The 525,249-nt window shown below is 32.5% G+C and overlaps 30 protein-coding genes and 9 long non-coding RNA genes across 83 annotated transcripts; 29 read left to right on the forward strand and 10 right to left on the reverse strand.

The window, feature by feature from the left end:
• The first annotated feature begins 60,775 nt into the window (after positions 1-60,775).
• Positions 60,776-89,353, forward strand: LOC117219162 (G-protein coupled receptor dmsr-1). Its single transcript, XM_033468091.2, has 4 exons — positions 60,776-62,015; positions 71,155-71,392; positions 74,557-74,958; positions 87,367-89,353. The coding sequence occupies exons 1-4, from the start codon at positions 61,689-61,691 to the stop codon at positions 87,570-87,572; spliced, it is 1,173 nt and encodes a 390-aa protein (XP_033323982.1). The 5' UTR covers positions 60,776-61,688; the 3' UTR covers positions 87,573-89,353.
• Positions 89,354-89,810: 457 nt separating this feature from the next.
• Positions 89,811-114,978, forward strand: LOC117219163 (uncharacterized). Of its 2 annotated transcripts, none has more exons than XM_033468093.2 (2): positions 89,811-90,044; positions 109,760-114,978. In XM_033468093.2, exon 2 carries the CDS (start codon positions 109,802-109,804, stop codon positions 111,524-111,526), a length of 1,725 nt encoding a protein of 574 aa, XP_033323984.2. In that variant the 5' UTR covers positions 89,811-90,044; positions 109,760-109,801; the 3' UTR covers positions 111,527-114,978. The 2 variants fall into 2 exon arrangements, with proteins under 2 accessions (XP_033323984.2, XP_033323983.2); XM_033468092.2 differs by lacking the exon at positions 89,811-90,044 and adding an exon at positions 101,668-102,591.
• Positions 90,116-93,801, reverse strand: LOC117219168 (uncharacterized). The gene is made up of 3 exons (XR_004489961.2): positions 93,544-93,801; positions 92,004-92,061; positions 90,116-91,843 (listed from the first exon to the last, which is right to left on the reverse strand). It is a non-coding gene; the product is annotated as an uncharacterized LOC117219168 (long non-coding RNA).
• A 293-nt stretch (positions 114,979-115,271) lies between the features above and the next one.
• On the reverse strand, positions 115,272-129,646 carry LOC117219166 (uncharacterized). Of its 4 annotated transcripts, XR_013034577.1 has the most exons (4): positions 129,300-129,646; positions 116,975-117,009; positions 115,974-116,415; positions 115,272-115,879 (listed from the first exon to the last, which is right to left on the reverse strand). It is a non-coding gene; the product is annotated as an uncharacterized LOC117219166 (long non-coding RNA). The 4 variants fall into 4 exon arrangements; XR_004489957.2 differs by lacking the exon at positions 116,975-117,009 and having other exon boundaries at positions 115,272-115,901; XR_004489956.2 differs by lacking the exon at positions 116,975-117,009 and having other exon boundaries at positions 115,967-116,415.
• nes (lysophosphatidylcholine acyltransferase 3 protein nessy) lies at positions 115,959-135,826 on the forward strand. Of its 2 annotated transcripts, XR_013034576.1 has the most exons (9): positions 115,959-116,092; positions 117,482-117,589; positions 124,368-124,490; positions 127,301-127,416; positions 130,749-130,907; positions 131,553-131,780; positions 132,356-132,664; positions 133,096-133,555; positions 133,636-135,826. XR_013034576.1 is itself a non-coding variant. In XM_076525648.1 (8 exons), the coding sequence occupies exons 1-8, from the start codon at positions 116,008-116,010 to the stop codon at positions 133,366-133,368; spliced, it is 1,401 nt and encodes a 466-aa protein (XP_076381763.1). In that variant the 5' UTR covers positions 115,959-116,007; the 3' UTR covers positions 133,369-135,826. The 2 variants fall into 2 exon arrangements, 1 of the variants encoding a protein (XP_076381763.1); XM_076525648.1 differs by having other exon boundaries at positions 133,096-135,826.
• Positions 135,827-136,035: 209 nt separating this feature from the next.
• On the reverse strand, positions 136,036-152,480 carry LOC117219164 (uncharacterized). The gene is made up of 3 exons (XM_033468095.2): positions 152,345-152,480; positions 137,415-137,876; positions 136,036-136,612 (listed from the first exon to the last, which is right to left on the reverse strand). The coding sequence occupies exons 1-3, from the start codon at positions 152,357-152,359 to the stop codon at positions 136,517-136,519; spliced, it is 573 nt and encodes a 190-aa protein (XP_033323986.2). The 5' UTR covers positions 152,360-152,480; the 3' UTR covers positions 136,036-136,516.
• Positions 152,481-170,315: 17,835 nt separating this feature from the next.
• Positions 170,316-172,026, forward strand: LOC143260418 (dynein axonemal heavy chain 17-like). The gene is made up of 2 exons (XM_076525683.1): positions 170,316-170,441; positions 171,781-172,026. Exons 1-2 carry the CDS (start codon positions 170,316-170,318, stop codon positions 172,024-172,026), a joined length of 372 nt encoding a protein of 123 aa, XP_076381798.1.
• Positions 172,027-179,642: 7,616 nt separating this feature from the next.
• LOC143260419 (dynein beta chain, ciliary-like) lies at positions 179,643-191,061 on the forward strand. Its single transcript, XM_076525684.1, has 6 exons — positions 179,643-179,651; positions 183,125-183,338; positions 185,212-185,364; positions 187,713-187,963; positions 189,991-190,224; positions 190,828-191,061. The coding sequence occupies exons 1-6, from the start codon at positions 179,643-179,645 to the stop codon at positions 191,050-191,052; spliced, it is 1,086 nt and encodes a 361-aa protein (XP_076381799.1). The 3' UTR covers positions 191,053-191,061.
• A 154-nt stretch (positions 191,062-191,215) lies between these two features.
• LOC143260432 (dynein axonemal heavy chain 11-like) lies at positions 191,216-196,027 on the forward strand. The gene is made up of 3 exons (XM_076525723.1): positions 191,216-191,339; positions 194,948-195,222; positions 195,898-196,027. Coding segments are annotated over exons 1-3 (378 nt in total). The 5' UTR covers positions 191,216-191,237; the 3' UTR covers positions 195,899-196,027.
• A 546-nt stretch (positions 196,028-196,573) lies between these two features.
• LOC117219107 (dynein beta chain, ciliary) lies at positions 196,574-256,657 on the forward strand. The gene is made up of 55 exons (XM_033468002.2): positions 196,574-196,963; positions 198,009-198,063; positions 199,618-199,788; positions 201,149-201,224; positions 201,470-201,622; positions 202,226-202,321; positions 202,923-203,269; positions 204,838-204,994; positions 205,368-205,600; positions 206,065-206,354; positions 206,851-206,999; positions 212,012-212,257; positions 213,049-213,273; positions 214,211-214,412; positions 214,610-214,776; positions 215,681-216,093; positions 217,008-217,278; positions 218,174-218,436; positions 219,786-220,096; positions 220,908-221,023; positions 221,420-221,631; positions 222,464-222,667; positions 223,629-223,700; positions 224,529-224,744; positions 226,816-227,053; positions 231,722-231,914; positions 232,335-232,512; positions 232,907-233,035; positions 233,434-233,653; positions 234,156-234,317; positions 235,019-235,165; positions 235,411-235,572; positions 236,834-237,070; positions 237,402-237,623; positions 238,602-238,853; positions 240,360-240,486; positions 240,599-240,732; positions 241,538-241,775; positions 242,733-242,920; positions 243,508-243,677; positions 244,158-244,378; positions 245,158-245,434; positions 245,865-246,140; positions 247,332-247,737; positions 248,188-248,504; positions 249,657-249,789; positions 251,624-251,905; positions 252,425-252,631; positions 252,939-253,140; positions 253,986-254,117; positions 254,512-254,684; positions 255,312-255,422; positions 255,520-255,693; positions 255,873-256,021; positions 256,315-256,657. The coding sequence occupies exons 1-55, from the start codon at positions 196,678-196,680 to the stop codon at positions 256,607-256,609; spliced, it is 11,283 nt and encodes a 3,760-aa protein (XP_033323893.2). The 5' UTR covers positions 196,574-196,677; the 3' UTR covers positions 256,610-256,657.
• Positions 256,658-257,085: 428 nt separating this feature from the next.
• LOC117219125 (tether containing UBX domain for GLUT4) lies at positions 257,086-261,136 on the forward strand. Its single transcript, XM_076525716.1, has 7 exons — positions 257,086-257,375; positions 257,454-257,509; positions 257,596-257,845; positions 258,969-259,298; positions 259,821-260,178; positions 260,659-260,824; positions 260,904-261,136. The coding sequence occupies exons 1-7, from the start codon at positions 257,292-257,294 to the stop codon at positions 261,058-261,060; spliced, it is 1,401 nt and encodes a 466-aa protein (XP_076381831.1). The 5' UTR covers positions 257,086-257,291; the 3' UTR covers positions 261,061-261,136.
• Positions 261,066-264,050, reverse strand: ecd (ecdysoneless cell cycle regulator). Of its 2 annotated transcripts, XM_033468036.2 has the most exons (6): positions 263,922-264,050; positions 263,427-263,693; positions 262,853-263,346; positions 262,277-262,775; positions 261,999-262,197; positions 261,066-261,932 (listed from the first exon to the last, which is right to left on the reverse strand). In XM_033468036.2, the coding sequence occupies exons 2-6, from the start codon at positions 263,680-263,682 to the stop codon at positions 261,512-261,514; spliced, it is 1,869 nt and encodes a 622-aa protein (XP_033323927.2). In that variant the 5' UTR covers positions 263,683-263,693; positions 263,922-264,050; the 3' UTR covers positions 261,066-261,511. The 2 variants fall into 2 exon arrangements, with proteins under 2 accessions (XP_033323927.2, XP_033323926.2); XM_033468035.2 differs by lacking the exon at positions 263,922-264,050 and having other exon boundaries at positions 263,427-263,914.
• A 1,739-nt stretch (positions 264,051-265,789) lies between these two features.
• On the forward strand, positions 265,790-269,596 carry LOC117219126 (uncharacterized). Its single transcript, XM_033468038.2, has 2 exons — positions 265,790-266,206; positions 267,008-269,596. The coding sequence occupies exons 1-2, from the start codon at positions 266,129-266,131 to the stop codon at positions 268,079-268,081; spliced, it is 1,152 nt and encodes a 383-aa protein (XP_033323929.2). The 5' UTR covers positions 265,790-266,128; the 3' UTR covers positions 268,082-269,596.
• A 178-nt stretch (positions 269,597-269,774) lies between these two features.
• LOC117228351 (U5 small nuclear ribonucleoprotein l(3)72Ab) lies at positions 269,775-277,363 on the forward strand. The gene is made up of 7 exons (XM_076525698.1): positions 269,775-269,959; positions 270,057-270,110; positions 270,276-270,439; positions 270,537-271,056; positions 271,141-271,387; positions 271,636-271,963; positions 272,059-277,363. Exons 2-7 carry the CDS (start codon positions 270,066-270,068, stop codon positions 277,157-277,159), a joined length of 6,405 nt encoding a protein of 2,134 aa, XP_076381813.1. The 5' UTR covers positions 269,775-269,959; positions 270,057-270,065; the 3' UTR covers positions 277,160-277,363.
• Positions 277,364-279,404: 2,041 nt separating this feature from the next.
• On the forward strand, positions 279,405-286,924 carry LOC143260425 (U5 small nuclear ribonucleoprotein 200 kDa helicase-like). Its single transcript, XM_076525697.1, has 7 exons — positions 279,405-279,592; positions 279,688-279,741; positions 279,907-280,070; positions 280,168-280,687; positions 280,772-281,018; positions 281,267-281,594; positions 281,690-286,924. The coding sequence occupies exons 2-7, from the start codon at positions 279,697-279,699 to the stop codon at positions 286,788-286,790; spliced, it is 6,405 nt and encodes a 2,134-aa protein (XP_076381812.1). The 5' UTR covers positions 279,405-279,592; positions 279,688-279,696; the 3' UTR covers positions 286,791-286,924.
• Positions 286,787-288,542, reverse strand: LOC117222936 (uncharacterized). Of its 2 annotated transcripts, XR_004490791.2 has the most exons (3): positions 287,935-288,426; positions 287,457-287,750; positions 286,787-287,269 (listed from the first exon to the last, which is right to left on the reverse strand). It is a non-coding gene; the product is annotated as an uncharacterized LOC117222936 (long non-coding RNA). The 2 variants fall into 2 exon arrangements; XR_004490790.2 differs by lacking the exon at positions 286,787-287,269 and having other exon boundaries at positions 287,339-287,750; positions 287,935-288,542.
• A 491-nt stretch (positions 288,543-289,033) lies between these two features.
• Positions 289,034-302,914, forward strand: LOC117222932 (uncharacterized). Of its 2 annotated transcripts, none has more exons than XM_076525717.1 (4): positions 289,034-289,572; positions 290,498-294,682; positions 295,112-295,594; positions 299,379-302,914. In XM_076525717.1, the coding sequence occupies exons 2-4, from the start codon at positions 294,387-294,389 to the stop codon at positions 299,671-299,673; spliced, it is 1,074 nt and encodes a 357-aa protein (XP_076381832.1). In that variant the 5' UTR covers positions 289,034-289,572; positions 290,498-294,386; the 3' UTR covers positions 299,674-302,914. The 2 variants fall into 2 exon arrangements, with proteins under 2 accessions (XP_076381832.1, XP_033330870.1); XM_033474979.2 differs by having other exon boundaries at positions 293,818-294,682.
• Positions 302,915-308,399: 5,485 nt separating this feature from the next.
• Positions 308,400-309,448, forward strand: LOC117222947 (small ribosomal subunit protein uS9). Its single transcript, XM_033475010.2, has 5 exons — positions 308,400-308,504; positions 308,597-308,641; positions 308,718-308,849; positions 309,071-309,185; positions 309,253-309,448. Exons 1-5 carry the CDS (start codon positions 308,496-308,498, stop codon positions 309,396-309,398), a joined length of 447 nt encoding a protein of 148 aa, XP_033330901.1. The 5' UTR covers positions 308,400-308,495; the 3' UTR covers positions 309,399-309,448.
• A 1,868-nt stretch (positions 309,449-311,316) lies between these two features.
• Positions 311,317-313,150, forward strand: LOC117222946 (ribosome biogenesis protein BRX1 homolog). Its single transcript, XM_033475008.2, has 4 exons — positions 311,317-311,607; positions 311,730-312,006; positions 312,255-312,610; positions 312,684-313,150. Exons 1-4 carry the CDS (start codon positions 311,494-311,496, stop codon positions 313,080-313,082), a joined length of 1,146 nt encoding a protein of 381 aa, XP_033330899.2. The 5' UTR covers positions 311,317-311,493; the 3' UTR covers positions 313,083-313,150.
• Positions 313,151-313,616: 466 nt separating this feature from the next.
• LOC117222913 (uncharacterized) lies at positions 313,617-323,516 on the forward strand. 3 transcript variants are annotated; one of them, XM_076525699.1, is made up of 14 exons: positions 313,617-313,760; positions 314,634-314,749; positions 315,408-315,523; positions 315,596-315,707; positions 315,781-315,997; positions 316,070-316,339; positions 316,427-316,677; positions 316,747-316,875; positions 317,478-318,586; positions 319,249-319,584; positions 319,661-319,804; positions 319,990-320,184; positions 320,264-320,409; positions 321,435-323,516. In XM_076525699.1, exons 2-14 carry the CDS (start codon positions 314,681-314,683, stop codon positions 321,548-321,550), a joined length of 3,210 nt encoding a protein of 1,069 aa, XP_076381814.1. In that variant the 5' UTR covers positions 313,617-313,760; positions 314,634-314,680; the 3' UTR covers positions 321,551-323,516. The 3 variants fall into 3 exon arrangements, with proteins under 3 accessions (XP_076381814.1, XP_076381816.1, XP_076381815.1); XM_076525701.1 differs by lacking the exon at positions 313,617-313,760 and adding an exon at positions 313,970-314,408; XM_076525700.1 differs by lacking the exon at positions 313,617-313,760 and adding an exon at positions 313,970-314,388.
• A 5,736-nt stretch (positions 323,517-329,252) lies between these two features.
• Positions 329,253-334,150, forward strand: LOC117219172 (coatomer subunit beta). 3 transcript variants are annotated; one of them, XM_033468104.2, is made up of 10 exons: positions 329,255-329,462; positions 329,554-329,967; positions 330,034-330,367; positions 330,434-330,722; positions 330,800-331,140; positions 331,213-331,474; positions 331,544-331,911; positions 331,970-332,414; positions 332,533-332,768; positions 332,836-334,150. In XM_033468104.2, the coding sequence occupies exons 2-10, from the start codon at positions 329,600-329,602 to the stop codon at positions 333,064-333,066; spliced, it is 2,874 nt and encodes a 957-aa protein (XP_033323995.2). In that variant the 5' UTR covers positions 329,255-329,462; positions 329,554-329,599; the 3' UTR covers positions 333,067-334,150. The 3 variants fall into 3 exon arrangements, with proteins under 3 accessions (XP_033323994.2, XP_033323995.2, XP_033323993.2); XM_033468103.2 differs by having other exon boundaries at positions 329,253-329,392; positions 331,213-331,911; XM_033468102.2 differs by having other exon boundaries at positions 331,213-331,911.
• On the reverse strand, positions 333,227-334,915 carry LOC143260433 (uncharacterized). Its single transcript, XR_013034593.1, has 2 exons — positions 333,833-334,915; positions 333,227-333,326 (listed from the first exon to the last, which is right to left on the reverse strand). It is a non-coding gene; the product is annotated as an uncharacterized LOC143260433 (long non-coding RNA).
• Positions 334,916-335,175: 260 nt separating this feature from the next.
• Positions 335,176-342,143, forward strand: LOC143260427 (coatomer subunit beta-like). Of its 4 annotated transcripts, XM_076525708.1 has the most exons (10): positions 337,294-337,455; positions 337,547-337,960; positions 338,027-338,360; positions 338,427-338,715; positions 338,793-339,133; positions 339,206-339,467; positions 339,537-339,904; positions 339,963-340,407; positions 340,526-340,761; positions 340,829-342,143. In XM_076525708.1, exons 2-10 carry the CDS (start codon positions 337,593-337,595, stop codon positions 341,057-341,059), a joined length of 2,874 nt encoding a protein of 957 aa, XP_076381823.1. In that variant the 5' UTR covers positions 337,294-337,455; positions 337,547-337,592; the 3' UTR covers positions 341,060-342,143. The 4 variants fall into 4 exon arrangements, with proteins under 4 accessions (XP_076381822.1, XP_076381821.1, XP_076381823.1 ...); XM_076525707.1 differs by lacking the exon at positions 337,294-337,455 and adding an exon at positions 335,176-335,342 and having other exon boundaries at positions 339,206-339,904; XM_076525706.1 differs by having other exon boundaries at positions 337,258-337,385; positions 339,206-339,904.
• A 574-nt stretch (positions 342,144-342,717) lies between these two features.
• On the forward strand, positions 342,718-344,232 carry LOC143260431 (uncharacterized). Of its 2 annotated transcripts, none has more exons than XM_076525722.1 (3): positions 342,718-342,856; positions 343,022-343,325; positions 343,451-344,232. In XM_076525722.1, exons 1-3 carry the CDS (start codon positions 342,799-342,801, stop codon positions 343,452-343,454), a joined length of 366 nt encoding a protein of 121 aa, XP_076381837.1. In that variant the 5' UTR covers positions 342,718-342,798; the 3' UTR covers positions 343,455-344,232. The 2 variants fall into 2 exon arrangements, with proteins under 2 accessions (XP_076381837.1, XP_076381836.1); XM_076525721.1 differs by having other exon boundaries at positions 343,022-343,309.
• A 1,006-nt stretch (positions 344,233-345,238) lies between these two features.
• On the forward strand, positions 345,239-350,126 carry LOC143260426 (coatomer subunit beta-like). 3 transcript variants are annotated; one of them, XM_076525704.1, is made up of 10 exons: positions 345,252-345,438; positions 345,530-345,943; positions 346,010-346,343; positions 346,410-346,698; positions 346,776-347,116; positions 347,189-347,450; positions 347,520-347,887; positions 347,946-348,390; positions 348,509-348,744; positions 348,812-350,126. In XM_076525704.1, exons 2-10 carry the CDS (start codon positions 345,576-345,578, stop codon positions 349,040-349,042), a joined length of 2,874 nt encoding a protein of 957 aa, XP_076381819.1. In that variant the 5' UTR covers positions 345,252-345,438; positions 345,530-345,575; the 3' UTR covers positions 349,043-350,126. The 3 variants fall into 3 exon arrangements, with proteins under 3 accessions (XP_076381818.1, XP_076381817.1, XP_076381819.1); XM_076525703.1 differs by having other exon boundaries at positions 345,239-345,368; positions 347,189-347,887; XM_076525702.1 differs by having other exon boundaries at positions 345,251-345,438; positions 347,189-347,887.
• A 574-nt stretch (positions 350,127-350,700) lies between these two features.
• On the forward strand, positions 350,701-352,218 carry LOC143260430 (uncharacterized). 3 transcript variants are annotated; one of them, XM_076525719.1, is made up of 4 exons: positions 350,701-350,839; positions 351,005-351,292; positions 351,434-351,562; positions 351,748-352,218. In XM_076525719.1, the coding sequence occupies exons 1-3, from the start codon at positions 350,782-350,784 to the stop codon at positions 351,514-351,516; spliced, it is 429 nt and encodes a 142-aa protein (XP_076381834.1). In that variant the 5' UTR covers positions 350,701-350,781; the 3' UTR covers positions 351,517-351,562; positions 351,748-352,218. The 3 variants fall into 3 exon arrangements, with proteins under 3 accessions (XP_076381834.1, XP_076381835.1, XP_076381833.1); XM_076525720.1 differs by having other exon boundaries at positions 351,005-351,308; positions 351,434-352,218; XM_076525718.1 differs by having other exon boundaries at positions 351,434-352,218.
• A 1,000-nt stretch (positions 352,219-353,218) lies between these two features.
• On the forward strand, positions 353,219-358,112 carry LOC143260429 (coatomer subunit beta-like). 3 transcript variants are annotated; one of them, XM_076525715.1, is made up of 10 exons: positions 353,233-353,424; positions 353,516-353,929; positions 353,996-354,329; positions 354,396-354,684; positions 354,762-355,102; positions 355,175-355,436; positions 355,506-355,873; positions 355,932-356,376; positions 356,495-356,730; positions 356,798-358,112. In XM_076525715.1, the coding sequence occupies exons 2-10, from the start codon at positions 353,562-353,564 to the stop codon at positions 357,026-357,028; spliced, it is 2,874 nt and encodes a 957-aa protein (XP_076381830.1). In that variant the 5' UTR covers positions 353,233-353,424; positions 353,516-353,561; the 3' UTR covers positions 357,029-358,112. The 3 variants fall into 3 exon arrangements, with proteins under 3 accessions (XP_076381829.1, XP_076381828.1, XP_076381830.1); XM_076525714.1 differs by having other exon boundaries at positions 353,219-353,354; positions 355,175-355,873; XM_076525713.1 differs by having other exon boundaries at positions 353,232-353,424; positions 355,175-355,873.
• On the reverse strand, positions 357,189-358,877 carry LOC143260434 (uncharacterized). Its single transcript, XR_013034594.1, has 2 exons — positions 357,795-358,877; positions 357,189-357,288 (listed from the first exon to the last, which is right to left on the reverse strand). It is a non-coding gene; the product is annotated as an uncharacterized LOC143260434 (long non-coding RNA).
• A 262-nt stretch (positions 358,878-359,139) lies between these two features.
• On the forward strand, positions 359,140-366,294 carry LOC143260428 (coatomer subunit beta-like). 4 transcript variants are annotated; one of them, XM_076525712.1, is made up of 10 exons: positions 361,256-361,417; positions 361,509-361,922; positions 361,989-362,322; positions 362,389-362,677; positions 362,755-363,095; positions 363,168-363,429; positions 363,499-363,866; positions 363,925-364,369; positions 364,488-364,723; positions 364,791-366,294. In XM_076525712.1, exons 2-10 carry the CDS (start codon positions 361,555-361,557, stop codon positions 365,019-365,021), a joined length of 2,874 nt encoding a protein of 957 aa, XP_076381827.1. In that variant the 5' UTR covers positions 361,256-361,417; positions 361,509-361,554; the 3' UTR covers positions 365,022-366,294. The 4 variants fall into 4 exon arrangements, with proteins under 4 accessions (XP_076381826.1, XP_076381825.1, XP_076381827.1 ...); XM_076525711.1 differs by lacking the exon at positions 361,256-361,417 and adding an exon at positions 359,140-359,304 and having other exon boundaries at positions 363,168-363,866; XM_076525710.1 differs by having other exon boundaries at positions 361,220-361,347; positions 363,168-363,866.
• Positions 366,295-366,420: 126 nt separating this feature from the next.
• Positions 366,421-368,736, forward strand: LOC117222894 (uncharacterized). 4 transcript variants are annotated; one of them, XR_013034591.1, is made up of 3 exons: positions 366,450-368,055; positions 368,181-368,395; positions 368,495-368,736. It is a non-coding gene; the product is annotated as an uncharacterized LOC117222894 (long non-coding RNA). The 4 variants fall into 4 exon arrangements; XR_013034592.1 differs by having other exon boundaries at positions 366,457-367,201; positions 367,392-368,055; positions 368,181-368,736; XR_013034590.1 differs by having other exon boundaries at positions 366,467-368,055; positions 368,181-368,309.
• A 1,443-nt stretch (positions 368,737-370,179) lies between these two features.
• On the forward strand, positions 370,180-374,409 carry LOC117222893 (uncharacterized). The gene is made up of 3 exons (XM_033474915.2): positions 370,180-370,769; positions 372,546-372,702; positions 373,866-374,409. The coding sequence occupies exons 1-3, from the start codon at positions 370,610-370,612 to the stop codon at positions 374,362-374,364; spliced, it is 816 nt and encodes a 271-aa protein (XP_033330806.1). The 5' UTR covers positions 370,180-370,609; the 3' UTR covers positions 374,365-374,409.
• A 16,174-nt stretch (positions 374,410-390,583) lies between these two features.
• Dpp10 (Dipeptidyl peptidase 10) lies at positions 390,584-441,686 on the forward strand. 10 transcript variants are annotated; one of them, XM_033474950.2, is made up of 17 exons: positions 390,584-390,753; positions 390,813-390,914; positions 407,456-407,617; positions 409,587-409,739; positions 410,666-410,793; positions 412,228-412,439; positions 414,641-414,804; positions 417,857-417,960; positions 420,397-420,517; positions 421,171-421,406; positions 422,233-422,531; positions 423,510-423,679; positions 424,872-425,014; positions 426,714-426,908; positions 438,923-439,083; positions 440,065-440,276; positions 441,067-441,686. In XM_033474950.2, exons 2-17 carry the CDS (start codon positions 390,882-390,884, stop codon positions 441,208-441,210), a joined length of 2,637 nt encoding a protein of 878 aa, XP_033330841.1. In that variant the 5' UTR covers positions 390,584-390,753; positions 390,813-390,881; the 3' UTR covers positions 441,211-441,686. The 10 variants fall into 10 exon arrangements, 9 of the variants coding, with proteins under 9 accessions (XP_033330841.1, XP_033330840.1, XP_033330843.1 ...); XM_033474951.2 differs by having other exon boundaries at positions 390,655-390,676; XM_033474949.2 differs by having other exon boundaries at positions 390,584-390,914.
• LOC117222920 (uncharacterized) lies at positions 429,325-435,329 on the reverse strand. Its single transcript, XR_013034614.1, has 3 exons — positions 435,083-435,329; positions 434,928-434,996; positions 429,325-434,818 (listed from the first exon to the last, which is right to left on the reverse strand). It is a non-coding gene; the product is annotated as an uncharacterized LOC117222920 (long non-coding RNA).
• A 2,087-nt stretch (positions 441,687-443,773) lies between the features above and the next one.
• On the reverse strand, positions 443,774-456,898 carry LOC117222966 (uncharacterized). Its single transcript, XM_033475032.2, has 6 exons — positions 455,689-456,898; positions 454,018-454,159; positions 451,146-451,301; positions 448,419-448,679; positions 447,338-447,507; positions 443,774-444,638 (listed from the first exon to the last, which is right to left on the reverse strand). The coding sequence occupies exons 1-6, from the start codon at positions 455,911-455,913 to the stop codon at positions 444,426-444,428; spliced, it is 1,167 nt and encodes a 388-aa protein (XP_033330923.1). The 5' UTR covers positions 455,914-456,898; the 3' UTR covers positions 443,774-444,425.
• A 4,785-nt stretch (positions 456,899-461,683) lies between these two features.
• LOC117222927 (uncharacterized) lies at positions 461,684-497,403 on the forward strand. Of its 6 annotated transcripts, XM_033474966.2 has the most exons (25): positions 461,894-462,158; positions 462,257-462,374; positions 462,461-462,594; positions 462,958-463,120; positions 463,599-463,708; positions 464,370-464,538; positions 467,030-467,145; positions 467,783-467,914; positions 468,016-468,250; positions 468,766-468,923; positions 469,362-469,489; positions 469,555-469,709; positions 470,150-470,274; positions 471,233-471,410; positions 471,908-472,330; positions 473,441-473,671; positions 474,509-474,739; positions 482,884-483,043; positions 483,707-483,847; positions 484,438-484,583; positions 485,159-485,356; positions 485,880-486,086; positions 487,866-488,237; positions 488,858-489,017; positions 490,248-491,889. In XM_033474966.2, exons 2-25 carry the CDS (start codon positions 462,353-462,355, stop codon positions 490,309-490,311), a joined length of 4,158 nt encoding a protein of 1,385 aa, XP_033330857.2. In that variant the 5' UTR covers positions 461,894-462,158; positions 462,257-462,352; the 3' UTR covers positions 490,312-491,889. The 6 variants fall into 6 exon arrangements, with proteins under 6 accessions (XP_076381936.1, XP_033330858.2, XP_033330857.2 ...); XM_033474967.2 differs by lacking the exon at positions 490,248-491,889 and adding an exon at positions 497,240-497,403 and having other exon boundaries at positions 461,892-462,374; XM_033474965.2 differs by having other exon boundaries at positions 461,894-462,374.
• Positions 490,745-511,294, reverse strand: wech (tripartite motif containing 71 protein wech). Of its 3 annotated transcripts, none has more exons than XM_033474974.2 (7): positions 511,178-511,294; positions 503,297-503,472; positions 499,280-499,540; positions 497,460-497,762; positions 496,526-496,816; positions 494,878-495,450; positions 490,745-494,306 (listed from the first exon to the last, which is right to left on the reverse strand). In XM_033474974.2, the coding sequence occupies exons 2-7, from the start codon at positions 503,393-503,395 to the stop codon at positions 493,725-493,727; spliced, it is 2,109 nt and encodes a 702-aa protein (XP_033330865.2). In that variant the 5' UTR covers positions 503,396-503,472; positions 511,178-511,294; the 3' UTR covers positions 490,745-493,724. The 3 variants fall into 3 exon arrangements, with proteins under 3 accessions (XP_033330865.2, XP_033330864.2, XP_033330866.1); XM_033474973.2 differs by lacking the exon at positions 511,178-511,294 and adding an exon at positions 510,085-510,382; XM_033474975.2 differs by lacking the exons at positions 499,280-499,540; positions 511,178-511,294 and adding an exon at positions 510,085-510,383.
• Positions 501,688-504,643, forward strand: LOC117222929 (uncharacterized). Its single transcript, XR_004490787.2, has 3 exons — positions 501,688-501,902; positions 504,165-504,345; positions 504,469-504,643. It is a non-coding gene; the product is annotated as an uncharacterized LOC117222929 (long non-coding RNA).
• A 2,663-nt stretch (positions 511,295-513,957) lies between the features above and the next one.
• LOC117222944 (uncharacterized) lies at positions 513,958-516,366 on the forward strand. Its single transcript, XR_004490793.2, has 2 exons — positions 513,958-514,363; positions 515,562-516,366. It is a non-coding gene; the product is annotated as an uncharacterized LOC117222944 (long non-coding RNA).
• Positions 516,367-520,227: 3,861 nt separating this feature from the next.
• WDR79 (Telomerase Cajal body protein 1 homolog) lies at positions 520,228-523,136 on the forward strand. The gene is made up of 6 exons (XM_076525476.1): positions 520,228-520,245; positions 520,520-520,627; positions 520,718-521,295; positions 521,835-522,067; positions 522,178-522,411; positions 522,478-523,136. Exons 2-6 carry the CDS (start codon positions 520,574-520,576, stop codon positions 522,696-522,698), a joined length of 1,320 nt encoding a protein of 439 aa, XP_076381591.1. The 5' UTR covers positions 520,228-520,245; positions 520,520-520,573; the 3' UTR covers positions 522,699-523,136.
• Positions 523,137-525,249: the final 2,113 nt, after the last annotated feature.

Genomic DNA, 525,249 nt, shown 5'->3' on the forward strand with positions numbered 1-525,249 from the left:
TACAGCGTATACGCGACACATAGATTCTTGAGAAAATAATTTGCAACATTTTATGTATCTTACCATGTATAGAATATATATACATTCTATTATAAAGTATTTTTCCTGCACGAAGTGATGCGAAGCTTCCTAAACGATTTTAAATATTCTTTGAATATTTAATATATTTATATTATATTATTATATAATATATGAACGCGCGCGCGACGCGCGGTTGTGTAATATAACAGATTATGCTTGATTAGGTTCGATTACGCTTTCAGACGAGCATAATAATTAATGTGTTTCAGTGCAGTGAAATTAACAATTCTTCGTATAAACTAAATACAAAGTGTTTCTGCTTTAATTTAACTTCATCCCTGAACAAGAATAATCGATGATCGCGAAAACAACTTAAATCTGTTCCTGCATTTTCTGATATTTAACGACTATGACTAATTTCAGATGACTGCACTTCAATGATATAATTTCTTGTCAAATGATAAAAATATTTGATTATGTTAGAAAACTTCGGCCGTTTTAATTGCGCCATATAAAATCAATAAATTAAACCAAACCTAAACTGGGTCAAGCTATTTTTGCACCCAGTGCCTCAATTGATGCGCAGCTATCTAAACAAAATATTCAATTGAAAGTACAATTTGAAAGTTTCTTCTTGCTGCTTTCAACAAAACGTTGCAACGAAATCGTATATATATAAGAGTCGCAGGAGTTATTCGGACGAGTACGTAGAATTCAAACCTTCGAAAAATTACGCGATCATCAGTGTACCAGCGAGCATCGAGAATTTTAAATTGGTCTTTGCATCGTTAATATTGGATTTTCACGAAACTGGTACGGAAACACAAGAAACTCGTTAAAAGATTCGATTTAACTTTACTGCTGGTTTATCTCTTCAATTAATTTTCAATTGATGCCGTTGGGAAGAAGCATGCTTATTGCGAGCAATGGTTCGCAACGTATTGGTACCGACGACGTATACTTGTTCGACGGTCCATGCGGATTCATCAGCGGAAATAATTGAGAAAGATAATTGTGTTATGAGATAGTTGCACAACGGCGTTTGCAGTTAATTTAAGAAGCACAGCGATTTCGATAGAGAAGCCAATTTCGGTAATACCGAGATTTCAAATCTATAATTGTAATCGATCATTGAGAATTTTTAATAGTTTATGAGACTCGTACAGGTTTTAATTTTTTCGTAGAAGTTTTTCGAACCGACAGATGAGTATGATGAGAAATAGTGAATAAAAAATTTTAAAGTAGTGTGTATCTTGTGTATAAAAATCGTGAATAAAAAATCCTTGCTTGATATTCAGATGTAAATATATCTTAAAAAATAGAGATAACAATTTGTAGTAAATCTGTCAGAATTACAGAAAAGGAAAAGGAACAGAAAACGTTAATACAAAAGTCGAACGATAATGAGACAACGGTTCTTACTACTGAAACACTCGAATGTAAATAGCACCTGTCTCATTGTTTGAACATTGCAAATTGCAACTGTTCTCGTTTCCCGAAACAAAATACCTGCTGCGTTGCTGGCTTGAAGTAGTACGAGCGGAGTGGTGAACTGTTACATTACGATTTCAGGTATCTTCTTTCGAAAAACGAACCGTAGGTACATGAGTAAAAAATTTCGTTTCGTTTTTTAATGTATCTTCTCTCTTTTTTATAGGGCTTTAACCACTTGTCCTGTAACATCGTATCTCACACTCGTTATGAAGATTTCGAACATAATCCATCAAATGTTGATTATAAATAGAAACAAATTCTACTATTCTATTGTCAATAATTAAACAGCAAAGTAAAGATTGTCATAAGATGGCAATCTTTATTCATTATTATATCGTTATTATAATTATCTTTATCGTGTACGAATTTATTTGAGGCAATGATGCGCTAATCAACGTAGCTGCGAAAGAAATCGTAGTGCAAGGGATTAACATTCATTTTTTTACAAAATTTCTCTTACTAAACGATGCTTCAGGGATCTAACTAACAAGTTAGTTTCTTATTATCGTCTGTTGATAAGTGAAGGGATTAAAATCGTAGAGGTGTAAATCACATTTTCGACAATTTAGACATGAGTGTTGAAACCTAATCTCTCTCTACGCATGCACATAATTTACAACTTAACTGTAAACTAACTTAACTATACATTTGGTTAGTAAAAAATACACTTGTAATTAACAATAACATTTCTTATTTGTCGCAATAAAAACAAATGTGGCTTACACCATTATGACTTTGATCACTTCAAATGTTGCTTCTGTTGTTCGATAATAACATATTATTTATGAAATAATGAGCTAACGAAAAATGAAACGACAGTATCGGAAGTAGTATATTTAGTAGTGTATGGAGTAATATATGTATAAAATAGATTATAATATTTGAAATAAAATATGAAGTGGATATGAAGTGGTATATGAAGCAATATGTAAAGTAGTATATATGTATATGGTATATGGAGTATATATGGAGTAATATATGTATAAAATAGATTGTAATATTTGAAGTAAAATATGAAGTGAATATGAAGTGGTATATGAAGCAATATGTAAAGTAGTGTATATGTATATGGTATATGGAGTAATATATGTATAAAATAGATTGTAATATTTGAAGTAAAATATGAAGTGGATATGAAGTGGTATATGAAGCAATATATAAAGTAGTATATAAAGTAGTATATATATGGAGTAGTATATGAAGCATTATATGAATTAGTCTATGAAGTAGAATATTAAATACCATATGAAGTAAAATATGAAGTGGTATATGAAGCAGTATATTAAGTAATATATGAAATAGTATATGATGTAGTATATAAAGTAGTGTACGAAGTAGAATATAAAGTAGAATATGGAGTAGAATATGAAGTAGTTCATGAAATAACACATATGAATAGTGTGTGAAGTGTTATATGAAGTAGTATATGAAGTAGTACATGAGGTAGTGTATGAAGTGATATACAAAGTATTATACGAAGAATTTACGAAAATCCAGAAAATAAGAATTTTAATAAACCTTGAGCGTGTGCAAAAATTGTCTTGTGTGTATTCTTTATCACTGAATATATGTATGAGAAATAAAACTTTCCTCTGTTGTGACACAGCTTCTAAAAACTGCGTATATAACACCGTGAAAAATTACAAATTGAAAAATAAATTCTTCTTTAACCCTAGAAAGATAACCATATGACAACGTACGTAAAAGATAACCATACGCTTCAGAGGCGCATGCTTTTCTAAGGCGTCAATTTTATACTAACAATGGATATTTATTTAAGTTAATCTAGTCATTTTAAAGGTTTGGCATTATTGTAAAAATAAAATGCATTTATATTATATTTTTTTATATTTTTAGTAATTTTAAACTTAAATCACTAGACCTCTATGAAAAATTAACAAAAATCAACAGTCTTCGCAGGCGCCTCTGCGACGTAGGTTATCTTTCTCGGGTTAATTAGAAATCCTAAATTTATTTCCGTTTATTTCGTAAACTCCTCGCTTTGCAACAAGAATGACCAAGAAGTGGTAATGCATTCGCCTGATTAAACGGCGAATTATTTCTGTGAACGTATACGTATGATTGTAGACTGTTCGGTAAGCTTGCGAATATATCTGTGAATTCGCGAGAATGTATTAAAACGGAAGATTGATCGCGAAAATGTGCCGATCGAAAGCGGAAAGTAAAACGGAAACGACCGTTCATCACGATAATAAATTTCACATATATTTCACATGTTAAAAAATTGGGAAAAGTTGAAGGCAAAATTATCAATACAGTATACATTGCAATGCCCGTTCAAAATATCTACCATCAAAATAAATATAATGCACTGATCGCGTTTGCTTTTGGACAGCTATGTTTGTTCCTTAAAATAGCGTTGCGCAAGCACGGTCCACTCGCGAGTGGACCACCGTTTATCCAATGTGATTGCACTTTTAGCTTTATGTTCCAGAGTTATAACGTACTTTCCTTGATCTGTCAAGGTTAACACGCACAATGTTGACGGGTCATAGGAGGAAGTCTTACTTACACGCCTGGCGGATTCAAAATCGGTGTGTGAGGTTTGAAAGAATTTATTTCTTAATAAATATTTAATATTTTCAGGAGAGAAATATTTTCAAATGACAGCGAGATTTTTTGACGATGGATACGTAACGATGATTTTTAGGATTTCAAAGGAGATTCTTTTACCTAATAGAAGGGATACCTCGTATAGGGGTATATGGCATAATTTATGGAAGGACATTTATGGAAAGTTATTGATACTAATTGCGAGGATGAACCACACTTACTCGTCAAGCGGATTGAAAACCAGTGTGAGGTTTGAACAAACCTATTTCTTAATAAATATTTAATTTTTCCAGGACAAATATTTTCAGAACAAATATTTTCAAACGACAATAAAGTTGTTTGATAATGGTACGTATTGATAACCTTTAGGATTTCAGAGGAACTTCTTTCAGATATATCACATAATTTGTGAAAGGGCATTTTTAGAAAGGTATTGATATTAATCCCAACGATAGTGAGTTTAGTCTGTTTCAGATTTTTAGAAATTTTGTTGCATTTTCATTGAGGGATATCATCCAGAGATGACGCCTAATTCAACGTGCTGGAAGATTACTTACTTATTAAGGCGTTAGTTATTAAGGCGTTAGTTATTAAGGGGTAGTTGTTAAGGTGTTAGTTATTAAGTCGTTATTTATTAAGGGGTAGTTATTAAGGCGTTATTTATTAAGGGGTAATTATTAAGGGGTAATTATTAAGTCGTTATTTATTAAGGGCTAACTATTAAGTCGTTATTTATTAAGGGGTAATTGTTAAGGCTTTAGTTATTAAGTCATTATTTATTAAGACTTTAGTTAATAAATAAAACTTGTTGTAGTAAGGAAGGGGGTCATAACGGATTCTGGTTTCGTTCTGACTTCCTTTCGGGTCTCCAGTCACAGCAACCTCCACGTGGTGAGACTGGGGCAATCGATGTAATTTTCTATTTCCAGTCGGTTATAAATCGAAAGAAACCTCGATCGTTCTATAACAGATTCGAAATCTATAATTACACCGAGCTAATGGCTGTGAAGCAGAGCTGGAGAAAAATAGATTTTTTAAAATAATAAATAGATCAGAAACAATATTATATATCCTCATGTGATACAGAATTCAATAAATAATAGTCATACATATGAAAATACCATTTCAAATATATTTAACTACATAATATCCAAATGTAACTAACATGTCCGAAAAAGTTTACTTGTCAAATTCTATATTACTTCGGAAGATAGAAATATTTATTGATCCATTCGTCTATTTATTATTTCAAAAATCTATTTTTCCTGGTTCAATATTTCTCCCTTTCCTATTTTTTCCAAATAAACGGTTTAAATGCGAATGACGATGTAACATTGTAATATGTATATTGTAACCTCTACTTCACAAAATAAAGTTTCGATATTTATAAAATAATATTTCGTAATAATTGTAGATGTGTGATACATATCGATTGCGCAATCTCTTCTGAATTTTCAGTTAGAAAATTCGCCTCGATGATTCGACCAGCTGAAAATGACGATCGCTGACATAATTAAAGGAGCAGTTGAACGCTAGAGAAAAGAGAAGAGAAAAGAGAAAGAGAGAGAGAGAGAGAGAGAGAGAGAGAGAAAATAAGAAGAGAGAAGAGAAAAGAGAAAGAGAGAGAGAGAGAAAATAAGAAGAGTGAAGAGAGAGAAGCGTGCTTTCCCGAATCAATTTTTACTGATAGCAGATCAGGCTATTGAGGAGGAGAATGCAGTACTTTTGGACAATTGCATAATAAATAGCTGTATAATTCTGGCCTTGTGTTCAGGATCATTGTCCTGATAAAACTTAAAACTATACGTATATCCATATTTATGGCACTTGTAATTAAATTTTTTTTTAAATGTACAAATACTTCATTTCGTCCATAATACCAACGATAAAAACTAGTTCACCTACACCTACAGACGAGATATAACCCCATATTCGCGGCGCGTTCTTCATCAGATTTCGAGCAATCCGCGCGGAAATGTTGCAAGAACCGAGTCGGTCAAAAGCGTAGGGTACCGCCATATAAAATAAACCAGATGTGCAGAGACATATATATATTTATACCACCAAATAGTACCATCAAAATATCTTTTTGATGGTATTTAGTAGCATGAATCTAACGATTGTTTGGAAAATTCTTTCAGATCATGTATTATCCATCCAGATCAATATTTCCAAATCAATTAAGTAATTATTTATAATTAGGTTCAGAATATACGTGCTTACAGATATCGTTTATGCTGTGAAGTTAGAGAATAAAAAAAAAAGGTCGAACTTGAAGAAAGAAAAATGCGCACATTACATGATAATACAAAACTAAGGCTACAAATAGCTTCGACATTTTGAACGTCGAAACAAGAAGAAGAAAAGAACATATCGATTTTACAAACGAGTGTTAGAATACTTATGTCGAAGTATAAATTGACTATAAAAACTCACGATAGTTTTTTTATTTTAATACGTCGTTGACCTATTTGATGTAGAATGTATCGACCGTTTCGTTAATTTATTCCTGATTTCAGTTCGTTTTTTTTTTTTTTTAATAATTACGATTGACTTGGATAGTTCATATTATTTTTCCTAATTACAGTAAATTTTCCCAAATTGTCTATTTTTGTGCCTTTCCTATTTGTGTATTTTCAATTAATTGCACATGTGTGAATTTCCAATGAATTGCAGATGTTTGTTTTTCCAATTAATTGCACATGTGTGTCTTTCCAATTAATTGCAGATGTTTGTCTTTCCAATTAATTGCTTACGTACATTCTTAAAATTAATTGCGTACATTTAATTCTCCAATTAATTGCGTACATTTAATTTTCCATTTAATTGCATACATTCTCAATTGAACTAATTATAAAATCGAACCATTCGAGAAATAATTAAAAAGTGTCTGCAGCTTTCGACGTAATCACCGTTTAACGATGCATGCGCACATTGGGCATATTCCACTATTCCCACGTTTCGCTGTAGGTTGGACATTTCGCAATTCTACCAAATACGTTTTCTCCATACTAGCGTTCGGCTATCTAAATACTAGAAAGTAGAACTGTATCCTAAAATTTACTGTAATAATTATATTGTCTTTGTGTTAATTTAACAGTCCTACTCATTTACCTGCAATACCGTGGTTTGAGATCAAAACGATCCAATTACTGTTTTCTCGGATTTCGACATTCTCCAGCTTTCGCTTACGTGCGTATTCAGCCAAATTCAATAATATCACAAGTCATGAAATTACTTCTAAATAATTTATTTTGTTTTGAGGCAAATATTAAGATGATATCTATTATTTATACAAATATTAAAATGGTTTACATTGTTCATGCGAATATTAAAATGTTTTACATTGTGTACACAAATATTAATTTGATAAATATTGTTTATATTATTGTTAATGTTAAGATGTTCTACATTATTTATATAAATATCCAAGTCATAAGTATTGTTTATATTTTTATATTACTGTTAATATTCAGATGTTTTACACTATTTATTCAAATATTCAAATGATAAATATTGTTTATATTTTTATGTTATTGTAAATATTAAGGTATTTTACATTATTTGTACAAATATTGAAATGATAAGTAGTTTTTATATTTTTATGTTATTGTCAATATTAAAATGTTTTACATTATTTATACAAATATTTGAATGATAAGCAGTTTTAATATTTTTATGCTATTGCCACTATTAAAATGTTTTACAGTATTTATACAATAAATATTAAGATGACGAATATTGTTCATATTATTGTTAATATTAAAATGTCCTATATTATTTATACAAATATTGAAGTGATAAGTATTGTTTATACGAATATTAAAATGTTTTACATTGTGTACACAAATATTAATTTGATAAATATTGTTTATATTATTGTTAATGTTAAGATGTTCTACATTATTTATACAAATATCCAAGTCATATGTATTGTTTATATTTTTATATTACTGTTAATATTCAGATGTTTTACACTATTTATTCAAATATTCAAATGATAAATATTGTTTATATTTTTATGTTATTGTAAATATTAAGGTATTTTACATTATTTGTACAAATATTGAAATGATAAGTAGTTTTTATATTTTTATGTTATTGTCAATATTAAAATGTTTTACATTATTTATACAAATATTTAAATGATAAGCAGTTTTAATATTTTTATGCTATTGCCACTATTAAAATGTTTTACAGTATTTATACAATAAATATTAAGATGATGAATATTGTTCATATTATTGTTAATATTAAAATGTACTATATTATTTATACAAATATTGAAGTGATAAGTATTATTTATACAAATATAAAATGATATTTATTGGCGGAAAGACGAAAGGGCGGTATCGTGGGCGAAGACGTGGCTATGAATCAATTCATTCGTTTTGGGTACTTGAAAACGTGCCTGACCTTTTTGATCGCAACAAATTTTTGGCTGAATCGCGCGATGCAAACCGGAAACACGAACCGAGTTTTTTTTGCCCCACGAGAACCGCTCTCGCTGTTCCGCCGACATTTCCGACGCATTTCCACCCCTCGATTCGATCGTCGCACAGCCGCAGCGTTTGACCTCAGAAGCTGGTCGAAATGATTTTACTCGCGTTTGTGAGAATTGTTCAATATACACAGTTTTTAAATGAAATCGATACGGTCGTTATGTGAATGAATATTGCGAAATGAGCAGATTGCGTCGTTGAATGAATCGTTCAGGTATGTGCGTCTTTCGTTCGCTTATCTGTTATCATTAGACTGCAGATTTTATGCATTTATAGTAAAAATGAATAAACAAACCATAGTACAGTGAATATTGAGACAAGAAGAATTCACAAATACTGTTGCATTTATTGTCACTACATTGACATAATTAAAAATAGAAATACATTTTTATCTAACTTCTGTTCCATATACTCGACGAGGAAAATTTCTATTTTGCGCAAAGATCCACAGTTTAGTTATTATTAGACTGCGGATCTTTGTGCAAAATAGAAATTGTCCACCTAAATTCCAAGACGCAAGGAGTCAAACATAAGCTTTTTTCTGTCTTTAATAAGTTCAAACTAGATATATCAACATTATCCAATTTCTTTTAACGCTATGCCGTCCGCAGATCTTAGATATGATTCTTTTGCTTGACGCCGGCATAATTTTTAAATTTAATAATAATAAATAAATTTTAGATTTAAAAAAAAATTTCGAAGATGGCGGTAATATAAATTCTTAAAATTAAGATAAGTCATCCAAGAGTTTTCGTACTTAATTCTTAGTTAAATAAGCACGATCCTATAGTTAGTTTGCTGCCTTTTAACACACCTAAGAAGTATAGTTCAAATGTTATTTCAGTCTTTTAAAATGGCACCAAAGTGGTACCACCGGCATACAACAGATAGTATTTGTATGGCACCAGCGTGGTGCCACCGGACGGCATAGTGTTAATATTTTCACTGTTTTGAATTATGCCTACTCATTTTTGCCATAAATATATGAAGAGCCGCAGTCTAGTTATTATATACTAATATCACGTCACGCGAGATCACGTGACATTCGAGAGGTGTGAGCCTCCTTATTTCTATTGGTTCAAATCTGTTATGAAGTTATCAGCGTCACGTCACGCTATTCATATGTACATTGTCATGTGTGTGGACAGATCTCGCGTATTTTTTTTTCCTATGATTTCAAGCGATTCCACGTGACGCGACATTAGTATGTTTATCATAAGTCATTTAGTAATGTCGTACGCGTAATTTATCATTAAATATTGTGTTCTTGCTTCTTAAGATTGGCCTACAATTAATCTCTAGAAAATTCTACAGTTTTGACAAAAACAAAAGTGTATTTAGGTATGAAATAATGCCATTATTACGGAGGTAAATATTAATGGTAAATATTAATTATTATATTAATATTATTATAGTAAATGTTGCTTTTCATAACCTTTGATCTAAAAGTATGGGCTGAATTAAAGAATTATAATAATAATTTACATGTACGATTTAAAACGAACACGCTGTATATAAATAACATATGCACTTATTCTACTCAATATTTGTTAAATATATTTGTTATAATTGTTATGTATGTTATGTTTATATTAAAATAACTGTATCAGTTATATTGATGATACTATAAACTTGTATCAGCTGTGATTATAATTACTAATTATATTTAGAAACGATCGTTAAACGAAGTTTTACAAAGTAATTGTTCATTACGGTACATTATGCGTACCTACATCCATTTATTGAAACGTGTAGATTTCCCATGGATGGCGACATTATTACATAGTCCATCGATTATCGCGACAATATCATTTACTGATCTGTGTTGAGCGCGTTAATTGCTTTAAACAGCAACAATATTTACCAACGCTCGAAACATGGACATTGTCCGGCTTATAATCTCGATGCTTGTGTACAGTCAGTCACTAAAATATTCGGAAACCGTTTAGAATGGAAAACGCTTTTAATAATTGGACAAAATGACTGGAATTTTGGTGAGATGTTGGATGGGACTAATTTAGGAAAGGGAAAAATTTAGACAGTTTACTTTGTAGATTGCGTTAATTTATACGATATTTAATTATTTGCAGCTCTTAACGATGTCAACATATTCCGTTGATTTATAGCATATTTAATTGTTTGTAATTCATGACTAATGATTACAATTACTAAGTAATCAAGTGATGCGTTGTATAAATTATTGCATTTTATTTCAGTTTAATTTAATGTCATTTAATTAAATTTAATTTATTGTATTTTATACTATTCTATTTCATTTTATTTCATTTTCTTGTTTTATTTCATCTGTTTTATTTTATTGTTTGATATACGATGTATAAGGAGATGGATCACTTATAATTTGGGCCTCTCATAAAAAAAAAAAATATATTTATATATTTCTTTAATCTCCAAAATTAATGTTTTAAATTAAACTAGTTTTTGATATATTTGCATATTTATTTGTATATAAATATACATTCATATGACAATTTCTAATTAATTAACCTAATTTATTTACTAATAATAAATTTATTAATTTTAATAATTTATAAAAAAAGTTATAATAATAGTCTTAATTATATTTACCGTAATAATATTAATATTAAATCATCATACTAACCATAAATCTATATATTATTACGTAATATTTATTTCAATAATTAGAGGAACTATAATTATATTTCTTAATTCTACAAGTTTAATTAATAATTACTATAATAAAAACATCAATATTCAAATTGATTTATGAGGGCACCTAGTAGCAAGTGATGAGAAACGATTCATTGATTAATCATTATGATTACCATTATTACTCTTCGTAACCGATTATAAAAGTAATTACAAAATAATCAATTACTGCCCAACTCTGCCTCAGGATTACTTGTTCTTACTATCGATAATAAAAGTCAAGCACGAAAATCTTCGATAACCCTTTTAGAAGCGCGAGCCGATTATAAAGCGTCGCGTTGGTGCAATTTATCCGACTTGACCGTCCCTGGTGGTGGTTCGTGCCCTACTTATTTCCAATAGAAACGCGGCGCAAATACCGAGGTTCTCCAGGGTGCTGATATACGCCCTCAAACAGGCTAAATGTCCTCCCCACAACTTTGTCAGACCATTCTGCTCTTGCAGTTCCATTCCGGCGATGCGACCGTCGTTCAGTCTCGATTCCCAACTTTTCAGGTCCAGCTCCAAATCCTTCTCTGTAATACTTCTGCTGTGTACCATATCCGACGATCTTTATAAAGTAGTTACGCCACTTTGTACACTGGATTGAAGAATCCAGGAGTATTTGCCGTGGCTCGGGAAACCATTCGAGTATCCCCTAAAATGAAATAACATTCTTGAAATTATACTAAAGGATTTGAATTGTTTTAAGCCTTTAACGACTTTCCCTGGAGTAGATTTCTACCCCTCACGTAATAATTGTATTCGTTACACTAATACGATTGCTCTGATTTGTCATTTGTGTAAATAAATAAAATATAAAATATAAAATATAAAATATAAAATATAAAATATAAAATATAAAATATAAAATATAAAATATAAAATATAAAATATAAAATATAAAATATAAAATATAAAATATAAGATATAAGATATAAGATATAAGATATAAGATATAAGATATAAGATATAAGATATAAGATATAAGATATAAGATATAAGATATAAGATATAAGATATAAGATATAAGATATAAGATATAAGATATAAGATATAAGATATAAGATATAAGATATAAGATATAAGATATAAGATATAAGATATAAGATATAAGATATAAGATATAAGATATAAGATATAAGATATAAGATATAAGATATAAGATATAAGATATAAGATATAAGATATAAGATATAAGATATAAGATATAAGATATAAGATATAAGATATAAGATATAAGATATAAGATATAAGATATAAGATATAAGATATAAGATATAAGATATAAGATATAAGATATAAGATATAAGATATAAGATATAAGATATAAGATATAAGATATAAGATATAAGATATAAGATATAAGATATAAGATATAAGATATAAGATATAAGATATAAGATATAAGATATAAGATATAAGATATAAGATATAAGATATAAGATATAAGATATAAGATATAAGATATAAGATATAAGATATAAGATATAAGATATAAGATATAAGATATAAGATATAAGATATAAGATATAAGATATAAGATATAAGATATAAGATATAAGATATAAGATATAAGATATAAGATATAAGATATAAGATATAAGATATAAGATATAAGATATAAGATATAAGATATAAGATATAAGATATAAGATATAAGATATAAGATATAAGATATAAGATATAAGATATAAGATATAAGATATAAGATATAAGATATAAGATATAAGATATAAGATATAAGATATAAGATATAAGATATAAGATATAAGATATAAGATATAAGATATAAGATATAAGATATAAGATATAAGATATAAGATATAAGATATAAGATATAAGATATAAGATATAAGATATAAGATATAAGATATAAGATATAAGATATAAGATATAAGATATAAGATATAAGATATAAGATATAAGATATAAGATATAAGATATAAGATATAAGATATAAGATATATAAAATATAAAATATAAATATAAAATAAATATTATATATAAAATATAAAGTATAAAATAAATATTATATTATATGTGATATAAGATATATAAAATATAAAATATAAATATAAAATAAATATTATATATAAAATATAAAGTATAAAATAAATATTATATTATATGTGATATAAGATATATAAAATATAAAATATAAATATAAAATAAATATTATATATAAAATATAAAGTATAAAATAAATATTATATTATATGTGATAGTGAATGACAAGTTTCTGACAACTGATTTTAATTTTCACGTGTTAAAAATAGGTAGAAAAACTAATTCATCTAGAAGGAAAACCATAAAAGGTTATAATATAAACGACTATGTTTTCTCTTAATATAAAAATAGTTGAATTCTTTCTTTTTCGATAAATCTGTAATTTTTCTAATTTTTGGGTTTCTTTCATGGTTTTGCGACTATAGTTTTGCAATGATAAAATCTGGAAAACTTCTCTAGTACACAGTATACGATCCGAAATATGTTGCATATTTTTTCAAAATTTTAGGAAGCACAAAAAGGGAAAATTGGCCGCAGAAGTGCGCGCGATCTAATTTACCTTACAGCTACCTTTACGGGCAAGCTAAAGGATTGAAATTTTGCAGAGAGGGCTTTTCCTTGGACAAGCTCTCGAACAGTGCAATATTCGTTGGAAAAGCTGTTAGGGTAGATTTGACCATTTTATCCGGCTAAGCCTTTTATGGGAGGGACACAACGAATCGTTGGGAACGGAACATCCCCTTCGTAACTACCCTTTCAAAACTTCACCGCATTTTTTGATACTCACGTATTTTGTGTAAAAAAGACTTTCATTTTGAGTAATTTTTTTTATTTTCTTCAGTTCAAACAGGTTACCTAAAAACGATGCTGTTCCTTCTTTTTTTTGGTCCTTCACTAATGAATTAATTTTCTCGAAATTTGGTTTGCTTGAAAAAACTAAAAACACTTGACAGATGTACGTTAACTTTTTAGATTAACTGTACGTACAGATAAGTATTGTACGTTCAAATACTACAAACAATTCGATATCGACGATCAATTAAAAATAATTTCAGTAATTCCCGCGACACGCGTAAAAAGGTATGTCAACAGACAATCGAAGAGAAGGATAAATGCTCGTTCGTCGTAAAACAATTTAAAAAATTCAGTTAACAAAGATATTTTAGCTATCAGCCAGAGGGTTGGGCAAAATAATTTATAATAACTAACAAGATCTAATAGGATTACTTTTACTCCAATAATCTTATATTAATTATTATTAGTTATTAGTTATACAGGTTATAATTGTTAATAGATAAACTAATTATCAATTATTAATCATTAATCATTTGCCCAATTATTATAAATTAGTTATAATAACTAATAGTGATTTCCAATCATTAATCACAATATATTTTGCCAAATTATTACAAACTAGTTATAAGAAATTAACGGGTTATAATTGTCAATATATAAAGTAATTTTTGCATTTCTCGAGTGAGTCTACCTTTTTTTTTCTTTTTTGAGAACGTTTAGAAAAAACAAATGATGATTTCTTTAAGTGTGGATTTTATATATTCATAACAAAAATGGATGAGTCAAATACAAAGCTGTAACGGGATTAGAAAAATTTAAAGATATCGTTACATCATATTCAACTTATTACCATTATTAAAAGAAGAACATTTTCATGTAATTTATGTATGTTTTCAGCAATTAGCATAGACAATATTCAATGGCACATCTATTCCACGTGTTTCTATTCCCGAGAATGAAATCTCGTGTAAAAAAATTCGATTTTACATTTTCGATGCGCAGTAAATTCTCTCCAATTTTCCTTCAGCTTGTAAACAAAAATGGACGATTTGGGAAGAGGAGATACGATTATTCGAGCGCGACTCATTTTTATAGTTGCCGATTGTCAACAATTATAAAAACGAGGTGTAAGGATCGAATAATCGTATCTCTCCTCTTCCCAAATTGTCCATTTTTGTTTACAAGCTGAAAGAAAATTAAGGAGAATTTACTGTACTTCGCACTTTAAATTCGCACTGTTTCCGGTGGTATCCGCACATCGGAAGCACCCCGTACATTATACGCGCCGGTGCAGATAAAAGATAACCAGACAAAAGCATATACATGACCAACCTCAATTTTCAGCGCGAAAATTTGTTGGTGTCAGCAGAGTTCCCCGCGTGGACATTTTTCTATGCAAGAAATTATCTATTTTTGCATTCCTCTTGTGCGGTTATATACGGGTATATATAACCTGTGTGCGTGTGTTTTGACTGCGTTTGCGTCACATGCGCGTTTCTCTCGCAGAACTCGGATAAAAACATGCAGCTTACTACCTGGCCGGAATTAATTTGATTAACTCCGTGCACTGTAACAGCGAGACGAACTCGTGACGAAGATATAGATAGATAGATAGATAGTGTAGCATAGATAATGTACCAATACGAATGATATTCTTTACTTCGAAATTGAAACGAATCTTTGATTCTTCTGTTAGCGAAATCAAGGGAACGTACGTAGCCAAAAGCCGGGGTCGAAAGTAATAATTTGATTTTGGACTAGGATTACCTAAAAATTGTTATCTTTTTTGTTAATAACTCTATTAGACAACTAGATAACAAAAATGTTATCTAGTTGTCTAATAGAGTTATTAACAAAAAATGAACACCGCGAAAAATGTTAGAATCAGGGGTTGAAACAGTTATGATATCAGTTTCGGATCTTATATAAATTTATTATGTTTACTTATAGTATAATATTATACTTACTAAATTTTCCATGTTCATGAGAGTTTTTTGGGAAAAGAACAAAAGGATTTTATTGAAGATAAGAGATTATGGAAATCTTAATAATGATATAATCATTTTTATGACACCATCATCTGTGTATACATTGAATACATTGAAATCATGGTATTCAAATACCATGATAATACCATGTATTCAATGTATTCGATGTATTCAACGATTTCAATGTATTCAGTGTATTCAAAGTATTCAGTGTATTCAATGTATTAAATGTATTCAATGTACTCAATGCATTCAGTGTATTCGATATATTCAATGTATTCTTTGTATTCATTACATTCATTGTATTCATTCCATACATTGTATTTATTGTATTTATTGTACGTATTACATTTACTCTAATATATACTAATTAATGCGCAATTCAAGAAAAACCTGTACTTCACTTATTGACAGACGCCCTGCCGAGAAGGGCGCAGATAAAGATTCAGAATAATCAGATCTTAGGATTAAGAGAGAGAGAGTAGAGAGAGAGAGAGAGAGAGAGAGAGAGAGAGGGTGAAGAGAGAGAGTGGAGAGAGAGAGAGAGAGAGAGAGAGAGAGAAGAGAGAGAGTGGAGAGAGAGAGAGAGAGAGAAGAGAGAGTAGAGAGAGAGAGAGAGAGAGAGAAGAGAGAGTAGAGAGAGAGAGAAGAGAGAGTAGAGAGAGAGAGAGAAGAGAGAGTAGAGAGAGAGAAGAGAGAGTAGAGAGAGAGAGAGAAGAGAGAGAAGAGAGAGTAGAGAGAGAGAGAGAGAGAGAGTGCAACAGTACTTTAAAGAAATTAGTTCTTTTCCCGCGAAAGTAGTTGACCCAGTTTACTGAGTTAAAAGTATTATCTTATGCGTCCCTTTTATTTTGTTCATTGTAATTCGTCTATTAACTTTGACAATTGAGTCATTTCCCCCTTTTACACCCCATCCTGGCGCGTTTCCGCCCGAAAACACACGCGCCTCGTCCAATAGACGACGTCGGGTATAATACTGATAAGCGAATCTATCTCCTGTCGAGGAGCGAGAACGGCGTGTACGGTTGGAGGATACAATGTGCTTTTACTTCCTCGGAGACGTTAGTTTTAAAGCTCGGATATCTGTCGGACTGCTTCAGTATCCTTGTTTCAGAATGGATTGTTGCCAGAGACAGCTGTTTTCGTCGAATAGTGAGATACACGTCGTTACCATACTGCGGATCGTTATGCAAAATAAAAATTATTTACATTTATATAAAAAAAAAGTATTATGCGATGCAGAACGATTCATTCTTTGCAAACGCACAAACAGTTTTACGCCTCGATAATTATCACTGCATTAATTTGTTGTCGCCACGACGACTTAAAGAAAGAAAACCTAGAATATCGATTAAAATTGGTGAAACATGGAGCGTCCGATAATGAGAGAGTTAAAACGTTACGAAACAAATGCATGCGCAACATGCCATCGTGCATTTGTCATTTTACGTGAGTTTCTTGCGCCGTCTCTTAAAACATTCCAACAAATATTTGGTATCTCATGTATGAAGTTATGTTTTGCAGACGTGGAAAAGTAATTTCTCTTGTACAAGCAAGAATCTACGATACAATTTTTCGCATGACGTTTCGTTCACGAAGTAATAAAATTCGAATGTTTGTCGAGAACGCGTTACCACGGATCGACGGAATTCGCGTGGTACGATTAAATATAAAAACGATGAATAATAAAATGATAGGTGTAGTACAGACATGATTCGTTGAACGACGACGAATTCATGGAATATTGATAACGAATATTACGTGTAGATGACAGTTTACAAACAGTATAACATATTTCAGTTAAAGTTAACCGTTCACTTAAGGTTAAAAGTTAAGCAAAAACGCAAAATTAACGCTAAAAAATTATTGAATTTTGAACTTCTATAACTTCGTGTCAAAATATCTTGCGATGTTCTGTCTAATTTAACCCTTGCTCAATATAATTGTATAATATTAACTTTAATATTTAATCGAACAGGCGAAAATTATTTGCACGTTGCAAATCGTAATGAAACGTTGCACATCCTAATGAAACGTTGCAAATGCTAATGAAATGTTGCACATATGTACTAATGAAACGTTGCACCTTCACTGAATGTTTGAATATAGAAACTAATTCTTAAATATTGCATGAACTTTGGTTAACTATGTACAGGTTAAATCGAGGTGTTATTAAATGTTTTATAACCGTCCATAGGTCGAGCACCAGCTGCACTGTAAGCCGCCTATATTCTTTGCAGTGGAGGTCACCGTCTGTTATCATACCTAAAAATTCAATTTCAACCATGATCCGAACACCAACTGGCTCAGATTTATCATAATATAATTAAAAACTCACGAAAGTTTACTCATATTTGATTATAAGAATTATATTCTTCAACACACACACACACATCTTGCACAGAAATAAAAGAAAGGATCCAAGTATAATCATTTTTCTACGTATGCTGTGAAACTAAACATTTCATTTTATCCATACTTTTAGATTATAATTGTATTTTAATAATTGTACTTTTAATGATAATCGTATTTTTATAAAACGCATTATTAAATTCCAGCAATTATATATTATAGAAGTCAGATACTCACCATACTTATTTTCAATGAACTTTATTGAACATTATCATAATCACGCGTATTCAAATTATTTAAATAATCAAGATAATTTCATACCCATACAAGTTATTCTTAAATTTTGGGTACTTATAAATGTTTTAGTTTTTTTTAACCTGCACAAAAAGGGATGTTTCATAAAAATAAGTTGTATATATATAATGTTTTACTTAAATAATAAATAAAGTGACAACTTATATATAATATCAATACTTCCTCTATAAACTCAGTCTGTATTATTATATTTAGTATTTAGTAATGTTCTATTCTTGATTGTATTATTCTGCTTCCGATATAGAGAAATGTTAGTTTATAATTGTAAATACGGAATTATTACGTACTAATACCAGCAAACATAAATTGTTATTACCGTTCCATATCGTGATTGGTTCTGTACGTAATATATTGAATTTACACAAGCAGCGTTCCAATAATGGAACTTCATATCACAGACAAACGGTTAATTTTAGGATCAATGACTACGGCATTTATTGCACTTTTTGACGGATACTATAAACCATTAAAGTCTCAGACACTTTCTTTGAACACTTTTTGCAATTTTTGAAGGTGTCAACCAGAAAAATGTATCAATTTTCGAAATATTAAATGAAAATCGAACTAACACTTTGACCGTCGTCTTACCCATATCCGAGTGACAGAATTATTTCTTCAAATTTGAAAATTTTTACGTCAATCTATTGCATCTTCTTAATTTTATTAGGATTTGCAAAACGTAAAAAGTAATTCTGTGTCGTACAACTTAACTTACCACTTTTAGTTTGATTCAGTAAAATACTGTAATTTTACGAATTTTAAATAAACAATTTTTATAAATAATTTTTGTATAAACAATGTATAGAGCGTCTCGGGGGATAATTTCACATGATAATGCAAAAAATATATGATTCACATTTTCCGTCCTGATACTAGCTTCCGTTTGTACGATTTTCAATCGTATCGTGAATTTCGTGATGCTCGATGTAATATATCCAGAGAGTTGATTATTATTCTATCTAGTAGAGGAGATCGTGGCCAGTTGGCTAATGAAGTTAGTTAACTATCTCACTCTAACTATTGAATTATAAATGGTAATTGTAACTGTGATACTGAAACATGTACGGTGGCTCACAGAGATATCCGAGCAACAATTCAAACGGAATAACTTTCTAAAAATTCAACCAAACTAATCGGTGCACTAGACAATGTCTAAAAAATTTATCTTGCAAATTGCGATTAGTTGAAATGGCAAAATAAATAAAATATACATATTTTTTTAGCTCTTTTATCTGTGCCTATAATGAAAAATTGATCATTACACTGAGTGACACTGAAAGAGGCCAGAAATCATGAAAAATTGCGATCTTTGATTGTTTATAGCCGTATACATGTTTATATTCAACTGTATACGCAACATTAACCGATTTCAATAAAATTTTCCGCGTACATATAACTTACAGAGACCTACAAAACGTATTGTTTCAATATTCGTTCTGGGCTCAAATAATCTTTTTTATATTTACTCATTTTCATTTCTCATTTCTATCTTCTCTTTTTGTCATTCTATCTAATTGCAATTTGGAAAAAATTGTTTTAGACGTTATCTTGTCAATTAATCTCTCAAATATCTGAATTAAAAGCAAGTAATTAGATCTAATTTTTAAAAAGTTATTGTATTTTAAAGGGAACGTTACTGTTCCAATTTTTCGATTTTTGGATTCGATTCCCCGCCCCCGAAAAAAATTCTAATAGGGTTAAGTCAATGAGAATACGAAATCTAAATTAATTTGTTATATATTTTGAATTTTTACGAATATTTCTTCACTACGTATTTCATTCGTGAACAATTTTTGAGAATGTGACACGTTGCATAGAATTTACGATGTCTTATTTTGTCTGGTATATCGATATTTTCGCACGTTCAAAAGTGGAAATCAATTTATTCTACCGTTAACGATGTACTAAAAAATACGCCATTAAATTTTGATAGTAAAATTCCTCTTATCTCGACTTTTGCAGACGCCTCGCGCGAGGAAAGCTGGCATCGGTTGTGCAAACATATCAAACTTATTTTGTTAAGTTTAAGACGCCTGGTGCCTTTATACACCGTGAACTTTAATTAAGTTTGATAACGTTGCATCGAAGCACAACTTTTACGGTAATAAAGTCTTACAAATTGCGATTCATCGAACGACTTTTACGTTTATAAGTCCCGTAAATATTAAATTCTCCAATTAACATGAACGATTTTCTAATTTTTGATAACGTTAATTATTGGAGGTACAGCAATTTAGACAATAGTTGTTGACAATCAATAAGTGTAAAAACGAGCCGCAAGGCTCTCGAATAATCGTATCTCCTGTTTCCAAATTGTCCATTTTTGTGAGCAAATTTGAGCGCGAATTAAAGATAAATTACTGTAATACGAGGGTTGCTATTTATGTATCCCGAAAAACAAACAAAAGCAAATATTTATCATTGAAAACGATTTTATTGTTTTTCAAAATACTCTCCGCGATGATCAATGCACTTTTACTCATGTTTAAACCAGTTTTCATAGCACCTTTTCCATTTCGATGTAGGTGCCTACGAAACGTGCAATTTGAACGCATCAACCGCTTCTTCTGACATCGAAAATCGTTGACCACGTAATTTATTCTTCCCTGACGGGAACAAGAACAAATCATTAGATACAAGTACAGTGGATGATCCATCAATTCGATGTTTAGACCGGTTAAATATTGAGTTGTTTGAGCCGATGTGTGGGGCCTCGCATTGTCATGGTGAAGAAAAATTCTGTGTTGCTTGTTGTGTTTTGTTATTTCTCGGTTAAATCACGTTAATTGTGTTCATGTAATATCTTATGTATGCTTGTCACACTAACGGCCAGGGATGCCTCAATCTCACGATATGTCACATGAAGATCTGTATTATCAGTTCGCGCATAGCATCGATATTTTCGAGCACAGCAACCGATTCTGAACGAACTTCTTTAAATTCATCCGTGAGCGAATGACAGCCACGATTGAATTCACCAAACCAGTGATATACAGTGGTTTTAGATGATGCTTTTCGTGGCCATAAGTCAAAGTGAGTTGATCGACGCACTTGTTGTTCCGATAATTCACGTCAAAAGTCGTAGTAAATCATCGCACGAAAATTTTCACGAGTTAATTCTATTATTTCGCTGAGATGAAAATTTCAAGTTACTGTAAATAGCACAAATAGGGTCGGTATGACAAAACATTCTGAGTAAAGGTCAAACATTACGGTGAATATGTCGGATAATGCCTAGCAACATCACTGCTGCCAATTCCGATTAAATCAATAGCAGCCCACGTAATTAACGTGTAATGTGTAGAAAATATGAACTTTTTTGGGAAACTTATTTAGAAAAATTGTACGTCCTGTTATTTTTAAACTTTAATAGTATATTCTGCGAACGTAATGAAAAACGCAACATGACACATTCCAAAAAATTTCAGTCCACGCATTAATACATTTTTGTAGAATATAGAATTTACGTATTCATTAAAAAACAAATCATGATAAATTATTATCTTTAGGCTTAAAAAGATAATGAAATTTGAAATACTAGTGTTGCGAAGAATTATTAAGCGTCGGTATCTCGAAAGTAAAAGTATGCGACATTCGGCGTTCTTTTCGTTGCAACTGCAGATGTTACTATGCATTTTTAATGATAGAGAACAGCAATTTGAATATATTAATTGTACTAGGGATTAAAAATAGTTGGAATAAGCAGTGACTAGTTAGAAGCTGCTACAACAAACTTAATAAATTATTATACTATATATTACTATACTAATTCCTACTACAATGTACTATTCATTTTTGTCGTAAGTGCATGAAATTCGCAATCTAATAATAATTATTTAAAATTGGTGCAGTAGCATTTATTGAATAATTTTCGATCTCTTTCACGAAGACGAAGAACTTCTTCGGTACAGATAAGCAAAATTATAAACAAATTTCTGACTCTCTCTCTTTTAATATTTTAGTACCTCTCTTTCAAATAAAATTTTTGCTTTCAAGAACCATTTTTATCTGTTCTCATCGGTATATATAACGAGAGAACGTGTTTCAAAAAAGTTCTGCGCTACATGTTTTAAATAATTAAAAAGTTACATAATTTTTTCAGACCCTGCCCGCTATAAAGTCGCCGCAAATCTGCAGCTTAATGCCCAGTTTCCTCTACAAACGCAATGTTCAGTATACTAAATCACTTTGTAAAAAGACGCTTTATAATCTATGCTTTTTTTTGTATATAAATATTTTCTTTTTTAGAAAGAAAGACAATCGTGAGTGTATCATTTTATCAATTTCAGATTTACACGAAACAGATTTCTAATATATTTCAGCCGATTTCAGAGAAAATTCAGAAGAATTCTTTAACCATTTCTTTTTAATAAGTTTTTGATTATTTGATGAGCTTGAAGCAGAAATTACGGAATTAAATCGCGAAATAAATTCATATCAGACTTACTTTGTACGTGAAAAAGAGTGCTATTTTAATTGCGCAACGAAATCTAACTATTCAAATTAATTAACTTGTTAATTTAATGTTACTCGAACCGAAACATTTCTGCATGTACAGTTTATCTTTGTCTCAAATAAATTTTATAAACTATTTTACCGGTTTAAAGTGATGCAGTCAATCTTTCTAATTGTTCTTGCATATATAAATGCATTTATAAAACTCGATCGTTAAATAAAATAATAAAAATATATTAATTTGTTAATTATTATCTTTTTCGAAATTTATAATGTTGTAGAGGTATCATTTGATTTTATTGAGTGATTATAAAAGGAGATTATAAAATATTAAACAATACCTGGAATGCACTACGTACGTGTAACGATTAAAAATGGGAATTTAAACTAAACAATGAAACATATTTTTCTAATTCATATCAAATCTGAAAATGAAATTTCAGTCTTTCAAATCGAACATCGACAAAACAATTAAAAATTGTTTTATGAAAAAAACAAGCAAGAGATATATTGGAATAAAAAAGCACTTTGTATAAACTGTAAAGAAGTAGAAATCAAAGTTGAAAAGGTTGGAGAAAAATATCCGAAAGTAAGTAACTTCGTTGACATCGACTTACTTTTACGTCGAATAAATCGGAAACCCAGTCTTCACTGAGACGACTAAATTGGCAGGATGGCTTACTTTCCCGAAGGACCAGCCACCACCACCACCACCAATCGATTTTGCAAAGATCATAAATTAAGTCGTTGAAGCATGTGTTCTCAGTAAGATTACTTGAAAGATCAATTTTTCTTAAGAACCGCCACCATTCACGCCAATTTCATGTAAAATGTGACACTTTAAATTGTAATCCTTCATCAAATAAATTTTGGTGGGTTTAATTATTTGCTTTCAATTAGAATTTATTAATCGAATAAACTTTATGTGTAGATTGATAAACTTTCAAATATAATATTCGTAATTTCTAAATTTCGTGTATTTTATGTATTTTTACGTATTTCACAAATTTTACGTATTTTACAAATTTTGCGTATTACAAATTTTACGTATTTCATGAACTTTCGATTGTAATTCTTTATGAAGTTAATTTGGTGTGTTAATTATTTACTTTCAATTGGAATTCTTCATGAAATAAATTCCGTGTATAAATTATTTCCATTCGATTGAAATTCAAACTAATTTTGTTCATAAATGTATTTACTTACATTTTGTGCCCACGTATATTGTTACATGCACACGATATAATGAAACGAAATAATATAAATAATAAAACGGTATAAACGAAAAAGCAAACTTTGCGTAAGAATGGTTTTGAAAATGTTTGTTGCTGAACGTAATCAATTCTTATGTTGACTATCGTTATACACGCATGTGTATTAAAGTAGAGCCTCGACTATTCGAGCTAACAGAGTAACATGAATGTTCGGATAATGGAACAATTACTTGGCTACAGTGCCAAATGTAATTTTCATCAATTTCTAGAATAATTCGTTTTTGCAATAATCAAGATTCTACTGTGTTCATAAATCGTTTCAACTTATTTAAGCGTGTACAACTTTACATGTTTAAGAATAGACTTTAGCATATTGTTTTGACAATATTCGTTTACGATCAATCATTTCATACATTAACTTTAATATTATAGCAATTTAACGTTATTATCTTGGATTAAAGGCTCTACAACGTTTCAACAGGTAGTGTGAAATTCTAGGGCATAATTTTCTTTCGCTTTAGCTAAGTTAATGATGCAACCTGGATAAGGGACATAATTAGAAGAACAAGAGAAAAGGAGAGAGAACGGTTATACATATACAATAGAGACTCCCTTATCCGGTCTTTTATTTTTACAATGTTATGTCATACGAACGTTCTAATATTTAATCATTGTATTATTTAGATACATTATCGTCTAGCAATGAATGACATTTTTAGATAATAGGATGTTTTGGTATCAGAGTATTGACAAAATAAACCTTTTCTAATAAGAGAGTCTTCAATGTATTCTATTATTTATAGTACATACGATTACACTATGTTCTTCAGTTATTTACTATTTAGTGCTATTCTATGATTACTATTTGTATGTGCACTTCGCGATGCATATGCTGTCTACAATTTGATCTTCCTGGAACACAAACAACACCAACGCATTATTGGCAGTTATGTAGTAAATACAAACATATCTAATTTGATTGATCGCAACATTTGCAAATATACCGCAGACGTTCGTGCAAATTAACAATTATAGGCACTAATTTCTGCAACAGGCGATTCAATGTTATGATATATGACATGCTGTAGTTACCTCGTTTATATAGCGCGAAACGTTATTTAATTATTTATTGCATAACACATCAACAGTCTACTCGTAAGAATAATTTATTATCTTTTACCCTAAATGCTGTTACTCGTCGTAACACAAAATTTTACCATTTTTTCATGGTGAATATACCCGTAAAAAAACACCTAACTGGTTAAGAAGGACATGTGCTTTCATATTTTTGATTAAATTATAATATATTTTATAAAAATGTTGTATTTCAAGAAAATATGAAGAAAATCAAACGTACAGGGTGTCCCAAAATTATGATACTTCCGGGAAACGAGGAATTCCTGAGATCATTTGAGATAACTTTTTCCTTAGCGAAAATGCAATTCGCGGCTTCGTTTACGAGTTATTAATGAAAAACAGTGACCAATTAGAGGCGAGCTCGGCTGACGCAATACGGCCGAGCCAATAAGCCCACTCGTTGGCTCGGCCGCCTGGCGCCAACCGATCTCGCCTCTGATTGGTCACTGTTTTTCGATAATAACTCGTAAACGAAGCCGCAGATTGCATTTACACTGAGGAAAAAGTTACCTCAAATGACCTCAGGAACCCCGTCATTTCCCGGAAGTATCATAATTTTGGGACATCCTTATACAGTATAATTACAGTAACTTACACAATTTTCAAAGAGACTGCAACAGCTAACTAACTAATTAATTAATTGTCCGTCGCAATCTCTACTTTCTAAAACTTTTTAAACGTTTGTTAAACAATTCCAAAATAAACTGGAAAGATTCGAAGCACTTTCAAGCATGAGAATTTTTTATTCCGCGTGTTTCAACAATTTAGATATGGTAAACGGACATTGGCCTCCTTCCGAGTTCTTCGCATTCAAAGTTACTAATGCGAGCACTGTATCAACCAATGTATGTGCCACTAAAGTTTGCTAGAAATACTGTATGCCGGCTCGAAAGGTTTATCGAGCTTAATATATCATATCGAAATAGGGAAAATGAGGTCAATGGGCATTTTCCGAGCAAGTTACATCTCGTGGTTCTAAATCGAGGGGAAATTTTTGAGGAGAAGAAACAATGTAAATTCTTGAAAAATCCAGCACATTCGTTTTAAATTGGAGCATACGCGAAATCAAGTACCGTATTTATTAAAAACTTGCTAGCATTGAAATATTTTTTTATGATTATACAGAGCTGTTTCACGGTGCATGCTGAATGTGTACTGTATCCAATGGTATGCCAGCTGAAATATGGTGATTGAACATGAAACATACATCGTAAAAGTAGGGAGTTCAGGGCTGAAAGCAACAGTAGGTGAAAGTAATGCAGTAAATAATCCAAAACGTAGTACAGATACTGTGTAAATAATTCACAATCTATTATAGAGATTAATAGATTTATCGATTTTATTTTAAACAAAGAATACTTATCGTAAATATCCAATCCTAAAAATTCTTCACAAACTTTCATACAATTTTAAATTTTTATACCGAAATTTTACACACACAGAATTATCACAATTACCACAATTCTTAGAGAATTATCAATTTTTAGACAAAATTTCATTGTAAATAACCAACTCTAAAAATTATTTAAAATGTTTATACAATTATTGATCTTTATAAAGTCGCGTCCTTCGAATAACCATAATGTCATTAATTTTAGGAGATTGCATTTAAGGTTCCAGAGAATATCCTCGAAGAACATGCAAAAAGATTGTTTTTTCCAAAAGTTCACACTAGAATATTCCCTTAAGATAATTTAGAGCTAAGTTAATTTATAGCAACTTTATAATTTATTTCGCTCGTCTTTTTAACAAGATGTATGTATGCAATAATAAGTGAAAATAGTAAGCACTGCTTATTATAAGATTATTTAACCAACTAATTATAATCACAATTCCTTTGAGGCGGCAACTTCGCAGCTTCTATTCTGCATTTTCAATTTACAAGCAAGGTCACGGAGTCCGGAATTTCCAGACACTATGAAACTATTGTGTAAGTAGAGTAACTGCAATAGAGTCATCCGTTACACAGATTTATTTGTGGTACGTGCGTTGGGGCATAGCTGTAGGTTGTACCGAGTGAAATCTTTCCTTGAAGAGTTACGTCTACCAATTTCAAGAAAATTGATTTTTCTCGACTTCTAACAAATTTCTTGAAATATCTTGTTCCTAAAATATATCCTACAAACGTTCCTTTGTCCGGTGAAAATCGGCAACAACGAATGATTCGTAGCAGGCATAAAGACGTTTTCGAATTGTGAAAAGGTATAATGGAGGAATAACGAAAATTGTAATCAATTGACACTAGATTTACGGAGCACTAAAGACAGCCATTTTACATTAGTTAATAAATGTACATTTATTGTGATTTACAGCATTTGCTGTAAATAACACATACGTTGAATAAATAACTCGTAAACGTATCTTTTCAATCGGAATAATCGTAAACGAAAAAATGAGTGACCCGTCGTTTTGACGGTTTCCGTAAATCTAGTGTTAATATGAGAAAGTATCCCAACGGTCGTATCAAGCAACACTATTACGAATTCATTTCGTACTTCACCGTCCAGTGAAAATGTGTCGCTACTTTTCGAGACTCGAAGACTTTGAAGGCTTAAAGATTAAAGTGTTTAGTAGCCTGAATGCTCGCCGGAAGAGAGAAGATGCAGCTCGTGCAGCAGAGAATTCAGCAAGCAAACACTCCTTCCAAACAGACGTAAATTAGAGTTTCGTAGACTGCAGCCGACGTAGGGTAGAGTGAGACAGGTTACTGTGGGGTGACCAACTGCTATGCCTTTAGTTCATTTTCGGGCATAATTAACTATATGTATATTTATCGAATGAGACATATTCTTCAATTTTGTTAATTTTTTCGTAAAAGTAACTTTAAAATTAAATTTCTTTCTTAAAAAAAAATAAGCAAAATAAAAGATCTAAAAGATATCTTATTCGATAAAAATATAAAGTTAATTATAATCCCCTGATTTAATGTATAAATCCAACATCTAGAGTCTAGAAATAATTTTTACGGTATTTTAAGAACTTCCGTCTTTTACATATTGAATTTTAACAAATAAATAAGTAATCGAATACAAATAAAAATCTTTAAAATGTCCTAGTCGATAAATATGAAATTAATTATGCTTGAAAATAAACGAAAGGCACAGTAACTAGCTCCACTACCCTAACGGGTGAACTGCGGATTTTATGCATTTATGAAAAGACAGGATAGATGCAATTTAAAATAATAAGAAGACTGAAAGAATTTGAAACTGTCAGTGTATTACTTTTAATCTATCAAAGCGATTAAACGATGAGTGAACTTGCAATTTAGTTTTTATTCCATGCAATTGATGCAGACAATTCTTATTTTGCATAAAGATCCACGGTCTGTTATCGAGTCTAAAAAGATACGCTTAATATTGTGGTTAAACGGATTTCTCGTCGCCTAAGTATTCTGTTTCATTCGTATTCACGTGTTCACTTTCGAAATGATTTGAAATTATTCGGGATAGATAACGATCGATAAACGTTCCTTGTAATTTCGTAATTAATATCTGACAATAGATGCAGGAAATTAAACATTTTGCAGGAAGTGGTTCGCTTTTAGGACGGTAATATCGGTGTCAATTACGCGTATTTCCTCCATTAACGAATCGAGGCATGCGAGCGTTAGTCACATAGCGGCAAGTTAACGGGCATAGCCTGTCGTCAGGTACTTCCTCAATCTACCCAAATTAAATTTCGCTTGTTCCGGTCGCTTTCTTCGACAAACGTCTTTACAGAACTCAATATCGATGGTACTGTGAACGGCAAATCGAAAATGTAACAAATTTTGTAATAAATATTGTAATTAATAAATTTAACACCTTTGTTTCACACAATTGTAACAATATCATTAACCCTTTGACGTACGATTTTCTTCTTAGTTACTACGATTAGAAATTTTTCGATTACAATAATTTCTTAGAAGGGGAAGAAAATTGATGTTTATCGTGTGCTTAAATTTACTCGATTGCTTAAATATTCACGACAATTATTCCAATTTTAAGGGACAGAATATTTCTATACTTATTTATATTATTATTATTATTATTATTATTATTATTATTATTATTATTATTATTATTATTTATATTATTACTATAAATTTTCATGACGAGCCGGGCTCGTCAAAGTATGGCAAGGAGTTAAGTCGTCCCATAAGTTAAAGATAGAGCGAAAAGCGGCCGAAACAACAGAGTTTAACGATTTGTCTGTTGCAATCTCTTTGAAAAGCGCATAAGACTTCAATCATTAACCGATTTCGATTAAATTTTCAGCATGCGCGTAAGTTACGGAGATCTATAAAATGCATCTTTTAAGTTTTCGTTATAGGTTGAGATTGAAAAGATGAAAATACGCGAGCTTTTTTATTGTTTTGTCATTTCAAATAATAGCAAAATTAAACTAACTAACTGTTTGAAGTTTTCCAGAATGCTTAGTCGTACTGTGGTCAAAACAAATCTTTCACTCGAAAGGTAATTAAACACTCTATATAAGCTTCCTCCATTCGCCTTTTGAAAGATGGAAAGAGTTTATTGTTTTATTACTCTGAGTTACCATTGCAGCGGTCACTTTTTCGTGAGCCACCGAAGTGCACCTTTCCCATATTATAATAAAAGCATTATTGTTGCAAAAATGCAGCCTTTCATTTCCTGCAAGTAGATTCGGCGGTGTTGGAACTATCATTTTGCAAAAGACAAATAGTTTTGACAAAGAAGAAAAGTAGCAAAAAATCATTTGTTGCCGCGTATGCACTTCTTTATACCAAATAACTTTCGTTCGAAACAGTTCTTTATAGAACATTAATTAATAAGAAAAATTATGGTGAAGTGCTTATTAAGCCTATACCGGCAATGGATTTAAGAAGAGTAAATGTGATAAACGGTCCGCTGATATACGATTTGTTTTACAATATTTAATGGCATTATGGCGACTTCGAATCGAAGATCGATTCGTAACTAAACAAATTGATTCATTACAAAAACTCGAAAATCGCTTCAAAGAAATCGATTCTTCAGGAAAATGATTCAGAAACACCTATTCTGACTACATGTATAATGTTAATCGTATGTTTTAAATCAAAATAGGATTTCGTTTGCCTATTATCGATACTTGATCATTAGAATTAACACGGACATGCGATAAATATAAATCTTATTTACTTCGTAAAAATTTATTAACGACAAAGAAGTACTAATTAATGTAGCTCTGAAAAGATCGTAGACCAAGGGATTAATGAACGTAGTAAAACATTCAGAATCGATTCAAGAATTCATTGTAGTAGATTCTGTTCGAGATCTTCGCCACGAGCCTGACGCGGCATTACAGTGCGAAAAGTTAAAAGACATCGAAATATATAATCGAAACAGTGTTACTGAAAGCATTTAAATAAAACATTCCGTAAGCATAAATTTTCAAAGTCGGCGTGCCACAGATTTAATGTTGCACGATATAAATTACAGAGGGATCGCTCTTGATCCGCGCATCATTAAAATCCTCCCAGTTCGAATTATCCAGCTAATGGATTTTAAAGTCTTTCGTTGAACGGGCGAACTGGAATATGAGCAAATTTCATCTCGACGATAAATTGCGCGAAGAGGCGTATTATTATCAGAAGATGCGTCAATTCTGACGGAAATGTCTCTTCCTGAAAATACTAGAGACACATCGAATTTGTGCGAGAAACGTTGTTTACACCCGAAACTTCCATCACCGAGAACTTCCTTAGTTAAAAGTTCCCACGGATTTGGAGTTATGAGCTTCAAGCAATCATAACTTTGTGACAATAATTGGAATCAGTCATGTATCACGTCGTGCAATTAGTAGAAGCCTCGCAACCACCTTTGTATCGCTTGTTCCGGGAAGATGTTCGGTTGTGAACCAGGGTGAACGATAATCGGATTCAAAAACAACGTGTAAATGACATGTAATAAAACTTCTTGGTCGGTCAGGTGAAGTTTTAATTGAGTTTAGTTTCGTTAGATTGCCGCGTGTGGAAATTGAAGTTAAGATAAATATTTATAGCCGATCTTATAAGGAAACCAACCAATCCCAAAATTCTAATTCGAATAGAACTTCGCGTACGTGTAGTATAATATTATAAAGTACGTCAGTAACAATTTTCTTTCGATGACGTATTACTGTGAGATAAGACTAGTCTCGAAGATTGTCGAGTTTATCATTTTTGAATTGCAAGCATGTAATAACGTTCAATAAGAAAGTACTTGAAATGCGTGTATTATTTTATTTTTACGTTGTACTGCACAATTGTCGGAAAACTTGACGGTGTTAAATTATTTTTTAACGTTTCCGAAGTAACAATTTAACGCGATCAGTCTCATTACTTTCAATAATTAATTTAAGAACTACCGAGCATTACAATTATTGTAATATTACAATACAATATTATAATAACATAGAATTATAATATTTATCAAGACATTGCATAATTTTGATTACAAAATATATCCGAATGTATAGATATATATTCATCGATTGCCCATAAAAGCATTTCTACAATTTTAATAATCGTAATTGAATAATTTAAAATCTATCATTTTCACAGTAGCTTTTCATCATCATTAAAAGCATCGAATAATATTTTATGATTAACCAAAATAACAAATTTGCTTTGTAGTAAAGGAACTTAAACAGACAACAGCGATAACATAATTTCAAGACAAATATTTTTATTATAATTGTTTAAATATTTGAACAGAAACGTTGTTACGTCGACGACTAAGAATATCTATAATGTCTCAAGTATTTTCGGAATTTAATTAAAGAATTTAAAAAGTATTACAGCGAAATTTACCTGGTATGCTTTGAACGTAAATAAACCAACAATTGAGCACATATTGTATTTGATGGAAGCAGTTTTCGTAAAGCCCACGTAACGAAAGTAGTGAAATTATCCGCTACATTGATTACACTGACCTATATTAGCAGTGTAAGCTCTTTAATGGTAGGGCATGCATACCTCACTACTCATAACAGCACAAAAAGTATGCACAAAACTGCATATAATTATTCAACAGTCTTCGAACGTTCAAAAAAATAAGACTACTTTACATTATTACAAAAATTCATGCGTTAAATTGCAGTATAATTATACACTTATTATTAGTTAAAACCTTATTGTTGCTTGACACTATTCTGTTGAAAGAATGGCTTTTGTAGATTTTAATTGATAAATGTAATAAAATCGTGATCAACTACAATTATTCTACATTGTACCACTGATGTCGACAATAATATAAGATTCTTTTTTTTGATAAAGGTTCTACGAAGATATATTGATATTGCATTCGTATTCGCCGTCACGTACACCTTCATTTTGTCGATCATTTTTTCGAGCGGGACAACGGCCAAACTTCTCTGCATCCCTTTTTATACAGTTTCATAGCCGAATATTCATATTTTGGCAAATATATGCATACGTCGAAAATCCGAAGTTATTTGTACAATGTAAAAAAAACTGTCTAAACGAATTCATTTTTCGAAATAATGTGCTATTACTATAATGTAGTAATTTTCAACTTCAGTTGAATTTGTTTAGTACATTATTCCGCTTAAATCTGTTTCCGCGTTTAATGCTCGTAAAAGCTTAGTTCCTTTGCACTAACGGACGTTAAAAACTTTTTTACGAAAGTTTGCGATTCCATTAAATTTTTTAGCAATTGCTATATCGCGGATATTCTATGATGCGCGCTTGTACAGTGGTTCGCTTTATAGAACATGCTCCGGTTAAAAACTGAGACTTCGGAATGACTGCGATAAACTAACTCGCGTTTTTGGATGATCGCATGTTCTTTATTTAAGGGGACAGTATTTATTTCACTGCTACGTCCTCTTCACATTTATGTATTTCGTTTCCAAAATTTTGATCTTTTCGTGCTTTCTATTTAATTTTGTCCTATATTGTGTGAATCATTCTATTTTGTTCATTATTATTTGAAGAATTTTATTTTGTCCTTTCTCTTCTGAATAATTTTGTTTTATTCCTTATTACGTGCACAATTTTATTTTGACCTGCATTTTATGAATGATTTTATTTTATTCTTTAATTTGTCTTTTATTTCGTTTTTTATTTTGTCCTTTATTTTATACCTTATTCCGTCCTTTATTTTGTAAATAATTTTCTTTTGTCCTTTATATTGTAAATAATTTTATTTTGTCCTTTATTTTGTAAAAAGCTCGAAGTGTGACAAGAAAATGACAAACTCTATAGAATTTGAAGAACACCACTTTCAAATAATATTTTAAAATTTGCTAAGTCCACTTCCTAATATTTACTCTTCTATGCATTGTTGATAAGATGCTTGCGATGGAACAGACAAAATAACACCGATAATTTTAATCTGTTGATTCGGACATTGATTCTCGAACAGTTGCAGCTTTTTAAAAATTATGGATGCGAATTATGGAGAGCGACCTCTCAAACTGGCGAAAAATCACAACGAGAGAAAAGAAGTGCTTCGAAAATCAGGTCGGAGAAATATTTGCATAAAAATTTCATTGTTATTACGACAAAAATCCTGCTTTCATGCTTTCAGATGGTCTTTCATGGATAACACATTTGTAAACCGTAAGCATGGTAAATCACGTTAAATGATCATAATAACAATAACAATAATAATAATGTTGATATTTACAATGATACTATAATTCAGTCTCTCGGTAATGTGAACAATAATAACGATAACAACAATAATAACAGTAATAATGTGACCTTAATTAGTTTAAATAATTATTAATATTTAGCACTTGATGCGCTGCTAATTATTTGGTTCATAATTTTGTGCGCGCGAAAACAACTGATTACATATACGATTGAAAAATAAAAAAAAATTGGAAAATTTTATAAAGAATTGTTTTTCACTTAGAAATCAATACGCATTAGATCGATGCAAAATTAATTGCAATTTCGAAGCATCAACTTCAAAACAGTACATACCGTATATACATATGCTTGATTTTAAACTATATCTCTTGAGTGTATGAATAAGAATCATTTGCAATTACACAATAATTCATCCGCCTTGGAACCTTAACCAGGCCAATTGATTATATTGGAAAAGATTTGTGAAGATATCAAATGATTCTTGATTGATCAAATAAAATCTTGAACAAAATTTTCAGATACTTCTTGGCAAAAATCTTCTCTCGGATAAACTTGTCGAATTACTTTGATTAGTAACGGAAGCAATTTCTGTAATTTTAATCTCATTTCGAAGCCATTCGATAAAATTGGATTGGGCAGTCTCCCAGATATTTCTGGCATCGATCTGAAAAATTCCAACTTGGCAGAAACGCGTTTAACCCAAGAATAGCCGACGTAAATGAGCGGCGCGACGAACCGACATCGGGTCACATTCGACCCGTGGCTGAATCTTTTTTTATACATCGGCAAATCTAAACGTTGTATTATTTCCTGCAATATGATTTTTAACTTGTGATAAAATCATTTTGATTTAATTCGCAGCAGTGGTGGAATTTTGTCATCTGCTATTTCATCTATTGCGGAGTTTTGCTAACTGAATTACGTTGTAATTCAATTACATTGTATACTTGTGATTCTCAAATTTTTCTGCCTCTGCTATTTCATCTATTGCAGCGTTTCGACTGCCTCCCTACCACTGCGAATTGAATCAAGATGATTTGGTCACAAGTATACAATGTAATTCAGTTAGCAAAACTCTGCAAAATATGAAATAGCAAATGAGAATTCAATTAATGTAATTGAATTACAATGTAATTAACATATACATTAACAAAAATGGTAAACAGTTATATAAAGTACTTACAAAAGTAAATAGTTGTTGACTATCGGTAACTATAAAAACGAGCCGCGAGGCTCGAATAATCGTAAACTGTTTCTGATAAGTTTGCTAAATAATTTAAGTTACAATAATTGTTCATTCATATCAGTATTGGCAACACCAGACGACTTGTGTAGATATTCCGACAAGTGACATTTCAACCAAGCTTGTAAACAGGTTTGATTAGGATAGATTCATTCGTGTCAGTTTCGTGGCCTCTTGTAGGAGCGCAGCATCCTCAATAGTTGTGTCCGGACGATAGATCCCGAATTATGTCACGACTTGCTCTATCTTGGCTTTTGTGATACCCACATTTCAGTTGGTCGTGCATGAAACTTCATTTCTCACTGCTGTACCAGTGTGATTTAGTCTCCTCTTCATCACCGCAATCTTAATCTGGGCCACTGCTCTCTGCTCCTGTTGTAATCTGCGCTCCCTTCGCTGTATCTTTTTTGCCCTCTATATTCCGTACGGTAACCGGATTCGTCTATTTTTTTCAATCTGCCTGCGCGTTGTACTTGATGTTCGCTCTTATTCCCTTTCCTAGGCTCTCCCTTACACTGGCTACAGTGGGTGCAAAAAGTGTCTTCGGACACCTTTTAAAACCAGTTATTCAAAACTGGACTAAACGACTCGAACGTTTGGAAGCGACCGAAATACTTTCTTTTTCATTTTGTCATTACTTCGAGTGACAAAAGACAATAAAAGACTCTCGTTTATTCACTTTTTTATCCGAACCCGGATGCGATAATTTAAAAAGTGCGTTTCGTAGATCTCGGTAACTTATATGCACGCTGAAAATTTCATCGTAATCGATTGACGTTGTTATGGACTACAAACAATTGAGGATCGTGACAATCGCAGTTTTTAATCTTCCAGTGGATGTAGCTTGACTAGGTTAAACGTATCAATTACTGGGCCCATTAATTACTTTCAGTAAAAAATTATATCTAAGAAGTCGATTACATTATCTTTTTTCTGTAATTTGGACGAGTTTTGCGAATACAATAGTTATTCTATTAATTCTATTATTTCGGAAAATTTTCGAATTTTTTGCATCTTTATTTGCGAAGTGTTTCTCAAGTTTTTTAAATAATATCAAGGCAGAAACACATCAAACCAATATCAAAAATTTAAAAAATTAGTTTACGCATTTTATAGAATAAAATAAGGGATCAAATTTTATTTACAAAATTTCATATCTTCAATTTAATAATATTAAAGGATACAGTAATCAAGAGAGAGAGAGAGAGAGAGAGAGAGAGAGAGAGAGAGGAGCACAGTAATTGACACACTTACACTATACGTTAGCCGATTTCAACGAAATTTTTTAATTTTCGTTTTAGACTCACTTAGATGAAAAAACGTGGAACTTTTGTGATTGCTTTTGTTCATTTCAAATAATAACAAAATTGGAAAAGAATACTTTAGTCATTGTACAGTAAATTAGCCCATCTAACATGTCCAAAAATAATTCAAGTTCAATTTTTAAAAAGTTACATCGTTTCAAAAAGACGTCCGAAGACTTTTTGCACGCACTGTATACATGTATCTTCGTCAGGACGGATCTAACGCATTCTCACTTCCTACTGATTCTCTAGTGGGTTTTCTAGTTTTTCCGCTATACTATACGATTTCCTTTGTTGTATCGTAACAATGCTCAGCAAGATACTTAGTTAAACATTCCTTTCGTACACATTGCACGTCGCTATTATAATTCCGTAAGCGTGCGAAGATAGTCGAATAAAAACGGCATTAATTTGTTTATTTCTTCGTGCAATAAAGGGAACAACCTGCAAGTCGTTCAATATCGATTGGTGTATAGTAACCATCCGAGCCAGTTCTTGATTCCACTGTTAGTTAACTGCATTCTATGTAGATAAACAAATCGATACTACTGTTTTATCTAATACGTCGCGGAGCTGTTTTTGTTACACGAACGTTAATAATGTTTTGTGAACGCTAAGTATGCATTTTGCGTAAAAAGTTACTTTTTAAACCGGACCTTTTATTTTTGAATATTTAGAACGTTTATCCTGAAAGCCCATTTTTTTAAATGAGATATTGTATAATTTGTGATTAATTTAGTGCAACCTTTTTATTTACCACTTTTAAAATGAACGGTCCATTTCGCTCCTGTTATTATACTATATTATATACTATTATGTATGTTATTATATTATAAATAGTAATATAAATTTATCGCAGATTGAAAAAAAATTCTTTTTAACAAACGCACCTAATTTTCGAATTTTGTGTACATTATTCATCGAATCCTAGAATTATACACGTGTGTATTCTGCAATAAATATGATGCACTTAGGGTGCATACCAGCCAAAATGTATCATTTTTAAATTGAATGCATGCATCAAATGTGAAGGTCGTCGAATGCATAGATCAAGAGAATATTGATCATTTAATTTGTAACGTTTATGAACGTAATATATCGGACATCGGGATTCTGGTTTGACGATTGAAAGTCTTCCTAATAATATTGTTAACCAGTTAACTCTAATTAAGTGATATTTTATTACTGTATTCGATTAATAATCGTATAAATTGTATTTTCATTGTATTCTATCAATAATTGTATACATCGTATTTGTATTGCATTTTAATAATAATCGTATATATTGTATTTTTATTGTATTCTATCAGTAATTGTAGACGTTGTATTTTTATTTGCATTTTATTAATAATCCTGTATATTTTTAGTGAAACACCCTCCGTATATAAAAACCAAGCAGTTTATTTTCTATCTCATTTCAGAGTTTAATGAACTATCTAAATATTTAAAAACGTAAAACCGGTATAACGAGATTAACGAAAAAGTTATTTACTTCGCTAGAAAACGGTCGAGATAAATCGAGTATTTACAATGTCGCCTCTAATACAGGACGACGACTGTAATCTGAAAGGGATCAAACTCGATAATGCGCACGAGTGGACTCCGGAGACGGCAAAGTGCGCTTGCTCGACCGCCACTTCTAACCATGTGAAAATCGCATTTTCGTTACGATTAATAATTCTATCGTGGAAACGTCGACGAGCGATTGGAAATGTTTTTCCCATGAAAACAAGTCTACTTGCGGTACAAATCGGACAGTGTCGAGTAGGTCGTTTTAGAAAAGTTTCGGTTACAGTAGCACGCCGGCGAACCGTATCGGTGGCACTCGACGAATTTCAGTGGTTTCGAGCACGATTACGTTGCAATAATGTAACAGTATCCAGGCATATAGTACTTGGACCTCGAGTTAAGTGGACAGGTATAAACGGAGTTCAGTGCTTCCCGTAAATAATGAACTATATTCACGAAATAAAAATAAGTACACGTGGTAGGTATAACGTGGAATCGACTTATTTTTCAATGAAAAAAAAATGGCTACGTGAATACATATTTTTTAAAGAACTTGTTCCTGAAAATGTTCTTAACGTCTTTTATATATTTTATACTCTTATAATTGTTTTACACTTTTATACTTTTATAATTGATTTACACTTTTACACTTTTATACAAACTATATTGGAACGTATCATTATTATTCTGGAAACATGTTATTTGGTTCTTGAAAATATCATGGAAAAATTATTAAAAATGTTGGAGATATTTCTGATGATCAAAAATGAGTAAAATTAGCATTTATTATAACTAAACTGCGAATATGTTTATATGAAAAATAAAATTGCAGGACATAGAAATCGAATAGAACATTTTTCTTTTCTTTAATAATTTCAATAAATCCACGATCACAATATACTGACAGTTCTGAAATATTCTGCCGTAAGTGCATTAAATCCACAGCTTATTTACATCTTTCTCAAATGTTCCATATATTACTTGTTACAGTTTCATAAAATTAAATTTGAAATAAATTGGAGAAATTATAAGAATTTCCTATCGGTTTCTACGTGAAATCGTTATTTCAAGCAAAGACCGTTTAAGGAAAATCGTTTTACTATAGAGATATTACTAATATATCTAAATAAAGAAATTTTGTAACATTTTCTTTTGTCTAGCTACTCAAGTGTTCGTAATGTCTTGTATGTAGCGTATGAAATGCAGCTAGCGAATTCCAAGTCTTTGTTCAATTATATAAGGAGTTGTTGAAACCGACTGGAGTAGGTGAATTCGTAGATTCCAAACAAATTGCGAACCCTTACGGGAAGGTGAAATGCACCGTCGTACTTTGACCGACGATTTCGAGCGAACCAGAGTAAGTTTTTTGCACCGCACGACATTTGAAACAGTATTCTCGATTGCGTTTTGGTTTCGACTGTAATTGAACCCGGCACAATTACGTTACTGCTGCTTCAGTGAAACTGCAAACGTAATTTCAGAAAACTGTGTCAGTTGCGTAACTATGGTTGTTACGCGATTTGTACATTTGTTGGAAAATTTATATTTCAGGAAATTTTGTAATAAAGCTTTCTGTCGAAAATTTGTTCGCGATAAAGAGAAGTGAAGCGTAATCGATGCTTGTGCAGAAAGTGTGGACGGTAGATGTAATTTTATGGCGAATGTATCAGAAAGACGGTATACGTAGACGGTAGTTGTAATTTTGGAATAATGAGATGTATCAGGAAGAACGTAGGACAACAGATGTAATTTTAAAGCAATGAATATTTAAAAAAAAAAACAGTATAGCCGATAAACGTAATTTTAAAACGATGAATACATTAGAAAAACAGTATAGACAGTAGATGTAATTTTGAAACAATGAAACACGTCAGGAAAAAAGACAATGTAGACAATAGATGTAATTTTAAAAGAATGAAACATGTCAGAAAGATAGTATAAGACAATAGATGTAATTTTAAAAGAATGTAACACGTCAGAAAGATAGTATACATAATAGATGTATTTTTAAAACAATGAAACACGTCAGAAGAATAGTAAAACAGTAAATGTATTTTTAAAACAATGAAACACATCAGGAGAATAGTAAGACAGTAGATGTAATTTTAAAACAATGAAACACGTCAGAAAGACAGTATAGACGATAGATGTAATTTTAAAAGAATGAAACACGTCAGAAAGACAGTATACATAAAAGATGTATTTTTATAACAATGAAATATGTCAGAAGAATATAGTAAAAACAGTAAATGTGTTTTTAAAATAATGAAACACATCAGGAGAATAGTAAGACAGTAAATGTAATTTTAAAACAATGAAATACATCAGAAAAACAGCAAGACAATAGATGTGATTTTAAAACATTAAACTATACAAAAAGAACATTATTCAATAATAAAGTGTAAGTTACTTATTTGGCATCTGCTTTAACGTCTGAATAATTGAAAAGTTCTAAAACTTTTCGAAACATTTGTCAGTGTAATCTCCACAAATTGATCAAGATTGTCTAGACATACTAAAAAAGTAAATAATAATTAACGTGTCTAGAAGCACTACTTTAAAAAATATGTTGAGAAAGTGTTGACGAGTAAAATTGTGAACGATCCAAGACATACTCAGTTTTAAAGAACAATATGCTCATTAATATAATATATGATATTAGCCAGGAGTTTCCAGTCACTTGTCGATATTCAGTAAAATTATGTGTGTCGCGTGACACATTTGCTCCTGGCTCGAAGTCCTTATCTTGAGAAATAGCTAATGAAACTTTCGGTCTTCATAAAGTAATATAATTATCTGCAGTTAGTTGAGTTCGCAGTAATTTGACAAGCATCATTATCAACTAATCCTTTCGGTGTTAAATGTAACTGTGCATTTACGGCGAATTGGATCGTAACTACGTGATACTGTAGCTTCAGTTACGCTATTTTAACTTAGGCAAAACATTATTATATTCAATCAAACATTAATACAAGTTTCGGGACTCCGTGTACAATCTAAAGACAAGATCACTCTCCTCTTTTTATCTTCCATACATTGTGCAGTTAGAGTATTTAATTTTTCCAAATTAAGAAAAATAAAAATATGAAATAGTTTGTCACTAGAGACGTTGGTGTAACAATGAAAGATGTTTTATCGATAATTTATTTCTAGCAGTTAATCATTCAAAATGGCATTGTACTTCATCATTTGTAAAATACACAATTAATTGTTACATGCAATCTATAATCACGTCTGTCTGTGTAACCTTTTACTTAAAAAAGCTATCAACATTCCTCCGTTAAGTGAATAATTAAAATAAAAAATACCACAAATAAAGTATTTTTTATTTTTGAGAATTCATATGATATTATTACTGTGACATTTAATCATTACTGACAAAAATAATATTTAGGCAAGTCGTGATAATATAAGAAAATTTATTTTTTAGTTTATTCGTATCGTTTTTCTTTGTATATATCTGTGTATTGCTAAACGCTTTCACGAACGTCTAGGATAATTTTGGAAACATTACATTCCTTCTAATTAATCAATTGAATGTATACAGTGTGAGCGTTGTTCGTAAAATATAAATGATAGGCAAACGTGAGCAAAGTAAAAGAAAACTTTTAATGACAGTGAATAAACAAATGGTCGTTGATATCGATATCCTAAAATAATAGTAAATAAATAAGTAATTCGTTTCATTTTTAAAACGAACAACGAATAACTGCTGTACATTTCAACAATTTCGATCAATTATTTTCAAATATCTTTTTGAACTTACATTTTATGATAATAAACTTTCAAGTTGTATCTCTCTTTTGTTATCTATATTAAGAACAGGTAGTAGAGCAAACCTAATCATAGAAAATCTCGGAAGAATTACGTATGATACAGTATCGTTCTGGGAATAAAAACATTTACATTACGAAACACGTATTTATCTGTGTATATTATACTACACATGCGCGTATGTTTAATTAGGCGGCCTGCTTCACGTAATATTTGTAACAATGCATACCAGGCCGTTTGATACGGAATAACTGACCAAAAAATAATGGCATTATTTTATTCTCCAGCAATTACATTTGCTCTCTCAGGAACGAATAAAATACATTAATCAGCTTTTGGGAGCAAATACTCCGCTGTGCGACGCGACGCGTCGTGCACAGGTTATAATTGCGACATGCATTTAAAGAGAAAAATGTTTTAAAATAAAAAGTGTTAGACAGTAGTCGGAGAGATGTACTAAACGTGTACTTAAAACTTTGCGTCAATGGTCAAGTAGGTTTTGAGATATCATGGACACCGTTCCGAAAAACATAGTTTCGAGAAAAATGCCTTTAAAGTTTAGTACAATCGATATATAATGATATAAGGTCGTCGCGTCATTCAAACAACCATAACTTCATCAATTTTAGGAATTCACATGTAAGATTCCAGAGGTGTATCTTTCAAACTACAGTAAATTCTTCTCAATTTTCTCTCCTTCAGCTTGTAAACAAAAATGGACAACTTGGGAAGAGAAGATATGATTATTCGAGTCTTGCGGCTCGTTTTTATAGTTACCGATTGTCAACGATTATAAAAACAAGGTGCAAGGCTCAAGAATACGCAAAAAAATGCAAATTGATTTTTTTCAAGGGTTCAAACTAGAATATCCCTTTAAGTTAAAGAACGCAGACTTGCGCGAACATAAATCGCGTCGCGAACATAAATCGTCGCATACACGATATTACACTTGATTAATCGTCGAAATTCATCTAATTGCCGAATGTCAATATTTGTCACGCAGTGTAATTGTCGCGAGCAGCGATATGAATAATTGGACATTCCTTGCGTATGGTTTCCTTGCACGGAACGGAGACCACAGAACGCGCAAATATTTCTTCGTACATGAACACTAATTTAAACCTAAATCTTGAACAAAGACTCGCGACTGAAAATTATGGCTGCAATTAAATAAAAAAATGTGAACTGTTTTTGTAGGAGAAAATATTATTGAGTGCACGAATGAATCAGTTTTTTTCGTGAATTTGTTGTTTAATTGTAGATAATTAAATTGAAGGATGAGTTTCATTAAATATCGTGCTCCAAGCAATTGTTCTTTTTATTCTTTGACGTTAAAAGGTGGAAACATACAATTGACACGTCACGCGAAATCACGTGAAATCACGTGACTTTGTGTTATATTTGAAGAGTGCGAGCTTGCGTATTTCTGTTCTTGCACAGATCATATACATATTATCACGCGTGGACGAATTTCACATCATTATTTTTCTTATGATTTCACGTGATTTTACGTGACGTGACATTAGTATGATTCTACTTTAATTTGCATATTTTTCAGGAGCTAAACACGTAATTCATGACTAAATTTAATTAATGACAGAATATAAATAATGACTAAATTTAATTAATAACTACATTTAATTAATAACTAAATACAGTTAATGACTAAATTTAGTTAACGAACAATTTAATTAATGACCAATTTAATGACCACATTAATCAATGAGGATTTTTTGTATTTCTGATAAAACTGAGAAGATCACATATAAAACAGTAAAGAATTTAAAAATACTATTACATCATTTGCCAGTGAATAAGATCATTCAAGAAAGAGAGATATGTTCACGTAGCTTCTGTATCTTGCACCGAATGCACATAATTTTTATTTTGCTCGAAAATGCGCAGCCTTCTAATGACAAATCACGCTACAACAAAATACGAAAATTCTGAGAAATTTTACTAAAAAGAAAGTGAATTGTTTGTGAAAGAAATCAGAATACATAATACACAATAAATGTTACTGTCGTTGCTCGTAACAATAAATGGACCGTTTATTTTGAAAGTGGTGTAAGTCCTTTTTTAAAAAAAATGAGATATGACGTAATTTATGCTTAATTTGGTGTAAACTTTCTGTTTATAACTAATTAGTATTTAATACCTTAAAAAATGACAATGCTTTGTTCAATTTAAAATTGGCCGGTAAAAGAAATTGCGTAACCATTGATTATGAAAGTGGTGTAAGTCCAATTTCCATCACGATGCCAAGCCTATTACATACGAAAAATATAAGGATATGCAGCAGCTATTACTTTATATACCTCCTGTGCATCATGAATATTTCAAAACACTGCCACATGAAGAGCATAAATAATTAATAATACCAATATCTTGTGTTAAGTTTAACAATATATAAATATAATTAACGTTCAAAATAAAAAATGCTAGTCCTATTTTATTTCTTGTCATTATTTATAAACAAAATTGAATTAATATGAGATATATTTTAAGTGATATTTGTTATTTCAAAATTGAAATTAAATGATATTTACAATTGACTAACTATGAAAGTGGTGTAAGTCCACATTTGCAGCCTGGAAATTGTATATTATTTTAGTTAAATTCCCCTAAAAGAAATTTATATAATCAAATTACATATTGATAAATTAGTACAAACATTCTCCCAGATTTCACATAATTAACCTATATTTTTTAATTGTCAGATCTAACATTCAATTTTCTCGAAACGAAAGGAAGTGGACTTGCACCACTCTCAAAATAAACGGTCCAAATGCTCATACAAATGCGAAACTAAATTACGAGCAAAACGAGAAAAAGTTGCGATTATAATTATAGTTCTTACTAAATTGAAATACGCAGACAGCGTTCTAATATACCGATATACTCGATCGATAACAGCACAATAGAACACTTCGTATAGAAACAGCCATTATCCGAATACCCTAATATCCGAACGTTTGACTATCCGGATGCACTGTTATCTAAATAGGCTATCTTCAACTAAGAAATGATTTAGGTGAACCATTTTCCAACGTATCAATTTAGTGCGGAACTCTATTGCTGTTACATGCAAATGCTATCACTGTTAAAAGATGTAGAGCCATACATGTTTGAACAAGCAACCAGTCTTCAGAATTTGTTTCAAAAAAAAAAAAGATTCAATCACATGATAATGGTTATTCACTTATTTGGAAATTTCTCTGTGCTGGTACTTCTACAACTTCTTGAACACATGTCAAAACGAGCACGTTATGAATTTCAAGTAGTAACTATAATTGCTCTAATAAAAGTAAGAAAGGGTTCATCATCGTAAATTTGCGGTGCTAGAAATTGATCGATTTTCATTCGAATAAAAAAGGCAAGAAAATTCTTAAAAGTGGATAAGTTAATATGGAACCGGATTTTGAGACTACAAAGAGAATTATGGCGTGGGAAGTACAAGAAGACAAAGAGCATGAAACAGCATGAAGAGCATGAAGACAAAGAGACTGAAACGAGCCAAAGAGACCATGCAATAAGTTAGATTATAAGATTAGCAAATTATGTAATTATAAAATATGTGTGATTGTAAAGACCTAAAATGGGAATCATCCTGAACCTAGTAAGCAAGGATTAAATAAAATAATAATAATAATAGTAATAACAAAAATGGATGATAGTCACACTGCAGGCACTTGCAAATAGAATCACATGGAATTACTTTTGAAATAGTGCTTGTTAAAATTATAGGTGAAACGTGGTAACTTCTTCACTAGATCAATGGTCGAGGCTACTTTCTATTACCTTAGAATGCACTTGGATCATTGCAGACCCAATTTATGAAACATATACAGCATGCGGCACACATCGCGCACGCTCTTAAACGACCAAGTCACATCTTACACGCACACACACACACATGCCTGGTTCACTGCATGCATTGATAATTCTCGACAGATCTCGATGAAATTCTCCCCTGAAATAGCATTACATTAACACAAGCCATCGATATTTAGTCTACCCGAATATCTTTCCACACGCGCATAATGCTTCTAAATCTGATCGAGGAATTAGTGTCACCTATGCAATACATGATCGACGCGGCAGTCAAAGTGTCACAGTAAACAGTGAAGTTTATACCTTGTGCGTAGAAGTAATCACAGAACTAGACTGCTGATCTTTATGCAGAATAAAATTGATCTTCACGGATTGCAACAAACACGAGTCAAATAGGTATTTCTCTCTTTTGTATTAACTGCATCGAGTTGGAAATAATGTATAGATGTTCTAAAATTCTTTTAATACTTTTATTGTTTGAAATTTCACCCATTCTCTTACAGATGCGTGAAATCCGCAGTCTAAACATAACTTATCGAATGAATTCGAAGGAATCTGTCCGTCTTGCACAGGATCAGCGTGACACTGAGAAAACCGATTATAGCTGCTGTAGATGCTTCGCCTGCAAAAGACTTACATTAGATCCCAGAAATTGCTGATTCAGGAGAAATTCAAAACAGTCGCGTCTTATTTAGCGAGAAATGAGAGTTGAGACTTTAAACGCGACCTTTAAATTTATTTTCGCGTAGAAATTGCTGATTCCATTTCGCATCTAATAACTACGCTGCGGATTTTATGCATTGATAGCAAAATTGTGCTAGCGAATCTTCAAACAATAGAAAGATTTCTCTTGAAACAATAGGAAAATAGACAAATTTTGGGGTGCCAATATATCATTGTGAATCTATTAAAATTGTTCCAGGGTGAAAGAACTTTCTATTTGTTATTTATTTCTTGCAACTAATGCAAATAATTTTTATTTTGCATACAAATTCGCAGCCTACTAATAACAGTCTCCCTAAAGCTGCAATATTTGATAGTTTTGTAGAATTTTAAGAAAATTACTCGTAGAACAAGGAAAACGTTTTATATATGAAGACTTTGAAAATTATAAATATGTTTTACAAATGTAACCGTGCAGATATTGTTCTAGAGTTGGAGATATAGCTTTCATTCAAAGCTTAATGAAACAATAAAAGATCGTCTATATGTAAGTGAGACACTTCAATCTTTTAATAATAAACAAAATTTTCAACGTTTTGAAGACTTTACAGCTTGTAGCCTTTTTGAAGGAAAAACATGTCTTCAGTTTTCCACTTGTAACATCACGCGAAAACATATTACACGAAAGTGAACAGAAGATTACAAAAATAGGGGCTTCGAGCTTTAAAATTTATAGCTTTATTTTTGGGTTTATTGTCGTGTTTAGATTTGGATTATTACAGAATTCATATGGAAAAGTTCTAATAACAATTTCTATTAAGAATCTATCATAATTTATTGTTCTACTAGAAATTCTTATATAATGTTTAATTATTTTTATAACCACAAATTTAAAATTATCTTTAAAAACTCTAATTTATTTCGTCAGAAGGTATCGAGAAAGTTATAATGGTTTGTATGTCAACAATTCTTCGAACAACGTTCGAATGCCTCCGTAAACGGCTTCACATCGAATACATGATATCGGAAAAGACTCATTTAAAGTTTCCAGAAGATACAGCTATCTGCGAAACGCACGACTGTTTCCTGAAGTGTATTTACATTAGAACTTCGAATTTCCGCGGTAAACTTTAAAGATATATCACTATATGTGCTATTATTGATTAAAATAAGAAGACTTGATCTTTCTCGAAGTTGGTAAAGCAAAGTCCTCTCTCTGGGGGGCTATCGATTCGCTACGGACCATGAACTCGAAGAAGTAGTGCACCTTTGCGGTTTGAATTTCGATAAAAAATATTTTTGCTTGACAATCAGAGCATAAAGAAACCATCGATGAACCATGTACGTTGGAAAGAAAGAACAAATGGATAAAACTATTTGAAACAGTATTGAAAATTGTTAACGAAACGCTCTTGTTTGTACCAAATAATATTTCAAGATTTATTTGTGATGTCATAGAGATAACTATTTTCAATTCATGTACATACTTATTTATGTCGTGCTGAAAAAAATTATTAATTGAAATAGTATTTTCTGATGATACTTATTTGAAGTAGTATTTAAAATGCGCCTAAATTTTTATTGATCATTTGAAATTCTAATTCTTAATATTTGTGAAAAAGGATAAACCTATAGAAAAAGTACAAATGCTCAAAATACAATAATCTCAGTATTATAATAATAATAATGAAATATCATTTCAAATCACATGTTATTTTATTTCATAACTGTTTCTATGCCTGTGATCTCTTTTGAGATACTATTTTAAATAAATATTTTGTTTTATAATTATGCGAAATAATAATTGGATATCGTTGTGAAATTATTCATGGAAATTGTATGATGACCTAGTTATTAACTTAGACTAATTAAAATTTCTTAAAATACAATTTTTTTGTTACATATTATATGAAGCCTTATATGTTTATAAAGAGAGGGTTCTGCTTAAAGTAACTTAATGTAAACATTTCTGAAAATAAAATCTCTCAAAAAATTATTTTGAGAATTCTGTTTCTTGTCATATTTGAAATAAAATAATGATTCTTTTTCAAATAACAGTATCGAAAATAACGATTCGAAATAAATCCTTTGAAATAGTTACTTCGTATTTCCATTTCGAAGAAGATTTGTCCGGATTCGTAACAATGACGGTGCTACTACCGCGTCCTCATCCTTTTCATTGAATTCCGGGATCTATTCTTCTTTTCCTTTTCTCACGGACCTCGGTCAATTAGATCTCCATACTTCTTCTGTATCTGTGCGAGTTTTTCTGTTCCGTGATTCCCCTTAACTTTCGCCATAATGTTTCCGGACACTAATGTTTTGTTCGAAGGCTTCCCGTGGACCCGGATACCCTCCCAAACAGCGTACATTTACTGACCGCACCCTCTCCCCTATACTTTCCCTCGTTATGACTTTACTATTTTCTTTTAACTTCTCGAGCACCTTTCCTTCCTTCGTCAATCACCACTTTTTATCATATTCCTTCCCGATCGGTTTTCTTCCTTTTCACTAGTCATTTCTTGGGCAAACTATATAAATAATGAGCGTGCTGACAAAAATAATACATTTCACAAGGATCGAAATGTACAAGTTCCTTCATCGTATAAGTAATATTCATATAAATTCATTGATTTCACCTTTTTTCTTCTTGACGTCAAGGTCATCGGAAAGTCATGTTATAATAGGTCGTTGAATTCATCTTGGTACGAGAGTTACACTAATATGAAATAAAAAATATACCATCCCATTTTAAAAAATGAAAGTGATCTTGACGTTGTGCAATGAAATATTTACTCTGAAATTTGTTTATATTGCAATCTATAGCTGATCGAATACTAATTAACTTTTGTCCGAAATGCTCGAAAAATCGTGGTCACAGTGAAGCGGAACACCCTGTATACCCAGAACAAAAAGATAGACACACACATACACACCGGTCTAAGTATGTGTAATGGCGAAATCTTCTATGCATCTATAATTTTTCATTGCACCCGAAAAGCTATGGTCGTGGGTAATCAGTGCGGTAACAACATTTTTCGTTTTCAACTAACGAAGATATACATTTAAATTAATAAACGTTACAGCGTAGCGCATCGAATCAGTTTTACCGCATCGTTATAACAAAACAAAAGGAAGAAGGAGACCCGTATTCGCACTGATCGCGAATTGATTTCATTTCGAATGTGCAACACAAAGGAATCGAATGAATCCACTTCTCTGCCACGGACAATTGTATTAAAACGTTCCAGAAACATTTGCGTTGATGCGAATATGTACGTAGCATTCTTCGCGATTAAAATAATTTGTATAAATCGCATGAATCGTTTTCATATGGCTCTTTCACCCACAGAATCGTATTTAAATTGATAAAACGAGAGTACCATCTCTAAGCTTGCATATATGACACAATATGAAATTAAATGAAAATTTATATGAAGTGATATAAATACAGTTTTTTTTAAAGAATAATAATAATTTATTAAACTACAAATCTATGTTAAAATATATGAACGTTTATTACATTGAAACCTTTTTATTAGACAATTTTATATTATTATTAGACTGCGGATCTTTACGCAAAATTAAAATTTTATGCATCGATTGCAATAAACAAGGAAGGCACGGACATTTATTCCTGTCTTGAATAATTTTAATGAATTATAAATAACATAATCAGATTGTTGAATAGTTCTGGTAGTGTGGCTGCTTTATGTTTCAACTACTCATTTTTGTTAGAAAAACATAAAATCCGCAGTCTAACTATTGTTATTAAATTTTATAAGAATTATTTATAATTGAATAAATTTATTATAATTATATATAAAAAATATTATTGGAGAGGGTGATTATTTAAACTATTATTAGTAATAGTTTACATTCTTCTAGCAAAATGTTTTAAATTACCAACAACAACTAGGTTGATATATTTTTCGATAGACTGATAAATTAACTAAATTGATATATTTAATCAATTCCAAACAAATTGTCTAAAATCCTAAATCGTTTTACTTTTAGTAGTCTTTCTTGCTTAATTGCCAAAAACCGAGCGTTTTAACAAACTTCCGAAACGTTAATTTAAAATGACTTCAGCTAACAGAAGAGTCAGCTCGATTCGAAAGTTATTAGTTTCCCTTGTCGACCGTATTCCTTTCGCACCGTTCTGCAAATCGATTTCAGGCCGGTAAACTTCTCCTTTTTAGACGATCGCGCAGAGAGGAAAGGCGAAAGTCACATGTCCGGTGATTTTAGTAGAAACGTTCAATTGCTTCCTCACCCTGTTCGGCGTCTAGAACACACAGCGAACAACATTGCCCGGACTCTCGCAAACCTCGTGAAAAAGAACCACGCATGCTGGAACAACATTCGAATTCTAACAACGAGTTTCTTTGACGTTTGTTGGCAGGCACTGAGAGTTATTGCATCGAGTTTCTGCAATGAAAGCTCTGGGTTCGGTTTCCCGACTCTGATTGTGAAAAGAACGGTTGGAGGTGTTTCAAATTTAAATGTTTTCGTTTCGTTTCCGAACTCATATAGGTTTTGTGCATTTTACATTTCAATTAGGTAACAGTGAGAGAAAGAAAGATGGAAAGATAAAAATGTGTGGACGAGATAAAGGGAATTGTATAAGGGAAATGCGCGCGCGCGCGCGCGCGAGCCAAGTTCTTTAAATACAATTTGCAAAATCCTTAGAAAATTATAATCCATTCATATAAAATAACTTTGGAAAGATTGTTAATGTTGCAACACTTATACATATTGTTATATATTATGGTGATATGCTTATTGAAATGGGCAAAAATGTTGTTTTAATGGAATGATAACTAAATTCAGTTTTGTTATTAATTTATACGAAATCGAAAGAGAGAGAGAGAGAGAGAGAGAGAGAGAAAGAGAATTCAATACAGAAATAATGGATATTGTTCCGATTGATTCCAGTGGTCGATCGAGATGAAATTTGATAGATATTCTGAGGGGTTGCGAAAGGACCCCAAATATAAAATTTTACCTTTGGGTATTCGCTCGTTCGGAAAATAATTTATTTCTAAGCCGTTATTCGTTGATTGCAATGGCGCGGTCTTTCACAATTCAATAACGTTCTTCCGCAATGCCAATTTACCTGTAAAGTAACGGCTAAAGAAACCATTGAAGTTCCAATGAATAATTTCGAAAGACATCGGATATTTGTTTTTCTTTCTGCTATTATTTGCTATAGTGCTGCTACAAGCAGTAGCCTACTTTCCCACCTAAAATACCATAACTTTCTATCGAACAATTTCTTTATGATGTCACAAATATCAGAATAATGACAGAGTTAGCATAATATCAATGTTTTGTCTCAAATAATCTTCGTGTGACTAGGAAAATATTGTCGGCTTTGAGAGTGAGGAAAAAATATGGAAATGCAAAGAGTGGTAAAAATCAAGGAATCGAGGATCTTCTGTTCTGTTTAGGATCTTTCAAGGTGCATACACAGTTACTTATCATTCGCGAATAAGGAATAATAATTTTATTCTTATTCGAATAAATGTTCTTCGAATGAATAGTTATTCGTCATTCGCGAATAATGAATAAAAATATTACTTTTACTCGTCATTCGCAAAATAACAAATAACAATTTTGTTCTTATTCGTTACTCGCGAATAACGAATACAATTTGTATTCTTATTCGTCATTCGCGAATAACAAATCAAAATTGCATTCTTATTCGTTACTCGTCAATCGAATGAATTTTGCCCAACTCCGATGCAAAGACCTACTTACTGCCGGTTTTGCATCTTCATCGTTATCAATAACAACGTCTTTTTCTGTTAAGTTAATTTTCTACAAAAACTCTGCAATTTCATCGCAAAACCTCAAAAGGGATTATTCGAGCAACAAGCGCAAAGAACGTCGTCGTTCCCGAGCGGAATTATATTTGTAGCTGTACAGAGAATACAAGTGCCAGTATTTAAAAAGCACAGAAGGAGAAAAATGGAAATAGAATAGAACGCGGTGACTAATGAAGAAACGAATGAAAAATTGCGCAGAAAAAGTGGCAAAGTGGTGAAGCAATAAAGAATGGAAGTGCTGGGCTCGTGAGCTGTTGGTCGCTAAAAGTGTGGCAAAGGTAGCGAGTTCCGACAGAATCTTGGGCAGAGAACGTTAGAAGCGGGAAATATTATAGAGGAAGTCAGTGGGAGTCGCGAAGCTGGAAAAACCTGACAAAGGACGCAGAGACAAAATACGAATGTAACCGGCAAAAGTTCGCCTGAGCGAATTTTCTCCTGATGTCTGCAAAAAGAGCGATTGTACTCGCGCGGTACCGTCAAACATTATAGAAAACGAACGAAACGAATAGTTCGAAGAAGAAATATTTCGTTGATCCATAACTCAGGAGCCCATCAAAGACAGATAAGTTTTTCCTCGGGATATCAGCAAGGATAACGCTCGCAGCTTATTTACACTACTCTTTAATCGCCAGAGAATACATGGTCGTGAAATGATGCCATTCGACTAATTGCCGTTGCTATTTTTGGGAGTTGAAAACGGCAGGTAATAACGAATTTGCCCGATACATCATGTCGTTTTACTTTCCTACAGGCAAAAATTTAAAACGGAGATAAATTAGTCGTGTTTGTGGCGTGCGTGAGAGGATAACGTGAACGAGCACATGTGACAGAAGTGGTTTCTGAACTTTTGCTCTTTTATAGCAATATTCACAACATATCGTAATGACGCATATTTGGTAATTTATCAAATAAAACGTAACATTGCTGTGACAGTTGTAAAGATATTATACGTGTTTAATGAAAATTGATAAAATAACGCGATATCGTAAATTCGCCCAAATTTTCCTTCAGCTTGCAAATAAAAATCGAATGGATTTAATTGTCAACAATTACAAAAACGAGGTGCAAGGCTCGATTAATCGTATCTCCTCTCCCAAAATTGTTCATTTTTATTTACAAGCTAAAGGAAAATTAGGGAGAATTTACTGTACTTGGTAAAAGATTATCAAACAGAATGAAAGATATTATAACTGTTGCAGTTATAGAGGGTATTTTGACCTAGTTTATTAAAATTATAATCTGCTTACTCGATTATTAGTAATTGAATTAGATAAATTGCTGTTACAGCAATGTTACAGTAGGAGCATTAAAAAGACTAATAGATTCAAAAGAAGTATCTACAAAAATATCTTTCGAAAAATTGATGAATAAAAAGTTGAAACTCTTGATAAATAGATTGCAGATCTGATAAAATTCACATTTTCATACGTCGTTTTACGAAAATTAGGCTCAAAGAAAAGTTTCCTTCGTCAACTAAAAAATTGCTAATTGTGAAAGGAAATAGAAATGCTATTATGACTTGTTAATTTACGCGATTTCTTTCATTTTAAAAAACTGCACATACCACGAACGCGTAGAGATCTACACTCCGGTTATAAATACCGTCAATTGTGTAATTGTGGAGATGGACCGTCCACCGATGGTGTTATGAATAAAATCCATTTTGATACAAAATAAAATAAATTTCGTTTGCGTATGACAAGAAGTTGACAAGAACGATACACTCGGCATATTTGTTACGCTGCCATAAAATATGATAATATATTCGACGGAAATTTCAGTTTTGAAAAATATCATTTTGGTCATACAGCATATAAACCTTATCTGTGCGAAATAAATATACCAAACACACTACAGCAATTGAATATATTTCTGCTAGGCTTCATAATACCTATCGCGTATAATTATTTCTTGTCATTTTCCACATAAACTGTATGCAATGCTCTACTATGTCGAACAATTTGAATGCAAAATAATGTAAATATTGTTAATCAAATTGTTCAGTCTCCGTAAGTAAAATTATTCCAGCACTTTGCTTGGAAGATGCGTCAAGTTCACGTGGCTTCTATAATAATTCGGCGGGAAGTAGAATTGGTACGTCATGGTCAGACGCGCGCGACACTTGATCCCTATTCAACAATATTATCTTTTCTTGCTGTATAAAAAGCGCTGTTTTAACTATAATAATTACCTTCTGTATTTATTCTGTACATACGTACTACCTTCGTTTTATCATTTTTTTAAATGTGTTCCAAGGTAATTTTGCTTTGCATGTACTTACCGTTAATATTTGTATATAGAATAACCATAGTTGTGCTTTTACAATTAATAATTGGATGTACCGATTATGCTTAGGCACCATCCATGTTTGCTGCTGAAGGCAGCAAACAATAGCAAAACACATTAACCAATTGCATAAATATTAAATAGATACTTAAATTCAATCTTTTCGATAACAATTCTGAAAATAAGTACATTTTTCCCTGCATTTCCGTTTCGTCTTTAATCGTAACACCCAACTGTCAAATACATGCACATATCAGGAATTATGTACTACCTTGAACATACCTTTACCGTGGATAATGGTTAATCATGGATAGGTTCTCGACCAATATCTTTAAATGGATTAAATCAAAGCACAGTTTAGAGGAGATTCGAGATTCCCAATCCGGGAAATCCAACGTGATTGCATTCGGAACGTGAAGATTTCATCCCAATGATACTCAGCCATGAGGTTTCCATGATTTCGGATAAATGCAATTAACTTTTAGAACAGAAACAGCTTCGTGACTTTCGACTGAGAAAATTAGCAAATAATTGTTCTACCTTAACGTATTGCTGCAAGTTTAAAATGTCCGAACAACAAAATTACAAATTTCATACTAGTTTGCAAAATTAGAGGATCGCTAATACGATCATGAAACAGTAGGGTATCCTACAAGGAACGACCTTACAACGATCGAACGCAACAGCGAACAGTCTTTCTCATTAAATCAAAGTGCTATGACGAACGATATACAATAATAACGTTAAATCCTTTCCCTCCTCTTTTGTATAATTTTTAATAAATGTGCACGTATGTCCAGAGTAAATATAACAAATTAAATTTATGGTACGTATATTTGCATGTGCGCATAATATTTTATTTCATATGAAATTTATTCTATCTTGTGTGAAATCATTGTAAACGGTAATAACTGTGCTGTATATTTGGTAATAATATTCGTTAATATATAACACAAGATAGGATAAATTTAATATAAAATAAAAAATTATGTGAACATGCCAATATACATACTATGAATTTAATTTATTATATTTAAATTTTATACATTGGACATACGTGTATATTTATACAAAATTATATATATGATATTATATATAAATATAATTTATATAATTTATATATAATATCATATATATAATTTTGTATATATATATATATATATATATATATATATATATATATATATATATATCAATGTGTCTGCTAACGAATGGATGCTATAACCAACGAGGTTTCAGAATGAATTACATATGTAGTTCGTTGTAGGACACCCCACTCTACGATCATGTTCATCATTTCGTTAAACCACTTTAATTTCGTAAACGTTCATAATGGATTAATATTTATCTGAATTCGATTGAATTATTTGTAATTCAGTAAAATGTTTCAAAGAACAAATAAGTGCCTATGCAAGCACTTAATAACAGTTATGTTACGCTATTCGTTACTCTAATCTGAGCTCATACAGTCAAATCCCACGAATCTATTTTCTCTGCATCTTCACGTTGTCAGCAAACATAACTTTCTGTAGCCAGTTGAAGCAAAAGACAAGACGCTAATCGATACGTAGAATTCCACGCTTTAAGTTGGTCTACGCACTAGATGACAGTAATCAGATAAAACATGACATCGGAATTACCACTTGAAGTTCGAACTGATGAACACCGCAATTATTGTTGCAATCTAATAGTTATTTTCTTACGTATGTTCTGTTCCAATCTACATGTGTATATATTTCTGCCAGGGAACTGGTAATCTTTTAACGCGATTCCTATCGAGACCTGAAGTAAATAAAGTAGAGGTGCCAATTACTGTGTCCTGTTTTTGCTATTAAAAACAACTTTAACATTTACTTGATATTTCTTAAGAACTTAAAGGTAACTTTCAAATTTTCTTTGATCGATATAAATTTTGCCATGAAACAAATATCAAACCTTCTTCGAATATTAGACGAAAGAAAAAAGAATGTTCTGCAGCCAGTTACTGCGTGCCTATGATCTACAAGAATCAGTTACTGTTCCTCAATTACTATGTTCCTTCTCTGAATACAGTGCTTCAAAAAGTCTAACAATTACTATTAGGTTGTGTAATAAGTCCGTTCGCTGACCTATGACACCTAGTAGAAGATAACGAAACTTACGCGAATTCAAAGCGATAGTTCAAACGAATTTTGAGATATGTTCTCGTGAGGTTATTTCTATGCAACTTAGCTTAAATGAAAGCTACCAATGTCTACTTTAAGATAGGGTAGATTAGGCTAAGTCCTTTCGTGTCGATGATTGCACGGTACTATATTTTCTTACAAGAAAACGCGAATGGACTTATTACAGAAAATTAAATGTATTAAAAATTAAATTAAATTAATAATTAAATTTAAAATTAAATTAAATTAATAATTAAATTTAAAATTAAATTAAATTAATAATTAAATTTAAAATTAAATTAAATTAATAATTAAATTTAAAATTAAATTAAATTAATAATTAAATTTAAAATTAATTTTAATTAATTAATTAATAAATTAAAAGTATTAAATGCATCGCATCCTCTCATAAAATACGATAAAAATATCGTCAAAGAGAAGCTATAATTCTGAATTAATTAACTTTAAATAATTATATTCGCAAAATTAATTCGACGTCCCTTGCGTGATATACAAAATCGTGGTCATCACATGTGTGTAACGCTGGAAGCGAACGCGTTATAATATACCACGAAATTTTAGAACACTCAAAACATTATTGCTTACGTCAGTTTTACTGTTTAGTAATAACATACAATATAATTCAACGATTATATATTATATTGAAATAAACATTGCACGTTTCAACGCGAAATCGAACATGATGGTACAAACATTACCAGTACAGTCCAATAAAACACACACGCAGGCTACGATATGTACCTACAGCTGTTGGCAAAAGGTTTTATCTAAATTGATGCACTTTTGTTTGTGCATGTTTTTACGAGATCAGGTTTGAACACGTTATACACTTAATAGTAAGAGTTATGATTTGATTGCACGTGAATACATTTACTTATGAAATTAGTATGTGCATGCATTGATTAATAAGTGTTTGCATCCATCAAACTTTATTACATGTATGCATAGGTGTCGTAGGGTCTTCCCTATGCTCGCATCAAAGAAAACATGAGTGTTTCAAAGAAGAGATCGATCACTTGTCTGTGACGGTTAACTGAATTTAGGATGAAAATGTTCGGAATTTCAAGCATGAACAAAGTGAGCAATTTAACATGATAATCAAATAGCTGATATTTTCATATCGAGGGGGTAATATCAATTCGCTTATAACGATATTATAGCGCTTAACACTAAACTCACCATAATATTATATCAATATATATAATATAATATTATATATATCAATATATATAATATAATATATTATATTTATTTTACTTGAAATCAACTGGAAAAAAATATAACGTTTACAGAATGTCTGTAGGTTTAGTATTTAAAGTGAACCAAACAACGAACATTCTTTAAACGACAGAGAATCTAGTTCGCTAAATAATATCTGAAAAAAAAAGTTTGTCAAAAATACCACTTGGTTGAAATGACAAAGGAAATACAGAACTCCTGCTCTTTAATTTTCTCTGATTCTGCTACGGAAATTTAAAGGGGTTAACGTGATTTCGAATTTGCCGGGATTTATAAATGAATCAAATGATTATCAGATCATACTTTGAAATCGCGTTCGGCGAGTCGCAAATTGCAGTGACATGCACGGTTTACCTGGCGGATGCGGGGATGCGTTCGTCACAGAGTGGAGAATTCGAATTTAATGTGCATGTCCAATTACAAATTAGCGGGATATCGGGGTACGAATAATGCAGCGAAATTAAGTGAAAGATGAAAAGTCAGGAAGGAAAATCGAATGGAAGAGAGGGAGACACGATCCGCGACTGCGTTGAAATTTCGGAGCGCGCAGTCGGACGAAATCCCGGAAACATGGTCGCAGTATCTTTTATAGCTATCGAGAAGACAATCGAAACTATCGGTATGAGTACTTTGTATCAGAAAAATTGATTACGTAATTAGGACCAGTTGATGTCAGCTGAATTTTCAAAATACATACAATCTACGCGAAATTATATTACAATATTTTAGATCGATTATATTAATTATAATATTATAATTATTATATTTTTTTTTTAAATATATTTTATATTATATTTAATATTTTAACAATGATTAGGATTATAATATTTTAACAATGGTAAGTGTGTAATTATTTTCATAAATACTATTGCATAGTGCATTCAATAAACTTTAAGATTTACTAGTTATGTCATTAAAGATTGAAGAGTTATCCGAAAAATTCTCTAATATTCGACATGTTATTGTTTCCAAATGTAAGACTACTGGAAATTCTTATTACAATGCCACACCAAAAAGACAATTCGAAAAAGAACCTCGCAGATGTCCAATTTATAATGCGAGCGTCGACGAAACTATTTTTGAAGAAACCGTTTCAACGTTCCAAAATTGAAAATTAAATTCACTCATCATAAATGCAAGTTACCATTTATATTATACTTATACAATTAATCGAAAATATATATTTATCAAATGTAAAACTTTTCAAACAGCTGCATTGGTTCCCCTAATACATAAAATTTATTTGAGCTTGCGTGTAACAAATATTTACATGAGACAAATATATTGAATGTGTGAATGTGCTAACTTTTTATTTACTAAAAGGTAAAACAAATCTGTTCTCCATTTCTTTAGATACTTGCCCCTATTTCGAAAAATCTGACAAAATTATATCTAACTAACTATAACAAAAGGCAAAAGCTATGAAAATATGAAAACAATCTCAATATAAAATTGGGAATTTATATATTCAAATGCATATCTAAGGAGATAAGAAGCCTCACGATTTTATTCATGATTTTCTGTTGAATAGAATAGGAAAAATAGAATTAAAACCGTGGATCTCGTTCAACCCTCTAACCACCCCAATAGCAGAGGTACCAAACTGCCACTTGGGGGAAGAAGTTTCCTTTAGAGAAACTATCGTTTGGTGTACAGCGAGTTCAATTCGACTTGGGGACACTTTTGTCATGCTTGTATACCCTTATATACTTTATATACCTTTATATACCCTTATATACCCTTATATACCCTTATATACCCGTTACGTCTTGTTTCCATTACTGTGCAGTGTAACTAGATCACGGTGTAAGTGAACTAGACTAAGTTTTCATGTCTTATGATTACTGAACTCTCTCATGCTTAACTGCATGTTACATCTAACTTTACCTTCTTGGTCTAAGCATTGAAACATAAATAATAAATTATACCATATGATTCAATACATGTCTTTACATTTTTATTTTGGGCTTATTTACCTAGAGCTGATCACTATGATTGAAGCACAGTAATTAAAACAGTATACATAATTGACAGTAATTAGATCAGTGTATATAAATTGGCATACAGTAACTGAATCAGTACACAGAAATATGACAGTACATATACTGATACACAGTAATGAGCCACTCATCTTTTTAAGGGCACAGTAACTCGCTCAAAAACTATTTTCTATATTTTGTTAAATATTTCGTGACGTTTATATACTTCAATTATGAACAAATTCGTACTTACGATATAAAATACATCAACATGTAGTTTAAATGCTTTAAGAAATGCGATGCAGGTAAAAAAAAAACTGTTTAATTCCTCGAAAACTCTGGACGTCGTTTTAATGGGCACATTAATTAACCCTTTGCAGTCGATGCCATTTTAACTCTAGATTCAAACTAATTTTCCCGACCTACAGTACTTACATTTTACACAACCTAACGCATTTTATACATATAAAATTGAATTTTGTAACTCATGCAACAGTCACACTTTCGACAGTTTTTGAAATATAAACAAATTTGATGATGTTCAAATTATATTGGAATATAAATATAACAATTTACAATGGCGCCTTAGAGTTGTCATTCGAGTACAAAGGGTTAATACACTCACCCTATCTGACGAATTACGGGGATATCGGGATTGAACAAATCGGCGATATAAGTGAAAGATGAAAACTCGGTAGAAAAAACCGAACGAAAGAGAGGGAGAGACGATCTGCGACTGCGTTGAAATTTCGGGGCGGTTGCGGACCGGCACGGCAGCGTCGCGACGCGACGCGACGGCATTAGCTCCGCCGACGTCGCTGCGCGTGGACGTGTACGTATAATCGTGGCCAAGCTAAAGTTTGTTTATGCACAGTACGCTTGTTGCATTCCGTTGTGCGTCGCCGGACGAGTTAAAACGCTCTCCGTTAGCCGGTGAAATTAAAAAAAAAAAAGTTCAACGTGCGACATCGCTCTAGAAACGAACCGCTATCTCACGTCCGTCCGACGTTCAGAACGATCAAATATAAATCTGTTGACGTTCTCCTCGCCGACACGGTGATCGTGCACCACATCGAATAATAAAATGTAGACAATCAGATAAATTCCTCGCTGTTACTCCTAATAAACCGTCACGCTTGTGCAGATACATGTACAGCAGTTGTAACATGCGTAACATGTGACCGATAACTTCGCGACTATATTGAAATCACCGGAGACCATCACAGTACCGTTTCGACGCTCCGCGAGAATCGAACGGGAGACAGCCCCGATGAAACCGACGAAATTTCGGAATCTACAGGCCATCGTATCAATTCGAAATACATCCTTGTGGATCCAGGATTATTTCCCGGGAGATTATAGAAGGCGAAACGAGGTTCGCTAGACGAGACCGAGAAACATCGTGAACGTTTGCAACAAGACGGGAGTGTGAGCTACCCTCAAAGATAATTCATTGAGAAACCAATGTATTCGAAAATTGTTTAACATTTCGAAACAATTTCCAAGCCGAAGGCGTGCCGAATTTTAGCAACGACAGATTTTTCGTGTTGGAAAAATGCGATTTTGAAATTCGTCCAATCCATCAATTGGGATCGGCTCGGTCCACGATGTTCGCGTACGATTGATCTATCGAAATCAAAAATCTCGTCGGAAGTTTCGAGGCACTGGCAAGATCGCACGTCTGGCAGTAGTCGAGAGATCGTATCAACAGGAACGAAGGAAGAACGGAGCCATGGATTTGAACGCGACGACGTCCGATCAGTTCGTCTGTGATCTATCGTCCTTTCATTCTCATTATTCCCAATTACACGGATGGATCTCGCTGTTCGTTTGCATCTTCGGCTCGATCGCGAATATCCTGAACATCCTCGTTCTAACCCGACGTGAGATGCGATCGCCGACGAATATCATTCTGACGGGGCTGGCTGTGGCAGATTTGCTCGTAATGATCGATTACATTCCTTACTCGTTCCACCTTTACCTGTATCGTCGATCACGGAGGGACACGTTCACCTACGGATGGGCGATTTTCGTGCTGTTCCATTCGAACTTCGCACAGGTAACACGCGATCATTTTACTTGTCCCTCGAACGGATGTTCGGGACTCCCCTTAACTTGACTTGTCCTCTTCCGAATTCGATTAAACGATAAGAGTTCCGGAATAAGGAACAAGGGAAAATAGAGAACGCATACTTTAAGACGATATGATGGAGTGCGCACTGTCAGGATAAGAGAACTGACGCGCCGATGTTCGCGAAAAGTATCTGGCTGAGCTAACGCTTAAGTATCCAGTAAATCGTTTGCGAAATTATGGATTTTCATATTGCTTCGAAAACGATTCCGCAAAACGGCTTTCCGCTTTGTAAAATTTACTCCGTATTGTGTTTCGCACCTGGGCAAATTTTATTTGAAATAGTAATCGAAAGTTTGATGGAATTCCTGTTGAACAATATCGTTGTTTGAGAATGAAGATAATATATCGATCCACTTGAAATAATAGCAATTTTAAATAGTAAGTTATTTCGTTCACTTCTAATATGACGAAAGAAATAATCTTCAAAATTTTACTTGAAATGAAAATAAGGAACAACTGTTTGAAATAATTCATTTCGAACTGTATCAATATCGTTATTCGAATATAAAAATAATATCGACCCGTCTTAAATAATGAATTATTTCATTATTTTCTTCATTTCAAATATGATAAAAGAAATAATCTTTAAAATTTTACTTGAAATGGAAATAAGGAACAACTGTTTGAAATAATTCATTTTGAACCGTTCCAATGTCGTAATTTGAAAATAAATATAATATCGATCCACTTGAAATAGTAGCAGTTTTAAACAATTAACTATTTCGTTGTTTTCTACATTTCAAATATTATATTATAAAAGAAATAATCACACACATCAAAATAATATGCTACAAGATTTTATTTTCAAAATAATTTACATCAATTTGTTTCAAGCAGTCCTTACTCGTAAAGATATCTTTGAAGTAATATGCAAGAAATGGATTTTATTTAAAGAAACATTTATATCAATTTGTTCGTGTAAAGCTCTTTCATAAAACAATTCATCCTGAGATTTTTGTCCGGATTCATGTAATATTGTTGAAAGAAAATAAATGTTCTACTGCTACGGATGGTGTAGAACGGTGTTATTCTACAGGAACATGTTTCTTATTATCGGATAATCATTTAGCATAGTCTGATCGTCTTTATATTTTGCAGAAATGTTAATGACGATATCGGTAGCAATTAGACCCAAAGATAATAATTAGATCATCACATTTTCAAGAATAATTTCACCATTATTTGCAGTAATTATTTTAAATAATTATAAAATAAAATAATATGTGCTATTTCAAAAAAATATTATTTGAAATAATTATATAATAAAATGACGTGCTATTTCAAATAATGTAATCTTAAATGATGTGCTGAGGTCTGTTGTGTATCGACCAACTTCTCGTATACGCGATAATCATCTTTTCTTACAACTTACTCTCTTGCGGACGAAAGTTTCGCAGCAACAATTTTTAATAAATATTCTCGGTCTTCTAAACTGATCATAACTTTCACGGCCTTTATGGCTATTACTATTCTTTCTCGAAAGTTCATTTATTTAGTTTGATTGTAAATAACACTGTGGTACATACGCGTAAAAAACGACGAATTCTAAAGTATGTTTCACGAACGTACATTTGTAAACTTTAAACCACTTCTTGGACGAATGTTTTTAAATAAACGATATACTGAGCTTTTATTTGCAATAACGAAAATCGATTGTGGTGAACAAGTTATTGTAACTGCAATATCGTGTTGCCTTTAATTGAATACAATTTATTTATGTTCTCATTGTCAAAATATCCTTGGCAATTCACAATATTCTAGTTCCACAAACTATTAATTGAAAATTCTAAAATGCGTTCTGAGAGTATTTAATACACTGAACATTAAAAAGTAAATCACTGGAATCTCTTAACCCCTTAATGCACAATTTAAAAAAAAAAAATCGACCAAAAAAAATCAATTTTTTTTATCTAAGAAAATACATATTTGGACCTTAATTTCAATAAATATGTAAAAAAAATGCAAAAATTACTAAAAATTCAATAAAAATAGTGGATAAATAATTATAGTGAATATTGAATCGCATTGCAGATCGAATTTTGTACCCATCGTACTGTTTTTCAATTACCAGTTACTATTTTGAAGGGGAAGGAGGAGACGAAAAAAAAAAACTGAAAAATATTTAATTTTACCTAAATTTGTAATAATATAATAATAATATTTATTAGCTGAAAAATATATAATAAACTAAAACTATTCAAAATTTTCTTTTGTATGGTAAATTTCAAAACAAGGTGCAGCACATAGCCCAACATTCCTTATTTCAACATTAGAAAACATACCTTTTATACACTAAAAATCCAATTTACTCTCTATAAAAATACACCATAAAACAAAAACGTTTTTATATGTTGACACTAATAATATTTGTAAAAAATAAAAAACAATTGTCTTTGAAGAAATTCACTTTGATAACGTCTACTTTACTTCCATCCTAAAAGTGCATATTTTATTCCTGAATAAGCAAAAAATAGAAAGAGATCGGAGATAACTGGAAAGTAATAAATAAATTAATCATAACAAAACTCACAAAAGTGCCAACGCTAATTAGATATGCAATAATGAATATAGATAGATAGAAACAATTACCAGGTCAGAGATGCTTATAAGTGTCACCCTAAAAGGCCATATTTTATAATCCCAAATAAACAAACTTTACAGCTTACAATACAGAATTACACGATGAATATCAATAAATTGAATGTTTTCCTTGGTTTTTATTAAGTTATTTTTACTGCCCGGATATATTCGAATCTGAACATTTTAGCGACATAAGTTGCGACGCCGACCGTATATATACGTGTCTGCACATTTTGGCCGGTTTTGCACGCCCGTGTTAATACGTTTCTGCGCGTTAAGGGGTTAATTGTGAAGTAGAGAAGAAAATTTTTCGGATCAGTTTATTTTCTTAATAGGGCAGAGGTCTACATAGAATAAATTATCTTAAATTTTATCTTTTATTTCTTCCAGAAATTGCTTGAGAAATTTTTTACATGTTTCCCAACTTTATTTGAACATGGTAGAACATTAATAATGGAAATCACGTTCTATCCAGTCCTCATTGAATATGGAAATGTATCCAATGTGTGAGCCATTATCGATGAAAGTCATCTTCCATATTTATTGAAAAGTAGTAATAATACGCCAAGTTCTCAAAAAATTATCACTTCATGATCAAATTATTGCGGTTCAAATTATTGTTTTTCCAAATGTTTCTTGAAAATCCGGCTCTGTATTATTATATTTGGAGAAACACGTTTTTGGTTAAAAATCTTGTTTAAATGCAGAAATATATGAATCATATCATATACATATACAATAATAGGTATCAATGAGATTTAATCGAATTTATCCAAATCTTCCAATTTGTAAATCACATATTTATCCTTTTATAGATTATATTTACTCTTTTATAAATTATATATTTACGCATTTGTAAATTATATTAATAAATTTATGAGGAATAATGAATAATCGTTATTCCAATAAAGAATTATGTGAATAATTTAATCGAATAAAGGATTATTCGAATAGTTCATTCAAGTAAAAGATTATTCAAATAGTTTATTCGAATAAAGAATTATTCGAATGGTTTATTCGAATACTGTATCCAAATAAGTTTAGAATAATTAGAATATATATAATATAATAGTTTATAGAATAATTTGTGAGGAACAATGAATAATCGTTATTCGAATAAAATATTCGACTGAAAAGAATTCATTTGGATAATTATCTTAAACAAATATTTCTCCGTAACAATTCGAATGACACCCAACTCTGAGACGTCCATAGCTCTGATCGCAATTTCCTTATTTTGTTTGAGAAGGACTGACCTACATGTTTGGAAAGCAATCAACTCAATATAGCGAATCAGTCTTCTTCTCTTTATAATTAAAGACTGAATTGTATTTGACCAAGCGGTGATGGTACACCTTCCTCGTTCTCTCTCCTCTTTGTTTCCCGTGCCATTTAGCCTCAGAGATACCGGAGCGAAAACACCTACAGAATTCTTCTCAACGTCAATAAATAGCGTGAACATTTTTGGGTAAGATCAAGGAATGAAAATACGCGCGCACGATTGTTTCCAATACTCCTCGTGTAAATATAATATCACAGAGAAGTGTTTCGTTAATAACAATGAAACGTTGGTTCTACTAATAATATACTGTTGTTTATCACGTTTTGCATATGTGCGTGTGCACATCTCAAGAAATCGAAACTGTTTTCTTTATCCTCAAGTTAATTTTACAGAACAAAGCTTGAGACTACAGTTTCTGCGCAATTCTGTTCTTGCTTTGTTAGAGCGCTAAACCTACCGAGCAACAAAAGTGATGGACGCGTGTTGTTTCATAAGAATAACAGGGCCGAATTTATTGAAACTTTCCGACGTTTTTGCCGCGATGTATATTTGAACTTAGAAATTTATTCGAACGTTTTCCATGAAAGAGTCTTCGTAATTTCGACTGTTTTAAACCGGAATACGTGAAACCAGCCATTTTGACTGATCAGAGTTGAGCATTAATTCGAACTGCTTCGAATAAGATATTCGTCTACATCAGAATTATATTTAGTTATGGGAATAACTTGAACACGTTTCACTATTTGAACTTTTAATTAGAACTTTTTATTAATTCAAGAAGATATAAAATATGATCTCTCTCTCTCTCTCTCTCTCTCTCTCTCTCTCTCTCTCTCTCTCTCTCTCTCTCTCTCTCTCTCTCTCTGAGATGTCTACGTTAACTGACACGATTCAACTCGGTAAAAACAACAACGATCGAAAAAGACAAAATACGTCATAACATTCATTCGCGATTGAATCATATCTGGTGGAAAATAAAAAAACTATTTACCACATTGATTTTTGTATTCTGTTGCGTGAGGTTTTAGTGGATTTTAATACAAACAAAATCAAAACTGAAAATTGATTAAATATGTTTAATATTCGGTACGTGTATCCAGAAAGAGCTCTGGACAACAAATGCGACGATCTTCAATCGCTCGTTGCTAACATTGACATTTGTATTTTATTTTCTATATAGCTCTTTATCACATAGTTTTGAATATTATTTAGTTTATTATGCTATTTATTTAGTTTACTATTAGAGAGTTTACCGTGTTCACATACCAACAAGATGGAAACCGCAGCAATTCAACCTATTTATTGAAAATCGACGATTTAAAATAATTATTCGAATAAACTCTTTTTGGGCAAATATTTCATTTGAATAACAATTATTTATTGTAACAAATTATTCTATCTATTTATTCGGCTGATTCTTCATTACTTATTCGAATAAATTATTCGCTCACTTACCCTGTGTTATCACAACGAAACAGGAGAGTGTCCCAAAACGTGATCGATACTTTTCTCGATCGTAAGACTTATTTTGCTTTAAGTATTTTTCATTGTAAAATATATTTCAGAAATTCGAGATAGAATGTGTGTATTGAATCCTGGTTGAACGTAAGATGGAAAGATCGTGTTGGTTTTGTGTTCGAAGAGATTCTGCACGAGTGTTCTCGGATTCTGCACGAGTGCTCGGTAGGATTCTGATTTTCTTCTAGATTTACATATATATGTAATAAGGGAACCTCGGGAAATGGGGAATTCGGTCGTTTAATAGAAGAAATGAGCCTCGACGAAGAATATTGGGGGTTGGAGTGGTTCAAAGATCTGGGCGTCGAACTGTAACCTATTTTTGACGTTGACATGTACCAAAGAGATCGACCCGTTAATAAACAAATAAATGAATAAATACATAAGATGTAAACGCAGATTGGGAGTTCCGTGGGAACTGTAACTGTTGCACGTAACAGGTGGCGAAGCTATTTCTAAATAGACGCAGACATGAAGTCCGATGCTATAATTAGGATGTTAAATATGGAAGTGACACTAATAATAACAGACACAGAAGGTTTTATGTGTTTAAGACAAAAATGAATAGCAAGAGTACAAAACCGTGAAAAGATTAAATTAATTTAAAAACGTCGACTCAGTATTCTCGACTTATTAAGATTATTAAAGAAAGGAAGGAACTTCTAATTGGCTGTTGATTCTTGCAATTAATGCAAAGAATTTTTATTTTCTATAAAAATCCACGGTCTATTGAATAAATAACAATAATAATAATAAAACCGTTAAAAGTAATTATGTTACGCGAAGGGAAAGGAGTAGTGGAATAGAATGTAACGGAACCCCTTAACATTCTACCATCTTCGTATTTTTTTTCATATCCTCTTCCATTGTCTTCTCTTCCTTTTCTTCTCCAAACAGTAAAGTCAGATAAGATGCCAAATGGGTCCCCTAACCAAATTGGCTTTTGTTTAGATCATTCGATAGAGCACTCAAAGAGAACCCTTTCAGCCAATTTTCAAAACCCTATCCCCGCCGTAAGGATAGACACAGAGTGAAATTGGATTAACAGATTGTCCGCTATTTCTTCTGTTTTACCCAACGGAAAATCATGAAAAAATTCTTGAATCTTCTACCTAACGGAGGACAACGCTCTGAATTTTTTCAGAACTTTTAGTCGCAAAATAGATTTCTTAAAAAATCCGTAAGCTTAAGGACGTTGATTTTGTAACGAAGCGGACGAGGCACCACATTCATATTTCTACCCTAATAGTGACCTGTTATGGTTATTAACGTCTATTATATTATTATGTGTGCATGTGAACACGCCATTTCGACGTTTCGCGTAAACTAGATATCAAATGCATTCTGTATTTGTTGGCGAGTAATGTGTTAATGTATCAAAAGGAAAGATTAAAGTTTTCATACAGTTATATTAATACGCCAATGTAGTATTGAGGTAGAATAATTTTCACGGGGACGGAAGCAAATTCGGAATGTTTGGTCCAGTGAAGCTTGTAATATTTGAGCAGGAAGAACGGAAAACTCAAATCGGATAACTTAGTGTACGAACGGCGACACACATGGTGGTTTCGTAATTGTACGAGGTCGCACGTGTGCACAAGGTGTTTGCACGTTACAGTTTATTGACGAAATAATCAACCACCGGGTTTGATATTGAAATTTTAAATCGCAATCTCCTTTCCAGTACCGGAAAAATGGGAATTCAATCACCGGACGTGACATCGTACACTCTATCGATCATTTATGGGTTTATGTACCTATCGTAAAATTGAAAAACAGCTCGTTTATTTTAAACATGATCCCATCTGGCACGATGATTTTCACAAAAAATGGCTGGTACACCGGAATTATGATGGACAGAGTTGGGCATTGTTCGAATAACATTTTTATTCGAACAACATTTCGAATGAATTCCTCGAACAAAATTCTATACAAATAGTAATTCGAATATAGTAAATTATTCAAAGTATTATTCGGATAGATTTTTCAAATATATTAATTATTGTATTAAGTATTAAGTATTGCTTTTTAATCGATAGTTGCTTATTTGGCACTTATAACTGATTAATAGACAATTTTAATGATATACGATAATGAACAACAAAATAAATAATCTGGGAAATTTGTTGTTCATTATATATCATTAAAATTGTCTTATATACATATATGTTCGCAGATTTAGACGGAGATTTATTCAGACATGAATTAATAAAATTGTTTAGGAAAGGAAACTTTTATGTTATAGGAAGATCGATTGTACTTCCAAAGTTCATTTAAATAATAAATAATATTGGATCTAAAAAATCTGTAAATCAAAAAGTTATTCCTAATAACAAATAATTTTTCTTCGTATAAAACTATATTCGAATGACATTTCGAATATAATAAATTGTATTTTATTCTTAGCTGTTGCATAAAATTATAAAAACATCGAAAATTGAATTTTTATTATAAAATAAAATATAAATAAAATGTGTTAGGATAACACAGCACCATTAGCTGAGAATTCAAAATGCCCCAAAACATTGCGGTTGTTATAAAATAAAAAGGGGAGATCCTACGGTACATAAATTAAGATAACTAAAGTACATTTCTGTAACGGACTTAATTTATATTACTTTCTATTCATTGTGACATGAATCTGAATTCATAGTATTGAAATTACACGAATGCTGCCTGTAATTTTTTTTTACTTCGTATATTTCTATTAATATGTGTTTATTTAGAATACTGAACGTGTACGAGGCCATTATTTTACAGAATTGTTTAGCTTTGATCGCCCACTCGGTGATCACAGAGTACGAGAACTCGATAAAATCAAAGCAACTTGTTTAGTAAAATAAAGACTAGACAGTAAAAAAAATAGGATATTAATTTGCAGATCTGCAGTGGGTGTACAAAGCATTCGTACACTGATCAATCTCATTATACAATTAACCAGGGACATAATTATAAACTGCGAATGTTTATGGAAAATAAAAATTGTCCGCATTCGTTGCAAAGCACAGGGGAGCTGTTTATTTTTTAATAATCTTAACGAATTAAAAATAATGCAGTAACGTCCCCGAATTCTTTAAACGTTTATTTTCATGATAAATGTTTAAAATCAAGAGTCTATTCGTCAAGCACACATACATACTCGATCATATATAACTATTTTTTCCAACCAAACAGATTAAACCAAAATATTATTAGTATTTTGAAATAAAAATATTAAAATAATAATTATGCAATGATTATATTTTTCATATTGATTATAAGGAGACTGCGTATTCATGAATTTATAAATAAATCGAGTATGCAGAATTTAACCAGGTAGCTGTTGCAATTTTGTTAAAAATTGTGTAAATTACTACGTATGTTTGATTCCATTTTATAAAATATATAATTTAAAAAAAACGGCTCACTGATTAAAACAGTAGGAAAATATTGTGGAATGTGTGAATGTCTACTAAAATGTTTAATGGAGAAAAGAACTTTTTATTTCGATTCCATCTCTCGCAGCCGATGTGGACCACCTTTATTTTCCATAAAAACCCGCAGTGTATAGTCATGGTCCCTGGTTAATTGCACAAAGTTGGGCGAAATTGATCATCGGTGTACGAGTGCTTTACACATCCGCTGCATTATTTTCCATGATAAACGACAAATTGTAACTCACCGGATACCAATTTACTTTTGCAGGTTTGCCATACAATTTCAATTTGTTTAACTCTGATACTGGCCGTTTGGAGATACGTGGCGGTTGCGAAAAAGAACAGAGAATGGTGCAGTTACAGAAGAACTATTTTTGCGATTTTGATTACGTACGCTTTCTGCCCTGTGCTTTGCGTACCTTTATACATCACGACGGAAGTCAGAGAGAAAGTGGAGGTTCTGGATTCAAACGGGATGACAGTTAGTCAAACGGAGTCTCTTGGCGGTGAGTAAAGTAACCCAGTTAAATAAGGAGTAATTAATAAAATGTTTGCATAATGCATGCGACAATAGGAGCGGGCATAATTTCTCAAAGGAGTAATACGCGCGCGTTTCATTACGATGAATGACTTACAGTAATGAGGTCGCGAAGAGAGACGAAGGGAAGATATTCTGAAAATCGTACTGCGAAAGTACGTTACGATCTTCCGTTAACGTGTCTGTTTCATTTTTATTGCTCTGCACGGCATTTCCTGTATTAACGTTGAATAATTAAAATTAGCTTTCGTTTCACTTCTTTATATAAATGAGTACATAGGTAGCGTAGAGAATCTCTTTAATGCGGAATAAAGATTAGTCCGCCTAATCTAATCATGAGATCGTAAAAATGTGTTGCGTAAGAGCGCATTGGCATTTTTTTATGAACTTTCCAGCCGTATTCAATTTTATAGAAATATATTAATTTTTCTCTTAACACGTTACCGTCCGGATGACTAAAAATAGTCATTTTCTTGACTGCTCATGAAATGCCGGATGACTAAAAATAGTCATTTTCTTGATTGCTCGTGAAATGTCGGAGAACTAAAAATAGTCGAAACTTGATAAAAAAAAAACTTGATAGTTAAAAATGTAATTTTTGTTCGCAAAAGTTTTCGCACGATCAGACCGGATCGTATTGTGTTAAAGACAAACGTAGGAATGTAATTAATATTCTTAATTTTATCGTAAAGTTTTACTGGGCAAGGATAGCGCCGCATGTTAGCGATGGTTATGATTTCGTTGACAAGGGATTTCATGTGAATACGTGCGATAAGTATAGAGCGCAACAGGAGAAATTATTATCCCTATATTCTCCTTACAATTAAATATTTGTACTCAATTTAAAGTTTTAATGAATCTGTACCTACCATTATTCTCCTTTCAGAAATTTCAACTACTATAATTTATAAAATAATAATTTGCATGTCTCACTTCTGTTCATCTCTAATTTCGGTGAACTAAAATTAATGTACTTATAATTCCAAAATTCAGAATAAACGATAAGAATCGAACTTCCAACGAATACATATTTTCGTAGAAAGAAATACTTTCAAATCCTCTAAAAAAAATTCACACTGTCTCATTTCTCCTTTGCTCCTATCTTTCAGCATCCAGATTGTAACTGGAGTTTTCTATCGATTTTTTGGCATTTTTTTGGCACACAAAAAGTCATGAATTCTAATAACTTCAAATGGAATTGCTTTTGAAAGAAATCCCTAGAAAGTGTACATCAAATTCTACACCATTGAAAAAATAATTGAAGTCTAGTTACAAATTATTGTACATTGATGAAATTATTGATACTGATATATTCTAGATTGATAAAGTAATTGAAGTTTAATTATAAATTATTTTAGATTGATGGCATGATTAAGATTTAAATATTCGGGTTGAAAAAATCATTGAAATTTAAATGGACATTTATTCTGCATTGAAATTTCAATAGAAAATTTTACATTGAAAGAATGATTGCAATAGAAATTATTGTGTATTGACATTGAGTAATAGATTGCTAATGAATCCTACATCTACTATAACTGTGGAACCTAATCAGTAGACAGTGGATCTTTATGCAAATGCATATTTTTTAGAATATAGGTAAATTGATGAGACATGGGCTGGTATTTGTTTTGTCATTTTTTAAATATAGTTTTTATTTTGCATTTTTACGTGTTCCATATAGTTTACATATTACATATTTTTGACACACTTTGCATATAATTCTACATATAGGATGTCCGTTTTATCTCGATATCCAGAATATCTCAGAAACCACGAAGGACAGCGGAAAAATGCTTTAACAACAATTGTTTGACATGGAAGGGGTCATCGTATGACATAAGCAGTTTTCTTGTTGGTGAAAAAATGATGGAGATTCCAAAATTGTTTTTTTTTTTAAATACAATGCTGTATTTTTGTATAGACAGCATTATAATACAATTTAATACGAATCCAACGAGGTGCAATCGAAGTGATTTCTGTAAACACAACTGTGTAAATCGTTGTTTAATCGAACCATCGTATGCCGCACCTCTGGCCAGTTACATTCTATGTGATTAGTGATTATGACCGCGAAATTGTATTTATAACGATAGAGGACATGTTGAAGAGCATTACGTAAAAGGAATCAATAATTAATGTCAAAGTACATCATACGTATAAGTGTGATCAGATGTAAATTATTTCTGCCATTATCGAAAGGTGTCCAAACGTTTATGAACATGTAGACAATCACTAATCCCGTAGAGTGTAACCGATCAAAGGTGTCCCGACATGATGGCTCCGATGAAACGACGATTTTCCACGTTTTCGTTGACAAAAATGAGATCGATCGCATCTCATTGGATTCGTATTAAATGGTACTATGATACAGAGAGAGAGAGAGAGAGAGAGAGAGAGAGAGAGAGAGAGAGAGAGAGTGTGTGTGTATACAAAAATACAATATTCTATTAAAAAAAAAATCAACACGACCAAACAATTTTTATTAAAACATTTTCTCACTATTTTCCGTAATTTCTGGGATATTCTGGAGTTCCAGATAAATCGGACACCCTGTATAAGTCTATCGATACATATAGGGCGTCCAAAAAACTTATACTATTTGTTACCGAGGTCAAATAGATAAAAAGAGTTCATATAAACTTATGACCGAAAGTGCTTTATTGAAAAAATTTAAGCTTTTAAAGATATTTATGATTTGTTGTGGCAGTTCTAATAAATGTTCGATAATTAATTAGATGAGAGAGGAAATTGATGCAAGATCTTGCAAAAAATACGCATATGCACCATATGTCCTGTGCTGTCAAGAGAAAATTTTCAGCATTCAATTAAGTTTAGAACAAATTATAGTTACATATCGCAATGCAAATTTCAAGAAATAATGTTTATTATTTCTCATATGTTTTGCATATGTTTTTGCATATGTCGTGCATACATTTTGCATATGTCGTGCATATATTTTGCATATTTCGTGCATATACTTTGCATATTAATTTTGCATAAACATCCGCTATCTGTCAATCGTCGTCTATCTGTCAAGCCGTACGTGTACCTTTAATGTTTTACTTCGCAATGCTCGCGATCATTACGAGCTGGTCGATTAACCAGTCGATGAAACTCTGTTGTTTTTAGATTCGTCTGTAGGGAAAACGGTGAACACGACCCTCTACTTCGTTCGATTAACGGAAACAGGGAAAAACGCCGATATGCTGAAAGAATTGAATTTCTGGATTTACAGTGTCGTGATAAAACTTTTTCCCTGCTTCGTTTTGACCGTTGTCATATTGAAGCTTCTGCAAGTTCTGCTGGAGGCGAAGCGAAGAAGGCAAAAGCTAACGAACATTCGCGAAGAGAATTTCGATCGGAAGAAGAGCTCTAGGAGGGTAGACAAGGAAAGGCAAACTGATAGAACGAAAATGATGCTGCTGGCAGTTTTACTCCTGTTCCTGCTCACCGAACTACCGCAAGGGATTCTGGGACTTTTCAGCGTGCTGTTGGGACAAGGATTTTTCCGGACCTGTTACGTGATGTTAGGTCAGTATGATGAAACCTATATTTGTATTTGTCGAAAGTTTTTGGTAACCACCAATCGACAGTTCCGTTGAAGAAGAGGAAGACGTACGTGAAGACGTGCGAAGTTTCGAAAATATAGATAGGAACAGCGTAAAAGCTCGTTAAAATATTCAAACACCTTTTAAAACGCGGTAATTTTTTCAACATCGTACCGAATGACTCTTTGACTTTTTTTATAGTGTCAGAAGCGCTATTGTAAAAATTGCAGTCGATTAGAATCAATGACGAACATAAAACAATGATGCTTTTTGTCTTTTTGATGCGAGCTTGGAAAATTTAAACAATGAAATCGATTAACCCAGAGACGATGCTAGAAGCATCAAAGGATGTCAAAATCTCCAGATTTCATACAGTTGTCAGTCTAATGTCGTGATAACTGCGATTTTTAATTGTTCGTAGCTCATTACAACGCTAACCGATTTCGAACGAATCGAAAAAAAGTTAAACACATTATTTTCTTATTTCTTTTTTTTCGATCGAATCAATCAGAACTTTTGCAAAAATTTGTTTAGAGATTGTTTATTAGACCAGTCCCTCGAACATCTGAAAGCAAAATTCGAGCCATTTGGTCCATTTTTGAAAAAATTACTCCGTTCTAAATGGTCTTTGAATATTTTAGGGAACGACTGTACTACATACACACACGTATTGAACTCTGTACGAAGTTCCGGACATTACGTGAACCGTACGCACACTTTCTAGAAGAATGATTTGCACGTGGTTTCTGTAAGTTTGGTCACAGAATTATTTGATTTATTGAAGCTCTGTGTCTAGAAAGAAAGGGAAACTATCATATTTCTTTGTTCTATCTCTTGAGACATGCACGAAACAGAAGTATAAAGAAAACTGAAGTGTACAAGGATGTTCATTTGAAAATTTTAAATGCAAATATCTCTAAAACAACACATTTTTGGGAAAAATGTTAGATACAAAAGTAAGTAATTATATAATAAGTAAATACTATAGAAAAGCCACGTAAAAAGTGCAATTGTTATTGATTTATTAGCATACAGCCATAAAAAAATAAAGTTACAATAATAAATAAAGAAGTAATATAAGTAAACAAATTTTTCATTTTATTAAATATCGTTGTAAGATAAGGTATGATTAAACAATTTTTCAAACAAAAGTTTATTATTTTTTCGCGTAAACTAAAAATTCGTAAATAAAAGTATAGGTTTCCATTTAAAGGAGCAAAGTTACCCTCCAAAGGAATCAACAAAAATAATTTCGTTTTTTATTTCCTCTTTGAAATCGACTCACTTTTGCATTTAACATTTTTCTCAAAATTCTTCCCAAGTATTAGATTTGACTTGCCTATAGCTTTTACATATTTTTTCGCTAAAAAGATTAGTGACATTTGTTCCACTGCTTGTGAAATTTATGTCTATCAAAGTAACACACAAAGACCCTTTTCGTAAGAAATTGTTAACAATTTCATTGATAACAATAGCTACATATATACTTCATGTTAAAAAAAAATAAAAGACATAAAGTCTGAAATCTATTTTCCTAAAAATAGCAGAATACTCTAAAACTTGAAAACAATGTGAAATTGACACCATGGACGGATAAGAGTTAAACGTTTTTGAAGTTGTTTCGTGACACCTATGTTCAAAAGGATGACGACGGACATCGATACAAGGATTCTTTCTATCCTTAAATGATAGATCCATCCACTTAGGGTGGACGTTGCCTGCCTTTCCATCAAGATTCCCAGACTTAACATCTTCCGACTTTTGTTGTGAAGTTTAGATAAGAAGTTTATGAGACGAATCTATCACTCTTGATAGCATGAACGCTCGCATTAATGCCTGCCAGCAAATTGAGTGCGCAACTTTTGTGAGAGCAAAAGCATCGTCTAGGGCCTCGATGATAGGAATAGGATAAATCGTTTTGTATTAATGTCTAAGGTCTTTCTTAGCAACGGTTAACGAAGGTAAGTTTCAACGCTAGGTTTACGGAACCCGTCAAAATGACGAGTCTAATGTTCTAAACTAATGTTTTAATTTACGATTATACAAATTGTAAAGATACATTTCTGAGTTATTTGTTCAATATATGTGTTACAATACATATATGTAATAACTAGACTGCGGATTTTATATATTTATGACAGAATTATCCTGCGCTGTTACATTACTCTCAACGTATTAACCCCTTCTTCATAGTTACAATGATTAGAAGTTTTTCGATTGTAATAATTTCTAAGAAGAAAAAAGATAATTTATATTTATTGCGTGTCTACATTTACTTAAATGTTCAAATACTGATGACAAGAAATCAGAATTTTATTCAAACTAGAAATTTTTAATATACTAGAAATCTCCATCACATCACATGTATCAGACTCGTCAAAGTATGGCAAGGGGTTAAAACCAACAAGAGAAGAAATACATTTTTATTAAATCTCTATTTCTTTCAATTTATGCACAAAGATCCGCAGTCTAAATGTCTTATTGTTACTTTTATAAACAAATATAAAACGGCTGTTTTTAGTGCTCCGTAAATCCAGTGTTGACCGGCAATAAATGTCCTTCAAAGATTAATATATTGTATATGTCAATATGTATATACAATATTATACAATATTAACCCTTTAAAACATGAGCCCTTGAATTTTGAGACACTTGAGACAAGATATGCCACCGTTATAAATGCCCTTCTCGAAACAAAGCAAGGTCTTATTGAAAACATTTTGTTCCATAACAAATAACTTAATCTGTTAACAGGGGAATTAACTTTTGTTCAACTCGTTTTACAACGGGACTTTTTTCTTCGCAATGAGAAGTTATATTATCACGCTTAAAGTAATTTAAAAAATCGCTTCTCGCTCGTTGATCATTTATTTTGGTAAAATATTTTCATGACATATTTAGAAAATATATAAATCAAGTATTTCCAAAAAAATGTAAAAAGAATTAATTAAATTTAAATAATTAATTCGTGGTACGATATTTCTTGAAGCAACGAGGCATACACAAAATACCATTACAGTCAGAACACCAAAATCTCGATTCTTTTCTCAAGCCTTTCGAATAACACAATTTTCACCTCTCGATTACGTTTGCTCTTGAAGATACAGATGGTATATAATCAAGAAAATGTCTGACAATTAATCTAGATGGTTTCGGCGTCAAAGAAGGACGTCCTGTGCTAGTAAATGATGACTGTCCACAAGGGATGACACCCTTAGCTTGCTTCATATAAAAAGCGTTTTGGCGGTGTTCGAAACTAAATCGTGCAAATTCGAAATGTTACCATATGATCATGCTGGGTTTCGATGGATAAGAAAGACGTAAAACGTAATGCCTTCACATATCACTTTTAAAAATTTCCATAACGAAAGAAGTCGTCATGCTCATTGGAGATGTCTTCCTGGTATGAAGAAAAATTTCGTCATAACCAGATGACCGGTTAAGAGATAATTGTGCAATTCATTTAAAAATTGCACATCCGATATACACAGAAGTGATTTAACTGATTATTTTATGGTCAATTAGAGTATATTATTGAAGTATATATTGGTAATTAGAGTAATTCTGTGCGAAAGGTAAATGTGACAGCGCTTTTACAAAACTAATATTTGAATAAAAACTGAACTGATGCTTTGTTTGCTTCTTTCACAATTTCTAAAATATACAGGGTTCCCCGGAAAGAATCATCCGATTTCAAAAATTTATATTTTAAAAAATTACACACAGAAAATTATAATTCAAACACGAATATAACGGGAAAAAGTGTGAGTTTTTGTTTACAAGTGTTCAATATGACTTCCTTTCGTTACACGTATGATATCATTGCGATATGAAAGTTCTTGCCAAACACGGTGTAATGCATCTCTGGTAATTGTTTGCACAGCATCACAAATGCGTTTTTTCAGTTCATTTACACTTGTAGGTAAAGGTGGTACAAAGACAAGATCCTTCAGAAATCCCCAAAGGAAGAAGTCGCATGGGGTTAGGTCGGGTGATCTCGGAGGCCAACTGTGTAGAACCATATATATTATCGGATGAACTGCGACCAATCCAACGGTTTGGTACATGAGAAAAAAATAATAAAAAGTAAAACTCGCACATTTTCCCGTTATATTCGTGTTTGAATTATAATTTTCTGTGTGTAATTTTTTAAAATATAAATTTTTGAAATCGGATGATTCTTCCCGGGGAGCCCTGATATTTTAGACACCCCTTGTATTTCGCCTTTGGCACTCAAACGCGTTTCACTGAACATAGATGTTTTATTTGTACGACCACGAAAGAGATTGAAAGCCATTTCGAAAATTAACGACATGTCTTGCTTGACAACATGATATTTCTTATCATCATGGAACAACGTCGCATTGCACGTCAAATTACTTTCTTGAGTGCGCCTTGCAACTGTTAAATTAAATGTGACAGCGTTGTAGATGATTTCATCCGCAGAATTGAATAAAAATCTTAAATTTTCTTTGCTATCTTCATTTTAACGGTTGAACCGTCTTTACTAACTAAATAAGTAAATACAAGAATACATTTTTAAAATGTAGCCCCATGATTAATTGAAATATAATCTGAAATGAGGAAAAAATAATGAGTAACAATATCAGTTGATATAAAAAGTTGATATTAAAACTGACCGTTTAAATGCTAATAAAAACCCATTGAAATCGATTGCATTAAAATGCGCTCTGAACTATGAAAAAACGTTAGAATTGTGTTCGGGGATGTACGAACTCAGTAGTAAAAGATCTCGCTTTATGATGATATCATTTAGGGGATTAAATAACGATTAGTGAACGATCGTTTTAACAAACACGCAGCTTAAGTGTTCGTTCACTGGACATGTCACCCTATATTGTCACATGTAATTTATCCTGTTGCTTTACGTCAGTGTTTTAATAGCACATAATTGTTGCAATTTCCATGAGAAAGGAGTAGCGTTATGTGGAAAACAATACAGCACATGGATAGACAAGACTTTGCCTCGCCTCTGTTCCAAATATACATATACGTAATATTAATCTTTTCAGAGCAGGATGACTGCTCTTCTATGTATAGCATGTGCGCGAAAATTAAAATCTGTACGATTAATTTTGTTCTCATAACACTGTATATGCAGTGATCTTTCGTGTAAAAAATGCTGAAAACAATTAAAAATCATTAATGTAATATTCGTCCTAAATTCTACTACGATTATATTATGCTTTAAACATAAAAAATATAATTTCAAAATAAATTAAAAAATTTTGATTTCTTTAAAAGTATATATATAATTGAAAAAATTAAAAAAACTATATTGAGGATCTAGGTACTGAAAACCCTAAAAGCAAGGGTATAAGGGCAAATACGTATTCGGATTTATATAAATTACCACAATATCAAAGTCATCTAATTAATTAAACCAAAACCAGAAAGTTAAAAATTATCATCGGTAATATTAGTTTAACTTTTTTGTATCTTAAATGTCCCAGTAATATTCAGTTTGTTTAATATAATACAATAGGAATCAATTTCAAAACCTAGTTAAGGATAGATTTTTGTGACTTAACACTGGATCTATGGACTGCTAAAAGTAACTTGTTTATACTAATTTATAACAATAATAATTATGTATTTATTTAACTTTCTTAAAGTTAGTTATTTCACAGTCCAGATCCGATGAAATAAAATTCTATAATTATCCATAAATGTATCTTCGCAATCTAAATAATCGTAAATTAAGAAATATTACGAATCTTTTAAAAATCTCATGTACAATTTTCGATATCTATAACTTGCATAACACTATTACGTGGACGCTTCGAATAATTCCGAATTTATTTCGATGATTAAACATGCAGGTGGAAATCTAATTAGATCACGAGTTAGAGGAAGCCATCAAGCCACGTATGGCGTTGATAGAAGTTCGAAATCACGTTCCGTTTTCAGAATACAAACGAAATAGTTTCGCAAGGCGCGCCACGTCGGCAATGGTACTCAACTTTGATGCAGTGGTTGTCTCTTCCGTACCGCAAGGAAATATCATTCTATGTTAAAAGAGGTTACACTCTAAATATTATTTTAGTATTGATCCGGGTGTCCCAGCTATAGGTGGTCGCTTAAATATCTTCATCGTTTTTAATGTTATGGAAAACATTTGTGATATAATTTAAATGGTTTTCAAAAGAGAGTATCTTAGGGGAAATTCGTTGTTTTCTCCTGTTCTTCTTTAAATTCTTCTCATGATCATATCATTTTGTATGCGGAAAGCATCTTGTTTGTGCATTTAATAATGCATCTTGTGCATTTTAATAATTTTCAAATGAACTAATTTATTTAATCAAATCAATTGAAATTATTTTGCAGATATCATTAATTTCTATTTTAACTAAGAAAAATGTTACCGTCTACGAAATACCAAAAACCTTTGCGTTTTTGTCTCAAATATTCCAAAATAGTCTGCTTCTAAATTCTATGTAAAAATAATGCTTGTTTCTGATTGTACGCACAAATTGTTGCACTATATATCGATTCAACAGAAAATAAACAGTGAAACAATGCCCAAGAAACTGAGAAAACGTTACAAAAAGAGAACGATGAAAAGTCAGCATGACTTATTATGATTATTGACAATAATCGTTTGACGTAAAAATGCATATGACTAAATTGAATTTTTATGCAAAATAAAAATTGTCTGCATCAATTGCAAGAAATTTATATTAAATAGCAAATTCTTTCTTTCTTCAAAAACCTTGATAGATTAACAATAATACATTCAAATTTCTCAATTCTTATAATCTTCCTACTATTCTAAAAATACTACCCAATGTTGCCTTAAATGCATAAAATCCGCAATCTATTTATCCTTGATCAAATAAACTAGCAGTCATGCTATAACAGAAAATGTTATTTTAAACCTGAATTTGTTTGAAGATTGATAAATTGTTTACGTGCCTATTCATACATCTGTTTATTTAAAAATCTTAAATTACCGTTTAATTCAAACACGTGTACCACACGTTGTGCACCCTAGGCTTAAGAAAATACGAAACCGTGATCAATATCTATTTTCCTGAACCAATTCGGCCGAAAACGCAGTCTGCTACAAGTCTCGTGTCATCACTCGAGGTCAATGGCTAGAGACACGTGAATTGCATCCATCTTTAGACCCAAGTTTCTGTTTCTCTATTTGGGAAATATTTGGTAACTTACTAACCATTCAGAGCGGTCACATAACTGCTTTTTAAACTCTGAGTAAAATTTTTAAATTCTATGTTTTCGCTCTTCTTCAATTTACTGCACGACTTTATCGATAATATATGTATAGCTACTTACTTTCTTCAGGATCTATATATATATCTCTTTCCTTCTTTCGTTTTTTTTCTAATAATACCACCGAACATAAAGGATTCATAGGAACAAGAAACAAAATGTATGGAGGTAACATCAAAAGATTCCACTATAATTTCTGAAAAATAAAAAACATGTCAAATTGAATGTTGCAAACAAAAAAACATAAAACCACAGACGTTTGTTTCACATGTAAAAAATATGTTTGTAACAAATGTTCACTGGAGAGATATTTCAATTTGATTGGGAATATCTAAATTACTGAGGTTAAATGTAATTTTTTCTAGAAACTTTCTTCTGAAGAATGTACATGTTTAACATGTGTGCAAAACATAAATGCTTTCTAACTATTACGTAACAAATTTTCAAAATTTACGCAAGATCCGACGCAAAAATCATTTGCAGTTTTCATATTTCATTGACGCGGAGATTTTATTTTTCGCTGGCACACATACAACGTGTGTGTCGCATTTTTTACATGCTTTTTCACGTGACTTTGTTCCAACAGATACTTCTCTAGCATGCTATTTCCTGCACCTGATGGTTTCATACAACCTAAGGGTTCTGCAAATTGATATAAGACCTGTAGCAGCTTAAACTGCCTATCACCTGGTTATTTATTCTAGCAATATACGCGAGCAGACTGCGGATTTTTATGCGAAAATAAAGATCGTTTACGCTAATTTCAAGATACAGGAGCTACATAGAAATTTCTTTCTTTAATTATCTTATTAAGTTGCAAATAAAGCAACAACGTTTTAAAATTCTTTAAATGCTTTCACTGTTTTGTATTCGATCTACTCATGTTTATGATAAATACATAATTTTAAACGAAATAAAATCTGACCAGCTTCATAAATACTTAGCTCCAAGACTAATTTAACGAAAGATATTTTTCATAATGTAAACAATTTCAGTGTCGGATGAAATTAATGATTATACGAACAGGAAAGAGAGTTTCTTTCTTATAATCAAATCTTTCGACTTTTAGAATCTTTTTATTAATAAAACCATGCGGTTAATTAATTCTAAAATGTATATTGTATCATTTTCATTTTATATCGTGAACAGCAGATATAACAACATAATTTTCGAGACTGCACTAATTTGCACTTATCGAGCGACCAATCGTGTGCACCATATCCTTGCCACGTGTTCACATTCTATTAAAACTTAACAGTTAGGTAACAGTCAAGTTAAGCGACAATTTAAGATCCCACTTAAAGGATTCCCATATATCGAACACCTCTCCACTTGCAAACATCTAACCAGTTATACTTCGAAAGTTTAACGAATTTTTGTTTAGGGCTTTACAATAATATTCTTAAAATCCTAAAATATAGGAATCTGACCAAAAGCAGAAGCATCGTGGGCAAGGCTTAACCCTTTGCACTCGAGTGGATCCACTAAAACTTGCAACATCAGGTTTCAAAATATTTGTTTATATTTACGAAAAAATTTCTTCTTACAACTTGGAAGGTCACTTCAAATGTCACTTGTAAATAATGTTTTGGATTCGATTTTTTCATTGTAGCGAAACAAAAATACAGCATTCCATTTGAAAGAATTAAAATAATCTTCAAATGGCCTTGAAAAATTTAGTAAAAAATTTTTTCTTGCGTGACGTATTCTTCGTAGAAGAACATAAAACATAAAATTGACGCTTTTCTTCATAAAGTAAACCGTTTACCAGTTATTTTAAACGGCACTAATTGGTGGACACCCTGTATATTGTTTGAAAACAATTCATATAATTAATTGAATTCATATAAAGAATTTGAATATTATAAGGGAGAATTACTTTTAGAACTTGTTTGAAATATAACATTATTAAGCAAAAGAATTATCACTTGTCCCTACAACTTCTTTGAAACGCTCTCAACAAGCTTGTACATTTCATTCAAATGAAAATTTTCGATTTTATTTGCTCAAAATGAACCAACTACCACAGTTAGCACAACATCATTTTCGAGGTAGAAGAGTGACATAGGAAAAGATAAGTGATAGCCGTAAAGTGACAAGACTGAAATATAAGGTAGATGTGGTAGAACTTCCAATTTGTCATCTTTTATATTTTTATGAGCAAAAGAAACAGCTCGAGGTCTTATGCTGTCGTACAAAAGAACCACGCCGTGGCTGTTAACAATCTTTATAGCCGCGTTCTTGTCATGAATACATCACATTGGAATAATTCTACACACCTAAACATTTTTCCTGTGAAATTGGATGTATATTCAGAGATGTAAGCCATCGTTTACGATTACAGATGGACACCGTTTAATAACAAATCATTAAATAACGTGTACTAAAACCTCGTGAATAATTTTTGTACTGTTCTTTCGCTAACAAAATCTTCCCTTCGACATTGCACTTCTATTTCGATTTCTGGTAAAAGTTTAATTTTTACGTCTTTTTATTACTTCATACGCTAGCTAAGAATAAAATATCGATGAAGTAAAATATTGCACTTTGGATCTATTATAATCACACTATACCAATAATCTTTGCAAAAATCATTAAACCAGTTAAGCTAATGAAAAATGGAAACACGAATTCTTCACTCTTACCGACTTCAACTCTGTATAGAAGATAGAATATGGAAACGAATGAAAAATATTAGTCGATATACATATTATATATATACCAACTAAATAGAATTATCTGTTGATAATATTTTATGAATTCATATAAAAAACAAAATTGATTTAAGATTAGGATTGCCGGAGAAACGAATTTTTTGCGGTACCAAACAGAGCGGAACAGAAATTGCTTTTATGTATAACCTTAACAGTAAAACAGAGAATAGAAAATTGGTCAGAGTGTTGCCGATGTTCAGAAAGGAGCATAATAATACAAAAGATCGTTATCGTAAACTTTACGATAGTGCGTTCGTTGCAAGGTTAATGTTTCCTGACTCGTACGATGCCTGGAAACGTTGGCAGTTATTTTGTCTACGTCCTTACTGGCTAAAATGGTGATATGGAAAGAGGATACTATGGAGACGAGCAAGGCAAGGTGTGACGTTACGGGACGATTGTGTACTTAAATGTTGATAGACAATAATCCGCACAATGCATATTGTACCTACGTTGTGTGCATGATTCGAAGGGAACGATCCGAATATTTATAAAATAATTAATCGTTGTTAAGATCTCATAAAGTCAAGACGTCCATCTTTTTGCACATCGATTTTATGTCTTTCCGTATTATACGTTCACGTCTTATATTAAATTCATTTGGCTAAATAGGTTATAGTCTAAGGCGGCAGTTTTTCAAGGGTGACGATTTTCGTGGAAAATTCCGCTTTAGATTTTTATATACGCAGCAAAAAATCATACGACCTTAAATAGTTTCACAACTGATTATTACGAGTTGAAAAGAAAATATTAATTATTTCCTACATTATTATATTTATAGTATATTTCAAGTGAACTAATTATTTGGTGGAGATCGGCACCTTGTTAGAACGCAAACCAAGTTTAAATAATAAATAATAAATAATAAATAATAAATAATAAATAATAAATAATAAATGTTCACATAAAAATGCTGAATATACTATTTTAAATGCTTGCTATCGCCTGATATATCCTAAAACTATATGTCAACTATTAAGGAATAAATTTTCTCACTAAATGAAAAAATATTTGAACAAAAGGAATTTCGTTCAAGAGATTTAAGAACTGTCATTCTCACACTCTAAATTCCTGAGAAATTCAATTTCGAGAAAAAAGTATAATTTTTAAATTTCATAATTTTCTGTGGTTTTATAAACTTCACGCAAATGTTTCTTACATGTGACGCTATCATAAACTCTGCCATATAAAATCATATATAATGCACACAATATTTTTACAACGTTATACGAGGCACCGGTAACGTATCGATCTTCTCGGGTATTTTTTCAATTTATCTTAAAAAATACTGAGGCAAAATTTACTTAGATCATCCGATAAATTTTCAAAAATAAAATGAACAATATCGGAAATGTCTATACAATTGATTTCTGCAAGGAACATTTCTATGATTCCTACGATTACAACACAAAAAGTTCTGAAACTCAAAGATCTGACATCTTCTACAGTTGAATTTCTTAGAAACTGAAAACTTTAAATAAATCAACAATTTTTAAAAAAATAAGGTTGACAGGGAAACAATATCGAAGTTTTTTGCGAATATTGATCATGTTCTCAGTAAATGATTACACACATGAAAATAACGTTCACCGTTCTGTGCGATCATAAGCAAACAGCTGGCGCACTTACTTTTTAGTAGCTCTAACTTTATTTATAAAAGAACAAAAATGCATGTCCTGTAGAGAAAAGAAGTATTTTATACGGTAATTGATTTTTCATGTATGTGAAAGAGAGTTGCATTGTATCACGGCTAAAAGCATGCTGCACCTAGGAGAAAGTTTAAAGCATGGGAACTGTTTGTATAGTTAAGAGAAACCCTGATTCCTAGTCGAAGAACATACTAAACTCTGCGTGTATAAATATTTTCTTTTTACAGAAAAAAACATCTATTCCTAATATTTTCAAATAGACAATAATTTAATATTATCGTATTATCGTATGATTCATCTATTACAAAATTGTAGTTCTGTTTTAAAACCACCTGGCGCACGGCAGCCAATTTTAGCATAATTGAATTCAATAACATTTCAGAAATCATTCAGAAATATTAAAATTATATTGCCTAATCAATTTATAAAAAAAAAACTTTTTGTAAAGCGGAATCTTCGAAATCAATGTACCTAATGCTTTGAAAGAAAAATACATCATCAAACATCCGTTTTTGATCGAAACCCTAATATATTAAATTTCGAGACAATCGAATCTCTATATCATCAACTTTGTTCTAATATGTTCAGAATGATGACTTTAACAATACATATTTCAAGATCATTGAGATCAGTGATGGTGCTGTTAAATTGTATATTTAACGAAATATATTTTACTTATATTGTAGCAGTCACATAATACTATTCTGTTATATTCATCTATATCGAATTTTACTGATCGTCATCGTACGTACTAATAATTTTCTCAATTTTCAGGTGACGTTATCGATATGTTGACCCTGGTCAATTCCGCTATAAATTTCATCCTCTACTGCACAATGAGCAGACAGTTCCGGAAAACGTTTAACGAGCTCTTTTGTAAGAACTGGAGGATCACCCGGAACACGGGGAAACAAATTCTTATAGACAACAACGGACATACAGGGACAAATCACACGGTGACGCAAGTGACGCAAGTGTAGTTAGAAAGGAAATGGTGGACGATCCTTTGCCTACGTTTTCGTCCACCAGAAACACTGAATCGTTAGGAATTTGTTCCTTGAATAACAAATTTTAAGTATTTAACAATGTGTTATCTCATAACATTCTTTCTGTTAGGCATCCGATACAAAGCCATATAGGTATTAATTTTGTAAAATAGTTATTTTTACACATATATCAATAACGAGGTAATTCTAATGTTTTTTTTATTAACGTTTTTAGAAAAGGAAATTTTTTTATTTCGAATTTATCTCATAAGGTAACCGTTACGATAGCTGTAACAGTTGCACTGATGTGTGGGTAGATGGCGCCAAGGACGGACTTCTCGAAAATATTTATCAAATTTTAATGAATTTAGGAATACCATTGAAGAGAACACCACTGCCGTATTGAATTTAAGGGAGAAACAAATCATTTCTATCGTTGCAACAAAGTAATGTTCCATCGAAAGATAGGTGTATGAAATTAAATACACCACCACGTATTCCTAAATGCATCAAAATTTATATACAGCGTGTTGAAAAATAATTTGTACACTCGATTTTCTCGTGGTAACACACTGTAAAGAAATATTGCTTTAATAGAGCCTATATCTTGATTCTCTAAAATCAGTAAGTCCGTTTGGATACGGTATAATATTGTACCATTTATAAATAATCGAAAAAAATACAAAAATCTCGTGATCTAAAGTACCTTTACTGATTAGAACATTTAACATGTTACAGAAAAGTATCAAAGTTTATCTACAAATATTATGTCATTATTTGAAGAGAATATTAGTACTTAAGTCATGAGATTACTATGAGGAGAAAAATGTGATTTTTATTCGAATAGGCGGGAAAAGGTCATACGAAAAAAATCGGAACGCAGCATTCTGCAAAAGAAGATCTCAACTACATTACTTGATAATTAAATATGGTGGTGGCATCGTTATACATTGGAAGATCAGCATTAATCGATGGCACGGTGAATGTCAAATGTTACATTAAATTGTTGCGCAATAATTTCTCCGAAATCGTTGCCGAATTAGATACAAAAGGGCGATATTATTTTTAGTAGAACAACGAGTTAAAATGCACTGCCAAAGAAGAACAGCATATATATATGTTGAAGAACATATTGCATCGACTTTGTCGTTGAATTGTGGCATAAATTAGATTTACGGATCGAACAAAAAAGTGATATCTAAGAAAAGTTATATAATTGCTTTTAAATAGGACTGATAAAAAATTTGCTTTAATAAGGCATGAGAAATTTACAGTGCTTAATCTCGGTAAGGCTGTAAACAGTTACAGGGATACATACATACGTGGAAGCTATTAAAACTCCACTATAAAAATCGTGAGTTTGAAAATATTTGACGATCACAAGATTTTGTCTATTTTTCCATTGTTTCTAAGTGATGAATCAGTAACACTAGCGTGTACATGTTATTTTTATTGTGATGTAACTAAGAAATGCGAATTGTATTAACGCGTTAATTCTTTACATAAAGTTATTACGAATAGTACCAAGTGTGTAAATATTTTTTAAAACACTGTGCATATTGTTCAATTTTGTTATCGGTGCAATACATTTATGGCGAGATGAAGAGTTACATGAATGTAAATACTACTTTTGCGATAGCATTTAATTTCATGGGAAATGTACAAATTGTAAATATTAATATTTCTACGGAAAACCATATTTGATAATAGTTGCTAAGTCGTATCATCTGTATTTAGTAACAAATGCTGAAATATTATAAATTATATACAGCAACTCATTGTAGTTTCAACTACCAAATATTATCCTTCTTCCATTCCCGCGCGTATATTCCGAGACAGGTAAATCAATTTGTAGGTTATATTACTTACACGGTTATGATGATGATGCTATGATGACATTCTCCTGGGCTTTAAATCTTTATTCTATCAAAAAAATCTCATAAAACACCCAGCTATAAATCCTTATTTCGCAAATTTCAAACACCTAACAAGCTTCTTGTTTTCAACACTATATTGTCTACTTACGCAATAGCATTTACAATCTGTATGAACTAAAATGACCTACAAAAGCTGCAAAACTATACTACACTGTTAACTAAATTTTTAGCAAAATGTAATGCGCGCGTAAACCTTTATTTCCGATTGGTGTTCGATTCTTCGATTTGAAAATTGAAAAGAATTGCATCGCTGTCAAGAGAGCGCCCTCTGTTGTTAATTCCTCGAACTAGCAACGCCAATGGCGGAGCAAGCTCGTTCGAGACGCTATAAAATAGTTCTCGAAACGAAACGCACGCACAAACAATTTTACAAATGTAAAATCAGTGAAAACGATCCGTGATAGTCTTAAAATTCAATATTTCATAGATGACGAAACATTGGTGCAACTATTCAAGACTTAAGTGTCCATTCTGTTGCTGTAACTGTGCGTGCACGAAGAAGGAGACGCTTTCAGAACGGACATAGAAGGTACGTTCACCTTTATCCTTCTAAATGTTTATTTTTACATCATTCAAATTTTATATCTCTTCCTCCATCTGTCACTTTTCATGTAATTTATTCAATTATAATAAGTACATGTCACGAAAAAAATGAAAATTTCAAAGAACCGGTGTAGCGAAGGAAAGCGTAATTTTTCAAAATTAATTTTTCAATAGATATTACTAATTATTGTAAGCACTAAAAGGGATTTAACCTCCTACTGGAAACGTGATATAATATTTATCTTCCATAGTACTTCTTACTGCTTGTTATCTTGATATTACATGTAACACATAAAGCTGTCCATTGAATAAGGTATGCGTCAGTATTAATCTTAATTGATAAGTATACAGCTCTAAGTACTGACGAAATTGGTAAACATCTTAATCCCGTTTTTTTTCTGAAACTTGATATGTCAATTGGTTTTATATAACTCAAACATTTGGTATATTTACCAATGTAACTGTGAAAGATTTTCATTTCTGGAATTCTTACGTGTTTCCAAGATAATAAAAATCATATTTGTATGCAAGAAAAATGTTATTATCCTTTATAAATGGTAATCTTCATTACTTATAATAATATATTTACATAGGTCTGTAAAATAGAAAATATAGTTACATTTGATAATTTCATATATTGAAGTTATAAATGACCTTAATCTATTTAAGTACTTATTATGGTTCATACTCTTTACTTCATTCCGTAAGATATATTTTACATTTTGTTTGTCGATATAATATGATACTATTGATATTGTTATTGTTATTATCTTGGATTACAAACACAAAAGAACCATGAAAATTCAAAATATAAATGAAAATATTGCATTAGGTTAGGCTAAATTAAGTTTTATTTATTATTTTGACTCCTTAGATCTATTAAAATCTTTGGTATATAGTGGTATTGCATGTAATTAGAATTATTTTGAATTATTTCTAATAGTGTAACTAGAGCACTGTGCTTTATTGGTTCCTTGGTTTGCTCTCCCATGCAAAAGGCTCTCAACTTCATGCTAGCTTTTAGAAAGTTTGCTAGCTCCCATATCTGCTTTGCGCTATGTATTGATAGCAACTCTTTGAAGTCGCAATTTTGTAGCAAAGGTGGTTGAATAACCTTCCAAATAGGTCAGGCTATCAGAATATGTCTCCTGTTCTCTAGTTCTTGTATATGGCAGATAAGGCATTTCTGGTTCACATTTTTTGTATGATTAGACTCTGACTATATTGTCAACTTCCATGTGATTTTATCTGTTAATCTACTTTGTGCGATTATGTATTATTTTGTTTGGGTAAAGGGTATAGCAGCTTAGCTAGTTCTTATAGCTCTTGTAGTATTGTTTTATTTTTTATTTCTTTGTAAATTTCACCATAGCTTGAGTTGCTGATTCTGTGATTATCTTTTTCGCCAATTTTATGTATATTTGTATTAAAATATTGGTTAGTGTGTTCTCTCCCTCTAATGTATAGGGCATATTATTGATATCGATAAAAAACTCCTGAAGTTTGGTCTTTAGTTGTGTGGCCCAATTTCTCTTAAAATTGAGATTTTCTTATTCATAGTTTATAGTCTTTCCCAGCATATTTTTAGAAATATTTTATCGTTCAAGCTTTCCAGTGTGTTCCAGTATTTTATTGCTCTCTTGATTATCTCTATCTCTAATTTTATTGCTCCTGATTGCGCTCTCACTATGTACCCTGGAATATATCTGGCTGCGCTCATTAGTCTTTTCAGGAAGTCTGTTTGCATTTCTTCCAGTGCCTCTGTATGGTTCAGGCCCCAGATTCCTGCAATGTATAATAAGGTTGTCTTTACTATAACACCGTTCAGTTTTTTTTTGCCGTGTACGAGCTGTTAGGTCTTGATAGTATGAGAGGTTTCCATATTGTCCACGGAGCAGTTTTTGCTTTCATTACAGTTATTTGTGACTGTATGAAATGTACTTACATGTCTGAAGGGGACCCTTAGATACATATATTTTTGCACTTCTTTAATCTGTCTTCTACTGTAAAATAAAATCATATTGCGTGAAAAATATATATCATTTATGAATTTCAAAGATGTGAATGTTTATTTCTCAGAATTAAAAATTGTCATTATTTCCTATCACTTCAATAATGTATATACTTTTTATTGAATTTAACTTTGATCTTCATACATATTCATAACTCTTTTTTATTCTTTTTGTAGTAAATGTTCCATAAAGTAAAAACATTAGTCCTTACAAAACAAATATTCTTTGTAAATTTGATGCTATTCTTATACATTTTTTTGTAAGTAGATATTTTTGGATGTACTTCTCCAATACATATTGACTTTCTCTTTAGCATCGTACACATAATTAATACCTTATGTTAGCTGGTGGAAGCTAAGAAGTCAAATAAATTTTTTGGAAGGCAGAGTCAAACTGAATATATGAACTGCCATCCAAGAGTTGAAAATTTAATGAAAAGAGTGAAGTTAGTATTTAACAAATATGACTTCCTTTATTTACTATTGCTAATTTAACGTTATTTCTCTCGCTTTTGTGTATAGTACATAATTCAAGAATTAAATAGTTTATTAAAGTTTACCGTAAAATTACTTAAAATTACTTAAAAAGTGTCAAAATGTACTTTGATTCCTGATTAATAGAATATAATGATTATACTTATTCTATCAAATTTAGTAAGACCACAGTGCCTTTCAGTTTGAAGAGGACATAAAATAAGTATTTTGATTATTTGTACATATTGGGGCTTTAATATATAAATGTTTTTCATTTGTGAGTTCATATTTGCATCAATCAAATTATCCATATTTAGTTTAAAGAGCTTCATATGTCTAGACAGGTATTAGAAATGTTGATTTCTCAAAAGTGTTATTTAAATATACTATCCTTAAAATAGCTTACATGTATTACCATTAGAATCGTTTAAATGTACCACCTATAAAATAGTACACCCAAACATAAACTGAATTTGAAAATTTAAGTTTGTTATCATGTAATTAGTGTTTTACAAAATGGTTCTAAAATAATCAGAGTACTTCGAATTTTTTGTATTTTTCGAAAAATTTTTCTTTAAAATTGAATAGGATGAATTTAAAAACTAATTTTATCTCCACATCTTAAAACGAAAATTTTTTAAATTAAATTTTCAGGAAACAATTTTTGAAGTATACATATATTTATAAATAGTAATTACAATTACTCAACAAAATATAAGTTTGTTCATAAAAAAGATTTCTCAAATATAATTTTATTTTCACTATTTCTAAGTCTATGTGACTCCTTAATTATATATTATAAAGGAAGTTTCATTCAAATTCAAAGTGTAAGTACAGTTGTTCAACCAAAAAATTGTAATTTGAAAATGAATATTTCTACAAATGTTCTCCTTTTCATTTATGCTATTCTAGAATAGTAAGCTGTGTGTGAATCCTTTGGAATGTCGTAGTCGCATTAGCTAATCATAGTCTTTGAACGACGCTATATTCAAATGTTTACCATTCACACTAATTCATCGATTAATTAATTCGTATTACGCCTCAGAGTATTGAAGGTTCTTCTATGTTTTCTTCTATTACACAAGTACAATTTACGGGACTTCGGTTCAGCATGCTAAGATCAGTAAACAAATGTAAAATAACATTTTGTTAATGGACGTTCCATTTTCTGAAACATCAAAATAGAACGTGTTAAAATAGTAAAGATAGTCAAACACAGTTTCGAAATTATTTTCTCAAAATCAAGGTATTCAGTGAAGGAAATATTAATTTATCTTTCCAATTTATTTAAAATTGCAGAATTGTCTCAAAAAATATATCCGATGATAATATTAATTTAAGAAAAAATAAAAATGTAAAAATAATCGACAGTCCACACGAAATAGATATGAATCTAGAAAGACTCAAAGAAGTGATCTTCTGAATTCTACATTTAACAAACGTGTCGAAATGATCTGTTTGACCTTTTTTGTTCACAAATGCTGGAATAAGAAGATATCTTCGTGAGAGATCGTTAAACAAACTCACTTATTCGTTCGCACATGCTGCAAGAATGTCACTCTTCTAATTTTCACGAGCCACTAAAAGCCTGGACACACTTTTAGCGATCGTTGCTTCCGGCGACAAACCGAACAGGTTTTGTAGAATTAATTTTTTACATTCTCGATAACTGGAAGAATGATCGAGGGAGTATGCCATTAGATTTGCGATATCTCTTAAGAGGAAGGATTAAAAACAATACAAAAAGAGCGAAACGCCTGCAGAATATTTCGGACAATCGTCGATTTGAATCAGGAGGCGCGCCCTTGGACAACCAGTTCGAGGAAAGGTCGATTCGAGAGAACCGGGTATAATCGTCATAAAGGAGTTTGTTTGTTTGTGATAAGATGTGCTCGACTCTACCACAGAGTAACAGATACGATAACAGGCTCTATGAGGACCATATATGCGACCAGCTGAAATGGGAGCATAGCGTGTCTCTCGATTTCTCTGTTCGAAACGTTCCTGGAATCCTCTCTGAAATAGTCCCCGATCCGCCGATGAACGACCCGCTCGCGTCCATATAGTAACCTTTATGCTCCCAGCCTGTAATTCCTCCTCTGCGGAAAGCTTTCTAATTTATGTGCAGTTGCAATGCAACATTATAAAATCATTCGCTTTCCTTGGAAAGCAATTATCCTCAACTTTTATGGCTAAATAGCCTGAACGTGAAGCATTAGGTCACCTTTTCGGCTGACGACATATCATTCGAATATTCCAATGCAGCTGAACCAACACTATTGCAGATTCGTAGAACAATCAAGCTATAATTATAGTCCACAACGTCTGAAAACTAATAAAATTCGCTGAATCCGCTGGAACCATTAACACTGTTCACCAGAAGAATCAAAATGATCCAACTGAAATTCTTTATTTTATGATTGCCGGAAATCTAAAGAAACCTTTGTAAAAAAAATTAATGAACAAATTGGTTCACTCGTGTTTATGTTATGATTCAGAAAAGTCTTGATTTTCTGAATCTCGCAGCTCTCTTATAAAGCATTTTGGAAAACTTATTTTTACACTGTTCGGTAATTCTTAGTATCAACATAGAAAATAAGATTCCTTTTTATCTCAGTTTTACGATTTTTACTGTAAAAATAGAGTTTACCATAAAAGTCTGCAATCTAATCAAAACAAGACCAACATTACACGTGGGCACCAAAATACACATACGATTTTCTTAGAAATTTCCGGGAGCTGTATCTTCTCCATTACGAAATCTCGCAAGCTTCTTAACATGTTTAACTTAGACTTACTACATCCTTTATGTATGTACGTCAAGTCGTTGTTAGCATGATATATCTATTGGACCTTCCGGTAAGTCCGAATTAGATTTCAAGTTATTTTCTGTAGTGGAGGCACAAATGTTAGAGCAGTACCTTGGCTCTAATTTGCGTAGGTTGTTGAAACATTGAAGCTCTTACATTTTTTACGCACCTTTATTTCAATTTTATTGCTCTATTAAGTTGCTAATAAAACTAACAATAGTCGTATATTATTTACTTCCGGCGCAGTTGGTTCGGCGTAGGTAAACTTTTGTGAAATAAATACTCGTAAATAGATATTTTTATCTCTTCATTTGCTACAGAATGTTGCAAATAAACGTTTCTTTGAAATTTCAGTTACAGGAACAAATAGTATTTTATTTATATGTTGTAACACTAACTTATTCAAATACTATTTTTAAATAAGCGTTTAGATTACATCAAACATTTGGAGTAGTATTTCATGATTTTTATTATTCGTTGTGTATAATGTATATTTGAAATAATAAGTAATATTTGTCCTGTTTCAATTTTGACTGATATACTTCAACTTATTAAAAATTTTACGCAACTCTGATGTTACCTTGCACATGTTTTACGTAAATCTCTTTGGAAACATAATTTTAGTTTCTCATTAATTATTTCCAAGTATAGCGTTTGTCTTATCAGTAACGGTTTATCTATGTGGCGTTTATATCAGTATCTTACTCGTCCTTCACATTTTTCTTTCCTAATAGAAAAGTAACAATGTTTGATCAATGATCGTCAATCCTACAAATTGTTCAATTTCTTTAACAAGAGTTGATTTCTCGTAGCATTGGTTTCTTGGAACAGAATTTTTATAGACGTTTATCACGATAACAAGAATAAACGCCTGATAAAAAATGATTCCATGAAGAATCCTGAAATGCGAATTTTGTGTAGACATTCTCAAGGAAGCTGACAGTATCGAAAAAAGTGATTTCCGTAAAAGCCGGCGAGTTACCACGAAATATTCCCCACCAGGGGTTCCGTCAATGTACAATGGAGCGTATTGTGCCCCTAATAACGGAATCGACCTCCAGTCATTGTTCAACAAACATAAAAGCTTTCTGGAACTACTTGCATGCAGGAAGATTCGTTTCGAATACTGCACGAGCCACATTTGTTATCGGCACACATTCAATTGAGATAATTCCTCGGTCAGACTAAAATCGAACAACATTTCAGAAGATCTTATAAAAATATTATTAAAGCGTTTTTAGATGCTTTTTATTAAATGTTTATAAAACCTTATAAAATGTTATCTCGTTGCCTTCGAAATATTCACGAGCTTTTTGGTGCGCTAAGAAACTTCACACTTGTGAATTTTATGATGTTTCTTTTTAAAAATTTGACACTTTCAAGATAAAAATTTAAGACACTTATAAATTTTGCAATTCTCTGAATTTTGAGTACCACTTGAGAATTAATTTCGATCGAGACGATAATTCGAGATAAAAATATGGATGATGCATTCCATGATTTCTCGCAGAGATTATACGGTTGCAAACGGCTAATAATGTTGCAACGCTCTTAAAAGGTAATCGTTAATCGGAAGATACAAATGCCTGAGTAAAAGAAACGCCACATGGTCTGCTAGGATACATATTTCAGAATCGTGACTCACTGCCAGGTGTTCCTCTTTCACACACCATGTAGCATCAGAAGGGAGCGTTTTCCTGATGATTCTTTACGATTCATGGGATCTATGAATAACAATTCGGTCGACTGCAATGCACTCATCTTCCGTGAAAGCCTTGGGACTGCAAAAGAAAAAAGCTGTCTCGTGTCAATTGTCCATTATGGTTCCTGAGTAACCTAGCAGAAATTTTAACGTAATCATTTTAGAATCTTATGGATATTTTATTACTATAATAAATATAACATAATTACATTTTTTACACATATTTACAAGATAAATTAATATATTGCTTTAGTTTTGATGAACAAAAGGAATATGTGAGGTGCTATTATTATTACTATAATAAATATAACATAATTACATTTTTTACACATATTTACAAGATAAATTAATATATTGCTTTAGTTTTTATGAACAAAAGGAATAATGTGAGATGCTATTATTTTTATCAAATAATGATTTCTCTATTTTCCATGAATAACTGGTATACATAAAATGGATTTTAATAAAAATAAGTGGAAATACATAATGAAATATATTTTTTTTTTAAGGCGCGAAATGTTTCATTTTAGCACATCGTATCACGAAAAATCTTCGCAATAAGTATCGCAAAATTTGTAAACGATAAAGACTTTAGATAAGATTTCAATATTTCCACGAAGAGATCCGAAAAACGACTAATGGAACCCAGATATATCGGATTTAGGGATTTCGAGAATTCGCAAAATATTTGAAAGGGAGAGGGACTGAGGGAGTAAATGTATTTTGTTGAGAGAAACTCGTATTGTGCGACCAGCTGGATTCTTACGGATTTATTCTTGGAAATGAACAAGAATAACGTGTCTTAGGTACGCGGCTCTCTCTCTTTCTCTCCTTTCCTCTCTTTCACTCCCTCCCTCTCTGTCTCTCTCTCTCCCCCTCCCTCCCTCCCTCTCCTTCCCTTCTCTCTACACCTTTTCTTTTCCTTTCTCTATAGGCCTCAGCCTGTCTCCCTTCTTTTCTTCCTTTTTCTCCATTGCTTCATCTCTTTCCCTTCCAGAATTCTTCATCAATAGTCAGATATGGCTATCAGTCCGTTTCTTTGAACCGTTATAAGTATCCTCAGATCTAATAAAATTTTGATGTTCAAAAAATTTGAAAGTTAAAGATCGTGAAAAATGTTGACAATTGGAAATTTCAGAAATTAAGGTTGATATTTCTGTCACACTTATTCAATAACGTTTATTGAATCAATGTTGCTAATTAAGAAAATTTCGACATTTACAAAATTTTGAAAAATTAGAGGTTATATTTATGTAATAGATATTTAATAATATTTGCTGAATCCATATTACTTATTTAATAAAATTTAGGCAATTAGAAAATTTGAAAATTAAGGTTGATATTTGTGTAAACCGTATTCGATAATACTTATTGAATGCATATTTTCGATTTAATAAACATTGTGATATTCGGAAAATTAAAGTAGACTCTTCTGTGACATGCGTGCTAAAACATATTGTTTAAAATTAAACTGAAATGGATGCATTGTCAACAAATAGATCGTAAAACTGCTTTTCTACGAAATTAATTCTAATCTAAATCTCCGTTAGTACTGAGAACGGCAATTTCGTATTTCATGTCGTATTAATAAGGCAATGTATATAAACATCCTTACTGCGTCATTATAAACTATTTCGAACGCTCTCGAGTTGATAGTAAACATGTTTTGCAGTATTTTCTACTGGCGAGTTAGAAACGCGAGCCTTAAAAAAACTGACACGAAATGTAAAAATTATTTCACGCGAACATCAACTTCATGAAGCATTCATATTTATTTAAAGCGTCTTTTTGAATTAACATCTTGCACAATGTACGACTATTTTTGTGTTTGCGTTACGCCTTACGGTTTTGCGAAAACTGCTCTCTGTCCGAATAACAGTTCGCGAAATGTTTGCCAATATCGAGAACATTGGGAGGAGAATGATGGAGGAGGGATGAGGCAGACTGGCAGCGGGAATCGATTGGCAGCCAAGATCGTAAGTGTGCGGCGTCAAATCGTCGGAATTCGTGACGTTTCGACGAGAGGCCCACGGAAATACGAACTCGTAAGCGAGAATGATGACGTGATAGCGTAGACGAGATCGCACGTAAACCAGTTAAAAGGAATCCATTTTTCCACGAGGTATGTGCGCCGGAGCACATGCTCAGTGATGGGTTTAAGCCGTCTCGGATTGTCTGATACGTGACGTTAAATACAAACGTTAGTATCTCGGATTATTAATCTTTTCAGATATTCTGTTCTTTAAACATGAAAAGCGTAAATGCTTTCGTGGAATTTCAAAAGAAGATAAATCACATATTTCGGAGTATAATTTCTTTAATGGATAGGACTTTATATCTTTAGTTAAGGATTACATTAAATTTATAAACAGTACAAGTTGCATTTTTATATATTTATATATTTTCATATAGATGCACGGCATTCGCAGTTTATATGTTTTCTCTAAAAATATTCCAAGTTGATTTTACAAGATTGTGAAACGACTTCTCTTCTGCAAAATTTCGGAAGGTTATTTTCTATGTAAATTAATTTCTGTACCTTTACATAAGTAACACTTCAAAAAATTCATGCACGAATATATTATTTGGAATAATTATACTTTCGATTAAAAGACACGCTGGTTAGAGATTTCGCAGAACTCTAGGTATATTTGAATATAAATATTTCAAAAACTTTGTTATTGTAATATTTTAACAATTGATTGGATAAAAAAAATGATTTCCTCAACTACCATTTCTTCTTTAGTGACAAAATTGATTTCCTGCTTTCCCTACATTTTTCGGATGATAGTATCCGGATTCATATTTTGACCCCGTCTTTAAACAATTGTACTCGTATGCTGTTACATTCAGAACAAAATCATCATGTGATTGCAACAAACGTTCTTTCCACGGCGTAATTTCCCTCGTTGTGCCATTGTATAACATCCAAGAATTTATTGCAGCTATGTCTAAAGAGTATTATGAAATATTTATAATAGCTGCCTTAGGATTCCAGCTCTTCCATTATATGTACGTTTAGTCGTTTAGTCAGTAATATCTATGCTGTATTCAGTATTATTACTGGCTTGTGGATCTTCATGTCAATAACTTTAATAAGTTGAAAATGATGTATTAGAGTTCTGGAATTCTCTGAATGTTTTTGCGGTTAATGTTTTACATACACGTATCAAAAAACCGCAATCTAAATATTACGAAAGTACAAATGTCTCAAATAGGAATTTTTTTCAATTCCAACGTATTTTTGCTTCGAACTGAACAATCATAATTCTTGGTTTGATTTACTCATGAAAATGTTGGCAGTGCAATTTTTTGTCATACTTCGTATATTTTGGTAATTCGCTAAAGTAGTTTTTTAAAGTTTAATTTTTATTTATTTATGTTATTTTAAACAATCAAACAAATACGAACTACAAGCCTATTTTTATAATGTGTATACACTGATCCACGAATGTATTTGTGCTGTTACCAAAAAGTATGTATGCTATACAAAACATTTGGAAATTTTATTTGGACTGTAGGTAAATTTCGAAAATAGCGCCAATAATATTTTTTAAACGTTTCATGTGATACAAGTATTGTATTCGTAGAGCTTTTCTAGAATAACTGTTCAAATATATTCATGAGTTTTGCTACATTTTGTTTAAAATTAAATTAAAACCGTTTATCTACATGTTACACAAAATTAACAATTTCTTTACTTGAATAAACGTTGTAAAAATATTTTTTAATAGACGATTATTATAAATTTCGATGTGCTGAACATGAATTCGAAAATCGTTTTTCTCTATCATCCTCAGTTGTTACCAAATTTAATTTTGAAAAATAGTCAAACTTTCTATTTTAAGAATTCTTGTTATTTTAACTGTAGCAACCAAACGAATGATTCCTGCGTAGAACGATTTTGTAGACTCTCCCAAATACAATGGCATATTCTTAATGGTGCATTATAAACATTTTGACAAATGTAAACAGTGTTTAAATGGAGCGAGATGCTTTCAATGGATCAATTTTATCGGACCAATTTATTTTGGAATCTAACCGTTAAAACAAGTTGAGAAGCGCAAATTTGATTTTTGATTTAATAAATAAAATAGTTTACACGTCATTGTCAGTGATTTTAAACACCAGTGATCGTAAGTCTTTATAGTCTTGTAACATAGCCACATTTTGTAGAAATTCATTACAAAAAAACTAGCAAAAACTAACACTAAGTTTAACAAGTTAACATTTGTTAGATATTTTATTTAACAACCACTAAAAATTCTCACTGTGAATACTGTAATAAAGCATAATAATATGTACTTCGAAGAATACAAATTGATCGTTTACGGTGAGACACGCTCGTTTCTTGCGAACCTATTTAATTTTCAATCGAAAACAAAATACATTTTCTAACATTTTTTTTACAATTGCCAAAGAAAGTAGGTTCGTTTCATCGCGTGGTGTAATTAGATTTTTCCTCAGGTCCTTAATTTTCAATATAAATTGAAAAATGTTTCATAAAATTGATGCATTACAGACAAGAGCGTCTCAACCTGTTTAAGCACTGTTTAAACATATTTAAATGTTTATATTGCTATACGAAAATACATCGTTGTATCATTCATAATCTACAGAATCGATGTGACAGAATGATAAGACAAAATTCTAGAAAAATAAAATTTTACTTTGTTTCCAAAATTAAATTTCCCAAAAGTTGAGAGTGATAGAAAGAAATGTTGTATCTTCCAGCGATTCATTGTCTTATTAAAACCATTTGAACAACTTTTGTGCTTGTCTTTCACCAATATAGATCCCTTACAAATGTATTTTATTGTTACTGCAGGCAAATTAATTATCTACCTTATCTATATTCTAAAACCGTGGAAGAAGAATTATCGACAATTGTGTCTTTATCACGAACATCTACCAAGGTTACCAAAACGCTGAGACCAGACAAATCTGATGACCAGTATTATTTATGGCGATGATGATGTTATATTTTATTGTTGCAGCAGATAATTTATTATCCGTTCCGTCTGTGTTCTAAACCAGCGAAAAAAGTGTTACCGAAAGTTGTTTGTCTGGTCGTACCGCCATCATAGCCATTGCTAGAATAGAGTTCTTAATGCTCCCTCAACGAGTTTTCCACGATTTCCACCACCACTGTTGGCCGGATCACGTGCTCGCCCCTACTCCATCCTTCTACAAAAGCAATTATAGATTCATTCAGTGGTAGCAGCGCCAGTGCTGTCCAGACCCTCGTGTCAGGAAGATCGTTTCCATGGTCTTTCGATATTTCATTTATCAAACATTTAAATAGAAACTAGGTTTGAAAAGAAATGAACACTATATACCTTCACTGCTTTCTCCTCGAGTCGACGAGCTAGCCTGAGAATTTTGTCAATTTTCAATTGTGCTTCGGCGACAGATTATTTTTAGCAGTGCTTCGAGCTATTTTCGAGACGTGAGGTGAAAGTGGAAGTGCCTTTTCGGAGAAAGTTTCATAGGGGATTTCTTCCCGGTGGTCACCAAATTACAAAAACTTATTTCGGTGAGCTGGCTTTTAAATAAATCCCCTAAACTTCTTTCACCCTGCGGATACAAATCAGTTTCGAACTATTCGAAATTCGAAGCAGTTCGAATACCGACTCATTGTTCGAACACTTCGAACTTCGAATTGTGCCAAATATTTCGAATTCTTCGAATACCATTCTTATCGAGCACTGTCAACTGACTTATCGGTTTAATGCAGTCACTTGTTTGTTACTTTTCGACGTCTCATTACGTCGACGGTTATTTTAGAATGTTGTTAATTCTTATCAATAAAAATATCAATGCCGTATTTGAAAAATTCCAGAAGTTCTCCAGTGTTGGAAGTAGAGGAGAATTTATTTGGCAAGAGTTCGAAAATGTGTAAATATTAACGCACTCTCGAGGAAGCAGAAAATGTTACGAAATGATCCAGCACATCTTTGAAATTGTTACTAGTTAAGCATTTCATTTTTGCAACGCTGCTTCACGCTTTTCCCGTCAGTTTGACGTTCCGTTGTCACTTCTAGCACGTCAAAAAAGTGTTTTGAAAATACTCATAGCTATTATCAACAGATATTGATGACAGACATGTTTAAAAGGTTTAGGAATTGTTATAAACTTCGTGTTCGTTAAGCACAATCTATGCCGGAATTAGAACCGGCCTTACTATCTCGGGTTGTAATGTTTAAACACACACTTTGTGAATCATTTGGTGTTAGTTTACTTCCTTTTGGTTTGCTTTCGACAAGAGACAGTTTTATCTGAGAAACAAAAGGATTGCACGAATATAAACTATGTGGAATTAAAATTTTTTATAACGACCCTTTTATAATCGAAAAAATTACTAATGATTTTAATATCAGTATATTAACAAATGATAGTAACTTCTTAAATATTGATACAATATATACGCATAAAATAATGATCAAAATATTGCACAATTTAAATATTATACATTAATATAGCGCATAATAATGTTCATATGACATTGTGAACAGAAAATATATCTTGACGAATAAGTGTAACAAAATATCTACTTCTTTGCAAAGAGTTATAAAAGCATAATTGGAAGTAATTATTATTCATAAACTTCGTTAAAAAGGAACAGCGAAATTGGCCAATTAAATTTAAACATTTCCGAGAAAACGATCTACGTATGAAACAATATCTATTGTTTCAAATTCGTCACGTTCCTGAGAACAATGTTAACTTCGTCAACGTCTAGAGGTTGACGTTCTAAATACTTGCTATGACAAAAGAGAATCATTCACGGAAGCAGGTTCATTTCCCCGAAGCCTTGTAAAATAAAATTCACGCTTATCTGTAAGAGATAAAATCCGTGTTACCACTCATTCGGCGAACCTCTTCTCATTATACTTGCTGGAAATCTTGCCGATAACGAGGCCAGCTACAGCGTCATTCAGGAATGGTGATTATTCGATTGCGTTTCTCGTTGACGTCAATTCTGTGTGTTTCGAATGCACGAAATTCTTTTCAAACGTATATATACCAAATTTATCGTGTTTTATTTCTTTCTTAACAGCTATACAAAGACTCCAATTCGTTTACATCATGATCATAAATTCTGTACTTAAGTGCACAATTTTGGATTTTTACTTTCCGTGTTAAAGAATCTAAGCAATTTCAAAGTACATACATATTTCTTGCACGAACGAAAACTCTTAACAGATACACGAAATAAAATACAAGTATTATTCAGAAATTCGATGAATACATACTTGCTTTACTCGATAAAAGTATTGAATTTGTATTATCCAGTTCTCGAACGATTAAAGAATACATACATATAAAAAAAAATGATTGAATGCGAATAAAATATGCGATTAACTCAAATGTTATCTACTGAACGCAGAAAACTGTAGAAATCCGCGTGCATAATTAAATCAGTATATTTAGTTTGTCGGCGATTTCTGGTTGAAACGAATACAGATTTCTTAACTATTTCGTCGAAGTCTGCCAACGCAGCAATAGAAGTGTCTATGCAAAACCTGTTTGGCTATCTGGGCATTTCATCAGCCGATCGCGACTCCTGAACAGGCCTGTAGACCAAAGACCGTGGAGGCATCGATGAAGTTGACCAGTAAAATTAGCATTCGCTACGACGAACTGTATTTCGCTGGCGTACAGGTCATCAGCCCAGTTCGTCTTTTTCCGAGAAGACGAATTTCTAGCCAGACCCCTCAAAGAGCAGGGTAGACTCAGAACCCTTCTTTCAATTTATGATGTTTTCGAACCACCTTGTAACTACGAACCTGCATCGCACAGCTCATTCGTTCGTTCGTTCGTTCGCCCGTACATTCGTTGCTTCTTCAAAATTTATTCACTTCTCCGATTCCCTGTTATCCTTATTTATACTTGCACGAAATAATCATTTATTCCCCCGTTCGGTCGTTTATCTTTCAATTCTCATCTGCTGTTTCATTCGACTAAATATCGCTTTTATTTGAGCAGGCGTTCTCGCAATTCTTCTTTTTTTTTCTTTTTTTGTTCCACGCATTGTGGACTTTTGTATTAGGTTACTTCATTGAATCAACTTTTTTTTTTTCGTCGGTTTGTCGTGCATCTTGTCGATTAAATCATCTGCAACGAAATCGTGTGATACCTTATCGAACGTTGTATACAAAATATTTACAATAATACGCATTGAAGTGTCTCGCTAAAAAATTGTTTAAATTATTAACTTTTACGTTCGAAATGCCATATTTTTAAATTACTTATCAATGTACTATTATAATTATTTGAGAATGCGATTTATGACTATGTGATATAACATCAATGTTTTTGTCAAATTTATAAAACACGTATACTAATTTATTGGACTTTTATATAATAATGTGTGCATTTTTGCAGCTACTTTTTAAAAATCTACGTTTATATTTCCAAATCACGTTTTTATTGTTAATTCAGTAATCTGAAAGATAGACGATATTTTGGTCTAAAATGGTTTATGAATAGCTGATACGTATAGAAAAGTATTCTCGTGGGTTTCTTCTAATTTTGTGGTCCTCCATTGGGGCCTCGTTCTGTTTCCTCAAATAAAACTACGACATTCAATTCTGCGAAGTCCTCTTTGCTTGAAGATTTTTGTCTCTCTCTCTCTCTCTCTCTCTCTCTCTCTCTCTCTTTCTCTACCTCTCTCTTTTTCTCCCCTCTCTCTATCTTTCTCCCTGCGTTCGTCGTTTTCACTCCCCTTAGCATTCCAACGGCAGAAGAGAACAGATGGCCGGAGAAGAATAAAGGCTGGGTGATGCGATAAATAAAAAATAGAGATTAATGAACATGCAAAGAAGAAATATCATCTAGAGAAATTCCGTGTAAAGTCGAAAAATTAAAATAAAAGATGGAGCTCTCAGAATAAGAAAATGCAATTCAATAATACGTGAACACGAATAAGAAACGATACTAAAAAAAAGAAGACTTCATCAAATACATTTTCATTTCTGTAGAATATTAAATTCGGAAGGAAAATCTACATCGTTTTTGAATTGCATATCTAGTATCATTAAACTACCTGTCCCTTATCAGTTTATTCCCGACCAATATTTCAGCCAAGATTTGATAACAAAGCCGACCTGCGTCATCAAACGAAATGGTTCTACAATTAATTACTTCATAACTCTTTAATGGTGCTTATAATTTTCCATGATAAATAGTATTTTCAATATTCAATCAGCAGCTTCTGTGAACTGTAACTCTTTTTCTCTTATTTTAAATTGACTTATACACATAAATTGACAATACATTAATTCCAACAATACTCTAGCTGTCGTTTTACTTAAATTATTTTAGGCCCATAATATATAAATGAAAAAGATAAATTGTATCTTTTATTTGTTCCATAATCTATTTTCTCAGAAAAATTGAAGCAATACACTTTGGAACCAACTAAGCATAGTTCTTTATTTCATCGATGTACGGTCTTTCAGTTTCACTCGTCGTTAATTTAAACGTGGCGTTCTCTTTGATTGTCAATAATTACCTGTTTTTCATGTAATGGTCTAAAACGTCAGTTACATAACAGGAGCAATTAAGATAATTTCACTCTTTAAATAGTTCCCCGTATTTTGTTATAGAATCGTGGATTAAATAGATTTTGCATTTGAACTTGAACGTTCGTGGAAACTGTTATCTTGATTGTCGTCACAACTCTTGATACCATATTTACATCGTTATAGCGGCTATCGATAACGAGAATTAAGGGGGTTGCGCAGAAATATAGGAGAGGTTTTGATGGAAACGTTTACAGGGTTCCGGATAATACCACTTTATCGATGACGTGATGCGAAATCGTTTCTCGAAATTGGCAGCGACTGTCGTTCCTTTTATTCCATACAATGAATATTGTAGAGGTTTGTTAATCGTGACGCGATAATTCTGGTGAAAGTGTACCATTCACTGGAACATTGCGTCGCAAGAGACATTGATTCTTTGGAGTTGCAAGGGATATTGATTCTTCGGATTCCCGCTAAACTTTGTTTAGTATTCTATTGATTCGAGCAGAGTATCGAGGAACTTTTATCAACTAGAAAATTCTGTATCAAACATCGCACTTTATTATATGACCGATCTAGTACTACTACTTCAAACTACCGTAAACTTGCTTTACTTAGAAAATAGAAATGAACAATATTCTTCTGTTCAACATTTTTGGCACCGTCGAATCTACAAGAAGATCGAAGGAAGAATTCCGTTCAAATGAAGCAATTTTATCATAATCGTTGAAAAACTGCAATGTTTTCCTTCAACTTTCTATTGTCCTGAATATGTTCTCCTTTTCCTTTGCATGTTTCAAACCCCCGCATTGAGCAATACGAGCACGGTGTTACTTAACAATATAAGTGACAGGCTCGTAGTTCCTCATAAGTTATGAACATCGGTTCATTGTACTTTGAGACGATCTTTCTATTAATAAGAGAATCGATGGGAAACAATTTCCCCATAGAAATATTCTGACAATTTCCGAGATGTTACAAAATGAAAAAAAAAATGAAAATTTGAATCCTTTAAAAATATTCGACTAGAAGGTGTTTTCAATTGAGAAACACGGAAATTCTATCGCGTCGAATAGTTCGGCTCCCTGTCAACAGGCAATTACAGCTTTGGTCTTTTAAATTTGGTAGCCGGTACGTGACAAGATCGATCTCGTACGTTGCGGATAAATATTTGGAGCTCTGAATATGTTTGATACAAGGAAACCAGTAGTCCAGGAGGTGGGGCGTGGTGGGGATAGCGAGTGACAGTTGGTGAGTGCATCGGCGAAGGGGGAGGTGGGGATGGTGGGGGTAGTGAGAGTAGCGGTGGGGAGTTGGAGAGGCCAAGAACAACTTCTAAATGGGGGCTTGGCCTTCTAGCGTTGCGAAACGTTCGTGGAAAAGCGGCTCTGTGCCGCTTTACTAACACTCGGACGTCTCCCTGCCACGTGGCCCATTAAAACACAATGAGAAAAGAAGGCAGCTGGCGGTGCGCGCGAACGATGTCGAAAGAGATGCATCTCTATTCCTGTCGAGATCACGGTAGAATGCGACACCTGGCCTCTCTGTATGCCGCGAATCATGGAAGGAAGTACATGGATGTCGAACCCGATGGTTGCTTCGCTCCATTATTTAAATAACCCGATGAGACACTGGCAAGGTTAACGGACTCTCGTATGAACCAGCCACTCGAATGATCCTGACGTATCCCCGGGAAATCAATTTTTTCAGACGGAATTTTTGTTCTGCCAACGTGTCCGGTTCGATTCTGTCACTTGTTCCAGGCATCTGGGAACGTACTCTTTCGTTCGAACTCGAGTAATTTTTGAGCTTGCCGGAAGTCAGTTGCCTCCTTTCTTCTTGTTATCCTACGTCAATGGAAAATCATGAATTCTTACAAAAGTATTATTAAACCATTTTTATATAAAAGTATACGTAATACACACTATTTTCATATAGAAATGTAGTTTTCGTATTGTATTTCATATCGAACTGATTTTTATTTGCATCTTATTCAAACAGTTTCTGAAATTATTCTGCAGATATGTATGTATGTACGAGAGGGAAAAAATACGACATTGATGAAATTTAGAAAAATAAGTACGAAATAATTTATTCTAATTTGAATCGGTAAAAATTGCGTATGTATGTGTATTTCCACAAATTATACTACCTGTTTGTGAGAAATGTGAATAATTTCAGGCTGCTGGATCTTTTTTGTTTACGTTTATTCATTGTTTTTTGCGTTCGTTAACGGAGATTGCGAGAATTCAAGCGGTTGCGTACATTATTCTTGGAACAAGAAGCTTATAATGCGTAATGTATTGATTTTATGTATCGGGTTTAATACAATCACTAGGATGATTGAAAAACTGAATACATACATAATTCTTTGATAATTAGCATATGTATGTGCATCACTTAATTCTAAATCAAAATAAATTAAAGCATTTACCTCATTGAAACAAAATGGAAATTATATGTACATATTTATAATTATTGTAGAGTTGATGAAAAAGACTTAAAAGTTAAATCTATTAATGTATAATATCTACAAATACTAAATATCCTTATATTATAAGCTAGTATACAAAAAATGAAAATTAAAAAGAAATCCTTTAAAACTCGATTAAGAAAATATATTATTATTTTAATCGTATAATTGTTGTTAAATATAAACAATATTCACGTGCCAAAAGATTATGATTAAAAACAAAATTACGCAGGTGTATTTTTAGTTGGAACTGTTTTTCATGGAAAATGTCTTGCGCAACGCGATCACTTACGTAAATTATCCGAGTCACTTATAAATAATCGTGTATAATATATGTTCGAAATAAGGAAGTATATAATTTGTTAGTTGTTAAAGCAAAATGAACAAGCCTTTTTTCGAATATGTTTAAACATTTTTGTATATATCTTACCTGAAAAATATTTTAGACGGTAAAGCGATATATTTTTTACTTTTCTAGTTTTAATGATAATACGTAGTTTCAAAATAATGATTCTAATTCTTTTTTTATATAATGTTTATATAAAACTAAAACTTGAATACTTTTCTACATTTTCTGAACCTCGAGAATTTATCACACGAAATAAAAGTAAACTAATATTTTAAATGTTAAAAAAATATAATTTTTAAGTGGAAAAAATAAAAATAAATAATGTACTTCATGAAGCCTTTTTTTGTTACAGATACAAGACTGTTATGCTGAAAGTAATATAATTCTGCACAAAATGTTGACAGTAATGTGTCCAAACTGTCGTCATCGGTTTCCAGCTCCTGGTTGCTGTGAACCACAAAACGTAGACAAAAATAATGGTTTTATTCACCCGACGGCTTGTTATTATGGTGGGCTTCTAGTTCCTAAAGGATACACCAGTGGTGGTGGTTGCTTTATAAATGCTCCCACTATTATTCACAGTCAGCCTATTATTAATTCTTTTAACCATCCATCTGTGGCATTTGATTTAGAAAAACCAAGAATCGATAAACAAAAGGATATTTTCCTACAAAGATCTGAAAAAGACATTAGAGGTCATGGATTTCCAATATTCAATCACGAAATTGAAAAGAATCAGAATTGTGGGAGTCAAATCACGACAAGTTGTGATTTAACTGGTGGTAGTGTAACAATAACAACACCAAGCATACAATCCGGAGGTTGCTTGATTCAAAGCACAGACTCTGGTGTCCTCATGCAGACGCCGCATATGGAAATCCGTCCGAAATTATCTGGTGGCGGCTGTTTTGTACAAAAAACATTAGCAACTGAAAATCAAGAGGTATCAATTACACTTTCGGAGCAAAAAGGTCAGCAAGAAAGTGCCGAACGAGATGGTAGAATGTTTCTGTTACCACCAAGTGGATGTCAAGAATTACCTGGGATTCGGAGAAATCTCTTACCTCAGAAAACGGATGTGGAAACTTCAATAGGAAATTTTATGGCCGGAAACTGTGAAGAAAAACCTAATCTTTCCAACTTCCAAGCTAATACTGCATCAGCCATGCACATTCAACAATCCAGTAATTCTGAGAAAAACGACCAAGAAACAGAGGCAGGAAAAAATTTCAACTGCTGTTGCAATCATATGCAGAATCTTTATCATATTAAATCCAATAATCCATCAATGTCTGAAAATCGTAATTCTGTACTGTTGGATTCTAATCCAGGAGTTCAAATACAAGTAAACGCAACTGTACAACTTCCTGCCAGTTTAGGACAGTGTACAGTAAATATAACAGCAACTACTGCAAATCCTCCGAATTCTGTGTCAAGTACAGCATCGAAAACTAGAAACAATTTTAATGGTGGAGGTTTGGTACAAAAAAATGAAGTCGAGGGCAACGAAGAACATTTTGAAGAAAGAAGGGATAGAACGCCGACTACACCAGTCTCGTGGCTAATGCCTTGCCCCTGGAGTTTCGATAGTTATACAATGGATAGAGATGCGGCTAGACTTTGCGAAGTCAAAAGACTTTTACATATATGTGGTTGGTATCACGAAGGCCTTAGTTGGCAACAGAGTGAAAATTTATTGAAAGAAGCTGCGGTAGGACGGTGGTTGATGAGAGACAGTTCGGATAGCAGATTTACCTTTGCTATATCTGTACAAACTGCCAGAGGACCTACCTCTGTTCGAGTTCACTATTTTTTAGGACAGTTTCGATTAGATGCTGAACCTAGACTTGCTTTTGCTATCCCACTTTTTGATTGTCCAATCAAAATGTTAGAATATTACGTGGAATATTCAAAAAGTGTTGACGAACACAGGAAAGAAGTTTGGGTAGACTATAGCGGCCAACTTTATAGCGAGATTTATTTGACAAAGCCTTTAGTTAAGGAAGTTAGGTCTCTTAGTCATTTAGCCAGGCTCGTCGTGAATAGGTGTAAATTGCCTACTGAACACTTGCCGCCACTAATTAAAAGTTATCTTGCAGAATATCCGTATACTCTTTGAAAAATAATGCGTTACGTGTTTTTCTGATTCCTGGAGGTATTCACTTCAAAATATTTTAAAACTTATTTAAACAGTGTTTCAATAAATTGACAAGAAATTCCGAGTAAAGACAATGTTTATATGGAAGTTCAATAGTTGAAGATACGTTTCTTGTTTCATTTTCAAACAATTTACTTTTTTTATTCGAAATAAATTATGTAGTTAAACATTATTTCAGTTAAATCGATTAAATGCGGCTCATATGTTGCATATTAGTGTAATGTCAAAATGATAGTTCCATAAATCAGAAACACCGAAGAATACCTTTATTTTTATACATTCTACAATTACTTGTATCGGAATTTGTATGTTCGATGTAATACGAAATACACCGTATAATCAACTGTATCGAAAGCTACATTTTCGTAAATTTGATTAACAATTGAGAATAGTGGGCCATATTTAATGAAAGGGGTATGTAACGATAACAATTTCGAAAGTTAAACGAAAGTATGTCACTTACTTTGTAGTCAGTAAAGCATAATATTAAAAGATTGATTGTTCGACCGAGTCCTTTTTAATCTTTTAAAATCCTCCTGAAGGACAGGGTACCATTTACATACCCTGCTTGGACCAAACAAAATTGTAGACGGTCTTTTCCTTCATTAACGATTAGAGGAATGATGTGGTTTTAAGTTTTCCATAACGCATATATTAATCAATTTTTTCCGACACTATAATTAACTAGAACTTTTTTACCGTTATAGTGAACGTAATTATTTTGAAATGACGAATGAAGAAAAACGATTACTTAAAATGACCTTCTGCGCAACATAGTTTTAAAACCAGGAAGATACGTTATGGAATTATTAATGGAAAATTAAGTTAATACAAAGCTCGGTCACTTCTGATATTTCTTGAGCAGTGATTGGCAATGTGTGCTTATAGTTGCAAATCATTGCTCTGCACTGAAACTGTTCAAGAACAGTAAGAATGATATTAAATCAGCTTCAGTGAAGGAATTATAAGGCAGTATTAGAATTTAAAGCATCGATTTGACTCTTCATTTCCTAATAAAAGTGATAACATAGCTATGAAACAAGTAGTTTATACAAAAATTATTGCGTATGGGAGTGCATATGTATAAAATAATTTCGTAGTGCGAGAAATGTACAGATGAATGTTTTTCATACGATTTCTGAAGGTACATCTGAATTAATTTAAGTAATCCATAGACGACCAAGAACATCTTTTAATTATTCTACTTGCATAAACATTCCATTGATGTTTGTGCATAAGAGTTGCCAAAAAATAGTAGAAACATGTATCAATATTTTTAACTTCCACATGTTGAGTTGGCGTATTGCATAATCATAATAGGAATGGATACTATTTCTTGACGGTGTATCTTGTTTACTGAAATTCGACCCAGATAATTATTAAGCACGCTTGGTTGCCTATGGATTAGTTTACGAAGTGCAGCTTATTTTTAAACAAATATTGAATGTAACAAAGAAATCAAATTTTAAATGTGACTGTCGTCTGTGTAATGTACAATCTGACAGTATATAGGGTGATCCGTTTAAGTGGACTTGGTGGAATATTTCGCGAGGGATTAAAGTTATCAAAAATATGTTCCTACAAAAGTTGTTTGGTATAGAGGGGTTCAGCTAGCAACTTGCGTTTATATCATTGTATTAGTAGTAGTTATTGTCATTAGTCATAGTCATTGTATTCTTCTCAACAAACGCTGCTATATATGTTATGGATAAAAAAAATACAGAGTCCCATTTAGAAATATTAATTTGATTTCAATATCTCTCCCACCTCTACACCTGTAGGAATATTGTTTATATCATCTAACGTTTCCCTCTATACGAAACAACTTTTGTAGGAACATATTTTGAATAACTTTAATCCCCCGCGAAATATTCCACCGAGTCCAACTAAGTGGATCACTCTGTATAAGATAAATATTTTGTAATTATATTTTATACAAAAGGAGACCTCTCATGTAGTAATGAAATCGGTAATTTCAGAAAAGAAGAGTTAAACTTTGCAGATGAATCAAACGCTAAATTAATTTAATTTTTGTTGTGTATTAGCAAATTTCTTCAAATGTATGTGTGCGTGTGTGCGTATGCTCGTGCGCGTGTATAGGAGAAAATTTAAGATGTATGTACGTAACAAATACTTTGGTATTTAAATGTAAGACGGTCGATCAAAATGTTGCGAAACTTACGGTCGATATATTTTTCTAAATACGAATCGGCGGCCTTTTCAAAGCATACAGAATTTTTCTAATAAGAAATATATAGGGTGTTTCAAAAACATGCCCTCAATGATTAAATTCATTCAATGGATTTGTATCATTTAAAATTTTAGCTACGTCGCGATGCTGCATTTTTAAATAAAATTTATTATATTTTGATAGGGACACCCTATATAAATTAATATAGAATTGCTTGTTTATTGTCTCTATATTAGAGATAACTATTTTATATCTACCCTTCGTGAACAGGATATTTAATACAAAAGGGCTACTTTCTGTATTAATTATAAATAATATTTATTTTGATATCTAGAAGAATCTTAAATAAAATTGTTTTACGATTATATACGTAGCTTAAAATCATTTATAGTATGCTTTGAATTTTCAGAAGCTCAATTTGTAATTGTCGAAAGTAATTACGGGCAACGGGTAGTTTGCTGAATACTTACTAATGCTTTAAATTTTCTATTCAGGCGTATAATGTGCTTATCCTAATGGCATACATGACGTTTGCAGTACTCATATTAAAATAATGCAAAAAAATTCAGAGTCATGCTAACTATGTTTTTTGTAACATCTTAGTAACGAATACAGCAACACATATTATGATCTTGAAATGATTGCGAATCTCAATATTTACACGAAACTTACATGAATTTCAAAATCATAATACATAGTATTAATTTAATCTCTGCTTTAGTTACGAGTCCTTAGATAGTGGATCTCAAATCAAAAGATTCTGAAATACTTATTCAAAAATTCATCGTTCGATCGAAATTTTTTTGTACTTCGTATTTTTGTTGTTGTATTGATTAGTTTCCTCTGAATACTTATCGTCAGATTAATTCACAGGTGTGTCAAGCAGATATGAAAGTACAGAAGTATAAAATTGCATCTTCTGCATTTTGATTATTTCAATTTATCACTACCTCTTGCCCATATTCATAGAGGAGTCCATAATGCCTACTGAGCACTAGTTATTAATATTTTACAATTTCCAATACCTTTGTGCTATTTTGTAGCTGGATTGCGAAGGGTTAGTTAATTTCGATTTTTCCAATTTTAAGAGTCGAATCGAAGGCGTGTTTATCATTGAAAACTGCCACTCATTAAATTCTGCGATTTCGTGTTTTATATTGCGATTATAACAATGTATAGTATGACACGAGTTAAGTTATTAAATGATTATTTATTACCAGAATACGTCTTTCAATTTTTGTTCCCAAATCAAACTTATGGAATTCTGTTTTACGTTCTTATTTACAAAATTATTATTCTATTAACTTGTGATCGAATAAAATTATATGTCTTAACGATTTGTATGTCTGTAGGTAAAATTTATTTACACATATGTTACGATTAAAGTTCAGCTTACATTTTTCTGAGTATTTCAAAACATATTTCACTAAAGTAAGTAATAATTAAGTAGTTCCGTTCATTATTATATGAACGTACTATAGTTTTATATTTAGGGTAAGTATTAATTACGATCCGTAAAATATTGAAAAGATATATTTTCTATCATTAATATTTATAACTATATTAGCTATTTACAAGTGCATACATTTGCGTACACAAACACTTATTACAAATAAATTTACAATGGTGTCATTTTATATATTGCAACATGTATCGTAGTCTTTTATTTTAATTAAGGCAAGTTGTTTACAAAGAATTTGAGAAATGTATTATAACTTTAAATTTCTGTGCATGATTATGCAAATCTGTAATTTGCTATTGATATATGCAACCGAAACAAAATCGAAATTAAGTCTGTAACAAATGACGCTATATCATAATGACAGGTGGGTTCATGCTTGTGCATTTACGAGCGTTCCTAAATTAACTGAAGTGTTGACCGTTTTTTATAGATACAAATTCGAAGCTAAACTGTTGACGATTTCGTAACTTATAAGTAGATATGTAATATAAAAACGTAATTCTTCCTTTGAAAACATCTCCCGGTTGAATATTTCTCCACGTTAATTGAGCGTATTTCCGAACGCTTTTCTGACCACATTACGTGAAGTTCATTTTCTCCTTCTGATCGTCTCTTTAGTTTTAAACTTTGATAACCTCGGTGGTGACGAGTTACAGTATCTCTGCGAAAAATTATAAATATTTCTATTAAAAAAATTAGTTAGGAGGACATAAACTCAACGCAAACGTAACAGATTCAGTCCGAATACATAGTACAATTTTAGAAGTAGATCAAGTTCAAGGACTGGCAATGTCTGGCAGTGTATTGTCGAGCATCTCCGATACCATAGGTGTCTCGGAGGCAGCATTCCAACTTCTTATCTCCATTTTACTTGGTAATTGAACCAGTCACCAAAATATGGTTTCCTTTCCTTTCTTCATACTTTTCGTATTGTTTCCATGAATTGTGGTTGGCGCTCGTTAACCTATAACCTGGATCCAGTTGCTTTGCTTAATCATCGATTGTATAATCGACATTAGTTTCGGTTCTTATCTATTTTAACCTGCTGTGTTTTTATATTTCTCGCCACATCTACGCAATTTTTGAAGTTTAGTGATAATCAAGTTTGGTTATGGTATTCAAGTATTTGTATAAGGTTATCTACACTTGATACAAACTTGTTGACTCATGCGCATAGGATAAGTTTTTGCTTCAAACCTGGAATTAATGATAACGTTGTCATTACTAACAGAATTTGATGCTTGCATATTATGGAATTTAATGTATTTTCTTTTTTTTCCATTGATTTTTATACAGAAAGAACATTGTCACATAAGTTATAACGATTGTTGAAAACAAGACATTATTACATATTCGAATCACATTCTTACCATAAATAATAAATACGTTAATTTCGTTTGGTTATTGTGCGATTCGTTGCAGTATTTCTTTGTGATATTACTGTTAATAAATTGGTTTTGTTATTTGTACAGAAATAATACAACTGTCTAATGAATTATTATATCCATTATCCCAATTGATGAAAAATTGGAACTTCCGTTCATGTGTACATAATTGTATTGGAGCTTGAATTTCTCTTCGCGCAATATTACAATAATAATTCCAACAAAAAAGCAACGTTCATTTACCTTTCCTATTATCAAATTTTTGGTCCTCTCCTTTCTTGTAACAATGGTTTTGTAAATAGTAATGTTTATAATAATGATGATACGAATAAGGTGAAAAATAATAATTAAATTAACATAAGGATTCTTACATTTTATGCTGCATTTCAATGTGAAAATTGCCTATCTGAAAAATTAACCATATCTTTTTTATGTTTCATAATATATCATGGATGTGATAAGAATTTTAATAAAGGTGCTAATTAATGTGTCGCGTATGTCTACATAAATTATAATTGTATTGCAATTCGGTTTGTTTGGATTGGTATTTGTGTTCGACGAGACATATGTGTGTTTGCCTATTGCGTTACATATTCGCATTTTTTTATCTGCTATTAAACAATTTGGACACGCGTTAAAAAGTAATTCAAGAATTTTTCGTAAAATGCATTCGAAACTTAATACGTAAAAGGTAATATTTTCTAAAAAAAGACAAAAATCTTGTGCAATAAATTTAGAAGCGTTAAAAATACTATTAACATTAAGTCACAAAATTGTACATAGTCTTGGGTGTTGAGTAACGACTGCTTTATGGATGTGAAATTTCAAGGGGCTTTAATAAAAATTAAAGGATAATGGAAATGTAATTGAACTTTCAGGATTTCCCATCGCCCTTCTCCACAGGTACAAACTCTACGGAAAGAGTCCAGTTTCTCAACATTTATTTTTCACGAGTTGCGGCCTTTTAATTTGCTACTGGAATTACGGTAATTATTTGTGTTTTGATTTTCTATTTATTCGAACATTCATTGGAAAATTATTTTCAAATTGTATTAGATTTCACGAAATGTTTTTTGTTTTATTCACAGCATTTTTTAAATTCTTTATTGTTGTTATGATTGAATTCATACATAACAGTATTTATATATATAAATTAGAAAGTAGATTAAAATTCTCATACACAGTACAATGTTCCATTAGAAACTTACTTTTACTTGAGATTTATTATGTTTAAAAATATCTCATGTTATCTTAACATACGTGGCTGGCAATAAGTAAACAATGAACGTCCAATAAACGAAAAAATCGTTTCTGATTTACAATATTCACTGTATAATTTTTATTGAGATTTTTGCACCAGCCATAAGTATTAAAATTGAACTGTTCTAGTTTCTTCAGCTACAGAAATGTTTTTGTCTCGATAAAAAAGAGATAATTACTATTACTACTTAACACTGATAGCGTTAGAATGATCAATTTATATACTTATCATGGATATCAAAAGTTAAAAAATGATTCAAGTTTTACACTTGCTTCATATTATTTTTGTATTTTTGCAACATATTTTTTTAGCACATATTAGCTATACAATGTCTGATTTTGTAATATTCAGATTTTTCATTTTACAATTAACGAAACTGCATAGATGATTTTACTGAAGATTACCGGATAAATTTCTTCATCCAAATACATTGTTATATAAATTATGAGATATCTAAATAAATACAATCTTGTAATTTTTATAAAATAGCAAATACCATTCGCTTTAAGTGCTTGGTACGTTTAGCGTTAACTTAGACATTTTATAAAAATATCATATTGTATATTTTGATATGAGGCAATGTCCTAACTCATCAATATCATAGTTACGTGTAATCGGAGAGAGATAAACAACTTTTTCGTAGAATTGCAAATTATAGAAAGTAAGCATAATAGCAATCTTTGTAACCTCTGGCAGCAACTTGCAACAGTGAACGTTGTAGATCGAAATTTTAGTTGAATAGTAATAGCAGATTGCGGATATTATGCATGTATGACAAAAATAGTGGAAACGTTTAAAAAATTTAAAACTACTGTTGACCTATTTTCAACTAAAGTTATTAAAAAACGAAATAAATATATGTATATCTAGCTCCTGTATCTCGTAGTTATTTCGGACCATTTTTATTTTGTTTCATTTCCGCGAATGCGATGGTAATATTTTTATATTAATGAATCAATAATGTTATATTTATCATATGTGAAACGGTTTTGATATATAGTCATTTTGGTATATAGTATATAGTCATTCACATTGCATCAATCATCTATTTGTTTCGATGAAGTATATTAGATGGAAATGAAGAAATTATAGTTTGATTATATTTCCGAAATTTTTATGATACAAAAGTACAAACTTTTTAACGTAGGAAATTAATTTGGGATTTACGATTAACAAATTTCTTTTTTTATACGGAATTTTGTATCTTTGTCAAAACTACTTTGATGTTCGAGAAACAAAATATCAGATGTCGTATCTGCTAAATTAATAATACGCAAAACAATTGGAACTATTCAATCTTCGTAAAAAGACATTTCTGTATGTCAGATAATTTTTGACGCAATCAACTGTACTCCGTGATAAAAAGAATGGCAAAAATTCCTCGTATTTATTAAAACCATGATATATGATTAAACACACGTCGAAAGTTGAACTTTTTCCGAGAGCTGAATGTTTTTTATGTTAGCATCATGATTGACTTATTGCTAGGTAATTATTAGGTATTAACATCTGTTCAATTGCCGACGAAACCTTCTATTACGAAGTATGTATGTATAATATACTGAGAAATGAGTATGACTGAAAAAAGCTAATAATGATAATTGAAAAATTATAGTGATGTTAAAATGCAAAACTGTTCGTGTCATGGAATGAGCTGAGATTTCGACGTGCGTTTAAATTTTTTCTCTGAATATTGAGTGTTTTTTTTACATCCTGTATATAAGTGGATTAGAGTATTATAACTGGAATCTATGGTTACTGCGTTTCATTTTTACGATTCTCAAAACGATCACTTATATACTTATTGTACGAAATGATTTTGCTTAGTAATTATTGGAGGACAATTATCATTGTTCACGTCTTTTCACTGTTTTTCAAATAATGACACCAAATCTACCGAACCAGAAGAAATGACCAGTTCTTATCATTGCTAAGAATATGAATATTTTTTTCGATGGTATGACCTTTGTTTACAATTTTTGCTATTCCTATTAAAACTTTGATCCTTCATTTTACTAGAAACATTTAAAATAGGCGATGAAGTAACTCACTATTAAACAAGTAATAAAATTGTGAAATACAATTGACTATAAACTTTTTACACCCGAAAACCATTAGATAGCTTTTGATAAATGATCACCTTTTCGTAAATATCAGTAGATTATTATAGTAAAAACTAGCACAATTTTCTCCAAGTAATAAAGTAATCTATCCAGTGCAAGTATCGCATAATGTCACATTCAAATACTGTGATAATTTTCATTAAAAAAAAAATTGATCGAAATAAAGTTAGTGCATGGATTTCAATATGAGTTACTGCATACAAATCATCGGCTTAACACAGCAAATGAAAATTCATTGTTATTTCCATTTCTGTTTCACATATTTCACATTTCTATCATAATTTCTTAATGGAACTTCTTCGAACTTGCATTTACAAAAACAAATTTTTCTTATTTACGTAAAACATTGCATCTATTTTATTTTCATTTGAATTTAACAAAATATCTAGATTTAATTTTTAATGTGAAGCTTCTACCAAAAAACACGTAGAATATGGGACGATCCAACAGGTGTAGTAACGTAGGTACATGCTTGCTTACAGGGCTGTCACTTTATAAAAATTCAAAATTACATATTCAAAGGGTAAATTCAACGTAACTTCTTAACACAGCTCATGGAATCATTATGTTTGCATACGAACTTTTTTTCATTGAATGTTTAGTTCGATTTTTAGTTAAAAATTACATTCCTGCAGGTATTGGCTGAGGAGAAACCAATACAACAAATTTCAACAATATCTCTGCCGATTATTAAGGTAATCGTATTTTGATTACAGGAACTATATTTGCTTTTTGCATTTGTAGCGTGCAGTTTTTTTTTTTTTAAAGAAGGTAACATTTAGGAAGAAATGATACTAATGGCGTATCTAGAGATCTCGTAAAATTCGTTATTTTACTGTTATTATGTTGGAGTATTTCTCAATATGAAATCGAGATTGTTTCTTCGACGAAAGTAATATTACGAATTTTCGTTGCAAAGACAAAGTATACAGGATGTTGCATTTTCAATAATTTTACTGACAACATTCACAAATATACCACAACGAATAGTTTAGAAACAAAGATCGATTTGTTTCATCATGCAGGCTAGTTCTAATTGTTCGTGCAAACGAATAAACATTTTCGTTGCAAGAATGACAAATAATGACACATCATAATTTTGCTTGCAATCATTGCATTATTCACAAGTACAGCATTGATGCACATATGATAAGCATTTCGCAGTAGTATCGGATCGTTGAAAAATAAAAGAAGAATTTCGCACGTTATGTTATTTCATAGAAATAATAAGAATAAACAGATATCTAATATATCTATTGTTACGATAAAAGCGGCTAAAAAAATTCTTGAAACTAGAAATTTCAATTGAAAGAGAATTTCTAAAATATGAAATATTAAAATTTGTTTGTAACAGCAATAGATAATTTCTTCACTGTAGTTGCAAAATTGCTTCATAATTGCAGCAAATACTGAACGTTATTCAATGAACAGTATTATAACAATATTAAATAATTGTTACACTAAAATTATATCGATGATATGAAAATGTAAACTTCTTTTTTCATAAATAGAACGTGTAATCATAATCGTACAATTTTTTTCCTCGTTACATCGATATTAGCGATATTGGCTACGATAATATGTACTTGGAAATGAAATGTTGACTAACATTTATTATTTATGAATGTCTTCTTAGAAAAAAACGTTTGTCACACGATGCACGTGTATCGGGTATCGAAGCCAACAATACTGCGTCTTAAACGAAGCGCGTCGCAAACATTCTTTTCTACGAGCACTGCACTTCTTCACTGCAATAAATAAATCTTTCATTCTGTGACGTTAAAGTGATGCAATTCGCGCAGATTTCATGTTGATCGTTTTCTAATTTTAAGAGTTTAATTTTTAATCTTGTAAATCGTAACAAACTTTTCGGAGATCATCATTTTTGCGCAATATGCTGTTTCACTATATCTTAATATTTCGCAGTCTTCGTGAAAGAATGTCTCATTAAAGTGACGCTTTTCTAAGTGTGTAATAAATAACATTTAGGAAGTCGTTGTACAGTGGCGCACGATTAAATTTATACCACTCGCATGGTGACTGATGCACACCGATTTCGATGCGGCTCTGCACAAGTGTTCATTAGACCTACCAAAGTGCTCATAAATTGCAGATGCCTAAAGGATATAAAAAAATAGTTCAAATAAAAGTTCTATCTAATTTTTGAACCGATAAATCTGTGCGAAAATTTACATGCAGAAATACAGGCACGATTTTCATTTGAACTATAAAAAACATCTGTGAATAGTTTCGACAAAATCCCCTCGTCGGACAAGAAAACAAATTTTATTTTCCATCATTTTTATCTTAATTTTGTAATTGTAGCATCAATGAATAGCTGAGATTCTTCTTTCTCTAAGATTAAAACGAGTTTAGATTATTAATTAATCCGAGAATAGCTTAAATCAATCCGATTTACATCGTGTTCGGGCTCATTTTAATCGGAAGAAAATCAGCTATCCATTGACGCTGGGATTATAAAGGTAAGGCGACCTTTAACCCTTCATACTCGAGTCGCGTCTCTTAGGCTCCGATAAAATTTACCATATTGTAATTTCGAGCAATTTTTACATTATCAAAGTGTAATAAACAGAGATAATAGTTTAAGTACAGCAGGAGTAAATGCTCAATTCTATATAGAAAAAATAATAAAATCAAGAAAGAATCGAAATCGGAGTTAAAATGTCTTCGAGCGTAAACTTCGACCGTCGCTGCTCGACATACTGCTCGTACATCTATCTCACTTCTCGTTATCTACCTACATATTTCCTTATTTTGTCGAGCCAAGCTCGAGTCAGTTCTTGGAAGAAGGTGTTCCGTACGTTTAAATTTACATGCTCGTTCCTGACTCCGTGTAAATTCGACCGTGCACCGCTGTAATAAGGTAGTCGTAGTGTTTCGCAAATGCATTTTGTTAGGAACAACCATCTTATGCAAATGTATGCTCAGCAAACAATGGTACAAACTTCGGAAGCTATTTACATAATGTACGGCGCAATATTGCGGCACATCTGTATGTAAAGTGGTTTCATTTATCAAAACAAAATCAAAATGCGTTGTACAAATTTGGAAATTCATCGACCACACATTTCTTTCATACTGTGAATCGCGTATCATTATTGATAATTATTTATCCTTTCACGCTCCTATCAATCATTCTGTCATTCTACCATTAATTCATCGGCTATCGTTTACCGAACGACTACACATATTACAGAAAATATATAAATCACATTGCTATCAGTGATTCCGATTATTAATCATGATTGTATGTATTCAGGTTTACGTGACGAATTTCCAAATTAATTTTGATCGGAAAGAAATCTCCGTTTCAGCAACATTGAAATTGTAAAATAATTATCAAACGCATACAAATGCTGTTTTGAATTACACATTTTTAACAAATATTTCGTCATTCTGTCTTTTCGTTGGAATATCATGTAAATATAAACGTTTTATTCTAATCTACATATACCTTGAGTAACTTGACAATAGCAGTTTTACGTTGACATTATTTCGTCATTGTACATAATTCATTCATCTCATTATTATTGGTTCAGTGCGACAAAGAAAAATAATTTGACAATTGTATCATAAAAAGAAATATTTTTAAACATGTAATTGATTTTGGAAGACTTTTGAGAATATTTATTCGCTTTACATTTTATAATTCTATTTAACAAAATTCATCTACGATTTTATCACTAAACGAATAATGATTATTAGGGCACCTAATGCTTTTATTATTCGCGATATAAAATTGTATGTGAATTTTGGAAAAAAAGTATTATTTAATCAAAAATAAAAACATACCTTATGATAATTCTATTTTTTAATTTTTCATCGAAATCATAGCTTAGCTTGTGACAAAATTAATGATACTACTTTTAAACGCATAACTTTGCACAGATAGCGTTGCAAATTATATAAACGTAACTTTTCTGTGTCTTATTCAAAAAGAATGACTGCGAAACAAAATGCAGGATTCGAGTTTCTTCATGACACGTACACAAACTGTTTCGAATAAAAAGTTTCATGTAGAATAATGGATTATTGTTGCAATTCAGTCGTAACGTGCGCAAAAGTAGCACGAACGCTAGTAGAAATACTCGCTAATGTAGACTTAAGTGAAATTTCAAAACACGTTTGCACTTGTGCACTACCTAAAATATTCCTGTCAATAATGTATTTTTATAAACATTCCAATGGCTTACTTTCTTTTTCGCTCTAAATTCGACTGAGAAATGTAATGTTTATTATTGATTATGCTCTGCTCTGACTGATTTACATTTTTCCGTTTTTATATATAGAATTTCGTAAACTCTTCTGCTTTTTTTTTCATTCACGTTACCACGTTAATAATATCAACGAAATTTACAGGGTTGAACACTGTCCATTCAGGAACTGCGATATGTGTCACTTATCTTATTTTGAAGTATCTCGGTGGCACTACTTTGTCAGTGATCGCCACTTTCATCTTCAACATGGTTTACCTGCTGATTGGTATGTAATACAATTCTTTTAAATGATATCTTGTGCAGATGAAAATATTAATAGCTATATTATGTAACTTTTAACACTATTTTCATCGATCTTTTGTATACACCTATTTATAGCAAATTAATTTATAATTATTACAGAGGATATTAAATAACCAATTGAGGGATAGTAATTGAACGAAGAAAGTAATTGTTTAATTAAAATATGAAAACGCGTATTTTGATCCTTTTGGTAAAAGTGCTATTAATCTTCACAATTAATGAAATAGTAATTTGCAACGTCAATCATTTTATGTATAATGTGGCACCGTTTAATTTTATAAAAATACTTAGCATTTAGTGCAAAAATTGATTATTTCGATGAAAGACTAATCTTTGTTAACAATGAGTTTAATGTGATTAGAGTTTTCGTGTAAGAGCTTACATATAGATATGAAATTAATTTAATGCTTTAACTTAACACTTGTACCTCGCGACCACCATGCACCATGCAATATTAATTTGTCGTTTGAGATGTGCGTAGGAGTTCGTTAATGCGGACTTGAATATTGTGTGTTCATATGTTCGAGCATGTCACACGAGAAATAAGTGGAGAATTGATCGATCTATTATACTTTTTTAAACCTTTCGTACGGATATCACCGGAAACGAATTTTTTTATGTTTTGCAATTCATGTTTTTTTTCATTAAAAAATATTTTTCCTTCGGGGTACATAAGGGTTCCACTTATCACTTGTTGCACTTAATAAACTTGAGTCGATCTAATTCTAATTAGCTTTGTTTCTTATAAAATAATAGTAAAATAGAATAAAGTAAAAATCACTTTTTACAATTTTTAATAACGAAAAAATTTAACGGCCTCTCATATTTAGTTTTGCAACCTATTCAAAAGCGAATTCTAAACTTTCAATTAACGCCTCTTTATTACCCTATAATTATTATACGTTGTGATTAATCCTCTTACTTAATTGGTTACTTGCATATTAATTAGACATTAGCTAAGAGAACTTTTTTACAATTTGAACGACGAAATTGAAATTTGGTATGAATTGAAACGGTATTTTTCTTTGACAATTTGAATGATAAAATAGAAATTTTGGTATTTATAGAGCACATATAATAGAGTCATATAGTAAATTATGCGGTGTCTATGACCAGGAAAAATAAGGAAAAATAATCAAGGACGTAGATAAATTGACTGATAAATAACTATCAGTGTTACGTTGAAGAGATAACCTGACCTACTATAGTGTGTTTTTTGACAGAGACACTCTTCATAATATGGATTCAAAAATACTTCATAAAAACTTATGCCTTAATACTACATTTAAACGACAAATAGTTCAAATAAGATTGATTTCTTTTGTCAAAATTAAACAATATTATAAATTTATTTATTTTTTGGTCCCATATCGGAAGAAATTCTCTTTGGAATATTCATTCAGTATTTCGATTAATCCAATTGTTATCTTTGTGGGAATTTTAACTGTTCATCGCAATAATATCATATATCTGCGTCTGTCAAAATAACATTACTTCCTGATACATTAATTTTCTGTGTAATTGTGTAATAATTGTTTAAATTATTCTGTATAATTAAAAATTCTGTGCTATTGTTGGGTTATGGATTTTTACTGTATTTCTCAAAGTTGGAAAGCTGGGAAATAACGTCACTTAAAATTTTAAATCAACCGTATTGTTACCAAAGGGGTCAAAGAGCACCCTTTACAATTTTAATTGAACGCTATTTTTAGCAACGGGGTCAAGTAGTAGCTTTCAAAATTTGAATTCAATATTTTTGTTAACAAAGAGGTCCGAGAAGCACCTTTTACAATTTTAATTTAACGCTATTTTTAGCAGAGGGATCAAGACACGAGGTTTAAAATTTTAGTATAAAATTATTTTATACCTTTAATCACTGGACTTGCGGATCTTTGCAAATCACAGTTTTCATAAATCATTTCATAAATGCCGAGATAAGGAACGAATTCAATTTGCCAACTAGATAATTTTTTATTGTAAAGATAAGATAAGGTAGTTTAAAAATGTGTAAACGTCACAAATGCATCCGCAGTCTATTAATCATTTTTCCTCAAATGACTTTCCTAGTTTTCCTGTAATGATTATGAAATTAATTTTGTAAAAATAGGTAAGTACGCATAAAATATCGATGAAAATAGTGTTAACCCTTTGCACTGAAGTGGCGACTCCGAGGCGCCATTAAAAATTGTTATATCACGTTCCAAAATAATCTTTCCATTGCCAAATTTCTTTATATTTCAAAAACTGTTCAGAGTGTAATTGTTGTAATTGTCGCAAGACAATTTCATATGCATAAAAAGCACTAAATTATATGAAATGGATATACTGAAGGTCAGAAAATCTGTTGTGCATTTACATGTAAAATGCATTTCTAGCATAAGGAAATATATCCTCGATAAAGTAGATACAGTACATTCTCCTCAATTTTCCTTCAGCTTGTAAACAGAAATGGACAATTTGGGAAGAGGAGATGCGATTATTTGAGTCTTGCACCTCGTTTTTATAATTGTAGACAATCGGCAGCTATAAAAATAAGCCGCGAGGCTCGAATAATCGTATTTCCTCTTCCAAAATTGTCCATCTTTGTTTACAAGCTGAAGGAGAATTGGGGAAAATTTACTGTATTTCCCTTATTTGAACGCTTCTGAAGTATAATATATGAAAATATATTCATGTTTCATTTGTGTAAACGTTCACAGTCTGCAGATGACAGACGAGTCTGTGAAATAAACCCGCGAATGCAAAACTAATACTCCGTTTTACCGTTACCAGGATATTACATGACAGGTACGGATGATTACGACATAAAATGGACTATGCCACAGTGTGTGCTAACGCTGCGGTTAATTGGTCTCGCGTTCAATGTACTGGATGGCCGACAACCCGATGTACGTAATACATAATGAATATTATAATTTCCTATAAATAATATTGTTTTTTTTTTAAGCAATTATCTCTAATAACAGTAACGTAAGAATTTCTTTTTGCATGCTTATACAAAATGACGTGCACGGATGATACAAGCGTGTAAGGAATCATTTTGCATTCGATAATAGATCAATGGAAATCAGTAATATTTTTTCAGTCGCGGTTTCTAGAAAATTGAACATTGAACTTTGAATATTCCAAAAGTGCATGCGTACTCGGTCGACATCCGCGGTCAGCATGAATGTTAACGAAGAGCCGATGACTTTTCTTTTTTTGTGCAAGGGTATCAACGTCTCCTTCACACGTTCCGATAAATTTAAATGAAAAAATAAATTTAATAATTTAATAAATTTAAATAAAATAAATTTAATGCTTGAACGCTGAACTTCTTTTGAGAAAAATACAACCGAATATGAACAGGATCATTTATGATCTAAGTATCAAGTTTTGTCAATAGATTTTTTTAAGGTACTCCTTCTAGACACGTTATTTTTGCATTTTCTGCAAAATTTTCGATTCATTGTTAGATATTAAATATAAAATAACTAAATCAAACAATAGTATTTATACTCGTCGCCAAATGGATCCGGGTCCCGTCGGCTGCGTGTTAATTATTTCGTAATTGGTGGTTGTATTCATCAAGGTTGGTGGAGTTTTTTCTCCATTATATATATATTGTATATTTATACGCGCGCGCGCAATACTGAACTTGTTAACGAATATGCGTATTCGCTGCAACGTAAATTAATATTTATTAATTTGTACTAAATTTAAACAATTTAAAATTATGTATGTGAAAGGTTTATGCAGTACTGGACATGTGCACTTCATCGAATTTCTCGAAAACCCACACCTATTTGCCGACCCACGCCCTTTTACCATCTGTTCCGATTTCGAGATTTCTCCTATACAGATTATACTGTTTATTGTTGAATACTTTATGCAATACTTGAATGCTATTAAACTAACTTTTTTACTGGTTTTATTTGAGTTTATTGGAAATGAAACAAAAAAAGTAATGACACATAAATGCTATCAATTACCAATATAGAGTTAGTTTCTCTATCTAGTCTATCTGTAATTTATTTTTATTTTACTATTTTTTTGTAGTTGCTCCGTAATATCATAACTCACTTGTGATATACAATTCAGTGCAGCTAACAGCAGTTTATGAAAGCAAATATCTAAATTATTCTTGATGTTAGGATTATTATTAAGATTATCCTTAATCATAATGTTAAATATCTAAGTTATTCTTAATAAATTAGACAGTAGCAGTAATGGAATTAAAAGAATTTGAGAATGGACATGTTTTGACAAATCATGGTCAATGTAAAAATACTGTTATTAAACGTTTCTTATTTTTGTCACACATTTAACTCCACAAAACAACGATTAGAGAAAACCGATATAATATAGTTTACATTGCTTTTTAAACTTCCCTTTAAAATATAACGTCTAATAAACATTATAGAGTATACTATTACAAGCGTAGCTTTAATATAACGGCGTGTATTATAATATGCATGTATAATAGTAAATTGTTTATTATTCCATGGCCAAACAAATTTTTGTGGCGTCAAGTCCAACAATAAGTAAATTTATTTTATATATAAAAAAGCTAAGATTAATTAAGTGTTTTGACACTAAGATTTAAAAAAGTTCAAAAAGTGAAGTCGATGTGCAATTAATAGAAGATATTAACGCGAGAAATGGACACCCTTAGGTACCGGTTTGACGAACTCAAAAAATTTTAGAAACAGGTTCCCGCGAACTGCGAACCAATTGTGAATCCCATCACTAATTGAATATTAATATATAACATTTTTATCTTTAAACTTACCGCTATTATTCCTCCATCGTTTCGGCACTTTCTCATTTTAATTGTGAACATCATGCGACACTATATATGTCGCATTCAAAGATACCTATGTAATTAATCTCAAGCGTATTTTATTTCGATTATTAAATTCATGAATTTTCCTACCGACACAAAAGACAACAGAGGCAAAATTCTTCTTTGTTGACTAACTACGATGTTGTATCGCACTAATTTTATATAATCGATAATAAGGAGAAACTGAAACGAACTCTAGTATATATACGAAGCACTTGAAAGAGGACATATATAATTGTGTCGAAAGGACGGTATATGAACGACTGACCAATGGTTAACTACTAACCCTACGCTACGCTGTATCGCTCTTCTTATCCGATTACACGCACGCAACAGTCTCGTTCTTACAATTACTAGTATCCGCACGAAATTCTACATTGAAAGGGTTATTAAGAATTCCATGACGCGAGCAGCTAATAAACAAGAATTCTTAAAATAACTCATCACAAAATCTGACTGCATTACACTGTTTAAATATAATATTACTATCAAAAAATTATATTACAGTTATGGCAACAATAAAATGTAAAATAAATACTATAAAACGGATGGAGTAGTATTATATATAATTCGTATATATATATACGATATATATTTATTATTATATATAAATAAAATGATAGTAGTACAATAGAATCTCGATTATCTGAATTGCTGATATCTGAATTATTTATTTATTTATTAAATTAAACAAAATCAAACGAAAGTTCAGAATCAGTGTGGGAGATTTATTAGTCCTAACACGAAAACTATTTTTACTGGAATGGATTAATTAATTAATAGATCGTTTGATTTTGTTTAAACAATACTCCCGAAAAGTTCTGGGTAATCTTGATATTCTCTAAAGAAATCCACCTTAGTAAAACAATATACTTTGCTGTAAATTGTGTAGAATAAAATTTTTTGTGTTATTACAGTCTGTATGTCAGAACTTGAATTTGAGTTATAGATCTTGTTGTACTTTATATAGGGAAACAAAATGGTTGAAACCGCATAAATACGAACTAAATTTGTATTTCTGCCAATTATATGTTATTAATAGACTGTAGATTTTATTTTGCATAAATATCCACAGTCTAGTTATTAATTACAAAGAACATACTTCTGAGGATTTTTAGATTGTAAATTTTAATTTTGCAGTAATTCCAAGTTTCATTACATGTTGATAGTATTTACGTAGATATAATGTAATATTAAGTTGTACAAGTGCACAGTATAATTTTTTTATAAAAACGACATTTGTTTTTAAAATTAGACGTAGGAGGTAAAAATGTGTGTGGTTCGAAGATTAGTATTTAACGCGCTTAAAAGTATATAAAAGCACGCTTCTTCGAAATTATCATGGAATTTTATGAAAGAGTTAAAATTCATTAAATCGTATAATTATCGTTTCAGAAGAAATTGTCCGAGTCGCAGAGGAAAGCGGCGTTGAAAGAGCGACCAACATTTTTAGAAGTTACAGCGTTTGTGTACTTTCCAGGCTCTTTCCTTGTCGGGCCACAATTTAGTATGAAAAGGTACTTGGACTACGTAAATGGAACCTTGATGGCTGACGTAAGTTACATTTAAATGGCATATAATTAATTGAGTAACTCATTGTTTTGTCATATAATAATTGCGATAAAACAGAACAAAAATAACAATTTTATGCATAGTGATGATTTTTTGTAAAAAAATTTAGAATTTACAATATATTTTACATTGTACATCGTGTCCGTCAGACAATTGGTGTTTTGAATTTTGTAAACCTCACTAATTCTGCAAAAGAACTCACATAAAAATTGTCTTGCTTCAATTGTTACATATATGTTTCTTTTGCAGAATTAGTGAGGTTCACAAAATAATTAATTAGTTAATGATGTCGACATTACTTTATAATAGTGCATTTTTGTGCATACAAAATTTTAAAAATCAATGATATAGCAAAACACTTATCTTACTGAATTCTGAAAAAGAAATATTATCAAATCAAAATAAAAATTGTTAGTACGATACCTTCTATCTATTGTCAAAATGCCGATTTCAGTTTTGCACAGTTTTACTATGACGTTAGATCGATATTGTTGATTATATGTAACATGTGGATCAATAAACTCTGATCAGTTCTCTACCAACACCAAATTAAATATTGAGCTTATAAAGCGATGCAGCTAATAATAGTTGTACAAATGTGATTAACTGACTCTTTTATGTTTTCAGTGTTCTCAGAAAGAATTGCCACCTTGTCTTGTTCCTGGGATTTCTCGTATGCTTATCGGATTTGTGTACGTGTCGCTCTACCAATTAGGGACAATGTACATTTCGGATCAGTACATGCTAAGTTTGGAATACCAGAAACAGTCCTTCTTTAAACGTCTTCTTATAATGGGTTTCTGGGGCCATGTGAATATGTACAAATACATTTGTTGCTGGCTATTTTCTGAAGGGGTGAGTAGGACTAGATAATCAAATAATGTAGACATAATAGTTTGCAAAAACATTTTTCACTGTAAAGCACAAATGTGTAATATTCGTATACCATCCAAACTCTTTAAAAATTACAAAAGGTAAAGATACTCCGTTACGCAGTATTAAAAAATTTTTGCCTAGGAATATGATTTATTTATTCAAACATTTTCCAAATTACTGGATATTGTCACGTTTCGAAGGCCTACTGAATAAACTGTTGAAATAAATGAGAATTATTCTTCACAATGTTTATAAATACATGAACAAAAAGTTCATATACATCTATAATTTTTCAGTTATAATATGTACAATATAATATTTCACAATTTCGAGAAATACATTACGCAATTCTCTAAAGATTCTCTACGTAACTAGTGAAGTCGTATCGCGAATTTAAAGATGCGTTGATTGTTTGAATGGAATTTTTCCGGTTGACAACACAAAAAATTCAAAATTTTATTCAATCATGACCCCATATAATTACATAGTTACTTCTGGATAAATTACTGAAATTATTCTATTAATATCATTTAATATCGTTATTGTTATTTTAGGTCTGCACAACATTTGGTTTGACATACACTGGAAGAAATGAGAAAGGCGAGCTCCTTTGGGATGGTTGTGAAAATGTTAAATTGTTCACCTTTGAAACGGCGAATCGATTTAATCATTATATCATGTCATTTAACACAAATACAAATAATTGGTGTGCAGAATATATTTATAAGAGATTGAAATTCATGGGATCGAAGTTCTATAGCCAATTTTTCACATTATCCTTCCTTGCATTATGGCATGGATTTCATTCAGGATACTATGTATGCTTTTTCCTTGAGTTCATCATTATGTACGCTGAGAAAGACGTAAGTGTAATTTTTTTTTAGATATGATTACATTTATATTTTTCAAACAGGGAAATTGTGAGTCGCCCTGATCACATGTATTTTTACCATCTCCATGGCCGAATTAATTTTAGTACAGCTACTACACCTTCCAAAATTAGTAATTTATTTTGTGTATGTTGTTAATTATACATTATAAAGCATTATATTGTTAAGTCATTAAGATCTTCAAAAGAATGGGTAACCAGAAATTTTTGAAAAAAATGACACATCGTTTTTCGTGTTCTGCCAAATTCAAGTTTTGCAAAAGGGGTATGTAAATAATGGCAGAACATGTTTACATCCAGTTATTTTTAAATGAAATCACTATTAACAATGTTATTTTATGTTTTTATAATTGCGAACAACTTATTTAAACAACTTGGTTAATAAAATCTTCTTCTATTTTTCAGTTGACTTCAATATTCGAGAAGCAAGAGAAACTACAGAGTTTGCTGAAAGATCATCTTGAGCTTCGAATTCTATTCTCAATAGTTACATTCATCTACACGTTTATCTTCATGGGCTACAGCGTCGTCTGTTTCCATCTTTTATCATTTTCTCGTTACAATCAAGTTTATTCTTCCATTTATTACTGTGGTCACATAATCTACCTGTCTTATCCGCTACTTTCTATACCACTTAAGAAGGCTCTCCTTAAGAAACATCCGAGGAATATAGAATAAGAAAAATAAACTTTTCTTACCATAGAGAAATTTTTAAGGAAACTATATGTGATATATTTTTTGGTGCTTAAAGAAATCTTGTTGCAGAGATAAAAAAAAAGAAAATTTTTTATGTGCAAAGAATTTTTATACACTGTGTTTTTATGCAGGACAAATATGTATTCAGATATTTTGAGAATTTATACAAGCAAGTATTTAACTGATTTTAACGAAACTTTGTACGGAGTTCATTTCAAAAAGATTTTACACATGTATTTTCTTTTACAGGTCATATTAATGTTAAGATCATTACTGTTGGTAAAACCACACTCCAAAGTGTGGCACAGTGTAACTGTGTATGGTTGCATTACGTGAAAAGTATATAACACTTTATATATGTACAAAAAAGATGCTTATTTAATATTGTTAAACTTGTTATATTACATTTCAGAAGAACATTATTTTTTTGCTCTAGAAATATTCGTTGAGAAAATAGGGGGTGAAGTTTTTAAAAGGACACATTCATTCAAATGTATAATTTTGCTCACATCAGAGCCTTGTTTTATTAGGAACTAAAGATAATTGAATGTGTTTGTTTAAAAGGTTTACCCTGTATATACAACTCTGGCGTTATTCTGTACTTTATCTAATTTAACTTGGGATTAAATAAGATTTTATGTAGTAGTTCCCAGTGATTATCTGTGGAGTATTTAAGCTTTTGTCTTATAAAGTGCAAAATTCGTGGTGAATATTCCAAAAGGAATTTAAGAAATATGAATGTCATTCAATTGTTTAGAATTTAAATGGAACACTATTTTTCTGATGCCAATATATTTCTCTTTCCTCTAACGAACAATTACGGATGAAGCAACTCGAATGAACTCAGTTGCAGAAGAAATCATAAGGCAAGGGTTTAAGAATGTTATTGATGCTTACTTGATCAATGTAATAGCACACAAACACAATTTTAATTAGGTATTATTTTAACTCTATGTATGTCTTGCCTGCGTGTTTAGTTAGATTTAATCAGATGTGTATTATTTATTTTATTGTAGCAATTATTTTTCGGCTCATGTTCTTTCTGTAGAATTCAAATTTAAGGATTCAAGCACTCCTTTAATGCATTGCATTAACATCAAGTATTTTCACTTTGTGTAGTTTGAGATGGAATTGCTTAAAGGAGTATTTGCATCTGTGATGATATATCTTGCTATTTGGTGTAGTGTTTCATTCGTAAGGGATATTTGTGATATAATAGTAAGTGTTGCTTTAAATTAATGGATGGATAAATCATAACTGATAATTGACTCTTATGGTCGTCAATAAAGCATGTTTATCACTTACTGCATACGTTCAAATATTTTGGCTATGAATATATATGTCGGAAGCAGAATTTTTATGAAACTCTGTAAACAGTGGACGACTGACAATACATTTTACTACATGCTATACCAATAAATCATACATTAGCGAGTATGACTGATAAACATGCTTAGTTACGTACAAAGTAATTTACTTGTTTAGATTTTATGTAATGCCAATAATCACTCTTAATACTGAATATCATATATCGAACGTTATCGCCATTGAATTTAATACGTTGAGTGTCCCGTCGGCCACATATGATTGACACTAATCTTTCGACTAGTTTTCGAAATCCATTTTTATCGTAACATATATAAACAAATTGAATTTTACTAGGATATTTGTTATAATAAATTTTAACTTTCTAATTTCGAATTCATTAATTAAAATACTTAATTTTGTAGGAAATTTAGAGATTGATCATCGGCACTCAATGCGTTAAAGAAACTTTCAATGTGACTGATTAAAAAGAGAAATATTATTTTTAATATTTATAGAACTGTGTTAAGAAAATTTCATTATTAATAGTAGGCGTTGTGGAAAAAATTTGGTGAGGAAATATGCATGAAGAAAAGTGTACTCAGGATTATTTTTAGACATAGTTCCGGAAAAATACATACTTTTCTAAATATTTTTGATAAATACATATAAAAAGTTAGACGATCAGACAGAAAATGTTTAGAAGAATGCAATGGTAACTACAAACAATAATTTAAACAGTTGAATGGAGATACACTATCCACATTTCAACTTTAAAATAATATATTTTCAATAATAATAACGTATAAATTACCGCATCAAGAGTGATCCTCTATTGTATTGGCATTTAAAAAATGTAATATACTTTCTTACCGAGGAAGATATTTGAGAACACTTTCGTAATATCTGTTTAACGTTTAACCAAAATATTCAAAGTCCTTATTACAAAATTGTGCTATTAACTTCAGTAAAGAATTACTAATGTCTATGTAAGCGAAACTTTTAAACGTAAGCTTAAATGTTATAATTATTTCCAGACGAATTTATTTTTGAAGAAACTGTATCATCCCCTCAGGTGTTTATCCCGGGTTCCTATATCTTTGTTTTTAATAAAATTGTTTCAACATAAACTAAATTTTCCCGTATTGCTGTACTTACCTGAATCATGGGAGGTCTTCGTTAAGCCTCCAAAACTTTTAGGAAAGGAAAATTTTCATAATCGTTTCACAGTTTCGATACAACAAAACGCCAAAAATAAAGCTGCAGGCTCGAATATGTTACGAGTTCCTTAAATCCTTCAAATCTAAATCTCCGTTTTAACGTGAAATAAACAAACACAAAGGGTTTCTACAAAAGTACAAATATATTTATTAAAATACACATACATAGGTTACAATCATTTACATCGATCAGGAAATCGCGAACATCGTCTAGAAATCTCATTAACAGATATCAAGAGACTTTAATTTTCAGAAACACAGGTGCCTAATGAATATAAAATTTTGTGGTCGAATATGTTTATACCTCGGATATTCGATTACCTGTCGGTTTCTCAAGAAATTTTGCGAACGTAGCAAGTCTGTATCTCAGGGTGTTGCGAATAAGTTGCTAGGAATGTACAAGGCTAAATGATATCGATATCTAAATCTATTTACGGAACCTATAATGATTAATACCGGTAACATTTCTATTATCTGCTGCCACAACGTTTACGAGATCTCGTAATCGATGAGCTTACTGTTTAGAACAAAGTCTCTGTGGTTTGAGATTCATATGTTCTGAGTATTTCGTTCACAGGAAACGAGTTTATGGGAGGTAAAGCTATTTAGTAAGGACCACCGGAGCTTGATGGAGGAGCGCCATAGTTGTCCGAGGGTGGCGATTGTTGGGGAGGTCCGTATTCTGCGCTCTGTTGTTCCTTCTGTGAAATAGTGCAAGAAGACATCGATTATCTCCTTTTATTTTTTCGTTTAAATATGCTGGAATAATATAATTTCTTTTCAATGGTATTCAGTGATATCATGAACACGTTCTAATATTTCGTTATTTTTCAGAAATTGTGATTCTATTCACGATAGAGTGACTGAATTCATTAAAAAATTACCGTCGATTTAAGAAAAACATATTTCGATATAGATAGTATAGTAAGCAGTAACTTACTATTGATTTTTTCATGAATGATGCGAATTTGTTTTTTAAATTCAATAATTATTGAAAGTAATTATTTTAAATATTAACTTAGAGATTTATCCTACAAATTACTGCCACATGTTTATTTTGTTCGAATATATGTATAATGATAAGAGCTGGTCATTGAGAAGATGGTCTATTTTCAAAATCTGCAACGTACGAATATTAAGTCTATATCATTTGTTTTTTTAATTTTGTAAAAAATATTAAGCACTTCATAAAAAGATATATGATTTGAGTTGACAAAGTTATAAGGTCATTTCTAAATGACCTGTATTTAAAACAATTTATCAATTTCAAAAATCCATATCTTTTACTTTGACGCTACTTTTTATTAAAGATGTCACGGAGGACACATTTAAAAATTTTAATTTAACATTATCTTCACCGAGAGGGTCGCGAAAGACACCTTTTAAAAAATTTAAATTGAAATTCGATCCAAATTCTCCTCTAACAATAATCGAATAACGTTAAAGAGAAAAAAGAAATTCTGCCTGTAATTGATCGAAAAGCATTACACAATATTTTCTTACCTGTGTCTTGTATCTGATGAAGTATACTTCGGGTTTGCTAGGTTGCGTAGGCGCCTGCGTGGGCAGCACAACTTCCGGCGCTTCTTCTGGTTTCTTCACCAGCACGTAGATCAAGGTCTTCTCTTCGTCTTGAGGTGGGAGCGGCGGCAGAGCCGGAGCCGTTGGCGTTGGTGGCGTCGGTGCCTTTATGAACACGATCTTGTAGTGTTTCTGTGGTGGTGACGCGGCCGGTATGTATTTCGGTGGTTTGTATTCTGGAGCTTCTGGTGGCGGCACGTGGACGTAAACGTGCTTGTGAACGACGGGTGGCTGCTGAGGGGGTCCGTAGCGATCCGGAAGCGAAGGTGGCCCATAACTACCGGGTCCGCTTGGGCCGCCGCCGCTTGGTGGGGGGAAGTACGAACTCGGTGGTTCCGGAGCTGGTTTCGAGTACACTGTGGTAGCTACCAATAGTAGCGCCGTCTGAAAATTTTAATGCGGAAAAAGCATCGTTAGCGTCCATGTTTAAAATATTTTCATCCAGACCGTATATAGCAGATCAGTATGCTATATTTTCTTCATTTTGCATAAGTAAAACCAAGAATGGCTTCGTTCAAATCACTCATCCCTACACATGTATTCAGGAAAAATATATATCCTCTACCAACCCCCACCGTATTTTTAATGAGAAAAAAAATCGTCAATAACGAGTACTTGGAATCGATATTATCAAGATTCCCTGTAACAGAAATATCGGTTCTCTGAGGTTAATTATTAAATAAATTCAAAACTACGTCAGCGGAATAATTAAATAAAGCTTCAATGTTACAGCATTGCCAGGAATACTAAAAAATATGTTTCAACTTGAAATATATCAATTTTAGATTACACAATCTATTTTGAAGACGTCTACAGGGACGTAATTAATAAATTAATGATCAAACAGGGCGTCGCGTATTTAATAAAATGAAACTCAAGCATGGCAAGTAGAATAGTAATAATATTAGAATAGTATAATAGAATATAATAGAATAGTAGTAATATTATTATATACATATTAATAATATTAATGATTTGAAAAATGTAATTTGATATACCTGAGTAATGCAACATTATATGAGAAATCTATATAAAATCTAGATTATCAAATAACACTGTCCGACACGATTTTTGGGTTTCTATAGCTACTATGAAATTCTTGTAGAGCTTCACTTCCTGAACAAGAATCCGAAAACCGAATTGCTCCATCACCCTCAGTTTTTTAAATAAACGAACTTTTGTACAAACCCAAAATTTTCGACAAAAATGAGGTATTGCATGAAAAGTATAAACGTTAGAAGGTTCTAATTGGTGTTAAAAGATAGAGGAGAGTTTTCCGAATATAGTGGCATGCAATTTATTAATTGTTTTTGATCCTAAATAGCAATAAATTAATGTCAAAGTTTAAAAAAGTGTCGACGTGAGCAGTTTCTGCGCAATGTTTTCGTATTTGTACGAAAAGCTTTTGGTTCAGCACGAAAACTCTACCCAGGATCGGATTCTGTAGACATTTCTGAAGAAGGAACGGCCCGGTAAAAGTGTCGGAACGATGTACATTTCGAGTGGATCGAGAAAATGTTCGTCGGCAACATGTGCACGACGTTTTGCCGCCATGTCCTTCGCTGCTCGCTTCTCTCTGTCCGGCAGGGCCGAAGCTATGCGTAATCAACACCGATGGAGGGATCCCATGGGGCACCCACTTTTCGTAAATAATATTTGAATTTCTTTTAGTATTTCAATGTTCTGTGAATAATAATCACCAAACTGTGAAGAACCTTTCGCGAAAAAAATCACACCAGAGTATTTGCAGTGGGTAACGAAAGTATTCGAACACTAGTATAATTTTGACTTCTACCATGTTTTTACACTGTACACGAACACTATTGACACTATAAATTAATTAATAAACAATTTACACTACACACTGACACTATAAATTATGTATTACACGAATATACGAATGAAGTGAGCATGTACTGGTTTATTAATTTGTATATACACGGCGTGCAGAGATATGACTTGCTAACAATTCGAAAGAAGTCAGGAGATTTTCTAATTTAGTCGCGTATTTATACGTCTCCGAAAAAGGCGTTGCCTTTTCCGAAGATTCGTAGGAGGATACTTTTCCATAAATCTCCGCCCTGTTTCACCGGGGAAAAAGGACACATCTTGCAATTTTTCCTTAATGCTAATTTTTGGGGATTTTCCGAGGCCGCGCTAACGCCAAGTAGTCCCGTAACAGTAAGCGGCTGGCGACGTTTTCATTAACGAAATTTGCCGTACACGTGAAAGTAGTAAAGAAATAAAGTCATTTCCGGCCTTGCAAACATCGGGGAAGATTTTTCTCGCTTGACCCTTAAAATGGTTATTACGGTCAACGACCGTGAGCCGCTACAACCGGCATGTTAGAATGCAAAAGAGAATCATAAATTAAAAGGTACGAAAAACATGGTAGAAGTCAAAATTATACTAGTGTTCGAATACTTTCGTTACCCACTGCAAATACTCTGGTGTGATTTTTTTCGCGGAAGGTTCTTCACAGTTTGGTGATTATTATTCACAGAAATATGTAAAAAAAAAACAGAACATTGAAATACTAAAAAAAATTCAAATATTATTTACGAAAAGTGGGTGCCCCATGGGATCCCTCCATCGGTGTTGATTACGCATAGCTTCGGCCCTGCCGGACAGAGAGAAGCGAGCAGCGAAGGACATGGCGGCAAAACGTCGTGCACATGTTGCCGACGAACATTTTCTCGATCCACTCGAAATGTACATCATTCCGACACTTTTACCGGGCCGTTCCTTCTTCAGAAATGTCTACAGAATCTGATCCTGGGTAGAGTTTTTGTGCTGAACAAAAAACTTTTCGTAAAAATACAAAAATATTGCGCAGAAACTGCTCACGTCGACACCTTTTTAAACTTTGACATTAATTTATTGCTATTTAGGGTCAAAAACAATTAATAAATTGCATGCCACTACATTCGGGAAACTCTCCTCTATCTTTTAACACTAATTAGAACCTTCTAACGTTTATACTTTTCATGCAATACCTCATTTTTGTCGAAAATTTTGGGTTTGTACAAAAGTTCGTTTATTTAAAAAACTGAGGGTGATGGAGCAATTCGGTTTTCGGATTCTTGTTCAGGAAGTGAAGCTCTACAAGAATTTCATAGTGGCTATAGAAACCCAGAAAAAAAGTTTGATTTTGTCGGACAGTGTAATTAATAAAAGAAAGTTTATCCATTACTGGTGCTTAACATTTTTGACCTAACACGTAATTAACATTTTTAACGTAATTTCTCTTTAATGATATAGTCTGTGACAACGTTTTCACCAATAACGTTTCTTAATTTAAGACCGAGTGGAATTTTAATATTCTTGTTTCGATTGCAAATCTGTTCCACCATTCATTTCATTTATGTAAATGTCGGCTGAAAATAAATATTTCTGCTCCATATATGACGCTGTCCAAGCCGATAACCTGATCATTTTCGGAATATGTAGATAGTATAATAGTGTTTCACGATGACAACAAAATTATGGAGAAAATTTATTTGACATCGTTAAATAATGTGTAAGTTAAACATACACTTTCGCGCTGAAACATGCACCTATAGAACAGTTTCAAAATAAGACCAATTGTTTAAACAGTAACTTATACATATATCTACACTATTATTTGTTTTTCGAATATAAATTAGTATAATATACATTATTATCCATTTCTCAAAAGAATTAATAATTTAGTAAATTCAAATGAATTAGAAATATACACATCTACACTGTTACCTATTTTTCTAAAGATGAAAAAGTAGGGTAGATAGTTATCATGACTGCAAATATCTTCTTTCGAAAATCAGATAGCAGTACAGATAAACATATTGCACTGTTCTTCGAAAGAAGACACCCGGAGTCATAATAGCTGTATCTACCTTAATTCTAGTGTTCCAGATTTGCAAGATAAGTGTAAATTGAACAGTTGTTACGACTTTCAGCTATCTTATTTCGACATGTAGACCATGGTATGAAATAGTCTTATGAAATAATCTTTTTGATCGTAGCTTTTTCAAACCGATTTATTAACTGTAGCTGATTCACAGAGGTATTTCACAAGCAATTATTGAAGAATAATTATTTTGAAGAAATATTTTGGATCTCGATATTTCTTCATGCTATGTAATATTTATTTAAAGAATAGTAATAGTTAGTAACAGATGTTTTGCAAATAAATGTTACCATCAGTAGACGAAGAATTAACCCTCCACAGCTCGGTGTAACTTTGATGTTCCATACTAATTCATTATGATTTTTAATCGAATTTTATTTTAAACATCAACTTTCACTTTACGCACCACAGTAAATTCAATCGTTTAAAGAATTGCGAATTCGTCGTTCATTTAAATCTAGGGATTGATAATTTATCGGTTTCGAGGCATAAAAATGTTTCTATGGCGATATACAAAAAATTCGAAGCATAGAGGATTAATTAATTTGAAAGAGGAACAGGTACGAACAACCAGTTGATACCAATACGTATTGGGCACTTGTTGCCCGCAGCCACCCGAAAGTAATTCGTGCAGTAAAAAATTGAGAAAGCGGATTCTTTGTGGTGTAACGTGTCCTTCGACACGAGAAATTGGTGGCATGCGATCATCGGCTCAGATTTACTCGGTGACTTTGCGAGCGGTACTTTCATATGCCAAAAAAGTGATAAATGCGAGCAGCAATTTGACACGGAAGACTGTCCTTTCGAAGCATGCAGATCCTGTCAATCGTCGTATTGACGAATAACAAATTGTTAAAAGCTGAGTAATCTCCATTTTTAATATTGTTGAGCATTAATATTCAAGTTAATAAAACATTATTAGTAAGTTAATTTTTAGACAATATATAATTATATATTATAATATATTATTAATTAATTAACAACTAGTTATTAATTAATAACTTATGTGAATAATTAATTAATAAAAATTATGTGAATGAGTTTTTCAAAATACAGGAACTGCCTAGACATTTGTTTTATGTCTTAATAATATTAATTACGTGAAAATAATATGACAATATGTACTTTCTGTAATTCATCAAATAATTTTGGTGTTTTGTTTTTGATTCGCTACATCTTTGTCAACAAATGCATAAAATAATTTATACGATAACAATTGCCTTTATAATAACATATAATTGCATTTATATGTAATAACACCTTTACAAGATCTGTAAATATCTATTATTTGAAATTATTGCGTCGAGATACAAACATCTTGCAAAAGTAAACGATTCATTTGACAATGGTTAAACGGCAGCACGCAGAACGATATTCTTTTTTCTAACAATTCGATCGAGTATTAACGAAGTTCCTCATCGAAAGGGAATTCACTTTTTCAAACAGAACAAAAGGAGAATGAGATCATTATGTACAGAACTACATAGTGTAATTAAGCTATCGCGCTAATTATTTCCAGCGGGTACATCTGGAAAAATAGCTCTGGCATCTTTTACTTTTACTTTCGGGTTCTGGCTTTCTCCTTTCGAGACTGTTCGTTCTATTTTTTCCTTCTACGTTAAACACAACACGTTCTATTGCATTGTTTCTGGTTAGTTAATTCTTAATTTTTAAGTTGCTTACGAAATTTATTGAATAATATGCTTAATCAACGACCTGCACGTTCTTCAGTGAATTTTAATTGAAGTGGATTTTAATTTGCTGGCAATGTATTCCACTACGTACTACTTTATTCTTCGTGTTCGTCGACAATAATATCGATCATTCGCTGTGCTTTTACAAAGGAAAACGACCGAAATAAAAATGTATTTTCTTCTGAGAAACGTATCTTTTGGAACAAGAAGAATAACTCAAGGTTTGACTGTTGGAAATTTCAATGTCTTAACATCGTTAATTAATTTTGTAGAACGATGTCATGCGTGAAAAGCGATTGTAACAAAAACTTCAAGGATTGAAACGATTTTCCACGAACGAAATTGTTTTGTAATAGTAAGAATTGTAAGAACATCGTTTGAACAATTTTTCAACAATTTGCACAGAAAATACTATTTATTGTGTCAAATAAACAACGTTATCGCTGTATTCATAATGCAGGTTATAAAATGAAGGTAAAGTGGTATTTTAATAAGTAAATGAAAATTCTGCTAACAAACTACTTTTTTAATCATTAGAATGATAAAATAACATATCTGAATCTTGTATTGTCATTTGTACACTCACAATATTTCACAGTAACAAAATAAACTAAAGATAGGAGTGATATTGAAATGCCAGAAATCTTATTATTTTGCAAAATAAACTTGTCTTTAATAACACACAGATTGGCTCTGCTTTTTAAAATATTTATTGTTTAAACACCCAAAATCACTTCAACAAAATTAACCCTTTGCACTCGAAGCCACTTTAACTGTAAATCTAAAATAATCTTTCTGACCTACGCTGTCTCTATTTTATATGACAGAGCGCATTTTACGCGTGTGAAATTGAGTCTTGGGACAACAGTTATACTTTTAACATTTTTTCAAATCTAAATTTTGTTGATGTATAAGAATGATTTTGGAATGTGATATAAACATTTTTTAGTAGTGCCTCGGAGTCACCACTCGAGCGCAAAGGGTTAAGGAAAAGATATCTTAAAAGAAAGCTCCACTATTTCCAATGTTCTTGCAATCAAACATTATTTCTAAATATTATTATTAAAACTTGCATGCAAATATTATTTGCAAAATTAACATGATTTTAAGACAAGTAGATGATATATAAGTTGATGAATGATTTTGAAATAACCATTGTGTGAATAAATTGTTCGAATAGAGATTTTAAAATTACTGCAATAATAATGCGAATAATTGCTGTTGACTGGTTCTGTTTTCACGTAATTTTATAAGAACATATTTGTACGAATACATCGACATTTACAAAAGTAACAAACTTTCCGATACAACATTTGAAACAAAGTTAGTTGTAAAAAGGAATATGAAAGAAATCAATCGACAAGCTATGAAAAAATACTTTCGATTCTATCATTTCTATTCGAATCGATATATATTATTTTTCATATAAATACTTATTCGAATGTGAATCCCTGTACGAATAAATTCTTATTCGGATAAAATCTTATTTTGATTTTATCTAGATGAACACTTATTCGACTGGCTATTTATTCGATAGCTTCAAATAAAATTTGATTCGTTAATCTTCATCTCTTATAATCCTCATCCGAATAAAATTTTGCCCGTTCGATCTTCTTAAATGAGAGCGCAAGTGTAAGATAGTAGGCCGTGCAGGCAAATTGTTACGCTTAACGTAGCCATCAAGTCGAAGTGGCCACTTTTTTTTCTGCACAGGAAGCGATAGCAAGAAGTAATCGGCGCATCGGGACGGATAATGAAACGGTCGTTGAGCACCGACCACGGCGAACAGTGAAATTTTCTCGAAGATGCGTGAACCAGTTAAAGAGCCATCAAGATCGGTAGCGGCTAGCGTTGCCGCGGTTCCGTTCAATCCCGTTGCGTATTAGGAGAAGACCAGTTACGTAAACATCACAATTTAACATGGTAGAAAATCGGTTGCGAAACGGACGAGAGCGTACCCTCGTTGCGTTTTCTGGTACATATCTACGTGGAAGCTACGTGAGGACGCGACCAGGCTCTACCTACACGGAATACGCGATTAACTTTCTTCGGGAAAACTATTTCGGTGCTTTCGTCCGACCACACGCCGCCGCGCCGCTGGGACAATAAATTATGTTCACGCGCCTCGGCTTCTGCGAAGTAACTTTCCGCGTAAAAGCAAGGAGTATTACCGTTTAATGGTGCTGTAACAAATTGTCTGATTGGATCCTGCTGTTTCTTTGGGTACGTACGTCCGCGTTGGTCGAAATGAGACCGGTCTCGCTTCTTTGATGTTACATTTACCCGAAATTATGGCGACACTTTCACTGAGAAATTATGGTGGCTCAATTTCTTCGTTCAAGTATCAGGTTATCGTTGAAGACTAAACCTTTCTTTGGTAGCAGGTTAGTTAGAGAAAAAGATTTCACTGGTTTGATTTTATAATTGCCCGAAATTATAACGATTCTTTCGTTGGAAATTGTTGACTGAATTTTTTTATTTAAGCATCTTGTTATTTTGCAAAATGAACATTTTTTTAGTGGCAGGTTGGTCGAAATAAACGGTTTCGCAATTTTTTTTATTTTACAGTTACCGATAACGATACTTTTACTGGAAATTGTTGACTGAACTTTTTTATTTATGCATCTTGTTATTTTGAAAGCTACCGATCAAAATGATCGGTCCCACATTCTGTATTTTACAATTACCGAAATTACAAAGATACTTTTTTCGTTGGAAATTAAATTTCAAAGATACATCGCAATCAAAATGGCCGAAAGTCCAAACGAATCCTGCCATGATATTTTTGTGAAGCGATACAGGTCGATAATTTTTAGTGCCCGGCAAGATTAGCATGAGTTACGTTTAAACGGAATTCGATGGTAATTAATCTGTTCAGATGTGTAATCCGAGTAATTTGAACTTCCTTTCATTTTTGTGAAAGGTGAAATGCAAAACTGCGCGATCTTAAGCATTAGGGTTCTATGACTTGGCTCAGCTGGAAAGTTCTGCACAGTTTCAAAAAGTATTCTTAACAGAAATTACGTTACGAGTTAATTACGCCGTTACAATTTTCTAATTTGCGATTTTTATAATTTTGCAGAATTTTTTAGCGGAATTATTATAATTTCTCTTATTTCCTACAATCTACAGAATTATATACACGTTCAAAAAGATCAATTGATTAGGTTTTTCCATTCGACCTTTCAGAAATATAGAAGAAAATTAATTTATATTATATTGTGTAATAATAATAATGTATTCAGTTTCAAATTACAGTTTCGAATTTTTGTGCAACACATTATTTCTGTGGTTCGAACAACGACGATGTTTTTAGATCGAAGAGAAACAACTGTAAATAATTTTATGTTTGTAAAAACGTTTATGATTGAAGCGATTTAATTTAAAAAAAATTGACTGTGACTATGGGAGAAGTCTACATATGTACTTGTATATGTACGTGAAAAAAGTAGTAGCTTTCTATTAGTTCATCTGATAAGTATGATGGTTCTTTTTTAAGAGAATTGTACTTACAGTAATAGACAAAAAATTGTTTGTGCACTCAGTTTCATTGAAATAGCTTTATGCGTGGAAATAACGCATTAAAGCAATCGAGATTTTTTTCAGTGCTTCGTTACACATAAAAATGATTTGTTCATTTAGAAAGTTGATCGCGTTCCGCATTTGAATAATGCAAATAGAACAACGATCTAGCAGTCGAACAGTATTATTATTATAATAACTCAACATTTAGGAACGACACGTCACAGCGAAGGAAGTAGATAAGTTAATTGTGAGCGATGAAAGTTTACTCACTTTCATTGCTCCATTATTTAGTGAGAATATTCGTGCTCGAATTAGAAGTATGTTTCTTCTTGGCGGTAAATTGATTAGATATATATCATTGATCGGTAATAAAAAATTATTAATAATAAAGATAGAAAGAAACGGTAGGTGTATATGTCAAAATAAATTTTCTCGATAAATTTCTCGACATTTCAGTAATAATATCATCTTGAGATAACGAAACAATATTAGTGATTATTATAAATATATTTTTTTTATTGATTATGCTTGTTCTCGCGCGCGTAACGAAGTACTTAAAAATCTTTCTTGGGTTAATAAATTCATATAAAAATATATTAAAAGAATAAATGTGCAAGTAATACTTTAATTCAATTTGGTTGTTTGTAACTCATACCACAAGTCGGTATTCTTTCTCTCGATTTTTTAATTGGATTTTAATCGATTGTTTTGTTTATGAAAAGATATGACCTGCGACAGTGTTTTAAAAATTTAGTATAATGCGCTGATATAATAGCAACTTTGTACACAGACTATATGTACAAGTGTGTAGAACCGTAATAGATTATTCGTACGTATGCCAATTAACAATAATTTGACTTCAATATTTCGTGTAAATTTATTACTAAAATAAGCAAACGTAAAATGCGGGTAGTAGAATATGATGAATGCATAATTTCGAATGAAATGTTTGTTAATAATTGTGAAGAATTTTAAATTGGTCTTCCACTGACAGAAAAGAAACAACCAAATTATTAAAATTGCACTCGAATATACTTTCTTGCAATTGTTTGCTTTTGTCACTTATTTACCCGATTATTTTTATATTTAATTCTAAAACAATGTTCATTTACTTATGTTAGACCAATTTATTTCTTTATTTATATATTTTACTCGTACACTTGATGAGTTAAAATAATTTTCTAAATAATAGCAAATAGTATTCTAAATAACATAGTAATCAAATTTATACTTTTTAGTACTATATTGAAATTAATATCATATACGGTAGTTACCGATTTCTACAACAAACAGTGTTGCATTTGAATCTATTTACAATTCCCACCAAAAGTATCAGGACAGTCACAGAAAATTAAAATAAATTCGAGAAACCGATAGGAAATTTTTATAATTTCTTCAATTTATTTCAAAGTTAATTGTATCAAATTGTAATAAGAACGTATATCTATATATTTTTTACATTATAATAAAAATAACGTGAATTTTACAAAAGAAAATCCAACGATATATCGCACGATATATCCAACGTGTTCTTTTAATTACCATGGAATCTTATTTGGCTCCATAGATGGTGCAGTATGTTCGACATATTTCGAAAACATGTAACAAAATGCAATATAAATGGCTAAACTAATTGCATAAATGACAAACGTCTCTAACTTAATATGCATTTTCAACAATACGATGCCATCAAATTGAATACTAAACATAAAACATTACCTAAACTGAATAAAGAATTACAATCTAGAATTTGCAGGTGTTGTAATACTGGATAATCGAAGTTCTACTGTAACATTATCAAAAATAGCGAACAATTAAAAACCAGCAAAAAATGAATTTTTACGATGTGCTGCAAGCTTATGAAATATGGTGCCAAAAGTATCACTCGGAGCACCGAAGATTACGGCATTCTCATGTTTACTCTCGCGATACCTCGCGAACGCTCGAACAGTTTCACTATTTAGAGCGTAGAATTACGCAAATTTAAAGTAAATAATTACGTAACAATGATCTCAATTAACCGCTAAATGTTTGAATATATACGTTTGTTTGTCCAATTCGCGCTAATAGAGTAACACTAATACGGCCTATCAAGAAATCGCTGAATTAAAAAGAATGGCTGAACCGCGTGCGAAACGATTGTACAACAATGACGGATAAGTGAACGTTTTCTCTTGATGACTAAATTTAGCTAATCTGTAGGGCCGTTTATCAGTTTTTTATAATGCGATTCAAGGTATGAAGGAGCGCGGTGAAATGGAACAGAAGTATCATTTGAAGGCGCATTCCGCTTGACACGGTTCTTCGGAGTGAATTTCTTTGAGCGAATCGCCTTGTTAATTCGCCGGCGATTCAGAGCGTAAAATGAACTCGCACAGTAAACATTATCACACATTATCATGAATAAGAATTCTTTCAACTCGATTTCTTTCGACCTCCCGAGCTGCGACGCGGCGCGGCGCGACGTGTTCGCGTTTTGTTTAAATGGAAAATTAACTTTTCTTGCTGAAATAAGAGGATATTTCAGTTTCTCCGGAGCTTGTTCTGACTCTCTGTACCGCGGTGCAACGATTTAGAGATTGTTTTCTACCTATTGTGTCGTTAAAAATGCTATAAATAACCTGATCGATGCATGGAGGATTTCGATATTTTAGGTTTAACTTCGAACAACTGAAAATTCAGAGATTCTTTTCTACCTAATTGTATCGTTAGTAAAAAAGCTATAAATAATTAAACTACGACTTAATGAAAGCACGCAAAAAATTTTGACATTACAGGTTCAACTTCGAATGAATAAAAATTCAAACATTGCGCTCGTAACGAATTATGCGACGAAATATTGCAAAAATGCACAAGCCGAGGAATTATTACTTTGCTTCTGTAACAATGACCTCTATATTATACTGATGAAAATGATTGATTCGTTTACTATTTGAAATGCTTCGCGGCCGGCTAATCGCGGAGGAAATATACCGAGTGATGAATTTTGGATCGGTCTGTCTCAAATATCTTCGAAACGGTCGAGATGATAGTAAAAAATATTTCAAACGAAATTTTGAATTGAAATTAATCAGATTTTCCGTGTCGGGGACACGCGAAGGTCAACTTTATCTTTTCAAATGAAATTATATATTTTTTATTATACCATTCGATTCAGCTCGTCGTTCTCTTCATAAATGTACTAATGCATTTATTACGAAAAATCATTGATTTAGAAGATATTTGAGTTTTAATATCTTTTTTCAGAGACACCGCGTAAATCTTTGCAGTGTTAAAATTCAAATATCTTCTAAACAAATGATTTTACGCAATAAATGCCTTAGTACTTTCATAAAGAGAACGGCGAGCTGGATCGAGAAGTCTAATCAAAAATATGATTCCGTTTAAAAAAAAATAGTAATCATCGACGGTTTCGAAGATATTTGACTGGATCGATTTGTATACAAATGTGTGGACGAATGATTCGTTTAGGAATCGCGAGTCTCCGCGAAATAATGAATGAAAATTTTGGAGAACAAAGGCTCGGATTACGGAACCGATATTTCGAGACACCGACGAGAAAACGATCAATTTCCGAGTGAAATCGTGAAATTCGTGTAGCGGTCAGAAAGGTCCAAAGCTGTAAGAACCGGTCGTCGTCGATACCGCGGTAAAAGCATTGAAAAATGAAGTCGCCGGGGATCGTGGGACCCGATGAAAGATATTAAACGTTCGATTACACGTTGCGAAATCAAATTTTGAGCAAGTACTTTCACTGTAATTCACACTACATTGCGTACGTATGCACGGCGAAGAAGTACTTCGACTGTGCGTCGTCGTGGCAGATCGAAAAGTAACATTTCTGCGAAGTCCCCTCGGCGGGACACGATTCAAGGGAATGCTTGCGAAACTTGCGGAAAATGTGAACCGAAAAAGGAAGATCGCATCGATGAGCTTCGCGAAATTTTGTCTATTATCAAAGTTTCGTTATTGAGAAAGTCACTAGAAACAGTTACAAATTCGACCTATTAGAACCAGACTGTTTATGCAAAACAAAGTAACAATCAGTAAGAAACTTTCTTTGAATAAAAATATGCTAATACTAAAAATATAAAAATATATTCATTTAACGATAATTAATTATAATTATTATAATTATTGAGAAAGCCACTAGAAACAGTTACAAATTCGACCTATTAGAACCAGACTGTTTATGCAAAACAAGGTAACAATCAGTAAGAAACTTTCTTTGAATAAAAATATGCTAATACACTAAAAATATAAAAATAAACTCATTTAACGATAATTAATTATAATTATTATAATTATTGAGAAAGTCACTAGAAACAGTTACAAATTCGACCTATTAGAACCAGACTGTTTATGCAAAACAAGGTAACAATCAGTAAGAAACTTTCTTTGAATAAAAATATGCTAATACTAAAAATATAAAAATAAACTCATTTAACGATAATTAATTATAATTATTATAATTATTGAGAAAGTCACTAGAAACAGCTACAAATTCGACCTATTAGAACCAGACTGTTTATGCAAAACAAGGTAACAATCAGTAAGAAACTTTCTTTGAATAAAAATATGCTAATACTAAAAATATAAAAATAAACTCATTTAACGATAATTAATTATAATTATTATAATTATTGAGAAAGTCACTAGAAACAGCTACAAATTCGACCTATTAGAACCAGACTGTTTATGCAAAACAAGGTAACAATCAGTAAGAAACTTTCTTTGAATAAAAATATGCTAATACTAAAAATATAAAAATAAACTCATTTAACGATAACAATAATATAGACTTCCTGTTAAGAAACCGATATATCGGCGTTCTTAAATTCGTTCAATTCTTCCACTGTTTTATATTGCACCGACTCGTTTTCATTATAAAAATGCGTAAAGATTCACGGTCTAATTATAATCTGCGAACGAATCGACGCGGATCACTTGATCATTTCGAATGTTTATCTGTCCTCGAAAGTGTCACAGAGCGCGTACATGCGCGCTCGAAAATGTGGAACGCGTTGAGACTTCAAAGGAACCGAACCATTGTTCCGTTACAACTAGACCACGGATTTTCATGCATTTATGACAGAAACGAGTAGGTATAATTTTAAACAGTGGACACATTAAAGCGAACTAAGAACGTTGTTGTATTAATTTGAAGTTATTAAAATGATTAAAGAAAAAGAAGGAAACCTGTGCTCGTCTCCTACGTTTTCCAATTGATGCAGACGATCTTTATTTTGCATAAAGATCCGCGGTCTAGTTACAACAATCGCAGTCGGAAGCAAACGTACTGGTCTTCGTTTTCCACGAAAATAGCAGAGCAACAAAAAAAAAATCGTAAAGCTTTTCAAATTGTTGAACGCCGTGCCGAGAAATTCTGCGTATCGTTGCGCGGAGTACACTGATAGACTACGCTCGTTTCGCACAGAACCTGGGTTATTTTCGAATTGTCACGACGACGACAACTTGAGAAACGATTGAGTAAATGCCGTTGTTACACGTTGGTCACTTTCCGAGCTTTCAGCGTTAATTGACGAACGTGTCGCGCGAGATTCGAACGGCCGCTTCTCTCGTGTGGCGAAAGAAAAGTTCACTTCTGATCGAACGAACGATCCCTACGTTTTCAAGCGACGTCGATCACGACCGTGCGAGCGTGAAATATCGTTCCCGTAGACAATACGATCCACCGAATTTTCGTTGGGAGGCCACAATGTGGGAGCAGAAGAACTCACCAGATAGAGCAACATGCTCGCTCGTTGAATTTCGCGGCGACTAAGAGGGTATACGAAGCCGAAACGTGGACGTCGCAAAGAGGAACGTCTTTCACTGGCGATCTTTCACCGTTGTGTTGGCCGGATCGACACATTCGGACTTTTATACGGGCCCGAAGAGGGGAAAAGGAGCATCCTCGATCTTCTTTCTTCGCCTGTTCAATCACCGATCGGTCGATCCTCGTTCACAGGACTACGTAACCCTGATCTTATTACGATCAACGGCATCCCCGACTGTTCTCTTTCCTTTTTTCCCCGTTCGTCCGCCTTAGACGGATCACGGAGAGGCGAAATTTGCGACAAGTCTTCGGGAAACGTTGCGCCATCCGAGCGACTAGCAGCGGCTAGTATGCAACTGCAAACGAAGGGTCTCGTTTTGGTGTATCGCTTTTACTTCATCGGCCCGAAAACCAATCTATTTGGGAACGTCGCACGATTTTCGTGACATTCGGTCGATTAACAGCTCCCAATGAGTCTTCGGTAAGTAGTGAATTTTGTTTATCTCCGGTTCGTATACGAGAATTTCGCGCGAAGTTTCGCTACTACTTCACGTTCAGAGCTGGGTAATATATTTATAGAAAAAATATTTGAGATATTTAATACATTCTTCACAATTCAAATAAAATAGTACTTTTAGTGTCTGCTATCTAATTGTCAGCTGTTACACTTTTGTTACTCGAGACTATCTCGTGTGTATGTCTACTCATCTTCAACAAAATAGAACTCCAAGTGGTACGTAAAATTTCAATAAAGAAAATATTTGATTTCAATAATCCACAGGTATAAAGCATTAAATAAATATTTCATTTTGATAATGTGGAACGTTAAATTTTTTTTTGTATCTAAAGCTGAATAATGAAAATAAATATTTTATTTTGATAATTTAAAACATAAAATAAAATAATTATTATTTTAATTACAGAAGATAGAATAGCGAAAATAAATTGTGAAGACGATTAACGTAACGCGAAAAGAGAAAACATAAGAAATCATATTCGCAAATTAAATTCATTGTCTTTTTAAATACGCTTTGGATTACAAAAATAAATAAATATATTTTACTCTGTGATTAAGTAAAATAAAAATATTTCATTATTGATGTTAATAAATTAAATAAATAAATCGAATATTCCGAACTATAGCACAAATATTTCCAGTGTTTTACAAATGAAATACTATTTGAAATATTATCTTAAGAATTTGTTACAATAAATAAAATATTTTACTTTTTAAAAGTACAATCTTTCGAACATATCAAATACTTTATTTTCAAAAATACGTGCATATGATCTAAACTAAAATATTTATTTACTATTTGCCATTTTAAATACTATTTTATGCAGATCTGTTCAACGTCGATGTTTATGCGAAATGAACATTCTGTAACATAATTGCAGCAAACAATAATTAAATATACATTTATTTTCATACTGAAACTATTTTAAATAGGTTGAATATAAAGTAACAGCATTGTTAAATTTTTCTCATGCGTTTACTTTTTTTGTATTCTAACACTTTCGTCATAAATGCATAAAATCTACAATCTCGTTATGGAAAATTTACATAATTTTACCTGGACTTTGATTGTTTATTTATGTACATAAAATTACTTGCATACAATACACATAAATTAATGTTACTTCCGATCGTATTATATGATACAATAATTATAAATTATACTACAAAAATTACGCAACAACTTAAACAAACTAGAAAATTATACTATAACTTGAACGTTGAACAACAAATTGATGATAACATATTCCGTATATTTTTGGAATACTTTTAATTTTATAAGAGTCGATTATATTATAATATTTACAAAGCATAGTAAATTAAAAATAATACATAGAAATACTAATTGTAATAAATGCAAGAATTACATAGTCGTTTTTTTTTCTTAATAAGTTAACAGTTTCAAATTGTTTAAACGTTTTTGCTAGTTCATCTTCTCATTCTTGTCATAAATACATAAAATCCGCAGCCTAATTATTGTGCATATACATAATTAGGTTTTTTCATTATTTTTAATTAATTATCGTATACATGCAAATATCATTGTTCATAGTACTCGATGTTTCATACATATTACACAAGTGTAATCAGACGAACAGTAACGTCGCCATCGATATTGTTCTCCAATTTCTGAAGAAATAAATTTAGTACGTCACTTTATATATCGAAACCATTTCAAGAATTTGGTGAATTCGATTTCATACATTCAGATTTATTCCGAAATATGCAGATGTATTGACTAGTTTCACAGAGAGAAAATAAAGCTATTTATAACTACAGAACTATCCACAATAAAATGTGTTTACAATTGGTACGTCGGTAAACCGGATACGGAAAATAAAACAGGGTCGCGAAACAAAAATGATAAATTTTTCGTAATCGAATACATTTTCTCACGTATTTTATTTTACATTCCTAAGAAAAGCTAGTGTCAGAGATAAATCGTGAAATTTATTTATAACGTTAACAATGGACTGCGGATTTTTATGGAAAATAAAAATTCTCTAAGTTAATTCTAACGAACATAAAACAATAAAAACGGCATTATACCTTTAATAATTGTAACAAGTTGAAAATCATTTCACAATACTCTTGAATCGTTCTTATGTCTCTCTCTCTCTCTCTCTCTCTCTCTCTCTCTCTCAACACAATTTTATATTCAACATATTTATTGTTTTCATAAACGCATAAAATCCGCAGTCTAGTTGTCGACAATGTCTGATCATATTTGTTATATTTCACTAATAAATAAATACACGAGTACATACATATAATGAATCAAGCTTGGTGTAGTTCTTTATTTATTATAAATTTTTCGTATATTTGTATAACACTATCTTCATAAATCTTCATTTTTAAAAATATAGACAATATAATAAATTTATTGTAATTACATATAGTTATAATATATAATATATAGTATAATATATATAGTTATTATATAGTATACAATTTTCAAATACGTATTATTAAATTTGTTATGCGATTAATATCTTTATTACTCGACAATTATAACACATTTAATATCTGTTTAGCACGCAGAAATACAAACGTTGCATAATACTGTATTTTTTTAAAAACAAAAGAATTATAATATTTCATAAATAATACACGTATACATAAGTATATAATAATAATTTTTATTTCCGGCCACGTTTTATCATATCAATGTTTTTGGAATTTTCATCGATGCCTAACATCTACTGTTACACTTTTCAATACTTGTCTATTTATCGTGATCGCAATCAAAATTTAAAACGATCTATAAGTAAATCTATATAATTACAATTACGACTACAGTAAAGACTCTCTTATCCGTAAGTTTATTTTTGTAATATCCTGTTACCAAAACATTTTATTTTCTAAAAATTTCATCCAAGTTCTCTACTAGGTGATAATATATCTAAATAAATAAGTGTATAAAAATAGATAAAAATAATGTTCAGTTAAAGGAGTCTTTACTGTAATAATTTAGGTAAATGGAACATTTGGATACCAGTTTATTGTAAAAATCAATGTTCGGATAAGGGAGTATCCACTGTATAACTAAACGAAATTAATTAATTAAATTATTATATATTATTATATTGTATATTATTATTATTATTATTATTATTATTATTATATATTATGTATTATATATTATTATTATTATATATTATGTATTATATATTATTATTATTATATATTATGTATTATATATTATTATATTAAATATCTATTATTATTATATATTATTTGAACTTTATACAGCGTTTTAGCTCCTAATAATTATCTTTCTTTCATTTCTACCTGTATTTTCTTACGCAGAAGTATGATATCGCTTACAATTACAGAACCGCGACGCCGCATTAAGCAAATAGTCATTAAAGCAACGAAAGATATCCGAAAAAATGTGGGACTCATTGAGGTCATTGTCGGTGTCGTAACAATTTCGACCGTGCATCCTCGATTTCAACCAATTTGTTCGGCTGTCGAACATAATTTAGTTATTCCGCTAAACTTTGCTACACCAATGGAATAACGATGCGGCATCGGAGCGAGCGCTCCATTAAAATTCAGGGTAAATCATGGTGGCCGAAAAATCGTCGGACCGGGTCATCGGCGTGTTCAGTACGTGATACTCGAAGCGCAAAATTCGCCGGAATAATTTCGGGATTTAAATGCGAAACAAACGGAAACCGGTGGAAAGCGGAGGAGAAACGACGATGGGTTAACACGGCAGGCTGGAAATCCGTTTATTGTGGACAAAATTCAATTCTTGAAGTTTTACATTTCCAGAAAATATTTCCACACGGGGTGATCCATTTAAATCGATCCAATCAAATGTCTTCGAAACTGTCGGCGATATTAAAAAATGTTTCGAACGAAATTTTCATCTAAACCGATGATTTTTCGCAATAAGTGGATTAGCATTTTTGTGAAGGGAACGACGAGCTGAATCGACTAGTATAATAAAAAATATGTGATTCTATTTTAAAAAATATAGTTGACCTTCGCATGCCCTCGACGCGTTCACCTAGAAAATTCTTAGTAACATCAGACCACGTGTCCCCCGAAACCATCCAAATTTCGTTTGAAACATTTTTTAGCATCATCGACGGTTTTCAAGATATTCGACTGAATCGATTTAAATAGGTCACGCTGTATACATTTGTTGTTAACTAAACTGCGGATCTTTATGCAAAATAGAAATTTTCAAACATGATTGTAAGAAGCAGAGATTAAATGGAAATAAATGGTTTCTTTTAATAACTTTTGATAAATTAAAAAAATTAGTATAATAAAATAATCATATTATAATTCTGTTTCAGAGAGAGAGAGAGAGAGAGAGAGCGTCTCTCTTTTTTGCCATAAATGTGTAAAATCCGCAGTCTATTGGTAACCGTTCAGCGATCCGAAGTCCAAATTGTTAGCTATTTTAGATAATTACATGTGCGGGAACATCATAACATTCGAACGGCGGACTCAGGGTCCATTGGGACCCAGACTGGAAAAATTGGTATCCGAGTGTCAAGTTTCTGACAATTAATTTTAACTTTCACGTGTTTCGTCGAAGCCTATAGAAAAACTAACGTATCTAGAAGGAATACCATAAAAAATATGGCGAGAAAAATTGATGAATAAAAAGATAAATGATTGTTACCTAGTTATATATTTTATCAGAAAGGTTCACCGTTCGAAGATTAAAAAATAACATCCGGAGATTCGAAGTGAAATCGATTACTCTAAGAACTCATTATGGAACAGGAAATAACATTTTTAATTATTCTATGTATTAATAGACGTGTTTTCAGTATTTAATTACTTCCTAAGCATTATCTAATCCATGTACAAATGCCGGAATGATTATAATAATTTAAACTTTGAGAGGATTTTGAGAAAATGTACAGCAGTGTCCGACGCTAAGTTTGATTCATATGAAAGTATAAGCATTTATAGAGAACAATACGCAAAAGGTACATCTACCGACCACTTTTAACCCTTGGCTCTCGAAAGATTTTTCTGACAAATTTTGACTTCGACAAAAATTTTGCTGTACAAAATCGAATTAAAATGAAAGTCATGATACCGCTGGTGATATAGTAATTAATATAAATAAAAGATTTTGCGATATTATTTATTTTCATCATATCGTAAGGTAATATCATGTATAATGCATAAATAAAAACACAAAATCTTTATTATTTCTTTTATCATACTGTAAGCTAATCACATGTAAAATACATAAATCGATTTGAAAAAACCATAAGGAGTCATAAACGTCTCACCTTTCTTATATGAAAGCTTAAACAACTGCTAAGAGGAACATATAAACGTTAAGTGTAACCTTCGCGTGTACAAAGATTTTAACACTAGGTTTATATGGAATACGTAATTTCAACACGTTCCTGTATTATACATTTATGGACGCTTTATTGAATAATATTTCATTATTCTAATAAATATTATATAAATTCATTATGTTATAATGAAAATCGGCGAATGTCCGAAGAAATATAAGCTTTTTATTTTTATGAGGCGATATAATAATTGTTGCCTCTAGTGCTTGACTAACTGCTATCGTGTAAGTTTAATTCGCTGAAAAATAATATGTACCAACATATTATTTTTCATAAACAGTAGATGCCGGTTGAGTGTATTATTATATATTATTATTATTATATTATTATTATATTGTAGTTATGTAGCTATGGTTCTAATTACACATAGTTACATATACGTACATATATCATAATATTATATTATATTACATCGTATTATGTTATACAAATTATATGTTATTATTATATACATGATATAAACTTATTAAATATATTTTATTAAACATATTAATACATTGTATTATATTATCCTATACATATTACATACTATTATTATATACATAATATATACACATTATATACGTAATTATAAATATACATATATTATTATTATATTATGTTTTACATATTTTACATGCAATTATTATGAATATATTATGTTCACAATAAAAGCATATAATATATTATATGTAACATAAAATAATATAATATATGTATATGTATAATTACATATATAATATATGTGTATATATTATATATATGTATAATAATAGCATGTAATATATATAACATATTATACAAATTAATTATTGATTATACAATGTATAATCATGTGTAAGTAGAACTATTCTTGTATGAATAACTGCAGTGTAATAATAATATAATAAAAACATATTATATATATATATATATATATATATATATATATATATATATATATATATATATATATATATATATATATTAATGTAGTCCATTCTTATTTTGCATGAACAACCGCAGTTTAATTATTAGTAATATGTAATATAGCATGTGTACATATTACTAATAATTAAACTGCTGTTCTTCATGCAAAATAAGAATGGACTACATTAATTGTACAAAAACAGAGTTAAATAAAAATGTGAGATTTCTTTCAACAGTTTTAATAAATTGAAAATAATGCAACAACGTTCGTAGATTCATCTTATGTATTTGCTGTTCTGTATTTCTCTCTTACTCAATTTCGCATATAAATGCGTAAATTCCGCAGTCTACTAATAACAATTAATTTATATTATATTCGAAAATGCCGATATATGCATTTCCTTTTTAAATTTTGGCCACGAAAACACGCTCTTCGGACCACTGTTCTTTGCGGGGCCATTGTTCCACCGGTTCTATCGGTTTCACCGAGAAATGAAGAGAGATCAGAACGAAAGAAAAGGAAAGACAAGGAACGTATCGCAACAGATCGTTCCGAGATTACAAGAAATCTCGATTACATCAAAGCTCGTTGGGTAAGCGGTACGGATGCGCCGGTCAGAAATTCTCGCGATGGTTTCCAGTCGGTGTACCTTGCTACCTGAGTCACGAGGGCGGTTGGCTCTCGCGTTTCGAGGATCACCGAATTGACGGGAACACGGCAAGGACGGCAACGACGACTACGACGACGACGATAACGGCGGCGACGACGACGGCGACGACGACGCGACGCGACGTTCCGAATCTGGTAAGGTTACGAGAGGACGTCCTTGATATCGGCCTGGATTCTTCCGGACGCATTCAAGCATTTTCTCCGTAACGTAATTCCAGAGGCGGACAGGTAAGGCAGGCAAGAGAACGAGAGCGGGAGCGAGGGAGAGCGAGAGAGCGAGCGACGCGAACAGAGGAGACGGGTAAAATGAAGACGAGCGAAAGTGTGCCCGGTAAGGTGGCCCTCACGGTGAAAGTCAAACTAATTACGAGACGGGCATGGGCACGTAAGGTGCCCGGAGAGCTAGCGTTGCAAAACAATCCTCTTCGCTACGAATATTAACCCGGAACACCTGCCGCTTTCCACTGCCGCCTCGCTTCTGACCGAATACCTCCGCATCCTCGCACTTCTCCGTTTTCCTCGACATCCTGTACCGATGAATCTTCGCCCTAAATTGCTTCGTGTTTATCTTCCACCACCAGTCCCCGACTGCCACCGATCGCACCAACGTGTTCCCGTGCCTCCGGTTGCCTCGTGTCCGGCTACGCTGCGGGAGAATGCCCGCACAGTGGACGAAAACGCGAAAAGGCTGGCCAGCTATTAGAGTCGCTACAAAAGCATTAACCCTTTGCACGCGAGTGGCGACTCCGAGGCGGCATTAACACTTAATGGACGGGTCACGTGAATTTACTTTTTTCCATTCTGACTTCCTAGGACGGGCCACGTGGATTTACGTGTTTTTGCTTGAATTCTTATTTATATAAATACTTTTTTTTTAATACTTTTGCTAATATTTTACTTATTAATACTTTACTTATTAATATTTTATTTTATTAATATTTTGCTATTAGAGAATACAGGGAGATATCCTTGACATAACCTTGACATGACCAACTAAAATATAATGAATATCTTTATTATATAACTATTGAAGACTATAAATTAGAAAAGATTATAAAAATTTAACAATTTCGATTGACTTTCATATCCAACAGACAAATCCTCGTTAAATTTATTGAAACAAAACTCAATTCTAAGCAAAATATCTATAAAAACACAAACTCCAATAGGAACTTACAATTTTATAGTTCCTCAAAATCTAAGCCTTAAAATTACAATGATAATTTTAATGATTCACTTAAATTCAGTTGACATTACCCCTAATTTTTAAACCAACTAAAATATAATGAATTTCTTTACTGTAACTATTAAAGACTGTAAATTAGAAAAGATTATAAAAATTTAACAATTTCGATTGAATTTCATATCCAACAGACAAATCCTCGTTAAATTTATTGAAACAAAACTCAATTCTAAGCAAAATATCTATAAAAACACAAACTCCAATAGGAACTTACAATTTTATAGTTCCTCAAAATCTAAGCCTTAAAATTACAATGATAATTTTAACCATTCACTTAAATTCAGTTGACATTACCCCTAATTTTTAAACCAACTAAAATATAATGAATTTCTTTACTGCAACTATTAAAGGCTATAAATTAGAAAAGATTATAAAAATTTAACAATTTCGATTGAATTTCATATCCAGCAGACAAATCCTCATTAAATTGATTGAAACAAAACTCAATTCTAAACAAAATGCTAGCCACTAGAATAAATGTCTACTAGACATGTAAGTAAATAACTTTGTGAAATTTTATCAAAATAGCGTTGATTTAATGAAACAGCAACGCTTTAAAACCATACATACATGTTTATCTAATTCTCTTAAAAAATACCCAGAAACCGAGAAAGACAGGGAAAAAGACATCCCGTCTGTTAAGTGTTAAGGGGGTATTCTAGTACGAATCGCGTATGTTTTTAACTTTGTTAAGGAATTTTTTGCAAAGAAATTGTTATACCTTTTGCGGTCAAATCGACAGGATTTATTTGCGCATGTTTCAATGACGTTTTAAAATTTTTTTAAACGAAAAACTGTTAAAATTGGTGGCGCTACATACTCTCGAACATAGTCGCTTTTGAAAAAGGTCGTCCTACGAGGTCTATGATTTCGGCCATTATATTTGCCCGAAATAAAAAAGAAAGTGAAAGTTCCTTAATTAGTATGAATCTGGCTATGACAGGTATTAGAACAAACGAAAAGTCTGTAATTAAAAAAGTAGGGACTTTGAAATCGTTTATCGATTTTTGCATATTTTGTTAAATTTTTTAGGCTTAAAAAACAGAAAAAGATACTGTACTAAACGCGAGCTTAAAATTTTGAGTTAATTGGTCGAGTGGAGATGTATTTTTGAAACTATAACCTTTAAGAATATGCAAACAAAAGATAATTGACTTTTTTAGAAGTTCATACTAGAATAGGCTCTACAAAATTATTATGAAATGAATTATTATGAATTATTATAATTATAAATGAATAATTATGAAAATAATTTTCACGTTATCAAATTTGCATCTATTTGGAAAATTTTTATTTTATTCCTCTAATTAAGCTATAGTCATTCCAGTAAAACGATTAACGAAGATCGGAAACTATGTAGTGTAACGTACCATGCAAGGAGCAATAAAATTGTACAGGTTAATCAAGAAATTAAAGAATTAACGCCTTACCAGTGAGATATATATAGGGTGTCTGTTTTGTCTTCAAACATCTCCGAAGAGAACTGTAACAAAACGAATGCGATTATAAGAGAAATTCTTTTCCTTTCAAAACTGAGAAGCTCCCATGAAGTAAAGTTAACAAATAATGAAAAATTATAAATTGATGACTATTTATACCTTTTAATTTCTAGTATTTTAAATTACTGAGGACTTCCTTCTATGGGAAACCTCTCCACATAGTTGCCATTGTTGCAAATACAGTAAATTCTCTCCAATTGTCCGTCATTTTATAAACGAAAATGAACGATTTTGGAAGAGGAAATGCGATTATTCGAGCCCCGCAGCTCGTGCCGATAATCGGCGACTAGAAACACAAGCCGCGAAACTCGAATAATCGTATCTCCTCTTCCGAAATTGTCCATTTTTGTTTACAAGCTAAAGGGATAATTGGCGAGAATTTACTGTACTGTTTTATGGTCATTCGGTATATAGATTGTGCACGTTTAGTTTCTAACATTCTTGGTGTCATTTCAACACACCGAATTACATCGAACGCTATTGAGATATTGAGTGTGCTTTTTTTCAGTTGCACACAAGGTTAAATAGACTTAAAGGACAGACGTGACAGTTAGGAGCGTGTTTTACCAATTTCCATGAATGGAAATGACTTAAATAGTACCTCGTTAAATTCGTCTTGAAACACGCCGTCGTACTATGCAGACGAAAATATATTCTAAAAATACAGCGTTAAAGGCACATTTGCGCGAAAATATTCATCTTAAACGGCTAGATTTGGGCAAAGACAATAGAGTGCGTCAGAGTCGTAATGGCGTAAGTCACATTTTTCTGATTGTGAGAAACAAGGGGTGACATTGTTTACTAACCTGTGTATTGTTCACTGATCAAATTTATTTTTAAGATAATTTACAGTTTAGTTACTTTATAGTAAATGTAATCTTGAAATGTAATCCGTACATGACAAAATATTAAAAAGACAAGTGAAATAAATTTCGAAGTTACTATAAATTAACTTCATAATTTACTTCATTTGTCTTTTTATTATTTTAAGACATACAGCCCCCTCGAAAAGTATTAGGGCACTTACAGATAATTTTAGGTGAACATGAAAATCCAATATGTAATTGCTGTCCTTTTTAATGTTTATTTCAGAGTTAATTACATTCAAATGTAACAAGTACGTATATATATATATTTTTTACGTTGTAATAAAAATAACGTCAATTTTATAAAAGATTTCGATGAACAAAATGCAATGAATGGGTAAACTAATTGCACAAGCGACAAACAGTTAATATGTATTGTCGACGATATTGTATCATACTGCAGAGTTGCAGACATCACCTAAACTGGATGGAATATTTCAATTTATACGAAATAAGCAGGTGACCTAATACCTTTGGAGGAGAGTGTAAGTTACAATTTTCGAAAATGTTGCTTACGCCACTCATTCTAACCCACTCAGTTCACGGATGTTGCACCATGATAATGCTCCGTCGCACGTGTCAATAATAATTTAAACAATGCACATTTACCATGAAAAAGATGGTTGCACGTTTCGGATAATTTATGATAACGTAAATTAATAAATTGAGCTACCTCTACATATATAAGATTAAGTTTTAGAGAAGTTGATTCTATTTTTATCTCAAGAAATACAGACTGGAGAAGAGAGTATAAATTACTCATTCACATACATCCATCGACCTTGAGCATATTCACATACTTGATATAAGAGTATCGATGGCCTCGAAGAACCTTTCGTTTAAAACATAGTTTCCCAATCTTTTTGGCTCACAATCCCCTTTCTAAAGCTTTTGTTATCTAATATCGTCGATTATGCGACGCTCCCTTGTGGTTATATTATTATTACCAAAAAATATCCGAGTTGTCTATTTATATTTTAAAAAATTAATAAAACATAGAGTGGTGTGCATAATTATATACTCGAAGTAACTTTGACATTTTTACTGATATTTAAATGAAAACCAAAAAAAGATTATATTTGTATATTTATATTTTCTCTATTATTCCTAATATAGAGATATACAAATACATTGTTTTCTTAAGATTTTTTTTTAAATGTCAAAAATGAAATATTAAAAATGTAAATGTTACTTTAAGTCTGTAATTATTCACACCAGTTTTCAACACATTCGTTGTGAAACTAGTTTAAATTAAACTTAATTATTCCAACGATCAATTTCATTAATTTGTTGATTGTAATTATTTGTAGTTTACTGCAAATAGAAAATTAATTAGTAAATTCTGTTGTAATCCATATGTATACTTTCCAAAAATAGTTGCAGAAATAATCCAAAAATTCTTCATAGTCTGTTATTTCGTACTTTACGTAAACAAATTGTGACTTATTTATAATCATACAGTTTAAAAAGATACATCTTACAACACGAACAAAGACAAACGTAATATTTTTACAATATCTAAAAACAGAAAATGAGAACAGGAGATAAGGAGACAATAAGGAGATAACAAGGAGATAAAAAGTAGGATTATGTCAGAGTTGAAAAGGTGTGAAATAAATAGTAATCCTTTATTTGAAAAATGTACGAATTTATATGTTTCATTTAAGAAAATATCTGTTGCTATTGAATTTTTATGAAAAGAAATGTTATCCTTAGGAACATATTTAAAAATTGTTCCAATGAAATAATCATTTTTAGAAATTACGCAACAAAAGTTCCTCTAAAACAATTTTTATCAATTATTTACATAAATGTTACAAATAAGTAACACACTCATAATATAATCTGAGTGTAATAATGATTTAATATTGGTACAGTATTATTATCCAATAGATAATACCTAGTTTTTTTTTTTACAAAGATAGAGGAACGTTTTTAGTGTTAATGAACAAAATATCTATTTCTGTTAGAAACAAATTATTAATTCTGTTATGCCATTAACTATGAAATGCATAGATTTTATAGTAAAATTATAGACTTAATTAAGACTTAATTAAATTAATTAAATTAAGACTTAATTTCATACTTAATTTTAAAAGTTCTAACTGAAACTCATACTTTCAAAAACTTTCCTTTATCGGTTCTTATTAGAAAGTACAGTGTGAGAACGTGTCTCAAAATGGTTGTACAGTCCGCGTCTTAAATAAAATAAAAAAAAAAAAAAAAAACTTACTTAAAAATTACATAACTTTCTCGAATTCTTGTATAAAAGTGTTTCCGCGGAAATCTACTCAACAGCTCTCGGTTCATCCGTATCTATAATATAGTACAAGATAATTAAACTGTCGATAAATGCACGTTTATAAATTACACAATCAAGCCGTGATCGAATCCATTCACCTTGACCGTATGCTACTTCTGATGGCAAAGGACAGTCACGTAGAAATTCCCGATACTTTCTTCGTCGTTTGACTGTTTGCCTAGTCATTGATGTCTACGCCTCGAAGAGTGATGATCGCCGAAATAATTTGACAACCATCTCAATGGCTATATGTATAAATAGTAAATATTGTTTCGCCTAAGTTCTATCCGTGTTCCTTTTTTACGGTTCCAAGATATTCGAACATCCAATATTTGCACTCTTATCAACTCTCCCCCAGCAGACATACGCCGGGTCTCCCGTGACCCATGTTACCGTACATCGCCATGTATTTTTAGCACATATTCAGAAAATCATTTTATGTGGCAATTGCCCAGAACTTCCAGTACTGTTGACCGAACATTATTTTATTAAATTCAAATTTTTCTGAAACATGACATTGTCTTTATGGAAAAAGAATTAATATTAACAAACTAACGTTTAACATCTGTTTTCCCACGTTTCTTAATTTTTAATATTTGTAATTTTGTGATAGTAATGTAAATCATAGAATGATTACTTGCAAATTCTGCATCCTTTGTTTCGTTCGTTATTTTGATATGTTTTTACATGTTTCATATATACATCAGTGCTTTTCATTGAATATATTTGTAACGTACATACATACCTGCACAGAGTACACTGCGGATTTTATTCATTTATGGCAAAAATGGGTAATTGAAATTTCAAACGATGAAAATGTTAAAAGAACTTAAGGACATCTGTATATTATTTGCAACTCATTGAAATTGTTAAAGAAATATAAAAATTTCTGTCTGACTCTTTTTTGTTGCAATTATCAAAGATCATTTTTATTTTGCATAAAGAACGAGGGTTTGCATATGAGTTTATTATTCTTCATTGACTGTACATTTGATGCATTTATGACAAAATTGAGTAAATCAAATGCAAAACAGTGAAACAATATAAAAAATTTAGGATTAGCGTTGTAGTCTTCCAAAATTCATTAAGATAATACAGACAATTTTGCATAAAAATTTCTTACCTACTTATAATTAATAGTAGTAAGAATTATCTTCAACCTTTAACTAGTGTGCAGGGACCATGAGTGACACCAGCATTGTGATTCTATTTTACATTATAGTGAAAGTTTAATTTTCCATGTTTTTATTATGATTAATTCATCTTTTATCACTCTGTGTTTGGGATTTGTCATTGCTAGTTACTTTTGCAATTGCCACTGATCATTTATATAAAATTAGATGAATACGTCTACACTTTTTTATTTGAGATCTATCATGATAGACTAATAAACTTAATACACTAGTCCTTTTTGTGAAAATCATAACCTGAACAATTTTACAAAATTAATCAAATTTAAATTGCAAAATTAAGTGGTATGACATTAATTACTTTTTTCACATTCGTTGATCCTTATGAAATTGAAAACGTATAATAGGTTAGCTTAAAAATTAATTTTCAAACCTGTGTCACGTGGCAGTTAAAGCATCAAGGGTTAACTATAGCTTCAGATGTTACAAAGCTTTTGTTTAATCCTATTTCATCCTTTATTTTCAAGAACAGTCTACATTATCGCTGCGTAAATGGCAATCCTCACCCAACAAGAACGATACTAAAAGCTATTGCGTAATTAAACGTTAGTCTTGCTGTAGAATTCTTTTTTTTTCGTTGCAGTTAGTAGCTGTAAGGAAGCGCAGATGTACATTTTAGCGTATAGTCGTAAATGCTCTTACAAATGAGAATGGTGGAACAAGTTGAGTGGTCTTTGTTGTACGGAGAAAGTATCAGTAGAATGCTGGCTATGTTGAGTATTTTAGCGCCAATTGATTACTTAATTTTCGGCTGCTTAAATCTGGGATACATTGCAACACATGGTAATTATTTATTCACACAGTTATGGAGTATTGAATAAAAAATTAGTAAACGGAACATAGAATAGATTATCACAATACATAACAAATTAGTAAATGTAACATAGAATAGTTTATCATAATATTTATAAAATTAGTAAACGTAACATAGAATAGTTTATCATAATATTTATAAAATTAGTAAACGTAACATAGAATAGTTTATCATAATATTTATAAAATTAGTAAACGTAACATAGAATAGTTTATCATAATATTTATAAAATTAGTAAACGTAACATAGAATAGTTTATCATAATATTTATAAAATTAGTAAACGTAACATAGAATAGTTTATCATAATATTTATAAAATTAGTAAACGTAACATAGAATAGTTTATCATAATATTTATAAAATTAGTAAACGTAACATAGAATTGTTTATCATAATATTTATAAAATTAGTAAACGTAACATAGAATAGTTTATCACAGCATTTAAAAAATTAGTAAACGTAACATATAGAATAGTTTATTACAATATATAAAAAATTAGTAAATGTAACACAGAATAGTTTATCACAATATATAAACAATATTGAGTATATGTAATGTGCATCTCTATATTTATTTATTTGTTTATTCATCTTTAAACCAGACAAACTAATCAGAATTAACAAATTAACAAAATTGAACGTTGGAATAATTGTTTGATTTAAACCAGTTTCCCAACGAGTGTGTTGAAAATACAGCGATGCGAATAATTGTAGAGACTCGAAGTAATTTATACATTTTTTGTAGTATTGAAACAAAATTTGTATATCTCTATATTTCAATTAATAGATAATAGAAATATACAAATAAAAAAATGTAGAAGTTACTTTGTGTTTATAATTATTCATAGCACTATAGGTGGTCTCTTTTAACTGAAACACCTTGTACGTTTGAAAAGAACTGAACGAAACATTACCTTTGAATATTTCTATATTAGAAATAATAGAAAATAAAAATATACAAACACGATATTTTGTTGAGTTTTCTTTTGAATATCAGTAACAATGTAAAAATTACTTCGAGTCTATAATTATGCACATCACTGTATAAGTTTATTTAACTTGTCATACGTCGCGGTGCCCATAAACAATAAGCTATGGTAGGAGAAGCCTAATATCGTAATACCATAATAAATTCATTATAAGATTCTAGTCAGGTGTTTGGAAACTTTTTTTGATCCAGTGTATGTCGCACGCTGCACGTCATGTGCCGGATACAAATAGCTGCATTAACTGTGCACTTTCCAAGCCGCGTGCCGGCGTGTCGACGTGTGAGGGCCATATGCAGGCAATTGCATTCGGTATCAAAGTTTAGAAATAAAAAATTCAGCATCATTATGTGATATTATATAACCACAATTTTTCGGGCTATAATTCTATGTTCGCCACAATAAATTTTTTAGTTGGTGTAAGAAATTCTTTCTTTTTCAGATTTAAAAAAAGAACAAATTCATGAAAATAAGAATTTGCATGAAAATTCTCGGTCTATTTATACCGTACAATATGCACAATGATGCATTTTGTACATTTGTAAACTAACCAATTTCATGCAAGTCTTTCATTAACTAATCTTTTTGTAAACAATGAGTATATATTTGTGTCACTTGTGAAACAAACAAGAAAAAACAAAAAATTGTATACAGCAGCAACACAAAGAATTTATATCACAATAAATAGTTTCAACAAGTCGTTAATTAATATATTGTGGAATACCTTTTTCATTTTATATAATTGTTAACTATTGTATACAAGTAATGTACACATGTATACAATTAAAACATCATTACAGTGTCTTAAATTTAAAAGCTTCCAGATCACAAAAAATAATTCAAATTGGCAGTTAATTAATATATTGCACGATATCTCTTTGACTTTATAGTTGTCAATTATCATGCACAAGTAATATTTGTTTATAGAGTTAAGATATCTATACAGTGCCCTAAATTTTAAACAATTTATATCACAATAAATAATTAAGTTAAACAGCTAATTAATATCTTCTAGACAAGCGTTTTATACTTTGTACCTGCTCGTAAGTATAAAGATAGCGAAGCAAATATTAAAACATTTTAGAAAATTATTTAAATGTTAACAAATTACCTGGAATTATATTCCGAAAAACGCATTTAATACAAAAATGTTGTGTATAAAATGTAAATGTAGTCGTATAAAATAAAAATGCAAACTGCTCTTTATCGATTCAGTATTTTGAAATTAATACCTCACACACACACACACAATCAAGAATAGGATAATCAATGCTAAAATAATAAATATTTAGACGGTATAATTGTGTAAGTGGTATTCGTGACATCAATTAATTATCATATTTCTCTATGACGTACACTATGTTTCGAAAGAAGACACCATAAATACACATAAACATTTCTACAATAATAAAAATCATGGAGTGGACAGTCGTTATGTGTATGCATAGGTGCTATACATTCGATAAATGTCGTCTTAATTGTATCCCTGAACGTATCTGAGATTCTATGTATTGAATCGTCATTTTTTCCGTAAATATATATGTAACATATATTGAATGCCAAATGAATTTAAATAAAGTAATAAATATTAATAGAGGAGAGAAATGAAATAAAAATGGCTGATAAAGATGAAAAGAAGGAGGAAGATGAACGGTTCGACTACATTTACAATTATCTTACGCTGTCAAGGAAATTGAAGGCTGATAAATGGCTGAAAATGCTATCAAACATAGACTTTAAGGTAATTAACCTGTTTCATATAATTATAACAGATTATAAAAGTTTTTTGGCATAGGATAAGAAAATATATATTTTTATATCTCATATTGCATAAGATCTTGCCTTTCATTACAAACGCATGTTAATTACGTTTACTAATCTCGAAAGTTTAAACAACAATAGATGGTTTTAAATTTTGTTCATAAAATATAAAAATGTTATTTATGTATATTTCGAAATTATTTTCTGAATCCATTTATTTTTAATCACGTTGGAACTTCTTGCTTGTATTGAAAACGTAGAATGTACACATATTTATTAAAACGAACTGGTCGTTACATTTTGCACGTGTGTGCAGCGATCATTTAAATGATAGCTGGTATTACTTCAATAACAATAATTGTAATACTGGAGATAATACAAATCTTTAACCTTAATCTCTCCTGATCATCCTGTAATTAAGTACAATTTTTAATATGCGTTATCTACCGTGCGTCAATAATGAATACAATATTCAGTTTTTTTTATGAAGAACAGAGGAATTTTTCATTCATTAAACTGTTTGAACAATTTAATTAATTTCATTAAAATGTGTGTAACGAATTTCACTTAAGTCGAAATTAAATTCTCTTGTCACGTTATTAAAATTTAGTTATTAGATATTAAATTTTCTTCGAGAAATTCACGAACGACGATGAAATTCCTTTTATAATAGTCGTGAAAAAAATTATAGTACAAAGCCATAATTACTTGCATAGTTTTTATTCAACTGAAGACCTTATTCTGATTCCTATATAATTCAGAAAAACACATCGGAATATTGTTTATACCTCGTTTTTAAATATATATTTTTTTAAATATATATATTTTTTAAATACGTATCAATTATAAAATTTTATATGCGAGAGTAACATATTAACACATTAAAGGCAGGGGATCTTGACGAAAGTATGCTAGGTAACGCGGCGACCGCCCCGCCTCGTTTTTTGTCCTAGAGCGGGCGATATTTTGTGTAATCATAAAAAAATTTAGACTTAAAAAAGTTTATTTAAACTCTTAAACCAAAGGAACTAAACACTAATTACAAAAAATGTTTTCAAGTACATATTTATGAGAAGTCGAGATAAATCGTAGTACTACGACTCCCGCCTTTAATGTGTTAAAAGAGTTTAGATATTTCATTGATGAAGCAATGTTTGATGACGTTTGGCGAAAAATTCATTATATTCGATTTTTAAGGAGCAACGCGCGAATAACAGGAAAGCTGTGGTTGTTATCTCACCGCGTTAGAATTACAAAAAAATGTCGGTTCAAACGAATCTAGGATTGATCAGGTTCCTTTTACGGCCCCATTTACGTAGGATCTCATTAGCAAGTTTTTTGGTACACCGACGGAGATGATCCTTGTATTGCAAGTCACACCAGCTGGCCTCTTGACACCTTATCTAGAAATAACGCAATCCAAGAGAAAGCTAACGTACTTCTTAAAGAGGAAACCACAGCTAGTTACCGAGGATAATTATAAGGACTTGCTGATTCCGGGTGACATGGCACCGAATCCGATCGAAGAATTGGCAGTTCTTGTGGAGGATGTTAGTGACTTTTGATTCTTTATCCTAAGGCTACATTTAATATATGTATTATGATCCGGGAATACAGTCAGCGTGAAAAGTATTTGTACATCTGATTTTTGACAAATCGCCGATATTTCATACCGTTATAATTTTGTTTTATTTAAATTGTTATAATTTCGCAAAACAATGTCGCACAACCAAAAAAGTGGACTCATTTCAAAGCTCGAAAGCTCTGCCTTCACAATTCGTTGTGATTTACTCGAAAATTCTACAAATTGAAACACTTCCGGAAACATGGAAAAATTTATTTCAGGAATGAATCGCTCACAAATTTCAAGATTGAAATTTCCCCTTTATAACAATCCCTCGAAACTTGAAGCACGATTTTTTTTAGTCGATGCATGGAATGGAAACTGGGAATAATTACTGCAAATCAGCCAGTACATCTTTCATCCATAGCACAGCAAAGGTATTAAAAAAATATCGTACATCAAAGTTTAAGCGATCATTGTGAAGGGATAGCTTCAATCTTCAAATCTATGTTGAGATCAATGGCGAAAAGATTTTGTCAATGTCTTTTTACAGTCACTTCAATTCGTAACATTTTTGAGAAGAAGCATACCTCCAGTTTTCCATTTGCTATATCGTGCAAGGACATGTTACAGGAAAATGAACAATGCATGGCAAAAGTAGAAGCTTCAAGCTTTAAAATGAGTTTAGTTTTATTGTTGTACAATATATTCTTTCTTGCGGAATTATAACAGTTTTAATGTCGACAATTTGTCGAGAATCGAAAATTCAGTGTACGAGTACTTTTTGCACTGACTGTGTCAAGCATTTATGGTAATCTATGGAGACTTTAAAAAATCGAGTTTTTTATTACCGATTTAAGTGTCTTATTCTTTCTAAACATTTCAATAAATTTTATACAAATATTCCCATCATTGCGAATGTTATTAGAATTGATATAATTTTATCATAGACTGCAGGAATCATCACTTCAAATTTGAAAGTTTTTTATACTAACATTACTTTTTTAACAGCGGTTTACTATAACTTTACTATAACATAACTTTTGAACAGATCAATATTTTTACATGAATGTGAAGTGTTAGTTCTGATATTAATATCCAATTATTACAAAATTATTACAGAAACACGAAACTTGATTATTACAAAAATACGAAACAATATTATTTTCTATGCAATTCTAACAGTTTTTGTTCAAATTCGCACACCGAATTCCACTGTACAGCTCTCTCTCTCTCTCTCTCTCTCTCTCTCTCTCTCTCTCTCTCTCTCTCTCTCTCTCTCTCTCTCTCTCTCTCTCTGTGGTCATATTAAATTACTTACTGAACAGAATTTTGCTTTGGAATAATTGGTTTCTTGTATTGCTTCATAATGTCAACAATTATCAATATTGCGACTATTACATTATCTTAATTTTGTCTTAATTTTCTTAGTTGTTCAATATACTGCTGTACAGCTTTAACCCCTTGACATACCGTCTTCTTCGCACTTACTGTAATTAGAAATTTTTCGATTGCAATAATTTCTTAGAAGGGAAAGAAAATTGATGCTTATTGTGTGCATAAATTTACTCGAATGCTTAAATATTGATGACAAGAGATTAGAATTTTATCCCAATTTCAAAGGACAGAATAACATCTATACTCAATTAATTATTATCAGAAATTTTCATGACGAGTCGGACTCGTCAAAATACGGCAAGGGGTTAATGAAAACTTTATTATTCCAATCTTACATTCATTAAGCTTCATATCTGTTGACGAAACGTCAATTAACGCGCAGCTTGTATGATTAAAATAAAACTACCGTTAAGTGCGACACAGCTGATTAGCATACAAGGACAATCACATAAAAACATTAAAGGCGATTGTGAGATCAGTTATACTAATTAACGCGACAAGATAACTTTTATTTCACTTTCTATGTAAAAATGTTGAAATGTGAAAACGTTACGACGAGGCTACCAGTTCTGTTTAAAAATATGCATCTAGGGATCTACTTTTTGTTATCTATTTTAATTTCGTTTCCAGATGTTTTCTAAAGATTTTATTCAGTGTGCTCACTTGCAACAATGTTTCTCAGTGTTTACTTTTAATACAATTTTGTTCACTTATTATTTTTGTAGAAGAGCAAAGCGAAAGCGGTATAAGCCATTCCACAATAAGCGAGTACACATTATACGCACGCGTTCTTTGATTTTTATATTTATTTTAAATTGTGCAAATTCATAAATTTTACGAATACATTTTGGTGTTCGATTTTTCAATGTTATTTAACTTTGTGAATTACGAACACATTGCCAAGTATAATAACAGTCGTAGATTCCTGTTGCACGGGTAAAATACGTGTAATTTGAATGTTGAAACGAGATCCTTCAGATCGTTCAGTCGATAACATAACTTAGCCTTTAACGCAATTTTTATTTTTATTTCGTAGATATATATTTTTACCAAATTAATTTTGAATATAGAAAAAATTAAAAATGTAATTTTCAATAGAAAAAGTTCAAGTCGAATGGGGAAAAGTGTTTGAACTTAGAAAATAATTTTAAATTAGAATGTTGAAAAGTATCTCATGTTTTGAAAGAATTCATTTAAAAATGTTTCCATTCGAAGCTCTTCTTTTATTAATAACGGTACAGTAAAAATTGAAACGAAATGAAACTTTTATACGCATATAGAAAAAATTAAACATAAACATTAAATCAACTTTAAGATGCGCATGTTTCACACGCTCTACGTAGCAGAAGTACACTCTCATTCACACATTTACCCACAGAGAGGTCCTGGATATCTTACGATATTGAATTTTATTGGATTGTTACTCGGTCCACGAAACGAGTACTCCGAACAATTTCTTTCCACAATTTATCTTTACTGTCGGAAATATCTGTACTGACGCTTAGCTTGTAAACAAAAACGGACAATTTGGAAGAAGAAGATACGATTATTTGACCCACCTCGTATTTATAATCGTTAATATAATAAATATATAAATAAATATATGAATAATTCGGATCAAGGATCCGAAAAACGAATTGCTCCATCACTCTCAGTTTTCGAAAAAAACGAGCTTTTGTAAAAACCCAAAATTTTCGACAAACATGAGGTATTGCATGAAAAGTAAAAACGTTAGAAAATTCTAATCAGTGTTAAAAGATAGGGGAGAGTTTCCGGAATATAGTGGCATGCAATTTATTAATTGTTTTCGGTCCTAAATAGCAATAAATTAATGTCAAAGTTTAAAAAATTGTCTACGTGCACAGTTTCTGCGCAATATTTTTGTACTTTTACGAAAAGTTGTTTGTCCTGCACAAAAACTCTACTCAGGATCGGATTCTGTAAACATTTCTGAAGAGGAAACGGCCTGGTAAAAGTGTCGGAACGATATACATTTCGAGTAGATCGAGAAAATGTTCGACGGCAACATGTACACGACGTTTTGCCGCCATATCCTTCGCTGCTCGCTTCTCTCTGTCCGACAGGGCCGAAGCTATGCGTAATCAACACCGATGGTGGGATCCAATGGGGCACCCACTTTTCGTAAATAATATTTGAATTTTTTTTAGTACTTCAATGTTCTGTTTTTTTTATATATTTCTGTGTGGGTAATAATCACCAAACTGTGATATATTTCACACAAAAAATCACACCAGAGTATTTGCAGTGGGTAACGAAAATATATTCTAATACTACTATAATTTTGACTTCTACGCCATATAATTAAATAAATATTTAAATATATATTTAACAATATGTTTCAAGAAGTTTAACGTTTTGAAAATTATTATTTATTCATGATCGTATTATCGCTATAATTTAAATGATAACTGTATACATGATATACTTGTAATTCGAACAAATCCAGAATAAAATGAATATATTTGTTTATTATTTTTCTTTTATTATTTCTCCATTTGAAAATTAATAATCTTACTTCTATATTCCTAAAACCATGTTTTTCGTACTTTTTAATTTATGATTCACAGTTTGGTGATTATTATCCACAGAAATATGTAAAAGAAAACAGCACATTCAAGCATTAAAAAAAAAGTCAAATATTATTTACGAAAAGAGGGTGCCCCATTTGATCCCTTCGGCCCTGTCGGACAGAGAGAAGTGAGTAGCGAAGGACATGGCGGGAAAACGTCGCGTACATGTTGCCGACGAATATTTTCTCGATCTACTCGAAATGCACATCGTTCCAACACTTTTACCAGGCCGTTTCCTCTTCAGAAATGTTTACAGGATCCGATCCTGGGTAGAGTTTTTGTGCAGGACAAACAACTTTTCGTAAGAGTACAAAAGTATTGCGCAGAAACTACGCACGTCGACACTTTTTTAAACTTTGACATTAATTTATTGCTATTTAGGACCGAAAACAATTAATAAATTGCATGCCACTATATTCCGAAAACTCTCCCCTATCTTTTAACACTGATTAGAACTTTCTAACGTTTTTACTTTTCATGCAATACCTCATTTGTGTCGAAACTTTTGGGTTTTTACAAAAGCTCGTTTTCTTCGAAAACTGAGAGTGATGGAGCAATTCGGTCTTCGGATCCTTGATCGGGGCGTGAAGCTCTACAAGAATTTCATAGTCGCTATAGGAAATCAGAAAAAAAGTTTGATTTTGTCGGACAGTGTAATCGGCAGAATAATCGTTTCTCCTCTCTACACATTTTATTTATTATTATGTAATAGCTGAGGCCCAATACCTATCCAATGACCTTTATAGGTGACCTTCGCATGAACTTGAATACAAAAAATGTACACACGTATAATCCCAAAATCGCAAAAAATATGACTTTGAGCAAAATTTTTTGTTTATCGTAACTATACTGTGGATCTTTAAACACAAATTCGCACTTCCATACATCATCTTACGAAAATTCGAATTAGAGGAAAGTTTCCTTCGTCAACTAAAGGATTGCTCGTTGTGAAAGAAAAATAAAAATACTATTGGACTATTTTAATTTGTACGTCTTCTTGCATTTAAAAAATCTGCACACGCCGTAAATTCTTAAATATCCGCAGTGTAACCATAAAATTTGCCTCTTCAAATAACAAAATTTTTTACTTTGACGTTTTTCACAGATTATCGAAAACTAGTAGAATATTCAAGGAGGACAAGTTATTTTTTGTTCATTCAGTACAGGCATGGTGGCCTTTTTCTGTAATGACTCTTTCGAAAACTGACTTTGTCAGTACGTTTTGCCAAGCCTGTTCTCGAAAGAGTCATTATGGATAAAGGCCACTATGGAAAGGCACACGAGGAAACCAGGCCTAAGAGATTTGCGCAGCTAGTAGACCTGCTAATTGCTATGACGTGTTTCCAGGTTTATAACATGTTAATTGCTATTAAGCTAGAATGTTACAAGCATACGCGTTTAACTATAACCGCGCAATATTAAAGCGACCTACAAAATCTTAATTTCAAAACTCATTTATTAAGAGGATATATATTCTAGTGTAAATCTTTGGAAAAATCGATTTTTTCACAATATTCTGACGAATCTATATTCCAAATTACGTCTTCAAAACCTCATTTGTGAATTCTTAAAATTAAGAAAGTTACAGCAGATTGATCATTCATAATACGATCAATATTGCAATCAGCAAAACTTGGAATATGTTTTTCTCAAAAGTATGATTTTCAAAACGGTGAGAACCGATAATATCTCAAAATCTAGTTAATCAATTACCTTCCAAATTTAGGCTCATATTCAGTATTCTTATGCCTACAGCCTGTATCAGAACCTATCCACAATTTTGATATTTTGATATTTTTTAAGCTCCGACTATTGAAAAATCAATAGGAAAGATCGATGATCAAATCTCGATATGTTGCCATTTTTTGTAATCATTGACTTTTTCTTTTGTTCCAGTGTCTGCTATAGCCAAACTCATGCTAATTACATAAAGTACTTGGTGTTACTTAATTGTGCAAAGTATATAAAACTTATTTAATAGAAAATATATGTACTCGCATAAGAATCTGCAGTCTATATATGACGAATCTAATGAATATAAGCCCGAGGACCGTGAGATACTTATATTTCAACTACGTACTGTATACTCTGCACGAAAAAATTGATAAATTCCAGGATCTTAGGGTTTCCATCATGCATGGGAATCGATCCCTGACTTTTCAAAAATATGATTTCCAATGCCAAAAGTCTTATTATTAAAAAATTTGTGACGGTCGCGAGGGGGAGTGCTGGACTCAGCCGGGGGTCCACGCTTCTTCGTGGAGTCCCAAATAAGCAAGACTCGTTCGGTGTGACAATATTATTTTATTTTCGGCTCTTGACGATATACAATTGTTACGATTAGTCTACGATAGTAGTATTATACTTAGTTATATTATATTAGTTATGACATGTAGAGTCTGCGCAAGCTTGCATAACTTAGTTCCCATATTTTTACATCTTAACGACTACCTTAAATCTAATAACAGAGTTACTGAAAAACTTACAGTCTAACCTATAAACTAAACACGCACTTAACCTAATTAAAGTCTAAATGTCCTGGTCGACGTCCATGGAGACGTCTTCGGGGGCGTCTTCGGGGGCATCTTCGGGAGCGTTTTCGGAGGCGTCTTCGGGGGCATTTTTGGAGGCGTCTTCGGGGGCGTTTTTGGAGGCGTCTTCGGAGGCGTCTTCGGAGGCGTCTTTCAAGGTCATTGGTCTCCGAAAGCAATTTTTGTTTCCGTTGCGAACTGAGCAGAGGTATATGTAACCTCCGTCTTCGTCGTCCTGGGGATGGGCGCGTTTCCTTCGCCGCACTAAATGGGCGGAGGCGAATTGGCGTGGTTCGGAATCCGGTGACTGCCGAGATGGTCCTGGGGCGATCTCGTTGGACTTGTTAGTTTTTCGCCTCTTGAGTGACAGTTCATTTTCCTCTTTCTTCGAACCACGCTTCCTAAAAGCCTTAGGAATGTTTTCCTTATCCTCTTTTTTCCATGGCTCGAACATCCATACGTGCGGGTTGAGGTGGCGTGGAACTCCCAGCGAGCGGAGGGCGTCCATCCCCAACAGTATCTCGTGGCAGAGTGTGGGGTGAATGAGACAGGACAAAGTAGTTGTCCGTTCGCATTTTTTCAAAGTGACCTGAATTTCCTGGCCAGATTGAGCAGGAAACTTTGTGGTGTCAACGTTGGAGTCCGCGGATAGACACTGGGCTCCATGACTACTGCACCACGCGGCCACGTCTGGGCGGAGGTAGGACCGGCTAGATCCACTGTCCACTAAGGCCGTATACTTGCGATTATAAAGAAATATTTCTAAAAATGTTCTCTTATCAGACTTATTTAAGTCGGTGGAGACATTAGGTTGTGGCTCCGAGGTGGACGATCTTTGCCTCTTCCGCGAAGGGGCTTCGTTGACTCCTGGTTCCGTAATGGACGACGTTGCTGCTTGTAACCGCTTGGGGTTGCGGTGAGATTCTCGTTGCCTGTATCTCTTTTTGCCACATCGATGGCAGTTTCTGTCACGGTGTTCTTTTTTTAACGATTTTCTGGTTTGAATGATCAGAGCGCTGAATTTCTCGTCCAAGTGGTTGATGTAATCCATATCGTTCATCTCGTCGATGGTTCGTTCTGACATCGTGATTATCTGGATGTGCTCGGTAAGTGTCGTTGAAGTTCTTCGGCGATTTCGGGCGAATTGGAATGCAACCCTCAGGCACGGTATCGTTCGTCACACTAAGTGCTAAGGGCTGGTTTGCCGGCAATTTATACCCGAGCCGTAAATTTTTAGCAGCGCGCTGTGACCACCTAGCGGCAACATTGGGAAGCTCCGCAGGACCGTCAGGTAAATATTAAATTACCTGAAAATCAGGTATAAATATTACCTGAAAGTGTTTTCTTGGAATTTTAAACTGCTTTCTATTTTATATAATTATTATATCGTTGCATTATTCTATTTTTTCTTATCGTCAGTCATATAAATTGAGATATCAAATTCTCATTCATCTTGCAAGTTTATTCATTTTTATATTTATTGTGTCACTGTAACTTAGGCTATTCGATCATACGCTCCTGGAAACGTATTTTTTTATAATTTTTATAAACAACTAATTGTTTGTAAAAATTCAACTTTTCTAATGCTTTCCATTTGTTAACATTAAAAAACATTTATTGAAAAACGAACTGGCGAGAAGTTATTATTGGATGCCAAATTAGGCTTACTCAACAATCGAATCGTGTTAGTAAAAGTAATAAATACATGAGGTTTTCGTCGGCGAGATTTATGGCACGGACGCGACGAAGATTAATTTGAGTGTCAGAATTTTCTATTACATTTGACGATCATTTGACGTCCAAGTTTAATTTCCATCTTCCTCAATAACCTGCCATATAAATTCGGTACTTCCGAAGGATCATCGCGAGCATTGTCAAAGGCCGCAATGACTTCATGATTGTGCAATTAACCAGCGCAGTGACAAGGGGCTATTTTTGAGATTTGGGTAATTTTCACATTTCATGACCATTCGATGTCGAACCGTTCGTTTCGCGCCCTTTCCAATAGCCGCGCGGTATCATAAACTGAGCGCGTCATAAACCGAAGGGTCGTTCCAAACCGTACCTGCAAAAAGAATCTTAATGCTAAGTACCGCTAAGTACGGTTAATTTAGAAGAAGTTCGCAACGTTGACGAGGTTTTCGGAAATTACACGTCCAGGTAGTGGACGCACCTCTTCCACCCCTGCGAAAACATAAACTAGGGTCGTTATACGGACTCCCGATAAAAGACGAAACAAACAAACAAAAGTACATTTTGAATCTCTTCGCGTTCACATTTTTCCTCCAACACAGTCGATTGTTATATAATAACAATATCATAATACCATAATACCCGCAACCAATACCATAATATCATAATACCCGCAACCACCGCTCCACCGACCGGATCCCGTTGCCTAATATTAATTTGCCGGGCAACATAATCAGCGATCTAAAAATCAGCGCGTCCGCGATACATTCAATCCGTGCCTTACAACCCCGGATCGGTGCATCAACCCGCGCGCTAATTTCGGTGCATCGCAACGTCAAAACAAATCGCATGGGTTTTTATATTATTTATACGATTTATGGAAGGAAGAACGAGTGAAGATTGCCACGTTACCCATATCTGGGTGACGGCTATGTTTCCGCGTTTCCGCAGTCTTCGTCCAATTAAAGCAGAATTTTGAAGGTAATTTCAAAATTTCTTCGTCCAATTAAAGCAGAATTTTGAAGGTAATTTATAGTAATTTTATTTGTAACACAACTATGACGAGTATAGACAATACAGGGTAACAATAAAGTATGAAGTAAACAAAAAAACAAACATTAAAAATATATACTTATACTAATACTAAAATAAGATAATAAAATATTAAATATACTTATATCTAAATTTGTCTTTAAAATATTGTAACATTTTATTAGTTACGATGGAATTCGTTAAAATATTGTAAACATAATTGGGGTGACTCCGGACACTCAGGACAATACGTTATGGTCTTTTGTACATTTTTTTTTGCGCCGGGAGAAATTTTGCTCTATCGATTCACGCTGAGCGTTCAACGTCTTAATAAGTATTATATTTTAGAAAATGAATGCAAAAAGTGTCATGATATTTGGTCTCAAAATAAAACACTGAAACAATCTTTATGAAAAGTCTTTCAGTTTGAACTAACAAACACTCTGTGTAGCCGGAACTAAAACAAAATTAATAAGTGCTCTGTGTGCGGGAATTGTTTCACATCCAATAGTTGCGCAAGTCTTAACCAAGTGTAGAGATCATCTGTATATAAATATTAGGATATACTGACTAAAATTATTTTTTACTGCTTTTTAATGAGTACAGAAAAAATTTTCAAATTTTAAGAATGGAAGGACAGCTAAATAATTCTCAGATAAATGTTTTGTCTTTTTCTTTAAATAATTTTCAGTAAGCATTTAGAAACTAATAATGAGCAATATCGAACAAATGTATATGTAACAATCCTGTATTTGCTAAATAATAAGCATTAATAAGCATTAATAAATAAATAAATACATAAATAAATAAGTAAATAAATAAATAAATAAATAAATGTTTGTCTTCATGCATACAGTTATTTAAAAAAGTATAGTTTTGGTAAAATAAGACGAAATAGTTCCACTTTATACACTGTGTTTTGTTTACTGAAAGAAGTCAATGTCTTGTCGACTAATTTATTTATTTACTTAGACTCAGGAATTGTATTTGGTTTACATTAATTATCAACCCTGTACATTCATGTGTTTCCATTCATTTCCTTTCTTTTCTATAACTACAACACTCTATTCGCCTTATCTATCCTTTTTTCTATTTTTTCACGTGTCTTTTTTATTTATGCTATCTTCCCTTTTGTAACCTTTCTCCAATCATTCTATGGTTCTTATGCACGGTTTTGAATTTAATCATTCTTCCAGGCATACGTTCCTATTCTATCTAATCCAAAAAATCACATTGGCTGGCCGGAGGTTGCTCGAACAGACGTAAAAAAACAAATTTATAATCTACGAACTCTAATCTGGCAGGTAAATAAATTTGAATTGATAGAAAGACATTCTTGTGATTTCGTAAAATAATTTCAAATTATATTGTTTATTTGTCCACTTTCGTAAGAATAAATACAGTTTCGTAGAAAGTCTTAGGATCATTACGTTAAAATAAATACTGCATCTTGCTAACATTATTGCATGATCCGGAATTATATGTATAAAGATATAAATGCAACAAATGTTTGATTAATTTATGCGACTTTCTTTCTTTGTACAATTTTTTAATTCATATAAAGTTTTTTTTGGAATTGCTCTTTGAATCATTAATTTGCTTTTTAAGGAATAATTTCGACTACATAATATATATATATATATATATTATATAATAATATGCGTAGAACACGATAGTAAATACACATTACATTTGCTTCATTTATTTTCTTTTTTACAGGACTGTATCTCTCAATTACGATTTATTTTACGAAATTTCTTTATAATTACATTAAATAAATTTCTATTTTTCTAAAAAATTTTCTCGAAAAAAGACTGTTATTCTTCATTATTTAATAATGAAATGAATTATTTAGGTCAAAGGAAAAATAACAGGTCAGACCTTACTTCCTATGCCAATGGGTATCGAGGATATTCTTCAGCCAGAAAATTTATCTCCGACTAATCCTAAAACGCTGGACTTGAAAAATAATATTGAGAAGATCGTAATTAAATGGGCGACTCAAATTAATGAGATCTTAAATGAGGAGTTCACCAAGAGGACAGGACCTCCTATACCAGAACAATCTGGTAAATTATATTGATCCTTCTAAAATAATAATATAGGGTGGCTTATAAATCACGAACTAACCGAAAATTGTTTACGACTTTACGACCCATTAAAATATGTAAGGAGTTAAAAAATGATAACTGCCTTAAAATTATTAAAGCATTTTCATTTCTTAATCATACAAATTTCTTCTAACTGTTCAACAAAAAATTATTATGATATCTTCACATTTCCTTTTTTCTTATCTAAAATTGCGTCGATAGCGTTGTATGCATTATTAGAAAAGATACAACATTAAAGAGGAATTTAAATAGTTTGGAAATTTGGTTTACGATAATTTCAATTGTGTTCAGATTATTTTTCTTTAATTTCATTGTAAACTTAAAAACGATATTTTTCAATCTTTATTTAATATCAGCATTGCCTTGTTGATCTGTTCTATTACAAATGAAATAGTGTCCACATTTGTATGAATATATTTAAAAAAGAGCAGAAATATTTTAGTTTTATTTCGTGACAACTCCTCGCATAGAGTTGAGCTAAATTTAATTGTCTGCACGCGCAGGGGGTTGATTTACATGATTGAATTCACACGATCATTTAAATTCTCATGCGATAGAATGCTTTCCAGTCGACCTTACAAAACTGGTAAAACGGTAAAATGTATTGTTAGAGGAATGTAATAAGTAAATTATATCGTTCGATACCGTTGCAGACTACATAAAAAAATATAATACTTGCGTGTTGTATTTATTTATACGAATAAAGCTTCTTTTAATCTTGTTTTATTTTCATTCGAATGCGGGCTTTACTTGAAAAACGTGTCTCGTATGCAACGGCACCAATGTGTCCTTCTTCCTGCGGAGAAAGGAAGGACCATTCGTTTAACGTCCAGACTGAATTATTGTATAAATGGAACGTAACCCAGGCAGTGACTCGCCACGAACATTTCACTGCTGCAACGCGACACGAAGAATACGAAAACAGTTTATCTCAATCAATCAAGCCAAACTTTCTAACGATATCGTCACTGTTACATATTCATGGCAAATAATACGAGAAACCTCGTTCGGGTTCAGATTTGACGAAAAATGTGATGCGAACCTTGACAGTCGATGACGTGCGCGAACGGAAGGTTCAACGTCAGTTCCCAACGTGTAAAATATTATTTAACATCGTAAAAGTATGGATTACTTAAGATTTTCACCTAAAGTATGCCGTTGTTTTTAATGATCTGAGAAAATATGTAAGGAAAGAGACGTTCCACTTAGAGTGGCGATTATTACGTCAGAAAAGATTTTTCGCCCCCCTCTGAATCAAACGATTTTTTCTTCACACATTTTCTGGGACCATTCAAAAAATAGCTGAGTTATTTCAGGCGAGAATCTCAGATCTTTTTTAATAGTTAGACTGCGGACTTTTTTTGCGCATTTACAGCAAAAATGCAGAAACGAAACACAGGGCTGTGAAGACAGAAGAAGAATTTCAAGATACTGCAGCATTGCTTTCTGTTTGATATGAGTGACGATGGTAATTCTTATTGTGCATAAATATCCGCAGACTGCTAATAGCAATTTTCAACATATTCCAAAATATACAGTGTACGCAGATTTATTTTTTTGTAACAATTTTCGAAAATATGAAGGGATATATTTGCGATTATTGGACAGCAAATATTGATGCAAAATAAAAATTGTCGAAGTTGATCGTAAAAAAGAACAAGTTCGATGAGAATGTCTTTTCTCTTTTAATAGACGTAATAAGTTCAAAATCATGTGACGACGTGTCTTAAGTTCTTCGAGTGTCCCTACAGTTCTGTATTTCATCTATACGTTTTAATGATAAATGCACAAGTAATCGTTTTAATTTTGTTGAATCGATCGATCGTTTCAGAGTTGAATTATTGGAGCATGAGGCTGAAGAACATGGAATCGCTTTACCAACAATTGAAAGATCCGAGAGTTGTCAGCATGCGAATGTTTTTGGAACAAATGGAAAGTCCTTATTCGGAGTATTTTACAAATTTGGTCAAGCACGTTGCAGCATGTACGTAATAAGCTTCATTACCTAATAATAGTTAGATCGTGATTTCTGAGTAATCTAAATGAATTTTCCGTTTACAATAATCTTACTATATTTATAAAACAAACGACATACCCTGATTTGAATACTCACAAGATGTGAAGCAGGTGAGACGAATCTCATGTTTCGCTGTATCATGTTGACATCGCAATTAGTTTCTTTATTAGTGTATAATTGAAGACAGGTGTGTTTTTCAATTTCCGAGTCATTCTTATTATACTCGTCCAATTTAGATCAAGTATTGTTCAGGTAATCTCTACGTTCTGACAGAGATTATTTATCTTCCAAAAATATTATTTACAACTTGCAAGAAAGACAATTCCTTTATCAGTAATCTTCATTTGACTGTCATAATTGTAGCACAAATGAATGGTGCCATTTTGGAATTTTTTTCTCAACATTTTAAAGACCTTTTTCAGCCTGTGTTCCTTTATTTGAAAGATCAGGCCTTGTATTGCTAATGGTTTTTTTTTTTATTTAAACATGTGTAGAAATGTGTAAGTTATGGCAGTTCACCTGAGAGCTTTCCAAAAGAACATACTTCGCAGTGGTCAACTTTACTCGGTCAACGCTCATTTGAAATCATGCACGAAAAATATCTCTTTAGTTGATCCTTGAACGAAAGATTTTTCGAAATTTTAATTTTTAACAAACTCCCAAGCGTTCAAATTTTAATTTTTGATGAGAAATAGCTAGGTTTTTAGGCTATACAAACCAAAATGATCAACAGAAAAAAATCCTTCGTTCAAGGACAAGTTTTCCATACGCACAAGAAAGGTTGCGCAAAATTTCGCTCAAAATAATACAATACTTTTCGAGATAAGAAAAAAGAAAGAAAGAAGAAAAGCGTGTTTAAAGTTTCAACTTATGTTTATTCTTAAATATTTATTTTTTACTCGCATGTAAAGCTGAAGTGTGTGTGTGCTGAAGTGCTACACTCGAAAATATCTATTTATTGTTGACGGCGAAACATTCTACCCTCGTGCAATGTTTATTGCGTGCGGCGGTCGGCTGTCAGTTTATTGCGAGAAGCTTTGTTCAGCCGAAACAAATTATTTCGGACTCAGACACCAGAAAGTCCCCGACTGCATGCACGCAGTTAGCTTAATAGAGACCCAGGTCATTAGCCATATCTGGTCAAAATAGGGACCATTTTATGACAGCTTCGATCACGTTGGTAATGGGCCGTTTTGATGAAATTTATGGTGGGCAATGATCAACTCGTTAAAAAGGTTTATAATCGCCTATACCGTAAACTTCCGGAGTTCTTGAAATTAACACTTAATCATCTAATATACAATGACGAGTTTAGGTCGTCATTCATTTCATGTAGACATTGATGAGTCTAACTCGTCAAGAGTTGTTTTCGGCGTGCTCCGTACAGTTATTGAAATAATTAATATAATTAATATCGTTATTCAATAACTAATATAATTTTAATATTTACATTAATTATATGTGAATTAATTGTATTAATTATATATGAAATAATTATATTAATTATTTCAATAAAAAGGTATATTAATTAAATGAATTATATTAGTTATTTTAACTCAATTATAATTGTTCACAACACTCTTGTTAAATGTTCCTCTTTGATAATACAATTAATTATATTTGTACTATGAATTATTGTTAGAGTGTTGATTTTCAGAATTGCGTTAAAAAGAAAATATACATGTACATACATTTTTTTCTTTTTAACGCAATTCTGAAAAGAATTGAAAAAGGAAAAAATATATGTATATGTATATTTTCTTTTTAACGCAGTTCTATTGCTTATATGTATAATAATACATTTACCAATGTAATACCATTTCTTAATCAAAACGTTCAAAACGTGGGTATTATAAAATAGGATATTTCGCACGTAACAGCTCACACTTTCTTTCTTTTCATGGACACAGTATTTTGCATATGTAGCAACGAGAACTTAACGAATATCAATTCTAAAAATGCGTATATGACAATAAGTAAATTTGTAAGAATCTTTACTGAAAGAAAATAGCTTTAATTGGACGATATTCATTTTTCGGGTTCAAGGAGCCTCCTCTTAGGTGGTTTCGGGGTTAATGAATTGTCTACAGATTATGCACTAATTGTGAGAGGCAATATGATACCAAGAAACCATCCCACAGTCTCGTGCATGAGATTGATCTGCGTGCATGCAACACTTTGCTTACGTAATGTTGATTGTACATTTTTTTTTTTAAATGCTTCCTTAAGGTTACATCAACTACTCTGTTATTAGCGACAGATTATATTTCGTCGCCTTCCGGTAGTATAAAGAAAAACAGCTATAAGACACGTAGTTTCAAGCGACTATTATTGTCGAACGAGTTTTTCAATTTCAGCGCTACTAGAAACCAGGGATATTAATTTGTATCTGAAACCATTGGAGCACAATTTTCGAGATGTAGAGAGCTGCGAGTTCAAGGATCTGTCAGTCAAGTTGAAAACACTGTTACATTGCGCCTGTTTAATGTGGGCGAACGCAAAATATTACACCCTCGAAAGAATGATTGCTCTGTTACAAGAAATTTCAAATTTGCTGATATCTCAGGTATATAACTCTTAATGCGACAGGTAAGTTAACTGCGATAACGTAGGTTAACATAATGCAGTTAACATAATTATTTTATAGACAATAAACTACGGAGTGTCTCAAATGCGATTTCTGAGATTATTCGAAGTAACTTTTTCCTCGGCGAAAATATATTCTCCGCGGTTTTGTTAACGAGTTATTAATAAAAAACGCATGACCAATCAGCCACAGCTGCACTCGCTTTCTGATTGGTCCACAGTTTTCCTTAATGACTCGTTCACAAAGTCGCAGAGAACATTTTCGCTAAAGAAAAAATTATTGCAAATCATCTCAGGAATCACACTTTTCAAGAGCTTACAATATCTCTGGACACTCATATCATCATAGCACAAATATGCTATAAAGGTCATTATTTTAAATAACTTTATTCTATAAAAGTGTTCTATTAAAGGTTAAACAAATTTTGCTACATTAAACTTACGATTGTTATTGTTGTAAAACGTATGATTGTATTTTGCGTGTTACAACAGTTATGCTAATTGCTGATGTTTGGATATTTGAAATGTTCCAGTTGATGTGTTATCATTGACAATATACGCGATCTTGAACTATAAATTGTATCTCAGTTAAATAAACGTTATATCTCTAAATTATTTATCACTTTTGATCTATCATTTCTTATCTTGGTGAAATTAAATTCTCATGTATTCAGAATAATCTAACATTATTTTTTATATACGATTTTCTGCAAGGGCTTCATTTGTATTTGTCGATAAATCACAAAAAATTTGAGACAATTGTGCATTGAATATGAATATTGCAGAAATGTTTAAATTATTTCGTACTAACTCTCGATATTTAAACATTGTATTTTATTAATGAAAAATACGAAAAGGAATACAGAGAATTTAATGCTTATTCACCATGTTTCAATTAATCTTATAATAAATATTAGGGGTATGAAAGTGAAAGTTGCCTAAAACGTAATGGACTTGGTTAGCGATTAAAGTGCAACTGGCTTCGTTGATCGTGGGAATACAAATTGCCTGTTTGACTTCTAGAAAGCAGGCTTACTTAATTTCTGCAATGTATCAATTATAATTTTTAACATGATCGCTACAAACCAGTTGTTTCGGTAGCGGCCTTCGGTAGTTTCAATTATTCATCAAGTGCAATGTATCTTCTCTTGGAAATGTGAACGAAGATAGTGACAGATTCGATAAATATCATGTTATCCAGCATAGTTTTGAATTACAACCTGCATAACGTTAATCTGACTTTCCTTATGTAAAACGCAAAATCGTGATCGTCACACGTATTTGACGCTGGTCGTGAATAAATTAACATAGTGGGTTGCACTCATTCGTTCGTAACGTTCCGCTCTAGAGTGGCTTGGAAAGCAGTACAATTTTGTAGTTAAAGTTACATTAAACTTTTCGTGTATGTAAGCAAGGTTTATTTTTAACATTCGATTGTTTGCAGATATTTATTTCAAAAAGAGATATTTATTTTCATGGAAAATAGAAATTTTATTGACAAAGAAGAAATAATCAGAAATTTATTTTGTGCCAATAACATCCTATTTGAACAGTGTCATATTGTTAGTTAAAACAGAAATTAAAAAATTTTAATATGTCGCTATTTTAACCAATGGGATACAAAAACTTTTTCGAATTTTAATTGAATACTATTGTGTGTGTTACACCGAAGGGGTCCAAAAAATTTTAGCATTTTAATTTAACATTATTTTTTTATCAAAGGGGTTCTCAACAAAACTTCTTGGAATTTTAATTGAATCCTTTAAAATTCTAATTTTGAATTCTTTGCTCAAAATTTAATCACCTTTCTCAGACAACTTTTCAACTTGTCTTATTATAACAACTATAAAATTAATTTGGTAATCATCGAAAGATTGGTAATCTTTAATCTCGGTAAAATAGTGTTAAGAATCACTTTACCATAATATGTACATGGAAGATGTGGGGAAATATATAACGTTACGAAACATTCCTTTAGGTAAAGCAATTTACTATTATTCGTTGCAGTCAGTGAAGCATATAAATCCATCGACGTTATTCGAAGCAGATATCGATGAAAATAAAGCGAAGATTGTGGAAGTCGCGCCCGTTCTTGAGAACTATCAAGACACCTTTCGATATTTCAAGGAAAAAGTCGAGATTTATTTCAAAGGGCCTAGTGATCCTGTACTTTGGACGTTCCATGAAAAATTAGTTTTCGATAGGATCCACAAGTTTGAAAAGAGACTTAAGGAAGTCGAGGTTAGATAACATTTATTTTTTGATGGCGTATAGTCGATACTGGGTATTCCAACTGAACAAGAACATCCACAAAATTCTGTAAATTATAACAATTGTTGCATATAGAACACATACGCACATAATTTTACATTGGATACATTTCATATTAAAATGTCAAGATTATATGAAGACGCTTTTTTAATTTAACGCTATTTTATATAATATATTATATATATAAAAAAATAATGTTAAATTAAAAAAGCATCTTTTAACTCCATTAATATGTTTAATAACCCCATTATCAAAGGGGTCAAAAGGCGTCTTTTGACATTTTAATTGAGCACTATTTTTACCAAAAAGGTCAACAGACACTTTTTTAAATTTTAATTGGACACTCTTTTCAACAAAGAGCTCGAAAGAGACCTTCTGAAATTTCAATTTTAAATTCTTTGCTGAGTTGAATAACTTTCTTGAGTTGAGTTTTCAATCTTCCCTATGATGATTACCCAGAAGATCGGTAAAAATAGTGCTAATTAATTGTTGAACTGGTAGACAAATCGAAGTCGAAAACAAATTTATATGTGTATATATCGTATAATTTCTTTACATACTCTCTTTTTGCAGTCGTTATTCGACGTTGCTCAAGACTATTTGAAATTAGAACGAATAGAAATGTCGGGTTTAAAGGCGAGATCACTGCTTAATATGACTCTCGAAATTTACGAAGAATTCAATAGAGCGTATCAATATTTCGCAGAGGCGCCTTATGAAATTCTTTCACCCGACGAGACGCAATTCACTAACGATTTAGAAGACTTCTTCACAAAAGTAACCTATTTTTATTTTTAAATAGCAGTACACCGATAAAACGAGCAACGAGGATACGAAAAAAAAACAACGGCTTTCGGAAATATTAATATAGAAAGATTATTTTCATACGAAAGGTGGAGCAATTTGATCGACGTCTGGCCAGAATTTTTGAACAAGTATTAGTAGAATGTCACAATTTAGATTCGTACTTTAAATTTATCTGGATGATGGGGTCGATTGCAAACAGACCTCTGATAATGGCACAATTGTGGTGTCACTATGAAAACGTGGTTAAAAGAATCGATGATCATTTCAGCAAAGTGAAGGTAAGAAATTATAATTTTACTTGTTTCGAACTGATGATCTGGAGTACAGTAAATTGTCCCTAATTGACGCTCAGATTGTAGACGAAAATGAACAATTTGGGAAATCGTTTTTATAGTTAACGATTATCAACAACTATAAAAACGGGTTGCAAGACTAATCGTATCTCCTCTTCCCAAATTGTTTTCTCAAATATTAACGATATGCAAAGTTTCTTAACTTTTATTTATATATATATATATATATATATATATATATATATATATATAAATATACACTTGCAGATATATATATCTGCAAGTGTATATTTAATTTCTTAAATAAATTGAAAAATGTTCGTCGGAATTATATCTTAGGTATCCTCTGTAATCACTGGACAAACACGTTTCTGTACTAACGGTGTAACATTCAACTATACAGGGTGTCCCAAAAATGTCTCGCAAGTTTAAACTCCAAATATAGTGTAAATAATCACACAGATGAACAAATATTTAACTGTTTGCAATATAAAAAATGTCGTTCCTTTCATGTAGTATCCATTTTCTATCAACACTATGTAAAAGATATTGGATTAATCATAGAGATATTAACTACGGCTTGTTTGTTGTAGAAAATTAATTTAGGCACTTCCATTCGCAAAATTTACGTAAGAAGTGATACGACACATCGGAAGAACTAATTTTAAAATTGACTGAAACAAGTTAACGAATGACTTCGGAGAAAAGAACCGACGTTTCTTCCGGGGGATTATACTTCTATGAGTTGGTGGGCGCACAATGCACGTCCGGTTCCCTCATTAGATCTCTATCGGTCTGCATAAATGTTTTCGTAATTAATCTCCTATCGTCAAATGTCATTTGCTGTTATATACAGCTTCCCAGTTTCAGTTTACGTTTCTTGAATGCAAGCAGTCCATAAATAATTTTTAGACACCTTGAAAAACGGGGGAACTTGATAAACATTAAATCGGATGACTTGATGCTTTTTTTGAAACGCTAGGGAAACTAGTTTATCAGGAGATGTCTACACATCTCTCATACAACGTTAATTAACTTTTTTATTTGAGGGTAGAACTTACGTGTGAGCAGACTGCGAATTTTATGCATTTATGAGAAAGATAAGTATTTCTAATGAGTAGACTGCGGATTTTATACATTTATGGCAAGATTGGGTAAATGCAATTCGACACAATAAAAAGATGAAAAGGATTTGAGAATGCCAATGTATGATTTTTAATCTATTAAAAGCACTAAATAAAGAATGAACTTGCTAGTTAGTTTCTATGTCTTTCAATTGATCCAGACAATTTTTATTTTGCATAAAAATCCGCAGTCTAATAATGAAGTACTTGTGGAACAATAAAAATATTAAAAACATTTAATAAAAAGTAATAAACATTACCTTCGATCTACTGAAATTATTGAGGAAAGAATGCAAGTTTTAGTTACTCCTATTTTTTTACAACAGATGCAAACAATTTGTATTTCGTATAAAGATCCACAGTCTACGTATGAGTGACACTAATTTTTGGCTGGTTTTAGAAATTCATTTTTATTGTAATATGTAGTCGAACGAGCTGGATTCTACTACGATTTTTAGAATGTAAAAGGGTTACGATACCATCCTCCATGATAAATTTTAATTCTCTAGTTTCAATTTTCTTAATTAAATTGCTTTCATTTCGTGGGAATTTTAAGAGTTGATTTTCGGCACTGAACGTGTTAACGCAGAGACAAGCACCGAAAGATGTCAAAATTACTCTACTTTTAACCTAATTACCATACTTTTAACCGTATCATTTAAACGATCATGACATTACCACCGCGTTTATTAAAATAAAAAAATATAAGAAAATAATATAAAAAATATATAATTGTAATAATAATAATAAAATAAAATAATATACAAAAATACATTTCCAAAAAAAATAAGAATTTTTTAAATATTCTTTAATATGGATTTTCTAATAATTCGTATTTTTACTCTTCTTATGACATGTTCAAGAAATGATAACTACACGGTGCGATTTTTATTAAAAGAAAGAAAGTAACAGATTTTATAATTTCTAAGGATGTCATAAGAAGAGTGAAAATAGAATTGTTAGGAAATCCATGTTAAAGAGAATATTTGAAAAATTAACATCTCATTTTTTGTGGCCCCGACAAAAATTGAGATTACACGTAATCGCGCGGGATTTCACGTAATATTCGAAAAGAGCAAGCCGACGTATGTACTTCCGTTGTTTGAAATTTGTCGGAAAGGAATTATGACCGTGTAGGCTGCTCTCATTGTCGCGTCATTACGCGCATTGTCACGTGTGAAAGATTTTCTGGAAGTTTCTTTGAATTCGAAGAATTATTGCTCGAGGTTTCACGCTCTACCGTGTGACGCAAAAAGTGTATCCCAACCATGATGTCACGTATTTCATGTGCAACTTGATAGCATGTAATTTCACGTGACGCGAATTGATGCGCGTCTACTTGTACCATCGTATTTACCATTCATTATACGCGACAAAAACTAGGGATTATTACGCAGCTATAGCAAAACAGTTTGCAGCTTCGGTTAATGAAATTTCAGGAAAAAGAGAAGGAATTTTACGATATAGGTCGTGTGAATTTCAGCTGAAACTATTCATTCATCAGCATTCACTGACCTAATTTGCTATGTTGTCGCAAAAGCTATATAATCTGCATTATACTGATTGTGATCATAAAATAATAAAATCACAATAATAAATATACGTCTGTATAACATGTTTCGTAACTTTTGTCCGCGCGTTATTAATGCGTTCTTCGTAATTATTTTGCTGAATGTTAAAAGCAATATTTTCGTTTCGTAGATCTTGTTCGATCATCATTTCGTGAAAGGAGATCAACAAATGTTACGCGCGACTGTGAATCAATACTTTCCCCCTGTTGCTGGATCTCTGTGTTTGTTAATGAAATTGCTTGAAAGAATTCGTTTCCCGGTCGAATTTGCAAAATTATGCGACCATCCTCTGATTACGGCGAAAATGGAAAGCGAGCTCAAAAACAAATACCAAGAACTCGAAGTAATTAACATTAAATCTGCAAATCTGTATTGTCTATACACGAGACGTAGTTTCGTAATCGAGACACCTAATTTCGTTTGTTAACGCTCAAAAATCCATAATATTGTTCTTTACAATGCAAATCAAAATAACTGGGAGAATATAATCGATTCAAAAATGCTAATGCGCCACCAAGATTTTCTCCTAAATTTCAGTCTTCGATGTTTTTTTTCTGCTTCTTTCTTTAATAACTTTTCAAGCTGACGATATAAATATTGCCCCTTATATTGTTTATTCAGTTTTACATTTATTGTATATTGTCTTGTAAGAGCCTATCAATTAAAAATTAAAACAAGCTATACAATTTAACATAACGGAACGGCATCAACGAGACCATGAAATTCAGTTGTAACGAATTTAATTGTCTGTGTTATATACGTAGTCCTTTATTATAGAAATGATCATAACTAGGTTCCTTAATATTAAAGCTATTCATAAAATAATCGATATAATATAAGAGTTATTTAGATATCTGAATAATGTAATTAATGTAATTAATTTATCGATTTCTGTAAGACGCTCATCGTCGAGAAGGAGCTAGAAATCTTCAACGCGTGGGCGGAAACAGTTCCGGAAATTCTTGAGACTCATTTGACGAAATCGTTGTTCAGAGTCGGGGACGACAAGCTTTTGGAAATGAATTTCGATGTCGAATTAACGAATTTACTGAGGGAGATTCGCTACATGATCATAATGAAGAGAACCGATCTTTCAGAAGAGGCGATCAATTTTTTCGATCGTTCAGAGTTCTACTTCAGGAGCACTTATGATCTCAACTTAATTGTAACTTGGTAAGTGGTGCGCTCCTATGCTAATTATTTTTAATGCAACAGCTCCTTTCGGATTATTTTACGCGCAACATTGTAGGATTTGTAATGTTCGAAGCATCGAGAACCCGAATCACTCGTTTAACTAACATTTTAAACAATGAAAACGCGTTACGCATTTTTGCAAATATGTGTAGATAACGCGAGTTGCAACTTTCGATTAGAACGATTTAGTTTTGAATCATTGTTGTAATAAGAATTTACGCTGTAAATCCTTGCCTCTGCAATTTTTTCCGACCTGACACATAACAGCGTAGGAATGAAATAATTCTAAACAAAAGTTAAAATGCGTATTTCTAATTCTGCAGCAAATAATATGCAATGTTATAAATAGTCGGTTACTTCGAGTACAATATTTTTGTATCTGAAAGGATTTTTTTACAAGCAAAATAATTAAATTATTCATTTTCCATTCAGTTTTTCATGAACACATCATAAGTAGTCATTTTAACTTTTACTTTTACTTTTGGTTGAAATCTGAGAGTTTAAACATCTGCAATATTAATTAGTGTACAAATACTGCATAACTACTGTAATAAGTATTCTGATTGATTCGTTAGTTCGTACGTAAATATGGTTAGGCTACAAATTGATCGTATATCAGGTACAATAGAATACGAAGTGAATCTGTTCCAGTAGAATTTCAATTAATAGAGGAAGACGTTGAAGAAATTGACAACTTAATTAATTTTGGTCAAGAGAATTATGATTGGAATTCTCCAGGTATGTGTAAGTACATATTAGTGACTTATAACCAATGATGCTATGTTTTAAATAGTTACTCGTACAAAGACAACATTCATTGTGTTTAAATCATTTTATAATCAAACCGCGGTACGTTACGCAAAATAAAAATTACCCACCTTAATTATTATAATTAACAGATTTCATAGGCGTATCAAAAATAAAATAACTGATTTAAAATGTTCCTGATTTTCTTACTGTTCAATAGTTCCTCTATTAATAGTAATAGTAATAATAGTAATAATAATACAGTAATAATAATAATATAGTAATAATAATATAATTTTAAAATTATTATTATTATTATTATTCTCTTTATTTAATTTGTCCTTCAATTATATTTGTTAGGCATGATTGTAAATTTCAGATATAAAAATCAATTTCCTTTCTTTCTCCATTATTTTTTTTTTTGGAGAAGTCTTATAATACGACATGTGGAAAAATGTACATAAATAATTTTGATAGTTCCTCGTAGTTTCTTCATTATCTCTATTTAATTTATCTCTCGAATATATTTGACAGGTACCATCATAATTTTCAGATATACAAACAATTGATTTCTTTCCTGTCCTATTTTTTTTTTAAAGTCTTCCAGAATTTGAGTACAACGAAATTGCATCTCTGAAAATCTAGTACGTTTTAGAGGTTAGGGAGTACGTGGACAATTTGCTGGCAATGGTGAAGCGACTGCACATTCGGCTGTTCCGAGCGCAGGAAAATTTGAAAAACATTATGGACAGACTATACTTGTGGGCGATGACGCCTGTACTTTATCGCAAAGACGCGAGGGACGAAAATTTATTGTTAATCGCGGACAAAGATGATAGATTCGAGGAAAGATACACAGAGATCGGAGACACTGCCGAAGAACTGAATCGAATTCTGGAGGAAAATTATAAATTATTTTTCAACTTGATGCCGGAATCATTTTATGAACAGGATGAGGCAAACGGCAGCGATTGTAAGCTATCATAGTATCATTGTTATGATATTTGTATTTTTCAGCTTAATTGTTTGTACAAATTTCGACATGTTTCAAAAGCACATATTTAAGGTGGACATCTTACGTATACTACGTCATGAAGTTCAGGCAATCCTTAAAAAAATTGTCTACAAAACAATTCTTACGAATTATTTTTATTTAATATGGGGTAACGGTATGACACATGACGACTTGTACAAACTTCGAGCTTAGCGCGAAGCCATCGCTACACTAATTACATGCATAACCCGCCGAAATTTGTTCGCTGCAATGGCTCCCCGATTGGTCCATGGTTTTCGTTAATAACTGGATAACAAAACGTTTACCAACATTATCGCTAAAGAAAAAGATATTTCGAATCACCCTAGAAATCATTCATTCCCGGGTTCTACGCTAATTCCGGGACACCCCGTATTTTTACCGGTAAAAGAAGCAACACGAGGTCTTGCATGACCAAATGAATTCACTTTTTCGTCACGAATACATGACAGTGCAATATTTCTAACAACATATAAACATTTTTGACGTGGATTAACCATTTTTATGTTGTTTTTTTATTGATAGAATGTTCTTCACAAATAATAAAAATTAAATTTGCTGCTGTACTATCCACTTCCAATTCATAATGAGTGTACACACCAAATTTTAACAAGTAAATAGACATTCAATTACTACTCATTTTTCTCCATTAGGTTTGCGAATTAAGAGTATTTTTACGAAAAAGGAGTTAAAAAACTCCTTTTAAAATTTTAATTCGACACTAATCTTATCAAATGAGTCGAAAATAATCTTACTCAATTATGAAGGAGAAACAACGCAATAAGATATTTTTTAAAAAAAGTTACACCGAGACGCAGAGTGTTGATACCTCGAATTTTATATCGAAATTTTAGATATTTTTCAAATTATTGATATATACAAAAAATATTCGACTTTTCCAATTGATTACATGAGTTGTCCACTTTATAACAAATTAAGGAATCTGTTCTTTAAATTTGTATCTTTTTCCATGGCAAAACAACAGTGCAAATGTTGGAGTCGTCAGAGGTTTTGGAAGAAACCGTGCCAGAATCGCCAAGGTAATGTGATCAGAACCTTCAAAAACATAATTTTTGTTAAATTGTTAATTGATATGCAACGATGTCTACCATTCGAACAATACCGCGCGTTATATTTGTATTAGGTCATTAAGCATGAAATGCACATTTTACTCTAGAATTTTACTATAAAATCCATGCATTCCATACTTAATGACCTAATACGATTATACGGGATGAACAAAGTAACTTCATCGATTTGTGAATTTTAACTTCCGTTTGATGGTACGAATAAATGTCAAAGTAATGAATTTTTGTGTTGAAAAAGTCAAATATTACGATTTGACTGCGGATCTTTATGCAAAATAGAAATTTTCAAAGCTGACACTGTAAGAAACAGAAATTAAATAAAAATAAATTTAACCTTTTAATAATTGAAAGTAGCATAATAAAATGATTAAATTCTTCTTAGATCTTCGCAATTTTCCACTTCAGCCACTGATTTTTGCCATAAAAGCATAAAATCCGCAGTCCAGTTATGATAAACAGAAACTTTTTTTAGTGATATTGAGATCACTGATGTTATGCAAGGTCACGTGTATGTCACTGTATTGTAGGTCATTGAATGGGTCTCGACCCTAACTAGCATGTCGTAATATACAGTTTGTGGTACGAACATAAGAAAAATTTTCTGTTTTTCATCGAATTTGCTTACCGAAACAGACCAATGTTTCCCTCTGGCATTTATCGTATTATCAAATACAAATAAAAGCAATCAAACTGTTTTGTTCACTCACTATATTTGTAATCGCAGGTCAACATGACATTACGATTACAATAAGATTTTTATTTTTTTGTAATTTTATTCGATGAACGTCCGGTCATTTAATTGATTTACTCAATTTTATACAACTTGATGCTTGATTATAAGTTTCATTTTTGTTATACCTAGAGTGATGTGCATAATTAGCGATGAATTATAATGAATTACATTATGAGATTATAAAAGTTACTCAAAGTAACTTTTACATTTTTATAGATATTTAAACAAAAACCAAGAAAAAACTATATTTTTATATTGGAATTATAGAAATAATAGATATAACTGAAACGATAGATCTACAGGATGTTTCAAAATTATGGTACTTTCGGAAAATGATGGGTTCCTGAGGTCATTTGAAGTAACTTTTTCCTCAGCGAAATTGCAATCCGCGGCTTTATTTACAAGTTATTAATGAAAAACAGTGACCAATGAGAAGCAAGATCGGCTGGCGCAAGGCGGCCGAGCCAACGAGCGGTCGCAGCTCAGTTCCGCTCATTAGCTCCGTCGCCTTGCGCCAGCCGAGCTCGCCATTTCATTGGTCAGTGCCTTCTGTTAATAACTCGTGAACTCGGAGAAAATTGTAAAGGAAAAAGTTACTTCGAATGACCTCAGGAACCGGAAGTACCATAATTTTGGCACACCCTGTACGTCAAGAATAATAGAAAATAGAAATATACAAATATGATATTTCGTTAAGTTTAAGACCACTAAGGCGATTAATGTTTATTGTACTGTATTTACAGAATACAGATTATTATTTGTTAATTATATAGTATTGAGCATGAGATCAAAGACGAATTACCAGGAGAGCAAGAGGAAGCGGTAGAGGAAGAGGAAGAAGTTGACGAAGAAACTCAAGCACTTCGACGTGAGAAATGGCAGCCCTATCTCACCTATGTTGACAACTTAATTTCGAAGGGTCTCATTCAGGCTGTTTCCACAAGGTTATTTATTTTGACACCCTAACTTGCGAGAATTCTGAACTCTTTGCGCTTTATTAGAAATAAAGTGGTTACTTCAAGATTTGTATTATAAAATAGAGAAACATTTTTTTATCTTTTCATACGATCAGGAACTTAAATAAAATAAAACTAGATGTATAATGTACGAATACATAGTTGACGTTACAATTATAATTACAATTTCAAGGTCTATAATGTAGCGTACAGGATTGAAATGTTTATTAATTATTTTATAGATATTAATAATTATGTGCCGGACCACACGCGTTATAATTGCTATTAACTTGCATATACTAAAGCTGTCGACGATGTTTTTGCAGTTATTTTTCTGAATTTACAGTTCGTACAACGTTCTTAAAACTGTATTAATCAAGTCAAGATACTAGGTGAAAGTAGCCTAAGGATACAATTTCCAATTCATAGTTAATTAAAACTACCAATAGCGCTTCAAACGCATCTCCTTTCTAAGATTAATGGTTAGATTGTATTTGATTTATGATTCATAGTCAGTGAAGTTCGTATGCTTTTTATTAGTTTAAATTGATTTTAGATCGGTTAGTCGTCATGGTTAGAATTCGTTGGACAATCCTTTTCACGTATTTCGAGCGAACAGCTTTATTATAATAAAAACATTTAATCTTGGTACCAGAACGTTCGCATAACTGAGTATTCTAATATGCAAGTACAAAGACGATGACCAAAAACAGCTTTGTTCTATGTAGTAGCTTTAACGGAACATAATTATATTATAACAATGAATATTATAATTGTGGAGACTATACTACGGAAAATATAATTTCCATTACAAATGTGAACACTGTACATAATTATATATTTATTATAATTATATTATATAATATTCTGTTTGTGATTGCATTTTCGGTATTTTCAGAGCCGAGTTTCTACAATCATAGACGAGTATATGTGGGCACTTTTTTAGAAGCAAATAATTTTTTTAAGATTGGACCAAACGATTTCGATTTTTTTGACACAATGAACGCTCCAAATTCTTTTAACCGAGCACATATCGAAAATTTAAAGAATAGATTTTTAAAATCATTTTTAGGGCAAATTAAAAAGTTGAAGATCGTGATTTTTTATTTTTTCACATTCGATCCAATTGCAATGTTCGCAAAAGTTTTTGTATGCATTGTCCAGCGAACTAAAAAAAAATATTTAAATCATTTGGTTCAGTTTTATAAAAGTTATTTCGTTTTAAAAGGTGTCCCCATATATTAATTTGTCCACAACCGTACTTCATCTGATACTTATTGCAGTAAACAAAACTGAATAAAACCGCGAAGATACAATTACATAAAATTATTTTTTTCTTTTGTTGCAGTATCTGTTACATATTAGATGAGACTGATCCTGAAGGCGACATGTATCCATTGTTCGAGATACAATTACATCTAGAGGTACATGTATAGTCCTCACACGGCAAGAAGGCACCTTTGTGTTTATATTTCTCGTTGATCTTCGTCACCGTTTTTGGCCAATAGCGACCGATAGCTGCGGCAGTGGGGTAGCTAGTAATAAGGGGAATGTAAACACAAAGGTGCCTATATTTTATGGATCTTCTATTATTAGTATTTCCAATTATAATGTGAACGTTTAAATATTTTAATTGAACATTTAATTCTTTTCTGAACGAATCTGAAAGAATCCTAGTATCAACTTCCGACCTCGAATTGAAATTGAAGATCCTGATGGATTCTACGCCTTTTTCGAGAGTCTGCTACTTGATATGATGAAAATGGGCATATTTATCCCTCGTATCAATCCTGAAATTGCAGAAGAACAAGAAAATTATGCGGTATGCTATTTTAACCCTTAACCGATGTAACAATTTTTATAAAAATGACTGATATACTAGGCTCGTTATAGACCTTAAATGCAAAATACAAGAAATATGTTAATCTAATTTTACACAAATGGTCCATTGATATTTTATTATTAGCTGGTATATAAAATAATAAAAACATGGAAAATTAAACTTTTATTATAAAATGGAATAGAAATGAGATGTTGAGATCACTCGTGACTCCATTGTTTTAGTTATAGACTAATTTTTAATCCTTATTAACTTCAGTATCAAGGGAACACAAAGGAATTGTTGTCAAATTTCACATTAAATCTACGAACCACTAAAATTAATTATTTTCAATTACATTATGAAAATATCTATTTAGACTTTTAGTAATTTTTACCATACTTCAATTTTATTTAGAAAAATTAATTTATAATATAAGTCAGAATAAATAGATTTCCGTAAGATTAGATATATTCATTAAGTAATTGTGTCATTTACTCGACTGTGCGACTTTCGTTGAAAATTTCATAGAAATTAGATTACATCTAAAAAGTTGTATTATAATTTTAGTTGTTTAACATTTTTAATTAATCATTGCCTTCGCAGACAGATGTGGCAGATGAATTTGGAATCGGTTTCATGTTAGAGGAAACTTGCAATAGAGTAAAAATGGCTTTAGCAGATCTTAAGGATCACGTTCAGGTAAAATAAATTGGTGCACAATTTTTGCAGAAAGAAAAGTAATTTATAATCTATTTTTTTTAATAAAAATGACGATCCAGAGACCACAAGTATTATAATCAACCGAGTGCAAAGTTGTTTCTATTGAATTATATACAATTAATATTATATTGTGAAAGTCTAGAATATTATTAAGATAATAAATCATGAGAATTACATGAACTAGATCAATTTTATTGGTCGTTTTATAATTTATTTTGTACATTAAGCACCTGAGCCAAAATTTACAATAACTAGACAGCGGATCTTTGTGCAAAATAAAAATTGTTTATTTCGATTACGATAAGTAGAAGGCAAATAAAAATATATTTCCTCTGTTAATAAATTTAGTAAGTTGCAAATAATATGACAGTGTTTTTAAAATCATCAACTGTTTTCATTATCGCATGTTCCATGTGCTAATTTTTCTCATAAGTAAATAAAATCCGCTGTCTAATAATAATTAAACCACCAGATCTCTGATACTTTAAGTACAAAATTGGTATTGGACATTGTTATCGAACGACGCTTAAAAATTAAAAAATGTTCTAACAATATAAAACGATTTGTTAATTATTTCCAGATATATGACGCGTTCTCTTGGCTGTGGTCGGACGACAGACAGGAGTATTTAGATTACTTCCTCCAGTACAGCCAGTTCGTATCAATCGAGGACAGAGAAATGATCGCAGAACGTTCGGATTACATTCCGGAATATCTGAAACCAAAAAAACCGGACTTGGCGGATTTCAAGCTCGAAATTGATTATTTCATGGATTTATATCAAAAATGCGATGAAATTCCGAACGAGTATATCGCTTGTCAGTGGTTGAGATTGGACGTGAAACCGTTCAAGCAAGCTCTCTTGAATACCGTTTGCAAGTGGGCCAACGTGTTGAAAGACTACTTGGTCAATCGCATCACTACCCAGTATGTTATTATTATAATTGTTATTCTGAATTTTTAGACTCGCAAATTATGCTTCATTTTGTCTTGTATCTGTAACAATTCCAATCGTAATCGAATGAAATGACAATATTAAATAATAAATAATATTCTAAATATATTTAAATAATATTTAATAATAATAATAATATCTAATAATATTTTATAATACTCAATAATATTTTTATATAATATAATATTTTATATATAATATACTATTTAATAATAATATCTAATAATATTTTTATATTAATAAGTATAATAATAGTAAAATGTCTAAAAGAAACTAAGAATGTGGATGGAATAATTTTAACTTACTAAAATTATGTAACAAAGAAAAAAAATTGCACTTGGCTCCTATGTCTTGCAATCGACGCAGACATTTCTTATTTCCCATAAAGATCCGCAGTTTAACAATGATATTTAGCCTTTTGTATTTCAGGATAGCATGAAACATTTTACACGAAAAATCTTATGTCACATGCTGACCTTTAGCCGCAAGTAACACCGATTTCACTCAAACTACTATCGGATCAAACGTCGTTGGCATTGTTTCTATACAGAATTGCGCAATGAAATAGGCGAGCAGGGATGTCTAATCACGAATAGTTATGCCGGCAACGTATCAAACTATGTTACGTATTTTGCAAACAATACGATTAGTTTGGTCACGATTCGCTGGAACTCTCTACGCGATCAACTTTTCAAAGTATCTGTACGGTCGTATTCAAATGGAGTAATACGAATTTCCGCATCGCGATTCCGGTGTAGAAAGTTTTCGAACGATATTATCATAATCGAGGATTAAATTTTGATCAAATGAACACGGAGTGATCATGTGTTCACAAAGAGATGAACAAATGACAACAGAGTTCTGAGAAATAATCCGTTGAAGAACACCATATAAATATTATTTGCTGTACCGTTCTTGCATTGCATAATACGAGGGCGATTTAAAAAGTTAGCGATCTATCCTATAAATAACAACAACAACGTTTCAAACATTTATTTATAGTTTGATGTTTGAAAATCTAAATTCGATTAATGAGTTGCACTCTCCAAGAGATCTTTTTATTGTATTTTCCAACAAAAGTGGTACGGCACATGAATGTTAAAAATTCGCTTTTCACATACAATAAGTGAAGTAATGTGATATTACTGAAACGCTAAACAATGAATTCAAGAGACTGTTGCGAGAAAAAACGTAAAAGCTAATATACAAGGTGTCCCAAAATTATGATACCTCCGGGAAATGAGAGATTCCTTAGGTCCTTTGAAATCACTTTTTCCTTAACAAAAAAAATGCAATCCGCGCCTTTATTTTCGAATTATTAACCAAAAACAGTTACCAATGAGAGACGAGATCAGTTGGCGCGAGGAAGCCGAGCCAATGAGCGCAACAAGCAACTTTAATCAGTTGCAATTAGTATGCTAATTCTTCTAAGGTCTCTATGTTCTTGTACTTTTTAAAAATTGATATACACATTTTCGTTATTAATGTTTAAAATTCGCCATCTAATAATTACTTTAGTAATCTCATCCGATTGTGTCAGATTGCAAGAATTGTCCGAGTTTCTGCATGCGGCAATGGAGAATTTCTCGCAATCGATTCAAGAAGATGATTACGAAGCACTTTTAGTGACTATCTCTTATTTGAAAGAAATCAGAGATCGGCAATTTGAGATAGAGGACATGTTTGATCCTATCAAGGTAACGCGATGATGATAAAATAACTGTCATACGATTAGATTGATATTTAGTTTCTGTTCAATTGCACTGGATTTAATGTCGTAATTAAAGAGGGTTTTTGCGAGGGAATCATAATTAATCTTATCCAAGTTCCATCAAAATAACAGGTTTCGGATATCCACCACACAAACATGTTTTGTATGAAACGATTCTAATGGTTTTTCATTGTATTGGAATAATTGTAAAATATGAGCATTTCTTCTCACATAACATTAGAATATTATCATATTAGAATATTGAATCAACAATCTTACAAAATGAATGTATGTTAGTTATGTAAGTAATGTCGATGTTAGTTATTATTTTGTCTCTAATTTGTTGATTCTTATTCTAGAAAACGATAGAACTGCTGGAACAATATCAAGTGGTTATAAGTCCGAAAATTTTCGAGTGGCTGACAGAGCTACCCCATTCCTGGGAGACGTTGAAGAAAGTATCTGCTCAAGTGAAACAGATTGTGCAGCCTTTGATGACCCGTCAAATTGAACTTCTGAAAAAGAGACTGAGTTACTACGATTTCAAGCAACAACGTTTCCTCGACGAATTTCACAAAAATCCTGTCTTCGAGTAAATTTACATTATCAATAACCATATAATACTAACAGTACTCCATTAAATAATACAAATACTATCCTAATCAATAATACGAACAGTATTCCATTAAATAATACTGACAATATTCTATGAAATAATTGTAACAGTATTCTATTAAATAATTCTAAAAGTAATCCTTTAAAGTAATACTAATAGTATTCCAATTCTATAGTATACCAATAATATTAAATAATAATACTTAATACTAATAGTATTAAATAATAATACTTAATACTAATAGTATTAAATAATAATATTTAGTACTAATAGTATTAAATAATAATATTTAGTACTAATAGTATTAAATAATAATATTTACACTACGGTTTGAATTTATATTTATTATTTAAATTATTCACACTTACTTAAAACCGTACGAAGATATCTCCAGAAAAAAAAGAATTAATCATCTAACAAAATATTTTAATTGTTGCTAGTCCCGAGTGTGCCGACCCTTACGAGAAATTGAACAAAATTCGCGAAGGAGTCGTGACATTCTTGGGTGAAGAGAAGAATCTGAAAGATCAGACGGTAATATTTGAACAAGAAATGCCCGAATTTAAGGTGAACAAGCAAGTACAGAAGGAAATGCAACTTTTGAAGACTTTATGGGACTACGTGCATGTAATTAGTACTAGCTTAAACGAATGGAAAAAAACTACGTGGAAAAAACTGGATATCGAGTGGATGGATCAAGAGTGCAAGAAGCTTCTCAGGGAATTAAGACGTGAGAATATTTTCAATTTATTTCATATATTAATATATTAATGCTGGTAATTTTATACATCAAGTTACTTAGGTATTTGAAAAATACCAACTGTTATAATTGTAATCCTCGCGCGACAAGAAAGCACCTTTGTGTTTACATTCCTTCGTGTTTACAAAAATTGGAAATTGATAAGCAAACGATTACTTCAAACAGTTAGGTATTGTATCTCAAAGTTGGAACATCGATGAATCATTTCCTATACTCATTTTTACATTAAAATGCTATAAGAGAAGCTAATGTATTCATGATTATTATTTCGTTTACTATGTTCGAATGACTTACTTATGGTGTTGTAGATTTGGTGCCATAAAGTGCAAATATACACTAGTACGTATTAAATGTAAAGTGTAACTCGTAATTAACTTATAACAATATTTTCATATTATATCCTAATTTCATTATTGTATAATACAATACATATTGTATACATATTGTATAATACATTTTTCTACAGAATTGGACAAAGATGTGCGCGGATGGAAACTATACACAGATATCGAAGCTCAAGTGCGGAACATGATGGCCTCGCTAAGAGCAGTGTCGGAATTACAAAACCCAGCTATCAGAGACAGGCATTGGAGAGAATTAATGGCTGAAACAAAGGTAATTAATTGCATAATTAATCGAAGTTTTATCATGTCGGTGAAAATGCCAGAATTTGTGATTATTCCGACTCAACTAATCAAGAACCTGGCTCACTGACTTCAAAAATTCTCATTCTGTCTTTAGTATATTTAAATACAAATATTATACCATACTCTTACTAAACCGGCCACAAAGATTTGTGCATACACTGTATACAACATTGCCGTGTTCTTGGGAAGATGATCTAAAACACTTGCAATTTATTTTAATATTAGGAAAGATTACTTTGTTCGAAGATCCACCAAAGTGAAACCACTATTAATTAATTATTTTGTCTCTCCAATCAATAATTTACTATTTTTCAACTTTGACGTTAACACTATTTTCACCAGAGGGCCAAAGCAAACCTTCTGACATATTTTAATTTAATGCTATTTTTATCAAATGGATGAAAAGACACTTTTAAAAATATTAACTTGATATTATAGTTATCAATGGGGTCAGAAAACATAATTTCAAGCATTTTAATTTATCACTATTTTAACCAAAAGTGTCCAGAGACATTTCTAAACATTTTAATTTGCTACTGTGTCTACCAAAGAAAAGAAAAAACACCTTTTAAAAAAAGTGATTATTATTTTATATATTAAATTTTTTATATATAAATACATATATTATTTTTTATATTTATTATAATTATATTAATTATACATTAATATATAATATAATATATAATATGTATAATAATAACAGTATTAACAGTGTTAGAATTAATATATACCATAATATAACATAATATACATTATATTAATTATTTTCTAAAAATCTCTATTTCACAAATTTACTTGCCAACGTTTCCTGTAAATTGTTATAAAATTAATTTCACAAAAATACGTACCGAAAAGATCGATAAAAATAGTGTCAAAAATCTCAGACTGTTACTCAGACTTTTATGGAGTCTCGTGCGTAGCATAATTAATAATTATACGTATCCGAGTTCACAGATTAAGTAATTGTAACATTTTTAAATCAGTGCGCGCGTTGAACTTCGTTCTATCTTAAATCTCCGCCTCATTTTAGTTAAGTGGAATAAGTCGGTGAAAAACCTTGGCTTTAATTGCCCCTCGAACGTAGAAAACAGGAATTGCTTCGCCAATGTTGGTAGGCAACCGCGCAATCCGTATCAGTGTGTTTGTTTGCGCATCAAATTTTCACAAGCGCGGATAAGACGGGTAACGTATGTAGAACAACGTGGAACGAATGAGTAACCTAGTGTTTAGAAGAATAATGAGAAAGGTACGCGCGAGATAAACACGCGAGGATTTCTGCAGCCTGCAATAAAAGCCTATTAAACAGAATCAAGCGAATAATAACTACGTAGAAAATTTCATGGCAATTTGCTGCAACGTAATTCAGCGCTGTTGATTGGACTGTACATGATTTTAGCACTTAATTAACATTATCAATCCAACCGGTAGCGCAAACTGCGATTACTTCGTGATCAATTTTCATAAGTTTGTATTTTGTTATTGAACAAATGAGCCGCTTATTATGAAAGCGGACTAAGTTCATTTTCCAAAAATATCGAGCTAGTTATTTTAATATTTACGTTTCTACGTTATATATAATTTCATATCAGCAAAGCTTCTAGAACGTAATAAATTGGGTTGTTACAATTTAAAATAGTATATAAATCAAAAGCATTTTTGATAACGTCAGTGTATTATTTTTAATCTACTGAGATGATTAAGAAAAAGGTCGAAGTTGCTACGTAGTTTCTATTTCTTGCAATTGAGGGAGATAATTTTTACTTTACATATAAAAATATGCAATTTCCTAATATTTTGAAATTTATTAAAACGCGAATGCCTGAAATATTTGGATTTTAAAACAAATGGACTCTTAGGCCACTTTCAAAATAAACGGCTCAATTCTCCCTGCGCAGTCACAAACTTCTGTCGGGGAGCATGAAGCTGCAGGAAACCCACGTGGAAACCGATTGTTGGTTACTTTTAGTTATTTGTGAAGACGCAGACTGAAATTACGCTTTACTGCCTAATTAATGAAAGTATTCCGTAATTTGCATGCATTAGTCCGCGATTGTTTCCATCGACAATGCAAATAGTCTTTCTGGGAAATAATTAGTGTGATTAATGAAGGCAATAATTTTCTAACAAAGCGTAATTACATGAGGCGAGGCACGGTGTTGTACCTGTAAGTACAACATGAGAGCAAAACGGCAATCAGGCGAGTGGAAATTAGAATTATCTCCTCGAAGATAGAAACGAGAACCATGATGTAACAGTGAAAGAAGTGTTAATGAATGTATAACAGGAACTTTTACTGACAACTCTACGAATATTGGCAGACGCATACAGTACGCCACAAAAGTATGAACAAACACGTTTACATGAACACATGGACAAATATTATTTATTAGTTCGTAAGTCGAAATTTTGTTTCTGTCGTATTTACAATTAAAAGAAACTAAAACTATTCTCAAATATTTACAGCGAATTATATTCTTCTAATGTTGTTATTTGTGTACAGTATATGTGCAAATAATAAGTGAGCACAACTTTACAGACTTTTATTTAAGATAAAGGAACGCTAAAAGGTATGAAATTATAATTTTGGTACGTGTTCCTAAGCGTTTATTTGTCTGTTGTGGAATTTAGATAACACATCATAAAATGCAAAATCACGATTTTTTAAATATTAATATTATATAATCAAAGACTCTATATAATATTAAAAATTAATATAATATTATAAATAAATATAATATAATATTTAAAAATACTATTTATTACTGTATTTTATTATACATTTCTACACATCCCTTATCTTTTTAAAATCATTAGATTTTTTCATGTCCATTAAAAGTCTAGAAAGTCACATACTATTTTACCAAATTCACGAAACTATTCAACTCATCCAGAAACATACTGGATTTTCTCGATGGTCATTTATTAGCAATTAAATATTCAAGTACACTAGTTACTAACTAAAATTTTTAATATAAATTAAACATCATAAGTCACTCGTTTCCTTTTCTTCTTTAGTGAACTATACCTTACAATTCGCTTTCACACTCCCTGTTAATACGTGGTGTAAATAATTTCGAAATCGTGGACCATACAAAATAAGTTGGAAATTATTTGCTCCGTTATTCTTACGTAGATTACAATAATATGAATAAATAATTTACTGTTCGTAATGTTTAATGTCTCTCGAAAATTATTGTTTCCATACGATGAAAAAGAAAACAAACAAAAAATACGAACCGGAAACAGTACTTTTTGAAAACTTTCAACTAATATTTTTGAAACTACAAACATTACACATCTTACATTATGTGAAAAAATATGGGATTACAATTTGTAGAACGCAATCTGATCATCGAACGGCTTTGAAAATTATAAATGTCGTATGCGCATTGTCGTAATCTACGTAACAACAGTTAGAAAAACCTTCGTCAATCTGATTTATGGTGTCGTAATTATTCGCAATGTAAAATATTTAGAGCACACCCTATATGATTTATGATATTAAAGACTCTTTCGGAGAATAATTTGAATCGAATGAATTAATTTAATATTTTTTATCATCACGTTTACCCATAGTTTGTATCTGTAATGTTTATAAAAGTGTTCCTATTGTTTCCGTAATATTATCTCATGCCCTCTTTATACTTACCCACAATTGTGGCATAGTCTTGAACCATCATCAAACTCTGCATATGCAATGTTTTTAAGCAAGAACGTACGTATCTCGTTGCATTTAAATCGAGGAATTGCATAGAATACGTAAGGACTTTCAACTGTATAGTATGTTAATCATTGCTGTGTACTTGCTGTTTTACATTTCGACTCATTATCGCGCTAAAAATTAACTTCCGACACGCCTTTGCTTTATCTTCTAAATTACATCCTAGACGGGTTCCTAAATCTCTTGTGTAAAGTTTTACGTAACAACATACAATCGTATCAAAAGTAGAATGTTCGAAGAAAAATAGACATCCGAAGTAATAAATTTTTTTTAACTCGTTAGCATGTTGTTCGAACCTAATTTAGGTCTTATTACATAAATGTGTGCGCTTAGGAAATACTTGCATCATGTATTCCAAAAATCACCTAAGTGTGTATGTTTAAGAATTATTTCATTCACACACACACACACACACACACACACACACACACACACACACACACACACATACATGCCAAAAATCGCATGAATGTGTATATTTAAGAAACGTTTGATTTCGATATCAATTGTATCTTTTACTTGCACATTTCCTTTTCGTAAATATCATACTATTTTGAAAGTAGCTAAAACAAAGTTTATCATAAGAAGTTCTATTAGTAGCAACTAACGAGAAATGATTCGCTGAAAAAATGTTTCCGGTAAAATATCATTACATTCTATCAAACTTTATAGAATTCAGATTTTTATCACACTTCAAAAAATACTGCGACGATATTTATTCATTATTAAATATAAATTATTTGCTCTCCAAGTGCATGGCACGTTCGAAATCGTAAAACAATTAAAAGGATAACAAATTTTTTCATGCAAAGTACTATTTTTTAAACAGTCGATTAAGATTCATATTGTACACGTGCACTTTTTATATTAATTGAATTTCATTCAGAGGTTCGTAATAATCTACACAATTTGGATTTCGTTTTCTCGAAAACAAGTTTTTTCAAAAAACTACTTTATTTATAACACGAACCCGTACGGACAATTATCTTAGATTTAGTTGTACCAAAATTCATGGACACGTTTTATGCACAATTAGAACAACAATTTAAAACATTTATAAATAGAAGACATCTAAAATTCAAAACGTAACGAGGCAACTTTCCAAAAACTTGCTGCAGCATTTAATGAAAGACTGTCAATGAATAAAACGTTTGCGGCAAGAATGAGAATTAAATAAAGTATCGGCGAAAAAAAGGAAACATCGAAAATAATTTGTTGCCGAGGTTATTTAAGTGGGATTAATAAATATTTTACGCCAGGTTGTGTTCAGTATGTCGGACAGCACCACGCTGGAAGACTTACTGAAGCTGGAATTGCATAAGTACGAGGAGGAGGTGAAGAACATTGTGGCCAAATCGGTGAAAGAAATGGCAATGGAAAAGGTTCTGAAAGAACTTCACGACACCTGGAGCACCCTTGAATTTGGCAAAGATTTACACGATCGCACGAAATTGCATGTTCTTAGGATTGATGAGGAAACTGTAGAGACTCTTGAAGATAATCAGGTGACACATGCTTCCCGTTCCTGAATCAGAAAAGGGGAACTATAACATATTTCGAGTAGATAGAATTCTATAAGGTTGTAACTTATAATATAAATTCGGTAACGTACGAGATTCAGCTATGCAAGATAGATACAGTTGCTCACGAAAGTGTTCGAGTATCTTTTAACGCGTTCCGTGGCGAGCTATTTTCACTTGACTCTTCATACTGGTCATTAGATATTTTACCAAAACTTGCTATATTATATGTAATTATTAATTGTCGTATATGTAAGAATGAAACAAACTTATTATGACCAATTCTTGTGGTGGAAATTAATTTTTTAGTTCTAAATTTGTTAAAAATTATTTGTTTAGCTCATTGTCTAAACATGTAAGCATGTACTAAAGATGATCAATATTTTGCAATCGAACAAAAAGGCTCAAATTCCTTTATGAAACGTAAACAGAACTAGTTTACTTTGTTCGAAGATATTTTCAAGAATTGCAGTCAATTGGAACGAGGAAAACAAATAAAAAAATCATTCATTTTGTAGATCTGATTGACTTATATGCATACTGAAAATTTCATGATCCGCTGTACATACGAAAGCGAGTTGTCGCATATTTTGCACACAGCCTTATAAATAAACATCTTTCGATTATAATTCCAGTTCATGCCAGGTTCTGTTGTTATTTTTATTTTCTCGTTACTTCAGTTATTTATCTGTCCACATATCTATCTATTTATTATACATTTAATTTGTTTCAAGAATGAAATGTGTGATGAGACTGTTTCGAACGAATTTGAATAGGTACAACTTCAAAATATGTTGGGATCGAAATTTGTGGGATACTTTCTCGACGAGATTCTGGACTGGCAAAGAAAGTTAAGTAACGCGGACGCCATAATCAATGCCTGGTTCGAAGTTCAGAGAGCGTGGATGCATCTCGAAAGTATTTTTATTGGCTCGGAGGATATTAGAAGTCAGCTCCCGGAAGAGTCGAAGCGGTTTGAAAAGATCGACAGAGATTTCAAAGTATGTGCTATTTTTGATTTCACTATAAATAACAGTAGTACTTAATAGTACTTCTAATATATAAATATATAATAATAGTACTTCTATCATCGTTTTGAACATTTATTTGAAACAAACCTTAATCAAAATTTACGATTTTAAAGAAAACGAGTTCAAATGCTCCGAACTGTTAATACATCATCACAATATCTCATTAAAATATAAAAGCTGGTATGAGAAAATGTCGAACCTCGTGCAATTTATAAATGAGGTATTTTGTCAATTTTGAATAAGATATGTTACACGTATCACCAAATTAATGTATTTGTACTTCGTATCCTTTATAATTTCATTATAGATAACAACGATAAAGAACTATAGTTTAAAACATAAGATATAAAATAGTCGAATATTATTGATTGCATACACTTACCGACAAAAGTTAAGAAACCTTATTTTTGTATTTTTTATTCTTTTTATTTCTTTCGAATTTAAACACATTTTTTTACTTTTAATATTCTTTTTATTTGTCGTATGCAATAAACGAAACAATATTGCAATATAAATAATGTGTTATATGCTTCACTATGACATGTACTTTAAATTTAATGAGACGTATATTTATTAAAGTATCAAATCTTACTCAAACATTGACGATTGTTATTGTTAATAACAATACTGATATACGATAGCAATGAAATATTTAAAATACATAGCTCTAGCATTGTACATTATTGTATAGATCAAAATACGTGATGGTATCCAAGATGGTACGAAACCTTCAATAAAGTTGTTTCGATCAAACAATTTTTCTTACATATCGTTACAAAAAATATCGTAGAAAGAAATATATCTCTACTATGGGTGTTTCGTGTTTTCTGGTATAAATGCAAACAAACATATCTGTTACTAATAAACTCGAACCATGAACATAAACGTGCCAATTGTCGACTTTAAGGAGCTGTTAAGAGAAATGATGAGCAATTTGAATATAGTGAAGGCGACCAATCGTCCAAAACTTTTGGAGAAACTGGAAGAATTACAGATTCAATTGAATGTTTGTGAGAAAGCTCTGGCAGATTACTTGGAAACGAAAAGATTAATTTATCCCAGGTTCTATTTCATTTCTTCGGCCGATCTATTAGACATTTTGAGCAATGGTTAGAAAGCATTATCTCTTTATTGTTCGTTCTATCGACTTCTGTGACGATGTCTTTTTCTTGGTGATTTCTCCATCTTAAGCGATTTTACGAAGAAATTCGTTGCAATTGTTTCGCTTTTTAAGAAAAAGAAATGGTTACAAATGTTTTGCCCAAGAATAAAGATTTCACGATTGAGGAATTCGTCGTGTTTCTAGGTAACAGTCCCGAACTAGTGTGTAGGCACTTGTCAAAATTATACGATTCTATCGCAAATTTGCTGTGGAAAATGGACGGTGGCAAACCAACGAAAACAGCTATAGTAATGGTTGCTAAAGACGGCGAACATATGCCGATTCATGGACCTTGTGATTGCAGCGGAAAGGTATTTCTGTTAAATATTAATTTTACGGATCGAAGAGAAATCGTTGTCCGAAAAGATTATCAAAAATCTTTGCGCAGAAGCAGCGTTGCATGTATAGAAAATTAATCTGAAGTCACCATAAAATAATATTTATTTCAAGCAAAACCTGTTAAGGTCATTTCAAGACCATAGTTAATCAGACCAAAAATATGTAGTGCCATTTAAAAAAGTATCGGTCACTTTGAAATGACCTTCGAAAGGACATTAATCAAAAAATATGTTGATAACATAGTATCGTTCTTTTGAACGGTTTGCTTTCACTTTTGTAATTTTTGTCCTGCGTGCCAACGGAGACATTCAAGTGTTTCGTTTTTTTTTACTCACCCGATATAAAAAGCATACACAAGCTTTCGTCAAAATAATACAAGTTCTCCATTTAAAAAAAAATAAATGTAACCGGTAGTCATACTAAGTCGAAAGGCAAGAATCGTAATAAAATGAAATAAAACCAAATAATAAAAATACAGAATCCTCTTCGTAACTATCGAATAGATCTCTACCATAACTGACAAAACCTTATCCCCGCTGAACGCTCAAACACGATACAATTATGATCATAATTACTTGTGTAACGAGCAATTAAAATTTCGAACTTCAACTTATTACGCAAGTAACTATAATTGTAATCATGTCGCGTTTGGTGTTATTTTAAGCAAGAAAACAAGACGAATACGATGGAAAAAGTTTCATCGAGGACAAATTAAAAATTAGGAATATTGATCTCTACGCTCGAAACACTGCAAAAAAAGTAGTACCTCTGCCATAAGTTTCACTCAACTAATCCGAAATTAAGGCAGTTATGGAGAGAACACTGTAACACAAACTTCCAAATAATTTGTTTCCGAAAAATAATTAAACGTTCCAGGTGGAACACTGGTTAAACAACGTGACAGATGCTATGAAAAGAACCGTTCGTCATCACATGTCGCAAGCAGTTGGTAACTACGATGAAAAGCCGAGAGAACAATGGATATTTGACCACTTGGCCCAACCAGCGCTCACTGGAAGCCAGATATGGTGGACAACCGAAGTGAACATAGCCTTCATGAGACTCGAGGAGGGTTTTGAGAATGCGTTCAAAGATTATCAGCGGAAGCAAATCAACCAGCTCAATGCCCTGATTACAATACTCTGCGGAGATTTAAATCCGAGCGACAGAATGAAAATAATGACTATCTGCACCATCGACGTGCACGCTAGGGACGTCGTCGGGAAAATGATCACGATGAAGGCGGAAAATTCCTCCAGCTTCCAATGGCAATCACAGCTCAGGCATAGGTGAGAAGTTTAGAAGGTTTATAATAGGTTTAAAAGTTTCCTCGCTTCATCGAGTTTAACATTAAACGTACCGTGCGTACCGATCAAACTGATCCGATTTCAACTTTCTCATTTCAAAATTGTTCATATTATAAGGATTCTTTCATAGCAAATGATCGAATGAATTTCTTAACTTGAGCATACGTTAAAGTAAAAATGAACGAACATCTAAATAAATTCAGTCTCGTCGTTCTTACAAAACAGCACAAGTTTTTCGGTTTTCGTACTCGGTAAGTTTACTGTTAATAAACTTAAGATACATAGTCAAAAAATTAAGATTAAATTAAATTAAGATTGAAATTTTCTGCGGAGAAAAAGACAAATTCTAAGAAAGGCTATTAATCTTTATGTTCATGGATCTACGAGCACGAATGAATGAAAAACACGAAAGTATAAAATTTACGCTACTGCAAGGAGGAAACGTACAGAAATTCGCGAAATTTATTGCGATGATCGTTATTACCGTGATTGTAATAATCGATTACGCGTCAATTTTGAATTCTTTCAGAATTCGTGCTATCTCAAGTAACAATATTGTTTCCGGTATTTAAAATTTAGCAAATGTATAAACTTTTGTTGCCAACTGTACGCTCGCCCGTACAGATATGTATTGGGTGGTCACGATAATTAATGTGACCACTGTAACGTGAGATACGGTACGTTACGTGCCTCGGCTTCCCGCGTTTCCTGATGTTAAAGCATATTGTGTGGAACGTAACAACCAGAACGACGTTGTAAATTTAATCTGTATTTATTTGTTATCATTCAATTACCTGCTTAAATTACACGTTACGAATTGCTGACACTTATAAAATCCAGTTAATAGCTCCGCGGATGCCTCCACTTATAGTACTCTTCGGTCAAATAACTTACAGATGGGACGATAAGGCGCACGACTGTTTCGCTGATATATGCGATGCAACGTTTCGATACAGCCACGAATATTTGGGAAACGTTCCCCGATTGGTAATAACGCCGCTGACGGACAGATGTTACATTACCTTGACGCAGTCGTTGCATCTTATAATGGGCGGGGCACCGGCTGGACCTGCGGGAACAGGAAAAACAGAAACCACCAAAGATTTGGGACGAGCACTCGGCCAAATGGTGTACGTGTTCAATTGTTCCGAGCAAATGGATTACAAGGTAAACTTGGCGAAGTTATAGAATTCTGAAAGAAACGTTGAAAACAGTATTCGCGCATTGATTTAGGAGTGTTTCAATCGGGGACCAAGGAAACAGTTATTTGAGAACAAAACCCAGCAACAAGAACAAATTCATTATTCAAGTTTGAGTTATCAATCCCACGGAATGTAAATGAATTGTTCGAAAAGAATTGTTTGATTAAAGGATTTCAATTTTTTATTACAAATTACAGCTGCAAATGAGAATCACAATTAATCCCTTGCTCTACGATTTCTTTCATAGCTACGTCGATTAGCACTCCTTTGTTCTCGACACTTTGACTAGCACGACAATAGCCTCGACAATTTCATAAAATTAAAGAGTGCTTGTGATTAAGTACATAAAATTAAAATAAAATTGAGAAATTAAGTCGAATAACATCAATTATTTTGTTCACCTTACATTTTGCGGATCCTAATAAAATTAGGGGGATACAGTAGCGGACATATATTTAACATCACTTGAAGAACGGTATGACCTTTTTAAAAACTGGACCAAATGACTTCAATTTTTTTTTAGATGATAGAGGGACCAGTCTACTAGACAATGACTCTAATAATTTCTTTTTTAAATTTGCGATTAAAACTTAAAATTTTGCGATTTAAATCTCGCGTTTGCTGTCGCGAAGGCGTGGCGTCAACTATATTCGTTCTCCCCGATTGGGACCGTATTTTCAAATATCGAATAACTCGTTAACAAAGTCGCGGAGAACATTTCTGTTCAGGAAAAAATAACTCGAAATCACCTCAGGAATCGCCCCTTTCACGGGCTTACATTTTTGGGGAACACTTCTATATTTTCGATAATAGTGATTCCCAAACCTCACTCAATGACTTCGTTTATTACGCCTTTGCAGTCCTGCGGAAATATTTATAAAGGCCTTGCTCAGGTCGGAGCGTGGGGTTGTTTCGATGAATTTAACCGTATTTCCGTGGAAGTACTTTCCGTGGTTGCTGTACAAGTGAAATCGGTCTTAGACGGAATAAAAAGTGGTAAACCAACGTTTCTGTTCTTTGGGGAAGAATTGAACCTTATTCCGACCGTTGGCATGTTCATCACTATGAATCCAGGATATGCTGGAAGAACAGAATTACCGGAAAACTTGAAAACTTTGTTCCGGTATTATACACTTTTTCTTGCGATTGCATAAAATTACATCTTCCGACTGTCCTTAAAATCTTGCAATTTTGTGAGAAAAGACTAGGACTCGATGAAACGATAAGCTGTCCACTAGAATATATATAGGGTGTCCCACGTAACTCTGCCACCTCCCATAACATATTTATATGTTAATAAATATTAGTTTCTGCAGATGTACGGCAAGATATTTAAAGAAAAAGTTATCTTATTTCAAGCAGGATAGATGTCTCCGGAGACTAAGGTCATCTGAAATTCATATTCTACGAAATCTCTCCAGCAGTAATGTTCTTTTTTTTAAATCGAATGACTTATCTCTTTAGCTACCACAAATAGGTTTAGGTGAAAACTCATTAAATGTTATATACCATGAAACGACCGTGAGTCAAAAATTTTACAAATTTGAGCCGTTTATTTTGAAAGTGGCATAAGTCACTTTACCGTAATGAAAAGTGGTGATTCTTTAATACCATGAAATGACCGTGAGTCAAAAATTTTACAAATTTGAGGCATTTATTTTGAAAGTGGCATAAGTCACTTCACCGTAATGAAAAGTGGTGATTTTTTTAATGTTTATACGAAATTATTTATACTGAGAAAAATATCAGTATCCTGAGATAACAAATACAACTAAATCTTCTCGAAAGTTAGCATCCATATTTTTAAACGTGTTAAAACGCAAACCCTTAAATATATCGACTTAAAAACAAAGTGACTTATGCCACTTCCAAAATAAACGGCTCATTTTATTGTAATTGCGGAAATAACAAGGTTATCAGAGGTGGCACAGTTATGTGGGCCACTCTACACGTTACCTGTGCAAATGAAGAGTCGATATGTTTAAAAACAATTAGAAATTTAACTTTAAAATGAGTTGACATATAGTTGTGACATATCCGTTGCCGACAAATACAGTCCACACTCGAGACTGTAATAATAATTCTCTTATTAACTCTTAAGCTGCTTGTAAACTCTATAATATTAGCGTTCGTCAGAATCATCAGAACATCCCATGAATAATACGAATTTCCTGTGGTATTTTTGAAAATTGAAACACGCAAATACAATCTCAACTATCCATGCACATTTACATTTCACACATTTCATCTTATTTTTGACAACCTATCGAATGATAATTATTTAAAAGACTAATGATGATTACGTTTTTTCTTATTTTACTTTTCGAATGCATGCTTTCGAAAATTAAATATAAAAATAACATTACTTTATCGTAAATTTTTTGGATTTAAATAAAAATCTTGTTAAAGAATAAAAATGCCTACAACTAATAATAACAAGATAACGATATCTTTGCTAATTTTTCTCCGCAGACCTTGCGCGATGGTGGTTCCGGATTTCGACCTGATCTGTGAAATCATGTTGGTAGCAGAAGGTTTCCAAGAAGCCCGGTTATTGGCGAGAAAGTTCATAACACTGTATCAGCTCTGCCGAGAATTGTTGTCGAAGCAAGACCATTACGATTGGGGTTTAAGGGCTATTAAGTCGGTTTTGGTCGTTGCTGGTAAATTGAAAAGAGACGATCCTCAGAGGCCCGAAGATCAAGTGCTGATGAGAGCTCTCAGAGACTTCAATATTCCGAAAATCGTGACGGACGATGTGCCCGTTTTTATGGGACTTATCGGTAAGTGCACCTTACGATTCTTTTGAAAGTACCGACCAGATCTAGGCACACACGAAATTACATTACTTGAACTATTATTTGAAGTAATGTATTATTTTGTTTCATAATTATTTCCATGCCTGTGATCACCTTTGAAGTAACGTTATTTGAAATATTATTTTATATAACATGTTATTTTATTTTATAACTGTTATTTTCTAACTTTAAACATTCGAAATAATTGTGAAATAGATCTTGGAAATTACACGATGACTTAATTATCAGATCAGAGTTTGATTTATACCGATATCCTCATTGATAATATAAATCATTAAAAGAGAAAATACATTTTCATTTATCTTAAAATTAACTGAAACAATTTTTATTTTCCATAAAAATTAGCAGTCTAGTCGTGAATTATAGTCGAAGCACTTTTCTTTAAAAGATTTCTCATATGACTAAATTCCTTATTATAAATATAAAAAAAAAACAATTTAAATAAAGGTTGTCGTGGCTCCTTCAATATGGACGATAGCTGATAAAAAATGACAAGATCGAATTTATTCAAGCTTCGTATAATTTCTGTTACAGTGTATGCATGAATAAAGGAATTTATTAAAAAATTTCTCGTAGAAAAATGTATACAGCATGTAACAGAAAAGATCGAAAAACAGTCAGTTTGACCCGTCTCGTAGTTCTTGCGTTAAATATGTATAATGAAACAAACTGTGTTAGGGCTGTTCGTAGTTGCAGTAGAAATTTTTGCCTCCTGTTATTCCAGCACATTGAACTCCCGCAAAGGCTACTTGATACTTTATCATCGACTTTCTAGGTGATTTATTCCCTGCTTTGGATGTACCACGGAAAAGAGACTTAGAATTCGAGCTAACGGTGAAAGAGTCAGCTGTCGATTTGAAATTGCAGCCGGAGGATGGTTTCATATTAAAAGTAAGAATCGCATGTATCAGTCGATTTGTTAACCCCCGATTCGCTACGTACTTGAATCATTAATTTGATCGAATCTTTTCATCGAACTAATCTATAAATAATTCCATAAAAATTATTTTCTTTCCAAATAAAATTGTTTCAGATTGACGAGTTACAATTCTATTTCGTTTGTGTATGTTTACAATATTTTGCAAGTTCTGCACGAAAACGAAGCCTTGGTTGTCGCGTTAAACAAAAACAAAATCACGTTAATTTTAAAGCGTAGAATTTTACGCTAATTTAAAAGTGTAAAATTTTAAGTAAAATTTTTGACCCGGAGTGTAGTCCTTCCGTTATCTTCAAGTTTGCGTATACGATTCGTCGCGCAGACGATTAACGCTTAACTTTACAAATAAGGTGGTCCAACTGGAAGAACTGCTTCACGTTCGTCATTCTGTTTTCATCGTCGGTTTCGCTGGGACCGGGAAGACAGAAGTTTGGAAAACGCTGAATCGAACTTATTTCAATCAGAAATTGAAACCGTATTACAACGATCTGAATCCGAAGGCTGTAACCAATGACGAATTGTTCGGAATTATTAATCCAGCCACACGAGAATGGAAAGACGGGTTCGACACTTTCTAAACTTGTTCAAACAATTACGGATATCTGTTTATGATTCGTTATTGTTAATATATTCTTCGATCAACTTCTAGAACTACGATAGTGGCTCCCACAACCGAACATTTACTTTTACAATATTCTGATATCCAAACGTTCTATTATTAACTAATCATTGTATCATTTAGATACATTATCACTGCACTGTGAATCTTTAAGCAAAATAAAATTTCTTAATTTAATCATGTCAATATGTCAAAAATAACGCGACGGTATATTTAAATTCTTATAGGCTAAACTTTTTCTTGGGGGTTTCTATCTTTTGATTCGAATGGATTTTATCGAGAAACGGACTAAACATTCCCTTGGGAGTTATGTCAAGTTTATGTCAAGTTTAGAACTACGTTAACGTTTTAATAAATAAATTCAGGATTTATTTTAATTACATTTTTAGACTCAAAATTTATTGGAATGTACACTGGAAAGTAAAAAAGATAGAAACCCCCAAGGAAAAGTTTAACCTTCTTTTAAAATCTTTATAGCTTTGATTTTCATTTACTCGTTTTTGTTATAAACACATAAAATCCTAAATAAAAATATATATCACCTAGTAGAAAACTCGAATGAAATTTTTAGATGATAAAATGTTTTGGTATCAGGATATACGTTCGAATGAGAGAAGTTCTACCGTGTATCAATTTGCGATAATTTGGAAAATCCAGAAATCGTGTGTGTTTTTATTGAATTTTTTTAGCAGTACATTATATATTTAACTCTCACTTATGTACAGAGTTCATCGAAAGAAGTTAGGATGGCTAATCGTTCTACTTTTATTTCCAGATTGTTTTCAGTGATAATGAGGGATCAAGCTAATATGACCGGAAATGATCCGAAATGGATCATTTTCGATGGTGACATAGATCCCATGTGGATCGAATCGTTAAATACTGTTATGGATGACAATAAAGTATTAACGTTAGCTAGTAACGAAAGAATCGCTTTAACGCCACAAATGAGACTTCTCTTTGAAATCTCCAATCTACGGTAACGATCCTCCTTCTCATCATTTTCTTGGGATTTGTTTGAGCATGAATCGATTAATTGAACCGTTTATTTTGAAAGTGGCCTGGATCCATTTTCCAAAAACACATCGAGCTAGCTATTTTAATATTTACATTTCTACGTTATATATAATTACATTTCAGCGAAGCCTCTAGAACGCAATAAATTGTGTTGTTATAATTTAAAAAAGATAGTATAATTTTTAGTAAAAATAGTATTATTTTTAATCTACTAAGATGATTAAAAAAAAGAATGAAGTTGCTACTTAGTTTTTTCTATTTCCTGCAATTGATGGAGACAATTTTTATTTTGCATAAAAATCCGCAGTCTAATTATCAGTTAGCAGTATTTTTTAATTTATCAAAATGTGAAATCCTTAAATATCTAGACTTTAAAATAAATGTGAACTTAGACCACTTTCAAAATAAACGACTCAATTAGTTGAACATTGTTTCACAAATTTCAATTTTAATTTGTTTGCATTTAACGGGCTTAAAAACATGACGTATCTCGAATTCGATCATTTAAAAGTTTATGATATTCTACAGACTGTATTCAAGTGTTTCATGACAGAATTGTATTATTTAGAGATCACTTTATATTATAATTTCTTATTGTTTTATTAGTTTTATATTATTCTAATAATTACTACAATTTCATTTCTTAAGTTCCATATTTTTGTACAAAAAGGAATTGAAAATGTTCGTGTCAGATCTTTTAATTGAATGGTCCCTTACACTTAGATTTCTTCCACAGCAACATTGATTAGCACACCACTTTGTCCTTAATCATTTCTCTATATTTTGGTAATAGGAAAATTAAATTTTGTTTCGATTTCGAACATACGAATAACATCACGAGTCTGACTCGTTATAATGCAACGGGTTGAAAAAGTAGTAAAGACAGCCTTCATTTTGTTTAAAGTTCTTACTTGTTTATCCAGAACAGCTACACCAGCTACGGTATCCAGAGCCGGAATTCTTTATATAAATCCACAAGATATCGGTTGGTACCCGTGAGTAACTAATTGTCCATCACTTTAGCAACTTAACATAAATATAACCCAGCCAACCGTTAATCGATTATGGTAACAACCAACGAGATATAAATGATTATATCGCTGTATACGTATAATATATAGCTATATTACTCTGCATTGCAGACAAGTACCTAGATCAAATTTGCAATTGCAAATTCAACAGTATGCCAAACACTATGATTACAATTAATTATTTTCATCAAACAAATAATATCAAATTGTCATCTAGATATTTATTATTTAAATGATGAACTGGATCAAAAAAGTAAAGATCTACGCAAATTATTATAATTTTTCAGAATTTATATATTGAAAGATCACATTCTTCAATTTCCTATCTTATATTAATTTTTCCAAGAAGCTCAATAATCGAGAAAATCAATAGAATATGTTCCCCTTTTACTATTGAAAGCATCGTAAAATCTTTAATTTAAGATATTAAAAATATTCTGAATAGAAAGAACGATAGAATTTGTTAACGTAATTTGTCAACATTTTCTTTGTACTATGTGACTGAATAAATTATATTTAATAATATAATAATAAGGATAATAATAATCATTATCATCAATGTTATTTGATTATATACCTCTATATCGAGTCGATAAATATTTAAATTTCATTGAATAAACCACATATATGAATTAACATTTGTTGCAAATCCGAGTATATTATTCAGAGATGGCCGTAATATTTATAGAAACATCATAACATTTATTAACTGAAAAAAGTACATATTTACAAGTTCGTTTGTGCTACAATGTATCGCATATATTAACGATGAACGTTTTACGATGAACGTAGATTCGCAATTAGCTGGATAGAAACGAGAGAAGCTTCTGAAAGAGCAAATCTGACGATATTATTCGACAAATATGTCCCGTCGTTGGTGGAAGTGATGAAGAATAGATTTAAAAAAATCACCCCGTTGCCGGACATATGTCACGTGGAAATGCTTTGCAATCTGTTAGATTGTTTTCTGACACCGGAAAGTGTGCCGCCGGACTGTCCAAAGGAATGGTATACACGAAATTTATAATTACAGTTTATCAGACAACGTGTGAATTAAATTTTTATAAAATTCGCAATCAGTTGGAATGATAAAAAAAGACAGTGATGTCTTTTAACTTTTTTATCTGAGCTTGGATCGAAAATTTCAACAGTGAAATGGATCAACGTATTGACAAGCTATACACATTGAAAAATGTAAAAATGTCCAGATTTCTTACAATTGGCAGACAGTCAATCCGCAGTCAAATGATTAGAGTTAGCGAGAACCGATTAATATCCCCAAAATTGTTATCAATAATGTACTTAATCTTTTCGAATTAGTTCATTAGATTGTTAAATAATTGAGATAGTAAGTCAATGTGTATAGTTCTAATCAAAAAGCTTTGCTTAATAAAATGTTTAAGATGCTGGTCGTTTGGTTACTTAAATATTGGATCTGGGGAATAGTTCGTGGCGTTTTGTTAGTAAAATTCAACTGAATTTTTTATATTGTGAAAATAAATTTATTTAAACCGAATATGCTCCATTATTATCGACAATGTTTCGCCATTTTTCGGGTAAAATCACGACGCCATCGGTGAAGAACTTCTGTAGTTTCTGGTTAAAAAACTGACTCAAATGGTTTTCACAGGCTTCTTTTGAAGCCAGTTTAATTCCATTGAGAGAGTTCTGCGGAGATCGGAACAAGTGATAGTTAGAGGGTGCTATGTCTGGACTATATGGTGGATGCATCAGAATTTCCTAACCAAACTCTCGTAATTTTTTACGGGTCGTCAAAGAAATGTGTGGTCGGGCGTTGTCGCGATGGAAGACAACACCTTTCCTATTATGCAATTCGGGCCGTTTTTTTTTTTTGCGTAATCTCTCCAGTTATTCACAGTAGAGTCGAGAATTAATCGTCTGACCAACTGGAAGTACCTTATGGTGGAGGATTCCCTTCCAGTCCCACCCCACACACAGCATCACCTTTTTTAGCGTCAATCCCGGCTTCGCGAACGCTTGTGACGGCTCACCATCTTTTGTCCACGATCTTTGGCGCTTCCGATTGTCGTACGTGATCCATTTTTCATCACCGGTTATGACACGTTTCAGAAATGGCTCGATTTCATTACGTTTTAGCAACTTGTCACAGATGTTGATTCGACTCGTCATGTTTTTCGCGCTCGACTCATGAGGAACCCAAACATCCAACTTCTGTTTGTATCCAGTTTTGTGTAAATGGTTCGAAACAGTTTTGTGGTCAATGCCTAGCTCTATACCAGTATCGACACTGTTAATGTGCTTATTTTGCTGGACTTTTTCATCAATTTCATTAGCTTTTTCAGTAACTGGACGACCAGAGCGTGACTCGTCTTTCACATCAAAATTACCTGAATGCAAGCGAGCGAACCATTTCCACGCAGCCGATTTTGATAACGTACCTTCACCGTACACAGCAGAAATTTTTTCACAAGCCTACGCAGCGTTCTTCCCTTTATCGTAATGATATCGTAAAATATAGCGAAATTTCTCATTATTTCTCTCCATTTTCAAACGCCAACAACTTTCCAAGTACTGCGCCACCACGATGTTTATACGCTCAAAATTACGTTCAATGTGTCACCTTTAAATAAAACATTTTTTTTTAGTGGCATCGTTACGATAAGTTGTTCGTGAGTTATTAACAATTGACGACATCGATCGGAAAAACGCCACGAACTTTTTCCCAGACCCAATAGTTAAGAAATTGTTTTAGAAATTTCTGAAGAAATTGTTCAAGAAATTTATATACTTGCTTCCGTCCCAAGCTATTGTGAATTTTACAAAACATTCGTTTAGATATTGTCTAGTAAATTTTAGCCTGTAGCTGCAGATATGTTATATAATATATGAAGTTAATTTCTTAGAGTTAGTTACTTTAACTATTTTTAGCTCGATGCAACGTTAATCGGTTTCGATGAAATTTTCAAAATTTAAATTTGCACAACCGACATATGTCTGACGTACGTACGCATGCTAAGATGAAATTCCTGCATTATTAATTTCAACGTAATTCGATTGTTCAACTAATTGATGCATTTGTTTCGTGGCTACGAAATAGGCACGAATTGTACTTTGCATTCGCTTGCATTTGGGCATTTGGATCCGCGACGTTCCAAGATCAGTTGATTGACTGGCGAAGCGAATTCAATAAATGGTGGCAAATTGAATTCAAAACGATCAAATTCCCGCCTGGAGGAAATGTATTCAATTATTTTATCGAGGACGAGACGAAAAAACTGCTGCCATGGACTGACAAAGTGAAACCATTCGACTTGGATGCTGATATACCACTGCAGGTTTGTTTGAACAATTTTTCTTAAGGTACATAATTATATAAAATCACCACTTGAACGGTCATTTTTGACAAAAATGTAACCGGGTATGCGTGGTGTCCCTTATAATTTCACTTATCAACTTTGATCGACACAGTTTTTAGGATACTCCTTTTAGACGCGGTAACTTTTCTATAGATAATAAATGTACAATAATTGAGCTGTTTATTTTGAAAGTGGCCTAAATCCATTTTCCAAAAACACATCGAGCTAGCTATTTTAATATTTACATTTCTACATTATACAATATAATTTCATTTCAGTAAAAAACAACACAAAAACATTATACTACCACGTTATCAGTTACCAATTCTTTTTCATTTATTGAAACGCAAAATCCTTAAATATCTGGATTTTGAAATAATAGACTTAGGCCACTTTCAAAATAAACGGCCTAATTAATTGTCAGGGCCAAGATAGTTCAATAACAATTTTGGTACACTGTACAATCAGTATTGTTCATAAATAATTTTCCTAGAACTCTAAAATTAGTATCAGTAGTTCACCTGTTCATCAAAATTAAACGACGAAATGTAGGGGAAAAATGTTTAAAAATTGGAAAAAGGTTATTTGGAAAGAGATTGAAAAGATGGTTTAGAACTTGCAGTGTTTCGTTGAATTTGTTCAACGCTTTTGCTTGTCAGATGTTATTCCGTTTAATTATGTGTTCTATCCTAGAAGTGGATACTTACTTTCAAGACATTTCGCTATAAGGCGACGTTATATAACTTGCACTCGTCTTACATGTAAGGCATTTCCATTTCAATCTGTTTCCTTCTCATTTTCTAAAATCTTGCCGACTTTATACGCTTCATTTGGTTCACCTTAAAGAATTTCTGTCTCATCTTACAAAACTTTCGCTTTCTCCAAGTTCGTTGCTCGCTCCCACGCTCTTTTCCCCACCAACTTTCTCGTTCCACCAAATGCCCATATACGTATACACATACGTATGGACATACATGTATATACGAACGTAATCTACATTTACTAACACAATCCTGATTTTCAATTTGTTATTCATTTCTCGACAGGATTTTCACGATAATATTTTCTTTCGAACAAAAAATTTTGCAATTTTTCTTAGATTTGCTACTATTGTCAACAAACATTTCTTACAATAATTTCATCGTTATTCCTCTGCATGCGTACGTTAAAGATTGTTTAAATTACAATCAGAATTTAGTGTTCAGTGTATCTATACATAATTTGTTTTTATTTATAAATTAATATCTCAGTTAATGTTGAGTCAATTGAAATTAATTAATTTCTTTATTGCATGTGTTATTAATCACAAAATTCTGATTGAATATCGTTAAATTTTCGAAGAATGATTTTGAGTAGTGCATTTAATTTTGGATTATTCATCGTATCGTTAATTTCATTTTATTTTTGTATTATGTAAAGCAAGATGACCTTGACAGGAGATTTTTGATTGGTCAAGGATGAATATGGATGTTTCAGGTCATAAATTGATCTTGATTTTAGTTATTACATCACGATACAAATATGGAAACTTATTTAAAAAATAACTATCGTACAACTACAATATCTTGAAGAGAATGATTTTGAAGAACAAGACATGGCAATCATGATAATGTTGATATCTTGTGGAAAGAACAACTTTTTAAAAATTGTTCATACAATCCAATTAACTATTATTTGGAATAGATTTTTATAACAGTCGCATGGTATAATTACGCTGTATACACAGGGTGAGTCACCTAAGATTTTCACCAAAAATATCTCAGTTGTTGTTAACGATACGAGAAAATGCGTAAGAAAAAAAATATTTCACTCAGAGGGGTAATAGTCTTGAAAAATATCATTTATATTTTTACAATAATTGCCTGTCTGAGTTAAATGTATTTTTCTTTTCACTTTTTCTGGTATGATTTTAAAGCAACGAAGATGTTTTGGATGAAAATCTTAGGTGACCCGCCCTATATAAGATATTAATATCAAAAAACAGATGAATTCCATATTTGCATTCTCATATTTATATTCTCATGAAGAATAGCTGTTTCAAATACATCCTGTCGCCTAAACACTTTGTTAACCCCTTGCCATACCATTGTCTTCACAGTCACGATGATATAATAATATATAATAATATATATAATATATCATATCATATAATATAATATGATATGATATGATATAATATAACATAATATAATATAATATAATATAATATGATATAATATAATATAATATAATATAATATAATATAATATAATATAATATAATATAATATAATATAACATAATATAATATAATATAACATAATATAATAAAATATAATATAATATAATATAACATAATGTACTGTAATGTAATGTAATGTAATGTAATATAATATATTTACTCGAATGCTTATATATCGATGACAAGAGAAGAGAATTTGATTTCAACTTTAAAGAACGGAATAACATTCACATATTTGACGGGTTTATTAGAAATCTCCATCACGAGTTACACTCGTCGAAGTACGGCAAGGGGTTAAACATATCAATCGTTCATAACTTAAAATAAACATACAAACTGCATAGCGGTGAGATAAGAATTGAGAAAATAATACGAGAGGAGATCGTAAGACACACAGTACATCGTATGATTTATAGACAATAAAATACAATAAATGTACGTAAATTACTTTCTAGCTCAGTTATACGTTCTTAAAACTTCCGCCTTGGTATAGATCCTCCTACGTCGTCATCACTAGACTGCGGATCTTTATGCAAAATAGAAACTGTCTAACTTGATTATAATCCACGCGAGTCGAATGAAAATGGCTATTTTCTTTTAATGATTTTTAAAAGTCGTACATAACATAAAAATATTCTCAAAATTTTCCCATGTTTTTAAGATTTTGTTTTTAACCAGGTCATTTTTGTCAAGATTGCATAAAATCCGTAGTCTAGTCGTCACAATTCCAGTAACACTCATTTCCTGTTATTCAGACATCGTCATTCTTAGATCTCGGATCCTTAGAATTCGGAATCGTTCCTGTGTCTCGATAACAACTATCGGTGTATCGTAAACCCACGCGGTCTGCCATATTTGGTCCACCGAACAGTTCCCTGAATTCCAAGACAAGGACTTTCGCACCCTGACCTGTTCATTCCACGGACTACGATCGCGTGAGCGGTAGATGGTTTTCCCAGGAACCGTTTCGAATGTCCTCCACTTTTAGTTACACCGAGTTAGCAGGAATTAATCAGTTTCCGTTAACCCCTCTTGCACTATGATGTCGTGTCAGACTTCTTACGAAGACTTCGAACGTAATCTACTAAATATAGATGTTATTCTCGTTTCTTTGACATCAAAATGAACACTACGCAACGTTGTTTGTGATAGCATTTTATGAGGAAATTAATATGTACTTAGTATCGTTTATATTTCTTTTTTTTAAAGTCTGTTGATTCACTTCTTTTTATTTTACATTAAAATAAAATTCACGATACTGCTTGTGACAGTACATTATCAGGGAATATGAAAATAATATAATTTTTATTTCTATCTGCAAGTTTTCGATTATTTGCAAAAAACGGAATGTTTATTTAACGAAAATCAAATAAGTTATCTCGGACGGTTTTCAATGACATTCAAATCCAATTACAAAGTGGAATATTCTAGGATGAAAAGTAATAACAATTGAAGCGTGTAAACCAGAGCACTATTCTTCGTTTTCACTTACATTTGAAACCATAGTTAGGCTGTGGATTTACCGCAAAGATTAATAGAATTTAAAAATATCAATAGATGATTATCGTAAACTTATAAAGATTAATAAATGAAAAAATACAATCTTTTTCTTGGTTCCATCTTTCTTGGCAATTGATGCAAACAAATTTTATTTTGCCTAATTTTATATAAAATTATTCAGCCCATTAATAATAAGTAAATATTATTAATCTATTAAGTAAAATAATATTTTCACATGTCTCGAAATACATGGTTAATAAAAACACGAAAGTTTATCATCTATTTATACACGTTTATACTGCACGATTGTAAATGTGAAATCGATTTCCTTCATATTATAAATTGAAATTACTTTTTCGTCATAGAAAAAACAATTTGTAGTTTTTGATTATATATACACGTAACAGGAATACATTCAACTAAATGTTGATAATTAACTTTAATTAAAATCTTGATCCTGTAACTGATCGAAATAAACATCATTTGCCAATGTATTATTGTTGGAAAGTATACTCTAATGCAATCTTCGCAGTAACTATTATTCGTTACCAATTAATCAGATGACATTGATTCTGAGCCATCATATAGAGTATGTCGAGAAAATAATTAATAATACTCACAAAATAATACTCACAATCTTTAATATTATTGTTTTTTAATTTACAAAATTTTGTAAGGTAGAATTTTTTAAAGTGTGTTACTTTTAATGTCACTCAAATTTTTCAAATGTGTTACTCTTTCAACGAAATAATTTTATTATGAACAAACTGATGTGGAAAATCAAGCCTTTTACTTTATTATCGTCTTGTACATGAACGGTATTTTATATAACACATAAACTGATATATCATGAGTGGCTTTAACATTTTATGAACATTCCCATGAACTTTTAACCTTTTTTTAAAAAAAAAGACTTTCGTTCCACAGTCCACTCTCGTACCGACCGGAGATACGTCATACCTACACTTTTTCCTGGACATACTCATTAAGAGAAGAGTGCCAGTGATGTTGATAGGTGCAGCTGGTTCGGGGAAAAGCGTAATCGTTGCTGAGAAATTGGGCTCCCTTCCCGATGATTACAGCATTGCTAACGTGCCTCTTAATTACTACACCACTTCTGGTAATTGTTGCTTCCTCCACTTTGATGTTAGTTTCTTCCAAAATAAATAAATGCAATCGAATCTTTCGATTTCTTTTATACTACGTTTTCGATTATATCGTTCATAGTCCTGTTTACACATTTTTTTTCGTTTATACTATATTTCATTTTAAACAAATATTTCGTAATGTTAGGAACATTGTTATAAGTTTTTTTTTAAATTATTACACATCTACAATTTATTCACTTTCTATCAAATAGCGAAAATAATATTAATATTTTCAAAGTTATATGTATAGTTTTTCATTATCAACTTTTTCTCTCTATTTGTATAAGATGAATATATACTATTAAACTGTAAAAAAAAAGCAATTTTTATGTTCATAATAAATATCAATCATTATAGTCGATAAGAAAGTAATTGAGTATAATTTATTTAAGAAATGTTACAAAGAAGTATGGAGAAATATTTGGAGAAAAAGACAGGTAGAAATTACGGACCACCCGGTATGAAGAAGCTAATATATTTTATCGACGATATGAACATGCCTGAGGTCGATACTTATGGCACTGTCCAGCCTCATACCATTATTCGGCAACACATTGATTACACTCACTGGTATATACAAGATATTGAAATAAATATTTTCTTATCGTTCATTTCACTTGTTCACTATCAAATTAGTATGAAATATATTATTTTAAAACTATTATTTTATTAATAAATTATAATAAATTATTCGATTTTACTAGTAAAATATATTCAATTATTATTTTACTAGTATGCTATATTAAATTATTATTTTACTGGTAATCTATATTAACTTACTATTTTACTGGTAACTTATAATATATTATTGTTTCACTAATAAACTGTATTAAATTTATAATTTACTAGTAAACTATATTAAATTATAATTTTGCTGGTAAATTATATTAAGTTATTATCTCGCTGGTAAACTATATTAAATTGTTAAACTATACTAAATCGCTTAACTATTTCAAAAATTAAGGTACGACAGATTGAAACTATCTTTAAAGGAAATTCACCATACACAGTATGTGTCCTGCATGAATCCCACGGCTGGCAGTTTCACGATAAATCCTCGTCTACAGAGACACTTCGCAGTTTTCGCAGTCAGGTGAATTTCATATACGAAAAATAATTAAACTTACAATCTGGTTTTTGGTTATACATAACGCAATTAATATAACGTCCTTATTAGAGTTTACGGCAAAGTGTTTACAGATAAATTAATTTACCCTAAAAAGCAGCTAGTTAAGTATGATATAATAAGTATAATAATTGAATCCCAAGAGTATATTTAGGCTACAAATGAGTATTGTTAAAATAATTGACATACGATTGTGAAATTACAGAAACTTTCTTGCAGACAATATTGTAGACAAAGAATACATGATTAATTAGAACATATGTTTACGGAAAACATTTTTTATTCTGTTGTTAACGACAACAACAACAACAACAACAATAAAAATAATAAACTGTGCATATTGAAAATGTAACTTGTCATTGCAGTTTTCCATCCGAGGATAACTTAATAAGAATCTATAGCCAGATACTGGAGCAGCATATAATGAATCCTTTCAATAAATTCAACCCGTCCTTGGCAAATATTGCAGAAAGTTTAATGTCAGCGGCGTTATATTGTCATAATAAAATATCAACAACATTCTTGCCAACCGCAATTAAATTTCATTATGTATTCAATCTACGCGACCTTTCAAATATATTTCAGGTAAGAATTTATTATCAATATTTATCAACAATATAATATATAGTTACGCAGTACTTTCTTTTTATGTGTTTAATTTTTATTAACATAAAATAATCGGTCATAAGTAGACTGCGAATTTTATGCAATTGTTACTAAAATCAAATACAAAACAGTAAAAACATTTAATCCTTTTATAAACACTGAGGATTATGCTTCCCACTCACTTTTAGCGCGCATATGGACCACCAGGCTTAAATATTCCCAACATTGTGAAAATTCTTATTGAATTTAAATATTCTTGAAAATTCATATCGTGCCCATGAAAGGGTTAAAGAATTTGAAAATACTATTGCGCTATTTTCGACACGATAAAATAATTGAAGAATGAAATAAATGTTTATGTAACTTTGGTATCTTATAAATAATGCAGACAATTCCTATTTTGCACTAAAAATCCGCAGTCCAGTCGTGACGCTGTGCGAACTGTTATCAGTAAAACTTTAGGAATTTAATCATTTTTAAGGGCATACTTTTCGCTAACGGTGAGGCAGTGCCTTCGTCTAGCCATTTAATACGCTTGTATGTTCACGAAGCGACGAGAGTGTATTCCGATAAGTTAATCAACGCTGATGACAAGAACGCATTTCAGCAGTTATTGATAGGCTCTCTTCGTAAATTCATATCTGTAAGTCTTTCTCGATCGATTGAACATTGAAACATCATATATACGCTAACAAAAAAGAAACAAAAGCATTACGATCACTACTTTCAAATTATCAATAAACGAACAATAATTGCGCAATAAATTAATTCGTACGTTCATACTACAATTACCGATACAATTAATTCAATAATATACAAATTGTGGCAATAAATGATATGTTCGTCTTGAACATTTCATTTGTTTGGAATAATATAACAAAAATGTTAGGTGAACAGTTTTCATATGGGCATACCCATAGGGGAGACTTCAATATCATCACTATTTTTTAAATGGAATAATAAAGAAAATATTTAAGGTGGATATGGTCCCTGTCCGTATATACAGGGTGTCCTCAGTCTTTTTCGAACAAATGCTAAAATATAAATAGGCTTGAAAATGGTTCATTAAAAAGTTATGAGAAAAATATTGGTTAGGAATATTTATCTGCATACATTAGCTCCATTTCGAAGTTGTCGCCTATTTTTGTAAATACAGCATTGAAAAGACAAAATTCAGAAACGAGAAATTCAACGAAATAGTAAATATATTTTTGATAAATAAGTACATATAAGAGAAATACCACTAACGTTATTTCTACATCGGACGAAAATCAGTCCATTGTTACTTCGTATTTTTCTCATAATATTTTCAATAAAACATTTATATATTTATTATAATTTCAGGAAATGGATGAGACTACTATCTTCGCTGAACCAATCATATTTTGTCATTTCGCTGAAGGCATAGGTGAGCCGAAATATATGCCAATAAAAGATTGGCAACAGTTAACAAAACTGTTAGACGAGGCTTTACATAATTACAACGATCTGGTAAATATAATCGTTGTGATTAAGACTCGACATTTCAATGTAAAAACCCTGTTGTATGATTTTCAACTTACTGAAACTGTTTGAGAAGGCAATACATAAAAGTCTATGGTATATTAATTATTAATTTGAGACACAAAGATACTTAAGAAAGCTTAATTAATTGAATGCACGATGTTGCTTCTTGTTGTTACACAATCGAATGCAAGAACTTCTGTCAGATCTTTTTAGCTTTTATATTGAAATAGGTAGCGGCGATGAATTTAATATTATTCGACGATGCCATGTATCAAGTATGTCAAATAAATCGTATTTTGGAGTCACCAAGGGGAAACGCTCTTTTGGTAGGAGTTGGTGGAAGCGGAAAACAATCGCTTTCCTGTCTTGCATCTTTCATCTCAACGTTAGAGGTACTTTAATTTAATTAAGCATAATATCTTAAAGCTGCTAGCTATCTTATAAGACATATTCTCCATTTAATCAACGTATTCCAAATAAATTAAAATCGCACACATGAGTGACATTAATTTTTAATTAAATAATTTTTGACTGAATTTCATCTTTATTGTAATATATTAAACAAAGAGTTAAACTAATATCTCCAGCGGTAAATTTTAAATTTCTAGTTTTGGTTTCATTAATTAAACGACTTTGATAATGTAGACATTTTTGTGGTTGATATTCGGCACTTAACGTGTTAAGTGGATGTCAATTGATAAATACACGTAACGTTTGAATGATTTTCCTTATTTAAATGCATGCAAAAGTTTTGAAAAAGGTATAACATATCACAGCTATCGATTTGCATTTTTGCGAATTTTTTGTGATTTTACAATTGAAAATCCTGTGTGTGAAAAATAAGAAACTCGAAAAAATGTGAAGAAATGCAAATTTTTTTATAGAAATTAGAAGATCACTACGATCATATTTTTACAGTAGCAACATATCATTGCAATAATCATTTCAGAAATGTTTTCAAATTAAAACCGATTTTTTCTTGCACTTATAAGTTATTCAAAAGCCAGTGTATAATAAATAGAGCCCTTAATTTATCTTCAACACAGATCGCAGACATTTGTTTTTAAACAACATCCGTATTTAAAGCACGAGACTCGAGGCTTGTATCTCATTAGTTTTAGTCAAAAAGCTTACGTACACAGTAGTTTTAACATAATCAAATTGTATGCCCAGATACACTGTCAATATATACTGCCAAATGATACGACTATAATAGATATCATTTCATAATAAACGAATTGAAAAATAAAATGTAATTAAATTTGTTACAGAATGTGTTACAGTTTTCAATTTTCATGCGATGGAATTGAATTTTCAGACTCGTAAAATTAACATAAAATTAACTTTACATATCAACTTTTTATTCGTTGATACTACACATTTAGATACATGACTTCATGTCAATTATTAAGCAAATTGTATTAACATTTCGCGTGTCGCAACTTTATACCGATATTTTGATTACTTTCGACTGCCAGAAAGAAAGTTGCAATCAGTATCGGTAAATATAAAGTATCGAAAGAATGTGGTAGGACTAATTCACCGTAAGCTTCTTGCTGTACATAAAACAAATATTGCCTGTAAAATATGGAATATAGTTCGAGATGACGTAATAATGTAAAAGTTAACTTGCAAAAAAAAACATTTACACAGGTGTTCCAAATGCAATTAAGAACAGGATATTCGATGAGCGACATGCGGACTGATTTAGCAGGATTATACTTGAGAGCAGGATTAAAATCAATTGGAATTACTTTCTTAATGACCGACTCGCACGTCGCCGATGAAAGATTCTTGGTTCTGATAAATGACATGTTGGCCTTTGGTGAGATTTCCGAATTATTCGCAGACGACGAAGTCGATAACATTGTGAATGGCGTAAGAAATGAGGTAACGCTGAATCTTGATAAAGAAATGAACGTCCGAATTCCTTTTTCGAGAAATATTTTCCATCTTATGACAACATTTACTTCTATTTTTATCTCCACCTTTCTGTTTTCGCGTATTGTTCTCGTCCTTCTTTACATTGTTACATACGGAGATTTTTCGTGCGTTTTCGGAGACTTTTCCCATCTCCCTTTTATGACCTACACACGAGCCCTACAAAGGGTCTTTCGTTAGGAAAAACATTCGCCCCTTACCAAACCACTGTGCCGCCATATGTGGACCGATTTTTAGAGTATAAAAAGGATATTTTTTCAAAAATACTAATACGATTTAGGTGAAACAAACCGGCATGTTGGACACCAACGAGAATTGCTGGAAATTTTTTATCGATCGAGTTCGAATTCGATTGAAATGTGTCCTATGTTTTTCACCCGTTGGATCAACTTTACGGAACAGAGCCAGACAGTTTCCAGCGATCGTGAACAATACATCGATCAATTGGGTCCAAAGCTGGCCGCTGGAAGCTCTGAAATCGGTTTCAGCTAGGTTCCTAGAAGTAAGAATATTTTTTCAAAAATAGCCTAAGCAAAATGCAGAATTTAACATACTTCAACCTACAAGGTATATTAAACGATTGAAAATGATTGATTCTCGATCGTCCCTTCGAATGAAGGAATAAGCTAACAAAATTGCGCTAATAAAATTCATGCTTTCGTATTTAAATTGTTCACATTCTCTTGATTGACATGAGTACTCATTCCTTTAAAAACAATTTTATATATAAACGTTCTATACAATCCGTTTTCAGTAATTATAAATTTTATTATTCTGCAGTTTATTATATTTTTATTAATCATTTTCTGCGACCGTTAAGTTATGGCAAGACTGTGCGAATTTTATGCATTCATGACAAGAATAAGTAGATCAAATATAAAATAGTAAAACTATTTAAAGAAGATCAAAATATTATTTTTTACTTAATAACATAATTAATGAAAGAAGGGAATGTCTATGTAGCTTCTATACTTTACAATTAATACGGACAACTTTTGTTTTCATAATTTGTATTCACTAATAATAATGATAATAAGTGCTCGACTAAAAATAACATAACATGATCACATTTGTTGATTTATAATTTGATTATATTACTACAGTAGTACATTATTCTTCCGTTTATTTTCATTCGATCCTTAATATATTATTCGAATTCCGTTCCCATATTATTTAAAGAAACAATTCAACTGCTGAATTTCCTGTACATTAATATCGTTCCTCGACACTTAATTCATTATGCCGACCGGAAGACGCGTTGTATTCTGTAATGATCTAAACTTATAAAGTGATTCGCTTCCTCAATTACACTTTTTACAGTTCCTACATATCATTTCCTCCAAGAGCAGACGAAGATTAATATTTAATTAAACAGATCATTTCTAATATTAACAGATCATTTCTATATTAACAGATCATTTCTATATTATTTGTTAGTTTTCCGCAGTTCTTTGATTCAGTCGACGTTCGTCGATTACAGGGATTAGAAGAACTTCCGAAAGAGTATAAACAATCAGCGTCGGAGTTTATGTCGTTCGTGCATACCAGCGTCAACGAAATCTCCGCGCTGTATTTGCAAAACGAGAGGAGATACAATTATACTACACCGAAATCTTTCCTAGAACAAATTGCTTTGTACACGAAATTACTTATAGAGAGAACTTACGATTTGAAAGCAATGATAGAACGATTAAAGAGTGGTTTGGACAAGCTGGAATCCTGTGCCGGTCAGGTAAATAAATTTTTCGAACTAACCGCATGTAATTGCATCTGCTCTTTCGATCTATCGTATAATAAAAAAAGAATAGTTGAAATACGAAACAATAACGTTGTCAAAAGAATTTAAAATTAATTAATTTAAGAATGCAAAATTATTAATGGAAGAAATTCATTTACACGCAAACGATGCATACAATTTTTATCTTGCGCAATGATCTGCAATGTGATTATAACAATTCTGGCTTTTAGCTCCTTCAATCATTAATCGGGCATTTCGATAACACAACGTTTTTTTCACTCTTAAAACCAATTCTTTTAAACTTTTTTTCCTTCAGTATAAAAGTGGAGCGCCTAATTTCATTGGATGTTACAAAAGATTTTATTTATCAGTCTTTTTTCTACCTTTAATAGTAACTACCTTTGCTACCTTTATCTTAAACGTTTGACTTAAAAATAACACCCTATATAATCTAGATTCATTTAAATACGGTCACGTTTCACGTAATCACCACTAGGGAAAGCAACAGCAGAACCTGTATACAGGGTGTCCCAAAAATGTCTCGTAATCCGGAAATGGGGGGTTCCTGAGATAATTTGAAATAACTTTTTCCTTAGCGAAAATGCAACTGCGGCTTTGTCTATGAGTTATTAACGAAAAACACTGACCAATGAGAGACGAGCTGGACTAGCACGAAGCGGCCCAACAAACAAGCATATGAAACCGCCCATTGACTTGACCGTCTCGCGCTAGCTGATCTCGCCTATCAATGGTCATTTTTTTAAATTAATAATTCGTAAACAAAGCCGCGGATTTCATTTTCGCTACTGAAAAAGTTACCTCAAATGACCTCAGGAACCCCCCATTTCCGGATTGCGAGACACTTTAAGGAGCCCTCGTGCGAGGTACCTTTGTGCTTGCATTCCCCCTCCTACTAGCTGCCTCACTGCCGCAGCTATCGGTCGCTATTAGTCGAAAACGATGACGAAGATCGACGGCGGTCGCTAGTGACCAATAGCTGCGGCAGTGAGACAGCTAATAAGTGGGGGAATGTAAACACAAAGGTGCCTTCTTGTCGCGTGAGGACTATACATTTATTTTGCCTAATAGTAAAACCACATTATTCTCCTTACAATTAGATGAGTCATCTCTTACATTGTACATCTTAAAAATCTCTCTCTCCTTTATCTTTTTGTATTTAGAAGTATTAAAATGGAATCTATTTCTTCTCAGCAAGAATTACATGCTTCTGTGTACACGAAACAGAAAAGTGACTACAAAAAGAATTAAAAATGAATATACTAAACGATTTTCACTTGTTTTATATGTTTTCGAAAGATTTTGTTTAGCCATTGTCAAGTAAACCAGTCCTTGTAGTGTCTGAAACAAATGCAAGTCGTATGGTCCAATTTTAAAGAACTTGTTCTCTTTGTAAATCTCAAGTATATACTGTGTCGAACAAAGAATACACAATTTTGGCAACTTATTGAATGGTAAAATTAGTTTCCGTTCGATTGGTAGGTGAGTGAGTTAAGAGTTGTGCTAGCGATCCAAGAAGTAGAATTGAAGAAGAAAAACGAAATTGCGGACAAGATTCTTACCGAAGTCCGATTCGAAAATACTAAGGCTGAAGCCGAAAAAGCCATTGGTACAGATTCAGTGTTTTACTTGCGACATTTAGATCCGTTACTTTTCCGATTAATAATAAGCATAGATTCTTTCAAATAGTATCAATGAAATGAAACATCGTTCGTTCGCAGTGTCCGAGGAGGAAGCAAAAATCGCAGAGATAAAAGAAGTTGTGGCAGAAAGACAGAAACGTTGTGACGAGGATTTAGCAAAAGCAGAGCCAGCTGTTCGACAAGCTGAAGCTGCCCTCGATACTCTGAATAAGGTGAAACAGATTTCTAACTAACACGGTTCATGTATTTTTAATAATAACTGAATTGCGGATCTTCATACAAATTCTAGTTCTCGTACACTTAACAATTAATACTGTTAATTAACAGTGTTAATAAATACCCTTCCACATGCGTAATTTAAAAATTCACACACGTCAGAAGTATATAAAGCTCCGCAGTCTAATAATAATATTATTAGAAAATATTTTATTTGTACTTTATTCAATAGTAAAAAATTATTAAATATAGAATATGTTAAAATAAATACTAAAACTTAAATACTAAATTATTTAAATTTAAATAGGTATTTAGAAACAATTTGAAAATATTTAGATAAGTGAAATTAACTTGTTTATCTTTTGCATCAGGGTTTATTAAATCGAAGATCACATTATATTAATCTCGAAAGTAATAGAGCTAAATAAAATATAATTTTCTGTGTAGAAAATTAATTAAAGACATTTAATTAGATATAAGAAGTAACTCAATTTTATGAATGTAATAAAATACATTTTTTAAATAGCAAAACTTGTTTTAATAACAAAAATTAATGAAGGTGTCTTAATCATTGTACAGTAAACTAGTCTCTTCAACATTAAAAAAAAATTCATGTCTTTTAGTCCAGTTTGAGAAAAGTTATCGCGTTTTAAAATCTGTTCGAATACTTTTTGTTAGGGGTTGTACAACCCGTGCAGTTATGCTTTTAATGGCTATGTATTTTCGTTTTGCAATATTAGTTTACGTAAGATGCGCAACACAACTCATTCCCGCTTTGTTAAAGTAATGAAAACATTATAGAACAATCTGACTGAATTGAAATCCTTTGGGACACCGCCGGATACGGTGGCAATGGTGGCGCAGGCTGTACTCGTTCTGTTCGCTCCCAGGGGACAGATCCCTAAGGATAGAAGTTGGAAAGCGTGTAAAGCAATGATGGGAAGCGTTGACACGTTTCTCGCGCAACTTCGAAATTACGACAAGGAAAACATTCATGCCGACGTTGTCAAAGCCATCCAACCTTACATCAATAATAAAGGTAAAACTGCGGATTTTATGCATTTATGATAAGAATGGGTGGCTGTAATTTTAAGGAGAAGAAAGAAAAAAAGAACTTAAGTGTATCGATATATTCCATTCCATCTATTATTATTATCAAAAAGAAGAAGAAGAAGTTCCTAAGTAACACGCCCGATTCTTGCAACAAATGTAAACAATTTTTATTTTGTATAAAAATCCGCAGTCTAATGATTAATAATTAGACCGCGGATCTTTATGCATGTCTTTATGCATGTTGTTTTCGTCGATTGCAAAACGTAGAAGCCAAGCACAACTTTTTCTGTTTTCTTTAATAATTTTCATAAGTTCGAACTAAGAGAACGACATTCGTAGACTCGTTCAGTGGCTTCACTGTTTTAAATTACACCTACTCATTTTTGCCATAAAAGCATAAAATCCGCAGTCGATTTGTAATACTTATCACATGCTATCGTAATTGAGAATTTATAATTATTTGTTAATTTATTTACGCTGTAAGAGTACTCATTCGAACTATAATAATTAGAACTTTTATCAGAACTTTTTCATTGAAATGCATTTTAAATATCTGTATCATCCATCATAAACAAGGTATAATATGATATTATACACACACACGCACGCACGCACGCACACGAGATATAATATGATATCGTGCACATATAACAACCACATTCATATCCTAATTTTTAAGTACTATTTGATTACAATTAATTAAAATAAATACTAATTGTAATAGTAACTAGAATTATACGTGTAGATTCACGGTTTCTTAAAAACATTTAATTTGATAAATGAATCATGATATATTAACAATTAAGAATGGTGTTCACAGCTAACAAAAAGGTGTAAGGTTGAATATTTAAACTTACTCAGACATTTAAAATTAAGATAAACAAATAACCGATGTATTCTACTACTGAAACTGTGAATAATCTATGCAATTAAATTGTTCTAGAATTCGATCCAGAGATTATTTATTCAAAATCTCAGGCAGCCGCTGGTCTCTGCAGTTGGGTTAGAAACATCATGGTTTTTCATTACATCAACGAAACTGTAAAACCATTAAGGGCTGCGCTTGCACAAGCCAATTCGGAGCTAAAGTCTGCAATGGACCATCTGAACTCTTTACGAGCACGACTGGCGGTATATTGTTTCCAATTTTCAATTCATCGTCATTAACTGATATTTCCCTAACTACCACATACTTAAAAGATTATTAATTCCACGTGTCAGACGATCAAATTCGAAAACTAATTGAAATTTCGAAAATATCAGCTCTACGAGTCAAACATTTCGAATATTTTCACTTTCGATTGATTCGAATCACTTTCGAATTAATATCTTCGAAGATTAATTTTTGAAAAAACTGAGCTCTCGCAGAGAAATTTTTTATTTTGTAATTAAGAAGTTATAATAAGTTTTGTAATTATAGTTTATAATAATTCGACTCAATCGAATGGTTTCAATTGATTTTAAAAGTTTGCGTGCTCTCTGATTGTACGAATATAATAATTTTCGTTGGCACATAAGGTGTAATTATTGAGAATGTTGCCTTCTTCGCCGAGTTTGGAGACCTTGAAATACGTTGTCAAGGTCATCAAAGTCGGAGAAGAAGACAACCTTTTAAATACTTGCCATACGTTATATAATATTGCACGTAATTATAATTACAAAAGAGACGTAATTTTTCTGAGATAATAGAATAGTTGAGCATTCCAATTAATTTGTAGGAGCTACAAAAAGTGCTCGATGCTTTGGGTGAACGAATGAATACAGCTTTGCAAGAGAAACAGAAATGTCAGGATGAAGCGGACGCCACTGCCTTAACTATCGATCTTGCAAACAGATTGGTTAACGGTTTAGCGTCCGAAAAAATTCGTTGGACTGAGACCGTTGAAACGTTAGTAATTTTCTAGGCAACAATATACAGAGTGTCCCAAATGTTATTCAAAATCGGAAAATGAAGAGTTCCGGAAGTCATTTGAAATAACTTTTTCCTTAGCGCAAATGCAATCCGCAGATTGCATTGAGAGCTCGCCACTCATCGGTCAGTGTTTTTCGTTAATAACTCGTAAACAAAGCCGCGGATTGCATTTGCGTTAAAGAAAAAGTTACTTCAAACGATCTCAGGAACCCCTCGTTTTCTGATTTTGAGTAAATTTTGGAACACCCTGTATATACGAAATAAATTTCCGACTACATTTATTGTTAATAATCCTTAGAAAAAATTGTTATGTAATTAAACAATGAAACAAATAAACATTATCCGAAGATAACTATAAATTTAATTCTAACAAATAAAAGCCATTAGATAGCTGTAATTATTGAAACGAATGGAAATTATGCAGCATTTAAAGATTAATCAATTTAATACATTTAGATTGAAAAATTCAGGAGTAACTGTGCCGGGAGATATTCTTCTTGTGACAGCATTCCTTTCATACATGGGATGCTTTACACGGAAGTACAGGCGTGATTTGATGGACAACAATTGGTTGCCGTTTTTGGAGAATTTAGATGTGAAAATACCAAAGACTCCAGACTTGGACATTTTGGGATTACTGTCTGACGATGCACAAATTGCTCAATGGAACAACGAAGGTGACTTTTTGAAATGTTTACGCGTTATGTTATTTAGCATTATTAACACTTTGCACTCGAAGCCATTTTATCTCTAAATCCAGACCAGTCTTTCTGATCTACAGTATTTCCATTTTATATGACTTGTTGCATTTCTTGTGCATTTCTTGCAGCCTTGTGGCTCATACAACAGTTATACTTTTAACAGTATTTTTTTTAATATAAATAAATACGACAATGTGTAAATTATTCTGGAGTTTGAAACGTGATTCAACAATTTTTAGAGGCGCCTCAGAGTCACCACTCGAGTGCAAATAGTTAACCCTTTGAATTAAAATATGTTGTTGCGTCTAAGGAAAGGGTTGAATTCACCCAACGTTCCATATTTCCAGGAAATATGTCCAATGAATAAATGCGGTTCGTTTAATTGTTACAATTTATTATCTCAATCATGCTTTAGACTTCTACAATGTAATTTTAATATGTACAGGATGGATTGTATAACTTGCACACCTCAAAGTATGTGCTTTTAAATCATGCATCTAATTAAAAAGTATTAAATAGAAAAGTTGTAGAAGAGAAAAAACGTGGTGATGTCGTATTTTCTTTTCTTTTTTTTGTACATAATGTAGTTTTCGAAATTTCAAGGCTAATTTCTCTTTTTTAAAACGACAAGGTATATGTTTCTCATCGAAAAAAATTCGAAACATTCGAAATTCGACGAAAATACATCAGGGATTTACCAAACATTAACTAATTTTAATAAGCAGTAAATTTGAACGTAAAACGCGTTGTTTAAGGGCTTCCAAACGATAAGATGTCTTCCGAGAACGCGACGATTTTAATGAATTCGTCAAGATGGCCGCTGATGATAGATCCGCAGCTGCAAGGATTGAAATGGATCAAAAACCGTTATGGGGACGACTTAAAAGTGCTCAGGCTGACTCAACACAATTACTTAAGCGTCGTTGAGATCGCGATCGCAAATGGAGAAACCGTTTTAATTGAGAACATTATGGAAGGAATTGATCCTGTATTGGACCCTGTCATTAAACGGGATTTAATTAAAAAAGGAAGGTATATTTCTGCCTTTTGTAGACCAATAATACTAGATTGTTAATTAATGTTTTCAAATGAAAACAATTTATAGGCTAATAATATATATATATTAGATTGATAACTAAGGTTTTCAAATGAAAACAATTTGAAACAAAAACGAAGCAAGATCGGTTTACCAACCGAATATTTGTTTATCAAGCAAAAAAATTGTCAAAGCTTCCGTTAAATTTATTATAAATTAACCTTCATTCTTTACATCTATCTTCTAGTTGATAATAAGACCAATTCCGTAAGTGTTACGAACAAATTTTTCTTAGGAAGGTAGTATTATCTAGTAGTAGAACTTTTCAATCAAATTGTACGATCGCAAATTTAATCTATACAATGATGCTAGTGTAAAAGGTTACAGATATAGTAATTTCATTCGATGCAACATATTTTTCTAAAGGGCTATAAGAATTTGGGACAAAGAAATCGATTACGATCACAACTTTCGGCTGATTCTACAAACAAAATTGGCCAATCCTCATTACAAGCCCGAGATACAGGCACAGACCACGCTAATCAATTTCACCGTAACAAAGGACGGTTTGGAAGAACAACTATTAGGGGATGTCGTTAAAGCTGAAAGGCCTGATTTAGAATCCAAAAAGGCAGAGCTGACCACGCAACAGAATACATTTAAAATAACGTTAAAGGTTTTGGAGGACGACCTACTGCACAGGTATTGCTTTTTTGAAGCATTTTATTCCATTCAACTGATAGCATATCCTACAAACAATATTTTTCTCAAGTTTCCTAATGATTTGATGATTTCTTTAATACTCAGACAACGGTATCAGGTCTATTTGAACTACGAATATAAATATTCTTAATTGATAATTCAATTTTTGATAATTAATTGAAATTTTCACATATTCCAATAAGGTCTACAGATGAACTAACGCGTTTCCAGGTACAATGAAAAATGTTAATAAATATTAACAAATATTATAATTAACTCAAAAGGATATTCTGATTTCGAATACCATTTTTCAAACAATTTTTCGGAATTCTTTCTAAAAGAACTGTTAAACTTTCGCTTTAGGTTTGACATATTCGTTTATGTGTACTTAATGAGCATGATCAATTTTTATAAGGGAAAACAAAAATTGGGTGTATTATATTCAGTTTCGTTGAGTGTTTTACAAAAATTCCGTTGATACAAACATTTATTATTATTTTGCAAATTCAAACAAATCTTTTCGACGACATAGCATCGAAGTGATCTAGACTATTCATCGGAGAAAACATATTCTTTGAAATTTTTGTTATTGCAATTTGTAATCGAAATTTCTCTTTTTCAACTACCGAAAGCGTATGGAAGCCCTAAGCAAACGTAATTTTTCAACGAATTACAAGTTTTTCAATTCCATCACAGCTGAAATTTAATTCTCGTTCAAATTTTTTTGTCTACAAGATTAGTTACATAGCATAAGCTGTTAGTATTAGTATATTAAAGTTACTGAGATGAATTTTGTTTTATTCTATTCAGAGTTCATTATAAATAATTAATAGTGTTTGTCAATGAAAATGGAAACCTTTACTATTATAGCACTTTCTTTGCAGATCATGACTTTCTAATACTTTACCTTAACAAAAACAATATTACTTCAAACTTCGACGCGCGTATAGTCCTCACGCGACAAGATAGCACTTCTGTGTTTACATCACCGCCCCCCTTATTAGCTACTCCATTACCACAACTATCGCTATTGATCTAAAACCATGATGAAGACCGCCAATAGTCGACCAATAGCGACCGCTGCGGCAGTGGGGCAGCTAGTAAGAGGGGGAATGTAAGCACAAAAGTGCCTTCTTGTCGCGTGAGGAGTATAGCTCAGTCATTTTACATAAAATATAATTATTCTTAAAGATTATCAACAGCAGGACCAAATATTTTAAGTGACGTAGACCTGGTAATAAACCTCGAGACCACAAAGAAGACTGCCGCGGAAATTCAAATAAAGGTCGCCGAAGCTAAAGTGACTTCTCTGAAAATAGACGAAGCTCGAGAAATTTATCGCATAGTGGCAACCAGAGCTAGCCTTTTGTACTTCGTTTTAAATGATCTCAGCAAAATCAACATGCTCTACCAATTCTCCCTGAAGGCTTTCAGTGTGGTTTTCCAAAATGCCATTCGATTTGCGGAGGAAGCGGAGGCGTTGCCAACTCGTGTCGCCAATTTGATCGACAGCATCACCTATTTAGTTTTCATTTACACGAGCAGAGGATTATTTGAAAATGACAAACTGACTTTTCTTTGTCATATGACAATTCAGGTAATATTATGTTTTTTTACATTATTGACGAACTAAACCTAATATATCAATATTCTTAAATTGTGTTCAGTTCTACATTTTAGAATGTAGCTGTGCGTTTGTTACCATAATTAAACCATTAAACCATTATCGTTAACAATTATACAATTTATTTAACAATGTTCTTCATCGATTATTTTGATGAAATTGCACTTTTCTCATCTCAGAAATGTACTTTGCCAAATATTAAATTTGTACCATGCATCAAATTTCAAACTGTATCAGCATCAATTGCTTCTGTATAAAAAATACCGGTTAGCAAAGAAAAAGACGCTGGCAAATAACGTTTGAACAAATCTCATTTTTATAAATTAAGATGTTTCATAGTAATTTCGTAAATAATAATGGAATAAAATACATGACGTCAAAGTGACATAATTTTGTTGTACCGCGCGATTAAAACGTTTCCAGATTTTTATGCAATCGGAAGAAATAACGCAATCCGAGCTCGATTTTCTTCTACGATTTCCATACATGATCGATCTAACCAGTCCTGTAGATTTTCTGACAAACGTTGGCTGGGGCGGTATCAAATATTTGAGCCAAATGGATGACTTTCGAAATTTAGAGAAAGATATTGAAGGTGCAGCGAAGAGATGGAAAAAGTTCGCCGAATCAGAAACGCCGGAGCGCGAGAATTTTCCGCAGGACTGGAAAAACAAAACTGCTCTGCAACGACTGTGCATTATGAGATGCCTTAGGCTAGATCGAATGACTTACGCGCTCAGGTTTGTTTATTGACAATAATGCACAACGATATGTATAGTAGAAAGTTTTAGTGAAGCACTTCAATGTATGTCTTATTCACTGTTCTATGATAAAGCTTATTGGGATAAGAAAGATTTTAATTGTTATAATATTATGAATCGTTTTTCCATCTTCTTCGTTTATAAACTATTTTAAAATATTACAAGCTATTGAGCTTATCATCTCGGTGAATAATGTACATTAACAAATTTTCAACAAAACATATTCAATAATCTAGAAAATATTAGCAAAGGAGATCATATTAGCTATACTAGCGCTATCTCTGAATTTCTTAAAATTTCGTTGTCATCATATTTCTAATAAAAGAATTACACTACAATTTTTACATTTAGCAGTTGTTCTACCCTCGTTAATTGAAGGGGTTCAAGTCATAGTGATATTGAGCACATTTTCGCAACTGTTAAAAAGACATGTGAAATAAGTTATAAATTAACTATAAAGTTAAACGATACATTAAACATTACAATCGTCAGTAAATAACAACAATATTTGATTCTCGCAATAAGAAAAATGAGACTTACACCACTGTGTTTTTGACCCCCACAATTGTACATATAACATCTTTATAAAATAAATTTTCGAACCTAAATCGTGGGAACTGTTTTTGTTACTAAATAAACAGAATGGCAGTTATGAGAGAATACAAGTCGAATATTTATTCGTACTCTATAACATGCGTCGAGTTTAATTGCAATCAGCAACTTTAAATTGCGTGGCGTAACTTGTTAGCATTTTGTTTTTAAAATTCAAAATAAATATTTATGAGAAACGTCTTCTTTATCAATTATATCACAATTTTAATCCTCATATTATTACACGATCATATAATAACTCTAATTATCTGCAATAGAGTAATTAATAGACTGCGGATTTTATGCATTTATAAAAAAAAAAATGGGTATTTGGAACGGCAAACAGTTGAAAGATTAAAAATATTTAACAATGCCAATATGTTACTTTCGACCTACTAAAATTATTAAGGAAAAAATTCGACTTTTAAGTTGCTCCTATTTTTTGCAACAGATACAGACAATTTTTATTTTGCACAAAGATTCGCAGTCTAGCAATTAATAAATCCATTAACGAAGACTGAACTAAAAAAATGTTTGTAGGTGCTTCGTAGAGGAAAAACTGGGTTCAAAATTTGTAGAATCTAGATCTCCACCTTTTCACAAATCTTTCGAGGAAACGAGCTCAATTACGCCTGTATTCTTTATTCTTTCACCAGGTGTCGATCCTCTGAAGGTAAATAATTTTGCAAATATTACGTACTTCGTAGCATTTTTAAATCCTTTAAACAATTCTTAATCAATTGTGCTAAAACACTCATTTGAACATTTGATCAATCAGGAATTAACGTATCAGAAAATGATACTTCTGACAGAAAACGAAATCCAGTAAAATATGGTTAATATACGGGGTGTTTTTTATAAATCAAACATCTAAATTATTTATGTTACTATTAAAGGTAGGAAAAAGTGGCAAAGATGGACTTGGTATCAAGATGTGCATCTGATGCCCACATCTGTTTTTTTACGATGCGAAGATGTATTCGGAATCGAGACGAGTTGAGCGATCTATGAAGCTACATATAACCTTGAAATGATCTCCAAGATGAAAATTCATACTATTCACATTTTTCAAAGCCACCTTCGCCACTTTTTTCTATCTTTGTTAACAACAGAGACAATTTGGATGTCCGATTCAAAAGGAAGATTCAGTGTGCAACCTTACAAATGCTCACTATTAATTATTAATTAATTATAACTATTTATTTATTAATTCATAATTAATAAATAAGTAGTCTACACGGTAATGTAATTGTTCGATAAATGTGAACAGCTGAATCAAACTGCAGTTATACACCGAGTAACGATAATATTCGGATATCCTTTAAAACGCGACAACTCTTCTCAAATTGTACTAAGTAACTTGAATTTTTTGGAAATGTTAAACCGAAAAGATGAGAGAATGATGTTTTTTCAACAACGCATTGTTCGTTGTGAGCTCAGCTAGAAAAATTGGAAAAACATGATTTTTTTTCATTTTTGTTGTCATCCCAGCCAGTTGCAATTTTTACAAAATTTTGTCAAAGATTCTTCAATTAAATACATATAGTCTAACATCTTTTAAAACATTCTGAAAACAGTCATTGCGTTTTAAAAAGTGTCCGAATGTTATCGTTGCTCACTGTACAAGATCTGTCCCAAAAGTATCCGACCTCTGCTGACAAACCTGGAAGTTCTTTTCTTTCATGGCTGGCAGCAACTGCGTCGCAGTTAGTTTCATTGCATTCAGCCTTTCGATGGTTTTCTCAGTTTTGGGAATAACCAACAATAGTACGGGGCTAGATCCAGGCTATACCGGGGCTGCCGAAGCTGAAGAATGCCATGCTTTGTCTACGGTACGAACAGGTACGATCAAGCTTGATGCAAATTCTTCGCTCGACTCGCTCCATCATCGTGTAATGCAACGTTCGGGAAATTTCACATTCACAAAACTGCGTATTGCTGTCGCTTGAATGGTTTTAAATTTCCGTTAATCGGTAAAGGTAATTCTAAAGGACCCCCCCCCCCCCCAAGCGCTTCATACCTGCTCTTTATACGGAGAATATCCTACGCAGAGGTCAGGTACTTTTGGAACAGATCTCGTATATTATAAATTTCAAAATAAAATCACTGATATTAAATATTCGCTTTCCTGATATACGGGGTGAGTCTCGTAACTCGGCAGTTCGATCATAGCTTCAAATAAAACTTATATCATGAATCTTAGACCCTATTTGGTATAATACTTTTTTATGTAGAATTCAATGCTTTATCTGAGAATTCGGAAAGAAACATTAACTATTCCATTTAAAAAATTGAAGGTGACTTGCGTATCTTGATAAAAAAGCAAAATAACATAAGACTAATTAGAATACTATATATCCCCCTAGAAGCCATGTAACTTTTATCTGAAACATTTTTTCGTATAACAAATATTAGTTATTTGAAATCGTCATAGTATGAGAATTGTCCAGTATGTTTAAGGCTCACAATCAGTATAATACAGACATAATAACAGCGCGAATCTTTAGGATGTTGAAAAACTGGGAAAACAATTGGGTTTCACATTTGAGGGCAGAAATTTCCATAATGTGTCACTGGGTCAAGGACAAGAACCAGTGGCCGAGGAAGCGATGACTATTTCGGCGAACGAAGGACACTGGGTGATTTTGCAAAACGTTCATTTAGTGAAGAAATGGTTGCCTACGTTAGAAAAAAGAATGGAACAATTATCAGAAAATCCTCATATCGATTATCGATTGTTTATTAGTGCTGAACCCAGCCCAGATCCTCGAGAATCGCTGATACCGCAGGTAATTTGACTCTCAGATCTCAAAATGTTGTGGAACGTTTGCAAAATTATTATTTCAAGAAAAATGTTGATATACAGTGGTGTGCATAATTATGAACTCAAAGTAACTAATTAAATTGTTACTGATATCTAAGCGAAAACTTAACAAAATACCATATTTGTATATCTCTATTTTCTATTATTTCTAATATACATATAAATATATACAAATACGATATTTTCTTAAGTTTTTTTTTAAATGTACAGAATGTCTCAGCTAAAGAAGATCGTTTGAATAATTATAAGTGCTGTGGATAGTTATAAACTCAAGGTAACTTTGACATTTTTACCGATATTTAAACAAAAACTAAAAAAGGCTATACTTGTATATTTCTATTTTCTATTGCTTTTAATATAGCCAAAAATATCGCTAAAAATGTAAATGTTACTTTGATAGTTTTACTATAATTATTCACACCCTTGTATACTTTTATTGGAAACAGTACGTCCTCTTTTTTTATTAACTGTTTCATATGTTCAGGGAATTCTGGAATCCGCTATAAAAATCACGAACGAACCACCCTCAGGGATCCAGGCAAACATTCACAAAGCATTGGACAATTTTAGTCAAGAAACTTTAGAATCCTGCAGCAAAGAAACCGAGTTCAAAACTATATTATTTGCTCTGTGTTATTATCATGCTGTGCTTGCTGAACGCAGAAAATTCGGTGCCCAGGGATGGAATAGAGTACCAACTTTTTGAACAATTTAATAGTAACATGTTAAATATTAATGACGCGTCGGTCATGTCTAACTGATGTTAGATAATTCATTTTTATTATGATATATTTGAATAAATTTAATTTTTCTAGAATTCTTAAAAAGTACAAGAATTAAGGGAGTATTCTGATGTTGTACTTTCAAACAATATCAATATTTTTCGTACTTTCTTAAAGTATAAGTATTATACATAGAACATATGTGCAACATAATTTATTTATTATAAAATTTATAGCACTGAATGGGACCACGTATTTATTCTCTCCCTTTTCTAGTCTTATCCATTCAATGTTGGTGATTTGACGATCAGTGTGTCGGTGTTGTTCAATTATTTGGAGAACAGTATCAAAGTGCCATGGGAAGATCTTCGCTATCTATTTGGTGAAATAATGTATGGTGGTCACATAACAGACGATTGGGACAGACGATTATGTAGAACATATTTAATGGTGTACTTGAAACCGGAATTAGTCGAAGGTAAATAATATTTATTATAAAACTATGATATTATTATATTTAAAACTGCAAAGTTGACATTCAGACGTCGTCTACGAATAATAATATTACCCATCGTTTTACATCATTGTCGATGTAAAATTCATTGATTACAACTCTGATTTTCCATTCGTAATTTCCATTCATTTCAATCCATTCGAAAGCTTTCTTAAAGCGATATCAAATTTTCTGATTGTGACCTTACAAAAATTACAAACATTTTCGTCAAAAAACACGTTCAATCATCACAAATGTATTAGGTTTATAAATATGTGAAAAAATGTCTGCATAACGATTATGACTGCCAAAAACAGACAATTTATTTTGGTGTCAGAAACCATTCTAGGTTTGAAGATTACAACCAGAAAACGAACGTTGTCTGTCACAATTAGAAGCATTACGAAACATTGAAAAATTATGAACATTTTGTAAATTATTAAGAGAAGAAAGAATTTCTTATTGAACTGTTGTTTCTTGCAAGAAAATTATTACTTTGTATAAAGATCCGCAGTCTACTTATAACTCAAAGATTTTAAATAGCATTCATGGAATTCAAAATCACTTTCTAATCGAGGTTTACAAGTTTAAACAATTTTGAAAGTCTACACCAGAGAGCCTAAAAGATATTGTATTGCCATATTGTTCTCATTGTCAAAAGAACTAAAGAACAAATTTGTTTTATTATCCATTATTTATTTGTACCTATTACTTAAATAATATTGACGACTAGTTATAAAATGCAAATAATATGATGCGGCTTTCGTTATTTTAAGCGGCAATCTTTTAAACTTAAAATTACTGAAAATTATTGTTTCTTTTATATTCAGGTGAATTATACCTGGCACCGGAGTTCTTGGTGCCGCCTAATAGTGATTACTCGGCATACCACCAATATGTAGATGATTTCCTACCTAGTGAAAGCCCAGTTCTTTATGGTCTACACCCAAACGCCGAAATTGGTAATGGATTAACGCTCTTAACACGTTAAGTGTCGAATATCAGCTCCTAGAAAATCCCGCGATATCAAAATCATTAGATTAATGAATTCGAAACTGGAAAATTAAGATTTACCATAGCAAATATCGGTTTAACTCTTTTATATTCTAAAAATCCGAGTAACATCTAGTTTGTCTAGGACAGGGCTCGGAATTAACCAGCACGCAACATGAGGGATAGCCCTCACCATCCTTATGTTGCGTGCTAGTTAATTCCGAGCCCTGTGGTCTAGGATATTATATGATCGACGCGGCACTCGATCTGCTAAAATACTGTATCATTAAGTGCATGAATAGTTTCAAAATATTATTTAATGGTCAGGCCATTTACGTTTCTCTAATACAACACTCTGACTAGGATTCTTAACGTCAACCGCCGAAAACTTGTTTAAAACGTTATTGGAAATGCTGTCGCAAAGTGTAGGCGATGCGGAAGGAGACATGTCGAAGGAGGACAAAATAAAAATTATTTTGGAAGATTTATTAGATAAATTACCAGAAGAGTTTAACATGTCAGAACTCTATGGCAAGGTAACCGAGCATTTCGTTTTGTACATGTATTTTTATAAGTGTTCAATGACGTATAAGTTATTGTCTTAAACCTCTATTGAACAAATTTTCACGTATACAAAATTAGAAATAAAAAATTTAAGTCATCGTTTTTATTTTAGCATTTTTAAATAAAACAGTTAATATTTCTTCTCGAATTCGAATAAAATGTTGAATTATATATAAAAAGTATTACGCTAAATGAAATACAAAATACATAGTTACTACAACGTAATTTACTTTTGCTAATATCTCAGTAACTATGTATTTTAGACCCCCCCCCCCCTATACATGTATAAGGAGTTTCAAAATTATATGCCACAACTATTACAACGAGATTCAACGCCTTTTGATCGATGGAGATTTAATATAAAAAAAAGTAATCGCAAAAATTAACCTTGAGCATCATTTCCAAAATCAAATTTAAGTATTGTTGGTACATGTAGTACTTCCCAGAGGGATTAAAAGTATTAAGGAAACCATGGATCGTCAATGAATTTGGAAAAACAGGTTCCCAAAACAGGTTGCACCCTGAAAATCATGCTCAAAGTCAACTTTTCGGTAACTTTTCTGTGATATATTGAAAAATGATACATTGAAAAATATTAGGTTGAAGATCGTACGCCCTTTGTCACAGTAGCACTGCAAGAATGTGAACGAATGAACATACTGTGCGAAGAACTTAGAAGATCCCTTCGAGAATTGGATTTGGGCTTGAAAGTAATGAATAATACTACGTGACAAATGAACTCGTGCCAATATTAATCAGGAGTAATATCTGCAATAATGAAATATTGTGAAATTTATTTTATAACAGGGAGAGTTAACAATTAATGCTGAAATGGAAGATTTAGAAAATTTTATAATGATAGACGCCGTTCCTCCATCTTGGACAAAACGAGCATATCCTTCAAGTTTAGGATTAAATAGTTGGTTTGCCGACATGTTAAACAGAATAAATGATTTGTCCAATTGGACGACAGATTTTGGTGTAAGTTATTATTCCAATGAATTAAAAAATATGTAGAGTTGAATACACTATAATAGTAAGTTAATTAAACAATTTGTTTTATTGTAACATCAATTTCATACATTGCAAAGAGATACCATGATAAGAACAATTAATCAAATGTAAAATTATCTAAAAGTGAAGAAATTATTAACTTTTAGCTTCCTAGTTCAGTATGGTTGGGTGGTTTTTTCAATCCACAATCGTTTTTAACTGCAATCATGCAACAAACCGCACGCAAGAACGAATGGCCATTGGACAAGATGTGTCTATACTGCGAGGTCCTGAGGAAAAACAAGGAAGAAATCACGTAATTATTCACAATTTTGCTTAATTCGGATTTATTTCCTCTCACATAGTGTTCTATTATTAATTTAAACGGATAAACATCGTGTGCAAAGACTTAAAAATAAACTATAACATCAAAAATAAAATATTAAATTATTTTATATCATACACTTTTGTTTGCCTTTTAGTTGAAGAGTATCCAAATAATTATTTATTTGTACTCACTCTAATACTCGTTCAAATCAAAGTTCAGTTGAACAATGCCCAACTTCGATATAATAATGATCGTTGAAATTTTGTAATCCCGGTTTATAGATCAGCGCCAAGAGAAGGAGCATACATAAATGGATTATATATGGATGGTGCACGATGGGATACGCAAACCTCCAGCATCGTAGATTCTCGATTCAAAGAATTATATCCATTAATGCCAGTCGTTTATGTACGAGCAATCACGCAGGATAAGCAAGATCTGAGAAATATGTATGAATGTCCTGTATACAAAACCCGATCTCGCGGACCAACTTATGTGTGGACTTTTAATTTGAAAACCAAGGAGAAAGCAGAAAAATGGATTCTTGCTGGAGTAGCCATTTTATTGCAAATATAAATGTATTACAATAATTGATGATTAACTGAAGTAAATGTTATTTACTTACTCATGGAAATAATAAAAATATAGGGAAATTAGAAGAGTATACAAATGTCGTATTCTTTTCTACCATAGCTTCAATAACATTGATAAACTAGCGTTATGGCCTGATTGTAAATCATAAATCCTCAAACAGTTCTGTTTATAAGTTTGTATAACGTTTTTTGTTTTTATCTCCCTCCATAATAGTCTTCGTTATCGGTTAAACGCGTTCGGGAATTTAATAACTTCGTATTTTAAAGTATTCGAAATCTTGCCGCGAATTTAAGAATCTAATTGCCAGAATCTAAACCGATCATGACACCTGTAGGCAAATTGCGGAATTTCGGAACTAATAAAAACATAACAGCAGGGAGCTTACCTGCATAATAGTGTACAGAGTGTGTACATAGACCCCTGACCCCTCTATGTATTCCTAAGTCTGTGACTAAAATCACAACTCTGATGTTACCGTGTACTGTGTACTCTGTACTTCGTGCCTGTTATTTTAAAGCAATATCGAATTGTATTGAATATTAAGATATAAGATACAAGTCACCGTTGGTGACTTTCAATAATTGAACCGGGGTGGAACAGGGAACAGAGATTCTGACCTCCAATGTTGATTTCTGTTAACAGTTGAAATTTTCACATTTATATTATGGCTGCAAAGAGTGTTACTGTACTTACGCCAAATAATCGCAGACAAAATGTTAAAGTTACACCAAACACGACGATCTTTCAAGTATGTTACTTGTAAATGTTTTAGTAGCAACATATCTAATGTCAACCTCTTATGTTAAAACAAAATGATTATTTTTAGATTTTGGAGGAAATATGCAAGAAGCATGAATATAATGTAGATGATTATGATGTAAAGTAAATATTGCATACCGAATTAATTAATATTAAATATAGAGCTGTAAAACATTTAAACTAACTGTAATATTTCATTTACTTTTCAGATACCATAATCGGATATTAGATATTAATACAATATTAAGATTCTCTTCAATACCAAACAATGCATTATTAGAAATGGCACCACGTGCTAAACCACGTCCTAGATCAACTGTCACAGTCTGTATACAATCAGAAAATGGAGAACAAATAATAAAGGAATTTATGCCTAATATAACATTAGCGGAACTTTTATTACAAGTATATCCTGATCGAGAACTTGATAAAACAGCTTTAACATACATTCATCGTGAGGTAAGAAAATATTTTTTACTCAACTTACTATATGATTTTTCTTATTCAAGTATATAATTAATATTAAATATTTATATTAAATAATTATTAACATTTTTGGTACTATATTATTTTACATGGCTGTTATAATAACATTAACATGGCAATGTATTTACATAATTTTTTTTTAATATTAAATGAAAATATTAAAATTTATTAGTTTTATGTTTAAAGTTTGCAAAAGCTAGTTAATATTTTATTAACATCTATATTTACATATAATCCTCAGGCCCCCTCTATTCTCTCCTTATTTTCACTATCACATTTCTTTTACTCATTCCATCACCAGCTTTCCTCATTCACAATTATATTTATTGTTATATCGCATTCTGGTTCACTATACTCTGTTGCTAAATTTTCCATATTTCCAACAAGTTCTTCCCTCATTACTCTCTCAAAAATCATGATTTTGAATAGTTACATGAGAAATTTCTGTGTCAGTACATTTGCAATGTATACTAGAAAATTGCAAACTCGTTAATACAAGGGTAATTATGTGTTTTAAAAATCCTGTACCCATTCACTATTAAATCCACATTTCTGTAACTTCTTATTTTAAGATATAAAATAAAATATAACAAATTAAACTTTGTTGTTGTTGTAACCTGATGTTTTGTAGTCATGTATTCTTTGTATAAGTGTATTAAAAATTATACGCAATTTTAAAAATTATAATTACATTATGTATCAGAAATTATAAACACTAAAATACTGATACATCAATGTAAGAGAAATAATGGCCTATTATTTGTTCTGATTAAGATAAATTATACTATTTAATCATTGTACCTTTTTCTCAATGAGGCAAAATCTAACTACACTAACTGTAACTGAAAACTAATGTATTTTTATTCATATTTAAATCGAGTATTAGTCCAGTTTCTTATATAAAATTGACTCATATTATAATCTGTGTAGTTTTTAATATATGACTAGTATTTTAATATTTTTAATATTCATATATTCGTGTATTAAACATACATATTGTAGAACATGGATTTTTAGTTTTTCAATATATATTACACATGTTCTTTCTACATATGTATGTAGATCATGACTTGCACTGTACAATATTAATTTTCAGGTTTTTGGAACACAAGCTTTGAAGGATACAACTTTGATGTTGTTAGGACTTACACATGGTAAAGCTGTATTACGATTATTATATCGAAATCCTGAAGAAATAAATGCTCCAACTTGTAAGAATGCTGAAACAAGTGATCAAAATAATAAAATCGAATCTTGTATGAAAGTTAATAAAACAGTAGATTCTATAGTTGTGAAAGAAAGTAAAGAAAGTAAAGCTTCTATGACAAGAGAAAATGAGTTAACATCATCAACAAGTGCAAGTGATCCCATCGATAGTAATATAGACACCAAAGATGAAGAAATCGATACACATGAAATACACTTTGTAAGTCTTTTTAGTGTTATGCATATAGAGAATATTGAAGATCACCATTGTTGGAATATCTTAATCAAGTATTCTTATTAGCCAGTATTAAACTAATAAATACAGTTTAATTGTGAAATAGGTGATTAAACTTTGGTAGTCTATTTTGCTACTTTTAAAACCGAAAAAATGATTGTATTTTGACTTGAAAAGATTATTGAAAATGACTTTTAACAAAAAGAAAAAATTGTTGATGAAGATAAACTATTTTCAAATTATTAAGAATTAAACGTGTAACAATGGTGGTAGATAATTACATCTCTTGATATGTGAATATTCTCAATAGTGTTTTATAATTTAGCATATTTCTAGTCAAAAACTGTACAGTAAAGATCAAAAAACAATGCAAAACATTTCCACTTGCGATGATAACTTTTGTCACTTAAAACCACAAGTCTTATAACTCAAAAAGATGCCCTCATATGTTTAAACATCAGTTTCTGTACTACATGTTATAACAGTGTTTATAATTCTTCATTACAGTTAGGTGAAAGGAATGCTTTGGCATTTAATCAGGCTATGGTTCAAGCATTATCTAGAGATGAATTCCCTGACAGTTTCTATGATGTAACTATGGAAGATGCAAAAGTATTACTACGAGATGCTAAACGTCGTAGAGAAGAGTTAGAAGAAGCTCCTCTTTTAACAAATGACCTGCGCGAATCAAATCACGAAAAAGTGATATCAACTAAATTAAACAAGTACTACCAAACCATAATCCGTGTACAATTTCCAGACCAGTTTGTGCTTCAAGGTATATTCCAGCCAACAGAAACAGTACAAATGATATATGATTTTATAAAAAATTATTTGGATGATCCAACTAGTGATTTTACAATTTGTAAGTACAACTTTTATTTAATGATTTCATAAGTTATTTATATCACAACATAATATATGAACCGATATTTGGATATTAATTATTGGTGATGAAATATTCTAAAAAAAATATATGCTTTACGAAAAATTTCATGTATGATAATTTATGGATAATATGAATAGATTTTTTCCAATTTTAATATAAAATACGTTAGTTCTTACAATTACAAATTTGTTTACTCTTTTACTGACATATTCTAATGGAAAATGTCTTTGATATAATGATTGGCAACGTATTTTTTACTATTCCACGATTATTATGTTACCATATTATATTATCATATCGCTATATTATTTAATTATTTTGTAATGAAATGATGGAATTTTTCTTGCTTTCTTTACATTTAAGGAAATTTGTATTTATATTTACTAATATGTGAGACATCTATTCTAGAAGAGTATATACTTTTTTTTGTATAATAACTATTTCATTGTTTAACAGTTACTGCACCTCCAAAACATATTTTGGATCCTAGTAAACGTTTAATTGATGAGTATTTGGTTCCTTCTGCTATAGTTTATTATTCAGGATCATCACACTTAAACGCAGATATTAAAGAAAAAATTGTAGATCCTAAAGAAATTGAAATCCAAGTTGCCAAATTCAGGTAAGTGATCAATAATCTATATATTACAAAATAGTTTTTATTCATTGTTCTTTCTTATACATCCAATCTTCTTTTCCAGAAAGTCGATGTTGAATCCGAAAAATGAAGCAGTTAGAAAAGACATTACTTCAACTAATACGAATAGCAAATCTAATCGTACAGCAAATACCACTATGTCAGTAAGTGACGATAAAATAAAAGCATCAAAATTGTTTAATTCATTGTTAAAAAAGTGAGATAATTTTATCATATAAGGATTCTTTATTAATTTGTATGTACATAATTATACATGAATAAATGTATGCATTTTTACATTACTATTATTCAATTATGTAATTCAATATACTTTTACAAGCTAAACATTAACATAAAATTAAACTGCGTGTATAAAAGAATGTTAGTTGTGTTAATTTCTAAAAATACAAAGTGTGATATATAATGAAAGAAGTATAATTTGTTGACTTTAAGAATAATTCTGGAACTATAATTTTGTGGTATAATTTTATAATAATTACTCTTATTTAGTAATGTTGTATCTACATGTAAATATGTGAGTCATTTTGTTTATAGAATTTATTAATAGATATTTTTTCTCAACTGACGGATAGCTTTAATTTATCTTGAACTGGTCAACAAAGAAACTTTAGACGTGTTAACACTTATTAATATACTTTATAATCGATATCATTAACTTTGTAAATCAGGGGGTACAGTCGTAGGTGATTGCAACTGTAAATGCATAAACCGACGAACAGGACCGCCAATAATGTTTCCAGTTGGTCCTGAACCACCTGCTTCTTCTTTAATACTTTTCATTAAGTTTTCTTCTATTCTATCAGATCTTGTACTTGTCTCAAATCTTTCATCTTTAACCATTTCAGATTTTAATTCTGAATTTAACAGGCGCATATACTTATCCATTTCCCCACCTTTATCTTCATCATCTTCACCTAGGGATCCTTCCGAACTTCCTTCAAACTCTCCTTCACTTCCTGGAACAACTAAATCTAATATACCTTGCAGTGTAGAATCAAATATGTCTGCATCAAATTCAATTTTTCCATTATCTTCTGGATCATGCATTATATCAGCTTCCATAGAACGATCTCTAAAAAAATATACAAATTATGATTTGTAAAAAGAATTAAGTAATTAAATTTAAATAATAACGTACTCTAAAAATTGTACACCATCAATATCACTGGTGTGATTGAAAAATGATTGTACTTTCTCCCGAAGACTTAGTGGTTCTTGCTTCTGATTTTTGTTTTTAACATTTCCCCATTGTTCATTTAAAAATGTTTCTAATTGTGCTGGATCTACGTTTAACCAACTGTCGCTATCCGCAGGACTTAATGCAGCTTCATCTTGTACTACATATGAAATATATAGTATAACAATAATTGTATGCTATTATGAAGACTGTATTAATATTAATCATAAAGGAATTACCATGCAGATCAATATCATTAGACTGTATGCTTTCCCATGCTTCTAAAACTTTCTCTGCGTCACTTTTAATATTATTTGTAACAGAATTAAATGAATGTAAATGTTGTAAATAATAATCTTTTGCTGTGTTTAGAAGCTTCTCATACTCTTGACTGCCTTTTAATAGATCTCTAAAGTAGCCACTAGCTTCTAAACGTGCTAAATATGCATTTAGAGCATATTCATTGATTTTTGATTTATCAGAATCATTGACAGTTTCTTTTACTCTATGTCTACGTTGTTCATGTGCATGAGCAACTAGCATTTCTAAACCACACGCTATCTTCACACCAAGGATATGTGCATTGTACTTTGAACAGTTTGTTGGAGGTATATTCCAGCCTGTTCGTGGATCTCCTGTGTATCGACAATGCATTGCCATTGCATATAGACATTTAGTCATTTTTGCATTAACCATAATTCGCTGTTCAGGAGGAAAATATCTCATAGCACGACAGACCTAGAATACACACAACATATTAGAACATTAAGGTCAATTTATATTGGTCTAAATATACCAGTTAAAAAAGTTATTACTTTTCTTTCAAGTGGATCAGAATGGCAAATAGTTCTAATAGCTGGTGCAACAAGCCTTGGTTCTTGATGAAGCATTGAGACTGCCTTTTCTGGCAGAAAAACTCTAGTTTTGTGATGTCTTTTTTCAATTTCATTTGGGTAACTATTAATTCGTTTTTGTAAAGCATTTTGTATTTTTTCAGATGCTTTAGATAGATATGAATTTTGTTGTACATTAGTTAATAAGTCAAGAAACGTCTTATATTTTTCACGAACTATATGTAACTCTCCATTATAAATATATACACGATTTTCACACGTTTCTGGATTAGCCCATGAAGGTAAAACATTTGCAGTCTCGATTAATAAAAATTCTCCATCAGAATCTATTACTTTAGCAATTAGTCCATCAAACTTCTGTGTAAGTTTATATATAAGAAATACGATAAACCATTCATCGCTTATATCTTCGTCAAAGTGCAATGATATGTAAATATGGGGTAATATATCACACTCTAAAAAGATAAATGTAAAAATATTACATTAAAATAGTTGATAGATCCAAGAAATGCTTAAACTTAATACAATCTATTACCTTCAACAGTTGACGAGTTATCTACCAGCTTTTCTAATAATAATGCTTGCTTTGTTCTAGGACGCAATATTAAACTGTCACTATGCCAGATATAGCCTTCAATAAATGGTGCAATTTCTTCATTATATTTTTCAATTTCTTGTGAAAGTATTTCTTCTGTTATTGTCTCTGGAGGTTGTGTATAACAAATTTTTGGATATAGGAAGCATTCAAGAAAATCATCTTCTCTTACTTTAGTTATCTTTGTATGTGCCATAGTTTTGCTACCTAACATTTTTAGCATATTAAATATTAAAACTTTCGTTCACATTCTTCATTTTATTGTTTGTTTTGAAACAGTAAGTAGTATTTATAAATGTAAAAAGATGAATAATAGATATATATTTATAAACATTGGTAACTAATAAAAAAAATAAAGTAAAAAGACTTTTTATATAAATTCTTCTAAAACGTAATTATCCAAGATTTTTATAAATAATGTATAAAACACTTAACTGTGTTTATTAAAATGAATTAGTGTTTTTCAAACACGTTAAAACCCCTTCAAATTGTTCACACACACAAAACTACATACAGTTCTACATACACATGGCTTACTTTCTGACCTAGTGAATGCGCAAGGCGCGAAAGATGTAGGTACCAAATACAGCTACGATGTTTGATTGGTACATTGACCGAAGCAAACACCGCCGAATACGTGTGTTTTATCTATCTATAGAAGCCTGCTTTGTGACATAAGTCAGATGTTTTGTCAATAATAAACTTCTCTGAATTTTGAATGACACAGAGATGATGAGTAATATAAACGAAATGTTCATAATCTACAAATGGACAGTACTATAAAGTGCTTTCATTAATAGATGTATCTATTCAATTATCGACATTAAAATCTTAATTTCTCTATATAATAAATAATTTACATGTGCGAAAGAAGTTTATCAGTAAATTGTATTATTTGTACTTTTTGATTCATAAATATAAAATGAGGCGATAACTTGACATTTTTCAAGTGCCAATTTTCAGTAGACATGAGTGCACAAAACACATTTGCAGAGACAAAAGTGTATTTTTAGTAACTGATTTGTAATGCGCATGCGTCCGTAAGTAGATTCTTCATGAATATATAGCATCTAGTAAATTAGAAATTATGTACTTACATACAAACATATTACTGTATAAAATAGATATAAAATTTGTCTTAAATGTGTAAGGACATTCAGTTGCAAAACATTGAAATTATTTAATTCGTAAAACGTGTAATTTGTTAAGTACCATTTTCTATCATGATACTTTTCAAATATTGCCACGCTTTTCAACGTTTCCAATTTGAATCACTTGCTATGATTCAAGTATAACGTGTCAATAACATCACTTGTGTGTGATTTAAAAAATACATTGAAATTATTCATTATTTTAATCTAGACAAAACAATTCAAAAAATGAATGTCCATATAAAATTAATCAGAATACTGAACCAGTTATTATTATAATGACAAAATAAAATCTAAGAATTTGGTAAAAATATTTTGTAAGTGGAACACATAGAAAAGAAAGATTGTAATTTACAAATAATGATGTCTATGCAAAAATAACGACACTTTGGGGAAAAGGAAATAAAGGACTGAAACCGGGAAACTTCCGGTTATCACAATAATACTGATTGTGTAGTATATGTATATTATATTTAAATTCTACCACATGTAACATCGAATTTAATTAATTCAATACTCGAAAGAATTACAATAATTATAATTAAAAGAATATTCCACAAAATATGACTTATCTGTTTACTTCAATTGTTTATTGCCATGTTACTTTAATTTACGTTTTCTACGAATTTTTTAGGAACGGTGCGTTTGAGGAAAAATTTAGAAACAATACTTTTCTTGTTAATATTGGAAACTTTAGAAAGAGATATGTAGTTTCAAAATTATTTGACATATGTTTTTTCATTGTTCATGACCTTAAAAGGTTGAAATGAAATGGCAAAATTGTATTTTATTTAAGATAAGAAATCCAAATTCCGAGTATCATTATTTAGAGAAATAATACATAAGAAATATTTTTAAATATTTTTTAGTCTCTTATTAATCTACGTTCTTGCATATATTATAAATATAAAATATATTATATATAAAGATATAAAACATTATTATACCTAAATGTAAAATATGTAGATAAGTAAAAATTTGGATTTTTGCATTATCCATTAATTGTAATTTTCTATGGTAATTTAAGTTCCTTTGAAGTACTGTCATTATAAGTATAATAATTAATTAAAATATTTATAATATTAATCTTGGATAAACAAGAAATGTATGTCTGTGCTTAAATATGTAATACTAATTAGTATGGCTTAAATTATCGAAGAAACGAAGTGTACTTATTTTAAAACATCTAAGTAAGACTTGGTAGATATTTAAATTGTTCATTGTCTAATTTCTTAACAGTGCAATAATTTTAAGAAACTATAAATAGAATAATTAAAGTAAAAATGCATTATGCAAGAAAATTCACACATAAAGGAAATTCATGGTGGGGATCGGAGACGAATAAGAGACGGGCCGAATGCGCATTCTAAGTTCATCTTCACTTTCACTTTAACTAGCTCAATGAAGAATGTACAGATCTCAAAGTATACTAGTAACATCAATACATTAGTGCAAGATTATACTTAATGTTTAATACAATTTACTATCACGATGATTTATTTAAATAGAGCACCTCAAATATCTTTCTTATGTACATTTCTTTCTATATACATCAATTCGGAAATATCAGTAAGTATTACGACGTATACAAATTTATAAAAAATTTATCTCTTGATATTTTTTGTAATTTTTTTCATATTGAAACGTGCAAAAAAATGTATTTCTGTGATTTAAAATTACAAAAAATTACAAGTTAAAGTTTCTCTGACAGTTTGCATCAGAAAATATTAGTGCTATTGGAAACTTCAGTATTTACTATTTAATAAGACTAATACCAAAATTATCTTTAATGATTATTTAATAAAATTAATTTTCCTATTAAATCTTCATATTTGTGTGAATTTTATAATAAACAAAATTAAATATTTCATTTGTTCATCTATATTTTTTTCTATATTTTTGTCAATTATAAATAAGTATTATATATTTCCAAAAAAATAAATTGTTAATTAGCATATTTAATTATAGATTTTTATTAATGTGTAGAAACAGAAATCGAATCCGCTAATATCAAATAAAATTAAAATAAATGGATATTTATTGCATTTTTTATAATTTCATCAAATATCTTACTTTAAAAACAATTCATGCTACGTTGCAATAAATATAATAAATAATAATATAAAATAATAATATAAAATAATAATATAAAATAATAATAAACTATTATAAAATAATAATATAAAATAATAATAAACTATTATAAAATAATAATATAAAATAATAATAAACTATTATAAAATTATAATAGCAAATATTATATGGAATATTTGACATAGAAGTTAAAAACTATTTTTTATGTAAATATATGTATTATATATTTTTGTACCAACCATTAAATAATTGATAATATATATGTATATTTTACAGAAAATTGTTACTGCCATTAAAACAAATTTTTCATGCTTGGATAAAACTGCTGGATTTTATGCTGATATTGATGCCAGATGTAAAATATATCACACTTGTGATGAATATGGAAACAAATTTACGTATCGTTGTCCAGAAGAAACTGCTTTTCGACAAGATGCTTTAATATGTGATCATGCACATCTTGTTAACTGTGAAGAAATTATTCCTTTCCACATAGAAAACTTAAAAAAGAAGCACCAAAATTCTTCTTGCATAAATGGATCAATGAATGATAATAACTGTCAATACTTTTTTCAATCATCAAGAGACACGCAAACAAGAGCAACGCAGAATGTTATGCAACATGGATTTACATTGAATTTACATAGGTTTCTAAAAAATTTTAATGAAACAAATCTCAACAAAGACAATACAATGAAATTTTTACCTCCACAAGTTGAAAAATCTTGGAATCAACAAATTCAATTGAGGACAAATGAAAATTTCTCTAAAGGAAGTCAAATTTTTAACAACAACAATAAACTCAATGAAATGAAAGACTCTATTCAAGAAGATTATTTCAATAAGAAAACAAATATTACATTGCATCATTTTCTGAGATTACCAGCACAAACATTTCCTGGGAACATGCGACATCAACAGAATAACAAAAATAATAGTCAGACTACAAAAACTTCTTCAGATATTCCAAAATTGTCTTTTGACAATAATAGAAATAATCCTTATACAGAAACTTTAAATTCTATACAAAAACTACCAAAAATATCTTCGACTGGAATCAGTGCTGTTATATCAAACACAACTACAGAGATACCTATTTATGCTCTGACTTTATCATTGAAACCCTTGATACCAAGGGAATTAGAATATGATCCTTACTATCCACAATCGACATCTACAGAATCATATTACACGCCAAGTCACAGTAATAAGAAACTATCTTATGCCAAATCTTTTACCCAAAATACATGGTCTAATACCCACATTGAGCTCCCACCAGTTTTACCGGATTTGCGATTGTTGGAGGATATTGTTGATCGGAGAAAGCTATTTTATATCCCCCGAATTTAATTAAATACAGATATTTTCTCTTGTTTTTGTAATGTTTAAGACTATCCACCAGAAATCCTAGATTATCATTTTAATGAACCTTTGCTAAATTACAATACTTTTTAAATCAAATTAATAATAGCTTCAGACTTTTTATCTAATAATTTACAAGTATTAACAATTTAAAGTTGTATCATATCTATTATATTTATAAAAATTCAAACAAACATTACTATATCTCTCCTCTTTTGCCAATTAAGTAATGGTTCTGTAACGACGTAAAATACGAGTGTAAATTAAAAATTTAACAACATTTCCGAAAGAAATTATTGAAATAAAAGTGGAAATTTTTATTTGACGATGCTGAAAGCTATATTTTTAGTTGTTCAATATTCTTGCCAAAAACATGTGTTTTTCTTTGTTCTTCTATCTTATAATCACGCGAATCACATTTATTTATACAAAAATAATTATGACTTGTTTAAGTATAGCCATCTGATTTTTCACATTCACGTTTATTTCAAATACATAGATGTATTTCTATGGCACACCATCGGAGACACTCGGCGCGATATTCGACTTGTACTTTTATAAACACGTATATTATTAAACGAAAAAGACAGGTCGATACATAAGAATTACCCGATTTTTAGCAATGCCTTCAAACAAGCAAAATTTGTTTTAAATAAAGTTTATTACTGGAAGTAAGTTTCATTGTAAGTAACACATTCTTCAACAAATTACTTCATTAACGAATGGTGGCTTTATGTATTACGTTTTGACCATGTAGTGTTACTGTTACATCCAATATCACTCGTACAACAAATACACATATGATAATCACGTTGACGGAGAGTAAGATAAGCTTTATCTTCAAGTAAAATTAAGTTTCCATAGATTAGATTCCGATCTTAGAAAAATGGTATTTAATTGGATTGATAGAAACGTTTCATAATATAGATATTAAAAAAAGTAATATACTTTGATGCTTTATACATGACAATGTATTACTATATGTACTTATAAGATGAAAAATATACTGTGCAAATAGTATTTTTATTTGCATAGCTATATTTAACAGTATATAAAAGAATATTATATTACAATTATAGTTTCTAAGTAAACGCTGATTTTAGAAGAAATGTATCATAATTATTTAGTGTTCGTCTAACAATAAATGTACACATCAAATCATTTTCTAAAGAAAGAACTGTAAATAAAGTACTTCACACCAATTTCGATAACAAATCTTTGCTGGCAATAATAGTTGCAAACATACATTCTAAATTTTGCAATGTATCTTACTGTGAATTGTTTACAAAATGCTTAACAAATAATACTAATTTAATATACAGAGAGTGTCCTTTGAACCTTTCATGCTCGAAAGCAGGAAAACGATAAATATCGAAATTTAAAAAGGATGCATATTTAATTATTGATAGTCATTGTATAAGCGTGACAGTTTAGAAATAATAAAATTACAAAAATAATAAAATAAAATTACACTTTGAATTAATAAATATACTTACATAATCACTCAACAGAATAATTCTTGATTCAAATTTATCGCGCCAAGTGTTTCAGATGAACCACCAGGCAAACAGATGCGTGAATAGAGTGAGATCGCTAGCATGGTAAAATGAGAGACGCTGCATTGGTCGTCGGCTCTCTTACTCACTTGGCATTTCCTCTCTTTGTCTAGAGCTGTGAGGGCAGCACTGCTTACCTGTGAAGCGTCTTTTAGAGAAAAGCAATGTTCATGTTACAAGGCGAAACGTGCTGCAACGCGTAAACAAGTGAAAGCATAATATTTGTGAAAGTATATAATCGAGTGCAAAGTGTAGAAGACGCTGTATATTATTTCTGTTGAATTTTTATAGAAAGATAAAATAATTTACGGTATATACATATATATACATATATATATATATATATATATATATATAAAAGGAAATTACTTTTTGCATAAGTTTCACAGCTAATTTTCTCTCTACAGAAAGCTATCATGGCTGATGCTGCAGCAAGACAATTGCAGTATGAATATAAAGCTGTAAGTATGATTGTATATCTCTGCATTAAAATATCTGATTCATGTGCTAACATTAATGCGTTGGTCATATGTTATTGTATTGAATACAGTAATAAATGAATTACTATTACTGTTATTAATTATATCGTTCTACATTGCATGTGTTACATGTGATTGCTTTTTCAGAACTCTAATCTTGTTTTACAAGCCGACGTAAGATTGATAGAACGTCGTAGTAGAGATGAAGCTACCGGCGAGGTTATGTCCCTTGTGGGAAAACTTGATGGAACACGAATGGGTGATAGAGCCCAACGTACTAAGCCAGGAAAAGCAGAAGAACGAAAAGTCAAGTAAATATTGAACTCTTGAAACAATTTTAAATATTGTGATGAGTCTATTTGACCTGAACAGTGCTCAATGACTAAAGTAAATTTTTGTATTTAATAGGCGTCAGAAGCGGGATGAAGCACAATATGATTTTGCAAGAATGAAGGGTGCAACATTGCTATCTGAAGGAGTTGATGAAATGGTTGGTATTGTTTACCGTCCAAAAACGCAGGAAACACGACAAACATACGAAGTTTTACTAAGTTTTATTCAAGAAGCTTTAGGAGATCAACCAAGAGATATCCTATGTGGTGCTGCTGATGAAGTATTAGCAGTATTGAAAAATGACAAACTTAAAGAAAAAGAGAAAAAGAAGGAGACTGAATTGCTATTAGGGTTGTTAGCAGAAGAAAGATTTGCTCTGCTAGTAAATCTTGGGAAAAAAATAACAGATTTTGGGAGTGATGAAAAAAACACTACTAATGAGGAAAACATTGATGAAACGTATGGAATTAATGTACAATTTGAAGAAAGCAGTGAAGAAGATGATGAGGATGTTTATGGAGAGATAAGAGAAAATGATGACGAGGGTGATGAAGGTGAAGAAGCTAATGATGATAGAGCTATTCATGCAGAAAATGTAACTATAAAACATTTATGTAACATTTTTATAAAGAAACTCAGAAATGGAAATCTGAATTAATTTGATTAAATTTATTTTCAGTTAGGCAGTGCAGAAGAAATGAAAAAAGAAAAACCGCTACATCCGCTAGACATAGATGCATATTGGTTGCAAAGAAGATTAAGCAGAATTTATGATGATGCAATGGTTTCACAAGCAAGAGCTGCAGAAGTATTAGCAGTTTTGAAAGATGCTGGTGATGATCGTGACTGTGAAAATCAATTAGTGCTTTTATTGGGCTATGATTGTTTCGATTTTATCAAACAACTGAAGAAATATAGACATACAAGTATGAAATGTTTATAATAAGATATTAACTTTTTTACTTTGGAGTGCATATGATCGGCAATGCTGATTATGCATAAAATAGGTTGTTTGAATTCTTATTACTCACAGTATTCATACTCATAAATAGTATCAAAATTATTTATGTGATTTACACCGAATGGATTAATTAGTTTATCGGAGTGAAATAATTAATTAGTATAAGAATGTATTAAAATATGTGACTGATTTATTTCATTTTATTAATTACAGTTGCCTACTGCACGATGTTGGCATCATCACAGTCTGAATCAGAGCGACAAAAAATTCGAAATAAAATGAACGATGAACCTATATTAGCAAAAATTCTACGACAATTAGATACAGGTAAAGGTGACGATGATGCCGATGAAACAATGGAAGCAAGAGCACAACGTAAAAGAAGAGAAGAAAATGAAGATACTGGAGGTCCTGGAGGTCAGGTTCAGGGTACAAGAAATCTAATAGACTTAGAAGATCTTATATTCGCACAAGGAAGTCATTTTATGGCAAATAAACGCTGTCAATTACCTGATGGCAGTTTCAGAAAACAACGGAAAGGGTATATATTACGAAAATTTTTTTAGTTTGTTTTTGGAAAGTTGACAACAAAACGTTATTATTGTTATCTTTTAACATTATACATATTATTTCTAGATATGAAGAGGTTCATGTTCCAGCATTGAAGCCAAAAGCGTTTTCAGACAGTGAGAAACTTCATCCCATTGAACAGTTACCAAAATATGTACAGCCAGCATTTGAAGGTTTTAAGACCTTAAATCGGATTCAAAGTCGTTTGTATCAAACAGCATTAGAGAGTGATGAAAATTTACTATTGTGCGCACCAACAGGCGCAGGTAAAACTAACGTTGCTCTTTTATGCATGATGCGTGAAATTGGTAAACATATAAATGCAGATGGTACAATTAACAGCGATGAGTTCAAAATAATTTATGTTGCGCCAATGCGTTCGTTAGTACAAGAAATGGTTGGAACATTTGGTAAACGATTATCTACATATAACTTAACTGTGTCTGAGTTGACTGGTGACCATCAATTGACACGAGAACAAATAGCTGCAACACAAGTTATAGTATGCACTCCTGAAAAATGGGATATTATAACAAGAAAAGGTGGTGAAAAAACTTTTACTTCGTTGGTTAGACTGATCATTATTGATGAAATTCATTTATTACACGACGAGAGAGGTCCGGTCTTGGAAGCTTTGGTGGCTCGAACAATTAGAAATATTGAAACAACACAGGAAGATGTCAGGTTGATTGGTCTTTCAGCTACGTTACCTAATTATCAAGATGTGGCAACATTTTTACGTATAAAGCCGGAAACAGGCTTATTTTACTTCGATAATAGTTTTAGACCCGTTGCTTTGGAACAACAATACATAGGTATTACAGAGAAAAAGGCACTGAAACGGTTTCAAGTAATGAATGAAATTGTCTATGAGAAAACAATGGAACATGCAGGTAGAAATCAAGTTCTCATTTTTGTACATTCACGAAAAGAAACAGGAAAGACAGCACGTGCTATTAGAGACATGTGTTTGGAAAAAGATACATTAGGACAATTTCTTAGAGAAGGATCTGCATCTATGGAGGTTTTACGGACAGAAGCTGAACAGGTAAAAAATCAAGAACTTAAAGATTTGTTGCCTTATGGATTTGCTATCCATCATGCAGGTATGACGAGAGTAGATCGAACCCTAGTTGAAGATCTTTTTGCCGATAAACACATACAAGTTCTAGTATCCACTGCAACCTTAGCTTGGGGAGTTAATTTACCAGCACACACAGTTATTATTAAAGGGACTCAGGTTTATAATCCGGAAAAAGGTAGATGGGTTGAATTAGGTGCTCTAGATGTACTTCAAATGCTAGGCAGAGCTGGTCGTCCACAATACGACACAAAAGGTGAAGGCATTCTTATCACAAATCATAGTGAACTCCAGTATTATCTATCTCTTCTAAACCAGCAACTGCCCATCGAGTCACAGTTAATAAGTAAAATGTCGGACATGCTAAATGCTGAAATTGTCTTAGGCACTATACAAAACATTAGAGATGCTGTTACTTGGTTGGGATACACTTATTTATACATAAGAATGCTTCGTTGTCCAAATCTATATGGTATAAGCCATGATAAGTTAAAAGACGATCCATTACTTGAATTGCACAGAGCAGATCTTATTCATTCTGCAGCAGTAGGATTGGATCGTAGTGGTTTAATTAAATATGATCGAAAATCAGGAAATTTCCAAGCCACTGAATTGGGACGCATAGCATCACATTATTACTGCACACATGACACAATGTCTACATACAACCAGTTATTGAAACGTACTTTAAGCGAAATTGAATTGTTTCGAGTGTTTTCATTATCTGGCGAATTCAAACATATAAATGTTCGAGAAGAAGAAAAATTGGAATTACAGAAGTTGATGGAAAGAGTACCTATTCCAGTGAAAGAAAGCATAGAAGAACCAAGTGCAAAAGTTAATGTACTTCTACAAGCATACATTTCTCAGCTAAAGCTCGAAGGATTTGCCCTTATGTCAGATATGGTCTTTGTTACACAGTCTGCATCGAGGCTAATGAGAGCAATTTTTGAGATTGTTTTGTTTCGTGGCTGGGCACAACTAGCTGATAAGTGTTTGTCATTGTGCAAAATGATAGATAGGAGAATGTGGCAATCAATGTCTCCTCTGAGGCAATTCCGTAAAATGCCAGAAGAAATTGTGAAGAAAATAGAAAAGAAAAATTTTCCGTGGGAAAGATTATATGATCTTGGACCAAATGAAATTGGGGAATTAATTCGTGTACCGAAGTTGGGCAAAACTATTCATAAATATATTCATCAGTTTCCGAAGTTGGAATTGTCGACACATATTCAACCGATAACGCGATCTACATTAAGAGTAGAACTAACTATTACACCTGATTTTCAATGGGATGAAAAGGTACATGGTGCTTCTGAGGCATTTTGGATTTTAGTTGAAGACGTAGATTCTGAAGTAATACTTCATCACGAATATTTTCTATTGAAAGCGAAATACGCAATAGACGAACACTTGATCAAATTCTTTGTACCAGTGTTTGAGCCCCTACCACCGCAATACTTCCTACGGGTTGTATCTGATAGATGGATTGGAGCAGAAACTCAATTGCCTGTCAGTTTTCGTCATTTAATTCTTCCAGAAAAGAATTTACCACCGACTGAATTGCTTGATTTACAGCCGCTTCCAATTACCGCATTACGCAATTCCAAATTTGAAAGTATCTATACTGATAAATTCCCACAATTTAATCCAATTCAAACACAAGTGTTCAATGCTGTTTATAATTCAGATGACAATGTGTTTGTCGGAGCACCTACAGGTTCAGGAAAAACAACAGTGGCAGAATTTGCGGTGTTACGTTTACTCGTTCAGAACTCTGAAGGTAGATGTGTGTACATGGTTAGCAAGGAAGCATTAGCAGAATTAGTCTATGCTGATTGGTCGGTAAAATTCAATCAACTTCTGGGAAGAAAAGTAGTTTTACTGACTGGTGAAACAGGAACAGATCTTAAGTTGCTTGCAAAAGGACAAATTATAATTACAACAGCAGATAAATGGGACGTTTTATCACGAAGATGGAAGCAAAGAAAGAATGTGCAGAATATTCAACTTTTTATTGTTGACGAGCTTCAATTGATTGGTGGCGAAGAAGGGCCTGTATTAGAAATAGCATGTTCGAGAGCTCGTTACATATCTTCTCAGTTGGATAAGCCAACCAGAATTATTGCATTATCAGCTTCACTAGCAGATGCCAAAGACGTGGCTCAGTGGCTAGGTGCACCCGCCGCAGCAACTTTCAATTTTCACCCGTCTGTTAGACCTGTACCTTTAGAGTTACATGTGCAAGGAATAAATATTACTCATAATGCATCAAGATTGGCTGCTATGGCAAAACCAGTATATAATGCGATATTGCGTTATGCTTCTCACAAGCCAGTTATTGTTTTTGTGCCTACTCGTCGTCAAGCTAGATTGACAGCCATTGATTTATTGACTTTCACTGCAGCAGAAGGCCAACCTTCTCGATTCTTCCATGCAGAAGAAGCGGATATTAAACCATTCTTAGATAGAATGACTGATAAGACATTAAAAGAAACACTTTCACAAGGAGCTGCTTATCTTCATGAAGGATTATCTGCGGATGATCGACGCCTAGTTGAACAACTCTTTGATAGTGGTGCTATTCAAATAGCTATTGTCACAAGAGATCTCTGTTGGGATTTGTCTATAAACTGTCATCTTGTAGTTGTCATGGATACTCAGTGCTACAATGGAAAGACACATGCTTACGAAGATTATCCTATTACGGATGTCTTGCAAATGGTAGCCCGAGCAAATCGACCATTAGAGGATGATGATGCTAAATGTGTTTTGCTTTGTCAGAGTTCAAAGAAAGATTTCTTTAAGAAATTTTTGAACGAACCTTTGCCTGTAGAAAGCCATTTGGATCACAGATTACACGATCATTTTAATGCGGAAATAGTAACAAAAACGATTGAAAATAAACAGGATGCAGTCGACTATCTTACATGGACCTTCTTATATAGAAGACTTACACAAAATCCCAATTATTACGGATTGCAAGGTGTTACGCATAGACACTTATCCGATCATTTATCTGAATTAGTTGAAAGTACTTTAAGTGATTTGGAACAAGCTAAATGTGTTGCTGTAGAAGATGAAATGGACACGTTGCCTCTAAATCTTGGAATGATTGCAGCTTATTATTATATCAATTATGCAACAATTGAATTATTCAGCCTTTCTTTAAATAATAAAACCAAAATCAGAGGCTTACTGGAAATTATATCAGCAGCTGCAGAATATGAAACAGTACCTGTTAGACAACGGGAAGAAAATTTGTTACGAAGCTTGGCAGCTCGGCTTCCACACGCTCCGCAAGCCACGAGAATGGCGGATCCTCATGTAAAAGCACAACTTCTGTTGCAGGCACATTTGTCTCGCATACAACTTGGCCCAGAACTCCAAAAAGATACGGAATTAGTATTAAGCAAAGCTGTTAGGTTAATACAAGCTTGCGTCGATGTTCTTAGTTCATCTGGTTGGTTGGCACCCGCAGTTGCAGCTATGGAACTGGCACAAATGGTCACTCAAGCAATGTGGTCTAAAGATTCTTATTTAAAGCAATTGCCACACTTTACTTCTGAAACAATTAAACGTTGCACTGATAAGGGAGTAGAGACTGTATTTGATGTAATGGAACTGGAGGACGATGATAGGAATCGTCTTCTACAATTATCTGAAACACAAATGGCAGACGTTGCCAAATTCTGCAATCGTTATCCCAATATAGAAATGTCCTATGAAGTACAGGACAAGGATAAATTACGTAGCGGTGGTACAGTGAATGTTATTGTTCAGCTTGAAAGAGAAGATGAAGTTACTGGACCAGTCGTGGCACCATTCTTCCCACAGAAGCGCGAAGAGGGATGGTGGGTGGTTATTGGTGACCCAAAGACTAATTCTTTACTGTCTATTAAAAGATTAACGCTACAACAGAAAGCAAAGGTTAAACTTGATTTTGTAGCACCTGCTCCTGGACAACATTCCTATACCTTGTATTTTATGAGTGATGCTTACTTAGGATGTGATCAAGAGTATAAATTCACAATAAATATAGGAGAATATGAGTCGGATGCAAGTTCAGGATCAGAGTCAGATTAAAAAAGTAAACTCGTATATTTTGTCTACTGTGTAGACAACGTTTGACGTAGTTTTGTAATTAATTATAAATGTAACATATTGTGTAACATACTGTACATATTGAGATTAGATGATAATATAAGAAATGCAACTAATTATTTACGTAAAAAATAGTTATTTTTCACCATTTGTATGCAAAACCAATACAAACATTCTTCTTCACCATTTTCCGTGTTATTATTATATTAATCATTACATTCGAAAAGCAAATTTTTATAATAAAGAATGTATAATTTCAGTTACAAAATACATATGTTAATTGTTCAAATGCACATCTCTATATGTAGAAACAATAAACAAAGGTATATATAGTCCGTTATAGGCTCAGATAAAAAAGTTAAAAAACGAGAGTTTCTTTATTTTCCTTTGTCATTCCAAGTAATAGCAAAATTTAAAAAAGGCATTAGACATGGTCTAATACCCACATTGAGCTCCCACCAGTTTTACCGGATTTGCGATTGTTGGAGGATATTGTTGATCGGAGAAAGCTATTTTATATCCCCCGAATTTAATTAAATACAGATATTTTCTCTTGTTTTTGTAATGTTTAAGACTATCCACCAGAAATCCTAGATTATCATTTTAATGAACCTTTGCTAAATTACAATACTTTTTAAATCAAATTAATAATAGCTGGTGTCAGACTTTTTATCTAATAATTTACAAGTATTAACAATTTAAAGTTGTATCATATCTATTATATTTATAAAAATTCAAACAAACATTACTATATCTCTCCTCTTTTGCCAATTAAGTAATGGTTCTGTAACGACGTAAAATACGAGTGTAAATTAAAAATTTAACAACATTTCCGAAAGAAATTATTGAAATAAAAGTGGAAATTTTTATTTGACGATGCTGAAAGCTATATTTTTAGTTGTTCAATATTCTTGCCAAAAACATGTGTTTTTCTTTGTTCTTCTATCTTATAATCACGCGAATCACATTTATTTATACAAAAATAATTATGACTTGTTTAAGTATAGCCATCTGATTTTTCACATTCACGTTTATTTCAAATACATAGATGTATTTCTATGGCACACCATCGGAGACACTCGGCGCGATATTCGACTTGTACTTTTATAAACACGTATATTATTAAACGAAAAAGACAGGTCGATACATAAGAATTACCCGATTTTTAGCAATGCCTTCAAACAAGCAAAATTTGTTTTAAATAAAGTTTATTACTGGAAGTAAGTTTCATTGTAAGTAACACATTCTTCAACAAATTACTTCATTAACGAATGGTGGCTTTATGTATTACGTTTTGACCATGTAGTGTTACTGTTACATCCAATATCACTCGTACAACAAATACACATATGATAATCACGTTGACGGAGAGTAAGATAAGCTTTATCTTCAAGTAAAATTAAGTTTCCATAGATTAGATTCCGATCTTAGAAAAATGGTATTTAATTGGATTGATAGAAACGTTTCATAATATAGATATTAAAAAAAGTAATATACTTTGATGCTTTATACATGACAATGTATTACTATATGTACTTATAAGATGAAAAATATACTGTGCAAATAGTATTTTTATTTGCATAGCTATATTTAACAGTATATAAAAGAATATTATATTACAATTATAGTTTCTAAGTAAACGCTGATTTTAGAAGAAATGTATCATAATTATTTAGTGTTCGTCTAACAATAAATGTACACATCAAATCATTTTCTAAAGAAAGAACTGTAAATAAAGTACTTCACACCAATTTCGATAACAAATCTTTGCTGGCAATAATAGTTGCAAACATACATTCTAAATTTTGCAATGTATCTTACTGTGAATTGTTTACAAAATGCTTAACAAATAATACTAATTTAATATACAGAGAGTGTCCTTTGAACCTTTCATGCTCGAAAGCAGGAAAACGATAAATATCGAAATTTAAAAAGGATGCATATTTAATTATTGATAGTCATTGTATAAGCGTGACAGTTTAGAAATAATAAAATTACAAAAATAATAAAATAAAATTACACTTTGAATTAATAAATATACTTACATAATCACTCAACAGAATAATTCTTGATTCAAATTTATCGCGCCAAGTGTTTCAGATGAACCACCAGGCAAACAGATGCGTGAATAGAGTGAGATCGCTAGCATGGTAAAATGAGAGACGCTGCATTGGTCGTCGGCTCTCTTACTCACTTGGCATTTCCTCTCTTTGTCTAGAGCTGTGAGGGCAGCACTGCTTACCTGTGAAGCGTCTTTTAGAGAAAAGCAATGTTCATGTTACAAGGCGAAACGTGCTGCAACGCGTAAACAAGTGAAAGCATAATATTTGTGAAAGTATATAATCGAGTGCAAAGTGTAGAAGACGCTGTATATTATTTCTGTTGAATTTTTATAGAAAGATAAAATAATTTACGGTATATACATATATATACATATATATATATATATATATATATATATAAGGAAATTACTTTTTGCATAAGTTTCACAGCTAATTTTCTCTCTACAGAAAGCTATCATGGCTGATGCTGCAGCAAGACAATTGCAGTATGAATATAAAGCTGTAAGTATGATTGTATATCTCTGCATTAAAATATCTGATTCATGTGCTAACATTAATGCGTTGGTCATATGTTATTGTATTGAATACAGTAATAAATGAATTACTATTACTGTTATTAATTATATCGTTCTACATTGCATGTGTTACATGTGATTGCTTTTTCAGAACTCTAATCTTGTTTTACAAGCCGACGTAAGATTGATAGAACGTCGTAGTAGAGATGAAGCTACCGGCGAGGTTATGTCCCTTGTGGGAAAACTTGATGGAACACGAATGGGTGATAGAGCCCAACGTACTAAGCCAGGAAAAGCAGAAGAACGAAAAGTCAAGTAAATATTGAACTCTTGAAACAATTTTAAATATTGTGATGAGTCTATTTGACCTGAACAGTGCTCAATGACTAAAGTAAATTTTTGTATTTAATAGGCGTCAGAAGCGGGATGAAGCACAATATGATTTTGCAAGAATGAAGGGTGCAACATTGCTATCTGAAGGAGTTGATGAAATGGTTGGTATTGTTTACCGTCCAAAAACGCAGGAAACACGACAAACATACGAAGTTTTACTAAGTTTTATTCAAGAAGCTTTAGGAGATCAACCAAGAGATATCCTATGTGGTGCTGCTGATGAAGTATTAGCAGTATTGAAAAATGACAAACTTAAAGAAAAAGAGAAAAAGAAGGAGACTGAATTGCTATTAGGGTTGTTAGCAGAAGAAAGATTTGCTCTGCTAGTAAATCTTGGGAAAAAAATAACAGATTTTGGGAGTGATGAAAAAAACACTACTAATGAGGAAAACATTGATGAAACGTATGGAATTAATGTACAATTTGAAGAAAGCAGTGAAGAAGATGATGAGGATGTTTATGGAGAGATAAGAGAAAATGATGACGAGGGTGATGAAGGTGAAGAAGCTAATGATGATAGAGCTATTCATGCAGAAAATGTAACTATAAAACATTTATGTAACATTTTTATAAAGAAACTCAGAAATGGAAATCTGAATTAATTTGATTAAATTTATTTTCAGTTAGGCAGTGCAGAAGAAATGAAAAAAGAAAAACCGCTACATCCGCTAGACATAGATGCATATTGGTTGCAAAGAAGATTAAGCAGAATTTATGATGATGCAATGGTTTCACAAGCAAGAGCTGCAGAAGTATTAGCAGTTTTGAAAGATGCTGGTGATGATCGTGACTGTGAAAATCAATTAGTGCTTTTATTGGGCTATGATTGTTTCGATTTTATCAAACAACTGAAGAAATATAGACATACAAGTATGAAATGTTTATAATAAGATATTAACTTTTTTACTTTGGAGTGCATATGATCGGCAATGCTGATTATGCATAAAATAGGTTGTTTGAATTCTTATTACTCACAGTATTCATACTCATAAATAGTATCAAAATTATTTATGTGATTTACACCGAATGGATTAATTAGTTTATCGGAGTGAAATAATTAATTAGTATAAGAATGTATTAAAATATGTGACTGATTTATTTCATTTTATTAATTACAGTTGCCTACTGCACGATGTTGGCATCATCACAGTCTGAATCAGAGCGACAAAAAATTCGAAATAAAATGAACGATGAACCTATATTAGCAAAAATTCTACGACAATTAGATACAGGTAAAGGTGACGATGATGCCGATGAAACAATGGAAGCAAGAGCACAACGTAAAAGAAGAGAAGAAAATGAAGATACTGGAGGTCCTGGAGGTCAGGTTCAGGGTACAAGAAATCTAATAGACTTAGAAGATCTTATATTCGCACAAGGAAGTCATTTTATGGCAAATAAACGCTGTCAATTACCTGATGGCAGTTTCAGAAAACAACGGAAAGGGTATATATTACGAAAATTTTTTTAGTTTGTTTTTGGAAAGTTGACAACAAAACGTTATTATTGTTATCTTTTAACATTATACATATTATTTCTAGATATGAAGAGGTTCATGTTCCAGCATTGAAGCCAAAAGCGTTTTCAGACAGTGAGAAACTTCATCCCATTGAACAGTTACCAAAATATGTACAGCCAGCATTTGAAGGTTTTAAGACCTTAAATCGGATTCAAAGTCGTTTGTATCAAACAGCATTAGAGAGTGATGAAAATTTACTATTGTGCGCACCAACAGGCGCAGGTAAAACTAACGTTGCTCTTTTATGCATGATGCGTGAAATTGGTAAACATATAAATGCAGATGGTACAATTAACAGCGATGAGTTCAAAATAATTTATGTTGCGCCAATGCGTTCGTTAGTACAAGAAATGGTTGGAACATTTGGTAAACGATTATCTACATATAACTTAACTGTGTCTGAGTTGACTGGTGACCATCAATTGACACGAGAACAAATAGCTGCAACACAAGTTATAGTATGCACTCCTGAAAAATGGGATATTATAACAAGAAAAGGTGGTGAAAAAACTTTTACTTCGTTGGTTAGACTGATCATTATTGATGAAATTCATTTATTACACGACGAGAGAGGTCCGGTCTTGGAAGCTTTGGTGGCTCGAACAATTAGAAATATTGAAACAACACAGGAAGATGTCAGGTTGATTGGTCTTTCAGCTACGTTACCTAATTATCAAGATGTGGCAACATTTTTACGTATAAAGCCGGAAACAGGCTTATTTTACTTCGATAATAGTTTTAGACCCGTTGCTTTGGAACAACAATACATAGGTATTACAGAGAAAAAGGCACTGAAACGGTTTCAAGTAATGAATGAAATTGTCTATGAGAAAACAATGGAACATGCAGGTAGAAATCAAGTTCTCATTTTTGTACATTCACGAAAAGAAACAGGAAAGACAGCACGTGCTATTAGAGACATGTGTTTGGAAAAAGATACATTAGGACAATTTCTTAGAGAAGGATCTGCATCTATGGAGGTTTTACGGACAGAAGCTGAACAGGTAAAAAATCAAGAACTTAAAGATTTGTTGCCTTATGGATTTGCTATCCATCATGCAGGTATGACGAGAGTAGATCGAACCCTAGTTGAAGATCTTTTTGCCGATAAACACATACAAGTTCTAGTATCCACTGCAACCTTAGCTTGGGGAGTTAATTTACCAGCACACACAGTTATTATTAAAGGGACTCAGGTTTATAATCCGGAAAAAGGTAGATGGGTTGAATTAGGTGCTCTAGATGTACTTCAAATGCTAGGCAGAGCTGGTCGTCCACAATACGACACAAAAGGTGAAGGCATTCTTATCACAAATCATAGTGAACTCCAGTATTATCTATCTCTTCTAAACCAGCAACTGCCCATCGAGTCACAGTTAATAAGTAAAATGTCGGACATGCTAAATGCTGAAATTGTCTTAGGCACTATACAAAACATTAGAGATGCTGTTACTTGGTTGGGATACACTTATTTATACATAAGAATGCTTCGTTGTCCAAATCTATATGGTATAAGCCATGATAAGTTAAAAGACGATCCATTACTTGAATTGCACAGAGCAGATCTTATTCATTCTGCAGCAGTAGGATTGGATCGTAGTGGTTTAATTAAATATGATCGAAAATCAGGAAATTTCCAAGCCACTGAATTGGGACGCATAGCATCACATTATTACTGCACACATGACACAATGTCTACATACAACCAGTTATTGAAACGTACTTTAAGCGAAATTGAATTGTTTCGAGTGTTTTCATTATCTGGCGAATTCAAACATATAAATGTTCGAGAAGAAGAAAAATTGGAATTACAGAAGTTGATGGAAAGAGTACCTATTCCAGTGAAAGAAAGCATAGAAGAACCAAGTGCAAAAGTTAATGTACTTCTACAAGCATACATTTCTCAGCTAAAGCTCGAAGGATTTGCCCTTATGTCAGATATGGTCTTTGTTACACAGTCTGCATCGAGGCTAATGAGAGCAATTTTTGAGATTGTTTTGTTTCGTGGCTGGGCACAACTAGCTGATAAGTGTTTGTCATTGTGCAAAATGATAGATAGGAGAATGTGGCAATCAATGTCTCCTCTGAGGCAATTCCGTAAAATGCCAGAAGAAATTGTGAAGAAAATAGAAAAGAAAAATTTTCCGTGGGAAAGATTATATGATCTTGGACCAAATGAAATTGGGGAATTAATTCGTGTACCGAAGTTGGGCAAAACTATTCATAAATATATTCATCAGTTTCCGAAGTTGGAATTGTCGACACATATTCAACCGATAACGCGATCTACATTAAGAGTAGAACTAACTATTACACCTGATTTTCAATGGGATGAAAAGGTACATGGTGCTTCTGAGGCATTTTGGATTTTAGTTGAAGACGTAGATTCTGAAGTAATACTTCATCACGAATATTTTCTATTGAAAGCGAAATACGCAATAGACGAACACTTGATCAAATTCTTTGTACCAGTGTTTGAGCCCCTACCACCGCAATACTTCCTACGGGTTGTATCTGATAGATGGATTGGAGCAGAAACTCAATTGCCTGTCAGTTTTCGTCATTTAATTCTTCCAGAAAAGAATTTACCACCGACTGAATTGCTTGATTTACAGCCGCTTCCAATTACCGCATTACGCAATTCCAAATTTGAAAGTATCTATACTGATAAATTCCCACAATTTAATCCAATTCAAACACAAGTGTTCAATGCTGTTTATAATTCAGATGACAATGTGTTTGTCGGAGCACCTACAGGTTCAGGAAAAACAACAGTGGCAGAATTTGCGGTGTTACGTTTACTCGTTCAGAACTCTGAAGGTAGATGTGTGTACATGGTTAGCAAGGAAGCATTAGCAGAATTAGTCTATGCTGATTGGTCGGTAAAATTCAATCAACTTCTGGGAAGAAAAGTAGTTTTACTGACTGGTGAAACAGGAACAGATCTTAAGTTGCTTGCAAAAGGACAAATTATAATTACAACAGCAGATAAATGGGACGTTTTATCACGAAGATGGAAGCAAAGAAAGAATGTGCAGAATATTCAACTTTTTATTGTTGACGAGCTTCAATTGATTGGTGGCGAAGAAGGGCCTGTATTAGAAATAGCATGTTCGAGAGCTCGTTACATATCTTCTCAGTTGGATAAGCCAACCAGAATTATTGCATTATCAGCTTCACTAGCAGATGCCAAAGACGTGGCTCAGTGGCTAGGTGCACCCGCCGCAGCAACTTTCAATTTTCACCCGTCTGTTAGACCTGTACCTTTAGAGTTACATGTGCAAGGAATAAATATTACTCATAATGCATCAAGATTGGCTGCTATGGCAAAACCAGTATATAATGCGATATTGCGTTATGCTTCTCACAAGCCAGTTATTGTTTTTGTGCCTACTCGTCGTCAAGCTAGATTGACAGCCATTGATTTATTGACTTTCACTGCAGCAGAAGGCCAACCTTCTCGATTCTTCCATGCAGAAGAAGCGGATATTAAACCATTCTTAGATAGAATGACTGATAAGACATTAAAAGAAACACTTTCACAAGGAGCTGCTTATCTTCATGAAGGATTATCTGCGGATGATCGACGCCTAGTTGAACAACTCTTTGATAGTGGTGCTATTCAAATAGCTATTGTCACAAGAGATCTCTGTTGGGATTTGTCTATAAACTGTCATCTTGTAGTTGTCATGGATACTCAGTGCTACAATGGAAAGACACATGCTTACGAAGATTATCCTATTACGGATGTCTTGCAAATGGTAGCCCGAGCAAATCGACCATTAGAGGATGATGATGCTAAATGTGTTTTGCTTTGTCAGAGTTCAAAGAAAGATTTCTTTAAGAAATTTTTGAACGAACCTTTGCCTGTAGAAAGCCATTTGGATCACAGATTACACGATCATTTTAATGCGGAAATAGTAACAAAAACGATTGAAAATAAACAGGATGCAGTCGACTATCTTACATGGACCTTCTTATATAGAAGACTTACACAAAATCCCAATTATTACGGATTGCAAGGTGTTACGCATAGACACTTATCCGATCATTTATCTGAATTAGTTGAAAGTACTTTAAGTGATTTGGAACAAGCTAAATGTGTTGCTGTAGAAGATGAAATGGACACGTTGCCTCTAAATCTTGGAATGATTGCAGCTTATTATTATATCAATTATGCAACAATTGAATTATTCAGCCTTTCTTTAAATAATAAAACCAAAATCAGAGGCTTACTGGAAATTATATCAGCAGCTGCAGAATATGAAACAGTACCTGTTAGACAACGGGAAGAAAATTTGTTACGAAGCTTGGCAGCTCGGCTTCCACACGCTCCGCAAGCCACGAGAATGGCGGATCCTCATGTAAAAGCACAACTTCTGTTGCAGGCACATTTGTCTCGCATACAACTTGGCCCAGAACTCCAAAAAGATACGGAATTAGTATTAAGCAAAGCTGTTAGGTTAATACAAGCTTGCGTCGATGTTCTTAGTTCATCTGGTTGGTTGGCACCCGCAGTTGCAGCTATGGAACTGGCACAAATGGTCACTCAAGCAATGTGGTCTAAAGATTCTTATTTAAAGCAATTGCCACACTTTACTTCTGAAACAATTAAACGTTGCACTGATAAGGGAGTAGAGACTGTATTTGATGTAATGGAACTGGAGGACGATGATAGGAATCGTCTTCTACAATTATCTGAAACACAAATGGCAGACGTTGCCAAATTCTGCAATCGTTATCCCAATATAGAAATGTCCTATGAAGTACAGGACAAGGATAAATTACGTAGCGGTGGTACAGTGAATGTTATTGTTCAGCTTGAAAGAGAAGATGAAGTTACTGGACCAGTCGTGGCACCATTCTTCCCACAGAAGCGCGAAGAGGGATGGTGGGTGGTTATTGGTGACCCAAAGACTAATTCTTTACTGTCTATTAAAAGATTAACGCTACAACAGAAAGCAAAGGTTAAACTTGATTTTGTAGCACCTGCTCCTGGACAACATTCCTATACCTTGTATTTTATGAGTGATGCTTACTTAGGATGTGATCAAGAGTATAAATTCACAATAAATATAGGAGAATATGAGTCGGATGCAAGTTCAGGATCAGAGTCAGATTAAAAAAGTAAACTCGTATATTTTGTCTACTGTGTAGACAACGTTTGACGTAGTTTTGTAATTAATTATAAATGTAACATATTGTGTAACATACTGTACATATTGAGATTAGATGATAATATAAGAAATGCAACTAATTATTTACGTAAAAAATAGTTATTTTTCACCATTTGTATGCAAAACCAATACAAACATTCTTCTTCACCATTTTCCGTGTTATTATTATATTAATCATTACATTCGAAAAGCAAATTTTTATAATAAAGAATGTATAATTTCAGTTACAAAATACATATGTTAATTGTTCAAATGCACATCTCTATATGTAGAAACAATAAACAAAGGTATATATAGTCCGTTATAGGCTCAGATAAAAAAGTTAAAAAACGAGAGTTTCTTTATTTTCCTTTGTCATTCCAAGTAATAGCAAAATTTAAAAAAGGCATTTTAGTCATTGTCTAGTAGACTAGTCCCACCATCATCTAAAAAAAATTAAAGTCACTCAGTCCAGTTTTAAAAAAGTTGTTGGCTTTTAAAAGATGTACGAACACTTTTGTGGTCTATTGTACATAAATTTTATTCTACAATTCTATAAAAATATATACTTGTTATTGTGTCATAAATTTATAATATATTCTATAAAAAATTAAAATGTCATAATACACATACACACTACGTATAAAATACACGTTTCTGAATCATTTTCGAAGGAGATAGTACCAAATGCACTCAAATAAGAGAGTTTCAAAAGTTAGCCAGGTTGTATTTGTCAGTGCAGCGTATGAAACATTCAACAGCTAAACCTCTTATTTATAGCATTATCATCCCTAAGCCTGTCAGACCCATCATTGTCTCTATGTATGCATTTGTTTCCAATGAACAATGTTTCTCTCGCGGTTCTTGACGACCCAATCTAGACTGCCATGGAAACATCGTATTCGGAAAGTTTTGTTCCACTTTTCTCTGCAAATTTATATATAAAGTATTTTAAAATTTATTCCATATCAAATGACCATTTTATATGTCGTTTCTATATTAAACAATATTAACGACAAGTAATTTAACAAGAAATGTATAGTGCCACTTAGGAAATCAAACTTGACCATTACATTTTTTAAATTACTGACATAAAAAAAGTTCGCCTTACATTTCATTATGGGAAGGTCACTGCCAAAGAAGACTTATTGTTAGAGAGGTATACAGAAGACACTACTATCGACGGAATGTATATGTCATCGGCATACCTACACCTTCTTCCGCTTTTATTATACATAGGTACTGTACATCGATTTTACAATGGTCTTAAAAATAACTCGTATCTGACTTATTGTTAGGCCTAACTTGGTCGGACTACTTGTTAACCATACGACAACCACAAAATAGTGCTTCCAAAATGATTCGTCTTTAAAGATACTCAATTCCCTTGAATGATATGTTCCTTTTTTATTAACTGGAAGAAATTGTTGCTTGACAAATCAAGCTATGCTTTCAGCCTTTATCACTTGAATAAATCAGAACAATATACACATAACAATACATATTTCCAAATTCATGTCTTCACGGTTTTGTATTTTACTTGTTCATCTTTAACTTAATTTATAAATTTTACGAATAACAGTTTCTTTTTTAGTGACCTGATTAATATTTCTTTCAGATCAATAAACAGATTTTATTATTATACAATAAATATATTAAATAATGTAAATTATTTTAATGTTGAAATAATCATGAATATGTTTACTGTGGTTTGTTAAAGTCATGCTTATAAAACAAAGGATATTTTAAATCATTTTAATCTTGTAAATCAAACAAAATTTTTTCTTGGAATTATATTTCCTGTTAGAATTGTTAAATTATTAGTATCGTATTTTCTTGTTACTGAAATTAATTATTATTATTCCAAATTATTGTAATTATCGCATACTTAATTGTTCTTTTAGTAAATTGACGCGTTAATGTCTCATTTAATTATGGCGGCTATGGGTGCAAAATGGTGGCTATTTGTATAGAAATTGCTTCCGCGCATATTACATACATGGTACTGAATTTAAAATCACGTAGATTTTTGTGAAATCAAACAATTTTAAGATTTTTGTTAAAGATTGTTTTGATTCTCCAGAATTACAGCGGAAGCCATTGTGTTTTTGCGTCGGTAAAAGAATATATTAAAACTTTGCCGGCTAACTTGTACGTATTCTACATTGTGTGCAAGCATTCAAAGTTTAAATAATATCGTATTCAGATACTAAAAGGCTTCTATTATAATAGAAAATCGCGTAAAATGTTAAATGACGTTTATGTTGATTATAACCTATTTTTGTAACAATAAGTATAAGTGATACATATGTACATATGCAATGATAAATTCTATTATTGAATAGATGGAAGTATTTTATAAAAATGGGAAAACAACATAAAGAATTATTGATATCGAAAATTTATTTGATATTTCTCGTTGACAGAGTTCACGAGCTACAGAGGTACCTTTACTTGTTTTTATTGATCGACGCCTGTGCAATAAGCGACCTCGACGTATCAACCCTAGCCTATGAGAAGTAATCATCGGTTAATATATCGTTTCCTAACATTTAGAATTTTAACCTTATTTTCTATCCGATCATGTAACGTACAGTGGTTGCCTCTGTTTATTAAAAATTTAACAAAAATACTGGACGGAAATATAGGAAGACAAAGAGGTCGTTGAAGTATCTGTGAGGTGAAACACAGCAGTACATATTCGAAGCAATAATAACTTCAATCAATGTAATAATTCGACTTTATTCAAGTAAGACGCATTAAATAGTGAATGTTGTAAGATAGAAAATGCACACTTGAAAACTGACCGTTTGAAATGATATTTCAATAAAATAATGCATGTATATTTTTATTATATTATTTTTGAATGATGACATGTAATCCATGATTATAGTACTGTCATTGAATATCGTACTTCTAGTACATATAAAAAATTTCCCTTTTTTTTCTTGTTGTAAATTGTAATGTAATTGGCATGTAAGTGTCAAATATACCATTGTATATCAAGATTATTTTAAAATAATATTATAAACAAAAATTTACTACATAATCAGGTAGTAGGTATCAAAAATAAAGTAAACCATTCCATTTTTGCAAATAAGTATAACATATAAAAGTTAAAATAGAAATTGGTAGTACAATACAAATATATAAAGATAAAATAAATTTAGCAGTTAAATGAATTGTCGTTGCTATCTATTACATAAATTGCATTAAAAGTAGCAGATTTCTATATATCTGTTGTAATACTGGGTTTATCGGTTTATGAGTTCATCAGTTACAGATGAATGAGGTTCACATAGTTTATTTTTTATATGCGTTCATATGAACTAAAGGTTAAAGATCATAGTTAGACTATATTCGTAACTTGTTAATCACAAGTTGCAGCTCAATTAGAATTGTTTTGTCTTATATTATATAAGATAACAATATATATAACAAATTAAATGAGCTATATGTATTTTTAGAGTGTTATCAGGGTTCCAATTATTACATATTATCTATTGCAGTGTTATAAAAGATTTTTTTCTTGATTTTGAAGTCATAAACATTAATGTCATTTGGCAACGTAGTAGAGTATAGTGATAATATACCAAATTTTAAAATATAAACTATTGGATCAGCATTGATATTTACACTATGAAAGTTGTATAATTGATGCTTCTTTGTTTTAGCACCCCTGACTCAAGTAGAAATCAAATAGAAAATTGTTGAGCGTGTGTAGTGTTCGATCAGAGCAGAATACATTTTGCAAAAGTAATTTAATATTGTACAGTCTTGATAGTGAAAATGAGAGTATATTTAGGAATGCATTTATAGTAAGAATTACATTAAAAGATGCATTATATACAATTTACTTAAGCATTATAGTATGGTTTCACTCATGATATTTTAATATAACAATTAATAAACTTGCACAATTTCTTGTTATCCCATTATAATTTCAACTACAATTATTAACTCAGTCAAATTTATAAAGTAATCTGTCTGAACCATCTGAAAGAGACTACATTTGTCATATTTGTTCACAAAAGGAGAGCTATACTTTGATCAAATAAGAATATTCATGGTTTGTATTACTTATACCAATAATATTATGGTTTGTATCACAGTGATTTTTAATCATCTTTGTGCACAGCAAATAAAAACTCATTAATAACAGCCTGCAACATATTACTTCATCTAAATATATAGATTTTTAGAAGAGTTTACACCTTTGTTTATGGTACTGTTTAATGAAATGTTTATATTTTCCGTAATGTAATTTTAAATTTATTTTGTTTATAAAAATCGCATAGTATACTAGTTTCAAATCGCTGTACAAGCAAAGTTAGTTTTAGCATATAGTAACTGAAATTTTTTCATAACATTAGTGAGTTCTTATAATATTCAAAGTTCTTAGTCCTCGTGTAGGAAATCCTATAGACTGTAGGCAAACTGAAAGACATTTCATTAAGTGTGCATTGCTATATATATATTTGTAGTGGACAGATGAATTATCAGCTATGTAGAATCACAGCAGTAAACAGCTAATATTTTACAATATTATTATAATATTATAACATATAAAATTAGGTAATTGATAAAATTTCTCGTAATACATTAATCATCGAAAGGAATAGTGATACGATGGAAACAATCGTAACTTCGTAAACGAGCGAAGAGATTTCAGACTTCCTCATGGGAAAACTTACCGCGTTTTTCGAAAATTTTGTTACAGAACTTTCATTTTGAAATAAATTACTACATACTTTAATTTATGTTTAAGTATTTCGAAAATGTATTGTTCATATTTATTATTAAAAATTTTTCATTCCGCTATTATTTTTTCTGCCTATTTGTTTATTTCTGTTTCAAATGTACAAATAGTATGTATACAAGATTTTACGTGTTAAACTAAATATTATAAATAAAAACAATTAAATGCCTTAATTAGCGAAACGTTATATCATAAGCACGAAACAATAGTAAACTTGATTTTCTTCTTTGTACAACAGTTTAATAACGTACAATCCGTACACAAAATATTTTATACGAATACAAAAAAAAATTTCACCTAAAACAAGCCACTCAATTATGTTCTCTAACTTCCTCTGAGAAATGTTTCCGAAACTGGAAATGGCATCCACAAGTAACACACTAATTTTAAAAACCATGATCACTTGACTATAATATACAATTGAATAAATTAGATGCACATATACAAGAAATCATAGGTAATCTTGAAAAGAGAATTAAATATAATTTGTTTTCGTTTCACTATTGAAAATCACTCTTAAATTAAATAAGGAACATTTCTCGTACCATCATAATTAGAGAAGATAATTAGATGGATTATTTAATATAGTTTGTCGTGGATTAGTTAGTATAATCGGATCTTAGGTTATTCTATATGTGAAAGTATATAAAAAATAAAAAATTTTGAAAATCGAATTGAAAAATTTGTCGCGTACTTTGATCCGCTTACACGAGGTTGCTTGTATCGCGAGGCGCGTAGGATAAATACTGATCGTACATGTAATTCAATGGGAGCGACGCACCTATCCTCATGTGAAGCGGCTCTCTTACGTTTACACATATATAATTGTCAGAAAAAAGGCCGGAAAGACTTGAATAGAGATTTCTCAACACATTCCTGTACAGTAACAGCCAATATTTTTTAAATTTTAATTTCTTGAAATTTAAATTTCAAATGAAAAAATTTCATTCTGCACTGTAACGCTATCTATTCTGCATCACATTGTATATTTATTGTATATTTCTATTCATCTTTTAATATATGATTTTTCTCATTGTGTACATTAATGATGAATTACTAATAAATTTTTTTATTTTATTTATTTATGTGTTTAAGATTGTTTACTGCTATTTTGTGTGTTGACGTATGTAAAGTGTGTGTACCTTAAGAGTTCCTCAGTTTTCTGTTTTTAGGGTTTTCGAGATTAATTTCTGAAGTTAATAAAGTTCTAACTGTTCAAAAAATTGAAACGCGTTCATCTCGGATTTGTAGAACTCGATGCACTAATAAAAATCCTATAAATCTTTCAAACTTTTTGGGTGATGAGGTTTGAATTTTTTAAAAATCATAACTGGAGTATTGTAGCAATTGCCAACATGAAACACACACACACAGCTGGTATTATGTACATAAAGGTTGAAAGTGTAATTAAAAATGTGTAACTCATCACATTGTTCTTTTTGAACTGTTATAAACAAGATTTATAATTTCAAAAAGTCATCTTAATATGTATCACGCAAATTTTATGCTGAAGCATTGATAATTGATAAAATTATAAAACTTTATTGTCGCGTTGTAGCATACTTAGGCTTTTTCCTCAAAATATCCTTTGGAAAAATGAGTTTGAGTAGGTAATTCGAATTAATCTATCGAAAAAGAAATACTAATTTCTCGAGGTTACACTTTTCTACAGAAAGGATTCACAAAGAAACTTGTACCGTGCTGTTTTTTATTCTGTTTTACTATGTTGTGAAAAATTGTGCACTGATGGAAAGTAGAAAAAAGCCATGAGAAATGTATGGTAACCCAAAAATGTTCTCAAATGAAATTGGACGAAAAATTATCCCTCTTGACAATGATATATCTCAATAAATAAAAAGAAAAATTAAACGCATTCAAGATGTTATAAGACACATTGAATTTGAATCATTTAGCAATGATAAAGAGGATCGTGTCATTGAACAAATTGATTATGAACATTTTAATTATCAAAATTTCAAGTTTTAAAAATTCCTCAGTGTTGAGGATAGTAGAAGATTCGTTTGTGTGTGTGTGTGTGTGTGGTAACAAAACAAATATCTTAAGTTGATAAGCAAAATGATGGTACAATTTGTAGTTCAGAAACACGTGTAAGACAAGTTTAGTCATCATTGTATTATATAGATTATTCATAGTTCTGCATAACATCAAGATCGCAGAATATTGATTTAATTTCGTCATTTATGTTTAACGTCACGATATTTATTATCTTTTCAGGTATCCCGAGTAGACTACGGACGCGTAAATTATGTCATATCGAATAGAAACATGAGTATCACAACGCTTCAAAGTTTCAGTATGTCTTACGCACTTTGTACGAATTGCTTGGCAATATGAATAACAACAGACTTAGAAACATGACTACCGATCTACTTTGAAACGCGAAATTTAATCAGCCAAATTATAACGATTTAAATTGAACAATGATTTTCTGTTATTTCGGTAAATTCTTAATTCAATGGTTCATTCAAAATAAGTGGGACAAAGTAAACCTTCGCAATTTCTTTTGTAATCCCTTACAAGTAACAACGGTCGATCACGAATTTATCAAATATATTAGTATTTTTGGAAGTAGTTAACTGACGTACATTTTTCTTAAAAGCCTAGAAGTTTTTAAGTTAAATCAGAGATCCAATTCGAACACACCACTCCTAAGATGCAACTCACACTATGCGCTGTATTATCTCGAGTAAAAGAGAATGATTATCAATTGTGAAAATCGGTGCAAAGAATCTCTGCGTTCTTACGAGTAAAACTCTCGGGAGTGAAAAGTGAACAAATTCAAAATGTCCGAGGGTGAAGGGAAACGGGCTTCGCCGATACCAGTGGTGGCTCATATACAATGTTGCAACAGTGTAACTAATACACAGTGTCCTGCACTTCAAGTAACTCCACGAATGTTAAGATCACCGAGTCATGAAAGCGTCACGACCGACCTTTCTCTATTTAGTGTTTCCTCGATAGCAAGCGAATTACGGGGCGCCGGTAATAGGCTGGTTACCTTCAAATCTTACACCGATGTACATCTCACTGGCCGTGGTCCATCGCCGAAACCAGATTTTCGACAAATTCAAACTACCAGGTGTGTTATTTCTCTGACTTTGAAACGTCTCTCAATGCAAATATATTTGTTGTGTTCCGTTCACAAATACTTTTCCACTTAAAATCTGAAGAAAAAAAACGATTTTAAACGATTACTCGCTTCTTCTACTGTGTCAAACTTAGCTGTATACCAGTAGATAAAAAAAGAGACTAGATCTGAGTTTGGAGAAGGCTATTATGGTACAGTAAAGACTAATGCAGTACAGTAGAGACTTCCTTATCCAAACATTTATTTTTTCGATATTCTGGTATCCAAACGTTCCATTATCTGATCATTGTATTATCTAGATACTAGATAGATATTGAATGAAATTTTTAGATAATAGAATATTTCGGTATCAGGATATTACAAAAATAAACTTTCAGATAAGAAGAGAATCTCTACCGTCTATGATTTGGTGTGCTTTAGGCCAGCGGATATACCAGAAATTCTTTGGTTCGAAGAAGAAAATGAACTGATCCGTAGTTGCGGTTTGCTATCGTCCGCGCTTGGCATTCGCAAAAGCTTCAGTACGAGTGATGTCTCTCAGTTACCAAGTCCGGATGCTTTGGACACAGGCGGACTGCGAACAGCAGTCTCTGCCTTGACCTTAGACACTGCCCAACGAAGTACTTTGCTTTTGGAGCATACCAGACTCGATCATGCTTCAAGGTCTTGTAGCACATGGGTCGCGGTTGGTGAACCCGTAGCTATTACGTCGCAGCTTCCCAGTCCTCACGGAGGAGCTGCACAGGAACAACAACGTCAGCAAAATTTGTCTACTCAGTCAGCTGCATCCCAATCGGCGCCACAACCTCCGCCTGCGCCGCCCCTACCTTCGGTACCTTTTACAGGAGCAGACCTGGTCAGATCTGTGAATAAAAAGGTCCGTCAAAATTACATACGTCGAAGGTAAATACACAATTTTTATTCTGCTCTATTTACGGAATGTTTCGAAACTATTAAACCTGATGCTAACACAAATTCTCCTTACCTAGTTTAAAAACATACTACTTTCCGCGCAAGGTGGTGCACCTAAAGATAGCAATTGATATCCTCTTCGGTCGTGATAATACAAAAAGTATTTTGTATACTATTTTTATGGTGTATCGAAAGACGAATATGCACTAAATAATATTTTTGTAGCAAGTTTCAAGGTTTGATTTTGACTTTGTAAGTCAAAGAATACTTTAAAATTATGTTAGTAACATTTCTTGGTGTTTTTAATGTCATCTATAATAGACAACAGGGAAGAAGATACACATTTACATACAAAAACGTTATTGATAATCTCACTGATAAAGCAGACAAATTTTGTGCAACGTATTCATCCTGTGATATAATTCAAATTGCATATAGAATATTGTTTATATTGTTGTATTCAATTGTAATTGAACAAGATATTTAGATGATTACAGTTAGGTGAGTCACCTTGTACAAAAGATGTTCGATCACGTCTAGTAGAATTTAGGGGGGCGGGGGATGATTCAGCTTACAAGCAAAATTGAGACGACAATCGAGATAATGAAATTACACTGAAGATATTGTTTCCAAACCATTATTAATTCAAGATCTTTATCAGTTATTAATACCATATATCAAAGACCAAAAATAAAAGCGTTAATTGCGCTTTTAATTACAATTAGCCCAAACAAATTTCTTTCATCAATAATGTTTATGAATAGACAAAAGAAGAATTTTAAAATACTGTAGTATTACTTTCGCTGTATTAACATCATTAAAAGATGAAACACATTTTTATCTAATTTCTGTTTGATACGAGAAATGATGAAAATCTTTATTTTGCATAAAGATCTTCAGCCTAGTTATGAGTAACGAAAACAAAATTTTGGTCACCTATTATTATTTATTGTTACGCAACGTTTTCTTTCATACTGATTTGTTATAGTAGGATCTTTCATAGGAGAGGCATTTAGAACCATTTTCAGATCTTAATCGATAATCGCTTGAAAACGAAGGAAACAGCATTTTCATTCATTTTAATTTTCCTTGTATTTTGGTTTATAGAATCATTCATCTTGCTATCTACCACACTTAACCGGAACACCTTGTATGCGTGGGATGTAAAAAGAGAGCATGCAATATCACTTTAATCTTATAACCAAATATATATACATAATGGTATAAATTATGGTATAGTACAAAAAAGATTGGTGTCAAATTTCTAGCTACATTATTAATTTAGGAAATGCAAGATTCAAGTTTCATTTACGAAAAGACCTGTATCTGTTTTAATATTATTCTACAATGCATTTGAGAAGAAGAATGACTTGCAAAATTTAAAATTCAGTGGCTTTCGACGTGTTAACGAAAAAAAAACAGACGAAATTCTGTCTATATAAAGCGCAGTGCTTGAAAATTCGTTCTGAATCGACATTAATATTTCTGTTTTCGGCGGATTTTGTTCCAATAACGGTGTGCAGGTTGATCAGGTAAGTACGCTGACAGTAGTATACTAAATTAATTTTCTTGCAATGGTATCGTTGAGCAGATATTATTCGAAGTTACTCTTTAGCGCGATTTCGAAGGTTCTGTTTACTCATATAATGGTCCGTTCATCCGGAGGTTAAGCAACGTGTAGCCATGGTATAACGAATGGCATAAAAATCGAGAATTATTTATCATTTCAATACTTGACTTCACAGATCACCTTGACGTTGGAGTTTCAATAGATCTTTTTTTTGTAATTTCATAAACCGTGAGTACATGCGAACCGTAATTCTGAGCAAGTAACGTAACAGACATAGGAAATTTAATGATTTTGTCACAATGTATTTTTTACGTAATGATTAGTTACCTCACAAATTATGGTAGTAGTAGAGTACTCTCTGTGGCTTAATCAATCAACGTTTGAAAGGAGATCTTCCATAGTTGTAGAATCACTTGATTTTTATCTTTTGTACTGCGATTAAGTAGAAAAATATTAAACGTACCCTAAACAGAAGAAATAGTTTCCGATCAATTAGTATTTACTTTTTATAGATTACGCTTCGTTGGTTGCATTTGGACACATTATAGTGCCATCATCGAATTACAGGGTATCTAAACGACGAGATAGAAAGCAAATTTTAATTCAGAGTTTAACTTGCTATTGGAGTTGAATTGGAACGTCGGGAACATAGAATTAATGTACACAGTTCTTGGTCAATGCTATCAATATGAGTAAAAATGATCTGGCAATATCGCACATATAATAATCGAATTGAATATTTCACGTAAAAAAGCAATTGTTTTTGTTCTACTCTTCAGTTTTTTAATTGTTATTTCAAATTGCAGATAGTCATATTTGCCATAAATGCATAAAATCCACAGTCAAATCATAACATTGCCCCTTTCAAGTAAAAAGATGTTTCCCTTGGACATATTTTTGTATCATTAAAAACAATTAAAATATTCGCAGTGATCAAGTTATTTTGTTCAGTCTCATATACTCTCATTTAAAAAAGAAACATCGGTGATCTTAAAATTGCAAAATGTATGACCTTAGAAAAATGTTTAGGTTTATGCTATCAAAAACAAGTAAAATATTCAAAGTGATGACCCTGTATATGTATATATACAAGATTCGTTTGGTGACAAAAATTGTTGTGCAGTGTTACGATGAGAAATTGTAACCAGGAGAAGTCGACTTCTGTATCGACAATGTGGTTTCCGGTCAACGGTGGTTGCTGACGAAAGAAGAATTGCCAAATCCATAAGAAACATGAACAAAGTCGGACCAATAACATGATCATTCATTAGCTTTGTATTGATTTGTAAATAAATAATTGAGTTTGTCAGTTCTTTCGGTTTATAAACAAAATGTGTTTACTGTCGCGGAGAACTAGATGCTTCCGTAGTGTCACTGAAAATCGTAACAGTATTTTTTTCAGGAAAATTAGTCATACTTATGCTAGTTTTGCAGCGAATCATGTTAAGCCTTGTCATTAGAGGGCATGCTGGTCGTTAAAATATGTAGCGATTTTTATAAACCTGCGAACGGAATTTCTCATTTGTTAGCCAAATGGGATCACCGGATAAAGTGGACATTTTCGTAACTTTCTTACGTGTAACATTGTTTGCTAGTTGTTCAAATGCGATGGATGATTTCGCTAAGTAAAATGTATATGCTAAGCATTTTCGAATTCCATGCGAAATGGCATCGCGTATCCGTTGGACGATGTTTGTTTGAGGTAGAGAAAGTATTATACAGTAATTTCTCCCTAATTCGCGTTCAGATTGCGCACAAAAATGAATAATTTGGGAAGAGGAGATACGATCATTCGAGTCTTGCACCTCGTTTTTATAGTTACCGATTGTCAACAACTATCGGGTCATTAAATATGAAATGTTCGATTTGAGACTCTGAAAGTTTGGTTCATTATATCTCGGGCAAGAAGTAATTATAATTAATCAAAATATGCGCCGAAACTATTAATACAACGTTGCCATTTTGACGGCAAAGGACGGTCAAAATGAATTATCGGAAACATCGGATATCAAACTTGATGCTTTAGGTAATCGGACATCTCATACTTATTGACCTAATATGAAAGCGTGACGTAAGGCTCGAATAATCGTAGCTCCTCTTCCCAAATTGTCCATTTTTGTGCGCAATCTGAGCGCGAATTAAGGAGAAAGTACTGTAATGAGACAGAAACGTGAAATATTAATATAACGTTCTTATGATTTTCAGATTATTGACAACTTATCGCGCGTTGGAACGACTTTCGCAGAGCGAGTTCAATCTGGATCAATTAGAAGCTGCAGCAAGTGCAGCGCAAACTTCCAGCAGTACCCTGCTAGTTCCTGGTGCATCGACTATTACCGGAATCGCTCTATTGGGACGAAAAGAACGGAACCATGCTCTGACCATCAAAGACGTGGAAAGAGAACGTGGGAATCAATTGTCGAAATACGAAAGGAATATGATGATTTTCAATTGGCTGCACACTCTCGATGATACTGCTACTGTTGATAGTGTTGAATAAATTAAATCAAATATTTATTATTAAATCTTCAATCAAATAATTTATTGCGTAAAGGTGTGCAACCCTTTCGTTATGCTGGACAGTAACAAGATGTGTACAGTAAGTCACGAGCAACAGATGTAACTGTTATTAACTGAAATATTCAAAAGTCATGTACAGAACGTTAATTATTATATGGGATGACATATTATAATACATTTAAAACGAATTGAATTTCTTCGGTTTGTTGCTACGGTATACGAATGGCGAATATAATTGCAAGTAATTCGTCCAGCTTTTAAGGTCTTGAAACTGCTGATAAATTAGCGTTCTGTTTAAACGCGTTTGAATTGTATACATATATTTATACAACGAAATCTTCGAACAGATTCGGACACCGTCCAAAACAAACTTGCGAGTGCGTTTGATTAGCTTCTGATCGATGAGCCTCCGACTCTTCGAAAAAACACGTTGACTACCAAGCAAGTCTCAGGGGCTCGCACGTTCGACTATATTTAAATCTTTTTTACGGACTTCGGTGAAAGTTGTAATTTTATCACGAGCTTGCAAGCTTTTCTGTTCGAACCCATTGGAACTCTTCGTTGTGTACGTATATAAAGTTTCGTAGAAAAAGAAAGGCGAGCGGGATTCCAGCTGAAGTCCCGACTTCAACTACCACCAACTACCCTGCTCTCCAGGCTTTGTCTAGCTGTTTAAGCGTCGCGTGTCATATCAAAAATCCGGAGGAGAAGTGCCAAGTAGCGCGAACGCGCTTCTTTCGTTTCATATCGAAAAGTGCCAAGATCGCGCTGTTTTACATGTTTATATAGCAATTACCGGGAACCGTGTGCGATATAGCATTTGCGAGTATTACGAGAACAAAACTGTCAGCCTAGTTCTTAAGGTTCTGCAGAGAGGCGGTGAGCTTGGATTCCTTAACGTTATTTCATTCAGACGCGTTTGAACCTCGTTGTAAGTGACCTTGACGCTGTTGCAAGCTGCTTGTAAGCTATTTGCAATACACAATGTTTGAAACAACAGTTGCATAATTAATGATCGCATCGTCTCTGAAGTATTTACATGCATGTTCAATTTTAAAGATCGACATTGCGGAAACTGGAAGAACGATAGACACAGACGAGGAAAATCTTCCAACCATCGCATTCGAATATTAATGATATTGAGGAATTGTGGAACTTGCGAGAACAGTAATCAAATTCTCCTCTGTCTTGTTCAACTACGAAATTATTCACGAAAATTGAACAATGCTAAGATCTTGGTACTGAACTACATGGTTCAGAGTCTATCGAGTATAATTGTTTTAAATCGCTACTTGTGTAACGTGTTTATGATCTCATACATAAAATATAATGCTTTTTCATATTCGTAACTTTGGGTGGATAAAAGTGATGCTAACATAATTTTTGTTCATCTACGAATCATCTTCTCCATAAAAAGAACAATCTTGATGCGCGAACAATGTAGGAAAAAGAATTACACGATCGGCGTGTTCCCTTTAGGAGCATGTGACTTTTGCTTCACACATTGTACCACTAGTACAGCGAGTGCTTTATGGAAAATTTCAAGTCGTTAAGATAGGGCGAATTACTTTGTATTGTGGAATTACAGTAAAATACAGTATTATGTCGCTCTAAAAGCTATTGATAATAAATTTAAATCGCGGAACGCAAACTTACGTTCTACAAACATTTCGTACAATTCAGTCAAGAGATATAATTTCTGTTTTTTTTTTTTTAGAACCGCTACAATGTAACGTAAGTGTAGCATGGTTACGTAATTTTTGTAAAATAAATCTTGAAGGAGTTAAGTTAGACGATGAGAAGTTCGTTGTAAGTGAAAGATAATTTGACCTTCAATTTAGCATAATATTACATATTCTTACATTGACTCTAAGTAATTTTATTCCGTAGTTTTTTATTTGTTACCAGTTATAATTAATTATAATTATTCACATACATGTAACGATGAACTATAATTGATTATAACTTTTCTTACTTATAATACGTAGCGTAAGAACAGGATGCATAGCAAAAGTGTATTTGACTCTATTTTGTGCATCCTAATGCACAAGGTGATTGTATACTCATCATAGCGCGGTACAGTCCGACTCTTATTGGACTGCTGGTCGATTTTCCATATGGAATAAGCCGCTGCTTGTTAATAACTAACTATTACAAAGCTCGTTGCCATTTGTGTAATTTAGATGTGGTTTAACGTTAATAGATAGTCGATTTGTAATAACATACAAAATTTAATATAATAATTACATACACACAAGCAATACCAGCCTTCTAGAATGTGTTACAACGTGTTTTCTGTGATGTGTGATCATGGTCTCTAACTAAACGAAGTATGGTGTGGAATGTGAGATATGTTTTTAACATGGATATTCATATTTTCCTATTAATATATTGTATTTGATGATAGGGCATGGAGGTCGTAAAATGTTTAACGATTATATTTTTCTGTGGCTATGATTCTATGTACTGCATAGAGTATCGGGAAAAGAAAGATTCTTCATTTCTCTTCCAACGTCATCACCTAGGATTTTTAAAATTGATTTGATAATGGGTGCTGTATCGTAATAGCGCAGGAGCTAATATCTAAGAAACATGCAGGTTTTACTGACCAATATGTAACTTTAACCTGTGACGTTTAAAACGGTGCCGATTTGATACTTTTCCTTACATGGTCATTGATGGTACACTATGGTTACAGTTAGTATAATATGGAATTGCAAACATATGGAGTCTGTCCTAACGATCCTAAAATGTGTAATCAGGATAGGCTCTCGAAATTGAAAATGATTTTAATAAAACTTTGTCGGATTGCAGACCAAATTGCACTATATATAAACAAATTTTTTCTCATGAACTTACAAATGAAGTCAACTAAAATATGTTTGTCTGTTTCTGCCTGTTTGTCTATTGTTTGCTAACTACAGTAGTTTCTCCCTAAAATGTTCGGAGCTCGGAACTGAAAACGGTAAAAATCTCAGCGAATTCTTCGAGCCTCTAGACACCTCGCGAGAGGGAGACAGAGAAAAAGAGATAGAACGAAACTCTCGGGGTAGTCGGCAAGCTTAAACGCGCGGAAAGCCCGTATTTGACCTTGACGGAGTTGATCGTCACGCTGCAGTTGTGCGAACGGACATTAGACAAACCAAGCATGCCGGTGTACATTACTATGAATACATTGTAATGCTAGAATAAAGACAATGACTTAACTTTTTTATTTCTAATTTTGTATACATGAAATTTTTTTTAATATATTGGCCAGATTATTCCAATTAAAATGAGACCAAACACGACATGCTTTAGATCACATTTATTCATTATACGTAGCAAGTAACTTATTTTATTTCATTACACAAATTATAATTATAACAAAAAAAGCAATAGTAAGATATTAAAAGCAACGTCAAAGGATATGCATGTCGTTTAAAAGAAAATATCAATGGAGTTATGCTATTTGGGCCTACGTTCGACTACAATTTCGAGGCGACATAGTGACTTCTCCCAGACTGTTGCCCATTCTTCGACCTGGTGGCTCGCAGCTGCCGATATCTCTTGAGAAAGAGAAAGAAAGAAAGAAAGAAAGAAAGGAGAGAGAGAGAGAACGTAATTCGGGTCGAACGAAACTACCTGGAAATGCAGCAGCCAGCATGCCGGTGTACAGTACTATGAATACATTGTAATGCTAGAATGAAGACAATGACTTAACTTTTTTATTTCTAATTTTGTATACATGAAATTTTTTTTAATATATTGGCCAGATTATTCCAATTAAAATGAGACCAAACACGACATGCTTTAGATCACATTTATTCATTATACGTAGCAAGTAACTTATTTTATTTCATTACACAAATTATAATTATAACAAAAAAAGCAATAGTAAGATATTAAAAGCAACGTCAAAGAAGATATGCATGTCGTTTAAAAGAAAATATCAGTGAAGTTATGCTATTTGGGCCTACGTTCGACTACAATTTCGAGGCGACATAGTGACTTCTCTCAGACTGTCGCCCATTCTTCGACCTGGTGGCTCGCAGCTGCTGATATCTCGTGAGAAAGAGAAAGAAAGAAAGAAAGAAAGAGAGAGTTTCGTTCGGGTCGAACGAAACTACCTGGAAATGCAGCAGCCAGCATGCCGATGTACATTACTATGAATACATTGTAATGCTAGATAGAATGACATAACTTTTTTATTTTTAATTTTTTATACATGAAAATTTTTTTAATATATTAGTCAGATTTTTTTCCAAACACGGCATGTTTTAGGCCATACTTATTCATTATACGTAGCCAGTAACTTATTTTATTTGCGAAGAAAGCATTAGAAAACTCGATTCTTAACATACAGTGAGTGTAGAAAGTATTGATCGTACAGCGATCAATTTCAACAAAAACATTATAGAATTTTGTTTATTACAAAAACGTGTTAACAAAAAAGATGTGTACATATTCTTTGAAATCTTCAATACAAATGTCATGAAAAAGAAATTGTTTATTTATATTCTTTATGAAACTATTAAAAAAACTCTTAAATATGGATGAAAATATACGCGTAACAAGTATTCGTACACTTCCAACTTTACAATCAACGTCTCTTAATATGTATATATATATATACATAACAAAAATCAACTTATTTGTTATTCTAGTATTTAGTTGGATTTTCTTTAGATTGTATAATCGCTATAAGCCTTCGTGACATTGACTTTACTAACTTTCTGGTAATTGTATTAGTAATGTTATTCCATTCTTACAGTAGTGCATTTTCTAAATCTTTTTTTGAAGAAATATGTTGATTTCGAATTTTTTCTTCGAAATGACTCCATAAGTGCTCTATGATGTTTATGTTTGGAGACTGTGGAGGGATTTTTAACTGGTGTGGTACATTATACAGGATCCATTGTCTTGTATTATAAGCATTATGCTTTGGATCATTGTCTTGTATTATAAGCATTATGCTTTGGATCATTGTCTTGTAAAAAGATATAGTTGCTTGTAGTTGCATTTTATTTGCACTAGCTTGGATATGTTTTTTTTTAAATATCAATGTATAATTTATGGTCCATGATACCATCGAGAAAATGGAGGAATCCAACTTCATTCGCACTCATACAGCCCCAAACTGTGACGACCGACCCTCCACCGTGCTTTACAGCTGCACGCAAGTTTTCTTTTTCATGCTCGGTATTTTTCTTTTTTCCTCCATACCGTACATCGTCCATAATATGTTAAAAATATATCTTATATATATTAAATTGAATATGTTATGAATGAATATGTTAAATTTACTTTCATCAGTAAATATTACACGGTTCCAATACTCCATTGGAACGTTTACATATTCCTTTGCAAATTGCAGTAGTTTCTTTCTATTAGTTTCGTTTACAAAATATTTCTTACGAGCTATTCTGCCATAATATCCTCTATTCCGTACGAAATTACGCACTTTACTGCTGCAGACACTGATACTAAAGGCACTTTCAAGTTCAGCTGCAATTTTTACCGCATTAATCTTTGGATTTTGTTTTATTTGACAAATTATCCATCGGCCGGTGTATTCATTTATTACTCGTTTACGTCCGCAACTTGCTTTATTCCTTAAATTGTATGCCTTGAATTGTAGACTTCGGTCTATTCACAATTTCCGAAATCTCTTGCAATGTTTTGCACTTATTATGCAGACTTATAATAATTTTTCTTTCACTTTCAGTCGTTTCCTTTCCTTTTCGTCCCATTTTAGGACTACTAACGTTACGTATATTAAATATAGGACGCTATCTGCTCTGACAAGGTCTCTAGATATATTAATGATATTTATGTTGAGACATTAAACGGATTACCAGATAATTATCATGTATACTGTAACAGAAAGAGTCATGGAACAGGAACTGTACGAATACTTATTATGCATACATTTTCATCCATATTTAAGAGTTTTGTTAATAGTTTCATAAAGAATATAAATAAACAATTTCTATTTCATGACATTTGTATTGAAGATTTCGAAGAATATGTACACATCTTTTTTGTTAACACGTTTTTGTAATAAACAAAGTTCTATAATGTTTTTGTTGAAATTGATTGCTGTACGAATACTTTCTGCACCCATTGTATGAAACATTAAAGACAACGTCACAGAAGGTATGTATATCGTTCGAAAAAAAATATCAGCAAAATTTTGCTCAGTTAGGATAATGGTAGGAAAAGGTATGGTTCGGTTCGACGACAGTCTGAGGACGAGCCTACCTGTTTAACGGAGAATGCGAAGGATCAACTTTCTCCCATCAACCCTGGAGGAAAACGAGGGAAAACGACATTGTTTAGGTACGATGTCCTTGAAACTCAGCGTCGATAGTGCAACGGATGGTCTGCAGATGTGGCAACAAAGGACAAAGGCACGAACCGAAGCCACGTTTTCCTGCGAGGACAAGAGTCGACTCGAAACTGTTGTTCGAATTGTTGTTACGGCGTAACAATGGCAATATTCATAAGGCATTGAAACAATTACCAAAGTAAAAGTTAATTTGCCTCGATGGCTTTATTCAGCACATCGTGTTTGATTTTATTTCAATCAGAAATATTTATCTAAGCTATATCATGTTTAATCTCATTTTATTCGGAAAACTATCAGCAATATGTTAAAAAAATCAGTTTTAGAATGTTAAAATTAAAAAAGGTTATGTCTGTATTACGAGTTGTCTTCCGGGAATTCGAATTAAAGAAACGCGTTGCGTGCCTCCGTCGAACCTCAATCTATAGCACAAGTACAGTTCCCAGCAACCCGAAATTTGACATTTCCGGGAGAAACTACTGTGTATCTGGCGAATAATTTACACAACGAAGTTAAATTTGAGCTCTAGCAAAAAAAAAGCCAGGAATACTGATTTTATTTTTGGACATTTGACCACAGCAAGTTTTTGGATTGCTGTAATCCTGTATTCCTATAAATCCTAACGTAAGGCTAAATGCCTTTTAGCTGCCATACTTAATTTTTTTCATTCATACCAGTTGTGTTATGAAAAATGTATTCCTCTTATAAAAATGTCAAACAGTCCCGAGTATTACAAAAACAATCGCTTCGTTGAAAATGTGAATCTGAACAAACTAAAGAATATCTTAGAGTGTTTACAAACCGATGACACATTCCTGCATTATCTCAACTACGAAAGTTTTCATAACGGTTCGGGAACGGAGGGATAAGGTGAATCATTACTAACGTTTAACTGTCCTGTACTTCCCTTTGCTCTTCCTTGCACAGGTAGCGCGATTATATTGGTTATTGCTGCAATCGTACCCTTGTAGTACATTGAAGCAGCTATAACTTTGGGCAGCCCTGTCATAAATCAGATTCTCCCGTCTTAAATTTTAAATAGTAGCAGTATTGAAAGACCAATTCTACTTATCCTAACGGATCAGCCTGCCGTACCAAGTACAATAGTGGGAACAATGATTCAAGCGATCGAGGCACATGAACAGTTTATTATTAGTTGTCTCATCGGATCCACCGTTCAGAAATGGGTTGTTAGCCAGGTGCAGCAGTGTACGTTTATGTATCCGGAGTTATAACCGAATACAAATTCGATACTTTTTTGTGTTACTGTTAGAAGTTTTCATATTTCAATAATTTTGTCGTGAGATTTTTTTACTGAAAATCGATTGAATTGAAAAACAATACGTATCTTTGATTAGTTTTATTACACTCGAGGTTGATAGGGAAAGCTTGAAGGAATAGTTTTTTGATGCGGCATTTTTACCTTGAAGTCTGGTAAGGGATGCAGGGGATTGGGGATTAGCCACCAATATTTTCCCGTTTCGTAAAAGGTTTTGTAGCGCAGGTAGCGAATGACGCGATGATGAACGTTTGCAAGAAGCTCTTGAATCGGAAAATGCGGAAAATAGGACCCTGTGAGAGTCCAGGAATTACTGTATGTATAAATGAACTTTTAAGCGAATTGTTATAAGATGTTACTGCGTGCAACTACACTTTAACAATTAGTTGAATACCGCTGTTTCTTCTGTGTTTCATCTCTCACTTCTATAATGATAATATACAACTAAGGATAATATACACAGAGGATCAATAACCCTAATGAATCCTCAAAGAAGTCGGAATTAACAATGCTACTGTAAATACAGGTGTTTCGTAGGAATCCTGCACACCAACAACGCGTTTATACATTTTCTTACGCAGTTATACGCAGTTACGCAGTTACGCAGTTATGCTGAATGCTTCGTAGCGATAAGAATAATTTAAATAAAGTTAAAATAGCACACGTGGTTGTAACAGTGTTATGTCAAGGTACATGCATACCACAAAATAGCACAAAATCTGACAATTTGAAGGTAAAAAAAATGTGTTATTTACGAAAATGTTAAAAAAGTTCTCCTGTATATATTTTATGCAAAGAAAGTTGTACTTCAGGAAATAGTTTCTCAGGTATGTAATCGTTGCCATACGTAAGCAAGCCTTCTTACTATCTTGTATGTGGATTGTCCTTTGAAAATTTACCGATAATATTGAATACATACTACTATTGCAATCGATAAAAAAATTGTAATAATTAGTCATTTTCATTTTTAAATATTATAGCCTATCGCGTTTAAGCTCAACAAATACCTGCTGACTTAGTGGTATTTTTCTGTTATTGTACTATGTGTGTACACACAGTATTCACAAACTTTAAAAATTCAAATTTTCCGCCATTAAGCGGATATCGTTTTGAGACCTACGTATGATTCACGTAGTACTGACAAAAACATCGTGCTGTCTCCGTTTCGCTTCCTTTTCACGACGAGCTAACCAAAATGCAGAAGGTGAGTTTTCTGCGTTAAAACTTATTCCAGTAACTGTCTTTTAAAAAATAATTTTACAACTTAAAAATGATGTGTGATCAATCATATTACAGAAACAAAAGGAACCGATCCAGTCCGTGCAGGTCTTCGGACGCAAAGTAAGTTAAGCTGCCAAAAAATAAGTAAGGTTATGTTTGCGCGTGTTTCATTAATCGAGCACGTTTATATTTACAGAAAAGCGCAACTGCAGTTGCGTATTGCAAACGAGGACGCGGAAATCTCCGTGTAAATGGACGTCCTTTGGAATTAGTTGAACCGCGTGTACTTCAATATAAACTGCAGGAACCCATTTTACTGTTGGGCAAAGTAAGTAATAATACTTTCACCTCCTACATGCTTGGAGTTACTTTCAATTTTGCTTTAAATTCAAGAAAATTAGTTGTCAATCTTTCTATGATGCTCTCTTATTCCGAACATGATTGTTTTTGATTAAACAAAAGATTTCTGAGAAATTATATTACACTTTGTACATCAAATATATGTTTGCACATAAAACAGTCAGTATTGAAAAGATTCTATTTTTGTAGGAAAAATTTGCAGGAGTTGACATTAGGGTCAGAGTAAATGGCGGTGGACACGTTGCACAAATTTATGCTATCCGGCAAGCTATTTCCAAAGCTTTGGTTGCATATTATCAAAAATGTGAGTACACTTCTGAAAGTATTAACGACAATACATATGTGTTTAATAATTTAAGTTTTACTTCTAGATGTTGACGAAGCAAGTAAAAAGGAAGTAAAGGATATCCTGATTCAATATGACAGAACTCTTCTGGTAGCTGATCCAAGGCGGTGCGAACCGAAGAAGTTTGGTGGTCCAGGTGCCAGGGCACGGTACCAGAAATCTTACCGTTAATTTCACATTGTACTTTATTCATATTATTGAATAAAAAATTAAAAAACCGATTCTTTGAACGATACTTGATTTTCTTGACATTCGCGCACTGCATTGAACCTTCCTCTTTCGAATGATACATACCAATAAATATCAAAAAAGATGCTGATTTGAAATAGTTAGGTGTCACTCTGTAAACCCATACCGTTTTGATATTCAAATTCATGATATCGATAATATAGAGTAAAAAATTTGACAAGTTCAGTTATACTGGTGTTTATAAAGTGACGCCTAAGTAGAAGGATTCCACAACGTGGAATTGGAGGTAGTTGCAAGCTTATGTTGTAATATAGATTTCCAATAGATTGTGAACCCCGGAAACTAAATTATACTTGATTATATTTTGTTGCGTGTGCGGGAATCCGAAATTCGGGACAGGTCGGAAAGAGTCGGGCGGGATCGAGCGGGATTTTGACTTGGACATTTCAAATCTGTGTGAAGCTGAAACAACGATGCACAGCAGCGATATCGCGAACCAATGCAGAAGAAGTATGAGCAACACAATCAAATTCTTACACATTATTAATGAACATTTATGATTATAAAATATCAATATCACTTTGTGACGGAACATACAACGCGTTGTCAATTCTTGCGACGCTAACACAACCGTTGGTCATTTCGTCTCGCAACTCTAAGGAAAATCGCGATTGCCTACGCTACGAAGGGTAATGAACGTAACTACTGCAACGCGATTTTCTCGCAATGATAACTTTAAAATTAATTCGTAGACAAGTCGCGATATTCGGTCTCGCAACGCTATAATGCAAATCGGAGCTGATTGTTATCCATAGCTGCAGCTGCAACATGGACGACTGAAAAATCTAATGAAGCTATTGCAACGCGATTATTTTGTCGCAACGCTAATTCAACGAACAGAGATTCAGAAACAAGTGGACCTTAAAGATCTTCAAAATTTTCCAACTCATAACGCGATCGTATTTATTTACAACGCTATCTTTAAAGCTACCGTGCATGTCGAACAAAACGAAATGGAGATTATTTAATTCGCAACACTATACTTTAAACAATTAATTTCAATGCTAATGGTAATCGCGACAGCTTTATTCGCAACATTAATTTTGTGTTCTCCGTTCAAAATAAACTAAAACAACGCGAGATCATTTCGCAACGCTATTACAAGCCGCGGATATGCTCATCTGCGCTGATCGTTGGGGGCGGCGAAGCCTGCCCAAATACTACTAATACTACTACTATTATTAATACTATAACTACTTTTACGACTGCAACACGAGTACAGTGACCAATCAACAATATACAGGGTGTCTCAATATACAGTATACTCGCCTCTCATGGTCACTGTTTTTCGTTAATAACTCGTTAACGGTGCCTCGGAGAAAACTTTTGTAAAGGAAGAAGTTGCTTCAAATGATCTGAGAGGAACTCGTCATTTCCGGATTGCGAGACATTTTTAGGACACCCTGTATATATTTATACATAATGTATATTCCTCCTTACGTTTTTCACTTTTGAGGCATTTTTTTTTATCTTTTTCTGTTCGAAAAAACGCATGCACGTGTAACAACTGTAAAAAGAAATCAAACTATTATAAACAAACGTCTGAATTCGAGCGTAGTCCTATAACCCAAGGCCTAAGGGCCTAAAGATATAACGGTAGTATAATCAAGTATAACGACCAATGGTCATGGGCTCGTATTAAGAAAAATGGGTGGAGACAAACATCGGCCAATCCGTGACCAATAGAAAGAGACAGGTCGACCACAATTAGAGTCTCTCTCTCTGTCTAAAAACTCGTATAGGCGTGAAATTTGACTATGTACGCACGACGGAGCATGCGCAGAGCGTCTACCGGAAGGACGCAGAGCTACAAATAGTTTTATATTGTTCACCCTGTAGACTCCCTACGTATATAACTGCATGCGCTACCACGAGGTTAAAGTATCTCGTTCATAAAAGTAAGAGTTGTAATTTATGGTATAGGAGGTATAGAACACGTGTGAATCTTTCTCTGTGTTAACCTTACTTCCATATAAAGTATTCTCACATTTATTTATCCGCTTTTAACAATTTAACTATGACGAAAAAAGTCTTGGAACGTAAAAGGAAAGTAGAGTTAAATAAGGAAAATGTACCAGAAATAGAAACGTTGCCAGCGAAAAGAATGTCAGATGAACCGCTTTCGAAAAAGGTACGAAAATATTTTTATTTAGTATGAAACAAAATATGTATATTTGTAGGATATTTAATTGAACACAAGTTTAGTTTTAAAAAAGCGTGATTCGGTAAATATAAGAAAATTTGATTTTTTAGGTAAAATGGACTAACAAGCAACGGGTATTGGTTTTCGCTAGTAGAGGAATTAGTTACAGACATCGTCATCTTATGGATGATTTGAAAACTCTTATGCCTCATCATCGCTCTGAATCAAAAATGGAACGCACTAAAAATTTACAAGTTGTAAATGAAATATGTGAAATGAAAAATTGTAATAAAACAATATTGTTTGAAGGCAGAAGAAAAAGAGATCTCTACATGTGGTTTTCTAATATTTCTGATGGACCCAGTGCTAAATTTCTTGTAGAAAATAGTATGTATTATAATATATCAATAAACTATTATAGTATAATTAATTATGAATCAAGAATCTGTTAAGAGTCTTTTCATAAAATAATAAACCATTTATAAGATTCTTAAAGACATAGTGAAATAAATAGTACTTTCAAATTTTTTTTGGGAAAGAAGTAGTAGCTTCTTGGTCGATAAAAACATTAACATAAAAATTTCATAATTTAGAGTATTATAAGCTTCATAACAAATAATATTTTTTTATTGTAGTATCTACAATGGGAGAATTAAAAATGACTGGAAATTGTTTAAAAGGTTCTCGCCCTTTATTATCATTTGATGAAAATTTTACCAACAAAGCACATTACAGTCTCCTCAAAGAATTACTAATACAAATATTTGGTGTGCCCAACCATCAGCCTAAAAGTCAACCATTTTTCGACCATGTATATACATTTAGTATATTAGACAACAGGATATGGTTTAGAAATTTTCAAATTTTAACTGAAGATGGAGGTTTAGCTGAAATTGGTCCAAGATTTGTTTTAAATCCAATCAAAATATATAGTGGAAGCTTTGGAGGAGAAGCACTATGGGAAAATCCCACTTATATTTCACCAGCAAAGGTATCATGTAACAATTATTTTATTGTATAAGCATATTCATGATAGCGTATTTATTACAACTTCCATTTTACAGTTCCGTCAATCTATAATTAAAAAAGCTGCTGGTAAATATGTAAATAAGGTGGAACAGAAGTTAGTTCAAGAAATCAGTAAGCCAAAAGAATCATATTCTTTAAATCCAACTGATGAGATATTTAAAGGTGACCTGTTAGAAACGGCAAAAGAATTAGAAGAAACGGAAGCAAAAATAATAGAAACTAATAAACCTAATAAAACTAAAAAACCAAAATTAAAAAATGATGTTACAAAACAACTCATAAAGAAAGTAACTGAAGCCAGTTTGAAAAAGAAAGCAGGGTTGAAAAAGAAAACAAGTTTGAAGAAAAAAACAAGTTTGAAAAAGAAAACAAGTTTGAAGAAGAAAACAAGCTTGAAGACAAAAACACGTTTGAAGAAGAAAACAAAAAAATAATGAAATAATTGTATTTACAATATTTTGTATATTATGCTGTAATAATAATGTTTTTATTAAATATATCATATACTGTAATTTTTATTTTCTACTACCAATACAATATGTAGATTGCATTAAGACAAAGCATATTAAAATTTCACATCTGGTGAATTTTTCATCTGTGGTATATACGTACATTGCGTACACAAAGAAATAGTATGAGGCGCGTGCGCATTTTATATCTGTATAACGGTACGCGTGGTGTGAAGAAACCGGGAAAGCATATACAGGTTGTTCCAAAAATGTCTCGTAATCCGAGAATGGGAGGTTCCTGAGGTAATTTGAAGTAAGTTTGTCCTTGGCGAAAATGCAACCCACGGCTTTGTTTACGAGTTATTAACGAAAAAGTGTGACCAATGAGAGGTGAGATTGCTGGCGCAAGGCGGCCAAGCCAATGAGCGGAACTGGGCTTCGTGCGCTCATTGGCTCGGCCGCCAAACGCTAGGCGAGCTCGCCTCTCATTGGTCAGTGTTTTTCGTTAATAATTCGTAAACCGTAAACCGGTTGCATTTTCGCTGAGGAAAAGGTTGCTTCAAGTGCTCCCAGGAGCTTCACATTTTCGGTTCGCGAGACAGTTTTGGGACACCCTGTATAAACGTGTCGATCACGTGTGATTCAGATTCTTGTGTATGTTAAGTAAGTACAACAATATTAAGCTATAAGTATTGAAATTGTTTGTGATTCTATCAATTTTCAAGATTATATGAACAAAACTTTGTTTCTATATGAAAATAGTGAACTACATACATGATTATCTGTCGACCGACATATGTCCAGTGACACATGCTGCTCACGTTGCGTGGCATTGTACAAAAAATCTGTCAAAGAGTAATATAATGCGATTCATAATGTCTCTAAAATAGTTGAAAAATATATTGATTGTTGTCCTACTGTGATCTTTAATTTTGAACAATTCATTAAAATATTTGGAGGCGTGGCGTGTATAGCAAGTATATATGAGTATGCTTTCTTTACACACGTGTTGGATACACGTGCACATAGTGTAATCTGTGTATGCACAAGTATATGTGTGCGCGTGCAGGCGTGAATTGTCCCTATAAGAACAAATTCGACATGTGCATTTAAAATCGTATAATAACTGTTAACATCGAAGATAATTTTGTAAACTAAACCTATGTCAGAACGTTATATTGCATTACGCCTGTCAAATTGTGGTTATGTGACAAGTTCTTTTCTTACACTCCAATAAAATAACGGTATCTCGTGTCTTCGTCGGTCTTCGGAATTTTCCCGTTTGCAGTGGGTAATGTGGATAAATTTCAGGTTTTACATTAAAATACACCTAACTTTAGTCATGAAGTTTTCGATAGTGCATAAATATTTAAAAATTAAATGATAATCTGAAAGCAGGATTAATTTCAATACCTGTATACCAAGATTTGTGTCACATTACGATTGTTTCGAACATAACCTTAAAGAAACGCGTGGCCGCTTCATATCACTTTGACAAATTTTCTTCTTATTGTTTTTGTACATTTACAATTACAGGTTGATAATACAGGATAACCAATTGTGTAAACGCTTGAAGTTTTATCATGGAGACGGGATTTTTAAATTTTCATGATGAAGAACACTTTTCGGATTTTTCATTACCTTTGGAACAGGTAATGTGTTTATCATATTTTCATGAAAAGTAAATAGTTTGGTGTTCGCAGATAGAAAGGTTATGTTTTTGTTTATAAATGTAGTTACTTTTAATGTCAATGCTAATAAGCTTATAAAAATAAATGTTTGATATAGTAAGTATTATTATAGTCATTATTGATATTTACTAATTGAACAACTTCATTAGATACTGATAATTTAAACACTTTTATCACATTAATTTGAACAATCTTGTTGAGTGCATTGTTCTTTTGTGATATGTATTAATAGTAGAATGTAATTGAACAGTTTTTTAAATGTTTCATATAGTACTTAGTTAAGAACACATTTTATATTTGATCTTATCTATATTAAAAATTATATAGCCATATAATAAATAGTTTCTTTTAAAACATTAGGTATGATATTCATATTTATTTACTGTTAATATAATTTCTATAGTATTCTTTTCTATTAGACTTGGACTTGATCTTAATAAAATTTATTTTCTTATGAATTATCCCTTTTTCATTTGAATATTTTAATATTATGTGCATAACTTCCTGAAAGTATGAAGTGCCAATTGAACTATATAGAATTGTTAAATATTTGTACATTTTATATTTTTTTGACTAATTGCAATCCTGAAATATAATGAAATATATTGCTTCTTTGTAGCATTTGATGGAAAAGCCTCAAGACTTATTAATGCACATAGTTGAAAACGATTTTGACTATATGGAAACCCATCTTGATATTGTAAATTCTGATAGTATATGGAGTAATGAACATGAGTAAGTAAAGATTTTTTCCCCTTAGTTTACATTTCAAGAGTAAATAACATTAACAAATTGAATGTATTTTAGATGCACAGAAGATGTGGAGGAAGATATTCCTACTATATCTAAAATGGATAATATTAAAGAAGATTTTGCAAAAGTTCTCACAGATTGGCAAGAACATATTGGTTATTTGCAGGTCTCACTAATTTTTTTGGCTATTATTATGTACTATAATATTATGTACTGATTTCATAAATTTTCTTTTTTAGACCACCGACATTGATGAATATATGGATATCATAGGGTTAAATACGAATAATACTGATAGGAAAAGCATTTGCAGTTCAGAAAGCATATTTGAAGATGAACAGGCGATGCAGACTTTAGAACCCGAATGCTTTAAAGCAAAACAAGTGGACCTTACGAGAGAATATCTTCAGAATGATAAAGAAAAGCATGAACCAAGCAGTAGTAATAAAAATACAGGTTTATTAATATTGATATTATTATTTGACTTCCAAAATTGTTTCCTTTGTAATATAATTTTATATTTTCTAGAGAATTTAGTAGAACAGAATTCATATCACAAAATAGCTGATGCTATTAAAAGTTGTGATAAGCAAGAACATACACAAGATTATTTATGCTCTAAAAGCAGTCAAAGTAAGATAAAAAAGAATATACCTAAGTATGATAGCATAGGAATTGATATCACTGCAAATATGCTAGCAAAACAAAAGAAGAGAAAAAGAGAAAAGACTGTAATCTCAAATAAAGATACAAAAATTAGTAATTGTAATAGTAAATCTCATACAAATCAATTAGCAGGTAATAAACCAACTCGCAGTATTTTAAGATGATTGAGATAAATGAATGTAAGAATGTACTATAATGAATTTATAATTATTATCATAGTCTTGGAAGCTGGAACTGTTGAAAGTTTACTAGAAAAATTTGAAGCTTCCGAAAATAGTGTAGTATCATCTGATTCATCTAGCAAAAGTAATACAGATTTTAATCGAGATCCAAGTTTAAGCTGTTATAAAAAACAGCATCTTATTAAGGAACCTAGATCCACTATTTCTAAGAAATCATTATCACAAGTTTCAAATTTGCATAAGAATATTAGAAATGCGTTATCAAACAAAGTGATAGAGAAGATAAAGGTAAATACACGAAAATATAATCTTTATGGAAAATATATTCTCATTGATAATATGGCAAATTTGTGATAGACATCTGGACGTAAAAAACTAATTTCAATAGTACCAACAATGCCAAGTATACAGGGTAATAGTCGTAGTAATGGAACCCGTATGCAAGACGCTGCTGTGACGCTATCCCGAAATAAGCTTTTAAAAATAGTGAGTATAAGTGTGATTTATATGTTTATAAAGTATAAATTAATCTCTGTATTGTACGGTTAAACAACGTTGGGTGATTATAAAAAGAATTAGTATTTGATCTTTTCAGTAAAAAATACAGTACTTGTCTTTGTTTTGTAGAGTAAATCCAACTTAAATTCATTTAGGAAACGTATACTATATTTATAGAGCTATTTGATTTACTTGATTCATTAAGCTTTGATAATATTATCAATATATTAATATTGAAACAATAGTTATCAAATTTTGTTGATATTTTAAGTTTAACATTGAAATAATAATCTTTGCATATTTTATAAAAATTAAAAAATTGAAGAATTTGCAGCAACAAGAAGACAGTTCCTCTTTTTACATATTTTTTTTAGTGTAATGAATATTGAATAGTATTTGTTTTTTTCATTGCATTTTGTTGATTTACTCAAATTATTCAAAAGTGGAACTATCCCTTTATTGCAACAATCCTATTAGGTATTAATGTATATAATTTATAAAAATGAAACTATTACTCTTTTTTCATTTCTGTAGTACACGAGAAGATAATTTCACATGAAGTTTAATAACTATTTATTTTATTATAATAGGTAACAAATAATACTAAAACTAGGGCTATTGATGGTGGACTAGTTCAATTGGATCATGATTACTGTAGTAACACTACTTCATCTGTGAGTAGCTCTGATAGCAACAGTGAATATGAGAAACAATCAAGTGACAGTGAAAAGACGACTCCAGTTAAAGATTGTGATCGAAAACAAACTAAATGTCATGACATGGTTACAAAATCAACAATAGCACTTAATGAAAATAAAATTTTAATAAAGAAAAAGGGACACTCGGTTGAGAGTAATGCAAAGAAAAGCTGTACACTGAAATTAAATAAAATAAGTTGTGATCGTGTAGAACAAATAGGGACTGCGGTATGTAACAGTGTTCAAGTAAGCAAATGCATGAAACAACACATTGAAGATGAAAGTCAACAAGAAACAGTCACAGGAAAAGAACGTTCTCAATGTGTCAATATATCAAACAAAACTATAAATTCTGTTAACCAATTTCGACATGAATCTTCAAGTAATTCAACACCTGAAATGAAAATACGTTCGGCTTTAGCAACAAGTATTTTACAGTTACAACGAGGCGGGTCAACTAAAACAAAGTGTACGAATGGAGAGATCCATAAAACAAAACAAATGATTTCTGTATTGAAGAAACCACTCAATGGGCAACTACCAAGCGTTGTAATAAGTAACGCTTGTGAAAATGTAGTTGCTACTAATAATAGTTCAAATGATAGACAACAAAGTATTATTATTCAAAATACTGACGAGAAACTCATACCAGAAGAGCAAAAAAAACCTCCCCGCAAAAAACTGAATTTAGCAGAATATAGAAGTAGAAGAGAGCAAAATCGTAGTGATAATAGTGGAACGAATTCACCAATTCAACCTATGACATTAATATATATTCACCATGTTTCTACAACAACCGAACCTATCAAAGATGACTTTGGTAGCCTTAATTGGTCTGAAAGGGAGATTGTATCAATTTTAAAGCCGAAAGGAGATGTAGACGAAGAAAAAGTTCGTCCGAAACCAAAAACTTGCGACGTGGGAATACAAACCTATGAAACTGTGTTTGAATTTCCTCCAAAATCTTTAATTGATGTTGATGACAGAAATGAGGAAGAGAGGTAATCAATATTACAGACATTTTCCAGTATTTTTAAATGATGTGTATACATAATTTTAACGATTTTAATATACAAAAATAATTTTCACAATTGAGATGAAGTTTTGTCATATTAATTCTCGTTTTGAAAATTACGCCGTTTTTGCTTTTTTATTCTTTTACTAGTTTTTATGGAAAAGATGTATAGTGATTATTTTTTATTCAGACGAGCTTTTAAATATTTCCGTACTGACTTTCCAATCGATCTCTATGGTAATTAAGAACATTTGTAATTTGGAAACATGAATGGATAAGATAATTGCATAATTCTTCAGTATTATTTTTGTGACTGAAATTCATCACTGAAATTAAAATGACATTATAGAATGCCTATGTATACAAATTACTGCTGAAAATTATACAGATACTTGTTATTTTTTAATAGATAGAATTTGCAAATGTGAAATTTAATGAAACTGTTATTAGTTGAAAAAATCTGTAAGTCCAAATAGTTTAATTTGCAAGTCTCAAATCGGATAAAGCATTACGATACTGTGACAGTAATATAGCTTGCAGTGATTAATTGAAGCATATAAAAATAACGATTGATTAATGAATTAGTTATTGATGATGTAACATTTTTTATTATGAAATGAAGATTCAAGATAATTCAATTATTTTCAGAGAAAAACAGGTTGTGAACAGAAGCCAACGATCCTACAGGTTGCACAGGATTAGTTCTAGTACAAGTCGATCTAGATCGAGAAGTAAAAGTAAAAGTAGGAGTAAAAGTAGAAGCAGGAGTAGCAGTAGCAGAAGCAGGTCCTGTAAACGCAGCATTACACGTCATCGAAGAATAAGCCATCGACGCAGTTCCGTTAGCTCAAGTAGTAGTTGGTCATCTCGTTCACGTTCAAATACTACATCTACTTTCAGTTCAGGATCGACATACTCACGATCACATTCTAGATCGTCCAGATCAAGGTCCCAGTGTTCTTCACCATATTCCAGTTGTTCAAGGTACGTGTTTACCATAATTTACATAAAAAAGATAAGAAGTTCTTTAATTAAAAGTTTCTCAAATCTACGTTTATAGATCTTCAACTCGTTCTAATTTTGGGAGAAATAAATGGTCAAACCGTCGAAGAAAAGAAAGGCGCCATCGCAAATGTTACGAAAGACACAGACAACGCTCTACAAACAGTTATAGTTATAGGGATTGTGAATATGAGAGGAGAAGGTGCATATAATATTCAAGAATTTCTAATTCATTAAGTATAGAAAATAGCGCCAATAAAGTTCATAAATTTATTATGCTTCATACTAACATTCGGTCACATCAATAATGTTATTTAAATCTTATTATTAAGCTAGTTTAATATACTATTAATACTTAGATTATCAGCACAGTTTTAATTGTATTAGATCACCGTCGAGTTCTTATCATAAAGCATATGACAGTTGGGCATCATATGACAGAGAAAAGCAAAGACAGGTAGAGGAACGACGGGTAATTTATGTTGGACAATTAGAAGAAGGAATTACGAAAACTGATTTACGAAGAAGGTTCGAACGTTTTGGACCTGTGGTGGATATTAGTGTCCATTTTCGTGAACATGGGTAAATATTTTAGTATCGTATAATATCTTTTAATGTAAATAAATACAATGGAATGTCTAACTGTTGCGTTACATCGTAGGGATAATTATGGTTTTGTAACGTTCGCTTTCAAACATCACGCATATGAAGCTGTCGAACATGGTAACGATGATCCAGATTTACCAAGATATGATTTGTGTTTTGGAGGTAGAAGAGCATTTTGTAAAGTGAAATATGCTGATCTTGGTAAGGAGTTTTATTTATATTGAATTTACTTAGGCTACATGTAAAAAGTGATTCATTTGTTTAATCAATGATGCACATATATCTTAGGTTTGTTTTCTTTTATTAAAGAAATCTAAAAAACTTTATTTGGATAGATTTGTTATTTCCCAAGGTGGAAGTTCTGTTAAATAGCTTATGCAGAGATATATGCACATCCTAGTCACATAAACTTAAATTTTTCTGAAATTGATACCATTAAAATAGTAATAATCAACCTAAATTATAAAATTTAAACACTTGATGTTCTACATTTTTTTTTCTTCATTTACTATTTTTAATAATGATCATTACATAATAAAAATAATTTTTCTATAAGTATAGTAGTGGGGAAGATATTAAAGTCAAAATAGTTTTGTTTAAATGGAACCCCACATTTGTTGTTCACAATGTGGTGATGTTTGTTGGGACAACCGTAGAATGTCATAAATTAGCGTAGTCACATCACCCAACTCTATCGAATAACGTCTATTAGACTATACAATATAACTTCTTTCTTTGTGGTTTCCGAATAAGATTCCCTATGTCGTGTAATGTATTCTTGGATTCTTAACACATTGTTGACTGGTAATTTTACGACGTCTGTGAATAAGAACACGAGTTAACTCGTGGCCAGTCATTAATGTGTTATATTTCGAAATAAACTGAAACGTGTGTTAGAAAGTTGGTGCAATAGTGATGTCTTGCTTTCTTTAAACGCTCCTGAAACATGTTTGGATGTTATGAAAAAGGAAACAGGAAACTGAGGTTGATGAAGGAAAATGATTTTCAAATTCGTGTTCAACAAAAACATGTTAAAATTTGTTGGACTGTGTAGTTGATAAGACTGCAATCTTTTTACAGATATATTTAATTATACCTACTATTATCTAATGTTTAATTTAAATTATGATCAACTTGATATATACGAGTGCAATACAATATTATTGTGTTTGTGTCAGGAGAGTACAAGAAATATTATAAATTTATTTGTGTTTTGCATTTAACAGATGGCGTGGCAAGTGGATCACCTGGCAGTAGTCATTTGCCACCTATGAATGAAGATAACACATTCGACCTGTTATTAAAAGAAGCAAAAGCCAAATTACGCAAAAGGAAGGTTTGACATATGTACTACTTGTTAGTTGTAAATGTTATTTAAAAACTAGTACAGATGTCATTTACGATTGTATCCAATGCAAAAGTAAGTAAAATGATGTGCTGGTATTTTTTACCAGTCAATATGTAGTGAGAATTATGACGTGATTATTGTAAAGTATGCATTACCATTGCATTGATTTTATGATATTTGTAAAGGAATATAGTACGTGACAGCTTCATATTTCGAAGTAATCGACATGAACATTATTAAACTGTACAGGATATCTCATTTAAGTCTACGATATTTTCGATAACAATGGAAGTATTAAATTTCATTCTGTATGAAAGTCTGGTTAGTTAACAGTGTATAATTGTAATATGATTATTTCAAAGTTTCTCCTCATTTATAGTAATAAGTTATTGAAGTCATTATCACATTAATTATGCAACCATAAAAAAAACATAAATTTTTCAAACAGAAATAAATTGTATTTCAAAAGTGTTCTGTATGAATGAGATATAAATATATATACACATACTAGAGGGTAATCATCTTAATCTTTTTCACATTGTTATCTCCAAAATTACCAATTATTTAATACAATGTTTCAGATATAATTATTTATATATAAAAGAAATACACTTGAAAAATGCAGTAGACGTAGATCTAAATTAATTCTGTTTGATTGTTATGAATGGTTTTAGAATCCTAGATTAATAGATAATATAAACAGAAGAAATTATTATGGAGAGACTATTCTAAAATTGTTAATTAGAGTCTTGTAAGACTTCTCAGAGTTGAATATTGTGTATGTCGATTTTTATGAACTACAAGTATATTTTACAAGCTCTTTTGAAAAGGTTCCAAGAAAGTATTACTACTACCGCTATTTGTTTCGTTGAATTCAAATTTCCGGAGACATTTTTATGAATAATCATGACATTTGAAAATAATTTGTTATTTTCGTATTATCGTACATTATATTTAAATAAACATAGAAATAATATGAATAATTGAAACTAGAATAGGTTTGTGTACCAAATAACGTTCTTGCGGTGTGTAGTAAAACTATAATTTTAGAGCTACATTGAACAAGACTCAAGTGTATGTTTTTATCCCTATCTGTTAGATCGATACAATGATATACATAGATTACTGTAAATGCATCGCACCGTATCACTTAGAAAATTAATGTGTACTTGAGATGTTGATTGTATTTTCACTCTGAATAAAACCGTAGAGCTCGTTAATGAATTAAGCAAGTTTTTACTGAAACATTTTATTAAATCACTGATAATATCAGATATAATTGTGTGGCAAGATTAAATTGGAGCTCTGTATATATTGTTTAAAACGTAACTTTCATATAGGAAAGTAAATGTATTTCGCTATTTCAAAGATGCTGTGCATCAATAACGATGCAGTGGTGCTCGTTTAGTGATTGCAAGTTTAACATTTTTTATGACGACCTTATTTCTGAGGCAACCGAATTTTAAAAATCATTAACCATTTTCTTTCTTTAGCTTGTTGGAGACAGAGTGAGAAACATTGAGTGAGGTAACAGTGATATGAGAATGAGAGACAGAGTCAGTATGAATGAGATACGTAGCAAGTTTATTTAATAAGATAAACACCAATCGAAGTGTGTTGGTTGGAAATTCTCTAAACGAATACCACTGTACATATGACACTAGAATATGTATACAGTCAGTTAAATATTCTAATTGGTGATACATTTACCTACTTTTGTCTGCAATAAAAGATTATTTATTATAATTTTTTTAAGAATGATTCAGCTATTTCTAGTATGTGAAACTAAATGCATGACACATTGTGTAGATATATTTATATTTAGGTTGCGACATTTTGTTATATTTTCAGCTTTAGAGTTGATTTGATATTCATATTCATATTCCCTGTTCACGAACTACAGCTCGCTACTTAATTATATATTTTAAATGGATGATTAAACTGTCATTTTTTACCTTAATGTCGTTTACTTATAATATTACCTCCTTAACAGAAATTTTTTATAGAAAGTAGTAACGCAATAATACGCTTTTACGGCAATTTGTGTCAGTAAAAAAGCCACCTATAGTTATACGTATATCTGTTTTTCTGTGTCCAATATATCACCTTTATCTAAATATCCATACATGTCTAAATAAGCCAGTTGGGCATGGAAATCTTTTCTTCCTTCTTCTGTGTATGCATTTGTTAACCCTTCGGCTAATACCAACGATTATATTCGCCTGACAAAAATGGATTTTAGTGTACAGAAGAATTATAAATTAGTCAGGACTTATCTCACAAATTTCATTTCAACAATAAAAAAAACTTGTTTAATTTTAACTGTTCATATAATGATTATAGTGAAATACGAATATTATTAATTCTTAATACAGAATAATTGTATACGAGATAGTATTTAACATTTTTATAACGATATGAAGGCACATGTTTCTGAATTGGAACTCCCTAAACATATCTTATATTTATACCTATTTCCTTCTCCTTTTCAATTCATTTGCATCATCATACAGTCAAGGAAATTAATACATTTGCTATCAGCATCACGTATGTGTATGCCAAACAGAATTTTGATTCTTATTAGAAAATTAGATTAGTTTCTGCATGTCATTATTTAAAATAATAACACATAGCATGGTATTTGGAGAATTCACAACATTTCTGTGGTGACATTTTTTTCATGTTTAATATGAGAATGTATTGCATTTTACATGTAGAATGTTATAATTATGAAAACTACTGGATCAAACGCTGATAATGGCTTTATTTTCTTTTACACCTGCTGGTACAGTGATCAAACATTTGTGTACATATATAAGCTTCATAAACTAATGCACTGATAATACAGTTACCATTTCTGTCGGCATTTTTTAACATTCTACAATATTGTAACAATTATCCAGGAAATGGATCTTACAAAGTTTTAAATTGACTGGATAAGAATTTATGCTTATTTAACACAGTTACAATTTCGAAATTCAATATTGTAGAAAATGAATATTTTTTAACTGAAGCACAATTCATAATGTGTCATGAAAAAAAGTCTTCGAATTTTACTATCAAAATTGGACATAATGTTGACACCTTATTGGACACTTGATTGGAACCCAGGTCGAACTAATGTCTTTTTGTGTACGATGTACTTCTGATATATTCATATAAGGTAATAAGTATAAGTTAATGAAAACAATGATTCTATTAGGTTCGTGAAAACATTATTCAAATTTAATTTACGCCTAATGAAATGAGGACAACGTATAAATGTTATACAAAATAGAGTAGGAAGCAATTATCAAGATATATTTAGCGTTAAAATAGATATACGTTTGGATATGATTGCCTGTGAGTGCTTCCATTGTGTTAGTCATATTTTTTGTTCCCTTCGTCTGTGGGTAGGGATACAATATGGTACAAGGTAGATGAACAGTTCCTAAAGTATGGTCAGCGGCCAACTAATTGAAGCATCATATGTAGAATATTACGAGCGTACGCGGGATAGGAAACTGTCACTAATTATTAATTGCTACACATTAGTGTTTCACATTCTGCAAGGTGCTAACATCGATTAACCGGCTGCGATAGCAAAGCAAGAAGTTTAAGAATTAGTAACATAGATCCACTTATTTTATGGATTGTTCCAATTGCAGGTTTGAAGTTTCGATATTGTCAAAAATGCTTTATTACTCGAGCGTTCTGTGCTCGAATGCACCGATCAGATGGTGAACTGTAGAGAATATTTAACTATAAGCGGACATTCTTTTGTAATAATATTGTAACTTACGAAATAAGTTAGAAATCAGGAACAATGGAATTCCGGTCCAAGTTTTGTTTTTCAAAATATAATCAAATCGAACGGGAAAAGTTCGGGGAAATTTTGCGTGAAATTTTGGCAAACATCGCCACGCATGGAGCAAGTTGCATCAGAATTTATTTCACGGCAGCGGATGTATGTCAATTATAGGAAATTGTGACATATATTAAAAAAGGAACATACGTCACGTTGTATGACAATAAAGTTTACTTATGCAAATTCATTGGGGCATATCAAAAGACCTAAAACTGGATGTTTAAATGAATACTGTGTGAATACCACTTTCAATAGTGATTTTATTTCCAAAAATAATTTATATACGTTCTGTGATTGTTACGTTGACGAGGGTTTACTGCAGCACAGTGCGATTTCAACACAGAGATGTATAAATGAATACACATGCTCATAAAATTGAACTTTATTTGGCGAATGTAACTTTAATTAACTTTAATTGAACGGATTCAGAAAATTAACTATAATGGTTTTCAAAATATGTTCCGCGATAAAATTACGAGATATCTCGAAGAAAAATAATAATGTAATTAAAAACCGAGCATTTTTTATGATTGATGATTGGACGATTCTTGTCATGGAATTCATGGTAAAATGTATTAGAGTATTAAAACAATTTGTCATAATTTTAGCACTACGTATGGCTATATAAGCCCACAATACAGAAATATTTTTCTATACTTATTCTTCTTTGCACGTGTTATTATTCTTTTATTATGAGCTCTATGTAATTTATCTTCTTCATTTCGTCATTTTTAACACCAACTGAAATCATTAAATTTTATGAATTTGAACACATAGTAATGTAAATTTGTATTCTAACAAATCTAAGTAAATTTTCTTCGTATCGAATTTTGTTCACCACATAAATTCTTCTTTTCCTCATTTTGCCTTTCATTCCCTACTGATGATCTTCTCTGTGATCATAAAAATAGAACGACCAGCTATCAGGTTTGTCAAACGTAAATTTTTGTTCATCTGAAAACAATTAAGGACACGTGGTCGAAAACAGCACGAGTCCTCCAACTGATATTTCAAGAAAATCGGCATTTTTATCTATCTTCTTTATTTTATTATCAATATTGTTGATTTTTGCTGTGAGCATTATTTTTATGTGTGTTAGTGATGACATTTTCACATTGTTTTAAACTTAAACTGTATTGAACGCGTTCAACGACCGAGTCAGCGACGTGTCGAGTGTCAGCGAGACTCACACATATTATAAGCAAAGCAAAAGATTGGAACCTCTCTCATATTCGATTCTTTTTTATTAAACTTTGACCATAGTAGTCGTTTTATTTTTCTGATTAAAATAGCACCAAGCACGATATAATTATCCTTCCCTACGTTCGGAACGCAATAAAGAATGCAGTACTATATCTTCTATAATTGCAACTCTGCAGACTCGAAGTTTTTGCAATTATGGAGAGATACTGTACTGTTCCCCTTCGGTGTAGTTTCCATAACCATTCTATTCCCTTTTGGTTTATCTAAAATATATTTTTTAACTTTCTTCGCCTAGTCTTTTGTTAAATCGTTTTCTTATTTTCACACGAGTCTTACCTACTAAACACTAAGACGCTATTTTTTCCTTGTCTTGTTCCACAGTTTTGTTCCCATTCTTGTGTCGCCCTATCTCAATCTAGCTCTAAAACTATTTCTTTCGTAATATTTCAAATTATTTTTCTCATAAAATCTCATTCTTCCTCCGACTCTAGACCTTCTCGTTTTTCTCTAGATCGAATCTTCCCTCATTATTCCTCATTATCTGATTCCCCACTTGGCCCTTTACTTTTTCTCATCCCTGCAACCTGACCTATCTTTTTATTTTCACTGTTATATTTTCTTTTTCAATTCATTACTGCAAAATAAAAATCGTCTACATTTATACCAAGAGACAGGAGTTAAATATGAATGTTAAGGTTGATTAAAAGTCTTCAAATGTTCTTGTTACTTCGTATTAGATCTACTAATTTTTGCAAAAAATGCATAAAATCCAGTTTATTCGTTGCGATATATTTTTCAACTTATATACAGATTTTTTGTCTTCTCCTATCTCCATATTTCTATACTAAATGTTACCACCATATTCGCTAAACTTTCAAATGTCGACAACCATTTTTCGCATCTATTGTCAACTCTCTTCGCGTCGATTTTACTCATTTCGTTTATGGTAATCATTGCTTTCTTTATTATTTCTCTTCGCTAATTTTTCTTCGGTGTTTTATATTTTTTTTTATAAAAGTGTACAAACTCTCTCATCACTGCCAGTTGGTTTTCATTTCATTTGCATCAGGATCTTATAATTTCTGATTTATCTAGAGTTAACCATAACTGTTCATTCACCAATACCTTCGCTACCTTCATCGTTTTTCGTATTCACACACCAGTACGTTCGTTGAAAAAATGTGAAATGTAATAAATGTGTCAAATGATGTACCGTACCTACCACCCTTAAAAATTCTAATGAAAATTCAGTAGCTGGATTTAAAATCGTAACACATTGTAGACAAAAGGAATTAATATACAAAATGATCGATTCATAAAAGGAATGTTCCAAGAATTTCTATATTAATTTTAATTTCTAATTAATTTCTATACAAATTTTACTCTTTTTGGTATACATTTAAAATAAACGTAACTTACATTTATTTCACTTTATAATTTATTAAGATCGATATTGTTGTTATAAACTGACATTTAATTTATCTTATAAAACAATAACAACTATATAGAGTTATGTTGAAATCGACAATAGAATTGGTCGACAGGAATTCACCGAAATCACAGAGACTGGTATCAATTAATATCATAAATGTGTAAAATGATGTACCGTATATTAGGATTACTTAAAATAAAAACTAAAGAGGAAGAAAATCTATAGTCATACAGAATTTAGGATACTGAAACGCAAACCTTTTGTTTATGTATAATGCAACTTGGTGCGTTTATCGATCTTAGCATTGATATTCGACTCCTACCAGTTATAATAGTTTATAACAAATACGTATCGGAAAGAACGGAACACAATCTCCTGAATTGATATCACGCAAGAAAAGGTCATTTGTTATTGTAAATATGGAGTACAGATGATTCTTGCCGCAACTTCCATAAGACGCAATATAAATTCCGGCATGAATTATGTGCTGCAGAAAATATTAATATAGCGCCAATACACATAATGGCAAAACACTCAAACCGTTCGTCAAAACCATTCACAAATGATAACTGTGAGAGTGCTACAGATGGCGCCACTAAACAAAGCCTTCGGAAAAACAGTAATGATTGTTTCTTGCATCTCGTGTAATAACGTTATTTTTATACAGCCAATGATTATGAAAAACGCAGTAATAATAATTTATACTCTTCATTTTCAACAATAAACAAAAATTCTTCTCGTGAGACAGATCCAGGAGAGTCTTCCGAATAATTCCGTATTCTAAGATGTTCATTAGTTATTAGATTCTGCTGTCAAACAAAAATTAAATACTGTAGAAACACACAGGATCAAAACAGTACCAGATAATTAGACTACACTTCTATTTTAAATCGGAATCAGAACAGAGCAGATAGAACTACAATTACATTGTAATCAAACACTGTTGGATAATCGAGTGTCGGATAATTTTTACTGCACGAATATTTTCATTCTAGAGCACCTTGTGTTTGTTTTAATAAAATATGGAATTGATAACGAATTCTTGATCGAAGCTAAGTTTAAAATTGTATTATTGGTGGCGGGAGATAGAAGAAAGAGATTGGAAGAGTTAAATTGCCTAATCGACATTGTTTGATGGAAATTTTACGAAACAAACAACGCGAGAGTTTCAAAATGTTCTACATACTTGGAAGATATGGACGGTGGCGCTACCTAAACTTGGCTCAGTAATAGTCCCCTGATGTAGGGGTTTGACACGTATGCTTGTCCCTTGTTTCCGGATTTGTATAAATGTCAGTTGACCACTGGGAAGATATCGTTGCCTTTCATTTTTGCGTGATTTTATCGTGATCAGGTACATCGAACACGACAATATCCATGCGATTACCATAGCATTCGAATGACACACGAAACCTACATCCAAGGTCAACATAACCTCAATGCCCATCAGTTTCGTAAATAAAACAGTCAAAGTAGTTGGATTTTCGCTACATTTAATGCGATTTTAATTTGCAGTTCGTAAGAGAAAGTCTCCCTGGTAGATTGTACAGCAGTGACGAAAATGAGCACCATCGCAGAGCAACCTTGTTATACGTTGGTTAACATTCCAACCGACACAGAGCCTTTAAACGAGCTCCAGTTGAAGCTGGATCTAGAGAAGGGCGATGCCCAGACAAAGATTGAAGCCCTGAAGAAGACCATCCACATGATCCTCAGTGGAGAACGTCTGCCAGGACTTCTGATGACTATCATCAGGTTTGTCCTGCCGCTGCAAGATCACACAATCAAAAAGCTTCTTTTAATATTTTGGGAGATAGTGCCGAAAACTTCTCCAGATGGCAAGCTTCTACAAGAGATGATTTTAGTTTGCGATGCGTATAGGAAGGACTTGCAGCATCCTAATGAATTCGTAAGAGGCTCGACCCTCAGGTATTGATCGAACAAACGCATTTCTTTATTGGTTGAACAATTACAATAGAATGTTGCATCTTTCAGATTCCTGTGTAAATTGAAAGAGCCAGAACTTTTGGAACCGTTGATGCCTGCAATTATTACTTGTTTGGAGCACAGACACTCCTATGTCAGACGTAACGCTGTGCTGGCAATTTTTACAATTTATAGGAACTTTGAGTTCCTCATTCCTGATGCTCCAGAATTAATAGCCAAATATTTAGAAGGAGAGCAGGACATGTCTTGTAGGAGAAATGCATTTTTGATGCTCTTACATGCTGATCAAAACAGAGCACTAGCTTATTTAGCTGCTTGTTTGGACCAAGTGCCCAGCTTTGGTGATATATTACAGCTGGTTATTGTTGAATTAATCTACAAGGTGCATATACGTTTTGAAGTATTTCCCTATTGATTTCAAATGTTAACAAACGTCGTTAATTGATAGGTGTGTCTAGCAAATCCATCAGAAAGAGCACGTTTCATTAGATGCATTTATAGTTTATTAAACTCTCCAAGTGCTGCTGTACGTTATGAAGCAGCTGGTACCTTGGTAACACTGTCTAATGCCCCCACAGCGATTAAAGCTGCAGCCTCCTGTTATATTGAGCTAGTTGTCAAAGAAAGTGACAACAATGTTAAACTGATCGTGCTTGATCGTTTAATCGCGATGAAAGAAAGTCCTGTTTACGAAAGAGTTCTTCAAGATTTAGTTATGGACGTACTTAGAGTTCTAGGTACGTTTTCGAAAAATAAATGAAGAAACAACCATGCTGCAATAGTCGGAATTTCGCTAAAAATATTATCCCTTCAGGTTCACCGGCATTAGAAGTCAGAACTAAAACGTTAGCCCTGGCCATGGACTTAGTAACCACACGTACCATAGAGGAAATGGTTCAGCTCCTAAAGAAAGAAGTATTAAGAACTGTGGGTGGGGAACACGAAGATGCTGGTAGATACAGGCAACTTCTTGTGCGGACATTGCATGCCTGTTCAATAAAATTCTCAGACGTGGCAGCTACGCTGATACCTGTATTGACAGACTTCTTATCAGAAAACAACGAAGCTGCTGCGACAGATGTGCTAGTGTTCGTCCGTGAAGCTATTCAAAGATTCGAGAATCTTAGACCGCTCATAGTTCAAAAGCTACTTGAAGTAAATATCTATAGTAAATAATTTACATTTTATAGCTTAACAGATCGTAACGAAATAATCTTTCCCTTACAGGTATTCCCACATATCAGATCGGTAAAGGTACACAGAGCGGCTCTATGGATTTTGGGTGAATATGCTACAACGAAAGAAGACATTGAAGCCTTCATGAGTCGAATACGAGCTGCCTTAGGAGAATTACCATTACTAGAGGCAGAGAACAGGCATCAAGCTGGCGAGAAGACGGAAGATGGAAATACTCAAGCCACTCCAGCACAGTTGGTCACATCAGATGGAACTTACGCGACCCAGAGTGCATTCAGCACTGCATCCACTAGTACGTATCTTTTAAAATACTTCCGTACAATAAATAAGTCGATATCAATTTTCAAATTATTTTATCCAGCTAAGGAGGAAGAGAAACGCCCGGCATTGGTTCAGTACATGATGGAGGGTGACTTCTTCATTGGTGCATCATTAGGCACGACCTTAGCCAAGTTGGCGCTTCGTTACAAGGGCCTCGAAAGTGATGAACAAAAGCGCAATCACATGCAAGCTGAATCTATGTTAATAATGACCAGTGTGTTGCAGTTGGGTCGCTCCGGTTTACCCGCCAAGGCAATGACTCACGATGACGCTGAACGATTGTTCCTGTGTCTAAGATCTCTAGCTTGTCCAACACCGCTTGTACAGAAGGTATTCATCGAGGGTTGTCGAGAGGCCCTTGGACGAATGCTGACAGCTAAAGCGGAGGAAGACTCGCAAACACAGAAGGTAGTGCACTCTTGATGATGTGGTTCTTTGCAACCAATTTACATTTTTGTTCTCGCAGGCTAAAGAAAAGCCAGGTAGCATCGTCCAAGTGGACGACGCCATACAGTTCCTACAATTAAGCCGTGGATCGGATTTGACGGGTGGAGCTGCAGACATGTTCGAACAAAGTCTCAGCGCTGCCGTTGCAGGAAGACCCGGTTCCGGTGCAGACATCCCAGCTCCCAGTGCTTTGAGCAAGGTCACCCAGTTAACTGGTTTTTCGGACCCAGTGTACGCAGAAGCTCTGGTTCACGTCAACCAATACGACATCGTGTTGGATGTACTAATTGTGAATCAAACTGAGGACACCCTTCAGAATTGCACTCTGGAGTTAGCAACGATGGGTGACCTGAAACTCGTGGAGAGGCCGCAGCCTATCGTGCTCGCACCGAGAGACTTTGCGAGCATCAAGGCCAACGTGAAAGTAGCCTCCACAGAAAACGGAATTATATTTGGCAATATAGGTGCAGTTATTAAGTTGGACATTCATAATTTCGAGCTTTTAAGTAGAAGAAGCTATTACAACAGAAAAATATCTCGGACTCCTTCGAATGCCTCCTAATTTTATTTAATTATTTCTAGTTTACGATATATCCGGTGCTGGGTCCGACAGGAGTGTCGTAGTACTGAACGACATACATATCGACATTATGGACTACATAGTTCCAGCAATCTGTACCGACGCGGAGTTCCGGCAGATGTGGGCAGAATTCGAATGGGAGAATAAGGTGTCTGTAAATACCACGTTATCAGATTTGAGGGAGTATCTTGCCCATTTACTGAAGTCCACGAATATGCGCTGTCTGACCCCGGAAAAGGTAGGTTCATTTTATTTGGATTATGTGGAAAGTTGGAGTGTAACTGCGACATGTTTCGATGTTTCAGGCACTTTCCGGACAATGTGGCTTCATGGCTGCGAATATGTACGCGAAATCGATATTCGACGAGGATGCATTAGCGAATATGTCCATTGAGAAACCATTAAACAAACCGGATGCCCCAGTGGTCGGCCATATTCGTATCAGAGCAAAGAGTCAGGGGATGGCGTTGTCGTTAGGGGATAAAATCAATTCCACGCAAAAGGGCCCGCAGAGCAAGGTCGTACAAGCTGCTTAAAGCACGTAGTCTCTAATCGAACTCACATCGATCTTCAGTATTCGAATTATTACGAGAGACTCAATTGGACTTTATGGGTGTCGCAGATGACGGCCATTCCCATTTGTCTTCGTCAATTCCACAACTTCGATTCTCTTCTTCAATTAGATGTTGAAGTATGTTTTCTACAAATGTACGCCCGTATTAATTTCAGCGCCATTGTTGTTTGTTTGTTTCCTTTCTGTACCGTCAGTCGCCAGCACCGTCGAACGACGATACACCTGAGGGAGCTGCGTACGCGAAATGCTCCGTACCCTCAATTATAATATTTCACTGACTCGTTCGCGGACTTATGCGTTACCCGGAACCGTGCTGTTCTGACCGGACTGTCCTGGCCGGACTCTCCGAACTGACTACCCTGTTCGATCCTTGGGCGGCCGATTTTTGCCGCTTATATACGTTCGGCGGAACCTCGTCTTCCTTTGTCCAAGGAGACGGTTTCTCCTCAGGGTTTTCCCGGGCCGCGCTAAACGCGCGGCCAGGTAGCCCTGTAGCGGTAGGCGGCCGGTAATTATTTTTCAGCAACATCTGCTGTACACGTGGGGTTGTCAAAAAAGGTTACTAAAATCCTTCTCGACTTGCAACGGCCAGGGAAAGTTTATTACTTCGTCCTTGGCCTCTGCAAGCGAATCCGCTAACTGTTATTCCGTCGCCGGCCGTGTACCGCCATAAAAATGAAAGTTTCTTTAGGCGGGCGCGTAGTTGCAGCATAATGGCTGCTACACACCTTATGTATCCACCAGCGAAGAAATATATGTACATACACGATACTTTAACCTGTAAGTCCGGATTTCGTTCGATCGAAACTGATTTATTTGGTACATATTTTTTCGAATAATATGTATAATAGAACTGTAAACAATATAAAAGTTATTAAGAACATAATGTAATTGAGTCGAAGTCCAGTATTTAATACGTACGCATTAAGCAAATGAACATAAGCCAAAAATATTTTGGGACTGTTTTTTACTATTTTTACTAATCTGTTTATACTGTAAAATATTTTGTTTAAAATAAAACAATCATAATTATGTCCTATGCCTTAGACGGACTTCGATCTTTTAGTTAACAATTATAATCTTAATATCATTTTCCATTTTTTCTTTGTTCTACAAGACTTAACTTTTCAATTTTAAATATTTTTAAAGAAAAACAAGTCTTTAGTTTCTTATATTGCAAGAAAATGAATAAGGGGTTGTGAAAAGAGAGGCTACAAGCTTCAAAATGAGTTGTAAGATTCTTGTGTGCGAAATTATAACAGTTTAAATACTAACAATATTTTAAACAATTCGCGGAGCCTGCACATGAAATGAACTTTATTAAAATATCAACATTATTGATTACATTAACAACAGAGATGGATTTCAAAAAATCAAACTCTGTATATAAATGCACACATCACGCGAAAGGCCATTAACTTTTCCAACTGGACAAACATATTTAACTAAACAATTGTTTTAACCTCCACTGTCAAAAAAATAATATCGTTCCATATTGATAATGTAAAAAAAAACATTAATTTAGATAAATGAAGTTCTAACAGCACTTTCATTTTTGCATTTCTAATTTATAGCTGCTTTTAACAGAAATTGCAAAAATGGAAAGCAAATTTTCATGAACAATAGTATGAACGTAACGACCGGAATACAAATGGCAGAATACGCTTGTTATATAAAAGTTCAGTTTACTCTTAATGTTTGATCGAGAATTATGTCCTGCTGCAGAAGAACCGAGAAATTTGAACAATTTCCTTGCGTCGGTTGTTGTGGCTAGTATAATGTTCTTAATTTTTTCTTTTCTTCCTAGTGTGTTAGTGTAATGTGAAATGAAAGACAGAAAAATCATTTTTAGTAGACATGCGATGCTATAAGTAACGATCCGAGCTCGGAATGTTAATAATTCAAAGTTCATTAATAATTGGTTATTTATGTAGTGAACAACTGTGGTACTGAAGATAGAAGATGTGTGATATCAAATCCCCAAACTCATTACTGCTTTTGTCAAACTTGCGGAGGATACTATGCTTACGATAATGGCAACAATTGTCACTCCAATGTTAATACTACCATCAAGAAGACATATACAAACCTATGTCAGTGTGCCGAAGAAATAATGTGGAATAGCGGTGTACCACCTAAACCAGACTGCAGATGGTTTACAAACTTTTCTGAATTACGCCGACAGTGGAGTAATCATGCTCGCCAACAAAATTGCAAATGTTGTAAGTGTAGGCAAAGGTAAGGAAAAGTAAGATCTTACGTTTGCAGAAGTCAAACGGACTTCATCTGTGAGGAAGTACTTTTGCACCAAAGAAAATCGACTTTAATTCGTGTAAAATTTAGATCTGTTCCATTTACATTAGGTAAAGCAACTCTAGCCGGAGAATTTTTTATTGAAAAAATAAGAAAAAAATTGCATTTCTATCAAGCTCGTGACAATGAATAACAACATGAAAATTATTTATTGGAACAATATAAAAAATATCATTGAGGTATGCTTATAGTTTATCTGTCTTTCAACTTGCAGTGACAAATTTTTGGTACATTAAAAATAAAAAAATATGCTACGTGGGGAAATGTAAGAAAGTATATATATTACATTTTTAGAAAAAAATATAGTTGAATCGTTTAATAAGTGGCCATAGTATATTTTTTATGAAAAGATTATTCTTTCCAGATGATTTTTTAGAAAGAAGTGGATTTCGTAGTTTACCTACCACCCTTAAAAATTCTAATGAAAATTCAGTAGCTGGATTTAAAATCGTAACACATTGTAGACAAAAGGAATTAATATACAAAATGATCGATTCATAAAAGGAATGTTCCAAGAATTTCTATATTAATTTTAATTTCTAATTAATTTCTATACAAATTTTACTCTTTTTGGTATACATTTAAAATAAACGTAACTTACATTTATTTCACTTTATAATTTATTAAGATCGATATTGTTGTTATAAACTGACATTTAATTTATCTTATAAAACAATAACAACTATATAGAGTTATGTTGAAATCGACAATAGAATTGGTCGACAGGAATTCACCGAAATCACAGAGACTGGTATCAATTAATATCATAAATGTGTAAAATGATGTACCGTATATTAGGATTACTTAAAATAAAAACTAAAGAGGAAGAAAATCTATAGTCATACAGAATTTAGGATACTGAAACGCAAACCTTTTGTTTATGTATAATGCAACTTGGTGCGTTTATCGATCTTAGCATTGATATTCGACTCCTACCAGTTATAATAGTTTATAACAAATACGTATCGGAAAGAACGGAACACAATCTCCTGAATTGATATCACGCAAGAAAAGGTCATTTGTTATTGTAAATATGGAGTACAGATGATTCTTGCCGCAACTTCCATAAGACGCAATATAAATTCCGGCATGAATTATGTGCTGCAGAAAATATTAATATAGCGCCAATACACATAATGGCAAAACACTCAAACCGTTCGTCAAAACCATTCACAAATGATAACTGTGAGAGTGCTACAGATGGCGCCACTAAACAAAGCCTTCGGAAAAACAGTAATGATTGTTTCTTGCATCTCGTGTAATAACGTTATTTTTATACAGCCAATGATTATGAAAAACGCAGTAATAATAATTTATACTCTTCATTTTCAACAATAAACAAAAATTCTTCTCGTGAGACAGATCCAGGAGAGTCTTCCGAATAATTTCGTATTCTAAGATGTTCATTAGTTATTAGATTCTGCTGTCAAACAAAAATTAAATACTGTAGAAACACACAGGATCAAAACAGTACCAGATAATTAGACTACACTTCTATTTTAAATCGGAATCAGAACAGAGCAGATAGAACTACAATTACATTGTAATCAAACACTGTTGGATAATCGAGTGTCGGATAATTTTTACTGCACGAATATTTTCATTCTAGAGCACCTTGTGTTTGTTTTAATAGAATATGGAATTGATAACGAATTCTTGATCGAAGCTAAGTTTAAAATTGTATTATTGGTGGCGGGAGATAGAAGAAAGAGATTGGAAGAGTTAAATTGCCTAATCGACATTGTTTGATGGAAATTTTACGAAACAAACAACGCGAGAGTTTCAAAATGTTCTACATACTTGGAAGATATGGACGGTGGCGCTACCTAAACTTGGCTCAGTACTAGTCCCCTGATGTAGGGGTTTGACACGTATGCTTGTCCCTTGTTTTCGGATTTGTATAAATGTCAGTTGACCACTGGGAAGATATCGTTGCCTTTCATTTTTGCGTGATTTTATCGTGATCAGGTACATCGAACACGACAATATCCATGCGATTACCATAGCATTCGAATGACACACGAAACCTACATCCAAGGTCAACATAACCTCAATGCCCATCAGTTTCGTAAATAAAACAGTCAAAGTAGTTGGATTTTCGCTACATTTAATGCGATTTTAATTTGCAGTTCGTAAGAGAAAGTCTCCCTGGTAGATTGTACAGCAGTGACGAAAATGAGCACCATCGCAGAGCAACCTTGTTATACGTTGATTAACATTCCAACCGACACAGAGCCTTTAAACGAGCTCCAGTTGAAGCTGGATCTAGAGAAGGGCGATGCCCAGACAAAGATTGAAGCCCTGAAGAAGACCATCCACATGATCCTCAGTGGAGAACGTCTGCCAGGACTTCTGATGACTATCATCAGGTTTGTCCTGCCGCTGCAAGATCACACAATCAAAAAGCTTCTTTTAATATTTTGGGAGATAGTGCCGAAAACTTCTCCAGATGGCAAGCTTCTACAAGAGATGATTTTAGTTTGCGATGCGTATAGGAAGGACTTGCAGCATCCTAATGAATTCGTAAGAGGCTCGACCCTCAGGTATTGATCGAACAAACGCATTTCTTTATTGGTTGAACAATTACAATAGAATGTTGCATCTTTCAGATTCCTGTGTAAATTGAAAGAGCCAGAACTTTTGGAACCGTTGATGCCTGCAATTATTACTTGTTTGGAGCACAGACACTCCTATGTCAGACGTAACGCTGTGCTGGCAATTTTTACAATTTATAGGAACTTTGAGTTCCTCATTCCTGATGCTCCAGAATTAATAGCCAAATATTTAGAAGGAGAGCAGGACATGTCTTGTAGGAGAAATGCATTTTTGATGCTCTTACATGCTGATCAAAACAGAGCACTAGCTTATTTAGCTGCTTGTTTGGACCAAGTGCCCAGCTTTGGTGATATATTACAGCTGGTTATTGTTGAATTAATCTACAAGGTGCATATACGTTTTGAAGTATTTCCCTATTGATTTCAAATGTTAACAAACGTCGTTAATTGATAGGTGTGTCTAGCAAATCCATCAGAAAGAGCACGTTTCATTAGATGCATTTATAGTTTATTAAACTCTCCAAGTGCTGCTGTACGTTATGAAGCAGCTGGTACCTTGGTAACACTGTCTAATGCCCCCACAGCGATTAAAGCTGCAGCCTCCTGTTATATTGAGCTAGTTGTCAAAGAAAGTGACAACAATGTTAAACTGATCGTGCTTGATCGTTTAATCGCGATGAAAGAAAGTCCTGTTTACGAAAGAGTTCTTCAAGATTTAGTTATGGACGTACTTAGAGTTCTAGGTACGTTTTCGAAAAATAAATGAAGAAACAACCATGCTGCAATAGTCGGAATTTCGCTAAAAATATTATCCCTTCAGGTTCACCGGCATTAGAAGTCAGAACTAAAACGTTAGCCCTGGCCATGGACTTAGTAACCACACGTACCATAGAGGAAATGGTTCAGCTCCTAAAGAAAGAAGTATTAAGAACTGTGGGTGGGGAACACGAAGATGCTGGTAGATACAGGCAACTTCTTGTGCGGACATTGCATGCCTGTTCAATAAAATTCTCAGACGTGGCAGCTACGCTGATACCTGTATTGACAGACTTCTTATCAGAAAACAACGAAGCTGCTGCGACAGATGTGCTAGTGTTCGTCCGTGAAGCTATTCAAAGATTCGAGAATCTTAGACCGCTCATAGTTCAAAAGCTACTTGAAGTAAATATCTATAGTAAATAATTTACATTTTATAGCTTAACAGATCGTAACGAAATAATCTTTCCCTTACAGGTATTCCCACATATCAGATCGGTAAAGGTACACAGAGCGGCTCTATGGATTTTGGGTGAATATGCTACAACGAAAGAAGACATTGAAGCCTTCATGAGTCGAATACGAGCTGCCTTAGGAGAATTACCATTACTAGAGGCAGAGAACAGGCATCAAGCTGGCGAGAAGACGGAAGATGGAAATACTCAAGCCACTCCAGCACAGTTGGTCACATCGGATGGAACTTACGCGACCCAGAGTGCATTCAGCACTGCATCCACTAGTACGTATCTTTTAAAATACTTCCGTACAATAAATAAGTCGATATCAATTTTCAAATTATTTTATCCAGCTAAGGAGGAAGAGAAACGCCCGGCATTGGTTCAGTACATGATGGAGGGTGACTTCTTCATTGGTGCATCATTAGGCACGACCTTAGCCAAGTTGGCGCTTCGTTACAAGGGCCTCGAAAGTGATGAACAAAAGCGCAATCACATGCAAGCTGAATCTATGTTAATAATGACCAGTGTGTTGCAGTTGGGTCGCTCCGGTTTACCCGCCAAGGCAATGACTCACGATGACGCTGAACGATTGTTCCTGTGTCTAAGATCTCTAGCTTGTCCAACACCGCTTGTACAGAAGGTATTCATCGAGGGTTGTCGAGAGGCCCTTGGACGAATGCTGACAGCTAAAGCGGAGGAAGACTCGCAAACACAGAAGGTAGTGCACTCTTGATGATGTGGTTCTTTGCAACCAATTTACATTTTTGTTCTCGCAGGCTAAAGAAAAGCCAGGTAGCATCGTCCAAGTGGACGACGCCATACAGTTCCTACAATTAAGCCGTGGATCGGATTTGACGGGTGGAGCTGCAGACATGTTCGAACAAAGTCTCAGCGCTGCCGTTGCAGGAAGACCCGGTTCCGGTGCAGACATCCCAGCTCCCAGTGCTTTGAGCAAGGTCACCCAGTTAACTGGTTTTTCGGACCCAGTGTACGCAGAAGCTCTGGTTCACGTCAACCAATACGACATCGTGTTGGATGTACTAATTGTGAATCAAACTGAGGACACCCTTCAGAATTGCACTCTGGAGTTAGCAACGATGGGTGACCTGAAACTCGTGGAGAGGCCGCAGCCTATCGTGCTCGCACCGAGAGACTTTGCGAGCATCAAGGCCAACGTGAAAGTAGCCTCCACAGAAAACGGAATTATATTTGGCAATATAGGTGCAGTTATTAAGTTGGACATTCATAATTTCGAGCTTTTAAGTAGAAGAAGCTATTACAACAGAAAAATATCTCGGACTCCTTCGAATGCCTCCTAATTTTATTTAATTATTTCTAGTTTACGATATATCCGGTGCTGGGTCCGACAGGAGTGTCGTAGTACTGAACGACATACATATCGACATTATGGACTACATAGTTCCAGCAACCTGTACCGACGCGGAGTTCCGGCAGATGTGGGCAGAATTCGAATGGGAGAATAAGGTGTCTGTAAATACCACGTTATCAGATTTGAGGGAGTATCTTGCCCATTTACTGAAGTCCACGAATATGCGCTGTCTGACCCCGGAAAAGGTAGGTTCATTTTATTTGGATTATGTGGAAAGTTGGAGTGTAACTGCGACATGTTTCGATGTTTCAGGCACTTTCCGGACAATGTGGCTTCATGGCTGCGAATATGTACGCGAAATCGATATTCGGCGAGGATGCATTAGCGAATATGTCCATTGAGAAACCATTAAACAAACCGGATGCCCCAGTGGTCGGCCATATTCGTATCAGAGCAAAGAGTCAGGGGATGGCGTTGTCGTTAGGGGATAAAATCAATTCCACGCAAAAGGGCCCGCAGAGCAAGGTCGTACAAGCTGCTTAAAGCACGTAGTCTCTAATCGAACTCACATCGATCTTCAGTATTCGAATTATTACGAGAGACTCAATTGGACTTTATGGGTGTCGCAGATGACGGCCATTCCCATTTGTCTTCGTCAATTCCACAACTTCGATTCTCTTCTTCAATTAGATGTTGAAGTATGTTTTCTACAAATGTACGCCCGTATTAATTTCAGCGCCATTGTTGTTTGTTTGTTTCCTTTCTGTACCGTCAGTCGCCAGCACCGTCGAACGACGATACACCTGAGGGAGCTGCGTACGCGAAATGCTCCGTACCCTCAATTATAATATTTCACTGACTCGTTCGCGGACTTATGCGTTACCCGGAACCGTGCTGTTCTGACCGGACTGTCCTGGCCGGACTCTCCGAACTGACTACCCTGTTCGATCCTTGGGCGGCCGATTTTTGCCGCTTATATACGTTCGGCGGAACCTCGTCTTCCTTTGTCCAAGGAGACGGTTTCTCCTCAGGGTTTTCCCGGGCCGCGCTAAACGCGCGGCCAGGTAGCCCTGTAGCGGTAGGCGGCCGGTAATTATTTTTCAGCAACATCTGCTGTACACGTGGGGTTGTCAAAAAAGGTTACTAAAATCCTTCTCGACTTGCAACGGCCAGGGAAAGTTTATTACTTCGTCCTTGGCCTCTGCAAGCGAATCCGCTAACTGTTATTCCGTCGCCGGCCGTGTACCGCCATAAAAATGAAAGTTTCTTTAGGCGGGCGCGTAGTTGCAGCATAATGGCTGCTACACACCTTATGTATCCACCAGCGAAGAAATATATGTACATACACGATACTTTAACCTGTAAGTCCGGATTTCGTTCGATCGAAACTGATTTATTTGGTACATATTTTTTCGAATAATATGTATAATAGAACTGTAAACAATATAAAAGTTATTAAGAACATAATGTAATTGAGTCGAAGTCCAGTATTTAATACGTACGCATTAAGCAAATGAACATAAGCCAAAAATATTTTGGGACTGTTTTTTACTATTTTTACTAATCTGTTTATACTGTAAAATATTTTGTTTAAAATAAAACAATCATAATTATGTCCTATGCCTTAGACGGACTTCGATCTTTTAGTTAACAATTATAATCTTAATATCATTTTCCATTTTTTCTTTGTTCTACAAGACTTAACTTTTCAATTTTAAATATTTTTAAAGAAAAACAAGTCTTTAGTTTCTTATATTGCAAGAAAATGAATAAGGGGTTGTGAAAAGAGAGGCTACAAGCTTCAAAATGAGTTGTAAGATTCTTGTGTGCGAAATTATAACAGTTTAAATACTAACAATATTTTAAACAATTCGCGGAGCCTGCACATGAAATGAACTTTATTAAAATATCAACATTATTGATTACATTAACAACAGAGATGGATTTCAAAAAATCAAACTCTGTATATAAATGCACACATCACGCGAAAGGCCATTAACTTTTCCAACTGGACAAACATATTTAACTAAACAATTGTTTTAACCTCCACTGTCAAAAAAATAATATCGTTCCATATTGATAATGTAAAAAAAAACATTAATTTAGATAAATGAACACTTTCATTTTTGCATTTCTAATTTATAGCTGCTTTTAACAGAAATTGCAAAAATGGAAAGCAAATTTTCATGAACAATAGTATGAACGTAACGACCGGAATACAAATGGCAGAATACGCTTGTTATATAAAAGTTCAGTTTACTCTTAATGTTTGATCGAGAATTATGTCCTGCTGCAGAAGAACCGAGAAATTTGAACAATTTCCTTGCGACGGTTGTTGTGGTTAGTATAATGTTCTTAACTTTTTCTTTTCTTCCTAGTGTGTTAGTGTAATGTGAAATGAACAACAGAAAAATCATTTTTAGTAGACATGCGATGCTATAAGTAACGATCCGACCTCGGAATGTTAATAATTCAAAGTTCATTAATAATTGGTTATTTATGTAGTGAACAACTGTGATACTGAAGATAGAAGATGTGTGATATCAAATCCCCAAACTCATTACTGCTTTTGTCAAATTTGCGGAGGATGCTATGCTTACGATAATGGCAACAATTGTCACTCCAATGTTAATACTACCATCAAGAAGACATATACAAACCTATGTCAGTGTGCCGAAGAAATAATGTGGAATAGCGGTGTACCACCTAAACCAGACTGCAGATGGTTTACAAACTTTTCTGAATTACGCCGACAGTGGAGTAATCATGCTCGCCAACAAAATTGCAAATGTTGTAAGTGTAGGCAAAGGTAAGGAAAAGTAAGATCTTACGTTTGCAGAAGTCAAACGGACTTCATCTGTGAGGAAGTACTTTTGCACCAAAGAAAATCGACTTTAATTCGTGTAAAATTTAGATCTGTTCCATTTACATTAGGTAAAGCAACTCTAGCCGGAGAATTTAATATTGAAAAAATAAGAAAAAAATTGCATTTCTATCAAGCTCGTGACAATGAATAACAACATGAAAATTATTTATTGGAACAATATAAAAAATATCAATGAGGTATGCTTATAGTTTATCTGTCTTTCAACTTGCAGTGACAAATTTTTGGTACATTAAAAATAAAAAAATATGCTATGTGGGGAAATGTAAGAAAGTATATATATTACATTTTTAGAAAAAAATATAGTTGAATCGTTTAATAAGTGGCCATAGTATATTTTTTATGAAAAGATTATTCTTTCCAGATGATTTTTTAGAAAGAAGTGGATTTCGTAGTTTACCTACCACCCTTAAAAATTCTAATGAAAATTCAGTAGCTGGATTTAAAATCGTAACACATTGTAGACAAAAGGAATTAATATACAAAATGATCGATTCATAAAAGGAATGTTCCAAGAATTTCTATATTAATTTTAATTTCTAATTAATTTCTATACAAATTTTACTCTTTTTGGTATACATTTAAAATAAACGTAACTTACATTTATTTCACTTTATAATTTATTAAGATCGATATTGTTGTTATAAACTGACATTTAATTTATCTTATAAAACAATAACAACTATATAGAGTTATGTTGAAATCGACAATAGAATTGGTCGACAGGAATTCACCGAAATCACAGAGACTGGTATCAATTAATATCATAAATGTGTAAAATGATGTACCGTATATTAGGATTACTTAAAATAAAAACTAAAGAGGAAGAAAATCTATAGTCATACAGAATTTAGGATACTGAAACGCAAACCTTTTGTTTATGTATAATGCAACTTGGTGCGTTTATCGATCTTAGCATTGATATTCGACTCCTACCAGTTATAATAGTTTATAACAAATACGTATCGGAAAGAACGGAACACAATCTCCTGAATTGATATCACGCAAGAAAAGGTCATTTGTTATTGTAAATATGGAGTACAGATGATTCTTGCCGCAACTCCCATAAGACGCAATATAAATTCCGGCATGAATTATGTGCTGCAGAAAATATTAATATAGCGCCAATACACATAATGGCAAAACACTCAAACCGTTCGTCAAAACCATTCACAAATGATAACTGTGAGAGTGCTACAGATGGCGCCACTAAACAAAGCCTTCGGAAAAACAGTAATGATTGTTTCTTGCATCTCGTGTAATAACGTTATTTTTATACAGCCAATGATTATGAAAAACGCAGTAATAATAATTTATACTCTTCATTTTCAACAATAAACAAAAATTCTTCTCGTGAGACAGATCCAGGAGAGTCTTCCGAATAATTCCGTATTCTAAGATGTTCATTAGTTATTAGATTCTGCTGTCAAACAAAAATTAAATACTGTAGAAACACACAGGATCAAAACAGTACCAGATAATTAGACTACACTTCTATTTTAAATCGGAATCAGAACAGAGCAGATAGAACTACAATTACATTGTAATCAAACACTGTTGGATAATCGAGTGTCGGATAATTTTTACTGCACGAATATTTTCATTCTAGAGCACCTTGTGTTTGTTTTAATAGAATATGGAATTGATAACGAATTCTTGATCGAAGCTAAGTTTAAAATTGTATTATTGGTGGCGGGAGATAGAAGAAAGAGATTGGAAGAGTTAAATTGCTTAATCGACATTGTTTGATGGAAATTTTACGAAACAAACAACGCGAGAGTTTCAAAATGTTCTACATACTTGGAAGATATGGACGGTGGCGCTACCTAAACTTGGCTCAGTACTAGTCCCCTGATGTAGGGGTTTGACACGTATGCTTGTCCCTTGTTTCCGGATTTGTATAAATGTCAGTTGACCACTGGGAAGATATCGTTGCCTTTCATTTTTGCGTGATTTTATCGTGATCAGGTACATCGAACACGACAATATCCATGCGATTACCATAGCATTCGAATGACACACGAAACCTACATCCAAGGTCAACATAACCTCAATGCCCATCAGTTTCGTAAATAAAACAGTCAAAGTAGTTGGATTTTCGCTACATTTAATGCGATTTTAATTTGCAGTTCGTAAGAGAAAGTCTCCCTGGTAGATTGTACAGCAGTGACGAAAATGAGCACCATCGCAGAGCAACCTTGTTATACGTTGATTAACATTCCAACCGACACAGAGCCTTTAAACGAGCTCCAGTTGAAGCTGGATCTAGAGAAGGGCGATGCCCAGACAAAGATTGAAGCCCTGAAGAAGACCATCCACATGATCCTCAGTGGAGAACGTCTGCCAGGACTTCTGATGACTATCATCAGGTTTGTCCTGCCGCTGCAAGATCACACAATCAAAAAGCTTCTTTTAATATTTTGGGAGATAGTGCCGAAAACTTCTCCAGATGGCAAGCTTCTACAAGAGATGATTTTAGTTTGCGATGCGTATAGGAAGGACTTGCAGCATCCTAATGAATTCGTAAGAGGCTCGACCCTCAGGTATTGATCGAACAAACGCATTTCTTTATTGGTTGAACAATTACAATAGAATGTTGCATCTTTCAGATTCCTGTGTAAATTGAAAGAGCCAGAACTTTTGGAACCGTTGATGCCTGCAATTATTACTTGTTTGGAGCACAGACACTCCTATGTCAGACGTAACGCTGTGCTGGCAATTTTTACAATTTATAGGAACTTTGAGTTCCTCATTCCTGATGCTCCAGAATTAATAGCCAAATATTTAGAAGGAGAGCAGGACATGTCTTGTAGGAGAAATGCATTTTTGATGCTCTTACATGCTGATCAAAACAGAGCACTAGCTTATTTAGCTGCTTGTTTGGACCAAGTGCCCAGCTTTGGTGATATATTACAGCTGGTTATTGTTGAATTAATCTACAAGGTGCATATACGTTTTGAAGTATTTCCCTATTGATTTCAAATGTTAACAAACGTCGTTAATTGATAGGTGTGTCTAGCAAATCCATCAGAAAGAGCACGTTTCATTAGATGCATTTATAGTTTATTAAACTCTCCAAGTGCTGCTGTACGTTATGAAGCAGCTGGTACCTTGGTAACACTGTCTAATGCCCCCACAGCGATTAAAGCTGCAGCCTCCTGTTATATTGAGCTAGTTGTCAAAGAAAGTGACAACAATGTTAAACTGATCGTGCTTGATCGTTTAATCGCGATGAAAGAAAGTCCTGTTTACGAAAGAGTTCTTCAAGATTTAGTTATGGACGTACTTAGAGTTCTAGGTACGTTTTCGAAAAATAAATGAAGAAACAACCATGCTGCAATAGTCGGAATTTCGCTAAAAATATTATCCCTTCAGGTTCACCGGCATTAGAAGTCAGAACTAAAACGTTAGCCCTGGCCATGGACTTAGTAACCACACGTACCATAGAGGAAATGGTTCAGCTCCTAAAGAAAGAAGTATTAAGAACTGTGGGTGGGGAACACGAAGATGCTGGTAGATACAGGCAACTTCTTGTGCGGACATTGCATGCCTGTTCAATAAAATTCTCAGACGTGGCAGCTACGCTGATACCTGTATTGACAGACTTCTTATCAGAAAACAACGAAGCTGCTGCGACAGATGTGCTAGTGTTCGTCCGTGAAGCTATTCAAAGATTCGAGAATCTTAGACCGCTCATAGTTCAAAAGCTACTTGAAGTAAATATCTATAGTAAATAATTTACATTTTATAGCTTAACAGATCGTAACGAAATAATCTTTCCCTTACAGGTATTCCCACATATCAGATCGGTAAAGGTACACAGAGCGGCTCTATGGATTTTGGGTGAATATGCTACAACGAAAGAAGACATTGAAGCCTTCATGAGTCGAATACGAGCTGCCTTAGGAGAATTACCATTACTAGAGGCAGAGAACAGGCATCAAGCTGGCGAGAAGACGGAAGATGGAAATACTCAAGCCACTCCAGCACAGTTGGTCACATCGGATGGAACTTACGCGACCCAGAGTGCATTCAGCACTGCATCCACTAGTACGTATCTTTTAAAATACTTCCGTACAATAAATAAGTCGATATCAATTTTCAAATTATTTTATCCAGCTAAGGAGGAAGAGAAACGCCCGGCATTGGTTCAGTACATGATGGAGGGTGACTTCTTCATTGGTGCATCATTAGGCACGACCTTAGCCAAGTTGGCGCTTCGTTACAAGGGCCTCGAAAGTGATGAACAAAAGCGCAATCACATGCAAGCTGAATCTATGTTAATAATGACCAGTGTGTTGCAGTTGGGTCGCTCCGGTTTACCCGCCAAGGCAATGACTCACGATGACGCTGAACGATTGTTCCTGTGTCTAAGATCTCTAGCTTGTCCAACACCGCTTGTACAGAAGGTATTCATCGAGGGTTGTCGAGAGGCCCTTGGACGAATGCTGACAGCTAAAGCGGAGGAAGACTCGCAAACACAGAAGGTAGTGCACTCTTGATGATGTGGTTCTTTGCAACCAATTTACATTTTTGTTCTCGCAGGCTAAAGAAAAGCCAGGTAGCATCGTCCAAGTGGACGACGCCATACAGTTCCTACAATTAAGCCGTGGATCGGATTTGACGGGTGGAGCTGCAGACATGTTCGAACAAAGTCTCAGCGCTGCCGTTGCAGGAAGACCCGGTTCCGGTGCAGACATCCCAGCTCCCAGTGCTTTGAGCAAGGTCACCCAGTTAACTGGTTTTTCGGACCCAGTGTACGCAGAAGCTCTGGTTCACGTCAACCAATACGACATCGTGTTGGATGTACTAATTGTGAATCAAACTGAGGACACCCTTCAGAATTGCACTCTGGAGTTAGCAACGATGGGTGACCTGAAACTCGTGGAGAGGCCGCAGCCTATCGTGCTCGCACCGAGAGACTTTGCGAGCATCAAGGCCAACGTGAAAGTAGCCTCCACAGAAAACGGAATTATATTTGGCAATATAGGTGCAGTTATTAAGTTGGACATTCATAATTTCGAGCTTTTAAGTAGAAGAAGCTATTACAACAGAAAAATATCTCGGACTCCTTCGAATGCCTCCTAATTTTATTTAATTATTTCTAGTTTACGATATATCCGGTGCTGGGTCCGACAGGAGTGTCGTAGTACTGAACGACATACATATCGACATTATGGACTACATAGTTCCAGCAACCTGTACCGACGCGGAGTTCCGGCAGATGTGGGCAGAATTCGAATGGGAGAATAAGGTGTCTGTAAATACCACGTTATCAGATTTGAGGGAGTATCTTGCCCATTTACTGAAGTCCACGAATATGCGCTGTCTGACCCCGGAAAAGGTAGGTTCATTTTATTTGGATTATGTGGAAAGTTGGAGTGTAACTGCGACATGTTTCGATGTTTCAGGCACTTTCCGGACAATGTGGCTTCATGGCTGCGAATATGTACGCGAAATCGATATTCGGCGAGGATGCATTAGCGAATATGTCCATTGAGAAACCATTAAACAAACCGGATGCCCCAGTGGTCGGCCATATTCGTATCAGAGCAAAGAGTCAGGGGATGGCGTTGTCGTTAGGGGATAAAATCAATTCCACGCAAAAGGGCCCGCAGAGCAAGGTCGTACAAGCTGCTTAAAGCACGTAGTCTCTAATCGAACTCACATCGATCTTCAGTATTCGAATTATTACGAGAGACTCAATTGGACTTTATGGGTGTCGCAGATGACGGCCATTCCCATTTGTCTTCGTCAATTCCACAACTTCGATTCTCTTCTTCAATTAGATGTTGAAGTATGTTTTCTACAAATGTACGCCCGTATTAATTTCAGCGCCATTGTTGTTTGTTTGTTTCCTTTCTGTACCGTCAGTCGCCAGCACCGTCGAACGACGATACACCTGAGGGAGCTGCGTACGCGAAATGCTCCGTACCCTCAATTATAATATTTCACTGACTCGTTCGCGGACTTATGCGTTACCCGGAACCGTGCTGTTCTGACCGGACTGTCCTGGCCGGACTCTCCGAACTGACTACCCTGTTCGATCCTTGGGCGGCCGATTTTTGCCGCTTATATACGTTCGGCGGAACCTCGTCTTCCTTTGTCCAAGGAGACGGTTTCTCCTCAGGGTTTTCCCGGGCCGCGCTAAACGCGCGGCCAGGTAGCCCTGTAGCGGTAGGCGGCCGGTAATTATTTTTCAGCAACATCTGCTGTACACGTGGGGTTGTCAAAAAAGGTTACTAAAATCCTTCTCGACTTGCAACGGCCAGGGAAAGTTTATTACTTCGTCCTTGGCCTCTGCAAGCGAATCCGCTAACTGTTATTCCGTCGCCGGCCGTGTACCGCCATAAAAATGAAAGTTTCTTTAGGCGGGCGCGTAGTTGCAGCATAATGGCTGCTACACACCTTATGTATCCACCAGCGAAGAAATATATGTACATACACGATACTTTAACCTGTAAGTCCGGATTTCGTTCGATCGAAACTGATTTATTTGGTACATATTTTTTCGAATAATATGTATAATAGAACTGTAAACAATATAAAAGTTATTAAGAACATAATGTAATTGAGTCGAAGTCCAGTATTTAATACGTACGCATTAAGCAAATGAACATAAGCCAAAAATATTTTGGGACTGTTTTTTACTATTTTTACTAATCTGTTTATACTGTAAAATATTTTGTTTAAAATAAAACAATCATAATTATGTCCTATGCCTTAGACGGACTTCGATCTTTTAGTTAACAATTATAATCTTAATATCATTTTCCATTTTTTCTTTGTTCTACAAGACTTAACTTTTCAATTTTAAATATTTTTAAAGAAAAACAAGTCTTTAGTTTCTTATATTGCAAGAAAATGAATAAGGGGTTGTGAAAAGAGAGGCTACAAGCTTCAAAATGAGTTGTAAGATTCTTGTGTGCGAAATTATAACAGTTTAAATACTAACAATATTTTAAACAATTCGCGGAGCCTGCACATGAAATGAACTTTATTAAAATATCAACATTATTGATTACATTAACAACAGAGATGGATTTCAAAAAATCAAACTCTGTATATAAATGCACACATCACGCGAAAGGCCATTAACTTTTCCAACTGGACAAACATATTTAACTAAACAATTGTTTTAACCTCCACTGTCAAAAAAATAATATCGTTCCATATTGATAATGTAAAAAAAAACATTAATTTAGATAAATGAACACTTTCATTTTTGCATTTCTAATTTATAGCTGCTTTTAACAGAAATTGCAAAAATGGAAAGCAAATTTTCATGAACAATAGTATGAACGTAACGACCGGAATACAAATGGCAGAATACGCTTGTTATATAAAAGTTCAGTTTACTCTTAATGTTTGATCGAGAATTATGTCCTGCTGCAGAAGAACCGAGAAATTTGAACAATTTCCTTGCGACGGTTGTTGTGGTTAGTATAATGTTCTTAACTTTTTCTTTTCTTCCTAGTGTGTTAGTGTAATGTGAAATGAACAACAGAAAAATCATTTTTAGTAGACATGCGATGCTATAAGTAACGATCCGACCTCGGAATGTTAATAATTCAAAGTTCATTAATAATTGGTTATTTATGTAGTGAACAACTGTGATACTGAAGATAGAAGATGTGTGATATCAAATCCCCAAACTCATTACTGCTTTTGTCAAATTTGCGGAGGATGCTATGCTTACGATAATGGCAACAATTGTCACTCCAATGTTAATACTACCATCAAGAAGACATATACAAACCTATGTCAGTGTGCCGAAGAAATAATGTGGAATAGCGGTGTACCACCTAAACCAGACTGCAGATGGTTTACAAACTTTTCTGAATTACGCCGACAGTGGAGTAATCATGCTCGCCAACAAAATTGCAAATGTTGTAAGTGTAGGCAAAGGTAAGGAAAAGTAAGATCTTACGTTTGCAGAAGTCAAACGGACTTCATCTGTGAGGAAGTACTTTTGCACCAAAGAAAATCGACTTTAATTCGTGTAAAATTTAGATCTGTTCCATTTACATTAGGTAAAGCAACTCTAGCCGGAGAATTTAATATTGAAAAAATAAGAAAAAAATTGCATTTCTATCAAGCTCGTGACAATGAATAACAACATGAAAATTATTTATTGGAACAATATAAAAAATATCAATGAGGTATGCTTATAGTTTATCTGTCTTTCAACTTGCAGTGACAAATTTTTGGTACATTAAAAATAAAAAAATATGCTATGTGGGGAAATGTAAGAAAGTATATATATTACATTTTTAGAAAAAAATATAGTTGAATCGTTTAATAAGTGGCCATAGTATATTTTTTATGAAAAGATTATTCTTTCCAGATGATTTTTTAGAAAGAAGTGGATTTCGTAGTTTACCTACCACCCTTAAAAATTCTAATGAAAATTCAGTAGCTGGATTTAAAATCGTAACACATTGTAGACAAAAGGAATTAATATACAAAATGATCGATTCATAAAAGGAATGTTCCAAGAATTTCTATATTAATTTTAATTTCTAATTAATTTCTATACAAATTTTACTCTTTTTGGTATACATTTAAAATAAACGTAACTTACATTTATTTCACTTTATAATTTATTAAGATCGATATTGTTGTTATAAACGACTGACATTTAATTTATCTTATAAAACAATAACAACTATATAGAGTTATGTTGAAATCGACAATAGAATTGGTCGACAGGAATTCACCGAAATCACAGAGACTGGTATCAATTAATATCATAAATGTGTAAAATGATGTACCGTATATTAGGATTACTTAAAATAAAAACTAAAGAGGAAGAAAATCTATAGTCATACAGAATTTAGGATACTGAAACGCAAACCTTTTGTTTATGTATAATGCAACTTGGTGCGTTTATCGATCTTAGCATTGATATTCGACTCCTACCAGTTATAATAGTTTATAACAAATACGTATCGGAAAGAACGGAACACAATCTCCTGAATTGATATCACGCAAGAAAAGGTCATTTGTTATTGTAAATATGGAGTACAGATGATTCTTGCCGCAACTCCCATAAGACGCAATATAAATTCCGGCATGAATTATGTGCTGCAGAAAATATTAATATAGCGCCAATACACATAATGGCAAAACACTCAAACCGTTCGTCAAAACCATTCACAAATGATAACTGTGAGAGTGCTACAGATGGCGCCACTAAACAAAGCCTTCGGAAAAACAGTAATGATTGTTTCTTGCATCTCGTGTAATAACGTTATTTTTATACAGCCAATGATTATGAAAAACGCAGTAATAATAATTTATACTCTTCATTTTCAACAATAAACAAAAATTCTTCTCGTGAGACAGATCCAGGAGAGTCTTCCGAATAATTCCGTATTCTAAGATGTTCATTAGTTATTAGATTCTGCTGTCAAACAAAAATTAAATACTGTAGAAACACACAGGATCAAAACAGTACCAGATAATTAGACTACACTTCTATTTTAAATCGGAATCAGAACAGAGCAGATAGAACTACAATTACATTGTAATCAAACACTGTTGGATAATCGAGTGTCGGATAATTTTTACTGCACGAATATTTTCATTCTAGAGCACCTTGTGTTTGTTTTAATAGAATATGGAATTGATAACGAATTCTTGATCGAAGCTAAGTTTAAAATTGTATTATTGGTGGCGGGAGATAGAAGAAAGAGATTGGAAGAGTTAAATTGCTTAATCGACATTGTTTGATGGAAATTTTACGAAACAAACAACGCGAGAGTTTCAAAATGTTCTACATACTTGGAAGATATGGACGGTGGCGCTACCTAAACTTGGCTCAGTACTAGTCCCCTGATGTAGGGGTTTGACACGTATGCTTGTCCCTTGTTTCCGGATTTGTATAAATGTCAGTTGACCACTGGGAAGATATCGTTGCCTTTCATTTTTGCGTGATTTTATCGTGATCAGGTACATCGAACACGACAATATCCATGCGATTACCATAGCATTCGAATGACACACGAAACCTACATCCAAGGTCAACATAACCTCAATGCCCATCAGTTTCGTAAATAAAACAGTCAAAGTAGTTGGATTTTCGCTACATTTAATGCGATTTTAATTTGCAGTTCGTAAGAGAAAGTCTCCCTGGTAGATTGTACAGCAGTGACGAAAATGAGCACCATCGCAGAGCAACCTTGTTATACGTTGATTAACATTCCAACCGACACAGAGCCTTTAAACGAGCTCCAGTTGAAGCTGGATCTAGAGAAGGGCGATGCCCAGACAAAGATTGAAGCCCTGAAGAAGACCATCCACATGATCCTCAGTGGAGAACGTCTGCCAGGACTTCTGATGACTATCATCAGGTTTGTCCTGCCGCTGCAAGATCACACAATCAAAAAGCTTCTTTTAATATTTTGGGAGATAGTGCCGAAAACTTCTCCAGATGGCAAGCTTCTACAAGAGATGATTTTAGTTTGCGATGCGTATAGGAAGGACTTGCAGCATCCTAATGAATTCGTAAGAGGCTCGACCCTCAGGTATTGATCGAACAAACGCATTTCTTTATTGGTTGAACAATTACAATAGAATGTTGCATCTTTCAGATTCCTGTGTAAATTGAAAGAGCCAGAACTTTTGGAACCGTTGATGCCTGCAATTATTACTTGTTTGGAGCACAGACACTCCTATGTCAGACGTAACGCTGTGCTGGCAATTTTTACAATTTATAGGAACTTTGAGTTCCTCATTCCTGATGCTCCAGAATTAATAGCCAAATATTTAGAAGGAGAGCAGGACATGTCTTGTAGGAGAAATGCATTTTTGATGCTCTTACATGCTGATCAAAACAGAGCACTAGCTTATTTAGCTGCTTGTTTGGACCAAGTGCCCAGCTTTGGTGATATATTACAGCTGGTTATTGTTGAATTAATCTACAAGGTGCATATACGTTTTGAAGTATTTCCCTATTGATTTCAAATGTTAACAAACGTCGTTAATTGATAGGTGTGTCTAGCAAATCCATCAGAAAGAGCACGTTTCATTAGATGCATTTATAGTTTATTAAACTCTCCAAGTGCTGCTGTACGTTATGAAGCAGCTGGTACCTTGGTAACACTGTCTAATGCCCCCACAGCGATTAAAGCTGCAGCCTCCTGTTATATTGAGCTAGTTGTCAAAGAAAGTGACAACAATGTTAAACTGATCGTGCTTGATCGTTTAATCGCGATGAAAGAAAGTCCTGTTTACGAAAGAGTTCTTCAAGATTTAGTTATGGACGTACTTAGAGTTCTAGGTACGTTTTCGAAAAATAAATGAAGAAACAACCATGCTGCAATAGTCGGAATTTCGCTAAAAATATTATCCCTTCAGGTTCACCGGCATTAGAAGTCAGAACTAAAACGTTAGCCCTGGCCATGGACTTAGTAACCACACGTACCATAGAGGAAATGGTTCAGCTCCTAAAGAAAGAAGTATTAAGAACTGTGGGTGGGGAACACGAAGATGCTGGTAGATACAGGCAACTTCTTGTGCGGACATTGCATGCCTGTTCAATAAAATTCTCAGACGTGGCAGCTACGCTGATACCTGTATTGACAGACTTCTTATCAGAAAACAACGAAGCTGCTGCGACAGATGTGCTAGTGTTCGTCCGTGAAGCTATTCAAAGATTCGAGAATCTTAGACCGCTCATAGTTCAAAAGCTACTTGAAGTAAATATCTATAGTAAATAATTTACATTTTATAGCTTAACAGATCGTAACGAAATAATCTTTCCCTTACAGGTATTCCCACATATCAGATCGGTAAAGGTACACAGAGCGGCTCTATGGATTTTGGGTGAATATGCTACAACGAAAGAAGACATTGAAGCCTTCATGAGTCGAATACGAGCTGCCTTAGGAGAATTACCATTACTAGAGGCAGAGAACAGGCATCAAGCTGGCGAGAAGACGGAAGATGGAAATACTCAAGCCACTCCAGCACAGTTGGTCACATCGGATGGAACTTACGCGACCCAGAGTGCATTCAGCACTGCATCCACTAGTACGTATCTTTTAAAATACTTCCGTACAATAAATAAGTCGATATCAATTTTCAAATTATTTTATCCAGCTAAGGAGGAAGAGAAACGCCCGGCATTGGTTCAGTACATGATGGAGGGTGACTTCTTCATTGGTGCATCATTAGGCACGACCTTAGCCAAGTTGGCGCTTCGTTACAAGGGCCTCGAAAGTGATGAACAAAAGCGCAATCACATGCAAGCTGAATCTATGTTAATAATGACCAGTGTGTTGCAGTTGGGTCGCTCCGGTTTACCCGCCAAGGCAATGACTCACGATGACGCTGAACGATTGTTCCTGTGTCTAAGATCTCTAGCTTGTCCAACACCGCTTGTACAGAAGGTATTCATCGAGGGTTGTCGAGAGGCCCTTGGACGAATGCTGACAGCTAAAGCGGAGGAAGACTCGCAAACACAGAAGGTAGTGCACTCTTGATGATGTGGTTCTTTGCAACCAATTTACATTTTTGTTCTCGCAGGCTAAAGAAAAGCCAGGTAGCATCGTCCAAGTGGACGACGCCATACAGTTCCTACAATTAAGCCGTGGATCGGATTTGACGGGTGGAGCTGCAGACATGTTCGAACAAAGTCTCAGCGCTGCCGTTGCAGGAAGACCCGGTTCCGGTGCAGACATCCCAGCTCCCAGTGCTTTGAGCAAGGTCACCCAGTTAACTGGTTTTTCGGACCCAGTGTACGCAGAAGCTCTGGTTCACGTCAACCAATACGACATCGTGTTGGATGTACTAATTGTGAATCAAACTGAGGACACCCTTCAGAATTGCACTCTGGAGTTAGCAACGATGGGTGACCTGAAACTCGTGGAGAGGCCGCAGCCTATCGTGCTCGCACCGAGAGACTTTGCGAGCATCAAGGCCAACGTGAAAGTAGCCTCCACAGAAAACGGAATTATATTTGGCAATATAGGTGCAGTTATTAAGTTGGACATTCATAATTTCGAGCTTTTAAGTAGAAGAAGCTATTACAACAGAAAAATATCTCGGACTCCTTCGAATGCCTCCTAATTTTATTTAATTATTTCTAGTTTACGATATATCCGGTGCTGGGTCCGACAGGAGTGTCGTAGTACTGAACGACATACATATCGACATTATGGACTACATAGTTCCAGCAATCTGTACCGACGCGGAGTTCCGGCAGATGTGGGCAGAATTCGAATGGGAGAATAAGGTGTCTGTAAATACCACGTTATCAGATTTGAGGGAGTATCTTGCCCATTTACTGAAGTCCACGAATATGCGCTGTCTGACCCCGGAAAAGGTAGGTTCATTTTATTTGGATTATGTGGAAAGTTGGAGTGTAACTGCGACATGTTTCGATGTTTCAGGCACTTTCCGGACAATGTGGCTTCATGGCTGCGAATATGTACGCGAAATCGATATTCGACGAGGATGCATTAGCGAATATGTCCATTGAGAAACCATTAAACAAACCGGATGCCCCAGTGGTCGGCCATATTCGTATCAGAGCAAAGAGTCAGGGGATGGCGTTGTCGTTAGGGGATAAAATCAATTCCACGCAAAAGGGCCCGCAGAGCAAGGTCGTACAAGCTGCTTAAAGCACGTAGTCTCTAATCGAACTCACATCGATCTTCAGTATTCGAATTATTACGAGAGACTCAATTGGACTTTATGGGTGTCGCAGATGACGGCCATTCCCATTTGTCTTCGTCAATTCCACAACTTCGATTCTCTTCTTCAATTAGATGTTGAAGTATGTTTTCTACAAATGTACGCCCGTATTAATTTCAGCGCCATTGTTGTTTGTTTGTTTCCTTTCTGTACCGTCAGTCGCCAGCACCGTCGAACGACGATACACCTGAGGGAGCTGCGTACGCGAAATGCTCCGTACCCTCAATTATAATATTTCACTGACTCGTTCGCGGACTTATGCGTTACCCGGAACCGTGCTGTTCTGACCGGACTGTCCTGGCCGGACTCTCCGAACTGACTACCCTGTTCGATCCTTGGGCGGCCGATTTTTGCCGCTTATATACGTTCGGCGGAACCTCGTCTTCCTTTGTCCAAGGAGACGGTTTCTCCTCAGGGTTTTCCCGGGCCGCGCTAAACGCGCGGCCAGGTAGCCCTGTAGCGGTAGGCGGCCGGTAATTATTTTTCAGCAACATCTGCTGTACACGTGGGGTTGTCAAAAAAGGTTACTAAAATCCTTCTCGACTTGCAACGGCCAGGGAAAGTTTATTACTTCGTCCTTGGCCTCTGCAAGCGAATCCGCTAACTGTTATTCCGTCGCCGGCCGTGTACCGCCATAAAAATGAAAGTTTCTTTAGGCGGGCGCGTAGTTGCAGCATAATGGCTGCTACACACCTTATGTATCCACCAGCGAAGAAATATATGTACATACACGATACTTTAACCTGTAAGTCCGGATTTCGTTCGATCGAAACTGATTTATTTGGTACATATTTTTTCGAATAATATGTATAATAGAACTGTAAACAATATAAAAGTTATTAAGAACATAATGTAATTGAGTCGAAGTCCAGTATTTAATACGTACGCATTAAGCAAATGAACATAAGCCAAAAATATTTTGGGACTGTTTTTTACTATTTTTACTAATCTGTTTATACTGTAAAATATTTTGTTTAAAATAAAACAATCATAATTATGTCCTATGCCTTAGACGGACTTCGATCTTTTAGTTAACAATTATAATCTTAATATCATTTTCCATTTTTTCTTTGTTCTACAAGACTTAACTTTTCAATTTTAAATATTTTTAAAGAAAAACAAGTCTTTAGTTTCTTATATTGCAAGAAAATGAATAAGGGGTTGTGAAAAGAGAGGCTACAAGCTTCAAAATGAGTTGTAAGATTCTTGTGTGCGAAATTATAACAGTTTAAATACTAACAATATTTTAAACAATTCGCGGAGCCTGCACATGAAATGAACTTTATTAAAATATCAACATTATTGATTACATTAACAACAGAGATGGATTTCAAAAAATCAAACTCTGTATATAAATGCACACATCACGCGAAAGGCCATTAACTTTTCCAACTGGACAAACATATTTAACTAAACAATTGTTTTAACCTCCACTGTCAAAAAAATAATATCGTTCCATATTGATAATGTAAAAAAAAACATTAATTTAGATAAATGAAGTTCTAACAGCACTTTCATTTTTGCATTTCTAATTTATAGCTGCTTTTAACAGAAATTGCAAAAATGGAAAGCAAATTTTCATGAACAATAGTATGAACGTAACGACCGGAATACAAATGGCAGAATACGCTTGTTATATAAAAGTTCAGTTTACTCTTAATGTTTGATCGAGAATTATGTCCTGCTGCAGAAGAACCGAGAAATTTGAACAATTTCCTTGCGTCGGTTGTTGTGGCTAGTATAATGTTCTTAATTTTTTCTTTTCTTCCTAGTGTGTTAGTGTAATGTGAAATGAAAGACAGAAAAATCATTTTTAGTAGACATGCGATGCTATAAGTAACGATCCGAGCTCGGAATGTTAATAATTCAAAGTTCATTAATAATTGGTTATTTATGTAGTGAACAACTGTGGTACTGAAGATAGAAGATGTGTGATATCAAATCCCCAAACTCATTACTGCTTTTGTCAAACTTGCGGAGGATACTATGCTTACGATAATGGCAACAATTGTCACTCCAATGTTAATACTACCATCAAGAAGACATATACAAACCTATGTCAGTGTGCCGAAGAAATAATGTGGAATAGCGGTGTACCACCTAAACCAGACTGCAGATGGTTTACAAACTTTTCTGAATTACGCCGACAGTGGAGTAATCATGCTCGCCAACAAAATTGCAAATGTTGTAAGTGTAGGCAAAGGTAAGGAATAGTAAGATCTTACGTTTGCAGAAGTCAAACGGACTTCATCTGTGAGGAAGTACTTTTGCACCAAAGAAAATCGACTTTAATTCGTGTAAAATTTAGATCTGTTCCATTTACATTAGGTAAAGCAACTCTAGCCGGAGAATTTTTTATTGAAAAAATAAGAAAAAAATTGCATTTCTATCAAGCTCGTGACAATGAATAACAACATGAAAATTATTTATTGGAACAATATAAAAAATATCATTGAGGTATGCTTATAGTTTATCTGTCTTTCAACTTGCAGTGACAAATTTTTGGTACATTAAAAATAAAAAAATATGCTACGTGGGGAAATGTAAGAAAGTATATATATTACATTTTTAGAAAAAAATATAGTTGAATCGTTTAATAAGTGGCCATAGTATATTTTTTATGAAAAGATTATTCTTTCCAGATGATTTTTTAGAAAGAAGTGGATTTCGTAGTTTACCTACCACCCTTAAAAATTCTAATGAAAATTCAGTAGCTGGATTTAAAATCGTAACACATTGTAGACAAAAGGAATTAATATACAAAATGATCGATTCATAAAAGGAATGTTCCAAGAATTTCTATATTAATTTTAATTTCTAATTAATTTCTATACAAATTTTACTCTTTTTGGTATACATTTAAAATAAACGTAACTTACATTTATTTCACTTTATAATTTATTAAGATCGATATTGTTGTTATAAACTGACATTTAATTTATCTTATAAAACAATAACAACTATATAGAGTTATGTTGAAATCGACAATAGAATTGGTCGACAGGAATTCACCGAAATCACAGAGACTGGTATCAATTAATATCATAAATGTGTAAAATGATGTACCGTATATTAGGATTACTTAAAATAAAAACTAAAGAGGAAGAAAATCTATAGTCATACAGAATTTAGGATACTGAAACGCAAACCTTTTGTTTATGTATAATGCAACTTGGTGCGTTTATCGATCTTAGCATTGATATTCGACTCCTACCAGTTATAATAGTTTATAACAAATACGTATCGGAAAGAACGGAACACAATCTCCTGAATTGATATCACGCAAGAAAAGGTCATTTGTTATTGTAAATATGGAGTACAGATGATTCTTGCCGCAACTTCCATAAGACGCAATATAAATTCCGGCATGAATTATGTGCTGCAGAAAATATTAATATAGCGCCAATACACATAATGGCAAAACACTCAAACCGTTCGTCAAAACCATTCACAAATGATAACTGTGAGAGTGCTACAGATGGCGCCACTAAACAAAGCCTTCGGAAAAACAGTAATGATTGTTTCTTGCATCTCGTGTAATAACGTTATTTTTATACAGCCAATGATTATGAAAAACGCAGTAATAATAATTTATACTCTTCATTTTCAACAATAAACAAAAATTCTTCTCGTGAGACAGATCCAGGAGAGTCTTCCGAATAATTTCGTATTCTAAGATGTTCATTAGTTATTAGATTCTGCTGTCAAACAAAAATTAAATACTGTAGAAACACACAGGATCAAAACAGTACCAGATAATTAGACTACACTTCTATTTTAAATCGGAATCAGAACAGAGCAGATAGAACTACAATTACATTGTAATCAAACACTGTTGGATAATCGAGTGTCGGATAATTTTTACTGCACGAATATTTTCATTCTAGAGCACCTTGTGTTTGTTTTAATAGAATATGGAATTGATAACGAATTCTTGATCGAAGCTAAGTTTAAAATTGTATTATTGGTGGCGGGAGATAGAAGAAAGAGATTGGAAGAGTTAAATTGCCTAATCGACATTGTTTGATGGAAATTTTACGAAACAAACAACGCGAGAGTTTCAAAATGTTCTACATACTTGGAAGATATGGACGGTGGCGCTACCTAAACTTGGCTCAGTACTAGTCCCCTGATGTAGGGGTTTGACACGTATGCTTGTCCCTTGTTTTCGGATTTGTATAAATGTCAGTTGACCACTGGGAAGATATCGTTGCCTTTCATTTTTGCGTGATTTTATCGTGATCAGGTACATCGAACACGACAATATCCATGCGATTACCATAGCATTCGAATGACACACGAAACCTACATCCAAGGTCAACATAACCTCAATGCCCATCAGTTTCGTAAATAAAACAGTCAAAGTAGTTGGATTTTCGCTACATTTAATGCGATTTTAATTTGCAGTTCGTAAGAGAAAGTCTCCCTGGTAGATTGTACAGCAGTGACGAAAATGAGCACCATCGCAGAGCAACCTTGTTATACGTTGATTAACATTCCAACCGACACAGAGCCTTTAAACGAGCTCCAGTTGAAGCTGGATCTAGAGAAGGGCGATGCCCAGACAAAGATTGAAGCCCTGAAGAAGACCATCCACATGATCCTCAGTGGAGAACGTCTGCCAGGACTTCTGATGACTATCATCAGGTTTGTCCTGCCGCTGCAAGATCACACAATCAAAAAGCTTCTTTTAATATTTTGGGAGATAGTGCCGAAAACTTCTCCAGATGGCAAGCTTCTACAAGAGATGATTTTAGTTTGCGATGCGTATAGGAAGGACTTGCAGCATCCTAATGAATTCGTAAGAGGCTCGACCCTCAGGTATTGATCGAACAAACGCATTTCTTTATTGGTTGAACAATTACAATAGAATGTTGCATCTTTCAGATTCCTGTGTAAATTGAAAGAGCCAGAACTTTTGGAACCGTTGATGCCTGCAATTATTACTTGTTTGGAGCACAGACACTCCTATGTCAGACGTAACGCTGTGCTGGCAATTTTTACAATTTATAGGAACTTTGAGTTCCTCATTCCTGATGCTCCAGAATTAATAGCCAAATATTTAGAAGGAGAGCAGGACATGTCTTGTAGGAGAAATGCATTTTTGATGCTCTTACATGCTGATCAAAACAGAGCACTAGCTTATTTAGCTGCTTGTTTGGACCAAGTGCCCAGCTTTGGTGATATATTACAGCTGGTTATTGTTGAATTAATCTACAAGGTGCATATACGTTTTGAAGTATTTCCCTATTGATTTCAAATGTTAACAAACGTCGTTAATTGATAGGTGTGTCTAGCAAATCCATCAGAAAGAGCACGTTTCATTAGATGCATTTATAGTTTATTAAACTCTCCAAGTGCTGCTGTACGTTATGAAGCAGCTGGTACCTTGGTAACACTGTCTAATGCCCCCACAGCGATTAAAGCTGCAGCCTCCTGTTATATTGAGCTAGTTGTCAAAGAAAGTGACAACAATGTTAAACTGATCGTGCTTGATCGTTTAATCGCGATGAAAGAAAGTCCTGTTTACGAAAGAGTTCTTCAAGATTTAGTTATGGACGTACTTAGAGTTCTAGGTACGTTTTCGAAAAATAAATGAAGAAACAACCATGCTGCAATAGTCGGAATTTCGCTAAAAATATTATCCCTTCAGGTTCACCGGCATTAGAAGTCAGAACTAAAACGTTAGCCCTGGCCATGGACTTAGTAACCACACGTACCATAGAGGAAATGGTTCAGCTCCTAAAGAAAGAAGTATTAAGAACTGTGGGTGGGGAACACGAAGATGCTGGTAGATACAGGCAACTTCTTGTGCGGACATTGCATGCCTGTTCAATAAAATTCTCAGACGTGGCAGCTACGCTGATACCTGTATTGACAGACTTCTTATCAGAAAACAACGAAGCTGCTGCGACAGATGTGCTAGTGTTCGTCCGTGAAGCTATTCAAAGATTCGAGAATCTTAGACCGCTCATAGTTCAAAAGCTACTTGAAGTAAATATCTATAGTAAATAATTTACATTTTATAGCTTAACAGATCGTAACGAAATAATCTTTCCCTTACAGGTATTCCCACATATCAGATCGGTAAAGGTACACAGAGCGGCTCTATGGATTTTGGGTGAATATGCTACAACGAAAGAAGACATTGAAGCCTTCATGAGTCGAATACGAGCTGCCTTAGGAGAATTACCATTACTAGAGGCAGAGAACAGGCATCAAGCTGGCGAGAAGACGGAAGATGGAAATACTCAAGCCACTCCAGCACAGTTGGTCACATCGGATGGAACTTACGCGACCCAGAGTGCATTCAGCACTGCATCCACTAGTACGTATCTTTTAAAATACTTCCGTACAATAAATAAGTCGATATCAATTTTCAAATTATTTTATCCAGCTAAGGAGGAAGAGAAACGCCCGGCATTGGTTCAGTACATGATGGAGGGTGACTTCTTCATTGGTGCATCATTAGGCACGACCTTAGCCAAGTTGGCGCTTCGTTACAAGGGCCTCGAAAGTGATGAACAAAAGCGCAATCACATGCAAGCTGAATCTATGTTAATAATGACCAGTGTGTTGCAGTTGGGTCGCTCCGGTTTACCCGCCAAGGCAATGACTCACGATGACGCTGAACGATTGTTCCTGTGTCTAAGATCTCTAGCTTGTCCAACACCGCTTGTACAGAAGGTATTCATCGAGGGTTGTCGAGAGGCCCTTGGACGAATGCTGACAGCTAAAGCGGAGGAAGACTCGCAAACACAGAAGGTAGTGCACTCTTGATGATGTGGTTCTTTGCAACCAATTTACATTTTTGTTCTCGCAGGCTAAAGAAAAGCCAGGTAGCATCGTCCAAGTGGACGACGCCATACAGTTCCTACAATTAAGCCGTGGATCGGATTTGACGGGTGGAGCTGCAGACATGTTCGAACAAAGTCTCAGCGCTGCCGTTGCAGGAAGACCCGGTTCCGGTGCAGACATCCCAGCTCCCAGTGCTTTGAGCAAGGTCACCCAGTTAACTGGTTTTTCGGACCCAGTGTACGCAGAAGCTCTGGTTCACGTCAACCAATACGACATCGTGTTGGATGTACTAATTGTGAATCAAACTGAGGACACCCTTCAGAATTGCACTCTGGAGTTAGCAACGATGGGTGACCTGAAACTCGTGGAGAGGCCGCAGCCTATCGTGCTCGCACCGAGAGACTTTGCGAGCATCAAGGCCAACGTGAAAGTAGCCTCCACAGAAAACGGAATTATATTTGGCAATATAGGTGCAGTTATTAAGTTGGACATTCATAATTTCGAGCTTTTAAGTAGAAGAAGCTATTACAACAGAAAAATATCTCGGACTCCTTCGAATGCCTCCTAATTTTATTTAATTATTTCTAGTTTACGATATATCCGGTGCTGGGTCCGACAGGAGTGTCGTAGTACTGAACGACATACATATCGACATTATGGACTACATAGTTCCAGCAACCTGTACCGACGCGGAGTTCCGGCAGATGTGGGCAGAATTCGAATGGGAGAATAAGGTGTCTGTAAATACCACGTTATCAGATTTGAGGGAGTATCTTGCCCATTTACTGAAGTCCACGAATATGCGCTGTCTGACCCCGGAAAAGGTAGGTTCATTTTATTTGGATTATGTGGAAAGTTGGAGTGTAACTGCGACATGTTTCGATGTTTCAGGCACTTTCCGGACAATGTGGCTTCATGGCTGCGAATATGTACGCGAAATCGATATTCGGCGAGGATGCATTAGCGAATATGTCCATTGAGAAACCATTAAACAAACCGGATGCCCCAGTGGTCGGCCATATTCGTATCAGAGCAAAGAGTCAGGGGATGGCGTTGTCGTTAGGGGATAAAATCAATTCCACGCAAAAGGGCCCGCAGAGCAAGGTCGTACAAGCTGCTTAAAGCACGTAGTCTCTAATCGAACTCACATCGATCTTCAGTATTCGAATTATTACGAGAGACTCAATTGGACTTTATGGGTGTCGCAGATGACGGCCATTCCCATTTGTCTTCGTCAATTCCACAACTTCGATTCTCTTCTTCAATTAGATGTTGAAGTATGTTTTCTACAAATGTACGCCCGTATTAATTTCAGCGCCATTGTTGTTTGTTTGTTTCCTTTCTGTACCGTCAGTCGCCAGCACCGTCGAACGACGATACACCTGAGGGAGCTGCGTACGCGAAATGCTCCGTACCCTCAATTATAATATTTCACTGACTCGTTCGCGGACTTATGCGTTACCCGGAACCGTGCTGTTCTGACCGGACTGTCCTGGCCGGACTCTCCGAACTGACTACCCTGTTCGATCCTTGGGCGGCCGATTTTTGCCGCTTATATACGTTCGGCGGAACCTCGTCTTCCTTTGTCCAAGGAGACGGTTTCTCCTCAGGGTTTTCCCGGGCCGCGCTAAACGCGCGGCCAGGTAGCCCTGTAGCGGTAGGCGGCCGGTAATTATTTTTCAGCAACATCTGCTGTACACGTGGGGTTGTCAAAAAAGGTTACTAAAATAAAGCACGTAGTCTCTAATCGAACTCACATCGATCTTCAGTATTCGAATTATTACGGGAGACCCAATTGGACCTTATGGGTATTGCAGATGACGGCCATTCCCATTTGTCTTCGTCAATTCCACAACTTCGATTCTCTTCTTCAATTAAACGTTGAAGTATGTTTTCTACAAATATACGCCCGTATTAATTTCAGCGCCATTGTTGTTTGTTTGTTTCCTTTCTGTACCGTCAGTCGCCAGCACCGTCGAACGACGATACACCTTATGGATCCACCAGCGAAGAAATATACATACACGATACTTTAGCCTGTAAGTCTGGATTTCGTTCGATCGAAGCTGATTTATTTGGTACATATTTTTTAAGAAATAAAGAACGAACACACTACTGCCCTTCACATGCCATTTTATTCGCGCATGATAAAAATGTTTCAGAACACAATCTCAAACAAACAAAACATCGATATTTTAGTTCTACAAACCATTTTTTAAATTTCATCAAAAGAGGAGATTTAGCTGTAAACTGTCACGTAAATTTGTAACTAGAGCATGAATTGAATTCAAATTTTAAATTGTAAAATAGTTTTAAGAATTATACATATTTTAGTTGTAATGTTAATGTTCAATTTTGTAAAAACAAACGATAAAATAAAATGATATATTCATCATGTTCGTTTACGATGATTCAACATGTAAACATTTGCAACAAACAAAAGTAAAAAAATTTCGTTCGTGCAACTTTTTTTCCCTTACTTTATCTAATCTTTTCTTCACGTTTTTACTTGCCTCTTATCCTTTGTATTTATTTAATGTTAGTCAATAATTTCTAGTTATCGCTTGTTTTTTGTTTCTTATGCGCATAATATTTTTGTTTGATAATTTTGTTATATTCTAGTAAAAATATCGCAATAATATTTTAAATTATTATTCCTTGAATATTTTTACATTGACTTTTGAAAATGAAAATTAGAATTAGAAATTGTAGATATTGAAGTTTTTGACTTATTTGTACAGGTTAATTAGATCGAATAATATGTATAATAGAATTGTAAACAATATAAAAGTTATTAAGAACATAATGTAATTGAGTCGAAGTCCAGTATTTAATACGTACGCATTAAGCAAATGAACATAAGCCAAAAATATTTTGGGACTGTTTTTTACTATTTTTACTAATCTGTTTATACTGTAAAGTATTTTGTTTAAAATAAAACAATCATAATTGTGTCCTATGCCTTAGACGGACTTCGATCTTTTAGATAACAATTATAATCTTAATATCATTTTCCATTTTTTCTTTGTTCTACAAGACTTAACTTTTCAATTTGAAATATTTTTAAAGAAAAACAAGTCTTCAGTTTCTCATATTGCAAGAAAATGAATAAGGGGTTGTGAAAACAGAGGCTACAAGCTTCAAAATGAGTTGTAAAATTCTTGTGTGCGAAATTATAACAGTTTAAATACTAACAATATTTTAAACAATTCGCGGAGCCTGCACATGAAATGAACTTTATTGAAATATCAACATTATTGATTACATTATCAACAGAGATGGATTTCAAAAAATCAAACTCGGTATATAAATGCACACGTCACGCGAAAGACCATTAACTTTTCCAACTGGACAAACATTTAACTAAACAATTGTTTTAACCTCCACTGTCAAAAAAATAATATCGTTCCATATTGATAATGTAAAAAAGAACATTAATTTAGATAAATGAAGTTCTAACAGCACTTTCATTTTTGCATTTCTAATTTATAGCTGCTTTTAACAGAAATTGCAAAAATGGAAAGCAAATTTTCATGAACAATAGTATGAACGTAACGACCGGAATACAAATGGCAGAATACGCTTGTTATATAAAAGTTCAGTTTACTCTTAATGTTTGATCGAGAATTATGTCCTGCTGCAGAAGAACCGAGAAATTTGAACAATTTCCTTGCGTCGGTTGTTGTGGCTAGTATAATGTTCTTAATTTTTTCTTTTCTTCCTAGTGTGTTAGTGTAATGTGAAATGAAAGACAGAAAAATCATTTTTAGTAGACATGCGATGCTATAAGTAACGATCCGAGCTCGGAATGTTAATAATTCAAAGTTCATTAATAATTGGTTATTTATGTAGTGAACAACTGTGGTACTGAAGATAGAAGATGTGTGATATCAAATCCCCAAACTCATTACTGCTTTTGTCAAACTTGCGGAGGATACTATGCTTACGATAATGGCAACAATTGTCACTCCAATGTTAATACTACCATCAAGAAGACATATACAAACCTATGTCAGTGTGCCGAAGAAATAATGTGGAATAGCGGTGTACCACCTAAACCAGACTGCAGATGGTTTACAAACTTTTCTGAATTACGCCGACAGTGGAGTAATCATGCTCGCCAACAAAATTGCAAATGTTGTAAGTGTAGGCAAAGGTAAGGAAAAGTAAGATCTTACGTTTGCAGAAGTCAAACGGACTTCATCTGTGAGGAAGTACTTTTGCACCAAAGAAAATCGACTTTAATTCGTGTAAAATTTAGATCTGTTCCATTTACATTAGGTAAAGCAACTCTAGCCGGAGAATTTTTTATTGAAAAAATAAGAAAAAAATTGCATTTCTATCAAGCTCGTGACAATGAATAACAACATGAAAATTATTTATTGGAACAATATAAAAAATATCATTGAGGTATGCTTATAGTTTATCTGTCTTTCAACTTGCAGTGACAAATTTTTGGTACATTAAAAATAAAAAAATATGCTACGTGGGGAAATGTAAGAAAGTATATATATTACATTTTTAGAAAAAAATATAGTTGAATCGTTTAATAAGTGGCCATAGTATATTTTTTATGAAAAGATTATTCTTTCCAGATGATTTTTTAGAAAGAAGTGGATTTCGTAGTTTACCTACCACCCTTAAAAATTCTAATGAAAATTCAGTAGCTGGATTTAAAATCGTAACACATTGTAGACAAAAGGAATTAATATACAAAATGATCGATTCATAAAAGGAATGTTCCAAGAATTTCTATATTAATTTTAATTTCTAATTAATTTCTATACAAATTTTACTCTTTTTGGTATACATTTAAAATAAACGTAACTTACATTTATTTCACTTTATAATTTATTAAGATCGATATTGTTGTTATAAACTGACATTTAATTTATCTTATAAAACAATAACAACTATATAGAGTTACGTTGAAATCGACGATAGAATTGGTCGACAGGAAATCAGAGACTGGTATCAATTAATATCAAACAGGTTTTTTCAATAATCGTAATTTCATCATTAGAAGGTGTTGAAATCAAAAAGTAATGATCAATGATCATGAATAGAATCGTTCCCTTCGACAAACTTCTGTGTTAGATTGAGATTGGAGTATTATCTCGAATTTTTTTACATGAACCTAGTCACAATCAGTTAAGATTTGAGAGTTGAGTCGAATAATCAATTTTTTTCTGAATGCAAAAACTCTTTCAGATATTTCCCCCACCTCGTCAAATAAACCTCCGTAATTTGTTTTTCTTCTGAAGGATGATTAGTCTTAAGCGATTTAAGTTTCAGACTTGTATTTATTACATGAGTAGTTATAATCGTAATTATATCGTGTTTGGTGTTATTATATTTTAATCAGCAAAATAGGACGAATGCGATGGTAAAAGTTTCATTGAGGAAAAACCAGAAATAAGGAATATTCATTTTTGAAATTGAAAAGGCTGGGTTTACACACGGGCTCCTCAAACGCCTCTAACCTCAGTCCCCCATTATTTTTACCACGCTAAGATACATATTTAGTAACTTCTACATAGGCGCCATTCAATGTGTGCCAGCTGCGTCTGTATACATTGCTTTCAATGTGTAGCATTAAAACATTTTTGTGAATATATTGTAAACTACTAATTTCCCGAATATCATTTTATATTTGGAATCTTCTCCCACTCTTCTATACATTTCCCAAATTTCGTTTCGATCGGCGTTAGGTCTCCTCTGGGAGTACAACCAATTTAAAGGGAGAAGGGGAGAGCTTGTATTTAATATTCATTCTATCCGTGGATAAATTTTCAACATTATATTTTCAAATCTGCTACTACGTAAAATTATTACTGGTCTAATTATTTTTTTTTTATTACAGTGAGCAACTCTGACGACTTTCATATTCAACAATATTAAATATCTCGGAAATCTCAAGTTCTCTATTATTATTTTCTATAGAGAAGATATCTTTTCCACTAGTTCACCCGTTACATAGGTTGCTCGTTGGCCGCTTCACCAGGTAGTAGACAAGAGAGGGCCTACGCTAACATGTAGAGATAGGTAAAAAGTAATCTGATCAATGATTACCGATTATAACTCGTTAGGTGTTGAAACTAATTTATAATAATTAGGCAAAAAGTTAGCTCGTTAATAATTACCGATTACAACTCGATAGTTGTTATAAATTACTATAAATTAGATATAATAACTAACGAGTAATCATTGATCAGATTATATATGTACTATTTGCTCAAATTTGAAATTTCCTTTAATACAGAATTAAATTACTATTTCAAAGGAAGCATATATGTAACACAGTTGAGAGAAACAATAGTTGCAAGTTGCAAATATTGGTATTTCTTACAATAGTTGAAATATTTTCAACCAGATTTGATTGCACATAGGGCACCGTTATGGGCAAATGCCAGGGGACCTGGCCTCGCCCAGGCAAAGATCCTACTTACGCCAATGAATTTCCCATGCGCGTCCGACGCATGCGTAGGACGTATGCGTTCGTCGCTTGCAGCAAAGCAGCTGACGCAATCGTTGGCGTCTGGCTAGACTATTGCTGGAACAGGCGATCGCAAAACGCGTGCGTCCGACGCGCACGAAATAGTTCAAAAAGTCGCTTATAGGAAAACAGAACCATTATCGACTATTGCGTGCTTGTCGAACAAACGCTGTGCTACTTATTATACATTATTTTAATAATTAAATAAACAGTAATGGCTTCAAAATTCCAGTTTACATATGCGGAGGAAGAAAATTTAGTAGACCAGGTCGGAAAATATCCTGTTTTGTATGATCGCTTTACTAGAGATTTTAACAATAAAATAGTGAAAGAAGATGTATGGATTGAGATATCGAACAGAGTGGGAAGAACACGTAAGTACTGCTCGATTATATTTATGTTAACATTGTATTGAAATTTGTAAAAATACAAAAAATAAGTTTGGTTCTTTTAACGTTTACATTATTACATCTCTCTTTTTAATACAAAACGGTAATTGTAATTTATATAGAAGAAATCATACCTCACCGATTTTATTGAATTTTGAATACGTTATCAAGAGCACGATTCTAAACAACTTTTTTCCTTTCGATGCTACCGTCGCTCGTCCTTAATTTCCAAAATATACAACTAATCTTGCGAACATACATTTGTGTACCTGCGCGTCTGTGGCGACGACCAGTGTGCCAACACTGCCAACACTGCCAACATGGGACCACTGGTTATATCCCTCTCCACGCGACTGCCGGGAAACCGTTCATATAACGGGTGAACTCGTCAAAAATGTACTCTCCGTTTTACGAAAATGTGGCTCAGATTTCGGCCCACTTTTAAGCAGAATTGTGCAGAATTACAATTGAATTACTCGAGGAATTATAAATGCAAAGCAATTCAATTATGTTATGGTTCGATCATATTTTGTAATCCGTAATTGCAATTCGAGTACAATTACAAAGTACTAAGTAATTAAATTACATACGAATTACTATGCAATTGAATGAAAATTACGAATTACGATGTAATCGAATTGAAATTACGAATTACGATATCATTGAATTGAAATTACGAATTACGATAATTGAATTAAAATTACGAATTAAAAAATAATAAATGAATAGGTAATAATAGAGAAGAAAATACACAAAAGAAAGAAACAAGTGAAGTTGATCTTTGATGATTTAATTTAGAGCAGAGAAATAAGAATATGATTTACAAAAGATTTAATTTTTAGTGAGAAACCTGTAATATCGGCCACGAAAAAAATATCGTATTCATTAAGATATTGTCCACAGTGTCCATGTGGTAACCAAGTTCGTCGTTTCCGGCAATAACGAACTCGAATTATGAAATATTCTGTACTCTTTACTTTACTGACATAAAGTTTCGAAAGCACTTTCCATCACCGTTCTTATTTTCTCTACATAATCGGAAATTGTAGATACACATATGCCTTAACCGTTGATTTTGGTATAGTTTTATAACATAATTTTTGAGTCTAAAGACTTCGACAATTACGTGTGGTATTATTGTATCTGACCTAGGATGTGATTTTTCAAAAGAAAAAGGGAATTCTACTCTATGTCGGAACGTAGGATAGATATTCCAGTTTCCATGCTTCTTACACGTTAATAGGTAAATGTAATAAAAAGATATAGATCATTAATTTGTATATAAAATTTTTCTTTTTCTATACCTTCTTAATCCGAGGCCACGGAAATTGGTACAGGCACGGAAACTGGGACATCTACCCTACATGACTTCGCGTACGTGTCTCTTTAAAAAGTCTGTACACTACTTCTTTGCCACATGGTTCAACATTAATAATAATACAGTACAAATAATAATTCTTATAGTTAAAACACCATGAAATATTACTTTGTGAACACACTATACACAAACCTGCTTTCCGTCCGGTCTTCCTATATTGGGAAAATTCCATTTTCTCATAAAGTCACTTGCAATGCTTTCAGAGTCTGAAATGTTAGCTTCAGGTAATAATATCGGGGTTAATTTGTCACATGATACGCGAACTACGTGTTTCATAATAACTTACGCATGTATATGATATTCTAAAAACAAACGATAAAGATGTAAATGTTTCTCCTTGTGGCAATAAAGCTAGTTAAAAATACATTATCTATTTCTTTTAGCTGCTGATTGTAAAAGGAGATGGAGAAATATTCGGGACACATACTTGAAATTAAAGCGGGGAAGAAAATATGGGACAGGATCGTTGGCACAGCCAAGATCGAAATGGCCATTATTAAAGCATTTGAGTTTTTTAAATAATGTGTGGTTCAGGAGAAGGTGTGTATCTTTTATTAGAGACCAAACATGTAACAGTTATATGAAAAATTTCTGTGAAAAATATCGGTAACATTATTCAAGTTGAAACAAAAAAAAACACAGGATTAAAGGATTTCAATTTTTAGTTACAAATAACAATTGTAATTAACTAAAAATTTTGTTCATCGCCAATAATCATTATCGATGGTGGAAATTCTATTTCGGTCACCGTTAAGAATTATGAACGTGGAAAATTTATTTCAATTCATAAGTGCCAACGATAAAACAAACTGCAGTTTATAATACGGTACCGAATTGTTGTACACTCGCCCAAATCTATTTTCACTATTCACACCAAAGGTGGGTTTTTATTGTTTAAAAAGAAATCGAGCGAGCAGTGAGAAGAAACAACAATATTATGTTAGCACATAATAAACACTTTGGCGTAAAAATTTGGTTAGTGTTCTACGGTTACAACGAATGCACCCTCCTCTTCACGATACTGAATTTTACTAACACAAACAAACTTTCTTAAATTGACAATGAATTTGCAAAAACGCAAAAATTAAAAATGTGTCTCGTACAATACAGTTTGCACATATTATATCCATATGACATTTTTCACGTGTTTTGAGACACTTTGTATAATATCTGATCAAAATTCTCTTATCTATGACTACGAACGAATCCTCGAAACAAAATCTCCCTCTCCGTTAAATTTTACAAGAAACCGAAATAAATTTTCCTCGTCAATAATTGTTATAAGCAATCGAAATAAATTTTCCTCGTCGACTATTCTTATAAGCTAGCGAAATATATTTTCTTCGTTGATAATTGTTACAAACAACCGAAATAGAGTTTATATCAACGATAACTCTCATGAATAACACAAACAAACTTTCCTTATTTATAATGATTATGGACGATTAGTGATTATATAATATGATTATATGATATAATGATTATAATGATTATTATTATGATTATAATAATTATAATGATTATTATTATGATTATAATAATTATAATGATATAAATATCATTTTTGTTATGTATAACTATGTATCAAAATAATAATTATGTAACGACTTTTTTCGTATTAACTATAATTGTTATGGCCGCTGTATTTTTTATAGACGATACAAGTTCCGCAGTACAATATATTTTACTAATTTTTTTTATAGCGCCTATAATAATAGGATGCCGCTTCCTGCAGAACTGAAAGAAATAGTTTGGCTTCCAGAAACAACCATAAGTACATCGTCCACAGAGACATCTGCGGATACATTAACAGAGATGGCCATGGACACATCAGTTAATCAAACACCACCTATTCATATGGGGTACCTTCATTCGTCGTCTGATCATAAAGGAAACTTGGACGTCGGAAATAATCCAGGAACAGAACATACACAGGATCATGACAAAATGTTGGAAATATTTCGAGGGAGGTCTGTCGATGGGGAGAAAAGTATTGAAGCCCTAAAGAAGTCACACGAAGACAATGATCCGACTTTAACATTTTTCAAAAGTATGGCCATGGTGGTGAGAACATTTTCTCCCAACTTAATTGTAGAAGCTAAACGTGAGGTTTTTAACATCATTCACGAATTAGAATTAAGGTCTATTAGAGAAAATGCGAATTACCAATTCGATCCTATCAATACGTTAACAAAGTTGTAAATAATTATAAGTCTTAAGAAATAAAAGATATTTTTTCATACATTAGCTTACCCTTATGTTTGGATTTATTTTTTCAGCGCTACAATCGAATTTTTTGTTCTCCTGTTTGGTGTCTTTTTTTTTTTTAATTATCCCCAGCAAGATTTGAAACAAAATCTTGTTTTTATTCAGTTTGAAAAACTGTCTATACACATATGTCTGATCATCCTATAGCAAATGCTTTCTAGGTATGTAATTAGAATGTTGCAATTCTATGTTCCGATTTTTGTATATATTTTTTGTTGATTTCTTTGTGTTTTGAATTTTAAAAAAATGTCTTCTTTCATGTTTTCTTCCAATAATAACATGAGTTATAGTTTCGGTTCAGTTTAAATAATTATCACAGATTTTCCGAGAATGTTCGAGATCATGAAAACCCGTACATTAAAAAAATATAACGTAAACAGGCTGTACGCTATTTCTATTTTTTAATACATTATTTAATATTATTTTCATTTTTATATGCCTGAAGAAATGATTCGGTTTTTGAACTGGACACACTACTATGGCCTTTGTGCTGGATAGAATAATAGTGTTCAATGGTGCAGGGTCATGGTTGTCGTACTGTACAATCTGCGACACTCTATCGATCACACGTTTAACTAGTAAGAGATATGTGATAGCTATGAATTCCAAGACAGCACAAGTCCACGTTATAACACTTTAATGTGACTTATTCGTAGATACAGCCATTTATTTAAATATTCGGACACCTTTTAAAACGGAATAACTTTTTAAAAATTGGACCAAATGACTTGAAATTTTTAGATGTTAGAGGGATTAGCTTACTAGGCAATGTCTAATCAAAGTTTTACAAAAATTGTGTTTGATTGAAATAACGAAAATAAGATAAAATCTACGATTTTCACGATTTTTAGTTATTTATATAGCTCGTAATAATCTTAGCTGATTACATAAATTACAGAGACTTACAAAACACATTATTTAAGCTTCCCTTTTAGGATCTGATAAAAAAGTTAAAGAACTATCATTATTTTTGTCATTTCGAACAGTTATAATAATTTGTTATGATTGTTACATTGAAAACTACAATAATAATAATTACAATCATGTTTGAAAAAATTTGTTTGGTCATTATCTAAATAGTAAACTAATTACTCCAGCACCTAAAATTAAGTCAGGTCATTTAGATTAATTTTTAAAACGTTATTCCATTTTGTAAGATGACCTAATATTTTAGCGAGCGACTGAGATTTCACTAATTTCAGTTCTGCTTACTGAGATTTCACTAATACAATTTGAAGCAATGCGAATATTTTATTCTTGACATAATGTACTTTTCCACGACAATGGTATTCAGAATGCCAGACACATTCTTTACATGCATCCCCAGTCAAGGGACGTTCTCATTTGCCTTTCGTTGGAGTCCTTTTTTGTTAACATTCTGTGGCTTGTGTTGTAACTACGAAGTCACGCATCGATTTATTATGTTTTTTAACTTAATATCATTTTTACTTGCAATATCTCAAAAATATCCGTTGTCTTCCCTTCATAATCGAGGGTATTATTATGCACCATGACTTTCAACTTTTACTACTTCTTTTTAAATCTGTTAATTTGTTGCTTTTATAAAACTTTTCACACTTAACCCTCCTTGCACTACGATTTATTTTACAGCCCCGTTGGTTAGCATTTGTTCGTTGCTAATAAATTTCGACAGCAGTCAGAAATATTATATCTATTATATGGCAATCGTTACATCGATGTTTAAATATCAATGATAGATGAGAAGAATGTAATTTCGATTTCAAAGTTGCGAATAACGCGCGTACATATTTAGTAGATCATGTTAAAAATCTTCATGACGAGTCCGACACGATATTATATGGCAAAAGGTTAAAGGAACTGTTAAATGTTAAAGTTCATAAAATTGTTTTTCGGTGTCCTATTTGGTTTCATCATCCGAAATGTTCGCTGCGAGATATAAAAGTGATATATCTCCTTAAAGTCAGCTTTATAGATTTTAGGACAGCTATCGTCGAGTACCCGTATCCGCGAGGTAAACAAATTCGAATATTTGAGAAACTAGTGTCCGCTTTAAATTTTGCTAGACAGAGTGTATCATAGTTATGTCAAATCAAAACATGACGCTACTGAATTTGATTTAGATTCCCGAATCATCCGAATCACGGAAAGGAACGTCAAATTTCGCTTAGAAACGCTGGAAACGACTGTTTTCGCTTGAAAACAAGCGCAGGTTCTCACTTCTATTTTTCTTTGAATAAGGACGAATATTTAAACTAATAATTATAAAAAATTGGCCGATAGCAATAGGGTCGCTTTTTAATCATGGGACATATTAATCGTGAATCATCAACATAAAGACGAATATTAGAACATTACTTCAGGTTCCGCGTGAGGATTAATCAAAAAACCGAGTCACCACTAAGGCTGGTTTAGGTTTTTAAATCATCGAAATCGTTCGAAAAACGATAAATTTTCGTTAACCATTTGCCCTACGATGTCTTATTAGTGCTTCTTCGTCACAAATAAGTTCGTACACGATAAAGGTAATTTATTTGTTTGTATGACAATTTTTACTTTGGTATTTAATTATTGATAATAAAGGAGTAGAATTTGATTTTTATTTCTGAACAATATCCACATTTAATGGACAATGTTCGAAATCTTCGCAATGTGTCTGACACGATATTATAGAGCAAGAGGTTGAAAATGGGGGTAGAACGTCTGTTATCGCTTGAAACTAACGACGACTCCGGGTTCTCGCTTGTATTTGGCTGAACAAGGATGAACATTTAATGTAACAGTTGTAAAAAATTTGCAGATAGGATCGTTTTTAAATCGTGGTAAATGTTAATAGCGAATCGTCTTTTCACGAAGACGAACGTTGGTATGTTATTTCATGTTCGGCGTATTTATGGCTGGGTCTGGGTGTCGAATGGGTGCCTGAGATTGGAAAAACTATATTTGTTCAACCGGCAGTACTCCTAGGCGGGAATTGGTTACTGGGTCACATGGAGCATGATTACGACGCAGTTTCTTGAATTGGGTATGTTGTATCTCTGCACGCAAGCTACAATTCTTCCTGCAAACATTTCGAATTATCAAAGTTTTAGGAATCTTAAATCGTGGAGAACGCGAATTAATCTTATCAAGATTCGCATGTTCTGTTGTTGCATTAAAGAAAAAAAAGGGTTTAGCATACATCCATGACTGTACATCAATTCGCCGTGGATTTTATGCATTTATGACAAATATGAATGGGACAAATACAAAACTGTAAAGACGTTGAAAGAATTATTTTCAACTTGTTAGGACCTATTAAACGACGAAATATATTTTCGTCTAATTTATGTTTCTTACAATTGACTCGGATAATTTTGCACGAAGATCCGCAATCTGCGTATCAATACGAGCTTCACACGTATTATCGTAAACTCGACAGAGATTTGACACAGTTTTGTAGAACCTGTGTACTTTTTATAATATTTTCTGGACAATTGTAATTATTACAACGTATACAACGCAAATGATAGATGTGTATATAGTGTGTACATATACACTATACCAAATTATAAACATCAAAACAGTTAATTTGTCGAACGATATTACTACTTTTATTGGGCCAGTGTAAACATTCCAACACACTTAACAATAAATAATCTATTTGCAAGTGATATTCGATGTTGCTTCTGCTAACTTCATATTTGGTGAAAGTGTGAGATTCAACTGTTATTTTGAAAATAAGCGAACGAGATTCATTTCTTTTCAACGAGATTCAGAATGTTCGTCAAAATTGTACAAACAACACTTTGTGTACAGTAACAAAATGGTTTGCGAAACGACGGTTTAAGCATTTGCCGCTAGACTGCCGATCTTTATGAAAATATCCATTTTTGCATTTCATTTTATGAAAACTAAAGCTAAAATGAAATTTCTTCCGTTAACCAAAAGATTTCTTATGATGAAAATGAAATCAAAATAATTATTAAGTTCTATCAGTGTGCTTTTGACGTCTTGTACAGTAATTTCTCCCTAATTCGCGCTCAGATTGCGCACAGAAATGGACAATTTGAGAAGAGAAAATACGATTATTCGAGCCTTGCATCTTGTTTTTATAATTGTTGACAATCGATAACTATAAAAACGAACCGCAAGGATCGAAATAATCGTATCTCCTCTTCCCAAATTGTTCATTTTTGTGTGCAATCCGAGCTCGAATTAGGGAGAAATTTGTTTCATCAGATGACGATTAGACCTGCAGGTTTTATGTATTGATGACAAATATGAATACGTAAATTACAAAACTGTAGCAACATTAGAAGAATTCGTCGCTTCCTACTCCGATACTTCAATTTATCAAATGTGAAAAAAAGGGAGAAGGGAGAAAAGAGAAAAGAGAAAAGAGAAAAGAGAAAAGAAGAATCCAAGGATGTTGTTACATTATTTTCAACTTATTGCAATTGTTAAAAGAACGAAGATATTTTCAGCTAACTTATGTTCCTTACGATTAACTTAGACAATGTTTATTTTGCATGAAGATCCGTAGTCTAATGATACTGTGCTTGATTTATTGTAAAACAATCTCATAATTTAACTGAAAAAGTTGATGAGAAACTCAATGTCGACAGAGCAATCGTATCTCTAGGTTTTTTAAAAGATATCAACTATTGAAATCAAAAGTGCGAACATTTGTACTTACCTAATATATTATATACACGAATTATATGTAGATTGGTGTCATTTAATATATTTTAAACAGTAACTAACGCGATTTCGCGCATGTAAGCGGTTTACATATTCGGTGTAAGCGGAAGTAACGACGATTCGAATTACGCGGGATTTTTGCGGCATTTCAGCCGACTTACACGCAAACGCAACAGATATTGATCAACGTTTGCGGACACACTGGGTCCATATTAAAGCACTGTACAATGTCAACAAGATCTACTGCATTTAATTAATGACAAAGTAGTGTTACTAACCTCTTTTTATAAATAAAAGTGACATTAATCGAATTATGATACACACGCTCGTAAATTGTTGGAACGTCGAGTGTAATAAAGTTTCACTAATACGTTTCATTAAATTGTCTATTAAATGATCATGTAAATGTACAGGGTATTTCATTGCATTATTTTTGTATTTATCTTAGCCACTTTTATAGTAATCGAAATTATATCTACAATTTTATTTAAAGCCACAGTTACCTTTTATTCAGAAAAAGTAACGAGAAACGAAATTTTCTGTTTCTTTTTTCAACGATCTACGTTAATATTTGGAAATTATTTCAAAATATGAGACGACTCATTTAATATACAAGAAATTTAGTAAAGTCGGTCATTTCAATTTCCAGATGTTGCACAGCAGGAATAAAATATAATGTTCCATGACAAAAATAACACATTTTAAACGAAACAGTTTGTACAATTTATCGCATACATGAAAAATATTTGAAGAAAAAATTGTTGCACGCAGCACTTTTTGACTATCGTTTGTAGAATTTTACGATAAATAAATTAATGCTTTTGATACAATATTGATAACAAGTACATTTATGACATTCGTATTCTAACTGCAAGTTTGAATTTCATATGGGAAGTTATTTGATGACTTTTGCAATAATAAATAATATTTAGTTGCAACAAAGTAAGAACAACATCAAAGTGTAGGAATTTATAATACATGATCATAAAATAACTTGTACTAATTATTATCCAACAACTTTGAAGTATCAAAAACACAGTTTATTTTTCTCTAGTAATGTTATTCTTAATAAAAATAAAGTAACCGATATCATTTTTGCTAAAATACAAGTCGATCGATACGACTTTCAGTTTTCTCCCCCTTGTTTATATTGCTGTATATATTTTTTTAAGATTAGGGACATACTGATATAAATATCTATCGTCGATTTTTATTAACTAGTGCTATAACGGCTGTACAATATTGTTGATATGCATATTCATATTTTAATCAAATGATTTCTCGTAGCAAAATTACTCGTCCCACTTCTAACATTTCTAAGATTTGTATAACTGAAAAATGTATAACTGTCGAATTATTAATGTTATGATTTATAAATGTCATGTCATTATTTCTGTTCATAGAAATTGCAACGAAAGGAATTTCATTAAAGAAACAAATTCGAGTTAAACACATTTCATCACATTTTCGATTTGAAACTTTAACGAGAAGGAATTAAATAAAGTTGCGGTATCCACGGGACCGATAAAATCACGAGAAAGTATATAAAATCTACAGTTTCGCGACTGCAATGGAAGAGAAGCGGAGGTAAGAAACTGGTTAAAACATTGAGTAGATGTTTTCTTTGTTGAAAGTCCATATAAATGGTAACTGGACTGCGGATTTTTTAAATTAGATTCGATACGAAGCAACGAAAACATTTAGAGACTTCCAAACATCTGTTACATTGTTTTCAACTTATTGAATCTAAGTCCAGTCCTTTGCTACTAATGTGGACAATTTTGATTTTGCATGAAACTCTGCAGTTTTCTGATAAGTATGTAATGGGTGGACTGCGAATCTTCGTGGATATTCTCATTTTTATACATCATTTTACAAAAATTGGAACTAAAGAAAAGCTTCCTTTGTCGACTGAAAGATTAATCAAAAATAAAATAAGTGGGCTTTGTTAATTTATGTGCTTTTTTGCAGTTTTAAAAACTGCTCTTGCCATAAACGCATAAAGATCTGCAAGATGAGCAGTCAAATAGTTTAAGTCGATTCAAACTTATGGGGCAAGATAATAAGAAAATGTGCCCTGCGTTTAGGAACATTTTTCCAAAAGTTCGTAATTTTTTAATAGTGGCGGAGTCTATGTCACACACATTCTGTAGAATAAATCTTTATTTTCATCTGGTTTTTATTAAAATCCGAAATTATAATGAAACGTAAACTTTACTACAATGTTTTAACACATGCGAAACGAACGAAGGCCGAACGAACATATTCATACAAACAATAATAACATAAACGAGATTCAATGTCTTTACTCGATTTCTTTTTTTCATTAACGAGATATTATTAACCCTTGGCACTACGATTTGTTTCACAGCTACATTAATTAGCACTCATTCGAACATAGTAATATTTTCCTAATTCTTGATTCCTGAACTTTTTTGTTTACTTTCATTCTTAGATTTTGACAACAAAAGAATCAAATTTTGTTCCGATTTAGAAGAAATTAATAATACTAATAATTAGTGGATTATGTATATGAAATCATCTCGTGTTTAACACGTTATTATAGTGCAAGTGGTTAACGGCACTAAAACAGCATTCAACCAATTATAACACAGGGAAGAGTAACCATAATTATCTTGCAAAACTAGTTCAAATTTCGTATTTCGTTTCTATCTCGACACAATGCCACTGTGCCTTTTATGTCCAATAGACTCGTCATTTTGCATAATTCACACGCACTAGTTTACATTTACTGCCTCGTATCGTTGGATCCATTATAATGATGCCATCTTCTTCTCGGAACGTTAGGACTGCAACGTGAATGATCTATTCTCGACAACTATTTCCTAATTGCCCCTGAAAATATTCAATACTGCCGCACACCACTCCACATTATATTACAGCGTGTACACAGCGTGTACATAATTATACAGGGTGTTCCACAATTATTTTAACAACCGAAAATGAGGGGTAGCTGAGGTCATTTGAAGTAACTTTTTCCTTTGCGAAAATACAATCTGCGACTTTGTTTACGAGTTATTAACGAAAAACACTGGCCAATGAGAGGTGACCGTGCGAGAGGGAGGGAGAGAGAGAGAGAGAGAGAGAGAGAGAGAGAGAGAGAGAGAGAGAGTCCGCGAGAGAGTCCGCAACACGAGGCTTTAACAGAAGGTCGGGACGGACTCGAGCCGCGTTCGAAGTATTGAACAAGTCACGAAGCGTGAACTTTTCGGATTTTTTTTAACTACGTAAAAGTGATATTTTTAAGAAAAACGCTGTTCACCTTTACTTTAGAACGTCTGAAAAATATTTACTAATTTTTCGGACCCGAAATAATATGTAGTTTAACCGTGACAGTCGTTTTAATTTTCTGGTATGCATGACACCTCATGTGTACCATATAAAATTTTTATGCAAGGTGTACAGCGAAGATGAACAAAGTCCGTAAATAATATTTTAATTTAAATAATTCCGTGTCCGAACAGAATTCAACGAATGATTTGCAAAGCTGATTTAATAATCAATAATCGCGTTAAGGGACGTAAAGGATTTGTTTATTAGAGAAATATGAAAAATATTATCAATAAGAAACTCATCCATTTAGTTGAGGATGCATTTGCTGGCTGGAATTGTGGCCACGATGTCGAAGGGTATTGACCTCGTACAACGTACAGCTGATCTTTCACTGCACTGTCACCAAAGTACATTGTTTTACATTGTTACCGGTATCTAAACAAAAATTTAACGAAATATTATATTTGTATATTTCCATTTTCCATTGTTTCTAATACAGAAATATATGAATTCGTTAAGTTTTTTAAAAATATACAGGGTGTCCCGGTTAAAGGAGGCCACCTACAGTGTTGTGAATTATTAGAAAAACATGATGTAACTTTTACATTATCACTTTCATGTAAACAAAAATCAACCAAAAGCTATATTTATATATTTCTATTTTCTATTGTTTTTAATATAGAAATATTCAAATATTGTGTTTTGTTAAGTTTTTGTTTAAATTTCACTAAAAATGTATAAGTTACTTTGAGTCTGTAATTATTCACACCACTGTAATATGTGTTAGATAAGATATTATATCTCTCTCAGTCTAATTTATTGAATTGATTTTTCCATTTTGCCGAGAAATAGCAAAATGTCCGTAATTTTAAGTAGAAAATCATTTTTTTGGTAAACGAGTGGTTCATTGCTTTATTTATAAATCACGTATAAAACTTAAAACAGTGAAACCATTTTGAATCTCGTCGCAATATTTCATTTTATTTTGTTTACTAGAAATCCTCTACATTATTCAAATTTATACATGTGTTGTAGCACATTCTCTCCAAAAGTGTTAGGACACTCGCAGAAAATAAAATAAATTTAATAAAAGAAAAATCAGTAAGAAATTCTTATAATTTCTTCAATTTGTTTCAAAGTTAATTGAATGAAACTGTAACACATGTAGATACATATATATCTATATATTTTTTATATTATAATAAAAATGGAATCAGTCTTATAAAAGAAAATTAAATTTTCTTTTTGCCGATGTATCCACTGCGTTCTTTTATTACTTCTTGGACTAACTTTATTAGTTCGTTTATTATTGCTGATCCGATTTGGTTCCATGCATGTGTAGTATCTTTCACGTACAGTAATTTCTTTCTAATTCACGCTCAGACTGCGCACAAAAATGGACAATTTGGGAAGAGGAAATATGATTTTTCGAGCCTTGCGGCTCGTTTTTATAGCCTTGATTGGTATAGGTAGTTATTATATATTAGTAAATATGTATTATATACTAGTATTAGTATATATTAGTATAGATTGTCAACAACCATTATACATATAAAAACGAGACGCAAGGCTCGAAGGCTCCTCTTCCCAAATTGTCCATTTGTGTGCTCAATCTGAGCGCGAATTAGGGAGAAATGACCGTATTTCGAAAATATATCGTACGAAATGAACTCGGCATACGTTTTCACCAAACAAAATGTAATAAACGGCTGAACTAATTGCGCAAGTAACAAACACATTCGTCAGTACGATATCATAAAATTTAATGCTAAACACAAAACATTATCCAAACTGAATGAGAAATTACAATGTATAATAAATCAGCAGGTGTCTCAATACTTTTGAAGACGGGTTATATTCAAAATCGCCATGTTCGTCTGCAGATGGAAATGATAATAGAAGTTTGCATATTTATGTAACCGTTAAGAAAATTTTTCATTAGTCTTATCTTGAACACGTCAAGGCTGTCGAACTTCTTAATAACTTCGAGATGATTTTGAGTGGGTCGATACTCTTGATAAGCCATAACAAGCTGGAATCGAGCTACACTTGATTCTGAAGTCTGCGGCTCTGAGAAGACTCTGTGAAGGCTCTGAGAAGACTGAGCAGATCGATGTTCAAATTGCGGTTCTGCAACAGTGGCAAACATTGACTGAAAAGTAATGGCTAATCGATAAAGCTGAAGCAAGTTCGAACTCGGATCGGATCATTTCGGTTCAAATCGGCTGGAACATCAAACAGATCGGTATTCTCGGGATTAATATGGATTGAATTGACTGGAGAGCATTGGACTACTCATTTTTTCCGCGCCGATACGAATCGAATCGTTCGGTCTTTACACTCGATTGGAATTGAAATATTGGGAGACCAATTACTGGCACGGTCTGCTAACGAGTTCATTAGTCAAGCTACCGGTACGGTTACCCTGTACATGAAGTATTCGATAGTCCGTGGAATTTCAACATAGAGAATGAATGGCTAGCGTAGATCGCAGTAGTAACACTGTGACATTGAAATACGATTAGGCTGATTTGTCCAATGAATAAGCACCACCCCGCAATAATTAAACATTATGTGAACTGCACAGAACCTAATCGATGCAAGTCCATTAACCTTAACATTGAGATATAAACAAGGGTTTTGAAAATTAGCTGTGAAAAAATAACGATGCCACTGTTAATGTAAAAGCTAATTTTTCATTGTAAGACGACATGTAAGTGAACTTAACCAGAAGAGAAAGAAAAGAAAATGTCTATGTTTTTCTACAAAGAACAATTCCATCTGAACAATTTCGTTTAGATTATGTAGTCAATATATATGTTGTTAGTGTTTATTTATCGTTAAATGTATATAATGTTATATTCCATATAAATCTACAGTCCAGTTAATGTCTTAAAGAGTTAATTGTTCATTAACACGTGTACCACCGATGCATGCTTATATGTTTATTTAATGCGCTAAAAATATAGTTTATACTTATATAGTTTATAATTTCCACCACAAGAATGGATCACAATAAGTTTGTTTCATTGTTATACTATAATTAATAATTATATATAATATATGGCCAGTTTGAAGAGTCGAGTAAAGAAAGCTTGGCACAGAACGTGTTAATAAACAAATATAGAAGTAGGGCTGTGTTATAAAAATTCCTATAGACTCCACTTTGATCATGTTAATTCGATGTACGTTTTCGATGTGTGTTTTTATTTACTATCAACGCGATGAAAAAATAGAATTTCGAGGAGAAAGCGTTTTAGCGGCGTACTGATTACTACGTTGTTACAAAAATCGTGATGAAATTTAACAGTCTGCAAGTGACGTTTGAATGGATTGTTAATTGTTACATTAACGCTGGCATCTTCATGAAGCGTTGGCAATCAGTATCGGGTTCTTCTTTCAATTGGTGCAGGGTTAAATGAACCCAATTTCTTCTGCTTCCTATAACTCCTCATTGTTTTCTCTTCAGCTTCGTGTCGTTTCCCTCTCATATTCATTCAAGCGAAATGTATTTCAAACACAACGATTCACGAACAAAAGTTGGGACGCTGTATACCTGGTGGGCAAGATCAATTGGTCATTTAAAATATTTTATCTGTTTCCGATAACGTGAGAAAATGTCGACGATTAGATGTTATGATTAGAATGCGGATTTTATGCATTTGTGAGAAAAATGATAATGTGAAACACAAAACAGTGGTAACATCACAAGAATATAAGAACATCGCCATGCTAATTTGAAACAATTGCATTTTCAATTCAAACAAGGTACTGCTTTGACACTCTTCCACATTATTAAAACTAAGTAACCTATTCAAGTAATTAAATTATTATTTTGTTCACCCTGTATGTGTCGCACGACACAGACGTGCGCTTGTCCCGGAAAAATATGATATTTCTTTCAATTTTATGAATTTCTTTCACAAATTTGCAGAGAGCACGTATCTTTACGCACGCGTATCTTTTAGAATATGTCAGAGTGTTTTTCCCTCAATACTCTGAGTGCCACGTCCTCGATCGGCCAGGGGTGACAACTTTTTCTTCACACAACAAGTCCAATTTTTTTTTATAATCCGTTAAATAATAAACTATAGTTTGTTAGAATCTATGATTTTTATTATATTAAATTTTCTTTTATGCCATGAAATAAAGTGTTCTGATTGTCTACAACTTGTACGAGATCTTATAAAATTGAAGTTATTTTTATTATGATATTTTTATAATAATTTATATACCTGTTAAGGTTAAACCTTTGTTAAGGTTTCATACAATTAACTTTGAAATAAATTGAAGAAATTTATTTAACTTCTGTGAGTGTTCTAATACTTTCGGTGGGGAATGCATGTACGGCTACGATTTAACTATGAAAACTGTTTCATAGAATATTATAATCAAACAAAGGACCTTTAGTTTTTTAATTTTCGAAGATTACTACATAAAAGCTAAAGTGGAAAAACAGTTTTCTTCTGTGACTAAGAGCTACTTTGTTTTAAAAATATGACGTTAATTCTTCTGGATAATGTACGCGTTTTCACGTGCTTTACACATTTGCATGTGGCATAAATTCAGGAATATTCGCAGTTTAATTAAAAGGTAAAAACGCTGGTAGTTTCAGTAGTACACAGAAATGAGTCTGATCTTTGTTTTTCAATTTTCGGGCTATAATTAATATAAATAAGTGTGTCTCTCAGTAATCTACACAGTACGATTCGTATCAAGGACAAGGACTATTATACAATAGAGTATTATATGATATAATACAAAGGACCACAATTTATAAAATGCGTCACAACTTTTCCTACAGCACTTGTAAAAATGCTTTCTCTTTATTTTATTCTACTATCTCGTGTCTAATTTTCATCCATTATTTTTAATTGCCCTCCGCTTTTTGTCCTTGCATTATAATCTCTTTTCTCTTTCTATATCTTCCTCTCCGCTTTTCTTTTCTTTCCCTTCCGTTGATTGCATGGTACAGCAGAACTTGATTCACTATCTCAGTCAAAAAGTATTCGAACACCTTTTAAAACGTAATAATTTTTTCAAAACTAGATTAAATTACTCGAATCTTTAGAGATTAGTTTATTGTGCAATAACTAAAATGCTTTCTTTTTAAATTTTATTATTGCTTGAAATATCGAAAAAAAATAAATTCTCGTCTTAAAATTGAAGAAATGCGTTTTGCAAATCTCAGTAACTTGTATGCATATTGAATATTCAGTTGAAGGGCATATTTTCGAAAAAACCAAAGATTTAGATAACGATAACAATGTAAAAGTCACTTCGAGTGTATAATTATGCACACCGCTATACATATTTCCCTACTCTTGTCCTTAATATTTCGCTATTTCTTCTAATATTTCTCTTTCTCATTGTCTCAAACACCTGCGATAGTTGACTTTTCAGACTCGACTTGTCAATTTCGGCTATGGTACATTCCAACAAGAAAGTGTGTGATACATTACAAATTCTGACAGAATGTAGAGGTAGATTTTTTGCAGCCGAAACGCTGTGGCGGAAACGTTTTCCTCACTGGTTGCCACGTTCCAGAAAAATTTTTTCACGTTTGGCTAAACGAATCAGAAATGACGGTACTATTCAGCCTCATCATACAAAGGAAAAAAAGATCTGCCGTCCAGTTAAAGATACAAGAATAGTAGACATTTATGCATTTACAAATTTAAATCCTCTCGATTCTGTAAGGCGTATAGAAAGAGCCTTTAGTATAAGTAAATCTACAGATTCGCATATGTTGAAAGGACAGAAATGACACCCTTACAGAATGACGCACTATCAAACATTGAATCATAATGCTTTTCTTCAAAGCCCTGCATTTTGCAAGTATAGATAAGAACAACAACCGCGTGATTTTCGTCGCAAAATTTTATTCACCGACAAATCTACATTTAAAAGTGACGAAGATGGTAATTCTTGGAGTTCCCATTACTGGTCAGATAATAATCCTCATTTGGGTGACAGACGTAGATCATTAACATGCTTGGAAGGCCAATATTTGGTGCGGCATTATTGTAAATTAAATCGTAGGTCCTCTTTTTCTTGAGGGAAATTTGAACAGTGAATAATAAATATATTATAGATTAATAAAAATAAATCCCCTCTATTTTAATAGGGATGGTCTAGGTGTGTGCGCGATTTAATAAACATTATTTATTTTTCTATGCACAATTTTGCATTATATTTAGGTACAAAGATTCAGTAAACATATATTTCTAATGATTTAGTAAACATTACACATTATTTATTTTTCCAAGCATAATTTTGCATTATATATTTTACATTATAATGTTTTATGTTATGTACAAAATATTTTTCTTCGCATCATATTTTAAAATTAGATCTTTATTTACTCTTTTCCCATTTATAGAGCATTGCCAATGAACATAAATGACATTGTTTCAGTACTAACACATTATCCCCCAGCGATTGCTTAATTGAAAAAGCTCACAATTAAAAATCTAATAAATTTTTCAACAGCAATAATAATTTTACTTCTGTATCAGTTTACTTCTGAATTCAACGTAATTAAATAATTTACTTTGCGACTATTATTTAACAACTAACCACACGTGCCGAGTACTAAAAAATGACTGGCCCGTGATGCTTCGCGACAATGACAAAACTGCATTTATTTAACCTTCCCGTCATTTTTATTAGAATGTGTACTCGGATTAAAAAAATAATTCATCCAATTCCCACGGAAGAGTATAATTTTAACGATCTTAGAATAAAAAAGTACGAAACCGGTCCTTTTGACCGGCTCGATAGGTTTAGCGTTAAAAGAGAAATTTTAAACTACTTTTTGGTACAGCTCTCTACCACAAAAATACTGATAATAGTCTTCCAGCAGGTGAAGCGTTAACGTAATCCACGTTTCGTTAGACTCGGGTTCTGCCGAATATAATAGACTGCGCAGGTTACGCTTTTCATCGGTTTTCAGAGTACAATATAACACTCGCATAAGCAAATATAGTAACGATTATATAAAATAAATGAAAAAATAATAAAATCAAACCATTAACGACTGACAAATATCATTGTAGCGTATAAAATGCATTCTGTGGAACAAGAACACGGTTAGTGGTCACTGTAATTAATGTTTACGTGTCTCCTGCTATCATTTTTTCCCCAATTAGTTTTGACAACAGATATTAATTTGCAGTCCGTCTGGCTGGATCAATACTGTCTCATGAGGTACCCTCGTTCATTGGCTGTACGTCGGTTGTGGCATATGTTGCTAGTTGCAGACATAAAACGATCCTACAACTCAACGGATGTTGATCATGCGACTGTATCCATCGAAATACTATGAAAGTCGTTACTCTAATGTTCACGCGGCCGTAGCATCGAAGTTTGCGAAACGCACTGCACTAAGAGACTACCCCGACGCCGGAAGGATAGAATATACCATGGAAGAAATTGGTATTGGCAACACCGTCATTCTAAAAAGAAGAAATACCTGTGGACAATGTTTAACGACAGCAATGTAACGATACACGGTGCGACAGAAGTTCGAAGTGTTCAAATCGAATAAAAATCTTGTGCTCTCGACATAATAACACGGCAATATTTGTAATTTAGTTTTCCGTCAAATTCACGTCAAATGCTTCGCCTGAACGACTATTTCAAAGCAACTAGTTTTCAAAGAAACGTTTATAACTAAAACATTAGAAAATTGGAAAAATGTATACTTTAAACGTACGCGTAAGTAGAATATTATCGAACTCGTAAGTACGATGAAAACTGGTTCGAGTAATCGAGGGATGATTAGGAAAACTTTCTGGAAACGTGGGAAACACAATCAATTTATAGCTTCCGAGACAATACATGTATGCGCGGAGTACTCGTGCTTGCTTTTTAATACGAAAGGGATTGATCAAACCGTTACGATTGTTACGCAGATACTCCTTCTCTCAGTTTAAATAATAGTTACTGTTTTTTTTTTATTTTTCGTAAAACGAAATTCTCGAAGGAAGCAGTATCGTGACAGATTATACGCAACACGGTAAAATCGTTCTTCGTCGCTTGTGAACGTGTAAAATGTTAACGTCCATGGTTGATCTTAACATAATGATCCTATTCGCGTTAAAATAAGCGAAAAAAGGATACGCTAAAGAAGCGGATGGTAGCGCGCAGCATCCAAAACGCGCAGGCTTCATTCCCGCAGCATCATTGGAGACAATCTTCCTAGCAGTACCAGAAATTCTCACGGTGTATGTGGAAGTCAAAGAACGTGTCGTATCGTTACGGAAACCAGTTACAAAGAATTACCACCGTCTGTCTTTCGATCTTTTTTTCTCCCTCTCTTTCTCTCTCTCTCTCGCTCTCGTTCTCTCTCTCTGTTCTACTTATGTGAGTGTGTATATCCTGTGTACATCGCGGAGTGCTATAATTTTTCGTCGTTATTCCAGGAGAGCATAACATCCTATTGATTACTCTCTAAGTTAACACTATCCTCAGAAAATCAATTTCTATTTTCAATGGCAGATCACGATAACATTTACGACGACGAGGTAATTAATCAATTTCAACTTCCTATATTTATCTCACTTCGTTCCACTGTATTCGAAGCAACAATCCACGGCAAGTAACCAAAATGCGCTTTAGAATCGATAGCCTTTGGATCATTCTTACAAACATTTCCGAGCAACACTCCACTTGTAGAACAGTGCAGCACGCGCACAATTTTACAGAATTATTGCTACATCGCATCCACGCATGTTACAAGCTAAAGCCATCTCGATATACTTCGAACGAAACAAAATTTCAGGGAAAATTTACGCGGTGCTTTTGATTGACACGGGTAAATTTGTTCCGATCATGATATGTCGAAACGAATAGTCTTCCCTCGAGTTTTAAGTGACCTTCTTTTCGTTAGTGTCGCTTTTTAATTGATGCGTTTCCGTGACATATACATCCCTTATGGACTAGCTTTTCTCTTGTACACAGATGCGTTGCGTCCGGCCACCGTTTAAAGACAATTTATCTGTGCAATTGGTACTAAAGAGGATAGCATCATTATCGAAATTATGTTCTGACTAGACCACGAATTTTATGCATTTGCAAGGGAAACGAATAGATCGAATATTAACCATGTAAACATTCTTATTTTGAACTCGTATCCCGTATCTTCCAATTGGCGCAGACTATTTTTTCATAAAAGTCCGCAGTCTAATTGTGCCTCCAATCTGAAACAGTGGACAGCCGAAAAGAATTTAAAAATATTGATATATTAGTTGATATTGATATATTGATACATATTACTACATTGATATATTATATAGTATTGATATATTAGTTCACTAATATTATTAAAAAGAGTTAAATGTTTCCCGTTTTCTGTAATCGGCGTAAACAATTTTTATTTTGCGCAAAGATCCGCGGTCTAGTTACGACACGCTTCATCGCATTAACAACGTCACTTTGCGATCATATTTCGGTAGAGAAACAATCCTGCTGTGAAATTTCCGTGGACCTATCGTTCTTGCCCACGGAGATCTCTGCTTGAAGAAAGAAATGAAAACTTATCGGGCGATTAACAACAAATTTTCAAACTGCTCGTGTCTCTGCTGCTCGATACGCATGTCAAGAGCTCTGTGGATTGCGTGAAATCTCTCGTGTGGCTATACTTCTTAACGAAAACTTGTGCAGAATCATTTATAATATGTATGTACATGGAATGCGCGTAATGCGCATCGTGTGCCTTAAGAAATCTCGCGTACGTACGTATACGTTCTTGCCGAACATCCGCCTCAACATGATTCGCGATAAATACGGCACAATTACACCGTTGTTCCTCCGGGACATAATCGTGGTTAGATTAACCAGGAACATAATCCCCTAGCTAACGCGGACACAGCAGCGCCCGGGGTAAGTTTGCGCGGGTTCTCGCGATCGCAGGGGAATTCGAATGGAGTTTTCTACGGTGTTTCGTAGAAATAATGCGACAGCGCCGATGTTATTAATGCAACGATGCTGGAGCTTTGTTCTCTTGCAATTTCTTGATCCTAGAAGCATTTGACAGTAGCATTTGCGTCCTTCATTTGTATCGATGCTCTATTGTTCGCAGGCTTAAAAGGGGTAAGTCGAGTGTTCTAAACTCAAGCTTTCGCGCTGTTGTGAAATTAAACTTGGGGATGCAGCAGCGAATGCAGCAAGTTGCACTTGTAGCTTTTGTTAGGCAAATTCTGAGAGAATAGACGATCGCTCGAACGATTTAAAAGAAGCAATTAGTTATTGGAGGTCAGGTCACGTTCAAGACGTTGTCTAAGATTCAAGATTCTACGAATCGATTGAAGGAATTTTTATATATACAAGTTTTATATAAAGAAATTTATATTATCGTTTGACTATTATTATGTATTTTAGACATATTGAGCGACCTATAGAATATATTGTAGATACTCGTGTCAAGCTCTTTTGATTCATTTATTTGGTTCGTTCGTGGAACAATGCACGATGGTTATCAACTATATAATTAACGTTATAACTAGACTGTAGATTTTATGAATTCATGGCAAAAATGAGTAGCTGAAATATAAGATTATGAAGACACACATGAGAAGAATTGAATAATATTTGTACGTGAATAAAATTGGTATGTTCAACTTGTCGAAATCATTAAAAGAAACAATTCATTTTAATTTCTGTTTTTAAAATCGTCTTGCACAATTTTTATTTTACATAAAGACCCGCAGAATCTAATTATAATTAACATGTCTCATTTTTTCTGTTATAATCTCTGATGTTGTAAAAATGTTTCCATGAGAAATTTTTAGATAAACTTCTTCGTTTGAGAATAAATTACAATAAGACGTTTATACGAAGCGCGAAGTTTAAATAAATCTATCTATAAATCTGTCATTGTTACAAAACAATATACACATTAGTCGTGTTTAGGGTTCGTTCATTGTAATGTCAACTTTAATAGAGCAACATACAGTAGTTTATTCTGTTAGCTGTTAAAATCAATTCACTTTCTTCTTTTACTATCTACAGACATACTTTTGTGATTTTCCTTGCAGTTCATGTTTTTGTAATGTATAGAAGTCGTTTCTTTTTTCATGAAGTAGAAAGAATAACATTTGTAACATAACAAATAAATGTGCACGTATTCGGCAAGGAAACGTGTACATTTTACAAGAAGCAATGATTTATTATTTATTGCGATTGATAGAAATGAGATGTTCATTTGTTTTCCAAGCGAACGATGGACCATTCGGACATGTCGGTGACGTGGCGGTTCCGCTCCATGAATATCCGCCAGTGTCAGTGATAAAAATAATCGGTTCCTTGTTTTAGACTTGACGAGTTTGTACTTGTTCATTTTAATGACGTAATTTTCCTTTTACAGTAGAGCCCGTCTTCGCATGAAGAAAACTCGTCCGTAATAATAATAATAATTAGGTTTTTATTCATTGATGTAGTATCGGCTGGCTTAGTTATATCGCGGATCAGATTTTGTTAGTCACGCCTTTGTTATAATGTAACATGTGTGTTAAAAATTAATGATATTCGTGAAATAATGTGCGCGTAATCGTGTGCAAAATCATGTATTGTCTTTAAACAAATTAATGGTTTTCGTAGAATTACCAATTTCCTACGAATGTTTTGTTCCTTCGAAGAATTTTCTCTCCTTCTTTAACAATGTTGTTAAAGTTTAGTATTGCTAAAGTTTAGTCGCATTCTCTGTGTAAAGTGTGGTGAATTCTTTCTCGATTGAATTTTTCCAGTCGAATTTCGCATAGCAACTTTTTCTTTCGAATCTTTTCTTCCTGCGTACTTAAAGAGTCTCGCTTGTACATCGACGATCGACTTCGACACCATACTTAGTACGTGCGATGTGTATCATAAATAAAGTAGAGTGCCTAATCTTCGTCCCTCTAATTACACATTTTCTGATGTTAAGTGTTGCAGCTTTATTGATGAGAATTGAAAATAATAGAATCATCGATAGTGGGCTGAAAGTAAAAATAAATTAATTCGTTGCTACTGCAGACCTTTGTAACGCTTTGTTTCTCCGCGTGTAGTGCACTGTAGTACATATCTAAAGATATATTTCAGCATCTAACATAGCTAATAGTACCATTGTTATTTAACCGCTTTTATTTATGAACGATGTTCTCGTACTGTCATATTTCATCTAATAGTGGCAATCGTATTAGAAAATGACATAGTGTCTAATTTTGTTTCTTTACATTGTTCTCAACATTCCTAAAATGTTTCATACGAAACAATTATCGAATGGTATAAAAGGAGAAAAGTAGGTCGGATGCACCGAGTGCTGTGAGCATCTACACCATAAATATTTATATATAAATTTATTTAAACAAATTTGTGTATGATTTTATGCATCCAGACACGTAGTTTCGTCAATGAAACAATTATTAATTACAAATACACTGTTAAATTTTTTATCTACCAAAAATAAGTCGCCGAATTAGGGTCACTTTTTAATAACTAAAAAATGCATTCTTTCACGTACTTATTTTTGTTTTATTCAATGGACATTCGTAAATCTTCGATTCAAGATCTATGTTACTAAACTCGCAACACAATTATATGAAATTTTTCCCACCAAAAAATTCACTTAATTTCCTTCCAATTATATTAAAATTTTGTATAAGTATTAAAAATGTTTACCAGGGACGAATTGACAGCTTATCAACTCTATAAAACTTTAATAATTTGGCTTTCCAGAAATAAATAACGGCCATAAAATTGTTTCTTTCTGCTAAATAGTATCGTAAAAATAAATGTTAACAACAATACCGTTCATTTATTTGAATAAGTAGCTAACCTAATGCGACTGCTGTCGAATCAATATTTCATAAACGTATCATCTGTCAACAGAAATAATTTTATTTTACAGACAGAAAGTTATTAACAATTCATCGTGTTTCCATTCCTACGCGTTAAATAATAAATAGTAGAGACTCAAATAATAAAGAATAAATACTTATAACTAGATTTTTGATTATGCTTTCGTCAATTCTGTTTGAAACATTAGCAATTACAATTTTTGATTCTGTATACTTGTATACCAACGATTATTTATAAAAATCCGTTCAACTAGTATTTCTCACATATTCTCTATGGTTCTCTATTTAATAATGGAATATTGTTAACTAGATTGGTATGTTACATTGGTATGTAAAACATGGTTGGATCAAGATTTCATCTTGTAAACTTTCTGATCCATTGAATATCGTTGTTGTAATTTTTTACAGTATCTATATACTATATACTGCTCGAAACAAAAACTATACAACTTTTTCCACGCATTATAAAAGCACGTTCGCATCATGATCGATTTGCCACAAAAACTGCATTCACCTTTCCCCAGTTTCTACTCGTGTTCGCTTTAACAAAAGAAGGTCTTCCTTTCTTGTCTGCGAGTTTTAATTTTGGTGCCAGTGATCGGCACCAATGTGCGGTGATCTTAAAACCCACATCTGTCGATTGTACTTTTTGATAAATTTAATCGACAGTCTCTTTTTATCTAAATCGACGATTTAGTGGAATCAAAAGTAGCACAAAGCATTTTTCATTCAGTTTGAAGAAACAGCTTCATCAGTCAATCCGAACACGCTTTCCTTCGCTCTGATTACATCTTTTAGTTACACAGTCCGTAATGTAGTCGTAGCCTCTTTTCACGATGTAGTTGCTACTTGTACCTACAACACAAACGTCATCAATCATCGCCACCGCTCTGTCAGAAAGTTCATTTGTTCGCAGCATTTTTCTTGTTAATTTCTTTTTAAATGTTCCTTTCAAAAACTTCATAAATGTGCATAAACTAATAAATGCTTCGTATGCCTTTGTAAGACATAAATTAAAAATAATTTAACAACATTAAATTATTTTAACTCAAAATTATTTATAATACTAAATTATTTCAACTCAAAATTATTTATAACATTAAAAAGATATTATTAAAAAAATATTGATGTTTATGTGGATTATGAATTCTATTTGAATATACAGAGTTGGATAAGGTAGGTAATATTAAATATTGTTTTCGGTACACTGTTTCTCCGAACTATTGCCAAAGAAATAAAGCTACAATCGATACGGTCTCGATTTTGTTTTAATTAAAAATCATTGACTAGGTAGATGACTGAGCAGATTTGTATAGAACTTAGTAAATATGTACAACTGGCACAACACGAATAATATTCTTGGTACTACGAATATATCTTATAAACACAGAAGATAATATTATGTTTCGTCTGCAACACCATACAATAGTAATACAATAATAATAAAGAATGCGACATTGTGTATAATAAATAAACAATATAAAAGATAATATGAAAAATATAATAGAATTGAGGAAAACTATCACTATCGTGTTTTTGGTTTATAGTTCTTGTACTCGTTATTTAGATCAATGGAATTAATATAACATTGAAATTTAGAAACAAATATCGGTATATAAATAAATAATAAAATATTAATACGTCTGAATATTAGCTTTTAGTAGTAGTTTCCGTAATAAATTTGTCTTGTTTTTAAACATTTTATCCTATTACATGATGTGGGTATCCGTTTATTACGTATACCTATGTTTTTACGTCTGTTTTTATAGTACTACAACTTGTGACAACTTTTATTGATCAGTTTCATCAACACCGTCACGGTCGATGTTATAAATACTTAAATTGTTCTCACCCCTGCTATATGGAATTAGAAAATATTCCGCAATTTAAATGGATATCATATCGTGCAATTGATATACGGTGGCTTCTCTTAATCCCTAAATTAAAGGTGAACTCGTTTTTGCAGGACTTATTTTCTTGCAAATCAACTTATACATAGAAAATTGATACAAAGTGGAATAAGTTAGATACTATCGTTGCTAAAATTGTTTCTGAAATCTTAATGATTATTTCTGCAATCAAGACATTATATCAATTTGGTCTTTATTTTGAATCTCACTGAAAATCAAACTTCTTGCACTGTAACATAGGCTTAACCACAAGCATTTTGTAATAATTTACCATGTTTTATTCTCTTTATACATGTAACAAGTAATTTTCTCATGAAAAGCAAACTAAGTAAAAGTTTACTTGGTTTGTCATTAATATGACCTTTAATATGACCTTAACCAGTGGAACATCTTCCTACTTTTTTTCTAATCTAATAATTAATTTTCTTTTCAACAACGTTCGGCAAGTTTACCTTCTCATTGTAAATATCAAAATTTAACTTTGCGGAAAGTAACAAATATCAACATTAATATAGATTGGGGATTCCCGGCGTTTTGCAGACGAACTGTAACAGTGTCGCCAACTGTCCAAGTTTTAGTTTGAAGTTAGTTTCCAATGTTTTTTAAAACTTAATGTAAATAAATTTTTATTTTGTTTCTGATGAATTTGCACAAATTTAAATGGTGCTTTATTAAACAAATTTGATAGTTTCTTTAAATCTTTTTCTTACATTATGAATCTCCTTATGAAATATGAAAATGGAAGTGTCACGGTTTTGCTTTGAGCCGCTATAGATGGAATATTTTCCTAGCGATTACGAGGGCTTTTGGTGCAGTAGAGACTTATTGGGAGTTGCAGGATGGAGATCAAGGTAGTCTGATGATGATAAAAGTATGAATATTTGAAGGTGAAGTGGAAGAAGGAAAAAATGAAGCGTATTAATAAAGTGTAAGGGTAGAGGTTAGGTTGGTGTGGGCAACGTAGTAGAATAATGGATCAGAATACAGAAAAAGGAAGAGTTAACGTTAAGTGTAGACAGGCAGTAAAATATGATTAAAGTTTAAAATGCATTGAAAGCAAACAGTACCAACAAAGTGGTGTAGATTCTGTAAAGTGAAATGTTTGGGAAAAGGTAAGAATGACAGTCTACTAGGAGTATTAGTAATAAGAAAAAAGATAATTAGGTACAATAGAAAGTAAGGACAGAGAAGGAAGAAGAAGGGGAAGTGTCAGAGATAGTCACAACTTTACGTGCAGTTGCAAATGAACTTAAAGAAATCAGATGTAAAGTCAAAATATGTGGAGAAGAAATGAAGATAGGGATACAAGACCTGAAAGTGAAGACCAAACGAAAGGAGAAGAAATGGGAAGGAGAGAAAAGAATGATGAAAGAGAAAGTACAAAGACTGGAAGACAAAGTAAGAAGGAGAAAATGAACAATGTGCAAGTGAAAAAGAGTATAGGATTGGAGAGAACAATGGAAGAAAAGGTGACCAAATTAGAGTTAATTTTCAATTGAATGAAATGAATAAAGTTTTAAGAAAAGCTTATTTTAAGATTTGTATCAATTTCTTTTAAATTTTCAAAGAAAGTTTTAGGTATTCTTATTATTCTAAATTTTTATAAACTCTTTTCTATCCTATATAAGATTTATTTTGATTTATCGCTTTGCTTTTCAATGTAAGTTCTGTTCTTTTTCGTGCACTTTCTTGATATGTCGTTCGTTATGGATCATAACGAATATATACATATATTAAATTAATATTATGTCACATTAAAAGAGACTCGACAGTATAAAATTATGGCTCATGAAATAGAGCACATAAATGCATAATATGGAAACCAGGTAATCGTGCCTCAAAAGACTTGGCGCAAACTAAAATGAATTCAGAATATAAAGTATCATATAACAACTTTAGAAACTTTACGACAACTCTATATATAATAACTCTAGAAGCAACCATTATGAATGTTTACTTTTCTCCCTGGAGAATTGACATAATTCAATAGTGTCTACTAATGTATCTGTTTACACATATGCACTTTATCCTATTAAAAGATTCTTTTATATATCAAATGTTCAATTCTTGACAGGCTTTAAATAAACATAATTATTCCCAAATAAAGTTTATTAATCAAAGTGAGCACTATTGTAATTGATTCATTTTGCCAACAAATTATTTGTTTTCAGATTTCACTACCTCAGGAATTAAATGTTTGATATTCATATAGAGAAATTAAATATGAATCAAATTCCTTTAAATATTACAATATTTTTATCTGATTATAAATTATCCTGTTTCTTGTAGTCGATATTCATGTAATAAATGTACAATGCATGTTTAATGAAATATTTATGTACTCAATCGTTACTCCATGCACTGCACCCATTTTTCATTTGGCTTGTTAGAACTGTATGTATGAATTGAGGTATAATAGATAATAATATTACTCGTCTTATTTGTTATTATATTTTTCTTTCTGGCTATTGTTGTCTTTATAATTTTCCTCTTTCAATTTTGAATTATGTGCTTGTCAGTTAACTTTCCTCTGTTTTCCATTCTACTCTGGTTTGATTCTTTTTCTTACAAACACTATTGATGATATTGACTCTCTCTCTCTCTCTCTTTGTCTCTGTCTCTGTCTGTCTCTCTCTCTCTCTCTCTCTCTCTCTCTTTTTCTATTTTCCTTCTATCCCTATTAAATCTGTTTGAGATAGGACTTCATGAAAACCTTTAACTAATTCTGTAAACTCTTCGTGATTTATTTGTTTACACTCTGTTAAAGTTACTTTCTTTCAACCACCTTTTTGAACTTAGATTACAAACAATCACTAACAAGATGTTTAAAAATGTTAAATCACGATCAGGATTACACTATAAAATGGGTCAAATCAAACATAAAAAACCTACTTTCATGAGGAATAATTATATCACAATCTTAAAGCAATGATTGCAAGTAAGAAAAAATTACTTTAAAGTGTTGAATCAATTTTTCTGTTCTTTATACAACGAATTGCTTAATTTACATTATTAGGTCATGGGTGTGAGTACTTTAATTGCAATGTTGCATCGTGTATACAAAATTTACGATAATCACTATAATAAATTTAGAATTATTTACAATGTTACTTTTATCTTCTGTTACTCTTGACCTTGATCTTTCGTATACCCGACTTATCTGTGCAAAAGTGGATACTCAAATCTGAATAAATAATTCTGTCGTCTTGTGTTAAAAATAGGGCGGATTCGCTCTTATGATTTGAAAATGTCATAGGGCAGGTAATATAAAGCCGAGGACTTAGATCGTAATTTCGACGAAAATATGTATTTTTCGCTTGCACACGTGCTCTGCTACAGTTTGGTCGGATGGCTGTTTTTGCGAGAGTTTTAATTACTAAGTAACTGAAAAAAAGCTGAAATCACAAATTTTCAAATAGGTTTCTTCAAAATGAAGTAGGCGGCATTACGTAATGCAAAAAGTTTGCAAAGAACAATTACAAGACACAGTTGACCATATTTTAAATATAACTTAAATTACTATAATAATTACTACTCTCTCACTCTCTATCTTCCTCTCTCTCTTTCTATTTCTCTTATTGCCAGAACTCTTCCACAGCAGCCTACAAACTTGTACATTCCATTAATATAAAAATCTGTCATTTCACTTGGAAAGAAAGGTGACTGCTTTGTGCACATCAGCGTTTTTCAAACGCTTACTTATAAAAGAGATCGTCAAATATAGTAATAGTTGCAGAGTGGACTATAACGTGGATGTCAGGATCAAAGAAGCAATCTGAGACCGTGAGATGCTTAGAAGTACACTTCACTCGTTAAAAAGTACAGAAGTTGCTGTCTTTTTTTAAATGAAAAAAACGTTGGCTGTCGAAATATCACCTACAAATACCTCACGAAATTAAAATATTTTTGTTCACAAAATGAAAACTCGAAGTCTAGAATTTATCGTAGGAATCGTTTGTTTAACTATTTAGCAATTAGACAAGTCCTAGTAAAAGTTTTGCAAATAAATTACGTAACTTATGCAAATAAAAATTAATTTTTTTCGGCTTTTTACTTTGAATTTTCAAGCATGGTTTATTAATTCTTCTCTCATTATTTTGAACCTTGTATAGACAATAGCATATGGAAATAAATATAGAAAGTAATCAGAATATTCCATTTAAAAATAATACGAACGTTGCATTTTATCGTTCATAGAAAAATCATACTAACTTTTCAAACTATTTAATGGTATATGTAAATGGATTGATACAATTCGAATTGTCATATGTGAAACGTACTTGTATAACAAAGAATTCTGATATCGAAGGTTCGGATAATCGAAGAGATTCTGCTGTACTTAATTTCTCTCGTTCTTTTAAAAAGTTCTGAAAAATTTGTTCATAATCAATGACTTAAATTAGGAAAAACCGAAATATCCTTAAAGTTATTGTTAGGAGGTGTGAAAATATAATCAACGTTCACAATTGTAACATGTTAATATCAACATCTTAATATGCTTAATTGAAAGATACGAACTATACCAACTGTAACAACACATAGTCATTTTTCCAACAGATATAAATTCTGTACAAAAGAATAGGGTTGACAAATTAACAGTCCACGGACTGCACGTGACTATTCTCCCTACTTACCTATTTCGTCGAGCGAGATGTAGGAGAACTGCCTACTCCATATCCACTCGACTCTATCGACCTATCTGTCTGTCTTTGTCACATTTCTTTTGCTTCTTTTTACGAATGTATTCTGCTGCGTGTGTATATGTTGTTTATGTCGTATGTGTGTGCTAATGTCAGCTGAAACAACTCGAGCAACGAGTAGGGAAGGAAGTTGGCCTCCCTTGCATCAACCCTATGTCAGGACCTGGATGTATTTTGACCCAAATTCTCGAAAGTTGAGCACAATTTCGGTGTCGGTGGTGATTAGTTGACGCTGATGTTTCTTTGTACCAAGAAGATCAAAATCAAACTTTCAATCACGTTGAGAATTCCTAAATTCGCAGCGATAAACTATTATTACTATAGACTAAGTTTTGCCATGTTTTTTAATTACTATGTTTACTAGTATCTTTCCGGTAGCTTTGGAAACAGAAAAATGTCTGTTGAAAAAGATCGCTAATTATTTTTTATATAAATAGGCTTTTTTATCTCATTATGTTTTTATTTTGATAGGAATTAGTTTTTTATCTACAGTGTTAAAGAGTGATTTTGCATAAAGAAACGAAATATTTTAATCTCTTAGAGAATATCTTTCCCGAAGTCTGTATTTTCCTTGTTATTTTTCAATGTAATTAAGTCGTTGAAAGAGGATTATTATTATAATTCTTATATATTATCATAATTTTCTCTCTCTCTCTCTCTCTCTCTCTCTTTCTCAAAGAGTTCAGGAAAAGAAAACACATGTGATTAAGGTCGAAACAATATGACCAAAGTAATTACAAGGTTTAAATAAAAATATCAATATTACAGAGAATTATAATAGTGTTAACAGAATATATATAATAATATATATAATAATAATAAGAATATATATAAGAAATATATAATTATAAGAATATATAATATATATCAGAATTACAATAATATATAATATCTATTCTTATAACACTATTATAATTCTCTGTATTACTATTATTGATATTTTTATTTAAACCTTGTAACTACTTTAGTCATATTGTTTCGACCTTAATCACATGTGTTTTCTTTTCCAGAACTATTTAATTCAACGTATTCATTTTAATACACTGATTTGTTTCAATTTTTTCAATTGGCATTTGTAACTTCGAACTTTATTGAGTTTTAAACAAGCGATCATTAACATGGTATGACAAAGGAACGATTTTTCATTTGTATGATTACTACAACGCTCTTTGCAGATAGGTGTCGATAAAATGTCTGTACTGTATTTCCCTTTTCCAATATCTTTCTCTCTGGACTCGAGATGTTAGACCTAGATACTCTTGCAGTTTTTAGCACATCGATGGCTTATCATTTAACCGGGTTGTTTTCCACTTGACTGTCAATCTGTTGACTGGTTCTATTTCCGGAATATATATCGTTTCACCTACAAAATTCAGTCCATTTATTAGAGGAGACAATGTATCAGATAAGATGTTCACTGTGTACTTCAATGATTAAATTCTGAATTTAAATTATTTGTTGAATTCGTCTTCCCTATTTCTGGATTTTATTATGTTCGACATACTCTTCACGAGTGTGTAATTGAGTAAAATTTATACTTATTAGGATTCGCTGTGTAATATAAACTTACTTGTCTGAGTCGAACGAAATGAAGTATAATGTACTTATTGCGGCACCGCGTATTTATAAATTGCAACTTGAAATTATTATATAAAAATTTGAGACTTTTAAATAGAATACTATATTAGAGAAATGTTGCACAATGGTCTGATATTTATGAAAAATGAGACAAAAGTAAAAGAAAAGAATCATTTTGTCAGTTGAAAATTGTTATATAATTTGATTAATGCAAAAATAATCATTACATTCATTCGCTTTGTGATTTACTGTTAATTTTTCTAACAATTGTTATTGCTTGTTATATTCCTTGTAATCCTTTTACGGTTTATTTGTTGTTCAATCTATCTGCTCATTATAACGTTTCTTATTTCTATGGATGGAGTTCGAGTTATATTTGCTAGAGAAAGCTACAAATAATGTCGTTTATTGATACCTAATTACAACATTCTATTTTATTTAAGATTGTTTGTAACTAGTACGTATATTATGTAATAGTGGTATGTGGTGGTATCGTATTGCCACGAATATGGTGGAAATGTTTATTCAATCTAGAAGAAAACGACGTTACACTGATGGGTGTACCTATAATTGTATATTTTATTAAAGTGTTCGCGACTTTAATTCTTTATGGCCAAAATTGTTTATGCGAGTATAGAAAAATTTATGTAAGCCAGGACATATCAATCTTTAGATACATATAAATTGACAACGAATTAATAAATCTCAAGAGATTTAATTTTTTCGGATGTGTGAAGTAAACGTTTAAAATCGTGCTGCACAATTTCCCCCATTATGAAGTAGAAACAACAGTACAAGATATTTTTGCGATATTGCCACTGAAAATGAAATTGAGCTAAGAAGCATAAAGATTAATTAAAGCTTGACTTTGTACATTCCTACAAGCTTATACTATATTAACATTGCTCAAGGTCTTCGATGTTATTATTAGATGTTTCATAAATTATTGATTGTAAATATCCTTAGAAATAAAAGCGTAAAGGGGTCTACATCTGATAAACCAGCTGATCGGTGAATTAGACCGTATGCATCAACCTTCGAGGACAGTATTTAGAGGTAACTAGCACGAGCCACTTTGGAGCAACAACCGCAAAACAGTGGTTTTATGGCATGTGTCCATTTGAGAGTAAAATTGTCGCAAGTTGCTCTCGGAAGTACTTCACGCCAATGAACAATGCGCCTGACAGTCACTGTCACCAACAATGAATGGCGTTAAATTATCTGACAGTTGATGTGTCACGACAAATGGGAACAAATTAATGTGACTACCTGAAAGTTGCAGTGTCAGACAAAAAGATAGCATACGTTAAAATTAACGTAATCTTTATTTATTTAAAAATGGAACCATAGGTTTTGTAAACGCAATCTCGAACGGAGACATTTGCGGTAGAAGAATAGTCGACAACTAAATCCTTTACAAAGATGAACAAATTTTAACGTCGATTTTCTTGAAAACGGAGTCCCGAATAAAAAAAATATTACACCAAATTTTTTCTTATTTTTTCACGTGGAATCACCTCCTGCTTGGTTGTACTACGAATTTCGGCCCACCCTGTATAAATGTCCTTTTCTTGTTATTTTCCGCTGGACGAGTCTAATGGCTCTGCCTGAAGCATGACTGTCCCGGATTGATCGGTTTGCTCGCTCTGTGCACGCTTGTAACCTTTGTACCTTGGCAGGCCGTTTAGTAAGCTCCCTAATTTTGAGGTTTGTAGCGGCCTAAGGTCGACGCATGGCATCTAAACTTACTTAGCTTGATAATGCAAGCAGGGAGACGCTAACTGCGTCCTCGCATGTTTCAGTTGACGAGGTTCGTGCGTACTTTCGTGCTTTGTTACATGAAATCATATGAAATTATCAGTATGAATATCACAACAAATGAACTCTCTCTCTGAATGCAGCTCGCTTGATATTAATAATAAAAATAAATACTTTTCTCTTAAACCTTACTGTTTATTATTTTTATTTTTCGAAGTGGTTGTTTATTTCTAGACTGTGGATTTTTATGCAAAATAAATATTGCCTGCATTAATTGCAAAACAGATAAGCTGCGCAACATTTTTTTCATCTTTTAATTATTTTATTTAGTTGAAAGTAATGCAATAATATGTTTAAATTCTTTAAATGTTCCACTGTTCTGTTTTTGATATACTCATTTTTATCACAAATGCATAAAATCTGCAGTCTAATTATTATTTCAAAAACAAAACATTCTGGAGAAAGCTGTTTTAGACAGAAGTGTTGAGGTATTAAACATGAGATACATAACATAACATACAGATACAACATACATAACATTCTATTGAACTTTCATAATCCTTCGACGTTGAGTAGATGTGCACTGAGGCCACGTCAAAGATAACACGATTTTTTAAAATAGAGTACACAATTTTTTATCATTAAGCGTTAGAGTTGATCTAGTGAGATCTTTGTTTTCGAAGATGCTTTAAAAGACGGGTCTAAGTATTTTTGAAAATAATGTTTCCGAGTAATGTGTTAAGGTTAGGGAAAGTTCTATTGAATGATCAAATCCGTTTGATCTCTTCCTCGGATGTCCGACTATTTTTACAATTGGACAGTACTTGCGACCATTGTCAACTTTGTTCACCAGTTTCTCACAACATATTTTTCAAGATATTTATCGTGGCCATATTAAATCCTGCTGTTTCTATTGAAGCAGCAATTTATTTCATTTAATTGCCGAAAATTGAATATTTAGGAGACAATTTATATTCTCTTGGTCGAAATGATCCGGTCATCACAGTCCAAGGGTTAAATAGAATGTTTAATACATCTACACGTTTGTTTGTAACTTTCTTCTAAAATGCTTCCTTTCTCAGATAATTGAGCTTTCCTTTTTCAAACGGGTTATATATGCGATTACATGGAATAATTTAGCTTAAAATAGAACATCAACACAGCAAAAAAATACTTATAGTTCAACGCACTTAGCATTATCATCGGAAATAAGATACAGTAGAACCTCGGTTATCCGAACTTATCAAGGAAACATAAATGTTCGGATAATGGAACAGTTGCTTAGTTGCAACTTCAGTTATTCAACGTTCGAATAATCGATGTCTGCTGTTAAACATTTCTACCCTTAACAAGCTTAATACCTTCGTATTCTGCTTTATTAGCGTCAAAATAGTTGACGAATTAATAATGGTTCTTGCTTACCAAACACAATTGATAAAATTTAGGTAGATGAAAGGTTCGATTTGGATAAGATAGAACTTAGGAATTTGGCCAGTATTACAATTTATATCTAACAATAGACAAATACTTCTTAATATTTTCTATTCTGATAAGAAAACGTTTCTCCATTGTTATACTGCTAGAAAATGAATTACTTGAAATACTTGATCATCGACTTGATATCAATATTTGTTGTAACAATACTACGGATTTTATGCGTTTATGACAAAAATTGGAAAATAAAATGCGAAATTGTGACAATATTTCAAGAATTTAAAAATAATGTTGCATTGCTATCAACTTATTGAAATTATTAAGCAAAGAAATTAATATCTACGTAGATCCTATATCTTGTAATTAATGCAAACAGTTTTTATTTTGCATAAAAATCCGCAGTCTAGCGATTACAATACTTGCATAGTGACACTTGTGAGCGTTGATGCTTACACAGTTCGCGTTAAAATTGAAAAATTGTAATGATCTCATTCCATTCTCAAGAAATGTAATGAAGAACTGTCTTTGAGACTAAATGACAATATCTTACACGAATAACTTTATATTTGTCGAATAAGATAAATATATTTAAATTTAGTTAAATTTGTTTATTCTTTTATTTTGTTTATCTTTTAATTAAAAAATTGAATTCGATAATTACAAAGTTAATTACGCCCATGAGTTACCTCACAGTAATCGGCTCCACTACCCTATTCTATTGATATTCGTAATACTGGCTCAATGAGAGAACTTGCAATTTTATTATCAATAACGTTTGGTAGGACGATAAAATATAAACGATGTATTGTTCTTGATGACTTGACATTAGCGTTAGTGAAAAAATTTGTGATAGGAGCTTGTCTCAGCGAATCAAAATCAAAGAAACTGGCGCGGGATTTTAATTGCTCTGTTGGTGATCGTCGCGGTCCTGGCTTTGATCGTGACATCAGTTGCTCTGTTGACGCCACCGGACGAAGGCCCTAGAGTACGAGGCACACGGCTACGGCTCTCCGAGGTATGCGATACTATTTGTTATTTAAGACCCTATTTCAGGAACTAATGCAAGTTTAACTCTTTCAGTGCATAGTTCGTACATGGTACGGACGAGACCCACTCCGTTTAATTTGTGGTACGGTAAATTCTCTGTCTTTCAGCTTGTGAAAAAAACTGAACAATATGGCAAGAGGAGGGGACGATTATTCAAGCCTTGCGGCTCGTTTTTATAGTTACCGATTGTTGAGGATTGTAAAAACGAGGCGCAAGGCTCGAATAATCGTTTCCCCTCTTCCAAAATTGTCCATTTTTGTTCAAAAACTGAAGGACAATTGGGGAGAATTTTCTGTATTTGGAATGACAAATAATTGAAAGATTAAAATCATTTAATAACGCCGATATATATTTTTAACCCACTAAAATTATTAAGGAAAAAATGCAACTTCTAAACTGCTCCTACTTTTTGCAACAGATGTATTCATTTAATACGAATGCAATATAAAGTCATCAAATAATATAAAAACTAGATACATTGTCTATTACACGACTTGTCTTTTTCAAAAATGAATATTAGGTAGATGAATATTAATAACACTTATGATTGCTACGAATACGAATTGATGTTTCGTATTTATCACATTGACTGCCAAGCCTATTTTGAGAGAATCCGTTCTGGACGCCAACATTTCCTATTTTCCAATAATAATAAGTAAAAAATAATAAATAAATCCTTTTTTTTGTTAATAATGAACCTTTAACAGATAAAATAAAAACAAAATAAATTCTGTATTTCAAATGAATTCGGAACATTTATGTATAGTTTGAGTGACATATTTAGGGCAATGGCCATTGAAGTGCACGAGCTAATGTTTGTTATAACATTCGTTCATTATTGTATGTACTATATATAGTATTTACGTTATAGATTCAGATTATATTCTTAAATAAATTATGCATTAAGTTTGTAACTTAATCCTGTAATGGTGTACCGGGATCTCTCGTCACCCCAAACCAATTTTCTGTATATTGGTTTTCGTTATAGTATGTTTCTTTTGGAATATTTAGATACTGTAGTCTTAGAAGTGTGTATCTAAAAGTATTTTAGCAAATTCTCTTACGGAATTTTTAGAAAGATTCGGGTGTGACAGTTTGTAATCTTACTAAACGTGGTAGCAGTTAAGGATTAACATTCCTAGTATCCTTGTGTTAGTAAATATTGACGTACAGCGTAAATATACTGTAACTATAACATTAGCTCGAACCAGTGGATAATCACCGGAAACAATTTGAACTATTGGAAATAACTTGCAGTCAGTTGAACTGTTAAAGAGCGAACGCGCGCGCGCGCGCGCGCGTTTATAAGTAATTAACAAGTTTATTACAATTTATAAGTAATTACAATAATGTAATTTCTTAATAATAATAATAATAATAATAATAATGATAATAATAATAATAATAATATTTAAAAAGATTCATACATTAAGGTTTCGTACTCAAAAAATTCTTTTGTACATCATATTCAGTTTCTCGCAAATAAAATTAACCTTTCTGCAGGTCTGATTAATTTTTTTACAAATGAAACTCGCTTAATTTGTAATTATAATATTTGTAATTATTTGTAATTATTTGTAATAAAATTCACATGAAATTTGACAATTCAATGACATTTTATCAATAATTATTAAAGATTAACGATGATTGGTAATATTTGTATTATTTTGTGAATAAGAATATAAATTCGTATTGAATTTGAAAATCGAATAAAGGACGGTCAGTCTTGATCTGTGAAAGGATTAATTGGATTTGCAAAAAGGTGAATACGATCAGTGAATGGAATAATTTTATTTGCAAACAGGTAAGTACGATATAGAGAAGGATTTATTTGGCGTGAAAAGCGGTAAATTTGACCAACAAAAGGATTCGCTTGGAGCGTAGAAACCTTTTATAATTTAACATTGCATTAATAATCAAAATTAATGATGTTTCAGGTACTATCCGGAGAATTAACCCCTCTCCTTTTCAACGGGTCATGGACAAGCGAACAACACATATGCTACAGGGATGTTTGGGGTGGAATTTCGCTGTTACATATTAATCAAGATAACGTTACCTCCCGTAGCTTAATGCCCAATGAAACTTTTGTAAGTATAACACTTATTGGCAAATAAGATAGGGCGGTGTAACAAAACCAGATTTCGAAAGGATAGGTACCTTCCGTTGTGAAAAAAAACTCTGTTCGAACTTGCACGTTGCGTTCAACAAAATATCCGCTCTCACAGAACTTTTACGATAAGAGTTCTTTCCTCTTGAGAACGTTTTCAATAAATGTTCTCATCGAACAGATATTTTAGAATCTGTGCATTAGAAGTCCCATGGCAACGAGTTCTTTTGAACGATTATTTAAAAAGTTCCTGTAAAATAAATAGTACACCGAATAATTATTATTATTATACTAGGCTTATTTAACAATATTATCTAATATTATTTGCAAATTAAAGAAGTGATATGAAAATCGAAACATCAGGATTATAAGTTGTATTAGGAATATTGAATGGAGCAAAAACATTTTCTAAGTAAACATTGTTTAAGTTGCTTTGTGAAGTTACAAAAATTTATATTTCATCTAGCACAAAAATCTAACATGTACAAACGTAATGTAAAATGAAAATGTAATTTGAAATTTAAACCACATTTTATCGCGACACCTTTATGGTATAACTAGAATAATATTTGATTAAAATATGTTGCTTGATATGTTGTTAATTCACTATTATAAATTATTTTTCTCCATACAACACGTCTGCCCACTGTCCAGCTTACGTGTCTGATAAAAAGTTAGCACAATGCATTTTTTAAAATTTTAGTGAATAATAAACATAAATAAAGATGTTCTTTGCTATATGTAATGTGCTAAAGATCTGTAATAATTGAAAATGTAAAAATAAGTAACTTGAAAATGCAAAGATATAGTTCTATACGTAAAAATGCAGAACGACAAGAATTTAGTGAAAGAAAATGATAACTGATGCGATGAAAGGATTCATTAAGAATTCTTTTTTATGTGCAGAGAAGACTGAATCCTGCCAAGTTCTTGTTATCGCCGGATCGTAAATACTTGCTCCTAGCTTATAACGTGAAGAAACTGTTTCGATACTCGTATTTAGCACAGTACAATGTCTATGATGTGAATACACGGTTAGTAAAGATCTCATATCAAATTTTACCTATATGATATCTATTTAATTTACGTAGTATAAATCTCACGATAATATGTCGAAGTAACAATTGTAGTAGCAGTAGAAAATATTGAAAGTTGCTTTTTACAAGCTTTTTTGTTTTGAGCCTGTACTAAAAATTGAAAAAAGACAAGATTTGTGGATTTATGTTAAATTCATACATTTTGAAAATTACATCGAAATCAATGAACATTATTGTGTAGACCAATTGTTGGCCCACACGTGTACTACACTAAAGATTTGTTTTTGGATCTCACATGAGATTTATTTCCAAAAATTAAAGATTTTTACATTCTTCGATACCCGTCACTTGCTTTTGCATCAATCGATTTTTATGCAACTGTGCATTTTCCAAAATTTCTGTATAGACCCAGATGAAAAAGTTGCAGGAAGCAAACTTTAACAAGTTTAGCAATTTCCACTAAACCGAGAGTGTAGAATCACGCTATGGTAGTTACAATATACAATTTCGTTACACCCTGCACTGTATAAGGTGGTCCACTTAAATATGAATATGTAAATCTTTCCATTTTTTATGACGGCAAGGAAGAGCATTTTGCAAAATAAAGTATCATTATTTCATGATGCAGATACACTGTTAACAAATTTACTATATGCTTTAGAATTTTAAGAATTTACTATATACCTACACAAATTTAATGACCTTCTATTTTTTATGTAATCGTGATCGCAGATATTTGAGATCACTCATTACAAAATTTGTTCATTCAAATATCTGATTCTAATTAATTTAAATATTCGAAATTATATTGTCCAATTGCGACGGATTTATTTAAAAAATGAGTAGGAATATAATGAAAAAAATTCAACGTACAGGGTTTTCAAAAATACGACCACTTTAAAATTAAGTACTCTAAAAAGTGTCCGATTTCGTGGAGCATGACCTAATTGTACTGTTACAAGCGAGAGATCAGAGTGCTGAAAACCGTACACTGTTCAATATAGGTCACCGTGTAAGAGGTCGTTTAATCCGCGTCTACATAAAGAAAAAAATTGATCTACAGAACAATCTACAGATCTACAGATGATTAGTAATAATAACGTACACGTTATTATTACTAATCACGATGAAGTTATTTTATTATTACTGGAAATAAAACTGTATATTTTCAAATAATAATTGTATACGACATAAGAACTTTCAAATCTTCCATACAAAAATAATTTTTAGAGAATTATATTCTCTGTCAATACGCGCGCCTCATAAAATAGTGATACTACATAAATCCTAAGCATTATCTTTTCACGGTTGTAAAATGGCGGATTTATATCTCCAATCAAGTGGACTACGCTATATACATATGTAGTTGAACGCAATATTCGCAAGCAATATTAGTTGTGAGCAATACACATCGCTGGTATATAATTGCAGGGAAATTATAAAATTAAGTCCATACCCGGAGAAGGAGGATCATCCTTATCTTTTATTAGCAAAATGGACTCCGCGCGGTCACGGACTTGTCATGGTGCAAGATTATGATATATATTATAGAACTGGTCCTATGAGTAATACAGGCTATCGAGTTACTAATACATCAATTCCTGGTATTTTGTCGAATGGATTACCTGACTGGCTGTACGAAGGTAATGTTATATATACAGGGTGTTCCACAATTATTTTAGCAGCCGAAAATGAGGGGTAGCTGAGGTCATTTGAAGCAACTTTTTCCTTTGCGAAAATGCAATCTGGGGCTTTGTTTACGAGTTATTAACGGGAAGCACTGACCAATGAGAGGTGACGGCGCGAAGTTCGAGAGCCCGCAGCACAAGGCTTTGACAGATGGTCGGGACGGTCATGAGCCGTGTTCGAAGTATTGAACAAATCACGAAGCGAGAACCTTACGGATTTTTTTTTATTACGTAACAGTGATATTTTTAAGAAAAACGCTGTTCACCTTTGCTTTAGAACGTCTGAAGAATATTTACTAATTTTTCGGACCCGAAATGGTAAGTAATTTAACCGTGACGGCCGTTTTAATTTTCTAGTGTGCATGACACCTTGTGTGTAACATGAAATTTTTAAGCAAGGTGTACAGTGAAGATTAAGAAAGTACGTAAATGATATTTTAATTTAAATAATTCCGTGTCCGAACACAGTTCAACGAATGATTCGCAAAGCTAATTTAATAAATAATAATCGTGTTAAAGGACGTAAGCGATATGTTTGTTAGAGAAATATGAAGAATATAATAACATTTTTTTTTTATTTTTACGTGGAGGAAATCTGCTCGCCAGACACACCCGCCCCGCCCGGGGAGCGGGACGAGGGTCTTCATATTTCCCTAACAAACATATCCCTTACGTCCTTTAACACGATTATTATTTATTAAATTACCTTTGCGAATTATTCGTTGAACTGTGTTCGGACACGGAATTATTTAAATTAAAATATCATTTACGTACTTTGTTAATTTTCACTGTACACCTTGCTTAAAAATTTCATGTTACACACAAGGTGTCATGCACACTAGAAAATTAAAACGGCCGTCACGGTTAAATTACTTACCATTTCGGGTCCGAAAAATTAGTAAATATTCTTCAGACGTTCTAAAGTAAAGGTGAACAGCGTTTTTCTTAAAAATATCACCATTACGTAGTAAAAAAAATCCGGAAAGTTCTCGCTTCGTGATTTGTTCAATACTTCGAACGCGGCTCGAGTCCGTCCCGACCATCTGTCAAAGTCTCGTGCTGCGGGCTCTCGAACTTCGCGCCGTCACCTCTCATTGGTCAGTGTTTTCCGTTAATAACTCGTAAACAAAGCCGCAGATTGCATTTTCGCAAAGGAAAAAGTTACTTCAAATGACCTCAGCTACCCCTCATTTTCGGCTGTTATAATAATTGCGGAACACCCTGTATACATACTATATTATATGCAATATACAAGCTGAACAAAATAACTTGGCCAATTTGAATACTTTGCTGGTTTCAGATTCTTTCTTTCTTCACATTTTTCATTAACGCTCTTTTTGTGAAACAAATGTCAAAGTAAAACATTTTTTAGTTTGAAGCTGCAAATGAAATGACAAACAAAAAGCTTTTCCCAAGGTTATATTTCTCAAGAAATATGTATACCCGCATTTATAAAATTATCAATGGAACTGAAATAGCGAAAATTATGATTTCGAGAAAAATTTTTCGTTTATCATAACTAGACTTCTGATATCTTTGCAAAATAAATGTTATTCTCATTAATTTAAAAAAGAGAAGTAAATAGGTGCTGGATAGCAATGCTTTGTTCCTCTCAATATATTTAGCCATTTCAAACTAATATGGCTACGTTCTTATGCTCTTTTGATGCTCTTGTCATTTGGTGTTTGACGTTAATATTTTTGTCATAAGTGCATAGAAACTGTTTAATTATAACATTTCCCCCTTCACACGAGACAATGTTTTCCTGTTTGATATTTCATCAGATTATTTAAAACAAGTAAAATATTCGAATCGATTAAGTCGTATTGTTCATAGTATACTTGTACCTCTATACTGTATATTATTGATAGAGTATGCATTATATTAATCAGTTGGCTGTTTTTGACGAGTACACTTATCATAACAAAATCTTGTCATTTCTTAATGACGAGTATACTCATCAAAAACAGCTAACTGATTAAGAAGGATGTATAGTTTGATATTCTTTATTAAGATATATATTTTATACAAGTTTTATATTTAAACAAAATATGAAGAAAATCAAGCATATACAGTATGTAATTACATTAACTTTTTAACCCACTTTTTAAAGTGATTCCAACAGCTAACTGGTTCATTACTTTTGTCCAACCTAGAGGAAATATTGCTCTGCGCAGAGGCTATCTGGATGTCGCCAGATGGTCATATGATGTTGTATGCATCTTTTAATGATTCGCTCGTTGAGGAGATGCACATATCGTGGTTTGGAGAAGAGAATAAGGTTCTTTATCCGAAAATACGATCTCTTCGTTATCCGAAGGTAGTGCTTTATTCTTACATTTTTCGATTTTTAGAATATTTGCGACTATGATGTTGTTCCAGTATTGTTGTTTCTTAATACGTTATTACTAACTAATCTAGATTCATATTATTCAAATACTATTATATTTCTCGCGTTCCCCGATAATGTACACGAAAGCGTCTAGCACGCAGCCAACAGATACAGACATTTTTATACAACGACATACTCGTTTCAAATTTACAAAGTTACAAGTGCCAGTTTCTAAGACAAATATGATTTTTGAGAGATGAGGTCCGTTAAAGAACTTTGAGGGAAATTTTTATGTGGGTCAAAAGTTACTCAAAATCGGGAAATGAGGGGTTCCTGAGGTCATTTGAAGTAACTTTTTCCTTAGCGCAAATGCAATCCACGGCTTTGTTTACGAGTTATTAACGAAAAACACGAACCAATGAGACTTCAGCTAGCGTAAAGCGGTTGTAGCGCCGTGCTTTTACGACGCCTTTTTGACGCGCGGGGATCGAACGTCAACCCTACCGGGGTTGTAAGGCCCGGGCTTCACTTGTTTGAAGACGCGTCGGTTTTGTAACGGTTATCGGTCCGATTGACCGATTTCGAATGAATTAGCGATTAAGTTCCCGAGTCGAATGAGTCTCCGGTTGCGACGAGTGAGTCTCCGAACGATTGAGACTGTTTGACGCACGAGTGAGACTCCGGATCGAGAATATATGTTTTTGAAGGCGACTGTAAGAATAATAATACTGCTTGAAAACTACTGAACCACTGACTCGCCTCGACTGCTCGCGTTTTTTATACCCTTTTCCCCACTTGAGATTCTTGAAGGAACCTCCACCTCCATGCCGGGATGCACTGATTGGTTTTCTCGAAAATTACGATTTCCCAATCAGCGTCCTCCGAACGTTTCGTCACCACCCTCTCGTACCGTCCTGCACGGGCCTTGTCTTGAAGAGGGGTGCGATACGTAATTGCGTGGTTGGGGAGGTCCTCTGGGCCTTGAGATGTCATCCCCGCGACGGTTGGGACTAACTTTCCCAAGACGCGTTCAAAAATCTCAAGTGTTATTGAGGGAGGTTTCTTCGGGCCTTTTGGATTTACGACACGTCGCGATCATTAGAAAAGACGGAGACACTGCCCGGATGTTCGGCAGCTGCCAAAAAAGGTCTCCGTCTCCTCAGATGACCCACGCTTGTCCGTGCCATAAACCCTTCACGAGAGAGGTCTGTGGGAGGTTCTACGTGACGGAACAGCGGTCAAGCCACTAAGCCAACCTGTTCCGCTCATTGGCGCGACCGCCTCGCGCCACTTGATCTCGCCTCTCATTGGTTACTGTTTTTCGTTAATAACTCATAAATAAATTAAAATGGGCTACGTATTCACAGCCATATCTTTTTCGTAAGAACAATTATGCATGTACATTTTAGAGTTGAACCATTTTTTTAAATGAAAATCTGTCTCTTTTTGCATTCATGCGATCTTTTTGTTATTCTACGTAAAAACATGTAAAGAAGATTGAAAAATATTCTTAATGTATGTGAAAAAATATCGTCATTAATAAAACGCTCGAACGCCTTTCGAGACATTTTCATAACCGAAATAATTATTCCTTAAAGTAATTTCATAGAAGAAAGATTGTGACATCCTTTTTCATACACTTAACTAATATTTTTTCACTCCATAAGTGGAGTTAATGCACATAATAAGAGGACATATTTCAAAAATACATTATTGAACTTAAAGAAAAATACCTAGCTCGCTTTAAATCATTTATCTTTGTCTTTTAATATTTTGTTCTAACTTCAATAAAAAAAGAAACATATTGTTCGTTATAGTTGCGTTAATAGCTTTTTGAGTACTATAACTCCATTTTTTGGGAGGATCGTTCTGTCACGTGTCGGCTTTTACCCTAACAACACCGTTGGTTTTTATGGTAAAGCTGATGGAGAGAAGTATCTTCGTTTTAAGTGCTCTTTTCTTGCTACAACTTCAGAGTCAGCTGGGAATATCGGTGACACTGACGGATGACATTGCGTCTGGACAGTATCACCGTATCCCATGGATCGACCGCCCCCACTTTAATTGATCCTTGAGATATTGACATAGTGGGGAAACGTATCGTTCTTTTACCCCATTTCCTACAATTCCTTACAATCACAGCTAATTGGATTCTGGATTAGCTATTACCGTATTATTTAATAAGAATTAAATTACAGTTAAACATTTTACGAAAATTATAGTTAAACTTGATAAATAAATAGCGTTGAACAAGACAATTCATGATGCGATGATAAAATATATAACGATGTCATTGTTTCAATGAGAAAAGGCAAATTTAATTCTCTCTACCTAGTAACAGAAATACAAAAATCACCAATTTGGGAAACAATGATATGCATTTTTTAGTGCTAGCTAATGTTGATCATAACATATCAAATAGAAACAATTTATTATATCTTATGTCAGAAATTCAGTTAAGAAAAGATGGTATATTTGCCCGATTGTAATTACAACGAAGTTTATAATTACATAACTATTTCTTTCTTAACGTTCTATTTGCACCTTGGAACTAAATGTTCTAATGCATTATACGGAACACTGTAATGTAACAACTATGTATTTCAGTTTTTTAGAAAATTTGAACTGAAAATTATCAACGATTGTTTACAACTGCGACACAAGGATGATATTTATAATTAGAAAGTATATATGCATGTAACGCATTTTCACGTAGAATACATGCATATGTACCATACAGTTATGGTAACCAGAAAAATAACCTAGATTTCAAACCGAAGGAGTAGGGGTAAGTAACTTGACGCGTTGATTGACACAGTGCAGCGGAGTGGGGGTATAACGAATGTTTTTATACCATCGCCGGCGTCACGTTATCTACCTTCATTCCTTCGGTTTGAAATCTAGCTTATTTTTTCGGCTACCATGTTTATAGTGTAGATGAAAGAGAGAGAGAGAGAGAGAGAGAGAGAGAGAGAGAGAGAGAGAAGCCAGACTTACTAGAAACTGAGAAATACAATTAGATATTATTTCAATTTTATAGCCAGGAACTCCGAATCCTGTGGCGCGACTCTACGTAGCAGATTTGGCAGATCCAAAGAATATTCATACGAAGGTAGTGAAACCGCCACCTATCATCGAGCATGTGTGAGTTTAAAAATGAATTTTAGAGTACAAGGTTCAATAAATTTGCCCCTTTCTACATCTGCATGACTAAAAGTAGTATAGCCGAAAATATTTGAATTTCGTTGAGCTTTCACGTCATGAGTTTTTTTTTCAAGATTTCTTCTTCTGGAGAACATTGAAAGGAAAGTTTATGACGAACCATAAACAATGCTCGAATACATGCGATGAAAGATTATACTGCATGCGTAGTTATCGCAGTAGACAAATAGTAGAAGAATAGTTAGCGGAAGTTGAGTAGTCATTTATTTACCGCGTATACGAAATTATTGCAGTCAATAGACATTATTTTGAAGATCGTTTAAACGAAGCTAGAAGACAATTTCTTAATGTTTTTCCAGATCCAAAAATAATAAGCGTGAATATAGTCGAACATAAAAGTGTAGCCAAGTTTTTAAAACGGTGTAACATTTACAAAGTGGTATAATATTTACAAAACGTGTCCTTTAAATTTTCATTGTGACCAAAGAAAGTCAAAGAGCATAATTTAAAAATTTTTCTTTTCACTCCAATCAATTGCAATTTTTGAAAAAATGTTCTTACGCATTGACTAGTAAACTAGTCCTTCCAATATCTTAAAAAAAAAAAATAATAGTCGCCTAGTACAATTTTAAAAGAGCTATTCCATTTGAAAAGTCTGCTATATTTTTATGATCGACTGATGTGTGTATAGAAAACTGGAGGGACTTCAGAAATTCGGAAAAAATGATTACAGAAAGTTTACCGTATTCTATATATATGTAGTCGATATGGTATATAGTATACGTATATAGAATAACAGATCAAAGAAGACAGAATGCACAGTATTTTAAAAATATGCTCGGAAAATTTGATTAACGTATGCAAGAAAATAATGAAGTTGTAGCTCGTTTAGTGTTACGTATTATTTCTATGTAAATATTATAGGACTCAAAATTTTAAATGCGTCTTCACTCAAAAACTACTGTACCGATTGAGATCAATACTTGAATATATCTTCATCAGAGGTTCGACCATCGTTATTGCTAGAATCATGCTGAAAGACATTGTTTTCTAATTTTCAGATTCGTTTAAAAACGAAAAGAAGGTTGAAGCAAACGAAACTTTATGTTCAAAGCGTTTGTTATTTTTCTATTTTCAAAATTTTTCTTTTTCGTGGATTCCAATCACGGCCGCAGATACCACTAAAAACAAATTGATTGAATTTTTTTAATTTCAAATAAATATACCGGCACGACAAATCATAAAAACTATAAATACAATCTTCCTTTTTTGCAACCACAGTTTTTAGATAAAATTTGTAATTATCCACCAAAGAGAAGTACCATGAGAGAACGAAGTTTATGCTAATAATGTTTATTGCATTTTTATTAAAAAAATTGTAAAGAAGCTAAAAAAATACACCTGCAAACTGAATTTTCATTTAAAGATTTCTTTAAACAATGTTTCACCAGGAAACAAATACATATCCATTAACAACAGCATAATTTATGCTGATTATGCTTTCAGCTCCTTGATTCAGATTCCTCTGAAATCTGACCATCTGATCATCTTAATCGATTAGTATCAATTAACGTGATAGTTTCGTGCGTTTTAAGAGGACATATAAACACAATTAAACGTAACACTAAAACTTTACTTAATCAAAACTCGATAAATGAACGTACGACTTATCGATGTTACAAGAATTTCACTGAATTCTGTAACACCCTGTAGATTAAAGACTACGCACTTTAATGATAATTTGATCAATCTTGAGCAATGCATTATAGTGTATCTATCTTGCTTTCTGAATCTTGTATACAGTCGTTTAATGGTAAACAAATGCTAGTAATAGAACATATACAATAAATAAAATTTATGAAGATTAAAATTCAGTTTATTATATATTTTAATAAAATATTGAATTTTATTTATGTGTATACGAATACATATCAAAAAATTATTACTTACAAATGAAACTGTTTCATCAACGATTTGAATTGTGCATGTGTCGCTATAGTTAGTAGGCATAAAAATGAGAATGAAGTAGAACCTACCGTTTCCAAATGTTCTAACATTCAAGTTAGGTTTTGGTTTCCAAATACGGTGTCTCCTTAATAATTTTATTCTTTTACCAGATTCGTAAACATTATTCCCAGTAGAATTAATTAAATCAAAGAGATCAATGTTTCTGATACTATCAAGCAGTATGAGTTGAAATATTATTATTCGTCCATCTAGTTTCTGTCAATTAATTTAAATTTAAATTGCTTTGATATTGTAGGAACTTTAGTGATTGATATTGGGTCCTTAACATGTTAATGTTGAAAATCTTTAATGCTCTGCTGCTAGTTCGGATACGGAAGGCTCTACTTAAATATATTTATATATGTACAGATATATCAATTTAGGCTGTAAACGATTTCTGTCTATCAACAGAGAACATTACTTTACTTCGGCTTCTTGGGTATCTTCAACGGAGGTGTGCATAACGTGGTTAACACGTGCTCAGAACCTCTCGGTTGTAACTAGATGCCAAAGTCCAATGTGGCGTTGTCAGGTGCGTTACAAGTTACTATTATTTAACGGAGCATCATTTAACCCCCTGAACGCACAAATATTTTTATCTATACGCGTCATTCCGAAACTGTAAATTAATTTTCAATATTGTAAAAAACATTCTTGTATACAATACAATATGTCTTTTTTATATCTTTTAATCGTCGTATATATATGTCAAAATGTGAGTAAATTAATTTTTCCTTTTTTATTTTTCCACAACATGGTCTAATATAATCCTTTTAATATCTTAAAAAAATGTTAATCTTTTGGTTTTACTTTAAAAAAAGTTATTGTCTTTTAAAAAATATTCGAATATTTAGCATATCTATGACTATAATGCTGACGCACTTCTTCAAAGGGTTGAAAACGTTCTTTGTTGATTTAGTGTGCCCAGAATCATGTCAGCCAGAAAAATAAGCTAGATTTCAATCGGAAGGAGCGGGGGTAGGTAACATGACGCATCGATTCGCTCTATACGGCGGAGTGGGAGGCACAACGAGTGTTTCTACACACGTGCCACGCCGCGCCACATTAACTATCCCCACTCTTTTAGCTTAAAATCTAGCTTATTTTTCTGGCTATCATATCCGTTAAGGGGTTAAAAGAGAGACAGATCGTTGTGCGACCAGCTAATATTACGATTTCATTCAGGAGATACAAAGGATAGTATCTGAAGATCGTGGATGGGTGGACACCCCTCCAGAAGCACCTATTTTCTCAGCAAATGGAAGCAGTTATATTGCAATAAGTCCGGTTAAGGATGGTCCATCTGGTTATTATAAACACATTGTTTGGGTGAATGTTGATCGAAAGTTGACTATTCCTCTTACGCATGGGAAATTCGAAGTCACCCAAATAGTGGCATGGGATCAAGTGAACAATACTATGTAAGTTTTGTCTTCTTCTCTTATGCAGAATAATTTTTGATTTGGTTCTACTACAATTTTTTACTCATAATATGTTTACCATACCTAATTGGTGATGGAATTTCTACGCGTATTATTTTGTAATGTTAATCGCGACAATTAGAATAATTCGACTTTGTAATTTAAGAGCAAAGCCAAATTCTGCAACTTTTTTTAGAATCTTTAGTGATACACTATAGAAAAATATTCCATAACGAAATGAAATTATTATTGATAATAATTATAATTTAATAATTCAATACAAAATTTAGTTTATAATTAAATTTAATATAATAATAATAATAATTTAATTAAATGTAATAATAATCACACAAAAATTGAAAAAGTTACTTCGAGAGTAGTAAAACTGAAATAAATATCTATTTCATCATTTTAACGTAAAATCTGTTGAAAATATAATCGAGACAAAATATTTACTTTCTCCTGTAGAATAAGAATCTGCAAAAAATAGATTTTAAGAGTAGATTATAATATGAAAAGTTGACTTTCAAATAACATTGAGAAGTTACATTAGATGAGAAATAAATAGAATAATTGAATATAAAATTTACTGATTATTCTTAACGCAAGTTGAAAAATTCGTGTTCTCACGCAAAATTTCGTTTAGCTGCAAATACGAAGGTAATTTTATTATAAACTAGAATTGATTCCTCGCGAATACCTTCAGAAATAATATTACTAAGTTTATTTTCATGTTTTTTAATGTTTCCTTTCCAATGAAATGATTTGAAAGATGTTAACATTATAGGAGCTATTTTGATGACTCTAATCTAACTTATTTGTACAGATATTTTATAGGTATACCGCCGATGCGACCAGGTCAGAGACACCTTTATTACGTGAGTTCTGTGTTACCGAATGTGGGCACGTCTCTGCATCCTGCTGTCTGCATCACATGTACAGAAGCCTCGGAGGGGAATTTAAATGATCACCAAACAGTTCTCTCTCGTCATCATAGCACGTCTACCGATAATAATTATATACGCGATCATTATGAGACACGAGAGAACGCGCAACACTCGGACCGAGAAAAGGCGAAGGAAAAACCTACGAAGAAACAAAAACCGAAACCATATGTACCTCCAAGTGAGTATTAAAGCCTAGATTAATTTTGGTAATTCATGCGTTAGATCAGATTTTAAATACTATTGTGATAACTGGACTGCGGATTTTATGTGTTCATGATAAATATGAATACCAGTGATTGAAAACAGTAGAAAGATTATAAACATTTAATAGAGCCGATACATACTATTTTCGACCGATTAAAGTGATTAAACAAAGAATAAATCTTCTAAGTTGCTCTTGTTTGTTGCAACAGATGCAACAAATTTTTATTTTGCATAAAGATCCGCAGTCTAGTGATAATTAATGAATAGTATGTTGGATTTTTGAGGTAGGTGAAACTAATAACTCCCTTTAATAGCAACAAATATTTAATGAACTAATTATAACATCACTTGTCGAGCACAAATGGCAACATAACAAATCAGTAATCCATCATTCTTCATAAAAATAACATTGCTAAATTGGAAATGTTTTTTGAACAACAACCTTGAAATAAAGGAGTGACAACTGACGATGACTGATTCTTTAGAGTGTTCTAGATGATAAAAATAATAATCAAATTCGATGAAATTTTCGTTATAAGCTGATGGACAAAAAGTTGAGAAACGTATTACAATTTTCACAAAAGCTTTTCTAGACATTGTCTAGTGAACTAGTCCTTTTAATATCCTTCGAAACGTTGAAGCCATTTAGTTCAATTCGAATGAAGTTATTCCATTTTAAAATACGTCCACTGATTTTATCAAAGATTGTTTATGTGTACGAATTTGCCAGACTACTAAGTGGATGGTTACAAAAAAAGAACGAACATGGATTTTCCCGATGATCACTATTTGTCTACCGTTAATTATTTATGTCAATTATTATTGTTTGTCTAAAATTGTGAATGAAATTCATAGTTTTTTTTCACGAATTCGTCGAAGAATATTTTTCTAATATGTTCTACGATATGTTGCTTACTGCTTTCTGCTAATACAAGTTCTTTCCTTTTCCTAGCATTTAATGAAGAACCGTGTCAATACCATAATGCTATTTTTCCACGGGGAAGTACGAACTATTTTATTTTAGAGTGTTATGGGCCCAGTATACCAACTGTTGCATTGTACAAAACTGAACTACCTATGCCACGGCTCATCTACGTCTTGCAGAACAATACGCAATTACGTGTAAGACACATTTTTCTTTCACACTATTACTTGCTCCATTTTTATTTATTGCTTGTTCTTATTTTATACAGGATGTTCGCGCCATTATTTGCCAGCGATTTTTTCGAAAACTATTGTGATTAGAAAAAATGACAGAGGAAAAAGTTTTATAGTTTTTTATGGTCAATAAGACAGTGCATATCAATTTTGCAATATTTTTCGAGAAATGAAGGAGATCTTCAATTTTTTAATGAAATTCCATATACTTTTTTATGTCATTTGAAAGCGTGTGTCACGAGTTCATCCGTGTACTATATGATGATCTTTGAGGGCACAAAAGATTGAAAATGAGAGACACTTGGTTACGTTGTACAAACGTACAATTTCATATCAGGAAGAAAGATTTGTAAACACACTATTAAAAGCTATCAAACTTTTCCCTCTCTCACCATTTTCTAATCACAATAGTTTTCGAAAAAATCGCTAGCTAGTAATAGCGTGAACATCCTGTATATTACTTGTTTCTATTCAGTAATACTTGAAATATTTCGTGCGAGAGAGTTCATGCGAAGATTTCACACAGAAATGATGCGTAATCTGAATATTGTCAGAATGTATTATTTTGTTTAGTATTTCTTATTCTTTCTCAGCCTTTCATAAGCTCGTACTTTAAGCTAGAGTGAATATCCTGAATTTTACTTATAAAGTATAAAGTAATTGCTGTTTTTGTCTTGTTATCGTTATTGATGCGCCTGTTTGCAAAATCGTTTGTTAGTAGACTGCGGTTTTTATATAGGAAAAAGTTGTCTAATAAATTATTTGTAAGAAATGTAAGCCAAATAACAATGTAAACTGCATAAAATTTGCAGTCCAGTTATAAATAAAAACAAATATTAAAATCAGTAAAGATTTAATGTAGGAGTTTAATTAATTAACTATGTTTTTATTCGAACACTAGTGTTTCTCTGATAAATTCGAATAATCGAAGTTCCACTGTGCTACAAAAAATGGAGTCAAAGTAGCATATACTAACAGAGTGGCAAATAAAATTATCAATGATAATGTTTATTATATTTTATCTTCGCGAATACATTAAGAACGTTGTTATTTTTACTATTAATAGAAAATCGCGCGAACTTTTTCAGATATGAAATATTTCTTTTAATTGTGTTTATTCTATGGATTCTAATATTTGTACAAACAATTTGTTTAGGAAAGAGTTGCTAATCTCGCACTACCGCAAGTAAAAACGTTCCCTGTACAAATGAGTGGCGGGTACAACGCACAAGTGAGACTACATTTGCCGCCTGGTTTGAGAGAAGATGAAATCACGAGGTACCCTTTAGTCGTGCAAGTGTAAGTACAGCTTTAAATTTTCGATCTTTATTCGATGCATTATTATGATATTGATTGGCTAAGTCCTCTTTTTCTTTGTAGAATTAGAAATGGCCATTTCATTTCGCTATGCAAATCATTTATAAATATGTACAATTTTCCAAATATATTGAGCAAGTATATTTACTTATTATAACTCAATCCTTCCATGATGTTTCGGATCTATAAGACCAAAACCGTGTATTATACTTGTATAACATTTTTAATTTATTGCAGTGAAAATTGACTTTGCTTATTTCCATTTTAATAGAGTACTCTCTTTTCTTTTCGTATTAATTATTATATCTTTGCATTTAATAAGCTTAGAAATATTGCGTTATAGTGCAGTTTTATGGAGATATGCACGTATTTTTTTTAATCGGCTCTAACAATAAGCGACTCGAACAACATTTTCAAGTTTTCATGAAGATTGCAATACGGTTAGAATATAATGCTAAACTATCTTTTTTATTACCTCCCTTTATGGCTCCACCAGAAAAAAACAAGCCAGGTCCAAGTTACAATATTTTAAGAGATCCATGTAATGATTTTTTTTTTTATAATATTCAATAGACGTACCTCTTTAAATAGAATGATTTTTACTGATATCAACATCATAATTCATAATATATTGTATTATTAATTAATTGATAATATATTATAACTAATACATTATGATATTATTAATTAATTGATAATATATTATAACTAATACATTATGATATTATTAATTAATTCATAATATATTATAATCAATATTTTATATTATTATTAATTTATTTATAATATATTAAAACTGAAAATATACTAAAATTCATAATAAATTAGAATTCATAATAATATAGATTAATGAAATTGCCCTACTGATTGATCCTCGTTTTTTGTGAATAATTCATTAACGATGTCGCAACCGACATGTTTGCTAAAGATAAAGTATATATAACTTCAAACTATTTCCTTCTACATACCTATCTTTTATAATACTTGTATAATAGGCGTGTAATATCGACATAAAATACTTTTCAAAGAATTATGTTAAGAAAGATTTGATAATCAAATAAGTTGGTGACAGTTGTTTTATTATCACTTTATCGATCTATCAACAGTGTTTTCAATTATTGTTATTTCACTGACAGAAACTTAAATATGTTACCGAGAACGATTTGATATACGATTTAAATAATTAGACCCATTAAACAATCTATTAAACAGTTTATAAAATCATCGCCAGTATAGAATACGTTAAAATTAGGTTACAAGGAATAATTTTGTTATATGACATTATAATTATTAGACTGCGGAACTTTATGTAAAATAAAAATTGTTTAAGTTAATCGTAAAAGACACAAATTAAATGAAAATGTGCCTTTTCTTTTAATAATTATAGTAAGTCAAAAATAATGTCACAATATTCTTATATTCTTCCAATGACCTTACAATTGTATATTTGATCTATTCATTTTTGTCATAAATCCATAAAATCAGCAGTCTAATGATAATGCACATCATAAGCTGTGAATTTTAATGCAGAATTTAACTCTTATGATAAAAGATTACAAAACTGATAGAATTCTCTTTCCTTCGTTTTAGTGGTATAATATAAAAAAGGACGAAAATTTTCGTCCTGTCCTTAGTCTAATCGAATAATCTTCTTATATGTGATATTGTATGTGTCATATAGATACGGTGCACCTGGAACGCAATTAGTAACGGAAATGTTCAAAATAGACTGGAACACATTCCTGGCTAGTAGGAAAAATGTGATCGTCGCCCAGATCGATGGTAGAGGCAGCGGAGGCCAAGGTTACAAGTTTTTGCACGAAGTGTACTATAGACTTGGTTCCGTAGAAGTTGCTGACCAACTGGAAGTTACCGAGTAAGTATTGTATATTTGTTGATTTCTTTTTTTCATTCAAGACAGTAATACAACCGTTTTACACGTAAATATTCGTTATGCCCTAGCGATATAAATATTAATTTTGTTCACATTGTACAATTGTTCTACAGTTCTCTTCAAAGACTCGACGAATGCAGATTAATGCATTTCAGAACTACTGATACTGTAATTATGCAGAGTGCAGTAAATTCTTCCTAATTACCGCTCAAATTCTGCAGAAAAATGCACAATTTTAAAAGAGGAGATACGATTATCCGAGCCTTGCGGCTCGTTTTTATAGTTGTTGACAATTGGTAACTATAAAAACGAATAATCGTTTTTCCTCCTTCTAAATTGTCCATTTTTGTGTCCCCCAGATACAGTTGGGGACAGAACTGATTAAAATACTTCTCTTTTTTAATTTTGTTATTACGTTAACTCCATTTTTAACTTGTTTTATCCGTGAGCCTATAGCGAAAATTTAAACAATATATTTTGTAGATATCAATAATTTATATAATGTTGAAAGTTCCAAATATGTAGATTTCTTACAGTTATCTGTCGAAAATGTCAAAAACCAGAGCTGCAATTTTCACGATATTTAATTGTTTGTAACTCATAAAAACGTCAACTGATTTCGATGAAATTTTCAGCATGCATGTCAATTACAGAGTCTTACAAAAAGTTTAAATTTTCGTTGTAGGCTCAAATAAAAAAATTGACGCAACATGAGTTTTTTTTATATTTTTTCTCATTTCAAGTAATAGTAAAATTTAAAAAATAAGTATTTCAGTCATTGCACAGTAAACTAGTGAAACATTTTCAAAAAAATTCAAGTCATTGAGTCCAGTTTTAAAATGTTGTATCGTTTTAAAAGTGTCCGAATAACTTTTGTTCTCCACTATTCGTAATCGTGCTTAATTAAACGGAGTCGATAAACTTTGCTTGGATGTTCAAAATGTTGTTACAAGTAGAAAATGTTTTGTAGGGTAAGTTACACCTGAAGTTTTTTTAATAAGTAGGAAAGTATCAATCGGTGTAGGCAGAGCTACTTTTGCACAGCTCCATTTTCTTTGTAAATAACACCTTATACAGTAGAGACTCTGTTATCCGAAGGTTTATTTTTATAATATCATGATATCAAAATATTCTGTTATCTAAAAATTTTATTCAAGTTCTCTACTAGGCGATAATGTATCTAAATAATATAATGATTGGGTAATGATGGTTTTGATACCAGAATATTGTAAAAGTAAATGTTCGGATAAAGGAGTCTCTACTGTGTTTCCTTGGTGATAAAATAATGTTACGCGGGCAAAGGTCAATTAAAAGTGGTGTCATTGTTCGCTGTTTCGCATGGTACTCTGCTTGCTACAAATATTATTTAAATATTTTTAAGCATTTACAGCGTTTACGAAAAATATACCATTGCATTTGGGAAAGTTGATAGAGTCGTTTTGTGTTAAAAAAAAAAACATATTTGTGTAGCGGCCTCACGTTTGCGACCATTATTTCTTTCGTCGTTTATCTTCTGATTGAATGCAATATATCTTGACGAAATATTCAAATAATTTTGGAACACGAAGTTGTGGGTACTCTAGATATTATGCGATGTATAATGATTGTAAAGAAAGACAACGTGCGATCAATGTATTTTATCTATTTTTTACGTAAATTACGAGATGTGTCGTGAACGTGTTAAGTACGAAAGCACGATAAACTATTCAAGTTAGGATCTCGACATTTTTTCAAAATTAAGTTTTTAAAGTTTTCAAACTTGTGTTGGGCGCGTTTTACAAAAATCGGCCAGAAGTTACCGAAATATAAAAGAAAAGTTCGTTGCTTAATACTTTTAATGTATGTATTTATGAAGAACGAACTTAAATGATTTTTATCTATGGTGAAGCTAGAAATATGGTGCTAAGAAAAAGTTTAATGAAACAGGAATAAGGAAAGAAAAGAAACTCGATAAAAGTGCAGTCCTTATACAGCAAGAAGGCACCCCCTAGCTACCCCACTGCCGCAGCTAGTAAGAGAAAGAATTTAAACACAAAGGGGTGTCCCAAGAATATCTCGCAATCTGGAAATGGTAGGTTCCTGAAGTCATTTGAAGTAAATTTTTCCTTAGCGAAAATGCAATTCGCAGCTTTGTTTACGAGTTATTAACGAAAATCAGTAACCAATGAGAGGCGAGTGTGGCTGTCGTAATGCGACCGTGCCAATGAGCTGAACAGTATTTCGACCGCTCGTTGGCTCGCGCCAGACGAGCACACTTCTCATTGGTCAGTGCTTTTCGTTAATAACTCGTAAACAAAGCCGCAAATTGCATTTTTGCTAAGAAAAAAGTTACTTCAAATAACCTCAAGAATCTCTCATTTCCGAATTGCGAGACATTTTTGGGACACCCTGAATATACGCGAAATTAATAAAATGGCCAATCTTAAAACGTACTATGACCAGCCAATCTATCCTTTTTATCATAAAATTATTAGTGGTTTTAAGGTCACTGAAAACCCTCTCAGATGCATTTTTGACGAGTAGCGAGGCTAACAATGATTGCATTCTGCTTCTCATTGCGTCATTAGCTTATTTCTCATTTCTTTTAACAGATCGTCCATGTGTAGGTTACAATAAGTATTTACACATTGGACGCTGATGGCTTCTTTGGCTGCTTTGTCAGCTTTCTCGTTGACAGGAATTCGGTCATGACCAAGGGGATCCATGTAAGTTTAATTTTTTCTCTTTTTTTTTAGTACTCCTCTGTGGATCTGTAAGATTTGAAGAATAGTACCGTTATTAGATTAATTGTTATTGTAGATGATATTGCACTTTTTAGGGATAGTTAAAATAGCTATTTGTTGATATATGTCTTCATAGCCGAAAGGTGTGGTCGATGGTCATTGAGTCTACCATGGTATCTGACATTTCTCGGGTAGTTTGTCTTTCAATGTAAACTGCGTGTAATCACGTAGCTTGCGCCGATTGTTATTGATTTATTGTTTGAACTTTCGATATTTAAGGTAAAGTGTCATGATGTTTATTAAAAGTTCCTTTCCTCTAAAGTTAAAGACTTTTTGACATGTATTTGGGCCAATCAGGGATTCGTACTACTTAAGAATAATTTTGTTTACTTTCAACGTTTGGTAATTAAATGTTATTTGCACATTTACGTTTTAATGTAAAGCTATTTCAGAGAATCAATGCGAATTGTAAACACATCTATTTAAATGTGATAAGTTTGTACACCTTATCGATTTCAATGTTCTTGAAATATTATATGCTGGTCATCATTGTTGAAACTTATACACAGTGTCCCAAAATTATGGCACTTCCAGGGAATGAGGGGTTCCTGAGGTCATTTGAAGTAACTTTTTCCTTAGCGCAAATGCAATCCGCGACTTTGTTTGCGAATTATAAACGAAAAACATTGACCAATGAGGGGCGAGAGCTCGGCCGCCTTGCTCCAGTCGAGCTCGCCTCTCATTGGTCAATGTTTTTCGTTAATAACTCGTATTTAACCAATTAGCTGTGTTGCAACCTCTTTGAAAAATATCTGCCTAAAATGTGTCGCAAGAATTAAGCGATAATAATATTATTTATATTTTTGTATTTGATCGTTTTATTTCGTTTTGGCCACCAAATATTCAGAAAATCTTGAAATTTATGAATATGCTTCACTTTTCATTAAAAGTGCAAATTAAATAGCAAGCTTTTACGGTTCATACTCGCAACGCAAAATATTGCCATTTCTTCGTGATGAGTATAGTCGTCAAAGATAGCTAACTGATTAAGGTATAAAGAGTTTGTAAGATGTGCTATATATATATTCTGAAGATGATACGCAAAACATACGACGTATGAAGTGTGCATTTCTTCATTTAAATATACGATATGTATGCAAAATGATGATTTTATTATTGTTTCGTTCAGCACCGTAGGACGATGCATTGTTAAAAATTTAGATTGCCGTAGATCCACGAATCTGAACCTACTTTGCTGTCCGATTGTGATTGTTTGCATTTTTATTTGAGCTGGTTCCAGGCACGTCGGTAATTTGATTAATCATGCCATTAGAAAGTTTACTACGATCAATGGTGCAATTGCATTTAGGTCTAACAAAACAAGGCCATTGGCAATTGTATCGAAATTAGCCGAGCCTACCATCGGTGTAGAGCAGTTACTTTTATTACTTGTGTTGTTCGTGACACTGACTCGTTGTGATATTGTTGTTTGTGTCTCCGTAGTGAAAAAGAAGTCGCTTATAGGGTGTGTAGAAATGTCAGTGATATTAATGTTATTATTAGGTATCACATGTACGGATAGATTGTTGCATGGGTGCTCACTCTGCGAGTATATTCCGACTAATTTTGAATCATCTTCTTAAATTGGGGACAGTTTAATTTGTCAACAATGATACACACATTCTACTATATTAGGTTTCTGATTCAATGAAGGATTCAATAATGGTTCCTACATGTACGTAATTTATACACATACGATCGGTCACGAAAGTGTACATACACCTATGTAATTTCAAATATTTTTAACAATATAACAAAAATTTTGGAAGTCGATAGGCATTGATTTATTTATTACTCAAACTTGAAAGAATTAAAAAGAAACTAAAATGCTAAAAGAAAATATGAATGAATCGGAAACAGACGTTCGAAAGTCTGTAAACAATTATCGTGACTCTGTAAAAATGAATTTGTTATTACCACATATCAAAATTCAGAAAGTAAAATTTTGTATATTAAATACACCCCTCTATACGGCGCGAACATTTAAATGGTGGAAAGCGTATTTATGAAATATGTATCTATAAAAATACGATATAAAGTGTAATTATTTTTATAGGAAATTGAGCAATTATTTTTACTAATTACATAGTTAGCGATTGTACCTATATTACAATAGTTCTATACATATATTTTCTGCAGATGGATATTCCAACGTTAATCTTATAAGCATTGCCTATAATGTCTGTACGGATTCTAAGTCTGTGATATTGAGTTGTTGCAAAAGTAATTTAGGTTTTTCTACCTATTTGATAAACCGAGATTATATTTGCAACAACCCAATAGATACTAGCTGGTAAAATTCGAGACATCGAGGCAACGTTTGTACCTGAAAATTCAGAACAGATTGCACAACAGATATCGTATCTATAATTATAACAAAATATTATTTTATAAACATCAAAACCTTATTTGCGTAGTAGAGGTTGATGTATGATTAGTTATGAAAGCGTTATTTATTAAGATTATATTCAAAGACAAGCCGCGATAATTCGTTTCGAGATGCTACAATGCAAAAATCGCGATGTACCCATCCGAGCTGTTGTTGGGACCTCGTCCATTGTTGCAGCTGCAGCATGGGCGTCTGAAATGTCGGAAAGCAAACTATGGCAACGCGATTGTTTTGTCGCAACGCTAATACAACGAACAGAAATCCAAAAGATTAATTTAATTTCTAAAAAGAATGAGTCTGTGGACTTAGAAAAATCTAAGAGAATTGCTAAGTCGAAACGCGATTGGTTCGCAACGCTATATTCGAACTTAACAACTGTTACTGTACACAACGCTAACTACGATTTCTGTTCAAAATTAACTGAAGCAACGCGTGCGATTATTTCGCAACGCTACGACAAGTCGCGGACGTGCCCAACTGAACTGTTGTTGGGGCGGCGAGGCCTGCCCTTTGTTGCAGTCGCAGCATGGGCGTCTGAAAAGTCGAAAAGCAATCTATTGCAACGCGATTATGTTAACGCAACGCTAATTCAATGAACAGAGATCCAAAGACTGCTTTCCGAAAGCTTAAAGTGGACTTTAAAAATCTCGAGAATTTATGAACTCAACGCGAGGTCGTATTTATTCGCAACGCTATCTTTAAAGCTACTGTGCACAACAATCAAGATGAAATCGCGATTATTTCATTTGCAACGCTACACTCTAAACAATCAATTTCAAAACCAATGGAAATCGCGACTATTTTTTACTGGCAATGCTAATTTTCGTCTCTGCTCAAAATCAATTAAAGTAACACGTGATTATTTCGCAACGCTATTGCAAGTCGCGGACGTGCCCTTCTGCGCTGATCGTTGGGGCGGCGAGACCTGCCCATATTCAACTACGATACTACTGCTACAACTACTATTTCTACAAACGAGTACAGTGACAAAGTGGGGTAACGACAATAAATTGGCCTCTTTCGACAATTTGTCGGAGAGGCCTCTTCGGGATTTATAGCCTCTTCTTTTCTTCGGCGATTCGCCTGCTGAACCTAGAACCTTACACGTGCTCCGCAGCTAGTAGAAGATCAACGAATTCCGAGACAAAATAACAGTCTCGAAAAAAGTCGATAATCCTGCTGGTGCAATGGAGCCGGTATCGTTTCGATTCGAAAACCCTAATTCCCGCGCGTTCGCGTTCGCGACCGCGGAAGTTAAGAGAATTCTCGAAGGATCGATTTCGAGCCGTTATCGAACGTCATGCACCGTTTGAATCAACTTCGAATCGAATCCTTCGAGCCCTACCGGTGGCCGACTATCGTGCGATTCGCGATCTACCCGAAAAGAGAACGATAGTCAGCCCCAGCCCTACCTAACAATTCACACACTCCGTGAAAGCAAGTTACCTATCCTGCCTAATGCTATATTTAAAAAATAGCAAAGCGATCACACCAACACATTCACTCCACGGTTCTCACTCATACGTTGAGGTGCTGTTTCCTACACGGAGAACGTCCCGGGACGCCTCTGCACTCCAACATAATCATTCGTTTCCGTTATAAGCTATACGTTAGTTCCTGAAATCGACTGACAATGGTAGCGATCATTGCGATTTAATCAAATTCTAATCGAAAGTTACTTTCTTCATGGTATTTCTGAATAAATACCATATCGGTAAAGTTGAATTTATCAAGACTCTTGTGAGCTTTTATTAATTAATTTCCTCCCATAAGAATAGAAAATGAACATTCTGTGCATTCTGTGCATATATTCCATACCGATCCACGTTGCATGACATGGATCGTATACATAGAATATATTCGATTTGAACTAGTTTCGATTTCAAAAAACGACGTAAAATCCACTGCCTAACCACACACACACAAGTGAAAATTACGTCGTGCACGATACGCTAGTCATTGTCAGTCGCTATTATTATTAAATACCGTTCCATGTGCCATTGCTCGCACCCTCCCGAGTAACGCTTGGGTACTCAGAAGGATTCGAGCAACAAACATGGAACCTCGGATCTCTGAAAATCCTAACTAAAAAGAGTCGTTAGTTTCTCGGGTTAAGATTCTTCCAATTCATTGAAAAATGTGTCTATTTAATAATAATTTCGTAACAATAATTTCAAATATATTTAATAAGAATTTTCGTAACGAATAAGAAACTCTATTATTTTGGATTTTAATAAAATACGATTTATACCTACTGGGAAACATCTTTTTGCACGTGATCTCTAATGTAATTAGGCGGAACACAAAGTTATTCGATACACTGATGCAGCAAATGCACCAACTTAATTTTTCTAACATTCGTATTATGATAATCGCGTATTGTATAAGATTAATTCTTTGGCAGTTTCGAAATAAAATCATTAGAACCTGAAACAATCGCAGGAAATCACGACATGCAAAAAGACCCTACCTAACTAGGAAACAGATTACCACTCAAAGGATTGCCGGGCAATCCTTTGGTCACTGTACTCGTCAAAAATTTCTACATTTTCTACGTAATAAAAAAGGAAATAGTATTCTGAATGTTCACTTACTACTTGGTGGGAGAAGAGAGCTGCGTTAATTTCCATATTGATGAAGATTCTACTTACATCCCTTCCTCCTTGACGAAGCCCGACCGTGTTGCCTCTCGATCTCAGCAATCCACATAGTCTACAGATCTGTAACAATAGCAAGAAATTCGATTAAATTCAGTTGCTATTAAACGTGAAAATAGATTATGTATTATAGGTTATAGATGTTTTATGAGGTGATAAAGATAATACTTACATCGGCACCTCCTCGGCGAAGCCCGATCGCGTTGCTTCACGATCTCTAACTCGCATGTGATTTCAAGATCTGTAACAATAACACGAAATTCGATTAAATTCAATCGCAAGACAATGTAAAAATAATGGATGAATAAAGATAGGACTACGACGTACCACCTGGTAATGTTTGTTGACGTGATTGATTCTTTCTTCGGTAGATTTTAAGGAAAATTCGTGAAGAGGTCAGCCAAAAACTCACACAAATACGATAACTGAGGCCCACGATTTAATGTTCCGAAATATACGCAGCGGATTTTCAAACAAAATTCACCTTAGCCGATACAAGGAATCTGCGACCGAATATCCAAATATTTAGGATGACTGACCGAAAATATCGCGGCCCGACTCTTCCTGATCTGAGACTACCGAACAAATTATTTCACGAATGCCGAACTCATATATTATATCGACGTAGCAGGCGACCTCGAGTCGGCACGAAGGATATAACAATAACAATTTTTTACTGTGGCAGGTCGAAACCCGCAGCTCGTTTACAGTGGACTGGCGTAATCTCAAGCGCGACATTAAGCTTCTTAGATTTCAAGGAAAATTCGTGTAACTGTCAGCCGAGAACCCACTCGAATATGATAATCGAAACCCACGATTAATCCCTTAACACGTTCGCGACGGGGTGTACCACCGGTGGTACATTCTTGTCTGTCCTATGGGACGGGATGAGCCACCGGTGGTACATACAGAATTGTCCCATCGGGCGTTATGAGCCACCGGTGGTACACGCCGGTGTCAATCTAATAAAAAGGTGATTATTGTAATTAACAAATTTATTTACATATTTATAAACATAAGAGAACTATTCCTTTTTGTGAATTTCTTCAAAACATTGTATACACAAATATCTTTGACTGAAATTCGATTTGGAATTAGGTTAGAATATATGTACTGACGTTGGATTACTTCAAAAGTATTCCAACTAAATATTGAGATATATATAGAACATTACCTCAGAGCAAAAATACTATATAAGTTATTATAGAATGTTAATTTTGTTATACTTTTCGATCTACCAACAATAGTTGGGTGTAGCTTCGACAGAAACAAAAATATGTTTTTCTATTTCGATCGTTTTATGTTCTCAAAAGATACACAATGTTGAAACACGTAGCATATGATTTATTTCAAATCAGCGTCGTCAGATGGGAGAAAGTGCGAAAAACAGCGCCATCCCACGGCGGAGCCACTAAATACAGGCCCAATGCAAACGTGTCAATTGCTATAACGCGGCAATGGTTCGTGTACTACCGGGGGCTCAGCCCGCCCGATGGGATCGAGCACGAAAGACAAGCCCGCCCCACGGTGCGGCCAGTGAATTCAGGCCCCGTCGCGAACGTGTTAAACCTACAACTACGGGCATAGCCCGTAGTACGATGATCAGGCCAAAAGTGAATATTACGGGCACAGCCCGTAGTACGATGATTGGGCCAAATATATTATAAATATTAGCGGCGGCGCCCTTTTAAAATTATAAATATTTGTGAAATATTTGATAAGTAATTACAACCTGATGCAATAATTGTGGTAGATGCAAGTACTACAAAAAGTTTATTTATACAAAAATCAGTAATACAAAATTAATAATCTGCAATGGTGTGATACAATTCGAAACATTCTGGTAGATGTAAGGGAACTTCGCACTTCTTACACTCCCACGTTGTTTCTCTACGTTTTTTTTTTTTTTGGCGAACCCTACAAGGTTTTGACGGTCTTAATTTTGATGCTGTTGGGTCAATATGTTTTCGAAAATAGCCCAATGCTTGGGCTCATGGGTAATGCGAATGGCTCGAAGGCTACGCGAGTTTGTTACGTTTTCGACCCAAAATTCTCGAACGTAAATCGTAAGTTAAGGGGTTAAATTCTCCAAAATACGATAAATTCTCTCTAGAAGGTGGAGCTCGGAATTGAAAACGGTAATTGGAGGACACTAAGTCGCAATTCTTCAAGCCTCGCGGATCGCCTTTATAGTGCCGACATCTCGCGCGCGTATGTGTGTGTGTGTGTGTGTGTGTGTGTGAGTGAGAGAAAGAGAGAGAGAACGAAACTCAGGGCAGTTGGGAAACAAAACCAACGGTCAGCACATCAGTGTACATTAATACAAATTCACAATAGTGCTAGAATAAAAACGATGCCTTAATTTCTAATTTCTTATACATGATATATATTTTTTTAATATATTGGTCAGATTCTTCCAATTAAAATGAGACCAAACACGACATGCTTTGAACCATATTTATTCATTATTAAGATATTAAAGGCAACGTCAAAGTAGGATAAAAGAAAATATCAATGGAGTTATGCTATTCGGGCCTACGTTCGACAGTAATTTGGAGGCCACATGCATCGATTCGACGGCAATTCGGAGGCCACATGCCTCGATTCGACGGAGATTCGGTGGAACAAGCCTACGCGTTCGACGGAGAATGTGTAGGATCAACGGTTGTTGCAATTGGTCACGTACCTTGTAGTTCCGCGGTTTTGTATCTGACTCGCATCGAAACAGATCATTTTGTGTTGTCTTCGGGCAATTTGAGTGAGAGGGGCCGCGTCGTGTGTCGCATTACACGCTTGACCGACTCCGTCGAACCTTAGCATCGACGTAGCAATAAATCACATAGGCGTAGACTAGCACAGGGAAATCCACGGCAACCCGAAATTTGGCATTCTAGGGAGAGTTTACTATATTGTCTTCAATCCTTCCTGTTTTACATTTATTCATGTTTTTAGGAAGCCAGAAGCATTGTTTCAGAATTTATCTGCTTTCAGCTAGAGAGTTAACAGATATCCATAAAATTTACAAAATTCGTTTTCCCTTTAATTTCTAAAGCTTAGTGGATCTATATGTATATATGTTTTGGTGGCTGAGTTACTTAAAACGGTAACGTTTTGATGATATAATTAAATAAATAAATAAATATAATAAATTATTAGTTTAATATTAATCAAACTTATGACTGCTTTCTTGCAGTCTAAGTCAACAAGATGTCCTATTAAAAATAAGGGAATATTGAAGAAATTATACCATTGCATATAACAAAGTAAAGTAAGATTAAAGAATGATAAAATAGCCATTCCACAAGAAAACAAAATATAAGAAAATTTCGTCCAAGATTGTATGTACTTAAGCTTTGTACGATTTTCGTTACAATTAGATTGCGGATTTTGTGCATCTATGACAAAAATGCACGGGTGGAACAAAAAAGAATTGAAAGATTAAAAGACTTTAAGTAATACTGTTACATTATTTTCAACGTATTACACCTATTAAGAAAGTAAGCAAACTTTTATTTTACTTTATTTCGTTGCAATTGAGGTAGACAATTTTTATGTTGCATAAAGATACGCTGTCCATTTATAATACCTGCTTGATTAAAAAAGTTTATCAAAATCTTTTCATAGAACCATTTTAATAATTCCAATAACTGCGACAGCAGTGATTTTCACCCGTTCGATAGTTCTGATGTTAAGAAAACTCGAAAGTATATAGCATTAAATTATTGTATCTAACAAATCATTTTCCCACTACTTTTTCATTAATATATCTATGTCGCAACAGTGCTGTACATAGTATTGTAAGAATGTTATCATGCAAACAAAGTCTTATAAAAAATATGTAAATTAAAAAGAATTGTTAATAATAGATCGTAGGGACAAAGAGATACATACAGTGGGTAACAAAAGAATTCGAACACGGGTATTTGGAAAGTAAAACTTTTAAAGAGAGTAGATTATTTCTAGGAAGAAATCATATTGTAATTTCAAATAACTTCGTTTTCGCTCGAAGTAATTATAAATTGTCTTCGACGTGATCTTCGGGCGTTTCAATACAGTATATCCAAGAAGTAATTAATATTTTTGTATATTAACACGTGTAATTAATATGCAGAACATGTAATTAAACGTTCGCATATTATCATACGTATTAATCATTCTCGTTTGCAGATACTTACGGGATTCGTTGCACTTTGTGGACAAAAGACGGGTTGCCATTTGGGGATGGAGCTACGGGGGTTTCTTGGCCGCACTTGCACTAGCGCATCCCGACGGAAACGTATTTCAATGTGGTATAAGCCTGGCGCCTATTGTATCATGGAAACTCTATGGTATAGTAATAAATACGTATAATTTATTTATGTCTAGAATATATTACGCAACAGTAGAATGTACTTAATACACCTATACAGAGAAAAAAAGTGTACTGCGATTTATATTTACCATGTTCAAACAATTATGATATGTAAGTACAATTTTTACTGTACTTCCATGGTACTTCAGAGAATGAAGGATAAAGAAAAGTTTCAAAAGTGAAATAAAGCTGTTTGGAAGGGTCAATATAATATCAACAGATCTTTTCATCAACGTTTTTCCGAAGATCATTTGTACGTAATTAATGTTTTTCTTAGCCGGCGCCATGTATTTTTCATCTCATTATGCGATAATTGAGCCGTTTATTTTGAAAGTGACCTAAGAGCCCATTTTCCTAAAACATCGAGCTAGCTATTTTAATATTTACATTTCTACGTTATATATAATTTCATTTTAGCAAGGTCTGTAGAACGCGATAACCCTTCGAAACACAAACACATTATACTACCATGTTATCAGTTACAAATATTTTTTGATTTATTAAAACGCAAAAATTTTAAATATCTGGATTTTGAAATAAATAGGAAATCGTTAAATACAAAAGTTTCATAGTTTCAAAGGAGACACACAATGTCATATCAACTTTTGTATTTAACGATTTTTTTCATGAAGCGGCTAATTTATGATTTAATTGATGTGTGCAAATTGCGTGACTCATCCTGCGTATGTGTAGAATGGATTTATGATTTCCAACTATTTCGATCAGTGTGTAACAATTTTATTGAAAAATAGATCAGGCGAATGTTAATTCATTTCGTTGAAAACATAATTTATTACAAAAAGTGAAAATTTTATCTTTAAACTGAGTATGTTATTTCTAAAATAATATTTCATACGTTTCTGAATGCGTCAAAACCGTTCCACATTTCATTAACAATGTAACAGATCACTCTTCGCTTCTGCATGATTGCAAAGATTTAATCTTCCTATTTTCACAGATTCTGCGTTTGCCGAAAGATATATGGGCATGCCAACTGTTACGTCAAACTACAAAGGTTACGCAGAATCGGACGTTTACGAAAAAGTTGAATCTTTACGAGATAAAATGTTCTACTTGGTACACGGTACAGCTGACGATAATGTCCAGTTTCAACAATCAATGGCACTCGCACGGCATCTCGCCAAGAAAGGCATACTTTTTCGACAACAGGTATATCGTTTCAATGTAAATTCGTTATTATTAATGTGTTTATTACGTAGTTAGCTTAGCGCATATAAAATGTCTCATTTCAGAAAGCTTGGAAATCTTTTGTTCAATTTTTTAACGGCAAATAAATTAGATGATTCTTATTATGAATAAGTAAAGGTGTCCCAAAAACTCGATACGAAACCAACATTACATTTTTCCTCTTACGAGCTGCCCCACTGCCGCAGCTCGTAAGTGGGGAAATGTGAACACAAAGATGCCTTCTTGTCGTGTGAGGACTATATGTGTTTTTCGTTAATTACGAAGCTACGAAGAACACCTTCGTTAAGAAAAAAGATACTTTAAATTATTTCAGGAATCACCGGTTTCATCATACTCGCATCAGTAAGCCCTCTCCAAGGGTTTTACAACGTTTTTGGGACATCCTGTACAATGCTTGAAGTTAACTCGAGTAAATAACATTGATAAATCCCCTATTGGGCTAATTGTAAAATCATTTTCATCCAATTCTGTTCTTTTTTTGGTGAGAAAAGTATGATTCAAATATCTTTTAAACAGAAGCCTTTAATAATAAGGAATGATGAAAACATAAGCCTTTAAAAATGGAATGGTGAAACTTGAAATCGGAAAAAGATTCAATGAAATTAAGAAAGTTGAAGTATTAATCTTAACTTATTAAAATGATTTAAGGGAGAAAGAATATTATACTTGTGGCTCGTTTGTCTTGCAATCGATGCAGACAAATTTTATTTTTTATTTTGGTTGCAATACTGATGCGTATTTCGTTTCACAGGTTTATCCAGATGTGAGTCACTCGTTAGCAGGAGTAAAGGGTCATCTTTATTTATCAATGGCACAATTCTTAGACGACTGTTTTCAAAAGCAAGTACCTACCGATACGAAAGCGGGTCTTATCAGTGGTGGTACTAGTTTGTAGTTGTATGTATATAATGTGATTCAAAAAACAATCTAACATTTGTGAAAGAACTCTATGCATAAAAATATTATATCTTAATATCTCCATATTGTGTTCCGTTCATTAATATCTTTAGAAAAAACAAATATTTTCGCATTATTTTGTACACTGAATTGATGTTGTAATGAAAGGGCACACAAAGATCGTTATTTACAAGCAAATTAAATTACGATTATTGTATTTTCAATTAAAGATGAAACTTAAATCAATAAATAAACTAATCCTATGCAATTTTAAGAAACATAAGCATCACAACATTGAATTTTAAAACAAGCTGTTTTTAGAGAAGATCGTCTAGATCGTCAATTAAAAAAATTGATTAAATAACATAAGAACTATTATTGTTTCAAGGATTAGATATTTATTTAAATATATTTACATGTATGTATGTATATTGTATAAGTTTTCATTTAAATTAAACTAATTTTTTCAAAGTATGTACTTGTTTAAGATACTTGTATTTCATTATGCTGTATTAACAAACTTGATCAAACTATTACAACGTTGCGTTATTCAATTGAAGAAGCACTCAGATCGACTATCCTAATGGTATGTATTTTTCTATTTAATATGTAATTTTATGTACGTATTTTGTTATATATCAATTTATTAATTATAAATTGCATTCAAATTCGTGTTACATTTTTGCTGATTACAGGAGAATGCCTTGGTCGTATTAATTAAGAAGTAAGTAACAAAATTATAATGTTGCATGATTATTAATAATAAAATTATCTGCATATACGATCAAACACATTTTATCAACGATAAAACTATTTACAGTCGGTATACAAAGTATTTGTATATCTTTTAAAATGAAATAACTTTTCCATAATTGAGTCAAGCGATTCAAATTTTTTGGGGGGATATTAAAGGGATTAGTTTACTAGACAATGGCTAAAATATTGTTTGGAAAAATTGCAACTGGTTGGTACGGTAAAAGAATTAAAAAATTATGTTTTCTCAACTTTTTCATCTGAGTCGATGACGGCCTTGAACAACGTCACGGGAATTCTTCCAGGAATTCTTCGTTAGCTTCGGGTATCGTTTCGCGGTCGGTTTGGAATGACCCTTCGGAAATACCGGATTTATTACACGTCGTGGCTATTGAGAAAAACGGAAACGGAATTTGGACCCCAAATGGTTGCCAAGTGATCGCCAAATGGTCGCCAAATGTAAGAAAGGTCTTAATCTCAAAAAAGCCTTTTCGTCACTTCCGTCTCATAAACTTTGCCAACGAGAACCCCACGTATTTTGTTGCATCGCGATGAGGAAGGAGTAAGAACAATATTATCCTATTTTGTTAGATATTCAAAATTTTTCCCGAATCATTTATCACCATCGAGGTCACAGTAAAGATATGGCACACGGATCATTCAATTATGTCGTCACCGTCAGATGACCGTCTCGTAACCATTTCGATCTTATTTGGTCATGTTTGTATAATATAATATATATATTATAAATATTAATATTAATATATTATTTATGTTATAATATAAATATTACAACATTAATAACACTGCGGCAATACGTTGACATTTGGAGGTCACTTAAAGTCGTCCATTGCCGAATCTTCCATTTAAAACCTACCTGCGTTATAGAATCCTGAAATTGTTTCATATCTTCTGAATTAAGGTGTGGTCAGTTTACGTGTGAGATGAAGAACTTTTCGTAAATATGCAAATATCTTGCCTAGAAAATACGTTCGTCGGCATTTGTTTAGGCGATCTCCATGTTGCGTGTTGGTTAATTCCGCGAGCCCTGGTCTAAACTAGAAGCATAGAATGTTAAAAATATCGATACTGACATATTCTGGAGTCTCTCCTCTATCTTTCGAGACCAATTAGATTTTCCTAGCTTTTTTAGTTTTCACGTAATATTTTATTTTCATTAAATATTGAACGTCTTTACAAAAATTCGAATTTTGCGAAAACTGAGTATGATACAGCAATTTTGTTTTCGGATTCGTGTTTGGGAAGTAACATTCGTCAAGGATCGCTGATTGCATATTAGAGAATCTAAAGAAAGTTAAAATTTGTTGGATAGTATAATTATTTATAAAATGTCATCCGCTTTTTAAATTTAATATGAATTTTGTTATAAACAATTGCAGATAAGTGAATTTCATTCGTAAAAATGTGAATAACAAATGCAAAAGTTAAGCTGATTTCATATTTTCTGTATTAGGGATGACGTATCGTCTCACAAAAAAGTATGCAATTCCTATTATTGCTTTTAGTCGTCTTTTCTGCTGTTAAATAATAGAATTGTGCTTTTTACTCCGTGCATATTAACTATCAGCAGTTGGAGACTCCATGTGCACGAAACTAATTACAATTTTTGTTACTTTAAACATCGGCGCCTGTTTTAGAAAAATTTATTATACAACTAAAAACAATGATCACTTTTGAATCGGATTGCTTCGATACGATTCATTCAACGCACTAATACTTTTTACAATCAATCGAGGACGCATTTATAAGTAATTTCAGAAACAAATTATTATGATCAATGAGAGACGTAGGATTTACAGTTTATTCAATGTTTATGCAATATTTTTACATCTCTTAAAACAAAAAGAATCTGTTGAAGGAAATATTGTAGTTGTATTTCAGAAATGAAAACTTCATTTACAAGTGGAACATTTAATTATAAATGTCCTAGAATATTTTAACAATTTATACGTGAAGTAACGTTCGACTATGGTACGACTATGGCCGTGAATAATTACACACTTAAGACGCTGAATCCACACGATGCTCAACAACTTTACAACATTTGAAACATCATGGTCGTAAAAATTCGTACATATGAAATAAAAATATTCATAACATAGAGCTCTTCGCCCGCTCGGGTTTCTTGAACCATATTATTATGCAGGATTCGCCTAACTTATATATGTACATGTACATTGTCTTCGTTGTCGAAGCGTTAACAACTATTATTATAATAATACACCTACTATGTACCATTTTTTGTATATGCTCATTCTTAAATTGTTACTCGCGCATATCGATATAAATAAAACAGGGGGAATAACATTTAATTTAGGAAAATAATTTTATTAAATAATTATTTAAAGGAATAAATTTAGTTATCACGATATATGTATAATAGGAAGATTCGACATCTTCGCTGAATGACCTATAGTTACGAGAATATCTTTACACTTGTTAATAATCGGAAATAGATTTAACGATCTTCTTGTTAGTACACCTGCCGAGATGCAGTAGCATATGATTTTTAAGATTGGTCGGTTTACTGAAACCCCGACTGCAAATGTGACACCTAAATGGCCATAGTCCATTGTGTACGTACATGTGACTCTTGAGATCTCCAGGCGTTGGAAATGATTTCGAACACTGAGAACATTTGTGTGGCTTTTCCTGTAAAACGTGAAGATATTTTTCCAGTGATGAATTATACATATGCAGTGACAAGTTAGTAAATTGTACACGTTCACACTGTACAACTCGTATTTTCAACTTTGAATACACACATATTAATAACATTATTAATAACAACAGCATTGTTTCCCTATGTGTTTTCTACATATGTGGAACATAGTACAAAATACATGGAACCAAATAGAAACAAAAATAATAGACGAAATAATAAAACAGATGTCGAAATTAGCCCAAGGAATAATTAAAAAAATGGATATACTGACGAAAAGAAAATTTAATTTTCTTTTGTAAAATTGACTTCATTTTCATAATACTGTTTTATAAAATTAAGTTTGAAATAAATTGAAGAAATTATAAGAATTTCCTATCGGTTTTTCAAATCTATTTCATTTTCTGTTAGTGTCCTAATATTTTTGGAGGAGGGGTATGGTACAAATTTGAAAAATGAAAAATCTCCTTTTTAACTTTTCCTACATCAGATGGAGAAATGGATAAAATTAGAAATGCATTGATAGGCATAATAGTATGTTTATGAAGTAACTATACAGGGTGTTCCACAATTATTTTAACAGCTGAAAATGAGAGGTAGCTGAGGTCATTTGAAGTAACTTTTTCCTTTGCGAAAATGCAATCTGCGGCTTTGTTTACGAGTTATTAACGGAAAACACTGACCAATGAGAGGCGACGGCGCGAAGTTCGAGAGCCCGCAGCACGAGGCTTTCACAGATAGTCGGAACGGACTCGAGCCGCATTCGAAGTATTGAACAAATCACGAAGCGAGAGCTTCCGGATTTTTTTTTACTACGTAACAGAAATATTTTTAAGAAAAACGCTGTTCACCTTTTCACTTTAGAACGTCTGAAGAATATTTACTAATTTTTCTGACCCGAAATATTAAGTAATTTAACCGTAACGGCCGTTTTAATTTTCTAGTGTGCATGACACCTGGTGTGTCACATATGAAATTTTTAAGCAAGGTGTACAGTGAAAATTAACAAAGTACGTAAATGATATTTTAATTTAAATAATTCCGTGTCCGAACACAGTTCAACGAATGATTCGCAAAGCTAATTTAATAAATAATAATCGTCTTAAAGGACGTAAGGAATATGTTTGTTAGAGAAATATGAAGAATATTATCAATAACCTCGACATATCTTAAAAATTGACATAACCTTGACTTGACCTTCACATAGCCTTGACATAACCTTGACATCACTTTCACATAACCTTGACATATCAAGGTTATATCAAAGTTATGTCAAGGTTATATCAAGGTTTTATCAAGGTTATATCAAAGTTATGTCAAGGTTATGTCAAGGTCAATAATTCCGCGTCCGAGCACAGTTCAACGAATGATTCGCAAAGCTAATTTAATAAATAATAATCGTGTTAAAGGACGTAAGGGATATGTTTGTTAGAGAAATATGAAGAATATTATCAATAACCTTGACATATCTTAAAAATTGACATAACCTTGACATGACCTTCACATAACGTTGACATATCAAGGTTATATCAAGATTATGTCAAGGTTATGTCAAGGTCAATAATTCCGTGTAGTAAAAAAAAATCCGGAAGCTCTCGCTTCGTGATTTGTTCAATACTTCGAATGCGGCTCGAGTCCGTCCCGACTATCTGTCAAAGCCTCGTGCTGCGGGCTCTCAAACTTCGCGCCGTCACCTCTCATTGGTCAGTGTTTTCCGTTAATAACTCGTAAACAAAGCCGCAGATTGTATTTTCGCAAAGGAAAAAGTTACTTCAAATGACCTCAGCTACCCCTCATTTTCGGCTGTTAAAATAATTGTGGAACACCCTGTATAATACTGTGCATGTAGAATATACGCAACAGTGTACAGTGTAAATATACAATAAGTAAAAAAATAAATATATTTTTTTACACAAGAGGAATAGATAAAAATGTTCCACCATTAGAATCAAGATCTAATCTTCTCTTTTCTATTTTATACATAAAATTTTATAGAAAGAAAATAATTTAATCAGTTAGCTGTTGCCAATCTCTTTGAAAAGTGTGCCAGTTACTGCAATTGCGCTATATATATTTGTTTCTTTTTCATATTTTATTTACGTAGAACACTTTTACAAAATATATAATTTTAATCAGCTGTTTTTGACGAGTACACTCGTCATAAAGAAATTGCAACATTTTGCGTGTTCGACGAATATATTTGTCGGAATCAATTAACTCATTAAAATCATTTTCAGATCTACTTATGACAGACTTTGACTCCAATTTTCTAACGAATACCAAATTTTCCGAGCGAATGACACACTGTAACTACACTACATTTGTTGATAGGAGATCGGATATTGTAACTTTGAATTGCTAGTTTTTCTAAAATAATTGGACATTTGGATAACTCGCCTTGGAGTTATAGGATATATATATATAGGATATATGTATAGAATAGATATCCCAGTTTCCGTGCCTGTCACAATTTCCGGATTAAGAACGTATAGTGAAAGAAAAGTTTTATATATAAATTGATGATCTATATTTTTTTATTATGTTTACCTATCAAGGTGTAACATTCAGGGAGAAGTATCAATTTATGCATAAGACTTTTCTTTTTCGATACGTTTTTAATCTAGGGGCACGGAAACTGGGTCATCTATTCTACAGGGTTTCTTATCAGAGATAGTTCTTCCAAACTTACCTTAATATGAGTCATGCGATGATAATACAAGTTTGATGAGGCCGTGAACTTCTTACCGCAAACAAGGCACTGGTGAGGTTTTTCACCGCTGTGAATCCGCTTGTGTGTGTTCAAGGAACTCGAAGTTGAGAAACCCTTATTACACACCACACAAACATGCGGTTTCTCTCCTGAAATATAATAATATCAAGGCTGGGACTCAGATTATTAATATTGCGCATAATCGCGCACAGTGTTTATCACCTAGCATTTTATGACGAGCAATTTTCAACGACCAGAAAACATCTAAAATGATCTGTACTTACACATGGTAAATTGCATAGCATTTTATGGTGAGCACTTTTTAATCACATGGGAAAATGTCTGAAGAAAGAATGCTTTCGTCCGAGAGCCAATTATCGAAGTGGAAAAAATTTTGTTCTAAAGATTACGTTGTAAATTATGCAAAATTTTAAGATCATCGGCCTTTTGTTTTTAACAGGTTGGCGTATTTTCATTGGTATAGCATTATAGCTCATAAAAAAATTATTTAATTAAAAAATAGTCGATCAATTGACTTGAAAATGAAACAACACTTTTTATATGCATCGCTATTTTCTTATTTTTTTAACACACGAAAGAGAAACAAATATTTTAATAAGCGATAATTTCTGTTCAAAGTGCTAGCGTTTTGTCAATAAACAAGGTTACTATACTATCTTGATTCAGACTATAGCCGAACTTATAATCAAGATGATTTCTCATCTTTTTGTTTTAGATCAGCAGCAAATCCAAAATTATGTCAACAGTGAGCACAATTTTTGCAAAACATTCTCAATAAAATGGAATATATTTCACACAATTTTGATTACTGTTAGTTGAAAATAATTCATTAAGTACTTTAAATTCGCATAAAGGTCTGTGCGAAAATCTAATTGAAAAAGGTGAATAATGATTTAAAAAAAAATTCTTAGAAATTGTTTTAAAAATGGCACTTAAGACCGCAATACCCTCTCAACAGGTTAAAAAACAAATCGGAGGCTGACAGAAACCGGACAATATTCTAAGTATTTATTCGTATCTAGTTTGTACTGTTGCGTACCTGTGTGCGTTCTCATATGGCGTTTCAGAAGAGAAGGTCTGTCGAAGGACTTTCCGCACACTTCACACGGCAGCAGTACCCTCTCGCCCCTTTTGATCGTTGTCAAAATACTACAGTCCAAGTGATCCCCCGTTAAGGATAATGTCGACGAAGAAGACTCTTCGGATGTTGACTCGTATTCATCGACTTCATAGTACGGGTGTGGAATTGCGGCTGGCGAATGATGAGAGAGCAGTGCCATGGACAAATCTAACGGAGATTCTTGAACCAGAATTTGAAAAATTACGTGTTACATTTAAGATAAATGTTGGGTAAGGTTATTCCGTTTTAAAAAGTGTACGAACATTTTCGTAACCAACTATATCAAACCATCATTAATTATTGGACTGCTGGCATGATTCCATATGGAATCATTAATGTTGGAGAATCGCAACTTTGCAACTTCGGAGAATAGTCCTCTTTCATCCGATTTAATTTGTAAGTAAAAATATTTAGGATACCTAATACCGTGATGCGAATAATTATAGATTCAAAGATACTGTTACGCTTTTAATAATATTTAAACAAAAACTTAACGATGTATCATATTTGTATATTTCTATTTTCTATTATTTATAATACAGAAATATACAAATATTGTTTGTTTCTTGCTTTTTGCTTAAATATCTGTGAAAAATGTGTAAGATGCTTTGAATTTATAATTATTCACAGCACTGTAAGTGGTCTCTTTTAACTGAGTCATCCTGTATATTTAAAACAAATTTAACAAAATATCATATTTCTATATTTCTATATTGGGAATAATAGAAAATAGAAATATACAAATATAATATTTCGTTAAGTTTTCGTTTAGGTATTGGTAACAATGTAAAAGTTACTTTGGGTTTATAATTATTCTTATATCACTATGTATGCTGTTAGATGCATGTGTATAGAGTACGCCACAATTAAATATTTTGTCTCACAAAACGAGTCATATGAAAGAGTACTATTCTCTAAAATACGATATTAACATATCATATGTATACATTGTATATGTATAATACATTTAATTTTATTCTGAATTTTATGATGTTGTTTTTAGAACGCCGTATTTCATCGCAGAATAATATGAAATGTATAATGTTTTGCAAGGGTTGCCAATTTATATAAAAAAATGTGTTCAACGTATTAAATTTGAGCAATTGAATCTTGGCCACGAAAAGCGGATTTTTGGACCACTGTTCGTTGACACATAAGATGGAAGAAAAGTTCGAAAATCCGTAAACGTCGTCGGCAAGAAAAAAAAATCATTCAACATATTCGGATGTTATAGTTTTTGTCGCACTTTGTATAGTAGCGCTAATTCTCTTTTGTTTCTTATAAAACTTGTTCTGGCAAACGATCCCTCGTCACCACGGCAACCGTTCCCTGTCTCCGCCCAGCCTTCAGCCCCTAACCATTCCCTACTCTTCTTTTCGTTCGCCGCGGCGAGCCTCTGTTCAGAATTGAAGGTTCGGTGGCATTGTACTGTCCTTTATCTCTTCGTAAGCGCGGGGGTCTACGCATTTGAATCATGACCGAACGAACAAGCATCTTCTGATCTAGCCGACAAAAGTACCGGCCCATATTTGCATTTCAAATTTCTCGATCAATCGTCTCCTTTCTTTTTCAATTGCCCAGCGATTGTGACGATTAACGCGATTGCACCCGGGAATAGTTGCGATTACCAAAAATCAGATTGTCGCGTCCTTCTTTGTTCCATCTACGGATCGAATTGTACGTCTCTTCGTGTCAATTTGTATTTTATAAACAATTGCATTACCGTTCGAAACTGTCGAAATAGTTGCATTCTTTAGTGAACTCTCTGCGGCTCGGTATGAATTTCAAGTCGCATACCTGTTTATTATGGTTTCTAGACTAATTTCATTTCTAGCCACGATGTTGCAACAATATCTTGTTCTGTTATTTCTCCTGCGCACTCGAGGGGATTCGGAGAAAATTTAATCCATTTAAATTTGTTGATTCATTTGCAAAAATTGATATTTCTTGGTTTCAAGTTACATAAACCAATTTATACTTATATGAAAAATTTGGTCTATAAAGAGCTAAACGAGTAATCTTTTATTGATACACTAAATGCAATTTATTAATTGTAGTTACAATGATTTCAAGACAGTTCTTATTATATTTTAAAACGTTTTATAAGTATAATGTATATCATTACATAATATTTGGTTAAACTCTTTAAACGATCATGTAATTTCTGCATTGTAGTGGACAATAATTTTTATGTATGCATAAATGGAAATTAATATATTTAATAATATATTTAATGATATATTTAAAAATATACTTAAATTAACATAATTAATTAATAATTAATTTAAATATCATTTAAATTTTTATGTTGCCATTGAGTTTAACTTTATATAATTCACACTTTAATTGAAAGTCTTGAAAAGAAAGTTCAATACTGTATTGTCTATGTACTTGTAAAAGTAATAAATAGTGAAAGTTATTCTGTTCTTAAATGTTCCTTTAAATATCGCGGAATTTTTATATTACCATTCTAAACATCTAGCAAATTGTCAAGTACAAACAAATCTAATAATGTCAAAATTATAGCGAGTTGTGTGGCTCGTGTTTAGTAGCGCTTCAGAGTTGTTGTTCGAGTGCAAAGCGTTAAACTTGCTCGTGTATTTCCGTAATTGTCGAATATGCTTCGAAACTTTTGGATAAACTCACCGTCTAAAATAGAGTCGATCGTGCATCTGTACAAAGCGGACCTCGAACACATATCGTGTGAAATGAAAACGAAGTCTTGTTCTGCCGTAGGAAGGAACCAAGCCACTAATTCAGTATCGGGTTGAACATCCTTTATTACTTCGAAAATTGGATCCCCTATAAGTGCCAGAAATGAAAAATATAAAGAAATATTACTATAATTCACGCTTAGAAGTATTCGACAAACTATCAAAATTGTCAAGAGATTAATCACGATTTACTATACGTACGGTAAATTAATCTTCTTCCTTTGCACAGAATATCTCCAAATATCTTATTTCATTTCCAAAAATGTGTGAAGAAATCGAAACATCTTTTCTATTACTTCTACAAGTGATAGTTGTTTTATTTGTGAAGATGAAAAGTAGAGAAATAATAATTAGATAAAAAACAAAATTTTAAGAGATACAATATTTATATTTATTAATAATCTGAAGAATAAAATAAAATATTACAATCTCGCATTCTAGATACTCAAAATACTTTTTGTTAATGATACTGAAGTTAACGTAGAAATAGTATTGTAGCGTAAGAAATTGTAATATTTGGCGAAATGAATTTGTTGTTTAAATATGATTATTTCTTAATTATATAAATTCGTCGCCTGCAAGCACAAGAATCAATTCAACGGAAAGATATAGATAGATTTCGAAATAAAATTCCCCTATTTTCGGAATTCTTAAAATGAAACAATGTTTAAATTATTGCAACGAATGAAATATTTTATTTTCTAAGTTACATGTGCAATCGAATAAGATAAAGCAGATAATTTATATTACTTACTGTTTAAAATACTATAGTATAAAACCGAAAGTTCTTGCATTTAACATGAAACAACGACAACTACAATCTTCATAATTAAAGTGTAGTTATGTTTTCGTTTTTATAACAAATATTTAGCCTCTACCTTTCGCTCATATATTGCTATGGAATTATTATATTTTAAACTCTTGTGTGCAGATTTCAAAAAAGTATTTTAAATCGAGTTAAATAAAACGAAATGATGCTTTATATTCCGTATTACTTCTACAAGGTAGAAGTATTGTAATACAAATATACAAATATATGTGCAAAGAAACTGCTGATTAACTATTACTAATTATTAACGATATTAATTTCTTGACAATATATGAGACAGAGTATCTTAAATATATATGTTTAATGTATAAATTATATTATATATATTAATATGTACATTCTAACTTATTTGAAGTGTAATTTGATATCAGTAATTTTTTTCAAGAGAAACGTACACAAGATAATAGGAATTTTATGTAAAATTATTTGCAAAATAGTACAAAACTATTTATACCGAAATGAAATTACCATTAAATTAATAGTCAAACTAAATATAGAGATCTATTTAATATGAACATCAAAATGTCCTCAGAACTAATGGTTTTGTGGATATAAATAGTTTAGAACGCTTTCATTACGGTATAATGAACTGCTGCAGATGCTGCACATTGAACAGTAATAAAGCAAATTATAATTACCCAATTAAATCGTTTCAAACATTTTTTACATCAACCGAACAAGATACTAAAATAAAAGCTGAAGATACGTATTCTAGTCTAGTACACAATTTTCGGTTGCGTGTTCAATTTTGAATCATAAAACTACAATGCTGTATTGATTTTTGCGTATATGTATTTCTACACATTTTCCAGCAAAATTTTTATATAAATAAAAACTCAAAATTAGCCACGTAATTAGTGATGAAAACACACTTGTCAAAGAAAATGGAAACATTTGCCACGATTGTTTATTATAAATACGGCTACAGTTGGTGCCGCAGTTAAAATGAAAACAAAATAATTGCAACAACAGCGCCATTTTAAACACTGAATATTAATTATATTGCTTTGTTCGTAAACTTTCACGGCCTAAATTTTATTTCTAATGACATAAATTAGGTTTTGAATCAATTAATGAAGTATGTTTTGAGATACAGCGGCAGCCATATAGTTAAGATCACTTGAAAAACGGTATAACTTTTTCAAAACTAGGCTAAACGACTGGAATTCATTTTTAGATGATTTTTTTTTAAATTTTCTAACACATTTTTTAAATTTTATAGGTTCAAATAAAGAAGTTAGAAGACACAAACTCTTTTTATCGGTTTTGTCATTCCAGGTATTTAATAGCGAAATTAGAAACAAGTATTTTATTCATTGCCTAACAGGCTACTCCTTCTGCTATTTAAAAGAAATTCAAGTCGTTTAGTCCAGTTTTAAAAAAGTTGTACCGTTTTTAAAATGGTCTTAAGTATACGGTCCTCACTGTATTGGTGACAAGTTTGAAAAATGTATTACTTTTTTAATATCCAATACCTTGCTACTTCGTGCTCTATGCATACACTTTTTCAAATTGTTAGAGAACTTCGTCACTTTCGAAGGTTTAGAAATACCGTTTAATACTCGGGCAGCATGGCCCGAACCCAAAGTTCAAAAATTGTTATTTGAATATCAAGCTTCCGTCAACTAATTTAGTTTTACGCGTGTTTCATCGAGGCTCGTACATATCTAGTATGACTATTAACGTATGCAGACGGAGTAAGTTAAAAAAATACGTTGAAACCAATTGGTAAATAAAATTATAAAGAAACCCAAGCACACTCAGTTGTACATTTTGTCGCAATGATACGTAATTCGAGTGTTGAAGTGCTTGAAGACCACATTCGTCAAAGAATACAAGCCGAATCGCTTTTTCCAAATTTCTAAACTAGAATACTCCGTTAATCGTCTCACTACCGAGTCTTTGCAAGAATCACTGCACAGAATTACTGTTCCTATTTATTTAGTATATTGTTGTAAGAGGTTTGCTGTCTTACCTTTGACTTTGGTACCAATTAGATTAACTTGATCATTATAAGTCTGCACTATACGAAGAAATCTTATCCAATTGCATTGGCGTTTGTTAAGGCTATAATTTGAAAAGAAAACTTCATCGTAGCACCCATATTCACGTCTGATCTGTAACCGAGAGTAATGACGGGGAAGAATAAGATTTTCCAATCCCTGTGTATTGTATATCGTTACATTATATGAAATCGGATCACGATGATGTGTATTATCGCAAACGATTCCTTCCAAAACTGTTCATACGAACTTATCGATAATTCAGTATTTTGTGACGATTGGATTTTGAACAGGCAATTTGTACGAATTCATTTGGAACCTTTTATAGACGAATGATCGTCATCAGGCATTTTATGCATTTATGAGGGAACTGAGTAGGTGCCATTCAAAGCAGTTGACAGAACGAAAGCGTTTAATAATGTATATGTGTGTTAGTTCCGGTTTATTAAGATCATTAAGGATAGAAATTTCTGTTTGGTTCCAATTTTACAATGGACATTTGCAACTTTAATTTTACACAAAGATCCGCAGCTTAATCATCATCCGTTTTTTCCTCATCAACCTAATCATATGTGTTTCAGTGTGCTGCTATCAAAATGATAATTAAACAATTCCACAAAACGTATTGCACAAGAATGTATTTCAACAGTCGAAGATACTGTTAGAAACGAATGGGACGATGGAGGATTGAAAATTCCAACGTTATTGATCTTCGCAATTAACAATTTCCGAAAAAGAAATGATGTAAAATGTACGTTTAAAGAGCCGGTTAAAGCAAAACTGGTGTACGTTAATTTTTTGCTGGATTGATTTAATATTATTAAATCATATATATTTAATTTAATATTTCTTTTGATTTGTTTTTATTATTTCAAGTTAAGGTTTGAGAGCGGCTTGCATAAAAGGATTGTAACAATTTTCTATTTTACTACATCTTACAGAACTTTCGATACATCCTTCGTTATCCACAAATTGACGTTTTTGACTTACACCATTTCTGCTTTCAACGAGTCACGTACATATACGTTTCGCGAAGCTAAAATTGGCAAAGCAACAAAATGGACAGTTATCTTTAAATGTATTCCACTATGACATTCGAACAACACAGAAATTCTTGTCAATCAAAGGCGAACAAGGTACGACACATTTAACCATATCCTTAAAATATTCACATAAATGAGATTGACTCTCTTTAACACTTTGCACTCGGAGAGTTTTCACTGACGATCTACCAAAAACCAGAACATATTTATTAGCGAACTAGTGCGTAACGCTTTAATGAAAATATAAAATGACAGAACATTGGAAATAATTACTCTATTTAAGTAAAATTCGATAAAACATCGTATCGACGCAGATTTTGAGAAACGAAAATTATTAATATCGAAAGCAGCCTAATTATCGGCAGTTTCTGCCGTGCTACCTCTCGGGGGACGTTCGAGTGCAAAGGGTTAAATCAGCGAACCCCGGCACTGTGCGTTCCTAGAGATTCGATAAAAAGTCATTCATCCGCGAAACCGGCGATTCAACGTGACAAGACGCTGCGATTGTGGCTCGGAGCTGGAGAATTTAACAGGAATGATCGTCGGCGACGATCCGAAGCGGTGACTTAATGAGAAATGTTTGCGGCTACGATTACTTACATCATTATCGTCTAGGAGAGAATAGAGGTCGATCTTGTCGAATCGAATGGACCCCTGAAAGGGATAGATCAACGTCCCTGATGGAATAAGTACGTTCGACCAGACCGATATTCTGACGTCCGTAACTAGGCTTCCTGAATCATTCTTGAATAGACCCTTGTAGGTGGACCGATCGTTAGCGAGAACCAGAGAAAACTCTTTAGGTATTAAGACGCAGGTTTCCATAACAGAGGCCCCGTGGAGGGATACGTTGTAAAAGGCACAACTACGGTTGTCTCCACTGTATAATCACTGTCTTTAACGAATGACGAGGTAATCCCACGGTGACTAAGTGATCGTCGATGTTGACCGCGCGATTGTTTATCTCCCGATAGACCGATCGAACGTTAAGTGTCAGAGCCAGTGGTCGCGCTACCGAGTCACCTAACCGATCGACTCTTCGAAAGACCGAGAAATAGCAGACTCAATGCCGCGAGTTACTCGAAAAAATTGTTAAGTTGAGACCAACATTTACACCTCGTTGCCTCGGTCTCCTCGTTGTGCGGATACTATCGATGGATCAATTAGGAAGCATCACGTAACCGATGAACCACTAAGATTTTCGTGTAATGGACCCGCTGCTGCATTCGACTGCACTCGATCGAGAATTTTCAGAAACGCAGCGAATCGAAACTATGTATATCGTAGGATCGGAAAATGAAATTTCAGTTCCGTGCGTGAGGGTCGTTCGTCCTCCAAGGTGCAAGGGCCTCGGCTGACTGGATAGGATTAACCGACTGATCTTGACCTTGCGACGGGTTACCAGCATTTGCTACCGAATGGGTAGCCCTTCCCCTTCTTTACCTCTTTTCCCACTCACAGTACATGGCCCGCTGTAGACTTTTTCAATGGCGTAGTCTCTGCCGACGATTCGGTTTCGCCGGATATCGTCTGGACTTCGCGCAGCCGAAACCGATCGTCTCGTCCGTATCCGACGACGTCGCTTTCGTTTAGACGTCGACGCGACGTCTTCGCGAGGGTCCAGTGCCGAGAGGACGAACGTTCCAAGCGGAGAAATTGAATCGGAGATTTAATTGGTGGGAAGAAAGCGCGAGGTGTACGCCAATGGAGCTCCTTGCCCCACTATGTTCATCCTGTGGCGAGTGCACTTGGCGTATAGAACGAGTATCGGCTTCTTCACCAGCACAAGGAAGCCGGCTCGTCGTCCTCGTCGTCTTCTTCACCCTTCTACCGTCTCTACAGCGCCATAAAGGAGAACCCACGTGGGCGATTGGGCACCTGTCGCTCCTTGTGCCCTTTCTTTTTCCTTCCCGTTTCTCTTCCACTCTATTCCGTCTTCTTCTAGTCCCTACCATCTTCCCGCTTCCACGCCCTACCATATATCCTTTTATTCACCGCTCTCTTCTCCTCGCCATTTCTTCTACGTAACAGCCTCCTGAAACTGTCTTATTTCTTTCTTTCGTCGCGTTTCCTCAGGCCTGTACCGCCGATCTGCCAACCAGCCTCGACTGCCTCCCCGATTCTTTACTTTCTTTCTCGTATTATCTACTTTAGGTCTCTCCCTCTTTCTTCTGCCCGTCTTCCACTTTACTTCGCTTCCACGGCTCCTTTCCTTTTTCCCTTCTATAACCGTTCGCTCTTCTCGTCACCTGAGAACGCTTCTCTATTCATTACTTTCCATGAAATATTAAACTTCGAACGCTGAAACGATATTAACAGTTTTTATTCGGACGATCGCGCGCCCCGAACAGGAAACCATCGCGACTTTAATGCACCGACGACGATTTTCAGCCGCTGTTTTGCAGGCGTGCTGCGACAACAACCGCGTAAGATCCTAATTAATTATTTTATGAAACTACGAACGTTGCATTTTATGCGACATAAAAGCCCGTCCAGTTATCGACTACGTTCGAACGGCTGACTAATAACGAACCGGGACCATTCGGCTTCTGATTTTCTGAAGACTAATCATCGCGGCTGGAATTTCGTGTCGGAACGCTGCCGCCTATTTAGGCTTCTGTCTCCGCCAGGTTTTCGATTGATATTGATGTTACGTTTCTTTCTCGTTCAGCGATCATTTTATATCTATTACTTTGAAATTAGCTCGACTCCTCGTCTTTATAAGGCAGCATCCAGCCGTTGTACTTATAATTAATGGAAGAATCTTTCTCATTAGTGTTGCTATAGCATTGCTAACGGTATTAGTATTATCTTGTTGAAAATGAATTAAATAACATTTTAAATAGAATCGCGGAATCCACGTCAGAACGCTGTCTCTTCAGGCTTCTGTCTCGCCAGGTTTTCGATTGAAATTGATGTTACGTTACTTTCTCGATCAGTTCTCGTCTCATTTTATATCTATTACTTCGAAATTAGTTCGACTTCTCATCTTTGTAAAGCGACGTCGTGCCGTTGTACTTATAATTAATGAAAGAACCTTTCTTATTAGTATTGCCTGCATTAATAGTACTATTAGAATTACCAGGACTGTCTTGTCATTAATGAATCGAATAACTTTTAAATAGAATCATAGAAGTTAACCCTTTGCTCTCGAAACCATTTTATATCTAAATCCAAAATCGCATTTCTTACTGTATTTTCATTTTACGCGATTTATTTTTTTTTTATATACATAATTGAGTCTTTTCACTTATACGATAGTTATACTTTTAATAGTTTTTTTTCAAATATAAGCTGGCTTGATAATGTAAAAATGATCTTGAAACGTAATATAATAATTTTTATTCACCACCATTCGAGTCACCATTCGAGTGCAAAGGATTGATATTAGAATTACATGAGAATGACCCATTCGAAATTTGTTAACTTATAGTTGCTTAAGTGGTAAAAATGGACAATTTGGGAAGAGGAGATACGATTATTCGAGCCTTGCACCTCGTTTTTATAAATGTTGACAATCGGTTACTATAAAAATGAGCCGTATCTCCTCTTCCGAAATTATCCATTTTTGTTTACAAACTGAAGGAAAATTACGGAGAATTTACTGGAATTTTGATTCAAAATAGCAGTTCGCTTGTTTCATACTTCGATATTTCCAGCGTTAGCTAAAATTCTTTGAAATCGTTGATTATTTTACTAATTAATCGTACGAAATCTAATAAACCGTATTTTAGTAATTAATCGTACGATATCTCATAAGCCGTATTCATGTAATTTCGATACAACATTGCGATTCACACGTTTTATAGTTAGAGTGAGAGTTAAGAGCGCCAAAAATTCTTTAAAGCTGTCGACGATTATTTTGATCCTATAATCGCATATGTTCTAAAAATATTGAGCAGAATGCTAGAGAAGACATTGCTATAAAAAAATCTATAGAATCTGCAAATTCTGCAATCGCTGGTTGTTATTCCATGCAACATTAACCACTTATTATAATTGATAATTTCAATATTTGTTGTCCGAGATAGAAAAGTGGACAGGATAGGGGAAAATAGCATGTTATCGATATGGTTTCGAAATCATGTAACGTAATGAGGTAGGTGTCGTTAAATTATTTGTCGACAGCACCCTTAGCTAACAGTTTACAGTTTACTTTCACGTTATGAGAAACTACAGCTTTTTCTTTCCCTGCTTGGACGTATTGAAAGTATCAGTACCTGCTGGTAACACGGACAGTATAAGTATACAACAAGAAATACATACCTTGATAGCTTTTCTAGCAAACTGGATTTGGTTGGAGAATGCAAAATGGCCGCGGTATCGAAAATTATAAGCGTAACTGCATAAATTATTTAATCCTTTTTAGTAATATTTCCTTAAATTGGCAGTCAATTGAATGCCAATAAAAAAATTATTTATAATACAGTCTTAATTATTATTACAAAAACTAGTTTTTTTCAAATATTCCTTTTTTAAATATCGGAAACTTAACTGTAACATAATAAAAATAAAATTACCAAAGCAACAGTTTTTCGACATAAATAAATTAATATTCCGAAGTGCGAAGTAGTATTCAGAATTCCGAGGAGCGTCGAATCAAGCACAAAAAATTATATGACCATTAAAAGGAATAGATATGACCTTCGCGTGTCCTTCAAGCGTACGCTTTCAAAAAAAGTTGAATTATGTCTTCCTCGAAATGGTAAAAGTTTCGTAAGAAACATTTTTTCAAATAACGAACAGTTCTGGAGCTAATCGCATGTAGCGATTAAAACGGGACACCCTGTATGCATTAATTACCCTGTAATGATTGTGAAGTCGGCATACGTGTTGATTAAACAGAATTAAAGTAACTCGAATAAGGATTACAATAAAATGATTGAAATTACTTAATTCAGGACCTAAACAATTATTATAAAATAGAATTTTCTGAATATATGTATTATAATATTTTTACCTCTGCGATTTCATAAAAGATGATTACTCCGTATAATAAATATCACTCTAATCCTTTTAACAGTGACGTTTAGGCATCTCATGCGAGATTCTACATGTAATGCTTGATATCGTTATCACGGATCGAATCTTGTATTTTATTTTTAGCGTATTAGATTAAAGATGACTCGAAAATATTATATACAGGGTGATGTGATGCTATCGCCAAATCGAAAAGATTATTATTAACACGTCTGTGTGCTGGTGTTTTCAGGTGACTTTTTGTCCGCGACTATGAACTATCGATTTATGCATCGACACTATAAATAGATGTTATAAAGATTGACTTTATTCGAAGATCATGAAAAGTAGATATATTATTCATCGATAGACTGGATCTGAAAAATTAATTTCAACACTTAAAATGATTAAAAAACTAAGAATAATATGATAATAATAATAAAAGTAATAATAATAATAAGAGTAATAATAATAATAATATGATTATTATGTAGCTAATTGAAAATTTTCATATGCTTCTGTCACTAATCCAAAATCAGTGAACATTTATTTGCAGTTCATAATATATCACGAATCGATTTAATGAAGTGTAAACTCACAAGTAATTTGATAATAATAATATGATTATTCCGTATAAAACAACAGATTTCATATTTTTGTTACAACTTTTTAATAAGATATTTATGGTCGTTTTATTTCATGACATTTTATATAGTCTAATTTCTATCTCTAGAACATGCTGTCAAAACCTAATCGCTAAACTCCAGACACCCTGTATATAAGGTTCTCGTTCACATCTTCAGCAATCTTCAATTTCAAGTTCAATTTCAGTACGCGCGGTTTCACCAATAATTTATAACCTTAATCTTGTTAGTCTGTAATATTTTATAGATTTAAGTTGCATTTGAAATGTTCTATGTCTACGGGAAGAACAATTGTATGTGACCGAAGATAATCGATGATAAACATGCGCTACGAAAATTATAATCCTACTGTATACTTTCAAGTGCTTAACCTCATAATTACGTTTTATAATATACCAGCAATTACAACCCAAAAAAGTAAGCAATAATTAATATTTTTTCTAGTCGTTAGAACCTCAACATTTAACTACAGTATTCTTTGTTAACACAAGTATTCTAGAGATGTTTACTTTTGACACAATTTTAATGGTTTTATACGAGAAGTGATTTAAATTCTTTGTCAGTTAATTTTTTCTTTATTCTTTGAAGCTCATCAGCATTTTTCATTTAGGAAACGAAAATTTTTCTTTATTTAATAAAGGAAAATCAATCTTTTTTGCGTTCTGCAGTGGATGAAAAAATACATTTCAATGTAATCGAAGCACCCTTTCTATATAATAAAAAACGTGGATGCTCATAAAACATTTACAATTAGGGTAATCGAAATTCCCAATTTTATGTCCCGAGTTCTAATTTGACATCCCGACATTCTCAAAATGTAGCACTGGTAGTTCACAGTAAAACTGTGAATTTTACACATTCGTGGTCAAAATGAGCGGGTTCAATTTAAAACAGCATTAAAATTAGAATAAGTAAAAAATACCAGTATATTATTTTCAATTTGTTAAAGTTATTAAAGAAAAAATGATATTCCTTAATGACGCCTGTTTCTTGCGAACAGATGCAGAACATTTTTATTTTGCATATAAGACCGCAGTGTAAGAATATTAATTTAGGTTTATTATTTTACACAGTTGTTATTATCTAGTGTTGAAACATTGGTATCATAACAGAAAGAGAAGTTTGGCTATTCTAAGTAAAACACGCGTGACTTTTCGTGGCAAAAACTATTACATACTTGTTTATTTCTTTTCTGACGCGTCATGCACTCATCGCCGATATTCAGTGGTGTCGGTCTGGTCATAGTATTCAAGGGAGCATTTGATAGAAACCACTGAAAATTAAAATACAGTCAGTGCCTAGAATATTCGGATCGCATTCGGAAGAATTTAAAATTGCAAATTTCGCAAAAATTTGTTTAATCATTGTTTAGTAAATTAATCCTTCTAACATCTCAAAACAACTTAAGTGACCTGATTCAACTTTTAAAAGTGGTTGCTATGTTTAAAAAGGCGCCTGAATATTTTCGTGAGTGACAATATGTTGATAAATCTATTTTAGACAATTTACTGAACCAATCTGATTAATATTTAAAATTGTTAAAATATTCTACTACACTATTAAAGCATCTAAAAAATATTCTCTTGGTTATGTGTAAATAATATTGCTGTAACGGGTTATGCGCCAAAGCTGGTATTCAATATTTCTGTGAGAACCACATTATGGTAAAGTTCCCTCAAAATTGTTAGTTACAATTTCGTAAATAGCTACTTGAAAATTTTCATATTGCTTTTGTAACTAATCCAAAATCAATGAACATTTATTTGCAGTTCATAATACATCACGAACCGATTTAATGAAGTGTAAACTCACTCAGATTGGAAGGGAGTATAGAGGTTTGATAGCAAAAACTGTCGGTGACACTCCATGTCAATCTTGGTCTGCTGAAGAACCAATTCACGAGGTTTAATTTCTTACCTAACAGCGCAAATTTATATTCCTGTTCATTCTAAAATAATGTTGGAGGAAGAACGTTCAATTAACTCCAATAGATATTATAACGAATTGTAAATTTAATAATTTTCTACAGGATGGTGCAATCAAATTTAATATTTGCATCCTCGTTATTTTAACAGATATTAATCAACCAAAGTTAAACACGAATTTAGTAACGAATTTTGCTTGTATTACAATCGGAGAAATTTTTGTTCTTTGAGTTTTTATGCCAACGATTAATTGTTCTAGAAAATAAACTGCTTAATTTACACATTAAGAAAACGAGAAATACAATATGAATTTTATTTTGTAATTCTCCTCGCATCGTTAGATCAGCAAAGATATTCACGATGACGACTTTCCTGAACGGTCGATGAAAAGTGTCAAAAATTACTGTCGAAATCCAACAGGGGAATCCAGAGGTCCATGGTGCTATACGTTGGATCTTTCACTCATAGATGACAAATGTGATGTACCTCTTTGTAATTTTGGAGGTGATTTTAATAAATACGCTTGCCGCAAAAAACTTACCGCTTCGCGACAAAAAAAATATAGCACGCTATGTAATTTTACTGATTTTCACTAATATAGTTAAGTAATAATAATTTTTATATCGTAGTTTATATCGTAGTTCAGAGTTTACAATAGTAAAAAATGATAGAAAATAAAAATAAAAATAAAAATAAAAAATTTTAACAGAATATTACAATAATAATAAAAAAAAATAGGTCTCACTGAAAACAATTATTTAAAAAACCGTCCAAGTATCATTCTTCTATGTTTAGTATGTTATGTTCACTATTTAATAGTCTTTAGTAGCTGCATTTTTACATTCTAAGGGTGAACAATTCTCGCTTGTTAAAATCGTCTTCTGTTCTTTCTCTTTTTACTGTTGTTCCCTCTCTTATAACGGTTAGCCTGTAATCATTAATGAATATGCTAACAAGTTACTTACAGAACATGATTCATTAGAATGTAGACAGTCAGGACCAGGTGCTGAATATGGTGGTAACAGACAAATAGGAACATCAGGAAGAAAATGCGTATCCTGGCTCAAGGTTAACAAAATGGAGAAAATGAAAGTAAGGAACGAAATGAATTAAATTTTCGCCTTCGTTTTAATTCTAATATTCGGTATACTATGGTAATCACTTCTTCGTATTTGATTTTTATGCAATGTGAGTCGCATAACATGCACATCGCCTCACGAAAAATTCACAAATACTAATAATATAAGTTATTTGCGCAAGGTTTGTGACCCACTCGGTATACAAGGTGTTCTACATTGTGACAGGTAGATGACGATCTTACATCCTATGACAGTTAAGACAGAAATTTGCGGCTTCAACATCATTTTTCACTTATTAAAGAACAAATTAAGCCATGAAATTGTCATGCAATTGGTTACTAATTAAGATTTATTTGATTCGTGGATATGCGAATTTTAAACAATTTATTTCAGTTCTGTGTTATGAATATTTTCAATGTTATGAATAGATTGCGGATTTTATGCACTTTAGTTAAAAACGAGTGGACCAATTGCAAAACGGAAAAAAACATTTCAAAAATTCAAATATATTGTTACGTTATTTTTAACTCATTGTAGTTATTATGAAAAGAATTAAATTTTTACGTTACTCCGCCATCTTGCAATTAATGGATGGAATTCTTATTTTGCATAAAGATCCGCAATGTAGTTATGAGAATAATTAACGTTATTCTAAGATGCTCATATTTGTTTAGAATGCGAGGTTCAACGACAATAATTTTCCCGAAGGATCTCGCAAGAAAGCTACCAATTTCTGTAGAAACCCTACCGGTGACAGCGGCGGACCTTGGTGTTACGTTGAACAAGAAGATTCTGAGAATCTCCAGAAAGAATACTGCGACATCCCTTTCTGTGACGCTAAAGGTATTTTATCGATGCATTTGTTTCCATTTCATAATCGATTCTGAACATTTTGCGCTCGAATATAAAAATTGTTATATCACGTTCCAAAATGTTATCAAATTTGTTTATATTTCAAAAACTGTTCGTACACCTTTTAAAATGCAATAACTTTTTTAAAACTGGACTTAAATTCTTTTTAGATGATAGAGGAACCAGTCTACTAGACGCTGACTAAAATACTATTTCTCAATTTTTGCTATTATTTGGAATGACAAAGAAATAATAAAAAAAACTCTCGTTTTATAACTTTTTTATCTGTGCCTCTAACGAAAATGAAAAAATAATGCCTTTCGTAGATCTCGGTATTTTATATGCATGTTGAAAATTTGATCGAAATCGGTTAATAATCTTGCCAAATATATACTCGCAAAAAATTACGGCGCAGAAATGTCGAAAGTAAAGGTTGCCCGAACGTTGTATACCATCATGATACAAATTGTTCGACCTTTATATCAAAATAAATGAGAAAATACGTTAATTTTTAAACGCATTTATACAAATTTCGCTCACTGTATTAAGCAAATTGAATGTTACTAGAATTTTTAGGATACGAAAGAGTATTACTAATATTTCCTGTTGTAAATTTTAACTTTCTAGTTTTGATTTCATTAATTAAATGTCTTTGATACATTGTGGGAAGTTTCGGAATTTAATATTTATCGCTTAAAGTGTTGAATCACATTTGTGGTGACGAAGTTTCGATATTCTATTGACGTTTCAGTCATTTTTGTAACTTTTATTTTAAAGATTGATAATGGTAAATGTAACATTAGATTCTATAGCCCTTAAGTCATATTTTGAGATATTACCGAGTTCTTCGTTTCACACTCAATTGCAAATATGTATTACATATTTACTGTATATCTATTACAATAATAATATAATAATAATATCTATTACATATTTACATATTTACCTTACGTATAGTAAAGCAGGAAGAACACTTTAAGCAAGAAGTAGAACAACACACTAATGTATGTGTAAGAAAGAATGTAAATGTCTTGTAGCAGGTTTTCACTCTTTCTTGTAATTATTAAATTTTACAATATCATTCTAATTACAATCCTAGCTATATGTTCATTTGCAATTTTCTTCTACAAAACTCAACCACATTTTCTATCGTATATTTTACATTTTTTTATTCTATATAATATATATCTTGATTATATGTTAGAACATGTATTTACACAGTTTCTTTTTATGTAAATTAATGGTTTTTAATTTATGGAGATAAAGTTTTTCTCCTTTCACATTCATTTTTAGTTTTAAGTGGGTGTTCTGTTTCATCACAACTTAAAATCTAATTTTCCTTCGTCGCAACTTCACTTTCTTATGCTCAATGGTTTGCTTGGTTTATATTGCAATAATTGTATTTTATTGTTATTTCATGTTGCTTCATAAAAATAACAAGGACATATTTATTCAGATTTTTCGCGATTTGTATCGCAATATACGATGAAATAAACTTATTGAATAAATTCCCCCTAAATTCCCACTAAATTTCCCCTAAATGTGTTTTTATAATTTCAATAATCGTAAATTAAACAATATGGAATGTGACAAAATTTAGTTTCAAGACTGCTATTGATAATCCCATGCTGTTTTTGTCTTCTGATTTTTTGTTACTGCGTTTCAAATTGAACTGTTCCGTTGTACCATACTCTCCTCTACAGGCGTGCGTAACCGTGTATATGTGAAAGCAAGAAACGTTCTGAAATAGCGAGTGTAACAACGTCGTCATTGTAAGGACACCTTTATGTACATAATCGAATACGAAAGGACTCGAATGCCTTTACAGAGTTTACGGAAGTGAATAATTAGTAAAGGAAAAGCTATAGAAAATTTCTTTATTATAAATAATTAATATTACTGCATTTTATTATATAAATATTAATATGTAAAATAGACTATTCGGTAGGAAACATATTGAAGTATCGATTGATTAATAACTATTTCTTCCCAATTTTCCTTTTGAACATAGAGATTTTAAATAATCTCACAAATGAAGTTACTCAAATGACGAACGAATCATTCAAGATTATTTATTGCTGTTAACGCTAACCGTACCGGGCGTTAATAGTGATTCGTCTGTGTTACCTTATACAAATCACAGCATTTAATTTATTTAGATTTTTTCCAATTTTTATATCAATATACGTTGGAATGAATTTTATTGAATGGTTTCCGATGGATGTGTCTTTATAATTTCAACAATTGTCAAATAATAATTGTCGAACCGGTCATTTAACCGGCGATGGTACGATTAGTGTTAAACATTAATTTTCGGAAGTACAACTTAAAATGTGAATACAATGACTGTATGCAAAATTCCCTTTCAATGTGGCACTCTGTATAATGATAAGAAATTGTAGTTATCAATGTACTGATTAATGTAATAAATTATCTTTCGTCAAGTAATTTTGTAAATATTATATTGGTTTTTGTTTTTCAGAGTGTCTGACATTCACTAAGAATGGATCTCAGTATACAATATTAACAAAATTAGATGCCCCCAGCGGTAATATTTCGTTCTGGATGAAATTGTGGGACCCCAATGGTGAGAAAGACGTAAGTAACTTAAAAAGTGACTTCGGATAATATGTACATTAATTTAATGTATGATTAACAATACAATATAATATAAAACATAGCGTAGAATAAAACGTAAATAAAATTTAATATGCAATATACCATAAAATAAAATAGAAATAGAAAATAATGTAATAAATACAGTATATATTTGTATCTCCATTATCTAAGACTAAGCATTATTCCTAATAAATGACGATACGGTATAGACAATTTTATTACAGCATATGGCAAATTTTGAAATATTATTCGTATATCAGTTTATCTAATAATTTCTGTAAATTCGTTTCGTACGATCTTATAAATTTATTTAACCGCAGAGATTAATAGTTATTTGTTTTTTAATTATTTTTTATTTATTTTTAGTTCTTTATTTTTTAGTTATTTTTTAATACCTCCTTCAAACAAAACTAAAGAGATGATTTTAAATGAGTTTAATATGAGATTATTAGTGTACCTCTAACTGATTTAAACGAAGTATAGAGAGCATGCCATTTATTTGGAATCAACGAGGAATGCATTGAATTGATTGTACATATATTGATGTATATTTTGTATTGTCGAGTTCTAACTTGTTTTCATTTAGTTATTTGCAATGGTTATTATGCCTTTATAGGCCGATGCGCGAATTTTACTGAGTTTATTACCAGTACCGGTTACCGCCGAACAAATAGCTGAAGAATGGAGTGCAGGCGTCGAATTGTTTTTCGCAAATTCTGGCAGTGGACAAACTTTTCCCAAATTTGACGTAAGTTGTATCTCTCTATTTTGAAAAGGATTCAAATTTACAGAATTTAAGAACTTTTTACGCACACAGTATTTCATAATAATAAATTATTCGTGTATTAGGACGAAGAAATTTTTGAGGCTAGTCCGGAAGTTTTGGTTGGTACGAAATGGATAGGGATTTGGATAACATGGGGTGGCGGATTTGTATCTGCTGGCATTGAAGGCAGTTTGAAGCCTATATTTATGCAAGAATACAAACGAAAACGTGGTATCACAAGTCTGTATCCAGAAACGTTCTTATATTACGGGCTTCGTGGAACTGGAGTTTTATGGAGCACCGCATTTTGCCAAAAACGTATGCTTTGAAATAGTTACGTTACTATTTAAAATGTTGCTCAGAATTTTTCTAACGTCAGCAGCATATCTTTTGTTCGGTGTGCAATGTAAATTGAACATAAAATATCGTGCTAATATAATATATGCTTCAAATTTTATAAAACGTTTAACTATAAAACATTATCTGAAGAAGATCATCTTTCATATATTTGTTTTTTTACTGCAGAAATTCCTCCTTCCTATAAATAATTTAGCAAAATGAAGTAGAGCGTAGTTTTCTTACTGACTCACCCTGTACATACCCATTTGCTATCCACTTAACATTTAACATCAATTCTATCCATTCGAATTACAGTGGAACCGCGGTTATTCGAACTTTACTTTTCAAAATAGATGTAGAAGGTCTATTTTTTTATGAGATGATAGTAGGTTAAATAACAACAATTTTGTATTCAAGACTAAACGATGCTTCAATTATAGTCGTAAATGTATATTGTTGTTAATGTACAACTCTATAATCTAGATTCCTTCCAGAGTGTGAAATTCATACCACGTTCGGAACTGATTATTCCAGAATATGGACCATGGAAAAAAATAACGATACAAATGATGTCCGAGCTTTTGTCCGTGCTAGTCAAGACATTCGCATAAGATTATATCAAACACCTAAATTGGAGCATCCATGTGTTACGGTAATAACTGTGTTTTCATAATAAATCATTAAACATTAACTAAAGATTACACGATAAAATGCAAATAAAAATGTTGTTTTTTTTAGTTAGAAAGAGCTACAGAATGTAATTTGCATTTCTTTCTTTAATAGCTTTATTAGAATGAAAGTAATAACACTTTTTTATTCTTTCAGTCTTTCCAATGTTTCAAATTGTAGCAATTACTTCGATTGTATAATTACTAACAATTAATTTATACATTATAGTACATTTAAGTTGCCGATTTATGATAATGCATGACGGTTAATTTCAATGGCCAAGGATAGTGCAGTTGTAGGTATAGTCCTCACGCGACAAGAACTAGCCGCCCCACTGTCGTAGCTAATAAGAGGGGAATGTAAACACAGAGGTGCCTTCTTGTCGCGTGAAAAATAAATTCACGCGATTTATCTGATACAGGTAACAATAGGCAAAAATATCGCGACACTCACGTATGAAGAAGAAGAGGATTCGACGAAGCATTATTTGAAAGAAATTCCAAGCAAAGGCATTCTTGATTTCTGGTCTTGGAAAGAATTTAGCATCAGGTTGGTAGGTAGAATATAAGCAGACGATTGGATATTAATTGCTATTAATAATCTATACCTTCCAGTATTTTCGGAGAACATTTTCGCTTATTTTATCACAAGGGCAAGGCAGCTATCGAACTATTTTACGTAAACAATAATTTCTTTGCCACTTTAAGATGGTTCAGCATTGGAAGTGAAAAGTCTATAGCATTTTGGACATTGTTTTGTTCTCCGGAAGGTAATTATAAAATATAGTTACCTATAATTAATATAATTTCGTTATTTTTACAAATTCGAGCAAATCGTTTTGCACACATGTTCTACAATACTTATACTTTAAGATAATCCGAAAGTGATTCACCTTTTAAAGGTTCGAAACCAGAATACCCTCTTAATGAACAGTATCAGTGAACTGACTCAGTTAGTTTGTAGTACAGTAATTTATTGTTAATATATTAATTGAATTGAACGAAGTATAGATAGTTCCTAGATCATTTTGTAAATCTTGCTAACTTATACATATACTGTACATATAAGCACTGGTCACTGTATATATAAGTACCAAGACAATGAAGACAAATTTAGCAGCTTCATGGATTGCTCATACTATATTGTCACCAATAATGTACGTGTTTATTTTATGTTATGAAACATTAAATATTAATACAAATTTTACAGCTACCGATGCTGTGGAAATTCCTTCAGCACCGAACTGTATATCCGATTTAACACAGTATATGTACCAAGGTGGACAATGGACAAGTGCCAATGAAGTTCCTTGTATTCCATGGAGCTCAAAGGAAGTGAGTGATGTAAAATCTAATATTTAAAGTAACCAAGCCAAAAAATTAATTCCATTCGAAAGCGACTGCAATGAAACAAGAAAAGAAATATTTTAATGTAGAACAAATTAAATCATTGAGAATAGGAAAAACAAGTGTCGATTATAAAAGAAAATTTAAAAGGATGAAGAAGAAAATTGTTATAATTGATGTAGCTAAATTAACGACATGTGTCTGGATACAAAGAGAAATGTATTATGTATTTGATAAACAGGAAATCATTTTAACAACAAGCAGAAATACAGGCATTACGATAAAATTAATAAAATAATATGTTCAATTGTTATTTTCTTATCTATTTATATTGTACAATAGTAAATAAATAAGTAAATAAATAATAATAAAAGAAAAATTGTAATACTATACAATTTGCAACGCTGTCACATTGTGAATCATCTTGCTGGATATTTCTTTTTAAATTTATATCTCGAAAATTATTATTGAAATATAGGTCGCACTTACATCATTTTAATGAAGGATTGGTATTTTCAAATACGCATTTGTTTCACTTTGAAATTATTTTTGAAACATGATATCGACAAATAAGAGTACTCAAACAATCATGTCATAACTATTTCAAGTTAGTTAGTAGCAAATGATGTTGTAGACATTATCCCCATTTTATTTACGATAATTCAGTTGCTTCGCTATTATAAATGAATTACTCTCATTTAGTTCATCATGATGCAAACGTTATTGTAGAAGCATTAGCCTAGTCTAATTTGCGAAAATAAATTAATGTAAAATTAGAACATTTTTACTGTGCGATTGCAATAACACTGTATGTTAGGTCACCTAGCCCATAGGTTTCATATAAAATTTATGAATCAAAAATTCTCTTAAATTCTTCTTCTTCTTATGATTAATACTTAAATTTTCTTCTCGTACAGTCATGTCAATGTTAATTATTTCCTATAAGATTCCGATCGAAGAGAAACAGGATTATAAGTTTGTTGATGGATTCGCTTTGAAAGCATTAAACAAGTGTAGAAATCCCGCACGAGATTCGAGTGGTCCTTATTGTTATGCGTTTACACCTTGGGAAACCACGACCATTTCGAAACAGTACTGTCCTGTTCGATTCTGTAGATCCTCAGGTGAAATTTTTGAACTTCCATGCATGCAAGGTCAACAGTAACTACGTTCTCCAATCTTGAAATATTTAAATTTCTCAAATAAATACATAATTATAGACTCAAAGTAACTTTTACATTGTAACGGATATCTAAATGAAAATTTAACAAGATATTATATTTATATATTTCTATTTTTTATTATTTCTAATATATAGAAATACATAAATATATATATATATATATATATATATATATATATATATATATTTCTATATAATATATAAATATTATATATTTCTATTTTTTATTATTTCTAATATAGAAATACATAAATATGATATTTTGTTAAGCGACGCAAGAAAGGTATTCGCTAATAATAGTAATAAAATACAAAAATATAACAAAGAAAATTAGTTTCAATGAAATAAATTGCGATTCTTTTTTATGGGTTGGAATGGACTTGGCAACCGAGTGCATAAAAAATGTTTAATATTATATTTTAATATTACGTTCCCTAGAGTGTCGCATGGCTGGAACTGCGAACGATTACGTAGGAACATTGTCGGAAACACGTTCTGGTCTTAGTTGCGATTACTGGCAAACTGATTCTGATTTTCTATCGCAATCGGATCAAAAATCCACGAGAATACCTACAACTTCGCAACGCACGCGAGGACCGCTTGTAAAACCGCACAGACCATTGTCGGACCAATATGGAATGATTGTGTTCGATATGCCAAAAAAGCCGACTACTCCAAAGTACACCGCAAAATTCGGTGTACGTGAACACTTCAACGATAGTATGTATCCGGACGGTGCTGCTAAAAACGCTAGCAATTTTTGTAGAAACCCATCGCGAAATATTGCTGGCACTTGGTGTTACACCACAAACGCTTTGGTGCCGCAAGATCTTTGCAACGTTAGGGACTGTGAAAAACCAGGTAAGCCGGCAGCAGTTTCAAATTGCACTTAGTATTCCCTCGATTAACAAGATTTCGATTTTACGCGGATTTTTTCTTGACAACTATCATTTCTTTAATATTCTTTCGAATCAAGTTAGCGCATCTTAACGATTTCATCTATTATAATGTGCCAACTAATTCCACAAAAATTGCCCTCGCATGCAAGCAACAGCGGTACCGAATTTAAAAAAAAATCAGAGCTGGGTAACATATACGGGAAAAACATTTTAAATATTATTTTAAATAATAGGAATAAGTAATCAAATTTCAGTAAATAAAGTATTTTATTTTGATAATCTAAAACATAAAATATTTTATATTGATAATTTAGAACATAAAATATTTTATATTGATATTCTAAAACGTAAAATAAAATACGTTTTATTTTGATAATTTAAAATATAAAATAAATATGATATATTTGATACTCTAAAGTATAAAATAAGAATACATACACAGATTGAGGAGCTACTTTTTGCAAGTATGTATTACGATTTCTTATGTTCGAAAATTAGCTCTCTTCATAACACATTTTATGAAGAACTGTATCGTATGTATATTTGTAATACAGTGAAACAGTACTTCGCTAAATCTTCCAAACTTAAGCAGAAATGCCTTTAATACATTTCAAATAAATTTAAACAGTGCTTATAATAAATAAAATATTTTGTAGTCGAAAGTATACATTTTTGAAAAAGTACAATATCTTATTTTCAAAAATATATACACAAGGTAAAATAAAATATTTATTTACTATCTACGAGTTAAAATAGCATTTTACCCAGTCCTGCGCATAGTAAAGCAGATTTTTGTGATAAACTGTATTTTGTACGAAATAATTATGTCGCGACAGTAAAAGATGCAAGAAACTACATACAACACATGGAGGAACTCTAACTATTTCTATAATTAATAGACAAATACTTCAACTTCAACTACTAAACTTCAACTTTTGCAACTAAATGTCTTGTTACATCTGGTTATTTTATATCTTAGAATCGAACTACATTCTGTTTCATTCAACATCTTAATTTCCGATACACTATTCTTCGTAACATTTGGAGGATAACTATTGTATATAATTTCTAGAAGAGTATATAATTCTTATCAGAGGCGATGCTGCAGGAAGGCGTTTGTATGTTTTACCCGAATATCGTTTTGAAGGATTCCGATTTGCTGTTAAAACTTGGGAACCGGATCAACCAGATTGCATTGTATTTGTCTTTACAGCTGACGACGGTTTTAAGTCACGTTATATTCTAAAAATAGGAGCTTTGAACAACGAGAAAGTGCTACTTTATTACGAGTCGGAAACTCAAGGTAATCATAACGCTATAGAAGATGCCCTAAAAAATGTTCTACGCTCTTGAAAGACGAAAGATGCTATTTGAAGTAATGATTAAAATTAGAATACTTTATAGAGAGTTGTTTAGAAATTTTTATTTTCAGCAAAAATTGATGCTGAAGAGTCCGTATTGTTCTATTAGGTTGTGTTACGTGAAATGTCGGACTCTTTAAAGAAAATTGAAAAATTGTCTTTTTAATTCAAACAAAAATTTATTTATAAAATATGACACATCCGTTTGTACACACTTTTGTTGAGATGTTTCCGACGAATGAATAAAACTTGTACATATACAATGATTCGCATTAATATTCGGACACTTTTTAAAAGAAAATAACTTTTTAAAAAGTGGACGAAATGATTTCTTTTTTATGTTAGAAGAACTAGTTTACTGAGCAGTGTCTATAAAATTTGATTTTTAAATTGCAATTGGTTGGAATGAAAAAAGAATAAGAAAATCGCATTTTTGCTTGTAACTGATTGTTTGAACGTTCAATTTACGACTGAAAGTTTACTTTTTATGTGACACAACCTTATTGTAGTTTGATGGAATTAGGAAACATGGATGTGAAGTATTCGATATTTGAGAAGAGAACTATTTGGTTTATGTAATCGTGGCAGAAATTAATCAGTTTATATCATTGTTCTATATTCTTTTGTCAAGAAAATGAAATCAAATGAGGGTGGCAGAAATTAATCATTTTATATCCTTATTCTACATATATTCTTTTGTCAAGAAACTGATATCGATTGGAGACGATCAATTACACCTATATTGAATAATTTCGATAAAATTTTAACCGTATTCATAGCCGTTGAATTGGTCAAAATGAAAACTTTACCGCACTTGCTGTTTTTGGGAAAATGGAGCACATTTACAATCAGTATTCCTCGAGGACAAATTTTACTTTATTACGAAGAAGAACCTACACCATTGTTTCAATGGAGTCACAAGGATCCACCAACGACTTTTCTGCCAATATATTATTACTATAGCAGTGAAAAAGGACGAACTGTTGGTGTTGCGTTTGACCAAGATTCAGGTAGATTTTAAACACATTGTATCAAAACTATTTCAACAAAAACACAATATTGTGTGAGATCTTTAGGTCACGTAACACGTTTAATTAATATGCAAAACGAATTTGTTACGTTTAACGCTAGTTTTACCAAAGGTATGAAAAACTACTTTTTAAACATTTTTTTAAATTCGAGCCAACGCTGAAACTTCAAAGTACGTCTTCTAAAATTTTTATTTAAACTTGTTGGGATTATGGAATGAAAATGAATATGATTCTAATACTTTGCTTAAAAGGACTTTATTTTATACTCTTAATTGAGAGAAGGTATATGAGCGAAACCGATCGAGCGATCAAACTCTACTGAGAGTCCGGTAAGAAGAAACGCTTCTTTTATACTCCTTTTGGGTTCGTCGTGTCCACCAATCAGAGACGTTTTATTTGTCGCGTCTTACATTGTATACGTGACGGTTAGGGCACGAAGTACATCAAAAGGTACCGCCAATTGATGTATCGCGGCATCTAATATATATAGATTACGTCACCGTCGCTGCCCGCTGACGGTGTAACGGGCCCAATTCCCATAACACGGTCCAGTAGCCCTCATCTCATTCATACACCATAACATCCGCTACGATAAGATAACTACGTGTATATAAGCCATTGTACTTCGCCCAAAGAACAGTATTGATTTTGACTACCGAACCCGCCGGATACCTTAACGAGTGCCGTTGTAAAACCGTGTATAATTATTTGAAATAAAAAGCAAGTAGTAAGTTGGGCTACGGCTCAACTACCTTTTTTTTTATATTTTTGAGCACCGTTTTACGTGACATTTTGGCGATCCTGCCAGGATAGTGCTAATTGTTCTCCGAGAAACTGCGATTCTTTCTTACTACGAGTGAAGATCGAGTCCCAGGGTTACGCACCACATCAGGAGACACACGCATTATTACGAGCAACCATTGCGAAGAAGACCAGCCTGAAGCCGCTTTTTAGAGTCCCTTCTACGGAATACTTCCTACGAAAAAACGAACAGGTAAACACTGGATTCTTTTACTAAGTATAGAGAGCGAAGGAATAGCCTCTCCAGTTTATCAAGTCAGGGTTCATCTATCAAATTTGTCAAATCAATAAACATGGCACAAACACCGAGTGCACCCTCAGACTTAAGCACTAGAGCAATTTTAGATGCAATACAGAAGCAGAATGAACGTCATGAGAACAATATGGCGGAAATACAAAGAATGCTTAAACTTGCTAACGATGAGAATTGTAAACGAGCAAAAGAGATCGAGACGTTAGGGAAAAGTGTAGCCTCTCTACGAATAGCAGGTAGCCTAGCAACTTCGGACTTCAGTAGAATGACCACAGAAGACGAGAGTACACCCTCAGCTGAAACCGCTAGAACCGCGCCACGCAGAAAAATCATACCTAAAAATGTACCAGTACGCAGGGAAACAAGCGACGAATCAGAAGAGGACGAAGAATTACCTCAACCGGAGCAATCCGAAAGCCCGAAACATCCAGCCAAGTTGTCCATACAATTTATCCCAGTCCTAAAAGGCAGGGACGATATTGGAGTTGAAGGGTTTATAAAAAAGGTCAAGAAAGCCAGAACAAGGTGCAGGGAACAACCAGAACTGTTGGACCTAATTATAGCCCAGAAAATTACGGAGGATGCAGAGCGAAGCATAAGACATCTAGATATCGAAAACTATACAGATTTATATGCAGCACTGAGGCAATTCGTAAGCATTCCAACAACAGCCGATAGCGCACGAGACAGAGTAAGGCAAGTACGGCAGGGTATGACCGAGAGCGTACACAGCTACACAATAAGATATCGCAAAGCGTTAAACGAACTCATATATGCACTCCAATATGAACATAAAGAAGCAATAGAAAGAAGAGTCGCAATCGATCTAGAAAACCGACGAGCAGTAAAAACCTACGTGCTCAACCTGAAAGATGAGATAGAAACGAGGGTGTCTGCATCAACACCTAAAGACCTAATGGAAGCGCAAGAATCAGCATTCCAAGCGGAAACTACAATCAATGAGAAGAGGCGACTACGCATTTCACAAATACGCGCTCCAGTTATGTCAACCTCAAAAGCAGCCGATAGACCGAGGAATCCTCCAGCCAAACCAACTTCTACGTTCCAACAAATAGAACGAAGACCGCTAGTTGACAGGGCAGGTGTGAAGTGTTTCAAGTGTAATCAGCTCGGACATTTAGCTAATCAGTGCTCAAATTTTCGCGAAACCAGCCGAAACATCCCGTCACGAACACGAGTGAATCACACGCCAGACGGTCCAGTGAATCACCAACACACACACGACGAGACGAGCGAGTACGAGTCAACGCCACCACCGGAAGACTACCCACCATGCTCATCGATAGAAGAAGCGGAAATAGAGAACGATTCCTCGTAGATTCAGGGTCAGGAATTAATTTAGTTAAACGGAAAACAAACACGACAGGAAAACGATGTGAACCAAGAATGTTCTACATGGGAAAAGACAAATACCATACTAACGAATGCTTAACTATTAGACTTTATGGGAAAACTAATACGTTTTATATAGTAGAACAAAATTTCCCCCTTATAGAAGATGGGATAGTAGGGCTACCTTTTCTTGAAAACTATAAATACCAACTAACTAACGACACGCTAACGCTAGATGGGAACACCGTTCAGTTACAGAAACACACGATCATCCCACCCGGTGAGACCCAAGCTCGAACGATATACCTAGAAGGCAAACCCACGAGAGTATGTTTCATCAATCATGGTAAGCAAGATCATGCAATTTCAAACGATATCACAAATTCTCATGACCTTGAACATATTTCTAAATTTAGACAATCGATTAGAACCTCACATATAGAAAAGGAATTACGCGAACCAATTGAAAAAATCCTGTTGCATTATCTTGATGTATTCAATCTAGAGACCGATTTGTTACCTTGCACTAATCTAACACAACATGCGATAACGTTAAAAGAAAACAAAATTATTAACACGAAATCTTACCGACCTCCCGAATGCCACAAACGCGAAATTAACAAACAAATGAAAGAAATGCTAGATAAAAAAATTATCGAAGAATCAGACTCTCCTTACAATTCCCCTGTATGGGTAGTTCCAAAAAAGGCGGATGCATCAGGTAAACAGAAGTGGAGGATAGTAATAGACTTCAGACGACTGAACGAACTGACGGACCAAGACGCTTACCCGCTACCGGAAATAGACGACATCCTCTCCCAATTAGGAAACTCCAAATATTTCTCAGCATTAGATCTCTCCTCCGGATTCCACCAAATCCCTATGGACCCCATCTCAAAGAAGTATACAGCTTTTTCGACACCTCAGGGACACTTTCACTACAACAGAATGCCTTTCGGACTAAAAAATGCGCCAGCCACATTCCAAAGGATGATGGACACGGCATTAAGAGGATTAATCGATAATCATTGCTTCGTATATTTAGATGACATCATAATTTTCGGCCAATCAATCGAACAACACAATAAAAATCTAGCTATTGTATTACAAAGACTTAGAGAATTAGGACTTAAAATCCAACCTGACAAATGCGAGTTCCTGAAGCCAGAACTCGAGTACTTAGGACACGTAGTAACGGCAGATGGCGTAAAACCAAATCCTAAGAAAATAGAGGCAGTAAAAAATTTTAGAATTCCTAAGAACGCTACCGACGTCAAATCATTCCTAGGACTGTCAGGGTACTACAGAAAATTTATAAGAAACTTTTCCAAAATCGCAAAACCCCTTACGGAACTAACAAAGAAAGACGTAAATTTCCACTGGACAGATAAACAGCAAACTAGCTTTGACACTTTAAAAGATAGACTATGCGAATCACCGATTTTGAAATATCCAGACTTCAATAAACAATTCACTTTAACTACCGACGCTAGCAATGAAGGCTTAGGAGCCATTCTATCGCAAGACGGACATCCATGTTGCTATATCTCTAGAACTTTAAACCCCCCTGAAAAAAATTACTCAACGACGGAAAAAGAATTATTGGCAATAGTATGGGCAGTTAAAAGACTACGACAGTATTTACTAGGAAGAAAATTCCTCATTAGGACTGATCATCAAGCTCTTAAATGGTTAAATAATTGTAAAGACCCCTCATCTCGATTAATTAGATGGAGACTCAGACTGGAAGAGTATGAGTATGAAATCGAATATACTAGAGGAAAAGACAATACAGCAGCTGACGCACTGTCACGCGTACACGCAATTATTAAAACGGAAGACTTCAAAGGCACAGTACACATTAGCCACGAACTTAAATTCAACGAATGGGAAAAAAGTGACGAACTACCAAAAAGACTAACGATCAAACCTAACCATAGTTCATTCTTTCAACTCACAAAAGAATATTTAGGGCCTTACGACAGGACTCAATGGTTGATAAAATTGCTTAAAGTAATCCAAGACCATAATAAGATAGGACTGGTAGCAGAACAATTCAAACCTATGGAAAAGAACACAATTAGACGTATGTTAATGTATTATAATGACCAAGTCAAAGAAATCACTTTTGCGGACGAATCAATTCGAGAATTCACAGAAGAAGACATAGAAAAAATTTTAAACGAAAACCACGATTTGATAGGACATCCGGGAATTCAAAAAACTTACGAAAGGATCAAAATAAAATACAAAATTCCTAAACTACTAGAGAGAATAGAGAATAGAATACGCGAATGTAGAATCTGTCAAACCGAAAAATTAACACGAATTAGAAGCAAGGAGGAACCCGTTATCACAGATACACCTGAAAAACCTAACGACAAAATTTCTATGGATTTATTAGGACCACTTCCTAAAACAAAGAAAGGAAACCAATATATATTATCAATTCACGATGAATTAACCAAATACCTTATCCTTATTCCCTTAAAAACCCAACAAACCGAAGTCATATGGAATGCCCTCCTAAACCACTACATTTACGTCTTCTCCGCACCTAAGAAAATCCTTACTGACCAAGGACAGAATTTCACAAGCAAATTGATGCAACAATATGAGGACGCGTTCAAAATAAAGCATATTAGGACCACTAGTTTTCATCCCCAAAGCAATGGGTCGCTTGAAAGAACACACGCGGTAATCAAAGATATGCTACGTACCACACAAAAGGAAAAGGGAGAAGAATGGGACGAAATCCTTAACTTCTGTTGTTTAGCTTACAATACCATGATACATGAATCCACGGGATTTACACCTTTTGAACTGACATTCGGACATATTGCAAACCTCCCCTCATCCCTATCACTAGACTCGCAACGTACTTACGCAGACGAAGTACAATTCAGAAAACGCGAATGGGACTCGGCATTATGTAAAGCGCGCGAAACTCTACAGAAAAGCAAGCAGCGCTATAAAAAAGACCAGGAACGACGGATAGTTCGAAGCCAGACCATATTCAGAATAGGAGACAATGTTCTAATACACAATGACCATAAGCAAAACAAGCTAGATACGGAATGGCTAGGACCCTACACAATCAGGAAAATTAACACACCCTATTATGAAATATTAGTTGACGGAATAACTAAAAAGATCCATGGCAATAGATTAAAACTTTACTTTCCAGGACGATCACCCTCATCATCATTACCCGGCAACTCACACACGGCATAGAATTTATACCTTTAAAGGAAAACTCCATATTTTACGAGAAAATAGAAAAAGCGTATTTGTACTCCACTGATGTGGACGTATATATAGGATTAAACGTAGAGGAAATATTTACTAAAGTAAGCGATTTAACTAAATTTATACGTATCATTCACGAACACTGTAAGGATCCATGTAACTACCAAGACGAATTAGACGTCATAGACGAAAGACACAAGAAATTAGAAAACCTAAGCCTACACTTGAAAATCATGACTCATAGTCGATACCGACGTGGATTGTTAAACGCAATAGGGTCCATTTCTAAGTCACTCTTTGGAACATTAGACGAAAACGATTTAGCAATAGTGAACACTAATTTAGATAAATTGTTTGACGACAACAATAAGCTAAAGACAATAATCAATAATCAAACCGCTTTAATTAAGAAAATTATAGACTCAAATAGTTTAAGACAGTTAAACCAATTAAATTTAGAAACACAAAGCATTGATCAACGTGTCAGTAAAGACGAATTAATAACCAAACTTGTCATCAAAACAGAAGGAGCGATATACGACCTACACTTTTCATTAGACGAACTCTTAAACACGATCACCCTAGCGAAACAAGGCATTATCAGTACACAGATCATAGACCAAGATACGTTTATAAAAGCATACGGAAGCGCCATTGAAAACGAAATCCTAAATACCGCAATTGCACCACGTAAAGAAAATTTTCAGTTTATTCTAGATATTGCCAATCTCAAAGTATTTGCAGTTCACAATAAAATATTTTTCAAAATCTCAATACCAATAATCCCAGATTTGGAATGGGACATCAACCGCCTATATCCAATTCCAAGTAAGAAAAACAGAGTATTTATGGTTCCGTTGATAGAACATCAAACGTATTTTCTCTCCGGATTAAAATACATGAATGTCGATGATGAATATGTAAACCAATATTGTAAAAGGAGATCAGGTATCACTATGTGTAGGCAAACACAACCAATTCATGGTAGACACACCAGAAAAGACTGTATTTCGGAACTGATAAATTTTGATAAAGGAATTAAAATATGCCAAGTAGTAGTCCTAAAAATAGAAGAAATAACCTTTATTCCATTAAAAAGCTCGAACCACTTCATAGCTATACCTGAGAACCCTATAAAAATAGATACAATCTGTGGCACCAAGCACGAAGCCATAACACTTAGCGTACCTACACTACTTAAATCAAATATCAGCTGCGACATAATTTATAATAACAATTACATGCGCATAGGAGAAACACAATTTAACGTATCTTATGAAGTTCATTTTAAAGAAATTAACACACCTAATAATATAAATTACGATATCTTACTCACACAATTAAAAGAAACACCCAAAATTATGAACAAAATCGATGGTTACAAAAATACATTAGATCAACTTACAGATCAAACTAATTCCTTGCAATTTTCTCACAGAATCTCTACTATAAAATCATTGGGATTAACCACCCTACAAATATTAGGATATATGGCATTGATTACAGTAACGGTATGGATTCTGGACAAACTAGGACTAACCGGTTGCGTTAAAAATTGCCTACCGTCAAAATTGTGTTTCCACCTACTATGCTGTAAAATTAAGAATAACACAACAGACAATAGGATTAGCAACAATCCACCACCCACTGCCCCGGCGACAATCAATATTCATGCAGAACCACCACTCTTGACCATCAATGACGACGAAGAAGAAGCCATCATCTTCGAGCCAAGACACGTCAAATTCCACAAATCAATCCTCAAACGGAAATAACCGAATTTGGAGGACCAAATTTATTCTAAGAAGAGGGGAGTGTAACGGGCCCAGTTCCCATAACACGATCCAGTAGCCCTCATCTCATTCATACACCATACATCCACTACGATAAGATAACTACGTGTATATAAGCCATTGTACTTCGCCCAAAGAACAGTATTGATTTTGACTACCGAACCCGCCGGATACCTTAACGAGTGCCGTTGTAAAACCGTGTATAATTATTTGAAATAAAAAGCAAGTAGTAAGTTGGGCTACGGCTCAACTACCTTTTTTTTTATATTTTTGAGCACCGTTTTACGTGACAACGGAGCCGGCGAAATGTAAACCGATATCTTAACTGAAGATATCTTACTAAGTAAACTATAAATTAATTTTTGTTCGAGGCTAAAATTCCAACAAAACTTATATTCTGAATTTCCAAATTTTAATTTTAATATTCCAAATTTTGAAAAAAAAAACTAAAAATTAAGTTGGTTTTAGAAGACCGCAAAAACGTAATTTCAGCAGTTTTACTTATTTGTTAATATTTTATATCATTTAGATTCTTGTTAAAAAACGAAAAATAACGATACTTCTTGTATATAATTTACAATTTTGCTCCCCTCGCGATAGAATCGAGCTAAAAATCCTATTCCGAACGTGTTGCTTGCATTTAATCTTCGAATAATTTTTAATTCTAATAATAGGTTGCCCTCTTGAAAACACGAAAACAGATCGGTACGCTAGAATTTTGTCAATATCAGCGTGGAGCAAAAAAGAGGTGTTACGTCCGGAACAGGTAACATTTCATCTACGCGGAGAAGGCAGAATTAACATACCTCTGCTTATGCTACCTGCAATTCCAGGGTAAAGATTAACTTTCCGGAAAATATTTAGAATTAATTATTACGGCGCCTTTTAAAATTATCAATATTTTTAACCATTCACTTTAAGAGAAACTTCGTCTATGACCTTGACTTTGATCTGGTATATTGCCGAGGTCATGAGTCTGAGTAATCTATTCGTATAACATAACCGCGCTTTTAGTTACAATTTATGAGATATTTCTGTGGTTCCACAATAAAGAACGCCGCATCTCACATGTCTACATTTTCGAGATCATCGATTCCTCAAATCAGTAGTATTTCCTTTTATTTTATTTTTAGCCCATCGAATTTCTTTTCACTAAATTTTTGGAAATTTTACACAGACTAAAATTTTTATTGTTAAGAAGGTGAATCTATAATCCAATTTTCGATCTAGCAGTTGTTCAAACTGTTTGCCTTCGAACGTATTTCGGAAATTGATTTCAATTATATAACGATTGAACTCGCTTAGCAATTAAACTTCAAATTAAGTTACCTAAATAAATACCCAAACCTATTTCGCGGTTAGCGGTTATGTTGGCGCATGTATATTCATTAGAGGCGTGCTAAAGTTAGGAATCGTAAGCGACTCGACGTTAGATTTTGCTAAAATACATAGTATACATAGGTATTGCAAATTCTAACAAGGCTCGTATTTTTACAGATTTTATGCGTTAACATTTAGCGAAAAAGATCACTGGATATTGTTCACGAAAAATGTGTATCCTAATGTAACCATCTATCATAGACAAAAGATATTCGTACCACTATTTACAACTAACTCGTGGACCAATATAACTATAAGGTAAGATTTCGAAGGACAGCAAGTGCAACTAAATGGAACGAAAAATATTCTTTAACGTCATATTATTAATTTAATTAATTAACGTCAATCCACTTCGATTTAATTACACGTGTAACATGATAAACGTAATTTTAGTCTATTTATTATTTAGTGGTTTCATGTAATGCATTGTAATCGCTATAATAATTATTGTTGAGTTTATATACAGCCGCACATGAAAATATTCGAGTACCATCTAAAACTTTCTTAAAAATTGGACCAAATAACTAAAATTTTATTGCGATATTAGGGAAAATGATTATATAATAAACATATAAAAATTATTAAATAAACTAATTATTACGAATTATCTTATTCGTGTAAAGTAATATAAAGTAGCTGCTTTTAGTGCTCCGTAAACCTAATGTTCAATAGCACCTAAACAGACAATATTAATTCACACGCGATTCTTGTAAGCTTCTTCTTAAAGGTTCCTTTGATATCGGATTACCATAGACACGATATTCTCAAGAGAATACTTTCATATGAAAAATTACTAATTCAAATATGTCACTTTTCCATACTAATTTATGATTTCGTCTCTGTTCAAGGTGGTCTGGAAATATTATCAATGTATATAGTAATAATACAAAAGTGTTTCATTACGAGCACATTAGCCCCCTTTTGTTTTATTTCTTCTCGGTGGGAGTTGATCCTGGCGGGTGGGTTACTTGGTCTGTAAACTGTTTACCAATGGGTAAGAGCAATTGTCTTTCAGTAGTGCTTGAGACCCTTGTACTGTAACGAGTCAGCCTCGCGACGAAGATTTCGTACAAAATCTAATATTAAATATGAATGTTTCGATTTAGAAGAAATTAGTAACAAATTTCGATTCTTCTGTTATCGAAATTTAGGAAACGAATAAAAAGTCATAGAAATAGCAAAAATTGTTTCGTTCTATTAGGCGAATTATTAACACATTTCGTGTCGAGCTGTTTTCACTCGATTCTTCGCACTGGCCATTTGATATTTTACTAAAACTTAATATATTATATGTAATTATTAATTATCGTATACATAACAATAAAACAAACTTATTATGGCCCATCCTTATGGTGGAAATTACGTCTTCAGTTCTAAATTTGCTACGAACTATTTTTTTAACGCGTTAAATAAACATTTAAGCATATACCATTAATGGTACACGTGGCACGAAACGTGTTAAACACGAAGAATTGCTGGTCGACGTAGCTGCGAAAGAAATTGTAGTGCAAGAGGTCAATGTCAAACACATGCACATTTTGTATCACATAGTTACATCAGTATTTACAGATATAGATGGACCTCCAATCGATGGTGGTTGGTCAGAATGGGGGCCGTGGGCATGTAGCGCAAGCTGTAATGGTGGCACAGGTACCAGAAAACGACTTTGCAATTCCCCAGCACCCAACGTCAAAGGTGAACCTTGCGTAGGGCCGCATACTATGGTTGGTCGTTGCAACGAGATTCTCTGCGGTGATGTAACGCAAGGTAAACATGAGCACGAAAATTCCAAAAGAAAGAGAAGAAGAAAACATTTTAAGGAATAACACTGACAAGGGGAACTTACGATCTTGGAAATCACTTTTGCATCGAGAATAGGTTAAAGATATACCTAATATCAAAAAGTAAAGCACATACCTAATATCAAAAAAGCCTAATAGAAATTTTCATAATGGGCCTCCATTTTGCCGATATCTCGATTTGAAGTTTGTACACAACTATATGGACGACATTATTATATAATAATTATTACATAATATTAATAATAATAGTAATATTACAAAATAATGTTGTCCGTATGGTTGCGCACGAACTTTAAGTCGAAATATCTCAAAAATGGAGGCGCGTTTTAAAAAATCCTATCAGAGTTTTTTTTGACATTAGGAACGCGTACTGTGACTTTTAATCCAGTCTCGTTTCAAAAGCGCTTTCCACGATCGCAAGTTCCCCTTGTGAGAAAAGATAATATATAACAAATCAATGACGAATGTAAATCGTGTTTTTGTAATAGATACCTTAACTCTAATTAACCGAAGAATCCGAGCAAATAACACGGCTTTGACTGTGAAAGAATTTCATTCCGTAACAATTATGTCGGACGAGGACATCATTGAACTGATCGGTAAAGAATCCCCTCATTCTGAATTGCAGTGGTCCTTAAACGGCATTTTTGTGCAGGAGGAAACGGACAGAGTGGAGCTAAAAAATGATAATATCGGTATGTCGGAATGTCTTACAGGGGTATTCTAGCGTGAATCTTTGGAGAAATCCATTTTTTTAACATCTTCTTGAAGAATATAGATTGAAAAATACGTCTACAAAACCTTGACTCTGAATTCTTAAAATTAAAGAAATGACAGCTAGTTGATGGTTCACAATATGAATATAATTAGTATTGGTATACAAAACTTTAAATGTGTTTTTCTTGGAAGTATGTTTTTCAAAACGGTGACTATGATATCTTAAAATCTTCTGAACCAATTTCTTTCAAAATTTAGGTGCACATTTAGTATACTTGTCTCTACAGCTCGTAGTAGAATCAACTAAAAATTTCTATTTTTTACATTTCTTATGCTCCTAATGAAAAAGCAATAAGAAAAATCGGTAATCAAATTTCAAAACTTCTTTTTCCTTTTTTCTAATACCTGCTACAGCCAAACTCATGCTAATCAAAGACCATACGTTTTTTCATTTGGAATAGACAAAATGGCCGCAATCATGGTCATCATTTGACGATCTTTTTGAAATTCGTCTACGTTTGATAGTAGCCAATGCCAACAATTGTAACTTTTTCTAAATTAGAACATTTTTAACTGGTATTGAAACATGCATAAACAAACCTTGTAAATGTGACTACAAAAAGTGTTATAGTTTCTTCGCAAAAATAGTTCCAAAAAAAGTTAAAAAAACACACACAATTACATTAGAATACTCCCTTAATAGCTTTAAACAAATTAGTTTTGCTGTTGTTTTATCTTTACTGGAAATATATGCACAGTATTTTTCCTAATTTTACTTATGTTATTACACAAGTTAGACATACCGTTTTTTTTAATAACATTATGCAGTGAGTAATTCCTGAAATGCGTATTTAAAATCCGCATAAAGGTTGACGTTTTCTCTTTCGCAGCATAATTTACGCGCTAAACATTAAGTATGACAAACGACTGATTGTCGACTTAATTAGTCTGGTGAAAATATTCTTGAAGTTTTGCAAATGCCATCCTTATCATACAAGACCGATTATAAAATCACAAATACATTGATGGGCAAAATTACTCTTTTAGCTGTGGACGACGTGTATACACGTCATAAGGATACTTCTCCTACTACTTGGGTTAAAATGCCTGTGGAACATGTTCATAAATTTCGCATATTTTAGAATAATTTTAGAACAATTTGTCGAAAGAAACTACACTCAGGGTAATCGATAAATCGCATACAAAATTGATCTTAAAAATAGATCGACGCGGCTAAGTGGTTAAGGGATGAAAAAATGATCGAAAAATTGCCAATGTTTGAACTGGAGTAACTTCGTTAAAATAAATCGTACAGAGACGAATCCTCGCTCAGTTTAAAAAGCGAAGTCTTTGCTTTTTTATCCTTATTTTCATTTTATTTCAAAATGCTATTTTACTCGAATGCAAAACGAAAATGTGAGCGTACTTTGATTTCACACAAATCTTTCAGATTCAAATGTCTGCACGGAGTTTAATCAGTTTTTTTTCTGGTTTCTTTTTGTAGCGAGATTAAAGCAGAAGGTCTCCCCTTTATGACGATCATCTGAAAATTCATATACGATTTTTCGTTTCCGAGTTATCGCATTCTGAATGAGCGAAGATTCGTCCTTATGCGATTTTCTAAAAGCAGTTACAGCAATTCAAACGTCGATTTTTCGATTAAATATCGTTAACCTCATAATTTTGCTTATGCGTGTATAAGAACATAAGAACATGATAATAACACATCGGTTTTTGATAATAACATATGCGTTTAGAAATAAGAAAGACCTTGGTAAACGACTCCGGTGTATATGCGCTGACTTTGCGACGCATCGATGGGACTTATTCAATCCTCAAAGTCATCAGTTTGGCAATAATACCGGCAAAGGTGAACGTACACATAAGAGAAACTCTAAGCATGACTGTAACGTGTCATTGCTCTATTCTGGGTCACATTTACTCAGATCTCCAAGTGACTTGGTTAGTGCAGAACAAGTCGTGGAAAGATTATGGCATCACGCTTCCTATCGCGGCTGATGTCGACCAGATCTTAAAAGTGAATCGCACACACAAGGGACTGTGGCAGTGTGTTGTGAAGCAGATGGACTTAAACTTCGTTTGGATAACAAATATGATATCTGTTAAAGGTATCTAACTATTATTAGGATATATATGTTGTATATAATTGTATATAATATAGAGAATATATATAATAATATATAATATATGTATATATATAGAAAGAGAGAGAGAGAGAGAGAGAGAAAGTACATGTTATTATCCGAAGATCTGAATTTTCTATTCGCCCCTTTCCGTACTATATTTTCTTCATAGTGACAATGATTAGAAGTTTTTCGATTGTAATAATTTCTAAGAAATAAACATATAATTTATATTTATTATGTGTCTACATTTACTTAAATTATTAGATACTGATAACAGACAATCAGAATTTTATTCAGACTAAATAGGACGGAATAGTATTCATATTTAACAGCTTATTACTAAAAATCTTCATCACGTGTCAGACTCGCTAAAGTTTAGCAAGGGATTAAGCAAATATATTGCACATGTAAATAGCTCCATCTAAAGTGGTTCATAAATAAATAATATTGGGAAGAGGGATGATTATTTATACTATTATATATACTACACACCTGCAAAATTTTAGCAAACTTGATTTTCTAATTAACCGAAGTTTACTTGTTACTGTAGTTCAATATGAACAACGAAAATTTAAACGTTTAATTTCTTTTTATTGTTCCAGTTCTAGAACCTCCAACTTGGCGATCACATTTAATAGAAGATGAAAAGACGGTTTTCGTTTTCCACTGGGTGCCAAACGAAAAATACATTAATATACTTACTGTAATTCTTGCATTGATGCTAACTGCATTTGTAATCGTAACTTCCTGGTTGTCTACAAGGTACGTTATGTGTAATATTTCATAAAAGGATAAGAGAGAATTTAAGGGATAATCATATGAAACCTACGGAAATAGAAGTCTATGGAAATGTCGTCATTTTTGTTCGAGACGTGTAAAAATAAAGTAAAATACTATTTAGGGGGCTATTATTAGACTATTTAGCAGTGCAGCAATATTCAGATATGTATAGAGTTACCATAAAGATCATCAACGATAAAAAAATTCCTCTGCAATAAATTGCAAGAACTTCAAAACACTTCATAAATGTTATACACTTATAATAAATGTAACTAATAACATATAGTCCATTTAAGCATAAAACTTCAAAAGCTATTGCAGATATTTTCTATTCTTTTTAATCTTCAGAGGTTGATTCTACAACAATTTTGTCGTTCGGAAGTATTTAAAACAGAATAACTGTTCTTTAAAACTAAACGATTTGAATTTTTTTTAATGATGGAGAGGGGCTAATCTACTGGACAATTACTAGAATGCTTTTTTAAATTTTGTGATATGTCAAAAGAAAATAAAAAACTCCCATTTGTTCACTTTTTTATCTGAATGCGTAACAAAAATTTCAAAAATCCGTTTTGTAGAACTCGATAACTTATGCGCATGCCGAAAATTTCGTCGAAATCGGTTGACTTTGACCGAGGACTGTAAACAATTAAAGATCATAAAAATCGACCAATAACTATCAGAACTCTGCAGTTCTTGAAATCTTTCAACGCTTGTAGCTTGACTCTGGATTAACCGATTTCGATGAAATTTTCAGCACGCGTATAAATTACCGAGATCTACGAAAGGCATTTTTTGAATTTTCGTTCTAGGCACAGATAAGAATTGAAAAAAAGTATTTTAGTCATTGTCTGGTAGATCAGTCTTTTTATTACCTAAAAAAATTCAAGTCGTTTAGTCCCGTTTTAAAACAGTTATTTCGTCTTAAAAGGTGTCCGAATAATAATAAGAGACACTGTACGTTTTATTTTGATCGGTATTTTTCCATTGTTCTTGTTTTCAATCTATCACGGTGAATAAAGTGCAAAAGAAACATCAATATGTCTTCTATTTCTTCTAATTGATGCAGATAATTCTCATTTCGCATAACAAATCACAGTCTAATTATTAACATTCTTTACTTTTAAATAACTTCCATTTAGTTACTTATAAACGCATTAAGTATTAGAACAATTGATTTCGTACAAGTAACTTACGCAAAATATTTTTCAGACGCAAAAGAATATTATCGCCTCCGAGAAAAGATATAAGTGAAAAGAAAAATTCGACTGAATAAACTCATTGGATTAATATTTATATATCTTCTGAAGCGTTACAACGTTATATATGGTCTTAAAAAAAATTGAAAGCATACTAAATACCATTTCATCCAATTTTACTGTTGTCTTCACCTACCATAAGTAACCGAAAGTTTATTATTAAGTTTTGTTACTTGTGAAGCGCAGAAAAGTTAAGTTCTATGCCTCTGTATGAATTTTAACCGTTTAGCATGATTTTCAAAATTTCTTGAAAAAAAGTTCTGTCAAACTGCTAGCAAAAAGAATGTACAGATTCTTTTTACTTAAAACTAAAACGCTGTACACATACTATGATCTCCTATACTTTTCCAGAAATTATAATTAGTTTTATAACATATACAGTACGTTCCATTTTCAACATGACAATGCAAATTTTTTTCATTAAAAGGTTAATAAAGACAATGCCACAAATTACCAAGAATCAATTTATTTTTGTCAGAAGAATATTTCATTTGCCGGGTACAATGTATTTGACTATATCTCTTGGATGAAGTCTTGTTGTACTTTACTTTTTATATAGTACATATATGTATCAGCTATATTTCCATAGATTTTATACACATGTGGATAATATTGAATTCACTTCAGCTCCGTTGTACATATCAGAATCCACAACAGAATTTTGTACTAATTCAATATTTTACACAGCATTAAATTCGTGTCTGAATTTTCCTGAAAATGGACGTGCAGTGCTTGATATCTATGTATTCCCTGCTCTCATCTTATATTAAGCTATAAATTTTTATAACACATATTTTCTGGAAATATTTATATGCCTTTTACTAATGATTGGCCATTAAAGCATATGCATGGTGTCTCTAGAAAGTGCCGTATAGAATAGCAATTGTATATTAAAATAACAAAAGAAATAAGAGCGGAGTTGTTGATTGTAAGTTGTTTGTGTAAAATATGCTGTTGCTAATGCTAGAGGAAATATATTTTGTATCACTATCAGATATTGCATAAACAATCTTATATGTGTTCATCTACATTGAATTTCGTACTTAATTCCCACTTTTCTCAAGACACCTTGAATATCACTATGTTTCATAATAATACTTGAGCAGGATATATGTATATAACACTTAACTTTTGTGTGTTAACACAGCGTAGCAAATAAAATATACATCTTTGGTTTTAGTTTTCCTTGCAAAATTATTTCATGCTATGGTCAATGTAATATGAAAAAATTAGTGTTACGTTCTTCTGTGTAGAAACATTTCCAATACTTAGAAATTGAATTATTATTAGCAACATATCATTAAATACAAAAATTAGTACTTTAATTTAAACATCAAGCGTATGGTTTTAAAATATTATATCTATACTTCAGAAGATATTTCTGCACATTACAATGATTTGTGAGTGTTTAAATGTAATTTTACCAAAGAAGGCATTCTCAGTACCGTTATTGACTATCAAAGTGTACAACATTACATTTATGTAATTGCTTTCTTAACAGATGTTTCTTATTCCAAAATAATTATAAGTCGACTAATACAATTGTATGTTCTTTGTAAAGTAGGCCAATAAAATTATTATTGAAATTACATTCACACCACTGAGTTATTATTAAATACCTTTAGTTAATACTAAAGGAACTAAGAAACCAGTGCTGAGAACTATTAAATACCTTTTGTACTAAATGAAGGTATTTAATCATTCTACAATGGTTTGAACGCAACTTTAAGATATAGATCAAACGCATTTAATTTTTTAATTACTGAGTATCAATAAGTGAGGAACAAAATCTGTTATTGTATTAAATCAGTCTTAGTTCAGTCTTATATCTTGTAAATGTAACTAATATTTCATATTCATATTCATTAACGTCAAATTAGATCTTATAGATTATACATATAACTCATTTCTTGTCTATAGCAAATGTCATCAGATGAAGTCGTTTAATTGATGTAAATATAATTGAAATAACAAGGATAATACCATTGATATTAGTCAGCAATATGGAGAATACAGTTGAAAACAGCGAGTTATGATAAGTGTAAATTTTGTATTATAAATACAGATATATGTTATGCAAATTTATAAATTACTCTAAATTGTCATAATGCAAATGATAGATGCATCTTTAAATCGTGATATGTCAAAATATTACAGAATTGATTTTTTTTAAAATTGATAATGTTGCATTAACAGAATAAAATTTCTGGACTTCGTATGATTTTTTTTTTATTTTTATCTTTCGTATCAGTTTTTAAAACTATTTTTCGTGATTTTCCTCCTTATTACGTACAATTCTTTCCGTCTTGGATGCATACATTCATAAATAAACTTTTAAGTACAACGACCATGCATACATGCTAACATCAAATTGCATTTTAGTCTCCTTGTATATTTAAAAGGAGGCAGTAGTATCATTAATTTATATAAATATACAGGATTTTATGACAGTGGTCACAATAATATTGTATGCTGTTCATTTCGCTTTTTGAATTTCGTTCGGCAGGTACACGTACACGTAAAAGAAGGAAAGAAATATTTCTTTAATTGAGTAATAAGAAAATTTGTATAACATACATAACTCTCGATCGATAGTGTATTTTTATGTGAAGTAATACAAGCAAACATAGAACGAAGTTTGATATAGCTAGAAAGTGTGACAATAAATTTAATTTAAATTTTGCACTAATTAAATTGACGTTCTTGATGGTTCTATCAAAGAAAATATAGGACACCGTTCTAGGTTTCTACTGTTCCAACAAATGTTGGTTTTCCAATACCGTTGTCATCTTGATCATTGCTTTATTGCATTACTTTCATCTTTTCAGTTCTACTGCATGTTTCTATTGTATTAGGATAAAGAATGTCATTGTCCACATGTAATAATATCAATATATTTTGCCTTTTCTACGCAATCGTCGTCTGATAAAATAATAGAAATACGTTGTAACTGCGTTACATAAATAGATAAAATATAGTATCGTAATTCGAAGACATAGACTATAAGTTACTCTATATCATTTAATATAATTCTTTGTTATAATACTAAAGTAATACTTCTCAAATTTATCATTTCTTCAGCCCGCACCACAAATTTACAGAGATGGGTAATTGTATATGAATAATGTCAAAATAATCTCTTTTTATGTAACACGTTTATAACGATATGACTTCAGAACAAAAAGTTCATTTTGTACTTATTGCTTGGCACTCAAAGTATGAAAGGAACCTTACGCGGTTATCCATATTATGTACAATAAGTAAAAAAATATTGCATTTAACGCTTGTTCCATGAGTTTTAGCGTCACACGCTTATTACTAAAATCGAGGAAAACAGCAACGTTTTATTTTGTTTTTGTCTTTTTATTTTTTTCATCACTGTTGGACATTCAACGTGTATAAAATCTTATTCATAAATGAATGAACTAATTTAAATAATAAGGACTCGATTATTACCAAAATCTACAAGTGCAATTCTACCATCGGGACGCAAAGCAATGCCCGATGGTCTGTCCATTTCATCCTCACCCTTTCCGAAGGTACCAAATCTCCATTTTAATATACCAGTAGAATCAAATATTTGTATTCTATGGTTTCTAGAATCAGCTACAATAATATTACCATCGTCATCGATCACTAAACCTTGTGGTCTTAGGAACTGTTTTGCATTGTCTGTACATTTACAATCGAATATTCTAGCATGCATAAAATCAGCATCAATAATTACTACTCTATGATTATTAAAATCTGTTGTAACAACATTGCCTTCTGGGTTAAACGCTACTCCACGCGGAGAATCGAAGTGCTTCCACATATTCGGTGCTGCCTCGTACCCGTACTTTCGTAGAAACACACCCTCTGGACTAAACAATTGCACACGATGATTTCTTGTATCAGATACAACTATTTGACATTCAGAATTTACTGCTACGTCCCATGGGTAGTTAAACTGTCCACATCGACATCCCTTATCACCAAAACTTAGAAGGAATAGGCCTTCCATTGTCAATATCTGAAATAATAATGTCAAACGTTATTTTATAGAAATTTCAACTTGGTCTTTTGAAAGCTTTGAATTAAACTAAAATAGTAAGAAGAGAACATTGTTTAACATAATAACTTGATTTTACGTTAAATAAAATTACTCAAAAATTGTGGGCGACAAAAGAATGACATTTGGATTCGTGTTTGTTATCGAAACGCAAAATATCTAGTTTTAAAAGTGTCGAACTAATAAATCAATCGAGAATCTCGCGCGGTAAATTGGAATGATTCAAAAAGATAATTTTCTGAATTCAAGGTGACGCGAAGGACACAGGATAGGAGATCGTTAAATTCGAATTTGAGACTGTACTCTCTATGTTATAGCCGCGTTAAACTCGAATTTTCTTCTCTCTTTCAGAAGTAAGTTGAACTAACAATGAAATTTTCTAGCCAAGAATGAATAATATTGAATACCAGTTCTCATTAATTTGAAGACTATTCTTTTACGACTCAATTCTTGTTCGAAATGTTCTTCTCTAACTGATTCTCATTTCACGCCCAATCCATCAAACTGCACAACACTAATTTGCAATAATCACCTGTACACGATGATTATCCTTATCAGCTACAATTATGCGACGTCTTGAATCAACTGCTACGCCAGCTGGACGATCAAATTGTCCTGGCGCAGTGCCATGACTACCGAATCTTCTTAAGAAACTGAAGTCTTGTCCGTATATCTGAATACGATTATTCGATCTGTCAGCGATCACTATATGTCCTTCTCTATCACATGCTATACCCCATGGTCGACAAAGATTATCTTGCACGTCGCCGTCGTTTCCAAGAATTTTAAACGGCTTTGTTGACTTTCCTGACAATTCTGTACCACGATTTATTCTAACAGTAACAGGAAAACTATTCGAAGCGACTGGTCTTCCTCGGGGTAAGGAAGTAGAATTAACGCAAGCTACTTGTCTAAGAAATGATTGCGGCGGCGAATTTCCTCGACCTCTCACTGCTCGACGGTCACCTATGGGACCCGGGTTATTTACTATGACAGTTCCTAAATTCGCGATAGCATTAAGTATACTTCCTTCCAAGCCGTTAAAAGAAATCCAATTTTCTTCTTGCGAGGGAAGACATTGTCGGCTCTGGCGTATCTGGAAGACCTGTAATTAATAGAGACAATGCATATTTTTCCAAGCATCAGAAATTCAAACAAATATTGCAAACGAATATTGTATGGTCGTACGAGTAAATAATACAAAATGGAATAGTAGAATAATTAAATTTCAAAATATAAATTTTAGAACAAATTAAATTTCAGTATACATTATATTGTCTATATTATTTTCAACATACTAAAATTGTGTACCCGAGTTCACGGGTACCAGAACTTTACGAACTTTCAGGACCCGACCCGAAATTTCGGGTACCCGCTCACAACCCCCGTAAGAAAGAATTGCTTCTCGCAATTCGCAAAGAAAATTTTTATTTTGCATAAAGATCTGCAGTCTGGCGATAATAATTTTCTGATGGGCAGATAAAAAATGGAGTAATATATTTACGTCGAATATGATATATACAGGATGTATCAAACAACTTGATCACCTAATATATTTTACTTCTTGATAATACAAAAAACTGTCAAATACTGTCACGTTTAATTTGAAGTTTCATAATTTGATAATGGCTTCTGTAAAATACAAATATAAGTAATATTATTTAAAGTGAATTTTCCATAATTAAAACTCAAAGAATTATCATCACAGAGCGTGTATCTTCCTTAGTGCTATACAATATTTTATCTGAAACAAACCCTTTATTTGCAATGGTTAGGGAAATAATTGCGTGAATGCAATTATGTATTATGAAAATGTTGCGAGTATTCGCAATGTATTTAATAAACATAGATTCATAAGCGATCAAAGCAATTAGCTTTAGAATTTCCAATGATCAAGTGCTCAAAAACTGCGTTCAAAAATTTTAGTTGTTAGTAGCAAAAGCTGTTATTTATATTAGAATTTCAATTATATCCCAACAATTACCAAACACCACTTCATGATAGAACAAATATTTTGTAGTTGTACATAATAAATGTTAATTCGCGTATAGGTATTTAGTAGTAAATTTTGTATTGTTTATGATATATATAATTCATTCGAGAATAATAATAATCTCATGCCATACGCTAGACGAGTTAATTTTGTTAGTTGAAAGAATTATTGTTTTGTTAATAACTACCTCAGCCGAAGCCATGTCCTTAGTAAGTAACAAAATTAGTGGATCATTAGAAAGCGTTTTAGACTCCATTGCTTCACTGAGTTTATTAGCAGCACACGTTAGTCGAGATATTCCATTCTTAAGTCCGTCGTTCCTTGCTTTGAGCGCAGAATGCTTCAGCTGCCTAGCTTTCTCAATTTTACCTAACAACTCTTGCTCTCTGGCTTCTAAAGCTGCAGCCACCCTTCTCGTGCACAGCATCAAATCTGTAGTTGCTTGCCTTGCTTTCTGTTCCAAGATCTCAGCGGCCACCTGTAAAGATATATTATTAAATTATAAATAAAAATTTCGGTTGTTGTCAAAATCGTAAAAAAACGTGACACACACCATAGAGTCTTTCGTTTATATCCAAAGTAATCATTCGGGGCCATTTAAGGTCACAGATAAAGTTCTGTATATTATTATAAATCTTCAGACTTTAGAAGATATTTTGCCGATCATTTTGTAGCATACTTTATGAATAATAATAAAATAATACAGCTACTTTTGAAAGTTCGAAATGGAACGAACAGTTTACTTCTATCAATGAACTGGATATACAGGATGGCTCAACAAGGGTCTCTATATAAGATAACTTGGTGTTTAATGAATTAAGAAATACATTTTAAGAAATACGTCGATATTGCATATCATTTTTACGCATTCAATCTTATATATTTCATTTTTTTGTTTCAGGCCAGTGCACCGTTTTTAATTCAGCAACGTTCGCCGATTAGAAGGACGAATTCGGAAATCCAAAATGGATAGTCTTGGGTTGACCTTGACTTTAAAAATCATATATACTTGCGATGTAAATAAATAAATAAATAAATAAATAAATAATTTCTATATATAATATACTTTTATAGGGATATTGAAATATTTATATTATTCTCTCAATTAGGTGTATTCTTACCTGTACAGAATCTAATTCGTCGGTGAGCGTTGAGATCCCAAGTCGAGCTTCTTTTAGTACCTCACTCGCTTGTATTTCTGCACCTTCGACAGCCTCCATTAAATTGACTGTAATATGGCCCGGATGATGCTGAATTCCACAGTCATTACAAAAGGGCATACTGCACGTCTGACAATAAAATTTTTGAGCATCGCGATGTATATCGCAATACAGAGTCAAGGACGACGTATTGATGACCGGAGGAGATGGGATTTCAGAGTGCATCGCATTGTTCCCATCTTCGTGGTTCGCGTCTCCTGGATTCTGCAAATAAACGAATTTTACATAAATCGATGTAACAAATATTTAAGAGCATCTAAACAAGTACCCAAAAATAAGTCCCATTATTTGGGCGCGTTGCTAATTTTGTACGTGATCTTTCAGATGTAATATTAACTTCTACACATTTCATTATATTCCTACAAAAATGTTATAAAGTCGTTGGAGTTGATCCAATGAAAATATCAAGAATATCAAATTAAATCTCATGTTAACAATTTCGATTAGATAGTGTTGTTGCAAACAATATAAACAAATGTTGCATAGCGATGCTGAGACTTATTGTTATTCAATTCAAGACTTATAATTGGAACTATTAAAGACTTATAGTTGGTACTATTAAAGCACTTTATAGTTGGTACTATTAAAGCACTTTATAGTTGGTACTATTAAAGCGCACTTTATAGTTGATACTATTAAAGCACTTTATAGTTAGTACAATTTTTAAAATAGTTATCCTGTTTCAATAGGTGTTCAATTACTTTTGCGAACAATTACATATTAACCCCTTCGTGATGAAGATTTCATACCTAATCTATTAAATATGAATATTATTCGCTTCTTTTACGTCGGGAACGAAATTGAATTGTTCTGTTATCGAAATCTAGGAATGAAGGTAAATGAAGACATATAGGAAACAAAAGTTGTCTCATTCTATTACGACTAACTGTGAAAGAAATCGTAGTACAAGGGGTTAAACTGTTCACGTTACCGAGAGAATGTTACACATATTCATACATCAATGTGCAAATAAATCATCAATTATCATCATTAATCCATGCAAATAAAATGTTTGAAAAATAATTGTTAAAATATCATCTGATCTGGCTCCATGTTATTTAAAATAATTGAATAAATTTAAAATAAGTATAATTACACGAACACATAAATAACTCTCTTTTAGACTATTTCGTTATTAGAGGAACACTTATATGAATTTTTTATTTTATACTTCATTCGATGAAATACGTTCATAGCCAACATTTTACGTCAAATTATTTGTTATTTCACCTCCAAATATTTGAAATAAAAAATTCATTTCGATGAAGTACAAATAGAATTAAATATATACTATTTATAAAATAAAAAGTATAGAATATTTTCTATACTTTTAATTGTACTTCATCAATTTTATTTGTACTTCATCGAAATGAATCTTTTATTTCAAATATTTGGAGGTAAAATAACAAATAATTTGACGTCAAATGTTGGCTATGAACGTATTTCATCGAATCAAGTTTAAAATAAAAAATTCATATAAGTTCCTTTGAATACAAAGTAGTTCATTGCAACAAACAATTATTTGCTATCTCATTTGAAATTAAAACGTGTCCAATCCTGATCGCAAGTAAGGGACAAACCACATCAAACATCCTGACCGCGAGAAGGCAACAAGTCACATCAAACATCTGGGTCGCGGTTTCGTCACAATGCTCCTGATAAAAATTCAAGCAGCATAATAAATTGTTTAATAAAAGTTTCATAAGTTCGTATATGCTTACTGCAGTTTGACCAGGGGTATATGAGTCGCCAATTGTATCTACACAGTCCTTGGCGTAGGAGTACTGTCTAGAAGTCGGCTCGTTAAAATTATCAACATTTACAACTTTCAGTAGACTGTTAATTAAAGAATCAATGCTCAGGTCTTCAGGTGAGTGACCATAACCCTGAGAATTTATACTGCTTCCTGAAGATCCGGTAACCGGTGATCCAGGGTCCGAATAACGAGCTCTGACGTATTGCCATGTAAATTGATTCGACGTCTGCAATCAATCATATAATAAACAAACATAACATTATACAGTATCCAAACAATAGAAAGCTCTTAAAACGTCCATAAGAAGTGCATATAGTTCTCTGACTTGAAATCTTTAAAGTTACTGTGATACAAAACATTTTACTACTTAGATAATATCAATTGAGTACATTTATTCTTGCCAAATCTTTAGCAATTCATCCATATAAAAAAATCAAGTAAAAATTGTTTCTAATCATGTTATGTTAGTTTCTGGCGCGTCACTTAGAATTGCCTTTGTAATGCAAAGAGTTGATAATTCTAGTGCAATCATACAATTCAGTTCTAAAGATCGATGGAAATTAAATTAATTCACTTATTTGTTATTTCACGAAACGATTTGTTTGTCACTTCATAGGATCCTTATTTGCTATTTGACCTTGATCCACAGCAAACGTTCATATTAAAAAAATGAAATCTCGTATATTTAAGCATTGTCAATTATTATCTATATTTCTTATAATGTCCAAATTAAACCTATTACCAATACAACCACTTCTACATGGAGACTATTGCAAGATATTTTGCAGCCGGATGTAATCATGTCAGAAACATAAATATTTCACTACAGTACAAACAATTTTACTTAAATCCAATTTTTATAGCAAACTCACAATTTTTACAAAATTCGCCAGAAAAATCTTTCGAGTGCCAAGAGTTGAACGAGGGCCATCACACAACTTTCGTATAGAAAGATCTTCGGAAAGTGTAGTGACACGACTGGCAAATAGAAAATCGAGACTAACCGATGCCGACAATCGCGTTGCAAACTGACTGTTGCCAACCAAGTAGCTGTCCGCGGGGGTAGAAAGGCATTTTGAGGGTGACCCATAATGGTACTGAACAAGGGAAGAGAGTGGAAAGAGGGAGAATGGTCCACACAGCGGGCCCGTCAGGACGAATCACATGGTTTAGGAAACGTCGATCGTTATTCAGCTGAGAACCAAAGAACACCAGATGTGCGCGTGTTTGCCAAAAGTGCCTTTCAATAAATCAACTTTGGGTCTTGAGACCAGAGATAATTTTCAGAACAGCTAAAAATCACATACGTCCGTAGGATCTCGAAAATAGACACCGATCTTACTCGCATCCCTATCTCCTTTGAGCCAGAATTAAATTTTTACTGATTTCTGCAAGATCGATCTATTTACACGTGAAATGTATTGTATAATGCTTTCTTTTTTGTTCTTAACTGGGTTAAGTAATTATGTAAAAATAAGCGAGGACGTTTTTGTATTAATGTACAAGATCTTTCATTAATTTTAAATTGCATAGCACCTGTGATTGTTAAATATACAATAGTTTTGATAACTGATAAGTAAAAGGCACATAGATTAAGAAAATAGAAAGATGTACGCTGTGCTACAGCGTGCAAATAGTGAAAATTTACTACAAATACAACGAACATCTCGTAAATATTCGTTTTCATTTGCAATAAAATAGCTGAATTTCTTTGGTTCAAGTTAGCAGCAATTAATCATCTCGATTGACCACATTTCCAACGAATTTTCTTAAATTTTACAGTATGTTCGATAATTTAAAAAATGCCGACAAGTTACATTGAAAATCTGAAAATCTATAATCGAAGTTTCGGCAATATTTTATATTTAATTTCTGAAAGATAACTTGAATTTTGGGCTGTGACACCGTGCGGCACGGGAGTGGGAAAGCAGGAATGTCAGAGAAGTGTTCAAAGGTGATGTGAAGTAAGGAAGACAAACCTATGGGAAGACTCACTTATTCGCATTCCTAAGGTCCCTCTTTACTATTCCCCCACTACTTGTGAACACTTCTCTGGCATGCTCAAACGCGACGCGGAGCAGAGGCTTATCTTCCTAACTTTGTTACTAACAACTTTAAAGTTAAATATCTCGAAACTGTAAGCTGTCTGCATCCAAAATCGAGTATCAATTTACAAACCCTGTGCGAGATTTCATAAAAATGCTGCGTCGGGCCTGAGAACCACTCCTTGTAAACTTACCTAATATAATTCATTTTGTTTATAGGTAACTTCATACATAGAATACCAAATTAAAATGACAATAATATTTGGTAAATTCAGTAAATTCAGTAAAAGCCTATAATTTCAGTCTACATAAGCAAGTGAACATGTTGTGTGTTTACCTACAGTGCCCTAATAAGAAATCTACAGTTTATACAATAATAGAACATTCGAATAAGATAGCGTTCATAAGAACACGTTTATGTTACGGGCGCTGATAAGAAAATGTTCTGACAACCTACACCGTATTTATGTTTTTTACAATGTGCTACTTGAATCTAAAACTATCAAACGTTTTATAAATAAGTACGTAACGACATATTGCAAGGTATGTATAGAACAAGCTGTCATCTCGCTAAACTTTGCCATAATCTATCCAAATATGATAAGATGTTCGCGGACTTCGGCAATCTATTGTGACAATCAGCAGTTTTTTATAATCATCCATTTGTTGGCAGATGGCCTTGTAATAGAGGTCGTCGAATTTGTCCACGTATCAGCTAAAAGAAAGCCACTATCAATAGACTACGGATTTCATGCATTTGTGGCAAAAATGATTAAGTGAACAAATTTTCAGCATGTATATAAGTTATCGAGATCTACAAAACATTTGTTAAATTAAAATATGAATTTTTTTATTTTTCTTTTTTTTTGTCATTTCAAGTGATAGCAAAATTTAAGAAAGTATTATGGTCATTGTCTAATAGGCTAGTTCTTCTGTCGTCTAACAAAAATTCCATTTTTATTGAAGTTATAGCGTTTTTCAAGTGCCCTTAAGCATATGGGCGACACTGTACGTATCCACCCCTTTCACTATGCCACGATTCAATTAAAATTTGTTCATAATTTTCTGTCTATACCGGCACGCTGATTAGCGATAATGATTTTGCATTACGATTTCGTAATCGAGAAATGCATGCATCATTAAAATCTGATGCTATACATATGTATACGAGTCATTATTTTATTTATTATACCATTATTTTTTATTTATTATTATTATTATTATGTTCATTTTATATTGAAAGATCTTCGTTATTTTCGCTGATATAAAATATGTCAGGACAACTTTGTTTAGTTCAAAGCTAAGAATATTATGATTCATGTTTTTTTTGTGACTCCAATTGATTTCTTTCCAAATAACGAAGATCGTCACTATTTTTTGTACATCAACCCCTATTTTTCATAATGCAGCACTGTAGTGTACATCGAGACGAATGCAACACTATGGCTTTTAAATGACTTTGAATGAAAAAAAAATTAATGTGCAAATCCTTAATTTACAAAAAAAATAGCGATGACTGCAAGCAGACGGCATATTCTGTAACCACCATTTTTAACATTAAAAATAACATGCCGGACAAAATGACTAGTTTCATATTTGTTCTTTTCAAATTGTTGAAATTATGGAGATTCTAATAAAGCAGCACACCTCAGTCACTTAGGGTTACTTAAATACATACCATCCTAAAAAAGTTTCTAAAATACATACTATTTTTCGTTCCTGCAAATGACAGCATTTCCCCCTTATATTGCTACTAATGAAGTCTGAATTAGTTTATTTATAAGTATTTAACTTATTTCTACCGAAATTCGATATAAAACGACTGAAAAATTCAAGATATCCTACCAAAGACCCAAAATCGGATCGATACATTAAATATTGTATAATATTAAAATATATATAATATGTTGAATTTTTTAATAAGTTTCTGTACGTACCTTATTAACTGCGTCTGCATCATGTTCTTTTTCTTGAACATCTTGAATATAGTTTCCAAAAAGTGTTGAAGCAGGATTGAAACCCTTTCCATGATTCATCGTGAATTAGATAACAAATAATTAAAAACCGTGTAGAAATTATGTATTAATGTCTCAGCACGTCGTAAAATCTTGACCTGAAACAAAAAGGATTCATTAGGTAAATTATTTTATCACACTGTTCATATAGGGAAAAGTATAATGTCTGCCAGACAGTTCTGCCAAGTTTTAAAAATATTTAACATATTTATTAGAAATTACAATTTATCATTTGATTACCAGTATATATAGGACAACAAATATCCTGCTGGAAAAAGTGGAATATTATAATAGTAATTTTCTATATATTTTTGTAACTTCTAGAATCTTGATTCTTAAATGTGGACAGTGCTTTCCTATATAAATAATATTTTTATCACAGAATATGTATGTAAAAGCTCGTATGTAAAAAATAATTATTACGCATCTCATTAAAACAGTTTGCATGGTATACATCTTCTTGGAATAAAATTTCAGTTATTTTTCTCGAGAACAAAGTCTCATGCTACATTGAAACACTGTTACTGAAACGTCCTCATATTGTTTGCTGCAATTATACTTAATGCTGTATACTAAACTATACTTGAACGATATTTGTGTATACCAAATATTTTTTATTTATATGAAGAATTCCAATATAGTAGAAATATAGTTAGAGCATCAATTACTTGAATCAGAAACGAAAATTCTAGAACCTATCACTGCGTATGAATTGCAAATTAATTCAAAATAATTCGTGGAAAGTCAACGGTAAAGCAGTTTAAATTGTACGCGTGCCCCCCTGTTCTAGTTTCAAAGATGAACACCCCTACACAGCTGGTTCAAGGTCATCATACAAGTTCAGAGAAGGGAAGAACTGTGATACCCCTTCAGTTCGAGGATGGAGAAATGGGGTTCCGCTTTCATTCTTAGGACCTTACAGAAATCAATAACAGGAAATTCGACATAACTTCATTCATATTCATGCATCTGTAAGTCAAAAAAATATGTCTCAGTCCCGTTACAATCGTAAATTTCCTCTAGAGTTACTTCATTGGCCACCATAAGACATATCGGCATATGTGAAAGAATTATAAAATTGTGTATGTTACTAGATTTGTCTGATAACATGATGGAAATTTTTGGAAGACTACATAGTTCAGCTGGTATCTACATACATCAGTTTCCCTTCCAGTGGCATAATCACAACATTACTTTATGGGCCAATAAATTAAACAAATTTATTTGCGAAGACTCTGAGAGAATTTAAATGAAGCATTTAAAAATTTATCATTTCTCTACTTTCGTAGTTTCCCTTCCTAATTATTTTTCAGCTGCATATTTACGACTTTACTTCGTGGATATATTATGTGTTGGATTTAATCATATGGACACCATACATATTTTTAATCAATTCTCAAAACAGGTTCATTCTTGAGATATATTTTGACAAGTTTTAAGCTACATCAACCTATCGATAGACTATCAGTGTAGAAGTTTTTAGTAATTATAGTGTCTAATATCAATACTTGCTTGTAAGTACCGGTATTGATACAAATTATTTTATCACATTTTCCATTACTTGTTTAAATTACATAGAATGTAAGAATTAGGCATAGAAGCCTGTTGAAGCAAGTAGATACTAAAGAACCCCTTGAATTAAAAAGGTATGTGTGTGTGTATACGCGTAGCTTATAATACCATTTCAATGTTCCTCATTCCATTTGAGCATTGTTACAATAAATTCGCATTTAATCAATTATTGGAATAAAATTTTTATTTGTTATTTGGCTTCTCATTTTATCTTAGTTAATACTGTTTAAGTAGCAATGCATTTGAAAAATAAATTATTTTAATACTTGTTATCTTCTTATATGTAGGTATCTATTATTCCACTTTATCAGGATGGTATTTCCGACGATCTGTATCATCGGTAGAGTGTGTAATCTTATCGGAATACATATTTACATCCTGAGGCTTCACACATTTTAGATACTCATACTCTGAAATTATAGGGGAAGGGCAAATTATTGCAAATTATAATAAAAATATATATACTATGTACGACAAATGTCATTTGTTAATGTTTAGCATTGTAATAACGAAATATTCGGCAAATAAAAAATATTATTTTATTAGAAATCTTAATCTGTTCTTTGTATTTGTCACTTTCAGTTCAAGCAAAAAGAGCCGAATAATATAAATATAATTAAAATTTCAATAACTAAAATATTTATTTAAATAACGTATAAAATGTTCATTACTAAATAAACAAATATTAGTGTGAAACCTCCGAAATTAAATTTAAAAAGAAAAATGTGACTTCTGCATATGCGCATTTTCAAAAACTGGATGTAGTTGTAGACATACCATTTCATCGAATGTAGTATATATATATATATATATATATATACACACACATATTGTAATTTAATAATTACAAAGTAATATAATTAATTATAAATTCCATTCTAATAAGTTATCAATATCAAAAGTTAACGGTGGATATAATTGTTATTACTAAATAAAAAAGAAGTTGTGTATCATACGAAATAATCCAGTTTTTAATTAATTTATTGCTCATTTTAAATTAATTATTTCGTATGATACACAACTTCTTTTTTATTTAGTAATAACAATTATATTCATCGTCAACTTTTGATATTGATAACTTATTAGAATGGAATTTATAATTAATTATATTACTTTGTAATCATTAAATTCATTATATTTGAAAATTGCAGTAAAAGAATAATCTACATTATTAGTACTCGCGAATGAATCGAATATATGAATATTTATTAATGCTCATAAACAATGGTATAAACTAGGGATTGAAAAAAGATTTCGAAAATAACTGTTTCAAACTGTTATACATATATCGGTTCTGACTGAAACAGTTATGGAGAACCGAAAAAGTTTCGTAACAGTTGTGAGGTATATTGAATTTCTCTTATAATGTATTGTAAGAGATTGTACACTCTCTTTTTCTGTGTGGTTGACAAAACAGTACATGGCCGAAGTCGCAGTCTGTCAATGGTACAAAGTATTTAAGAAGCCATACTTTGGATCTCCAAAAGAAATAAAATGTATTTATAATTAGAACCGAAATCCATAACCAAAACTCAGAACCGAAAAATGACAGTCATAGAACCGATATAATAAGAATTTATAAAAACATTTCGGATCTTCGAAACTTGTCCAAGAACCGAAATCGATATATAATAACTGTTTTCAACCCCTGATATAATCAAAATTCGAAATATATTTCAAATTCATTTTGATTATTGAGATTTATTATTATAATATGTTAATGTAGGCGCTCTATAACTTACCGTTTTAGGAACATTAAATGCGCGAAGTCTAACAAGTCGAACACGTTAATTTTTAATAACAAACCATCTGTTAATTGTTAACATAACGTATCATTACAAGTTAGGAAAATAAGACTGATCTAATAATCTGATAGAACTCTATCATCATATTTACAGATATATGAGGATTACTTTCACAATAATTTTTAGAAAAATGTAGAAGTCTTAATTTTTCAAATTAACGAAATATTGGAAACATTAATTTGGCCTTACACTACTAATTTTACAATTAAGAGACTACGATTGTTTTAATTTCTTCGTAAAAACAGATGTACAAATAAATATACTACATATTAATTTTATTTTTCACACGTTCGTGAAAACTTTTAAACTATTTTCTTTGAATTTTAAAAATATAACACATGTAATAGAAGAAAGAAACCAAACTTGTTTAAGTATTTGCAATTGTGTTTATGTTCAATAAACTTTTCATGGTTACGAGAATGTTGATTTTCTGATCGTAACTCATAACGAGAGCGTAGTTAATTGATGCCGGCCAAAGTTCTCACATTCCTGATGCATATTTCTATTGCAAAAGTTCAGGAAACAATTTCGTATAAATTAAACTCTCTTATGAGATATTATGGTTTATTATGATAATACTTTATATTGATAATACCTAATAATGATAAGGTTTCTATTGCATAAAATTACAAAATAAAAAATCTTTTTCCAAAATACATTCTTTTCCATATCTTCATCGTGATAAATATTTTTTCATTGCTAGTATGCATTGCTATGTATACAGATACATAATAATGTTAATATCAACTATAAAATACAACGGAAAAGAGATATACAAACGCGTGTATAACATACTGTATTATATGTACTGTACATATTCGTAATATATTGAACGGCAAAACACCGTTGTTTACTAGCACTAGCTTACCAGTCCAAAAAACATGTATCAAATAATTAAAGCTGTTATTGAATGAACAATGTCCAATGTCCATGAACAATTGTTTTATATCAAACATTAATTTTAATAAATTTATATACCACCCTAAAGCAATTAACTTACAATTTTGTCACATTCGTGATGATTAAGGTCGCTCGAAGGCTACAAATCATGTATTGTGTATTTCAGTACACCTTTGTAAACACTACGAGCAAATGTCACAAAATTTAAATCAGGTAAAAAATATTAATTAGCTTGAAATCTTTGACACAACATTCTACGAGAAATTTGTTCAGAGTACATTTCTCGTTTGAAAGCATGTAAATTAATATGTAAAGCATTTTTTGCTAAACCAAAAAATATACAAATTTATATGTTCGAATTACAGTACAGCAATTTTGCTGATATTGTATAATTTTACCAGCAAATTAGTACAATTATTTTCTTGTACGCCGAAAGCTGACATATATAAATTAAATTATTGCAACACTTCGTTTTGAAATTAATGAAACATTAGTCTGTTTTTACGAGGACATTGTCCTCATTGCAGGATTAATTGAAAAATGAATAAAAAGATAAAAATTTTTGGATAGCATTTTTGATGATACGATAATCGATATACATGTACGAATATTTTCATGCGTTTACTTGAGATTGAAAAATTTGTATTTTCAATAAAATGCAAGTAGAACTCTTGTTCGTAAAAGAGAGATCATTAATTTATTGAAAGACTTCAAAAGAAAAATTGTATAGTGATAGATATCTAATTTGTGTAAGCACAAAATATGTATCAGATCGGAAAACATGAATTTATAGACGAACGAATTTTAAACGGTTCGTATTTGCAATTTCTAGATGGGCGTATTTTTTCAACTTGCCTAATATCGTTACATTGTCGAGGCCCAACAGGAAGCACGCACGAAAGCTGATATACATTGTATTTCGGAAACGGAAAATCGCTTTCAATACCTACCGACCATCTTTACAGGAATGGAAACGCTACATGTTAGCCTGCGAACTTTTCCCTTTTCGTTTTTCCAGCAGCTGGTCTGCAGCAGTTAGAGGGTGCTATCCTTGAAATCGCCATGGCGACCAAGGTTAGACCTGCTATTCTCTCAGAGGGTCAGAAGGAAAGAGAAAGTGAAATATCTGTCATCTGTTATAGGGATGTTGCGTACGATCAAACAGTCGGAAAATTCGACGGCAATAAATTCTTTGCCAAGAAGTTCAATTTTACAATGTCATTATTACGGTATTTTATACAAACGCGTCTTTATTTAATTCTTTAGATGGAATTTTATTTAATTTTCTAAATATAATATAATTTCAAATTTTATAGAATTAATTATATAGTCATTCGTATAGCGAAAAATCGGTATTCCATTCTGTTGTTGAACTCATTAAAACATTCTACGAAATTACAACAAATTATTTATTTGTAATCAGGAAATACATACTTGGAATTCAGAGTATAATTTTCCGAAAATAAATGTACGCGTTTGTGTACAGTGTTAATGAAATGAAGAAAATATGTCCAAATAAACGACCGATATCATTGTTGTCTCTAGAAAAGCACTGTGAAAGTGAAAATCTGACGTCCCCAATCCATTATAGTACTTCATTTAGAAAATAAACAATATTTCGAACTATAGCGACGTCTTTATGGAATTTATTATTCTATTTGCGGGCAAAGGAATAGAACATATACTTTGTATCTATGGATAAAACAGAAATTGTATAAATTCCAATTTTCGGTTTAACTAAAAGATAATATTTTCCTATCGTTTCCTCACAAAACGCCATAATTTGCGGACGAAGAAATAAAACATATACTTTGTATCTATGGATAAAACACAAGTTTCAATTTTCGGTTTAACTAAGAGATAATATCTTTCTATAGTTTCCTCACAAAGCGCTATAATTGCAAATATATTCGTTAGCGATTTCAGTTTTAGACGTTTCAAATTAACAAATCCTCGGAACTTGGTTTTATGTTTGCAACAATAAACGTGCAAGACCTTGAAGTTGCTTCAAGGATATCCAACGCAAGAAAATACCTGTTGGAAAAAACACAATCGTGGAAACGAACTAACTTTCTAAATTTCGTTTTCACTATTGTTCAACAGCGCCAACGTAGGGTACTTTCACTCTCGTTAGAATTTCAATGTCGTCCGAGAAGTACATTTTGTAACACAAAAACGGAAACGTAAACGAACAGATTTGACCTATGACGATCAAGTTTTGACATCTATATTATTATTCTTCTACTTCTAAGCTCCGCTTCGAACGCACACACACAACACACACACACACACACACACACACACACACACACACAAATGATAGATTGTACAAGTACATATTAATATAAATTAAAACTACGTATCAGCATATATTCCTGTCGATCCAACAATTCCGTACATTGTTTAAAAAGAATAGATAAAATGAGAACGTACCTTCGTCACGTTGAGATATGTACTTCGGAATATGTTAAATATTCGATGCGTCAATGGTTTCGTTGAGACAGAACGCGGAATTTTTTAAAATTGTTCGGCGATGATTTTTAAGTAAATTAATGGACCGGCCTTCCGATTTTTTGCTCGATCAACGATAATCCGTGTGAAAACAGACGCACATGCGACTTAAAGATCTCGTCTTGGTACAAGACACGTGCTCGCCGAATGAAATTGTCGCAGAGTCCGATACACAGTGAATTCTTGAGCTCGACTACTCGACTGTATGGTCACTGTGTCTCGTTGAAATAGGAGCCTTACCACCCCTCCCCACTGCCGGTCCTTTCGCGGAGCCAGCAAGCTTCTCCCGACCAATCGAAAGAATGCATTCTTACCCCTCATTCGGATAGATGATTCCCACCCCCGCACTATCCTTCCGCCCCGAAGAGCTCCCAACAATTTCTCTCAACAATTCCATCCCCACTTTCTACGAACTTACTATTTCTTTCTTCGTCGCCCACGCGGCATAGCAACTACCGATCCCAGCGATACTAATTTCGAAGAATTCTTTGTTCATCGGACCTGAAATGGTTTCGCGGTGGTAACGCCGGTTTTTCTTTTTCTCCGGCACCCACCGGCGTTGTTTCGGATACAAATCTTTAATCTCTGAGTTTCTCTTTCTCTCAATTCAAATCTTTCGATATTGCGTTATTGTCGAGATGGTACACCGAAAATACATAACGTTGTTCTCGCGTGGAACGAAAAATTTAAATAACGTTTTTAATGTTCGGTTATCTTCGTAACAAAAACTAGTAAACAGCGACTCGACGAATACATGCGATACGAACTGTACGAACTGAAAATGGTAAAAATTTAGGAACGAACTTCTCGATTTCTAACAACGAGGTGTCATCGGTCTCAATAAGTAGAGATCACCGAGCACAATACCTCGTCGGTACGGCATCGTTGCGTGTGTGATGGAAATGTTCGCGATGACAACAAAAATCTCGTCGGAAAGCATCTGTCACCAACACAGCCACTGTTATAACATGTGTCACTGTCACATCGAATAATTTCTTTCACGGCGTATACGTACATGCGTGCAGCGTTCGCAGATATCTTCGTGTGCTCGGCGTTCCTCGGTGATGATCCTTAGACGTCCTCTGTCATCCCCGGTGTAAAGAGCTTGATCGCAGCACCCTCGAGAGCGACCGTATGCATGCACCCACGTATCCAGTGCCTACATAGTCGGCCACAGAGCAATTTCTATATGAGAAAGGGGGTAGAGCGCGTGCGCTACGAAATCATGAATGGAGCCACCGCTCAATGCGAGTCCAGCTACACTGTCACAGTCATACAGCCACTCCACTTTTATTTATATCCCAGCAACGATGACCTTCAACCAAGGTAGGGGTTGATCAGCCAAATCAGGTTTCACATCTTCCGGGGAAACAGGTGCGATATGATCCATCGCGCACAATGCCGGCATGCCGGTCAATACGTATAACTCTGAGTTAAATGAAACGTTTAAACCGGTTGCCACGATTAGGATTCATCTGTATCTCATCCGAATGTACATTCTTTCTTGGCTTCTCTTCTTCTGTATTTTAGCCTTCCGCATTCAAATAGTTCAACGACAAATCGTTGACCTACCGGAGGTTTTAGACAGCAGGATTTAACTTTGGACTCGTAAAATAACGAATCTTTTTGTAAATATGCCGTAGAGATAGGCGATCGGTCGTAATATGACTGCCGATTTTATGCATTCCTGGCAAAAACGAATCGAAGCAATTCAAAACAGTCGACAATTTAAAATAATTGAAGAATATTGACGTACTATTTTATTGAAGAAAAATTTAAATACACGCGTGATGCTTATTTCTTGGATCCGGTGCAGAAAATTTGTGTTTTTCATAAAGATCCGCAATCTAGTTATGATTAAAGGTAATTGAATACCTTTGTTCTTCCACACACACACACACATTAGCCAAATTAATAGAAATTCAATGGAATAATAATATAACGTGAATAAGCACGAGAATACGTTTCTCAGTAAAAACGTATATTTTTTTGTAAATGTCTTTTTATTGTTAGCGGAGTCATTGACTGATTTCGAGGCGTAAGCGAAACTGCTGGTGCCAGAAACATCAATTGACGTATGAAGAATTAACGCGGCACGAGTTTATGAATGAGAGGCTTGGGTATGAGAATCACGTGTCCAGGCGCTGTAGTGCTTTAACGATCGAAAGCATCCTGCTTGCCCTTTCTCTCGAGCTTTGTCACACCTTTCTCTTGGGTTCTCCCTTGACAAAGGAACATTCTATAGAATATATCGGTTATAATATGCGAATAAATTTCATTGTTATCCCCAATAACACATTCAATAAAACGCTATTATCAGAATAATTTGGTTGTATATTGTATAACATTTAATTTCTTACTATGAAATGTTTGTTAACTGATCACCATGATACTTGGCGATTATACATATTGACAATTATAGCAACACTCGAATTTGTAAAGTACGTGTACGTTCTCAATAGTAAAAAAATATATTCTTTTATATCCATCTATACAGATATATATCGGATTTTTGAATACGCTGCATTAAGTTTGAAATTATTTATTTCTTTATAACGTGTAACAAATATACAACGATACTGTAAAATATTATAGTTGGAAGAAAAGTCGTATTTTTCGGGTGATGTTCCAGAATCAATTTTTTGTATCGCGACAATTAATAAAAATTTAATTATTTATGATATTTTCCGTCGATTCTCCCTCCCGCACATAGTAAATACATATCGGTCCAGGAATCCTCAGGACTTGACGATAATGGATACATCGAAACTGAGGCATAAAAACGATCAACGAAATTTTCGATAGCATAACTGAACGTGAACGTAAATGCAAATACAACTTTAATAAAACACAACTGTAAAACTGAAAAATCATGATTCCGTCTGCACGGGCGGCTTCCAGATTAATTTGAAGCACTGGGACCATATTTCCGAAATTTTTGCGAAGCTCAAGGTGTGGGAGGATGCGTAGGCGTTACAGAGTTACTTAGGCGTAGGCGTAAAAGTAGGCGGATACATCGGTGGATAGAATCGTTGAATATCCGTGTTTGCAGAACGTGTGCGCATGCGCAGCTGTGCAAAATTAAAATATACAGGGGATTAAAGAATTTCATCTTCGAATAATATTAGAAAGAACAGTAATTTTCATTTGTAACAATTGAACTGCGAATCTTTTTGTAATATAATCGAGTTAGTTCTAGAAAACACGACGCGATCGAATGAGATTATATCTCTTCTTTGAATAACAAGTCGAACAGAATGTACAAACGTTTTTCTTTTTCCAGTGTCTTTACAATTTTCTGTTTTATTTGTTCACTTTCATTATTGAGTCCACAATATCCGCAGTTCAATAATAATTTTTGTCAGATTTGAACAGAAGGAAGCGGATACGTGGACCATGTACCGGTACTAAATGATATTCGGTTTTATTTTTAACAACTGAAAAAAATTGTCATCTAATCGCTAGTGTTAGATTTCCGAACTTCCGAGTGTCATAGCTGATGACAAATCGACTTTCGAGAAGTTGTAACGAAATTTGAAGACGTTGTTGTGATTATTACTTAAGGTGATCTACCGTAATAAAGGAAATATTTGGAAATTTAACAAACTATGAACAGAAAAGCTATCGAAACAAGAAATTCGCTTTTTTTGTACGAGTTAGGTTAACACAGTTTATATACACCTTGTTTGTACGCAAAATTTGATAAAATATGGTGAGATTTGTAAATCTCGTGACATCATTTTTGAACTGACCAGTATGCCCTGCTACACCCACACACCATGCGTAGGCGTCGGGGTGGAGGCGTCGTGGTAGTTTGCTCCTGCGATGACCTTGGAAGCACTCACGTCACTAAAATAGATCACTGTGCAGGGGTGTCGTTCATCGACGTCCCAACCATTCTTCTCGATTTTCCTCCCTATTCCGCTACCTATATTTCTCTCAGACGCCATACAAAACGCGCGTGCGCCCTTCGAACACAAAAACATAACCACGATTTTGTGTAAAACCGTGAAACTCTGTATTTGATGTTATTTGATGTCATTTGTCATTTGAACTCTGTCATTTGACCATTCAAAAATCTGTTTCTGGTTGATCGCACAAAATATCACAAAACCATTTTACGTACACCCATGAAATTGATTGTCCATTAAAATTATACAAAGAAAACGTGTTTTCGCCGTAGTTCAGTTTATAACGTTTGGTACGTACAATATTACATAAATTGTGTCACGAAATTTATGTTAAAGACATTTATTAAAAAAATGAACTTTTATTAAAGAGTGAGAGGTATTATTTTTGCGAGAACGTGGTACTGATGTATCAACGAATTTAACTATTTGATTTTCTGTAGCAAAACAATTAAAAATATGTAATAAAACGAATACGTGAACGTATTTATAATAATTAATCATCTAAATCGTAAATATATGAAACTACATTTCACATGAAACTGTAAAAAACAAAACTACTCTTCAATAAATATAGTATAGTGTTTTGTTATAATTATCTACCTTTTATGTCTTCATTGAATAAATAAAACCAACAAGTGTAATATTAGATGTTAAGTAATTATACAGTAGGTATCAAAAACTTTAATGTGAAAATATGAAATGAAATAAAAAACTATATTTCGCATAAGATAATTAATAAAAATGTCCATTAGTTTTAAAATTATTTAGTTCGTGCAATTTTATAAATTGTGCGTGTATCTTTTAAATTTAAATCTTGTAAATCACATGTGATATATTGTAGGTAATATCGACATACAAAACATAAGAAAATTATAAATATACACAAAAATGTAAATCTAATATTGTTGTAATAAGTCAAATATTAATTTTGAACGACAGTTGAATATAATTATTTACATACGATGATAAAATACAATTATAGAACGTATATAGAGAAACCTAATACAATAATAATAATAGCAAAGAATAATGTTTAACAATAATTGCGTACTGTTATTAAATCATGTTCTAAAATTGAAAATCTTTCGGTGAATTAATATGAATAACAATAGTTTATCAACTGTAATATTACTATAGCGTAGTAATTATTATTATTATTATTATTATTATTATTATTATTATTATTAATGATTGTAAACCTAAGTTAAACCGAAATCAATGGAGACATGCTTTTTATTTCGTAATTTATATGGAATCCATGAATCAAACCTGAATATTATAATACATTGTCAGCAAAAATGCTTCATTTAACTTTCGTATTTACAAACATAAATTGAATAAAATGGAGGCTACATTGCTTTAATTAGGATATAATTTAGGATATAATTTAAAGTATTTCTTAATATTTTTAACTTCAAGCAGAATTCGTTTAATATTATATTTTCAAGAATATAGAAAGTATAGCCGATATTCATTTATCTGAAACAGTCGTACTTGGAAGGTCCGTCAAGACGTTGGTTACCTACGGGAGGCTTAACAGTAACAATACAGAGAAAAAAGAAGTTGTGGGAGCAGGTACTAGAGAAGTTTACCAAGATTGAGCGAAACAGCACAAAACGCATCTGCACGACTGTGTATCCGCATTCTGAAAGATATTTTACAACCAGTATTGCTTATATATATTTACACTAACTCATGCTACTACAAAATTAGTAATGTAACTAGATAAAACACTAAAACACTAATAAAAAAACACAATAAAACACTAGATAAAAAGGACGATATTGCTAATGCTATTATTCACAATAAAAATTCACAATAAAAATTATTCGAAATTATAAATATGTTGATGGCTACTATCTTCGTATTTATGTACATATTAATGTTTTAAGCAAGAAAAATGTTTCTTACTTAATAAACATATTTATTTGCTAATATTAATTGAAATCATTCATAGCTTAAAATGAATTTTTGTTCAAATGAATGTGGTTAAAAATATCACAAAAGCGTGCGGTATTATTTAATTAATATTGTTGCGTGGGCGCTCGCAACAATATTGAATAAAAATAAATATAAATAGAAATTAGAATAAAATAGAATAAAATAAAAATAAAATAGAACGGTCAGAAAGAAATAATTAAACACTCGTTTTTTTTTATTTTTAAGCACATGTAATACGTATGTGACACTTCGGTAAATATAGGCAAATCTTTAAGATTAGAATTGTTTGAGAAGTATTATATGTATAATTATATCCACTGTGTATAAAGAGAATATAAATTATGAGAACATATTTATGCGAGGTCAGGACCCGTCCAGCCACAAACTTAAGGACACGGGTTCGAACCGTTTGCTCGGTCCCTTTTCCTTGTTACAACAGGGCTCGGAATTAACCAGCGTGCAACGTGGGGATCACGAAAGCTGCGCCTCCTGACTCCCTCCGCGCGTCTCGCTCCCCGCGATTGCCTCTTTCGGCACGGAGCTCCTCAGACGCATGTGTCTGTTGCTTTATATACAGAGTGTCTCAAAAATGTCTCGTAATCTGGAAATGGAAGTTTCCTGAGGTCATTTTAAGCAACTTTTTCCTTAGCAAAAATGTGATCCGCGGCTTTGTTTATGAGTTATTAGCGATAAACATTGACCAATAAGAGACGAGCTCGGCTGGGGCGAGGCGGCTCAGACAACGAGCGCACGAATCTCGCCACTCATTGGCCACTGTTTTTCGTCAATAACTCTTAAACAAAGCCGCGGGTTGCGTTTTTGCTAAGGAAAAAGTTACTTCAAATAACGTCAGGAACCTCCCATTTCCGGATTGCGAGAAATTTTTGGGACACTCTGTATATGTGTGTATAGTATGTGCGTATGTAGCATTTAGGCGACTACGGGGAGCAAGACGCGCGGGGGGTGTCAGGAAGCGTAGTCCTCGCAATCCTCATTTTGCAGGCTGGTTAATTCTGCACCCTGACATAAAGGAATTTACTCCTTTGTTCGGGAGGAAAGCGACCTCGCCAGGATTATCCACGGGAGGATTCACAGGTGGAGGTGGTTGGTGAAAGCTGCTATACCCAAAATTCGCTAGGTAGGTTTTCAACGAGAGGTCAGTTTATCTGACGGATGGATGGTCCATCTGACGGAAAACCCTCGATAGTTGCTTTATAGTTTCGTATACGTGAGACCCCCAGGCCCCTTGTCCTTCCCCCCGTTTTGCCTAGCTGTATGCGGAGTCTCGAAGCTCGGGTCGTACTAGGACCACCGTCAGATAACTATGTACATACTTCCACAAAACGAATCGGTTTCTGCGAAAGCAGCTTGACAAGACGCGGCAGGGGTAAAGGGCCTGGTGGGGTCCCGCATATACTAAACTATGTATAGAGCAACTGTCGAAAATTTTACACTCAGACGGACACTCTGTTGCTAATGTAGAAGCAAAAATATACAGCGATAAGAAAAAATGAGATATTACCTTTTAAAACGGTATAACTTTTTTGAAATTAGACTCAACGACTTGAATTTTTTTCAGCTGATGAGAGGTATAATTTACTAGACAATGACTAAAATACCTTCTTTTAATTTTACTATTACTTGGAATGACAAGAAAACAATAAAGAACTCATGATCTTTTCTAGTCTAGCTACAGCTATTGGAAAATGTAAAAATTACGTTTTTGGTGAAAAACTGCGATTTTCGCGATCTTTAATTGTTTACAGCACGTATCAGGGTCACTACTAAGATTTACAAATTGTACTTTTTAAATTTTCGTTAGAAGTTCCAATAAATAAAATTAAAAGCAGAAGTTTTTTATTTTCTTTTTGTTATTCCAAGGAGTAGCAAGATTGCAGCAAGTATTTTAGTCATTGCGCAGTAAACTAGTTCCTCCAACATTAAAACAAAATTCAAGTAATTTGATCCAGATTGAAAGAAAGTTATACATTTTAAAAGGTAGTAACTCAGTTTTGCTCCATCGATTTTGTATCCATCGACAGTCTTCGGATGCATAATGTATTTAGGAGAACAAGAAAATCAAGTTGATGTAATTAATTATAAATATAGCTAGTACTGATGCCATTTGCATTATATTTAGACGATATATGCATCAGCTGAATAAGGAAACATGATTGTAATATGTAATTGTTTAATTGTTCATGTAAATGTTTATTTAATGAATATTATCATTATAATTCGTGATTTAAGGTATTAATGTACAGAATATATAATTTAGTTATTAATATATATATTAATAACTAAACTATTTATACTATAATTATATTATAAATTTTATTATATGTGGGACTGTTTATATTACAATATAGATAATAATATTTATAAGAGATAAGTTAATAAGTAATATCAATATTTACATTAAGTAAATATTTTACAAGAAGATAAAATAATTAAGGTTTTTAATATCTAGTCCTATGTACGATATTGTAATGTGAATTCCATGATACACAGTACTAGTTTAACATTGGAAATGTGAAGTTTTCGGAATAAATTCGTATAAATGAGTCATGATTTTACATAGAAAGTTAATGTATCACAGGTCAACGATTGAGAATAATAAATGTTACAAACATATATTAATATAAAAAGTATTCATACGCTTTTTGAAACGGAATAAGTTTTTCATAATTAGGCCAAGCGATCTAAATTTGTTTGGGATGTTAGAGGGATTAGTTTAGTAGACAATAGCTAAAAAATCGTTTTTAAAAATTACAATTGGTTGAAATGATAAAAAAAATGAAAAATAATGTTTTTACAACATTTTTATCTGAGATTATTTAAAAAATGCATGTTGCAGATCTCGGTAACTTATATATACAAGCTGAAAATTGTATTGAAATCGGTTTTTACACCACCTATAAGTAATATGCCATTATCTAATCCCAAGTAGAAGACAGTCTATTATTCATCCCATAAGGGTTGTAATTTTTCGCGCTAGCTTCAGTCTAGTTAGCATGTTCAATATTTTCTGAATAATCAAAATTTTATACTTGTGACCACGAAAAATACATATTAAAACGCATATTATAAATATATTACAATCTGTATTTATGTAAATTTATTTCATCATCAAAAGAATTCTCGTAAAGGTTAATCGCACAACTTTTTATGCTTACTATGCTCAACAGCTTTTGGAATGCGATTTTCGATCAAATGTCAAAGGCAATACTTAATATGAAACATTTATCATCGAAATCTATGATTTTTTATTTTTAACAATGTTTCTACAAAGACATTACCATTAAAGCGGAAATAAGTTGATAGATATGATAAACTATATAACGACGAGATTCTTAGCTTTTTGAATTCCGAAAAAAGAACAATACATTTCTTGGTTTTCCAAATAAATATCTGAATTGAATGAAATTCTTATTTTGATAATATTATAAACATAAAAGTGCCTTTGTCAGAATTTATTAAATACATTCATTTATTCATACTCATAGTATAATCAACATCTTGTTATTAGCGTATATTTCTTATATTAAATACCGAATCGATTTCTGTTATTCTCTATTACTTTATGAAACCAGTAACAAAAGCTGAAAGCAAACAGTTTTCGTAATGATATTACGATATCTAATTCAAATTTTGTATTGTCTCGTTCACTTGTCTCTCATAGTTTGTGGGAAGCGCTGGATGAAAATATAAGGTTTAATAAAATTATGATTTTAGGAAAAATGAGTTTGGATGGTCTAATTTGTTATAACTTTCTATCAACGTTACATCGAAATTAAAGAATTAGTAAGATAAAATATCAATAATTCAGTAAGTTAAATATGTATATCATATTATATAACACATTATATACATATTTATACATATATGTATAAATATGTATAATTATTTTTATTAATTTTATAATTTCAAATGCTACATGATTAATAATAAAAAAGGGAATAAAACTACAATTACATTTTCAACACGATTATAACAATACAAAATATCACTATCCTTGAAATTTCAACATAATTTTTATTGCAAATTCACAATTTTATCAGATAAAGATAAACTATTTCCAAGGTTATATTAATTTCAAATGCATTTATACTAATACATGTAGAATGTAAATTACATATGTTAAATTCGATAAATAGAAACTAATTTTCTATTTGAAATTTAAATTGAAACAGTCCACTATAATACATGATAACCAATACAAAAAATTGATGTAAGTTTGGTACCAACATAATTGTACAAAAACATAGTACATATGTAACAATAAATAATTCAAACATATTTGATATTAGATTTTAAAATGTATAACATGATCTCAAATAGTAAAACGAAAATAATAATTTCATGTTTATGTTATTCCTTGTGTATTTGTCAATCTAACCTGTTACGTCTTAGCAGTATTGTGATTGTAAATAATCTTCTTAAAATTGAATATATTAATAGAAAAATATATTGATGTGTCGATAGTGTAAAATAATAATATTTAGAAAAACGACTCGTATGCTACAGCAATTGGTAGAGGTCATTATCTTTATATAAACATGGAAACTTCTCAAACAACAGAAAATTTAAATGAAACTACTGATTCAACTGTGGTAAGTTCAAAAATATAAATTAACATGGATAAAATATCTTTTTTAATTTAATGTTTGTTGTGCCGTAATGATTTATTATTTACATTATAGCCAAAATCATTGACACTTGAGGAAATATCGCAAGAAGAAATAAGTGGAGTAGCAATGCAAGATTTAAAGAAAAGTGAAGGTGTAGGTGAAATGTTGGAGAATTTTAAAGTTAAAGAATTACAAGAAAGTTCTGAAAATACCAATAGCAATACAAAAGAAGAAGAATCACAACATGTTAATCGTGTTTGTTATAAATGGGATATTCCATTGAAACAATTACGTGAAGCAGTTGAAGAGTATCAGCCGACTAAATCCTGTGAAAATTTTACAAAAGGTTGTCAGTGGTCACCTGATGGAACATGTTTATTAGTATCCTCAGAGGATTTTAATAACCGAATATATGAACTGCCACATGAATTTTATTCTGAGAAGATTCCCTTAAATGTAGAATCTACTAATATGACAGCAATATTAAATATAAAAGAAGGAGGTATTATATATGATACTTGTTGGTATCCTTACATGAATTCTTGGGAACCTGCAACCTGTTGTTTTTTGAGCACTAGTAGACAAAGCCCGATACACTTGTGGGATGCTTTCAATGGTGAATTAAGAGCAACATATAGGGCTTACAATCAGTTAGTAGCATGAATTATTTTAATCACTATTTATTGAACTACAGTTTCGTAATAAAAGCTATGCTATGATAGTTTGTAATATTCAACTAAAGACTATATTAAAATAAATCATAATATTGTAAATATTTTGTATACAAATATTTATAAACTTGTATAATATCTACACACACTTTTCAATACTTTTTACTACTGCTGCATTAAATAATAATTGCAGATATAAAATTATTTTAATTTGTAATTTAACCTATTGTAATTTTTAATTTTTATGTATAAAGTGTTTTAAGAAATTTTTACACAATTTTTATAATGATTCCAATGTAACATTTTATAGTCAGAGAAAACCTTTACAGAGCTAAATAATTTTATATCAAGCTATTTCTGATTAATATACTGATAACTATATAGAAATTTTAATTTAATAAATATTTTTATCTATGAGAAATATTTTATTTTATGAAATCACAAAATTAAATTTAAGTAGAAAAATTGTTTAGGAGCAAACAAAAGATACCTTTACGTGTATTATTTTATTATATTAGAGTGGATGAAGTAGAAGCTTCAATTAGTGTGCAGTTTATTGATTCTGCAAAAGAATTATGGGCTGGTTACAAAAATGCTTTAAGATTTTTTGATATGGAACGTCCAGGTCGCCAAATAAATACTATTTATTTTAAGAAAGAATTTCCAAACGTTATTGGTCTAGTTTCCTGCATTAGAGAAAATCCAATCATGCCTGGACTAGTTGCTTTTGGTACATATTCTAAATGCATTGGTGAGTACTACAAATAAATTAGAAAACATTAATACTAGATAATCAATTTTATTATTTATTTATTATATTTATTTATTTATTCTCATTATTTATTTATATTTAATATTTAGGTTTATATAAAAACGGACCACTATGTTCTTTTCAAACTGGAAGTGGTGTAACTCAAATTGAATTTAGTCCTTGTGGTACAAAATTATTTTCAGCTGTTAGACGTAGTAATGAATTTTTATGCTGGGATCTTCGTAATCCTGGTACTGTACTTCACTCTTTTCAAGGACGCCAAGCTAATACAAATCAGAGAATACATTTCAATATTACACCTGATGCCAAACAATTAATTTCAGGTATGTGTATAAATAATTGAACTTCAAATTGTTATTAATTACAATGAGAATATTTGTTCGCTTTAGGTGGTACAGATGGAAACATTGTCATTTGGGAGTTATCAGAAAGTATAAATGATGCAAATCCTAATTTAACACATCAAATAAAATTATCTAGTGATTGTATAAATGGAGTAAGTTTACATAATACTTTACCAATACTTGCTACTAGTACAGGACAAAGATTATGTGATAGTAACAAAAGGGAAAGAGATAATAGTGTTAGATTATGGTCTCCGACTTCATAATCTTTTATAATTCATGGTATTGTATATAAACATTTCATTTACTATAATTGTACCATTCTGTGGTTTGAGGTACAATACCATTAGAGAATTATCAACACATCTCAATTTTCAAATGTTGAATTTATTTATATGACTTTAAATGAAAAGTACTCGTGTAGCTTAGATATACATATTGTTTAAATTCCAGTGCTATTTAACATTTAACTCAAACATAAAATAACATTTAATATTTATTATTATGATGACATATACAGAATGTGGACAATTTTGCTATATAGATTTGTTAGATTATTCCATTTCATTAAGGTATTATTATAAGACAGAAAGAATAAATATAATCATAATGTAATAACAAATTTTATACAACATAAAAATATAATGTATTTTTGTATTTTGAATATATCTCTTGTTCAAAGAAAATAAAATGAAATCAACTAACATACATTTACAAGAATAAACTAATCTATGTATGTATTAGCTATAATGAATATGTATATATTTTTAATATTCCATACTTAATTATAATGTATTATAAACGTATTATTGTATTTTTATTTTTAACATCACTGCATATAAAATCTAAATTTAAAATATAGAAAATATTTTAGAAAATTTACTTGCTTTTAAAATAAACTAATAAAAAATATAAAATTAAGAAAAGTATGTATTATAGACAAATTAAAAGGAAGTTTATTTTTAACTTTAGTTTACTAATGCTCGTTATATTGTTATTATGATATCATTGAAAATCTTTATTACTAAATACATGAAAGCATATATGCTAATAAATTATTTTATATACTTCTAACATTATATCATCAATATTGCTTATACATACAATACTTTTAGAACTCCTAGTCATTGTATGCTGAATTATATATAGTTTTGCTATTTTCATATCTTATTAATATTACGTGTAAAATATATATATTTTGTTTCTTTTATTATATATTCATCTTTCTTTATTTTTAGTTACATCATTTCCTGATTGTAATTTATATGTTTCATAAATAAAAAATTATTAAAATAAATTAATTACAATCAAATTAAGTAAATACAAATTATTAGAGGCAGTATATTTTTATTTAATCAAGCATTTCGAATTAAATTAATTTCCTACTACAACCCTATTGTAGTCACGTCACTATTTCAGAAACGAATACAGCATATCTTAGTATTTAAGGGGATAGAGTAGTCACGTGACTTTGCGGATTCAGCAGGTTGGTATGAAATGTTATTACCCAGAGATGTGTAGTTGTTTGATAAATATAAGATGGAGCCACCGACGTTTTCTATTAGGAATAAAAAGAAACTTCTAACTTTTGAACCATTGGAGGTATTGTAATAAAATTTTCACTAAAAATATTTAAAAAATAATCGTTTTTAACTCTAGGTAATTACATATTTTTTGCATTTGTTAAGCAATAATTTTTAATTAATTTTGATTGATAGTTTTGATAAAACAATTGTTTAAATATAATTTTACGAACTATCTTTTACTTTTTAAATGTGTATTTTATGTGTATGTTAAATATAAAAGCGAGTAATCTTTTCATAATTATCACATACAACAAATTACCGAATAGCTAAATACACATCTCAAACGTGCAAATAGTTATTTTTATAATTATTTATAATAATTATAATTTTTTCAGCGGTGCGGATTACGAACTTTTTAACTAACTTTTTAACCATAACAGATATTGGTACGTGATTTGGTTACAATAATATACACATATTATGTGACAAACAGGTTTGAAAAATGATAAAAAATTATATTAAAAATATCTAAGTTATTATTGTTATCATATAATTTATCTAAGTTTTCAATTATCTTCTTCAAATTATTCAATTTCGAGTTCTATTAGCTATTTTTGTTTGAACATTGGATTGTAAAACAGACGTAGTATTAGATGATGTCATTAGTAAAAGAAATTCTTACAATTATTATTAAATAGATAGAAATAAGAAATGTATCAATAGAATTTTTGTTCGATGTAACGATCCTTCGATAAATTCGTGCTTTGAAAATCACTTTGTATGTTTGATGTTATTAATTGTTTTTGGTACGTAATGGTACGACGAAATAGCTACGGGAGTATTTAATAATATCATTGGCAAGATGAGTTCTCGTAAATATTAAACATCGAAAAACAGTCAATTAATTAACGAAGCTCGTTTGCTGCAACAATTTCTCGAAATATTCGTGCTCGAGGAAATACTCCATGTGTCTAATTCTAACGGTTATTTTCACTAACAAATTAAATGGCGAAATAGTCAGTAAGGTGTTTAACCATACTTCTAACAAACAGAATTGTTACAAATATTAAGAAGCGAGAGATAGTAAATTTATAAACGAAAGAAATTCGATTTAATAACTAACCGATCAATTTGTGCAATTAAGAGTCTCTTGTTAATTAAATCTCGTTAGTATTTTTTATAAATGATTTATATGATAAAGTTGTCTTGCGAGCACTGGATAGCATCCTTGCAAAATAAATTATTACGAACATTAAATAATTAGAAATAATCGAAATTATCGATCGTCATC

The sequence above is a fragment of the Megalopta genalis genome, chromosome 12 (assembly GCF_051020955.1).
Source record: "Megalopta genalis isolate 19385.01 chromosome 12, iyMegGena1_principal, whole genome shotgun sequence".
NCBI classification, from domain to species: domain Eukaryota; kingdom Metazoa; phylum Arthropoda; class Insecta; order Hymenoptera; family Halictidae; genus Megalopta; species Megalopta genalis.

Coding starts and splice junctions, on each gene's coding strand:
- LOC117219162 (XM_033468091.2), top strand. CDS start 61,689: ATGGATTTGAACGCGACGACGTCCGATCAGTTCGTCTGTGATCTATCG. Junction 71,393..74,556: donor TCAAACGGAGTCTCTTGGCG/GTGAGTAAAGTA, acceptor TGTTGTTTTTAG/ATTCGTCTGTAGGGAAAACG. Junction 74,959..87,366: donor GACCTGTTACGTGATGTTAG/GTCAGTATGATG, acceptor CTCAATTTTCAG/GTGACGTTATCGATATGTTG.
- LOC117219163 (XM_033468093.2), top strand. CDS start 109,802: ATGTTGACAGTAATGTGTCCAAACTGTCGTCATCGGTTTCCAGCTCCT.
- nes (XM_076525648.1), top strand. CDS start 116,008: ATGTCTGGCAGTGTATTGTCGAGCATCTCCGATACCATAGGTGTCTCG. Junction 130,908..131,552: donor ATGGAACCTTGATGGCTGAC/GTAAGTTACATT, acceptor TTATGTTTTCAG/TGTTCTCAGAAAGAATTGCC. Junction 131,781..132,355: donor GCTGGCTATTTTCTGAAGGG/GTGAGTAGGACT, acceptor TTGTTATTTTAG/GTCTGCACAACATTTGGTTT.
- LOC117219164 (XM_033468095.2), bottom strand. Junction 136,613..137,414: donor TCATCAGATACAAGACACAG/GTAAGAAAATAT, acceptor ACTATTTCACAG/AAGGAACAACAGAGCGCAGA.
- LOC143260418 (XM_076525683.1), top strand. CDS start 170,316: ATGGCTGATAAAGATGAAAAGAAGGAGGAAGATGAACGGTTCGACTAC. Junction 170,442..171,780: donor TATCAAACATAGACTTTAAG/GTAATTAACCTG, acceptor CCATTTACGTAG/GATCTCATTAGCAAGTTTTT.
- LOC143260419 (XM_076525684.1), top strand. Junction 183,339..185,211: donor TCCTATACCAGAACAATCTG/GTAAATTATATT, acceptor CGATCGTTTCAG/AGTTGAATTATTGGAGCATG. Junction 190,225..190,827: donor AGAGACTTAAGGAAGTCGAG/GTTAGATAACAT, acceptor CTCTTTTTGCAG/TCGTTATTCGACGTTGCTCA.
- LOC143260432 (XM_076525723.1), top strand. CDS start 191,238: ATGATGGGGTCGATTGCAAACAGACCTCTGATAATGGCACAATTGTGG. Junction 191,340..194,947: donor ATCATTTCAGCAAAGTGAAG/GTAAGAAATTAT, acceptor GATTTCTGTAAG/ACGCTCATCGTCGAGAAGGA.
- LOC117219107 (XM_033468002.2), top strand. CDS start 196,678: ATGGTGAAGCGACTGCACATTCGGCTGTTCCGAGCGCAGGAAAATTTG. Junction 240,487..240,598: donor TGAAGCCGAAAAAGCCATTG/GTACAGATTCAG, acceptor GTTCGTTCGCAG/TGTCCGAGGAGGAAGCAAAA. Junction 255,423..255,519: donor AATTGGATTTGGGCTTGAAA/GTAATGAATAAT, acceptor ATTTTATAACAG/GGAGAGTTAACAATTAATGC.
- LOC117219125 (XM_076525716.1), top strand. CDS start 257,292: ATGGCTGCAAAGAGTGTTACTGTACTTACGCCAAATAATCGCAGACAA. Junction 257,376..257,453: donor CAAACACGACGATCTTTCAA/GTATGTTACTTG, acceptor GATTATTTTTAG/ATTTTGGAGGAAATATGCAA. Junction 259,299..259,820: donor ATACACATGAAATACACTTT/GTAAGTCTTTTT, acceptor TCTTCATTACAG/TTAGGTGAAAGGAATGCTTT.
- ecd (XM_033468035.2), bottom strand. CDS start 263,709: ATGCTAAAAATGTTAGGTAGCAAAACTATGGCACATACAAAGATAACT. Junction 263,347..263,426: donor TAACTCGTCAACTGTTGAAG/GTAATAGATTGT, acceptor TTATCTTTTTAG/AGTGTGATATATTACCCCAT. Junction 262,198..262,276: donor TAATGATATTGATCTGCATG/GTAATTCCTTTA, acceptor TTTCATATGTAG/TACAAGATGAAGCTGCATTA.
- LOC117219126 (XM_033468038.2), top strand. CDS start 266,129: ATGATTTATTTAAATAGAGCACCTCAAATATCTTTCTTATGTACATTT. Junction 266,207..267,007: donor ACATCAATTCGGAAATATCA/GTAAGTATTACG, acceptor TATATTTTACAG/AAAATTGTTACTGCCATTAA.
- LOC117228351 (XM_076525698.1), top strand. CDS start 270,066: ATGGCTGATGCTGCAGCAAGACAATTGCAGTATGAATATAAAGCT. Junction 271,057..271,140: donor GAGCTATTCATGCAGAAAAT/GTAACTATAAAA, acceptor ATTTATTTTCAG/TTAGGCAGTGCAGAAGAAAT. Junction 271,388..271,635: donor GAAGAAATATAGACATACAA/GTATGAAATGTT, acceptor TATTAATTACAG/TTGCCTACTGCACGATGTTG.
- LOC143260425 (XM_076525697.1), top strand. CDS start 279,697: ATGGCTGATGCTGCAGCAAGACAATTGCAGTATGAATATAAAGCT. Junction 279,742..279,906: donor TGCAGTATGAATATAAAGCT/GTAAGTATGATT, acceptor TTGCTTTTTCAG/AACTCTAATCTTGTTTTACA. Junction 281,595..281,689: donor TTCAGAAAACAACGGAAAGG/GTATATATTACG, acceptor TATTATTTCTAG/ATATGAAGAGGTTCATGTTC.
- LOC117222932 (XM_076525717.1), top strand. CDS start 294,387: ATGTCCGAGGGTGAAGGGAAACGGGCTTCGCCGATACCAGTGGTGGCT. Junction 294,683..295,111: donor CGACAAATTCAAACTACCAG/GTGTGTTATTTC, acceptor GGTGTGCTTTAG/GCCAGCGGATATACCAGAAA. Junction 295,595..299,378: donor CAAAATTACATACGTCGAAG/GTAAATACACAA, acceptor TATGATTTTCAG/ATTATTGACAACTTATCGCG.
- LOC117222947 (XM_033475010.2), top strand. Junction 308,642..308,717: donor TGCAGGTCTTCGGACGCAAA/GTAAGTTAAGCT, acceptor TTATATTTACAG/AAAAGCGCAACTGCAGTTGC. Junction 308,850..309,070: donor CCATTTTACTGTTGGGCAAA/GTAAGTAATAAT, acceptor CTATTTTTGTAG/GAAAAATTTGCAGGAGTTGA.
- LOC117222946 (XM_033475008.2), top strand. CDS start 311,494: ATGACGAAAAAAGTCTTGGAACGTAAAAGGAAAGTAGAGTTAAATAAG. Junction 311,608..311,729: donor ATGAACCGCTTTCGAAAAAG/GTACGAAAATAT, acceptor TTGATTTTTTAG/GTAAAATGGACTAACAAGCA. Junction 312,611..312,683: donor CTTATATTTCACCAGCAAAG/GTATCATGTAAC, acceptor TCCATTTTACAG/TTCCGTCAATCTATAATTAA.
- LOC117222913 (XM_076525699.1), top strand. CDS start 314,681: ATGGAGACGGGATTTTTAAATTTTCATGATGAAGAACACTTTTCGGAT. Junction 315,708..315,780: donor AACATATTGGTTATTTGCAG/GTCTCACTAATT, acceptor TTTCTTTTTTAG/ACCACCGACATTGATGAATA. Junction 320,410..321,434: donor AGTGAAATATGCTGATCTTG/GTAAGGAGTTTT, acceptor TGCATTTAACAG/ATGGCGTGGCAAGTGGATCA.
- LOC117219172 (XM_033468103.2), top strand. CDS start 329,600: ATGAGCACCATCGCAGAGCAACCTTGTTATACGTTGGTTAACATTCCA. Junction 331,141..331,212: donor TAGTTCAAAAGCTACTTGAA/GTAAATATCTAT, acceptor TTTCCCTTACAG/GTATTCCCACATATCAGATC. Junction 332,769..332,835: donor GCTGTCTGACCCCGGAAAAG/GTAGGTTCATTT, acceptor TCGATGTTTCAG/GCACTTTCCGGACAATGTGG.
- LOC143260427 (XM_076525707.1), top strand. CDS start 337,593: ATGAGCACCATCGCAGAGCAACCTTGTTATACGTTGATTAACATTCCA. Junction 338,716..338,792: donor GGACGTACTTAGAGTTCTAG/GTACGTTTTCGA, acceptor TTATCCCTTCAG/GTTCACCGGCATTAGAAGTC. Junction 340,762..340,828: donor GCTGTCTGACCCCGGAAAAG/GTAGGTTCATTT, acceptor TCGATGTTTCAG/GCACTTTCCGGACAATGTGG.
- LOC143260431 (XM_076525721.1), top strand. CDS start 342,799: ATGTCCTGCTGCAGAAGAACCGAGAAATTTGAACAATTTCCTTGCGAC. Junction 342,857..343,021: donor TCCTTGCGACGGTTGTTGTG/GTTAGTATAATG, acceptor TTATTTATGTAG/TGAACAACTGTGATACTGAA. Junction 343,310..343,450: donor CCAACAAAATTGCAAATGTT/GTAAGTGTAGGC, acceptor CATTTACATTAG/GTAAAGCAACTCTAGCCGGA.
- LOC143260426 (XM_076525703.1), top strand. CDS start 345,576: ATGAGCACCATCGCAGAGCAACCTTGTTATACGTTGATTAACATTCCA. Junction 347,888..347,945: donor AAGACTCGCAAACACAGAAG/GTAGTGCACTCT, acceptor TTGTTCTCGCAG/GCTAAAGAAAAGCCAGGTAG. Junction 348,745..348,811: donor GCTGTCTGACCCCGGAAAAG/GTAGGTTCATTT, acceptor TCGATGTTTCAG/GCACTTTCCGGACAATGTGG.
- LOC143260430 (XM_076525718.1), top strand. CDS start 350,782: ATGTCCTGCTGCAGAAGAACCGAGAAATTTGAACAATTTCCTTGCGAC. Junction 350,840..351,004: donor TCCTTGCGACGGTTGTTGTG/GTTAGTATAATG, acceptor TTATTTATGTAG/TGAACAACTGTGATACTGAA. Junction 351,293..351,433: donor CCAACAAAATTGCAAATGTT/GTAAGTGTAGGC, acceptor CATTTACATTAG/GTAAAGCAACTCTAGCCGGA.
- LOC143260429 (XM_076525714.1), top strand. CDS start 353,562: ATGAGCACCATCGCAGAGCAACCTTGTTATACGTTGATTAACATTCCA. Junction 354,330..354,395: donor TTGTTGAATTAATCTACAAG/GTGCATATACGT, acceptor GTTAATTGATAG/GTGTGTCTAGCAAATCCATC. Junction 356,377..356,494: donor AATTATATTTGGCAATATAG/GTGCAGTTATTA, acceptor AATTATTTCTAG/TTTACGATATATCCGGTGCT.
- LOC143260428 (XM_076525711.1), top strand. CDS start 361,555: ATGAGCACCATCGCAGAGCAACCTTGTTATACGTTGATTAACATTCCA. Junction 362,678..362,754: donor GGACGTACTTAGAGTTCTAG/GTACGTTTTCGA, acceptor TTATCCCTTCAG/GTTCACCGGCATTAGAAGTC. Junction 364,724..364,790: donor GCTGTCTGACCCCGGAAAAG/GTAGGTTCATTT, acceptor TCGATGTTTCAG/GCACTTTCCGGACAATGTGG.
- LOC117222893 (XM_033474915.2), top strand. CDS start 370,610: ATGGCTTCAAAATTCCAGTTTACATATGCGGAGGAAGAAAATTTAGTA. Junction 370,770..372,545: donor GAACAGAGTGGGAAGAACAC/GTAAGTACTGCT, acceptor TATTTCTTTTAG/CTGCTGATTGTAAAAGGAGA. Junction 372,703..373,865: donor AATGTGTGGTTCAGGAGAAG/GTGTGTATCTTT, acceptor TTTTTTTTATAG/CGCCTATAATAATAGGATGC.
- Dpp10 (XM_033474947.2), top strand. CDS start 398,410: ATGTGGAGAAGAAATGAAGATAGGGATACAAGACCTGAAAGTGAAGAC. Junction 422,532..423,509: donor GAAACCATATGTACCTCCAA/GTGAGTATTAAA, acceptor TCCTTTTCCTAG/CATTTAATGAAGAACCGTGT. Junction 439,084..440,064: donor TGTATCATGGAAACTCTATG/GTATAGTAATAA, acceptor CTATTTTCACAG/ATTCTGCGTTTGCCGAAAGA.
- LOC117222966 (XM_033475032.2), bottom strand. CDS start 455,913: ATGGAAACCTGCGTCTTAATACCTAAAGAGTTTTCTCTGGTTCTCGCT. Junction 454,160..455,688: donor CTCTCCTAGACGATAATGAT/GTAAGTAATCGT, acceptor TCTCGGTTACAG/ATCAGACGTGAATATGGGTG. Junction 447,508..448,418: donor CCATATGAGAACGCACACAG/GTACGCAACAGT, acceptor ATTATATTTCAG/GAGAGAAACCGCATGTTTGT.
- LOC117222927 (XM_033474965.2), top strand. CDS start 462,353: ATGGTAAAGTTCCCTCAAAATT. Junction 472,331..473,440: donor TAGGGACTGTGAAAAACCAG/GTAAGCCGGCAG, acceptor TATAATTTCTAG/AAGAGTATATAATTCTTATC. Junction 486,087..487,865: donor GCTAAAAAATGATAATATCG/GTATGTCGGAAT, acceptor ATATGCGTTTAG/AAATAAGAAAGACCTTGGTA.
- wech (XM_033474974.2), bottom strand. CDS start 503,395: ATGAATCATGGAAAGGGTTTCAATCCTGCTTCAACACTTTTTGGAAAC. Junction 497,763..499,279: donor ATACCCCTGGTCAAACTGCA/GTAAGCATATAC, acceptor GTTTATTTGCAG/AATCCAGGAGACGCGAACCA. Junction 495,451..496,525: donor AGGACATGGCTTCGGCTGAG/GTAGTTATTAAC, acceptor TATTAATTACAG/GTCTTCCAGATACGCCAGAG.
- WDR79 (XM_076525476.1), top strand. CDS start 520,574: ATGGAAACTTCTCAAACAACAGAAAATTTAAATGAAACTACTGATTCA. Junction 521,296..521,834: donor ACATATAGGGCTTACAATCA/GTTAGTAGCATG, acceptor TTATTATATTAG/AGTGGATGAAGTAGAAGCTT. Junction 522,068..522,177: donor TACATATTCTAAATGCATTG/GTGAGTACTACA, acceptor TTTAATATTTAG/GTTTATATAAAAACGGACCA.